This window comes from Myotis yumanensis, unplaced genomic scaffold (genome assembly GCF_028538775.1).
Source record: "Myotis yumanensis isolate MYYU_CA2020_CCGP unplaced genomic scaffold, mMyoYum1.0.hap1 SCAF_2, whole genome shotgun sequence".
NCBI lineage: Eukaryota > Metazoa > Chordata > Mammalia > Chiroptera > Vespertilionidae > Myotis > Myotis yumanensis.
The window spans coordinates 160,476,073-161,044,757 of NW_027223753.1; the positions used below are offsets into that span (position 1 = coordinate 160,476,073).

Genomic DNA, 568,685 nt, shown 5'->3' on the forward strand with positions numbered 1-568,685 from the left:
AAAGCATATAAGATAATGGTAATAAAATAGGAACAGAAAGGGGAGAAAATCAAGATCAGTGACAATGGAGAAAAGGGTGAACACAGTGCTGTTTATCAGGTGCAAATTTTGATGCTTGAACTTCCCAGCAGGTAAGGCTCTGGCTGGAGCAGAGCATGCCAGCTCCGCAGGGGACACTTCCTCCTGATGAGTCCTCATAAAAAGGTTCGCACTTGGGGACCCTCTGAAATGCTAAAATGAACAAAATCCTCACTGGTTTTATGCACAATTGCATATTGTGTTTGTGCCTTGGATCCTCAACTTGTACCAGCTTTCAAGTTTTCATTTCAGGGTCGGGGTGTGTGTGTGTGTGTGTGTGTGTGTGTGTGGCTAATAGAGGATTTTGTTCTCATAAGTAAGAATTCTTATCCTAAGCTAAGAACAAGCATGTTAACGCTTGAAAATCCATTCGAGACAAATGCCTGGAGACATGGAGAACCTTTGCCCAACTTTGCATCTTATAACTTATGGAGAGTGAATGAGCTCTCCTTTGATTATCTGTTTCACAGTGGAATCGAGTCTGGACAGATGCTCAGCTCCATTTCTGTTAGGCCGTGTCTGGAATCTCATTAGAGTCCTGACTCATCAGGGCTGTAACAGAGACCAGATTTATCCTGTGGGCCTTAACCCCCATGTCACAGAAGTGCTTCCTGCTGAAGTTAGCTGCCCACCAAAAAGGCTTGGCCTTTTCCCCCAAACGTTTACTAAGTGATCCAAGGACCCTGCCTGAACTCGGATTTCCTAGAGACAGAGAGTGAGTGAGTGAGTGTGTGTGTGTGTGTGTGTGTGTGTGTGTGTGTGTGTGTGTTTACCTACTGGTTTTAAGACTGTTCACTTTAAGAGTTCGAGTTATCATGGAGTATGTAGTAAATGTACAAATGAATTACTTCAAATGCAGCCACCTCTCAGACCAAATTAACACTTAACCTCACCACAAATTATAGATCAGTCTTCAGGGCTGCCTTCTTTGTCTATGGTCAAGCCTTTTTTGTATTTTTACGCTTTATTCTCTCTAAGGAAATGGAGTCTTTCTACCTAAATATGCTGTGGTAAAATCAAACCTAATTTTTGGTTTAAGCCGGCTTTAGTATAATCTTAGCTAAAAGCTAATAAAAAGAAACCCCTTCACCTCCAAGAGTCATAGATGAGCTTGTGTACAAAGGCTGTGTCAGCTGAGAATTTAATTCATGTAGTTTTACTGATCAGGGTTTGAGGGGTCTGACACCTTCATCGGTGTTCTGGGACCAACATTGAATGCTGGCATGTTGCAGCCTCCAGTGTAAGCATTTGAGCTTTTCAAAAGAAGCAGCATGTGGCTGCCACTCTCCTGGCATCTCCTTGTTGGTGGCCAGACTTCCCAGATGACTCCCTGCAGCAGCTGAAACCACAGCGTCAAAGCTCCGCACATCGGGAGCCATGTGGTGTGTATCCTCCCTGCTCGTTAACAGTGAGTGGTGTTGGCATGTGCGATGCATTGTCCTCCACACGGCGGGTGGGGGGCGGGGGGGCGGCGCCTGGTGTGGGATAGCCTCAGCACAATTAGAGGCTGTAGGAACTTGGAGAGAACAGGCTCCGTTCCCAAAGCGTTCCTGGAATCAGTGCCCTCGCCTTACAAATGGTTCCTGGTGTTTCCTTGGCAACACACAGGCTTTCAGCCCAGCCTCACCCACGGCCCACATTTGCCCTTTCCTCCTGCAACCCAGAGCACAGCAGTGCAGGTGTCACCCATCAGAAAGCACTTCCGGCTCCAGCTGACGGGACGGGAGGCATGCATCCCGCTTCCTGGGTGCTCCAGGCAGCCCCACCCCAGCTGGGCCTTGGCCCTGGGGCTCCTTGGTGCCCATGCTTTTCTCTGAGGCGCCTTGTCAAGGACCTGGTCTCAAGGACCTTTCATTTTAAATGCCTCCGGGGTCTAGGACTAATAAGAATGCTTGTTAACACCTTCTCTGGGTCAGGGCTGAGTCCTCCTACACACTTCATCCTCATGGCAGCTGAGGCAGGAAGGGGCGGGGGCAACTCCCATGCTCACTTGGGGAAATAAAGACACATTCAAACCTGGGGTTCAGGTTTAAATAATACACCAGTTTTTCTGTGTCACAGAGACTTTCAGAAAGAAAACTGTTTCTGACAAGCACAGGGCTCTTACCGGTACAGCCGCAGTGAGAACAGGCAGCTGGCACGGAGGGGAGATGGCACTGTGTGTGCTGGGCTTGTTATCCCCACAGACAGCGTTTACGAAGGCCTTTCTATGTTGTAGGCGAAGCACCTGAGGCCTAGAGAAGTTAAGCAACGTGACCACAGCCACCGCCCCTACCCTGTGTGTGCACCCGGATGCCAGTCCAGATCCGTCTGCCTCAGAACTCCGGCTCTTAACCACCAGCTAGTACTGAGCTAGGAAATACATTGAAACACTTAAGGAATATATGCTGAGATGTGTGTAACCTGCGGTGTAGATGCCGTAGACCAAATAAAACCTTTTCTGAAGTTCCTGCATCTGTGGCAGGGACAGGACGATGGCTGCGAGGGGAACGATGACCCTTCGTTGTGTCTAGACTCTGGGGCAGGAGGTACACAGTTGTCTTTGTAGTAAAACCAGCTCACAAATGTACAATTCTCGGCAGGGTGTTAAAGCCCCACTGGGTTCATGGGTCAGAGGCATTTCCTTTTCCTAGCTGAAGTCCAGGATACATTGGTTCGCTGATAGGGAATAATCTCATGGGAATTCTGCTTGAAGTGGTCCAGTTATCAGAACGTTGAGCAAAAAGACGAAGGCATCCATTTGCCATATATCGAATAGTGGTTATGGGTTTGGAGCCAGACTCCCTGACTCCCCTTCTACCGGCTGTGACAGCAGTAACCTCTGCCTCAGCTTCCCCTTCTATAAAGGGGGTAATAATATTGCCTTGGGCAAGGAGTTGTGAGAATTAAATGAGTCAATAAATATAAAGCACTTAGAACAGGATCTGGCACCGTGAGTGTTAGGACCGCATTTATCACCAGCCTGTGGTCTTTCTTGTTGGTGTTACTATTCCTTTCAAGGTAGCAAGGGTCATTTTAATTGCAAATGCCCCCAAGTACAATAAATCATCGCACAGAGCTGTTCAGAAATTGCCAGTTTAAGTGAGGATCCTGCTGAAATGTCTAGCAGGCAGGTGCCCTGGCAAGCTCCTGTGTGCACACCCCTGGGCAGGGCACCGGGGACACCAGAGAGAGAAGGGGGTTGAGGGACTCATGCTGGCCGAGTGCCTGCTGTCTGTCAGGTGTTTTGCATGCAGAAGGTTATGTGAGCTTAACAGAATCCAGCTGAGGAAAGGAAACAGGATTAAGTTATCTGGTGTCACCCAGCCTGGAAGTGATAAACTGCTTCAGGATCCGTCTCCCAAGCACTGGAGCGCTGTTGAATGGGGAGGGTGCCTCTGGGAACCTTGTCTTATCTAGTGTGGCTCCTTCGTCCTTTACTTTTTTTTTTTTTGTCCTTTACTTTTAACATTCCAACCTGATCTATGGGGTAGTCTTGGATGGCAACCATCCTAGTGCCCACCACTCTGCTAGGGCCCCCATGAGTGTGTGTGTGTGTGTGTGTGTTCTCGCGTGTGCATGTGTAGTCTGTGCATTATGGGAAGTAGGGTGGGGAAGGCAGTCAGCAGCCTTCAATTCACAAATTGGAACTATGTGGATGCTGGGGATGTGAGAGCTCAGGCACTCTTAAAAAGCAGAAATGCAACATGGCTTTCAAAAAATTAATCTGAGGCAAAATGCACTCCTCCACCCTGCCCCCCAAAAATCCCATGTAAGCCAGGGAAGTGCCACTCTAGCTAACTGACAAAGTCAAAGCAGAGAAGCAAATTTTGCAAAATTGGAAAATAGTGTAAGTTAAAATAACCAGAGATGCTGACAAACCAGAGATTTCTAGGCGGGTCTAAATTAGAAATTGGTTGTGGGGGAGGTGGGAGTGATGAGGTCCCTAATGGACTCCAGTGAGAATTCTTTAAATTCATGGGCTAATCACCAGCGATATGAAAGGGGCCTTGGGGATGAATATGTGCTCGCTGAGTGAGGGGGTAGCTCAGCTCCACTCATTAGAAACAGATGGGTGGGTAGGGGTTGGGGCTGGCACGCCAGTGCAGACGGGATGCCTACTTTCCTGCTCATTATAGTCTTTCTCACACATCCCCTGTCTTTTGGGAACCCCTGCTTGCCCTGTGAGCCTGCATTGATCTCCACCAGCCCTGCCCTCCCCTAGGTCAGGGCTCTTGCTGGGAAAGGACCCCTGGCCATGCTGCTCGCAGCTGTGGCTACTGGCTTGGTGTCTGGAGGGCAGAGCCATTTCTGACTGGTCTGAAGGTGATCTTCCCACAGGTCACTCATGGAACAATGCTTTCATTTCATTTGGCTCTAAAATCTTAAAATCCTAATCCGATGATTTGCGCTTTCGCCATACATGTGGTCTGGCACTTGAAGATCAGGTAGAGTTCAGGAATATTTGGAGTCAGAGAAGCCAGAGGAGGAGGAGACCTTGGAGACCAGCGGCCTCGCCTGGCTTTGTTCCTGTGTCTGTCCTGAGTAGCAGTGACCCTGCGGGTGGGATGAAACACAGGCAAGAGGACAGCAAATGTCATATTTTTCCTCCCATGACCAAGAGGAAAGACACCACCAAAGGACTTTTCTGAAAATCGGCAAGTCTAAGAAAAGCTATAATACTATCGTAATTGGACCTCATTTCATCTAGTGTCACCTGGAGGAGTGGCGAATCCTCTTCTGCCAAGATCGTCAGCACCAGATGGGCACACGGGCTGGTGCCACGGCTTTCGTCCCCAGGGATCAGGGCAGCTGCAGGGCATGTACCTCCTGGGCCTCGGGGAAGGGCGAGTGAGAAAGCGCATGTGGGGGCTCTTTATACCCTGTGAAGCTTACTCACATGGTGGGGGGTGGGGTGAGGGATGGTCATCTCTGGTCTGCCCTCCCCCTCTCTCCATAGATAGCACCAGCCCTTCCACCTCTCCTGCGAGGCCTTTGCTGAGAGGCACTGGCCGGGGCCAGCATAGCCCAGCCTTCTCAGTCCCTTCCTTCTGGAGATGAGGGTACATCATGGCGTCTTCTCTAATTAACACTCTAGGTATGGATATGCTTTTGGAAAAAAGCACAGCTCTCTAAGGGAGAACAAGTGTGTTCTCTGGGATTGGCTCAGTGGAGAAAGGGATGGAAGGTCCTGAGTCCACACCTTTGTCGCCCGGTGTGCACATGCGTGTGGCTTCCTGGCGCCTGCCTGCTGGCTTGGGCTCCGCTGCCCACAGCCGAGTGGGAGTTCTTCAGGAGTCGAAGTTCCCACGCAGACCAACTGGCCCCTGTAGTCTGGCCTCCCTTAGCATTTGGTCTCCTTTCGTAACTGACCAACCCCAGCCTGAAAAGTGGAGTTAAACACAAGCTCAATACAATTACATCTTTCACCACGTACATCTGAAGTCCTGCCCATTCTCTGGAGCAGGAGGCTGCCTCCGCCCAAGACTGCCACATCTCTGTCCCCACGTGGCCACTGTTGCAACGAAGCCCGTGATGTCTTCTTCCCTGGCCCCTTCATTCCCACTGTGTCCAACCTAACCAGAACAAGCCCCTCTGGTCTTCTTTTCTGAATCCTGCAAGTGATGGGTGCAGCGGGCAGGAGCTGCTGAAAGGGGCTCCTTTCCCTTCCTCGGGTGGGGATGGGGGAGAAGAGCTGGGCATGCTGGAAGTTACTTGTATGGGCTTAGCAGCCAGGCTTGCTTTGCTTTGAATGATCTGAGAGGTCTGTATGGTGCTCATCCCGGTGTCTGGCACCGAGTGCTCAGTGAGTGGTAGCCACCTGTTAGCTGTCCAGGTCAAACCAGTCCCCTCCCGCCTGCATCTCCTCCCTCCTGCCTGCTTTGGTGCTTTCAATGATCTGTGTTCTCTCCTGTTCCAGCTTCCTTTCCCTTCGCATAGAGGCATGTTTGGCTCATGTTTTAAACATCCTCCCCTAGACCCTGGATCTTTGCTGACCCCATCCTCACTCCCTGTCCTCTTCACTCCTCTCCTTATTCAGCCTCCTGCCCCCAGGCGCCTGCCCCTCAGTCCAGGGAGCTGGCTCCTGCCAGAGCAGCAGTGGTCTCTGGACGGCCAGGCTGCCACAGGCCTGCGGTCTCTGCTGACGTCCTCCCCTCCTCCGCGTGCCGTCCCCCTCGCCGAGTGGGTCCCTGCCGCCCACAGTTCCCTCTCCAGCACCAGCCCAGGGCTGAGTGCACGGTTCTGCAGATGGGGACTAGACCCCAGCCCAAGCAGCAAATCAGACCGGGACACATTACCAGTGAAAGTGTTTAATAGTTAAATTACTCAAATAGACTTTTCAGTTTCCATGGGAAATCATAATTGTATCCGTTTTTGCAAGAGCAGGAGTAAAAAGAGTGCACACCCCTTAGAGGGAATAAAAAGCCAGCACTGCACATGGTAACCAGTCACTGGGGGGAGGGAGGGCGGAGGATGGGCCCCCACGAGGCCGGTGGGGGTCATGACAACAGGGGGAACATAGGAGGAACTCTGCACACACACACACACGCACACGTACACGCACACGCACACACACACGTTACTCAGGTTGGAAGCAAAATGAAAATCCAGCACCCCTGGCAGGTGCTGGGTGGAGACTGGAGAACAAGACGTGGAGAAGCCAGCCCGGCGAGGGCACGAGGCCGATACAGAACTCAGGGCGGACAGCAAAGGCGCGACAGACTCGGGCTGGCAGTTTGGGGTCCATAGCCTTGCTTCAGGGCTGTGTTCGGACGGGTGGGCGATGGGTGTGGGGGAGGCTGGTGCCAGTGTCCAGCCAGAGATGGAGCGAGCAGGTGGGCATCAGAGTCACGTCCCAGCAGCTGGCACCCAGCTGCCACCCCACCCCCTTCCAGCTTGTGTTGGAGGTGAGAATAGTTCTGCCCTGAGAAGCAATGAAAAGATATGGGCACAGGCCCCAAGGATTCTGTTTGGAAATATCTCTGGGTAGTATATCATTTTCCAAATGCCTCCTTCATAGGGTATAAAAATAGAAATTTTTTCTTGGTATATTGAACTGTCCCCTCCCCAAAAAACAAAAACCAGACAAACCAAACTTTCTGCTAGCTTTGCTCTGTGGACTCTGAAGCTGGCTCTACCCTTTCCTTTGTCTGGTTTGCAGGTGGAGGGCAATGCGACCCTCTTTCCCTGAACCTAAGGGCTCCACATTATACCCCAAGTCTGAGGGACCATCTTCAGGAGAGGCACCTCGGCCAATCGAGAGAGGCAGGCAGGCTTCCTCGCCTCCACCTGGCTGAGCACCAGGGCCCGCCTGCAGGCAGCGAAGGGCTGAGGTCTCAGGGAGCGAGAGGGGAGAGCAGCTTTTTGTTTCCTTCTTATTCCATTTGCATTTCTCCCAGGGGCAGTGATCTGTGTGTTTGTGTGTTAGAGAGAGATGGGGCGATGTGTCCACGCATCTTCCTACTTAATCTTTAGAACATATGGTAACCCAAAAGGACATGCTCCCTGCTCGGGTTGGACCTGGGAAAACCCAAAACTGCCAAATCCGAAGTGAGGAAAACAGGCGTCCTGTATGTGGCCAGTTCCACAGCACGGACACACACGCACGCACAAACCATGCACACTTGGACGTACGGACAGTACAAATGAGCACACACACGCCCCGCTGTGCAGCACAGCTGTGTTCTAATATAGAGAATTTACAAAATATAGAATTTGGTATATTTGTTAGATCTCCAAGGTTTTCAATAATACAAAATAAAAAATACAAAAAGACACGTTGGGACCCGGCCTCCCTCCCCAGCAGCGTCCCCGGTTGCCCGTGGGTCTCTCACACGTGGACAACTAGCAGAGGCTAAAGAAGGGCGCAGAAACAGGTTTTGTTTTATTTAATAAATATTTTCCTTTTCTCAGAACCGCCACTCCTGGCTTCGAGTCCTCTGGCCTCCCCCTCGCAGTTCGTTCTCTTCCCCGCGGAGGGGCATTGTCTGTGCGTGTGTGTGGGTGGAGGGGGGGCTGTGGTGAAGGCCACAGTCCTTCCAAAGCCAGCACTCCTGCCCGGCGGCTGCCTCCATGGGGCAGGGGCCAGGTCTGTCTGAAGTTTAAAGGCTCGTATAGAAAAGCAGACCCCTCAGGGCCCCTAGGCTCCCTCCAGCCAGAGTCGCTCGCCTTCCCACCCAGGCCTCTCCCTCAGCCCTGCCCTCGGCGCTGGGTGGCCGTACGCCGATCCACGCGCCAGGAGCTCCTCCACCCGCGCAGCAGCAGCACCCGTGAGAAAACTCAAGATCCAGGTCGCATCCAGCGGAGTCTTCTCCAGAGGGAGTCATCTTTGGTCAGCGTGGTGCTCGCAGGACGCAGGCACCCTGCCTGGGACAGAGGCTGCCGCCCGCCCACGAAGGCAGAAACTGCTTTTGGAATCAACGTGGAAAATCTCAAGGGCGCGGCCACCTGGGCGGGGGCACGGGCTTTCACCGGCCCACCTGGCAAACAAAGAAGCCGTTGCATTTCTCCGGAGGCCAGCTGCCTGGCATCGTCAGCTGGCAGCTGCTAACTGAGCGGGGGCCCTCCGTTGAGGAAGTAGGTCATCATCTCGCCTTTGCCCTTGACCTTGACCACACCCCGGCACTCCAGCTGGTACGTGTTGGCAGCCAGCACCTGGTACATGTCCGTGGTGACCTGAGGAGGCAAAGGAGGAGGGAGGACAGGCCATCCACAACCAGAGCCGTGAATCTGCCCGAGGGCAGAGCTGCCTTTGACACAGAAGGGCGGGCGGGGGCATCTCCCTGGCCCCAGCTCTCGGGGCCGACACTGCTCGCCCAAGAAAGTGCCTCTCCATGCTGTGCCAGCAGCGGCGAGCCTCCTGTGCCGTTGCAGTGCCGCTCAGCGTGGCCATCGTCCACGTGAGAAGTGCAGAGGCTGAGTCGGTGGGAGGAACTCCCGACCCAACCACGCACCTGCCTGGGGCGTTTTCCAAGGTCTCCCTCCAGGACAGAGCAGAAGTGTTCTAGGTGACCCACAGGGAGAGTGAGGATGCTGACCTCACCTACCCTGTGAGTGAAGTACTATGATCTCAGGCTCAAAACATCTGAGTCACTGCCTGAGGATACACAGCTCGGCCGGGCAGGGCCGGGCTCAGTTCGTGGCGCACCTCCCATCTCTCCTTCAGCTTTTGGAACAAAGAGGAGAACTCACAGGTGGCTCCAGACATCACACTACCCTTGTGCAGGGGGAGGGGGAGGAGGGGGTGACTGGAGCAGCAGAGGACCAATGCCTCACAAGGTGATCCAAGAGCCATTTCTGAGAACGGCCAGCACGCCTCCGCCAGCCAGCGGCAACTCCCCGGCAAGTGTCCCGGCCCAGCCCAGCTACCAGGCCAGGGAAGACGGGGCTAGAAACCTCTGGGTGGGCTGCGGGGAGATGACCCTGCCGTGTCACCAAGTGTATTCGCCAATGGCGAGGCCCTATGCAAGTAGAGGTGCTGGATTATTGTGTGGCTGCTGACAGCATCGCTCACACCTGTCATGGGTGAGGTCAGGAGCTCTGCAAACACACATTCCTCTCTCCTCATCTCCCCTCACGACCCCCAGTTCCCATCTGCTATCACTTCTCCCTTGGCACAGGGATGGAGGGAGAGGGCATTGACCAGGCCCCTCAGACAGCAGGCCGGGCTGGGCTGGCCAGGGCCATGCTCAGAGCCAACCCCTGTGTTCAGAGTCTCCGCAGGAAAGAGACGTTAGGGGACATATGAGTGGTGTCAGTGTGAGCAGAAGCCATAAAACAAGCTCCATTAACATTTGGGACAACGGAGGCCAGGGAAGCTAAGGGGCCTGCCCACAGCTCACAGAGAACTGGGGTATGGGAAGGTGGGGTGCAGGACTAGAGCCCAGTCCAGGCTTCTCTGCTGTCAGATTGAAGCAGAACGAATCAAGAAAGCCCTGAGAAAAACAAAGAAACACAGAGGAAGAGCGGCGGGCCTGGGAATCACAAGCAGCGGCTTACAAAGGCTGTGGGAGGGGGAAAAGTCGGGTCCCTGGCCAGGCTATGCCCTCTCATTCCTTCTGTGGCAGCAGAGGGCTCGGCACAGGCCTGGGGATCTGTCCAAGGTGCTGAGAGCCTGAACCCAATCGTGTTCTCCAAGCTTCAAAGACATCAGTGCCAACCACCCAATCACTCTCAAATGAAATTCTGACTGGAAACTGTGGGCGGCCTGCCCCAAAGACCAAGCATCAGACAGCGGCCCCGATGTTGGGGTGGCGGGTGGTGGACGCTCCTGCACTCACCTGGATGCGGTCTGGCACACCGGTGCTGTCCATGCGGCTGGCCACGTTCACCGTATTGCCCCAGATGTCGTACTGAGGCTTGCGGGCCCCGATCACCCCAGCCACCACGGGGCCGATATTGAGCCCTGCAGGGGACAGAAGTCAGCACGCTCATCAGGACTCAGACCAGCGCTGGCCCTCACTCCCATTCCTCTCCCCGCGCCCGGCTTCTCCCTTGGACTCTCGGTCTGAAGATACCCAGGGTCCTCTAGCCCCAAGGCCGCGCTTAACCCTCTGCTCCTATCAAATGCCATAACTCAAGGTTACAGGAACCTGTCCACACACCCACTGCACCTGTGTCCTCACCACCCAGGCAATGCTCAGCTCCTGCATGGCCATCACCAGCACTGCCCTCTGCAAAGCTTCAAGTGACCTCATGCGTCACCTAATCACCTTTCCCTAATCGTCCCTCTCTCAGTGGCATTAGTAAGTTTTCACCTTCAGTTTAGACCAACATACCAGAACTTGCCCATTTCTTTGCCACCCAAGGTTCCCAGCTGCCTGCCCAGCTACTTGTCTACCTGTCACCCAGTCTCCAGTCCTGGCCCGAGGAAGGAGGGGAGGCAGCTTACAAAAATATAAATCAATGTAGGTGGAAAAGATGGGGTGCAAGGAAAATAAGAACAGCAATTTCATGAAACCGGGGGTGAAGTTAGCACAGAAATGCAGGCTGCACGTCAGGTGAGGCAGACCCCCCGCTGGCTCCGGTCTGGGCCTCCTAGCAACCAGTGCAAAGTGAGACCAGGGCCAAGTTCCCGGGTGCAGGGCCCCCGGCTACCACGGCCGTCCGTTCAGACAAAGCCCAGTCCCCACAGAATGTCTCCAAGGCCATCAATAATCACAATATTGATGGTTAGCAATCCAATATTTTGGTTTCATGTGCGAATTTTGAGGACTGAGATACCAGTATTTATGTTGGTGAATTAGTGTTCCTTTTTTTAAAAAAAAAATCGAAATCTGAATCATTTATGGCTTGAGACATGCCAGGGAGTTGATCATGCATTAGAAGTCTGAAAAGTAGAAAGGTCTGCTCTTTCAGACACCACCCTTCACCCCACCACCCTCAAGAGGGGGAGGGCAGAAGGGGGTGTGGGCGGCTGGGTGGGAAAGGTGGAGGAATTGAGAAGTGCAGAGGGGTAGTTACAAAATAGTCATGGGGATGCAAAGTACAGCATTGGGGACCTAGTCAATGATATTGTAATCACTGTGTATGGTGCCAGGTGGGTGCTTAAAATATCGGGGGGACCACTTTGTAAGGCCAATGGTTGCCTAACCACTGTGCTGTACACCTGAAACCGGTACAAAACAATTCTGAGTGTGAACTGTAATTGAAATAAAGAAAGAAGAAAGCAGAGGAGGGCAGCAACACTCAGCAAAGCAAAACCCCTACTGCCGAAACCACGCACACTGGCTGCCGGGATGTCCTTGGTGAGATATATGCTAAGAACAAAACGAGCTGCAGAAACACCTTGAACTTTATGGAGCAGCGCATCCAGAGCGGTAATCTGCAATCACCCAGCAGCTACAGGAGGTGGGGCCTGTCTGCCTGTGTCCATATGCGTGAGTTTTCACTGTGCTATTCTGTCAGCTCTTCTGCAGAGCCGAGACTTGTCAGAGCACAAGGTTGGAGTAATAAAACAACAAAATTAAAGACCGAAAAAATTATATAGGGTTTGGTTCAAAGAGTTTCTGCACAAGGAGAATAGAGTCCTGACTGTGAAACAGACTCAGGGCCTCCACTCGAAACCCCATCTCTTCAGAGCCAGCTCCCATCCTGGGCACCACCCCGGTGTCTGCAAGCCCCTCGAAGCCACCCACCGCGGGCCGAGGCGGTGGGCAGAGGACCCAGGGGAGACCCGACAGGCTCGCTGTTTCTCTGGCCGCTGACGCAGCTTAGAAAAGCTCTCCCGGCCCTGAGGAGCTAGTGCTCACACAGGAACCCCCGGGAACCCAGCAATAACCCTGCTGACCCGTTTTGTGTTTTAAGATGTCTAAACGATCATTTCATTGTCAATTTTACATGACTCCTTTCATGTTTAGTTTTTAAAATATTTCACTATGTTCATTTTGCTAACAGTTTTGTAGGACTGTTATGTTCAATGTTTTTATAAATTTGCAAATCAAATGACTTGTACTGTGTTTGTTCATTTTGTATTTAAAATGGATGAGTACTTCATTTCGCTGCTTTTCATTTGTACTGAGTGAAATTGGAACACTTTTAAATAAAATGCTGCTATTAAGCCAGTCTGACTTGAAATACATGGGGCTGCCATGCCCTGGGGCAGCACCCCTTTCGGGCAGGCCCACACTGGGTCCACCCAGCCCTTCCCAACGCGGGCGTGAGGCGGGCACTCAGAAAGAGGTGTCGTGGGCATGTCACCCGCACAGCAGCATGCAGAGATGGCACCTCTAGGCTCCGGGAGGAGTGAGCTCTGGGTGATGGGTCCCACCCCACCCCCTTGGGCAGGGACGCACTGTGATGCCAGCCTATGCTTGGGCCTGGGTCACTAATGCAGAATGGGGGTGGGGGACAGGAGCCCCTCTGAGCCCTCAGCCCTCCCGGGCAGCTCACCAATCTTCATCTGGAAGTTGTTGAAGGAGTGCTCGTTGATGTACTTCATTTGGTCCATCAGCTTCATGGCGAAGTCGGCCAGAGCTTTGATGTGCGTCTTGCCCACCTTGTCGTAGGTGGAATCATTAAGGCCGGAGGCAGCCATGTAGGTGCTGCCGATGGTCTTGATCTTTTCCAGCTGCTTAAACCGATCCTCGCTGATGATCTGAAGAAGGCCAAACCGGGTCACCCCCAAGTCCGGGGCACTGAGGTCACAGGGAAGTGCGGCAGCGTGGCCCCTTGTGTCTCCCCAGTTCGCACAGAGGGCCTGTCTCTAGCTCCAGCTCAGTGCCAGGCCCTGGAGCTCCCTGACAGAGCTAGGCCTCCTCCAGCGCTTGCTGCTGTAGGGGACTGTGCCCATCTCGGCCGACTCCAGTCACCTCACTTCCCAGGAGTCCACGGGCTGTTTCCCACACTGCTGGCTCCAGCTCCCTCATCCCTCTCCTTTCTAAGCTCCGTGATCAGGCCCTGGATGGCTCTGGGATTGACCCTCACATTCACTGCATGGTGAGCTCCCAGAGTCGAGGCTGCCCCAATGGGCACAGTATCCACAGTGCCTGGCATGTCCTAGCTCAACAAGGGTGTGATACAAATAACAAAATGGCTTTGTTTCTACCGCCAATGTTCAGGGCTTTGCATCTTGTCCTGCCTCCTCCCTTAGCCTGGGAATTGCTCCTTCCTGAGACTCTCAAAGGCTGGGTCCCAGCCTGGGGCCCTGTCCAGCCCTCAGTGGCATGAGAGGAAGGGTGGAGGATAGGAATAATTGTCAAGGCAGCTGGGCAGGGCCCCAATGGGCAGCTCAGGTGCAAATTCAAACACCCTGGGCTGACACCGGCCCTGCCACTTACTGGCAGTGACCTTAGGCAAGACACATCATGTCCGTGGGCCTCAGCTTCCTCATGTATGACATGATGATAGGGAGGGAATGTATGCAAGGTGCCTGGGACGGTGCCTGGGACACCACGGCCAGGGCTCCTGATGTCACCGGTCCTATCTGGTGAGGTGAGAGGGGGCACCAGGTCTCCTAACTCCCTCCCCTCCAGGGACCCCAGTGCCCCTCGGCCTGCCCCGCACCTCATCGAAGTCGGCGATGATCTCGTTGAGCAGCCGCAGGCACTCGACACCCTCGTTGTTGGCCTCCAGCTCCACATAGAACTCGGAGAAGTTGGCGATGGAGGCGAACATGACGGCCACACACTCGCACGACTGGTAGTAGAGCTCGTCGTTGCGCCGCTCCCGGGCCAGGAAGTGGGCGGCCACGTCCTTGGGCAGGATGTTGTGCAGCAGCCGCCGGTTGTAGGCCTGCAGCTCCTCCATCTCCTCCTTCTCCTCCGTGGCCTGTGACAGAGGACCAGTCAGAGGGTGGGCCAAGCCATGCGTGACTTAGAAAAGAGAGTGTGAGCCCGGCCAGTGTGGCTCAATGGTTGAGCATCAACCACATCCTGGGGACTCAGTGGCACTCCAGCCCAGCCGGTGGCAGGAATGTGACCCACACCATTCCCAGAGAGCAGCTGGCCAGAGTGGCAGGCAGAGTGGAAGTGTAGGCTGGGGGCGGGGACACTGGGAACATGGCTTTGGATGGGATCAGAGGCCAAACCCCCAGGCCCTGGCCAGGTGCTTCTGCCATCTGGGAGACTCGGCCCAAGACATGCTTGGCAGCTGCCAACACAGCCAGATGCTTTTAGGGTCGGACTCTGGCCGGGCAGGAAGGCTGGGAGGAGGACAAGAGTGGGCTGTCCCCCGAGAACTGAGACCAGTGGTTCTGCCAGGAGGGGGCCTTGCGGATAAGGGCGTTCCTGGTGTAGGGGTTCAGAGAAGCTATGGAACCCAGGCCTCCCCGCTTCCCTGTCAGCACCTACCCACCCACCCTGACCATAGATCCAACAGCAAAATGGCTGCTGGGCGAGATGGGGGTGGGCCAACAGACTGTCCCCCACCCACTCCAAAAACCTGCATTCAGGTATTTGACTATTGGTATTGATTTGATGTCCCCCTCCCCAAAGCCCCAGAGCAGGATGGGAGATGGAGGGACATGGAAGCTTCATGAGCCTGTAGGAGAGCTTCCAGGAAGAGAGGCTGACATGCCCGGCGGGTAGACAATCACCCTCGCACTCACACATCTGTGCACAGGCCTTCTTAATTGTTTTCAAAATGGGAGGAGGGATCCAGCCATTTCCCTTCCAACCTCCTCTCCCCCCCTCCCTGCCGTGTACAGAGCCCTTCGTGCCTGAGGAAGCAGGGGTCAGAGGAAGGGCACCACAGGTGGCACGCCCAGCACACACACCACAGGTGGTGAAGAGGGGAGGGGCGTGGTGGGGCAGAGGCGGGGGCTGAAGGCGTTGGGAGGTTGGCTCCATAGAGCAAATGAGTAAATCTCTGCAAGACAATGGGCGCCAGGTTTCTCACTAGCAGAGATGGTGTTTTTAAGCTTGGAGGAAGGCAGGCTAGAAAGAAGCCTGAGGCATTGCACTAGAAATGGTATAAGCTCATGGTTTTAAATACCAACAGAGAGATCCTGGGGTAGTATTCATATGTCTATACGTACTTTTATTTAGATGTTCATATACACTAACATGTATTTCCTCGCTTTGTCCACAGAGAGGACCTAGAACACTGAGCACACTGAGCATCTGATCTTGGTTTCTAAGTACCATTCTCCACTACAGAGAACTGGGGCCTCTGAAGAAATCACTGACAGCTGGGCTGGAGCAGGGAAAGTACGTGATGAGCCCGAGACATGGGCTTGTGCCAGGAAGTCAGCTCCAAGAATGATGGAGACGTGTCAAAACACAGAAGCCAACTTGAGGAAACTCACAGGCCCCGGAGAATTCAAGCATTAAAGTAATGAGAGGAGCAGAGTAAAGCCCACTGAATGGGATAGGAAGCCATGAGTCCGTGCTGATACAGATAAATGAGTGACTGAGTGAGTGGGGAGGAGGCGCTTCCTGATAGCAGGATGCCGGTTCACAATGTGGGAGGAAGGACGGACGCATGTCATCACGGCCAGGCAGGCAGGAGGCAGCGATGGATGCTGAGACTGGTGGGTGGAGGTTTGCTGAGGATCAGAATATTGGTGTACTATCAGAATCTTTCCACAAAGCGCTAACTGAATGCAAAAGAGAAGACGGCATTCTGACAGTGGAGAAATCCGGCAATCGCCCACTGAGTGGTGATCAAGGTTAACGTCACCAGGGAGGGGGCAGGTCAGCACAGTGGAATCCCCAGTGTGATGCACTGTGAAGGAGCAGCGTCATTTCCATGATTTGCCTCCAAGAAGGTGTGACCTGAGTCTGGACATGGGATATGTCAACATCTGAGGGTCACAGCACACGGATCTCTTTAAGACTGGCAAGGACTGAGAGGCCAGGAAAGACTGAGAAGACATGAACTAAATGCAAAGAATCCTGGGTTAGAACTGGGACCACTGCCCTGGCCAAGGTGACTCAGTGGTTGGGGCATCATCCAGTGCACCAAAGCAAAGGGTCAAGGGCATGTGTGTGGAGCAACTGATTGATGTTTCTCTCTTCTCTCTCTCTCTCTCTCTCTCTCTCTCTCCCTCTCTCTCCCCCTCTCTCCCTCCCTTCCTCCCTTCTTCTCTCCCTCCCTCCCTCTTCCTCTTCCTTCCTCTTTCTATGGATTTAATGATGGATGTATCCTCATTAGAAAAAAAAATTAAAAGAACTGGGACCCCTGGCAAAATGCAAATGGGCTTTGTGGGTGGGATGAAGCTGCTCCAGTGTTGATTTCCTGACTGGGAGGCCGGGTGGGGTGATGATGGAGTGTCCTTGCTTTTTGAAGGAGGACATCAGAAAATTTGGGGGTGATGGGGCATCATGTCAGAAGGGTGGGGGCGAGGCGATTGAGCAAATGCAGAAAAAATGGTTAGGGAATCTGGTGAAGGGACTGTGGAGTTCTCTATGCTGTTCTTGTAACTTTTCTGTAGGTTTTAAATTATTTTTTAAAACTTCCTCCCCCCAAAAGATAAAAAGGGTGGGAGGAGCAGAGCTGTGGGGCCGGAGGAGGTCAGGGAGAAAAGGTAAATGGAATCAACCTGTGTCTGCAGCCATGTGTGGAGAGAAACACTAATGACGTGTCTCTGGGGCTGCAGATGCGCTGAGGGGTGATTGAGAACAGCCTGGTCCCCAAACCTCCCCAGACGCTCAGCACCGCTGCGGGGCTGAGGGAATGGGGACTGAGCATGAGGACGGGCCTCAGACCAGGGGCCTGTGGAGGCCCCCCACCCTCTCTGCAGCACAGAAGAGCCAGTGCAGCCTTATCCCTGAGGTCCCCGTCCCGTCCCCCCCCCCCCCCAGGGCTTCTGAGGGCCATTTCCATGCAACACTTGTTCCCCCAAATTCAGGGTGTCCTCACTGGAGACCTCAGTGGAAACCTCACCCAGACCTCATGCAAAACACCCAGCAGCAGGGCAACCAGGTACCCCATCGTCCCTCAGCACCCAGTGAAATTCCAGGGCTCCTGCCCCGGCAGGAAGACTTCAATCTCAATGTTAATGAGGACGGAGGAGGCCTAACCAGTTGCAGATGAGCTGGAGAAGTGGTCGGGACATAGGAGCCAGGCCAGGGGAGACAAAGAGACCGAGCTATGCCATGTCCTGCAAGAGCTGGGCGGGAATAACAGGACGGAGGCCACCTGCACACACCAGGCTTGTGCGCTGTGAGTGCGCTTGGGCGCCCTCTCCTGGACCTTTGCAGGCGGTCTGCCAGGTAACCAGAGCTGCTGCCTGCACCTGGAGCGCCCTGTGAGCGGCCCAGCAGCGTCCCCTCCCGCAGGTGGGCCCCTCAGGGTGCAGGGCACGAAGCCTGGAGGCAGGACACTGGTGGACTTCAGCCCCACTTGGGCACCCAGCACCCACTGCTGCCCTTTCTGAGACATCTTTCACCAGGGCCCGGGCACAGCCACTTGGCCGAGCTTCCTGTCCATGGTCTTTGATGCCCCTTCCATTCATCCCCCCTGGAGAATCTTCAGGCTCAGTTCTGGTCACATTAAGCCCTCTTCCTTCTGCATCCGGCCAGGCTCCTGCACTAAGGCCTCCGGGACCCAGGGCTGCGTGCCCCTACTCTCCTCCTGCCACGCTTCTCACCCACCCTCCTTGCTGCTCCCACCACAGACTTGTTCTGTCAACACGCCTCTAAATGCTCACAGTATTTGTGACAAGAGCAAATCTCCTGGGCCCGTCCAAGCCCAGCACTGGCCAGAGTGGGTTTGGCTGGAATAAGCGCTGGGGTTTTGCCTCCTGGCCCCAGAGAGCAGGGAGCAGACCTGCTGGGACGTGGGGTGCTGGTCTGTTGGGACAAGGCCTGAGCAGGACACCTGGTCAGTGCAGCATCAAGACCCAGCCGAGCCCCGGTGATGGGCTGCTCACTCACAAAGTGCCGTGAGGCCTGGGTGCCTCCCCCACCCCAGTTCTAGCCCCAGGGCCACCCACCTGCAGTTTCCAGAGGAAGTCGAGGCGGGCGGTGGACTCCACCTGCTGGGCGTGCAGGTACAGGGCCAGCACGAAGACTGAGATGATGATGGGCGTCACCACCTTCAGTGCCACCTTGGTCGCGTGCTCAGGGCTGCAGGCAGGAGGTAGAAGCCCTGGCACCTCATGGCAGGCTCCGGGGCCCCTCAGGCCTTTCATCTTCCTCCCACTGTGTGGCCTCCCTTTCCTCACCTCCTGCTCAAACGTGGCCTGAGGTGTGCCTCTGCCAGCCTTCCTGATGGAAGCCCAGCCCAGCCCCTCCGCCACCCCCCACGCCTGCAGCTCAGCGGCCATGGCTCCTCTCCCAGCTCCTGACCCCCCTGGGGACCTTCCCCCCGGTCACGTCCGAGGGTGAAGGAGGCCCTTGGGAAAGGCTATGTGTACATCTCAGGTCTCTTAATGGACAAGACAGGGGCTGTGGGCGCAGTAACAAGGGAGCAAGGTAGGCCACACGGACCGTCTCTGGGCAGCCTTGGGCAAGTTTCTTAACCTCTCTGAACCTTAGTCTCCTAATCTGTAAGGTGGAGTACCAATGCCCACATTTCAAACTTGTGATAAAAATTGAAAATGTTATATACAAATCCTTTGTACCTAACAGTAGGAACTCCAAAAGTGCTAATTACTATCTAGTTATATTTCTGTTAACATTAAAAAGAATACTCTTAATAAAAGCAGCTATCCCAAACCCTGCTCCCTGTGCCAGCAAAGAGCTCAAATCTCAAATGCAGCCCGATGCAGGGCTTAACCCCACACCGGGGGGCTGACGGGGCACTGGTTCCTGTCCTTCTAGGCCTGAGGGTGGACACATGCTCCTGGGGAAGAGCCTGAGGCTGAACGCTTTAAGCTGAAGCCTGTGGAATGGCCTGTAGGCCCTGAGGCCCCGGCCGTGGGGTCTATAGATCACCTTGGGGTGGTGGGATCATAAAAAAGGGGGGCATCTACCCAGTGTGGCCCCCTTGATACGAGGGAGGGGAGGGCCCACCTGCCACAAAGCCCCCTCCCACCTGGGCCCTGCTGCCTTCTCTGCTGGCCCCGCTGCTCTGTGTGAAGGGAGGGAGAGGCCCTCTCCGAGAACTCAGAGAGAGAGAGAGAGAGAGAGAGAGAGAGAGGACATCAACTCACCACTGGGAGGTCCCGTTGTTGTTGAAGTCTCTGTGAACAGAAGTGGGAGGGCTGCTCAGGGCCACTCGGCAGCTCAGTGCCTGCTGTATCCCCCACCCTGCTGTATCCCCCACCCTGCTGTGTCCCCACCCTGCTGTGTCCTCCATCCTGCTCTGATCCCCACTCTGCTGTTCCCCCACCCTGCCCTGCTACCCACCCTGCTGTCCCCCCACTTTGAACTGCCCCCCACCCTGCTGTGTCCCCCTACCCTGCTGTGTCCCCACCCTGCTGTGTCCCCCACCCTGCTCTGCTCCTACTTTGCTGTGTCCACCCACCCTGCTCTGACCCCCATGTCCAATACTGCTACTCCCACTACTAGTGCTCCTTCACCCCCACCCCAGCACCCCTCCTGATCCAGGGAAGCTCTCAGGATGGAAGCAAAAAGCCCAGTACCACCTAGCAGCTGGGCGCCATGACCACACACTACCCAGCCTTTACCTGAGACCCTGGGGACCCAGGCGTATCCACCTCGCCCAGCCCAGCCCTTTGCACCATCCAGGATGTTCGCCACTGTCCACATGGGGCTACTGAGCTTAAAGGAGTACTGAGTGCAAGTGTGTGGCTGCTGCATGCGGCCTTGCTAACACAGCTACTAGGAAATTCTGAATTACATCTGTGGTTTGCATTATTCATCTATTGGACAGTGATGCCCTAGAGCCAAGTCAGGGTCTCCCAGCCCAGAAATGACCATTCTCTGCTGCTACTTCAGCAGGAGGAGAGGAGAGAAGAGGGGAAGGGAGGGGAGGGGAGGGGTGGGAGAGGAGCAGGTAAGAAAGAAGAGGCAAAGTTCCCGCTCCCACCTGACCCATGGGTAGAAAGGCCCACACCACCTTCCTCTCCTCCTCTCGGGGCTGCAGGCGGCCCTGCTCCCAACGCTGCAGGGTCTCCTGTCATCTGCCCACAGCCCCACGCAGCCACCAGAAGCTCTTCCTTGAATCTGACTTAGGTCCTTCGTTACACCTTCGTTTTCCAGGTGGTACTCTCTTCACAAGGAGTGCCGGTACCTCACTGCCAGCTCGGCGCCTAAAACACGGCAGGCCGAGTGCGTCCTAGGGGATTAATGGCACTTCCTCTGATTCAGGGAGCACAGTCTGCCACATTTCCTCTGGGGACGGACCTGCCACTCACATTCTTCGTGCTTCCTGAGTGCGTGTTGGGCGGGGGGATGTGTCCTGCATATCATACTACACTTTACATACATTTTACCACTGTGGGCATTATTATTCCCACTTTACTGGGAGAAATAGTGAGGCTCGGGAAAAATAGCCACATGTGTATCTGAGGCTGAGACTGAAGCTCAACTTGACCCAAAGCTAGATAGAGGTCTTGCCCCTCAGTAATCTGACATCTGCCGCTCTATGGCCAGGCTAACGGCCAGCTAGAGAGCCTGGGGCACTGTGTCCCACACCCCCCCTCCCCCAGACTGTGGGACTTCACCACTCGCCATCACAGGCAGGAGCCTCTGAGCCGGGCACAAACCACCCAACGTCCCTGGCAGCGCGGCCTACTTGGTGGGGTTGCTGAGGATGGAAAGTGGTCATGTATGTCCAAGGGCCTGGTGCCAGGTGGGATGCAGGGTCCATGAACACAGAGGCCCTTCCTCTGCTTCCAAAGACCTTGCTAGCCAGCCCTGCGACCTCGACCCCTGGGCACAGGGTGCACAGGCAGTCAGAGTGAAAACAGCTCCTCACAGGCTGCCCTGGAAACGTCAGGGACAATTATCTGAGGCCCAAGGGCAGGGCTGAGTAGGAAACTGGAGGGAACAGTGGGGTCAGCCACCCCGAGGCCACTGTGCCACTGGGAAAGGGAGAAACTAGATGGTCAGAGCCACAGGACACTCCCCCGCCCCCAGCCCAGGACCCAGCCTCCTGCTCTTCCCACCTTTCCGCAATGCCCAGACCCAGTGGGGGCCTGAGGAGGGTGCCACCTACATGGCATTGGCGGTGACCAGAAGGTCGGCATTGTCAAAGAGCGTCACACCGGGCACCTCGACGACGAGCACGTATATGAGCTCGATGGCCAGCATAAGCACCAGCTTCCCAATGCAGCTGATTTGCAGGAACACGGAGCAGGCCAGCAGGCTAAGCAGCACGCTGTAGGTGAAGTACTAGGAAGAGAGAGCAGCAGGCCTCAGCGGCCAGGCCCCGCCCTCCCCGGGCCCCGCCCTCCCCGCATCCATCCAGCCTGAGCTGGCCTGAGGGAAGCCTCGCCTGGGGTTATTTCTGCTGATGCAAACCTGTGGTGTGATGTGAAGAGCCCTGATGAGGAACCAGGAGATGGGGCTCCCTCCAGGCTGGGTTTGACCAGCACTGTCAGTAGGGCCCATGGTTAGAGCACGGCTCCAGGCTCAGGCCGACTTGAGTTACATCCTGATTATGCACTGTTTGTGTGACTTGGGCCATGTACTCAACCTCTCTAAACCTCAGTTTCCCTGATTGCAAAATCCCCTATCTCATGGGCACACGGTGACAATGACCCGAGATGAGGTGATTTGGGGCAGTGTCCTGCACCCCCAATAACTGTGGGGATCACAGGCCCCAAACTCCCGATTTGCAGCTTTAAATCCAAAGCTCTAAAAACTGAACATGTTTTCCTAACTGATGTGGTGGCAACCTGACCCACCTGATGTGCCGTTAACTCTCATCTTTATCCTGCTTCCTGTGACTATTCATACATTTTGCTGCAGAAATATTACCATGTTTCACTATCAGCTGCTATGCACACTGCACTGGGGGTGTGAGGTAACCTCTTAAAATCTGAAGAGTTCGGAAGTCCAAAATATATCCGCCCTGGCAGGCTTCAGACCAGGGGCGGTGGCCCTGTACGATTTACTCTGGGGGAGTGTCTTCTGGCCTCTGAGCCTCAGTTTCTCAGACAACCGAGTGGCTGACTCAGGTAGACTCAGAGGCCCCTTCTGCTCTGCCATCCCCAGTGCTAATCCCAGACATGCCAGCATCTATTATTTTGTTCTTGCTTTCAAATTTAGCATCATTATTTCTGAGTCAGACACTGGGACTCGCTATTCACTGCCTCTGCCTTGGCTGGAGGCCAAAAGGCGGTGGCTGGCAGTGAGGTCGCCCCCAGGTTGGACTTCCTGACTCCTCAGGCCTTCGGGAACCCCGAGAGGGGCTGCAGAGGACCCCTGTGATTGAAAGGGGCGGGACCAGCCTCAAGTCACCACCAGGAACAGGGGCAGAGGAAGGAGCAGGGAGGCAGACCCAGTTAATTCAGCCCAACGATAATAAGCCCGTCCTTGGGAGATGGGGAGGGGGCACCAAGCGCAGCCTGGATTGCCACTGGGACCCAGAGCCCACACAACCAGGAGGCTAAGGCTTAATGCTGGGCTGCCCAAGGGCCTCAGAGTTTGTGACTCAGAACAGCCATGTGGGGTGGGTCAGCCCTGGAGCATGTAGCCAGCGGGGATAAACAGGCTGAAACTGGTGGGGCTGGTGAGGACGGGAGACTGACAGCTGGACCACCCATCTCCAGAAAACGGGGAGCTAGAACAGGCTCTGCCCTGCCCTCTCCCCCACTCCTCCGCTTCTTCCCTGGAGCGACACCAAGGGACAAGTGCGAGACCAGAAACAGCTTCTGCTTCTCAGCAAATAGCCCTCAGGCAGCAGCTCCATGGGCTCTTGTCCAGATGTGAGAAGGAACAGAGGCGGGAGTGCGAGGCCTAGGCCTGCCTCCCCTTCCCCCCCCAGGTGCCTGAGGAGCGTGGCCGCCCAGGGAGAGGGAGCCCTTGGCCTGGGCCCCGGGACAGGAGGAGGGGAAGCGCTGGTCTAGGGAGCATCGCGGAGTCCGGCTCCTCACTGAGTTTCCCTTGCCCTGTCTGTGCCGCAAGGCAGGCCAGGCTCCCTCCCAGGGACGGGAGAGAGGCCACTGTGGCCGCCCAGGGGTCCGCACTGCAGTTCTGGGCCCTTGTGAGTTGAATGAATGCTTGGACCCTCTCCCCAGGAAAAGGCAAAACTGCCATCATCTTACAGGCTTCATGTGAAACGGGAACTGAGGTGTGGGAATCACCCAGTACAAGGAGGCAATGCCCTGCGTTGGAAACCTGGCCTGCTGCTCCCTTGCAAACTGCTCCCCAAGAAAACGCAGTGAGGTGACTGGAGCAGCTCACGGACCACAGGCATTTAACTCACGCTGCTTCCTAGGGTTCTCAGAGCCATTGTTAAACCCAGTAAGCTACAGGTACACCATTTCTTCTCAGGGTGACAGAAATGTTCTAAAATCAGATCATGATGATGGCTGCACAAGTGTGTGACTATGCTAATAGCTACTGAACTGTACGCTTTGAAGGGGTGACTTTCTTGTGCCCCTGGTCTCTGACCACAGCAGGGGCTTGGCCGGGTTCTCCAGAGGCAGCCTTGGGTCCTGCCCAAGCCGAGGGTCCAGAAACAGCTCTACCCCCGGGCTCAGAGCACGAACTCGGGAGCCAGATGAGCTGGGCAGGAGCCTGGCTCTGCCTCTTACTACCTGTGTGACCTTGAGGAACTTATGTAAGCTGTCTGTGCCTCGGTTCATTTGCATAGAGGAGGTAATAACCGCATCTGTGTCACAGGGTTGCTGTGAAGATGAAAAGTAAGTGTCTGTAACGCACTCAGCACAGTGCCTCGCAGTGGTGAGTGCTGTGTGAACAGGGCTGTGCTATTGCTGGTGTTACTGCTGCCTTGAGGAGGCTGGCCTCCTTCACTGGTGTCTGGCACGTGGAGTGAGAGAGATCGAGGGAATGAGGTCACTGAAAGGGCAGTGACCTTGAAGCCCCTGACTGTCCCTCAGAGCAGCCCTTGGCAGAGCGGGGGTGGGGCGGGAGGTTCTCCATCTGCACCCGCCCCTCCCGGCCCCTTACCTCGGGGAAGTTGCAGTTGGGCCAGGGGCTGCTGCAGAAGCCCTGCTCGTCCCCCAGGCTGTAGTTGACGGCAGACTCCACCACATGGCACGCGTTGACCTGGCTGGTGCTGACGTTGTGTTCATCTGCCAGGCAGCCGAACAGGTCCTGGGAGTTGCACATGAACTGGGGGCGGGGAGGAGAGTCAGCGGTGAGCCAGGCCAGGGCGGCCCATCCCCACAGGGCAGTGGGTTCCTGTTCACTCTCCGTCTTGGGTGCAGCCTGATCCCGAACCAGGAGAGGAGCCTGGAAGAGGTTGAGGACCCGGCAGTGCCTGTGCCCACAGCGGGGCTCCCACACACCCCCCTGGGGACTTCCAGAGACCGGGAGCGGCTTTAGGAGTTAACCTGATCCCAGACCTGAGGTGGGACCCAAAGAAGACTTCCTGGGAGGGAGAACTCCAGGGTCTGGGGGAGACTCTCCTCCAAGCCCATGCTCAAGGGGTGCAGGGCTCCCCCGGTTTCACCCAATGGGGCTGGAGAGGTAGAACCACCCACCATGTTGACAAAAGCCGACAGGAACACCAGGGTGATGGTGAACACCCCGACCAGGGTGCTGTTCATCTTAGACCGCACGATCTTCCTGGAGAGGGTCTGCAGGGGGCCTGGGAAGAGCTGGGTGCGGGGGAGGAGAGAGAGAGAGAGACACAGAACAGAATTCAGTGGGCACGCCACAAACCGCCATAGAACCAGATCTCCCGTCACCTCTGTCTCTGGCCAGCTGGCGCAGGCCTGAGATGCACTCCGGTGTGTGAGCCTCCTGCCTGGCACCACTGCTTCCGGGCCCACAGCCCAGGTTGTGCAGCTGGCCAGGGCGGGTCTACCGGGACCTTACAGGTGAGAGAAGCAGGATGGAAGGAAGAAGGAAAGATGCTATCTTGACTCCAACAGGGAAGCAGAGGGAAAAGCACTGGTACCCACTGTGAATTCTGGGAGTTACAAACAGGGAGGCACAGTAGGTGACAGCTGAGGAGTCACGGAGGGTCAGAAGTCTCCTCAGAAGAAAGAGATGAGGTCCGGCGTGTGGAGGAAGGGGGAGAGCTGGTGAGAAGGGGCAGAGCAGCCTGTGAGCAGGAGGGTGGGCCACAGACCAGTGAGTTCAGTGAGCCTTTTTCAGCAGGACGCTCATGGATCTGTCATTTCCCTCGCCCAACCCTCCCCGTATTCCCTTCAACTAGACAAACTGTACGTCCACTAAAAGACCCACAGTGGTTTTGGTAATTTACATGATCAGGCCCCAGTAAGTCTGACACAGTCGGCCTTGTCCACCATGTCCTCTGCATCTCCCAACCGGCATAGACTAAGAAGAAGCCGGCAGACCGGGGGGAATGGAAACTGCCCAAGAGCCCATCAGTTTGATGAAGGGATCAACAAATGTGATACAGCCACACAAAGGAATATTATTTGGCCATTAAAAGGAATAAAGGGCTGTTACATGATGGTATGGCATGGATGAACCTTCAAAATACGATGCTAAGTAAATGAGACCAATTTCAAAAGGCCACATACGGTATGATTACATTTATACAAAACTAGAGGCCTGGCGCATGACATTTGTGCACTCAGGGCGGGGGGTGGGAGAGAGTCCCTCAGCCCGGCCTGCACCCATTCACAGTCCAGGAGCCCTCAGGGGAGATGTCTGACTGCGGGGAGTGGGCTTAAGCCACAGTTGGACATCCTTAGCGCTGCCACGGAGGCAGGAGAGGCTCCTACCACGGCTGCTGTGCTTGCCAGCCATCAGCCTGGCTTGTGGCTGAGTGGCGCTCCCCCTGTGGTAGTGCACTGACCATCAGGGGGCAGCTCTTGTGTTGAGCATTTGCCCCCTGGTGGTCAGTGCGCATCATAGCGTCGTTCCGACATTCGGTCGATTTGCATATTAGCCGTTTATTATATAGGAATTCCAGGACAAGCCAATTCACAGAGACAGAAAGTAGATTAGAGGTGGCCGTGGCCGTGGCAAGCAGGGGACGTGCAGTGACTGCTGACAGGTGTGGGGTTTCTTTGGGGGATGATGACAATGTTCTGGCATTAGATAGTGATGATAGTTACACAACTTTATGAATATACCAGAAACTACTAAATTACAATTCCAGCCACCTTTATAAAGTGGATTTTATGGTATGTGAATTATATCTCAATAAAGCATTTAGTAAAAATCCTGCTCGGCCTCTGACTAGCTGTCTGGTCCTGGGGAAGTGGGGAAGGGCTCTGAGCCTCAGTTTCCTCATCAGCAAGTAGGGAATATCTTCAAGGTGGCTAAGACTCAAGGAAATGATGCATTGGAAAGTGCTGTGTAAGCTGTTAAATTCAATAGAAAATTTAGTTAATATTTGCATTCTAAAGAGCTATGTTGCCAGTAAAAATGAAGGTCCTTGTTTCCTATTAAAGGAATTTTTGGTTTCACAGCTGGGGGAAGCAGTTTGGCATTTGCATCAGGATCTCACTCTGAAATGATGTGACAGATGGTTTCTAATCTTTGCCTGATTCAAATTTTGCCATTCCATCCCCACCCCCACCCATGTTGCTTAAATTGTTTTAGTTCTGATCACCCTATCCATCAACTGAAGGGCTTCCTTCATTATTCTGCAATCACCAAGGATCGGAGCAGGATATGTCCATGGGCTGCCTAGTCAAGGGGGACCAGGAGCCCCACAGGGGCCACCCAGAGGCTAGGAGAAGAACTGCAGGCTTAAAAAGAAATACAATCCAGAATATCATTCTAACATCTAATGAATGACTGAGTCTTAGTGCACTGGCTTGCTACAGGCCAACATCCCTTGTCACCCTTTCAAAAGATCCACTCTTGACTTTAAAACCTCAGCCAGAACCCAGGAATTGCTGCTTTTTGAAATCTGCAAAAGATGTGCCATCCTGCCCTGCTTTATAGAGTACCTCATCTCCTGTAATTGAAAAGTTCATCAACATATTGAGCCTAAATCCCACCTTTTCTAATAACCACAGTGTGGATAACAAAACTTTGCACGGCTCAGAGTCCCTCGCGGGCTGCAGGCAGACCCGGGAGGGCATTTTTACGGCAGAACATTGTGTCTGTGCAAACTAGCTGCTCAATGCTCGCTCCCAATCAGAGGATCAATGAAAGGATCAATGAAAGAAATTCCAAACCAGTACATTCCCAGTCTAATGAACTCAAATCAATATAATATAAATACAGGAGCGGGGACATAATTAATAAGCCCTGACTGGGTGAGGGACAGCTTTGATCCTAGCCACTCTGAAAGTCTCCAGGCAAATCGATAACTTCCCTGGCGCCTGGTTCCCGTCTGTGATGTCGAACCAGATTGCAGAGATGGAAGAAGGTGATGAAATCTGATGGCAGAAAGTTTAAGAAAACAGCTTTTTTTTTTTTTTCAAAGAGCTAATACAAAAGCAGAAAAGTCTTTTACAAGATGAAAACTTTGGAGGCTAAAGAAGGCAGGCAGAAGCTGACCAGGCGTCACACCGCTGCTGTCATCTCTGGCCTCTCAGGGGTCAGCTGGGCATATTAACAAAGGCAGTGTCCTGGAGGGGAAGGCCTGTGGGCTCTGAAGTCAAGAACCACCTGGATTTAAATCCCAGCTGTACTGCCTCTGAGTTCCAGGAACAGGGAAAGCAGCCTTATTAACCTCTCTGAACCTATTTTCTTCACCGGCCAAGTCGATGCAATAAAAACCACCTAGAGCAGCGGTTCTCAACCTGTGGGTCGCAACCCCTTTGAGGGTTGAACGACCCTTTCACAGGGGTCGCCTAAGACCATCGGAAAACACATATAGAATTACATATTGTTTTTGTGATTAATCACTATGCTTTAATTATGTTCAATTTGTGACAATGAAAATACATCCTGCATATCAGATATTTACATTATGATTCATAACAGTAGCAAAATTACAGTTATGAAGTAGCAACGAAAATAATTTTATGGCTGGGGGTCACCACAACATGAGGAACTGTATTAAAGGGCTGTGGCATTAGGAAGGTTGAGAACCACTGCTCTAGAGGCTCAGGAAGCACAGCTCCAGTGGCACAGCTGGGATCTGGACCTAGACTTCCTGACTCAAACGTCGGTGAACACGTGTCTGCCAACATCCTCTCCCTAACAGACAGAAGGTGGCCCTGAGCATGGTGGTGGGAAGGTGAGTGTGGGAATCCTGAGGGCAGAAGATACTTAAGAGGGGAGGGGTAGTGTCATAAGACCCTGTGTTAGACACTGTGGGCGGCAGCCAGGTGGAGGGTGGAGAGGACAGCCAGCAGGTGAGACTTAGCCTCCTTCAGGCTGTGGGAAGAGGAGAGACTGTGGAGACTGTACCGAGCGGACAGAGCCTAAAAGCTCAGGTATCCAAGTCCCAGGGGTCGGTAGGATGCAAACTAAGAGGGAACCAGCGGCCTGGAGGATGAGGGAGATAGACACACATGCATGCACGTGTGCACACATGCACACATGTGCAGAGAAGTATGTGGCTGAGTACTCCTGGGCCTCTCTGTACCCAAGTCCCAAACTGCAGGGAAGGAGTCTGGCCTTCGGGAAAGGATGTGCTAATGAGCCTCAGTGAAGGCAGGGGACCCAGATCCGCCTGTGGGGAAAGGAGGGAGCCACCCTCTCCTACCCATTGGGTGGTGGTGGCTAAAGTGGCAGCACTGTCAGGGGCAGGCCTTGAGACAGTCAGAGCTGGCCAACGGGGGAGGGGGTGGGGCGGGAGGGGGTTGCGCTCGGGAGATGTGAGCTCGCTCGCCGTCCTGGAGGTGACCAAGCAGAGGCTGGTCCATGCCTCGAAGGGTTATGATAGAGAGAGTCCAGCCTCAGGGAAGTGTCAGGGCTGCCTCACTGCTCAGGCCCCTTCCGATCTGAAATTCTCTGAGTCTGTGGACCACGTGTGATGGCGGGAAGGATTTAGGATGGCCCTCTAAGAAGAGCAGCAGCGGGCCCAGGGCGGCACAGATGCCAAGGGAAGGGGAGAGTGCCGTGCGCAGGTTCAGACAAGGCAGCATCACCAGGAGGAAGTGTTCAGGGGTGATCCTCAGGGCAAGGCACCCCAGAGACAGTGGGTTCAGGGGGGTAGCTGATGTGCTCTGGAAACAAGACCAGGACTTCGGGACAAGATGAAGACCAGGGCACCAAATGAGCCTCCGTGAGCCAGCTGGGCTGTGTGCGAACTGGGCCACGCTGGTCAGGAAGAGATAAGACAAACCCAGTGGCAAGGTGACCACAGCCCTCAGCGAGTAGGAAGGGAAAACGCCCAGCAGGAAGGAGCGGGAATGGCTCCCTGGCGGAGCCCGGACGACCACCAATTCAGCCGCCACTTTCTTCACGCTCCTCTCTTCAAAAGGGTTACAATATGGACGATTTGGGAAAGTTAGTCCACATTGTCTGGGGGAAATGGGAAAGTCAATAAAATGGAGAAAGAAGACACGTCTGACGGAACTGCTTGGTTTTGTCTCTGCGGCGCCTGTACAGGGCGAGGTACGGGAGGAACTGCTGCATCTCAGGGAAAAGCCACCAGCCGAGGCTGAGAAACCGTGGGAATGCAATGACCACTGAGATCTGGTAAAGGGCAAATGTTCTCAGAGGGAAAGCAGAGCAACACTGAAAATTCTAGTCCATCAACTTTGCGGCAAATACCTGCAAAGGTGATCGAATCAGGGCTGTCAGTCTGCCTGCAAGCAGGTGCGACTGTGCTAGTGCCAGGCCCACGTCCTGCATCGGGAGGGAGGGCCAGGCTGCCCGTGTGCACCCCAACAGGGAGAGCTGCCCCTTTATGTCTCACTGTGCAGACAGCCAACGGGTAACATGAAAGCGGAGAGGAAAGTAACGAAACAAAAGAGGCGTCTGTTCCACTAACGACTTCTCAGGTTGGGGTCTACTTCCCAGAAAGTAAACAAGTGCTGAGAGGACAGCTTATCGAGAGGCTGGGAGGGAAGCACGGGACCCAGGGTGGGTGTCAGAGTGAGTTCCGCTCCTGGCCCAGCTCAGCAGGTTCCAGACTTGACTGGCCACAGAGGACTTTTTCCTAAACAAAGTCTTTACAGAAGCTCTACATCTGCAAGATGGAAGAGTGGTCACCCTGGTTGGAGGGTGGGGCTGGTGGAGGACCAACTGGGGGCGGGGAGGTGGGCATTCTACCCACCATCCTTCCCGTGAGGAAACTGGGTCTCCTCAGAAGCATCAGAAAGACCACAGGGCTGGATGCAGGATCGGAGAACAAGCTGACTGAGTGTGGCAGTGATTATAGACGAGGTAGAGTCAATAACACAGAGGAGGCAGGAGTGCTCCCCAAGAGTAACCGTGAACAAGGGTGAAAAGAATTCACCAGACCAAAGCACTAACTCCAAATGGCCAGTGCAGGCGGGGGAGAGGAGGGCCAGGAAGTAACGGTGGTGCGGATACGAGTGGGCTCCCCTCTTTTCCTCCTCCCCTAACTCCTCCTCCTCCCGCACCATCAGGGGCACATGCAGATGGGGAACACAGATCCAATGAAATCTGTGTAGCCCAGATCTACCCAAGCAGCTAGGAGGAAAGAGGGAAATCTGTTGTGGTTTAAGTACTGTAGACCACATGTAGCTTTGGTCTGGCTTCCACAGACTACACATGTGCCTCAAACAATGACTTTGCCTCAGCTGATAAAGAGAAAAGACCCTTTTGGGGTTCAGAAAAAATGTTTAAGGGGCCCTTTTAGCTATCATGTACTTTTTTTTAAAGGTTGTTTTGACTCTTTTTATTGTGGTAAAATATAAATGCACGATTCAGTGGCATTAATTACATGCAGCATGTTGGGCAGTCACCACTGCCATCTCTTTCCAAAACCCCTTCATCACCCCAAACAGAAACTGTACCACTGGCCAGTAACTCCCCATCCCCCTCCTTCCGACCCCTGGTGTCCTGTAATCTACTTCCTGTCTCTATGAATTTGCCTATTCTAGATATTTCATGTAAGTGGAATCATGCAATGTATGTTCTTTTGTGTCTGGCTTCTCTCACTTAGCATGATGTCCTCAAGGTTCAGCCATGTGGTAGCATGTGTCAGAACATCACTGCTTTCTATGGGCAGATAATGTTCCATTGTATACATATACCACTCGGCTTACCTGTCCATCTGCTGATGGACACAGGGCTCTCTCCACCTTTTGCCTCCTGTGAGTATGTGGTGTGCTCTTACAGCCGTGAGATGAAGGAAGCAGGGCTCCCACTGGGGAACTAGCAGGCTGGGGGTGGGGAAGGCTTGACAATGAAAGAGAGGACCCAAGGCAGGAGGTGACTAAACGCAGAGTCTTGAGGGAGAGCCCAGTGGAAGGACAAGGAACCAGGATGAGCCTGTGATGCAGCGAAGCCACCGGCTTCCAACATGGCTCCACATGCCAAGTGACCCAGCCCGCCTGCGCCTCCCTGGGCATCCGCTTCAGGGGCGCCTCCCTGGGCACCTGCTCAGGGGCACTTGCTCAGGGAGGGCTGCACCACGCCAGATCATTCCCAAGGCCTTCCGGTTCTGACAGTCAGTCCACCAAGACCTTGCTATCAGGTGATGAAACAGTTAACACCCTCATGAAGGACCCCTTCCGGACAAAGAACATGTGCCCACTGAGGAGTGTGCAGGGGTGATGGCAGGGCCTGGCCCACCCCACCCCAGCCCAGGGGCGTGGCTCCGAGCGAGTGTCAGGAAGAGCAGAGAAATGGCCAAGGTAGAAGCTGGAGGGGCTGGTCCCTGCCTGGGCACAGAGGGCTCTCTGGGATTGACTGGCCCCTCCACCCAGGGAATTCTGAATCCACTGGAAAGAAAAGAAGAGCCAGACTTGGTGGAAAAGGAAATGGGAACCTGTACTTGCTACAATGGACCCAAATATCCTGTGGCCAGGTCCCTCCCAGGACACAGCTGGCTGGTGGGCACAGCACGCCCCAGAGAAGGCGTGAGAGGGAAACACAGGACAGGGCCTCGTGCCCACGTTACCCGCTGTGTGGCCCTGACTGAACCACGAACCACTCTGTGCCTCCTCCTCGTCCATACGATGAGCAGCTCCAAAGCCATCATCTCCTCGGTCCCCCCCGCCCCGGGGCCCATTCCATGGCCCACGGGGACACTGAGGGGGGTGGTGAGAGGTCCCTTCCACACCCATTCTTTCAGCAAATATCTGACCACTGCTTCATGCCAAGCACGGTGCTAGGTGCCCTTCCTCCACCCGCCGGACACCGAGGGACAGACAAGAGAGGGGGCGACACCACCTTCTTGTTGCAAAGATCTATGAAGGCTGATTGCACAGTCAATACAAACAAGGCTCCACGGACCGACCACCCTCTCAGTCCAGCCTACGGCTGGGGCCAGCCGAGAGCTGTGACCCAGCACCACACACCCTGATCCGGAGTGGGGCCATTAGGCTGCTGGGAGGGCCCATCAGTGGCTGGGACGGAAGGGAAGACGGAGACAAGGAAGGGGGTGCGGCTCAGGTGCCAGCCAGACTCACCTTCACGCAGGAGTAGATCACGGACACAAATACCACCAAGGTCAGCAGCACGAAACAGGTCAGATAGAAGCTCAGCATGAACACGGAGCTGAAGGAGAGAGGAGATGACAGGGATGGAAGTGCAGTCACGTCCAGGAGGCGGGTGACAGCTTCTCACGGGCTGACCCGAAAGCCAGCTGCAGCGCCCTCCTCACAGTTCTGGGGCTGGGGCTCTGGGCGCCCCTGGGAAGGAAGCAGAAGGGGCTCCATTTCCCCTGCTCCCACCGCCCAGGCTTCCCTAGCCCCTGACTCACTCAGAAGGGCTCACGCAGCCTTGTGAACCCATCCAGGACCCTCCTCTGTGACAGTCTGGCTCCTGCCCTTCCCACACTCCCGCGCCTTCTTGCGGAGCAGCAGCCACAGGGCGCCGAGTGGAGAACCGGGAGAAACCTGCTCAGCACTTTGCCTAATTCTTAGCTATCCACACACTCCCTCCATTTACCTTAAGTACCCACACACTCCCTTCATTTACCTTGGAAGGACTCATCTTAAAAATCACTTGGGCCCTGGCTGGTTTGGCTCAGTGGATAGAGCATCAGCCTATGACCTGAAGGGTTCCAGGTTCGAGTCCGATCAGGGTCTTGATCCCCAGTGGGAGGCATGCAGGAAGCAGCAGATCAATGATTCTCATCATTGATGTTTCTATCTCTCTCACCCTCTCCCTTCCTCTCTGAAATCAATAAAAATATATTTTTAAAAAATCACTTGGTTATTCCCTCCCTCCAAGCAGCCACGCATGGCTCGCTTGATAACTACGAAGGCTGAAACTGATTCGATAAACAGCCATCTTTATAGAAATGCATTTGTCAAGCTGCTCAACCAGTCACTCTGAGAAACAGCAGTCATGTCCCTTCGAAGGTCAGAGCCCCTAAACCCTGTCCCCTCCCACTGCCAAGGCCCCCAAGGCCTGCTCCATTTGTGCTCTCCGATTCCCAACCAGTTCAACAAAAACTGAGGCAGAGAACAGGTGACCTTAACATCCACCGCAGACCAGAATCCTCAGACAAAAGAGCTGCAAGTGACTTTGCATCTGGAACCTTCCACTGGAGCTCCTGGGGCAGGGGCTGGCCGAGGAGAGGCACACCCCACCCCATCACAGGAGGGAGGCCACTGAAATCCCTTCTCTCTCAGGGAGGGCAGTGGCCCAGGGATGCCAGGCGTGTTGGCAGGTTGAAGGCAAGTGATGGGCTTGAGGAGGCAGGGGAGGCCTCTAGGGAGGCGTTCAAGTGAGGTCTCTGTTCCAGGTTCCTCCGGAAGCCAGCACTTAGCTGCTCTAAACAGCCTGAACAGGGGAGAGAACTCTCTTCCGAGCGAAAGAAAGACTTTTAAAGTAGCTTTTAGCTTCTACAGAGAGAGGATGCTAGAGAATGACCTCCCTCGATGCCTTAGCAACCTGGGGCTGCGGCCTGAGGAGGGAACCAAGCAGCTGGAGGCAGGCAGGGTGTTGGGATAACCACCACCCCCCCACCCCCCCCCTCCCGTCCCCACATCCCCCCCACCCAAGCCGAGCTGCAGGATTGTGCAGCCAAAGGAAGGCTTTTATTTGCAACAGGACAGAAAGTCTAGGTTGCTTATTTACACCTGTAGCTCCCTTCAATTCAGAAAAAATGGGTCCTATGCCCAGAGAACCCATAGCCCCAGCAGCTCTGCACACCTCCGTGCCGGGCCTCCAGGAGCAGCTGCTGCCAGGGTCTGGTTCTCGGCTGCGGAATCCTGGCAGAGTCACAGCCGGTAAAAGGTGAGAGCCAGCTCTTCAACAGAAAGTGCCATTAGAAATAAAAGGCGTTGAGTAGTACATGGACATCACATACCTCCTGACAGGGGCACTGAGGGCATCGCTGCTGTGGGCTCTTGTCAAAAAGCATAACCTCAATGTGATCGTGAGACAACATCAGGCAAACCCAAACGGAGAGACAGTCTACACGTTCACTGGCCGGTGCTCATCAAAAGGGCCACGGCCGTGAACGACACGAAAAGGCTGAGACAGTCTCACAGATTCGGGGGAACTAAGCAGATACAGTGGACTGCAGTGTGGGGTCCTGGACTGGCTCTTGGGCCACAAAAAGGCTATTTGCGGGCACCCTGATGAAATTAGAATATGGTCTGTAGATTAGTTAAGAGTATCATTGTAGTGTTCAGTTCCTGGGCTGGACTATTCTACGCAGGTTATGTAAGTTGTCAGCATTAGGGAAATTGGATAAAGGATGTAAAGAAATGCTCCGTAGTATTTTTGTAACTTTTCCGAGTCTACAATTATTTCAAAATGAAGAACAGAAGGCGTTTGGGTGAGGGGACTCTTCTAGATTAAGTTGGACTTCGGAGACATAACCAAAGGCAACCTGTGGGTCCTGAGTAGATCCTGGCTGTGAAAAACTAACTGTAGAAGGCATTTTGGAAATCTGAACCTGAACATGGTATTAGATGTTCATGGCAGAGAAATGGTGTTAACTTTGTTGGGTGTATAAGGCAATGTGGTTAAGAAGGAAAATGCCCTTAGAATAGGTGTATATTGAGGTTTTAAAGGGCAAAATGTCCTTGTGCTTAAAATTTACTTTAAAAAACAGAACAAAAAAACCAGAAAAGCTCTAGCAGGTGTGGCTCAGTTGGTTGAGCATTGTCTCATGCATGGAAAGGTCGCCAATTTGATTCCCAGTCAGAGCGTCTACCCAGGTTGCAGGCTCGATTCCTGGTTGGGTGTGTGCGGGAAGCAGCTGATCGATGTTTCTCTCTCTCTCTCTCTCTCTCTTCCTCCCTCCCTCCCTCCGAACCCTCTCTCTCTTTCTCTCTCCCTCTCTCCTTCTCCCTTCCTCCCTCTCTAAATAAGCAATTAAAAAATACATATTTTAACAATAAAAAGTAACAGAAAAAATGTAAAATATTAACAATTATTATGTCTAGGGCAGTGGTTCTCAACCTTCCTAATGCCACGACCCTTTAATACAGTTCCTCATGTTGTGGTGACCCCCAACCATAAAATTATTTTTGTTGCTACTTCATAACTGTAATTTTGCTACTGTTATGAAACATAATGTAAATATCTGATATGCAAGATGTATTTTCATTGTTACAAATTGAACATAATTAAAGCATAGTGATTAATCACAAAAACAATATGTAATTCTATATGTGTTTTCCGATGGTATTAGGGGACCCCTGTGAAAGGGTCGTTCGACTCCCAAAGTGGTCGCGACCCACAGGTTGAGAACCGCTGGTCTAGGGGATGGGTAATAATTATATTAATTACCTTACCTTTCTGCATGTTTGAAATATTGCATAATAAAAAGTTTAAAATGTGGAGCAGTTTATTTTCTTGCCTAGGCACGACCCTATTGTGAATGACTAACACATCATTTCTAAAACCCCAATGCCACTCAGAGTGGTCCCCTAGGAAGCCACGGGCCTCTTAGTGACATAGCCAGTCCTCAGAGAGTTCAGGAGCATGTCTCTGAGAAAGCTTTCAAAACCTAAAGTCCATTCTTCAAATTATCCAGCATAGCAAATACCCTTTATCTTTGAAAGATGTGTTGCTTTTTTTTTTTTTTTGCAAAATCCAAAGGCCACGCGGAAAGGAGCCTGGCCAATCTGGGTGATTCAGTGGGCACCATGGTGTGGAGACCCCACACGGCAGGGCAGTGCCCAGGGAGAGGTTTCCGCCCTCGAATGAGCACATGGCCTCCCAGTGACAGAGGAGTCAGGCTCCTGGCTTCCCCGTCCATCAAGGACATGTTTGCAAACTTCTCTCCCTGTTGAGCAAGTTCAGCCCAGATTCCCGCCTCTGCTTCACTACATGACCTCCCCTCAAACGCCTGGAGACCCTGTAGTCGGAGGAGGAACCCAAGGAGGATGGGTACTCACTGGGGCACGATGGTGATCTGGACAAAGCAGATGAAGAGGAAGACGAGCGAGGCACACGCCACGTAGGCACCGAATCGGTCGTCCACCTGCTTGGAGTACTGAGAGGACATGGCAGAGTGAGGGCCAGAGGCACCAGCCCTGGTCCGCTCCAGCCCCGCTCCATTCCCGACACACCAGGCAGCCTGGTCCCAGGATTGGAAGACCCGAGGACCAGTGCGAGCCCGAGCTCTTGGGAAACCAGCCCAAATCACCATGAGGTGATGCTTGTGGGGAGAGGAGCTGAACTGTGTCAAACCAGAAACTTTCCAAAGGCCAGATCACTGCGGGAGTAATTCATAATGATCACAGCTAAAGTTACCGAGCACCGTCTCTACATGCTAGGACACGCATCGTCGCGCACCTGGCAAGCACACTAGGAAGTAGGCACAGGACCGCTGCCGTTTCAGAGAGGAGTAAGATGGGGCTCAGAGAGGTCACAGGACTTGTCCAAAATCACACAGCTCATCCCCAGAGTCCTGACCCCCAGCTCCAGCTCCCTCTACACCAACCGGCCGCTCGAGCAGAGGCTTGGCTGGCACGGAGCCCCCAGAGAAGGTGATCCATGTCTGTCCATAAGTGCTAGTAGACAGAGTACGTTCCCTCCTATCCCTTTCTCTCCTACTTATGGTTGCTTTACTCGATGACGACAGGAGTTCCCATGAGCTCATTTTAACTGAGCATCGGGAAGACGCGGTGACATGGAGCAAAGGTGTCACTACTGGGACTGGTTCTGGCCCTGTCACTACTTCACCGGGTGGCCCAGGGCACACCTACTAGCGCAACCACGTGAGCTTCAGCTCTCTCAGCCATGATTCAAGGAGACTGACTGCCCCTTCCAATTTCAATACTTCGAGGTTCAGGGTAGCTCGGTGGTCCATTGGCAATGATAATGATAACAACACAACAAAACTAATACAAATAGGCTAACATTTATTGAACACATACGATGCGGCAGATACTGTTGTAGGTGTTTTAAGTATATGGACTTAATCCTCAGTATGACCCTTTGAGGTAAGTAGGCTAAATATCTCCATTTCCTGGCTAAGGAATGAGGCACAGGAGGTTAAGACTTATTCCTTCCAAACAAGGAGGTCTCTCTAACATCTGCAGCTCCTGGGTAGTGCAGCATCAGCGCTGGGGAAGCAGAGGGGACGAGAAGGGCTTTTCCAACAGTGATGGAGACGGAGGGAGCCGACCATTGCCTTGTTTCCCTCCCGCTGGCTCTGGTTCTGCGCGGAGCCTGCTTCCCTCTCAGGCTGCCTACCTTCTTCTCTAAGTCAGGCTCCCTGAAGGTCAAGAGGAACTTGCGAACATGCTCAGACCGCAGCCTGTCGATGCTCCTGGCGTCAATGGCACGGCCCAGAAACTCGTCCACTTCATCCTCGGGGTTTGCACTTTCCTGGGCGTTCCTGGGGAGCAAGAGGGGCAGACACCAGGCAGGCTGACCACCAGGGGGCGCTGCTAACCGGTGGCTCTGCCTGTGCTCAGGGATCCAGGAGAGAGACCCAGATCAGCCCCAATAAGATGTGGGGAAGATGAGACTGAGGCCAGGACCCCCTCCTGACACCTGCACACATGAGTAGAAAACTGCCTAAGTCTCAGATCCGCTGGCTTTTCTGACTCTATTGATGTATTAGTACGTTATCAAAATTCATGCACAGGTGGTGTCCCTAGGCCTGGCCCGGTGATCAGGGCCAATCAAGTTCTCTGCCTCCACACCTCCCCACCTCCTCCTTCCCTCACTGCCTGCACACCGCCACCCACCCCCGGTTCCCCGTCCCAGCCCAGGGGCCCGGCCCCATTCAGGTGATCGAGGCCTGCTGGCCAGGGGGAGGAGCCAAGAGGTTGGCCGGCAGGTCCCATCAGTGATTGGGGCCTGTGGGCTGGGGGCAGCTTCTGCCCCCTGGCAGTGAGTGTGCGTCTTAGCGACCAGTCATCCAGTCATTCTGGCCATTCCATAGTAACAGTCACTTAAGCTTTTGTATATATATATATATATATATATATATATATATATATATATATATATTACTATGGAAGGTTTAATTGTTTTTCTCCCCACAGGTAACAGTCTCTGCTCTGTCCTTTCTGGCTGTACCATCATTCAGAAATGAAAGCTGAGATCAAGAGGTGAGACTTCTGCCCAGGGACTGTGGCCACCCGGTGCTCTAACCTGGCTCAGGCACTCTCTGGGAAGGCTGCATGATCTTTGGGTGCTGAACTAAAATGACGTGGAATTTCTGACAGCCCCTGAGAACTGGGAAGTGACAGTCCCTCAGGGCACTGGGGTGTGGCCGGGCACTGTGTGTGACCACTGTGGCAGGCCTGCACTTTCCTGCGAGCTGCACACACATGTGTGTGTGTACACATGCATGTGCAGAGTGTGCACACATGTAGTTTTGTGTGTGCACACGTGTGTGTGCATGGAGTGGAGACTGAATATGAGCAATGCCAGGGCCCAGCCTCTCTGCTTGATGGCCCTGGATGGCCATCTCTTATCTACCGTGGGCTCCGAACACTCAGCTAAGACTGCGTGTGGGCTCCTTCCCCGTGGAGCATGGGGAAACATAGCTATAGGCAGATCTGAAGGTATGCCCCAGGAATCATGAAGGGCACGTCACTCACTTGTCCTTGGGGTCTTCAAAGCCCTAAAAGAGAGGGACAGAGAAAAGAGAGGAGTGTGAGAACAGAGAGGACTGGACACGAAGGCTTCCAGAAATGGGGCTGTGGGAAGGGGCAGCCCATTTCTCTCTGCAGTTCTACAAGGAGCTCAGAAATAAGATAAGGTTGTCACTCAGCAGCCCTTTCTTCTATCCTTCCTCCATCTTCCCTTCTATTCATCATCCTTCCTTCCTCGCCCCCTTCTTTTGGTGAATATAGCTGGGTTCTCCCGATGGGACAGGCTCTGTGCTGGATGCGGGGGGTGCACTGCTTTCATTTCATCCACTGGCAAAATCCATGTGTCTAAGCTCTTCCTGTCCCCACACCTAACTCCTTGTCCTATTCCCCAATCTCCTGTCCCCCTCCATCCTGGACCCTGGGCTTGGAGGGTCCTCTCCCAATTCTGCAACTGACTCAGATGGAAACAAGAGAAAACCTCGAAGCCGATCAAGCCTCACACATGTGCACACATGCGTGGACACACCTTTTCTACACACACACACACACACACACACACCACCCCCACTGAGCACATACACAATCTCCTAGGAACTCACAAGTTCTGACGTAAGAAAATTAAACCCTGGTTACCTACAACAGCTTTTCTGGTATCTGAGGACCAACATGTTCACTATTATTATTGATTTCAGAGAGGAATGGAGAGGGAGAGAAAGACAGAAACATCAATGATGACAGAGAATCATTGATTGGCTGCCTCCTGCACGCCCCACACTGGGGGGTTGAGTCCGCAACCTGGGCATGTGCCCTGACCAGGTATCAAACCGTGACCTCCTGGTTCATAGGTTGACACTCAATCACGGAGCCATGCCAGCCGGGCCCAACATGTTCTTGTAAGGCCAGAGTTGATTGAGGACCCAGGAGTGAGGAGTCCTCCTGGCCCGGGTTTGACTACTGTTCTGATGTTCACACATGCAGGCAGGGTGAGAGCGGGAAAGCCCCTCACTGGTTGCCAAATTCACAGTCCTGATGAGAGTTCATCTGCAACGTCCACAGAGTGACAGCTGTGTGCCAGACGGAGGGAGGGTTCCCTAACTCAGGAGGGTGGAGTCCTGGAGGCAGAGGAGGAGGTGGCCACAGCCCCTGCACGGCCCATTTCCAGGGGGGCTCAGGTTGCCAGGGCCAGGCAGAGGATGGCCTCCCGCCTCTGAGGCCTGGCAGGGAGCACACTGCTGGGCAAACAGGAGGATGGCAAATGCCGGCTAAACCCAAACCCCAAATGAGCATGCCTCTCTTCATTCCCACGGAGGACATGGCTCAAAAATACACCAAGTGGGACTTGTGTTGGTCTCCATGAGACAGCTGCTGGGCGCGGAAACAGGCATTGGGTCCACATGGCCCCGAGGGGCTCTGTCTCTGTTCGCGGAGGGCTCCCAGGGGCCTTGGCAGCCTCCATGGGCACATCCAAGCACCCAGCTATGGGCTCTGAGCTCCTCCCAAGCTGCCTGGCAGTTGTCTCCTGTCCTCTGCGAATCGCTGGGCCCTCCATCCAGGCTGCAAGACCCACCCACTTCACTGTCCCAGCCTTGGGCCTGGCCAGAGGAGTCGTGTTACTCTGTGAGCATTCCCCCTGGTGCAGGCCCAGGCCGGACACTCCCAGGATCCCGGGGAGCACAGATGAGCGGGCAGTGGAGCTGGACTGGGCTCCCTAGGGAACAGGGAGAGACACGGGGGTGCTGAATTCCACCCCAGGGGCCGGCAAGGATTTTACTCTGGGACTGAGAACAACCCTGCTGTTTTATGCCTACTGCTCAAAAATACACCTGACATCTGTAATAATAAAAACGTAATATGCTAATTAGACTGGACACCCTTCTGGACGACCTTCGGGACAAAGCCGCGGCGGTGGCGGGGGCTGAGCCCCTTGCACGAATTTCGTGCATGGGGCCTCCAGTGTTTTTAATAAACCTGTTTCTGACTGCCCAGTGCTCCTTTGGTTGTCTACTGGGGCTGGTGTTGGCGGGGTCCATTCTGAGCTCACTGGGGGCCGTGTGTGTGGAGAGCTGAGCATCTGCCTGGGGCGGAGAATTAACAACAGTCAGAATACACTTTGGTCCATAAACCGTGGCAGGTGGTCATTCAGAACACCGCCCAGCGGCCCGGGTTCCAGTCCCCTGACCTGCTTACTAGTTCTAGGACAAGGGTCCTCAGCCCGGCTGCCAGGGCCCTGAGACCGGTCCCTGTGGTGTGTGTCTCAGCACTTCTGGGGAGCAGTCAGCTCAGCTCAGGGGTTCTCTTTGGCTCCCGATTCCTCCCTTCAGACCTAAAGCAGAAGCAGAGGCCGCAGCCGTCCACACTGAGGTGCAGGCTCTGGTTTGCATGGGCCTCTGTGCGTCTTCCCCAGGTGCTGGGGGTCCAGTCCAACGCCCCATGCCATGCGGAGTTTCCCTGGGCCTGGTCAGATGAGCATGAGTCCGTGCATTACCCTGTCAACCTTCTTACTAATGAATAAACTGGGGACCTTCAACACTCGTGCCTACACATAAACCAGCAGACCCATTCACTGTGTCTTAAATGCGGAATAAAAGATGGAACAGGATTTAAAGAAATAAACCTCTGGCTACAAGTTAGTCCCTTTCTAACTGCAGTCACTGCTTAACCTAATGTCCACCCCCACCCCTCACTGTGCCATCTTCACTGAAAGTCAGGGCCAAAGCTCTCCTTTGCCAATGGTGTGCCTGGCGACTGCCAGGACCTGTCCCATCCCCAGCCCAGACTCTCTGCCAGGGTGCTGGCCCCGGGGGTGGGGGCGACTCTGCCCAGCCAGGATGGGGGAGCAATCAACACCCTAAAGGAGCCTCTCCTGCTGCCAGCCTCCCCTGGGACTGCCCCTTCCCCACTTACAGCCCTTGTGCTACTTCTCCCAAGTTCCTAGCCCTAACGATGATTAACATGTCTGCCAATGAGGCTCTGAAATAACTGTAGATTCCACTTACACCAAATATCCCTAAGGAAAAAAACTTTCCCCCGATTTTAAAAAGAGAAAGTACCATCAAGCATCTTTCCTGCCTGCTAGTGCCTCCACTTCACCTCTTTTTTCCCCATCTTTCTTCCCCCCACTCCCCATCCTCTCTCCTCCCCACTCCCCATCCTCTCTCCTCCCCACTCCCCATTCTCTCTCCTCCCCACTCTCAGTCTTCTCTTCCCCACCCCCCACCCCTCCATTGTCTCCAGCTCTCCTCTCCCCCTACTCACCCTCTCAGTCCTCTCTCTTCCTGCTCCCCGCTTCCTCTTTCTCCCTGCTCTCGGTCTCCCCCTTTCCTCTCCCACCACCCCTCTTGCCCACCTTGGTACAGAGCCTGCAGGAGATTAGGGCTGAGTGAACACAGGGAGGGACCACCAGCTGCTCTTTGCCTTGGGAGGGCCCTTGAGAGAGGGGGGCGGTGGCTGGAGCCCTGGGCAACACTGACCAGTCTGTGAATCTCCAAGTTCAAAGCTCTGGGGACAACTCTGCTCCCTCATAACCTTGGTGTCCTGTGGGTTCATTCTTTACCATCAAAAGTAAAATGACCCCCGTCAGATGGCTCAGTTGATTGGAGCGTTGTCCTGAACACCAAAAGGTTGTGGATTTGATTCCCAGTCAGAGCACATTCCTAGGCTGCAGGTTCAATCCCTGGTCAGGGCATGTGCAGGAGGCCACCGATGGATGTCTCACTCTCCTATAGATCTTTCTCTCTCCCTCCCCCCTCCTCTCCCTCTAAGATAATCAATAAAAATATCCTTGGGTGAGGACTAAAAAAGAACACGTACAACAGGGGGGTGAGGGCATGAGTGGGGGGGATAGGGGGTAATGTGGGGATAAGGACACATATGTAATAACTTAATCAATAAAAAAATAATAAATTTTTTTTTAAAAAAGTGAAATAGAGCCCTAACCAGTTTGGCTCAATGGATAGAGCATTGACCTGCAGACTAAAGGGTCCCAGGTTCAATTCCGGTCAAGGGCACATGCCTGGGTTTCGGGCTTGATCCCCAGTGGGGAGCATGCAGGAGGCAGCCAATCAATGATTCTCTCTCATCACTGATGTTTCTATCTCTCTCTCCCTCTTCCTTCCTCTCTGAAATTAATAATTTTATGTATATATATATATATATACACACATATATATATATGAAATAGAGGTCTTGACCCAATTCATTGTTTCCCCTGTACACTTTCCTTAAGTCTTTGTCGTCTGCTCCTTGCTAGCTAGCAAGGAGAGTGACCGTCCCCTGCTGTCCCCTCCCTCAGGTCCCTGGCTCTGTCTGTGAATTCCTATGGAGTCTGTAACCCCTCCTGCTGCAGCTGAAGCCTAGTCTGGCCCACAGACCCCAGCTGGGGTCCTAATGCACAGGCCCCAGGTACGTGGCCACACTGGCACCCCTGGGCCCTCACTCCTCCCCCAGCCCTGCCGCAGGGCGGGTAGCTCTGCCTGGAAGCCAGGCTGCCCTTGAGCTCTGGGACAAAAGGAAAGGAAAAGAAAGAAACACGGCTGCTGTAACCTGACTTCGGTCACCCTTGTCTTCTTCCCATCTTCGAAATTCCTTTCCATCATCTGGACTGAACCTGGACAACACTTCCTGCGTTAGCTCTTCCCTGACGTGTGCAGGGATGCTGGGGGTGTCTGTCCCCCGAGGCAGGCAGGGTCCCTTGCAATGGGGGTAGAACCCTATGCTGGCTTCCATGCGTGCAGCCTGCATGCACCCACCAGCTGGCTGCAGGGAGAGGGGTGTTTTTCCACACAGTGGGCCAAGGGGACCATCACCTGACACTTGCCAACAAGCACTGAGATGGTCTCTGAGCATCTGAGTCAAAGGGTGGGGTTCAGCGGTCTGGAAAATGCAACAGGTGCTGGAAGAACGTCTGACAAGCTGAAGCCCCCCAACTCCCCAGGGCCTCACCCTGGGCCCAGTCAGCTAGGTCTGCTTCCAGCCCCTGCCAGTAAGCTCTGCCGCAAGGAAGGAGGAAGGGGCGTTGGTAAGTGTGGGCTTACAAAGTCCCAGAGCTCAACTCAGCTTGCCAAGAGATGATGGGGGAGGAAGCCTGGGGCAAGAAGGCAGGCATTTTGGCTCCTAGTCCAAAGGTGGGTGAGCCCCACGTCCACGCGTTTGTTCTGTGGCTCTCCAGGGGCCGGGCCCACCCTCACCCACAGGAGGCCCATCCCTGGAGAGGGCTGCCCGCACAGTGCTCTGCCAGTCACTCACCATCCGCTTCATCTCCTTGGACACCTGGTTGCTGCCCAGGTGGTTGTAGAAGGGGCGCTCGGCTCCCCAGTGTGGCGGGTTGTGCCCGATGGAGTTGGCTCTCTGGCGATTCATCTTGGCGATCATGGCCTTCTCTTCTTTCTGGGAGAGCAACACAGATGTATCAGCCTGTGGGCAGGGCTCACACGTGTGGCGTTTCTCATCCCCAGGTGCCTAACCAGATGCCCAGGGGTTAAGGCAGCTGCCCCTCTCTTCTCTGCACAGCCTGGAGCCCAGAAGTCTGCCAAGATCCTAGAGCTCACCCAACAAAGCATCCTGACCTCCCCCCCGCCCCGAACTCCCCAAAGCTGGCCCTGGCGGGCCCAGGAGGACAGTGAGGTATCTGTGAGGAAGCAGTCAGGCCTGGGACACCTGTCATTCACCTGGAATTCTCAGGGGTGGGCCGGCCTGGGCCTGTAGGTGTCCGGGGGTGACAGAGGGAGAGGAAACCTGGGATTCCAATCTCCGCTCAACTTATCCAAAATAGGTGTATCCTAGCAGAGTGGGAGGGGAGACAGGCCCTGCTGCCAGGAAAGCAGCTTCCAGAGGTTTGGGCCATTAGAAAAGGAGATTCGAGGCCTGACATGCATTGTATAAATACACAAACAGCCTCAGCCAGACATGTGCCAACCACATCTCTTCTGTCCATCTGCCCATTCATCCATCCAAATAGGCTCCGCTGAAGGTTTGGAGAGCAACCCCCCGACTGTGCCCCAAGCCTGGGAAGGGGTGCACCGGATTAGGGGTGCAGAGGGAAGGGGGCGGACTGTTCCAGCTGACACTGCTGGGAGTGGGGCTATCACTGTCTGTCTGTCTGTCTGTCTGTCTCCATTTCATCCTTTCTGGACCACTTGTCAAGGGGGAAGAGCCGAGACCCAGAGAGCCCAGGGCAGAGGGCAGGAAGGGGAGGGGGGGGCTCCTGGAGGCCTGGGAGCAGGTAGAGGGGGATGTGGGAGGAGGGCTGGGAGGGTCCAGCTCATTTATATTCTAGCAAAACAACAAGCACATATTTAAAAATGTGTCAACTAAGCCCCAAATGTGTCAACTCTCTCCACAGTGCCCTCCATCCCCCCACCCTCTCATCACAGCTCCCTCAGAGGCACCCCGCAGCCAGTGTGGGGGAGGGGGGCAGCCAGGTCCGGGAGCAGCCTGGGAGCTGCTGATGCAGGAGGTGCCGCTGACGTCCCTGTCAGGGGGGCCCTGCCCCAAAGAGCCGTGCCTCCTTGAAAACCAACTTTTGCTCTCGTCCAAGACTTGCCCTGAACTGTTCTCACAGCTTAATTTCACCCTGAGCCTGACTTCTTAGGAAGGAAACGGAAGCTTTTCTCTACCACAGGGCTCTGACCAACAGATAAATCCAACGGAAAGATCCACCAGTAAAAGGCATTTCAGTCTTGGGAGAAAAAGGAAATGTTCTCATCATTCACTTTAAAAATTAAGGGCCTGGAACATGACACTATTAAAAATAGAACCCTGAAGTCTGCTGATAATTCAATTTTATATTTTGGTAAGTGTGGACTGAGACAAAAGGAGGGAGAAGAAAGAGACTAGAAAGTGAAAGGGGAAAAAACAGAGGTTCAAGAAACAAAGATTCACAAGTTCCAGGAGAGAGAGAGAGAGAGAGAGAGAGAGAACAAAAGTCCGCTTTGTCCCAGCAATAGCGGAGAAGTGAGATGAACATATGGGAGACACAGATCTCCTTGCGGCTTCATTTCCAGCTCATGACGTTCTGAAGCATTGTGGCTAACTGATCTGAGCCTGTGCGTTTTTTGCAACAGAAGCAAATTGAAAACATTCCCTCTTCGTGGGGCTCCTGTAACTCTGATGTCCTTCCAGGGACGCAGGAGCCATGGCTGTGTAAGGAATTCATGACTTGGCTCAAGGAGAGAAGGCAGAAGCAGGCCAAGGAAAGTCCCTCCCCAGAGAATGCAGCCCCTGAGCCTCCCCGCCCCAGCCCTTGCCCCACCCCCCACCCCCACCCGCAGCCTTCAGCCCCGCCCCGGACCCGCTTCTGGGTGCAGCGCAGGATGAGGAAGGTCTCGATGCTGTGCTCCTTGAGGTAGGCGTTGCGCTCGCCCCCACAGCCTGGCTCCACCTCGTAGTCCCCGTTCAGGTAGTTCAGTGTGGCCTTGGTGATGTGGATGCGTCTACAGGTGCAGATGGAGGCGGGAGAGGAGGGAGAACACGTGAATTCAGAGCTCTAGCTGCCAAGCAGAACCTAGATGCACCGACTCAATCCCGATTCAAAGTGTGGCTCAGAAGCCAACCCCAGTTCGATCCCCACTTGACATCCTGTTTCCCTCCAATGTCATCGAATGGCTCAGGTAGGGTCCGTCCCAGCTGGAGAACCCCTGGCCACACAACCTCACATCTATGGTACATTGTTATAACAACACAACACGTTTTTACTCTGCCAGGAACACAGCCTGCAGTCTCAACTTTGCAAACCTGGCCAGGAGCCAGCAGGGGCTCCTACTGACTACCGACTGTGTCCAAACCCCCACCTGGCATGACTGCCCTTCTTAACACCGGCTTTTCCCATTGGTCCCTCAAAAGCCACCTGCTCTACTTCCATTCCTTGGACGTAATATGTTTTCCTGTCCTGTGTCTGTCCTCGCCCCACCCCTCAGCCTGACACTCTCCCTACCCCACCTTCCTTATCTGTCCAAATCCTGCTCATCATCCCGGCCAGCTCATCCCACCTCCTTTCTGCCCTGGATACCCCAGAATTTATCTGTGGGTCCTCCCTCCTCCAGAGCTCTGTCCTACCTCCCACATCTCACCAGCCACCGCATTCTGTGTAAACAGTTCTGGGTAAAGACCCGGGAAGCTGACCTGACGCTCCCTACCACTTGCCCTGGTGTCGTGTAAGTAAATTGTCAGGTTGAGTAGTTTCTGCTTAAACTCTGCCACCCCCAGGGCTTCAAGTGACTCCATCCTGCCCACTCCAGCCCCGCCCCTCACGACCGTGGCCCTGAGTGAGCCTGGGGGGGAGGCTATGTCGGGGCCCTGCCCACAGCCCTCACTCACCCAGCCTTGCCTCCAGCCTCCATGTGGTTGGCCAGCGTGACGTCGTTAGACCAGACGTCGAACTGCCACTTCCTGAGACCAAGGACACCGCAGTGTACTCGCCCGCTGTGAATTCCCACTCGCATGTTCACGTTCACCCCTGTCACCTCCCGGACCAACCTGGGGATGGAGCAGGGGTGAGGCTGGGAGAGGGTCACGGGCCGGGCACACAGAGTGGGGGTGAGGCTGGAAGGCAGGAGGTCAGGGGATGTGTCAGAAGGTGCAGGGGTCAAAAGTCATTTCTCTCTAGGCCAGTCCAAACCCAGTTTGAGACCCTCCAACCTGCAGGGCGGAGCTGGGCCGCTGGAGTTCAGGAGCTGCGAACTGTGAGGTGCTTCGAACTGTGAGGTGCTGCTTCCTGACTTGGCCACAAGGTGGCGTGACACCTCACACTAAAACCCAGGCCCCCCGCTTCCCCCCACTAAGGCACCAGGAGCCATTGCTACCTTCAGTCCATGACATTGTGTTTCGAAAATGCAAATGAACATTAGTGCCAACTTGAGCCAGATGGGGAAGTTACAGCCAATACATACCCCATTCATATAATGCTCTTGGCTTTATCCACATCGCTGGGCAAGAGAGGAAAGGCGGGCAACTGAGGACATGTGTCTGCTCAGGAAAGAAGGGGAGCCTAGGCAGGGGTAAGGACTAGGTGTCCCCGATGGGCTAGAAGACAGCTCCAGTCCCTGCTACCCAGGGGGTCCCCAATAGACAGGTGGCCATCCAGGGAGTAGGTCAGAGATTGCATCCTCTGTGGGGAAGGGAGTAGGACAGATGCTATCCATCTCCAGGTCTGTGTCGGGGCCCAGGGTCAGGAATTCTGGGGTAAAGTACACAGGATGCACTTTTTAGGGACCTGGACCCTCCCAGTCACCCTGGGGATGAGCCCACTCAGCCAGCTATGGGCCAGCAGTCTGACTTGGCGGGCTGACCACGAGGGCTCCAGCCCACCCCACCAGGGAAGATTTATGTCATCCATCACTTCTCTCGTCCTGGGACCAAGTCTGCAAATAGTTTACTGGAGCCATTCCTCCCATCTGGCCTCTGGCCCCTTGCTTAGGCTGGTGTTAACTCATTCTACCTTTCTGGCTTACCTCCAGGGCCACCTCCTCCATGAAGCCTCTCTAGGTGTTTTCAGTGTAATCAATGGCTGCCTCCTTCACACCTCCCACCACAGTGCACCTCTCTTACCTGGGGGCATGTCTGAGCCCAGGGCATGGAGCCCCAGCCTCTCTCCCTCGACGGACTCCACGCTGCTTCCGGGTGAGGGACCCCCCGGTGAGCCCAGGCCCACAGGGCACTCAGCAAGCACTGCCGAATAGGACTGAGTCAAACTTACTGGACCCAGCCACTTCTGGCCAGCGACTCCGATCTCTGACCTTGCCCCCTGTGGCTTTCCCTCTGCCCCTGCCCAGGCTATGTCTAAAATTCAAAGTTACTAAACCTGGATGCAATCTCTGACCTGCTCCCTGGGTGGCATGTAAGCTTGGCTTGTTCAGGATTTCTAATGACCAGGGGCTCCTTCTATGGCCAACAATGACCAAAAATTGGCCCAAACCCTTTCTGCCATATTCCCAGGATGGATGGATTTTCTTAAATGGGAACACCTGTGTTTGACCCTCCCTGCCTAGGAATATTACCCTGAGGAGCTATTCACCCGTGAGCCCAGCCTTTCTCATCTGGTAGAAAAGGTGGGGCGGGGTCCTACGCCCGCCTGAGTGATGGTGAGGACACGAGGGACCACTGCAGAGCAAGGCCCCCACACGGCACGGCTGCCGGCTTGTCCCCCGCTCCTGCAGAGGGGACCTAGCCCCTCAAAGCCCTCCCTTCCTGCAGGACACGCTCCCTCGGGGAAAAGCCTCCCCAGCTCCTGTGGGTGAAGGGAGCCCAGGCAGAGGCTCAACACCTGCAGGTGCAAACCAACCCACCCATCAGGCCGGGTGGTCCTCAGGAGATGGCTCTGCCCCACTGTTTCTGGACTCCATTGGTCCAACCAGGTGGCCAGTCAGTTATGTGGGCTGTGGGCCAGTCTGTCTACAGATAGGCAGTCTCCCGGGAGATGGACAGACCCCTGAAGAGAGACAGCGCCCTGAGATGGACAGATTCCCTGCAGATGGGCAGTCCTCCTGGAGACGGGCACTTACGAGATGGCCTCGATCATGTCCATGCCCATCTCCACGCAGCAGTGGGCGTGGTCAGCCCTCGCTTCAGGCAGCCCCGAGACGCAGTAATAACAATCCCCCAGGATCTTAATACGTAAACAGTGATTCTCCTGGAAAGCAAATTAGTTTTTAAAATTAAAAATAGCAGGAAAGTGAAGTGGGAGGGAAAGATACGGGAAGCAAACAGATTCACTCCATGCCTGGAATAACTTGCCTTTTAGGGCAGTGAGCACAGACCCAGTCCCCATGAGCGCCCCGTCCTGGGACAGGGACAGGCTTATCAAAAGCCCCGGGGACAGAGGACAGGCTGAGCAGCCCTCGGTGAAGCATTCCAGCCTCCCCAAGCTCGGGAACTCACTTTCAGGGGTCCCCCGCTCCCTGGGTGTCACTTCCACTTTGTCCCAAGGTGGAAGAGTCCTCTCTCTGGAAGCTCCTGGCGGGTGGGGGCGCGGGGGGAGGGACAGGCTGTCTGCAGGCCAGCTGGTATCCAGACTCATTCTCCCATCACTCACCAACCTCACCAGGAAAGTGGCTCTATGGCACCTCATTTGTCCTATTAAGCAAATTCTTCGAGAATCGGGGCAGTGTTACCCGTAGGCCTCAAACCCCTCCCACTGATGGAGGGCTCACTCACAGCATCTCCCACTGAGTGTGTGGCCAGGGCTGATGCAGGGCGTGAGCACACCGCCACCTGCGCCAGTCACCAGTTCCCAACAGCAGGCTCTGCCAGGCAGGGCACACCCTGGTCCCGTGCCCGCCCCTGGGGTTCATCGGATCCTGCCCATGGCACCCTCCCTCAGGCAGCCCAGATCAGGCCCTCCCGCCGGCCCTGGCGGAGGCACTCCGTGCGGCGGGCGCGGGCAGGGTGACTCACCGCAGCCAGCTTGTCGAAGCGGGCAAAGAGCTCGTTGAGGGTCATGACCAGCTCCTGGGCAGTGCACTGGGACGCCAGGCTGGTGAAGCCCTCGATGTCAGCGAACAGGATGCTGGGGAGACAGGCGGAGGAGGACCCCAGTGAGGGAAGACGGGCAGGGGGACGCGGCCAGGGCCACCCTAGGCCTCAGGCCAGCACGAGTCCTGGGGGCTCCGCGTGGCTGCTGGGGAGAGAGCCACGGAGGCCCAGCCTGGGGACCCGAGCATGCGGACGCTCCCTGCTGCCCAGGAAGCAGCTGCAGTCAGTCCTCTCTGGGTTCTAGCTGCTACCCGGGAGGGAAAGGGGGCCCTGAAGGGTATGTCAGCCGGAGTTCACCACGGACCCAGGCCCCCATCCTCATCACCTCTTGGGCCTGCCCCTGCAGGACCCGGAGCCACCCCTCAAGGTGGCTGGGCCTGGGATGGGGCTCAGGACCGAACGGCGGCCTCACGAGGCCTCACTTCATGCACATGGGACTCCAGCCCCGAGCTCTCTGCCCCAAAGAAACCCTCTAAAGGGACGGCCTAGAGGAGGCCCGGGGGAGGTGAAGGCGGGAAAGCCAGGAGGCGTCTCTGGAAGCCCCAGCTCGTCCCCACCAGCTCCTCTGGCCTCACCTACCCCCGCCCCCACCTCGCCCTGGGTGCCCACCAAATGCACCAGCCGGTCCCTACATGGCACACTGCGGAGCTTCTATGTTTCTGAGGCTCGTGTTTCCAAGACTGAAACACCTTCCTTTGTCTCATAACATGACCAGAGGTGAGGACCCAGCGCCAGATGTATAAGGGCCCCTAGAATTTTTTTTCTTGAAATGGGCACACAGACGCAGTGACTCGCACGTGCTGAGCTACTCCCAGGCCGGCATGGGCTCGCTGTGTCCGTCTCACGGAAGAAGCCGGAGACAGCGGCACGGCAGGCTCCCCCAGGCCTGTGCTGCTTCCGCACACCCCAGCCCCGGAGGCTCCAGAACTGAGCCCCGCTCTAAAGGAAGAATGTAGGACTAAACATATGTTGTCACTTTATTCTGAAAACGTGTGGGTGCCTTAAGCATGTCTTTATTCCACCGTCTGACATCTGGGGCCTTGCTCACCCTGGGGAGCCTTCCCTCCGGCAGCCAGTTCCCTGAGTCAGCACCTCCCCTTGGGGTTGGCCCCGCCCCAGTCAGGTTCTCACACCCCGGCCACCAGCCCCGGCCTGAACCACCCAGGGACAGGTGCCAGACACCGGGCAGTCCTAAGCCCACTTACCCCGTCTCACCTGTTCCTTCCCACAGGGAAGGCTTTTGCCCACATTTCCCGCTCATTCTGCCTCCTGCCCAACCCCGGTGCTTCCCTGCCTGGCCCCCAGGACATGGTGTGCCCTCAGCCCTAGGGAACTGTAACAAACTATCTTCGATGGAAATCGTCTCCCGGGCTCACCACACCTGGATACGAATGAAACCTACATTTAAAAACAGTTGGAATGGGGGGGGAGGGCGGGGACTATGTAATACTTTCAACAATAATTATTTAAAACAAAACAAAAACAGTTGGACGCTGTTCTAAGCACTTTACATGAACTCATCTAAGCTTCTTTTTCAGGCGAAAAAACGAAGGCCCAGAGAGGTTGAGTCACCTACCCAAGGCCACACAGGCAACCTGGCTCCACAGTCCAGGAGTTGGACCAATAAACAGTACGCCGTCTGATGGCCTACAGTCGTCTTAAGGGAATAAAGACATCTGTGAGTGGTCTGGCATTATGTACGTGGCAGAGGGAGGCGAGGGGCACATGGGCTGTTGTAGGTGGGCACACACTCAGAGGCTGCTTGACAGCTCCCGAGGGGCAGTGGACACAGGGAGTGCCCCCTGGGGCTACAGCCAGGCTGTCACCTCCCAGCGCAAGCACGGGAGGGCAGCCCCAGGTGCCGAGCCCAGTGCTGTTTCCTGGCATCCAGGGTCCTCTTGCCACTCAGATCCCAGCCTGGATCAGCAAAGACAACAGCAGGAGGAAAGTCAAAGAGAGTGGGGAAACGGGGGGGACACGACGAGAGACGAGACAAGTGAGGGGAAAGAGAGAAAGTGGGGAGCAGGAGGAGCAGAGGGGAGACACTGTCTCTTCAGGCCACAGGACTCTGGACGTCAGACAGCTGCTCGGGGAGCGGGCAGCCACGTGCAGAGTGCTCAGAGATGAAAGGGAGTCGGGATCAGCACCACGCTTTGATGCCTGGTGTCTGACATGCAGACAGGCTCAGCGCCGGCCCAGGGAGTCTCCGGGCTTGCAGCACGCTGGCGGGAAAGGAGCGAGTGAGGGAAGCTAAGGGCTCCGGGTCCTGCTCTGGCTTCCTAACCAAGTGCAGACCCCATCCTGGCCCACCTGCCACTTCCCGAGCTCCGTCTCTCAGGCAGCGGCCCCACTCCATCCAGGGGGCGGGAAAAGGTCTCTCCTCGAGTGTGAAAAGCACCCTCACATCGCTGTTCTGGACATTCTTCTTTGACTCAGGACATCAAAGCAAGTCGGGGTCAAAATTGGCTGCTTCGGAGTCAAGGAGCACGGTCAGCTGACCTCACGATTTCGAATGCACAGCCAGTGATGCCAGGCCCAGTGGCTGTTCCCCTCTGGGTCCAAGGCTGGTGAGACCCCATAATAGGAAGGAAAAACATCCCTGGGCTTGGCAGAGGCAAGGTAAGAAGAAAGAAAGGGAAGGAATCGCCTGGGAAGCATGAGGCAGATGTGTGTGAACCAGGGGCACCTACCCAAACTCACCTAAGTCACTCAAGGCAGACAGGGGTCTGTCTGCCAGGCATGGACACGGCCAGGCCTGGGCCATCCTCCTTCCCCACACGTGCCCTCACTGGGCCACAGGGAGCACTTGCCCTGCTAGACCCGTGATCCTTAGGCCTGGGGCCTGTCAGAACCACCTGGGAGCTTCCATAAGGAGAGGTCTCAGAGAGCCCCCCCCCCCCCCCCCCTCCCCCGCCAAGATGCTAACTTGCTTGGCCTGGGGTGGGGTTCTGCTACTGAGTGTTTTTGTTCTGCTTTATTTTAAGCTTCCCTGCTGATTCCAAGAGGCAGCCAGGGTTGAGAAGCCTGTACTAGTTCAAATATCACCCTCCCAAGGCGGCTTCCACCACCCTATTTAACTCCACAGCCCCTCCCACATGTCTCTCTCCCTTCCCTGCTCGGCCTTCCCCTTGCGCTTTTCACCATTTAATATACTCTTTATATTACTGTGGTGGTTACTTATCATTATGCTCCTGTCTGTCTCTTCTATTAGGAAGTGAACTCCTTAAGGGAGGGAGTTTGGTCAATTTCATGAACTGCTATATCCCAGCCCCACACCACGTCCGGCACAGAGTAAATGCTCAATAAAACGTGCAATGGACTGACCGAATAAATGAGGAGAGGTCATGTCTACTTGCCTTCTGCTCTATCTGTCCCCACCCCAACCACCACATATACATCTAGCACTATACCCAGCACACAGTAGGTGCCTGTATTCATTTCCTAGGGCTGCTGCAACAAAGTACCACAAACTGGGGGGGGGGGGGGGGGGGGGGGGGGGGGGCGGTGCTTAAAATAACAGAAATATATTCTCTCACAGTTCTGGAGCCAGAAGTGTGAAACCAAGGTGTCAGCAGGGCCATGCTCCCTCTGGGATTCTGGGTACAAGCCTTCCTTCTGCTGTCTGGTGGTTGCTGTCAACCCCTGGCCCACAGCTGCTCCAAGCTCATCCCTGCCTGCGTCCTCGCGTGGAATCCTTCCTGTATATCTGTCTTCACAGGGCAGGCTCCTCTTCAGATCAGGACACCAGTCGTTTGGATGAAGCGCCCACCCTCCTCCAGCCGGACCCCTCTTAACCTGATTTCATCTACAAAGGTTCTACTTCCAAATAGGGTCACACTCACAGATACCAGGGATCTCAACATACCTTTTAGAGGGACAAAATTCAGCCAGCAAGTGTCTAATATATACTGGCTGAATAGAAGAGAATAGTCACAGTTTCAAAGCAACGAAGCGGCAGAACCAGCAGCTCTAGTAGCCCTTCCTTCTTCTCCCCGGGCCTCTGAGAGCCCCAAGCCTGCCATCTGAGACACGCACCTGCAGAGCCCGGGGCCCGGCGCCCACAGGTGCTCCAGGAGATACCGGACACAGGGGTGTGTGTGGGCCTCCTGGAATCTACTCTTCCAAGGCCCCTCCGGGACCTTCAGCAGCTGCTGAGGAATCGGGGAGGGCAGGCTGCTACAGCTCCTGCTGTCAGGAGGTAGGACAGAGCAAGCAGCCAGCCGGGCGGAGGGGGCTCAAATCAGGGCTTCTACCCCACATGGCAGCGTCAACAAGGCCTCAGAGACCCCAACCCCAAGCCCTGCGGCCTCTCCCACACGTTTGTGGAAACACTGCCTCCTCCACATCCCCCCACCCCCCTCGGAGTCACACTCCCCTGCCATGGGAGGCGGGGGGAGGATTCTGATCGGTGACTGTCACTTTGGGAGGCTCCTGCTGGACGAGGGTTAGCCAAGGCAGACTGTTCACTGGCCAGCGTCCCTGCTCTGCTCCTTGGTCATTCTGAAGGCCGTTTTACAAGCAGCCTGGGTCCAGACGTGCCGTGAGGTGCTAATTCATCGATTAGCTCCCACTTGAGAGCTCATGTTGGCAATGTGAGCAGAAGCCGGGCAGGCCCACTCTGCTGTGCGTGCCTCCCTAATTGCCTGCCATCCGTCACTCGCGGCCCCTGCTTTCCACTCCAGAGGCAGGAGCGGGCAGGCGCCCGGCCCAATGACCACAATGGGCCCTTCAGCCATCTGTCACTGCCTCAGCCCAGCTTCACCACGTGCGTTCTCGGTGAGGCACATGTCCTCACTGATGCTCCCTCTGGCTGCCAACGGGCCCTGTGACGAGATGACGCTGTCACATCCGGCAGCATCTGAACACCCAGGAGCTGAGTTCGCCTAGTGGTCTGGGCAGCCGACATCGCGAGGACCTGCCCCTCTGACCTCCTGCATTTCTCGGCATTGCTCAGGGGGGGTACTCAAGAAATGCCAAGAGGCCTGGCTGGTGTGGCTCAGTGGTTGAGCATCGACCTATGAACCAGGGGGTCACGGTTCTAGTCTCAGTCAGGGCACATGCCCGGGTTGTGGATTCGATCCCCAGTGTGGGGTGTGCAGGAGGCAGCTGATCAATGATTCTCTCTCATCATTGATGCTTCCATCTCTCCTTCTCCCTTCCTCTCTGAAATCAATCATATATATATTGCAAAATGAAGGACTTTCTGGAGATGGGTGGTGGTGATGGCTGCACAACAATGTGAATGTAAAAGTGGTTAAAATTGTAAATGTTAAGTTATGTGTATTTTACCACAAGTAAAATAATTAATTAATTAGAAAAGACCCAACCCCAGAGGCTTCCCCAACGGGGCCAGCTGGGTGGTGTGGCCGCTATTCCCACGGCACCAGCGTGGCCCTACCCGACTGTGAGGGCTGGATGCTCCCTCAGGGGTGAGCACGGTGTCTCCCATCTACTCCTAGTCCTGCCTGGCACACAGTAGCAGCTCAGCAAATGTCGTGGAATGAATGAGATAATAACATAAAGACCACTCCTGTCCATCACTGGTGGGGTGTGGAATTCAGAATACTTAATATCAGGCTGGAGACAGGAGTGCTCGGAGTGTATGGACCACTCCTCACACGGTCGGCTGGCCAAGGACATCTTCCCTCTCTGCCCACAGGGTGCACACTCCACTCATGGGTATCTGAGCACCGCTGACACTGTCGGGAGGTCATTATAATTCAGAACACAAGGTAGCTGGGCCAGACGCCAGCGCGACCTGGGGATGGCAGCCAAGTCCTTGAAGGAGACGGGAGAGGAGATAATAACCTTACAAGGGGGGGTGGGGGGAGGGTTGCGAGAGACTGTGGAGAGAGGGGGAGGGAGAGGGAAGGAGTGAGGGCAGGGCAGCCCTCCTAGCCTTTGCTACATCCTTGCGGTATAGGGGTGGGTGTTACTCATTTTCACATCTGGGCCAATAGTCCCTCTGCTAGGCCCCTGGCTCCAGCCCCCCATGGCTCCTGGGCCCCCGAGAATGAGCCTCTGGTTCAAGCCAGTGAGGCCAGATGCCCACACTCCATCCCAGGTCCATACAGAGGAGCCAGGGAGGAACGAGTTTGTTCAGCAGGACCAGCGCCCCCTGGAGGAGGAGCTGCTCCTGAACAATCTCTGGCTGTCCCACCACCTATGACCTTTAAAACCTTAGGGGTCGTATGAGGACAGGCCAATCAGGTGCGGGGCCATCCTCATTTAGTAGAGACCCCATGGAAGGGGGAACCCTTCAGTACCCCCTCAGCCTTCCCAACCCTTGACATCTTTGGGCACTGGCTTACCTGACCTTGATGTTGCCTGAGAGCCTGCCCCACGTCCACAGGGCAGACAGGCTGCAGCCACCTCCTGGGACAGGGGCCAGAGAGGGGCTTTACACACTAGACTTCCTGTCCCTCCCAGCACTCCTGCAAGGAGCCCCAGGGCCCCAGCTAACGGATTCTGCCCCTTTGTGACGTTTATCACAGTGTAACAGGATAACTGAGCAGTGCGCTGTGTAACTTCTACACCCTTGGAGAATGGAGGCCTACCCACACCTCATGTGACACATTCCCGATTTACTAGCTAATCTGTTGTTGAGCACGTGTCTTTCCGAACAGAAGGTGAGCTTCCCAGTGTCAGACACAGTGTCCCCTTCACCCCTTGTCCTGAGCTAAGTGTCTGTGAGGCCACCCAAGGGAGGCAGAGGTAAAATATCCGCTGACCAAGGAGTGCGTGGCCACCAATGCTCCCATATTACAGGTGAGGAAACGGAGGCTCAATAAGGTGACTTGCCCGAGTTCCCAGCGCTACGGAGGGGGGAAGAAAGGGGAGGGACCCAGTCTGCTCAGCACAGACACGCATCTTGCTCCACAGCAGGGACCTCTTGGTAAGGGTGCCCTGGTGTCACCTGGGCTCTGGCTGTGCCTGTACATTTATTGTGACCATGGGGACACACCTCTTCCCCATGGGGTGCTTCTCTGGCTGGCCTGTTCCTCCAACCCCAATGTCCCTCCTCCAAGGCAGAGCACTGGGAGCCCCAGCCCAGAGCAACCTTTGCTTGCATGTGCCGGAGGCTCTCGTCCCAGGAATGGGGACAGCACAGCCCACCTCTGACCCTGGCACTGCCGGCCCCAGGAGGAGCAGATATCTGGGGGAAAGATGGGGATAGGCAAGAGGGATCTCAAACCCCAGGTCTAACGTCCCAGCAATGGGCCTCCGTCCCAGCTGATATGTCCAGCGGGGAAGGGGTGGTGGTGGTTGAAATGTCTCCATCTGTCCTCACACATCGGACAGGAGAGGATCTGTGAGGCTCCTGGTGTTGCCTGGCCTCCGGCTGCCTCAGCCCTTAGCCAGTGGTGGCAGCTCAGCATCAAAGGTCCGACAAGCTGCTGGCAGTCCCAGGACAGCTGTTCTTCCAGGGTGGGGGGGAGGAGGCAAGGGTTTGGGGCCACAAAGAGTGGTGGCGCCTGTCTGTCACCCTTCCCTGCCCAAACTCCCTCCCATTAGTCTCTTCCCCGTCCACAGATCCAGTCCCAGTCTGTCACACCACAGAGTTGATTTATTTTTCTTGTGGCCTTGCTCTCGGTGGGGTTAGAGAACAGCATGTCATCACCCTCTCTAAATATTACTGTTCCGCAGAGATTTGACAAATGTGACTCATCACCCTTCCACTCGCCAGCTAGAGAATCCCCAGGCCTTTCTTTGTTGATAGGAGGGTGATAACGATCATCATAATAACAGCAAAACAATGGCTGCTCCCAATTACTGACCATGCTCTGTCAGATCCTGTGCTAAGCACTCTCCCAGTATTATTTCATTGACTCTTCACAACCCTATGATTAGGTACTCTTCCTAGCCTATTATGCAGATGAAGAAACAGGGTTCAGAGTGGCTCAATGCCTACAGCTAGGCCTGGTCACACAGCCAGGAAACGCTGGGATCACACGCAGAGCTGCCCAAGCCCAGGCGATGTCACCCTCCACCGACTGCTCAACCCCTACCCTAGCTAGAATCCAACCCAAAAAGAGACTGGAGCAAGCAATGTGTCGCCATCGCCATCGCCATCGAGAGCTGCACCCAGCGCTGCTAATGGAAGAGGGACCGGGACAGGCCCAGCAGGACATTTGCATAGGATTGCTTGCGGCTGCCTCTGATGTGCACCTCCAGCCTGGCCACTTCAGTCAGAATCACGTCTGTCCCCGTGAAAATGATGGCATCTTGGTTTCTCTCTCCTTTCATCTCTTTCCTGATTGCTGCCATCAGTCCTAAGCACGTCTGAGAACAGAAATGCCTGCACTGTGGCTGGGGTCTGATTCTCGCCATGCAGCTGCTCGAGACACTCTGTGATCAGGGCACTGTTCTCTTTTATCAGCTCAAGGTCACAGCCTCTCTGGGGGGGGGGGGGGGGGGTGTCACCCCAGGGTGGGCCACTCCTTGTGGTGGTGGAGTCAGGTTCTGAACAAACCCCCTTGCTGGAGGGCCCAAAAGCCAGCAATTGTGAGGTGGATGGGAGGATGGGGAGTTCGGGGGGGAGGGCAAGGGACTGGGCAGAGGCAGAGGGGGCAGATGTGCCAGATGTGTTAGCCAAGCCAGGCCATGAGCCTTTGCCTTGGATGATGGACTGTTTCTGAGCCAGTTCCCTTTGTGTGTGTGTGTGTGTGTGTGTGTGTGTGTGTGTATTATTGATTTCAAAAAGGAAGAGAGAGGGAGAGATAGAAACATCAGTGATGAGAGAGAATCATTAATTGGCTACCTCCTGCACACCCCTTACTGGGGATCAAGCTGCAACCCAGGCATGTGCCCTTGACCAGAATCAAACCCGGGACCCTTCAGTCCGCAGGCCGACGCTCTATCCACTGAGCCAAACCAGCTAGGGCTCCACTTGATATGTTAATGAAATCTGTTGAAAGCTCCGCTGTGCTAAGAGCAATCAAGGGAAGCACCTTTCGTCCATGCTCTGCCCGGAACAACGCCAGGGTCAGTGAGGGGATTTGAAGGTGGGACCAAAGAGAAAATTCTGGAAGGGGGAGCTCAGGGCTTCGAATGTGTTGGGACTGCTTGGCAGGTTGCCCCTTCCCACCTGAACCATGGGATTTGTTTTAAAAGGGAAAGCTGTTTCTTACATGTCACAAGTGGAGTCCCCCAGGCTGTAGGGGCTGCCCTCAGACAGGAAAGGTCCCCGGTGGGTCCTCAGTCCTGCACACACCACACACACACAGGGGCACGCACATGCACACCATATGCATATGTGCGCACGCACACACACATGCACACCATACACATAGGCACACACACAGATGCACACCATACACACAGGCACACACAGAGATGCACACCATACACACATGCACACGACACACACACATGCACGCACTCACAGGCACACACAGAGATGCACGCACAGGTATACCACACACATATATGCACATACACATGCACACCTCACACAGGCACACACACGCACGCACACACATGCATGCTGGAAGCCAAACCTCTCTTCTCTGCATCTCCTCTTGGCCTGGGAGCTCCCCACGATTTTCCCCCACACAATCTCATATGAACTCCTCTCTCCTAGGCATCTGAAAACACCTGTCCAGGAATCAGGCTGTGTAAAAATTCATATCAAAAGCTTTCTGAAACCAATTCTCCCACTTATCCAGCTATGAGATCTTAGACAAGTTCATCTCTGTGTCTGTTTCCTTACTTGTAAAATGGAGATAATAATAGTACCAACCCCTTATATTTATTGTGGAGACTAAGTGAATATATGAAAGCACTTAGAATAATGCATGTGCTACAGAAATCTCTCTACAATATTAACTACTGGTATCGATTATTCCACCGCGGGAGGATTGAGGTGGGCGTGAGGAGGAGAAAAGGAAACCAACAGTCAGAGCTGCCTACCAAGGCTGGGCCCCACTTCCCTCTCTGAGCTGACAGCTGAGCCCCCAGCCCAAGGACACCTTCTGGGCATGGAGACCCGGCAGGGCAGCCTTCCTCCTGACAGTGGGGTGTAGGTGGGCCTCAGGGGAGTTGGGATACCCCCAAACTGGGAGCAAAAGTGTTGTGCAGGTACATTTTTCTCCCAAAAGCTTCAAGTCTGTTGGAGAGATGGACAGAGGACATGCAGACAGACATGACAGTCAGACACTAGGGAACGCAGCGATTCTGCCTGCTCGGCAGGTCCTCGCCTCACCGGGGATGCATGTGTGAATGTGTGTGACTTAGGAGATTCCATTTAACCCCTCTATTGACAATGCAGCCCACGCCGACAAAGGGCTCTCTCTACACCAACCTGAGAGAACTCATGGGTCCTGGGAAAACCTGCCCAGGGAGAAAGCAACTCTCTAGGCAGAGAGCTCCTTTCCTGGGCATAGGGGAGGATTATCGGCCATGCTGGACAGAGGCCACGGTAGCGCATCAGGTCCCCGTGGAAGTCGTAAGCAGATGTTGCACTCTATTAATCTGCATCTGTTTGCACATCACTGCTGTCAGCAGCATCTGTCCAGGGAAGAGCAACCCAGTAATGGAAGGAGCATGGGCTTTGGGTTGGGCCGGTCTGGGTGCACTGGCTTGATCACTCCTGGCTGAGTGACCTTGGGCAAGGGTCTTCGTCATTCTGAGCTCAGTCTTTAAACCGGGGATGCTGATAAACCTTGCAGGGTTGTCAGGAGGATTAGCAATGAGGTGGCAGCGCTGGCACCGTGCCTGGCACACACTGGCTTAGAAGCTATGGAAGCTGCCGGATGGTGATGAAGATTGAGACGATGGTGGAGACACCTGTACTCTCTCTCCCTTGTTAGGCCAGCAGTTTCCCCAACAGCTGGTTGTATCGCTTTCTCCCTTTTCCTTCTTCCTATCTCCTCTCTCTGCCGCCTCATCCCCTACCCCAAAAATCATTCATCTTAACAGATCTAGAGGGGGGACCACACATTCCAAAGCCACCAGACCACCCTGGTGGGCTGTGCCCCCTTGAGGGAAGATGGGAACACCCATCGCCTCCGTTAGGGCTCTGTCTTCCCACCTGTCCTTGCCCCCATCCTCACTCCTACCTCACGTTGTCATGCTTCTGGATGTAAATCTTATGGAACATCATATCCTCCTGCTTGGCGTTGATGTCTGCTTTCATCTCCATGGCAACATGACGGGGAAGGACAGATAGCAGGAGCCGCTCCTGGGGAGGGAAGCAGATGCTTTTGTCTCAGCTCCTTCCACCTGCCTGGCAGTCAGTCAGGCCCCTCTCCTCTCCAGGTGGGCTCTTCCACACCTGTGCCCCCACCTGCAGGAAAACCCCTCAGACTCTCCTCAAACTCATGGGACGCCTGCCGGTCCTCGGCGCACCCAGGGAAGGTGCTCCTGGTGGCCCTGCAGCGCTGAGCACCTGAGTCAGAATCCTACGTGTCGCCAGAGACGGCGTGACCTTGAGCAAATTATTGGACTTCTCTGAGCCCCAGGCTCCTCACCTGTCAATAGGGACAGGGTTGTTGAGAGCATGAAATCCATCCAATCAGTCATCAAGTATTTATTGAGCATCTGCCATGTTCCAGGCAACGCGCTGGGTGCCAGGAGTCATACTGTGAACTAGACCGTGAGCTGGAACCTCCTTCAGGAGGTTCCTGGTGAGGGCGTGGGCCCTGGGCAGGGGTGCCTGAGGAAAAGCGGGAGGGAACAGGAGGCTTTGTGGGACCAGAAAAATGAGGTGAGGAGGGAGCTCCATATTCACACAGGAGAGGCCCAGCTGCTCCCAGCGGTCGGCCTCTGCCTGCTCTCTCCACAGCCCACAGCCCACTGCCCACTGCCCACTGCCCACTGCCCATGCCAGGCTCGCTCTTGGAATTCTCCCATTGGGAGCCTTTCAGCCTCCACCCTCCCCGTCCTGCTGTCCTTCACTGGCTTCCCCACCCCTCGAGTGGTCCTGAGACTCTTCTGGCCCCTCCCCCGCACCCTGGCCCCAGGTGAAAATTACCAACATCTGCTCACTCCTGCCCTCTGGGGGTGAGGCTTCCTCCAGCACCTCTGTGGGCCCCTCTCACCCCCTATCTCCCACCCAAGGCTCCAGAGTCTCCAGCTGCCCACCCGATGTCTGGTCACTTGACCCCATGCCCTAGACCACACTCGCCTTCCGTGGTTTTTCGTTCCTCAGTGCCTCCTCATTTCAAGTCCCCTGCCATGCCCATGACATCCCCATTCTTCTGATCCCCAAAGGTCAAGACCCTGCCCATGTAACTGCTCTTACTTCTCAGAACTCATAGACTGACCAGGTCCTGCTGGTTTGAACACAAGCTCCTGGACTTGTTCTGTCTGTTCTGCATCCACCTCCACCATCCACATGCAGTTCTCACCCGACGGTGGGATTCTCACGCCGCCTGTCAGACAGCTACTCCTCAGCCCTGTGCGGCCGCCTCTCCAGTACACGGCCCTTCTCGTGTCACTCTCCTGCTCCAAACTCCAAAGCTCCCCTGGGCTCCACCAGACACATCAAGTGTGGATTCTTCTGGACTCACTGAGCCCACTCCTATGTTCCACTCCACCTGCCCCCTTGCCTGCCCTGACACGCTCCCACCTGCCCAGACCTGGCTGCCATCCTTCTCCTTCCAAACACCTCTCCCCACCCCAGCCTCGGCCTCTAGCAGGCCTAGGCCTCCTGCAGGTCGGCCTCTAGCAGGCCTAGGCCTCCTGCAGGTCGGCCTCTAGCAGGCCTAGGCCTCCTGCAGGTCGGCCTGTAACAGGTCTAGGCCTCCTGCAGGTCGGCCTCTAGCAGGCCTAGGCCTCCTGCAGGTCGGCCTCTAGCAGGCCTAGGCCTCCTGCAGGTCGGCCTCTAGCAGGCCTAGGCCTCCTGCAGGTCGGCCTGTAACAGGTCTAGGCCTCCTGCAGGTCGGCCTCTAGCAGGCCTAGGCCTCCTGCAGGTCGGCCTCTAGCAGGCCTAGGCCTCCTGCAGGTCGGCCTCTAGCAGGTCTAGGCCTCCTTCAGATCGGCCTCTAGCAGGCCTAGGCCTCCTTCAGATCGGCCTCTAGCAGGCCTAGGCCTCCTTTAGGTCCAGCCTGGATGACAGGTGGCCTCCGCCCACACTGGTTGCTCTGTCTCAAAGCTTGCCACCTTTGATCTATCCTTCACTGTAAGCCAGCGAGTGATCTTCTTAAAACACACACCTGACCATATCGCTGGCCCAAATAAAACCCTCCTATGCCTCTGGAAGCTTGTAGAATCAGCCCACACCCCAACCTGGCCTCAAGGTCTCTAGGATCTGGCTCCTGTCTCCCTCCCACCCCCGTGCTCCCCTCCCAGCAACCCCTGAACGGAAATCTGCACTCTGCTCCAGAGAGAGGAAACCAGGCTTCTGGTGGCTTTTGCACACAGCCCCTCAGCTGGACTGACCATCCTCACACACACAGGCTCGCTGCCTCCCCAGGAGGGGGTCCTGGCTGGGACTGTCAGCATCCCCTCCCCACCTGGGCCCTCCTTAGAGCCCTGCTCACTCTGCATTTCAATGACCTATGAACCTGTTTCCCTTCAGTGTGAGCAATGAGACACCTCCCTGGGATGGAGCTGTGTCCTGTTCCCCTCCACGGCCCCCAGCCAAACACTGGGGAACCGGTGAGGGATGCTGCTCCCTGTGGTTGGCCTGGTCTCTCCAGGCGTCCGTGAGCATGGCCACTGAAGGCCATCTTGCATTTACCGAACTCGCAGCGAACAGTCACTGGTGATAGAAACACAAACTACAGGATGAGTCGGTGAAAATATCGGATGGCTGGGAGAATGTGTGCTACAAATTGTGTAGGTTCAAATCGTGTAGTCATCAACCCTGCTGATGACGTCTTTAGAGGCTGAGGGTCAGGAGTGGGCAGAAGGCGGCCGGGGAATCATGCCAAGTCCCCTGGTCATGCAGCACCTGGGAGAGTCACCCTTTCTGTCGCAGGCGAGACCGAGATTTGCTGCGTGAGGAGCGCCTGTCCCCACGTAGCACCCACACCTCCCGCCCCGGTAGCTTGGCTGGAACATGGTGTTGCAAACCTATTTTCTCCCCCAGGTCCCTATGGATTTGCTGGAATGCCCGGCCTGGCCAGGGCCAGAGCAAGTAAACTACGTGAGCTGTAAAGTGCAGATTTTACTGGAGAAGGGCAGGTACAGAAGTGAGAGGGACAGTCCCTAATGTGGAAAGAGAAGGACGGTGTCCTGCTCCAGGAGAGAGGTGCTGGGCCAGGAACTGAGGCGAGAGAGGGGGATGTGAGGCATGCAGGGGCTTGGGAGTGAGGGGGGTGCAGAGGTGAGGTACGCTTGTCAAGGAGACAGTGGGACCTCTCAGGAACACCACCAGGCCCAAATTTCCTTCAAGAGGCAGGACCAGGAGCCTGACCGGGCCGGGAGTACATGGAGCAAGCCAGGTCTCCACTAGACAGCAGGAGCTGGGACCTGGCTAGATGAGACACAGGCTGGAGGGAAGCTGACACAGGTGGTGACTGGGGAGGGGGCGGGGCTGTGGAGACACCTCGGAGCTTTATCCCCTTGCTCAGCTGTCTGCATGTCACCAGCCTGTATCCCGGTAACTCCCCTAGGATACAGCAGACAGTCAGAGACTCCCTCACGTTGCGTAAAACTGCTGTGCACTCAGGGCCCACAGCACACACTCCCTGCCGGCCAGGGAATGCTGACACTCTCACAACCCACCTCATCAGCCTCTGGGGAAGGGGTAGGGGAGGGGAGGGTGCCTCCCTGCTGCCAGACCTGGGCTGCCCGGCTGATTTGCAAAATTCCAGGGGGGCTGATGAGGCAGTGGGCCAGCACTGGGGTAGAGCCCTTCCTCCAGGCTCTCCTAGAGCATTCCCACAGAGCCAGGAATGTGGGCGCCCTCCAGGAGAAACATTCCTGGGCTGGACCCCCACCCAGGGAGGTGGGGCTGGGCAGCTGTTGGAGCACAGCTGGTGGGGAGGTCAGTCTGGAGTCTGCTCCCCGCCAGCTGTGCAGAGGCAGGCGCTCACTCACCTGCTGCTGGTTCTCCCGCTGAGAGTGGAGCCGCGCCTGGATGCACTCCCGGGTCTCCTGGAAGGCTTGTCTCTGGGAGACCTCGGCCGGGTAGTGGGTGCAGACGCCCACGATGTTGGTGCAGGAGAAAATGAGGACATTGGAGACGAGCTGCAGCGGGAGAGATGAGGAAGGACACCATGCTCAGGCCTGGAGCCGACACCAGTCATTGGAGCCCCAGCCCTGACCCTTCCAGCCCCAGAGCACGAGGCTCCCAGGCCCCATCTTAGCAAACACATACTCAAATGCCAGCAGACAGATGCCAAGGAAGCTGGGAGCAGCCAGGCATTGTTGGTCGGGCTCTCTGATGTCCTCAGAGCCCACAGCCTGGCTGGCCTGTGATGGCGTATGGCCCTAGGGACACCGAGCACGCTAAACGTGTCCCTAGTACCAAAGGTGGAAAGGTTAGGTGCACTGGGGATTCTGTGACTGACTGGGTGTGTGCTGGGGGTGCAGGAGCCTGCGAGGAAGGCTCCATGAGGGTGGCGGGACTTCAGTTTTGGAAAGTGTGATAGCGTCCAGCATGAACAAAGGGCTGCCCTTTTGCAGAGAAGCCCTAGCTCATTACTCCCCAGGGATCAGTGGCAATGAAACAAGTACTGACGCTCACCATGAGCTCCCAGCACTGTGCTAACGAGAAAAGGAAAAGGTCCCTGGCGATCAGTGCCCACAGGGGGTCTCGTCTCCTCTCCCTAGGCTTCCATTCTTTCTCTGCACCAGCACCAAGGCCCCCCAGCACCTCACCACACCGGCCGGCGAGCACCCCCCACCACCCCCTGCCCCTCACCGATGCCCTTCTCTGTGCTGACTGGGATGTGCCTGTGGAAAAATACCACTGCCTCTCGGGTCACAGGGACAAGGTTGGAATTCTTTTGAAAAGATTATTGACTGAAAAGCTACGGGGAAACAAAACACAAAAAGCAAGTTGACATGGTACATTTTAGATACCGACAAAGGTGCTGTTTAGCCAAGATTTCTTTTGGCAGGTTCAGCTCCCAGGGTATCTGGGTAAGCTATCCTGGTCCTGCCCTCTCCTCAGGCCACACAAACGCTCAGACTTCTAGGCCTCGAAAATTTAATGTCAGACTCAATTGCAGAAGGGGAGCCCAGGCCGGCCCTGCCCTTGCACTGTGGTCCCTAGTCCTCTGGTCCATTTCGATCTCAAAAGACTTCCTCTGGGCACCAGCCTCCTGTCAGTGACCCAGCAGGCACTCTTCTCCCAGGGGCCTCTTTGTCTCTAGGACAGAGGTCCTGCTTTGACTCAGGGCTGTGTTGTGCCTGAGGCTTTCCCCCACCCCGGCTCTGAGGTGGTCCAGACCATGCGGGGTCCTCAGCCAGCCCAGGCCTGGAGGCCGCGTGGACCCCATGCTGGGTGCGGGGCCATCTCTCCCTGAGACATTCTGGAACGCGTCTGCCCCAGTCCATGAACAGGAGGGGACTATCTCCTTCCCATCTCAAAGTCTTGCTCTCTCCTCGGCTGCACAGTAAATTCTGGTTTTCTGGCCAAAGGATACCTCCCAGATACCGTCAGGGAAGGGGCAAACTCAGATTATCAGCTCTACCAACTCTGCTGATGACTCACAGCCCCCACAACCCACCCCAAACCCCATCCACCCCAGAATCCTATCATTGTCATTTTACGTAAACATGTGGCAGAAAACCCAGTCTATTCACCACAGGAAAGAAGACCCCTGCTCTACAGAAGCTGACAATCTAAACGAGGAGATAAGTAGTCAAGACTGGGAATGAAGGACCGGCAATAGGAAGCATAAACTGACTCACACCAGAGCAAGAGGGTCAAGAGGGAATTCGGGGTACTGAGAGACCCCTGGGCAGGCCTGGGGCACACTGGGCCTGGGTTAGAGATATGTTTGGGGAGGCTGACATGCATGGGGAAGGGTCTCTCTGGAAAGGGTACCCAGGAAGAGCCCCTCAGACCAGGGAGGAGACGGCCCAGGAAAGAGGTCTTGTCTGCAGTATTAACCCATGCTGTGACACACCTCTAGTAGTCCCCGGGGACCACTGAGGGAGGGCTAAGAGAAAGTGAGATGAGGAGGTAAAGGCTGAAGGTACAGGTGACAGGGAATTCCAAAGAACGCTCTAGTTAGGAGACATCTTTTGAAAGGAAGGTGCCAGGTGACAAAAAAAGGAGTGAGATATAATAACGGAAAACTAAAAGCATTTCCCTTAAAATCAGGAACAGGACAGGGAGGTCCACTTCCACCACTCTTACTGAACATAGTACTGGAATCAGCCACAGCACTCAGGCAAGAAGAAATAAAAGGCATCCACACTGGGAAGGAAGAACTGACACTGTCGTTATTTGCAGATGACATGATACTGTATATAGAGAACCCTGAAGATTCCACCAAAAATCTACTAGAACTGATAAATGAACTCAGTAAAGTAGCAGGATACAGAATAAATATTCAGAAATTGGTTGCATTTTTATACACCAATAATGAACTATCAAAAAGAGAAACCAAGAAAACAATCCCATTTACAATTGCGTCCTAAAAAAAATAAAACTAAAAAATCTGGGAATAAATTTAACCAAGGAGGTAAAAGCCCTGTACTTGAAAAATTGTAAGTATTGAAGTAAGAAAATGAAACAAATAAATGGCAGCATTATATAGTGCTCATGGATAGAAGGAATTAACATCATTAAAATATCTATACTACCCCAAAGCAATCTATAGATTCAAGACAATTCTTATCAAAATATCAATAGTGTATTTCACAGAATTAGAACAAATACTAATCCAAAAATCTTTATGAAACCACAAAAGACACCCAGTAGCCACAGCAATCTTAAGAAAGAAGAACAAAGTTGAAGGTATCATGCTACCTGATAATCAAACTGTACTACAAAGCTATAGCAATCAAAACAGCATGGCACTGGCATAAAAATATATATAGGGACCAATGGCACAGAATAGAGAGCCCAGAAATAAACTCATACCTACTAGTATATTGTCAATTAATATTTGACAAAGGTGACAAGACATATAGGGTGGGGAAAAAGCAGGTTTACAGCTGTGACTATGCAAAACACAGTCCTATTCTTGTATTATTATTTATTAATTATTGTATTATTTTTCCATTTGGACAACTGTACTAGTAAACCTACTTTCCCCCCAGTATGTACAATGAGGTAAAGACAGTCTTATCAATAAATGGTGTTGGGTAAATTGGACAGATACATGCAGAGAAAAAGAAAGAAACTAGACCACCATCTTACATTATATACAAGATACAAAAAAATAAACTCAAAATGGATTAAAGGCTTAAATGTAAAACTTGAAAGCCTGAAACTCCTAGAAGAAAACACAGACAGTAAAATCTCTGACATTTCTCTTAGCAATATTTTTTCTGATAGTTCAAAAGAATATATGCACCCTTATGTTCATTGCAGTGTTATTTATAATAACTAAGACTGGAAGCTGCCCAAGTGTCCATCAATAGGTTGAGTGGATAAAAAAGCTGCGGTACATTTACACAATGAAATATTACTCGGCCATAAAAATAGAAGAAAACCTTACTTTTGTGATAGTATGAATGGAGAGCATTATGCTAAGTGAAATAAGCCAGTCAGAGGAAGACAAATCCATATGATTTCACTTATATGTGGAATCTAATGAACAATATAAATGAACAAACAGAAACAGACTCACAGATACAAGGAACAGACTGATGGTTGCCGGAGAGGAGGAGGTGTGGGGGACTGGGTAAAAAAGGTGAAGGGATTGGGAAGTACATATTGGTAGTTACAAAATAGTCATGGGGATGTAAAGTACAGCATAGGGAATATAGTCAATAATATTGTAATAACTGTGTATGGTGCCCAGAGGATACTGGAAATATTGGGGGGAACATTTTGTCTAATCACTATGCTGTACACCTGAAACTAATAACAAAATAATACTGAATGCAAGCTCTAATTGAAAAACTTTTTTAAAAAAGTTTTTTTTAAAGAAAGTAAAAAGACAACCACAGAATTGAATTATCTGCAAATCACATATTCCACCTTTATTTTTGACAAGTATATAAAGGCAACTAATGGAGAAAGAATAATCTTTTCAATATATGGTGCCAGAACAATTGGATATCCATATGATCAACTCAAGTCTCACAAAATATGCAAAAATGTCCTACTAATGGTTCATAAGCCTAAATGTAAAACCTGAAACTATTAAACTTCCTGAAAAAATATATGACTTTGAGTTAGGCAAAAAAAAAATTTATATATAACAGCAAAATCATGATCCATAAAAGGAGAGAAACTGATAAATTAGACTTCATCAAAATGAAGAACATTTGCCTTCAAAAGGCACTGTTAAGATAATGAAAAGATGAGCCACAGATTGGAGAAATTACTTCTAAATCATATATTTGATTTTTAAAAAAAGATTTGTGCCTAGACTTCATAAAGAACTCCCAAAAGTCAACAATAAGAAAACAAACAACCCACTTTTTAAAAGAGCAAAAGATGTGAGTAGACAATTCACCAAAGAAGACAGAAGGATGACAAGTAAGCACATCGGAAGATGCTCAAAATCATGAGCTCTTAGGGAAATGCAAAAACAATGAGATACTACTCAACACTATTAGAACGACTAAAATAAAGTAAAATTTACAAATTAAAAGAAAAGAACGAAGAACTGCCAATACTGTTACTGGAGCAACTTGAACTCTCACACCTTGCTAGAAGGAATGAAGAATGGTCCAGCTTCTTTGGAAAACTGTGTTGATTTCTCATAAAGCTTAATATACACTTGCCATAGGACCAGCAACGTCACTCCTAGGTACTTGCCAAAATGAAAAGTTATGCTCACACAAAAATCTGTGCAGGAATGTTTATAAAACGGAACAACCTAGTAATAGCATACATCCATGATTTTTAACTGATGTGCAGCAAGAATTTTTTTTAAGTGACTATCATACCTGTTTGTTCCTTTTTTAATTGATTTCAGAATGGAAGGGAGAGGGAGAGAGAGATAGAAACATCAATGATGAGAGAGAATCACTGATCGGCGGCTTCCTGCACGCCCCCTACTGGGGATTGAGCCCACAACCCAGGCTTGTGCCCTGACCTGGCTCAGGGGTCAATGCTGAACCATTGAGCCACACTGGCTGGGTGCGGCAAGAATTTTTAAAACATGCAATACCTGACTAGTCAGGGGCATTGACCTTCCCCCCCCCCCTAGATTGTTAAATGAAAAATGACAACATACAGTATGAATGAATGAAAATTATACCTATTTTTTTGTCAGATCGGCAAGAAATCTATGTTTTGGTGTGCCGCAGAATTTTAGTAATTAGTTTACGTAATGCCGCAAGATGAAAAAGTTTGAAAGTTGCTGACATACATCATGGACGAGTCTCAAATGCACTATGCTGAGTGAAAGAAGCCACGCTCAGAAGGCTCTGTACTGTATGACTCCATTCACTTTGCATTCTGGGAAAGGCAAACCTGCAGACTGAAAACAGGGGAGAAGGAGAGGCAGGGGGAGAGGATGACTAAAGGGGCAGCAGGAGGAAGTCTTTCTGGGTAATGAAACTGTTCCATATCTTGGCTGTGTTGGTGGTGACACATCTTTATGCCTTTGTCAAACCCACAGAACTGTACACCAGAGAGGGTGAATCCTACTATATGTAAATTATACTTTAATAATTTAAAGAAAAAAACCAGGAGTAAGATCCAGGAGGGACTAAGAGAGAGAATGTGAGGAATCAGTCGGACAGAGAAAGGGCAGTCTTTCCTCTCTCTCAGGTCAGAAAGAGGGGCCAGAGTCTATTTTGAGACATGACCCCCAAGGTAATTATCAACTGGCCGCTGCAGCATCTTGGCACTAATCCTCCAGGCCTCTCCTGCTGTAATCGGACTCCTCCTACAGCCAGAGGCCAATAGCAACAGACAGTGAGAATCCAGGTAAAACGATGCGCTGTAACCCAAGAGGGGTCCAAATGGCTTTGCTCAGCTTAGTATGTTTGCCTCAGTGTTCCTCTCTCTCATTCACTCAGCACAAAACGGGCTGAGCAAGGAGAGGGGTCTTGGCAAGGACGTTGGGAAGGGTGATTTCAGCAAACTGGACCTGAGAGTGAGAAAGTAAGAGAGTAAGATGTCAAATACACACACACACACACACACACACACACACACACGCCACCCACCAAAAAAGCAGGAATCTGTGCATGGAATCCTAAGAGACGCTAAGGCCCCTGTGCAGATAACTAATGCTGTGAATGGGGAGCAGGCATCAGGGACATCTGATTGAGCTCTGCTTACAGCCTTTTAGAAGGCGTTTGCAGCTTAAAAATGATCTCACACCTTGGGCACAGGGTCCAAAATCTGACCAGCTCTCTTCCCCACTAAAATCAATGATCAATTCCTGACCCCCTTCATATGCCCCATGAGGCAGACACAATAAAACTACAAACCCTGTCCTGTGTAAAAGACTTAATTAGTAACTCATCACAGGGATCATTCACAACAGCAGGTGGAAAGGGCCTCATTAAGGGTTCTCGGGCTTTCCCTGTGCCGACCCCACGGGACATATTTAATCACATGGAACATGTGTGAGAAGAAAAGATACCTACATTATCCTGCGTGGGGTAGCGGGCGACCTGACGACACAGAAGCCTCAGCTCTGGGACTCAGTAGCCTCAGCATCTGCTTTTAGCACAAGCCCTGCAGATGGTTTGGGTCCAGGTGGTCCCAGGACCACACCAGGAGCAACCCCACTAGAAGGGAATGTTTGGAATTCTAGTCTCTGAGTGGAAACCCCGGGGAGATGCCGATGAATATTTACCAGTCTGGTTGGCATTTCTAAACTCCCAGCACTTCAGAAACTCAATCTCTGGCTGCCTGCGGGCTGCGGGTTTGATTTGGCCATGAGAGAAGTCACAGTTTCTGCAGCGTCTCCTCCCCAAAGGCTGAAACAAACCCCAGCAGCCGGCCTCTGGCACTGCCGTCATTGCTGCCTCTTCTCTCTGAGTTTTCAGGGGGCTCCACCGGCCCCGTGCCACAGGCTTGCTACTTGCTGATCCTGAGAAAGGGGCAAGGCAAATTGGACTGAAGAATGAGCAAGCAGGTCTGGAATAGAAAGAAATGAGTTGGGGCAGACACTCCTGCAAGTGGCTATTTTTCATGGCTTCTGCTCTGCGACATGCCAGCTGGCCCCTCGCAGTGTGGTTCACAGGTGTGTCTGGTGGTGGTGCCCAGGAGGTAGGGAGTCAGAATCCCCACCGAGAGCTAGACTTGGTGATAGGGCAGTGGTTCTCAACCTTCCTAATGCCGAGACCCTTTAATAAAGTTCCTCCTGTTGTGGGGACCCCCACCCATAAAATTATTTTCGTTGCTACTTCATAACTGTAATTTTGCTAGTTATGAATCATAATGTAAATATCTGATATGCAGGATGTATTTTCATTGTTACAAATTGAACATAATTAAAGCATAGTGATTAATCACAAAAACAATGTGTAATTATATATGTGTTTTCCGATGGTCTTAGGCGACCCCTGTGAAAGGGTCGTTGGACCCCCAAAGGGGTCGCGACCCACAGGTTGAGAACCGCTGTGATAGGGGAACAAGATGTTCAGTTACATTTGAATTTCAGATAAACAAAGACTAAATTTTTTTTATAGTATTATATGTCCCATGCGATGGTGGAGCATACTTATACTAAATAATTATTTGTTGTTAATCTGAACTTCAAATTTAACTGGGCAACCGCATTTTAACTGGCATCCCTACCTTTTCAAACCTGGCCTCCCCAGTGCTGATAACCCCTTCTGTTGGCAGGGCCCCAGCACACTAAGGGCGAACCAGCTCCCACTCCTCCCTACTTCCTTTCCACTCTCCGTGCTCCTGCACAGACAGATCCAGCGCTTCCTCTTCACTTCAGAGTTGAAGTCACCTCAGGTGAGTGCAAGCCAAAGTTAGGATCTGATCTTGCAAACCCACCCACCTGGCCACAGGGCTGGACCAGCTCCCCACTCCTCTGAGTATTAGAAGGGAGGGGACCCCAGCCCTAATGGCAGGCAAGCACAGCCCCTTCTGGTCTAGTCCTTTTTCTGTTTACAAACACAAAACTAGCAACCAAATGAGACCCAAATAAAAGGGGCTGACGACCTGTCAAGAGTCCTTCCGCCTGGCCCAGATTCGTCTTCTCTACACAGTGGTGGTGGAGACCTCGGTGGAATCCCATTAAAATAAAAAAAGAAAATAGATCAAGGAAGGTTCATCTTAAATTACATCCTCTTCTCACATGATGTACCATGCTCAATTAGGTACAAATTAGCTTTTAAAGATATTACATAGTTTTTAACTTTAAAAATAATCATAGTGACATCTCTTTAAAATTTTTCCTTGACAAAGAATGAAGACTGCTGTATGCTATTTTGGTGATCAAAGCCATATTATCTCTCCTCGGGGGCTTCTGAGATGAGGTCCTGTTTCGAGGAGATGGCTGGTCTACCTCCACAGCTCTAGGCCAACAGGACAGGGCTCTCTGCTCTCTTCATTCCTACCAAGTCCTGCCCGGATGGCAACCCTCATCTCCATTCCAGCTGGGATCTAGCTGCTCATGGCGTATCCATCTCTCCTGCTCCCAGATCCTCTATGCTCGTTACCTTCTGTCAGAGATCCTCGTATCTTTTTACATCCTAGCACTTTCCTGCTCAAAAGCCCTCCATGACTCCCCATGACCAGTAAGATAGAGCCCAAACTCCTGTGCTGGCGTCACGCTCTACAATTCTCATCATGGGCCACATTCCCCTTCCCATCTCCTACCCCAACTACACAGGCTGCTCCCTGCCTCTGGAAAACACCAATCTACAATAGGATTCTACAAGTGTGATGTGTATTTAGTACAATTTTGCTGTTACTAAAATCAGAGCATGAAATATTAGCAAATTAACAAACAACACCTGCTTAGTACATTTTTAGGAAAGACAAAATAGACTAACGTGAAGAAAGACAAGTGTCCAGGAAGGGTTGGGTACAGCAACTCACGGTCTTCAAAAACACTTCCACATGTAACATCTCACTGCATTCTCCTCGAATCCTCGGGAGTAAGTTGGGTGGTTTCACCCTGTTTTGCTGATGAGGAAACTGAGGCTCCAGGTAGGAGCCCTGTCCAAGGTTACACAGAAAGGGAGCAGCAGAACTGAATCTCAGATTCTCATTCTGAGTTCAGAGCTGGTCCTACCTACTGCATGAAGTTGTTATTTATCCCAGCTTAATTTAGGTCCACGTTTGTTTTATTCTACTTATTTATTTTTTTAAATTTTTTATTGATTTCAGAGAGGGAGAGAGATATAAACGATGAGAGAGAATCGATCGGCTGCCTCCTGCACATCCCCTACTGGGGACTGAGCCTGCAACCTGGGCATGTGCCCCAACCAGGAATCGAACCGTGACCTTCTGGTCTATAGGTTGATGCTCAATAACTGAGCACACCGGCGGGGCTGTTTTATTCTGCTTAGTAAGGAAACACTCAACTTTCACGCTCACCCAAGGTACTCCAGGCCTTCTTCAGAGATCCTGGTCACATAAAACGCTGCTGATTAGGGGCCCACTCCCAGCCACTGCCTCACATACCCTCTCTCCTAGGGACTCACTGCAGAGGTGAGAAAGGCCCACCACCTGTCTCGTGAGGCCATGCCTTACTCCAGTAGAGCTTCCTTTAATTTTTTTTAAAATTGATATGTAATTAATATACCATAAAACTCACTCTTTTATATGATTCAGTCGTTTTTAGCATATCCTCAAGGTTATGTAACCTTCACCACAATCTAATTCTAGAACATTTTCAACATCCCAAAAAGAAACTGCACAACCATTAATCACCAATCATTTTCCACCTCCACCCCAACCGCCAGCGCCTGTCAACCACTAATTTTCTTTCTGTCTGGATGGATTTGCCTGTTCTGTCCATTTCTTATTAGTGGAATCATATAATAGGTAGCCTTCTGCGACTATTTTCACTTCGACTAATACTTTCAAGGTTCATCTCTGTTGTAGCCTGAGTCAATACTTTATTCCTTTTCATGGCCAAATAATATTCCATAGTATGGATATACCTCATTTTGTGTATCCATTCATCAGTTATGGACTGCATACTTTTTGGCTATTGTGAATGCTATTATTATGAGCACTGATGTATATTTTCAATTCTCTTGGGTATATACCTAGGAGTAGAATTGCTAGACATTAAGGACTGAATGTGTCCCCTTCCCCCCATTCATATGTTAAAATCCTAACCTCCAATGTAATGACATTAGGATGTGGGGCTTTGGAGAGGTGACTGGGTCATGAGGGTGGAGTCCTCAGGAATGGGATGAGCACACTTATAAAAGAACCCACAGAGCTCTCTAACTCTCCTCCCACCAAGTGAGGACACGTGAGAAGATGCCCCTATAATCCAGGAAATGGGCCCTCACCAGACATGGAATCTGTGAGTACTTTGAGCTTGAACCTTACAAAACTGTGAGCTGCCCAGCCTATAGTATTTTGTCACAGCAGCCTGAAGGGTCTAAGACACTGGATCATACGGTAGCTCTATCTTAGACATTTTGAAGAACAACCAAACGGTTTCCCAAGTGGCTGCACCATCTTATATTCCAACCAGCCACTTAGGAGGGTTCTGATTCTCCACATCATCCCCAAAACCTGTTTTTTTTATTACAGCCACCCTACTGGGAGTGAAGTGGCATCTCATTGTCGTTTTGACTGCCTTACATTTTAAAGCAAATAGTGATAATAACATGTGAGACAGTTTAATCCGAAACTTGAACAGCTATGCCTTCAGAGAGAAATGACCACATTGTACACTTTATCGTTGTCATCGTGGTTACTTATTATCAGGAAGACCCCAGACCTTGTGTACGCTCCCATGAGAAACAACAGCTTTCACATAATGGTACTTACTTGAACAGAGTATCCTCTTAGCTCATTCTACAAACATTGATTGAGAGCCCAGTGTAGAGCACTGTGGTGGGGACTAGGAAACCCCAACCCCGAGGCATTTTATAATTTAACAAGAAATACGTGAAATTTTAAAGAAATAAATAATGTAGATAAATAAGCTTCTCAAAGAAGTAAAAACAACTTACCAACATGTGATATGAAAAAATGTGAAACCTCACTACTAAGCAATGAAATAGGAATGAAAACAATATTCTGCCTATTAAACTAGCAAAGTTTTTTTTTTTTTCGTGATGATAATAATGTTGGCAAGAATGCAACAGAAGAGTCACCTCCCGCACCATCAGTGGGGGTGAGAGTTGGCACAACCCTTCTGGAAAGCAATTTAGCAACACACACAAACAGCCTGGAAAATGGTCATCCCCTTTGACCCAGCAGGTTCAGCCCCTCCCAGGAATCGGCTACAGAAACTCAGTGGACTGGGCGGGGCTTTCTATCTAAGGATGATTAGAGAAGTTTAAAATGAGGAACAGCCAAATGTCAACTGGAGGACAGCTGAATAAATTATGGGGCTTCAACACCCTGAAATATGTTGAGGCCTTTAAAATGTTTTATGTGAAGAAGATTTAATATCATGAGAAAATTTTCAAAATACAATGTCAAGTGGAAGAAAAAAAGAATATGGAATTGCATATTCAGCATGATCCCAATCTACATATTTATATAAGTAAAATAGGTAGCCGTGTGTGTGTGTGTGTGTGTGTGTGTGTGTGCGTGTGTAAAATCAGTAGCAGAATGTCTCTAGGTGGTGAGCTTTTAAGTACTTACTTTTTTTCTTTAGATTATTGAATACTTTTCAACTCTTCTCTCATATGTATTACTCTCAAAAGAGAAAAATGATACATTTGTGTTAAAAAAATATATATGCTCTTAACTCTGAGCATGACAGGCTGAAGGAACTCCTTATCTCACAGAGATAAGATGAGAATTCAAATGCCTGCAACACCAGGCAGAATAAATCAAATGAGAAAAGTAGTCAAACCAGAAAGGAAGTCATGTCTGGGCAGCGGGGACTAGAAAGGCTTCATGGAGAAGCGCCTGGAGGGCGCTGTGGGCAGCCTGCATTACAGCAGCGGGGCATTGAGGCAGCAGAGAGAACAGGACTCAAGGGGTGGAGGGAGGAGAGTGCCAGGCTGCCGGTGGGAACCAGGAAGTCAACGTCACTGGAACAGAGCAAGCCAGGGAACTGACCGGAGCTGAGGTGGGGTACAAGACCTGATCACGGAGAACAGGCGTGTCAGGGAAAGGGGCTGGCACGTGACCCAGGAGGCATTGACATCTCTTGGAGGCTACATTTCCAAGAATAAAAGGTGCATTAATTTTTCAATTTATAAACTATGCATCCATTAGAGAAACTGTCAAAATCATAGAGGGGAAAATCAATGTACCACCAAAGACAACCAGTGTTTTTCTTTCTTTTTCTATTTCTTTTAAGCTCCTGGAGGTGGTTGTTTTTTGTTTTTTTGCTTTCATGAAGCTGTGATCTTACTGTGTATATAATGTGGTAGCCCGCTTTGTTCACTTAACATTACACTGTAGGTATGCTCCCCTGTTATCGCAACTCCCAATGCAGCACGCTTTCAACAAGAAAATGTGAGCAGAGCTGCACTTCGGAAGATTAATGTGACAGCCGGGAAGGAGGCAGCGAAGGGGAAGGTGCCAGAGGTAGAGAGACCGAAGGAGAGCTGGGGAAATGCCACCAATGAGAAGGACCAGGGCCTGAGGAAGGCTGGGGGCCCTGCAAAGGGAAGGGGAGCAGTGCTGGGGATGGCGCAGCCAGGCATCTGAGGGAGGGAGTCTCGGGGGGAGGGAAGGGCTTTGGTTCTTAATCCACACAGGGAGTCCAGGGAGGGGCTGGCTGGCTTTGGGTTGAGTGGAACGAGTAAGGCACACGGTGTCATAAAAGCTAAATGAGCGCTAGCCAGTTTGGCTCAGTGGACAGAGTGTCGGCCTGCAGACTGAAGGGTCCTGGTCAAGGGCATGTACCTCGGTTGCAGGCTCGATCCCTGGCCCTGGTTGAGACCCATGTGGGAAGCAACCAATGGATGTGTCTCTCTCACATCGATGTTTCCCTCCCTCTGTCTCTCCTCTTCCCTTCTACTCTCTCTAAAAATCAACGGAAAAGTATCCTTGGGTGAGTATTAACAACAACAACAAAAAAGCTAAGCGAAAGGGAGAATTCAAGGAAGGGTTGGAGAGCCACAGTCAGGTGCTGTGGGAGAGGCTGAAAAGATACACATGAAATAAAGAGTGTTGGGGCCCCACAGGTGGCCCCCGAGAGAGAGTAGGTGGAAGAGGAGTCAAACGGCAAGGGGCTCAGTCACACACGGCAGTGAGGGGGACCGTGAGTGGAGGTGCCTCTCCGGATGCTTGGGAGCAACCATGGTTACAGCTCGAATGGACGCAGCACAGAGCGGAGGGAAAGGCGGGCAAACTTGATTTATCCAAAGGCAGAGGGAAGGGAGGACTTGCAGGGAAAGGAGAACAGGACTCCAGGGAACCGCAGGACAGTGCCGACCTCGGGGCAGCCACTAGCCACGCGTGGCTGCGGGCACTGGAAACGTGGCTGGTCTCAACTGAGGCGAGCTGTGAGTGCAAAACACACATCAGAGTGTGAGGTAGTGTTTTATAGTAATTACATGCCAAAATGATGTTCTGCCTAGACAGGGTGAAAGGAAATATATTGTTAGCATCAATTTTGTTTTTGTTGTCCTTTTTGGCTACTGGAAGAGTTAGAATTATGTAGGTGGCTCTTGCTGTGATTCTATTGCTGTTGGGCAGCACAGCTATAGGACCTAGGGAGGCAAGGCAGAAGGGACAGTGGACAAAGGACAGACTACAGGCTGATCTGCAGAATATCCAAGTGGCGCTTTGGAAAACTCGACAACTGATGAGGTGCCCTAGAGCCCCACCTTCGGGCCACAGAGACACTGGCCTCCCTCGTGGACCCCAGGGAGTCATTTCCCAAAGGCTCAGGTTCATCAGCTGCGGGCTCAGAGCCCCCATTGGGATGGTACAACCCACAGCAGCTGCTCCCCCTGGCTTTTGGAAGCGTGAAATGTGGAGGCAGACATGTGACAGGAGTGTTTGGGGGCTGAGCTTGAACCCCAAGGGAAGAGATGTTCTCGGATGGGAGCTCAGGGAGTAGGCTGAGATTTTAGGACTGTCTGGAGAGCATGCCATGAAATGTGGGGGTTTAGGGAAAGTGTATGAATTTTAAAACAGGGATAAGGGACAGACCACAAGCGATAACAGACTGTCTGGCGGCAGCACAGGACAGAGAAACAAAGGACTGGGACTTAGGAGGCTGCGTTCTCGTCTCGGATTTGGAAAAGAATAATAGCACTAGGTTCTAGGCAAGTCACTTTTCCTCTGTGGACCTCAGCTTCCTCATCCATGAAACCGGAAAGGCACAAGGTGATGGCCAAGGTCTCTGCTCCCTGGGGCAGTCCATGGAGTGGCCACGTCCTGGGTCTTTGGCTGCTCGGGCAGGGCAAGTGTCCTGAGCATACCACTCGGAACAGAGGCACCACTTGCAGAATTTTCCAAGAAACCTCTGATTTCAAATATTCTGTCCCCTGTTCTCCTGAAATGCACTGGGATGCTGAACCTCGCCACATATGAACTGTACCTTTAAGACCGCCAGTCACACCTGGAAGTCATACAAAAGTCTTCCGTCTGACCCACACGGATCCGTGGGGAATCCCAGAGGAAGCCGGAGTCCTTCAGGATCTCTACCAGACAACATCCTCCCCTCATCCCCCGCCCCCCCCCCCCCCAAGGTATAGGACTCACACGGACAAAGCAGAGTGCAAATGCTGATACAGTCCCACACGAATCAAGGACACCAATGGGGGTGGAGGGGACGGGGTGACAGAGAGGCTGGCTCAGTGAGAGGACCTTGGAGAGGCTTTCTAGGGAAGCGGGATGGTGGCTGGCCCACCCGGGAACTGCTTCTCAGGCAGTTCTCTGGTCTCCAGGGTAGGGGAGGGTTTGCTGTGTGGCCTGGCAAGAAGTTCTGTGGGCTCCAAGTTTATTTATAATCTGAGTGCAAATGAAGTTTCTCTCCTCCAAAAATCTCATCTTGGAGAACAATTATCCAGCCCCCTCCTCGAGCAGTTCCCCCACCCTCAGCTTCTTCCTCCCCCTTCCAGGAACCTCAGACAGGCTTCCATTGTTCTAGGTGAGCAGTGGTGACAGCTGAGGATGATGTGGGCTGTGTAGGTGGAGGGAAGGGGCTGACAAAATGCTGAAATCGGATTCAGGGGGAGGGAAAAGCGCACCCCCCCCCCCACCACCAAACACTGAGTTCTGGTTCCCCCTACACAGGTGAAATGTGGCTTTCCTCCTGCCTGCCCCACCCATTACCCTTCACCCACCCCCGCCTCCACCCTCCCCCAGTCCTCACCTCCGGGCCCATGTTAGGTCTGCTGAATTTGGAAGGAAAAAAGAAACTTGAAAGAGAAAGTGAAACTGCCAGGAAGCCGCTTAGCTAACTTGGACTTGAGCACAGCAGGTGGAGGGGCTGTGTCTATCTGTGTGGCAGGCCGACTGGGGCACCCTGGGGCTCTGGACAAGGCCGATTCTGGGACTCCAGAGGCTGCCTGGAGAGAGAGGCAGGTGGGAAGGGGCGCTGTGCTGGGAGTCAGGGGACCCTGGCGCTCACCTTGTGACTCTGGACTGGTCACATAACCTCAATGGCCTGATCTCTGGAATGGAGCTCAGGACACCTGCTAATAAGACACAGATGCAGACACCATCCAGGTGTAGAGCAATCAGGATGGGGCTGGCAATGGCACAATCGGCTTGGAGGGGTGGGAACCAGATGACACCCCCGGGGACTGGCCATGACTCCTTTGCTCACTATCCCGTCCTCATCCTCCAGGACAGAGGCTGACACGCAGCAGCACCAAGCAATGCCGCGTAATGAATGAGTTGATGACAAGGGAGTTGAGGGCTGCAGGGCACTTTCCAGGCCTTGAATATCCCAGCTCACATCCGAAGTCAGTCCCAGACCCCCAGCAGCCTTTGCCTCTGACCCTGAGCATCAAGCAAAGGCGGGAAAGGAGGGGGTGCAGGACGCCCATCCACGGGAAAGCCAAGGTCTGGTCAGAATTAAACAAAACACATATGGAACCAAGAAAGATGGACAAATGAATGTACAACAAACTGCCACGGCCACCAGGGCCTTGCAGATGGTTTCATTCAAAGATGAGCCAGGAGACAAGTCCATGTGTCTGTGTGAGTGGGGTGTACAGCTCTGTTGGGCTGGGAACTGGGAGGCCTGGGTACTTGGTGAGTCCCTTACTGGCTGGCTGACCTGAGGACATCACTAGGAAATCCCAGGCATATGAGTAAAAAGGAGATAAGGTGGGAATGAGGCTCTTGGAGGGGCTATGTGAAGAGCAAAGGACCTGGCGTACAGCAGGGCCAGCCCTTCTCCTCAGAGACTGGGCCACCTGGGCAAGTCCTCTGGGTCCCCTGTGCGATGGAAGGATGTGCCCCCACGGCTCTCAGCTGCCTCCCAAGGGCCCTGCCCTCTGGGACTCTGGGAGACTTCTCTGTGATGGGACTCAGCCTCTCAGAGGGAAAATCAGGAGTTGGCCCCAGTCTACTCACTCCCGCTGTCCTGCTAACAAAGGAAGGCAGGGTGGCCAGGGCTGGCACCAAGGCCAAAGGCCCGACTCTTGGGTACGAGGAGTTAGAGTTGAGTCTTCCCCAGGGCCAGTGGAGACATGGCCCAGGTGCCTAGGAATGAGCCGTTAAACTCCACCATTACTGCAGCAAGTCTATAAAATCACCCAATGGGAAGCAGGTTGCCATGTGCACTCGCAGCCTGACCCTCCCTGCACACTGCCACCCCCCGAAACAGTCTCACTGGAGGTCCAGCTGGTGGACTGTGCAGACTCCCATGCCACCACCTCTCACCACATGCCTTAAGAGGAGATCATTGAGATAAACCTTTTTATTTAAAACATATTTCTAAAGGCTGTGGCAGAGACTGCTAGTTGTCCACCTAAACCCGTGGCCGGCAAACCACGGCTCGCGAGCCACATGTGGCTCTTTGGCCCCTTGAGTGTGGCTCTTCCACAAAATACCACATGCAAGTGCGCACATACAGTGAGATTGAAACTTCGTGGCCCATGCACAGAAGTCGGTATTTTGTGGAAGAGCCACACTCAAGGGGCCAAAGAGCTGCATGTGGCTCGCGAGCCGAAGTTTGCCGAGCCGCAGTTTGCCGACCACTGACCTAAACTCATTCTCCCCTTCTTCCAAAACAACACACAGTATAGCCGAATGTTTCTCAGCTAACCTTGCTGCTAGGTGCAGTCATGTGATGCGTGAACGAGGCAGATGCATGCACCGTCCACGTCTCCTCGTTTTGCAGCCTCAGACAAGCCCCTTGTCCTACCTGGACCAGCATCTTTTTTCACTTTCTTCTGGGCTGGAACATGGATAGCCCCAAACTCAGCTTTGACTATACAGATGAGGATAATGTCCTTGTGGGGGGAGGGTGGAACCCCAGGGAACTGAAGCCAGGTCACTTTGGGACTATTACCTGAGAGAGGAATAAACTCTCATCTTTGTAAAGCCACTGTACCTCGGTGTCTCTGTCATGTGGCTCAGCCTGTACCCTAACTAATATACCTGCCAATGGCAGAGGTTTCTAGATCTGAGCCTCCCATGGCAGCCGATCCAACTTCCTACTCCTTCCCCACCACTTGCTCCGGTGCAGAAGGGAGAAGGCACAGCACGCAGAGCGCACACAAGGAGGGAGGGAAGGCAGGATGGGGCTGGGAGTGTGAAAATGGGAAGGCCACTTCAAACCAGTGATGGTTCCGAGCCAGTGGTCCTGACAAGAGCTGGGCCTGAGCCCAACACCAGACAAGAGACAGAGCAGACAGAGTGGCTGGGTTCTCAAGGGCGGAAGGAAGTATAGTGGCCGCCTCCACAAGCAGGGGAATGGGGAGGGGGGAATGGGGCGGGGGGAGGTGAGGAGGGAAGAAAGAGCCTCTGCATGCACTCCAGGAGACAGAGCATGGTGTTGGGGGAGAACATGGGATCCTGGGTCAGAAAACGGGATCCATGGGAAGACCTGGGTTTGGGTCCCAGCTCAGTTACTTATCAGATGAGTGGTGTTGACTCAGTAACCTCACCTTAGTCAGCCTCAGATTTGTCTCCTATAAAATAGGGTTGATACCATCTACTCTCAAGGACGGATGATCAGTTAAATAGGGCAATGATATAAAATGTCACCAAAGCAATTATTCTTCCACCGCCTATCTAGGTTCAGATACAGTGAAAGCAAGAAACTGAGAACCCCAACCAATCTATCCCAGTGCCTGAAGGGGAGGACAAGAACACCAGTCGGTATGGACAAGTGTCTTGTGGCACCAGGAACAGTGCTGGGAGCCTTTCCCAGGGCATCTTCCTAAGAAAGTGACACGTGACCAGACCCAGAGGGGTTCTGGTTTGGAGCCTCGGGCACGGTGCACAGGCAGCCGGCCCACCTCACGCAGGCCTGGAGGGCCAGGCAAGGGCTAGGGGTGAGGCTTCCTGTGGGCGGAGTCCCAGGGCTCTCCCCAGGAGGGGCAGAGGCCTCCAAAGATGAGGGCCATCCTTGCAGGAGAGGGGGCTCCTCTCCTCTGTCCCGTGACCTCGGCAGGCTCTTGCCTGGAGATGACAGGCCCTCACTGGGGAGTCCACGTGCCCTTCACCTGAAAGCAGGGAGGCGAGAGGCATTCAGGAGCCTCTGCCCTCAGAAGTGAAAGCAAAGACCGAAGCTTCTCAGAGGCCCCAGCAGGCCGCCAAGCCTGGGTGCGCGGGCATCTGAGCCTTCGTTCCCGTCTGTGGCCCCTCAGCACTTCCAGCAGCAATGTACCGGGAAGCACGAGGTGCCTGTGTGCCTCACCTCAGCAGCAGCTGCACCTCAGCTGGATTTGGGGGGAAGAGTGAGGGATTTTCAAGAAGGTAAGGCAGCAAAGTCCCTGAGACTAGAAGGAGGGCTTGGGGCTCCCTGCCCAGCAGCCCCCTCTTGTCCTTGGGCTCTTTCTCCTCCTTTTTTTACAACCCAAGTTTCTTTCTTTCTTTGAAAAAATTATTTCAGTTGGTGCAGGGAAGTGAACTCAAAGTCAGCCCTGGCCTGGCCCGAGGGGCTGCCCGCTGATAAGCACATCATGCAGACCTTCTCCACCCGTCTGGCCAGAAGCCTTGTCTTCTCCTGAATGCTGAGCTCCCATGCCGGCCCAACGCCTCTGCTCTCGCCTCAGTGTGTCCCCATGTTCTCTGCTAGACCACAGGCCCCTCTTAGTCCCAGCTCTCACACCACCCCAGCCCCAGCCCCAGCCCCACCGTGGCGAGTCCTCCTCACTCCCCCCAAACTCAGGAGCAGCACCTCTGCTCTGACCCCAGGAACACAGGCAGGGAGGGCCCTCCCCGGGAACGCCCGTAGGATCCAGGGCAGCATCCTGATGGCTGTGAGGCAGGATGTCAACCCTGAACGGCACCCCGATCCTGAGAGGGCCCAGGTGAGAGGAGCCAGCAGAGCCCTTTCTCCTCCCCATCTGGGGGAAGCAGGGTCCCGCCCAGGGTTCAGAGGTGGATGGAAAGAGCCCAAGCCAACAGCACCAGATGCTCCCCATTCCCCGGCCATGTGCATGTGCCTGAGATGACGGAGCGTGAGAACGCAAGAGGAGAGGGACCCAGCAGTCAGCCTCCCCACCACCCAAGCCCTGGCCCCACGCCAGCAGCGAGGGCAGGAAGGCTCATGGCTGACAACAGAACCACTCCTGGCAGTCCGTGGGGTCTGAGATCTGCACCAAGGGAGCTGCGGGGCAAAGGATGCCTGAAGTGTGCCCTTTGCAGTCCCCTGTCCGAGCAAATGATCACTTCGCCGCTACATCCGCTGTGCAGGTCTGAGCGGTGGTTAGCTCAAAGAGGGCCCCACTCCAGCAGAAAGCAGAGCCAGGCAAAGCCGCCTTGGCCCCAGCACCTGAACCCCAACAAGCAGAGGAGAAGGCAGAGGAGCTCAGAAAGGTGGGCACTGTGACACCCGGCAGCCGGGTCTCTCTTGGTCAGATAACATCCTCCACCACGCTGGGAATTATCCACAACAAACTGCGACCCAGGGTCAGCCACGCAGCTCTCTGGGTGCAGGGACCACACCTCGTGGAGCCTCAGCCCCTCACGGCGCCTAGCATGCGGCAGGTGCTCGCTAAGTGTTTGGTGAGCCGGGGAACGGGCAACCATGTCAAGGAATGGCAGGCCTGTCTTAACCACAGCCATTTCCAGGTGGCCTATATGTAAATGAGGAGCACAGACTGACCTGACCTCAGCATGAGCCTAAAACAATTGAGAGGAAGTCCGCTACAAATCCCACAGTGCATTCCAAACCATCAAATGCATTCGAAATCCTCTCCGTTTGGTATTAGCCTCGCCGCTGGCTTCCTAGCTGCATGCAGTAACTGGATTGATTGATACCCAGAGGGATGGAGGTCTTTCTTGGAGGCAGCCAATGTCAGCTGGGCTGCTCCAGGGGGCAGGCAGGACTGGAGAATATGAGCTGAGGGGGGTCAAATTCTCCCCACTCCATCCCCACGGCCTCATGGCAGCGACTCCTGTCCTGAAGGGCCCTGGGGAGTCGAGGCAGGGGTCTTTGTGAGCACCTCCAGTGCTAGCACAAGCCGCCTAAACCAAAGTGCCCTGTCAAAACAAACCCGCTGCCGGCACTCACAGGGCCGGGCCGGCTTTCATCACCGACACTTGCTGAGCAGTGGAATTTGGCCAAGAGGCCAGGAGTTCCCAGGTAGCAGAGGATCAGGCCTGAGGGATCACAGGCCCAGGCTGGAGTCCAGCCCCATTTCTACTGCACGGTCACTTAGGAACCTTAGCACACATCTCTTGACCTTTTTCTTCCTATAAAGTCAAGATCGGATTCCCTATATTTGCTAGAGAAGTTTCTACTGATCATTACGGTCAACTCCCAACTCTCCACGTTAAGGGAGTCCAATCAGGATGTAGCTGGCCCCGTGAGACATGGTAGGGACATGGAAGCGTGGCCCCTACGCTCAGGGCTCTCACAGTTAAGGAGAGAGCACAGGAGAAACATGCCAATAGGTGATGAAGAGCAAGATGTCAAGGTTCAGACTGCAAGTGCCTCCTGGGCCACAGAGGCCAAGACAGGCTGCAGGGAGGAGGCGAGGTTTGGGTGGGGAGCTGAGTAGGGTCTGAATGGGGAGGGGAAATCGTCAGGTGAAAGCCACAGTCCTCAGGAAAATCATGGCATGGCTACGGCAATGGAGAGGCCTCCCAGGAGAATCAGAGAGTGACAGGTGATAACACTGCATCTCCCAGTGGCCCAGATGGTGAACCACTGCCCACCAGGATGGGAAGCCTGGCTTGGCATCACAAGCAATAATGAGCCACTGCAGGTTGGCGTGGGAGGGAGTTTTTGTGATGAAATGAAATTTAATAACAGCTGCTGTCTATTGAGTGCTTGCAGTGTGCAGGTATAACCTCATGACAACACATGAAGTGGGTGCAATTAAAATTCCCGTTTTACAGACAAAGAAAGTGAGGCATAGCAAGTTAAGCAATTTGCTCAAGACCGTATAGCTAGAAAGTGCCTAACCACTATGAAATACTGTCCCCAAGAAGGAAGAATAATCTGTCTGTAGCTTCAAAGAATGGAGATGACTAAGGAATGTTCTTGTATTAGGGAGATGAGGATGGGATGGGCTGGAAAGGGGAGATGACGTCAAGAGATTCCAAGAGGAAAGTATTGACAAAATTTGGGACTGACCCACCCCAAGCCCAGGGAGAATCGAATGTTCAGAAAACCCCTGACAGATGGAAAGTTGAGAGGGGACCAATGATGGGGCAGACGATGAGTTCTGACTGAAGAGTAGAGAGTCACCCACACAACGAACACCATCCTGACTCCTGTTAAGGAGCCTCACACGTAGCCTAACCTTCACCTGCAGCCAGGTCTTCACAGGTTACCCCCCCAGGGGATTGCAGCCCCCCGCCAGCCCCTCCACAGGCCCCATCTCCCAATGACTCCTCCACCCCCTACCCCACCCCCTTCTCCAGAGGCAGCACATCTGTTCCCAGGGGAAATGGAAGGATCTGGTTAGTGTCTGTTCACTGCCACAGAGTCCCCAAAGTGGGGGGCTTATTATTTCCAAGTCTGCGTGTGAAAGCTCGCACGTGTGTGTCAAGATCCTGCAGATATAAACAGCTCCGCCTCCGAGAAGGAAGCACACGCTCATTTTTCCTCGGTGGACGACAAACAGAGACAAACCAGGTGCTCAGCTTTCCCGGGGGGCCGCCAGGAATCTTGGCCAAAAGGGCTCTCCACAGTCTCTTCCTGGAGACTCTGGGCACTGATATTCAAGGGCAAGACATCATCCCAACCACCCAGCCTACCCCACCTCTGGCTCAGCCACCTGTCTGGGAAAGGCCCCTCTGCTGCCAGTTTCCAGAGCAATCTAAAGCACGGAGGATACTGACAGCCCAAGGTCAGCAGCACCATCTTGCCGTCCTGACAAAGAACATCTGCAGCTGAGAGTTTCTCCAAGATTGCGTGAGGGCTCAGAGGGACCAGAGGCCTCTGCGGGCCAGCTGTTCTAAGGGCTGATTTCTCATCCTCCGTGTTTACTGAGGTCCCACTGTGTGCTGGACACTCTAGCATCCAGGGATGCCGGACAGGGGCCTCACAGGGCAGGTGAGTCACTGGGAGGCTGGTCAGGGTGACCCCAAAGACTTCATTTAGCCCCAAGAAGCAAACATCTTGTTCATCTGTCAGGGTCTGTCCTGGTGATTTGGGGGCACTCTCCATAGGGGAGTCTAGCAGAGTCCACTGCAGGGGTCCATGTGGGCCTTTAGGGTGGTGGCGGGAGCCGTGGTGGTGTCAGTGATGTGGGGATTTGACCCGAAAGCTGATTCTTTGGTGGCTGTTTGGGGGCATGTTCGCAGCAGACCCGGAAGTCCCCAGTCTGCTTGCTCTCCAGGGCAAGGGGCTGCGGTGGGACGCGGAAGAGACTCGAGGACTGCTTGGCAGTTCTGCCTGTTTCAGCAAGATCGTGGGTCCTTTGTTTGGACTGAGGAGCAAGGAAATGCTAAGAGCTTTGCTGAGGTGGTCAGAGTTAAGCTACGGGGCAGGCTCTGGGCCTCGGCACTTCTGTAAGAGAAATCAGAATTTCTTCAGAGGATTGTAGTTCTTTCAGCCTGAGGCCCAGAGTATACATTTCTGAGAAACATCCCATTAGAAGGAAGGGACACTTGCTCTACTCGAGGCCTCGGGACATAACCTGCTAAGTGGAAACTGCAGTCAGCCAATGGCCAGCCGGCCTCTTATGTGCATGCCCAGGGAGGTGTAAAATGCATCGTATAAACCTCTCAGCCTTACCCCGGGGCCCCACTAGCAGAGGGGCTGGTGAGCTAAGAGTATGAACTCACTAGACAGAGAGGCTGGAGGAGAGAAGTCTGGGCAGCCGGAGGGAGGAACCAGCGCCAAGTCCTCAGCAAGGAAAAGGCAGGAAGGAGTTTGAAATATTCCCAAAGCCTAATTTTAGACAATAGTTCCTTTTTCTACCAGCATTCTTCCCAGAACTAAGATTTGTATCCGGTGAATTCCCGTCATCCCCCGGGGAAGTTTCATCCTCTGGCGTTTCAGGCATGGAATGCTTTTTATCTGCGCGGAGGCAGACCCGAGGAGAGACGTGCCCCAAAAGGAGGAGGAAACCGTGACCCGTGGCCTCTCTACAATCATTCACGTGTTCACCCACACAAACCTCACACCTGTCCACCTCCAGCTGACAAGAGCAGAGCAGACTGCAGCGCTACACAGCAGCCAAGATGATCTTTTCAAAACAAATCTGATGATGTAAACAACACTTCCTCTCCCTCTTCAAACTTTTATAACTTCCAAGTCTCCTGGACTAAAATCCAATCTCCTTAACTCAGCCACATGGGCTGTGTCACCTGCCTCCTTCTGCTTCTCCAGCCTCATCTCACTACCCCTGAATTCAACTCCTGCTCCATCCCGCCACAGTACTTATCTCTCTCCCAAGAAAGCCCCACTCCCACCCCTCTTGGCCTAGTTCCCGCCTTCTCTTCCTTTCCAGTGGTTCTCAACCTTCCTAATGCCGAGACCCTTTAATACAGTTCCTCCTGTTGTGGTGACCCCCAATTTCATTGTTACAAATTGAACATAATTAAAGCATAGTGATCAATCACAAAAATAATATGTAATTATATATGTGTTTTGCCGATGGTCTTAGGCGACCCCTGTGAAAGAGTCGTTCCACCCCCAAAGGGGTCGCGACCCACAGGTTGAGAACCGCCGCTTTAGACTATAGTTGAATATTCAACTCCTCTGAAAAACCTTGTCTGACTTCCCAAAGTGGCTTCCCCTAACGGCCACCACAGACCCAGGCCTCCATGCTTTTGTGCTGAGTAAAGCCGGAATCTCACCATCATCATCAGTGTGATTTCTTTCCATCTGTGTACAACTCCCTTACTAGACTGAGAGCGCTTTAAGGACAGGGCCTGTCTGCTCCCCACTGAAACAGCAGCGCCTGGCACAGTGCTTGGCATATAATAAATGCTCAAGAAACATGTCATGAATGAATGAGTGGATGAATGAATGAACGAACAAGAAAATCAAATGAGCTAGGCACTCTCCAAAGCTAGACCCATGAATTCCACTTCAGAATAAAACTGAGACACAGCTCAGGCACAGCAGTCACCTGTCTGCGTCTTCACCCGGAGCCTAGAAACCTTCCTTCTCCAGCATGTTCACTCAGCTCTCATTTTCACAGCCTCTCCATATTTCAGACCTGGAGAGGGCTTGCCATTCTACTTTTTCAGATGAAGGGACGGGTCCAGGGCCCAAGAGCACACGGGCAGGCAGCAGGACGCAGGAGTACATCAGGCCCCTGCATTCCAATGTGCTGCCATGTTAGCACAGTCTAGGCTACGCCGCATCAACAAATACACCCCGAAATCTCAGGAGCTTCACTCTATACAAGTTTTGTTCTGGCTCATAATAAATCTGATGTAGACTAAGTGGCTTTACTTCCTCTGGACCATGTGGCCTCTGGGCTCACTGTGGAGGGGAGAAGAGAAGGCTGGAGGACTGCGCGGGGGATGTTCATGGGCCAGGCCTGGAAGCTGTATACATCGTGGTGTCCATGGACTTCAACCACAGTCATTCCACTGGCTATATTCCCTGTGCGGGAGGCTCAGGAACACGTCTTCCCAGGTGCCCATAACGAGGGATAAAGTGGAGAACAGAGGGCTGCTTCCTCCAGAGTGGGAAGCGACCACCAGCCTCCCAGGGCCAAGCAGACCCATGTCCCTTCTGGGAGAACAATGCCTCCTACCCTGAGGTGACACACTGACCAGGAGCCCAGTTTCCCAGAGTAGAGAGCCCCCAGCAGGAATCAGCAAGTGGTCTTCCAGACTGGTGTGGGAGGTGGGGTGAAGGGTGGAGGTGCGATGGAGACCACAGCCCGGAGCTCTGCCCATCCTGACCTCACTCCTCAGAGGCTCTAGCTGGTCCTGTCCCACAGGAGGACAGCTGGACACTCTCCTAGGGAAACCCCACTACAGTGTTGAAACGGAAGGCTCTCATCCTGCTCATCTGCCAGGGATGCCGGAAGACTGCCAGGGGGAGGTGGCCAAGCAAAGGGAAGCAACCTTGGGCTCAGATCCTGGCTCCGGTTCTGATTGGCCAAATGTCTTTAGTTGTGTCTCTTTCTGCCTTTGTTTCCCCAAAGGTAAAATGGAGATGCCCAGATCCAACTTCACCCTATCGCTCGGGGTTAGTGTTTGGATTAAAGAAGAGATGTTCGGAGGAGAGTGATATGTTATTTATTGCTAGAGTCCCAATGCACAAAATTCATGCAAGAGTGGGCCTCCCTTCCCCCAGCTGCCAGCACCGGCTTCCCTCTGGCACCTGGGACCCACCAGCCCCCCGGACCCAGGCTTCCCTCACAGCTCTGGCTTCATCCGGAAGGTCATCCGGAAGGACGTCTGGTCTAATTAGCATATTATGCTTTTATTATTATAGATAAAGTCACCTAAAGCTCCAAGGCGACCCCTCTTGTTGGCTGTCCTCTGACTCTGCACAAAAGGCTATGTTCTTAATGCCCTGTCCCACACTCCCATTTTCAGAGTATCCTACCCAAGTTTCCAGGAACCCAGACTGAAGTTCTCCAAGAGAAGTGAATTCCTGGTACAGGCTATTGTCCTATGGCACTGGGACATGGCATGAGACACACATTTACTTTTGTAAACACACAGATTTCCACCATCCCAGCCCGGGACACAGGGCCACTCGTAGGCACTTTACCCTCATGCCCCGTCTTCTGCTGGCAGAGGTTCCAGAGCTCCCGGGTGGGGTTGATATTGGGGTGGTGTTGGTACAGAGGACCGGAGTGGGGAGTGAGGGCGTGGGGGGAGGGGATCCCGTGAGCCACTGTGAGGCTGAGCCTGGGGCAGCTCTGGCCTTTCCTTCCCATCAGCTCCCCTCCTGGAGGACTTCTGAGGCAAGTCCCTTTGAAATAACAGTCTCTCCCTTCTGGGGAGGGGGAGCCTCATGGGGCAAGAAAGGAGATGACAGGGCAGGAAGCAAGATGCTCCAGACCCTCAGAGCTGGTAGGTTTTCGAGAACTTTGAGAGAATCCAGGACAGCAATTGCTGCCGCTTGGGGGTTGGGGGTGGATATGGGTGCAATGGGAAGGGGAGAGGAGGTGTGAGGAGAGTGGGCGAGGCAGACAATGGAGGCTGTCAGGAGCGGCTTCTGGGACCGCACTGAGCGCACTGAGCGAGTGTGGGAAGGGCACGTGGGTGAGGGTGGGGCTGCCTCACGGGGCTGGGACCTTCAGAGGGGGTGCTTGACAACTGCAAAGTCGAGAAACCCAATCCGAGTCCCCCAGGTCTCAGCCAACTTTTAATCGACTCCAGCCTGGAACGGTTTCTGGAATTGCATTTCTTCTTCCTTTTAAGTATCGCACCACGGGTTTCTACCTCAATTCTACTGACAGATTATCCTCATCTTTGCAGAAGGAGAAACTGGGACTCCAAACAGAAACCAACTTGATCCGAGGAGACAGATAAAATAACAAATGCGGGGTCAGAATGTAAGTCCAGGTCCTTTCGGCCCCCAGGGACACAGCCAGACATCGCTGGGTCTGAATTTCTCCTCCCAACAACAGGTCAGACTCTCCCCGTGAGGACTACTTCCCTAATTAGAAGTCATTAAGGGACTTCCCTCGCCTGTCTTCTCAGAAACACTAAGTCCAGGTTTGAACACACTTTGGTCTCCTAGGAAAAAGTAAGCCAGAAAAATCCCAGTTACAATTACCAATGCCATCAGTGTGATTATCCACCGCGAACATTTGCAGGGAGCCGTGTGAATGGGAACGAGCTGAAGCAGGTGAACGGAAAACGACTAATACCCCGTGTCTCTCAAGTGGACGCTAGTCCATCCAAGCCAACCATGCTTTGAGTGGACAACGTTGCAGGATTGTAGACCCTGGGCGCCCCAGAGGGGAACATCCTGAGCGAGGAGGTGTGTGAGGTCTGGATTAACACCACGTGCTGCCCACCCGTGGCTGCCCACACAGGCACTGTTGGAGTCAGGATGCCGGGCAGCAGCCACCCTCCTTAAATCAGAGCGGACATGGGGTCACACTGACCCTCCTCAGATCCTGTCCTTCTCCCACGAGAAGTGCACACAGCACGGTGCCCCCCGCGGTGTTTCACCTCTACCCCTGGCAGGTACCTGACTGTGCCTCAGTCTCCTCTTCTGTGAATGGGGATTCCGCTAGGTTGGCATGGGGATTAGATGAGTTACTGTATCGCAAAGTGCTAACGGTGCCAGTAAATACTTACCAATATTATCACCACAGTCAACTCCCTTAAATAGGTCTATTAGCAAATGCAAGAGAGAATTTTATCTACCCCTTTGGCCCCACGCTGGACTGAACTTACACCAGCCTCTAAAAAAGTGTGCAGTGTTGGCGAGGATGTGAGGAGACTGGAACCTTGTGCATTGCTGGTGGGGATGCACAATGATCCAGCCACTGGGAACAACAGTGTGGTGGTTCCTCAAGAAATTAAATGTAGAATTACCATATGTCAAGCAGTTCCAGCTCTGGGTATATATATACAAAAAAGAATCGAAAGCAGGACTCAAACAGGTATCTGTACACCAATGTCCTCGGAAGCATTATTCACAATAGCCAAATGGGGGAAACAACCCAGATGTCCATGGGTGGACGAATGGATAAAAAAAACACAATATGTGCATATAATGGACTATTACTCAGCCTTAAAGGAAGGAAATTCTGACATCCATGCTACAACATGAAGAACCTGGAAGACTTTATGTTAAGTGAACTAATCGAGACAGAAAAGGGTAAATATTGTGATTCCACTTGTATGAAGTACCTAAAATAGTAGAACTCTTGGGGAGAGAAGGTAGAATGGTGGTTCAGGGGCTGGGGAGGAGGAAAGGGGAACCACTATTCAGTGAGCACAGAGTTTCTGCTCAGGATGGAAAAGTTCTGGACGTGGACAGTGGCAATGGGCACACAACATGGTGAACGTGCTTAATGCCACTGGACTGTACACTTAAAAATCTATATATATAAAAGGCTAAGCAACCGTCTGACCGTCCAACTGGTAGCTATGACGTGCAATGACCACCAGGGGGCAGACGCTCAACACAGGAGCTGCTGAGCTGTGGTGACTTGGCAGTGGTGGTTCTCGGGTGACGCACCCCAAAACCAGAGAGGAGAGAGCCCAATTCTGGGGTGCGTCACCCTGAGAACTGCTCTCTCGAAATCTGGAACCCCTCGGGAGATGTCGGAGAGCCAGTGTCAGCCCTATCCCCGCAGGCCAGGCCAAGGGACCCCACCTGCCGGAGGGACCCAGCTCACTCCGCAGATGCCCTTCAAGCTGTGGCGCCATCTGAGGTGCACTGGCCAGGCAGGGACCATGGGAGGTTGGTTCCAGGCTTGTCCAGCCCATCTCGCCCAGTCCGAGTCCCACCCCACCGGCCACCTTCTAATTAATTTTTTTTCAATGTGCAAAAATCCATGCATCGGGGCACTAGTAGTTAAAATAATAACTTTACCTCAATAAAAAGACAAGACCTAAAGCATGAAAGTAGAAGACAATTTCATATGGAATCCCTTCTGGCCTCCTCCACACCCACCCTAGGGTCTGATGCTGCTCTCCTATGACATTGCCCACCATGTACATGGGTGCGAGTCCTGGCCTCCCCAGCGAGGGAAGGGGTCCTAGTAACATTGTGTGTGAGGGACACCCAGACACACACACACACACACACACACACACACACACACACACACACCATGGAGGTGGGGATAGGAAGTCTCTTGCTGAGAAGATTGGACTTTGTAAACGGCAGTGAGGGAGGTGGGCGGGGGGAGGAGCTCAAAGGGAAAAACAGCCCTGTGAGGCGTTTTGGGAACTCCTAATTCGGCCTGGGACGCTGGGTTTCAGTAAAGCCAAGTTGGGGCAGGCAGGAGCCGCAGTGTGTGACAAGAAGGAAGGGAGGAGGCCTCTTGTCCCTCTGCATCCCGCAGGGAGCTGCACCGTTGCCACTTCAGGAATGTAAAGTGGCTGGGCAAGGCCCCTGCACTTGGCGCAAGCTCGCAGGCCCCTCTCGGCTCCATTCCTGGCTTCACCCAGCAGTTGTCAAGGCTGAGAGGGGAGAGATTCTTCTGGTCTCCTGGGGAGTTTGAGATGCTCCAGGCTCTGCCCCAGCACAGGGTGCGGTGGGGTGGGGCTGTCAGGCTGAGCTCCAGGCTCCCACCTTCCGGGAGATGGACAAGCTCCTCAGGGAGAGGAATGCCAGATGGAAAAGTGCCCGCCCACGGGGCTAATTTTAGGCTCCACAGCAGCAGCGGCAGCTCCCTGCACGAAGCCCCCTGTACAACTCAGCTGAGGTTTAAACTACGAGGGCCAGTCAGAAGGAAAAGTAAATATACATATACACACACACCCATGCACATACATATGCACCCATGCACACACAACCACACACATACATCCATGCACATGCACACCCAGGCACAGACACACATGAACAGGCATGCACGCACGCACACACCCTTCCTCCAGGCAGGCCTTATAAATGCTCTTTCCCGTCCTTTAAGAGGAAGGGAATCCCTGCAGTGAGGCCCCAGCAAATGTTATTAACCATGTGACCTGTGGTTCCCAGGTCAGAGGGCCTGAGGTCGCTAGGCCCAAGAAAAGACCTTGAGGGAGATTTAATAATAAACAGCCTTGAGCTCACAGCTGCAGATGGGACCAGCTGTCTCCTCTGAGAACAGAACAGGACGGCTCAACAGGACATACTAACAAGGAATGTGGTTGGACGTGAGGATGAACTTTCCAAAACCAAGGGAAACCTAAAGCACGGAGCTTACAGAGGCTGCTCCGGGAGCACGGCCGAGTCACAGAGGCCCGCCTCTTCTCCTGAGCTGGGTCAAGTGCGGCTCACCTATAGACAGGGTGTGGCTTAGGTGGCCTTAGGCCCCTTGATAACACTGCTCCATTTGCACCACCTCTTGCTGTGCCCTTCAGACACACGACCTAGGGCTCCGAGCTGCTGAGAGACTTGTGCAGGTCACACAGCAGGTGAGGACCTGAGCTGGGATCTGAAGCCAGGTGTGTCCTCATAAAGCCTGTCCACATGCACTGCCCTTGCTCTGACCCCGGCCCTGCCCCAGGGGACAACTGGGCCACTTCACTTCCCTGGCGGAGAAAGTGTTCCTTCTGTGCCTCCCCATTAAAGCCACGGGAACTGGCCTTAAGCCCAGGGCACCTCTTCTTCCCCAACCTCCCACTCGGAGCTCAGCTCAGGGACAGCCTCTGAGCCCCGATGTTTATCATTTGAGGAGCACAGAGGCCACTAACACCACTGTGGCCTCTTTGCTTTTCCTGGAGCTACCCCTCCTCTTATGACCCCTCAGCCTGAGGGAAGGAGGGGACAACAGGACTTCAGGGATGCAGGTACCATGTGGAGGACCAGCCCTTCAGTCTCCTTGAAGTCCCTAGGACCCGCCCTGTCCACGAAGTCATAATATTTACAGGGAACACTGCAAAGCCAGCCCCAGCAGCTCCACTAGGCTGGCAAGTTACCGCAAACAGCAGATGTCTCTGAACAATGTGAACACAGCCCCCCTCCTTACACTGGGCGCCCAGCCCCGCCCCCCAGTAAACAAACAAACAAGCAAGATGCTGGAGCCAAGCTAGCTGCCCTTCCTGCAGAGATCACCCTGGAGCCAGAGTCGCACACTCACACTCCACACGAGAACACATCCTTCTAGGGGCAAAAAATGTCCATCGCAGACAGACACACACCAGTGCTATAATCTCTTCCTGTGCGTGTGTGTGTGTGTGTGTGTCTGTGTGTGTATCAGAGAGAGAGGCACAGAGGAGGGATGGAGAGAGCAGAGGGAATGTCAATAGAGCCAAAATGCTTATTTTATTAAAACCTTTTATAAATAAGCCCCACTTCGCCCTAGCCAGACATACAGTCAGTGCCAGAAATCATGACTCCTCTACTTTCTGGAAACCTCGCTGGTGAGACAGAGGCATGCACAGGGTGGGAGGGAAAACCTGCCCATGTTTTGAGTCCATATCCCTGCCCTCTCCAGCTCCCAGAACTTCTAAGCCAGCGCTTCTCAACCTGTGGGTCGCGAACAATGAAAATACATCCTGCATATCAGATGTTTACATTACGATTCATAACAGGAGCAAAATTACAGTTATGAAGTAGCAACGAAAATAATTTTATGGTTGGGGGTCACCACAACATGAGGAACTGTATTAAAGGGTCGCGGCATTAGGAAGGTTGAGAACCAGCGGAGCCCCATCTATCCCCAAGTTGGCTAGAAAAGCAGAAATTCAAGTCTCACCACACCACTTACGTGCTGTGTGACCTTGGGCAGGTTACTTAAGCTCTCTGGTCTGTAAAACAGAGAATAGTGATTTCTACATTTAAGAGCTGTGGAGGTTAGATATTAGCTGCTATGATGAATACTCCAGTCTCCATTTTTCCTACTCCCCTCTCTACAGTCTACAAAGAGACTTCTTGTGTGCACTAGCAGAGAATCATCATCATCACCGTCATCTTCCCTTTAACCCCAATACAGCCCTCCAAGGTAGCTGTTCTCATCCCATCCTAGAGATGAGGACACTGAGGCTGTGACACTGGCCTGAGGTCACAGCATAAGTGACGGAGCCTGGGGAGGACTGTCACAGACACAGGCGGAGCGTGAGGGCCCCATCAGCCTGTGGAAAGGTCTCAGAAGACCCCGCCCTCTTCAGAACTCACAGGGCTAAGAGGAGGTGAGGAAAGGTGCACAGGCGTGGATGAGCCCGAGGTGGCTCAGCCCGGTGGGTGCAAGGGCACAGGGCTGGCTGCCAAGCTGGGTAACGCAGCCTTGGTACCTCACACCTCCTTGGGCCCTCACACCTCCTTGGGCCCAGAGCCCTGGCTGCCTGTCCTCTTCTTGTGCACTATGGTTGTCAGGCACCCCAAGTTCCACAGAGAGCGCCTCCACAAGATATCAGTGCCCAGGAGCCTAACTCCCACGCTGGCCGTCTCTCGTAGTCCCAGAACACTGCCCAGGATGCCCCAGGGCTTCCCCAGGGTGCTCTCTCTGGTGGAACCAAAGAGCTCCCAGAGCAGGCCTGTCTTCTGCTCTGGAGACCATGTGTTCTGATTTGCCCAGCTCGGTCCTGGTTTAGGCCTGCTGTTCTCAGCAATTAGTAGTACTCCCTTCCCTTTCACTGTCAAAACTGTCTTGGTCTTGATGCTAAATGATATGGTCACCATATTTCTCCCCCCTCAAGGCTCCTGAGCGCTAGCCCAAATCTGTCACCCAATGGGGGCGCTCCATCCTTCCCAGGTAGTTCTTCAGAGAAAACTCCAGACCAGCCTCCTTCACTTTCCAGACCATAGAAACCTTCTTCCCACACTGCCTGCCAGCCCCCACGCCTGTGACTTCCACAAGCAGCCCAGCTGGGTCTTCTCAACACAACACAAGCAACCAGGGGTCATGAGCCTGTCGGTGTGGACAGTGACTCCAGCAGAAACAGGCCACTCCGGAACAGAGGAGGGAGACAGCCGGACAGATCGCCCAGCACAGCGCGTCGACACATTAGGACCCATGAGAAATTGCTACATTTTAAGAAGAGAAATAAGTACTCGTCCATCTATTCATTTGCTCATTCATTCATTCAACAAAAATTGATTAAACATCAACCGGGTTCAAGACTGTGTCCTATAATCAATGGAACCAGAATCCACACAATGAAAATGAAACCTAGGGAATTATGGAGAGGCATGTGCACACCTATGTATATAGACAGATTTAGTTGTTCATGTCTGTGAGTTGTGAGCTAACCCAGGAATAATCTGAAATTCACTGGCATCGGGCTTTGAAATGCATTAGATGATTTTTTCAATACATTTACCTCCTTGGTGATGTTTGAGCCTGTGTGATATCACATTGTTATTTAAATGAGCCTAGATTCTGAGACCTCTTCTACATTCTCAGAAAACACCAGGGGTTGGGAAGCTAGCTAAGGAGGTGGGTGGGGGGAGGAGGCAGGGGAGGTCAAATTCATGCACCTGGGAGTATATATTAAATATAAGCATTTCTTTTTTAAAAAAATATATTTTTATTGATTGCAGAGAAGAAGGGAGAGGGAGAAAGAGTTAGAAACATCAACGATGATAGAGAACATTGATCAGCTGCCTACACCCCCTACTGGGGATCTAGCCCGCAACCCAGGCATGTGCCCTTGACTGGAATTGAACCTGGGACCCTTCAGGCCGCAGGCCGAGGCTCTCTGCACTGAGCCAAACCAGCTAGGGCTGGGAGTATATATTAATTGCCCAGGATGTGACCAGCTCTGCAGGAGGCTGGGCAAACCACAGAGGCCAACACAACAACCTGCAGAGGGAAGCCCGCCTCCTCCCGAGGACATTCGTCTCCGTCCAACCCAGTCACAAACACGGACATTCAAACCAAGTGACACAGTTGACTCCCTTAAATAGGTCTATTAGCAAATGCAAGAGAGAATTTATCTTCCCACAACATTAATTAGACACACATGTACTGAGGCCAGTGGCGGGCCAGGCACTCTACTAGGGCTGGAGAAGTCAGCAATTAATAACGCCTGTCTTGAATCTCGAGACACACCCAGTCCGGAGGGAGGAAGACAAATAAAACCAGGAGGGCACAACAGTGGGGTGAGTGTGGTCACAGGAAAGAAGGAAAGGACCCATCTCTGTGTGCTGGGCTGTGGCCAGGAAGGCTTCCAGCAGGAGGGGACATTTGACTTAGGTTCTGGAATGCAGATGGGCAGTGGCAGCTTGGAGGGCAGAGGGAGGGACTGAAAACGTTCCAAGGAAGCACAGGGAGGCAGCTGTGCAGGCGGACAGGGCGGATGGAGGAAGGGCAGCATTCAGGACCAGAATGGCCAGGAAGCAATATGTTCAGACCTGAGTCATGAAAACGTAGCGTTACAGCTGTGTGGCAGGTACAACCACGGGGGAGAGAGCCGAGTCAGGGAGACCGTTCAAAAGGCTATGGCAGTGGTGTGGACGAGAGATGATGAGGGGCTAACCAGGGCAGGTTGGGAGGGAACGCAGGGGGCAGAAGAGTGGAGAGGACATTTCAGAGTCAAAACCACCGGCACTAGATGACCCACTGAAAGTGGGAGGTGAGAACAAGGAGATATCAAGGATGACTTCCAGTTTTTAACTGGGCAACGGGGGGATGGTGATGCCAGAAAGCAAGACGGAGAAGAGAGGTGGAGGGGAGGCTGGCCTTGGTGGGGACGGTGGGGTGGATGAGTTAGGCAGTGCCCATGCTGGTTTTGAGGTGCCCAAGGGACAAACAGCCTTGGAATGACCGACAGCTGGAAACCTGCGAGTGGATCTCTGGAGAGGTCTGGGCCAGAGGACGGACAGTTAACCTTAATCCCAGAAGTGGGCAAGATCAGCCAGAAGAGAGCCCCAGGAAGCCCTAGGAAACACTTAAATGCTTGAGGAGGAAGGAGAGGACCAGAGGCCAAGACAAGGGATGGGCGGGAACAGCCAGGAGAGTGTCGGGAAGGAGGCCGATGAGAGGCAGAAGAGCGGACGCTCAGCATGAGGCAGGAGGAGACCCCAGTGTGTGCAGCAAGGCTGCTTTCTTCATGGGGAGTGGAACCGATGAGCTTAGGGACACAGGCGAGCTGAGCACTACCCCGCTGAAAGGGCTGGTGGTGCCAAGGAGGAGAGAGCATGGGAGATGGAGGCAGGCCCGGGAGGGTCGTATACGGAGAACTGTGTCCACACTCAGCATCTAAGGGAGAAACAGGGAAGGAGGAGAAGACCAGGAGTGATGGGGAAGACGGTGGCCAGGCAGTGGAGGGATGCCCTGGGCAGGAGAAGGTATTGAGCTGGGTCTGAGAGGCCAGAAAGGGAGCCCAGTAGGTCAGCTGAGACCAGAAGGAACAGAGGTTGAGGGGGTCCTCCCTGAGGCAGGGAGTTCATCTACAGACAATGAGGGCTTGTCGGTGACACAGGACGAGAAGCTAGAGAGAGAGAAGGTGCTGAGGGCACCAGCTGGTCTCTCTGGGGAGGAGGATATGAATAAAACCACAAACCTCATTAGAGGATCCTTGCGAGGAACTCTGACCCTGGCGGGGAGCTGGTTAGAAGTTGGGAACACAGCATAAAGTGGCTCCTCCAGGCTAGGATTTGCAGTCCTGTCCCCACATCTTTCTGTCTCTTTTCCCCAATACCAATAGGACCCATTTGCACATGGAGAGTTTTTACAGAAGAGAACTAAACACACTAAACACACTCCTAACACCCCTGCACCCCCCCCGCCCCCCCCCCGCCACACACACACACACACACACACACACACACACACACACACACACGTCGCAGCCGGGAACTCCAGGTCCAGCACAGCCCCGTATCTGCTTCTTGCTTTTGCTTTTGGCGATGCCCCCAGCAGAGCACCACATGCACAGAGACATGTGACCAGCAGAGGAGAGGGACACTAACCCCGGGGTCAGAAAAGCCCATAACGTTCCCCCTTGCTGACCACAGGGTCAATCAACTCTCCCAGAATAAGTGCTGCTCTGTCTGTGGCTCAGAGCAGGACCCATGCCAGAGTGCAGTGACTACAACCGGAACCTAATTGAATGGTGAGTACACAGATGTCCATGCAGGCCTCTGGGCCCCACCTGTAAGGAACAAAAGGTGCAGGGCCTGCTGCCAAGGGCCCTTGTCCTTCCTCAAGAGCAGTTGGGGGGAGCAGGATGGGGGCAGAGCCACAGGAAGGGCCTGGGTGTGGGGTGTGGGCCTGCTCGTGGCTGCATGCGAGGACAGAGTGGGTGTCCCTAGGCAATGGAGTGAGGATGGCTGCCAACCCCTGGGCCATCAGGATTCCAGCTTCGGTCTCAGGTTGGATAAACACTTGAAGCCATCAGCTCAGAGGACAGACCTGCCCTACTCCTCTTCCCCAGCAGACACCGCTCACAGTCTAGCCTGACTTTCTCTGCTGCGGTGGAAAAAGAGGAAAAGAAGAGGTGGTCCCTGAAGGCTGCGATTGGGGCAGGACGCAGAGCCGCCTTCAGACCCCGAGTGATCACCAGGTCGCTGTCAGGTTTACTCTCTGCACCTCTGCCGGGAGCCGGTCCATCCTTGCTGCTTGACACAGTCGCTGCAGGGAAGAAACATCTGCACAGCATATGTTTCCAGGGATCTGGCGTATATGGCATATTGTTCTTAATATGTTTGCTCTCCTTAGCACCATGTGTTTTAACCAAGGTCACCTCTCCGAGAAAGGTTGTTTCCCCAGGTGGGGATTTTTCCCTGAGGTTAGGGAGGGGATACAACCCCTTAATTAAGTGCCAGGTGGGTAATTAAGCTACATAATCTTTACTCCCTGGAATGGAGATAAGAAACGCCCTAACCTTTGTAATAGAAATTGACAGGATTAAAATTGGCTGGTATAAATACGGATGTAACAAGACAATAATCATCAGATCCTAACCAGAACCTAGCCAGAGAACATGGCAAAAGATCCTGGACAGAACCTGGCTACAGAACTTCACTGGAGAACCTAGACAGAACATGGCAAAAGAACCTGGATAGAACCTGGCTAAAGAATCTGGTGACTGAACCTGGCTGGAGAACCTGGAGAACCGGGCTGGAGAACCTAGCGAGAGAACATGGCACCAGAACTTGGTTGGAGATCCTGACCAGAACTTGGTTGGAGTTCCTAACGAGAACTTCGCTGGAGATCCTGGAGGGAGAACCTCGCTATGCTGATGAACTGAAACCAGTTTCCATGTCATTCATTCTTCGCCGACTCCGTTCACACCTTTGGGGACCCCTGGACCCGCTGGGGTTGGACCCCAGCACACCTCCCAGTGCATCCTCGGGCCGGTTCCCTCCTGTGCAGCTGGTGGAACGGGCCACAGAGGGCCAGCCTCTCTGGGTGAGGTCTGGCAGCAGGACCTCTAACTGAAGCATGCACAGGTGGTCTTCAGGAGCCCCGGTCCCCCTAAAATAATTTCTGGCTTTCTTTGTGTGCACACAGGTGCATTTTCCTACAGGCAAAGTTAACAGCTTTCCTTCGATTTTCAGACAGGCTGAAACCCAAAGGAGGATAAAAAGTTGCTTCGGGGGATTAAGAAGTGCTGAGGAGTAAGGAAAGGAAGGAGGGCTGGGCTTGGACGCCCACGGATGTGGGTGCAACCCCCTCCTCATAATGCCATGGCAGTCCTGGGCCATCGAGGCTGCAAGCACAGTGTGTCCTGGGCTGGGCCACGCAGTCACAACCTTGAAATGGACTTGTCCTTGGACTGGTCTGTCTCCCAATCTGTTCAATCTTCCACCACGTGCTACAAACTTGGGTGGGGGTGTGAGCTGGGCTTTTTGATGTGTCCTTCCTCCCTGGAATGAGGTGGCCAAAACTGACTATGGAAAACCAGAAGCAAGCCCTACAAGCATGCTGACCCAGCTTTGGGCAGGGGCCAGCTGCCTGGCCAGGGGCTGGTGGGCTGCCCGGTACACCTGCGCACAAGAACCAGCTGCCCAAACAGACTGGCCAGGGGCTCCCTGAAGCTCAAAAGATGTGCTGATGTGCTGATCCCTCCAGGTGGGTGGGATGGGAGAAGATGTGAGAAAGGAAGCAAGAGTGTGTGGGGCTGAGATGAGATAAGTGCGCTACATTCTGAGAATTTGAAATCACACCAACCCTCAGGCCGCTGGGCCAGTAAAGTAGGCCAAACCCACCCTTCCCAGCGGGTCGGTGGGGCTGCTGCCTGATGACCACAGACGGTCTAAACACTTCCAGATGTCCTTGAGGGCCTGCGGAGGACAGCAAGTGCCGCTCGGACAAAATGAAGTAAAAGATCATCTCTTGGGAAAGAGAGGCTATAAATTACAATTATGACTTCCCACCCAGAAGGGGAGAAGTGACCCCAGGGCTCAGGATTGAGGGCGGATGTGGGGTTGTCCACCCAGCCTGGGAGGCGGAGCAGCAACTCTACTCCCAAGGCTGTCTTGGTCTCCTTGCCCCGCCCAGCCCCACCGTCTCCCCTTGCCACAGTCCAGAGAACCTCGCCTGGTGAAATGTCCCGAGGCCCAGGGCTCCTGTTAGCTCAGAGCTGTGACACAGGTAGTCCTCCTTCGGGTGTGGGCCCAGCCTCAGCATCACGCAGCTCCAGGGGCACCATGCACAGTGAGACTGGATATGAACAGCTTCCCCTGCAGGCTACAGGGCTGTGCACCCAGCCCTGCCCACGGGCAGGTGTTCTGGTCCTGGGGTGGCCAGTGGCTCTACAACCAGTTCTCCCAGCCATCTGCTCTCAGCTCCCAAACAAGGAGTCCCAGCCCTCCGGGGGCTGCTGGCCCCGACTGTGTTACCTCTGATCCCAGGAGGGAGCCCCTGCAGCCCCTGCCACGCACCCTCTGTCACAGCCTCCCCGTCTGACCAGGACTCTGAGGGGAGGGGCAGAGCCCTTTCCAGAGGCCTCAACGGAAACACAGGGACAGATACAGGCAGCTGAAGGGCGGCCTGTTCCGGACGAGCGCCTCCTCCTTGCCACTAATTTGCTTTATGCAATTAAGAAAAATGCACTATGCAATGGCAGGAGTGGGGGGAGCCAGTCACAAAACAGTATATCCTGTATGAAACAAATTTCGGTTCTAAATGATTAGAAGGAAATATCATAATGTGGTAGCATGAAGGGTAATTTTACATTTTCCCCTTTATACTGTTTTTTTTTTTTTAATTTCCCAGATTGTCTTTAAGGGATGTATATGGCTTTTATGGTCAGAGAAAGAGGGCTCCCGACACAGCAAAGACTTTCCTCAGAGAAAGCCTGGCGGGACCGCTCTGTGAGCTCCGGGGGCAGGAAACCCGCAGGGTTTTAGAAAGCGTGAGGGACAGCTGAGATGGGCGAGGCCTGCAGGTTAGGAGGTGCTCCCTGAGGTTCGCATAAAGCACAGATTTAGAGACCAAGAGACTGTCTCCAACTTGCTCATTTCATAGTGGCAGCCCGAGGCCCAGAGGGCAGGAAGCTGGCTAAGGTCGGGCAGCCGGAGTAGTGGCCCAGCAGAGTCTGAACCCAGGCCTCTCGACGCCCAGGCAGAGGACATGATTTCCCTAGCCTGATCTCTCTGTCTCTCTCTGTCTCTCTGTCTCTCTCGCGCCCCGCCCCCCCTTCACACACACACACACACACACACACACACACTGTCCTTATCCATCCCAGCACCAGATGCCCATAGGACAAGCACTTTTCTGATGGGGGAAACATACCAGCATCCCAGGGAGGCCACTACAGTCTCCCCACCCCAAGTGGCTCAAGGGACATATGACTCTAAATGCACTAGGCCTAGACAACGGCACGCCATAGGAAGACTCAGAACATCGGTCTCTGTAATCAGGGCACCAACAAGGCAGACAGGTGAGCAGCCAGGCACAGAAATGTATGTTGCTGCCACACACCCTGCATCAGCTCAGTCTGCCCTACGAGGTGCAAAGGAGCATGGGGTTTGGGAGCGGGACAGGCTTTGGGTTCAGCCGGTGCACTCAGAGCCTGAGCTCCGAGGCCCAGGGCATGTGCTTCCTTTCCTGTGCGCCCCGTGGGAAATGAGGACAAGGACGTTAACTCCTAGGCGGTGGTATCACAGGAGAATGAGATAACAGGTGCAAAGGGCCCCTCTGAGCTGGCCCGGCCACGTGCTCCCTCACTGGTAGCTATTGCTGCCTTGAACTTGGGCCTTTGCAGACCACCACCAGACTCTGACCTCCCACCCTCCTCCCAGCCCAGCCTGGGCTGGCCCATTCCCAGCTTCCCTCCATCGGCTGCTGCGGACCCGCAGGGACTATGTATAAATAACAAGTTTTAAGATAATAACATTTAAAATTTGTTTTTCTAACTTTAAAAAATACGTATTTTTTCTTTATTCTCTTAACTCAATTTTATTTCATTTTTTTTCAATTTCCGCATTCGTCCGTAGAGTGGGAAGTAAAGAATGCCGTATCATTTATCTACTGCCACATAACAAACCATCCCAAAGTATTAGTGCTTTAAAACAAACATACATGATGTAGCTCACCTCTGTGGGGGCTGGCTCGGCTGTGTGTTTGCTCTGACTTTATGGTGAACAAAACAAGGAGGACCCAAAGGGTATGCACTGTAAAATTTCACTTACATGAAACAGGAAAAACCGCTCTATGATGGCAGGAGGAAACCAGGTCTGTTTGGGGATTACTGATGAGGAGGGTGCAAGGAAGCTTTCTGGGAGCCTAGACATGTTCTATGTTTTATATGGTAGTGGTTCCCTGCTGGGCACATATGTGAACATGGGTAAGTTTACACTTAAGGTTTGTGTACTATACTATATGTAAGGTACGCCTAAGAAAACAAAACCTAAAATCTCCAGTGGCTTCAGGTGCTTATGAAATAAAGCCACACCCCTCCCCATAGCCCTGCATAACCTGTTTCTGCCCCCTGACCCAGGACCTCATCTCCTATCTTATTTTTAAAAAATTTTTATCAATCCCCAGAGGAAAAGTAGGGGAGGGTGGGGGTAAGGGGAAGAAATCAACCAAAGGACTTGTATGCATGCATATAAGCCAAACCAATGGACACGGACAACAGGGGGATGAGAGTATGAGTGCGGGGGGGGGGGGGAGGAGGAGGGTTGGGGGTTAATGCGGGGATGAGGACACATTTGTAATACCTTAACCAATAAAGAAATTAAAAAAAAATAAAAACAAATTTTCTCGCCAAAATCAGAAATAAAGAATATTGCCTCCAATATTACCACCTTAACATATCAACATGTCTTCGTGTTCTCATCCGGGGCTCTGAATGCTTTTGAATGAATAAAAAGGGTGTGTATTTACATAGCACCTCTTCCTTCCATGGCATAGCTGAGAACCCAGAAATAGACAGAAGGGCCCCCTGTGGGACAGAGCAGATGTTACTTAGACGCACAATCACATTCATGAACTTCACCCTAGTGATAGTCTCAGATTAGCACTAAGTTCCTGGTAACAGTTAGTTTACACTAACGGTAACGATATAGTTGCTGCTCAAAGGTGAAAAGTTGCTTGGCAGGCACCACGGTAACATCAAGAAGTGAAAAGTGACAGTCGATTAAGAAGAAAGTGATATTTTTAAAGTGTGCATAAGTTATCAAAACCCCCCAGTAGTTGGCTATTGCAGGTAGGAGTACACATCCCCATGACCCCCCAGGCCCACCCTGCATTGTAAGAGAAGACGGTAATTAACTTACATAACCACAGCCCAAGTCGCCCAGTCAAGGTTATATCATATCAGTAACGACTCAAGGAAGTGGGCAAAGCACATATTTTAGGAAGACTTCCACAGAAATAGTTATAACAATAGATGCTGGCATAAATTCTTAATTATCTAGAAAAGCAGGTCACACAGAGCCAAGAGTTCTACAGAGTAGAGAGGTTACTGTGCACATTTCATTTTGAATTTTATATTATTTATTTGTTGTTAATCCTCACCCGAGAATGTTTTTTCCATTGCTTTTTAGAGAAAGTAAAAAGGGAGAGAGAGAGAGAGAGAGAGAGAGAGAGAGAGAGATATGAAAGAGACACAATGATGGCTTACCTCCTGCATGAGCCTTGACCGGGCTCAGGAATCAAACCTGCAACCCAGTATGTGCCCTTAACCAGGAATCGAACCTGAGACCCTTAGGTGCATGGGCCAACACTCTAACCACTGAGCACACCAGCCAGGGTACAAGTTTAATTTTTTAAATGAAAGTCGTCCTTCTGACTTTACCCACTTTCTGTAGGCCTTGTGTGGTGAGCAAAGGGCCTCCCACCCAGGAGGACATAGACTTCTCCCCACTCAGAGCACCCATCAGGCCAGAGCCCAGTGTCAGTCATCTGATGAATGGGCCAGCCAAGCATTCAAAACTGGCCCTCAATGTGGTCCCACGGGGGCTTACCTCCCCATCCATACCCTCCTCCAGTCAGCCTCCTCTCCCTGAACATGCCCACCCTCCTTCCCACTGCCCGCCTCACTGGCCCTCACACTGCCTGCCACCTCTCTCCCCATCCAAGTCCCACCCTGCCCCTGTCTAGGACTTCCCGGGAGCTCCTTTCCGCCCATGTTGAGTGGCGCTGCCTGCACACCCACCTCCCCTGCTCAACTACATTGTAGGCCGGGTGCAGACAGTACACAGCCTGTTTTATTCCCCAAAGTAACAGCCCGGCAGTCGGCACCTACAGGACACTCCCTAAACTTCTGGCAGTCGGCACCTACAGGACACTCCCTAAACTTCTGCCGGAGCTGGAAACCCGAGCCCACACCACCGCAGGTCAGCGCCCTGCCTTCTCCAGCACACACCCCTCATTCGTGCGTCACCCTTCCCACTACTTTGGGGAAACTCACACACAATGTGACCTCGGGAATTGGGAAAGGCAGAAAGGAGGTCCAGCTGGGAAGGAATTCCCCTTGCCCAATAAAGACTTTATGCTAATTTTTTTCTCCACAAACTCTAAAAAATAGAAGGGCTAAATCTATCTCTGTCCTGGTGTTCCTGAGACTGGGTGGAACTAGGTGGAAGGGTAGGGGGCCGTGCCAACAGCTTCCATGCCTTGCCTAACTGACTTTTTCCTTACTCAGTCGTGGCACGGCGGAGGGGAGGCCCACAAACATCTAGGCCCCTCGTTTCTCCCACCTCCAGAGGCAGGAGTCTCCACTGTGCTCAAAGACTGCCAAGGAAAGGAATGATCGACTCCTCCATTCCAGCACTAAACTTCAGGGCTGGAAGTTCTTCCAGTGTCTAGCTTAAATCACTTCTGTTCTGTGCAAAGGATTTTCTTTCCCTCTCTTAACCATTACCCGCCTCTGATCTTAAGGGAAGTGGACTTTTTCAAACCAGAGGGGAAGAAGAGGGATGAGGAAAAGAGGGCCTTATTTAAGTATAGCTCTGGCTCAAGCTCTGCTCTCTCTCAGGGATAAAATAGTGAAGGGACCTTGTGAGGGAGACTGGCACAGAGAGCAGCAGGGAGAATGAAGAGGGGACAGAGAGTAAGAAGGAAAGTGTAAGGGTTAACCCTCCCATCACAAAGTCAAGATGGCTGCCAGCTATGCCAGCTGCCGGGCACCAACAAAGCTGCTCACAGGTGTCTGGGGGTTCAGGCGCCCCCTTGTCTGGGGTGCCCCACCCCCTCAGCCCTGCAGCACCCAAGCAGCCATCTGCTGCCCTCCTCCTCAGAGCACTGGCAGCATGTGCCCATTGCCATGGCAACCAGCTCTCCTGGCACCTGGAGAGCGGGCCTCATCAACAAGGAGGCCCCAAGTGCCTTCTAACAAAGCCTCCTTCCCTCCAAAATCAGGGCTCCACCCACCCCTCAGCTGGGAACCCAGCTACAGAGGGATGGAGAGGCCAGTGTGCAACCCACTCAGGCCAGTAGTATAAGCACCACACCATCTGGGCTGAGATGACACTGGGACGCTGCAGGTGCTCAGTTCTTCGAGATTTTGCAAAGGTGGATCCAAATATGCCTTCCCATCCATTGTCACCACATGCCCTGGCCCCCTGTCACCCAGGTCCAGATTGCCGGCCACTCTCCCCTGCTCCAAACCACCCAGCACAGCCACCACTACCACGGATAATCTTCAAATACCACTGCTATCCAATCACTCCTCAACTCAAGTGCCTAAAATAGCTAGCTCCGGCTTATCAGATCATATCTAAACCTTTGCGGTATTTACACTCCCTCTCCCCGTCCGCGCCTGCCCCCTTCCCCCCCGCCCCGCCCCCCCCACACACACATTCCAACCCCAGGTCTTCCCATTCCAGTCATGCTGCCTCTTCTCTGTCCCATTTTTCCTGTTCCTGCCATGTTTCCTTTGCTTCTGCCATCCTCCTCCCCCTGCCATGTCCTTGCCTCCTGGTTTGCATTCACCTCCTTCAGCAACCATGCTGTAACTACCTGCATCTACAACAATCTATATTAATAAAAGTGTAATATGCTAATTAGACCAGATGTCCTTCCAGATGTCCTTCCGGACGACCTCCCGGATGAAGCCAGGGCTGCAAGGGAAGCCCGGGTCCCTGATGCCAGAGGGAAGCTGGTGTGGCAGCCAGGGGAAGGAAGGCCTACTCATGCACGAATTTCATGCATCGGGCCTCTAGTGTTACTATAAATGACTATCTGACTACGGGTTTTCCAAACTTGTAACTTCATTGCCAACTTAAGGTGGGAGCTTTCTCATTCATAAGACTCTGGGTCTTTCCTGTTAGACTGGAAAACCCCACAATGTAGCTTCCTTCACCAGATTAGGCACTCCAGGGACAAGCCCGCAGCTTCCCCATTAAAACGCCCTAGGGACAGGGCTGGGGAAGCTGCCCCTATGCCTCCCCCACACACACACCCACCTCAGCTCCTCACTGACTTCTCTCCACCACAGCCACAGCTTCCAAGGCAAGTTTAAGGGCGAAAGTCCCTACACTTGCAGCATGTCTAGTGAAACTTTTTGCAATGCTGGAAATGTCCTATATCTGAGCTGTTCAGTACAGTGTTGGCCACTGGTTGCATGTGGCTACCGAGCATTTGAAATGCAACCAGTCTAAAATGACATGTACTGTAAGTATAATATAGACACTGATTTCAAAGACTTAATATTTTTTAAAAAGTGAACTCTACCCTCTTAAAATGTTCAGTGTACAGTCCAGTACTGTTAACTCTATATACATTGCTATACTGCACCGCTCTTTTTATTTTGTGACCCTCTGAGAGATGTCCCAAATTCTCTCTGCAACCACTGGTATTACAAAACAGCTAATTCATTTAGACCTTTAGTGTCCTGACGCTGAATATCCCATCCCAGGAACGAGTTAGAAATAACCATAATCATAACAGCGTGTTTTGCTTGTCTTGTTCCTTCCTGTGTTATGATGCTTTTTGCATGAGCCGGTTCCAACACTGACACCGTGAAGGAAGCAGGTCAAGCATCAAAACCCTCGGTAAACAGGTAAGAAAACAGAAGGTGCCCTGGCCGGTTTGGCTCACTGGATAGAGCGTCGACCTGGGGACTGAAGGGTCCCAGGTTCGATTCCGGTCAAGGGCATGTACCTTGGTTGCGGGCACATCCCCAGTAGGGGGTGTGCAGGAGACAGCTGATCGATGCTTCTCTCTCATCAATGTTTCTAACTCTCTATCCCTCTCCCTTTCTCTCTGTAAAAAATCAATAAAATATATTAAAAAAAAGAAAAGAAAAAAAAGAAAACAGAAGGTCCGGGGTTAAATGGAGTGTGCAAAGGCAGTACCAGGACTAGGACCCAAACCCTCAACACCCAGACACTTTCCATGCACACAGGTGGGAAGGCCTAGGGACACAAAGCTACATGCTCTCCTTGCCCACAAAAGAGACGGAGACACAGCTAAAAAAAAAAAAAAAAAAAAAAAAAAAAAAAAGATGCGTTGTTAAAATAGGCGGAGGTGGTGAGGATAGTTAAGAAGTCTAAAATGGGAAGCTGTGGGCCCGGGCCCCAGAAGCACCGCTGCTCCCATGGAGCTGTGCACCCTCGGGTCCCCACTCCTGCCATTTCTCTGCTCTTCAGTTTCCTCATCTGTCATACAAGGAGCTGGATGCTTCAAGATGCAGCTGGAGGGCACCACTTACCCTGCTAGTGGGCATGCAAAGCAGCTCGATCCTTTTGTACAGCAATGTGGCAATTATGTGTCAAGAGCCTGAGAAACTGTTCAAACTTTGACCCAGTACTTCCACTTCTGAGAAGCCTAAGGAAATAGTCCTAAATAAGGAGAAAGCTTTATGTGCAAAGAGCTTCATCTCAGCACTGTTTATAATGCTAAAACGCTGGAAGTGAGCTAAAACTTAATTATAGGAGAATGGCTAAATTATGATATACAAATCCAATTAATGAGATATTACACAGTTATTTAAAAAAAACAGAGCATCAACATAGAATGTGCTTTTGGCATGTGAAAAAAGGCAGGATATTAAAGGGCTGGTACTGCATAATTGTAATTAAATTTTACAAAGAAGAAAGACGTGTTGCACCCCTGTGGGGGCACATACATACATGTTCACAAAAACTCAAAAGAAATTCACCATTTGCCAACAATGGTGACTATTCAGGGCCCAGATTTTCACTCAGTGTTCCTTGGAACCTAGTTAGTATCTGGGGTCAAGGTAGGGGAGCTGAGCATGGGAAGGGAAGACAGCTACCCAAGTGACTACTAACGGTTTTGCCCAGGGACACCTATGTAAGATTTCGCTGGACCAAAAGGTAGAAAGATCGAGGCAACTTTCCTTGTGGGGATGGGGAGGAAAGCTGGGATCCTCCTGAATCCTGACCTCCTCCCTGTTCAGCATTCTTCATGGTAAGAACAACTTTCCCCCAAACTCTCAGCTGTTCTCCGTGGCACCTGCTGCGCCAGGTAGCTATTACCAAACCAACTCAGAGAACCCGGCCTGTCTCAGAAACGGCACAGGTGACCCCTCGATGACCCCAGGGTGCCTTCTGCCTGACCAGAATCCATAGGAGTGGCTTCCCAGGTCACACCTCCAACAAGGCCCGACCAGGCTGTAGCAGGTCCAAAGGGAAAGTCACAGGGACAAGGGCAGTGAAAAGGCAGACGTGTGTACCAGCTCCTCTGCAACCAGCGAGGGGTGACCCTGAGAGCTAAATGGAAGCAAAAAAGGAAAGTGTGTTCTACTGAACTGGACAGGAACCCCTGGCCCCATCTCTCTGGGAGCTGAGACAGGCTGAGGACAAAACAGGCTCACAGAGGGTCCAGATAAACTACGAGGAGGCAGAACCACGACTGGTTATCAGAGGATATGACAGACGCCGGGACCACAGCAGGGCCTTTTAAGGTCGATGGCAAGGAGGACAACCCTCCATTCTCCAAACATATGGCTGGGCCAGGCCCAGAGGTGGAGCGCTGGGGCTGCAGAGCGTGGCTCTAACCCAGCGTTACTATTCCTGGGATCAGCTCTGGCGGCCAGACAGCACTGGGCTGCTGGTGAGGCTGGGGTCAGTGTGGCTGGCAACGCTGGCAGGTTGTTGAAAGCCTTATAATGCAAGGGTTTCTGCTAACCTCTCCTTCCCGAGGCAGAGCAGCTCAGAGGACCACAGCGGTGAACAGTGCTCAAAGGAAACTAGTCATGTCTGCAGGTTGTTCTTTGGGCAGGAAAATGTACCTATGTTATATTTATTATAGCATCCCTCCATACCAACATGATGGACAATGAAATGAGAAGGTTTCTTTGCCAGAACCACCCTCCCCTCTCCTTCCCCATCTCACAGAGTCCTGAGCAGCACGAAGCACCGATTTAGAGCTGGGACACCTGGGTTCCCAGTCAAGGCTCCACCCGCCTTTCGACCTGGGTCCACGTTTCTCATCGGTGACCTAGGGATGGTAATAACACCCACCTAACAACACTGGCTGTTCTTTTTTAAAAAATATTTTTAAAAATTGATTTCAGTGAGGAAAAGAGAGGGAGGGAGGAAGGGAGGGAGGGAGAGAGAGAGAGAGAGAGACATCAATGATGAGAGAGAATCATTGATCGGCTGCCTCCTGCGCATACCCCACACTGGGGATCGAGCCCGCAACCTGGGCATGTGCTCTAACTGGGAATCGATCTGTGACCTCCTGGTTCATAGGCTGATGCTCAATCACTGAGCCATGCCGGCTGGGCTCAGCCAGTGTTCTTGAGTGACCCAGTGCAGTGAGGAACTGGTTCTTAGTTCCATCCTCTCGAGGACGTCACCTCCTCCTTCCCTTCACCCCTCTCCCCCGCCCCCCTCCCCCAAGACCACTGCCAAGTGAATGAATCAAACACATCAATCAGAAGCTCCCAAAAGGCTCCTGGGTCATGAGATTAAAAATGAACCCCTGAGCCAGCCTTTCCCAGCTGGCCAGGGGCCTCCTCCTTGCTGCGTTCTTCCTCCTATTGCAATGCCATCGCTCTTTAAAGCAGTGGTTCTCAACCTGTGGGTCACGACCATTTTGGGGGTCGCCTAAGACCATCAGAAAACACATATATAATTACATATTGTTTTTGTGATTAACCACTATGCTTTAATTATGTTCAATTTGTAACGATGAAATTAGGGGTCACCACAACATGAGGAACTGTATTAAAGGGTCTCGGCATTAGGAAGTTGAGAACCACTGCTTTAAACCCACCGTCCTCCTCCACGAAGCCCTCTCTGACCCCTGCAGCCAGAGGGAATGCTCTCTCCCCACCACCTTCCTCAAACGCTGCTCTGATTCCAGGCGGCCTCGCACAGGTGTTCGCCTTCCTGACTTCGGCAAGCATTTTGAGTTTGGCTAGTTTACAAGAAAGGAGTAAGATCCAGTCCTCCTCCCTCCAGGAACATGAAATCTGAGGAGAAAGAACAGACAGGCACCCCAGGAAACACTGAGGAGGCAGAACGGGACTGCAGGATGCCAGCAGAGGCAGCACGGGAGCCGGGGCTGAGTCACAGCCCTGCCCCAGCCAGGCTCAGAGGCGCTGTCTGCAGGCTCTGGAAGGCGACTCACAGATGCAGCACAAACGGCTGATTATCAAGCACCAACCAAGCACCCAGCGCTCAGAGCACAACATGCAAAAAAGACAGTTCCCTCTTCCTGTAGCTGCTGACCGTGGACAGACACTGTCCCCACCAAACACAGGGATGGACATGCTGAGCCTTAAGCTGCTGGCCTCACCACTCACTCCCCAGACCTCCCCCTCCGGAGTGCTAGGCAGCACGGGGCCAGGAGGCGGGCAACCGGCCCATGTCCCCTGCCTGTGTTTGGGGCCCGGTTCCTGCCTTGCCCTGTCTCTCCAGCTGTGTTCTGAAGAGAAGAATGTGCACTATGGCCAGAACAAACACTCACACAGGCCTCCTGGGTGGGAAGGCAGCTCAGAAAAGAAGCGGGAGCTCTGTGTGTGTGTGTGTGTGTGTGTGTGTGTGGCCAAAGCAACTCTGAGTTCACACCATATGGAGCAGTGGTTCTCAACCTGTGGGTCGCAACCCCTTTGGCGGTCAAACAACCCTTTCACAGGGGTCGCCTAAGACCATCCTGCATATCAGATATTTACATTACGATTCATAACAGTAGCAACATGACAGTTATAAAGTAGCAACGAAAATAATTTTATGGTTGGGTTACAACATGGGTGTGAGGGCAGATGCTGAGTGAAAGAAGCCAAACATAGGACACACATTGCATGATCCATTGATAGGAAATATCCAGAACAGGTAAACCATAGAGACAGAAAGCAGACCACTGGCTGCCAGCACTGGGGGTATGGGAGATTTGCAGTGACTACTAAAGGTACGGGGTTTCTTTGAATGGGGTGATGTGACACCCCCTCAGCCGCCCCTCCCCGCCAAGCTTCATTATCCCACTCTGCCCACTGGATCCCTCAAGGCCACATGTATTTAAAGGGCCAGAAGGTTGAGAACCACTGATATGGAGTGTGGAGGAAAAGTCACAAAACCAGGGCTTGCTACCCAGCCCCCGAAGGCATGGACACATCTGGGCGTGAGTCCGCTCGGCTGCAAGGGAAGATGGCTGATGGACAGATTTCTGTCTTATTCCATCTTCCCATATCCCACTTTCAACCGCTCTCAGAGAGAAACCCTGTCACCGTGGTCTGGTAAATGTGCTCATTCTGGGGTGTGGGCCCCTAACTCTGGCCTCCTCTGAGCCTCGGCTTCCCTATGCACCACAGAGAGAAGCAGGCCTCCCTCCCTGCCTCTGGGGTGCTGCTGGGACAACACCCCAATGCCACAGGGAGGGCAGTCGGAAGCGAGCTTGCTCGCGATGCTATCCTGTCACTGTCGCTGCTGCTCCGCTGGGGCGGCAGGACTGCCTGGTGAAGGCCTCTGGGGCCAAGGGCCTGGCCTCCCTGCCTGTGCCCTCAGCAGCCCCACCACTGCGTGTGCCTCCCATGGCTCCTTGGCGAGGCTTTGAGCTCCAGACTAGAGCTGACAGAGATGGACAGGCTGATCTGGGTCGTCTTGGGCCACAGTGTGTCCATCATCCAAGTCCTCCTTTTCTTGGAACGCATAGGCTTCCAGACCCAGCTTCTACCCAGGTCGAGGAGAAGGAAATCCACTCTGCTCCCTCCCTGGAACCGGAGGGAAATGGGAGAAGCAAGGAAGGGAGCTGGGCGTGAGGGCGGACGCGCCTGGGCCAGGCCCGAGTAGGACTGTGTTAAAAGCAGGGCCCTGGGTGCTCCCCGCTGTACCGAGCATGCCTTTATTTTTCTGTATTTTGAGTGCTTTGACATCTGGGGTCTTAGTCAATTCCTACAGCTAGTAAATGACTTGTCTCTTGCCTGTGTGGAGCCTTTCATGGGCAAACCAACCGATCCAGAGCCCCCACTCCCCACCCCCTCCTCATCGAGCTCCTACACTCCACCCTGCAGGCCACTACTCCCTGCCCTGACCACCCAGCGCCGGTACCAGACAACTCATGACTGTCCCTATACCTCACAGCCACTGAAATTATCCAAACTATTCAATCCGGAGTCTGCTTACCCTGCCTCACCCATCCCTTCCCATGGAAATCGCAATAAAGGCTCTCACCCATGGTTTCCCCTCTCTGTCACCTGACTAACCCTGGTGCTTCCTGGGTGGCCCCCATGGCATGGGGTGTCCCCCACCCCTGCTTGGTGAGTAACAAATATCTTTGCAATGGCAGTCGTCTCTGATCTGCCTCACCACACCTGGATAATAATAAAACCTACGAGGTAAAACACTCACCCTAGTACTTGACTTATCAGGGGGATCACTTCGTAAATTATATAAACATCTAACACCATGCTGTACACTTGAAACTAAAATAATATTGGATGTCAACTGTAATTTTAAAAAAGATAAAAACTAAAATAAAATAAAAAACCCCACTCACCTAGGGCTCCCCAGTCAGTTACGAAGGCAACTGTCTGTGCCACTGGCCAGCAAAGTGGTGTTTCTATTCTCGTTGTGGGGGTGAGGGAGAAAGGAAAGGGGTTTTTCCTCTGAAATTGTGCTCTTGAGACTCAGAGTTATCCCCTTTCCATTTCACCCAGGATCACTACAGTGGCACAAACCATGGCTAATGAGCACTGACTGTTGTAATGATGGGAGGGACAAGGACACTCGGTGACTTGGGGTTAAGCAAGTTGGCATCCCCATGACTCCACCCAGCTGGACTCCTTAAGGCTCTCGACGGTGACCAGGCCAGCTCCTCTCTTGCCCTGCCAGCTTCTCTCGGGGACACACTGCCATCCTCAGCCAGCCTGTCACAGCAGGACACAGCTACTGCTTCTCGGGAAACCCAAGACCTTTTCCATCTGGGCACCAGGTCACTCTTTAGTTTTGGATCCAAATTCCTCAACTTGAAGCCATTCACATCCAGGCTGGGGGACATCCTTCGAGTCCAGCCAGCACATTTCCCTGAACTGACTGCTCCTCCGTTCTAGGAATGTGACACCCCCTCAGCCGCCCCTCCCCGCCAAGCTTCATTATCTCATTCTGCCCACTGGATCCCTCCAGGCCACATTTCAGTCCCAACTCTGACCACCAACTCTACCTTCTCAAGACACCGACCATTCTCCCGCTCTCCTAACGCCCCACCAATAAACTCTTCTCCTGGACCCTGTCTCTTCTCAAACGTTAGTGCCACACTTCAGCATCCAGCATTAGCACTTGAATTTCTCTGGCCACCAAAAAGAATGGGATTGTATAAACAAAATGTGATCTATCCTCCAATTGCACATTATTCAGCCATAAAGAAGAATGATGAACTGATTCGTCCTACAATGTGAGTGAACCTTAAAGACACGATGCTGAGTGAAAGAAGCCAAACACAGAAAGACACACATTGCATGATCCATTGATAGGAAATATCCAGAACAGGTAAACCATAGAGACAGAACGCAGACCACTGGCTGCCAGCACTGGGGGTATGGGAGAATTGCAGTGACTACTAACGGTACGGGGTTTCTTTGAATGGGGTGATGAAAACATCTGGGACTAGACAAGAGGTAGTGGTTGTATAGCATTGTAAGTGCAATAAATGCTACAGCACTGTACACTTCAAAATGGTTAATTTTGTGTTATGTGAATTTCACCTCAATTTTTAAAAAGGCATCAAATTGGGTAATCCATCATACAGAGTACAGTGGGCACATAAAAAGAAGTATAAGAGGTGGCCTGGGATAATACAAAGAGCCCTGGATCTACAGTGATAATTGCAGACACCAATTCCATGTTCAATGCTCGGGAAACATTAAGCAAGCCACGGAACATCACCTCCATGGGAAGCGCCAGCGTCTGAATACACTTACCCTTCAGTGCTGTGAGAATTAAATGAGTGATGTAGGGACATCACGCAAAAGACACATGTGTACACTCAGAATGAAAATTAGTATATAAAATGTTAAGTTTAAAATAAAACAGTAGACACAAAATGCTAGCTATGCATTTACACATAGACAAATGTGCCTCTATAGACATAGGAAAGATTTAAAGAACTAGCTAATGTTTTAAGCTTATGGAATTTTTTTCTGTAAAACTATCTATATAGCCCTAGCCGGTTTGGCTCAGTGGATAGAGTGTTGGCCCACGGACTGAAGGGTCCCAGATTCGACTCTAGTCAAAGGCACATACCTCAATTGCAGGACTGATCCCTGACCCGGGTCAGGGCACGTACGGGAGGCAACCAATTGATGTGTCTCTCTCACATCGATGTTTCTCTCTCTGTGTCTCTCCCCCTCCCTTCTACTCTCCCTAAAAATCAATGGATAAAAACATCCTTGAGTGAGGACTAACAAATAAACAAAACCCTGTCATTATAGACAGAATAAATATATAAGGAGCCCAGGAAGCTAGGTTCTAGTTCTGGCTCTGCCCCTAACCAGCCTAGGAGCCCTCTATGAAATCCTTCCCCACCTGGACCTCGATTTCCTGGTTTTGAGAATGGCTTGACCATGACAATGGCCCAGTTTAACCAGACTGTACTGAGCCCCTAGTTGCTCTATGTGCCAGGGGCTGTACCAGGCATCAGGCACCATAGGAGGCACACGGGGGTCCTCCCGGGGTTAGTGAGAGTGAGTCCCAGTCCTCAGGGAGTGTACAGGCAGCGCCATAAAACCAGGCAGAATGTAGCAAAGAAGACAGATGGCCTAGCACACGAGGTTCTCAGTGTGGCCACAGGGGAAATTGTCCTTTGAGGCAGGGCCTAAAGACAGGACATGGCTTTCACAGATGGGAAGGGTGAGCTTCTGACGACAGACCTGTCCAAGCAGCAAAGTTGGGCAAGGGAAGAGTCACCATAAGTGGTAATCTCAATAGCTAGCACGACAGTTCTCAAAGTGGGTCCCCATGCCAGCAGCAGACGTGTCATCTGAGAACTAGTTTAAAATGTGAGTTCTTGGGCCCCATGCCACCTTTGTGCATCAGAAACTCTGATGGGACTGGCAAGACCCCTGAGTACAGCTGCCCTAGTGCCTGCTTCCTGAACAGAGGCCCCTCAAGAAGAATATGAAACAGCCCCGACGATGCTCCTTCATGGCCAGGCCCCTCCCGCCCTCCAGGCCCCAGCTGGCTGAGCTGAGAAAGTTTCCTGTGCTCAGAGGAACTAATCTATCACCTAAATATAGATTAACTTTCCCTCTCTTCACCAGCCCACTGTCCTGGGAAAGGCAAACACCTGAAGTGAGCAGGCCCCTAATAAATCTGTCGGCTGCTGCCGCCCCAGCTTTTTCCACGGTCCCTCCCACACCCATTTCCCTGGCCTGAGACCCGTGATCCCTGGATCAGCGGCCCCAGAGACCTATGTCCCCAGACAGAAGAAGGCAATGGGGCCGCCCTCTGCCCTCCTCAGAGAGCCCAGTGCTGGGATCCTACAGCTCAGCAGGAGGCCCCACCTCCGCAGGGGAGGAGGGATGGGGGCTGGAACACAGCTCACTACATTTAGGGACAGCAGAGTGACTGGGAATTCCCTTCAAGATCACTCCAGGAAACAGCTTTTGCAAAGACTCCCTCCCGGGCATTTCCATCCTGGCAGTTTCCCTCCCCCTCTCCCCTTCCTCCTTCAGGCAGCAGCCCTCCTAGGTGTCAGGGGGAATGGCCTCCATGGGAATCCCAGGTAAACAGCCTGTTGCGGGGCTCACCAGGCCCTTGGCCACCCTCTGCACATGGTCTGGCTATGGACTCACACTTCCACCTCCTACTCGCTGGGTGACCTTTAAGACTCGGTTTTCTGGAAAAACCAGGCTAATGATACCCTCCTTAGAAGGCCGGGTTGAGGATGAAATCAAAGGACATAATACATGAAGTACAAGGAGTAAAGGCTCAATAACAAAGGTCTTCCAGTCACGGCCACATCATGCCCACCCAGCCTTTATGCCAACACCGGCAGTGGCTAGAGCCCAAATTCCTTAGCACCGGCCACTCTGGCTCCCACTCATCTCCACACCAGCAGCTACACAGAGATGGCCTCGATTTGGCCAACACGCCCCCACCACCAAGCCCGACCTCCATGACCTTCCTGTTTCTCAGAGAGCTCTTCTCCTCTGCCCTGTGCAACCCCAACCGGCCTCCAACATTCTGTCTGGGCCCCCAGGGAATGAGTGCCTTCTTTGAGGAGGGTCCACCATAGAGGGCCCAGCAAGTATAAGAGTGACACAGATTTTTGGAAAATTGAATGGAATCCTTCCAGTTCAGAAGAGAAAGCAGAGCCTTAAATCTGCAGGAAGCAGTGGACCCTCTGACCCTCTCCCGTCACGGTCCCCGTAGTCAGATGTCAGTGCGAGGGGCCCTGTCCTGGGCACTTGGGAAGTCACATTCTGAGAGTCCTCAGAGTTCTCAGCCTGCGACAGAAACTCCAGAGGCAGCAGATGTTGACCTGACCATGGGCCCCACCGTCAGGCTAACCCAGTGGTCGGCAAACTCATTAGTCAACAGAGCCGAATATCAACAGTACAACGATTGAAATTTCTTTTGAGAGCCGAATTTTTTAAACTTAAACTATATAGATAGGTACATTGTTATTAACTTAATTAGGGTGCTCCTAAGGCTTAGGAAGAGCCACACTCAAGGGGCCAAAGAGCCCCATGTGGCTCGCGAGCCGCAGTTTGCCAACCACGGGGCTAACCTAACAAAGGCTTGAGCTGGTCCGGGATCCCAGTGCAGGCCTCCTCTCCTCACCCTGCCTCCCACCCCTGGGCCGACACCTACCATCCAGACATGCTTCCAGGCCCGTGTTAAAGCCGCTCCTGAACGCACCCTCTGGGGCCAGGGCTGCCGAGGACCTCAGCCTCAGTGCCTGCACACACACCCAGAAGGGCTTAAACCAACAGGGCAGCTGGGCTGACATGTCAATACAGGTGAGCAGGCCCCTGTGGCGCTCTCCACAGTGTTGACTGCACAACAGAATCCCAGGTGGACAGACTGCAACCCTCATCACCCTTCCCTACACCCAGCCCAGTTCCTGTCCCCGCAGCCTGTGGGGCTACTTACCAAACCCACCCAAACAGAACTCCCAGCTTCTGAAGAGCCCCCCCCCCCCCCCCCGCCCAAGCACGTCAGCAGAGCCAGGATGCCAGGCCCTGCCCTAGCACCCAGGTGCCCTCCTCTTTAGAAGGAACCAACAGGACCCCCACTCACAAATCTCCCTCCAGGAAGGGGAGGATGAGGGGAGAAATACGGGGGAACAAGGCTAGCCCTGGGGAGGCTTCCTGGCCGAAAGGGGGATGGCACAGAAGGGAAAGTGTCTTCCCCGAGGGCCTTAGTTCAGCTCGCTGCCCTCAGAGAAGGCATCCCCCCACTGGGCTATGGGAGCATGAGAGAGATAAGAACAGGGTGACAGAGAAGGAACCCAATAGGACTGACTGCCCCCCATGTGTCTCCCTCTGACTGAATGGGTGTCAAATGATGTGACCACAAGGTCCTCCAAAAGTCTGGGCACCCTCACACTGTGATTCCCAATGAGCCAGAACCCCACGGATGATTCTTGGGGTGAGTTTTTAATTGATTTTTGAGAGAGAGAGAGAGAGAAAGAGATTTGTTGTTCTGCTTATTTATGCATTCATGGATCGATTCCTGTATGTACGCTGACCTTGGCATATCAAGACTTTGCTCTAATTCACTGAGCTACCTGGCCAAGGCCTCTTGGGGTGACATTTACAGGTATGCAGGGGGCAGTCACACTGTGGATGGGCACTGTGTGGGGGTGGCAGAGAGCTGAGAGACGATGAAAACAAAAACCTAAGGAGGGATGTGTCAGAGTTAAGGTCGGGGTCAGTGCAGAAGGCATGTGAGCCTCACCAATTGCAGATTATCAGCTGCTTATCTGTTATGTGACGTTAGGGGACCTGTCTCCCCCACATCCCTCATTCCCTATCTCTGGGCTTTTGCTTTACCACAAAAGACATCTGGAGAGCTAGAAGTATCTGGATCCTTCCTCAGGCTAAAATCAAACAAACAAATAACAACAACAACAAAGGCAGTCATAGTTATGTGCTCATTTAAAGATTGCCCTAAACAGTCCTGTCCATGAACACGCCTGTCACTGTGGCCGGGGACGGACGCCCTGCGCGGCCTCAGCGCCATGTCCCAGCCCAGCCTTGGTCTTTGTTTCCTGGTTCAGTCTGGACTTCTAAGAAGTAACGGAGCCCCTGGAGACAGTCTTGGCCTTCGATGCAGACACAGGCTCGTCTAGGAGGCGACAAGCATCTCTTGCCTGTTCTACTTTCTGGTTTTCAACCTGAGAATTCTACCGATTTATGGCAGAGCTGCTATAGCCCTGACTCCCGGCTGACGGGTGAAGCCCAGGACCGGGCTGTTTTTCAAGTAGTGACCTTTCCAAAGGCAGGCGCTAAGGGTGCCTAAAACACGTAACATTTCCAAGAACTTGAACCTCAGGGAGGCAGGAGCACTTCCCATCCCTAAGGACACCCTGAGCTGAGGTCAGGCCCATGGGTGGCTGGGGCCACGGGAAGGATGTCCATTCCAGGGAGGCCTTGACTACAGCCCGAGGCCGGAGAGATGCTGCCTCCCAGACAGAATGTCCAGAGCAGAGCCGTAGAAAAACGCACATGGGGAGGGCCTCCCCTCAGAGCCCTGGAGTTGGGAGGCCAGGTCAGAGGTCAACTCTGTGTCCAGACCGGCACAGAATCCCCTCCCCTGAAACCAATCCCAAACCAATGTGGCTCTCACCACAGGGGACCACTGATTTCACAGCCTCTGCAGACTCTGAAGCTGACCTGCCCGGCCCACCGCCAAGCCAACCTACATCCTTCTGCTGCACCTGGAGTCATTTCTTGTTCTCTCCTTGGAAAAGACAGAGGGGGAAAAAAAGGCCAGAAAAAGCTGTTCACCTTCCCTTTGACTTGCTCAACAAGTATTTATTCAGCCTGACGGTGCTGGGTGTGAGGGACATAGGCCCAGTGTCTGTCCTGAAGGAGGCAGAGCAACAAAGACAGAGCAATGCCTGGGAGCCGTGTCCAGCCCCACCTCTGACCGTGCTCCTGGGCAGCTCATTTCACCTCCGTGCACTCAGCCTCACTCTCAGGGTCAGTGCAGACAGAGTGAGCGAGGTGACCTTGCAGGTGCCAGCTATGATTCAAATAAAATTCAGAGGGGAGAGCGAGATTGGAAAGGTGGTGCCAACAGCATGTTGTGTGGGGGGGAGGAGTGAATGAAGTGTGACTCTGGGGGACACTGCACCACTTCTCAGCCCACCCCCAGTTTCCCTGCTCCCAGGTGGACAATTCTAGACCCCTGCCCCGCTCCTCCACACTGATCTTACCCACCAGCTTGTGCCACCCCCGAGTCCCACCTCCACACTTACTGTGCAATGTCCCATCCTCTTATCCTCTCTGAGCCTCAGTTTCTAATTTGTAAAATGGGCGTGATGATCATTCTTACTTCACTGACACTCCATGAGATGATGTATGGAAGACGCTCTTCATAAAACGTACCAACGATAATTGAAAAAAATGTTTTGCCAATGATTCCCCATGTCCAGTACTGAATGCCACAAGGACATGAAGGCTCCACCTCAGGGGAGTGAGAAGGCAGCGTTTGAACACCAGTTCTGAGCTAGGGGCAACCCTTCTGGCCCTGCTGGTGTGGCTCAGTGGTTGAGCATCAACCTATGCACCAGGAGGTCATGGGTTTGATTTTGGATCAGGGCACATGCCCAGGTTGTGGCTTGATCACCAGTGGGGGGATGCAAGGGGCAGGCAATCTATGTTGATGCCCCTCTCTCATCACTGATATCTCTCTCTCTCTCTCTCTCTCCCCTTCCTCTCCCTCCAAAATCAATTAAAAATATATATATATTTTTAAAAACCGTTCTGAGGACTTAGAGATGGAGAAACTGAGGTTCTGAGAGGCTAAGTAACTTGCCCAAGGCTACACAGGTTGTCCAGGCCAGAAGCAGGATTGAATGTGGAGTTATTGACCCCAACGCTTCTAACACACCAGCCCCTAGGACCCCGGCGGGGGAGGGACAGCCCCCTCCCGGCACATGGTCCCCACTGGCCCTCAGGTCTGACAGGAACTGTTTACTCTAGACTCTGATATTTTCTGTAAACACAGCTTAGGTTGCCAAGGGAGGGAGAGAAATTCATTTGTTAAGAGAGGAATGAGACAGAATCATTAAACTTCCTTTGGCTCAGCTGGGGACCAGGGGACAGGGTGGAGCCAGCCCTGGACAGAGCCCTAACCAGCCCCTCCCCCAGCCCTACTGCCAGGAGTCCACCTCCATGCCAGGTGCCCCTGTGCCTGTGGTCTCCCTGGCCAGGCCCTTCTCACCAGAGCCCTGGGGAGGTCTTCCTGGCACAAGACAAAATGACCCAGATGCTCTGTGAGCTGGGCCACTTGTCCTCCGGGGGTGAGGCGGCTCCTGGAGGACTAACGAGCCTCCCTTCAGCGTCTGCAGGACCGTTTGAAACATGATTACTTTTCCTGCGACCAGAAAGAGGGGGTGGTGGGTCCCCCTGGGCTTCTGTGGCCTCGAGGAGGAGCTCCAACCAGGGAGAACACCGCTTAATTACAAAACGCGGGCTGCGGGTTTAATCTGGTACACCTTCGTACTACACTGTTTACCTTTCAAAGTTCTCCTTTATTTTAACCAAACAGCGAGGAAACTGGGCATGGCTGGCTGGCCTCGGATAGCAGAGACCAAACTCAGGTGCGGATTTTTTATCCGGGAATGCTAGTACATACTAAGTATATGGAGGTACATTGATGTCATGGTCAAAATTCACTCTTAGACATTAGCAAGAGAAAAAAAGGACAAAAGAATCCTGACAATTGTTGCATCTGAACGATGGGTGTATATATGGAAGTTCATTCTTCTCTCTACTTTGAAATGTTTCATATTTAAAAACCAGAGACAAAGACCCTCCCTCCCCCCAGGGGCAGGGAGTTGTAATGCAGGGCCCAGGGGAGAAGCTGGGAGGAGGGTGGGGGGGGGGGGGGGGCAGGGAGGCAGAGAGTGGAGGGTTGGGAGGAAGTGATGGTACAGGAGGAGCCAGAAGGGGGGATGGTGTTGTCCCAGAGGGCGGGACCTGCTGTCTCCTCAGACAGGTCACTTCCGCCCCACAGCCCTCTTTCTGAGACTTCACTCCTCAGGACTCACTTCCAGACTCTTCTCCAAAGGGGCTACAGGCCAGAATCTCCATCTCCGGAACTTTATAACCAGGACATTGTGTCCAGCTGAGTCGGGGAAGGAACCAGGCCGCCCAGCAGAGGGACGACCTAGTGGGCCTCCCTGGCCCTCCCTGGCCCTGATTCAGTCGGGAGAGCAGGAAGCTCCAAGGCACGAGGGACAGACTCTGCCCCCGCCTCTGAGATAAATGACAGAACATGATCATCCTCTCACAGACACTTACAGAGACTTCAAGATTTTAAGCAAATTCCCTACCAGACAGGCCCTTCACGCCCACAGACAGGGCACCCTATACTGAGGAAGATGCAAACCCACAGCTTTCACTCGAAAACCCTCCCACATGAGCTGGACTGTGAACCCTAAACCCCAACGGGACTGTATTTAGAAATGGGACCTTGAGGAGGTCATTTAGACTAAATGAGGCCAGAAGCGTGGGGTCCTCCCCCAATAGGGCTGGTGACCTTATAAGAAGAGGAACAGACACCAGAGGCCCCTCTCTCTCCAAGCTCACGCACAGAAGAAAAGCCACATGAGGACCCAGCAAGCAGGCAGCCCTCTGCAAGCCAAGAGGAGGGCCCTCACCAGAAACCAAATCTGCAGGCACCTTGACCTTGGACTTCAGCCTTCAGAACTCTGAGAAAATAGGTGTCTGCTGTTTAAGCCACCAAGTCCGTGGTACTTTATGATGGCAGCCCTCACTGACGAACACTCTCTCCCGCTCTGCAGCTCCCTCCTATCCAATAAGGACACCCCTGATTTCCTAGCATCCCAGAAGGTATGGTCCCTCCCCGCGCCCCTGCCCCACCACACGTGATCTGGGGCAGGAGGCATGAAAGGCCACAGGTGGGTCTGCCTTTCCAGGGAAGAAAAGGAGGTGGTGCCCAGGAGAAGCCCCCACCAGTCCTCCTCAGTCCTGTTCCCAACAAGGCAGTGAGCCCTCCTCCCTCACTAGCCCTGGACGTCCTGGCCCACACAGAGGACATTTCCTTAAGCTCTTGCACCCTGCAACTCCCTGACTGGACAAATATTTGCATGTGCTAGGCACTGCCCTCCTTTTATTCAGGCAACCCACTTTTATTTATGTCCTCTCTGCTGAGTGCTGGGGATGGACACGTAGCTCCTGACTTTGAAGAAATCTACAAATAAAGAGGGTGGCATGGGAAAGAGGACAGAAGGTCAAGTCAGAAGGTGGGTCCAACTCAGCCACAGCCTAGCCATGTGACCTTGGACGGTCACCTCCCCTCTCTGGGCCTCCATTCCTTCCGCTGAGAATGAGAACATTGGAAATGACAGCTGAAGTTCTTTCCAGCTCTGACCTTCTAGAATCCATTCTGAAGTGAAAGTCAGAAAGCAAGACAAAGGAAGACTTGCAGGGTAAGATGGCTGCGGATGCCCGAAATGCGCTGGAGGAACATGCAGTGAGGTGACCCTGGACAGGCCACGGCTACCGACTCCTTCGTGGGCAAGGAGATAGCCGCTTGCAGGAATCAGAGTGGGTCGTGTCCCTGGGGAGCCCCGGCCACTGTGTCCATTAGCAGGTCTGAGCTACCAAGTACCCAGGGCCTCGGGAGCCTGGACCTGCACGGGCACTCACTGCTGGAAAAGCCACTGGCCACCTCACCCCCTGGTCTGTGCTCCACCATCCCAGGTACCCCAGGCAGGTCCTGCATCCCTCTGCCCCATCAGGACTCCAGGCCAGGACCCTGGAGGAGACCTGGCCTCCTCCCATCAGAGCCTCCAGTTCTGACCACAAGAGCAGGCCGGTGGCAGATCAGCCCCTCCCTCCATGAACACAGGCCAGGGGGCACTGCCCACCCACTTCTCTCTGAACAACAGCAGCATTCCTTCATCCTGGCTCATCTCCTCTTCCTCACCTGTCAAATCCTGTTCATATTCCAAGAGAAATGTCTCTCCCTTCACCCCTCTTTCCCACAGTCACTATGCTCCCACACTGGCCTCGGGCCTCCTCCCTTCACCCCTCCTGCCCACTGTCACTATGTTCCCCCACTGGCCTCAGGCCTCCTCCCTTCACCTCTCCTGCCCACTGTCACTATGCTCCCCCACTGGCCTCAGGCCTCCTCCCTTCACCCTTCCTGGCCACTGTCACTATGCTCCCCCACTGGCCTCAGGCCTCCTCCCTTCACCCTTCCTGCCCACTGTCACTGTGCTCCCCCACTGGCCTCAGGCCTCCTCCCTTCACCCCTCCTTCCCACAGTCACTATGCTCCCACACTGGCCTCGGGCCTCCTCCCTTCACCCCTCCTGCCCACTGTCACTATGCTCCCCCACTGGCCTCGGGCCTCCTCCCTTCACCCCTCCTGCCCACTGTCACTATGCTCCCCCACTGGCCTCGGGCCTCCTCCCTTCACCCCTCCTGCCCACTGTCACTATGCTCTCCCACCCACCTCGGGCCTCCTGTCAGACCCGCCTCAGCCACTTCCCAGGGCTGCATGTTCCCCACCCCATAAACTCTCCCTGTCAAACCCCCTTCTAAAGTGCAGCTTGAACTACGCACTCTTGCGCACAAACCTCAAAGGATACCCCCTTACATCTCCATTACACAGACATGCCTTGCGCCAGCTTCTGAGGCCGCCATGCTATGTTACCTTTCCAGCTTCATCTCCTGCCTTCATAGGGGACCCTGCACTTGGGAAGACTCAGGTGCCCTGCACACTATGGCTTCCAGGTCTTTGCTTCTGCATTCCTCCCTCCTCCCCCGCAGCTATATTGGTGCTTCAGAGCCTCCTCCATAACCCTCCCCAGCCTGGGGTCCCCCTCCCAGACGTTCCCAACTGCTGCTCCTGCCCCTGAGGCCCTCTTCCCACCCGACTCAGCGACTCAGCGCTCCTTATCTTGTTCCCCTTGGATTAGGAGACACTTGATGCTTGTTTTAGACGCCCTCCTCCCTCCAACCCACACAAACAACAAGCCCCTCCAGCACCTTCCTCATCACAGGATCCCCGTGCCACACACACAGAGGCACTTAAGCCATCTGTCCCCACAAATGACCCTGAACAACCTGTTTCTTGGGGGGAGAAGGCAGGGGTGGCTGCCAAGGTTCGCTTCGGAGGCCTTGGTGCTGGCTGCTGTCGGGAGCCACCATCACCCACCAGGGGACAGGTCTCCTCTGTCCAGCACAGCCTGACTGTACATTTACGAGTTATGGTCACGAGGCCCAGAGCAGCTCAGCGAGGAGCATTCTCTCTGCGTACGCACACAGACATTTTCAGGCAAAGGCCATTTCCCACCTGGAGATCAGAAGTAAGGCTCCAGGAAACAGTGAGAAGAGGGAGAGAGGTATTCAGGCGCAGACCCCACTTTAGCTTGTCTTCTCCAGGGAGGTATTATCGCCTTTCTCTATTTCCTTCTGCCTGGAGCAGGGGTGAGATGGAGACTCCTCCAAGAAGCAGATTCGAGGGGCAGGAAGGCAGGGTGGGAGGAGCGGGGTAGGCCCCACAAACGACCCCCAGCTCTATACACGGCCCCAGCTCCATTTACCTGCATGGGCAAGAGCCTGGACCACCTGAGACAGATGCCAGGCCCAAGACAAGTCAAAGCCTGAGAGCAGTCCCCACCCCTGGCCTGTCAGCCCTACCCTGTTCTTCTCCCCTGAGGACAGCAGGTAGCTCAGGGTGGCAGTGGGAGGCAGTGGCCATGCCCCATTGGACCTTGCTTTATTTTCCTAAGACAGCCTTAACAAAGGACCACAGACAGGGTGGCTCAAACAACCGAAACTCATTCTCACAGTTCTGGAGGCCAGAAGTCCAAAAGCAAGGTGTCAGCAGGTTGCTTCCTCTGAAGGCTGTGAGGGAACCTGCTCCGGGCCTGTCTCTTAGCTTCGGGCAGCCACAGGTATTCCTTGGCTTGCAGATGGTGTTTTCCCTGTGTCTTTCCTTAACGCATCTCAATCTCTGGGTCTAACTAACCCCTTTTTTATAAGGTCATCAGTCACATTGGATTAGGGCCTCCTTAATGACTTCATCTAACCCTGTCATCTGCAAAGACCCTATTTCTACGTAAGGTCACAGGTACTGTGGGTTAGAACTTCAGAAACAACTCAACACCTAACAGACCCCCAAGTCAAAGCTGCTAAAAGTATGGTTATTATTCCTTTGGAAATAATTACTATTAAAGACCTGGCCCTCAGGGGCTTCACAGGTGCCATGCTGTCTTATAAGCATGCATGACAACACCATGAGGTAAGTTACTTTATTACCTCCATTTCTCAATGAGAGAGCTGAGGCCCAGAAAGGGCAGGGAACTCACCTGAGCTCACACAGCTTGTGAATGACAAAGCCAGGATTCAAACTCAGGCAGTCCTTAGTAACAATACCGCATGATGTGAGCATCTCTGCCAGTCTGGGCAACACAGATATTCTCTCATTATGATACTTAGTCCTAAATCCTTGGTCTGGGTGTGGTTCACTGTGGCCATCCGATTAAGCCCTGGTATTCTCACAGGACAACTGCCCCCTGGACCCTGGCTCAAGTTGACACCCAAGAGTGGGTGGGGACAGTCCTGCATGGGTGATGCCCAGGTGAAAGGAGTTCTGAGTGGGCTAGTGAAGAAGGCAGAGGCACATAGGACAGAGCAAGCCCACTGACTCCCTTTCCGGGACGTCCACCACCTGCCCCCAGACAGGCACAAAACCACACCATATTAAACCCAACTGCTCTATTATAGTGGAAGGGACTTATTGATTTGTCCTGAAGGATTTTTATCTAATGGGGGGAAACTGTGGGAGAGAGTTGAGCATGAAAAGACAGAAACCTGCTGCCTTCAAGCCCCACGGCCATTCCTGATGCTCTAACCACATTCCTGCTGCCTCAAGCCCCACAGCCATCCCTGTGCACTAACCACATTCCTGGCCTGCAGCCAGGCCTAGAGCCCCGCATCCTGGCCTTGTCTGTAATCCTGTGAGCTTGTTGGTGTTGTTGCTGTTATTGTTATTCTTGTAGTAATCATATTACTAGATGTTTCTTCCCCGGCCCCTCCGGCACAGCACAGACATCAGCTCATAATAATGCAGTCTTTACTAGGAGGCAGCCCACTGCCGCACTGGTACAGCCCGCTTCCTCCCGGGCAGCGGGGGGCCTCGCAGGGTTCCTCTGCCTAGCTCCTAATACGACCTCACTCTCTCCCCTTCTCTTGGCAACGTGGCACCAAAGCTGAGTCGAGATTGAGAGGAGCAGCCAGAAGTTAAAACAGACAAGACCGTGGAAAACTTAGGGCGGACTCGGTGCCCAGAGGAGAGAGACGTTTAGTTGACGTTTCTCCTTCTCTGGGCCTGTCCGTGGGATTCCAGGCAGCGGAGAAGGCCAGGGTGTTTTACACGGATTAGTGGCAAGTCTCGCAAGAGCCCCAAGTGATCAGATGAGAACACTGAGGGTCAGAAAGCTGCGGTCAGTCGCCTAGGGCAACTGGTAGACACGCGGGTGGCGGAGCGGGGTCTCAGGTTCAGAGCTGCCTGCCCACAAAGCCCAAGCGCCTCCACATGGCCACTGAGTCAGGGCCGCAGGTCAGCGGCAGCCAGCTCAGCTCACTGGGGGCTGCAAATCCCCCACCTCCAACCCCCACCAGCCATGAAGACCCACCTCTTCCCAGCCCATAAGACAATGGCTTCCCGGCCACACCCACCAGCAGCAGGCTTCCTGGCCCTTTTCAGTGACCCCCTCCTCATGCTGCTGGGAGCCCTTAGAAGCCGTGGTGCCCCAGAAGTCCAAGGGCTGTGGCCACTCCGGCAGAGGGGCGAGCACACAAATTAAGGAGCCAGCCCCTCTCCAGTAGGGGATAAAAATGCAAACACAGACATAGCTCAGTTTGGCAGGAGTCGGCATGGTCAGGATGCACAGAGCAGCGAGAGCCTCCCAACCATCCATCCTGGGGAGAAGCATTGGGGTGACCTCCCAGATGAGAAGACTCCCTGCCCCTCTCAGGAAGGGGACAGGCCAGTTAGCGGGGCTGCCGTGGCCCTGGGCTCAGAAGCCGGCCACCCAAGGCAGCAGCTCAAGGGGGCACTTAGTCCTGAGCCCAGCCCTCCCTGACTGCCCACCCATCCCACACCCACACCTGCGTCCCTGACTCACGCCCTGAGCATGGTGCAAACCCCGCGTGCTAACGGGCTTGTGAAATCCTGACCCCACACCCCAGCTATAAAACCCATCCCTACCCCACCCCTGGGGAGAAAGGGAAGTAGAGGGAAACTCCTGATTAAGGGGATGTGATTCCTGGCTCTGCCCTCCTGCGGGGCAGGGGGGTCCTCCTCTCCTGGCATCCCCGGCTGTGGCAGCAGCACCTCCAGCATCCTGCCTTGTCTCCAGGCTTTCCAGGTGCCCAGGACCGAGCACCTTTGCTTCCCACAGCCAGAGACTGGGCCCTGAGGGGAGGGAACCAGGGCCCTATCCAATACTCAGGAAGCTCCCAATCTGATATAACACCTTCTTAACACCTTCTGCTCTCAGAGTTCCCAATCTGGTGGAACATTCTCAGCCCCTGCCCTCAGGGTGCTCCCAGTCTAATGGGGGAGATGCCGCCCCTGCTCTCAGCCCCCCATCTGACGGAAGGGGGGAGCCTCCTGACTTTAGGGGGCTCCCTGACACCATTCTGAGAAGGGCCGGCACTGGGGCCCAAGACAGAAAGGGCCACAGGACAGAGCCCAGAAGCAGGCGGTGCCTCTGCACTCAGCATCCAGTCCCAAGAGTCAGTCTTCCTGAGGCAGAGAAGAAGGGCCCTCGGGGATCAGGAAAGTGAATGGCACAGGCCTTAAGAAGGGAAGGTGGGGCAGGCCAGCTGAGTGGGAGGAAATGAGGAGCCACCCCCTCTGGCATGGTCACCACCACTGCCTCTCATGAGCAGCCTCTGCCCCAGCCCCGGGTCTCCCCACTCACTGCCTTGCAGGTGGCAGGAGCATCACTCCCATTTCTCACATGCCCCACGTACCCCCAGGGGGAAAGGCCCCCAGGCTGCTGGGGTGGAAGGTCCCTGCTGTTGGCTCTGGTCTCCCTTTGGGTCCATGCAGGCCTTTGAGAGCCCTGGTGTCAAGTCCTGGGAGGGGGACGTGGCCGGGACCCCAGCCTCAGAGCAGATGGGCCGGCTCTGAGATGAGACTGAAGCGAGGGGGGGGATTATCACACGGCACTCAAGGGTCCACACCGTGCACCTTGTACCTCACCCAGCACCTTTCACACAGGAGGGGTCAAGGTCTGGGCTCTGCTTCTAGCAACCTGCTGACAGAGGGCTCGCATGGTGGACGGCCATGTGCACGCAGCTCAGCTCTGTCCTCTGACGTCCTGGGCTCTCAGAGGGTGGGACTGAGAACGATTCATCTCATGAGCCCAGGGCTGTCCACCAGGCTGGGAGCTCCCTGAAAGCAGAAGCCAAGTGTCCCTCCTCTGGGCCTTTGTCCCCCCGACAGCCCCCGCCCCCCCCCCCCCCCCCACACACACACACAGGAAGGAAGCTAGTGCTCTCTTGTGTCCTAGCAAAGGGGCCCTTAGTTCTCCCAGGGACCCCTGCTGATTTCTCTGGAAAGATGGTCCAGGCAGGATCCACAATCCTCTCACACAGGCTTTTCCCGGAGATGAACAGCCTTAAGGACGAGAGAACAGTAACAGAGATGCCTTGGGAGTGGGGGTTGTTTCTGAGAAATGATGAGGGAGGGGAGGTCGCTGCCTCCACAGCCCTTCCTCCATCCTCACTCAGGGGGACCATCTTTTGGTCATTTCCCCCTTCTGCACCCCATGTTCAGCCTGCTGGGTGCAGGCTGGCTTTTCCAATAGGCTCCAAGTTGGAGGGCGTGAAGGCATGTGTGTGTGTGTGTGTGTGTGTGTGTGTGTACATGTCCGTGTATGTGTGTGCCCATCTGTCCTGGGGAGCAATAATAGTTAATAAATAAGTAAATGGCAAAAATAGCCTCAAAGGAGCTGACAGGCAGAAGGCCAGAGCAGCCGGGCATGGGGCCAGCACCCTGAAATGCCAAATGTTAATCCAGCCAAAAGGGAAAAAAGGTCCATTCTGAGACTGCTTCCATTAGCCAGGGTCGGGGTCTGCTATGATTTCTGGCTCTGGTATACCCCCACCCCAGGCAGCCTGAGTGCATCCCAGGAACAGGGGGGCCCATGCTCAGTGTTAGGGTAACAGCACTGGGGAAAGGGGGCCCAGGCTGGGGCACACATGATTATGAACGGGCAGGAAGCCGGCAGGTCACTTCCCAGCAGTCCTCCAACCGTCCACCCAGCTGGCCAGCCCTGTGTCCAGCCAGCCGGGGAATGTTCTGGACATCACCACAATCTCTCACCCCCTGCATGGGCTCTGCCCCACCTAGACACCCACTTGGGGGCGAGGGACTTGACCCAATGTCCTGGCTGTCACTCACCCCCAACCAGATCCCTCGTCTTTCACTGACCTCTCTCCAGCCTTCCCTCCAGCAGGCCTCACCAGCTCAAGCTGCCTCCGCACCGAGGCCTCCGGAGGTCCGTGGGTGGTTCTGTTGTCCTCTGCTGCCTGTTTGCATGTCTTAATGCAGTTACACAAGGAAGCACATCTGGGAGAAGCAGATGTGTGCCCCCTTGTTCTCCAGTGGTTGTGACCCTTTCAAAACTTTTCAAAACTTTGTTCAAAGACTCTCTAGACCAGTCCTCTGAGGGGATGCGGGTCACAGGCCTATCTTCACTGCAGCCTCCCTCAGCTGCAGTCACCCCAAAATTCAGGGGGACAGGGCTCAGCCACTCCCTGGTTCACACTCCCCCAGGAAAGTCCTGGCCCCAGCTTCCTGGCTGGCCCGTCAGTACTGGAGGATCTGCACTGGTCTCTTGGTGACCACCAGCCAGAATAAGGATGGGGCACAGGTGGGGTGAACACCCAGGACCCAGGACCTAGCCTTTCTTCCACTGAGCCTTTTTTTGATGGGGTGGGCGGGGGAGGGGGGGGGTAATGCAATTTGAGAGAGAAACGCTAAGCTCTCCTATAATGTGTGGGAACTTAAAAGTACAAACTATATGTAGCTGGGGCAAACCACAGGTCATTCATTGAGGGCGTTTCCCTTGGCAGTCCCTATGCTAAGTGCTTCGCATACATTATCACACAGAATGTTCAACACAGCCCTGGGGTAGCAATTCTTACTCCATCTCTAAGGATGGAGAACACTTAGGCTCTGAAAGGGCAAGGAGCCTGCCAAGGAGGCACCACTGGAACAGGGGAGAGCTGGGATTTGAACCTGCGGGCACAGGGAACACAGCTGTGAGCAGGAGGAGTCCCTGCCTGGGGAAGCTGACATTCTAATGTGGGGAGGGGGGCACTAAAGAAGGGGGGTAATTATGCACCCCATCAGGTGGCCCTGAGAAGGGACAGTGTGTAGAGGCTGGCATATGGCACCTGTGGGAGCGCTAGGAACTATGCTGGAGTCAGGGTGGCCAGAAAGCTGGGGTCCTGGAAAGAAAGTTCTCAGAAGCTTGAGATCTCTGGGCACCGGGCAGGAGCTGGCAGGGTGGGGGCTCCTGGGTGCCAGAGGGAGGAGGAGCTAGGACACTGAATGTCTGCGTGCTTCACGCCTGGATAGAGGCAAAGCCCTGGGAATTTGAAGGGAGGAGACTGACGTGGGGTATTTAAAGCCCAAGGAAAGGTAAGGAGGAGGACCCTGGGGTCCACCCCCAGGTGATAGCTAGTTCTCTGGAGATTGGGGAGCTGATCTCCTAGTTAGAGAGCAAAAGGGAGCAGGCTTGGCACCACTTGCAACCAAGGCAAGGAGAAACTAATAGACAAATGCCTAGGTGCTTCCGAGGCCCCGCCCCCCTCTTGTCTGAAGGCCCTGATCCTCATCCTCCCCACCCGCTTCCAGCCTTGGACAATGGCAGCAGCCTCCACACTCGGCCCAGACTCCCCCTCTCCCTGGAGGCTCCTCCCTCTAACTCCACACTCTAGCCTGGAGCCACCTTTATAAATACAGATGGGGCTACATCCCCTTACACTCCTACAAAAGAACCTTCTAGAGATCCTCAATGCCTCCAAAAAAAACTACCAACCACCTGGGCCCGGAAATCTATACACTCCCCAACCTAGTCCCACCTACTGGCCAGCCCGCCTTGCCACCACACTTCTTCCCATTCCTCCCCCTGCAACCAGTGCTCTGTCTCAGCGGGGAGACTGCAGGTGTCACCCTGTGCGCAGGGAGTGCGATGCCCATCTGTGCACTGGATGTGGGAGGTAAGAGCCCAGACTTGGAGCCAGGCTGCTCGGTTCACTGTGTAAGCTCGGGCAAGTCACCGGACCTTCCATGTCTCAATGTCCTTATCTGTCATCCTCAAACTTGGGGTGACAATAAGCAGTGCTTACCTCACAGGGCTGTGGTGGGGATCAAATGAGTTGACATCACTAACACGTTTAGAATGGAGCCAGGTGCATAGGTTTACAGGTTTGCTCTTGTGGGCAGGGTCTGCAACTCATTCGCCTTGGTTTCCCGGTGCCTAACACATGGTAGATACTTGTTAAATAATCCAATCCAACAGACACGGGACACCAGTACTGAGACAAAGAGAAAACTGACACTGACAAAAGCAATGTCCGTTTAGGGAGGAGGAGGACTTTTGTCTGGGGACATGCCGAGTTCAAGGAGCTGGAAGGACATGGACCAGAAGGATCGATGGACAGAGATCCACGATCAAGGTCAAGGCAGGAAAATGAAGTGTGCACTGTGGCTACGTGACTCTCGGTCCCCCGGGGTTGTGTCATTCTTCTTACCTGCCCCCACCTCACCTGCTAAGGTACACACTGGGAGGACCTTTGGAGGTCAGCGGCTCTGTGCTGTAGAGATGAGGAAACTGAGGCCGAGGCGGATGTCTCCCTGTCGGGACTGCCGTGCTGCAGCTGTGCACCGCAGTATCACAGCCGTGTCCCTGCAGTCACCTGGAAACCCCGCTGTCTGCCTCCTCTCTCTGGCCATGGACATATGTTCTGCTCCAGGCCACTTCCCACCTCCTGCCCTCAGAGCAGTCTCTTCATCTCCTCTCTCCCTGCCTCCCCCACAGCCTCCTCCAGCTCTGCCCTCTGAGAACCGCCAGGCACAGGCTCAGCAGAAAGTCCCCTCCTACCTGCAGCCTCAGCATCTCAGTCTGCCTTCTCCAGCCCACCCGGGGGATGTTAATGCAGAAACTTCCACCTCTACGTGGGGCCTGACACTCCCCGACTTTTCAGGGAGCAGGGACCCTGCCTGCCTCCAAGTTCTTCTCCACCGGGGAAGGCACAATGGCAGTGGTTCTCTACCTTCCTAACGCCGCGACCCTTTAATACAGTTCCTCATGTTGTGGTGACCCCCAATTTCATTGTTACAAATTGAACATAATTAAAGCATAGTGATGAATCACAAAAACAATATGTAATTATATATGTGTTTTCCGATGGTCTTAGGCGACCCCTGTGAAAGGGTCGTTCAACCCCCAAAGGGGTCGCGACCCACAGGTTGAGAACCGCTGCACTATAGGGTAGACCTGTGTGCCTGGGGCACAAGCCTCAAGCTTTGGGATGCCTCGTGAAGGTGCAGATTCCCGGGGTCTACACTGGACGTACTGGATCGGACTCTGACAAGGGTCCCAGGAATTGAATTTTCAAATAGAGTCCTGGGGACTTCTTAGCCACACCAGCTTGGGAGCTGCTGGAGCACTGGCTGAGTGTGCGCACTGGAGCCCCGCTGTCCCGCGCTCTAACTATGCAACCTTAGGCAAGCCTCTCACCTTCTCTGGGCCTCAGTATTCTCATCTATAAAATATTCTCCCCCCAAAAAATAAATAAATAAAAGCAGTCCCTACCTAATGGGAGATTGTGAGAGTCAAATACATTACTAAGTGCTCAGCGCTGTGGGTGATGATTGGTAGGAATTGGCAATATTGTCCTAGCTTTAGGCAGGGCAACTCAGAGAGGTAGATTTCTGTCGAGAGAAAGGATGAAGTGTCCTCTTTCTCTCCATACCCAGGCCCTGGGGGTTCATCGGGACAGTAGGAGGCGAGCGCGTGGAGAAGAAACAGAGATTCTGTTCCCAAAGCACAGCCTGCCCCATGCCTCCAAATGCAGAGGGGACGTTAGAGAGCAAGAGGAGCCTGCGCTCAGAGCCTCTCCAGCCCTCGACGGAGGTGGAGGGAGATCACAAAGGCCTTCTCTCTCACCCCCACGGGCCAATCAGGTCGTTTCCTGCAAGCTTTTCCTCCCAGGGGCCTGGAGATAACTCTGACTTAGTGAACAGTAACAGAGAGAGGCACCTGAATACCAGTTCTGGAGAAGGGTGGAGCTGGACAGGGGCAGCAGCAAGTGGGAGAGCGTGGGCACCCTCAGGTGGCACCTTCCACCTCTTTGGCCAGCTTCAACTCCGGGAAGCCCAAGGCTCCAAGCCGCTGCACTCTTTTTTTTAAATATGTTTTATTGATTTTTTTTTTACAGACAGGAAGGGAGAGGGATAGAGAGTTAGAAACATCGATGAGAGAGAAACATCGATCAGCCACCTCCTGCACACCCCCCACCGGGTATGTGCCCGCAACCAAGGTACATGCCCCCGACCGGAATCGAACCTGGGACCCTTGAGTCCACAGGCCGACGCTCTATCCACTGAGCCAAACTGGTTAGGGCCCGCTGCACTCTTTACTACCACCCGCACCCAACTGCAACCAGGCCCCCGAGCCTGCCTGCCCGGCCGCTGGCCCACGCATCCCAGGCCAGAGTTGTTCCTATCAGGCTAACAGCAGCTCGGGGTGCGGAGACCAGTGGGAGCCTCAGAGTGGGCAGCTCAGCCTGCAGCGAGTAAATGCCCCACACAGCACTCCAGGGCCAGCCTCAGCCCTTCTCCCCAGCTCTCAGCGAAGTGTGCGGGTTGGTGCCTCCTTTCACACCCTCTCCCAAGGCCTCCTCCTTTCTCCCACCTCCTCACGGCACAGAAGCTCCAGGGTCAGCCCACGAGACGCCCCTTCCCGCTCCAGACTGGGGAAGAGGGATGCAGCATTCCGTATCTTTTCGTCCCCTTAAGAGAAACCAGGTCTGTTCTTTAAATCCAGGCTTCAGGTGATTTTTCTGTTATTTTCAGAAAATTCAGAGCAAAAGTAAAGAATAAAAGACTGTGGGGAAGGCAGGCTAGAACTGATCCTATGGACTTGGCCACGGCCCAGAAAGGCCTCGCCGAGAGGCCATTACTGCCTCCCAAGAGATGCGAAGAGCCGCCCAGGGGGCTGCCCCACCCATCCCCCATACAGGAAGATCCCACTTCAGACCAGCAGGAGTTACCCACAGACCTGTCTGCCAGGGAAATCACCCTGAGGCCTCAGAGGGAGAGGGCGACACACCTTTAAGCCAGCCCTACTGATGGACATCAGGTGGGAAAAGCAGGGGCAGCAACACCCCACATGGAGAAGATATGAGATAGTGACTAAGCCGGCTTTTCTAGGCCATTGTCACCAATGCCGGAGAAATATTCCACTTTAAAAATAAATGTAAAGCAGGCATCCAAAATTAACTCTCCCCAGATAACCCCTTTCCATAAAAGACCACATCATAAACCACATGTGGTCATTCGGGGAGGATTTATCCCAAGGACATCTCCCCAGGCCTCAGCCCCATGCACCTGGCACTTCTCAATCCTCTCAGTCCTCAGATGGACCCCAGCTTCACGCACTTCTCACAGTCCTTGTGTAGCACGAGGGCTGCAGCTGAACCCTGGTGCTTCTGGCCCTGATGCTAGGAAAGATGTGGCCTCAACGTGGACAGGAAGGAAACCCTTTCAGAGTGCAAGCCACACCTCTCCACCCTCTGCACATCACCTCAGTCTGTGCCACGCGTGCTGATAACAATAAATGCGGACAGGAAATCGATAATTATATAATTTTCTGTCTATATTTCATGACCTTAAGAGACACAGAAAAAGTAATAGTGGTAATAACTGGACTAACATTGCTATTTCCCTGCTGTGTAACTTTGAGCAAATTCATCCAACAAATTTTACTAAGCATCTACTACACTGTTCTACTTGGAGGGAAACACAGACGAATGAGCGCTGCTGGAGGTGGGCAGGCCACAGGTGTCTATACCATTTCTCGCCACTCCAAAGGGAAATATCACAGACAACAGACAGGGAAGAGTTAATCCAATCAATAGGTATTGGTTTGTAGCTAACAGGCTGTCAGGACTGTCGTGAGATTTGCTGCTCTGCAGAGATAGCTGAGGCTCATGGTGTAGTCATTTCCTAAAATGTTCTTGCAGTTTTCATAGCACTGCACTAAGCCATTTACGGAGCCATGTTTGGGGCTAATTGCTGGTGATAAGAGCAACATAAATACACCAAGCCACAGCCCTGCCTGACAAGATTTTATACACCAACCACCAACCAAATTTTCTTCCCCTATTACACGCCTGCAATAATTTTTAGTGGCCATCATTCTCTACTGAATCACCGCAATAAACCCTTTCAATATAAACAACTCGCCTTTCAATATCTCCATAAATCAGGCTCAGCGTCATCCACATGATCTCTCTGCTGATGGAGGGAGGCTCGGGGAAGGAGTTCTCAGCCCCGTGCACATCAGCAGCTCCGGGAACACTACGAATGCTGGTGCCCAGGCCGCGCCAGGTGAGCCTGGAGACGGAGTTATGTAAAAACTCCTACCTGTGCCATCACTTCCCACACCGTAAGCTCTGACGGGTTACTTAACATTATCCCACCCAGAAAGTTAATTGCCCACCGTGGGCATGTGAGGTGAAAAACGGAGGCGGACACACGCACTGCACTCAACCATGAGGAAGTTGATAACACTCTGAAAGAAGTTCTGTTTCATGGGATTTCTTGGGAAACACTGAAGAATACTTTTTGGAATTTGTGCAGTGTCCATGTTCATGTTTCTTGTCCTTACACTTGAACTTGCCTCCAGGTGAGTTTCTGAGGTTCACCCCACATTTTACACCTGGAAAGAGGGGCATGGGGAGGACTCACGGAGCAGGAAAGGACATCAGAGGAAAGATGAGAAGACGAGAGACCAAGGACAGGAGGGGAAGCAAATGGGTGCACCTGCTGTCCTCCCAGACAGCACCTGACTGTTCAGTGGGCCATCAAGAGAAGGAGGAGAATGAAAGTGAAAGCCAGTGTTTTTCTAGACGGAGACCCCATGCACATGGCCCCCTGCCTAGAGGACAAGCTTGCCCTGTCCAGGAAGAGAGCACCATGAGGGAGGGACCCCTCCCTGCCAAGAGTCAGAAGCCCTTGTGGAACCTGAGGATGGGAACTTATCTGCCTTCTTCCCACAGTGCTGGGCGAGTAAAGGTCAGAAAGTCAGTAACATTCAGTAAATATTCAGGCATTAACATAGACAAGGCCCCAGCCCTCAGAGGGCTGACGGTTGAATAGACTGATAGATAAAATTACCCACCAAGATAAAATCACAAACCAGCATAAGTGCTACAGAGAAAAAGAAGAGGATGTTTCTAATTTATTTTTATATGTTTTTAAATTTATTTGTATTGTTCAAAGTATTGGACAATTTAGATTCACAGCAAGAGCTGTTACGAAGGCAGGGCCCCTGGAGGGGCACAAGCCTGCCCTGTCCACTGGGGGTGCAGCTTGGCCCCTCTCCCTGGGCAGCAGCCTCAGCGGAGAGGTCAGGGCCAAGGCACTTTCCAGGTGGTATTGCTGCCTGGGGGCCAGTCATGCAGATGGACGGATCCCTCAGGGACTTGGCCAGAGGAAGACTGGGGACTTGGGCATGTTAAGTACAAATAAATAGCCTTTCCACACAGCCCCCCCCCCTTAAAAAAAAAAGTGAAAATAAAACCTGGAAAATCCACTTAGCAAAAGGAATGGCCCTTGGGCAGGAGTCTCATTTTTCCTAGTTTCCTCGTGAAGAGTGAGAGGGACAGGAGTGGATCTGAAGCTGAGCTAAAGGATATCTGAGTTACGTTTGAGGGGTTGATGGTTCTGGGGGGGCTGGGCTTAAAACGCATCCTAGAAATGCACTAGGAAGCTCTACACTGCGTATCGACTGGATGCTCCTTGGCAGAAAGACCCCAAGTCTTGACCTCCAAGATGTACCAGGAAGTGATCCTGTGTGTCCCCAGGAGCCTCCTCCCTCCCCTTCCCTGCCCCACTTATGCCACCCTGACTGGATATAAGGCAGCCTCACCCCCAGAGCTGAGCTCTCCTAGCCTCACTCTGACCCCCTCTTCTGGGTCTCATCCACAAAACCACTCAGGGGCTCTTCACAGGTAAACATCTGCTCCCAGGTGCCCCCTGAACACTTCAGCGCTGCCTTCCCTCGCAGCATCACTGCAGGCTCAGGAAATGACAAGTCATTTAATGCCCATCTGAGCCAGACACCACGAGGGAAGGGAGGCCATCACACATTTAAAACCGTGCGTTCCAAAACCGAACAGACAACTGCTGGAGAGCAGCTGTGCCTTCTGCTGCTTCTGCAGGCACCACGGGGCGGACCCAGAGCCCCGCCCACTGTGAAAATTCAGACACTGCATTTGGTATCAGATCTGGATTTGTATAGCAGCTTCTAAGCTAATGAACTAGCAGTGTGACCTAAATGAGGTCACTCAACCTCTCTGAACCTTTACCTCCTCCTCTCTGAAACAGATCTGTAATTATGAGCACCCCTACATGCATTAACTTGTTTGGACCAACCAACAACAGATCCTGTCAGTCAGAATCTATTATCCCCACTTTACAGAGAGGAAACTGATTGAGAAAGGGTTAGGCGACTTAGCCAGGATCATATAACCAGGGTTTTTCCCTGGGCCCCTGGGTCCATGAGCCCCAAAGCCAGTGCCTGCCCCTCTTTACCCATCACCTCCTCAGAGCTGTCAGCAGATCACACTTGGTAAAGTCCTTTGTCAGCTATAAAATGCTAATCAATGTAAAAGCATTTGAGTCTTTTGGCTGATATTTGAGCCACTGCCTAGGGAATAAATAGAAAGCCACACATTTTTAGGAAGCAGAGATTTAAAAAAAAAAAAAAAAAGCAGCCGAAACCGGTTTGGCTCAGTGGATAGAGCATCGGCCTGCGGACTGAAAGGTCCCGGGTTCGATTCTGGTCAAGGGCATGTACCTGGGTTGCGGGCACATCCCCAGTAGGGAGTGTGCAGGAGGCAGCTGATCGATGTTTCTCTCTCATCGATGTTTCTAACTCTCTATCTCTCTCCCTTCCTCTCTGTAAAAAATCAATAAAATATATTTTAAAAAAAAAAAAGCAGAAAAAAATTAAAATATACGTATATTTGTTGTTCTTTAAATTTCACACAATTCTTCTAGTCCAGCAACCACTCTACTAGCACTAGCAGCAAACATATGTTAGCAAATGGGCGTGAGAGGCCAAGGCAGGCTTAGGGGCTGAGTCTGCCTTAGAGTTCCGCACCTGCCTTTTCGCTTCAGTAGGCGGCCTCTCCCCTCCCTGGTGTTCAAGTCAAATCCGGTTAGACTCCTACCTTCTCCACTCTCAATGTGGACTTCCCTAGAAAAAGACCCTGAGGCAAGGATTGGAGAACAAGTGGTCTATCTGGAAGGTGACTCCAGGAAACCTTAGAAAGGGTGTGGAGAAGTGAGAAAAGGAAAGGACGAAAGTCGCACACAGAAAGTTTCAAGCCTGTTACCCCTGTGGACAACCAGAGCCGAATCCTTCTGCGGGATTGGGAACCCATGAAAAACATGCCCCAGAGTTACACTCCCCTCACCCCGGGGGCAAGGGAGCTGGGGTATTTATCCACCAGCACCCAACAGTCATTGGTTGAGAGCTGCTCTGGGATGGTCACTGCCCAGCACTTCTGACCTGCCCCAGGAGCAGACAAAGGGGCTCGGAGCCAGAGAAAGAAAGCCCGCAGGTGCTGACAGCTGGACGTCTGGCTGGCAAGAGTGGAAAGGTACATGCCCAGGGAATATGGGCAGGCACTGAACCATCTGCTATGCTCACTAGCTGTGTGACCTTGGGGAAGGGACTTACTTTCTCTTATTGCAGTTTCTGCAGCCGGAAATGGGGATAAAAATGTCTTTCTCACAGGGGTGATATTACGATTAAATGAGGCCATGTATGTGAGGGATAAGCCCAGTGCCAGGCTTGCAGTAAAGATGCCACAGAAACCCGTAAGAGAAACTGAAACTAGATAAAGGAGGCATCTCCCTGGTCCCTTCCAGCCCCGTCAGTTTATTGAATAAAGGATTTTGGACCCAGATGGGGAATGAGACTTTAAAACAGGCAGCTAGCGGATGCAAGCTGGCAATCTCCTTCCTGAGGGAGGCAAGTCCCCTGTCTAGATTAGTCTGCCTAGGTCTGCCCCAGAGGCAGGGGCTGGACCCTGATAAACTCCGCCCCCTGCAGCAGTGAGTTTAAACAAACACAGATGCCCCCTATTATGTTCCTTGAAAAACTGGTTCTGGGGTCAAATATGTTTGATATGGGAAAATTTTCGTACATATTAACATACTAACAGCTTTAAAGTCCTATAGTAAAGAATTCTGTTTAACCCAGTATTTCCTAAAGTTATTTGACACCGAACTGAATGCGTGAAACATCCATTAATGTCCCTTCAAAGGACATTTAGTGGGAGAGTCTGAGCTAAAGGCCATTCTAGAAGCTAGGACGCAGGTTGAATCATCTTGGAACTCCCTCGGCCTAGCACAGTGCCTGGTACACAGTAGGCACCTAATAAATGGTTGTTGTCTGAATGAATAGGGAGAAGTCAAAAGAATGACTTAATAATGGTTTTCAAATCTGTGAAGTGATATCGTTCCGGCAGTGCCAGGCAACAGTTCTCTGTTTCCAGGAAGGCACACATTTTAAATGGCAGAGGAGGGATTTGGGAAGCCCTGCTCGGAGTTTAGGATCACAATCCCCCGAAATAGGCTTCCAAGCAGAGCTACATCGCTTCCTTCTGTGGAGGTGTTGGTCTAGCACTTCGGCACAGCCGAGAGTCTGCGTGCAGCTGTCCACCCACCGTACCACCCATTCACGCAGTTATTCATTCATTCAAACAAGCCCTCACTGAGCACCTACTATGTGCCAGGGCACTGAGGCTGGCACTGGGTCCCTCAGGAATCCTTCCAAAAGCCAACTAGGATTTCAGTGAGCTTCGTGATAAAAAGCCCGGGGAATCCCTAAGGAGAGGGGAGTCAGGACCACCCCAGTGTGAGGTCAGGAAACCTCAAGCCCAGAAGCCACAGCTCCTAACCCTCCCAGAGAAAGAGACAGTAGGGGTGGTGAAGCGGGGTGGATTTCACGCTGACACATGAGGCTGGCCTAAACAATAAAGCCACTACTGTTTCTCAGTGTTTGTTTGTCTATCACCCCCCCCCCCCCTTTCCTGTGACTGTATTTCATTGTTCCCGGAGAGCATCCCTGCCCCCACTTCCAAGCTCTTCCCCCTCCCCACACTCAGAGTTCCAATCTCCTCTTCCTTTCCTTCCTACTCTTTCTCCTTCAAACCATCTCCTAAGTCCCTACCTCTAGCCTCCCTCCTCAATACCTGATCTCCTCATTCTTTACTATCTGTTCCAGACCTGGATATCCCCAAGGTTTTTAATATTCACTTACCAGACAAATTAAATGAATAAACCAGGACTAAACCGAGGTCCGTCTTTCTGCTGAAACCCCCCAACCTCCACTAATGGTGAGCCATGGACTGCTTTGCCTCAAACAGGAAGGGGGGGGGGGGCTGAGAATGGTTGGGAGGAGGAACAAGAGGAGAATATGAGTCCAGGTCTGGGGCACCCTTCCCCTCCTATTCCGTCATTGCCACTTGCCTTCCATGTCTACATCCCTGTATCAGTACTCACACCAGCCCCACCTGTACATCTCCAGATGGGTCTGCAGTGATTTTGCTTTCTCTACACTAAAGCTGAGATGGGCACGATGGTAGGACACATCAATGGACTTTAGGAGACAGTCATGCTGTTGCAAGATACCAAACCACAGATACCAATCCTAGGGTTGGGTGTGACCTGAGCAGTTATCTGTGCCAAAGATCCCAAACTTAAGAGTTGGTCATCAAGACCACTTGGGAGCTTTGAAAACTAGATCCAAGCTGTTGAAAAAAAATAGATCCAATCCTGGCCCCACCCCAGGCTTTTGGAAGCAGAACCTTCCATTTCCTCAGAAACAAGCCTGGCAGACAGCCATGCAGGTTCCACCTGACCATCTCCACTGGCACAGCTGGCTACCCCAGGAGGCATCTGGTTTGATGGCTGAAACCCCAAAGACTAGGAAGGGAACTCCTACCTGGAGCTGAAGTCTGTCAACTATTTCCACCCATTACCCCCAACCCTGCCCTTGGGAGCAACCGAAACTAAATGTAGTCCCTCTTCTACTATCTGACAACAGGGATCCCAGCAATAATGGCTTGACCGTCTCTCCAGGTTTTCTTACCTTGCTACAGCCTGTTCTCCTCCAAGCTAAATACCCCCCTCCTTTCAGATGTTCTCTGAGAAGTCAAGGACTTCCAGTCCTCTGAATTCTAGCATCGAGCAAGATGCTTCAGGGGGGACTTCGATCCTCCTATGAACCGGATTTGCCTATGAACCTAACCCAGGCCCCGTTGGTCTTTCCCAACAGCCAGCCCAGAATGCAGACTCACATTAAGCTCATGGTCCCATAACTGGCAACCCCCAGATTTTGTTCAGGCTGCTGTAAAGAGAGATCTTCTCTGTTCTAGACTTGGACATTGCTCTGAGATAAGGTAGGGAAAGCAGGGCTTTCCAACTGTCTTCATGAAGTTTCATGTTTGGGAGAGAAGATGAATGCTGATCCCGCCCTCCATCAGCTAGCTACCCTCATCTGGCACGCATGGATGGAGGATATGCTACAACATAACTTATGTAACTGCACCCAGAGGGTCAATGGGCCCATATCAGAGCTCCCAGAGCAAGCTGTTTCCAATCCCAGCACAGGCTCCTGCTCCTGCTCTGCAAACGACTACCATCTGGACCAACCACAAGACAAAGTTAACTGAGGTGCTAGCGGGCAGCTGTGGACTGGAGGTTACCCAGTAAGAGGCTGGTACAATCACAGGGAGGCTTCCACATGCGGTGCCCTTCTCCCCAACACACACCCCATCTCCTGCTGGAACCAAGGTGGGAACTCTAGTCACACCTCTCCGGAGACCAGCAGGCCCAGCCCAGCACTGGCCCCAGCCCTGACTCCTGGACAGGGCCCGTCTGTGCAGGAAAGGTGCTGTCCAGGCCTGTGAAGCTGATTTATAGCACTTCTGAGAGGCTGGGCCGGTCTCCGTGATGGGGTTTAAGACACCGTCTGTGTCTTCTCTGTACAGGAACATGAGCATACTATTCTACGTTCCACAAAACATAGACCTCCTGCTCTTGCTTCAGATCAAAACTTACATTGAATTATTAACAGTGAACATTCTGCAAATACAGCAGCTGATCACTCTGCTCCTTGCTGGGTCTCTGCTATTCCCACAGTCCTCCTCACAGAAATAGAGGCATCCCTGGGGTCTAGGAAATGACCGCCCCCCTCTAGAAGCCTGCTCAACCCCCACCCCCAGAGGCTTCTGTTCACCTCTAAGCACCCCCTTCCCACCCATAGAGAAGGCAACTTAATCGAAAGCAATTAGCAAAACTAATTGGCAAATACAATTAGCCTTGAGGCAAGACAAGGAGACCCTCCTCAGCTGCAAAAGCAGCACCAACCCCCACCCCAACCTGCTGTGCTGCTGGGGTTCACAAAGGCCAATTTCTCTGTCCAGGAATGCGGGTGTTGGGGAAGTAATTGGTAGCAGGCCATTCCCAGTTCCCTGTGGTTGCAGTTGAATTGTGTCCCCCTCCACACCACCCAGGCGGTCAGCCAGGCAGTGGTTGCCAGGAGCACACATGGGGCAGCCACAATGACCCACCAAACAGGCCTCAGGGCCAAGTTCCAGAACCAGGAGGCAGCCCTTCAGTGGAGCTCACTGGGCAGCTGAGCGGTGAGTAACCGAAAAGGTGTCTGAAAGGGAAAGGGGGGACTCCATGGGTCAGGGGAGCTAACCACTCAAGTCTAGCCCCTGGCCTCATTATGGAAAGGGGGTGGGGGTGCATCCAAGGTACTTCCCTAAGAAGTCAAAGGTCAAGGTCAGAAGGGCGTTCAAGGCCCAGAATCAGAAAGGCAAGCAGCCACAGGAAGCCACTCACCAGCCAAGAATAAACAGGACAGAGCTGCAATGATCTCCTTTCAAAGTCAACACAAAGGTTTCCCAGGCCGACCTCCATCACCTGGGCCAGCCATGGAACAGTCAGACACACACACCACGGGGGCCAACCCACGTGACAGACACATCTGCATAACAGGCATCCACTATCTGTGGCCAGCCCACATTAGAGACATACCCACACGCACACACACGCACACCCGTACCCACCCCTTGGTAACCACAGCAGTCGGCTCCCACCCCCATCCATTCCCAGCCTCCTCCCTGCAGGCACTCACACAGTCACAGACATCACCCACACAGTGTCTGTGCCTTTCTGATATCTTGAACAACTGGTGACAGTTGTGGGTTCAAACAGGCACCAAGGATGAAATGCAGAAAATCACTAAGTTTCTCCAAAAGGGTTAGAGGGAAGAGAAGGAGGAGCTGCAGGGAGGCTGGGTGGAGGATGGGTCATCCCACACTGCAAGGACAACCTCCAACAGCTCCCCGGGCAACCTCCCCTAACAGCTCTTCCACGCTCACAGGACCCACATGGGGTCCCTCAGGCAGGTTTAATGTGGCTGCAGAATAATAATACCCCACACTGAACAGAACTCTCTACTTTCCAAAGAGCTCTTCCATCCATTATCACCTCCTAAAGTAACACCAGACAGTGAAAACGCTCCTCTCCTTGGCAAAATGACCACCCACCCTCACAAGGCTCAGAGATTTTCCTCCAAAATAACCTTTAATAGCTCAGCATATGTAATAGTTGTGTGAGCGTGCCTGTTTGTGTGTGAGTGCACGCAGAGCTTTAAGTAGCAGAGTGGGATACAGTCAAACAAAAATGAGGTTGCCATGGCAACAGGCTCCGGCATCATCACAGCCTATTAACACAAGTGAGGAATGTGTTTGGCAGATGCTCGAGTGTTATTTATGGTATGGGTGTAGCAGAGGGACTTGTAACACGCAAAGAAGGAGAAAAAAAACAACCCTGTGACGCTCCTACTGTACTCCACTGAGGAGACCACAGTGAGACAAGAGCACAGAAGGAGAGGCTGAGAGGCTGCAGATGGCGAGTAAGAGATGGAGAAGAGCAGGCAGGCAAGCAGAGGAGAGGTGGACAGAGAGCAACAGGGGAATAGAGGGGGAGGGGAGAGAGAGGAAGTGAGAGAGGAAGAGCAGGGGGGGGCAGGAGGACACCAGGGGAAGAGCGAGAGCCAGAGATGTCATGAGGAGAAGAAAAAACATCATCCCCCAAAGAGGACTGCCCCACCTTGCGTCTCCATCCTCTCTAAGTAAAATCCATCAGAAGGCACCTGTTAAGAAACCAAATGTTTTCTCCTCCTAATTGGAGCAAAGGGCAGAGCTCCAAACATACGAGGGGCTGGGGAAGAATAAAGTACCAGGGTCCGAGGGGGCCAGCCTCGCAGGAAGAGAAGTGAAGAAATGCCAATAGTTTCCTGGGGGCCTACTGGGCGCCCATGACACTGCTGCCCCATGTCCCTGGACCAGGGTCCTCATCAAAGAAATGAGCGTGTAAGTCCCTTGGACTGAGGAATCCTGAATTACAGGGGTTTTCCCTCTTCTACCATCTCTTGTCTAGCACAGTACAGGGTACTTAGGAGGGATGGCATCTAACCCAAGCCATCCTCAACTGCCTGCCACTCTGGGGTAACCTGAGGCAGACGTTAACGCTGGACTGTCCCACTTATATTTTCCCACCGTTGCTCAAGAAATAAAAATTTTACATCAGACACAATCAAAAAAGTAAATCAAATACAAACAAAAGAATACAGTTTTCTCTGAAGCCAAAAAGAAATAGCAGTTGCATTCCCTTGTAGGGGACCATTCCTAACAAGCTCTGCTATGCTCAAGGGAGATCTTGAGAAGTTAAGTGTAAATCCACCCAAAAGCCTACACCCAAGCAAAGGTCTAAAGGCCACAGTGGGTAAAACAAGCCGAGGGTGGGGGACTGGTAGAGATGGGGAGAAGAAAAGAGGAACTGGCCTGAGGAACTAGCAGGGGAAGCCAGGCACTGTTGCTGCAATGACATTTTCATGCTAACATGGAGCTGGAGTCCCTCAGGTTCAGCACTCTCTCCCTGGGATCTGACTCCAATCTCTGGAAATCATACATGCAGGATTGCTACGGCTGTAATCAGACCCTGCCTCCCAGTCTGGTCTAAACGATCCTGGAAATCTCTTCCGCTCTGTGTGGATGACATGCCCTTCCCCCTGCAGAAAAGCTACACCCATCCAAGCCAGGAACAACCCCCAAAGATGCAACACCCATGTGACAGCTTGGGTCCTCATGTCAAAGTAGCTGAAGCCTTTAAAGCACTAACAGTAATAGTTAATTTTTTAAAAACCATCATCTCTCAATAGGTTTCTCTCAAGTTCAAAGCTGATGTCTAAAGTTTTTCTTCTGATCCCGGATCTTCAACTTAGCATTAAACAGCCCCACCTACTCCACTCATTGGAACCCAACCAAACTGGCAACAGTTATTAAATCCCTCCTAAGTCCCCTGCACTGTGCTAGACAAGAGAGGGTAGAAGAGGGAAAACCCATACAATTCAGGATTCCTGAGTCCAAGGGGCTCACATTGAATGAGAAGCAAAACCAACGGAGCCTGGAGAACAGTAAGTGCTCCCCTCCGTGGCTCTGACTCCATTGTTACCATGCAGAAGAGGGAGAGGCCAGTGCAGCTGGAATGGAAGGAGAGGGCCCCTCGCAGGTGAGGGCTGGGACAGAGGAGGGTAGAACAGTAAAGGAGCCTCTCATTCTCTCAAAAAGGAACCTGAGGCCCAGAGAGCTTGCAGGTGCCCTCTTTTCCAGTCATGGAGCACTTTGGAAGTGCAGCTAGAGCAGAGAGCCCTGGAGTGCATGCCGGTGCTATTCCCTGGGTGAGAGTCAGGGGGCACAGGAACATGCCTCGAGAAAGAGTTCGCCCTCAACAGGATCAAAGCCTGAGAATGGCATCCGAGTTGGGGAGGAGGAAGGCAATGACAATGGAATATAGTTAAGAGGTTCTCTAGAGACGGCAAACAGCCTCAGAGGGTTGCAGTGGGCACCGTGGTCAAGGGACTGCTAGCCCACAACACGGGCCCGTTTGACTCTCTCCCAGTTGAGCTAAATGCAAACCAGCAGGCTCAGCAGGGTCAGTGGGTGAGGTCCATGGAGCCACAGACAAGGGGACTGCTAAAAGGAGAAGGTGTGCCCATCGGAGGCACTGGTCTCACCCTGAGGGCAGGATGGCAAGTATTCCTCTCTCCCAAAACCCTTCAGTGGAGTCACCAGTTAACAAAGTTTTATTTTCTCCCAAGTCTCACTGTTCTAGGTTCACCCAACCAGTCCCAGCAGGGATTAAAAAACAAAACAAAAAAAAAACAAAAAAAAAACAGGCAAGAACCAGGAACATCAATAAGAAGGGGTCACAATGTCCAACATTAGCTTTCTGCTCAGGCAAACAGGGGGCCTGCCACCACACATCTCAGAAGCACCTTCCTACCTTTGCTGGCAGCAGCTTTTTGGCTTGGGGCACTTTTGTAAACGAAACAACTTGTCAGTTCCAGCCTCAGACAGCTGGCAAGGTTATCATTCCTGTTGCTTAAGACTGGGCAAAGGGTGCCCACGGTCTGCTCTCCCCAGCCCTTTACCCAGGACTCCCCAACAAACCAGCAGTAGCTCTAGGGAGGGGGGATCTGCTATAGGGTCCAGCCGCTTGTGTCAGGGGCCTTTCTACATATACAGGGACAGAAGCACAGGAAGAAAAGGGAACTGCTCCAAATCCTTCCTCATTCTCATCTCGACAATAATGGTTATGGTTTAGTGCGTGTTGCTGCGGCGCCAGCAACATTACATATAATGCAAGGCACTCCTTTCAAATGAAAATGCTAGGGCTGAGAGCGGGTTAAGGGGCTGGAAGACACCACACAGATGACACAGCCATGTCTCTGCCCCTTTTGCCACTTTAGAAGGGCGAGGGTGGGATGTCTGGCCTGCTGGCCCCACAATGCAGTCCCTGCGGCCAGGTGGGCCCTTACCTGCTTGAGCAGGAACTGGTCCTGGGCGTTGGTGTGCAGGGCAATCGCCAAGTGGAGGGCAGACAGGAGTACCCCGCTGAGCACCGCGGCCCGCATGCGCACGGGCAGCAGCGTGTAGATGGTGTAGATGAAGAACACGGTCCACCAGATGCCCTCCGAGGCGCTGCGCGGCTGGGGCAGCAGCAGGCCCACCACCTGGACCACCAGCACCACCGCAATCAGCGCATAGCAGGCCAGGCCCATGTGGTCCTGGTGGAAGGCGGCGCGGTTGCAGAGCACGGCCATCACGAGGATCGCGCCCACGGCGGCCGCCAGCACGGACAGGTAGGGCACCTGGAGCGGTGGCCGCGCCGCGTGGAAGGCCAACATGACGAGGCACACCAGCACCAGCACGGCCATGAGCATGGTGAGGCTGCTCTGGTTCAGACGGAAAAAGTAGCGCTGGTACAGCCGCTCCAGCTTGTCCGACGGGAACTTCTTGGAGCGGAATATCTGCAGCAGCGCCAGGCAGCAGGCGCCCAGCGACAGAACCGCGCCGGGGCCCGCGCCCGCGCCCGCGCCCGCCAAGTTGCCACCATCCCGAGGCCCTTCGTCGCCCTCGATGGCGCCGGCCTCCAGCTCGTCGGCCGCACGGCCCTTGCCCCGCCGCTCCTCCAGGCCCAACTCCACCGAGCGGGGGCGCACCTCTGTCCCTCCCGCTGCGGCCGCGGAGGCCGCCGAGCCGCCGCCGCCGCCCGCAGGGGGCGCCCGGGTGCTGCCCCCGCCGGCCGCGCCCGGTCGCTGCCGCCGGCTGCCGCGAGCGCAGTCGTCGCCGCCGCGCTCCTGCCAGGCGGACTTGGAGCGGAAACTGAAGCCGAAGCCCCCGGCCAGGGGGTCGTCGCCACTCAGCGGAGGATCCTCGTCGTCGTCGTCGCGGCGCCAGCGGCTGGCCAGGCGCTGCTGCTGCTGCGGGGTCACCGCCCCCCCAGGTTTCTTGGTGGAGCCGCGGACCGAACCCCCAGGGGTGTGGGGGTAGCCATTGGCGCGGGAATCGGCCGCTCCCCACGCGGAGCGGTGTTCCGAGCTTCCCCGGGATGCGGGTGCTGCCGCTGTCAATGCCGCGTAGCCCGGGGGGCTCACGCTTTTGGAGCCGGACATCCCCCTCTCGGCCTCGTCTTCTGCCTCCTCCCCCGGGGGCCGGGCCGGGGGTCTCCAAGGGGAGGGCGGACGGCCGAGCAGGGGGACCAGGCTGGGGTCACTCGTCGGGGGCGGCCCGGGGCCCTGCGCAGCAGCGGGGCATCTTGGCACCCCCGTCCTGAGCGGAGAAGGAGGGCGAGCTGGGAGGTAGGCGCAGCCCGGAGATAAGAAGTGGCTGAGAATCCGAGTCGGGAGTCCCAGGTCCGAGGCGGAGTTGGCGCCCAGCGGGGGCCGCGGGGACCGGCGGAGCTGCTGCGCCGCGCGCAGAGGGACGTCCGGACTCCTGGCTCGCGTCGAGCTCGACAGGGACCAGAGTTGCGGACGAGGCGGGACGGAGAGGTGTCCTTGCAGGCGGCGCCTCCCCGGGGCTGCCAATGCCCGGGCGCGGCGCTCGCAGATTATGCCTGAGCGGAGCCCAGGGGCACGCGCGGCTCGGCGGCGGCTGGGGCGGCTCGGCGGGGGTCCCGGCGTGGACACCTAGCGGGTGCCCTTTCCTCGCGGCGGACTGGGAGCGACTGGGAGGTACGAGCGCCAGCCAGCATTATTTTCTCATGAGGGGTGGGGAGGTGGGATGGAGGGTGGAGAGGACGGGGGAGGGGGCGGCAGGCGGAGCAACAGCTCCGGAGCCCTGGGGGGAGGGTCCTGGAGCCCGGGGGGGGGCCGTCGCCCGCATCCCCCACCTCCCGCGGCGAGAGTGGGAGCGTGGCCCCGCGAAAGCCGAGCCCAGCCGAGCCTTCAGCGCGTCCGCGCAGGGGGCGGGGGCGAGGACCGGCTCCCGCAGCGCGGCCCTTCCCCTCTCGTCTCCCTCCTCCCCCAAAACGAAGCGGAGCTGGCCCGGACCCGCCGGCCCAGGAGGACTGTCGCGCCGGCTCCGCCAGCTCCAGGCTCCTCGCAGCCGGCGGCGGGCCCACGGCGGCCGGGTGCTGAAGGACTAGGCAGAGGGCGGAATCCGGCGCGGCGCTGCCGCCCTTCTGCCCCAACGCAGGCGGGCTTCTCCCGGGGAGCACGGCATCCAGAAATCGAGGGCCGGGACTCAGAGGCAGCCGGCCGGCAGGGGCCCGCCCAAAAGCCGCTGCGCCCCAGGGGCGCTCCGGGGGGGCCCGCGGGAGCCAGGCTCAGGGCGCGCCATGCACGCCTCGGGCCCTGCGCCGCTCCGGCCGCTCGCGCCGCTCCTCCCTTCTCGCCCGCCTGCCGCCGCGGGAGCGCCCTCCGCATCCCCTCCTCCCGCTGCCTCCCCGCCCCCCGCGCGCTCCGGCCTCGGCTCACAAGGACTTGCGGCCGCCTCCGCCCCGGGCCGGGCCGCGGCCCCCGCCTCGGCGCCCCGTGGGCATTCTCAGGCCCGGCTCCGGGGGCCGCGTGGAACCCAGCTTCTCTTTCTCACCTAAAATTTTCGTCGAGCCCCCTCCCTCTGGTTCCTGGAGCCGCGTCCAGCCCACGGTCCCTTGGCCAGACCTGGGTGGAGCGCGGCCCTCCCCACCCCCCGCCTTCGTTTTTGTGCCCCAGTCCTATCTCCCCTCTTTTGTATCCCCCTTTAGGTCCCCCTCCCCCTATGCAACCCAACTTCAGCCCCAGCACTGCGCCCCCTTCCCTGGCCCGGCTCGATTGGCCGCTTCCTGAGCTGTCAGACTTGAGCCCAGCGCTCTTATTGGGCGATTCTCTGGCCCTGCGGCCGTGCCAAAGGAGGGTGCACAGGGCGGGGGGCGCCTGGGCAGCGACTGCCGCCAGGAGCTGGAGACCACAGCCCCCCGAGGGGCTAGAGGGGCCCAAGAGCCAGACCCGGAAATGTACAGGGGAGGTGGAGAGACCCAGCATCTCTGAGGCGCAGAAAGACAATGATGGAAAAGATGGAGATGCAGTGGGCGAGGCCGGTGCAGCCAGGGCGGGGCGGACAGGACCGCTTTGGTCTGTAGGTCGGAGAGGGAGCCACACAGACAGCAGTAGGAACACCTGGCCTTTATGTAGAGCTCTTTGCCAGTGTATGCTTTAAAAAAAAACCTCATTTGATTTCCCTCAACCACCCTGGGATGTGACCGGGACAGGCTCGTGTGATTATTCCCAGTTCTTAGATGCAGAAACTGAGGCTTCAAGAGCTTAATCAACTTTCCGCGGGTCAAACAGGTCTCCTAACTTGCAACCGAAAGATCTGTCAGCACGAGACTGCTTCACCTACCTCGCAAGGTGTGGTCGGGAAGTGTAGGCACCAGAGCAAAGTAGAGCCTCCGCTAGACGCGACAGAGGAGGGAGCAGAGAATGACCAGTGACAAAGAGGCAGGGGTGGAGAGAAGGACTTGACTAAGAGGACCTAGGGTCAAAGAGGACCTAGGCATGTGTAATGATACCCCCATCCGATTCCCCTTGCCCCAAGCTCTCCTGATGAAAGTTCCGGCAGTCTAAACACAGAGGGTGGGGGAACCACAAACAATCTTCCCTGTACTGTTCTTCATCCTGCTCTCTGCAGAGCTGAAAGGAGCCTAGAGGTGTGAGTGAGCTTCACTTTGGCTCTCTGCTGGTCATCTTGCTGCAGATTGGAAGATAAACCTTGCCAGGGTTAAAAATTGGGAGAAAAATTCCAAGAGATCTGAATCAATTAACCCTTGAGTAATCCAGCCTTTGAGTAACCCATGATTAGCTAAGTCATAAAAGCACCATGAATGTAGTCAACAAACATTCATAGAGCACCCCCTATGTGCTAGGTGCTACCAGGATAGCTGACCCAACTGTAGCTACAGTCAGGGGAGACCAGATAGCACTAACTCAGTTCAGAGCATTATCCCGTCAGTGTTCAGCAGAGGTCCAAGCAAAGTACTTGTGGGGTTCAGAGAGAAGAGTCATTCATTCCCATTGTGAGGGCCAAAAACACCTCTGGCGGTAAAATCTGGGCCTAGCAAGGAAAAATGAGGCAAAAGAAAGGGAAAGGGGACTAATATTTATTAAGTAGCTACTGTATGTCTAAACGTTTTATTATCATAGAACCATTTTGAGGATGGTGTTATTCGCCTTACTATAAACATGAGAAAACAGCCTGGCCAGCGTGGCTCAGTGGTAGAGCATCAACCTATGAGCCAGGAGGTCCTGGTTCCATTCCTGGTCAGGACACATGCCTGGGTTGCACTGGCTGGATCCTCAGTGTGGGACGTGCAGGAGGCAGCCGATCAATGATTTTCTCATCATTGATGTTTCTATCTCTCTCTCCCATTTCCTTCCTCCTGAAATCAATAAAAATATATTTTAATGAATAAATAAATAAACATGAGAAAACAGAACTAGAGAATCAAAAGTTTGCCCAATGCCCACAGTTGGTAGCCTGCTACTTGTACTCTACCATATAGCCATGTAGCAAATATGATATGAGAGAGACACTTAGGACAGGTAACTGCGTAGACAGATGTAGCAAGTTGATTGAGTTCCACCCTTAACCTTCTCATTCCCTGAGTCCTTGGTAGGTCATTCCTTTTAATTTTATTCAATTTTTAAAATAACCACTATCTCTGAACAAAAGTCATGTATGATTAAATGTAAGAAAACTAAAAAAAAAGAAAAGAAAGAAAGAAAAACATTCTTAATCATACTACCTGGGAAGAACCATTAACATCTTAATTATTTTCTTGAACAAAAAGTGGGATGTTACTCTACTAGTTGTTTTAGAATCTGCTTTTTTCTACTTAGCAAAAATTGTGGATGCTTTTCATATCAATAAGCATTCATCTACAATATTCATTTATTGTTTGAACAGAATTCCATTGCAAGAATATGTCGTAATTTATTTAACCAATCCCCTACTGTTTTTCCTTTTTCATTGTCATAGCAGTTTATAAAAAGTTTCCACTCTTTCACTGTTATTAAACAATGAGCATTTTTGTAGATAAATCTTCACACATATCTTTAATTATATTCTTAGGAGAAATTCCTACAAGTAGAATTACTGGGTCAAAGGATAAACAATTTTTTTTTCTCTAAATGATTCTAAAATCTGTATCTTCAGCCCCTGCCTACCTTCCCAGTTCCACTGGAGAGCTCCCCATGGATCCTTGGTGCCCTCCAGACCCTCAGATTCCATTTTCTAAAACTAAAGTCCTCTCCCAACAAAACTAAAGCTTGCTCCTCCCTCTGTTTCCTATCCAAGGATGGAATTACCATCCTGGAAACTCCCTGATATTAGAGTGGTGATCCCTCCCCCTCTCCTACCCCAGTTCCTGAGTCCTGCCTCTGTGCCCTTGGCTTTCACATGTCTCTTCTTCCACATTCTCTGGCTACTACCTGTACCCAGATCCTCCCCCCTCCCTTCTCACCTGGACAATTACCACTCTCCCTTCTCTTCCCTCCTTGCCTTCTAATGTGTCCTCCACTTTCCCCCCATCTGATGATCATCAGTGTCACATACTCTACTGAAAACTGTCCTTGAAACAACCTCTTCTTACCTGCCAGCTTCCGCTGTTCACTTCTCCATGTCATCCGACCCACCCTGAACTGCACTTTGCCTCAGCAGAAATTACCCACCACCACAAATCAAATGTAAAGCACCTCTCTCTCACGTCCTCCCCCTCCTGCCTCCCCGCCCTCTGGGCTGTCAGGCACTCTCCCTCAGCTCCCAGCACACCTTGCTTTTAATCTCTATTATAGCACTTGTCACATTGTATTATTTTGACTTGTTTCAGAACTATCTCCACAGTCAGAGCTCCTTGAGGGCAGAGTTGGTATCTTACTCATTCTTGTGTCCAGTGCCTAGCCTGCTGCCTGGCACATAGGAGGTACCGGGTAGCTGTTTGTTGGATAAACAAATGGGGAATAGTGAGCAGAATGGAGTCTAAATTGTGAGGTGGGGGCGGGGGGAGGGGTGGGAACTGGCAAAGTGGGTGAAGATGGAAAGGTGGATTGGGCTCTTGAACCTGAGTGGAGGAGGGTGGACTTCAGTTTAATGATAATAAAGAGCCCCAGAATTCGGGGACCAGGGTGTCCTGCTCCATTATATTTTGGGAAGCAAATCTAGGCAATGATGCAAGTAGATTGGAAAAGCAAGCTATTGCAGAGCAAATGTAGGTAGAACCCAAAAATGACAGGGTGATGGGAGTGATGCCATTGGCTGGAAGACACCTGTGGAGGGCTGACCAGGAAACCCAGGGGTTGCCCTCTATAGAAGAGGAGTCCTCAAGGTCAGAATAAAACCAAGAGAGAGTCAGAGGTCACAGGAACAGAAGGCAGAGGTTTAGAAGACCATCTCCAGGATGTGCACCTGGCTGTTGTCATCAGATAGGGGCTGACCCAAGGACCACCTCAGGCTGTTCTCTGAAATGAATACTCTGTTTGCAGAGGTCAGGTAATACACACCCCAGGACACAGCGGGCTTTTTTGTTTGTTTGTTTGTTTGTTTTAGATCTACAGATACCCTTAACCTTTCCAGCCATCTTCTCCCTTGTGCTTTGGTTACTTTTAGTACTTTATTCTTTATTCACCCCCCCCCCCCCCACCCCGCCAGGATCTTTTTTGGGAAGAATATTTCCATTTGGGAAATTTTCGAATATTTAGAAGTATTTGTAGAAGTTGGTATCAGCAATACTCCCCTACCTAAAAATTCTCTTAAACTACCTAAAATTACCTTCTCCCACATTGCTTAAAATTCCACCATGAGATAGTCATGCTTTGGAAGGACAATCATTCCCTAAAAATGGATGTGGAAAATGTAGAGATAGTGTTATCGGAGAAATGCATGGATGGCCTTTCTCTGTTGCTAGTGGGAGTGGGTTTCTTGGGGTACCACTGGAATAAGCACTTCCGGAGGCTCCCCCTGGAGGATGAGATGTGGTAGAAAGCTTTATTTGCATGGAATTGATACCATTATAATAACCAGGTTATTAAATAACAGAAAGGAGTAAAGGGAAGACTAGATAATACAGGCATGCCATTTATACAGCTTTACCAGAAAGCTGCAGTTAACATCTCCAAGCCTGTTCCCCCCAAATCAGTGGGAGAAGGGACTGGACAATAGATGTATGCCCAGTAAGGTCTGAGTGACCTGGGAAGATGCTTATCTGTCAATCACACCTGGGAACAAGCCAGTGGCCAGAATAGGCGTGGCCACTACAAGCACAGCAAGATTTGATATTTAAGCTCCTGAACAAAGGAGTCTCTCTCTCTCTCTCTCTCTCTCTCTCTCTCTCTCTCTCTCTCTCTCTTTCTCTCTCTCTCCCACTGTTCACGCCTGACTCCTGGCTTGTGGGGCTTGCACACCCTGCACTTGCCCACATGGCCCACAGCCATGCGGACTCCACACAATGGACTAAGAGACTGTGATTAGCCTAATGCTGCACTGGACTCAATTCCATCATGGAATGGACACTCTGAACACTGGCCCTACTTTTGGCAGCTACATCTTTTCAAGAACTGTGTAAGGATAATGGGACTTTACAACCCGAGGAATATAATTTCATGCCAATAAAAACCACTCACTCTCCCAGGCAAGTCTTAGAAAATCCATTTTCTAAAGATATCGTAAGAACCCCACTCCCACTAGTGTCGGGGAAGTTGGGCCCATTGATTTCTCTGGCAGCAGAATTACATCGCTGGGTTTGCAAACTCCCATTTCCCTTAAACCAGTCCTGGAAAAGGGGAAGCTGGTGATTCAGCAGAACTAGAAGCAAAACCAGTGTCCAGTGTGGTCCACATGGCCATGAGAGGAATGGAGGGTGATGGCTAAATGGGCACAGGATTTCTTTTGGGGGATCATGAAAATGTTCTAAAAATTAAATTATGATGATGATTGCACAACTCAATAAATACACTAAAAAGCATAGAATTGCATTGACTACTGGGTGAACTTTATGGTATGTAAACTATATCTCAATAAAATAAATACAGATACCCCTGGGGGATTAAAGGTCTTATGGCACCACTTATCAGTCATTATCAAGTCGGTATGAAGGAGCTCATCAACAGGCTTCCCCCACTAATGCACCGTTGGAGGCACTAGGAGCATGGCTGCTTATGCTTGGGAGTGGGGACGTGTTGGGGAGCGGCAGGAGAGGACACTTGGGACCACTGAGCATTTCCCAAAGCAAATAGAGCCAGAAAGGGGCTGGAGTGGGAGGAAGGCAGACATGAAAGCCAATTGGGAACTGAGAGTCAAAAATGAACTTTGCCCACTGTAACGAGTTATGCACAAGGAATTAAGAATTCTAAGAACCCTAAGGCTCTCTGGAGGGTGAAGAAATCTTAAAGAACAACCCATTCCCAAACATGTATCCACCTCTTCTGGACATTTGCACTTTAAGAGCAAGCCCCTTGCTTCAAACTAGATGATTTACCTTTCCTAAGAGAGATGAACTTATTGTTATCACCAAGTCAGAAAGAAGCTAACAGGATGGAGCACTGAGTGTCATGAGGGTAGGTCATCCACGGAGGCTTGGGGCCCAGTGTGTTAGCCATCGGGGTAAGATGGCTGAGGTCCCTGGAGTTATCCTCCACTCTAGCCCATCCCCCACCAGGAGCTCTGAGGAGAAACCAAGGAATACAGACAGCCCTCTTACTCTTTTGTTTTGTTTTGTTAAAAGTATGTTTTTATTGAGTTTAGAGAGAGAGGAAGGGTGACGGATAGAGAGATAGAAACACCGATGAGAGAGAAACATTGATCAGCTGCCTCCTGCATGCCCCCACTGGGGATGGAGCCTGAAACCTGGGCATGTGCCCTGACCTCTTGATTTATAGGTCAACGCTCAACCACTGAGCCACACCAGCCAAGCCAGCACTCTTATTCTTAACCTCTGGCTTCCTTGGCTTGGAAATCAAAGATGCTAAGAAGTTCGCAGTTGGCCATAGGGAACCTGTCCCTAGATTTTCCCAGGCCCTACACTCACCACCAAACCTCTGGGCCTCAGAGAACAGGAAATACAGTATCCAAAGAGCTCAGATTGTAACTGATGTGGAAATGGCTGATAATAGCTCGAGCTGCCACTCTCCCAGGTGCTGACATTTGCATTTTAATGGAGGCGGTTAAAGCCTTCAGCTAAAGGAGTGACTAATATGTTCTTGATTATTGCTGGAGGTAAATGGGAGACCCTTTGCAACCAGGGCCTTTTCATGCCCTCTAGTCATTAACACAACACAAGATCACACCTGATGGGCAGGTTGGACTCTAATGCCCACATTCCACGCTTTATCTTTGTTCCTGTTCTTGATTTTGCTTGCTTTCTTGCACTTTCTCCAAAATCCTTTCTTTCTAAAAGTCTGGGAACGTCCCCATGAGTCATTTATTCTTTCAACACACAAACTGTGGTGGGCACAAGTGAGTAGAGTGAGCCCAGGAAGTATGCCAACAGGATGCCACCACCAAGTCAGAGGTGAGGAACTCACAGAACAAGCAGGAGACCAGCACAGCATCAGCAGGGGTGGTCCATGCAGCTTATGCCTATTGCTTCATGGACACTGCAAACCAGAGGCTGTGAACGAATAGCAGGAAAATATCCCTATCCACTGGGAGGAGGGGGCGAGAATGGCTTCTGGGAGGGGTGAGCGGGACCTTAATGTAGGCACGGGAGATAGATATACACAGACTGGATGGTGTTGTGAGGATTCAAAACATTCCTCTAGCCACAAAAGACCATGCATTGTATGATCCTATTTGTAGGAAATGTCCCAAAGAGGCAAATCTATAGAAACAACAACAAAAATGATCAGTGGTTGCCTTGAGCCCCGGGGATGGGGAGTAACTGCTAATGACTACAATGGGGTGGTGAAAGCAGTTCTAAGATTGTGGTGATGGTTCCACAACTCGGTAATTATACAAAAAACTAGTGAGTTACACACTTTAAATAGATAAACTTTACTCAGTGTAAATTATATCTCAATGAAGCTGTTGAAAAGTGGCAGAAAAGTATGGTCCAAGGAGACATTCCTTCAGTAACCCCATTTTACAGGTATAGGAGGTATATCCCAGTTTTAAGTTCCTAGTCTTTTACTGTGTCATGGCCCATTTTTAAGGTGAAAATTTTACAAGGACCCCACATGGTATATATGTACCTTTAGTTAAGAAAATACATAATGGCAAAAAGCTATTATACATTTAGTAATTGGTTTAAATGAATTAATACTTTATTAATCCCAATTGCATCTTCACATCTCAGAAAAATGGTCTGTGTTTGTGGAAGGAACATGCTTGTTGTGCCTATAGAGAGGGCTTTGTGGCCTTCTTTCAAGATCTCCTTGGCCCTTTGGGGTCCTCAGCCCACAGGTGGAGAATCCTGATCCATGCTCTACCAACGTGTGTTTGCTTCAGCTTCTCCATCAGGTGAATGATGATGGGGGGGCACCCATTAGCAGAACAATCTTCACCCCATGATGTTTCTGCCTCTTCAGCTGCTCAGCCAAAATGGTGCCATTTCTCCTCCCAAACCAGTGGGCTTTGCTGAGAGCAGATCAGCAAGAAGACAGCGGAGCCACGCCGGTTGGCAGACACTCATCTCTAGCTAATGTAATTAAAGGCAGCGGCAAGCAAGCGCCTATTAATTTTTCATTAGAAAAAGTCAAAGGCAACCTTCTTGGAAGACAGCATCATTGAACTTCAACTTTGGTAGTTAAAGCCAGGCTTTCCCCCACCAGGTATACCCCTCCCATGAGTACACACATACACACACACACACACACACACACACACACACACACTGAGTCCACAGCCCCTTTATTGAGCATTGGAGAGAGAGTCAGAGACCAGCAGACCCATACTCTTTAGAAGTCATTTTCTCCCACCCCTTGTCTTAAATGACCACAGTGGCTATCTATCTGCACATGCAATTGACTATATATGGACCTTGTACAATATACTGCTGTCTCCCCAAATTGTGTTTCTATATCATTTTTATGGTTTGAACCCTATCTTAGATGCCCTTGGGGCAATTACTAATCAAAGCTCTCTCTGGTGAATCCTTTTGTAAAGAAAACACAATACTCCCTTATAAGCCTGGAAAATGTGGTCAGGTTCTGGGAAGGACGATCTGCCCCTAAGAGCTGTCTCCGTATTGGTAGGCAGGACCGGCTGAACTGGCATCCTGCATCAGTCAGCTCATCTCTCCTTTCCGCCGGTGCCTCCTTCCTAAGGCGTCCCACCTGATAAGTCTTTCCACTCAACCCTCAGAAGGACTGAGGGGAAGAGCGCCAGGCTTGGGGTCAGAATACCAGAGGCGCCACACCAGCTCTACCACTTTCTATCTACGGGATGTCCAACAAGTCACAAGTCACTTCACCTCTCTGAACTGGAAGGGTAACAGTGCTCTGCTACCCCACTTAACAACCGGAGGATCTAGACAATGGCGTGAAATCTTTTAAAATTATTCACCCTTACATAAAACGGGAGTCATTTTTAATAATAGCGATTTGACAACTTAGTGCTTAAGAAATTCAGATGTTCATTTAAGAGGTTAGCATGGAATGAGGCACATGGCTGGGGCCCAGGCTCTTGCATGCATTTATAAATGACTGTGATAAATACTTTTATGTCTGTGCGGGATGTGTACCTGCTCCTCTGTAGTCTGGGAGATCTGCTCTTTCATCTCTGCAGTGTTCAAAGCAGGGCCCCCAGGGCCCTGCAGATACGGCGCTGTTCTCAAAGACAGCCCCCCTTCCGGGACACTGACAGCCGGCAGCCTGCCTGTGCCCTCCTGCGGGCGTGGGTGGTGATTAGAGGCCTGCGAGAAGCTTGAGTGGTGCTGAGTGTTCTCTTCTCAGCGGCCACTCTGTTTGGCCTTGGAGTGGTCTTGTCCAGTCTCTGTGTCACTGGCTTTGAATCTGTGGGCTGGCAAGCCAAGCCGTGTTAGAGATCGTGCTGGGGCTGGCTGACCTTCCCCAAGCCGGGATAATCTCTCTCCCTGGCAACAGACAGAGGCACCAAGGGACAGGGACAGATTGTGAAATCCTCGGATAGGGCTTTCTAGAATTACTTAAAAAGAGAAAATGGTAGCAATACCTTGCATTTGTATAGTGCTTTTTTAAAAAGCAGTTTTTAAAAACGATTCAAGGAGAAGGCAGCTTTGGAATTGTCTGGTAGAGAGCAAACCAGAGGGGTAAGAAATGTATTGTCTTAGTCTTATCTACTCAATAACATTGGGAGTGTTGGGAGAAATCTTTTTTTTCTTTTCTTCTCACCACAGATGGGGATGCAGAAGAAGGAAGAAGTACAGTGACTTGATCAATCTCTTACAGAATTAGGGGCAGAATTTGACCTAACCTTCTCGACCTTTTCTTGTCAACCCCAAGCAAGCAGATAGTGTGAAGAAGTTGAATGACCTAACAGGTTGCTTTGTCCACCTGAGATTCTGGCATGTAGACACCTCTTCCTGAGTCGGGCTTTGTACGTGGTCCTCTGCGGGCAGACAAGTAGGTAGGGGTGAGGCATGAGAAAAATTGTCATTCCTTTTCAAGGTACTTACCTCAGACGAAGTCACAAGGATTTTTTAAAAATATATTTTATTGAATTTTTACAGAGAGGAAGGGAGAGGAATAGAGTGTTAGAAACATCGATGGGAGAGAAACATCGATCAGCTGCCTCCTGCACACCTCCTACTGGGGACGTGCCCGCAACCAAGGTACATGCCCTTGGCCAGAATCAAACCCAGGACCTTTCAGTCCACAGGCCGACGCTCTATCCACTGAGCCAAACTGGAGCGTCACAAGGATTTTTAAGCAAGGTGGGACCAGACCTGGCAGATGGGGATTGAGGGGGCTGTTTCTGTTGCCAAGGGGGTTTTAGTGGTGTTTGGAGATTTAAAGGAGTCAGCAAACTCTGATCAGTGGGCCAAATGCGCTCACTGCCTGTTTTTATAAATAAAGTTTTGTTGAAATATAGGCACACTCATTTATTTATTGTCTCAGCCTGCTTTTGCTCTACATGACAAGAGTTGAGTAGTTACTGACATTGGATGGCTTTCAAAGCCTAAAGTCTTTACTATCTGATCCTTTAGAAAAGGTTTGACAACCCCTGCCTCACACCATACACACCAAAAATTAACTCAAAATGTATCATAGACCTAAATGTAAAACCTAAAACTGACAAGAAAAGTACAAGGAGAAAGCCTTTGTGACTCAAAGTCACAAAGATTTCTTTGATATAATACCAAAAGTAAAATTATTATTTTAAAATGCTTTTATTAAATTGGACTTCATCAAAATTAAGAACTCCTCAAAAGACACTATTAAATGAATGAAAATACAAGCCACAGACTGGGAGAAATTATTTGCAAATAACCCATGTGATAAAGGATATGGATCCAGCATCTAAGAGAACTCTAAACTCAATAATGAGAGAACAACCCAATAACAATGGGCAAGAGATTTGAACAGACACATCATCAAAAATAGGTGAAAATATATAGATAACACATAAGGACAAGGAAGGATCCTCAGCATCATTCATCATCAGGAAAAAGCAAATTAAAATCATGAGATACCTCTGCAGACCTATTAGATGGCTACAATTAAAGAGCAATCACACCAAGTGTGAGACAGGATACGGAGCAACTGAAACGCCCACTGCTGGTGGGATGTAAAGCGGTATAACCACAGGGAAACAGCCAGGCAACTTCTTAAAAAGTTACACATACCATATAATCCATCAATTTCACTCCTAGGTATTTACCCAAGAAAAACGAGAGCCTATAACCATATTTCCACACAAGGACCTGTACATTAATGTTCATAGCAGCTTTGCTCATAACTAGAAACAATCCAAATATTCATCAATAAGTGAATAAACAAATGTTTGTATATCCATGCAGTAGAATACTACTCATCAATAAAAGGGAAAGAACTACTGACACATTAAACAACATGAATAAACCTCAAATTGATTGTCATAATTATCCTGAGGATAATTTATATCCTGTGGTTATACTGCCAGACAAAAGTGAGTATAGCCCTGGCCAGTGTGGCTCAGTTGGTTGAGCATTGTCCCATACACCAGAGGGTCTATTCCTGGTCAGGTTACATGCCAAGGTTGCAGGCTTGATCCCCAGTAGGGGGCATGCAGGAAGCAGCCGATCCATGCTTCTCTCTCACATTGATGTTTCTCTTCTTCTCCCTAAAAAACTTTTAAAATAAATAAATAATAAAAAAATAAAAGTGAGTATATACTGTATGCTTCCATTTATTAAAAATTCTATAAAATGCAAATTATCCTACAGTGAACGAAAGCAGATCTGTGGTTACCTGGGAATGGCAAGGGGCAAGGAAGAGCAGGAAGGATTGAATACAAAGGGGCACAAGGACGTTTGTCAGTAATGGATGTACATGGTCTTGTGATGGTGTCACAGGTATGTGTTTGTGTGTGTGTGTATATGTCAAAATGTGAAATTGTACATTTTAAATACATGCCATTTATTGTATGTCAATATACATAGCTATATTGACAATAAAGCTATTTATTATTATTTTAAAATATATTTTTATTGATTTGGTAGAGGGAGATAGAGATAGAAACATCTTTGATGAGAGAGGATCACCAATCAGCTGCCTCCCACACGCCCCACACTGCGGATCAAACTGTGACCTCCAGGTTCATAGGTCGACGCTCAACCACTGAGCCATGCTAGCTGGGTGACAATAAAGTTATTTTTTAAACATTTTTTTATTTTTCTATTTTAGTTGACATACAATATTATATTAGTTTCAGGTGTAAAACATAGTGAGTAGACATTTATAGAGCTTATGAAGTGATCACTGGTTAAGTCTAGTGACCATCTGACACTATATTAAAGCCATTTTTTTTAAAAAAGGAAGAAAAACCCTCAGGTTATTTCTTTCCTTAAATACTCTGTGTAGTTTGAAGCAGCCAGCCCACTCCCCAGGTTTCATATTCCTTATTCTCGCCACAGTGTTTTATCTCAGCAGCCACTCTGGCCTCCAAAGCCTTACCTTCACTGTAGGTGACAACAGGTGATAAGTATTGTCATTGTGGGACATGGACTTCCAGAATACTATCTCCTGATGATAACAGGACCACTGATGCCTTCAGATCCAACCGAATCAGATGTCCAACCTCAGATTCTCATTTCCTGCTTGCTGCCATGCCGGTATTAATCACCTGTTGCTGAGGGTTAATTACAGAGAACAATCTGACGCGTTGAAGCAGAGAGGAATGTAATAAAAGATGCTGAAGACAAACTCAAGGGGAAAGGTCTCAGTCATTTCTGCACCTGGGAATCACGCAAGTGTCTGGGGAATGATCTGACGGCAGAATAACCAATCTACATTAAAGAAGTGCTTTTTTATGGTTTACCCCTAACCCATCGTAGTGTCCCAAATCCTCTTCCGGTGAAACTGCTAGTCAAACTCAACAAGAGCCAGGGATTAACAGCTTACTCAGAGATAATTCTGTGGGACACGGACAGGACAAGGTGAACCTGGAGCGCCTCACTAGGCTAGAAAGCAAAGTGTCCACAAAGATGAGCAGGCACGTGTCAGTGTCAAAGGAACGCGGGCCGCTGCACACCTGTTAGAAGGGCTAAAACAAAAACCTAAGGAGGTCCCAGCAAGTGGCTCCGGGACCACTTCAGGTCGCGCAGGCACCCTGCTGTCTGTCTGGGAAATCTCTGAGGAAGCCCCCGGAGTATGTGGTAGAAACCAGGAGGCCTGGGTTCAGGTCTGGCTCTGCTGCTGGCGGCCGTGTGCCTCCCCCCACCCCCTCACCACCCCACTGCCCCCCAACAACCCCCCGCCCCCGCCACGGCCAGGTCTTTCCTCTTCTAGCCTCTGTGTCCTTGTGTGCTCAATAAGGGGGGAGGGTGAACCCTAAGTGTTTTCAAACGGAGTTTCCCGGAACGCTAAAACTCCTGGATTGCCTTTGGGATGCTGCAAGGAGTTGGGGAGCCAAGATCCGGGGGGAGCTCCACCTAGAACAGTCCTGCTTTTATCTGCTTTATGTTTGGCAGATATAAACTCTCAGTTGTCAAACTCGGGAGGCACAGAAAATATCAGTTCCTCGGTTTTCTACATTTCTAACTTGTTTTCTGACTCCCAGGAGCTGGATGAAATATTCGCCCTGCATATTCCTGGAGTGCCCTTTCAGATAATGCCTCACTTCAGGAACACCCATGTCCCCCCAACCAACCACAGCTCTGCCCAGAGGTGCCTGTGGGTCCAGCTGTCTCTGCTGATTCTGTGCCCATCTTGGGACACGGGTGTCTTCGGGAGCTGACCAATGTCCCCTCTGCCTTACTCTTCCTCGTTCCGAGTTTCCGTCCCTAAGCCCACCCTCCATCCTGGGAAAACCCTTCCCAGCCTGTGTGTGTGTGTGTGTGTGTGTGTGTGGCGGGCGGGGGGGGCGGGGGGGGGCGGGGTGTGGATTTCCTTTTGCGTTTCTTTAATGCAGTCATTCCATCTATGCCAGTGAGTTCCTGTTCTGGATTGAGTTGTGTCCCACCAAAAAGATATGTTGGAGTTCTAACCCCTCATACCTCCAAATGTGGCCTTATCGGAGAGAGGCTCTTTACAGAGATAAACAAGTTAAATGAGGGTGGGCCCTCATCCAAATGACTGGTGTCCGTAGAAGAAATGTGGACACAGACAGGCACAGAGGGAGACGACGTGAAGAGACAGAGGGAAGACAGGCATCGATAAGCAGAGAAGAGAGCCGGAACAGGGCCTTCCCTCAGCCTCGGAAAGAACCAGCCCTGCTGACACCTGGACCTCAGATCGCCAGCCTCCAGAACTGGGAGACAATAGTTTCTCTGTCTAAGCCACTCAGTTCCTGGTGTTTTATTTGCAACCCTAGTGAAGGAATGCAAATCCTCTTCCTCTCCCCTCTCTTACCGCCCCAGCCAACCCTATAAATTCTCCCAGGCATTGCTCGTTCTCCTAACGGCTGCTTGAATGGGGCAAAGGAATGAGGGGGAAAAACACAAGTAAGTATGTCATCATCTCATTCAGCTACACATACATAAAATTGTATTGAGCAGAGGTTCAGATGCTTAAAAATCACTGGACTGATGAAGTGATGATTATTATCATTGGGTGATGATAGGTAGTTTGGGGTCTATTTGAAAATTTCCATTATACACTGTTTAGAAGGGAGACAGAGAGAGACAGGGAGGGAGGGAGGGAGAGAGAGAGAGAGAGAGAGAGAGAGAGAGAGAGAGAGAATCATTTCACGTTGCTTGGCCAGAGGGGACAGAGGTGCTTCCATCTCTAGAGTTCCATTGCCATCCATCCCTCTCCCTGTCCCTACCAGCTAGACTCTACTACCCAACCCCATACCGCCCCCCGCCCACCGCCCCACACACACACTCATCACCAACTGCTGCCACTGCCACAGACCCTCACCCAACTCTTAGCCTGGAGATGTCCTTGCCCAGCCAGGCTTCCTCACTGAGACCTTGCAACCATAGAGCTGCAGCTGAGCAAAGACCCTCCTGGATCCCCAATCCCCAGCAAGGTCCCCCCACCCCCACCCCACCCACCCCACCCCTCGCCTGACCTCTTGGACAGCTCCTCACTCCAGCTGTTTTCCCTGAATCCTGTCATTACCATCTAAATGCAGATAACTCTTTGCATGTCACTAATGAGCACTCAGATTATTTCCTGGGCTCCAGCTCCTACCCAATATGCCACCTCATCAGAGTGCTCCTTGACCCTTAACTCAGGGAGGGTCAGGGTGAAGGAGCCCATTGAATAATACCGCCTGTGGCATTTTGAATGAGTTCAGTAGACCACTGGTGCAGGGTCACATCACTCCCAGCACCATGGTTTAATGTCGGTAAATTGCAGCTCACAAGGTCCTCATGCCCCATTTAGGGGCCACTCTTTATGTTTTTCCTTTTATTATTTATTTATTTATTTATTTAAATATATTTCTTTATTGATTTCAGAGAGGAAGGGAGAAGGAGAGAGAGATAGAACATCAATGATGAGAGAGAATCACCTATCGGCTGCCTCCTGCATGCCCCCCACTGGGGATCCAGCTCGCAACCTAGGCATGTGCCCCTGGCCAGAATCAAACCTGGGACCCTTCAGTCCACAGGCTGATGCTCTATCCACTGAGCCAAGCTGGCTAGGGCTATGTTTTTCCTTTTAATTCCTCTTCTAAGCTCACTTCTTCCTTTAGAGCCCATTAGTTTGTTTTAGCCATTCTCCTAGATGTGCAGTGTCCTGTGTTGAAATTTCTACTAGCAAAATGAGAAATGGAAAATGGGTTTTTCATGGGACTGATTTAATAAAATTTAAGAAACTATCCTTTTATTTTAGAAGTATGGTCTTCCCTTTTTGGGGGGAGATATATACAGTGGGGCCTTGACTTACGAGTGTCCTGACTAACCAGTTTTTTGAGATACCAGCTGTCTCTCGGCCGATTTTTTGCATTGAGTTGATAGAGTAATTTGAGTTAACAAGCTTCTTAACGAGCTCGGTCTCAGAATGAATTAAACTTGTAAGTCAAGGCCTCACTGTATATATTCTACACTAATAAAAGAGAAACATGGTAATTAGCGTACTACCACTACCCTTTTCATTGGCTAATCAGTGAGTATATGCAAATTAACTGACAACCAAGATGGCAGCTAATTTGCATATGTCGGCTCCAAGCCGCAGACTGAGGCTTTAGGCCTGGGTCAGGGAGAAGCCAGCCAGGGATTGCTGATGGCTGCGGTGGCGGGGACCTGGGGGTGCCCCAGCCCAGGCCTAATGCCTCGGCCAGAGGCTTTAGGCTTGGGCCAGGGAGGAGCCAGCCAGTGATCCTTGATGGTGGTGGCAGCCCGAACCGGGGCGCAGCCAGCCAGCGATTCTTAATGGCCACGGTGGCTTGGAGCTGAGGGTGCCCTGGCCCAGGGCTAATGACTCGCCAGAGGCGTTAGGCCTGGGAAGGGGCCAAACCAGCAATTGGTGTGAACTACAGAGGAAACACCTTTTCTGACTGCTGATTGGTTAAGCTCCCTGTATGCCACTGGTAATATTCTTAGTAACTTGGGTAATAAGAGTCCAAAAAGTGATCTAGGGTTTTTTTTACCACACTCCTGGAGAAAAAAATGAAGGTCTGCTGCTGGAGGGTTAAGAAATGTCATATCCTGTCCTAGCCAGTTTGGCTCAGTGGATAATGCCTCGGCCTGCCCAACGCAGATTCTGGGTTCAATTCTGACCAAGGGCATGTACCTAGGTTGCAGGTTCCTTCCTGGCTCCGGCCCAGGTCAGGGCTCATGCAGGAGGCAACCAATCAAAGTGTTCCTCTCACTTTGATGTTTCTCTCTGTCTTTCCCTTTCTCTTCCACATTCTCTAAAAATCAATGGAAACATATCCCCAGGTGAGGATAAAGAAAGAAATAAATGTCATATCCTATGAAAGACACTTCTTGAAAATGCCTAAAGAAAGTTGTCATTTTTTCATGGTAAAGGGACTGGAGTCCGTGTTGATGAAAACACCTTGGTGGCTGCGGTGACTGGCAGTGGCTGCAACAGTGCGGTGATGGGGCTGGTGCCTTCCCCTGATCAGCCCGGTCGACTCCCACAAAGGGAGGCCAGACTGTGGCTTAGGCCCACTCCCCAAGGGGAGCAGGGAGCAGGTAGTAGGACATCCCCTAGGGCTCCCAGTATGTGATAGGGGGCAAGCTGGGCTGAGGGAACCCCCTCCCCAGTGCACAAATTTTTGTGCACCGGGCCCTAATATATATATATATATATATATATACCTCCCAATGCACAAAATTCATGCAAAGGGCTCAGCCCCCACCACCCGTGGCTTCATCCAGAAGGTCATTTGGAAGGATGTCTGGTCTAATTAGCATATTATGCTTTTATTATTATAGATATTTCCCCCCACAAAATGGCGGCATCAGTATATCACAACGTGTCAGTCAGGGTTTAATTAAAGGTATAGCAATCACTCCAGCTATTTTAAGCAGAACAGAAATTAATGCAGGGAATCAGGACTTTACAAAATCCCTACGAGGGCTGGGCTGGTGGAGCAGACGGAGACAGGGCTTCTGGGAATGCCCCTCAAATGTGGCAGGACTGGCCTGCCAAGAGTTCTGCCATCTCTGCTTGGTCAGGAATCTGGGAGCCTGGAAGCCACTAACCCATCTGCCGCTCCAGGGCCACATCCCTCAGCCTGGTCCATGTGCCCCACCTTAGCTGGAGGGATGCCGTGTCTGTCCCTTGACACCACAAAGCTGAAGCCTGGGCCTGGACCTCTGCGACGGCCACCCCAGGAGAACCGAATATCTTGACCCCTGAGCTAGCCAGGAGAAACAGCAGCAGTAGCACAAGCGAGTGCGTGGCCTCACGTCTGCCTGCCCAGCCTCACACCAGCACCCCTCCCTGGCAGAGGGCGGGTCCTGTGGGGACCTGGAGCTGTGAGGTGTGGATGGAGCTGCTTGAATCAGGCTCAACATCTGCCACAGGTGATAGTACGTTTTGTTTTAATTGGCAATCATGTGGATTCAGTTCTCTAGAGGAGCCCCATCAAGGACAGAAATTACACAATTAGGTTCATACCCAAATGTCCAATAAAGATAGGAAGAGGTGCTCCTCCCCATTATACATCAGAGATGCAAATGAAACCCACAATTAGAAGCACCACTCTCACCTACAAGAATGACTAAAATGAGAAACAGTGACAACCCAAGTGGGCACCGGGGTGTAGAGTAAGGGGACCCTGGGCGGGTGGTGTGTATGTTAGCACACACACTTTGGAAGCTGTGAGGTAGTACCTCCTAAAGCTGTAAGTTCGGATTACCCCTGACCCAGCAATTCCATCCTAAATCCATCAAATAAAAACACCGATGAGAATGTTCACGGCACCAAAGACCCACAATAGAATGAACAAATAAACTGGAATATGTTCACACAATGAAACACCGCAGAGCAATGAGAAGCAGCAGACTCCAAGCACGTGCAACAGCGTGGGCGAGTGCTGTACCCACACCATGCTGAGCCGAGAGGGGCAGACACAAAAGAGGGCCCACCATTCACTCTGTCCAAATAAAGCACAGAAATGGGACCTTAGATGTTAGCTTCGTGGTTCTCCACGCAGAGAACTGGAAGGGAACAGGAAGTGGATTTCCGGGGTGTTGGTCACGTTTTGTTACTTGATGACATGCTGGTTACACATGTGGATTCACTTGGTGGGATTTCATCTTACTGAACACTGGGGATACGGGCACTTATTAATATGTATACACATTTCAATAAAATTTCCAAACCAAAACAGGCTACCTTCCATCTTCCTCTCTCCCTAAGCACCCTCTCACCCTGAGCATGATGGTTCCATTTATGGAACACCTACTGTGCTGATAATAGCGATGGTTCCATTCAGGGAACACCTACTGTGTGCCAGGCCTGCACATGTGTCCTGCTGTTTCTCACGACCTCCGTGCGAGATGGAAGGTCATTTTGTGGACGAGGCGCCAGAGATGGAGAGAAGTGAAGAGCTGTCCAAAGTCACTGGCAGAAAAGTGGCTGAGCCCTGAGCCCACCCACGGCTCTACAGCCTGTGTCCTTCCAGCCCAGCCCATTGCCTCTCTACTGCACTTGGTCTCTTCCTGATCTGCAGCCTGGCCAGGCTCATGGTCCTTCGCCTAGGACTTGGCTCCCTCCCTCCCTGTCCCTCTGCTCCTTCCCCTGAGCTCTAGACTGGTACTGCCAAGCAGCTGCCACCACTGCCAAGCACCTTAGAGGGCAACATGTTGTTCCTTGATAACAAGCCTCAGGAAGCCGCAAACAGTTACTATCACCACATGTGGGTGGCCCAGGATTCTGGAACTTGTCCTTGCCCTTGTACCAGATCCTCCTGGGAGGCCCTGGCCAATGTTTGGGGGATCTGCCAAGCCAGGGCCTATAGGAGCAGGACTGGATTCACACCCAGGACCAGCCCCCAGTTTGTAACTTTCCCTGCTCGACCATCTCTGGGTGAAGTAGGTTGAGAGTCAGCAGGGACCAGACCCCTGGTTACTCTCAACCCTCGCACCCTGGTGGGCTCACAGAGGACAATCCTTGCTTTTTAGGGGGAGGCTCTTCCCACAGGTCTTGGGAATGGCATGAGCAGCGTGCTCACTGCCTCCTTCATCCCACTTCCTGCACCCTCACCCTCCATGCCTGGCAGCTGTGGAGTGAAAGGAAGTGCCAGGTACTGCACTAGGCAGGCACTGAAGGGACAGATGCCATCAAGAAAGAGGCAGTGTCCCTTCCCACAAGTAGCTTGGCCTCGGTGGGAATAGTGACCAAAACTTACTGAGCATTCACTTTTTGCTGGGCAGCGTTCCCATCTCTTCTGTAAGCATCATTGCTGAGGCCTTAGAAGAACTCCTGGGGTAAATCTATAATAATAAAATCATAATATGCTAATTAGACCAGACAGCTGAACAACCTCAGGGACAACCTTCCAGACAAAGCTGGGACTGTGAGAGCCGAGGCAAGCTGCGGCGGCTGCGAGGGCTGAGTCCCTTGCACGAATTTTGTGCACCAGGCCTCTAGTACTATTATAATTCCCATTTTATGATGAGAGAACTGAGGCTGAGAGTGTAAGTGACAGGCCATGGTGGGCAGCATCTGGGGTGGCCCAGCCTCTCCCCTCCTGTCCATCTCTACCTTCTAGCGTGGGCTGGGCTTGGTGCCTCGCTTCTAATAGAATAGGGTATAAATAATGGAATGCCACTTTCTCTTTTTTATGGAACGCTTCATGAATTGGCATGTCATCCTGCGCAGGGGCCATGCTAATCTTCTCTGTATCGGTCCAACTTTAGTATATGTGCTGCCGAAGTGAGCACAGAATGTCGCTTCTGAGATTGGGTTATAAAGCAACAGTGGCTTCCATCTCGGGTGCTCCCTCTCACTGTCCCTCGGACACTCACCCTGAGGGGAGCAGCTGCCAGGCTCGGAAGGAGGCAGCCCTGGGGGAGGGGCATGCGAGGGAGCTTGGAAGCAGTCCTTTCCCAGTGGAGCCTTGAGGTGACACAGCCTCGATGACACCTGGCCGGCAGCCCTGGGAGAGAGCTGAGCCGGACATCCAGGGAAGCTCCTCTCGATCCCTGACCCACAGCCACTGGGAGATAACAGCTGTTGTTTCAAGCAGCCAGAGGCTGGGGTGGTTCGTTACGTAGCAATAGAGAGCGAACACACTTTCCCATATTCACAGAGCCCATCCGGGTTAGAGCTAGAATTTGAATCCAAACATGGCTGACTCCTAAGTCCATGCTTTTCACCATCTCTGTCTTGTTTTCCCTGGATGATACACAATCGACGCTTGAACTGAACTGAGCCTACTGGGGACGGTTGAAGAGGCTGATGGCTGAGTAACATCGGGCAAGATTCTTAACCATTCTGCGCCTCAGTTTTCCCACCTATAAAACGGGGAGGAGCCTGGCTGGAGTTGCTCGGTGGTTGAGTTTCAACCTATGAACCAGGAGGTCACGGTTCGATTCCCAGTCAGGGGATGTCCGGTTCAGCTCTCTCCCAGGGCTCCCAGGGCTGCCAGCAAGGTGTCATCGAGGCCTGGGTTGTGGGCTCCATCCCCAATAGGGGGAGTGCAGGAGTCAGCTGGTCGATGATGCTCTCTCATCATTGATATTTCTATCGCTTTCTTCCTCTCCCTCCTGTCCCTGAAATCAATTAAAAAAACAACGAGGATGATAACACTCAATTTCATAGGGTTGTTGTGAGGGTTAGAAGAGTTTATACATGTGAAGCTCTTAGAACATAGTGAACACTCAATACAAGTTAACCATTATTAGTATTAGATTACTGATACATGCAAATATTAAATAAAATCATAGTTGGCTCGGACTAACTGTTTTTCGGTGCCTCTGAAAAATCAGTGCTCTCATTTACAAAACAGAGATAACAGTATTGTCACTCCTTGTTGTCAGGGTTAGGTGAACGAACACAGTGCCTGGGTCATACAAGAAGCTTAATAAACGGCCCCCCGAACAGGACTGTATTGACTCATGTTCTAAGGGTAGCACATGGAAGATGGGTGATCCGTAAGTGCTGTTACAGTCCAGCCCACCGACCCCAAACACCTGAGACACTTCACACTCCCTGATCTGGGGCCTGGGGGCTCGGAAGGTGTAGGGTAGGTGAAGGTGTGGGGTAGAGAGCGTGTGGTTTGTGGGAAATCCAAGAAGGGGCCTAGACCTTCTTCCTGGTCTTTAGAAATGTGCTCCCTCAGAGGATCCTGTTAGCCATGCTCCAATTACTAGCAGCAGTTCTCAACCTGTGGGTCGCAACCCCTTTGTGGGTCGAATGACCCTTTCACAGGGGTCGCCTAATTACATCCTGCAGGGGAGAAACCAAGATGGCAGCATAGGTAAACACCGGAAATTGCTGCCTCCCACAACAAATTCAAAAATACAACTAGAAGACAAAACGGACATCATTCAGAACCACAGGAAGGCTGGCTGAGTGGAAACTCTACAACTAGAAGGAAAGAGAAAAGCACACTGAGACTCAGAGGAGGTGTGGAAGTAAAGTGCAGAGGTACGGAGGTGCACGCAGCAAGGGCTGGCAACTGAGGATGCAGCTATCTTTTTGAATCGGGAGGGAGTCACAAGCCCCCGACTGCTCTGAACTCCAGTTCCGGAGAATGGCGAGGGAGATCGAGATAGAAGCATCAATGATGAGTGAGAATCATGGATCCACCACCTCCTGCACACCTCACACTGGGTATTGAACCTGCAACCTGGGCGTGTGCCCTGATCGGGAATCCAATCGTGACCTTCTGGTTCATAGGTCAATACTCAACCACTGAGCCAAGCTGTCTGGGCTTTTTTATTTTTTATTTATTCTTTTTACAGAATTTTTTATTTATTGATTTTTTACACAGAGGAAGTTGTTGGGGTCCAACCCCACCAGGTCCAGGGGTTCCCCAAGGTGTGGACAGAGTAGGCAAAGAATGAATGACACGGAGACAGCGTTCAGTTGATCAACAGTCTAGCCAGGATTTCTAGCCAAGTTCTGTAGTCAGGTCCTCTTGCCACGTTCTCCTTCTAGGTTCTCCAGCCAGGTTCTGTGTTTTATTGTCTTGTTACATCTGTATTTATACCAGTTGACTTTAATCCTGTCAATTTCTATTCCAAAGGTTAGGGTGTTTCTTATCTCCATTCCAGGGAGTAAAGATTATGTAGCTTAAGAGTGATTGTTCGTAGTTAAAGTGATTAACTACCCGCCTGGCATTTAGTTAAGGGGTTTTATTCCCTCCCAAACTTCAGGGGAAAATTCCTACCTGGGGAAACAACCTTTCTCGGGAGAGGTGACCTTGGTTAAAACACATAGCGCCAAGAAGCTGAGCAAACATATTAAGAACAGTATGCCATATACGCCAGGTCCCTTGAAACATATGCTGTGCAGATGTTTCTTCCCTGCAGCAACTGTGTCAAGCAGCAAGGATGGAACGGCTTCCAGCAGGAAGTGAGAGGGAGATGGATAGAAGTTAGAAACATCGATGAGAGAGAAACATCCATCAGCTGCCTCCTGCACACTCCCTATTGGGGATGTGCCTGCAACCAAGATACATGCCCTTGACCTGAATCGAACCTGGGACCCTTCAGTCCGAAGGGCAATGCTCTATCCACTGAGCCAAACTGAGTAGGGCTATTTATTCTTTTCAAATTGATTCTAGGGAGAGAAAAAGAGAGAGAGAGAGAGAGAACCATTGAATCTATGGAGCCTGAACCCAAAACCTGGGATGTGCCCAAATTAGGAACCGAACCCGAGACCCTCCGTGACCCCTCGGCACCCAGGCCCTGGCCGGGTCTGCATGTCTGGGTCCCTCAAGCGCTTCAGACACATGGGAAGCAGCTCATTGGCTAACATGCCCCATGTGGCCCCAGGCGTTTCTCTCCCGGAAACCACGTCTCAGCGGATTATGAAAAATGGATCAACCCTGATCTCTAACCAATCACAGGGCGAGGCGGGAACAAGAAGTGATACCCGGAGCGGGTATATAAACACGCGGCTGTTAGCGCCTAGCACAGAGTTCGTCAATCCAGGCTGCAGGAGCTGCAGAGGCGAACTGTGAACCTGTTACTGAGTCCGAGCTTATTGTCGCTCTCCATCAGGAGCTGACTTCAGGCTGGGTTTACTCCAATCCCATGGAGACGTTCCCAGTTAATATGGCTACAGACCAGGCATTTTCCGATGGTCATGGGCACCCCCAGGGCAGCCTGGGCTGGGCACTGCCACCTGCCAGACGACCTCAGGGACATCTCACTGAAGGACAGCACTGGGACTCTGAGAGATGGCATGTGCTATTTAGAGGCTTTCAACACTCAGAGGACGCGGACCCCCTCCAGAGCTTGCACACAATGTCTGCGCTCCTCCATCGCTGGCTCAGGCCAGATGTGCTCACCAAGAAGCAGATCTTGGATAAGCTTCTGCTGGAGAAGTTCATGATCTGCATGCCCCTGGAGCTGCAGGTCTTGGTGAAGGAGAGGTGCGTGCAGAGCTGCGAGGAACTGAAGGTCTTGCTGAGAAATAAGGAGAAACCCAGGAAATGGAAGGTCGTCAGCTTCCAAGGGCAGAAGTACCTTCAAGAGAATTCTGTTGTCCAGATGGCCGACGAGGAAGTCGGTGGCACAGACTACGTGTTGGACTTGTCCATGAAGTTCCGATCCCCCATGAGTCAGATGGGGGTACATCCTGAGAACAGCCAGGAGGTCAATGGAGAGCCGGGAAACCAGCCAGGAACCAGTGACATGCTGTGGGGACAGAACTGTGGACCTGATACCGAGTCAGTCCCTTCTGTTGCTCTTCATCAGGAGCTCACGTTTCCAGTGAATATGGCTGCAGACCAGGCATTTTCCGATGGTCGTGGGCTCCCCCAGGGCAACTTGGGCTGGGAGCTGCTACAGGCCGAAACGCCCCAGGGAATCCTCACTGAAGAACAGCACCTGGACTCTGAGAAGGGGCACGTGCTCTTCAGAGCCTTCCAACACTCAGAGGACGCAGACCTCCTCCATAGCGTGCACACAATGTCTGCGCTCCTCCATCGCTGGCTGAGGCCCGATATGCTCAACAAGAAGCAGATCTTGGATAAGCTTCTGCTGGAGACGTTTATGACCATCATGCCCCTGGAGCTGCAGAACTTGGTGAAGGAGAGGCGAGTGCAGAGCTGCGAGGAACTGAAGGTCTTGCTGAGAAATAAGGAGAAACCTAGGAAATGGAAGGACATCACCTTGCAAGAGCAGAAGTATCTTCTGCAGAATTCTGATGTCCAGATGGCCAATGAGGAAGTCGGTGACACAGACTATGTGTTGGACTTGTCCATGAAGTTCCAATCCCCCATAAGTCAGACGGGGGTACATCCTGAGAACAGCCAGGAGGTAAATGAAGAGCTGGGAAACCAGCCAGGAACCAGTGATGTGTTGTGGGGACAGGGGCAGAAAGTCTTCCTGCCGGATGCGATTTCCACGAAAAATGATCTTGAGGATGTGAGGCCCATGGAGAATTTGGTGAAGTTAGAGAAGGATGTGATGGAAGACAGGGAAGAGGCAGTAGTACTCACATCTCCAGAGCCTCCACTTCCCAGCAGTCCTGAAGATTTGGTGAAGACAGAGGGGGAGCAGAACCCGCCGGAAGGAATTGGTCTGGAGCGTGTGGATGCCGGTGACGTACCTCCCACCCAAGTTCCAGAGATACAGGCTTTGAGTCAGTGTCCAAAGAGAAGAGGTTCTGGGAATCCAGGAGGTGCCCCCAAGATAAAAAGGGGCAACACTCCCACCCCCCAAGAGGAGCCTCAAGAAGGAGCCATGTCGTTGGACAGAGGAGAAGTCACCAGACGGCACCGGTGCCATTCAATGGGTGCATCAAGCACCATGGAGCCAACAGGTCACCCTGTTGGGAAAGAACCCGGGAGAAAGATACCATACGAGTGTCAAGACTGTAGCAAAAGGTTCAGCTACAAATCACAGTTAGACCTTCACCTGAGGACACACACAGGAGAGAGACCCTTCCAGTGCCTTGACTGTCCCAAGAGGTTCATTCAAGCCTCAGACCTCCTCGTCCACCAGCGGATCCACACAGGGGAGAAGCCGTTCTGCTGTAAAGTCTGCCAGAAGAGGTTCACCCACAAGTCCACGCTGCGTGGCCACGAGCGGGTCCATACTCAGGAGAAGCCTTACCAGTGCGCCGTCTGCCAGAAAAGGTTCGGCCACCACGGGAACCTCAACGTCCACATGCGCACCCACTCGGGCCTGAGACCCTACCAGTGTCCCCATTGCCACCTGGCCTTCCGCCAACTGGGGACCTTTAAACGCCACCAAAGGACACATGTCAACGAGGAGCCCCAGGGGCCCCAGGTCCATTATGACCAAGAAGGACATTAATGGGTCTCTCTCCTGTGTGTGTCCTCTAGTGAAGGTCTGAGATTTGTAATAGAACCCTTTGCTGCAAAAATGGTCTATGAGCACTTAGACAGAAGGGGTTCTATGAATTAGAATTAGGGTCCTTGAGTAATTACTCATGTTCCCTATTGGCCCCATATTCAGTTAGTCTTGCTGTTTGTTTCAATAAATATTTCACGATTCACCCCTTAAAAAAATACATCCTGCATATCAGATATTTACATTACGATTCATAACAGTAGCAAAATTACAGTTATGAAGTAGCAACGAAAATAATTGTATGGTTGGGGGTCACCACAACATGAGGAACTATATTAAAGGGTTGCGGCATTAGGAAGGTTGAGAACCAGTGACTGAGGGTGATGTTAACAATCCTAAGGAAGCTGGTCCCATGAAGATCTCCAGGTCCCCCAGGCCCAGAGGCTGAAGGAATCCCAGCTAGAGGATGTCACCATTTCTCATTCCAATCAAATCTTTCTTGCTATCGCGTGGTTTGCACTCCAAATGCATTCCAAAAGCAACAAATAAGTAAATAACACAAAAAAGATGGGCAGCTCTGCAGCCCTCTGTGGAAATGTTTGCAAAAATGTGATGACCATTTTTGTTCAAAGATGTAGAGATTGGTGAAACATGTTTGTCTAACGTCCTCTGCCAATTTCTGGTTGAGTCTTTTGGCATGTCCAAGTGCCAGATAGCATAAAGGAGGACACACAAAACACATCGCTCCCCAATAACACTGGAACATACTTTTAAAAAGTACAACTGCATGCCCTTGCTAGTTTGGCTCAGTGGATAGAGCGTTGGCCTGCGGACTGGAGGGTCCCGGGTTCAATTCCGGTCAAGGGCACATGCTCAGGTTGCAGGCTCAACCCCCCAGTGGGGGGCGTGCAGGAGGCAACTGATCAATGAGTCTCTCTCTCATCACTGATGTTTCTATCTTTCTCTCCCTTTCCCTTCCTCTCTGAAATCAATAAAAAAAAATTTTTTTTTAAAAGTACAACTGCAAGCACCCCAACACCATCGTTTGTTTCATGAGGTCCAACAGCGTTGGCTGTGGGCTTCAGGACGGGAAAAGCGTGGGCTGCGGTCCTGGCTAGGGCAGGTCACCTCCCTTCTCCAGATTTTCTCATCCATAAAGTGTCAGACTTAGATCTGATCATTGGGTTTCACATTGGGTTCCCCGAAGCTCTTGGGGGTGCCCTGGGAGGGCTCCCACCCCCACATCAATCAGAGGTGCTCCCCTTTTGTTGGTCTCACGTTTTAGACTTCCGATTCTGATTTTTTTTGGATTTTCCTGCTTTGAAAAAAAAAAAAAGACTTGAAAGCTACTTTAGATCATCTCTAAGCTCCTGTCTAGCTTCTGATAGTGCTGATCTGTGTTCAAGAACAGAAGGAAAGGGGGCATAAAAATGGCATAGAAAACATAGAGGTCAGACTCAAAGAACATCCCTAAAGCAAAGGACGTCCCCTTGCTGTCACAAAGAGGAGAGTGGGGAGCTGCTGTTTGTGGGGATCCTTGAGAAGCACTGCAGGAATCTCGGACGCAGGGAGCTGTTGCCCTACCCAGGCCGGGGCAGGCAGGATGGAGGCGGGGCTCCAACCCTGTGAAATTCCTATGTGGGCCGAGCAATTCCTAGATGGGGAAAGGCCCTGCTGACCACAAGCCAAAGTTTGTTCTCTGCTTTTCTTTCCTTCTACCTGAGCTTACTCCTCCCAGCTTTCCAACCCGAGTTACACATTCAACAGATACCCATGAGAGCCGACCGCGTGCCAACACCGTGTTTGTGCCCCGGGGGCAGCCACAGGCATTCCAGAGGGAGAGACAGGATCTAACTCCAAACCTCTGGTCATCCAGGGACACCGGTACTGGGGATCCCAAGGAGAACTGCAATTGCGGGGGACAGGGACCCAGGGGCTATTCGGGTGGGCTTTCTTGGGAGAAAACCTGCGAAAGAGGTGAGAATTAACCAGGTGGAGCGGGAAAGATCCAAGGTGAGGACCCCCTCCCAGGGAGGGAGCCACAGGAGACTCCCAGGGAGGCCTGAGGCCTGCACCAGCCGTTTGCCCGAAGCCTGCTCTATGGCGTGTTGGTTACCCCAAATATTGTGCCTCTTTGGCTGGGGATGGAGTTGATGGTACTGAATCCCACCCACCCTCAGCCCCTGATCTCCCAAAGCCCCGGGAGAAAAAAGCTGGCACAAGGCACCAGCTGGGCCTGGGTATGAGCGCACAGGGGCTTGTCCATCCCTGCCTGTCTGTGGGTCTGTCCTCAGCACCCAGCAGAGGATCTCCAAGAGATGCTCCTCAGTGTCTGCGGAGCGAATGACAGGAGAGGAGGTGCTGTAATGCGGCGGCTGAGAGCATGGGCTCCAAACACAGCAAACCTGGTCTCAGATCTGGGCTCTGAGCTTCCCAGCTGCGGGTCTTGGGCAAGTTCCGTGGAGCAAGTTCTATGGAGCAGCGACAGCACCGACTTCAGTGGGACCAGACGTGGAGGTGCTGTCGTGGAAGGAACTCGGGTGTGTGGTCTGCAGGGGCCTGGGGTGTGGTGCCAGGGCAAGGGTGAAAGGGAGAATGGGTCCGATCTCCAGGTGCCCAGAGGCCTTCCTCAAAGGGGCTGCTGGTTGTGGTTTTGTTTTGTTTTTTAAATATATTTTATTAATTTTTTTACAGAGAGGAAGGGAGACGGATAGAGAGTTAGAAACATCGATGAGAGAGAAACATTGATCAGCTGCCTCCTGCACACTCCCCACTGGGGATGTGCCCGCAACCAAGGTACATGCCCTTGACCAGAATCGAACCTGGGACCCTTCAGTTCGCAGGCCAACGTTCCATCCACTGAGCCAAACCGGTCAGGGCTGCTGGTTGTGCTTTAACCTTACTGAGGAGAGAGACCGAGGAAATCGTTGGACTATATGAGAAGGAATAAGGCCAGATGAGAGAAGAACTTCCACAGAAGGAATGGGCCCAAAGGGTCGGCTGGACCCCATGGAGGTCTGGCAGGGACCCTGTGGACATCTCCTGGAAATGTTGGGGTCACTGCTTAGCTGCACATCTTGGCCTTTCTCTCTGTGGCTCCCCGCCTCCTACCACTTGGCTGCCTGGCTGGAGGCCGAGCCCGCCGGCACCTCCACGCTGCTCCACCCCGCAGACACTGGGTGCTGAGACAGAAGGCACGAGAGGACGTGAAGAGGTGGGGAGTGAGGGAGGGGGGTGGGTATGAAGCCACTGTCTGGAGCCTGTGATGGGGGCTGTGGGGGCAGGGTGGACCCTCTTGGAGTAAACTCGGATGCTCAGCATCATCCCAGCCCTTCCCCACTTTGGAGCCAGATGACCCGTCCCCCAGCCCAGGTGAGTGGGGGAACGTGCAGTGTGTGTCACATGGGCAGTAGCGGGGCTGCTGTCTTTGTGCGAGCTCATGAGACCCTTAGGCCAGACGGCGAGGACTCAGGACAAGACAATTATGCCCCACTGGGCGGCTGTGGCCAGGGTGCTCACCTGCATTGTGGAGGTGGGGCCAGGTCCTCCCTACCTTCTCCAACTGCAGAAGTCGAGGTGAGCAATGGGCCTTTCAGAAAGTCTCTGTGTTTGGTTTGGGGTAGTGGAGACTTAGCAAACGGAGTTCAGCAGTGTTATCAAATGAAGCTAATAACAAAATTAATCTGCCACATAATTACATACACACTGCTATGATGCCACATGGTAATTAGCCATAAATAGTAAACAGGCCACAGAAGCAGGGTTAGCTGGTGTGCCCTTTGCACAGCCATGCCAGTGGTACTGCCGCTCTCCAGGGTCCGGGCTGAGAGTTTACCTGCGGCCAGACCACCCATCATGCTCACACTCCCCTGCTGTGCCTCCTTGCCCCAGGGACTTGCTTCCATGTTCCCATCACCCCAGGACGCACCTGTGTCCCCCCAAGCGAGGGGCCTTGGGCAGTACATCTAGTCGCTCCTTTGTTCCTGCGCTGGCCTCCAGGTTGCTGGCCTCCTTTAAGTTATTGACATATCTGTGCGTGACCCCACGTGGCAGGCTCTGTACTGGCTGCTGGAGAGACAGAGTGAAGGGTCCAGCTAAATGGTCAGGAGGAAACGGTGAGGCATTTGGGCTTATCAGGAGGAGTTCTGTTTGCTCTCTGATGTCTGTACACACATACTATTGCTCGTGACCAAGATATTTTTGTATGACTCAAAAATGGTTATTTGTTTTTTTTCAAAGAGACATGAATAAGATCCAGTTTTTTGTTTTGTTTTTTTTGTTTTGTTTTTTTCAGTTTTTTAATCTAAAGGAGCCAATGGGCTGGCAGGGGGAACCAGCCTCCTCCTGCTCACCAGCAGGCCCTGGGAAAAGCTGGAGGGGTGTACAGAGGCCATGGGAGAAGGGGTGCAGGCAATGGCTTTTGTTGGGATGAGGGAAAGGGACTGGGGCACAGCTCAGAGCAGGTTTCATCGAGCGGCATCTTGAAGGATGAGGAGTGATGACAGGGCTAATGTGCACTGAGCGCTTCCGACGTGCCAGCTGCTCCATGTGCTGTGTATGGCTAATGTGTAATGGCTGGCTGAGTGGAAGTCCTACAACGGGAGAAGGAAAGAAGGAAGCACACTGAGATTGGTAGGAGGAACTGAGGCACGGAACAGGCTGGTCTGACACCCGTGTGTGGCGTTTTGTCAATCAGGAGGGATATTGTGGCTGTGGAGGCCTCCTGTGAGGAGCAAGGAGACCCAACCCCAGACCAGACCCCCAGCCCAGGGTTCCAGAGCTGGGAAGAGAAGTCCGGTAACTGTGGCTGAGTGACCCAGAGGCTGCTGGAGTCCCAGGTGTTCCTCCTAAAAGGGCCGGCTGGCAGACTTACCCAGACTTAATCCCTCTGGCCTCCAGTACTGGGGTGGCGACTTGAAAGGAATCTGGGACATTTGGGGAGGAACTAGATTATCTGGCATCAAGGTAATAACTCGGAGGTGGCTTTCTCCAAGAAGGGTTGCTCTCAGGAGTCATTGTTCCTGTGCTGGGACCTCCCCAGTTGCAGAGTTGACTGGCAGCCACATCTGAGTTTCCATCAGCCTGGCTCACACTGTTCACTCCACCCTGGTGACTCCCCAAGACCCTGTTCCATCCAATTTGCTGTCCCACTCAAGCTGATGCAACAGCTTTTCCATGTGAACGGCCTGTCCTGGCTCAGACTTCAGACTTTCCTAAAATCTCTCAAACAAACAGCAGCTGGCATCAGCAAGACCCAGCACTAGCAGCAGCCTGCCTTGCTTCACAGTTTGGCCTCACCTGGGCATTTCCAAGCCCAGCACAAGTAGCAGTCATCTGCAGATTATTCTGTAGCTGCTGCCAGGTGGCCCTAGGCAGTGGCTGACTTTGCACCTCCCAGAAGGCCCCTGAGGCAGTGCACCCAGTGGGAAGCTTCAGACCATACCAGATTACAACTCTACACATCCACAAGTGACACACTCAAGGGGAAGACTCAGTGAGCACCAAAGTCCCACTGAAGCAAGTGCTGCTCCATAGGGGTGTCTCCTGCATAGCAGCTCTTCCATTGTAGATACAGCTGGTCCTTACAGCCAATTGGCCTGGAGGTCAACTCCTCCCAGTGACACCAACAGCAATCAAGGCTCAACTACAACAAAACTGTGCACACAGCCCACATAGGGGCACACCTAGAGTGCCCAGCTCAGGTGACTGGGGAGGCTGAGCCATTGGGCCCTATAGGACACCTAGCACACAAGACCACTCTACCAATTCCAGGAGATATAGAGGCTACCTAATACACAGAAACAAACAGAGGGAAGCAGTCAAAATGTGGAGATGAAGAAACATGTCACAAATGAAAGAACAGAATAAATCTCTAAAGAAAGAACTAAATGAAATGGAAGCAAGGCAACTACTAGATACAGAGGTCAAAGCAATGGTTATAAAGTTGCTCAAAGATCTTAATGAGAACTTCAAGTCACTTAGTAAGACTTTCAAGAATCTTAGTGAGAACATCAAAGACATAAAAAAGAACCAGTCAGAAATTAAGCATATACTAACTGAAATAAAGAATAATTTATAGGGATTCAGCAGTAGAATAGAGGATTCCAAGAATCAAATCAACTACTTGGGATACGAAGAATCAAAAAACACCCAATCAGAAGTGCAAAAAGAGAAAAGAATCCAAAAATATAAAGATAGTGTAAGGAGCCTCTGGGACAACTTCAAACGTATCAACATTCACATTATGGGGAGATGTCAGAAAGAGAAGAGAGAGAGCAAGATATTGAAAACCTATTTGAAGAAATAATGACAGAAAACCCCCTACCTGGTGAAAGAAATAGACTTACAAGTCCAGGAAGTGCAGAGAACCCCAAACAAAAGGAATCCAAAGAGGACCACACCAAGACACGTCATAATTAATATGCCAAGAGTTAAAGACAAAGAGAGAATCTTAAAAGCAGCAAGAGAAAAGCAGTTAGTTACCTACAAGGGAGCACCCATATGACTGTCAGCTGATTTCTCAACAGAAACTTTGTAGGCCAGAAGGAAGTGGCAAGAAATATTAAAAGTGATGAATAGCAAAGACCTACAACCAAGATTATTCTACCCAGCAAAGCTATCATTTAGAATTGGAGGTCAGATAAAGAGCTTCACAGACAAGAAAAAGCTTAAGGAATTCACCACCACCAAACTAGTATTACATGAAATGTTGAAGGGTATTCTTTAAGAAGAGGAAGAAGAAGAAAAAAAGGTAAAAAAATATAACAATAAAATGGCCATAAATACGTATCTACCAACAATTGAATCTAAAAATCAAAATAAATGAATAAGAAATCTAATGAACAAAATAAGCTGATGAATAAAATAGAATCAGAGGCATGAAAACATGGAACAAACTGACAAATCTCAGAAGGAAGGGAAAGGGGGATGAGGGTGGGAAGAGATAAACCAAATATCTTATATGCATATTAGAGGTGTGGTGCACAAAAATTTGTGCACTCAGGAGGGTCCCTCAGCCTGGCCTGCACCCTCTCGCAGACCAGGAGCCCTGGGGGAATGTCCAACTGACAACTCAGGGAGTGAGCCTAAGCCTCAGTCTGGCCTGCCTCTGCGGGAGGTGACCCTTGGTCGATCGGGGGATGACCCCCCCCCCCATTGCCCCAGTGGGCCTATTGGGGGATGCTGCTGACCACCAAGGGGCCAGCCCCGTCCCACCAATCACCCCTCCACCACTGCCCCCATCACCATCCCCTCCCTCTGCCTGCTGGCACCTGCCTTGGCTGGCCTGGCACTGCCCGCTGGCTGGCCCCGCCCTCCCACAGACTTGTTGGTCCACATTTGGTCGATTTGCATATTATATAGGATATGTGTTACCTATGGACACAGACAATAGGGTGGTGAAGGCCTGGGGCGGGACAGGAAGCAGATGAAGGACAATGGGGGGATAAAGGGGAACATCTGTAATACTCTCAACAAAAAGGGGGGAATGAGATTACGATCTCACCCTGAGATGAGATCATTTGGGATGTAGGGTGGGCTCTAAATCCAATGACTGGTGTTCATGTGAGAGGAAGGAAAGAAGGGGATCTGAGATACAAAGAAACATGGAAGCGGCCACTGGAAGACAGAGCAGACACTGGAGCAATGCTGGCATAACCAAGGAGACCTGGAGCCACCGGAAGCCTGAAGAGATGAGCATGGCTCCTCTAGTGCCTCAGGGAAGCACACCCCTTGCGTTGTTTGAATCTAGCCTGCAGAGATAACTAGCTCTCCTCTGGAGAACCACTGGCTTGGGTCACTGGGAGTGACCTTCCCTTCTTCTGCCCCAACCCCCCAAGCCGTCATCCACATCAAAAAAGGGGGCGGCTACCTCTTCCACCAGGGTGGCAGTCAGCTGACCCGGGAACTCGGTCATAGACTTACTGGTCCACCAGGACCAGCTTGGCTTGGAGAGTGAGCAGGACTTGTGGTCACTGTATGGGGACTCCTGCAGGCAGATGGAGCCCCTAAGTGACACAAAATGACAAAGCAGAACATCAGGAGCTCAGGGGGAGAGAGAGTCATAGCAGGGACTCTGTGAGGTGGTTTGCTGGGGGCTAATTCCAGCAGGTCATAAATGCAAGAAGTTCATCAAAAGGTTGTGGGCCTTGAGGCTTCAGCAAGGCTGAAGATATATATTATTGCCTGCTGGAATAGCTAAAAGCATTTCCCCAAACCTAAAGATTTGCATATATTATTGCCTGCTGCCTGACAGGGGAAGGCAGTTCCCCCAACCTGACAATGCCTACTGTATACCAAACCTTACCTTTGATATATATATCTGCTTTGCTTTAGGGCAATTTGTGTTAATAAAAAGCTAGGGGTCCAGAGATTCAGAGAACTTGGTTACTGAAGCTAGGTCTCCTCTGGCTCCCCAAAATGCCGTCCAAATTTATATTTCATGTCTAGTCTCTTTATTAATTTGCTCGCAGCCCTTCTCCAGATTCCTGAACCCTTCTAGATGCAGGGAGAAACACCCAAGCCAGTGGTTCATACAAGGTCTAGTACTGTTCCACCATGCTGACATCTCCCTGTGGGAGGAGAGGGGTTGACCTTCACCCAGGTCCTGGTCAGACCTCCTGTGCTGCTTTCCTTCAGACCCCATCACTGGCCTCCAGCCAGCAGACCCAGGAGACAGACGTGCATGTGGCCCTGCACTAGGGCAGGTGCTGGAGTTGTAATTTGGAGGAAGGAGGGGAACGTATGGCCTGAGGTTCGGGCTTATCCCACTGACTGGGGTGGAGCTCAGCCTGTCCTTTAACACTCCTCACTTAAGGGAGCGCTGGCCCTGCAGGCCCCTCTGGGCCCCTCGGTGGAGCAGCTTGTGCACATGGACTGCTTCTTGGGCCCACCAGGTGGGGAAGGGGTGAGGTTCCCACAGCACCTGGAGAGGTGGCCGCAGCCTCTGCTCTGCTCTACACTCAAACAAACTCCGATCCCTTTGACCATTTAATGGGCTGGGCAACAGCTCCTTTAGCTCTCAGGGCAGCGATACCTGCTGACTAGGTATCGTACTGCCCCATCATTCACGTGAGAGGCGCAGGGAAGTGGTGATGGCAGAAAGCCGAGTGAGAATCACCCAGGCCTGACTCCAGAGCTTGGAGATATGCGTCTCCAAGGAACCAGGCAGGGGTTGGGGAGGTTGGTGCTGGGCAAAAATAGGACCTCACACGCCAGTAATACAGGGCACTAGAGAGGGGTGCAGAGGAAAAAGGAGGTAAACTGGTGAGACTGAGGAATGCAGAACATGAGAACTTAAAGCAGTGGTTCTCAACCTGTGGGTCACGACCCCTTTGGGGGTCGAACGACCCTTTCACAGGGGTCGCCTAAGACCATCGGAAAACACATATATAATTACATATTGTTTTGTGATTAATCACTATGCTTTAATTATGTTCAATTTGTAACAATGAAATTGGGGGTCACCACAACATGAGGAACTGTATTAAAAGGTCGTGGCATTAGGAAGGTTGAGAACCACTGACTTAAAGGGGGAGGGGGAGAAATCACACCTCCTTCGTGTCCTGTGGCAAGGGGTATGGACCTGCTGTACAGGTACATATGGGCATAGACCTGCTATAATAGTAGATCCTAGACACGTGGGGTTAAACATCTTCCAGAACCTTCCTGTGCCCAGGCAGGGGACAGCCTGGTGGGGTAACCTAGAGAACGCCCGGTGGACAGAGGGTGCCTCCACCCCTGCCCCTCCACGTGCCCTGCAGGACTGGGCCCGAGTTGCCGGAGCTCCAGGTCTTTTTTCAAGAGAAGCAGGAAATTAATTTTTTTGAATGTGAACTCTTTTCATTTAAAAATGTCGGTAACTAAAACCAGTTAGAATATCATTTTAGAAAAACAAGAAGCCAGGCTCAGCCCACAGACAGCGGTGCAAGCTCTGCTTTATTGCACTGTTTCCACGAGGGTCTCATCCCTAGACTGCGAGCTTCCGAAGACCTGGGGGAGCAGGGGTGGGGAGGCTGGGATTGAGGATGTGAGGCTGTGAGGCTGTGCAGAAGGAAGCATCCAGGTTTCCAGAAGGAAAGCAAACAGGCTGAATAAGACGAATGAAAAGAGACAGGAGACCTTGTGCCTCTGACCCCTGCAGGTGCCTGCTCTTCCCCAGCTCCTCCGCTGAGGGGGGTAGGGAAGGAGGGTTGCTTGGAGGCGGTGGGAGGCGCTCAGCCTGGTTGCTGAGAAGTGAATCACAGTTCCATGTGATGGGCGCAGTTCACACTTGGTAGGGAACAGGGAGCAACCGGAGCCTGACTTTTCTAAATATACCAGGCAAGCCAGCAGCGCCTGGCTCCGAACTGAGATTCCTGACAGGAGGCTGGGCCAGCCCATGGATTCCACATTTGCAGGCTGCATCCCAGACTGTGCTCCTCCCACGGGAGGGCTAGGGGCTGATGCTGGGGGCGGGGACTTCCAGAAGGAGCCCCCACACTGCCATCGCCGGGTAAACACTGTGGGCGCTCTGGCAAACCCTCATGGGCCGGGGGTGGAGCTGTTACAACCACAGGGCTCCCATGGCCAGAAGGGGCCACTGGGACCCCACCCAGACTTTCCTCCTCCTGTTGCCGTCGGCCCTGGCAGGGCTGCCTGGCACAGAGACCCCGTCGTGTCCTTCAAGCTTCCAGGTATGGGCAGTACCCACAGCACCCTCCCCAGGGTCGAGGAGGGTGGGTCTTCCCAATTGCTCCATCTCCTTGAAAGTCTGCACCAGAGATCACAGTGTGGCATCTGACACCCTCCGTGTGCACCCAGAGGGGCCGCAGGGGAGGAGGAGGGGCCAGCTCTGCCGCTGACCACTGTGTCTTTCTCTCCTGGGCATCAGTTCCCAACCGTGGATAAGTGGAGGCTGGCGGTGAGGATGTGCTGGGGTTCGGGAAGGCAGGGGGCGGGGTTCAGCGACAGGCTCCCATGGAGCAGCTCATCCTTTCCTTGCTTTGGATGTGGAGGGAAGCAGCCCGCGCTGCTGGCAGGCGATGATCATGCCTGGAGCTCAGGGAGACTTGGGCGTGCTCGGCTGTGCCAAGGCTGGAGAGAAGAGGCAGAGATGATCAGAAAGATGATCTAAAGTCTGGCCTTAGGCTGTGGTTATCAGAGCCCATGGCATGCGCACCCCGGGGCACTGTGGAGCAGGCTGTGGCCGTGATGCTGCAGATAAGCAACCGCGGGCCCTCGGGAATTCCTGTAACCGGACTCTGAGCAGCGCTGCTAACGAGAAGTGCCTGAGAAGAAGGCTGAGTCCCGGGAACGCTTTTAGCTCGGCCCTCAGTGCTCAGACTGGCGCCCGTGCAGCCTGGAGTCCAGGAGGGAGCTCTCCTCGGGCCTCAGCCTCCGTGGGCTCCTCGGGGAGTTGGCCCAGGGAAGACAAAGCGTTTCTAAGGAGCCCCAGCTGTGCCCTTCAAGAGGCTGCTCACCCTAAACAAAGCCCGTCCCCTACCACGTCCCTGTGTCCCAGGGACCACGGAGGCACATGGTGGAGAGAGGCCACGTGGCTTTTGGGTCTGTCACTCCTGAGGGGCCATCTGAGCGCAGGAGCCAAAGCAGCAGGCCAGCCCTTCGGGCTCACTGCTTTCTGCGTTTCTTCAAAGAGTTCATCCGCCTCTGGAACGACCCCATGTATTCACTTGTTTATAAGCTTCCTGCCCGTCTCCCCGTGGAAGCCAGGCCCTGAGCACACAGTGGCACCTCACCTGGAGGGGCCCCGGCCCTCGCGGAACCCTCAGTCCTGACAGGCCAGTGGGTGAGAAGCAACGGCCATGAGGACGATGAGGGGAAATGTGGGCACTGCCACAGTGATGTAGCAAATAAAAATATTGCATGAGACTTATTTACATGAAGCAATTCTTCACTGTTACCTGACATTCTCATTTAACTGGGTCTCCCGGTCTTTTTCAGGCAGCCCTGGCACGGTGGGGGCATCAAGGAGGAGCGCCAGGGCGAGTCCCAGGGCCTCCCCTCAGGGCAGGTGCTTCCTGGAGGTGAGGCCACAGTCATGGCTGGAGGTTGGGAAGGAATCAGCCAGGTGAAGAGGAAGAGAGAGTCTCCCAGGCCAGGGAAGGTGGTTAACAAAGGCGGGGGTGGGGAGCAGGGGGAGCCAAGTGTCCTGAGGGCCTGAGAGGCTTTCATAGGGGTGTGGAGGGGCTGGGAACATAGGCGGATGTGGGTCACAGAGGGTCTCTGGGACACGTTCAGGCGTGTGGACTTTACACCAAGAGTGACAGAGAGTTCCTGAGGGCTTACACAGGGGACAGCATGATAAGGCCTGCTTTCTGAGAAGGCTGTTCTGGCTGCTGTGTGGAGAATGGGTTTTGGGGAGGGCAAGGTGGAAGTCCAGAGCCGTTAGGAGGCCACTGTTGCTGTCAGGAGGCAGCAGAGCAGGGAAGTGGATTGATCCAGTCCATCTTCAGGAGACGGAATCAACGGGGTTTAGCAACTGATTAAAAGACTTAAGTAGGGCCAGTGAGGATGCAGAAGAGGAAAGATGAAGCCCAGGTTGTTGGCTTGAGCAGCTGGTGGATGAGTGCCGTTCAGTGAGATGGGAAGCGTAGGCGTGGGGAGAGATCTGTGGCAGGGGCAGGAGAGGATGGCAACTTTCATTTTGGATGGATTGAGCTCAGGTGCTATGGGATATCCAAGTGGAGATGTCCAGTAGAACACGGGCATAGATGCAGCCCAAGGCAGAGCCAGCAGCACTCAGCTGGGGCGGGAGCTCAAACCATGGCAGCCACACTCCTCTTTTCCAGCTCCTGCCTCAGATGCCCGAGGGCCTGGCTGGGCCAGTGGCATCAGGCCTCATCTCGATCCCTCCCTAGCACTCCACCCAATGGGGTAGGTTTTCCTGGTTCTCATGGGTTCCCAACATACGGGAATGCAGACTCCTGCTGCCTCACCCTCTGATTTTCCTAGATGGTTACATGACATTGCTCAATCTTAAAGTGTTGGCAACTGATTCAATAAAAAGATATATAATGTGGGCCAAACAGAACATGTCCAAGGGCCTGATCTTCTCTAGGAGGGAGGGGCAGCTGCTTGTCAGGGGCCTTGGGTTTCAAGTGAGGAATTAGGATAGAATCTCTGGGTCCCTAAGGAGCCCCAGCTGTGCCCTTCAAGAGGCAGAGCCACCTGCTTTCTGCCCAGCTCCGAAAGCCCTCAGCAGTTCAAGATCAAGCAGCCTGCAGGGCCCATGTGGGGAGGGCTGAGGCGGCAACGGGTAGATGGAGCCACCCAGCACCCATCCAAGATGGTTTCTTTGCTCTAAAAGAAACACTGACATGCTATCTAGCTTTGGATAGAAGGTCACCCCCTCCATTCTAACAAAAGGACAAGAAAAGGGTGAGCAGGTGCAGGCAGGTTTATAGATTTGGTGACAGAAGGCTGAAGGATTGCTGTCTGATGGCTATTTTCTCTGTGAAACTTGGGGTGCTGTGCCGTGCCAGCATGGCCAAGGGTGAACCTGAGATGGGGCGGTGAAGGATTGAAGAAAAGACAGACAAGAGAATACAGCTGGGGCTTGGTGGATCTCCTGTGCCTGGATGAGAACACAAAAGACCTGGCCTGCAAGCTGATGCTTTATTTTATAGTCTGATTAAAACAAGGGTAGATTAAACATGTATACAAATGTTCTTGTTTTGGCAATACTTGTTGCACCTCCCACAGCCCATTAGCTACTTAGGAAGGATTAGGGAGGGCTACAAGGCCAGGCTTAATTATGCTAGGACAGCTCTGCCCTCCAGGCTGGGACTTGTTTGAGGCCCTGCCACAGGTCAGCCTGAGGCTTGACCCTAGAGCCACTCGCTACAGGGTGCTATCCTGAGAGTAAGTCCGAGGTTTAAGGAGGATGGGGCTGGAAGGAAATCGTGGACTTTGTGCCAGGTGAGCAGCCCCAAGTGTGCAGGTGCAGGAAAGGGTGTGACAGGAGAGCAGCTGGCCTGACCTGAGTGAGGTTTTGCCAGGAGGGCACACTGGGAGGGAAGCCGGCACAGAGGTTCATGGTAACAGTGAGAACAGTGGAGTCTGGCAGGAGGGGCAAATGGGGAAGGTTGAGGGGCTATGTGCAGGGGAGATTGGGAAACAGAGAGAGGAGGAAGAGGGGAAGCTTCAGCAAAGCCTCGGGTGGGTGTGGGCAGAAGAGGGCCCACCGCCCTGGAGCTGCTCTGGCGAGGGCTGGCGGGGGGTGGGTAAGAGCTAGTCCCAGATCTGCCCTCTTGGGGCCTTGGATTTCTTTGTATAGTGTTGGCTTCTCTGGCTCATAAGGTCTATGTGGTGAGCTGACATGGGGAGGATGCAACTCAGAGCAAAAGGAACTCTAGGCCTTGTCAGATAACAGGGCACACCAGACAAAGCAGCCGCCACCTGGAGGCAGGTGGGGGTGTGGACGACCACTCCTGATACCACGAGCCTCAAGAACAGGACAAGCCTGAGTGAGGGGCTGGCAGCAGGCACTTGAGTCTGTGTTCAGACACGGGTGTGGGCATGGCTTTGGGTTTCAAGCCTGGGAGGCACCACAGGGGCTGCTGGTCCCAGCCGGGCCTTCTTATGTGAACAAGTTCTCATCCACTGAGACAGCTTTTAGATCCGCCAGTAAGCAGCAAATGACAGACTCCATCCAGGGCTGCTGGCACCATGTGCTCAATCTAATGATTCATTTACCTATTTGATGATGGTGGTTTATTAAAAACAAAAAAGGAAAATCTTCCCAGATCCCAGACTAAACCCCATCTCGTTTCTTCCCTCTGGATGGCTTAGTGTTCCCCATGGGAAAGCTGCTAGATTAGTATTTTTCAAGGTGTTCAAGCAGCCTTAGCCCTGAGGATGTCTTAAGGATAAAGCTCAAAAATAGTTTTTGGAAATCCTGTATTAGCAACCCCCCTACCCCCCATCCCAGATTCACAAACTATTGATATGCACAAAGGTCTGAAAAGTTTAGCAGGAAACTTTTTGTGTGAACTTTTTAAACTCCAGAATTGCCCCAACCCCCAACATATCCATCCTCCCATCCTCACTTAGAACGAATTCTGTGCATTTCACACTGACATGCACTGGTTATAGAAATAAACCGCCTGTGGCAGACTATCACTATTGGCCCTGCACAATCAGCCTGAGTGGTGTGAGGCCATTACCGGGTGTACACATGCCTTTGGTTATCTATTCGATATGTTCAAAATTGGTGTCATTTAAACAGCTTCTAGAGGGAGGCTATAAAGACTGAGAGTACTCCATGGCATGAGTAGAAACATTTGAAATCTGTGAGAAAACCCACAGTCCAAGAGTCAAAGTTAATTCACACCCACTGAGTGTACTGGACGTGCTGCAGACAAGCATTCTTGGGGCCAGATGTGGCCTTATAAGGTGGCCTGACATTTTCTCATGGCCCAGGCCACCCTCCAAAAATACCCAGGCAGAGAAGAGTGGGAACTGACCTCCTGAACGTTTCAAAGATTAGCAAGCAGGCTCTCCGTTAAACAAGAGCACTACCACCTGCTTTCTGCCCAGCTCCGAAAGCCCTCAGCATTTCAAGATCAAGCAGCCTGCAGGGCCCATGTGGGGAGGGCTGAGGCGGCAACGGGTAGATGGAGCCACCCAGCACCCATCCAAGATGGTTTCTTTGCTCTAAAAAAAGTGTTACTGACTGTACCCCTCCAGAACATGCTGAGGTCTGACTGCCTTTACTTTATATGGACAATAGAGACCCATAACTAATTTTCATTAGTGTCTTTCTGCATCCTTGGGCAGAAGCTGTTTCCCACGGCCCCGGATCACTGGTGAGGTGCTGCCCCCCACAGGCCAGCGCGGCTACGACGGGGGAGGAAGAAATAACGTTTGGGCTTTACAAGTGCAGCGTCTTGAAAGGTATCTGGATTGCACCCACCAAGGTCAAAGACAGATGCAAAAGAGCTGCTGTGGTAATAAGTCTATGTTCTGGAATTAGTGAGCAGAACACAGTTTTCAAGTATTGAAAAGATTTAAGAAATGGGCACTAGCTGCTTATGTACACAGTCTCTCACATTTCATTTTTGCTCATCAAATGAGACTTTCAGGGTGAACTACCTTTTGTGGGGGAAAAAGATAATATTTGGTAATGAGACCCACCCCTACAGGGTATCTCTAATTGTGAAAAAAAGGTGAAACAGTCCCTCACACGCCTAAAAGAAAGTGGTAGAAACAAAACAAGACACAGTGCTCTAACTCTGGCTCAGCTGCACGCAGAGGAATGTTAATAGGTATGGCTATTTTTGGTAATAGTTGCTTAGAACAGTTTCTTCGCTATGAAACTATATGACAATGAGCCAGTCTATTTGTAAGGCTGGAATTTAAAAAGTATGAGAAATTGCAAAGCTAGTCTTCATTCTTGTTAAAGGGAACAGAACACAGCAGCATTTTTGGAACGCTGTGTGAACAGCTAAGCTCTTAATTATACCAAGGGCAAGTCCTCAGGCTGGGCTTATGTTAACAGTACACATAATTGCCACAAAATATGACAATGACCAATTAGAAAGCCCTGATTTCCATTACTACCCTGATTGTAAAAGTGGTGTTTCCTGGGTGCCTCTATATTAACTTCTATATTAACTTTACCATCTGGCCCTCCGCTTCGGTTGCAGTAACTTTACTTCTCTTTTCATAAATAAAGCCTGTCTCTGAAATAGATAGACTCTGTATGAGGAGTGAGGCGGTTCTCACTCTAACCGCAGTGCTGGTAATATCTAAGTCGTGACCAGACAGCATTTGGAAAGGAAATGTTCCCCCTTGGGATAAAGACCACACTCTTGGATAACGAATGGCGAGTTAACTCGGAGGAAGACCTTGTAGACTAGGTGGGGGCATGTGACTGCTGGCTTCTGGGGAGGACCCCAGGTCTCTCTCCATGTCCCCAGCACATCCTAGCTCATCTCTAAGAAGGACCAATGCTGACTTCAGTGCTCCGCTTCAAGAGTTGATGGAGCTGCTTCTGCAAATAACAGAAATCACCCAAAGAAATAACCAGAAAGTGTTCAGCACACAGAAACATCAAGCTTTCATGGAGTTGAAGACGTTGGGAGCCTAAAACTAGCAGGTCAGAAGCGTCTGCTGAGTATCCTGTGGGCAGAGCAGCCCCCAGGACGCTCTGTCTGTCGAGGCATCTTTAGGATGAGGTACTTGATTCCTTGACCATGTATCTGTCTGATATGCAATGAGCATTGCTGGGCAACAGGAGTATTTCCCCTTTCAACTTACATTAGAAGAGTTAGGCTAAAGACAGAAACGAAACAAAAAACACTGTACAATAAGGGTCCTCAATCATCCACTGATGAGTTTCTTAGATTCCTGGGCACCTACATGAGGTCCCCCTCGTCCCTCTGCAGCCGCATTGGGGACGGGCTTGATAAGCTTGAAGACTGGCAGGAAGAACAAATTTTTGGAAACCTCTTAATATAATCTACTTTTCCTGTAGGTGCAGAACCACATGATGAGCAGAAATACATTTTAAAACTGTCAAAGAGTGAGCTGGAACCTGTGGCAGAACTGAAACGTGTCCGTGTTCCTACACCACCACTTTCAGGCCATTTAATGTGAAAAATCACCAGACTCGCTGGCCAGTGTTTCAGACCCAGGCAGAGCACACACCAGTTTATTTTGAAATGCAACACAGATCAGTATTTTATGAATACAACTTACTACTACATTATCAGTAAAAACAGCTTCCAAATGCATGCATAGAAAGTTAAGCATAGTCTTTGAATGCCTTATTTCTAAATATACAAAAAATACATTTAAATTATAGAATTTTAGTGAATCAAAGACTTATAAAATTACAATTTTGGTTTTCACAACATAGAAAAAATACAAAAATGACTATATATGATCATATAAATTTTTACCCAAATTTCAAAGGAGCAGTATGTACTGATTCTGGTGTTTTATGTTTTACCTGAAACTCAGAATTGAAAAGAATTCGTAGGTTGCACCACATCGATGACAACCTTTTATTACAAATGAATAACCAAAAGCACAAGTGGAAATGAGGGCAGTCTCTTCACAGGCCTCTTTAGGGCTACATCCTCCGTAGGAAGCTCGCGCCAGAGGACCGTCCTCGTCTGGCAGGGTGGTGCTTTATTCCAGGACTAACTCTCCACGGTGCCTCTGATCACAGGCAATGCATGTTAAATGAACGATCCCAACCTTAGCAAACAGAAGACAGCAAGTTGCAATTCAGCAGCTCGCGTCTACAAAGCACTACTGCGCACCTCACAGAATCCTCAGCCAGAAGGTGGTCCCGAGAGGGATCTGAAACATCCTGTCAGGGGGCAGCTGATGTCTTTGATTGTGGACTGAAATGAATACTGAAAGTCTGTCAAAACACCCACCGAATACCACCTTTTCCATTCACACTTTGTAGGAAGGTGGGACATTGGCGGGGTTGGATGGTCTCAATTCCTAAAAGAATGCCACCACTTCAAAGAAAACATTAATTTATGTTGGAGCTAAAAAAACAAAAACAAAAAACAAAAACACCATTTACTAGAAGAGGTGGCTGAAGGACATGGTGGCATGTCTTTACTTATCTGCCATGAGCATTTTAAATGTTTGATGTACAGAAATAAACACTGGGGCTGAGACCCTTTTTGAGAAGAAAGTTGTTTACTGTGTTCTTTTTGCAATTTGAGGGAATACCACTGTCTGCAACAGACTGTTTCCCTAAATAGTGACAAATTACAATAGAGAGGCCTGAATAAATCCAATCCAGCAACCCTGAAAAAAACCTGCACTTTTCATCCCATCATCTAACTATTCCAACAACTGAAAAAAATCTTACCCAGATTAAATAATAAGGCTATTATAATCCAAATTGATTCTATTTGACAGGAGAAATACAGTTTTGAAAAATGAGAAAAAGCATGAAATATAATCTTTCCCATACATTTTGTTTATCATGTACAATAGATTCTAATCTCAATATGCCCAAGTTAAGAGTGCTGACTGTGCGAAGCAGAATGTTAATGTTCAATTCAAAAGTTATTTATTACACATCTGCATCACATTTTAGGCTGCATATTTTCTTCTCATTCTTATGTTAACTTTCAAGTGCCTATGAAAATAAGCATTTCAAATTTACTTTCCATTATGACACTCTTCTGACATTAGCAATTATATTTTAAGTGATAATGACTCTATAAGGTACACTTTTAATGTTTTAAAGATCAACCAATTTTTCCAAAAATAAAAAAAAGAGGCTCCACAAAGAACATCCTGTGTTTAAAATCTAGTGCACATCTGAGCTTGGGCTTTACATTTCCCTCCAGCCCTTTCTGGAAGAGTCCGAGATGCACAGCTGAGCAATGACATGGCACAAAGACAGGATGCTGATTAAATAATGTCCATGAGAAAGGGTTTCTTGGCTGCCCCAGCATGTGGGTGACACTGCTTTCAGCTCCTGACTGCCCACTGGATATCCCACTGCCTCTGCATGTACAACTTGGTGGGAATTACAGAGGACCATAGTTAGGAGAAGTATCCAAACAGAAGAGTTTCATGAAAATTTAAAAATAAAATGATCAGGGTGTAGAAACAGAAGCCTCTTCCTGAATGTTCTTCCGACGACATTTCTAAAGTAACACCTTCCATGTGTTTCATGAGCAGATCCTCCCCTTCTGTGACTAGACTGGTTTTGGGCCATCGATGAGAACAATTGCTGCAAATGCATCGCTCAGGGGGGCTCTGAGGACAGGACTGGGGAGTGCCTGTCATTTACTATGCTGAAACTCTCCCTTTCTGAGCACTGTCGTTTTGTTAAATATGAGCGGCGCTGAGCCCCAGGTAAGGTAGATTCTCTATAATGTATGCATACTTATTAGATTCAAGCACATTTCTTAGTGGCAGGCAGTAATGACTCAAATGAAAACAAAAGGGTTCTAGCTGTTTTCTGACGATGGGTACTACCCCAAAGCTTCACAGACATACAAACTGTGTATTTCATTCACTAGACATGAGGAAAAGGTCCTAGCCATAACTTCAGAGCATTCCAGAGAACAAAGGTTGCCGCTGCAAAAACACAAACAGTTCTCAGCATGCAGTGGAGCACTTTGAAAGAGGATGCTGACCACGCTGCAGACTGAACAGAACTCCTGCAAGCCGGGCACCCAGCTGGTGCCACCTCCATACTCAGACTGCAACTATCAGGCATTCAGTGTTACAGATCTTTGTTTATCAGATACACGAAGGAAATAGGAGGGTAAAAAATGCCAAATCCCTGTCTAGTGCCATCATAAATACTGGGAACTTCTGGTTGAAAAAGCATGCTGAATGGACTGGCCAGGGTGTTTTATGTAACAGCTTTTTTTCTTGTTTTATCTTATAAAACCCCAGGCCTGTGTGACACTGGATTTTGGTTTTCGTTTTGTTTAGTATTTTAAAAATAGTTTTACTTATTTTCTATGAAACGTATTGGGAACTCAAAAAGTCTGCAGCATCTTTTTGTTGTTGAAAAGTTTTTGGAAGGGTGCAGAAACAGGAACTATTCAAATTTCTTGTGTTCTTCAGTATGAGAAAGGACCTTCCTTCTCTGGTGTATCATGTGGAAGTATAACTGGGGGAAAACTGGAAAGAAAAGAAAGAACTGGTTAAGGAGAACATTTAAAATTGCATGTTTAAAGCACATGAAATTGACTGGCCAGTGTGGCTCAGTGGTTGAGTGTTGACCCATGAATCAGGAGGTCATGGGTTTGATTCCCAGTCAGGGCACATGCCTGGGTTGTGGGCTCAATCCTCAATAGGGGGCATGCAGGAGACAGCTGATTGATGTTTCTCTCTCATCAATGTTTCTATCCCTCTCCCTTTCTCTCTCTTAAAAACAAATAAAAACATGTAAAGCACCTGGACTGAAGTCCTCCTGACTTTCTGACTCCTTTATCGTCCAGTTGCCGAGGAGTGGCCAAGTGTACTTGGGGAAGGGAAAACGCAGAGACCTACCTTTGCCTGTGTTAGCCATGGAGGAAGGGTCATGTGGCCTGCACTGACAGACATTACTGTCACTACCATTACCAGTCAAGATGCCACAGAGCCAGCAAATTATATTCTTTACACTCTTATTACCTTTACACTCACTCTCTGATTTCACAACAACTAAGTGAAAAATTCTAGTGAGGGAGTTATTGTCCATGTTTCAGAGGAGGAATTCAAGCCCAGAGAAGGCAGGCAACTTGTCTGGTGTTTCACTGCAAATCACTGACAGTTAGGACCAGGCTCTGGGCTGTTCTGTGAAAGGCCAGACTGAGGCGGGGAGGAGTGCTACTACATCTAATCTGAACACAACTGAGACAGGTTTGAGTGTAGAAAAAGTCTTTATGAAAAGATAGCCAGTATCTTAGTCACTGGAGATTCTGTTCTTGGTAATGTATAGATTACTTTAAAAAGTAAGGGCTCTCAAATGAACGGGATGGTTCTGCCTACTTAGGGAATATTTGGAAACGGGCGGAGATCACATTTGGAAAATGCCAGTTTAAGCTGCCTGGCCTTCTCAAGGTTACTGTAAACTGGGGGATTCAATAACCATGTAAGAAACTCCAGTGAGCTAGTCTTGGGTGTACAATATCCTTCCTTTCCTCCCCTTCTCAGCAGTTCCAATGTCTATTTTTAGACAATAACTTGTATTTTGGGGGAGGTAATTTCTAGTATTGCCCACGCTCTCTGACAGTTTCTTCCTTTTTAAATGGGTTCCAAGTTGGACAAATTTCAAATGGTCCTCCCAAATTTCAAATGTACTCCACGCCATCAGTGGGCATGTGCACACAGATCTGATAAGCTGCAAAAGCTGATGCCGAGCAGGGCTGCCAACCACTCCACTCACTATTTGCAGGCAGAAAGTTATTTGCAGAAAAGACCCAGCTTGTGCATGTAATTCAACAGTGAAGTATTTTAGTACGAGAGAGCCAAAAAAGTTGACAAGCTCTATAATCTAAAAACTAGAAGTAAAGATATAATTAAACCATAAGAAATGATAATTGTAATCATTTAAAAATGCGGGCCAGTCACATTTCTATAGACGTGCTTTCGTAAAGGGAAATGTTGTGGCAAAGCACAGAGGCCTTTTCCTCTGGTTGCATTTGATTACATCACCCTGTACAGGGCAGCTACAGCCTCACAGCTAGTTCAGAGGGTGGGAGGGGGGACAGTGAGCTGGAAGCCATTCAGTAGGCCCTCAGCAGCAAGCAGAGTAAGATGGCCAAGTGTGCCTTCATCCCTGTATGCAAGGGCCTGCTGGCTGCCCAAGAGGCAGATGTCAGAAACAGAGGGCAAATATGGCCCTTGAGTTCTTCCACATCTCCTAGAGGTTTCTGAGTGCCTAAGAAAAGGAATGGGATACTGGGCTGAAGGCTCTCTATAGCTCTAGCAGTGACATCTTCCTGGGACCAAAATGTGGATGATACTGTCTCCATCGGAGTTACCCACATGTTCAGACTAAACCCAAATTTTAGGGTTAAAACAATTCCAGATTCATGGCTCCTATATTTAACTCCATTGGGCTCTAATGAAGACTATCCTTAAGAAAACCTCAACCTTACAACAGGCTACTTAGAGTTCTACCTTATGCTCTCCCAGTTCAGGGCACACAGAATGGAGACAGTTGGTGTGTTGGGGTGGGTGTGGGGGCTGGTGGGTGCCACTGTGCCCCTTTCTGTAAGAAGATGGACTCTCTCGCCCTGGCCGGTTTGGTGGACTGAAGGGTGGAGATTCGATTTGTGATCAAGAGCACATACTCAGTTGCAGGTTCAATCCCCAGACTCGGTTGGAGTTCATGCAGGAGGCAACCAATAGATGTGCCTCTCTCACATTGATGTTTCTCTCTCTCTCTTCCTCCTCCTTCCCTTCCATTCTCTATAAAAAAAAAAAAATCAATGACAAAAACATCCTCGGGTAAGGATTAAAAAAAAAAAGAAGAAGATGGATTCTCTCTCTCTCTCTAGGGAAGGAAGACTTGGAGGAGGAGAGCAACTGGAAATGCTCTGTCTGGGACAAGTTTCGTTTTCAATTTTTCCAAAAATCAGAGCTGTGGTTATAGTTACTGACCACTGGGAGAGCCAGCTTCTTGGTGTCTTCACCCTACATCACTGTTTCTCAGCCTTTTTATTCCCACTCTACAACCAGTGCTCACCAACGTGGGGCGGGAAAATGTAAACAGGACTTAGATATCTACTGAGTCCCGCAGACACAGCACATACTGCCACTGCCCACAGCAGGGAGGATCACCTTGCACAGGACTCCAAGCTTCCCAACACAAGAGCCCTCCTGGGCCAGGGCTCATGGGCCGCAATCTGGGCTACATGTACATCAATGCAGTAACAGGTCAGGACCATAAAAGCAGGTGTTGCCTATGTAATATCTATCACAAACTCCCTATTAAACGAGATTAAAAGAAACTTAAGTTGTAGAAAGAAAACCAAATTGGTAAAGACCACATGTCAACAAGCAACCTCTCCTAATTCTGCATTTCTTCTAATAAATACAAAGCTTTGGAAAGATGAAATGTGCGGTTGGCCGGAACAAAGTGTACAAACTGGCCTCAGTGCTACCGCCCATCCTGCCCCGCCGGAGGCGCCGAGGGCGCCAGCAGACACAGGATTTGCAGCAGGTCAGGTGCCATCTTGAGCTGGGTGGGGAGTCAGAGATTTGGAGGAAATCTTTTAATCTTTATTAGAAATCAACCCCTACTCTTTGTCTAGAAGAGTTAAGCCACCTTGAAAAGGAAAGACTATAAACTTCAACTAAGCCAAGTTCTCTTACCAAAAGGAGGCTGAAAAGGGAAGGGGGAAGGAACTGAGACGAAGAAACAGATGCGCTGAGAAGTCTGTGCAGACACTGGCTGAGGTCTTTCACATTTTAAAGCTGAGGGGAAGCCCCACAGAACCGGGAACGTTCTCCTTGAGGAATGCTATCCATGGGGAGGCTGCCTGTGGAAGACCAGGCCCCTCCGCTGTCATGAGGTCAGCAGGGAGAGGCAAGGCTGGGCACTGGCTGGCCATCAGAACACAAGAAAGAGTGGAGGCGCAGACACGGACTGCCCAGGAGGCTGTTGCGGGGAGGAAGCCCTCCTTTCTGACAGAGACCCTGCAGCAGCCCTGACTTCTGCCAGTGTGGCAGCATCTTGTTATTGGTTTCACTGCACGAGATCCTCCTTGACCCTTTTCAGGTTACCCAGAATGGCATCTATTCTCTATTTACTCAAAAAACATGCTGAATTTAACCAGTTTAACTGCCACGGTTAATGCCACGCATTCAAAACGGAAGCCTTCCCCGTGTCTGTAGACGCTTGTGGCATACAAAGGGTTAAATAAATCGGTGGCGCCTGCTCACTGGGATAATACCTGTTATTCCAGGATGGCAAAACTGCAACTAAGAATTGTTGCTCTGGAGATTGGAAGATGAAACTCTTAGGGAACAACATTGGAAAGGTAAAAAACTGTAAGCTAATTTTTACTACTTGAATTTTTAGACTCTTCCATATTTACCTTCTATTTGATAAGCAACTCTTTTTACATCTGAGAGATGGCCTTTAGCCACCATGGTTTCAGCACCCAAGAGAAGGACCTGATAATTAATAGAGTGGGAAGTGAATCATGAAGCAGAATTGTGTCCAAGATAAATGCTACATGAAATCAGGATGCAGTTTTTTTTCACAATGCATGAAATGCAGGTTTCCTCAGAGGGACACTAACATGTCCTTACGACAGTTAGGATGGCTCACACAGTTAGTGCCATAGGATGAAGAAAAGCCCAACCCTCCTGTCTGAATTTAACCCAAGGTTTAGGGGAGAAGATAGCACCTTATAGACGAAAATAAGAGCCAGTCACAATAGCTGTAGGAATAGCTAAAGGAGAAGAAACCTATGTCCTTTTGGATATGTGGAAATCAACCACAGGATTTCAATGAACAACAGAATCCAAGAAAAGGACCAAACAACTCTTCCTCAGCAAACAGGACTCACTTCACAGAGGCCTCAAACACAGCATTTTCCCTTTGTTCCCAAGTACGCTGAGGGGCACATTTGATTATCCAGTATAGGCCTTTAGCAGCACTGTTAAATACTGGAAGCCATCCTAAAGAGAACACTATGTTCTGTTCAAATGGTTTTAGTGCTGGTTTCTAAACAGGAAAATAAAAAATATAGAAAAAATAAATTAATGTTTTTATTTTATTTTTTAATCCTCACTCGAGGATATATTTTTCCCTTGCTTTTAGAAAGAGTGGAAGGCAGGGGGGTGGGGGGAGAGTAACATTGATGTGAGAGAGAGACATTGACTGGCTGCCTCCCCAACACGCCCCAACCGGGGCTGGGGAATGAACCTTCAACCCAGGTATGGGGCCCTGACCGGGAATTGAACCTGTAACCTCTCGGTCCATGGGCCGAAGAGCCAACCACTGCGCAACATGCCAGGGCAATTAACCTGTTTTTATTTTGCTACTTGTTTCCAATTAACTACTGATTCCTTAAAAATGAGGAACTGTCTATTTGATATAGTAAAAATGCAAAACCCCCCACCCCTTTACAATGTTTTTCCGATACCATAATAAGCAGTTCCTGAGAAACAGAAAAAGTCAAGGTAAGGCTTTAATGGCTTTTTTTGTTTTCCACTCAGTACTTTTCCCCAACAGTTACCATCCTGGTAGTCAGTGTTTCAAACCCACACACTAAGAAGGGATGCATTTTGGCAGCTGTATTGAGGAGTCATCTTTCTACAACTACTACCAGAGAAAATTCCCAATAAACCAGATTTACATTTACCTAAATATGGTGTAAAAACAACCAAAGGCATTTAACTCTAGCTATTGTAGAGCCAATTTTTAAAACATAAATGAATTTATGCATAACTGTTTACTTACGTGGAATGTAGGAGATCATTATCAGAATTAGGAATGCATAATAGTCAAAGGAGAAATTGTATTTGTTAGGTAAACTGATGGAGTACAGGCCAGCCTGTCTGACAAAAGGCAAAGCAGCATATATTGTGAGCAATTCTCCTGACACTCCCATTGGATATAGCACAATGAACAGTGTGTACCTAAAACAAAACAAAACAAAACGCTCATTACTGAGGCTCGAAGCCAGTGTTAGTAGAAAGACGCACTCCCACCCTTCTAATCAGTACGGGTCTTTTAGAAAATATTGGTCTGTTGCCAAAACCGGTTTGGCTCAGTGGATAGAGCGTCGGCCTGTGGACTGAAAGGTCCCAGGTTCGATTCCGGTTGAGGGCATGTACCTGGGTTGTGGGCACATCCCCAGTAGGAGATGTGCAGGAGGCAGCTGATCGATGTTTCTCTCTCATCGATGTTTCTAACTCTTTATCTCTCTCCCTTCCTCTCTGTAAAAAAATCAATAAAATACATTAAAAAAAAAGAAAAGAAAATATGTCTGTTTATACATTTTCTTGTTCATCCACTGTTGAAGATTAGGTTTCATAAGCCAGTTTTTTGAAAGGGCCTATAGCAGGTATGTTTCTGACTATTCTAAAATAAAATAAATGTGTTCGGTAAGCCTTAAAAAATTCTTGAAAACAACTCCCTAAACTGAGGTGCTGCCAAATATTTGTAAAGCAGGGGCACTGAGTTATGATTTATATTGAACCTACCCTATGGGGTGGGAGTGGATGGGGCATATGCAGGGAGTTGGGAGAAGGTGTTGGGAGTATTTGTCTAGGAATCCTTAACAATGTACACTAAGTCTGGTCTATGGACAAAAAAAATAGCGCATTCCATGTGTGTGCACTCCTACAATTAGTCAAAGGTCTGTGCATGCTGTTGTGAAAACTGAAATATATGCTAATTTTAAAAATTAAAAATTTATACAAACTTTTCGTCATGTAATTTTTCAATGAAAAAACTATAATTACTATCACATGGGAGAATCCACACAATTTCTTTCACTTTAAAAAGAAATTCTCTATGTTTCAAAGAGAATTCAGAGAGAAGTTCATCCTATGAAATAAACTGGAAGTCATTTCGAGGTATAAGTATTGCTGAAGAAATCATCAGCTCAGATTTTAAAAAGCCTTTCATGCAGCATTATTCACAATAGCCAAGATATGGAAGCAACCTAAGTGTCCACTGATAGATAGATAAAGATGACATATAATGAAATATAACTCAGCCATAACAAATAATCAAACCTTGCTATTTGTGATGGATGGCCCTAGAGGATATTATGCTAAGTGATGTGTCAGACAGGGGACAAAATAACATATTTCACTTACATGTGGAATCTAAAAAACAGAACAAACAGACAAAACAAAACAGAAACAGACTCAGAGACACAGAAAACAAACTGATGGTTGCCAGAGGGGAGGGGAGGGGGGATAAAATACGTTATGGGGATGTGACGTACAGCATAGGGAATACATATAGTCAACAGTATTATAATAGCTTTGTACAGTGATCTATAACTAATTTTATTGCAGTGATCACTTTGTAAGGTGTATAAATAGTCGGATAACTATGCTGTACACCTGAAACTCATACATAATATTGTATGCCAACTATACTTTAATAATTAAAAAATAAAAAGTCTTTGGCTGTTTGTGGCTGACAGTGAGTACTGAGCTTCAAAATTCCAGGTACAGGAATTTCCAGGTACTGAGAAATCTGCGAAGATGAAAGGAAGATTTTCTCCACTGCCAACCTCAGCATGCTAAGGAGGATGGTGGAAAAGGAAGAATTTTCCATAGGCCATGGAAAACAGGGACAAAAGAATCATTCTCCAATGGTAAAATCAGGGCTTGGTCAATGAATGCTCCCTATACCCAGGGTGGACAGCTTCCACAATGCCTGCCAGGTTGGTTAGAAACTATGTTTCCCCCATTCTTCCCTTTTCGTAATAAAAATGTTTACTAGGGGAAAAAAGGAAGAAAGTAAAGAAGTGCACATACTTGGAATGTCACAAACAACTGGTCTGCCTCTAATTTAACCACCCAACTCATAAACTGCCTAGGAACCACTATTTTCCTTCCATGAAAGGAGGCATTTGGGCCCCAAGGATAATTTTGCTCCTTTTGTCAATCCTCCCCATAGTCGTTTTCAACTCAGAAAATTGCTTACAACTGTCTCATGGATTAGTTCAGATAAATAGATGGCCTTTTATCCAACTCATAATGAATATTATTGTAAAAATAATCAAGGCAAAATAAACTGATACTAATCTAAACTGCTATTAATTAGAAATTAATTTAAGAGTCACAGCTTGTTGAGAAAATTGAGAACTGGACTTGGTCCAAAAAATCATAATGGCAGAAACTCATCAGTAAAATTTGATGCAGACAAAAAAGGGATGCTACATCAAATCTCTATTGAATAATTTAACTGCAAAGAACTGATTCAATAAAAATAACAAATGTAAAAAATTTAAAACAGTATTTCTAGAATCAAAATTAAATAGAGTTCTTTATCCTGATGAAATCTACAGAACAGCTTTCTACCCATCCCCCGTCTTATACACTTTTTTAAAAAAAACTTAGAAGTAGTATTTAGACAATATTGCAGTGATAGATCATTTCAAAAGTTAGTCTTCATTCCCTGTACTTCTTTACCTGGCCCATTTGATGAGGTAAGGCAGGTGGTTTAATAAACTGAATGTGTAAAAGGAGTAACGGATAATTTCTGTGATTGTCCAGGCAATAACAAACAGAAGGACACTGTCTTCACTCTGTACCTGGAGGAAAAGGAATACAAAAGCAAGTAACATTTGATAACAAAAGCACTCACAATGTACAGCACCCCTCCCCCACAATCCCTTTACAGAAGTGGGGGTTCCAGGAAGTGGACACAGTCCCTGGTGTCCATCCTCAGTGGCCACAGCATAACGCAGAGAGCTTGCCACAGAAAGGAACTCATGCCCATGACAACTGTGTAGAAAGCCAATGGGAAGGGGCAAGTGAGAGGAGCTCAGCTTACTGATGAGTGAGAGATGCAGGGACTGGGAATTACATGAGCTGTAGCCCACAGAAAGAAATTAACACAGGAGAATGTGAATGGATGTTAGTGGGAGCCAAGAGTGGTTAGATAAGAAGGGTAGAAGGGAAGAAGATAAGGGTGGAAAGCTTGGATTCCATTAAGAATTTTAATTTGATCTACAAGATACTTAGGAACCTAAGGAAATTTCAAGGAGAGGTAATATAGTGATTAAAACACAACTGTAGCCTGCAAGGCTCACTGGTTAGAGTGTCCGCCTATGCACTGGAGGGTAGTAGGGTCGATTTCCAGTCAAGGGCACATGCCTGGGTTGCAGGTTCGACCCCACAGCCCTCGTAGGGGTCCATTTGGGAGGCAACCAGTCAACATATCCTTCTCGAATTGATGTTTCTCTCTCTGCCCCCCCCCCCCCCCCCCTCCGCTCCCACTCTCTCTAAAAACTAATGAGAAAAAATATCCTCAGGTTAACAACAACAAACCACGCTACTGATTCACTGGGGAGGATGGATTCAAGTGGGAGAAGAGCTGGAGACCATCTACGAGGCAAGGCCCATTTATTCTCTCCCACCGGTGACTTCTTCCCTGTTTAACTCAAGGATTAAAGAAGCTTCCCTGCTGATCACAGTAAGTAGCTAAAAGTCAGAAGAGCTTTGGAATTCCTAACCTCCTATGAAGTTGTTTTCATGCAGAAAAAAACAAAAAATTTTGAAAAGAACTCCTTAGGTTTTTTTTTTTCTTTTTTAAAGAGATGTTCTCACTAGATGCCTCAGACTGCAAATCTTGCATGATAATCTATTTCTGTGGTTTGAACTTTCAACACCTCCTTCCCACCCACCCCTGCGAGGTTTACCATGATCCTTAGTGCTTGAAAACCAGTCATAAGAAACAAGCTCCCACGGCAATTCACTTACATTTCTTGCATCCAAAAAGGGCAGTTAAGAGTTGAATGTGAGGAAAAAGTTTCACTGAGTAAACTGAACAAATTCTAATGATAAGATGGATCATGTCTTACTCCTAACATCTAACACAACAAAGGTATGGCATGCTAATCTTAACTCTTGCGTCTTTGTATGTGCAATGTTAATAGTTTTTAGCACTTTATTCTTCCTCAGAAAGTGTACATGGAATGATCCACCTACACAATGAAATAAGCAGTCATTTACATACCTATTAACTAAATTGCTCTGACAAAGAATTTCAAAGCTGCAGTTACCATTCTCTAAAAATGATAGGAATTTTATATTGTCAAGAGCAAGAGTACTTTTTGTTTCCCTGGTGCTCACTTATTGGCCAAAGTAAAGTAAAGGCTAACACCTCTAGAGCTTTCATTTTTCAGTCTGTCCCCAAATCCCTGCTTAACACCCATCTATACTAAAATACTCTCAGAGCACACTTGGCTTTTTGATGTACTTTGTCATGTTCCTCATCTTAAGAAGATGTTTTATAGCTTTGGGCTCAAGCCTTGCTCAAAGATCTTTGGGTAAAAATATTTTGCACTGCAAACGTCTTGAAAGCTGGGAGTGTGTTTTATTCATCTTTTGATTCCCAAAAGGACTTTGTGCTTTTCACAAGTAGGAGCTCAACAAATATTTGTAAAGCAAATAAATTCAATCTTAATTAGGTCATTTCAAGATTCAGTTCCCTGCTTTTTGATAACTGATATCAGTTTCTGTGTAGTCTTAGTGGCCTTCAAGAAGACAGGTAACAAACAAAACCCCTGAAACCTCCCACTCTGATCCAGCCTAGTGGTTATTTGATGGACAGCCTCCCCACCCCCCCCAAGTTAGTCTTGAATCAAAAGAACTGTAACATACTCAGACCCAGGCTAAATGTGAAAGCAATCTGCTCCCAGACTCCACCTATAAAGGCCATGTCATAATTTTAAAAAGATGAGGAAATGACCATTTTGTACTAATGATATCTTCAGGTCAATGGCAAGTGCAACACTGTTATTAGCCCATACACCAAAGGTGGCAGTTCCTGGTCAGGGCACAAATCCAGGTTTTGGGGTCAATCCCCAGTCAGCGTGCATGCAGGAGGCAAAGGATCAATGTCACTATCTCTCTCTCCCCCTCCTCCTTCCTCTCTCTTTAAAATCAATTTAAAAATATGTTCTCTGGTAAGGAGTTTTAAAAAAAGGAGGACTTGGGTAAAGACAGAGATCAAGCTTATCTAATTTGCAGATAAGTACCCATTAACACAAACCAGGGCAGAATGTAATGAGTTAAAAGAATGAAATATCCAGCCAGCATGGCTCAGTGGTTGAGCATCGACCTATAACCAGGAGGTCATGGTTCGATTCCTGACAGTAAGGTCTCCGGGATCCTCAGCCCCAGACACAGGGAATGTACTGAATCAATGCTCCTTAACTTGAATGATACCTTGTATTTTCTTTCTTTTTTAGAAAGCAGGAGTTGGGGACACTTTCTAACAAGTGGGGAGCCTCCTTTCTATCAAGGGCCAATTAGACAGAGAAGAAGAATCAACTGATAGTCTTGCTGAAGTGAAAACAAAGGAAGTTTACCTTTGGAGGGATTTTTGAAGGACAAAGGATGAGGATTATAACAACTTCAAACTTAGCTGATTTTTGAATTAAGATCTAGAAACATATTTTATTAATTATTCAGAATACTAGTAAGAGATTTAATATGTCCACACGAGATACTATGCACATATGTTCATAGTAGCATTACTTATATTAGCTGAAAAGTAAAACAACCCAAACGTCCACACTGTTGAATGGATAAACAAAATGCGATGCACATCCACACAGTGGAGTCCGATTCAGCAGCACAAAGGAAAGAAATTCAAAAAAAAGAAAAAAAAAAGAAAAAGAAAAAGAAATTCGATACCTGCTATAACACAGTTGGACCTCGAAAGCATTATGCTGGGTGAAAACAGCCAAATGCAAACAACTACCCTTTGTATGATTTCATGTCTATAAAATGGCCAGAAAAGAGAAATCTAGAGGCAGCAGATGAAGGTGGGGTGGGACTGGGAGTGGGAATGGGGATAACTTTTAAAGGGCATGAGGGGTCATAATGTGGTGAAGGAAATATTCTAAGACTGGATTTTGGTGATGGTTATAAACTTTGTGAATTTACTAAAAAGCATTAAATTGTAGCTTAAAATGGGTGAACTTTGTGGTATATAAATTATACCACCATTGAGGAGTTGTTGTTGTTTTTTAAAGAATATGGTGCTTACCTTAAATGCATGCAATTGCCTTTTAAAGGAAAAGGGGGAGGAGGATTTAGTAAGGTTTACAAAGGAAAAGAGGGAGACAGGTTTAGACTAGGTTGCCAATAATGTCTTGAAGAAGCCATGTTTGAAAGATGCATGTCCACAATCATGGCCCAGTGGGGGAGTGGGCACAGGCAGCCCTGCCCGGCAGGAAACCTTCCTGGGCCTGGTAGTGAGCTGCCTGCTGGACCCTCAGGCTGCAGACGACAGGTTTCTGTCCCCTGCTCTCCAGCGAGGGAGGAGGCGTTGGGTGTGGGTGGCTTGTATAATTTAGCCAAGGGAGTTTACATAAAATTCAAGCTGGAGAAACAAATGAATGCAAGAGAAAAACCTTTACACACAAACAACATCATATGTTTGACTTTAAAAGGCTCAGGGAGTATCAGTACAAGAAAAGCTGTCATTTTTATTACATTAGAAGAAAAACAGATGGTGCCACATAAGAAAATCACTACTGTAGAAACGCTATTCTTCTTGGCATTTTGGAACCTGCTGCTTATCACTCTGGTTATTGCAAAAAATAAAAATAAAAATCCCCTGATCATGCTTTATGGTGAGTGTTCTTTCTTCTTCTCAGTACCTCTTTCATTTGTGAAGAGATTCTGGTAAAATCAAAGCTGCGAGGACGAGAGTCTGTTCTTGGCAAAGTGTGAGGAGTATGGTTACCTTAGTCTGTTCTGACTGCCATAAAACACCACAGACTGGGTGGCTTAAACAACGGAAATGTATTTTCTTAGGTTTAGAGGCTAAAAGTCCAAGATCAGGGTGCCAGTGCACGTGGTTCCTGGTGGGGACCCTCTCCCTGATTGTCATCAGGCTGCTCATCACTGTGTTCTCACATGCAGGAGAGACGGAGGAAGCTCTCTACGATCCCTTATAGGGCACTAATGCCCACGACCTGATCTAAACCTCCCAAAGGCCCCATCTCCAAATACCGTCACTTTGGGGCTCAAAGTGCATGTTTCTGTGTCTGGCTTATTTCACTCAGCATAATGCTTTCAATGTTCATATATGAACTTAAGGGGACACAATTCAGTCCACAGCAATGTTCCAGACCAGGTGTCAGCAAATTTTTCCTGCAAAGGGCCACACATATATTTTAGGTTTTGTGTCACATGCAGTCTTTGTCACATTTTCTTTGTTGTTTTTTTACACCTTTAAAAATGTGAAAACCATTACAAATTGCAGGCTAGATTTGGCCCACAGGTCAATTTGACCTTCCAAATTCGCTTCCTATTAACTGCTACAAATATCATTCTTAAGCCTTCCTTTTTGAGTGTGTGTGTGTCTGTGTTTTGCCAGGGTGGGAGGGTGGGGAGAGAGCAATCTATCTATAATCAGTGGACACTATGAAGACAGGAAGTACTTAAAAACATGTATAGGCAAATTTTTCATGTATATCATCTTAACATCTCAGTAATCTTTTTCTTATTTGTGGTAAAATATATATAACATAAAATTTACCATTTTAACCATTTTTAAGTGTATAATTAGGTGGCATTAAGTACATTCACCATTCACCATGCTGTGCAACCATCACCCCTATCCATTTTCAAAACTTTTTCATTATCTTCAAAACATACCCATTAAGTAAAGTCTCCACTTCTCTCTCCCTAGCCTCTGGTAATCACTGTCCTACTGTGTGTGTTTTTTATTATTTAAATATATTTTTTATTGATTTCAGAGAAGGGAGATAGAAACATCAATGATGAGAGAATCCTTGATTGGCTGCCTCGCCCCCTACTGGGGATTGAGCCCACAACCTAGGCATGTCAACGCTCAACCACTGAGCTACACCGGCTGGGCTACTTCCAATCTTTAAAAACTTGCTTATTCTAGGTATCTCATTTAAGTGGAATCATACAATATGCGTGTTTCTGTGTCTGGCTTATTTCACTAAGCATAATAGCTTTAATGTTCGTTCATGTTGCAGGCTGTATCAAAATTTCCTTTCTTTTTAAAGCTGAATAATATTCCATTGTATGAAATACCACATTTTGTTTATCAATCTATCTGATGCGCATTGAGTGCTTCCATCTTTTGGCTATGGTAAATAATGCTGCTATAAACATGGATGTACAAGTGTCTGTTTCAATTCCTGTTTCAATTTTTCTGGGTATATACTGAGGAATGGAATTCCTAGATCATTTGGCAATGTTTAACTTTTTGAGGAACAGCCAAGTTGTTTTCCACAGTGGCTGCACCATTTTACATTCCTACCAACAGTAACAAGGATTCCATTTTCTTCACATCTTTACCAAAACTTATTTTACTTTTTTTTTTGACAGTAGCCATCCTAATGAGTATGAAGAGGCACTGTGGTTTTCATATACACTTCCCTACTGATTAGTGATGTTGAGGACTTTTTCATATACTTATTGGTCATTTGTACATCATCTTTTGAGAAATGTTTATTCAAGGCCGTTGCCTAATTTATTCCTTAAATGAATTATTTTTAATAATTATAGTGACTACAGCATTAAAAATAATTATACCTAATAGTTACCAAACTCTTATTATATGACAAAGATTTTATTTGTCTCATTGAATTCACATTTTATAGATGAGAATAATAAGGCTTACAGAAGTTTGAACCCAGATTGTGCCCTGAAACCTGAATAGTTCTGAGTTGTCTTCTTGGTCTTCAGGTCTTAAACACAACACACACACACACACACAGAGATATATACATTACATATAAAAGTATTTATGAGTACATACTAGTATATCTGTATAATATACATGTATGTGCGTATGTATATGTACACATATGCATATATGTATATCCTAGCTTTCTTGCTGAAAGGACAAGAAGCAATAATATTCCAGTAGTATCTCAACTATCCAGGTATTGGTTCCTAAATACAATACTAGTTGCTTCTTGGCCTTTAGGCTAGATCAAGTCTAAATACCATCCTCAGCTAAAATAAACCAGGCTCCCTGACAAAATGGCTGACTCCAGGGCTGGGGCAGAGGAAATACAGTGAGTCTGAAAGTCTTTTTTTGTCAGAAAGTAAGGAAATGCTCAAGGAATGATGGAGACAAGTCAAAGGGACATGGAAAAGGCCTCCAAATGGCCAAATCACAAACAATTTTAGCATCAAAGTAAATCACAATTCACTGGATCACCTAAAAATTAATGAGTCTAAATTGATGTAAATAAAATAAATGAATAAACAAATGGGAGAAAGGGGAGGTTATTCCTTATAGCAGGATGCCAACTAATACATGTAAAAAAAATGGCAGAAATAAAGAACCACCATTTGGTAACCATCATAGAGGAGGTTGATACAGGCAGGAAAATACAAATCAACAAAAGAGGAAAATGCTGACTTGAAGATGGAGAAAGCTGGCATACACAACCAGGAGCAGGCAATCAGGATCAACATCACCAGGGTAGGCCGGGCCGTCATGGCACTACCACCTCCCGTCCTGCCCTGAGATGAGTGTGGCACCATTTCTGTGGTATTCCAGCCAAGAATGAATGGCTTGAACTAGTTATGAGGGTACACTGGATGGATCTAGGTTGAGGGTCACTACAGAAATGAAGGCTTTTACTCTTTAAAATTGTCGAGGACATGGGAGAGAGAGAGAGTAAGGCTAAGAAGCTCTTCAGGGGGATGGGTCTGAAGAGACCTGACAACAATGCAATAAGCTTGTGGCAGGGAAACCACAACAATCTTGCCTCTCCTTTCCCCCAGTGCTCGGCATAATATCTGGGGCACAGAAGATACTTCATGTACTTGAGTATTTAGGGGTGACAGGACATCAAGTACAGCTTGCTCTCAAGGTTCAGCAAAAGACGAATGATAATGGGCACATAAATATAGAACAGCAGGCCACGAGACAAATGCAGCAAAATGTCAACAGTTGGGGAACCTGAGTGAAGGGAATATGAGAGTTTTTTGTACTGTTCTGGCAATTTTTCTGTAAATTTGAAATTAGTTCACAAAAATCATTTAGGTACAAGCATCTACTCTGTGGGCAAATACAACTATGATCTTGTTTCTAGATATGTTGTTTTTGATACAAAGTCTCCGAATCTCTCGGAAAAGGTGTGCTATGTAATCACACACACAAAACACATTAGAACATTTAAAACAAAAGATATATATAAGAGCACATTAAGAGAAAGTAACTTGAGAAGGAATAATTGATTTAATGCTGACCCTCACTCAATTTGTATCAACATTACTACTGTCTTAAGACTGTAAAAATACTGAGGGAAGGTCCATAAAATTGCTTTGAAAAGGGGATTAGCTTAGTTATAAGGCAAAATCCAATTTTTAACAAATGCTTTAGATGAGGATAATAATAATGACTAAGATAATAACAACTCCCATTAGCAGGGGTAATTATTCCTTAAGTATGATAAAAACAATTATATGTAAATTTTCACCAGATAATTGTAAAACTATTTTAATAGGTACAAAACACATTCATTTATATGTGAAAAGTGAATTATATCTGTTTTAAATTTTGGGACACAGAAAAGAATTCAAAACAGTTCTTTAGAAATTTTTCACTAAATTTTTAAAAAAGATTAGGTTACATCACAGCTAATATGTAGCTCACATTAATTGAGCACTTACTAAGTGCCACGTACTGTTCTAAGTGCTTTATATGTATCAATTCATTGAGTCCCCAAGACCACGACGCCATGAGGGGAGACTGGGCCTGGGAGGCTGGAACAATTCCTTAGGAATTGGAATAGACTACTGGAGCCCCTCAACTGGGGCAGCTGAGGTGTGACATGTGGTCCCAGCACCTTGTCCTTCCTCTGCTTATCAGTTACCTACTATATGGTATTGCTGCCTTCTCAGTTTTGCTTCTGTACTATGCTAGAAGACCTGTGAGGGCAGCACCCATGAATTTCCTTTCTCATGTAGCCTAATGCTTAATTAGCACAATACCCAGAGCATAGATGATACTGAATAAATATTTGTTGAGTGAATAAGAATCAATAAATAGATAGTGACCTTTCTGCAGTTTGAGCCTGCATGTCTCTCACATGGTGGAACAGCCTTGGGTGAGTAAGCAGGTCCCAGGAGGGTGAGGCTGAGGATCTCAGGGCTGATGCCCGGTTGTGATTTCAGTTGAGGGCTTGCACTGGAGAGCAGGGCAATTCTGACAACAATCCTGGTCCTTTATATAATTTTATTAAACTTCTTGAACAAAAATATAACTCATTTAGTCATCTACTTAAAAGGAATTTCATCCTTTGATAAGAAATTGAAATGTAACAAATATTGACATGTGATGGTTTTTAAAAAAGTTTGGATTAGTATTAGTCTTTTCACATGACAACTCATAATTAATATTTAGTAAATATCCATGATAAGGTACATGGTGAAAAAACAAAATATTATTCCATTTTTTAATGGAAAATATGAGTTACATTATAAAGAAATATTGATATTGCTCCTCTTTAAAGAGAGAAAAGCATGTATCTACATAGATTTATAAAAAATCTACAATGGCAAAAAAACTGGTTAACAAATTCTTTCTATTACAACATAATAACTAAAGACTATTTTTTCTTTTTTTGGTAAGGACTATTTTTTGATGTGGATGAGGGCCTAATTAAATGTTTTGGCCTGCCAAAACAACTCTTGGTCATGAAATCAATTTTTCTGAACATGCAATGAAACAAATGTATAAGCATGCACTCAACAAACAATGCATGAACAATTCTGCATTTATGACAAAGTCAGACATGCAGATCTGAATGCTAAAATGCTCCCATTAGTCCAACTCTAATGTGCTTAGCCCACTTCCTAAAAAACATGAAGGAAAGGTGGTAGCTTCCTCAACAAGCCTCAACTGTTACTACAATTCACCTCCCCTCCAGTCAGTGCAACCCTGGAATCAAACAGACCTCAGACTTCAGGCTGCGTGTCCTGAGGCAAGGGACTTTCTTTCTGAGTTGCTGTGTCCTCAGGTGAGGATAAGCATGGCTGTTGTAGAATTAAAAAACATATCAAGTGCTTAGCAAAGTGCTGGCCATTTAATAAATGGCAGTTAATCCATGAAAGGAAAAATTCAATTAAACAAATATTAAGTCCCTATTATTTATGCTAGCCATTGCTTTGACTCAATACAGGCTGGTGGCTATATCTTTGGCTTTAATAGCAAGATAATGTTTCATTTTGCTTTTTATTGTTTAAGAGATGCCATCTCTCCCTCTTCTTGAAGGTTAATATACTTCTACCAACTTTTGGATGTCGCCAGCTACTGGCCTTTCCTAATATGCCTCCCAAGTTCTGTTTGGTCATCTCATTTCCAACTATTTCCTTCAATGCAACTCGAGCCTGGAGATCACATCAGAATGGAATCATATTTAGTCCCAACCTTGGTCACATTATTTAATCCAGTCTAGGATCACAGCAATAGATTACTGTGGTCCCTTGGTGAGGACTAGGCATAGTCACCCCACACTCTGCCCCGAAACCTCCAAATGCAGTATTCCACCCAACACTGAGGGTAGTGGATGGATCATTATCAGAAATGAAAGTGACATGTCAAAAGAACGTGAAATTGTGAAACGCCATGGTCCTTTTTGTTCCTTTTTGACAGGTTAATAATTGCAAAAATTTCAATAAGACAAAAGATAAAAATAAAGGCTATGTCTGTCTGCTGGAGCAGGAATATTAACATAGTGGCCCATGGTCCTGGTCTACCGATGTTCTTTTGGACATATACAGTGCTTTAAAAATATTTGATCCCATTTCCAAAATTGGGAGGATCCACGTAAAAAAATCATCCGGATTTCTGCCTTTTTAAAAAACAATTCAGACTGCATAACCCTGGATCCATTCAACAATCACTAGCTCTTATGAGATGGTGCATGCACCATCCAGTCACTGTTTTTTATGAACTTTCTTTTAAAAATCACCGGTGGGACAGACACCTGTTGTTATAGATGGCAAAGTGCTACACAAATGTAACATCCTAAAAAATGAAAACTTGAAAACCTATAAAGCATTATTTAAAATTTTGGTTCGTTTGATTGTTTTTGCATTTGAGGCTTTGTACATACTTTTCTTTGAGGCAATGACCTCAACAAAAGATTTCTTAAACCTGATTTAACAAGACAGCATCAATGCTGAAGGCAAAAGAGATGCACAATTTTCAAGTTTTTGGTTATTCTGGTAATTTTCTTGCCAGGGCAAACTAATGTAAAAGGGAGAAAATGCCAAAACTCATCCTGTTAAAAACAAACGTATATGTAGCAATCTGAAGAAAACAAAAGTCTTTAATGCTTCAAGCTTAATAATTAGTGTTCCCCCCTCTAAAATGCAAAGCTTACTCTCAGCATGCACCCACACATGTATATCAAGCCGTGTCTTACAAGTTCCCGAAGTGCATCAGGGTTTCACTTCAGACTTGAAAGGGTCCTCTCTCTGGAAAATGCAGAGAACTTAGTAACATGCTTTACTTTATCCATGATGCATCACAACTTGTAATGAGAGCTTCCTAACTACATAGGGCATCTTGACATGAGTAAGTAAAAAAGGTTATTGAGCCGTCTTCTTGGAAGAAACTGAAATATACTTTATATATCTCTCATAGGAGCAGGAGCAAGGTGATGATTTCTCAAGATTCCCAGGGAGACCAGTTACCTGCGGCATTCACTGTGCAAACCACTGTCAGGAGGGTGAACATACTGGTATTCTTGCCAGATTAAGTATTTTTAATTAAAATATTGAAACTCCATATTCATGTTTGAAAATAAAGTTATGATGAAAAAGCTACAGTATATCAAGAACCAACTTGGCAAAGGAACAAGTGATTTAAGAGATAGTTCCTCTTGCCATTTATTAAATTTTCAAATGAATATTAATCAATGCTTTAAAAATGCCACTCATTGTACTGTGGGCAGACCTGTTTAAAAGCAGTTTATAGGTAATAAGTTTTAACTTTCCTTGACTTTGCTGACATATTTTAGCAATGCTCATGATGCATGCCAATCACTTCACTTTTACAGTGTGAAATGAGAATCTCTGAGCTCGTTAGGATAATAATGTTGACTATTCTTCTATGGTACCTTTTAACTCAAAAAAGAAAAAGCCTGAGAAATAGTTTTCAACGAGGTAAACTTGGGGACATGCCATCATGGTGAATCCACTGAGGAAGCCAAGCTGCAGGCCTCGCCAGTTAATTAGGGGCTACCACTGCAGATGAGACCACCATCCACAGATTCCCACACCTGAAATTAGGATTTTTATAACAACTTAACCTAGGGCACTAAAAACATTCCTGGATTTAAAGAACAATGCATACCAAGTATACCATATTAATTTGCTGTGACGTTTTGGTTTCTTAAAAAAAATCATAGTCATGTATATATGAGATAAAATACATAAAAACTTAATGGACTAAAATCAAGAGAATGGTAAATATTACACTGATCACTGAACATCTACAGCTGCACTGTCCAATAAGGTAACCTCCAATCACATGTAAAATAAAATGAAATTAAAATTCAGTTCCTCAGTCATACTAATCTCATTTCAGGGATTCATATAGTAAGTAGGTACTGAACGGACATCACAGATATGGAATGTTTCCACCACTGTGGAAAGTTCTACTGAATAATGCCTGGAGACGAAACACTTAATCTAGAAAAACTTGGTAAGCAACATGTTTCATCCCTACATAGTACCCAAAAGTTATTATTATTATTGGTTTGAATAAATAGTCTAAATAAGCATCTTAATTCATTTCACCTTCAAACCATGGGTGAAAATTGATTTGAGTGCCAGCACTCACTTCCTGGAAACTCACCGCTGACAATGAAACTTGACAGCACAGTTCTGGCACAGAGCTTTGTATCCCCGTGTGATTCTTCAATTCAAGCTGATGACATACAATCGAAGCTGAAACCACTTAGGCTCCCAGACCGTAAATCTCATGTACTTATCTGGGAAACTATTTTTTTCTTCCTTCATTCTCATTCCTTTTCCATGACAGTTTCCTAGTGTCAGAAGTCAAGCATCTTTGTTAAACCCAGGACTGCAATCAACCAGCCCTGGCTCTGAACAGGCTTCCTATTCTTTTTAAGCAGCAGCAATACCTAAAGATACTACCTAAACATTAAAGACAAATGAAACCAGTTTCCTGGTTTTGTTCAGCTTGGAACCTAGTCAAGGACAGGGTGGGCAAAAGTAGGTTTAAAGTTGTTTGTATGAAAAGTAATACAATAATTAATAAATAATAATACAAGAACAAACTGTTTCACATACTCACAACTGTAAACCTACTTTTGTCTCACCTTGTATTAACTGACAAGGGGGGATATGTTCTGTAGGAAGTGGCTTGCATAGTTTAAGATGTTTATTGTTTTTGTTTTTTAATTGACAATTTTCAAAGCACAGTACCATCAGAGTAAAATATATTTTGAACAACTGAGTTCCAGTGGAGTTTTTCAAGGGCTACAAAAGAACTAAGACAATGGGAGCAAGATGCAGCATGGCATGTCAGAAGAGAACCTACAATGACTGAGCAGGATCTAAATATTTTTCAATATTTTGAAATAAAACGTTTACACACAGCTCAAGAAAATGTTGAAGAGGGATAGACAAAAAAACAGGAAGAGAAAAGTAGATAATCTGATTTTGGCAAATCACCTGTGCTAAAGATAGGCAATGGCAAAATAAACCATCCAGCTATGAGGAAAGTAACTATCTTTAAGTGTCCATTATTAACAGATGTGGAAAGTGACATTAAAGTACTTCAGAGTTTGTCTAGGAGTTGTCTAAAGTTTGACAGTGCCTGATTAACAATCAAATAATGAGGTTTTCTACCTTTAGGAGAGGTGCTGGTTTTAAAAGTGATGGTGATGCAGAGCCACCTACAGAAATATTTAAAATAGAAAGATGGAATAGGGTGGAGAATTTTAGACATCCAGCATTCAGTGGGGCCAAAAGATACTGAATGTATCCCAATGGCCTTTGCTAACTGAGATGGAATGTCACCGTGGAAAGGGCAGTGGGCGAAAAGACTTCTGGTCCAAGCATGATGCCTGAGGAGAGATGATGTGCCCAGACGCAGCACTTCAGCTCCTCACCTGATGGATGAGGACAAGAAGACACTCTTCCTGCCTCAGTCAGATGCCATGCTCATGGACACCTGCTAGGGACAGAAGCGAATGCAACCACAGGAAATGCCAACAAGAAAGCAACCTTAGGAGGTGGAAAATCACGAGCACACTGTGATCCCAGATGGAGGACCCACAGCGACCTGAATGCAACTACAACAGGACCAGCAGTGTGGGCGTCAGGATATTACCTTTCTCGGTATTTTAGTAAGAGTGAAAAAGAAGAGGAAAGGAAGAAGAAAAAAAAACTGTGTTCCATCTATGAAGGAAGCAATATTCCTTCCACAGTGAAATTGCTGTATCAGGGATTTAGAAGCTGTTCAGCAAAAATTACATGTTAGAGACCTTAGTTGTTAAATATCTCTGCCTTGTTTTAAATATATTTTTCTCATTTAATCTTCACAAAAACTCTTGACATAGCAGGACAGATAATAGTGTTACCTTTTTCAGAGGAGAAAAACAAGACTGAGAAAACAAAAGTGCTATGTCCTGAGCCACAGGATAGTGTCAAAAACATTATTAACGCCTCACGTAAGTTAGGGACACTAAGCCTCCATGTTCTCGACTACTGAGTTTGAATTACAAAGAACACAATAAGACTGTACAAGGAGGGTAACATTTCTTGATAAGTCCCAGGGAGAGAGCTGTCTGCACAATATCTGCTCAGGTGGAAACGACCTAACACTGCCTGGTGCTGTGGCCAGGCACAGGACAGTGCTCTTCCCAGCAACCACCCCCCAAGTGAAGCAGCTAGATTCCTTCTGCCTCTCGGAACTTGAAGAGTTTTGTTCTTCAGGAATGAAATGATGGCTCTTAAACTTAGAAACAGATGCTAAATATTGCTTAGGATTCATATAAGAGAAGTAGAAATACGAAGAAAAATCAAGAAAAGAGAAGGGTCAAATAAAAGTTACAGCACAACATACAGTATTTTAGAGTGTTTCTCAAACCGCAGAATTCATAAAATTATCCGAGGAGCTTAAATAACAGTGAAGATTCTCTGGCTCCACTCCCAAGTGTGGGACAGGACCTGGAATGTGCATTTTTAATAACCTTGCTTGGGTAATTCTGTTCCAAATTGTCCATAAACCCCAATATAAAAAAGTCTTGAAACTTTCATGGAAAGAGGCCAACTACTTGCAGGAATTCATCACAGAGCCACTTGAGCACTAAACAACAACAACAAAAAACTCCAGAGAAGCAAATAGGCAAAATGTTGCAGACAAGTGCACAGGGTCAGCTGGTGTGTGCATTTCAGGGATAAATGATTTGACTGGAGAGTCATCTCTCAATATGCCAGGGGCATAACAGAAATGTTGAAGAGGAAACGTGCTCTGGATCTGAGACAGGGGTGTTCAATTCCATACAGGACAAGGCATGGAGAGCCGGTGAAAATAAGGATGTGTTACAGCACATTGATAAAGGGTGAGAAGGATACTCTGATGCAGTGGGAAGTCAACTCTGCCATTTATTGGGTGAATGACAGTCACTTTGCTGCTCTGGCTTCCAAAACTCTAAATGGAGGAAGCTACAACTCACCTCTAGGGACAGTTGTCAAGAGTGAATGATCATAATATATTTTAATACAGCCCTGTGTAAACTATAATGCATCAAACAAAAACCAGTATAATGATAAAAAAAACTGGAGGTTACTAACATTCTTAAACACTGATTATAATCTTTTTGTGAGCATCTTGCTGAGAAGTTGGCAAGAATGACAGATTCAGTGTCATAAAGCCCAGTAGCATGCCAGAAAGAGGTAGGAAACAGCTGACCAGTGAAATCAGGAACACTCACAGAACATTCCAGAGGAATGCGGGTAAACATCCCTTTCCCTAATAGTGACAAAGGGTGAGAAAGAAAGGAGAGAAGGCTCAGCATTCCAGTATATAGTCCTACTTCATGTAAATTACCTTAGTAATGTATGATGCACTTGGGCTAAAGCCACAGGGAGTCTAGCAACTTCCTTCTCAACTCTGCCCATGGAGGTGACCGGGGACTTCTGATCTTACACTAAGAACTCAGGAGACAATGTGGAGGGCTGGGCTAGGGAAAGGGACAGTGGTCTACGTGTGTGTCAGGAATCTGGGGCTTGGCTTAGCTACTTTCAGACAAGGAAGAACAAGTATCCTGTGAACTTGTCTGTTTTTGAGGGGTGGCATTTCTACTGCAGTTCACTCTGAAAAATCTCAATCTTGTTTTACTTCAATTGAAGAGAAAGAACAGACTCCAGCAGAGGATGAGAGGAATGAACGCCCAAGGCGTGCTGTAGCAGGAGGGCCAGCTCGGCTAAGGGGTGAGGAGTCAGTTCAGGTCTGGGAGACAGGTGGGAACAGTGGAAAGGAAAGAGGTTGGCCACAATTTGCTCGTTTCCTCCTGTATCTCCCAGGCCCACTGCACCAGAAGCTTGTTTTTGTCAGGAGCTTTATGCTTTACTTTTTTCTCTTCAAAAGGAAAGAAGTGGGAAGGTTATGTTACGTTAGGTCAAGGAAAAGGTTTTGAACATAGAGACCACATTTTTCCTTTTAATATCCTGCCAATCAAGGTGTCACACCAGCTGATGGGTGGGTCCTAACATGTCACAGAAGAAAATCATCACCTTTTAGTTCTACAATGTACATGGTGACATTTATGCGACTAGCATTACCATGGGGGAGAGAATTAAAATGACAAGTCAGGAGGACCTATTAAAAGAAAATATACCTCAAGTATGATAAAAGTAAGTACTGAGTTCTCAAAGGTATATAGGCTCTACCTTAACACATCATGTACAATTACAGAAAAACAAGGGAATGAGTATGGAAAATGTGAGCTGGTCAGAGGGGGTGGAGCAAGTGTCCAAGTCCACATGGAAAGCTGTGAACACGAAGCGATCTCATCTACTGCAGAGGGCACTGCAAGCTAAGAAGAAACAGAGAATGAAAGTAGAGTAGTATGAAAAGAATCTGAACATTACTATGAGAAACTGAGATATATTTTACTAAGCAGCTATTTATGAATCAATTTCCTGATGCATTAGTTATGTGGTTCCCACCATTAAAGTAAATGTAGCTGAATATAAGGAAAATAAAGATATTTTAAAGGTGTTTCAGGAAACAAAATAATGAAATTTGGTAGGGAAGTCATCTGTAATGTATAGAACACAATGAATTATAGCTAATATAAAACTCTAAGGCAGGAAAATAGCATTTGGCTAAAAGAAGGGGCTGAGGAAAGGCGACAGACAGACGATGGCCTCTGAAATACCACAGAAACAGGCTTTTCAAGTTACTATCAATGACTTGGGGTAGGGTGCTATAAAAAAAATGATCACCCAGAATAGTTTGGTTCAGTGGGCAGAGCATCAGCCTGCAGACTGAAGGGTCCCAGGTTCGATTCTAGTCAAGGGCACATGCCCAGGTTGTGGGCTCAACCCCCAGTAGGGGGGGGGGGGGGGGCAGGAGGCAGCCGATCAATGATTCTCTCTCATCACTGATGTTTCTATCTATCTTTCACCTCTTCCTTCCGCTCTGAAACATATATATATATATGTTTTGTTTGTTTGTTTGTTGTTAAAAAGCCCTAGCCAGCTTGGCTCAGTGGATAGAGCATCGGTCTGGGGACCAAAGGGTCCCAAGTTCAATTCTGGTCAGAGGCTCCTCCCCAACTGCGGCCCTGGTTGGGGCTTGTGCAGGAGGCAACCACTAATGTGTTTCTCTCATCAATATTTCTCTTTCCCTCTCCCTTCCACTCTCTCTAAAAATCAATGGAAAAATACCCTTGAGTGAAGATTTAAAAAAAAAAAAGATGAATGAGTTCTGTTCAAAGAAAAGGAAAATGAGGAGAAACTGTGATCCTGGAATAGCAGAAACTGTGTATCCCACTTACCTAAGAATGAAGTCAGCTGATCAGTAGGGCATATGTAAAAGTGTCACCAGAGGTGGCAGAAAGACAATAAAATTTACTGTACTACAGTCTTAAAAAAACAATGTTAATTGTAGAAATTGGTTAAATTTGGTTACAGAGAAATAATTTTTAATATGCAAATGTAACAAATATATAACTTAAACTACTGAAAAGCTCAAATATGACACCATCTGCTAAATGTCAAGGTTATCCATCTGTTAGGCAGCGCAGTTACTGAAGACAATGGCCAGCTCCATGTACCTGTAATCCTAAGATACTTAATAGCTTTTTCAGTCAAACAGTCTTAATGATCTGCCTAGGAAATCCTGGCAAATGCTGCTAATAGTAATATGGCTAACTTGCCTGACTTGATTTGTAAGCATTTATTTACTTGCTAGCCTGTTTGCCAGAAGACCAAGAAGCAGAAGTGGTCCCTGAGAGGAGAAGCAGAGGCCATGAATAATCCATCAGCTGGAGCATTAGCACCTGCACAATTAATATTTGACTGTACTGGCAAACCGATTAAACACTCTATAGTTGACAGTACTCTGTCTTCACATACCTAACATGTAATTATTGAAAGTATATAATTACCTATTTAAGAATCTAAATGAGTTACTATCAGAAAGAAATAGGTCACTTGAGACTATTGGGAAGTTAAAACTATGAATTGTTTTTAAAATGAAAAGGAAATAGTGTACACACGAAAGTAAGAGAGCAAGAAATATAGGTTAAAACTGATGATTTATAAAAGAGTTTTATAATGAGTGAAGAGGTTACATGGAACAAGTAAAGTAACTTTCTCTTACTCCATAAACAAAAGTGAGAACAAAGGGCATATGCTACATTCGGCTTTATTTGCCTGTTTTTTTTAACCTTTTTTTTTTTTTTAAAGATATGTGACCATTCAAAAAGAAGAAACACTCATTAGAAAGAATATATGCACCCCTATGTTCATAGCAGCGCAATATACAATAGCTAAGATTTGGAAACAACCTATGTTCCCATCAGATGAGTGGATTAAAAAACGGTGGTACATCTACACAATGGAATAATATATAGCAATAAAAAAGAATGAACTCTTATCATTTGCAACAGCAGAGATGGACCTGGTGAGTATTATACTGAGCGAAATAAGCCAGTCAGAGAAAGATAAGTATCACATGATCTCATTCATATGTGGAATCTAATGAACCAAATAAATTGATGATCAAAAACAGACTCAGAATCTAAGAAGCATGAACAGACTGTTGAACCTCAGAGGAAAGGCAGGGGAGGATGGGTGGGAAGAGATCAATAAATGAACTTATATCCATATATGCATAACCCGTGGACACAGACAATGGGGTGGTGAGGACCTGGTCGGGGGAGGATAGGAGAGGGCTGGAAGAGGTTAATGGGGGAAAAAGGAGGACCTATGTAATACTTTCAACAACAAAGATTAAAAAGAAGAAAAAAAAGAACTGAGTAACATAGGAATAAACTGTTGTACTTCTAAAAAAAAAAAAAAAATGCATTCTCCCTGCATAGAAAGTTTAGACATTTTCAAAGAATGAGAGAACTTAAAAATAAAAGCTTGGCATCTACAAATTCCATATGAATTTTACAAAAATAATAATAGCTTCATCAACTCTGGTTAAAAACTCATTAGCTATATGCATTTTTCTGTTATTTATCTACACCATATGCCAATAAAAAGTTTTTAAAATTCAGTTGAAATACAAATGAAACTGTCAAAATAAATCTCCCCAAACAAAATGTTTTGGCAGAAATTTCAGAAGAATAGAGGGCAAAATAAACATTGGAATAATGCTAATGGGTAAGAGTGCATTTCATGAGCCCCAAAGAATCCAATAATGTAGGTGATAGGTTTTTGGGACTGAAAAAATAAAACGTGAATCCTCAAGGTAGCTACAGGTACTTTACCTCAAGGTGGCATTACCAAGAAAGAAATGACTTTTAAAAAGCAAAAAAACATACAGGAAAACAACCTCCTTCCTCAATACTAGAAAATGAAAGCTTAGTTGTGAGTTCACACTTATGGTAATGATGGTTTTCTTCCCCCAGTTCTTGCAAGGACTATCCCTGGGCCTGGGTCTGCCTGGGTATCTCTAACCCAAGCCCCCAACAAAGAGCATTCACCTCTCCAGCAAAGAGCATAGACTCAGCACATTGGTGAGTTCCTTTAATCCCGGTAGCCTGGGTGAAAACAAGTTTGTTTCTCCTGGTCCTATAAAGATCAGACTGTTCTGTACAGAGAACATTTTGAAGGCTGCCAGAGGGGAGGGTTTTGGAGGGATGGGTGAAAAAGATGAAGGGATAAAGTACAAACTGGTAGTTACAGAACAGTCACAGAGATGTAAAATAAAGTACAGCATATGAAATAGTCAATGATATTGTAATAACCATGAATGGTATCAGATGGGTACTTGATTTACCAGGGTGCACCTGAAACTAATATAATACTAATTGAAAAATAAAAAAATATTTAAAAAAAAGATTGGACTGTTCTGGGAATGAATTAATATCCTCTACTCCCACAATAGCCCTACTGTAAGGATGCAGTTGTCTAGATTTTAGTGTGCTGGATACAAGCAAGATACCAGAACAATATAACCGATTTGCAGACTACATGTACACCTCCAAATCTCCATAGGTTCAAAGATTGCAGGACTTTATCATTTAATCAGTCTTCTCTTTAACAACACTGCATTTTGGGGGTACATTCCTCACTAATAACCCTATTCCTACAGTAAATATGAATTTTATCTGGGCTACACTGATGTGAAATAGGATTCCATCTTTAGATATAACATATATGTGAGAAAGAAAAATTGACTAGCATTTGTTAGTGCTAGTGTTATTTTATTTCAGTCTATATGAACACTTACCTCTTTGACACTGTGTGTTACTGCCCATGTTAGAAAAACTCTTGACATCACTTGGAAAGAAGTCAGGACAACAGAAGATGGAACAATTCCTGAAAGAAATTTTAGGATGGATAAATAAATTAAGTTTATTTACTAAGTTTCAACATGAAGTAAATTTTCTAAATAAATTCTCTAAAACATTATAATTTTAATGCTTGGACACAAAACCAACTTCAAACTGAAAATTATCTTTATTGCTATTTAGACTGTTTTTCAATGTAGTAAATATTAAAAACTTTTTCCTCCCTGAAAACAACAATATGCTTAATTACAATAGCAAACCATGGAATCTAGGTATTCTTACGCCTAACCAAGTGAAATATTTATTACACTTACCATATAGGTAGATAAAATAAAACTATTGCTTAACCTTTAAAATTAGGCACTGAAAGTTCATTTATAATATCGGTTTCAAAAATGAATAGGCACCTATAGAAGGAAAATCAACCTGCATATTTGGGGTATATGTCCCACTAATAACCCTATTCCTACAGTGAATATGAATTTTAGTGGTAAATATACTCCAATATGTATTTATATCTAATGAATGTTGGAAGCTCCTAAATATTAGACTTGTTATACTATCTAATGGTTATGTTGGTATCTTTTATAATTCACTTGATTTTGCCAACAAGCATAGCAAAATCAAAGTTTATTATCCTTACAAACCATTTCTTCTCACCTTGTTTATTACAGTAAGCATGGGTACAATTATCCTCCCAATGTCCAAGTTAAAACACTGGAATCAGACTTAATTATTTTATGTACTCCTCAAGTTCTGCTAAGTTTGCATTTCTTTGGCCTCTCCCTTCAATTTCTATAACCACAATCTCTATCTATAGAGACCAGCTACCACCACTGTATAAAATTCTTGCCTCCTTTAGATCATCTTAAACCCAGCAATAAGCTATATCTACAAACATCATTTTCTCTTGTAACTTTAAACTGGCAAGGGTTTGCTACTAAAATAAAATCTAAAAGCAGAATTATGGGTATACAATCCAGCAGCCCCCCACCATTTCTCTGGCTTTACTGTTGCAGTAACTAGACTTACCAACTTCTTAGCTCTATTGAGTTGCATGTGGGCCATTCCACACCTGCCAGGAACCTCTCACCATAGTCCCAGATCCTTCTTCCACTTTAAAACTAATCTCATCTTCAACACATTTACTGGGCTATCCAAGACCAATATCCAAACCCTCTAAAATGCATTCAGAGTTCTGGACACTTATATAGTTGGACAAACTACAATTTGCCAGAAGACCATGTACAAATCAGAAATATAACTAACTGCCTCTATAGGTTTGGCTATGAAAGGAAATCACTTTATATCTCATTAAGAAAAAGAGATGCTGTAAACTGTTAGAATGAGTTTCTGAAAGAGGATTTGCATTGCCCTGCTCAGTTGTTTAGAGCATTGTCCCAATAAGCCAAGGTTGCAGGTTTGATCGCCAATCAGGGCACATAAAGAAGCAACCAATGAATGCATAAATAAATGGAACAACAGAATGATGTTTCTCTCTCTCTCTTCTTTTCTCTCCTTAAAGTCAATCAATCAATAGAAAAATATATTTTTAAAAAAGAGGATTTAGGCTCCAAGAGAGATGGTTTGGTTCCCCAAAGCAAAACAAGTAACATGGACATGTCAAGCATGTCTTTAAAAATATCAAGACCCTGCACAGCAAACATGGCTCAGTGGTTGAGTGTCAACCTATGAACCTGGAGGTCACGGTTCAATTCCCGGTAGCCACTCTGATTATAACAAAGTAAAGACTGTATATGCAAAGTAAAACCTGAATATGCAGGCCTGAAAAGAAACACAGAAAAACAAAACTGATGACTAGAATCGCAAAATTTAAGGGCATTTTTTCCTTTTCATTAAATGAATTCCGTTGTTATATTGATAATGTTATTTGTCCAATAAATAATGTTAAAGTGGCATTTAAATGAAAAGCAGTATTTTTCACTTTTTCTGTTACCCAAACTTGTAGAAATGTCTAGCTACTTAATCCTTGAGCCAGTAATCAAGGCACCAAGAACCATTTGAGGGCAACTTGACTCTTACTGTAGGTAAGAGATCTAAGAAGGACAAAAGAAAGGTCTATCGAGGGCTGCTCATATAATAGGTGTTAAAAATGCAATGACTGCCCAGCTCTATTTTCCCATCCCTGCACTAATACGGGGGTAGAGGCAGTGGTGGCATTCACTGAGTAGGAGGCCAGCAGAACATGGAAAGAGCCTGTTGACAGCGATAAAAGACACACACTGAAAACACTGCTTGCAGAAGGAGTGAAGCTTGTCAAAGTATTGCAGAGGCTGGGAAAGTGAAGAAAAGAAAAAGAGCAATTATAACCTGTACCTAACAATTCCTCAGCTAAATTTAACTAGAGAGGTGGAATATATCTGTAGCTTAAAAATGATAGGCAAGTGAATGCTCAGGTACAAAAAGACCCAAACCTACACAGAATTTTAAATGGTCATTGTAAAAAAAAATTTCTATTTTCATATCTATCATCTGCTATTATTCTGATATTCCAATTGTGAGCCCCCCAAATAAATAAGTGGCCTCAAGGAGGAATCAGGAAATCCTAGGCTCAGAGCAAAAGCTTTTTTCTTATTACAAGATAAATCCAAATCAGTAAGAATTTATGAATGGCAAACTTTTCCGGAAACACTTTAAACATTTTCAGCTATGAATAATGACCATTAACCAGTAACCTTTATTTACCTTTTGAAGACTGAAATAGTTATTTGTCCAAAATTTCCCAAATTTTTATGTCAAGCGATATCTCAGTTCATATACAGATTCACACTGAATTATGTTCACAAATAATTCCAAAATCTATTACCTAAATCCTAAAATACATTATCATAAAATACAAGTACTTTGTATGCATAGAAATGTATATCTAAGATGGTAATAATAATTATTTCTGGTTAATTAGATTACTTCCTTCTTTTTCTTTCAGTATTAGCTGAATTTCTTTTTAACAATATGTTACTTTTACATAAAAATAAGGTTACTTTAGAAAATAATGCCTTTTCACTTAAAAAAACACCATAACTTTATTTAATATTGTAAATTCTGTTAAAAGTAAAATAGATACAATTACAATTAATGTGTAGCTGTTTTCATACACAGCTGATTTACAATCATTTTAGCAAAAATAAAATCACATATAATAAAAAAACCACATTGAAAACTTATGAGAAGTTTTTAAGAGTTTACTTCTTCAAGTATAGCTTTTATAAGAGTTTATTTATTCAAATACCCCTATTCTAATGAAGACTTTGCTGAGAGGAGAAGACCATGTAGAAGGTCATTACTGAGATTTACATGATAATGTATATTACCTATGGATACACCAATCGATAGTTTTGCTGTTCAAATCCAACTTAAAAAATGGAAAGCAGCTTGATTATTCACATCAAGTACTATAATACCACTATCTTCTTTTTCCAAGTGGACGTACTCGTGATTGCTCAACAGGCTGAGACTTCAGCAATCATTCAAATCTTTTGTGCAGCCAATACTATTTGTTTATTCACTGAGCATTCTCCCTCTCTCTTTTATTTTTTAATGTATTGATTTTAGAGAGGATGGAAGAGAAAAACACTGATGTAAAAGAGAAACATCAATTGGCCGCCTCCTGCATCCCCCCTCTGCCCCGACCCCGACCCCGACCCCCTACGGGCCGAACCCACAGCCTGGGTACTTGCCCTTCGGTGCACCAGACGACACTCCAACCAACTGAGCCACACCAGCCAGGGCCATTCTCTTAGATTCCTTGCTAACAGAACACATCTTATTTGGGGTATGGTACACCCCAATAAAACACTAGCTTCTTTGGAATCCCTTAGAATTGGAGGAAGCAATGTGGCACAGTTCTGATCATGAAAAAAACAAAGTGAGAGTTTATGGAAAGCCCTGCCTGTGCAGCCACTTTCCACCCAGAATGTGACATGATACCACACAACTCATCATAGCCATCTTGTAACTATGGGGTCACATGCACCAAGACAGAAGTCACACACTAGTGATGGTAGGGCAGAAAGACAGGCTTCTTCTATGGGAAAAGGAAACCCCTATTTGATTAATGCACAGTAGTCAGAATCCTGACATGTACAATGTAATCCTACTTACACACTCTTTCTTTTACAGTTGAGAAAATGAACCCAAAATGTGAAGGGAATTTGGGTGACTTAAGAGGAACCAAGTGTATCAGAATGCAGAACTAGGTAACACATTTTATTTTAATGTTTTTATTGATTTTTAGAGAGAGAGGAAGGGAGAGGGAGAAATAGAAACATAAATGATGAGAGAGAATCACTGATCAATTGCCTCCTGCACACTCCCCACTGAGGATGGGGGATCAAGCCTCAAACCCAGGGCATGTGCCCTGACCAGGAATCGAACCTGCAACCTCTTGGTTCCAGGGTTGATGCTCAACTGCTGAGCCACACCAGCCAGGCTAGGCAACACTTTTTAAAAGAAGCTATTTCAATTATACTTTGCAGCCACAAAGACTAATGGCATAAAAGAAGAAAGAATATGGTGGAAATTTGTTGTAACAATTCCTTTGGTTCACAATTTTCTGAATCACCTATGAAACAGTTCATATTTCTAAAAAAAAAATTTAAAAAAACCACTAGTATATTATGTCCAAAACCAAACACACAAAAATCTTCTATCTGCTTTCTTTTGCAAGTTTTGATGTGTGATATTCATGAATATCTTTTTAAAACATTTTTTTTTTTGAGCTAAGAATGTAACAATTAATGCCAGGTCAAGATCTATCAGATATAAACGCAGTATTTACTAAGGTATTTAACTATCATAATAGTTGCTTGCCTTTTTTATTTTTAAAATATATTTTTATTGATTTCAGAGAGGAAGGAAGAGGGAGAGAGAGACAGAAACATCAATGATGAGAGGGAATCATCGATCAGCTGCTTCCTGCACAGCTCCCATTGGGAATCAAGCCACAGCCTGAGATTGTGCCCTAACCAGGAATTGAACCGTTACCTCCTGGTTCATGGGTCAATGCTCAACCACTGAGCCACAATGGCCAGGCTGGGTAATTTTTAATGTATCAATAGATTATCATAGAATCTTTCACCAAAACATATTTTTAACATATAATTATATTTAGGAAAGCTATAAATTGTATAATTACTTAATATTTTGAGTGTCTATTCATTCTCTGGAAGTAATAACCAGTTTTATCACTGCAGAAGGGCAAACAATATACCCTTTATGGCCCTTCAAAAAACATAATAAAGTGAGCTAATTATAGTTTAAGATTCTACCCTACATACTTTATCAAAAATTAAACATATTAGACATACATATGTACAAAACTATTCCTGCTTTAAATTGTCACATACTCTTTGGTTTTTCTTTTCTTATGGGTCAATAAAAAAACAACGTACTTCAGCTCTAAAATCTATCTTTAAGAACAAGCTGTCTATTTAACTCCTGACAGTCTATTCAAGGTACTAATCTGCCATTATTTATAGATCCTTGATTCCTTTCTGAGCAGCTGTCATTAACTGAACAACTTAGGAGTTCAAAACACTCTTTATTCAACTCAACTGCCTCCTGAAATTATTAGTCATGCTTCTCAAGGCTACAACTGTGATAAAAAGTAAAGATGAACCAAATCTCAAGAAGGCTGTGAAAAAGAGCCACCACTGAACACACGAAGAATTGATGCTCTCTGATTGACATTCCTTTAAAGCCCTTATTCCTGATCACTCAGGCCCCTTTTACCAGGTTTGAGGCTTTCTGGGAGTGTTCCCTACACCAAGTTGTAACTGTTTGTGGCTTTCGAGGCACTCCAGAGCTGTCCTTTGGGAACCCATGTATGCTCAGAAGACAAATACAGGTAAGGGAAAGGAAGAAACTGAACTGGCTTCTAGTCTAGAAGTATTTGATACTTTCTTCCCACTCCACTCTCCTCTACCCCACACTTTATAAATGGTACTCTGGCTTCAAGCTGTCTATGCACACACAAATTCCCTAAAGGAAGAAGAGCAGGGACATGACCAAAACTCATACCTGGGCAGTGGAGGGCTGAGGAGAGTCTGAGAACAGGAAATGCAGAGGGATTAATAGGGAAGGAAGTGTGTGTGTGTGGGGGGGGGGGGGGGGGGGGGGGGCAGGATGGAAAAAATGAGACAAAATCAAGAGGTAGGAAAAATAGATGGGAGGAAGAAAAGGTAAGAAGAGAAAGACGGATATAGAGATTTCAGAGTAGGGCACTAGAGCAAAGAGACAGGATAAAAATATAGAGGTAGAGAAACAATGTTTCCTCAAGTGAGAGAGAGAGAAAAGCAGAGGGAACATGGTGAAAAGGCAAAGAAGTGGGAGTCAAGGTTTATGTGTCCAGTTTTCAGGTAACTAGTAGAAACTGGTAATGCTACAGAGAGTTCCAGAGAATAGGAGAAAGAGCATGTCTGGGGTAAAATGATGAGTGAAGTTTTGTACATGTTGAATTTGTGGTGTTTGCAGAGTAACCAAGTGGAGATGTCCAACTGGGAAGCTGGGATGGAAACTCAGGAGTTAGAAGTGGCCCAGAAGGGAGTATGTGGGAATACTGAAGCTCCAGGAAAGGTAGGTGAAATCACAAAGGGGGATTGTGTAAGGGAAAAAAATGAAGGCTAAAGGGAACACCAACATTTGAGGGACAAAGAAAGAGAGCCTACGAGAGAATACAAGGATGGGTGCAGGTGGCCTAAGGTGTAGGAATAGAGCTGGGAGAGAGATTGGGTAGGTATAAGAATGAATAGTCCCACCTTGAGAGGCAGCAAGGGAAAGGATGTCCTCAGGGAAAGCCAGATTTCCATTAAGGTAAGAAAGCTGAGAAAATAATCTGAAAAAACAGAGGTGAGTTTGTTTACATTGAAAAAAGGTTCCAAAGCACTACTGCTTCTCCTTCTGGGTTCCTATACTTTGAACTTACTCTTTGGGCAACATTTTTGTCACAATGTGCTTCATGTCCATGTTCTCAATAGAGGACACAACTGGGCCTGCTGATATTTGTACTCTTAGTGCTTGCTTAGTCAGTGCAGGGCCTACCACCCAGTAGAAACTCAATAAATGTTTGGCCAAAACCAGTTTGGCTCAGTGGATAGAGCGTCGGCCTGCAGACTGAAAGGTCCCGGGTTCGATTCCGGTCAAGGGCGTACCTTGGTTGCGGGCATCTCCCCAGTGGGGGGTGTGCAGGAGGCAGTTGATCAATGTTTCTCTCTCATCGATGTTTCTAACTCTCTCCCTCCCTCCCTTCCTCTCTGTAAAAAATCAATAAAATATATTAAAAATAAATAAATAAATAAATGTTTGGAGGTTCTCTGAAGGGCAACTGGGAAGTATGCATTAGTAAATGCCTTAAATTTTGATATTACCTTTGACTTACTTTTAAGAATGTATTCATAGCTCTACAAAGATTTAGCGATAGGCATAGTTATAACCTGCACATTTGAAAACTACCTACATATTCAACAAACTGAGCACTGGTTAAATCTCACAATATGTCTATAAAACGGAATACTGAACACCCTCCAAAAATCTATTCAGATAACACTAACAAATAAGGCCATGCAAAACCTACACCCTCAGCACAACTAAAAGACATAGATGGCTACAAACTCAAATCACCTATAAGTAGAAAAACAGACAGCAAATTCCAGCAGGGCTACCTCTGGAGCTCCCACTAAAACCATTTGTGGAAAGTGAGAAATTTGGAAAAAAGACATGTATGAAAGAAGAGAGAAACCGAGGCCTTATTTGAGCTAAAATCACCGCAGAAAGAGGCAGTCTACCCTAAGTACAGAAACACCTTGTCAATCAGAATCCTAACTATAGGGAATAGACTTCAGTCTGTGGGATTTGAATGGCAATCTCAAAAAGGCACTGCTTCTGGGGAAGAAATGGCTAAAAAAGAAAGGGAAGTGTGCCTTTTGATGACTACATTTTGAAGAAAACAGGGACAAGAGGAAATTTTGACCTCTGTGAAACACACAGGAGCTAAAACAATGGACAATTTCTATCCCTACGGATCTTTTCAAACAAAAAGCCATCCAATGAAGAGATTATCCTTCACCACATTTACAGATAAGTGTTCTCAAAATATAAATCCTATAAACCAACTCAAACTTCCAACTCTATCTACACAATAAATAGATGAAAGCAACTGACAACTATACAAAAGTACTATCAGAAAAAAAATGAAAAAAGGGGATAAAACATTTCAGTCAATCTTGCCCTGGCCAGTTTGGCTCAGTGATTACAGCATCAGCTCATGGACTGAAGGGTCATGGGTTCAATTTCCAGTCAAGGGCAGGTACCTCGGTTGCATGCTTGATCCCTGGCCTCGTCTGGGTGTATGCGGGAGGCAACAGATTGGTGTGTCTCTCTCACATCAATGTTTCTCTTTCTCTTTCTTCCCCGCCCCCCGCCCAGCCTCATCCTTCCTCCCTTCCCCTCTCTAAAAATCAATGGAAAAAATATCCTCATGTGAGGATTAAAATAAATAAAGAACCAAATAGAAATTCTGGAGCTGGATAACACAATGACTGAACTCAAAAATTCCATAGAGAATTACAACATCAGACTCAAGCAGAAGAATCATCGAGCTTGAAGACAGGTCATCTGAAATTACATGGTCAGAGAAACAAAATGAAAAAGGAGTTAAAATAAACGAAGAAAGCATATGGGACACCATCAAGTTAACCAATACACACATCATGGAGTTCCCAAAGGAACAGAGGAAGAAAAAGAGGTAGAAAGGTTATTTGAAAAAAAAATGCCAGCTGGTGAGGTTTAGCAGTTGAGCATGACCCAGGAACCAAGAGGTCATCAGTTAAATTCCCAGTCAGGACACATGCCTGGGTTGATCCCCAGTAGGGGCATGTAGGAGGCAGCCAACTGATAATCTCTCATCAATGTTTCTATCTCTCTATCCCTCTCCCTTCCTCTCTAAAATTCAATAAAAACATATTTTTAAATAATAATAATGACAGAAAAGTTCCCTAATCAGGAGAGGGAATGAAAATCCTGATCCATGAACCCCAATGAGATTAAATTTAAAGAGCTCTTCACTGAGATATATACTAATCAAACTCTCAAAAGTCAAAGACAATTCTGAAAACAGCAAGACAAAAGCAACTCAGCATGTACAAGGGAACTAGCAGTAAATTTCTCAGCAGAATGCTTGAAGGCCAGGAGGTAGTAGGATGATATGTTCAAAATGTTGAAAGAAAAACTGTCAAACAAGAATATTGTACCAGGCAAAGCTATCCTTAAGTGAAATAAAGATTTTCCTTGGTAAAAAACTATGGGATTCATTCCCACTAGACATGTCTTAAAAGAACTGCTAAAGGGAATACTTCACATTGAAATAAAGGGACACCAATAACATGAAAACATAGAAGTATAAAACTCACTATTAGAGGTAAGAATATAATCAAATTCAGAACACTGAAGTATTGTGATGGTGGTACATGAATCACTTTAAACTCTAGTATAAAAGTTAAAAGATAAAAATATTCAAAATAACCGTAGCTACAAAAATGTTTAAATGATACAAAATATGTAAAACATATAAACTGTGACATCAATAAAGTAAAAAGTCGGGAAAGAAGTCAAAGTATAGAGTTTTGGTATGCAAAGTTAAGTGGTTATCAGCTTAAAAGAGACTGCTATAAGTGTAAGATGCTTTATGTAAACCTCATAGTTACCACAAGGAAAAACACGTTCAGGAGATACACAAAAGAAATCAAAGGTTTCTATAAAAAAAAATCATCATATCACAAAGGAAGACAGCAAGAGAGGAAGAAAGGAACTACAAAACAGAAAGCAAAGAACAAAATGGCAATGGTAATAATCTCAATAATTACTTAAAATGAAAACGGATTAAAATTTGCAATCAAAAGATATAGAGTTGCTGAATTTAAGAAAAAAGGTCCAACTATATGCTGCCTATAAGAGACTCACTAAAAGTGAAAGACAGAAAAAAGATATCCCATGCAAATGGTAACCAAGAGGGAAAAAAGGTGGCTAAATTATATCAGAAAAAATAGGCTTTAGGTCAAAAAGTGTCACAGAGAAAATCATTATATAACGATAAAAGGGTCTACTGATCAAGAAGATATAACAATCTATAATAATAACAGTGTAATATGCTAATTAGACCAGACAGCGAAATGACCTTCCGGACAGAGCTGCAGCAGCAGGGCTGAGGCAGAGGTGGTTAGGGGTGATCAGGCAGGCAGGTGAGCAGTTAGGGGTGATCAGGCAGGCAGGCAGAGTGGTTAGAGGTGATCAGGCAGGCAGGCGAGCGGTAGGGGCAATCAGGCAGGCAGGCGAGTGATCAGGGGTGATTAGGCAGGCAGGTGAGTGGTTAGGGGCAATCAGGAAGGCAAGCAAGCAGTTAGGAGCCAGCAGTCCTGGACTGTGAGAGGGATATCTGACTGCCAGTTTAGGCCCGATCCCCCAGGGGTCCCTGCAGGATTGGGCCTAAACTTCAGTCAGACATCCCCGAGGGGTCCCAGATTGTGAGAGGGTGCAGGCGGGCTAAGGGATCCCCTGCTTCCAGTGCACTGGGCCTCTAGTTGTAAATATATATGCACCCAACATCAGAGCACCTACATATATAAAGCAAATATTAACAGAGCTAAAGGGAGAACTAGTCAATAATACAAATGTAGGGGACTTCAATATCCCACTTTCAACAGTGCATAGATCATCCTGACAGATAATCAATAAAGAAACAGCAAACATTAGAGACCAAATGAATCTAACATACACATACAGAACATTCCATCCAACATCATAAGGATATACAGTCTTTTCAAGCACACACAAAACATTATCCTGAATAGATCACATGTTTGGCCACAAAACAAATGTTAAAAATGTAAGAAGAGTAAAATTACATCAAGTATTTTATCTGACCCCAATGGCATGAAATTAGAAACCAGTAACTGGAGTAAACTTGGAAAATTAGAAATCAAAGTAGAAATTAACAAATATATTGAGACAAATGAAAATGGAAACAAACACAACATACCAAAACTTATGGGATGCAGCATAAACAGATCTCAGGGGAAGTTTATAGCAATAGCACTTATAAAATGAAAGAACACCTCAAATAAATACTTTATACTTCATGGAACTAGAAAGAGAGGATCAAACTAAACCCTAAGTTAGCAGAAGAAAGGAAATAATAAAGAACAGAGCAGAAATAAATAAAATAGAGACTAAACAACTGAAAAGATCAATAAAACTAAGAGCCGATACTAATGTCTATAATGAAAATCCCAAAGAATATACAAAAATACTCCTGGAACTAATAAACAAGTAAAACAAGGTTGCAGATACTAAGCCAATATATGAGTCAATTACCTTCCTATATAGTAGCAATGAATAGCTGGAATTTGAAATTAAAAAAAAAAATTATAACAATATTTTAAAAAGAAATACTTAGGTATAAACCTAAGAAAACAGGATTTGTATGTGGAAAGCTGCAAAAACAGTGATGAAAAAAATCAAAGAGCTAAATATATGGAGAGCTAGTCCATGTTTGTGAATTGACTATTGTGAAGATGTCAATTCTTCCCAATTTGACCCATAGATTCAACACAATCTCAATAAAAATCCCAGAAAACTATTTTGCAGATTTTAATGAACTGGTTCTAAAGTTTATATGGAAAGATAAAAACCTGCACAAAACTGAAGAAAAAAAAACACGAAGTTGGAGGACTTAACACTACCACATTTCAAGACACTATAAGCAAGACAGTGTGGTACTGGCAAAATAATAGACATATAGACCAACAGAATAAAATAGAGAGCCCAAAAATAGACCAACACAAATACAATCAACTGATAAATGACAAATGCACAGAGATAGGATAGTCTTTTCAATAAATGGTGCCAGAACAATTAGATGTCCACATGCAAAAAATAAAAATAAAAATGAACCCAGACATCCTGGACATCTTTCACAAAAATTAACAAAAATCAAAATGGATCATAGACATATTTGTAAAATGCTAAACTATAAAATTCTGAAAAAAAAAATACAGGAGAAAATTTAATTTTTGTGATGTTGGGTTTGGTAATAAATTCTTAGATACAACACCAAAAATACAATGCATGAAAGATAATATCAATTAAGCTGGACTTTATTAAAATTAAAAACTTGTGTTTTGTGAAAAATACTATTAAGAGAATAAAAAGACAAGTCATAGACTGAGAAAAAATATTTGCTAAACACATATCTCATAGGTTTGTATCTAAAATATGGTAAGAATTATTAAATCTAAAGAAAATAACTCAATTAAAAAATGGGCAAAAGACCTGAACCAAAAATCTGAAGCTACCTCACCAAAGAAGATACAGATGGCAAATAAGAACACAAAAATATGTGCAACGTATGTCATTCAAGAAATGAAAATTTTAAAAAAAGGATACCACTACTACACATGTTAGAATAAATTCCAATATATCAATTGGGACAAAGAAGTGAAGCAAAAGGAACTCTCATGCATTGCTGATGGGAATGCGAGTGGTACTGCCACTATGGAAGACAGTTTGGCAGTTTTTTACAAAGGTAAACATAATCTTACTATACAATCCAACAATTGTGCTACTAGGTATATACTCAACTGATTTAAAAATGCATATTTTTTTTGTCCACACAAAACCAGCACACAAATACTTACAGCATCTTTATTCATAATCATCCCACAGTGGAAAAACCAAGAGGTCCTTCACAATGGGTAAATGTAAACTGGTACATACATACAATGAAATATTCCAAAATAAAAGGGAATAAGCTATCAAGCTTTCAAAGACATGGATGAATCCTAAATGCAAGCTGCTAACTGAAAGAACATACTGAGATAGGAACTGTTATTAAAATTTAAATTATCAGTGGAAATATATCCTATATAATAAAAGGGTAGTATGCAAATTGTCCCCTCAACCAGTTCTTCCTCTCTTTAAAAAATCAATAAAATATATTTAAAGAAAAAAAGTTAACTGAAAATTAAAAAATAATCTCATTTTAATTTTAAATATACCTTATATCCAATAATTAAGAAATATTTATAAGATAATCTCCTTTGGGACAATGTGGAAAGTTCCAGGTTTTCATTACCTTAAATATTAATCATAAGAAATCAGACAGTGATAAGAAAACATCCATTTCTCTTTTCTCTGGTTAACTTACTCCTCAGTTTTTGCTATTATTCGTTACTGCCTGTTTTTATTAGAATTCTTAAGTTCTGTAATTTCCAAGAGAAAAAAAATCTTACACAAGGGTGCCATCTAGTGATGATAGTGTGCAAATGTATGCTATAAAAAATGTGTCGATATATGTGTGTGCTCTATCTCCCATCCCAATTCTGCTTTGGCTTTTAAAATGCATTGCAAAGAAAAAATGTACTAAAACTACTGTACTCATTTAATCACTTAGCATACCCTGCTTTTATATTACTACTGAACTGACATTCGTCTCTGAAGTGACAGCATAGTTAACAGTTTCATGGAATTTCAGAACATCCAGCTGAAAGGAATGCTAGAGACCATCTACTACCTAGTCCAACCCCCAAAGGATGGACAACTAAGGCCCAGACGATGTCTGACTTGTCACACAACTAGTAGTATTTGTCGTAGCTTTGTTCCTGATGGATTGCACAGCAAGATATTATCTTGTTTATAAACATTTTAAATAGCTCAATAACAGGTTCCCATTCAAACCTGCAAGGCAGGCCCAGGGTAAAATTCCCTGGTCCAGGCTCCCTTCATGGCTTTCCCTTCTGAACTCTAAGTGGGCACAGAAACCCTCAGGTGTTATGTTTTGTCCAGTAATCATCAGTGGAAGAGCTGCTACAGCTTACTGAGTGCTTGCTAGGTGCCACGTGACGTGCATGAGCTGACTGTGTCTCCCACCTTCCCTGCTTAGGCACATTGGGCTTGTAATGAGCATGTCCTATTTCTCCCTTCCCTTCATCTTTGCACATTCACACAGAGCAGGAAACAATTAACAGAGCTGAGCATTCCATGCAAAGGAAATTATACATACAAAATTATGGTGTTATAAAAAGGCGAGCTGTATTCAGAGAATGGGGTTTGAAGCTTTGGGTATCAGGGGAAGATGCAGGTGCTAAAACTATCCTTCCTCTTCTCTCCCTGTCTAGAAGGGAGGAGGTACAATTTGATCAGGAAGCAACACAGTAAACAAAGAGCTAAGGCAGACGGAGACAGAGCCAGGCTGATCTGAAGAGTTTGACTGATTAGGGAGATTATGGTCACATGGTCTTGATACAGAGCTCTGGTGTCAGGATTGGAAAACCAAAGTACTGATCAAATGACAAGGGTGGAATTGCAAGGAGGTGAACGTTGACTTTGGCAACCTTGTACCCAGGTCTCTAACCACCCAGGCCTCTTCAGGAGTGAGCATTAGAAGCCCCTCAATAGTGGAGACAGGCTGGCCTGCTGGGAAAGATTATGTCCACTTTTCCAGCTCAAAGGCATCTCCCTTCCTCCTGCCTTTACGGCCCCAGGCAGAAAGCAATGTCTGAATCTGAATCAGAAAGAAATGTTTTTTATTCACATTTGTGAGCGGGCTTGAGGAAGGGGGTCCCCAGAGTTGAGCATGCTATGAACAGGAGAGAAGAGAGCCAGCAAGGTCAACTTCCAGCAACAAAAACGGAGTTAGCTCCCAGGGACCAGGAACTCATACTTTAGGAATATGACTATCTTTATACTGTTTGTATTTTTGAGATTTATTCCCTTTATGTTCTATTTGGTAAAGTTCATTTTTTAAATGTCAACTAAGCAAAGTGGACCAAAGAAAGCAGTTTTTGTCCAAAGAAAGCAGTTATATTTTTGTGCTCAGGTATCCGAGGGCTGGACAAGGGGTGAAAGCAGGATCCCAGGGGGTAAATCCAGAGGCATTAACCTTCCCTTGGGAAGCCTCCCTTCCAAGCTCTTTTCTGCTAAAACATGGAGGGCTCCGTGTCTGGTTTTAATAAGTGACAGCAGTTCCTGTACAGTAACACACTGCAAATGACTGACAAAGATTGGCCCTCTCAAAGCGGGGTGCGGGGTGCGGGGAAGGGGATGTTGCAGTTTACAGAGGATTTAGTTCAATCGAATTGGTGGGAGGGAAAACATTGCTGGTAGGAGATGGGTCTTCTGGGGCTTGTCTCACAGCAGCTGCTCTCCTTCCTTCCTGGCACCATTTGCTAGCACCTGTGTGAAAACCAGCCTAATGCACATGCTGCCTACTAATATTAAGGTGACTGTGAATTTCTTAAAATGTACCTGCGAAAAATAATTAAATAAAAGGTGTCATCAGTTTGAGAGAGGAGTGCAAGCTGGCACAGACAGCAAATATTTGAAACCACAAATCCAGACTGTCCAAGTGAAAGGCCTTTGTCCTTGTCTGTTGATGAAATCAAAGTGCCAATATTCAACTTTAGACATGACTATGACTAAAGCGGGCTATGACTGAGCTCCTATTCAGATATCTGTTCTACAGTTTTCAATCAAAAGAGAACTTCCAGTTATTTATATTGACATTATAATTTCCAACAAGAAAGTTCACACATGCACAATGTCACATCTTGCCAAGAATATCTTTAGCTCCAGTCCTCCTACCTCTAATTTCCATCCCAACAATGTTACCTGAAAACCACCTCTTATTCCACATGGTTCTTCCACAATATAATAATCTTGAAGACAACATGAAAAAATAGATTATACTTCTTTCAATACAAACTGTTCCTCATGAATAAAGAAAGCACAACTCCTCTTTATCTTCTTGTGAAAGACATGTCTCAAAGTGGGTTTCTAAAAAAAAAATTCCCATTTCCAAAAAGAGAACTATTGCATAAAGCATTACAAATCTTATGTTTAGGGGTTGCAACCATAGCATTTGAGAAATCTTGCCCTTGCATTATCAATAAAGAACTATCAACCTACTTTGACGAAGTTGAGGCATAGGAACCTATTCACAAGGGCAGAGGCTTGACTTCCTCACAAAAATTCCTCTCAGATGAAATTTTAATTACTGTTTCTAGAGGCTATTTTTGCCAAGTTGCATTGTCACAACCATGACCAAGAAGCAACTGCAACTCATCCTAAGAATAAGTGGCCCTGAATTACATTGTAATGGTAATTTAAGAAGAATAAGAATTTGTAAAAATTACATTTATAGAAATATTAGACATTACGTTAGGGACAGAATAAAACTTTTAACATTCTATAACATGACACTGCTTTAGTTAGTTACACTACCATTCTATTGGGCAGTTTTCAACATCACCTTGTTTCAATATCACGTTGCACTGCTTTTCATGCATTGTCCCATTTCATTTTTACAACATCCTATGAGATAAGTATTATTATCCCCCCTTTATTCATGAAGAAATGAAGGTACACAAAAGCCGGATTACTGCCTAGAAGTCACACAGCTAGTAAACAATTCGGGTCTGACTGAAGACCAGACTTTTCACTGAACAGCAACTAAAGGAAAAACATCTCCAGACTCTATAGCAAGTTTCCAAAAGACCAAGTTGTTACAGTGAAAACTTTTAGAAAGCCACAGGAAAATAAACTATTATTCCCAAAATAAACTTAAGTTGTTTGAGTAAAATATAAAGCATTACCTTAGGCCAGCAATTTTCAACCAGTGAGCCACGGCAAGTACACTGGTGTGCTACAATAACTTTTAGAACATGCAATACCTGACTATTTAGTCAGGGGCACTGACCTCTTTTCCCTTAGATTGTCAAATAAAAAAATGACAATAGCTGTTCAGTGTGAATGAATAAAAATTATACCTATATTTTTTTGTCAGATAGGCAATATATATATATTGTTGGTATGCCACAGAATTTTAGTAATTAGTTTATGTGTGCCTTGAGATGAAAAAGTTTGAAAATCACTGCCTTAGGCTAATGTTAGAAACAGTCTACTATTATTCTCATTAATGTTTTTAAATGAAAACATTTTGGAATAAGTTTTGGAAATTTTCACCAGAATTTGATGAGTATGATCAAATGTTCATTGAGTCCCCACTAATGAATAATAGTCACCCTATGTTATTATTATTAGGTGCCATGTTAGGTATTTGGATATAGAAATCCTTAAGAAAGTTCTCATTCTCAAAAAATTTAGTGGTGTTGGTAGATACAAGTACAGTGTCAAACCATAATACACTGTGGAAAATATAATAAAGAGTAAGGTGTAAAATGTTACAGAAAAAGTGAAGAATGATAACTAATCTAGCCAGTGGGTGGTAGGGGAGTTTATGGGAGTGGGGGTGGAAGAGTAGCAAACAGTTGTCAGATGCAGGGGGTGGGCTGTTCATTCTAGGTAGAGTGCAAAACCTGGGCACCGACTAGAAGCAGGAAGTAGTGCATGTAACGGGAGGACCCACAAGAAGGTTAGGGTTGCTGGAGCATGGAGCAGGAGGCAGGAAATGGTCACAGGCAAGGGTGGGGAGGGCGGCAGAAACAAATCTTGATGTTTAAACGAGTGAAGTATTTTAAGAAGGAAAGTGACATGCTCAGAATTATCCTTTAACTAAATCCCTCAAGGTTTGTCTGAAGCATGGACTTGGAGACACAGAGCTGTGGGTGTAACTCCTGGCTATAGAGCTTATTAGCTGTATGAACTTTAACAAGATATAAAACCTTCTAAGTCTCAGTCTTGTCAACTGTAAAATGGGAAGTAAATGAGACATTGAATGTAAAGCACTGGAACATAGTAAATGTTCAATAAATGGTAGCTCTTATTATTATCTATACTAATAATAGCCTAGATGGCATCACGCCCTCACGTTGTCACAAGATGGCCGTCACAAGATGGCTGCACGCACAGCGGAGCCTGGGGGTCCTGCGGCTCTGCACAGCATGGAAGAGGCTGGTCCCAGCAGAGGAGGTGGGTCGTGGCAGGGGAGGGCAGTTGTGGGCGATCAGGCTGGCAGGGGAGGGCAGTTGTGGGCAATCAGGCCGGCAAGCAGAAGCAGTTAGGGGTAATCAGACAGGCAGGCAGGCGAGAGGTTAGGAGCCAGCAGTCCCGGATTGTGAGAGGGATGTCCAACTGCCGAGGGGTCCCAGATTGGAGAGGGTGCAGGCTGGGCTGAGGGCAACCCCACCCCCCACCCCGTGCATGAATTTTGTGCACCAGGCCTCTAGTTAATATTATAAGCCTAGAAGTTCAGAGGCTCATACAGAGTTCAGATGAGATATACTGAGATCCTGAGTAGGGGTAAAATAAACAGGACAACCTGAGATTTAGGAGACAGAATCAACAAGACTTGATAACCAGGTTATAGAAGTGTGGTACTTGAGAAAGAGGCACCACTAATGAGCACTAGATCTAGGAAGAGTGACTGAATGGCTGGTGACTGATGGTGCCCCTGACAATATGGGAGGCAGAACAAGTTTGGGAGTCTGATTTGTATTGGGTAGGAGGTATGCATTCAAGAATAGGTACCCAGATGAGTTTGGAGTCTGAGGTGCAGGTGTCAGGTGTGCTTAGAGTTAGAGAAGCAGATGTCATAAGTATCTCATACCATGAGAAAGGAAGTGATCACCTACAAAGGGTGTGTTCAGTCAGGAGAGCAATGAGCTAGGTCAGACCCTGGGAACACCTACAATTTAGGGGCAAGGAGAGCAAGAAAGGCCCCAAAGAAAGAAAAGAACCACAGAGGACAAGAAAAGCCAGGGGGGGCTCTTTATAATGAAAGCTAAGGGAGCAGGATCTCACAGAGGGAGTCATCAATGGGGCCCAATGTAGTTCAGAAGTCCAGAGAGTTCCATGTGTCCTTGGAATTTAGCAGAAACGGCTGCTGATTTTATTTTTTTTAAATATATTTTATTGATTTTTTACAGAGAGGAAAGGAGAGTGATAGAGTTAGAAACATCGATGAGAGAGTAACATCGATCAGCTGCCTCCTGCACACCTCCTACTGGGGATGTGCCCGCAACCAAGGTACATGCCCTTGACCGGAATCGAACCCAGGACCCTTCAGTCCGCAGGCAGATGCTCTATCCACTGAGCCAAACCAGTTAGGGTACAGCTGCTGATTTTAGACCAGAGGGCAATTTTAATATGACAATGAGGACAAAGCTTGACTATATGGTTAAAGTATAACTGGGAGTGAGGAAGTAGAAAGAGTCTACCATAAACTATGTAAAATTTCTGAAGAGGAATTGTATAGCTGTAAAGGAGTAATGTAGGGTTAGAAGTTAGGTCAAAAATTATTTTTATAATGGAACACTGAGCATTTTGTGAGCTGAGAAGGAAAAGGTAGATGACAAAGGGTGATGATACAGGAGATAGAATTGCTGACAGAACAAGGTCTTTGAGGAATAGGAAGGCATTTTTAAGCATCTACTGTGAACAAACCATCAGAGCAGAGTGTGACACGGATGCTGGTCAGTGGAATGCCTTCTGCAAAAGGACCACAGAGGGGCTGACTGCGAGTTTCCTGAACCTAAGCCTGTGCCTGCTTACCTCTGCCCAACATGGTGTCTGGCACCCACCTGCTGGGCATTCAATGATGTTCTTGGTATGCATGAATAAAAATTCTTGTCAGAAACATTTGCAGGGGGAGAAATTTGATAAAGAGATATGAGAATATATTCTAAGACAAAGGGAATGTGAACACTAATACAATGAACTATTAACTATAATAATAGTACATGTGCTGAGAAAACATACGCATCTAAGAGCTTTCTGGGCAGCTGAAGGCTGAGTTTGGGAGAATGGTGGCACAGGGTTCAGAATTTAGAGAAGGCCTGCAGTGGTTCCAGAACTCTTTCTGGCCAAATATATCTCCCAATCTTCAAGCTTAGGCTTAAAATTCATTTAACCAATTTAAGGGACAATTTTTTTCATCTCAAAATTATAGATAAAGGATTAAAGAGGAAATGTGTGTGAGATTATATATTAGCTAAAGCCCATTCACCACAAAATCAAATCCGTCAGATAGATTCTGGCTCAGAAGGGTCTGGGTCCAAGCAAGGTTCCACCTTTTACTGGCTGTGTGTCCTGGGCCAGGTCCCCTAATCTTCTCTGGGACAGTGGACCCTGTGATAGAGGAGTCCCCAAGTCCTTTTCAAATCAATTGCTCAAAGGTTCTGAAACAGCGAATCTTAAACTTCTGTGATCACATACTCTTCTGAGAATCTAAATGAAAGCTATGAATTCTACCTACCCAGCCGCAAAATAAACACAGACACATGCATATAAAATTCTGCAGATCACTTGAGAAACCCCTGACTGTAGATTTTCCTCCTAGTGGAGGAATAGCCAGGGTGCAACTCTTTATAATGATGCTTTGTCTTCCTGAAAAGTACTGGGGCCAGGTATCCATGCAAGACCCATGGCGGACAATTTGTTGTGTGTCCACCTGAACTGTATGTTTCCTCATCTCTGAAGTCCAAGTGTGGCACCCTGAATATATTAAGAACACTCTTAATTTGTGAATCATAATGGCTTGGATGCAGAGGTCTCGAGGTTTCAGACCTTCGGTGCTTCTGAATGAGCCCAGCTGCAAATCTTCCCTTTGAGAATCAAGACTGGAAACATAGCAACCGCTATAGGCCTACTACACAGGGTCTGCCAACTTTCCAAAATTGACTTCCATTTAATTAATGGGGTTTAGCACCACAGACTATAAACTATGACTCATTCCAGAGCAGAATTTGATGGCTCTTCCCTGCCCCCACCCAAAAAACACATTGTATCTGCTTTCAGTAGAAATCCCTTACATTTATATAACCTTTTATATATTTACTGGTTTCCAATCCCTCTCACATACATTAAATATTCATTTGGGAGGTAGGCAATATATGCAGTACTCCCATTTTAAAGGTAAGAAAAGAGAATATAACATTTAAGTGATCACAGAAAGGGCTTTCTATAGCACCAGGACCGCAAGTCACATTTTTGTAAATATGATACTTTTTCTTTATGAGCCTTGTAACAAGAAGGTAGGAGAGGCCTCTTTAAAGTGACAGAGCAAAATAGCTATGACATTTAATAAAATGTTCAGTGATAACATCTAAATAGTACTTATGATTTTAGAACCTGAAACCCACACCAATTGAAGCAATTTTATACATAATAAAGTTTCAATTTTTTTCAATATTCAATAAGAATCAAACCAGCCTTTGATGATTTTTTAAAAAAGCAGAATCCACTGTATACAATAAGGGGGATAATTCTATACTTACCTACTGCACAATGTAAAATCTAGAGGAAAAAAGGAGGGAAAAAGAAAATTAGCAGAGATCAAGAATATTATATAGCTTTATTTCATATAAACTAGCCTTTCAGTAAGAATACAGCAGTATCTGCCAGCAGTATTAAATCTGAAAAACAAGCATTCCATTTTTCAACTTGGATAGGGGCTATTTAACAAAATGTAAATTCTTGTTCAGTTTTTTGTTTGTTCATTTTTAGTTTATCTATGGAAGATTTCCAAAGAAGCAAATCTCACCCAGTAGTCAGATATCAAGGACTCTTCTATAATATGTAAGTTATAAGAGCAGTAAGTGTATGTCTCTCATGTCTCACATTCTACAGAACAGAACTGTCACAGACTAGAGAACACAAGGTCAGAAAAGCCTTTGTTGGCACCTTTTGCCTGGCAGGCCCTTCAACATAGACATTCATTCTACAAAGCTCCACCCTTCATTCCTATCTTGTCTCATTTCATGACCTCATTACAGGGATGTTCCTGGTTTAATCTCTAACTCTACATCTCTTTGAGCTCCAGGCCCACATTCCAAACTGCCTTTGAAATCTCCAGCTGTACCAGCAGCAGTTCAAACACAGCATGCCTCAATGGTAAGCACACCGACCTCCAATCTCTCAGGTGCAACTCTTCTTTCCTTCCTCTCAACCCCTAGTCAAACTGGTTTCCAAGTACTGCCAGTACTTCTGGCATCTGTCTTCCCTGTTATTTTTTAATTCCAGTGCCTGGGATGAGAATGCTACCTCTTCATCTCAATGGCCATCCAACGAGCCAATTAGGTTCTTCTAAATCCCCTTCTAATTACTCCTATATAGGGTATTGCTTTAACCCTGGTGGTGGTGGTAAAGAAATAATTTGAAGCCCTCTATAAGACTGATTTAATGATCAAAGCTTTTCTAAATGATAAGACTTCTCAGCAATTGTAGTGCATTGTAGAATTACATTTCTCTAGCAGTCTTTGTGTTGTTTGACCCTAACAATTACCCTGGTAGATAGGCAGGACAGATAGTTCTACATTCAGACCAGAAAACCAAGGCTGAGAGAGACTACACAACTTGCCCAAGGTTGTAAGTGATGTTTAGAATCAAGAACCTAGGTTTTATATCTACTCTATTGGTTTTTCTGTCATAGTATTTCCTTGTACATTATTCATTTTATTATCTACAGAGGCCACAATTTGACAAGACTTATCTAAAACATGCTTAATAAGACAGCTCAAAAACTATTACAGTAGTCCCCCCTTATCCATGGTTTCAATTACCCATAATCAACTGCAGTCTGAAAGTATTAGAAGGAAAAATCCAGAAGTAATTAATAAGTTTTAAACTGTGCACTGTTCAGAGCAGTGTGATGAAATCTCTCTATCCCACTCTGTTCTGCACAGGACGTGAACCATCCCTTTGTCCAGCATTTTCACACTGTATATGCTACCTATCCATTACTTAGTAGTGATCTGGGCTATCAGATTAACTATTGTGATATCAAAGTGCTTGTGTTCAAATAACCCTTCTTTTACTTAATAATGGCTCCAAATCACAAGAGTAGTGATGCCGGTAATTCAAATATGCCAAAGAGAAGCCATAAAAAGCTTCCTTTACATGAAAAGGTAGGTATGTATAGGAAAAAACACAGTAGATATATAGGGTTTGGTACTATCTTCAGTTTCAGGCACCTACTGGGGATCATCCCCTGCGGACAAGGGGAGACTACGATATTTCACTAAGTTGTTTTTTGGGGGGAGCATGGTAGGGAAAGCTTAAATTAAAATATCAGGCTGCATGAATTTGTTTATAACTAGGAAGAGAAAATAATTACTATTCTGCAAATCTTATCATCTTTCCCTAAAGAAAACACTGCTAAGAATCTCAAATGTATGAATATCACGATATGAGCTGAACCTCCTGCTGCAAAGTTGAAGAAAGCGAAAAGATATATGTAGGTTATTAAAATGAGAAATGGAAGACATGGATGAAAAGGATACTTGAAAACTTATTCTATCCATGTATGTGGCAAGACATCCAGGATGCTGATTAACAATAAGACTTTGCAGGAAAAGGGATATATAGTGCTTAAGGACTATCATGTTTTCTTTACATGATGAATCAGTGAGTCTTAGTCCTATTAGGCCCAATCTCCCCTTTTTTAATCACATATATTTTATAATGCCTCCTTTACTAACCTGAAGTGCAATTCATAGATGATATAACCTACCCACACAAAAAAAAAAATTCAGAAAAATACAATGTTCTAACTGATTTGTAAAGAAGAAATAAAAAAGTAATTTTTTAAAAAACATGTATTTCAGCATATAAATATATGGGGACAATGCATGACATAATGAAGCAGTCAGATGTATATACCAACTTATAATGAATAAGTTTAAATTTAAAAATATCAGAAACCACCAAAAATATAGTAAAATAGTCCTGGTTGGGTAGTTCAGTTGATAGAGTGTTGTCCCAATATGCCAATGTTTTGGGTTCGATCCCTGGTCAGAGCACATACAAGAATCAACCAACGAATGCATGGATAAGTGGAATAACAAATCCATTTTTCTCTGGTTATGCTTATATGCATGCATACAAGTCCTTTGGTTGATCTCTTACCCCTCCCCTTCTGTCCCCCCACCCTCCCCGGCCTTCCTGCTGTAGTTTGACAGTCTGTTCGAGGCAACTCTAACTCTGTATCTATTATTGTTCAAAAGTTTATAATGGTCTCTATTGAAGTGGTTGTGCGAGGCAGCAATTTCCGGTGTTTACCTATGCCGCCATCTTGGTTTCTCTCCAGGAAGTAGAATATTATTGCAAATCAGCTAGGTCTTATTCATTTTTAAGTGTGGTGTCAAAATAATCCCATAGATTATATCATGGGATGGAGTAAAAAGCAACTATCACAGAAAACATCCTTCTGCCTTGAAATCCTGCTGAGATATTCAATCTGTCTAGTTTGTAAAAAGACCTTGGAATCCATTTTCTTTGATTGGTGTAATAAGGAATAGAAGATGGATCAGAAAACAACAACCAGTAATGCAAGAGGCAATAAAAGCAGCTGTATAATAGGTTGGGGGTAGCTTTAGGATAAAACATAAAAACTATAGCAATCCCCCAAAAGGCAGTAATAAGAAATATTATTAAAATAGTCCATATTAAAGAAATCCAGTAAGACCCCTGCATGTCTCCACTAACTTAATAACTAAAATCTGAACAGGAACTCAAATCTCCTGTTGCATATTTTCAGTGTTTCATTGCTTTTGCAATAACAACACTATTGCACTGAAATCCTTTTCAACTAAATATGCAAGCTGGAAATGCTATAATACCTACAGTACAGAATGTGCCAAGTGAACAAATTACTCAATTATTTGGAGATGACACCTTTATTTCATTTAGGTTCCCTCTTCATACCAGCTGTGGTAGGCAGAATTCTAAAGATAATTCCCCAAGATTCCTTTCCTTGGTTATGCAATTAAACACTAATCTAGGTATTTTGCAAATGAAATTAAAGTCCCAAATAAACTGATTCTAAGGTATGGAGATTATATGGATAGGCCTGACCCCACTATGCGATCCCTTTTCAAGCATGGTTTTCTCCAGCTGGTGGCAGAAGGGGAGGAGTTCAGAGATATTCAAAGAACAAGGATTCTATGAGCCATTGTTGGCTTCAAAGATAGAGGGGGTCATAGGCAAAGATTGGAGAGTAGCTTCTAGGAGCTAGGATGATGATCTCTAGCCTGACAGCCAGCAAGGAAATGGGGACTTCAGACTACAACCACAAGGAACAGGATTCTGCCAACAAGCTAAATGAGCTGAGACACAGATTCTTCCCAAAGCCCCCGAGTCAGCCTGGCTGACACCTTGATTTCTTTCTTGTAAGATCCTGAGCAGAGAACCCAGCCTCCTGACTTACTGAGCCATGGGCTAATAATAAATGAGCATTGTTTAAGTTGCTAAGTTTGTAATATTTTGTTATGCAGCAATAGAAAACGAAGACAAAAACCATCTTCTAACTTAATAAGCTTTTTAACTTCTCATGAAGATGTTTTAGTATTAATATGTACTACAAGACTATCAATTTATCTTTAGAGGGGTTAGCCTGGGGAGAATATACAAAGTTGGGGAGGGGGATGGGGATGCAGAATGAATCTTCACTGAGTTGGACTGTCTAAGGCATTGTAGGATATCTAGCAGCATTCCTATCCATTGTGGTGATCAAAATACCTTCACAATTTTCCAGAGTGCACTATGGAGGGTGGGACTGCTCTTGTTGAGATCCACTGAGAATCACTGAACTAAGCTAAGCATATTTCATTGGGAAAAAAACTTAGAAGACTTGCCAGAGTCAAAATCTCTCTTGAAATTGTGTGGTAAACAGTTCTCTCCTCTTTTTGTCTTAAATCTTTATTGTTGAAAATATTACATATGCCCCCTTTTCCCCCCACTGACCTTTTGAACCCTTATATTTCACCTACTTGCAATAGGCTAATTTTAGTTTTAAATTTTAACCTCAACAACACTAATGCCATTTTCCACAATAGGTTATTCAGAAACATCTTTTCTAAAAAAATTTTCATTGTTAAATTGGCCTTACTTTGCTCACATACTATCATTCTTTCCACTTCATTCTACCCTGATAAAAGCTGAAATATCTCATGAAATTCTATGTGGACATCTTCCAATATGTACTATGGTCTAAAGCTGTACTGCCCAGCTGTTCTATTGTTCAGATTCCACCAATACACATGTGCCTGTTCAAATTTAAATAAAAAGTAAATAAAATTAAAGTTTCTCTATCCCACCAGCCACATTTCAAAGGCTCAATAGCCACATATGACTAGTGGCTACTGTTAACAGACAGCACATATTTGGAATGTTACCACTGCAGAAAGTTCCATTGGACAATACTCAAGACTTGGTTAATTTTATTTGTTTATTATACACTGAGTGGTCAGATTATTATGACCACCTGATGTTTGTAGGCAAATTAGCTATAATTTCGTGCCTAAGTTTCTAGAGGGCCAGACCATTATAAATAGGGAAGGAGGTTGTTTACCATGACAGTAGAAGTGATTTTTTTCTGAAGATATGGGTAAACAACATGATTTAACAGCCTTTGAACGTGTGATATATTTGAACGTGAGTGGCCAAATTATTATGACCACCTGACGTTTGGAGGCAAATTAGCTGTACACTGCATCATATGGGATATGGAAGCCGAAGGCCTGTTCGAACACCTTTGCTGTCTGCAGTTACCAAGATAAAACGTCTCCAGTTCACACATGAACGCAACAATTGGACAGTCAAGCATTGGAAAAAAGTCATGTGGTCCGATAAATCATGTTTCCAGTTGCATCATGCAGATGACAGAGTGAGAATTTGGCGGAAACAGCATGAAAGCATGCATCCCACATGCATGAGTACAACCCTTCAAGCTGGTGGAGGCAGTGTTATGGTTTGGGGCATGTTTTCCTGGCATGATTTGGGCCCTTTAATTCGTGTGGAACAACGTCTGAATAGCACAACATACCTAAATATTGTTGCTGATCAAGTTCATCCTATCATGTTGATGGCATATCCCAATGGAGATGGCTTCTTCCAACAAGACAATGTGCCATGCCACAATGATCGTATTGTGCAGGAGTGGTTTCAAAAACATGAGGGAGACTTTACCTTGCTTAGGTGGCCACCACAATCACCAGATCTCAATCCAATTGAGCATTTGTGGGATGAAGTTAAAAGAGCCATCAGGCAGCTGGTTCCACAACCATCAAATCTCACAGAACTGGATAGCGCTATTCATCAGGCATGGTGTCAGATTCCTCGCATTACCTTTCAACATCTCGTGGAGTCAATGCCAAGAAGAATTGCCTCAGTATTGAAGGCAAAAAAGGTGGCCCAACGAAGTACTGATGGAGTGGTCATAATAATCTGGCCACTCACGTTCAAATATATCCCACATTCAAAGGCTGTTAAATCGCGTTGTTTACCTATATCTTCAGAAAAAAAATCACTTCTACTGTCGTGGTAAACAATCTGCTTCCTTATTTATAATGGTCTGGCCCTCTAGCAACTTCAGCGTGAAATTATAGTTAATTTGTCTACAAACATCAGGTGGTCATAATAATCTGGCCACTCAGTGTATAACAGTTAAATATCCTTTGATAAGGTTCTTTCAAAGTTTCATTACTTTTTGTGGGTGTTTTAAAAATGTCTATCTGTAGGAAATTGCATGGTCTGTTACTAGAAAACTAATGCTTTCTCCTGGCTTCTTGTGGATTTTTTAATTCTTTAAAGTCCAAGGATCCAAAGTGTTTTACTATTACATTTTAAGATCTTCTCTTTTTTGCTGGAAATCACTTATCTTTGTTTTAAGTTTAAAAATTTAACAAATAGATGCCTAGGAAGGGAAGGGATTTCTTTTCTTCAAAAACAGCTCCTATGTGGAACTCTACATGCTCTTTCAGTTCAGAAAAGTTTTCTGTAATTTCCCCCGATTACTTAAGAATTATACATTCCAACCTTTTCTACTTCTGGTAGCCTTACTAATTGACAGACTGCATGCCCTCAATCTGTTTTCTAGATACAATATTGCCTTATTAGTCCATTGAGTTTCACTACTTTTCTATATATTTTGATTTTCTGTTGTTCAGATTCCACTAATACACAATATCTCTGATGTGCTTGGCACTACTATTTTGTAATGTTCTCTTTTACATTTCAATAGTGAATTCTGAAAATTCCCAGTGGCTTCTGCTCTGTAACCTACTTTATCTGAGACCATAACTGGGAACTCCTGCTTTTCTTGAATATTCAGTATCACCTATCTCTCTGCACTAAGGCCTCCCTTCCTGCCCTGACTGCCACCATCAATATTTGCAATCCAAGGCCTGTGGGGGGGGCCTCCTATTTCCCACAGACTCCCCTTTCCCTTCTAATGTTGTGACACTTATTAATTATACCCAAGTTCTATTTTTCCTCTGGTTTTCATGTTTTTGAAGCTGGTTTTTCTAGGTTTGTTGTCATTCCTGCCTATGTTAGCTATTTCCACTATGACTTGCTCTACTGGCTTTTCAGAAATCTCTCTTAGAGGTCTGTTTTCTCAAATCAAGTCTTCAGAATAAAAAGGTAGTTCTGAGAAAGACAAATGTCACATGATCTCACTTACTTGTGGAATCAAATGAAAAAAATGAACTGACCAAAATAAGACCCAAAGCATGGAGGCATGGAACAGACTGACATGCCTCGGTGTGGGGGTTGGGAGGAAGAGAAGAAATAAAACAAAGAACTTATATACTCACTAGAAGCCCAGTGCACAAAATTCCTGCATGGAGGGGGACCTGCACCCACTCCAATCGAGGACTCCTCAGGGGATGTCCGACTGTTGGTTGAGGCCTGATCCCGGTGGTCGGACACACCTCTCACAATCTGGGACTGCTGGCTCCTAACCACCTACCTGCCTGCCTGCCTGCCTAATTGCCTCTAACCCCTCTGCCTGCCTGATCACCCTAACCTCTCTGCCTGCCTGCCTGATCGCCCCTAACTGCCTATGCCTTCCTGCCTGATCGCCCCTTCCCTGCTGGCCTGATCGAGCGCCCAACTGCTCTCCCTTACAGGCCTGATCTCACCCCCAACTGCCCTCCTCTGCCAGCCAATTTGGTTCTGATTGGTCAGTTTCTATGCCAGTCGGTGTCAAAAGCTCCACCTCTTAGGCAGCCATTGGCTCCTTACATTCACCCAGATTTTGTTCTGATCGTCAGTTTCTATAGCCAGTCAGTGTCTCTGGGCCTATCAACGGGGCCTGATCAGAAAGGCAAGGCTGATCAGCAGCCCCGGTGGAGGCCTGGAGAGAAATGGAGGCACGGCTGTTGGCCAGGCAGGGAGAGAAAGAGAGGCAAGTACACCCCTTTTCTAGAAATCACCCCTCCTTTCCAACTTCTATGTAATGAAGGTAACCTTGCTCCTGTAACCTTATTCCAGGATTGGTCCAGGAATAAGATCCTGATTCAAGCTGGATAAATTAGGCCCTTCACTGGGAATGTGGAATTGGGGGTAAGATTCAGTTTCCAACTAGCTGCTCTCTTAATTGCAGGAACTGCAATCTCAGAGGCTTTTCTATTACCATTGTCTGTCATGTAGACGAAGAAACCAAAAAAACTAGTTTGCAAGAAGACAAGAAAGAATTAGAGACAAAGAGAGAGAGAACAGCAGAGGTAAGGGACTGAGCCAGAACTCCTGGGTTCCCTATGGTGCTCCAGTCCCTGACTGCAGGCCAATCCTAGGGCCCAGTGGCATCCCTGCCCTTGGATTCCATGGAACATCCTATATCTTATCATAAATCTCCTTTATTGTGTAAGTTAGTTAAGGAGGTTCTGTAATTTCTAGCCATAGGACCTATTATAATCATCTACCCAATAAGATTTTAAGCTTTTTATTAGCAAAGGCTCAACATCCACAGCACCCATTTACAGCAACTCAAACACATACTTAAATTATCACCCTTGGAATAATTTGAAAACGTTTTCTATAAAAAATACTCAAGACATTCTTAGATGACTATGAACAAAAAAATTAGAAAAGCTATATTATTGTAACACCAAATCAATATATCTTTGCACCCATTTTGCAAAAAAATTATAATTTCCTCAGAAACAAAATTGTCTTTTTGTATTACACCACTACATGCCCATTTGTACTTGCTTGGTAAATGTTTCAAAATCTTTTAAAAGGCAGTGTTATATTTTCCTAAGGTTTGAAGTTCCCAGAGAACAAGTAATCTCTATTTTCTTTTCAAGCAAACACCCACAGAACCTTCTAAATATTCAGCATAGTGACACAATAAGTAGCTGACCTCCCTGCATTCATTTTCTCCTCCTGTAAACAAGCTATACTGTCAAGCACTAATAGTTCCCATAAGAATAACCCATCTTCAAATACTATGCACATGTATTTATTGTACAATGTAAGTTGGGGGGACAATATAACACTCTCAAGCGACAACACAGGCAGTGTAGTTTTAGTAAGGCTGAGGAGTCTCCTGTAATCACTGCTAATTCTCTGCATATTCCTGGGGGTCTTCACTTCATTATGCAGAGTTCTTTCCCCAAAAAGCAAACCCAGGATTTGCCACCTATTTGCTTCTCAGTGGGAATAACAGATAAACAAAAAATTCAAATTATTTCCTTAAATCCCTGTTTAAAATTCAATAGGGATAACCCTAGATTAATCCTTCAAAGTCTAAGATTTGATTCCTGAGTGGATTTTGTATCATACTATTTAATGTCACCATCTTTCCTAAGATATACTTAGGAAATTTTTTAAATAATATCTCCAATATTGTAAAGTCTTACAGAGATAGAATCCCCTTTAAATTATTAAAGTATTCCAACTTTTTTTTTTTAACCCTCACCCAAGGATATATATTTATTGACTTTAGAGCAAGGAAGGGGAAGGGAGGGCAAAAGAGAAACTTCACATGTACTCAGACTGAGGATCAATCCTGCAACCTGGGTATGTGCCCTAACTAGGAATCAAACCCACGACTTTTCAGTGTACAGGATAACACTTCAACCAACTGAGCCACACTGGCCAAGGCAAAGTATTCCAACTTCTTGCTGTATTAAGGACTGGATCAGTTTCTGATGGTTTTGATCCAAACTTGCTTCTTTATAGCCTGACAATATTGTGTTGACAATTACTACTGCCCCTTCCAAAAAAATTGCAAGACTCCAAGTTCAAAAAGTGGCCCACACTAGGATTTTCTGGTTTCCTCAGACTCAAACTATTAGAGCAGGAAAGAGCTTTGGAATGCTACTTTAACCTAATTATTTTACAAATGAGAAAACGGGACAAACAAGAGATAAATGACTTGCCCAAATTCACAATGAAATAGGTAAGACCAGCATACTTAGAATACGGGCACTCTGACTCCAGTTGGAACTCATTTCATCATACCATCTTCCAAAACTGTGTAAGTATACAGTATTGAAATCTCTCTGCCTCCTGAGAGGAAAGAACAAAAACTACAGTTTTCTGCTTACAAATGAGAGGGTGAGAGGCTGAGGTGTCACATCTTATTTCATGGAGTAAATATTTTCTTAAATATCCTTCCGAATGTTATAATGGGCTTGCCCTGTAGGCTAAGTAAAATGAAATGAAATAACAAATCTCTTCAACCAGAAGGTTTTTCACCATAATAAACTTTTGGTAGCTATTGACTTTGTGTGCCCAAAGCTACCCCCATTTCCCCTTTCCTAGTCCTGCCTAACCACTGGCAAGAGCGACTGGTCTAAGCAAGGCCAACCAGAATCCTTTCCTAAAACTGTGACACAGATGCTGTGAAAATAAACCCCCTCTCTGTTTCCTACCATTTGGAGAAGGCAGCGTGCAGTAGGAGAGTCTAAGACCAACATTCAACAAGAAGTAGAGATACGCAGAGAGAGATGGAAAGAGTGTGGCAACGTCAAATCCTTGGTTCTCATTGCTCAGCTGGTTCCTTTGATTTTGTAAGTTAAATCTGTATCTTTATCAACCACAGAAACCAGTAAACTCCTTTTTTGCTTAACCCTTTGCACTCCGCTGTCCCCTCTCAGGGGACATCGGAATTCTAGCATATCACTCGGATGTCCCCTCTCAGGGGACATTGCAGTTTATTAGTGATTACGGGGAATTGAGTTATTTCAACGCAACTTTTTGAGACATGCATGTTTTCCTGAAGTTTTATCTTGAAATGGCACAAGAAATTAAATCAAAATATCGTAAAATTACTAAGATATATACAAGAAATGTCAGCGGGTTTTGTGTCGGATTAAACAATAAACTACATATTCCCGATGTGGGACAAAGAAAACGGGACTGCATTGTGTGTTCTAACAGGAAAACACCTGGTGGCAGGAGTCAAACCACTTATTACTGTCAAACATGCACTAATCAGCCTGCAATGCATATTGGGGAGTGTTACAAAACTTATCATACTGTACAAAATTATAAACAATAAAATATTGTTTTTTTTGCAAATATACATTCCTCGATGTCACCCAATTCATACAAGTCCAATATCATTATAATACGTTACTTGGTTCCAAAATTATACTAAATAATAAGAGGGTCTGTAAATGCACGTTTCCGCCGCAAAGTAGCGTCGAGTAGCTGGTAGCCAATGTCCAGAATGGTTCGGAGTGCAAAGGGTTAAAATACTTTGACTTGGGTTTCAGTCACTTGCAGCTCTAAAACCCTAACATATACTGACCCCAGGAGACAGGATTGAAGATACATTAACCTTAATACAGGAAAATTAATAAGCTTTTGTTAAAAATTTTTTTACATTGGATAACTTTAAACAGGTCCACTATTTCTTACATCTACCACTCCCGACATTCTATACCCAACAATTTCCTGCTTCCATTATATGCCTGCCCCTGAGAGTATCTGAGTTTGCTAACACTTCCCTAAGATGTCCCTAGAAGCTTAAAAACACCCAATATAAGCTTGTTTCATGTGACTTCCAACAGAAGTAGAACGTAAAAGAGATTCCAGGTAATACAAGTTAAATGAGATTGTACTTTAACATGGTCTAGGTATCACCATTATAGTATACTATAAGGCAAGTCTTGAAAATTTAAAGCAAACCAAACAGATATGGCTACTTCACTATCATTTAGTAGCATGTTTTTCTTTTATAAGAATAGATATCAACAACAACAAATCTCAGGACCTACCTCCAATAAGGCTCCAGTTTGGAAGAATTTCAAAGGCTTTTCAATGGAATAATAAAGGCTATGATAGCTGCCCTTAGCCAGGTATGCTCTCACCAGACCAACTGCTATAACAAGCCACCTAAGAAAAAGAGAAAAAAGAGCACTCAGAAAAAAAAATTAAAAAAGGTAAGTAGGATTTAAGGTAATAGGAAGATGTGGTAACAACAGATATTGCTAGAGGTGACTTCAAGAATCAGTGTCCTGGATTTATCAACTATAGCTCTCAAATGCCAACAGAAATGTTGCACCATACCAAGAGTGCTCTGCAAAAGCACAGTGGCACCTCACCCATCTGGAACTTGGCGTTTTTGCAACCTTGCCTGTTGAGAACAAGGCCAAAATGAAGGGAATAAGCTCTGTGTCACCCAGAGCAGCTAAAGTAAGTGCCAAAGGGTCTAAGACAAGAGGAAAAAAAGTATTAAAGAAAAAATTTAAATGGCTTGTGTAATAATGGGTGAAGAGAAGATGTTAAGTCATTTTTACAAGTATCTCACTGGAACATACCCATATCCTAAAATCTATCCTTTTTAAATTGCAAATGAAATAAGAATACGTTAAGTTTTTTTAAAGAATAAAAGGGTTTTTTTAGTTTGAATTTCCCAAAATCAATTCATTAAAGAAATTCAAATCAATACCAAAAGCAAAATAGGAAAGCACTTAGGTGTATGTAACTGTAAACGTTACATTTCTGTTCTACTGTCCTTTTCAAAAGAAAAATTTCCATAATAAAAAAGTTTTTTTCAAAAAAAAAAAAAAGTTCCATAATAAAATGAACAGACCTTTATTAAGGTATGTCTCCTTGAAGGCAGTAATAGATTTACCTATATGTGAAATCTCAACTATGTATTTCAGTATCTATGTTATTTCTACAAAATGTCATACAAAGACATCAAAGTCTGTAAAAGAAAAAATGAACTCCTTAATGGTGTCATGCTATATCTAATGAAAAAAGCTTACTGTACTCTCACAGTTATAATTCCTCTTCCTAGATATCACTCCTTACCCTCCACCCCTTGTCTACATTCATTGTCCAGGAGTAATGACTTATTGTCCAGGAGTAATGACTTACTTACATTCATTTTAAATGTACCTTAAAATCCCTCTCCAGGTCCAGTGTTCTCATCAATGCCCTTGGCTAAGGCAAGGATTTTACATATAAATACGCACAGAGTTCTGAATAGTCTTAAAATCACTTTGACCATTTATGTGACAAAGAAAACTTGCATCTGTAATATTTCTTCATTGGCCCGTGTGTTCTAGATCCAGATCTAACACGAACTAGTTCGGTGACCTCGTCAAGCAAGTCACAACTTCTCTGAGCCCAGGTTGCAACACTGGCCATTTCTAACACTAGTAATAAAGCCCATGATCTTCCCAAGATGTTAATATGTTAATGTGACATTAGCATTTGTGTTTAAAAATGGGCGTAGGGAAGGGAGGAAATACATGTACGTTTTTACTTATATCAGCATGTGAAGGATACACAAAGTAAGCTGCCCCCAGGGAGGGGGTCTGGGTGGAAGGGAAGGCTGAGAGGGAAGATTTTCCCTGTATGGCCTGTATATAGGGTGTCCAAAAATGTATACACACACTCTGAATAAAAGCAGTGTTTATTAAAATCGAGCTATCAGAGCTGTTAGTGTGCATACTTCATTTGGGACACTGTATTATTTCAAATGTTGCACCTGCCATTGCAAAAATAAATAAAAATGGATGTTCCCTATACAGTTCTTCCAAGTTTCCTGTATGTTTGAAAGTTCCATAATAAACAGATTAAGGAAAAACGTTTTACATATGAATCACATTTAAAAATATGTAACAAATAGTCTGATCCTGTGATCCATCTCACCCAGAATCTTGGGATCAAAAACTTGGAGGAACCTGGGAGAGCCGAACTCTTTAGTTTTGCAGGTGAAAAAAGAAACAAAAAAAACGGAGGCCAAGAGAAATAAATTTATCCAAGGTTGCACAACTAGTTAGTGTCAGAACTAGAACTAAACCGCCGCCGTGGCAGAAATGACCGACAGGAGGGAGAAAGGAGAGGAAGGAAGCGGCTAGGTGGGTCCATTCCCTCCTCCCCAGCAGCTCTGCCCTCCACCTCCGGCGCCTTCCCCACCCCAATCAGCCTTCAAAAGCTGCAACTCGTCTAAGGCACCGCTCTGCTCATGTCACTGGTCAAAAAACTTTGAAAGCTTCCCCATTCCTCCCGATTCTGTCGGGCTCAGCCTGGATTTTGAAAACAGCCGCCTAAATGCATGGTCCCTCCGCAGCCACAGCTTTCTCCACCCCCTCGGAGGAAACGGCTCGCCATCCGCGCCCGGCCGCCCGGCCCTCCGCGCCGCCGGGTCCGTCGCCCTGCACACCGCCCCCCACCCGGCCTCCGAGGCCCGCGGACTTGCGCCCGGGCAGCCCGCCCCGCGCCCCGTGGGGGCCCCGAACTCCAGCCCGGGGCGCGCCCGCTGCCTGGGAACTCGCTGGGCCCCCGCCCAGGCGGGAGTCGGGGCAGCGCCGGCGCCCAGGTGCCGGGTCCTGGGCCGCCGGGCTGCGCTGTGCGCGGTGGGCCCGGCCCGGCCGCTCCGCCCGCCGCAGAGCCCCTCGCCGGCCCCGCTCCCTCCCCGCCGCCCGAGCCCCAGCCTTACCCCGCCGTCATAACCACATTGTAGATGACAAGATACGCCGTGGCCAAAGGGCCCGGGCCTCTTTTTCTCCGCGCGCCGCTGGCTTCGCCGGCCCCGGCCAGGGCCCCACCGGCCCCATTCCCCTTGGTCGCTGCAGTCGCCGCCGCTGCCGCCATGTCAAGTGCCTAGAGCTCGTTCTCAACAGGAGCACCACGGCCAGCCCGGACTCAGCCCTTTAGAGGAGGCGGGGGGCGGGGCGGGGGCGGGGCGGAGGCAGCGGGGGGCGGGGCCAGGGACAGCGCCCACGGCGGCCGCCATCTTGGAGGAGGGCAAAGACGCTCCTGCGCTCCCTGTCCAGCGGTTCGCCTCCATCGCTACCGCCATCTTGGATCAGGGCAACCCCCGCCTCTTTCCCGCGGCTGCTACTCGCCTCCGGCGCCATCTTGGGTAGGTCCCCGTTTCTGCCATCCGGACGCTTGGTCTGCTCTGCTGGTTCTCTCATCTGTAACTTCCGCCCACATGTTGGATGAAGAAAATGAGGCTTTCGTTCTGTCTTCTTAGCTTGACTTCTCCCAACGACCCTGTTGTGCCCAGATTTCAAGATTCCCAAGAAACCACATCAGGGAGCCAATTCGATGCAAAAGCATAAGAATCTGTATTTCAAGCTAGCTTGGGCTCCCCATCCACCAGGCTCACCGACACCAAGGCAAACCAAGTGGCTGAGCTGCATGAACCCCGCCTGGAGACCGGTTATATAGGGGGGGTTGGAGTAAGGGGAGGAGAAAGGACTGTGCTCTGCCGCCTGGGTGTGGCTAGCAGAGTAGGACGTAGCCCCTACCCTGGGGCAACCTAGCCCTCGCCCTTTCAGACCCTACCTTGACTTCCATGTAGAGATGGAGGAACCTGCCACTTAGGGTCAGGAGGCTGGGCGGGAATGGCGCCTCTGCCAGGTGCTCTCTGCCCCTTAAGGGGTCGCCAGGCTGAGGATTGTGTCCTAAGGCATCTTCGCGACCGTTTCCGTTTAAGTTACAGCAGAGAGTGTCCGAGAGACGGGAGACGTCTGGTTAGCCAGCGCGCAGCCTCGGACCAGCGAGGTCCGAGAGGGCCTGGGGAGTGGTCTAGTGCCTCTTCCAGCCCCGACACACGGCCGTGGGCTCCCCGTGGCTGTGGGCTCCCCGTGGCCGTGGGCTCCCCGTGGCCGTGGGCTCCTGAAGTATGGTAGCAATCATCTCAGGTAGAAACTATAGTTTACCTTTAATCCTGCTGTTTGGCTTCTGTGCTTATTCGTTTTGCTTAACAATAGAAAAGTTACTTTGATTTTCTGAATTATATAAATCACCCCATTCGATTAAATACCCTATTGATTATGTGAATATCCCATTTGTAATGGTCATACTGGTCTTAGTGAAGTATGGTACCTATTTGCTTTGTTTAACAATGGACAGGTTATTTTGATTTTCTGAATTATATAAATCATCCCATTCGATTGAATGCCTTATTGATTGAATGACTATCCATTGATTATCGAAGCATATTCTTCTGTACCTGGGAAACAGGACAGCACAATTACCCTAAATTGTTTTAGTGGCCACAGGTGGTGCATTCCAGCTGACTCAGTGGACCCGAGGGCTCTAGATAACGTGTTTCTATCAACTCAGTGATCCGGAGACCCAAAACTGTAATTTAGATAACATGCCTAAGTTTAACCCAGGTTACCCAAGGGCTCTAGATAATGTATTTCTGTCAATTCAGTGACCCCCGAGAACAGAAACTATAATTAACATGCTTAATTCTGCTTCTGTAATCTGCTTTTTTGCGAGTCAGGTTCCTCATTCCAAACCCTAAGATGTAATCAGTACCTGTGTGATTTTTTGCCTATATAATCCTGGAACTGTGACCAAATGGCTGCTATGAGATTTGGGAATGGCCCCTCATAGTCCCGGATTGCAATAAATGTGACTCTTTAATTTGACTTCTTGAGGCGTCCTTCTGTGATTCGCGGGGTACATTACAACATTTGGAGGCCCCAGCGAGATGCAGCCCCTTAGGGGTGCTGTTTTGGATGCAAAGGGAGGCAAAACCTCCCCTGAGCCGTTCGTGGAGACTGAGGGATCTCTAGAGGGTGCATACCCTGAGAAGTTCCAGGGCCCCGGAGAACTCCCTTCGGATCCAACAAATGGGCAGGGTATTTACGCCCGTCCCTAAAAAATTTTCATCGGAGTCACCTGAAAAACCTCTAGAGGTAAGTTCTGGAGTTCTGGGGCTGGTCACTGGTAGTGGACTCAAAAGAGGGCTGGACGCAGCGGAACCTCGGAGTCCGACGCCCGACGCGATGGCGTCTGGGGGTCCTGGTCTGGGCTACCTTAGGTTGCATTTGTCTGGTTTGTTTTGTCTTTGCTAGCCTTTTTGGTTTTGGATTTTTGTGAGCCTTTTTGGTTTTGGTTTTGGATTTGTTTGTAAGCCTTTTTGGCTTTGTGAGTCTTTTTGGTTTTATTTGTTAGCCTTTTTTGGTTTGGGGTATTGTTTGTGAGTCCAATGTATTTGTGAGTACAATGTGTTCAGTTTGTCGATTTTGTCATTTCGCCGAAATCCTCTTGGAGGACATTGAATGGTTCTTTCCTTCCGCTTTAAATTTTGGCGGATTGTGTGAATGGATTACTGATCTAGATTATCAAGGATCTCTGAGGGACTTGTTCTGTATCTGGAGGAATGGCTTCTAGACGGTATTCACCGTCTCTGGGACTTCCAGGAGGGAAGTAAAAACTCAGACTGGCAAAGGGTTCGAGTCTGGCCTGTCTTTTAAAAAAGGTAGAAGAGGAGAGAAACCAAGATGGCGGCATAGGTTAACGCCGGAGTTTGCTGCCTCGAACAACCACTTCAAAAATACAACTAAAAGACGGAACGGACATCATCCAGAACCACAGGAAGGCTGGCTGAATGGAAGTTCTACAACTAGGAGGAACCGAGAATCAGAGGAGGCACAGTACTGAAGTAAAATACTAAGGTGCCGAGTGCACGCGGTGGCTGAGGGCGAGGTTGTCTGTTTCAATCCGGAGGGAGCCTCAGACTCTGAGCTCCAGATCCGGGCGAGTCTCTAGGGACCCAGACTCAAACGGGAGAAGCAGGACTGTCTGGCTACGGTCCCTCCGAGGTTTGCAGCTGTTGCTGGGACAGAGAGGCAGAGCCCCTGGGGACGGACTGAGAGCAGCCATAACTGCTCCCTCCTCCGCCTTGTTGATCCTGTGGGACCCGCCCCACCCAAGCCCTGCACAGAGGCATTTGCCGGATAGCCTCAGGCAAAGGCTAGATTAGCACCTCCCTAGAGGACACAAGTTCTTCCACTGTAGACACAGCTGATTATCACAGCCAGTCGGCCTGGAGGTCAAATCCCTCTAGTATTAACTACAACAATCAAGGATTAACTACAACAAGACTGCGCACAAAGACCACTAGGGGGTGTACCAAGAAAGCGTAAAAAATGCGGAGACAAAGAAACAGGACAAAACTATCAAGGGAGGATATTGAGTTCAGAACCACACTTTTGAGGTCTCTCAAGAGGCTTCTAGAGTCTGTCGATAAACTTGATGAGACAAAGAGAGAATCTTAAAAGCAGCAAGAGAAAGAAACTCAGTTACCTACAAGGGAATACCCATACGACTGTCAGCTGATTTCTCAACAGAAACTTTGCAGGCCAGAAGGGAGTGGCAAGAAATATTCAAAGTGATGAATAGCAAGAACCTACAACCAAGATTACTTTATCCAGCAAAGCTATCATTCAGAATTGAAGGTCAGATAAAGAGCTTCACAGATAAGGAAAAGCTAAGGAGTTCATCACCACCAAACCAGTATTATATGAAATGCTGAAAGGTATCCTTTAAGAAGAGGAAGAAGAAGAAAAAGGTAAAGATACAAATTATGAACAACAAATATACATCTATCAACAAGTGAATCTAAGAATCAAGTGAATAAATAACCTGATGTACAGAATGAACTGGTGATTATAATGGAATCAGGGACATAGAAAGGGAATGGACTGACTATTCTTGGGGGGAAAAGGGGTGTGGGAGATGCAGGAAGAGACCGGACAAAAATCGTGCACCTATGGATGAGGACAGTGGGTGGGGAGTGAGGGCAGAGGGTGGGGTGGGAGCTGGAAGGAGGGGAGTTATGGGGGGAAAAAAAAGAGGAACAAATGTAATAATCTGAACAATAAAGATTTAATTAAATAAATAAATAAATTTAAAAGGTAGAAAAGAAGCATTCCTAGGCAGTTTTCTACTGCCTCTGTTCAGGGACTTGTTCTGTATCTCTGCACAACTGAAACTGATTTGTTGGTATTTTGTGGTGTAAATGTGGCATGTGCCTGTGTAAAAGTGTTTTTGTTTGTTTCTTTTTTGTTTTGTTTTCTTTGAAAAACCTTCTAAACATCTCCTGAGTTTCTGTGGTGATTCAAAGTTTTTAATGGGGAATGTATCTAGTTGTGTCCATTAGTCTTGTTTTCTTTGTTCAGTATCAGTACCGTTTCTGTCTGGATGAGACATGGGTCGAGAATCCTGTCCTGGGATGTGGGAAAGGGAAGCCCCCACATCTGCTCCTGTCAGGCCCCCATCAGGGGACTTGGGCGGTGTTCCTGTTATCTGCTCAAGATCCCAAGACTGTAAAAGTACTTGTTCACTGAAAGGGTGTAAGTGTAGATGTTTATTTGATGTTTGTATGTCTACTTAGGTATAATTGTTTGTTCATGTAAGTGTGGAAGTCTGTGAGAAAAAAAAAAAAATGTTTGATTTCAGGCTGAATGCTCTGACCGATAGCAAAATTCCTTTTCCCAAGGGCGCTTGCTCTCTGTCAGAGGTGGAATCTGCCCGCCTAACTAGTAAAAATTTCTGTCAATGTTTGTGTACTAGGGACTTTGATTTGCTCTGTGATATTTCTGTGTTGGGTTGAGATTTTAGAATTCTGGGGTAGATTTAAAGGTATTTGTGGCTTTTCTTGTCTGATTGGGACATTCAGGGGTGGGGCTCACAGTTCCTCAGGGCAGAGAGAATTTATGGGCCCTGCCCCCTGCCTATGCTGAATTAAGGTTCTTTTCTTTCAGAACTCCCTCCAGGCTTTTAGTAAAATTTCCCTGCACACCCTTGTCATCCTCTGCCTTCTTTACCAAGCCGACTAAGAGTCATTTTCCTCCACAGGAATTGTCTTCTTCTAACTTACAATGGGAAATAATACAGGCCAGTGTCATTTGGCTTGCTGGTTAAAGGAAGACAATGGGCCCTGGAATCTGTAAAAGTGGGTGGGAATGAAGCTGGTCAAATGTACTAAAAGGGTTCGGTTCCTGTTGCTGCTAGCAGAGGAGGGGCTGATATCCCCTTCCAGTGCACTCTCTTGGGAGAGACCTGATTGCTGCTCTGTCACAGGGGACAGGTACGATGGCAGGGGCCTGGTACCCAACCCACTGCCACAGGAGCGCTTTGTAACGTGCAGGGCGTATTTCCCCTGGCCAGCTAAGGGCAGCTGGCCCCCGCCATGCCACCATTGCTGGTTGGAGGCAAGCACTTTTTCCCAGTGGGAACAGAAAGAAAAGCTGCTTTCCCCCATGGTGGGAGCACCTCCACTGGTCACCTGGGGACTTGCGCTGAGCTCCCCTCCTCTGCCTATCCAGCTTCCATCTCCCGCACCCTCTGCTCACCGGGGTTGTAATTGCCTCTCATCCCCCGAGGGGTTATTTTGAGGGAAATTTCCCTGTGCCTCCTTGTGCCTCCCTGTGCCCCAGTGAGACCCAAGGCCTCCTTGGACACTTTTCACCATATTCTGTTGGGGGTTTGGGGTAGGGGGCGAGGACTTAAAAAGGCAAGCAGTTAGAAAAAGAAACTCTAAAAATTAGAAGGATTTGAAGGAATGAATCAGTCACAGCTGGTAGAGGTAGCCCAGAAAGTCTTTAACAATAGGAACACCCCGGAGGAGAAGCAGGACAAGAGAATGACTAAGGCAGTGGTAGTTGCATTAAGTGAAATGGGCACCAAGACAAAAGGAGAAGGGGAATGGAAAAAGGAAAGGAAAGGCCGGCAGCAAACTAGGAAGGCATTAATATGCCTATTGTAGGAAGTAGGGGCACTGGAAGAGAGAATATCCTGGGAGGTTAACAAAGGAAAGCGGAAGGCTGAAGGGAAAACTCAGACTCTGAAGGATTTACACTCAGGGAGGGGGACTAATAGGGCCAAGACTCCTTTTCCTTGAACCCCTTAGAGCCCAGAATAATAATTTTTTAGTTTCCTGGTGTATTCTGGAGCAGCCTATTCAGTCTTGACAGAGCCAATGGGACCCGTAACATCTAAGAAGACATCAGTCCAGGGAGCCACTGGACAAACTGCCTTTTTCCTTGGACATCAAAGAGGACTGTGGACATTGGAAAGAACATGGTAACACATTTGTTTCTGGTCATGCCAGTTTGCCCATACCCCTTTCTTGGATGTGATCTCTTACAGAAACTACAAGCCACCATATCCTTTGAGGGTGACGGAGCACACTTCACTGTGGATCCAAGGAACCCAGGCCAGGACCCATTCTCCCCTGGCCGCATTCTTCTAACCTGTCCTCTCTCAGATGAATATCTCTTGCAGGAAATGGCCAATGTGACTCTGCTTACTTGGGGAAATTACGTCTCTTCCCCATGATTTGCGCAGAAAACAACCCCCCGAGGTTAGCAAGTCATCAAGCACCTATAGTAGTCCAATTGCAAGCCACCGCCACTCCAGCTCAGGTTCGGGAATTCTTAGGGGCAGTTGGATACTGCCGCCTGTAGATACTGGAGTTCTCGGAGATTGCTGAACCTCTGTGTTCAAGTGCTGGGGAAGTGCAGCCGTTAAACTGGACTGGAGTGGAGCAGCGGGCCTTTGAGGAGCTAAGGAAGGCTCTCATCTCAGCACCTGCCCTATCCTTGCCAGAAGTCAGGAAGCCCTTCCACCTCTACCTGAGTAAGGTAAGGGGCATTGCCAAAGGGGTTCTCACCCAGACTCTAGGTCCCTGGAAGAGACCTATGGCCTATCTGTCTAAGAGACTAGACCCCGTGGCTGCAGGGTGGCCAGCGTGCCTTGGGGCAGTGGCCACCACAGCATTGCTGGTAAAGGAGGCAGATAAGCTGACTTTGGGCCAGGAACTAGCCCTGACAACACCCCATGCTGTGGAAGCCCACTTTCGAGATGCTCTGAAGAGATGGATGTCAAACACCAGGGTGACCCAGTACCAGGTTCTTCTCCTGGACCAGCCCCGCATCTGATTCCATAAGATTGGCCATCAACCCTGCCAGCCTGCTCCTAGATGATGATCCAGAGGAGCCATCCATGACTGCATAGAGGTAACAGACGCAGCTCGCCCAGACTTGACAGATGTCCCGTTATTATCACCAAACAAGGTACTGTTATGTACAAGATGGGACAGTGGAAGGTGGTAGTCACCCTAGACTGCCCAAGGAAACCGAGTTGCAGACCAAGCTGCCAAGGAAGCCGCCCAAAAACCAGTGGGGCCTTTACAAGAGAAGGTATTGGCAGAACAGAAGCAAGCTACCAGAGGACCAAATGGTTGGTGGACTCTACCAGGTGGCAGACTGTTGGTCCCAGAGGCTCTAGGTCAGACTTTAGTTGCCCAGTTACACCAGGCTACCCATAGAGGTGTCACCAAGACTTCTGAACTTTTGTGAGGCAGGTCATAGGTAAATGCTAAGCAAGATAAGAGGGTCCCCCTAGGAATTCAGGCCTGGGGGAACTCCCCAGGAGAGTATTGGGAGGTGGATTTCACAGAGATTAAGCCACCGGCATCAGTGTATAAGTACCTGCTAGTTTTTATAGACTCTTTCTCGGGATGGGTTTAAGCCTATGCCACCAGGACAGAAACTGCCTATACCTAGATTTGGGCTATCAGCAGTTATAGGATCAGATAACAGCCCCACCTTGTAGTCAAGATATCTCAAAGTACAGCTAAGGTCCTAGGCATAAATTGGAAACTCCATTGTGCATACAGGCCACAGATTCAGGGCAGGTATGAACAGGATTCTAAAAGGACTTTAACTAAATTTATCCCAGAAACCGGTGAAAACTGGACCAACCTCCTGCCTTTGCCTACTTACAGGGGTTCTCTCCTGTGATTCGCCGGGTACATTACAACACTCCCATGGCCAAGGGCGCCCAGTGGCCGAGCAGGAGGGCGAGGTGTGGCGTGGAGCGCGTTTTCACACCCAGCGGCCCCAAAAAGAGGGATGCTGGCTCGCCTGGGAACCTGCCTGCGAGGGGAACCTGACCGCTGGTGCAAACCGCATCAACCAGTTGACTCCCAGTTCCATCCACCGCCTTGTCTCGGGGTTTTAAACATCTGTAAAAGACCCCTACCTTCCATTTTCACACACCCAGCCATCTTTAAACGAATGAATGCATAGGTGGTGATAGAGAATACTTACTTCAGCAAGTATTTATGGGAAGGAAAGAGACAAGCCCTGGGTCTCCCCGAGGTGATGCAGGGGGAGCTGGATGAAGAGAGAGATCTGAGACTCCCCTGGGGATTGTGGTATTTAGAGCCATAGACATCTAGAGATTGAGACAGGCACTAAGCAATTGTGGGGGTCTCATCCACTCAGGCCCTACAGATTGTGTAGCGATCCTGTTGCCTTATTTTCCTGACTTTTTTTTTTTTGATGATGTTAATCCTCACCCAAGGATACTTTCCATTGATTTTCTTTTTAAATATATTTTATTGATTTTTTACAGAGAGGAAGGGAGAGAGAGAGTCAGAAACATCGATGAGAGAGAAACATCGATCAGCCGCCTCCTGCACATCTCCCACTGGGGATGTGCCCGCAACCCAGGCACACGCCCTTGACTGGAATGGAACCTGGGACCCTTGAGTCCGCAGGCCGACGCTCTATCCACTGAGCCAAACCGGTTTCGGCATTTTCCATTTATTTTTTGTAGAGAAAGTGAAAGGGAAAGGGAGAAACAGAGAGAGAGAAACATCGATGTGAGAGACACATTGATTCTATCAATTGGTTGCCTCCTTGACCAGAATGGAACCCATGACCCAGTCTGTGGGCCCACACTCAGTCCACTGAGCCCAACAGGCCAGGGCTTTCCTAACTTCTTTAAAGAGCAAGTGGATGTATTCAAATTGCAGGCAGTGATCAGTGGGAGGTAGAAATTGCAAGGGAAATAAAGAAGAGGCCATTTTGCAGAGCAAATGATCATTTATGTAAAGCCTTCTTTGATTCATTTAACGAAATCATTTTTCCTTTCAGTATAACCTGAAAAAGGAGGTAGGAATACATAAAATTCTGTCAGTTGGAAATCAACTTAAAATTCAGTGTAGCCCTGCCACAGTGGCTCAGTTGATGGGAATGTTGTCCTGTATGTCAAAAGTTTGCAGGTTTGATTCCCAGTCAGGACACATACCGAGGTTGTGGGTTTGATCCCAGGTTGGAGCACATAGGGGAGGCAACCAATTGATGTTTCTTTCTCACTTTGCTCTCTCCCTTCCTCTCTTAAAAAAAAAAAATAGAACATGAAAAAAATATTTAATATAAAACCTCATCACAGTTTGTTATAATATCAAACTGTTGAAAACAATCTAAATGTTGAGTTGTAGTACAGACAGGTTAAATTATGATAAAGCTTAAAATAGGATACTATTCAGAAAAAATTGCTGGGGGTCCAACCCCAGCAGGTCCAGGGGTCCCCAAAGGTGTGGACGGAGTCGGCGAAGAAGGAATGACACGGAGACAGCCTTCAGTTGATCAGTAGCCTAGTCAGGACCTCTAGCCAGGATCTCCAGCCAAAGTTCTGGTCGGGATCTCCAGCCAAGTTCTGGTTAGGATCTGATTTGGATCTGATGTTTATTGTCTTGTTACATCTGTATTTATACCAGTTGATTTTAATCCTGTCAATTTTCATTCCAAAGGTTAGGGCGTTTCTTATCTCCATTCCAGGGAGTAAAGATTATGTAGCTTAAGCGTGATTGTTCCTAGTTAAAATGATTAACTACCTGCCTGGCACTTAGTTAAGAGGTTTTATTCCCTCCCTAACTTCAGGGAAAAATTCCCACCTGGGGAAACAACCTTTCTCGGAGAGGTGACCTTGGTTAAAACACATAGCGCTAAGGGGAGCAAACATACTAAGAACAGTATGCCATATACGCCAGGTCCCTTGAAACATATGCTGTGCAGATGTTTCTTTCCTGCAGCAACTGTGTCAAGCAGCAAGGATGGACCAGCTTCTGGCAAAAAATGATTTTGCATAAACTTTCAAATGATTCAGCAAGAATGTATGTGTGTGTAATAGACAACACAAGAATAAGGGAGAAATTGTGAACAAAGAGCAAATGTGGCAAAATGATGTGATTAAGTTAGAAACTGAAAGGTCTGAGATTTTTACTTTACTTTCAGCTAACAAGTTAGCCTTCCCCATCCTCCCCCTTCCCCACACACAAACACACATTTTTTTGGCAGCAGGGTCCAGATTTTTGTCCCTGGAGACCACAGCTGCCAATTCTTGTAGCCTTCCTTCTGAAGAATAGCCTCGGGGTATTCTCTCCATCCCACCCAAGTGCCAGCCAGCTCTCTGTAATGGGGGAGCTGGCTTCTTCACTCAAGCCTCTCAATCAGGAACTGTTCTCTTCTTTTGAACATCGTGGGAGATCGATGAGCTCAGGCCAGGGCTGATTGAGGTGGGTGGAGTGTGGAGTTTCTCAGGAAGGGAAGCAGGGCACTGCTAGAGCCTTCAGGGTGCACTTTGAAAATTTTGTCTCATCACCAAAATCGGTTTGGCTCAGTGGATAGAGCGTTGGCCTGCAGACTGAAAGGTCCCAGGTTTGATTCTGGTCAAGGGCATGTACCTGGGTTGCGGGCACATCCCCAGTGGGAGATGTGCAGGAGGCAGCTGATTAATGTTTCTCTCTCATCGATGTTTGTAACTCTCTATCTCTCTCCCTTCCTCTCTGTAAAAAAATCAATAAAATATATTTTTTGTCTCGAGAATTTTGTGTGTGTGTATGTGTGTGTATAAGTCTGGGTCATGGCAAAAGCAGCTACCATAGCAACATCTTATGTTGGTTTCTAAGCCCCATACACAAGGAAATAAAGCAGGTGGGTTACATTACAACAGAGGAACCCTGAAATTAGGAAACTTTGATCTTATATATGACTGTTAGTAATTGTCTATCCTCCCTTTATTCTACAACTAGAGGCCCGGTGCATGGATTTGTGCACCGGTGGGGTCCCTCAGCCTGGCCTGCACCCTCTCGCAATCCGGGACACCTTTAGGGATGTAGTAGTGCGCAAAGTGGCAGGCAGCTGGGTAGGAGCCCGAGCCCTGGATGGGTGCCACACTGCTTCTGCTCATCCCGCCCTGCTGTGCCTGCTGCAGCTGCTCAGTAGCACTGCGGTGGAGGGGGGAGAGGCTCGCACCACCACAGTGGCACTCGCCAGCTGTGAGCCCGGTATCTGGCGCCCATTGGTCAGCTGAGCAGTGCTCCCACTGTGGGAGTGCACTGACCACCAGGGGACAGCTCCTGCATTGAGCATCTGCCCCCTGGTGGTCAGTGCATGTCATAGTGATTGGTCAAATGGTAGAACAGTCGCTTAGGGTTTTATATATATAGACTAGAGGCCCGGTGCACAAAAATTTGTGCACTAGGGGGGGAGAGGGTCCCTCAGCCTGGTGTGCCCTCTCGCAGTCTGGGACCCCTCGGGAGATAACGACCTGCTGGCTTAGGCCTGCTCCTGGGTGGCAGAGGGCAGGCCCAATCCCTAGGTGCAGCCCCTGGTCGGGCTCAGAGCAGGGCTGATTGGGGAGTTGGGGCGCCGCCCCCTGTCATGCACAGAGCAGGGCGGATTGGGAGGTTGCGATGCCACCTTCAGTCACGCTCAGGGTAGGGCTGATTGGGGGGTTGGGGCACCGCCCCCTGTCATACTCAAGGCAGGGTCGATGGGGAGGTTGTGGCGCCACCTCCTGTCACGCACAGAGCAGGGCCCATCAGGGGGGTTGGGGCTCGTACCCTGTCACACACAGAGCAGGGCCGATCAGGGGGTTGGGGAGCTCCCCCCTGTCACACACAGAGCAGGGCCCATAGGGGGTTGAGGAGCTCCCCCCTGTCACGCACAGAGCAGGGCTAATCAGGGGGTTGAGGAGCTCCCCCCTGTCACTCACAGAGTAGGGCCGATAGGGGAGTTAGGGCACCGCCCCCTGTCACACACAGCAGGGTGGATCAGGGGGTTGGGGCGCCGCCACTGTCACACTCAGGGCAGGGCCGATGGAGAGGTTATGGCTCTACCCTGTCACACACAGAGCAGGGCCTGTTGGGGGGGGGGGGGGGTTGGGGCGCTGCACCCTGTCACACACAGAGCAGGGCCGATCAGGGGGTTGGGACGCTGCACCCTGTCACACACAGAGCCGCAGGGCGATCAGGGGATTTGGGCGCTGCCCCCTGTCACGCTGATCCAGTGCCAGGAGGCCTCGTGGCTCCGCTGATCCCGGTGCTGGGAAGCATATTACCCTTTTACTATATAGGATAGAGGCCTGGGGGCCAGCTGGTTTGCCCTGAAGGGTGTCCTGGATCAGGGTGGGGGTCCCCACTGGGGTGCCTGGCCAGCCTGGATGAGGGGATGATGGCTGTTTGCAGCTGGTCACACACCCTTCAGGGTGGGGGTCCCCACTGGGGTGCCTGGCCAGTCTGGGTGAGGGCCTGAGGGCTGCTTTCAGGCTGGCGGTTGACTGAAGCTCCCAACCGCTCCTTTTTTCTTTTTCTTTTTCTTTTTTTTTTATTCTGGGCCAGCTTTAGCTCTGGCTCTAGCTCTGAGGCTTCCACTGCTGAAAGCAGGTATCTGGCTTGTTTCAGTTCTATAATCGAAACAATGTATAACTCCAGCTCTGAGATCCCGGCAGGCTGAAAGCTGGTTTCTGGGGTTTTGTTTAGCTTCTATATTTGTAACAATGTTTCAAACTGCAAGTTCAGAGGCCGGCAAGGCAGGCGGGGAACGTTGGAGTCCTCCGTCACTGGAGCAAGCAAGCCTCCCTCATGTTCGCTTCCAGCTGCCTGGCTGCCGACCGCCATCTTGGCTGGCAGTTAATTTGCATATCACCCTGATTAGCCAATGGGAAGGGTAGCGGTCGTACACTAATTACTATGTTTCTTTTTTATTAGATTAGATGTAAGCAAGTCCTCTCCAGGAAAGGAAGTGGGGGAATCTTTATTATTTTGGACATCTCCAAGGAGGGAAATATGTCTAAGCTTTACTACACTGGGATAGCTCTGTAGGGTAGGAAAAAACCTTTTCCTCTATTTTCTTTGGTAGCTGGAGCCGTGCAAATTGAAATAACAAAGCAGAGATTAATAGGAGAGTAAGTTTTAGTTCATATGCATTCTGGGGGGATAAGAGAGTCACAGAAATGAAGGGAAAGCTCCAAAGAGGTGGTTATACCCAGAGGCTTGTATATCATTTTAACAAAGAGCAATACATTTGTTGGGAAATGACAAGACAAAGGAAAGGGGGTTTAGGTTTTTACGGGTAGTAAATTGTGGGAAGGTAAATATACGGAGAAAACTAATGGAAGATAAGGGTTATTTTCAGTAAAGTTTGTGATGCCTGGGTGGCCTCTCTGGGCTGGGAAGTTTAGCGTCATATCTGGTGATTACAAGTTGTTCTGTTCTTCCTGGTATGAGAGAGAGATGGGGAACCAAAAGGGAAATTTATGTCCTGCCTTTAGGCAAATAGGGGGAGGAGAGAGAGCTTGGGAACCAAAAGGGAAATTTATGTCCTGCTTTTAGGCAAATACGGGGAGGAGAGAGAGCTTTTTCTGCATCTGCTATTTCTCAGTTGCCTTCAGCTTAAAATAGTCCTTATGCCAAAGTGGCATATTTTGGGGTGGCACATTCCGATCCTCTTCAACTCCTTATACAAACATTCTTGAATTGATTTTAAATGCTTTCGATCAGAGACCTGAACTGTGTGGAAAGATGTTTAGAGGGAATCATCTCCCAATAGTAGTTCTATATGAAGGGTTTAAGGGTCTTTATTGAACTGTTCTATCAAACTTGCCCTAAGTTTAAAAAAATTTTAAATAAAAAAATGGGGAAACAATAATCCAGAGATGTATTAGACATGGAAATTGTTTAGAATATATTAAGTAGAAGAGCGGGTTATTCATGGTGTGTAGTAAGACCTTGATTTTATAATAGTTAGGTATGCGTGTGTTTAACTACAGTGAAAAGAAAATCTGGAAGGGGTTTTATATTATTAGTGTTTATCTTTGGTTGAGTAAGAGTATCAGGTTTTTCTTTTTTTATTAATTTTCTTTTTGCCTATATGTATTTTTCTTTTTCCCCTATGAGTGGTTTTGTGAGTAAATTTTTTTTTAACTTTATCAAAACTAGAGTCCCTTTCTGTCTTCTAGTGGGAATAGATATCAGTGATCCTCCCCCCGCTCCCATCTTGGATATACTTAAATAGCCCTAAAAAGTGGGGAGGCAAGAGGGTGAGAGAAAGAGAAAGAAAGCATAGGGGGAGTAACGAGAAGAGGCCTAGGAGAAGAGACAGGTCTGGGAGGATTTTTCAAGTGAAATGCTGATCAATATAAACTCCTTTATTTACCTTCCTTACAAAATCAATAAATTCTCTGATGTTTTTGTATGAATGGAATTTCTGGAAGCTCAAAGAAAAGGAAGAGGAGACAATAGTAATATGGGTTACATTTTGGGTGCTTCCGGGGATTTTCAAACTAAAGTACGCTGTCTAGTCATATTTAGGATTAAATCGTTACCTAGAATAGTGGTTCTCATACTCTTAAAAAGTATTGTATTGAGGACTATAAAGAGCTTTTCTTATTTATTTATTTATTTACTTACTTATTTTTGTTAATTCTCACCCAATGATATTTCCCATTGCTTTTTGGAGGGAGGTGGAGAGAGAGAGAAAAAAACATCAATTTGAGAGAGTCACATCGATTGGTTGTCTCCTGTACCTAGGGTGCCAGGATTGAGCTTGCAACCGATACATGCCCTTGACCAGAATGGAACCAACGACCCTTCAGCCACAGGCTGGCATTCAAAACACTGAGCAAAACTGGCCAGACAAGAGCTTTTATTTATGTGGGTTATAACTAATTGATATTATCCATATTTCTAATGTTTAAGAGATTTAGGCATACCAGAGAACAGGTTAATTTGTAATTCCAATTTAAAGTACAAATTGTGGCACATTCTTTTTCTCTCTCTCTCTCTCTCTCTCTCTCTCTCTCTCTCTCTCTCGTACTTTTTTCCTCTCCTTCCCCCAGGCACCCTTGTCTGCCTCTCTTTCCTAAGTTCCAAGTTTCCTAAGTGCCTCTGTGACTCCTTTCCTGAGTACAGGCTCCCCTTTTCTATTTCTGGACTTTCCAAGCAAACTTCCTCTTATAATTTGAAAAAATAAAAATGTATATATTGTGTAACTGATTTAGACTAGGAATTCAAAGTTTAACTCTTGAAGGAATGAAAATGAAATGTGTTTATTACATTTATGAAGGTAACTTAAAAATGTTTAGAGTAAAAAAATGAATATTACATCTTGGTAGATTTGTAAATCTACCAAATCAGATCTGGGAATTGAATTTAAAAGTTTAAGAACTAGGCTTTAAAATTTGCAACATTAACAGGTAAAATAGTAATTTTAAAAAACCAGAGTAGTTTCTGAATAATCTTTTATGTGCACAAAATTGGGCCCAAATGCATAAAATAGCCTTATTGACAAGTTTATGAGAGTCAGATTGTTTTATTGAGAAATTCCTGCATATGTGAGTCATTTCTCTGGGCTGTCTAATTTTCCCAGAAAAGAAAATTCTCCAATCTCCCGCACATGCAGAAATAATCTGCAGCTACAGAGGTGGCTTCACGGGTGCATAACTTGTATAGTTGCACTTAGAGAGAACTCACATTTGTTGTAATGCTCTGCTGTCACTATCTTAAAATTTTTAAAAATATATATTTTATTGATTTTTTTACAGAGAGGAAGGGAGAGGGATAGAGAGTTAGGAACATCGATGAGAGAGAAACATCAACCAGCTACCTCCTGTACACCCCCCACTGGGGATGTGCCCGCAACCAACGTACATGCCCTTGACTGGAATCGAACCCGGAACCCTTCAGTCCGCAGGCCGACGCTCCATCCACTGAGCCAAACCGGTCAGGGCTATCTTGAAATTTTTAATACTTTTAAAACAAGAAGCCCCGTGCTTGCTTCGGCAGCACATATACTAAAATTGGAAGGATACAGAGAAGATCATCATGGCCCCTGTGCAAGGATGCCACGCAAAGTCGTGAAGTGTTCCATATTTTAAAAATAAAATAAAATAAAAATAAATAAAACAAGAAAGCCCACATTTTCATTTTGCACTGGCCCTGCAAGTTCTGTAGCCGGTCCTGCCTGGCAGTCAGAGTTCTGGCAGCCACGCAGTGGGAGGGGACTGGAGTCTCAGGGCTCTTTATGTAGCTCCCCCAGCCCCCGCATCTCCCACCCTCGGTTGTGCCTGTTGTCCACCAGTCCACCGCCTCTCCGGTGTAATTTTAAGAGATCCCCTTTTCTGCCAGGCTGCAGAGGGACTGCCAGAGGCCACGTGGGCTAGAGGAGAAGGTGGAGGGGGGTTGGCCTAATTCCTCTACTTTTGGCTAGCTCTGTGATAGGACTCAGCCTGCTTTTTGAGGCTTTCTTCTCTGTGGACATTTGCAAAGTGGAAAAATTTAAACAAAATTAATTACCAATTATTCTGTTGCCAACTTTTGTCTGGCTCTCTCATTCTGTGCTCTTGTGGGTTTATGCCTTTTGTTCCTTTAGTTTCATTTTAGTGAGGTTTTGGGAGACAGGAATAAATGCAAGTGTCCAATCTGCCATGTATGTCCACTAGTCTCAATTGTTGCCATAGAAACAACTAGTCTTTTTTTTTTTGGCACCCATTTTTGTTGATTTATATAATACTTAGTTAAATTATATAATTACAATTACAAGTAGAACTAGCATAAATAAATTTAAGAACAAACCCAATTGACACTTGCTTGGTAAATACACACTCAGTTAATGGGAACAGAAGTGTGTGGGCATCAGTTAATTTATTTTACAGAGGAAATGAAAACTGTGGTTAAGTGGGGCAAGTTGACTTAAATGGAGATTTACTGAGCTTATGCTTTAATTGAATATAAGACATTCATAAAGAGGGTGCATTATTAAAAGTCGAACAATTTGGCTCCTTGGACAACCAATTGAACTTTAAAGAAGCTTATCTGTCTTTAAAAACTCGAACAAACAAATGCTTTTCTGGTATCAGGCAGTTCTCTGCACTTTGACCATGGATATTACTGATGTGTTCAGATGACCTCCTGGACTATGGACCCTTATCTGTCCTAACTCCTAATTGTCCTATCCTACCTCTGCCTTGAGCTCCTAGTTGGATGTCTGACCTGATTTGACCTTAAAGATCTTGGTTTGAGCCCTAGCTGGTTCGGCTCAGTGGATAGAGTGTCAGCCTGCGGACTGAAGGGTCCTGGGTTCGATTCCAATCAAGGGCACATGCCCGGGTTGTGGGCTTGACCCCCCAGTAGGGGGTGTACAGGAGGCAGCCAATCAATGCTTCTCTCTTTTCCCCCTCTCCCTTCCTCTCTGAAGTCAATAAAAATATATTAAAAAAAGATCAAAAACCTTAGTTTGCATCAGTGAATTGATACCTTATATTCCCTTTGAGGCTCCCTTCAGAGGTACCTGGTTTCTCCAGCCTCTTCTTTAGGGCAAAACTGACTTGCCTTCCTATTGGCTTCCTCCTTTGTAGGAAGTCAGCTTTCAGCTTCTCTGCTCTTAACTCAGTTACCCACTCACCTATTTGCTTTCCATCTTCCAAGCTTCTGATATTTTTCATGTCCTCTCATATTGTCTTTGAAGGGTTTATAGCTTTAAAAAATATTATTCCCTTACTCTCCATTTAATGGGGGATCTAAAGGGAACAGAGATAGTGCTTGCCTTCAGTAGTTCATGTTTGGCCTTCTCTCTCTATGATAACTTGCCATTCTCTAAACTCTTGATCTGGTTCTCTAGAAGACAGGACCCTCCATTTTTGAGCTTTCTAGACGATTTAAAAATGATATCTATCCAGCCTTTTCCTGAGACGGTATAGCAGAGCTCTCTTTGATCTGTGGTTAATATGCAGTCAGAAAGAAGCTAATGTGAATTAGCTTCTGTAAATATCAATTAAAAACCAGGGAACTTTGGTGGGTAAAGACTAAGTGCGATTAGTTTAAAGTCAAGCTTACCTGAAAAATTTCCTCTTGACTGGAAAATAAGACTCATAAGGTCAGATGAGCTATTTCCTTTGGATCTGATGAAGAGTACTTAAGAGCTGGGAGTTAAAAATTCCCATTAGAACAAGAGGGCAGTTGTAGCCTTTCCTAAACTCACAGCAATTAATTTTTGTGCAATTGCATGGGCACTTTGTTTCAAAAGTCATTTATTTGGGGCTTAGGGGGAGATGGAATTTAAAGTATTCTTTCCATCATTCATTATATGAAAGTATCTTTTTCACATATCTGTTTTATTTCTGCAGAAATATAACCAGTTCCTTGAGCATTATCAGAGGATCTTTGACTTATCTTAGCATCTCTGGGTACCAGAATGAATAGGGGCTTTCCATAAGGATGAGGTAGCATGCACGAGCTCATTTAATTTTTATAACAACCTGTTAGGTGGGAACTATTTGTTACTCTAATTTTATGCTGAGAAAACTGAGGCACAGGCTACACAGTTCCAGTAAGAGGTATAATTGGAACTGATTCTCCTTGGCTGATTAACCAGGTTAGCTAGATCCTACCCTAGTATCTTGCAGCATTTGCCTTCAATGAACAGGTGAAGAGCTTTCTGGAGAGAGAGATCTGGGGCTTCAGGGACCTTACCAAATAGGTTATTTGACTGCTTGCTAATGTTTGATGAATTTGGCCTGAGGCTATTTTTCACTGTAACATAGCATCTGGAGCAAGGCTGTGGAAAAGCACTATCGCTCAACTGATGTCTTGACTATTGGTGGCTACAAACGTCTGCCCAGAAGCAGCTAATAAATGTGAATGACCAAAGTGACAGGTTAATTTGTAACCTCCTTCTTTCTTAGTTATATCCAACTGGAAGAAATCTAGTCCCAGAGAGACAGATGATATGAGGATTTATTATACACTTCTGTGAGGTCACTATTGCGGCTATAGTCTCTGACATGAAGCCCTCCCTGCGATGTGTGAGCAATTAGAACATGGCCAAGGACTATGGGCTAAAATTTCAAACAACCAGCAGTTAGAAATTTAATGTTGTCTCCAAGCACTATAGATCTCCTGGATATTTCCAATTCCAATGGGAAGAAAGTTATGATCAAAGCCACTGAAGTTAAAATGATTGTTGCTCCAAGGATGGCCCCTCCCCTTCCTTTTGGTTCACTGTAAAGGAAATTGCGTCCCAGTGACCCTGTCTCTCTCCTTCTCTGCATCTATCTCACCTGTCCCCACTGGGTGCTCCCCTATCTGAAGTAGCTCCAAGTTCCAAACAGACAGGAGATTTTGGGCCTAGGTGGTTGTTTCATATCACAGGTTATCTGGTAACTGCTTGTGGATTGCAGGCCTATTTAGATTTTGTGGTGAGAAGCACAGAACTGGTAGTTTAAAATTTTCTTAAAAAGTGAAAAAATGTATATATATAAAACCCTAATATGCAAATAAACTGAACAGTGGAACAACCGGTCGCTATGATGTGTGCTGACCACCAAGGGACCGTGGCGGGATGGTGGAGCAGGTGAGCGGGGGCACCTGACCAAGGTGGGGCACTGGTTGCTGTCATTGGGGCAAGCCTCTGGTGGTTACTGAAAATTCTTTGCTCCTGTGCACTACGGTCCCGCCCAGCACTTGCACCCACTTCCGGCACCAGAGCTGCTGCTTGCACCCACTGCCGGTGCCGGCCCTGATCACTTGGTGCCGTCAGTGGGTGCAAGCGGTGGCTGCCGGCCCTGATCGCCCCTGAGGGCTTCTCCACCTCTCCCTGCTCCTGAGGGGCGATTTGGGTGGGCAGCCGCCTTTTGCATCCGTTGCCAGCGACAACCCCACTCACACCTGCTGCTGGTGCCTGGTGCTGGGCCCAATTGCTCAGCGCCATAGTGGGTGCGAGTGGGGCAGGTGCTGTCAGCGCATGGGAGTGGGCTGCAGTGGGAGTGGGGCTGCGGCAGACAGGACCGGGGGCCGCGGAGGGAGGGGCCAGGTGGGGCCAAAGAGGATGGGCCGAGACCCGCCCCTATGTCCACTGCAGCCTCAAGGCCCACAGTTCCTTTCAAGGTGCACGAATTCGTGCACTGGGCCCCTAGTATGAATATAATTAATGAAGAACAATAACCTAAGTATTGAGTTTACATTATTCAATATAATTGATAATGCTATAGACCATACTCCCCTTCACAGTAATTTGAAAAGTGATATGTACAGTTAAGGTAAAATTTGGAGTTTTTTCTTTTCCTCAGTCTATCTAGAATAGTGCTGTCCAATGGAACTGTACAGAAAGTTCTAATCTGTGCTGTCCAAGAAGGTAGCCACAAGTCAGTCACATATGACTACTGAAAACTTGGAATGTGGCTAGTACAACTGAGGAACTGAATTTTAGATGTTATTTATTTTAATTAGCCACTTGTGATTCATGGTTACCATATTGGTCAGAACAGACCTGGGATACAGTGAAAGATCTTATAACAGCATAGTCTAGATTCTGCTGTAGCCACAGAGAACCCTAGATTCTTTGTGATTTATAAGAATAAATGTTTACTTCTTGTTTGTGTTCTGTACCTGGGGAGCCAGGTGGGTAAAGCAGCCACATCTCACATGTTGGCAGTCATTGTGGAGAGTTCTGTACCAGGACACAAATGCTCTGGCCCATGGGGATGCACATCACTTCTGCTCACAGCTCACTGACCAGGACCAGTCACAGGGCCCCAGTGAGCTAGGAGCAGGAGTGCAGTCCTAACTGTGCTGGGGCAAAGAGCCTCAGTAATGACTGCTACAGACATTAGCCTCCCTCTTAAAATACAGAAAAGAGTTCCCAAGGGGTAAGGAAAGTAGTATTACTTGCGTTTTCTTGAAAAGAAGAGAGTTGAGTTTCTTTAGAATTTAATTATCTTTCACATTCTGGATACTCACTGCAGAGATTTATAAAAAGCTGGTAAGATGTGAAAAGTAAAACTCAAAAATTTTGAGAAAAAGAAAAAGAGACTTTGTATAAGTTCAAACTGACAACAGTCAGCATGTCTTTTTAGTTATACATAGAAATATCATTTGATATGAAGCTCTGCAATGTAAGGAACAATCTGTGGATTATTCTTTGTATGTTTGGGATGAAAATGGAACAGAAGAAAGTGTATTTGTGATTTTTTTTCATAGTACAGAATATATATGATACATTTTTCACCAGCAAGCAATAAAAAGTCCTTTTCTTTAAAAAAAATAATTTTCTCACTAGGAATATTGGCAGATTGTGGTTGCCTTAAAAATGAAAAGAAAAACCAAAAAACTGGATGAATGGATTGTTTCTTTCCAGACCATGTGGGATCATAGAATTATCTAGTACAAAATTTAATGGCATGTCTTGATTCTTTCTATAACATTTACAATATTGTTTGGATCTCCAGACATGGGGAAGTCACCATCTGATATCTGATAACAGACTTCCTATAAAGCAGGAGGACAGTATCCTGGTAACAAATAGTTCAATATCAAGACATGGAAAGATGGCACTTGGCAGCTAATAATGAGTTGCATCAAAGTTACAAATGCAAACCAAGCCCTGGTAAATAATATTAATGATGAGGATGATTTTGCCACATGCTGGAAATGTCATGTAGATTTTAGTACTATGAGGACACTATAGATATTGGAAGTGTAACTGAACCAAACTGATGCTCGAGAGAAATTCTGAACTAAGTGTGCAAATTAGGCTACCTAGTATATACAAGAACTAACTAAGTCATCCTGCTCCTTATTGAAATGCAACCAGAATTGCCATTTATGCAGCACAACATCTATTTTCCATTTCCAGGGTCTGTCTAGGTAGTCTACAACTGGTGGCATGGGAAGAAAGAGAAGGCTGCAAAGACTGAACAAAAAGTATGCATTGTGGTATCCTTTATTTAAAAATTGTGAGCTAACTACAGTTGTAGTGTTCTCATTTACCATTCTGATGGCATAATAACTGGGAGAACATTAACACAATTTCAAGAAGGCATCAAAAACCTGTAAACAAACGTACACACCACACATGCACACACACATACAACACACACACACACACACACACACCAAGATTATAGTCTAAACACAAAGTGATGAAGACAAGCTCTGAATACTCTAAATCAAATTAAAAATCCTTTGTTATAATAAACTGTGGCAAAAGTGTGGCTATTATGAAAAATATTGTAACTGTTTAAAAAGCAAAAAGGAAAATACTGACAATTTGAAATTAGCAGCAAAAAGCAGATAAGATAGAATGGAGGATAACATAAGACTAAGTAATAGCAAAATTCTAATGTTGATACCGTGTAGGATTGCACTGAATTAAGATCAATTCTTGAGGAACTATTAAAAAGTCCCTTGAAATATTAAATCGCTGCACTTTACAAACAGTGGACATGAATAAAACATTTGGAATGTTACACACACACTCACACACCCACACACACACAGAAAATGTATTAGGCATATCAGTTTATGGTCTTTGTTTAAGACCTTCAAAAAGTTTTATAAAGAAAAATTTAAGTGCCAATGTAGTGAAAGAAAGTTAAAAGTTCCTAAAGATGCACGTCTGATGCATTTATTGGGTCTGAGAATATATTTTGAGGTTGGGAGCAAGGCATGTTTGATGCACATTCAAGAAAAAAAAACACATCGTGGAATCTATAGGGTAGGTAGAGTTCTCTGAGGGTGTTTAGAATGAAGGTGTGTCAAACTCAGACTATCCTGAAGGAGACTCCAGAGTATGTAGAGTTCTATAGCTCTTCATCAGCTGAAATGTTTCATGGTGGCCAATAAATAAGACTAACTTTTCAGCAAACTGGTTTTCATACAAACACAAAAATCTTTACCACACATGCAGAGCTGATAGTCTCTAACAGCACAAATATGACTCCTGGTTTCAGAAGAAAAGCACATTAGCAAGGATATTTCCCCCCACGAGTTCTTATAAAAATGTCTGAAGCTGCTAGATACCTGCAAAGAGGGGATAAGTTTAGATTGCCTACTGATTTTAGAAGGAGGTTTTATTTTCCTAAGGAAGCCAGCCTTCTGTGAGCAGGAGACCTGTCTTCAGAATCTAAGTGTAATGTCCTTAGTGCTTAAACTCATGGCAAGCTCAGATCCAGAAAAATGGGCAGGCAGAAGGGGGAATGAAAAGTCTGAATGTCTACAGTATAGTTTGGAGTAAAATGTGCCTTGTAAGTTAAAACGGCTCAACTGCTTTCAGACTGAAGGGCTGCAGCCTGGAGGAGACCCAGTTCTCTGGAGTTAGGAGCTGGGAGAGAGACCCCCGTCTCCAGGGGCATCTGGGCTGACTCGGGGCCGTGGGGCTTTATTTTTTATGAGTGTTTCAAATTTGTGACTTTGCCCAGAAAAATACTTCTTTTGGTTACTTTATCTTTAAAATCAACTGGTCGGCCAAGTTACTGGTGATTTCTCAAAATGAAATCTAGATGTACTAGTATCTTAAGGTGCCTGCTAACTGAAATTAATGCCCATCAATAACACTGCTAGGTACGAACTGCTGTTGCTAAGAACTGACCCTAAAATGACCTAACTAGGTAATCTATCACACCAGGTGCTTTTGCTATCTTGGGGTTTGAGCATTAGAGAAATAGTTTTTGTACTAAGACTTAGAAACTGCTTCTCTCTGGCTTTGTTTCACTCTTCCTCTTCTTCCTCTTCCCCTTCTCCTTCTCCTTCCTCCATGGTTTCCACAATGAGTTCCGCTGTGCAGGTGGCTTCTCCGAGACTGTTGACAGCCTTGCAGGTGTACTTGGCATCGTCATCCCCGCACACATCGCTAATGATTAAAGAGCAGTTCCCATCCTCATCGTAGTCTATCTGGAAGTGGCGGGACTCCCTGATGGACTGGTCGTCTTTGAACCAGACGACCTCAGGGTCTGGGTATCCTGCATCACAGGGAGGGAACACAGGTAGCAAAAACTGTCATTCAAAATTTCATATCAGTTCATGCAAGGAACTCTCAAGCTACTAATGCAGTAACGGAAAAAAACGACGACGTTGCCTTTTAGCAGCTGCTTTGATATTGACGTTTGAACCGAACTGTATTGTAAATACTAATATATAAAACCCTGCGTGAGGTGTTTCACAGTCATCCCCTTTCCCATCCATGTGGGGCCTGCCCCCTCCCCCCCACCCGCCACACACACACACACACACACACACACACACACACAGACGCAGAGTGCTACCTGGAACACCAGCCCACCTCTAGTGACACGCCCAGAGCCAGTTATCTTCTGGGATGAAATGAAAATTTTTCATCCTGTATAAAAGTTGAACTTAAATACATTTAATAAAAATGAAGATTCAGAACAAATGGGTGCAAGGGACCTTTTGGGGGTGAGGGAAAGGCTCTAAAATTGGACTATGGTGATGATTGCACAATTCTGTAAATTCACTAAAAACAATTGAATTGTACACTTAATATAGGTAAACTATATGGTGTGTTAAGTTATAACTCAAAGCTGATAACAGCTCTATAAAATGCAAGTTAGAGGAGCTGCTAATACTGCTAAGAAAAAGAAAGCAGTATTTGTCTTAGTCTGATCCAAAGTCATAATCTGCCTCTAGATAACTGGAAATGGATCACATTGATTAGCCTCATTTTATGAATTAACCATGTTTCTGCAAAGTCCAACATTAAAAAAATACACACACACACATTATGCCTTTAAAATACAGGATGGAGCAAAAATAGGTTTACAGTTGTGGTTATTCATATGGAAAATAATAAATAATGATACAAGAATAAACTGCATTTCACATGCAACTGTAAATCTACTTTTGCCACACCCTGTATATTATAATTCTAACTGATTTGTTCTTAAATTATTTTTAAAATCTTTATTGTTGAGAGTATTAATAAGTCCCCCTTCCCCCCTCCCCATTACCTCTTCTTGTTCTTAAATTTTGAAGGAGTACTTTTATAGGAAAAAAATTGTAACCACAACCAGAATAAAAATTCTGTATTAGAACTTAAGAATTCTAACATTCAAGTAGAATTTTATTTCAATTAAAACAGCATCCATATGCTTTAATTTCCCCTCAGTGCTCCAGTCAAAGTTATGCAAATACCAAAGAAATAATTCCAAACAGAAAAGTGCAAAGATGACTGTCATTATGTTCTAATAATTTTTTGAAATTGAAAAAGGAGCCCTGCCGGAGTGGCTCAGTGGTTGAGCGTCAACCTATGAACCAGGAGGCCAGGGTTCGATTCCCGGTCAGGGCACATGCCCTGGTTGTGGGCTCAATCCCCAGTGTGGGGCGTGCAAGAGGCAGCTGATCAATGATTCTCTCTAGTCATTGATATTTCTATCTCCCTCTCCCTCTCCCTTCCTCTCTGAAACTAATAAGTATATATAAAAAGAAAAAGAAGAAAGGAAAGAACTTCGGAAGACCCAATGACAATGGTAATGGTGAGTCACAGGCTGTGGCCCCAGAGCTTTCAGCAGAACCCCAACCTGAGCCTTTCCACACTAGCAAAGGCAGCACATCACATTTTAAGAATTGAATGAAAAGAAAGATTATGGTGGGCAAGGCATTTACAAGGCATTTTGATACTACAACGACACAGGTGAAAAATTGTTTTTTCATTCCTAACTTTGGGTTACTTTATCCAAAAGACATTATGTGGCCATATTGCTGGAGAATCTTACAAAATGCTTTGTTCTGACTGCTGTCTTTGGCAGTGAGGTCTTGAGCAAGTTGCTTGATGAACACCTGTGCTTCATTTGGTCAGACTGACATGGAAGATAACCCTCCACTCTGGTAGGCACACGATAGTCACTGACTTGAAGCCAATCTTATCTTGCCCTTTATCTTTCTAGGATGTTGCAGTCTATGGAAACTGAAATGCTTTGTGTCACCACCATTGCTAATTTCTCGTGTGCTATGCTAAGATCCCTTAAGGTCCCTTGAGCTCCAACAGCTCATGATTCTATGGCCACGTTGTCCTGTTAGCAGCGACGCATGGGGAAGACGGCACCGGTGTCTGGATCCCAGCTTCCCTCCGTTTGAAGTCACACTGCATGCTCTCTGCTCTTATCAGTCCCACAATTTTTCCCTTGACTCCGTCACATCCTTAAAGGACTTAAAAGGTTTCTCTTTTCACATATCATGTAAGAATCCCCAGAGCCACTCAGGACATTAGACGTCATCTTAGAGGTGAGGGCCTGAGGCTCAGAGAGTCAGATCATTGCCCAGGCCTCATAGCAGAGCTGCTGACTCCACAGTCCGTGCTCCGGGCCAGCCTCCCTCTGAGAGCCTTTAGGGGCACATGCTCCCCAGGAACTTGAAACTTCATTTCATTAAGCAGGCTCCATGGTCACATACTATCGTCCACGACAAATCACTTTAACTCGGGTCTAGTGGCTGATGGAAGTAAGTGAAATGTCAAATCTGCCCCTGGTAAGTCACTGATGGCAGTAACCTTCAGGGTGGAGTGGGGGCATTGGACCAGCTCCTCCTGACCCAGTTTCCCTCAGAGCCTGGCTTACCCAATGGCTCCCAGAACTGACATGGTGCCCAGGGCACACAGTAGGGGCCCAGCAGCCCCCAAACCCCTTTAGTAGTCACAGCTACAACGTACCTTCAATCTTGCAGTCAAATCTAGCAGCACTTCCCTCCACCACTTCTAAATCACGAATGGTCTTAGAGAAATAGGGTTTTACATGGGGCTTTTCCTCAGCAACAGCCTCCAGGAAAGCTTGGGCGACATCTCCTAGAAGACAGGGAGAGGACATGGTCACCCCTTCATTCCTTGTTCTTTCCTCTCCCTTAGTTTAAAAAAGCTGACTTTAAATTTTTTTAAAAAAGTAGCTCCAATTTAGCAAATAATGCAGCTTAGAGGACGGAATCATCAGCACACCTTTCTCCTGGGGATAGGTTGGCCAGCTGCCATGTGGTTTTGGCAGAAGAGAAAACTGTGACTAAACTGGGGGAAATGTTTGGACTCCCCCTTCCCTTACGCTGACACATTGAAAAAAGAAATAATCTTCAACAAGGATTTTGGCTATATTTCAAGCTGTTTCAGGATTCAGTGGAGGGTGTCTAAGAAGGACTGAGCCACACCAGCCTTCCTGGTCTCCCTGCAGAGCAGGCCTTCCCTGCTCCTGAGAAGGGAGGAACCAGGTCCTTGAGGCCTCTTCCACTTGCCAGTTCTGTTGTCCTCACTTACATTGCTCCACGGTGCATGAGAGCAGGCCGAGACTGGGATTGGTCCAGGGAAAAGCTAGAACTTGGAGGGGCTCCTGCATCCTATCCCTCCCCTTTAGGCTGGTTGTGGGTCATCTGGGAGTGGCAGGAGTGGGTCAGGAGGGACTCTGTCCCCAGCTACATCAGGAAGCCCAGTAGGCGGCCTGGCCGATGACCCTGCCTTTGTGCTTCTCACCTTTGGGTACCAATGGCACCAGGCAGCGGGGCTGGAGGGGTGTCGCTGGCCAAGCAGGCACCTCGAGAAGATAAGGGCCAGACCCTGCATCAATCCGATGCAGGAAGAGGCAGAGGCATTCACTGAGGAGATGGATGGGGCAACGTTTCCGAGGGCAAGTAACTTACCCCGAGGATCTCTAGGAGCAGCCCTTCCAGTCATGTTTTAGTATTTTAAAAAATGCCAAACGAATATGGACTATATACATTAATTTTCCTCTCAAAAAAAAACACAGACTAAAAATAATATTTTTGTCTGACCGGCATGGCTCAGTGGTTGAACATCGACCTATGAGCCAGGAGGTCATGGTTCAATTACCAGTCAAGGCATAAGCCTGGGTTTCGGGCTCCATCCCCAGTGGGGGACATGCAAGAGGCAGCCAATCAATGATTCTCTCTCATCATTGATATTTCTATCTGTCTCTCCCTCTCCCTTCCGCTCTGAAATAAATAAAAATATATTTTAAAAATAATAAAAACAGGATATTTTGAAAAAGTAAACTACATGTGATTTAAGTTTTATATTTGCTTAACATATAAGTACTTTTGTAATGAGAAAAATGGGAGCTTTGAATAAATCTTTGCTAAGTCTTATGTACAACATAAAAAGAATAGTAGAGGTTATCTAGTTCTAGTAGACAAATAATAACTTTACTTTGGAAAATAGTTAAACCCAAGTTAAATAATTAAAGAGTAATTAGGCTTAGTAACTATTGTCAGAGCAGCCTAAAAGTAGTTCTGAATTTAGTCTTTGTAGACTGTATTACCAAACAACAGCCCACTCCCAAAATAAACTCCTCAAAATGCCCCTCCATCCCCCAGCCCTTCCTTCCTCACCACCAGGGAGGAGGAAACCCTCCCGGAGCTCCTTACCTTCCGATTCTAGTTTTTCTGCGTTGAGAGGGCTGGTTGGTGATCCTGTTGAGGACTTCCTGCCACTGAGCCCTGAGATCATTGCCATAGAGGACAGTCTTCCAATGGCTCTCACAGCATTGCCCGTTTTCTGGAAAGCAGACACTGGGGTTGGCCTCGGGCGGTGCCTCTGGGTCCTGCGGGGCAGTGGGGCTCAGGGAGGAGAGCCCAGCCCAGCAGAGGCAGCCGTCCGTGGAACGAGGGCCTCCCGAGTGCCGAGGTCCTGCCAGAGAAGTGCGCCCGACCTTGCTCTGCTCAGCACTATCAGTGTGTCAGAAGATGTTCGGAGAATGGAATGGGGCCTGGAACCGATGTGTGCGTTAATGTGACTAAACAAGGTCAACATGAGACAAAAACCCTTTTCATACTGTGCTCCAACTCCCATAAAAGGGAGAGTTTATATAAAGCAACTGCAGGCTGAGACAGCTCCAAAGACTTATTGCTGACGAGGCGCAGCAGGGCTGTTTCTCGTAAAACAATGCCAGTGACAGGATTGCAATTGGTCAAGAGGATCATTACTACAGATCCCACAGGTCCTCATGCAAGTGGGAAAGCAGCACACTATTGACCTCGTGTGAGTCGCTTAACCTCTCTGGGCTGGTTTCCTTCTCTGCATAAGGAGGGGTTGGACAAGACTCCAAGGTTTCACTTAGCTCTGTGGCTGATCCAGATACTTAAGAGATTTTGGGAAACAGTCTGGCTGGCTCAGCACAAGTCTATGAATGCAAGTGAAATTCTGGAGGGTGCTCTCCCCTGGGGTACACCCAGGCATCAAAAAGCACACCGGGCCGATGCAAAGCAATGGCACTTTGCTTTTCTGAGTCGAGGCACCTTGGGAGTGAACAGAATTTCTGCTGAAAAGGAAGCCAGAACTTGAGATGCAAATTTCTTTGCAGTGTGAAAATCCTACCAAGCATAGGATTTAGGTCAAAGAAATCCCCAATAACATACAATGCATCTATGTTTCTTACCTTTAATTAAAGTTTCTTACTCCTTTTCTAAAGTCAATGGGAAAACTAAGATAAGAAACTAAAGTATAACCAACTGCTTCCACCCAAAGCATCTTTTCAGGCGCCCAGATGCTGTGCATCCAGAGAGCAGATGTTGGTGCAGACTGGCTGCTGAGAGAGGGAGGACACCAGCAAAGGGCTCCCACTTACCCACTGGACCTCAAACTGTGCCAAAGCCATTTCCCTCAAGTTACCGTCACACATTCAGGTATTTCAGTAAAGCCTCACAACCCTGGACTAGTTGGAAAGCCAGTATGCTTCAGTAAAAGGATTATTTCCAAAGTAAAGAATTTCAGGCCACTAAGGAATCATATAGAAAAGTGTGTGTGTGTGTGTGTGTGTGTGTGTGTGTGGTTTAAGCAGTGGCCTGTGGCTATGGATGGCCATGATCACTTTCTGTTGTCACATGCCACTGGTGTTGCAGACTGTTTTCATGCACTTTGGACAGACATTCCATCTTACCATCTTGCTCTGTCCTCTGCCCATCCACCCTCTCAAATACATCACTGTTGGTGTTGGCATGCTTCTGGCCCTCTGTCACCGTGGTGAAACTGGGTCACTCTGAACAGAACCCAGGAAGCCACGGGTGAAGGTGATAGGTGGGGGAAGCAGGTGAGAGACGATGATGGAGTAACAGCTCTGTGCAGAGGCACGGTGGCCCTGCAGAGAACGAGACCATTTGGCAATCTCGCGTGCTCTTCTGGAGGAGGCTGCCACATTGATCTGTTTGATGTGCTGGCAAAAGTGTTGAGAGACCCAGCTCTTCCCGTGGGCGCTTACTCTGACCTCAGGAACGTGTGAGAGACAGGCAGCCATCCATATAGAGTCAACATCAGGCCAAGCTGTTTCCTAGTCGGCCAAATTCTCAGAGTCTGCCCTTCCTTCTCCTCTCCTTGTATCCTTTATCCAATGCAGAGAGGTTTGCCCTCGCCAGGAGTCTCTAAATGCAGAGAGTTCATTCCCAAAAAGGGACTGGTTAGTTCCTGAACCACTGATTACTATGTGACCTTTTGCAAGTTTGTTCCCTTCTCTGGGCCTCATGTCCTTGAACCAGAAGATTCAAATCTCTCTGTAGCTCTACTCTTACACAGAAGCCTAGGATTCATGTTCGAGAATATGTAGCAGGGAACACCCCCCTGAGCCGTTGGGCTCCCTAATTCCAAACACCAGGATGGTCTTCACTTCCATGGTGTGGAATAATGAAGTATTTCCTCATCTATTAACAACATGACTAATATGAAGTTACCAGAACAAGGCAAACAAAGGAGTTACGATATTTCCGAGGAGGCAACAAATTCACATTAGCAAATAGACCATACATGGGAAAATTTTCCATCAGTTGGAGTGATATAACATATAATTTCTAAAACAGGGAGAAATGTATATGCTTAATAAGGGAAAAAATTTTAAATAATTTATGCCAGAATTCAATCTTTGGAAACTCATTTATGGGGGAAAAAATAGGTCGGGCCAGCGTTGCTCAGTGGTTAAGCATTCGACCCATGAACCAAGAGGTCACCGGTTCAATTCCTGGTTAGGGCACATGCCCGAGTTGTGGGCTCAATCCCCAGTAGGGACCATGCAGGAGGCAGCTGATCAATGTTTCTCTCTCCAGGATGTTTCTATCTCTCTGTCCTCCCTCCCCCTCTCTCTAAAATCAATAAAAAACATATTTTAAAAAATTGGTAAGGAAGTTATTTGTCAGAACTGAAAAAGAACTATATTTGTATATACCTTTGAGTTGAAAATTGGTTGCTGTTTTACTTCATCAAGACCTTAGGAAATTTTTGGAACATCAAGGCAGCAACGTTTCAATTCCCTAAATTCCATCCTTGTTTGGAGGAAGCCTTTTTCTTGTTCGCGGGCAATGGCCAGGCTGGGTCCTGTGCTGCACGCAGGCATGGTCTGTACTGGCCTCTCTGAGGCAGCAGCTCCCCTCCCCTGGGAGCCTGAGAGACTGACTAACCAGCCCCATGGGCCCAGGACGGAGGGCTTTCCAGGATAAGGATCTGTCAGTGCTAAAGCTGTGACAGTCCCTGGGAAGTGGGCAAGTTAGTTACCTACGAGCCAGCCCGTGGTCAGAGACCCTCTATACACCAGCAGCCCCAGATCAGAGTTTCCCGAGACGTGCATGACATCCAAGATGACTGCCAGGCGTACTCAGTGCTGCACTGTGCCCAAGGCTTTCCTCCCGATGGCCCTGTGGTCCGTGCTGCTGGGGTCTTCGTGGTTCCCAGAAAGTAAAGATGGTTGTCCCTGGGCCTCCAAACTCCTAGTCCTTTGCTTCTGGTTTTGCATGCAAAAGCCCTGTTATCCTGTTCCACTTGCCCACCCTCAAGGCTCTACTCACCACCATAGCTTTTAAAAACTCTTTCAGGTATAAGTGGAAGAACATACCTTCTTTCAGAATAATTTTATTTTAAGGTCAATAATATGATTAGCCATCTCCATGTTGCCTAGTGTATAGGGCTGTTTCCATGTTGCTTCCTTCCTTCTGGGCCTCTTATGAAAACCACATGAGAATGAAAACAAGGACCTTTCTCTTGGGCATCTGTAGAGAGTTCTGGGCTTTGCCCTTTCCCTCCACCACTGCCCACCCCGCCTCTGTTTCCCTCCACCTCACCTGCTCCACCACACAGAACCTCACTGCTTTGACGGGGAACCTATTCCAGGACAGCTAAGGTGCTGGTGCCTGGAGTTAAAAATGTGGGAAACACGGCCCTGGCTGGTTTGGCTCAGTGGATAGAGCGTCGGCCCATGGACTAAAGGGTCCCAGGTTCGATTCTGGCCAAGGGCATGTACCTCAGTTGCAGGCTCGATCCCAGGCCCCTGTCTGGGCCCATGTGGGAGGCAACCAATCAATGTGTCTCTCTCATGTCGATGTTTCTCTCCTCTTCCCTTTTACTCTCTCTAAAAATCAATGGAAAAATATCCTCAGGTGAAAATTAACATAACAAATGCGGAAAAAGTTTTCCTAAGAGAGCAATGTAACATAAGATGGTCAGATGGAGCTGAACTGTCACCAGTGGGGGACAGTTGGTCAAAAGGGATTGTGTGGTCTACTTCTGTGAAGCCTAACCACTGTGTCTGTGGGAAAATCATTTCCAAAGGCTGCCACCCATATTAAAATATGACTTTAAAATTCCTTCTCTGAATTCTGCCCTTTTCTCCCAGAATTTCTGCCCCTCACTTCCAGAAAACCATCTGACTAATAACAGTGTAAACAAGAAAAAAATTTTAAGTGATTAAAATACCAGCAAATTAATGGTTCCCTGACCCCTTTGACTAAAAAATTCCATTTGCTTCCTCTCCCATTTGCTTATCTCTTCTCCATGCCTGTCCCGGGATGGGTGTGTCAACAGCAGATGCGCCTGCTCCCAGAGAGCCTGCAGCGAAGCTGCTGCCCCTTAACCACAGCCTGGCAGGCAGAGCCCAGTGCCACCGCTGAGGACTGCCCCACCCCACCCAGCACCTGCCTGCCCCAGAGATCCCACTATTTGAGATCTGTTGGCCACAGGACCATTAATAAAGTCAACCTTTGATTTTTGTGGCCCAGTCTTGCTTTGTTTTGTTTGTAAGAGTATGTGCTACACCGATTTCACTGGATGCTAACGGCGCCAGAGGGTAAGGTGAGCAGCACAGTCTTTCAACTTACCTGGCATTTGAGGGCGGCCAGGTCCACCTAACCCTTCAGATGGGGTGGAGGTGGGGTGAGCGTAGGGATCAAGAACTGACTCCCGCTGTGGGGAGCACGGCTCCTAGTCCCTTGTACCCCCCACCTGAAGCCCCTCCCCTGCCTCTGTGGGGAGTGTGGTTTCTGAGGGAACTGTTCAGTCATCCCGTGTAGCAGATGACCAGTGTCCCAGTTGCCCCTAAAACAATGGTTCCTTTTTCTCTGCCACAGGCAGGTCTAAATGCCCAGGTGCCTGACTGCCCAGGGAACAGATGGCTCCTTTCAGGTCAGCGTAACCCAGAGGTTCAGCCTCTGTGCCTTTCTCCTCCGTCTGTGCTGTCACCCCCTCTGTGCTCCGGCTCGGGCAGCGGCTGGCTCCATTCTCCTGCCCGTATTCACATATATGGTATGGAGAGCTATACCGAATAGTTTATAATTCTTGTTGGGTGTTATGTCCTTTTATGTCTATTTGCTTCAGTCCCTCCACTACACTATACGTTCCATGAGTATAGAACGCAGGCCCCCTACCGTAGCCCGGGAATTTTATCACACTAACAGTGAGAATAAAACAATACAGTAGATGATGAAAGTTCTCTGTGGTTTCGGATATGGTTTTATCCATCTGCTAAAATCGAAGGCAATTTTGTGTTGTTGTTAAGACTGTGTGCTTTGGAGCCAGGCTCTGGGTTTGAATCCTGCCTTTCCCACTGACTAGCTAAGTGATCCTGGGCAACTTTCCTAACCTTTCTCTGCCCTTGAAAAGTGGGGATAACATTAATCAAGGATTAAAAGACTTGATGTATAGAAAGTGCTCTGAATGTTTTCTAGCACAGAGCCATATGAGCTACTAGTGTCATTTTTGAACACATGCTATGTAGCAGGCACTGTGCTAAAGGCCAGATGAAGATTATCCTATATAATAAAAGGCTAATATGAAAATCGACTGAACGGCCGAATGACTGGTCACTATGATGCACACTGACCACCAAGGGGAAGACGCTCAATGCAGGAGCTGCCCCCTGGTGGTCAGTGTACCTCCCACAGGGGGAGTGCCACTCAGCCAGAAGCCCTGAGCCGAGCTCAGGGCTGGTGAACGCAGCGGCAGTGTCAGAAGCCTCTCCCGCCTCCACGGCAGCACTAAGGATGTCCGACTGCTGGTTTAGGCCTGCAGGGGGAGAGGGCCTAAGCCAGCAGTTGAACATCCCCTAAGGACTCCAGGACTGCAAGAGGCGCAGGCCGGGCTGAGGAACCCATTCCCCCGAGTGCACGAATTTCATGCACCGGGCCTCTAGAATCATATAATTCTCATAACAGGGCTGTGACATTGGTACCACTATTATCCCTACTTTACAGATGAGAAAACAAAGGCACCACAAGGGTAAGTCACTTGCCTAAAGACACGTAGCTAGTAACATACAATATTCCTGGAGGGTGGGGCCACGTCTCTCTTTGTAGGTCATGTGCTCTCCCCCTTCATCACACAGAAATTTTATACCATCACACTGCCTTTAAGGAGACCACATTTTCTATGGTTGCCGAATAGTCCTAAAGGTGCATATCCCTAGCCCTGAGGACACAAAATGCCAACTTTGGTCCCAGACTATTTCAGAAAAAGATTTAAACATTTTTGGAGTGAGGCCAGGGCAAGTTGGGAATGAGGATGGCTTGAAAAGCAAATAGGAGAAGCAACATTCCAGTCCAGAGTGAGCATCTCATTACCTGCCATTTCCTTCTGGCCATGTACTTCTTCATCCGGTCCTTGGAGAGTTTCTTGGCCTCCATGGTCTTGGTGTCCTTCATTAGCCACGGATGCTGAAGGCACTGGGTGCAGTCCAGGCGGTTTCTGATAGAGGCAGAGATCAGGAGATTTCTAAGCAGGAGGGGACTCAGAGACCGCTGTGAGATCAGAAATGGGAGGGCGCCTGTCCCCAGTCACACAGGGCAGAGCCCAGGGCATCTGCTCCTAGTCCGTCCACCATGACCAGGTCTTCCTCTCTTGGTCTGGGTTACAGACTGGATGCAGAATAGGTCAGAGTAAAGAAGGCCTAACCATCAAGTAAGCAACTGGAGTCTCATGACCTGTTCTTGGGTCCAGGAAGGGCAAGTGCGGGAGGGCAGGTGTGTCTGGGAATGGCTGGCACCACATTGTAGAGTGGGGTCAGTCTGCTGGTCACATGGGAGCTGAGGGCTATGGAGGCCTAATCCTCCCACCGCTCTGCCTCAGAGGTTAGGCTCAAATCTCTGAGAATTCCTAAACTCTCATGCCTCATGTTAAGGTTGAGTATCACCTTTTTCCTGTTAAAACTCAAAGAGTTATGTCCTACATACAATCTATGCATTATGACAACCTTAGAACCACACTGAAACTCGTTTACTCTTTCTGAAAGCTCTGGGAATCTAGAAATATTTCACCTTAATTGTAATAGGACTAATAAAGCCCAAAGAACCAAATGTTAACATATGTAGAAAAACGAGTATAAGTAAATTTGCTAAGTGTAGCCAAGTGTACTGATTTTTAGATAAGGGGACTATGAATTATCTTAATTTCTTATATTCAAATTTTCTATAATTTACATGTATTTCTTTTATAACAGGAAAACATTTTAAAAAGTGCCGCTAGGTGAAGACTTCTGGTTGAAGAGACGTGCTAAGTTTGAGAGTTCATGGGAATCTAGTGTCTTGGTCTATTTGAAATCAGTGCTTAGGTGAGGGCATTTTATGAGCACAGTGGGGCCAACATAGATCATTGAATAAATTCAAGGTCAGATGAGAAAATAAAATATATACATAACACCTCCTTTACCAAACCCTCAGTGAGTGAAGCTGTCCTTGGACCAGTTATTGGGAAAGAGGTGTGCATCTCCCTGGGACACCTTGGGAGGGGGGACCCCTCCCACCGAAGGGACTCTAGGCCCCTCCCAACATGCAGCTTCTCCTTAGGGCCTGCCTGCTCTGATACAAAGGCCGGACAGAAAAATGTGAAGACCTCACAAGGAGTGTGGAGCACAGCCTCTGGAGAAGTCAGCCCTGAGGTCGCTAAAAAGAGACCCCCCAATGCTGCTCCTTTAGCAACCGCACTCTCCTGTCCCAGGCAGGGCTTGGGGGGTGGGGGGTGGGGAGTAAGATCATCCACTTGCTCTGGGGGAATCCTGCTCAGGCAGGCACCTGAGATTGCAGAGCCTCCTGCCTGCCCTGGAGGTGGGCTGCCCCTCCCTTTCTCATCCTCTGTCACACTGCCTATTTCAACACTACCCTTCTTGGGCCAAGCTTATAACTGCTTCTTATTGCCAAAGACAGTTCCTCGGCCCAGCCTCTTCTGGCCACCTGTTTACAGAGGGGGTGTGGAGCCCAACTGGCCAGTTGCTCTCAACAGAACCCCCACTATTCCCTTCCCTTGGGGTGAGCCATCTCTCTCCCCCCACACACGTAGCCCCTCTCACCTTCCTCACTTGGTTTAGCTGGTTCCCCTCAACAAGTGAGTCCTCATCGATGAATTCTGTCTGCCACACCCAAGGCCTCCTCCAACCTCACCTCCTCGGCAACTTCAACCTCCAGCCTTTGAATGAAATACTGAGTGCCTTGTATGTCTGGCCTTTCCTCACAGCCTCTTCCTAAACAACTGCACACACCACAGCAGCCCCCTTTTCACAAGTGTTTAATAGATTCATCCACAGACCACGCAGGCAGCCCTAGAAGGTGGAGGTGGGGAACCTCAGTGTCTGCACTGTTATGGGGACAGAGATGGAGCTGGGAGAGGGCTGAGCCCTGTGGTCTGGAAACAGTGTAACTCTGGGCAGTGGGAGCGGTGCCTGGCCATGTTCAAGCAGGGAGTTCTTAAATAATTTAGATATAAAAACCACCAAACCAGAATGGCCTGGAGGTACAGTCAGGACCCACAGATAGGACACGCTGTGCAACCCTGAAGAGGGCTGAGGTTCCAGCAGGGCTTCCCCAGACCACGATCAGACAGGGAAAATAAAAGGGGCCGTCACTCTTCATGCACAAGCAGCCACTCTCCCTGCAACCCCTGGCTAAGGGTTGCTTTTCATGTGAGGTCTCGGTGCTCCTCCAGCCGAGTGGAGTGTCCGGCACAGGGGAGCAGGGGCCTAGGAAGACCCTTCCCTCCCCATCCCCCACATGCACAACGCCCACCCTCCCTCCAGGTGAGGGACCCACAACAGGCACAGGAACTCCCTGCCTCCAGACACCAGTCCAGGGCCTGGGGAAGCTGAAAAGATGGAAATCTCAACTCATTACTTCATATCCTTCTTCAGCAAGTTGCTGATAAAATCCTTGGCGTCATCAGAGATCTCATCGAAGGCCTCGTCGTCGAAGTCCCAGGTGGCTGAGGTAACGTTGGCCAAGGTTTCGTTATCGTTGTCACCCATGAAGGGGGAGAGTCCACTGACCCTGGGAGAAGAGCAGGAGAGCAGGTGAACTGGGGGGGGGGGGGGGGGGGGGGGGGAGGAGAGTAGGGTGAGATGATCCCCCCAAGTGAGTGCTGAGGTCAAAGGTGAGAGCCAGCAAAGCCCTGCACCCCCAAACGCCCTTGTGCCTGCCTCTCCTCCCGCCTGGGGAAATAAGAGAGGATGTGGCTCTCCAGGCTTTAGTGGCCCCGCCTCTTCTCAGTGCTCACTGTATTTTGGGGTGTCTCTGGACACTTCCTGCCTGTGAGGCTGAGGCCGAAGGAATTTACTTCCGTTTACACAGTACACAGCAGGACACCTCCTCCCTGTCTTCTATTCTCCCCCAGGCCCAGGCCAGGACTTCTCCCCACAGAACCTCTGCAAGGTCCCTGTGCTCCTGCCCCTCCCACGATGGTCACATGGTAGACAGCACCCATTACTGCACCCACCTGCCCTGCTCCTGTCAGCACCCAGAGGGCCCAGCACACATGGTGCTCAGCAAGGATGTGTGGACATGGAATCAGCAATGTGGGGTTGGTGACCCATCTACACTCAAGTTCAGTGCCCTGAGGCATTTAGGCCAAACCAGAAAGCTCCCACAGAGGCCCCTCGGTGGAGGAAAGGGCATGCCTGTTCATTCCCTGGGTGACCGTGGACATCCCCCTAAGCACTCTGTGTCACAGACTCCTCCTCTGTAAGGAGAACCTACTACTTAACCTCAGAGTGGTCACCGCCTCTACTTCTCCCTCCCTCCTTCCCCTTCTCCATCATCACTGTCACGGCAGCAAATACTCACTAGGGTATGTGTCAGGCACTGGACAAAGAGATGAACTCATTCAACCTTAACATCACCCTATAGTGCAGGTAACTCATTAGTTTAACAGATGAGGAAACTGAGGCCCGGGGGTGGGGGTAAGTAACTTGCCCAAGGATTCACAGCCAGTGAGATTTGAACCCAGGTGTTGCAAACGCAGAACCAGTTCAAAACAGTCCTATCCTGTTTAACAAGATGTGAGTTACTTTTCAGAGACAACAGACCAAAACCCCAATGTCACGCAGCCGAAGCACACGCAGAGAAAAGAACTTCGACCTCCAGCTGGACCTGGACCCAAAGTCTCTCTGGCCCACCAGTCACACATGGAACCAAAGGACTGGAACGTAACCGGTACCTGAATGCCACACCCTTCAGAGCAAAGGGTCCGCTGTCCAGGAGATGCAGTGAAGAAGCCATAAACAGCTAAGTTCCAAAGTTACATCAACACCTGCCCCACCAGCTAAAAACCCTTAACCTAGTCCACCGAGCAAGATGGTTCTGAGGCATGGCTAAGACTCCCACCTTCTCTGTTGCCACCTTCTCGATCAATAAACCTTTCCTTACTCCAAACTCTGATGTTTTGAGTTTTGCCATTCGAAGCATCGGGCACAGGAACTTGGGTTTGGTGACAGTATCTGTCTCTAGAGCCTGAGTCTTACCAGCAACTTTATACAAACCTTTCCATGAAGGAAATGGTAGTGCAGGGACCTGCATGAGGCCTCGTCTACAGGAAGTGCTGGGCCCATGACCACAGATGTTCCCCTTCTTCTGTAGACGGTTCATCCCACTGCCTCCCCAGTCTGTGATCTCAGGAATGACTCATTTACCCATAGCTTACTCCAGATAAAATTCGGATGGTAAAATCTCAAAGAATAGAACAGCTTTATGGCTTATTGGCCTCACTGCTCACCTCTGAGGACTTCATTGTCACACCACGCATCCACTCCCCATTCACCCTGATCTAGGGCGGCCTCAAGGTTGTACAGGGCCCCACCCTTTGATGGCCCGCCCCCCCACCCCTTGGTTTAATATTCTGCTACTGTTATCTGGAGATTCTTAGTGTTTGGACAACTCACCCCACCTTTAAATTTTGTACTGGGCCCCACAAATTAGGTAGCCCTGGTCCCTCCTGAACCCCATGAGATGAATCTGGGCCATTCCTGCCATCAACTTCCCAAGTTAAGGCTTCACTAGAGCCCATCATCATAACCAATCACACAAACGCTTCTGGAGCTGTTTTGGCATTCAGGGCCCTCAGCTATGAAATACACCTGTACCTAAGAATGAAGTTTTGTAAAACAAAACCCACTGAAATACCGTGAGGAAACCCTGGCATGGAAGAAACCCTCTGGCAAGGCCTTTTGTGAGGAGAAGCAAGCTTTGGTAATGTGAATTATCTCACCCTAATCAACAAACTTGCGTTTTTGAATAACAGATTTTTATAGATGGCATTAAAGTGTCTTAGTCTCTGATTTATGTTTTAAGAATGCATGGAGATCATCCTTCTCGGTCACATAACAGTGGGGGAAGGGTGGGAGCTTATCGTCCCCCGAATCTACACTGTTACATGCCACTCCCTTCCTGCTCTGGGCCCCAGTTTCCCCTTTTATACACCAAGGGTGCTGGCCTAGACTTCCCAGGCGCTCCAAGCTTTCCCATCCCTGCCATCTCGTGTGACCCGTTAAAAAAAGGAATAACAGGCCCAAGATGGAGTCATTTGCTCTCACAACATCAAACCAAGATTTAATTGTAACTTCAACCTCTTCCAGAAATGTAATCTTTAGTCAATCTGAAACTCCCTGATTAGCCCTAGGGAGGTCATGTGCACAACAAAACTCTGCTGGTCCCTTTCCACCCCTCTCCCCTCCCCAAAGAAAAAGTCCGGGCCTGACATAATCCTTTCTCTCCTTTTGCTAGGACTCCTTTTGCCCATAAAACCCTTCCATTTCCTACCGATGCTGGGAGCATCTCTCTATTTACTAGATGGGATGTTGCCTGATTTATGAATCGTTCAATAAAGTCACTTCCACCTTCACATTTACTCCACTGAAGTTTTGTTCTTTCGCAGACCTCAGTTAGGCCCACCAAGAAGCAGCCCAACTCTTGCTTGTCAGCCACCTGCTTCTTTCTGTTTTGACATTTTCCATTTGAAACAGAGGGGTGGGGGGAGGGGGGGAGAGAGTCCTTCAGCACTCCAAAAGATTGCAGAAAAAGCAAACAACCCAGCTGTGGAATGCTGAAAGGCCCCCTTCTGTAAACCTCCCTTCCTAATTAGGAACTGTAATCCTGCGAAGACAGGCCTTAATCTCTGTAATGTTCACAGCCAGGGAGAGCCTCCTCACCTCTGGCCTCTGGCGCTCCTCGTTCCTGGCAGCCCATCCATCTGAAATACCCCTGAGCCCCAGCTGGCTCCTCGCCTGACTGAGCTCCCCCAGCATCTCCCCTATTAAAGAGTGTGTCTCTAAAATAAAACATGGTATTTATGCAGAGCGTGATAACAAAGAGAGTGTTCTAATTTTAGTAATGCTGTTTCTGGGTGGTGGGATTTTACAGATTTTTTAAAACTTTCTTTGAACTTTTACTTTATGGCCAGGATTTACATAAGGATCACGCATCATTTGATTAAAAAATTAACCCAATCACAAACAGAATAATCGTAGCATTAAAACTCAACCACTCACCTCTCTTCCTAGTCTTGCCTAGTTTTTAATTGATCCCAAATATGGCATAAGGATTGTCTTGAGCTGAAGGCAATTAGCTCTCTGTCCTCTCTCTTTCTGTCTAAAAGCAGGACATAAATTTCTCTTTGTTAAGGTGATATACATTTCCATTTGTAGAGGAGGAGACTCTTATATGAATAACAAATTTGCATAACAAACTTGTGAAACAATCCTTATTGACCATACCTTTCCTCGGATGTCTAACAACTTAACCCCTCCAGAAGCCTTGCCCAGACCCTTTTCTCTGGTCTAATGACTTCTCTCCAATTTATCTCTCTTTGTTAAAACAGTATATAAGCTTCAGACCCTAAATGCCTCCTTGAGTCACATTTCTTTACCTTTTATGCACATGTACATAGTCAAATCTGTTTTTTTCCTCCTGTTAATCTGTCTTTAGTTTGATTTGCAGCCCCCCACTACTGAACCTAAAAGGGCAGAGGAAAATTTTTTTCCTCCCCAATTTAACCAAAGGATTCATCTGGGTTTCACAAAATTGTTATCAGTGTGGGCAAGTTCTTGGATGCTCTTTTTTCTCACTTGAAATGGTCTTTCACCAGTGAATACAGAGTCTTCATGTTCATTTTTCATGGTCAAATGTCAGTCTTTGTGCTGATGAGTCCCAATGGTCAGTACTACAGGATGTTCTAATTTCTTAATACCTCACTGCAGCAAAACTCTGCCCAGGAAATCCGACGCAAGGTCTGTTCTGCTCTCAGGGCAGAAAGGCAGGAGAAAGGTGAACCCTTTCTCGAACAAAGAGAAGTGCTTCTTGGACTACACTTTCCCCATGGTGTTTTTCAAGCAGCAGATGACCGGCTGGCTGCATGAATGGCCAGCTAAGGAGACCACACATCTGCTAGCAGAATTACTGATTGTTTAGGAAGAGTTCGCCTTGGATCCCATTTTAGCCATCAAATACTGAAGTGTGGTGAGAAAACTGCGAGGGTGGGCAGATCCCACAGGAAGAGCCGGGTATCCTATTGTGCAGTGGCCTAGGAAGCAGAGAGCTGGGGTTTAGTCATGCTAAACACCACCCAAGAACCTGCAGGTGGTGCTGGGCCTGGTGTGGGCAAGGGGTACCCGCGGAGCTGGACTCAGAGAGATGCCTGGCTCATGGGTGGAGAGAAGGGCTGCCCTGGGTGGGGCCACTGCATCCCTCTAAGAGCCCTGCATTCAAACCCAAGTCTGCGTACATACCCGATACTTGGGCCCTGGCACTTCGCCCCCGCTCACCGCTTGCTGTCCCCAGAAGTTAGACTCTGATGGGGTTGACTCTGGCTCGCTCTCATGGCGGGTGCTCAACAAATGAGCAGAAACGGGAAGTCTCTCACTGCCCCGTCAGGAAGATGGTTGGGAGGAGAAAGCAGAGCAATAGCTGCTTTTTACCCTGGTTTGAGGGCAGCGAGAGAGAAGGAATGCTGGAACAGGGTGAGGGCTGGGCACAGAGGGGTGGTGCCCCTGCAGGCAGTGAGGGAACACCAAGTGCTCAGGAACAGAGGGCAGGGATGCCGGAGAAGAAGGTCTTAGAGAAAAGGCGGGGCTTAGAAGTTCTTCCACATGGAAGTGTGGCCTAGAGCACCCGGTCCTCGCTTTCCTGCCAGAAATCAAGTAGGTTTTTCTAACACGAGAAGAGTCTCCAGGAGATTCACAAAATCGACTCTCTTCAGAACGGGGGTGAGAGGGGAGGGACCCCATAGCCCTGCCTGCTGCATCTCTACTCTGCCTGGAAAAGCCAGGCAGGCAGGGGACCAGGTGTCCAGCACCAGGGCCAGCTCTGCCCTGACCTCTCCCGGGGCTTGAGGAGTCCCTCCAACAAAGTCAGAACAACCTACAAAGACAGCAGGCAGCACTGGTTGCTTAAGAGGTGCTCACAGACGTGTTAAATAATAAATGTTATCACCTGTCCCCCAACTCCCTGGCCTCCCTATCTCTCCCTGGCCTCAGAAAGGAGATGGAGGGGTGGGGAGGAGGTTCTTTGGTACACATGCAGAAGGTGGCTCAACAGAAACTGCCACACAGACAACCAAGCTCCAAAGAGAGGGACGGGGTGCACAAGAAATCACTCCCCTCTTGGTAAAGCTTCTGCAACAGCGGTTCCTAAACCTGGCTGTGCAGCAGGGGCACCAGAGAGCTCTTCTGGTTTCTGCACAGCAGGACCGGGAGGAAGCAATCTGTCTGGTTCCAACAGTTGTTGTGGCACCATGTGCTCTGCTGAGAGCCCTAGCTCGGGAGGGAACTGCCCAACCTCAATCCCACTGCGAGAGCCAGCGGGGAAAAGTCCCAGCGGGCAGAGCAGCCCACAGTGATGGGTGCTGGACCCTGGGCGGGGAGGGGGGGGGGGCGGTTGCCGGAGGCTGAGCAGGGCTGACCTGCGTCCCCACCACACACGCCTCTCTTCCCTCTCCACCCGCGCCCCCCGCCAACAACTTCAGGCTGGTGCCCCACTCATCAGAATCACTTTCTCCCCATTTCAAAAGCTCTGCCCTACTTCTTGGTCTTTGCTTTAAAAATAATCTAGTAAACAATACAACATATTATCCCAATTACTATGTTCTTCTACCTAAAGGGATTTTCATTTTAAAATAAAGTGCTCTTATGACCGAGTGATTCCAGTTGTGGATTATATATATCCAACGGAAATGCATAAATATATTCACTAACACACATGTATCCGAACCCTTGCAACACCCCAACTGGAATCTACTCAAAAGCCCATCAACACGGAATAGACACAAGTGGGATGATGCTCCACAGTGGACACTGCACAGCACCGAGAATGAGCGGCTACAGCTACACACAGTAATGTGAATGGGCCTCACAGTCAGTGTTGAGCAAAAGACGCCGGACGTGTCTTTCTGTGTGATTCCATTTATATCAAGTTCAAGAATAGGCAGAACTAACGCATGATCTTAGACATGAGGATGAGAGCTACACCCGGGGGATAGGAACTGGGAGGGCACCAGGAGGGCCCCGCGGCCCTGGGAGTGTTTGGTTCATGATCTGGGTGTGGGTTACGCAGACGTGTCACTGTGAACATGTACTGAGCAGTTTAGTCACTGCGCTGTCCCTGACCAGCAGGGAGACCAAAGGCCCTAGTTGGCCCAGATCTGTCCTCGCTTTAGCACTAAAAGTCCTGTACCCTGGGAAACGTGTCAGTCTTGGGTCAACTAGGAGTGTGGGGAGTGGACAGCCACGTGGGAGTCTTTGGCCCTGGTCATCTCAATGCCAAATGGAGGTCGGAGCCCTGCCATGACCCTCTCCCTGGTTTGTCCTGAGGATTAAACGAGGACCCTGTGAAATCCGTGGCTGCAGATGATCTCGGCTCGTGTGGGAAAGCCGGGGAGACAGCCAGGCACATCTCTCATGGCTGTAGAGGGACTCAGGGACCAAGCCAGGCCCAGGATAGTGTGAGCATCGTCCAGCGGGGCAGCCCCAGAAGGGGTAGGCTAGGCCCACTGCCTTGCTTCCTTATTTACCGAGGAGCCAGGCCTCCAGAATCAGGTGCAGCTTTCTCTAGTCATCAGCCCCCTTTTTCTTGGAGAGGTCTGCAATAGGGAGAGGCAGGGAAACGCACTCCCGGCCAGGGCATTCTCTGCTGCTCTGGGGGAAGCCATGGTGGTGGGGGTGACAGCGAAGAGGGGGGGAAGATGACTCTGGGGTACAGAATCTGTGATATGGGAGGCTGTGATGCTGAGGGAGGCTGTCCTCACAGCCACAGTGACAGTAAAACTCCTGAGCCTGTGGAAAAGCCACTCTGCACAAAAAAATCACTCCTCATTTAGAAAAGCTTGTGTAACAGGGGTTCCTGAGCCTGGCTGTGCAGCAGGGTCGCCCACAGCCATTGCTCACACTAGGGACCCCAGGGGTCCAAGGAAGCATTCTGAGAGGTCCTCCTCATATTTACCATGAAAACGCTTAATTTTTCCTTTTGCTTGAAGAACAAAATCTACTTTTTCACAAAATGAATGCACGCACATCTACACCTTCTGGGTAACCATCCCATAGCTGTGTGCTGCCACACAAGTTCGCGGGCTGCCTCTGAGGCCGACGGCTGTCTGCAGCCCAGGCTTCAGAGGTGAAACCAGCAAGATCCCACCAAGAGGGAGTGTGTGGTTTATGATGTGGGTATAGGTTACACGGATGTGTTCACTGTGAACACTCCCACGTGGCTGTCCACTCCCCACAGTCCTAGTGCCCTTCCCTGTTACTATCCCTCCAGGTGTAGCTATAACCGCACCTAAAGCCTGGTCCTCAGAGCTTGATCCCTGGACCAGCACTACTGGCAACCTGGACCCTCCTGGAAATGTGGATTCCCAGGTACCCTAGGCCTTCTGAACCACCCGGCAACCTAAACTGTCTCAGGTGATTCACACATGGTACTGTTTGTGAAGCGCTGGTCCAGACCACTGCAGCGAGGATGGGGTGCTGTCCTCTGCAGACAATGATGACGCCCACCTGGGCTCCCTCCCTCCTCTCCACACCCACCTACACAAGTGAAGGTAAATTACATGGTACCAGTCACATTCCCACCCTCCTAACCAGAGGCCCCAGGCTGGCCAGCATCAGGGGCCCGGAAGGCCAGTCCTGGTGTGTGGAGCTAGGTGCTCCCATGGGAGTATGAAGTGGGCGGCTGACCTCTGGGAGCGTAAAAAGGGCAGGCCAGGGGGTAAGATGGGAGCCTGCCACCCTCCTGACTCTGGGGCAGGCTCGCCACCCATGAGCCACCCTGGCCCCTGAACATCAGGGCAGCCTTCGGACCCTCCTGTGGCACTCCCTGCCCTTGCCTCCCTATACCCAAGACTCACAGGATGTAGCAGATGACCCCGATGCTCCACATGTCTGTTGCGTAGCCAATGGGCTCATAGTTGATCACTTCAGGTGCCACAAACTCCGGGGTGCCAAAGAGGACCTTCAGAGACCCTGCATTCTCTGTAACCAGATAGAGAGGGATCATTGGCCAGAACACTGTGGAGCCAACCCATCATTCTCGGATGCCCTCATCTGTGTGCCCGGGAGAGACACAGAGAGGATCGGCCTCAGCTGCTGTCTCCCCGGAAGAGGCACAGAGACCCCGGCCTCCCGTTAAACAAGTGCATCAATGCACCATGAGAACAAGGAGCCGCACCCTCGCCTCAGTGCCTTCAGCGGGTGGGGCAGGGAGGAGAGGCTGCTAAACCCCTGCCGCCAGGGCTCTGCCCTGTGCCTGCCTCTCCCAGGAGTGCCCTGAGGCGGGGCTGGGACCTGTGCTTGGTAATAGTGAGCCCTGCTGCCTGCTTGACAAACTTTCCTATGTAACATTCTCGACAACCCCAGGCTCTGAGGACAGGCTCCAGGGAAGTGGAGTGATTTACGCCCCCAGTTAACAGTGGTGCCAGGGGTCCTGACTCCCAAGCCAGGCTCCTCCTACTCCACGGCCTCTCCACGTGCAACCTCATCTCTCTCCTCCCAGGAGCTGCTGGGAGGATCGTCAGGAAAACCTTAGCCGCAGGTGCCTCTGAGCCATAAAGGACAAGAGCTGTCTGGAGTATGCACACCAGGTGCCAGCTCCTGGAGGGGTGGCACGCCTTTGGCCCGTGGCTGCCCCTGGTCCTGTTAACAACAGAGCCCCAGTGAGTGCTCTAAGACAAGGCACCCAATGGCTCTCGGACGTGGGAGCTCTGCTCCAGCTCAAGCCTGAACCCTGCCTGCTACATCTTAACTTCCCAGTTCTCTGCCCCGTGGTAGACACCCTGTCCCCACATATCCCCTCTCTAAGGCAGCCTGCCCATTGTGTTCTCTGGGCTCTGACATGCTAGCTCCCTAGGCCAGCTGTGCCCTATCTGTTTAAACTGTTAGGGTTTCCTGCCCACCAGCGGTGGCCCCCACACCATGCCCTCAGCAGGAGAGAGCAGAGCAGGTGCATTCGCCCAACCTCGGGGCACCGATCACCAGGGAGCCACAGCCTGGCGGGACCACCTCCCTCACTTTCCTCTTTATCACCCACACGGTCTCAACCAAGACTGGGCATCCTGGGATCAAGTGCCATTTGCTCCTTGCAGGGCGGGGAATAAAGGCCAGCTCCTGCTGGCCCCAGGCCGGTGTTGCCAAGACTGTGGTCAGGAGATGGAGGGGGAAGTGGTTTCCTCAATTCCTGAGACCTCACAGAGCTACACAGGCAGGGTGGGTGGAGGTGGCGTGTGAGGCAGACAGTCACCCACCAAAATGACCTCGGGGCTGGGTGCAGGTGCCGCCCACCTCCTGCACCTCCCCACACGGCCGGAATAGCACAGGTGCTCAGGAAGCTCAAACTGTGTCTGGGGTCCCTATTCCGGCCCCAGGACCCCTCCTGGCTCCTGGTGGGACCTGCTGGGAAAAGCTACTGTGAACCTCGTTTTCTTAGTCTATCATTTGGGCTCATAACATCTGCCCTGCATACCTTACAGGGTTGCTGTGAGAATCAAATGAGAGGAAGCAGCAGGAGACTGAAAACTGGACAGTAGGAGGCAAGTGTAGGAAGCACCATCACAAGGTGCTTTCACTCTGAAGGCACCAGAGTGAAAAATATAAAAGGGACAACAACAACAACAAAAATCCTATATAATAAAGAGGTAATATGCAAATTGACCATCACTCCAACGCACAAGATGGCCGCCCCCATGTGGACACAAGATGGCTGGCAAGGGAGGGAAGTTAGGGGTGACCGGGTCAGCAGGGGAGAGCAGTTGGGGGCGACCAGGCCAGCAGAGGAGGGCAGTTAGGGGCGACCAGGCCTGCAGGGGAGGGAAGTTAGGGGCAATCGGGCTGGCAGGGGAGCAGTTAGGTGTCAATCAGGCTGGCAGGGGAGCAGTTAGGTGTCAATCAGGCTGGCAGGGGAGTGGTTAGGGGGTGATCAGGCTGGCAGGTAGAAGCGGTTAGGGGCAATCAGGCAGGCAGGCAAGCGGTTGGGAGCCAGCAGTCCTGGATTGTGAGAGGGATCCCAGATTGGAGAGGGTGCAGGCTGGGTTGAGGGACACACACACCGCTCCCCCCCCCACCCCGCACAAATTTTGTGCACCGGGCCTCTAGTAATAATAATAAATTGCGAACACCTACAAAAGTGCTTACTTACTATATGCAAGACACTGCTCTCTTCACTGTACCTGCATTCACTCATTTGATCCCCATAACAACTCTGTGAAGTGGGTACTGCTATCATCCCATTTTACAGATGAGGAATTTGGGACTTAGCCTCACAACTAGTAAGTGGTAAAGGTGGGTTCTAAACCTGGGCCATCTCCATAGTCTCTGAGTTTAATTCCAATGCTGTGCATTCCCTCTAATACCCAGTGTGTGAGCCACAGCCACTGCCACTACATGTTGAGGACAATAGGAGAGGCCTTACCCAGCCTTCTGGCCAGACCGAAGTCGATGAGCTTGATCTTGGTGCCTGTCTTGTTGACACACATGATGTTCTCGGGCTTGAGGTCCAGGTGGACGATGCCCTGCTTGTGGATGTACTCCACCCCCTCCGAGATCTGCCTCATGTACTGGATGCACTCTCGCTCCGTCAGCTCAAAGTCCTCGTCGATGATGCGCTCGAACAACTCACCCCCTGACACGCTGCAGGGACAGAAGGGAGCAGTTAGACCACAGGATCATGGAGCCCGGGCTGGCAGGGATTCTGGCCAAGGGCAGGTCAGGGGTTGGGAAGACGGGCAGGAAAGTCCAGGGTATGGGGGTGCCGGGCACTTTTTTTAGTGTCCTGAGTCCCAGGCCACTGCCCTGTTACACTGGTCATCTCCACTGTGTGAGGAGGGCCCAGGCCTCCTGGTCTCCTCTTGGGGGACTCTGCCTGTGCCCACTAAGCTGTTGGGGGATTCAGGGAAGCACCTAGGCAGGGTGGTTTCAGGGGTGTCATGAACTGAGAGATCCAGACATGATCTCCTTAGCAAAAGGTTAACTGCTGGGGGCAGCTTCCATTCCCCAAATGACTATCGATGTACAGGGGATCATTCTTGTATTCTAGCCATGTCTTTTAGTCACAGAGAATTGAAACTTGAAATAATACTCATAGGAACAAGAAAGTATCTTCAACAACAAGCCTTAGCAAATTCGTTGGCTGTAACCTACCACACTTACAGTTATGATCGATCTGCTTCCTCTGGCTAGGCCTGTAGTATCAGCTTACTCCTTCCAGCATAACTGACTTGTCCTGCATGCTTGGGGCCCAGGCTAGAATGTAGTACATATTTCCTGCTTGGATAGACTTTGGGGCCTGGCCATGGTGTTTCTGGGGCCCAAGGGGACATCTTCTGCTAAGCACTGCCCCAGGGTCCAGCCTACTGGCCTTCAGTGCAAATGCATGGCCTCACTTCCGGAGTCGAGTGGTCCTCTCTCTTCCCGCCCCACCCCTCTGACCCACCTTCCTTGCTCACTGCTCAGAAAGTTTAAAGCAGCCGTTGACAACCTTTCGGACCTCATGGACCACCAGTAGTCCGTGGCCCACTGGTTGGCAACCGCTGGTTGAAGGCATCTCCTTGGTAACTCATGTAGGCATCAGTCCTCCAGCTGAACAAGACTGGGTGGCTCCATTCTAGGCTAGTCCTCTTCCGAGGGACTTCTCTCTTCTAAGGGGAGTCATCGTGAAGGGAAAGAGCTGCGTATGAATCCTGTCTCTGCCTCACAAGCTGTGTGAGTTCATCTTTCTGAGCCCCAGTTCCCTTGCTCATAGAATTGCTAGGAACGAAGGAACCCTTGTAAGCATCATGCCTGACACACAGGAGGTGCTCCGCACATATTATTGCCAAGTGGATCACCTCTCTGACACCTGAGGGAGAAATAGGCAGAGGTGCACTGTGGGGCCCAGCACAGCACAGCCTCCGTGAGGCCGGCCTCTGTCACCAGATGACAACCACATTCACTTCTGGACCCTCTGAGCTGGGAAAGATCATCTGTGCGCATGGCCGCTGGGGGCGCTGCAACAGACCCTTTTAGAACCAACCAAGAAGGTCCAGGAAGACCAGCAGGTGGCGCCGCTTTCCTCAAGCTCTTCATGTCTACTGCTCTCCACCCAGGCTCTCATTACAAATTAAAGGAATCTGTGCTTAGGTCACAGGTGATTCTGAACATCTGTGCTTCAAAGATGCAGATAAAAACAGCCTCACCTCACAGGATTGTTGTGAAGACCAAGATCATGCACCTAACGTGCTTAGAGAGTGCCTGGCACATGGTAACTGCTCAATAATGTTATCGTTTTTTATTTTTTTAAAAGAACCAGTTGAGGCTTTTGTTGAAAATACAGATTCCCAAGCTCCACTCCTGGAGATTCTGATTTTAGAAATTTGGGAGGGATCTGAGGATCTGTATTTTTAATAAGTACCCCAGCTCATTCTTATGATCCAACAAGTTTGGAAAGTACTGGCTTACTCCATTACCAGCTTTGAGAGGCAGTAGAAATTCACGTTCTCTGGATAAAGCACACTCCATTGTCCATATGAAATGAGCCTTCCCTCCCTGGGTTTCCAAAGCCTTGTCTCTGCACTTTTGTTCAAGTCTGCCTTTCCTTACAGTTGTTTGTGAGCATGTCTGGAAAAGGTCTGGCTCATATCTAGACCCTTGTTTATACCTGACAATGTCTGGCACAGACAAGATGCCCCAAAATGTTTGCTTCTAAATTTAAAGTATTGAGAAAAAGCAAGCAGCCATCATCTGCAGTGCCCTTGGGAATGCCTGAGGCAATGAGTAGTAGAAATCGGAGCCACAGAGATAATTACTACTGCATTTCTAGAGGTAACCTAGTCAATACATGTACAGATAGGTTTAAACCTATTCAAATATATTTAACATATTTTGAAAACTACTCCTATGTTCCACTTTTTTAAAGAATGAAAGTAGTTACAAAAATAGGATTATTGGTTCTATAGGTTTCAGCCCTGGCCGGTGTGGCTCCTTCGGTTGAGAGTCATCCTGTGCACCAAAGGGTCACCGGTTCAATTCCTGATCAGGGCTCATACCCAGGTTGCGGGTTTGTTCTCCATTGGGGTGCATATGGGAGACAGCTAATCAATCTTCTCTCTTTCTCCCTCCCTCTCTCTTTAAAATCAATAAAAACATTTTTAAAAAGAAGCAGTTAAAAAATGGTTCTATTCAAAACACTCGGGATGATCGGTGCAAAGTATTGGCTGGAAAGGGCCACCACCACAGAGATGGGATAACGCCAAGGCCAAGATTGGGCCCGAAGAAATGTGTGCTTAATAAGTTAACAGTGAGTGAGTGAATGAATGAATGAATGCATGAATACCTATTACCAAGGCCACCTAATCCCAAGGGATCAAATCTATCCCCCAAACTGTAGACCCCCCAGTCCTCACGGGCAGCCAGGAGGAATGGCACTCACTACCGGAGACTCGGGACCAGACCCCCTGACTCCATGTCTCATGGAGGCCAGCTGGATGGATGTTCTTTGATCAATCTTGCCAACAGTAGCACAAAAGTGAGATGGACCCTAGATGACTCAGCCTAAACGGCACATCCTCTCCTGTGCTCAGGGTCTCACCACCACATGGAACGTCCCACGTGCTCCCAAAAGGACAAGCCCAGATACCAGGCCAGGAGCTGGGAGGAAGCCCAGTCTCAGAGACCACTGCTGTAGTGATAGGCTTGTCCTGCAACCGCAGGTCGGAAAGGCTGAAGGCATGTTCCTCCTGGTTTCTCCCTGTATCTGAGGCCTGCAATGCATTCGTGTTTTTCTATCACACCAGGCAAATGGCACTGCTGAGCACCAACCTTTGTGCACGCAGAGGCTGAGCCTGTCTGAAGCGCAGATCGAGGACGGATCTGCTCCCTCTCCTTGGGTTGAGTTCCTATGGGGGTGAGCTCCTGACCCCGAGTGCAGGCGAATCCTCTGGCATCTGTGCCTGGAAGATTTGCTCCTGTCCTTGGGGGAGGCTGGGGTGGAGGGATGAAACCCAGACCTGCGGAAGCCTTCTTACATTTTCTCCCAACATTTTCCATCCAGCTTGCCAACTCCCAATTCCAAGCTAAGTATGGTATTCTGCCCACTGGTGCTGCTGCCCGGCCTTACCCAGGCTGGGCTGCCTCCTCCCCCTCCCTGCACGCCCTCATGAACTTGCTCAAGATTTAACTTCTAAAGATAAGGCATTTATTCACATGTCCCCACATGCCCACACTGCCTGGACCAAGAACCTGCTCTAGAACGAATGTGAAACGCTGCAGCCACAGGGCTGTGGTGGGGGTGAGGCCACAGACATGGCTAAATCCTTCCTGGAAGTGGAGAGGCAATTTGGAGTTTGGGGCTGAAAACGGAGTGTAAGATATGATAGAGATTTTCTTTGAATCTTTTCCAATTCCACAGAATTTTAAGAACAAATGGGAGTCTAACCCAAATACCTCTCCTGCTAGAAGGATTTAATAATGACAAAATCACCGCTACACAGTAATAGGACCTGGATAGTAGGATTTGTTCCATGGTACCCGGTTGGGTGTTAAAATGCTCACAACGTAATTTTGAGTGGGAAAAAGACCAGGATAGAGAAAAAGCCAAAGCACTGAACTACCGAGAGCAACTCTCCATTGCAGAGCACTGTGCCTGCCACACGTTAGTCCCTTTGATCCCACACTATTCACGAGGCGGTTTATAGCCTCCTTTCTCAGATAATAAAACTAAGGGTTGGCAGAGTCGAATAATTTACTCAAGGTCGCACACCAAGTAAGAGGCTGAGTTGGGACTGCGGTGAGGTTTATGGGACTCAAGTCTATGCTGTTAACCACTTTCCTAAGGAACAGAAACCGAAAGGGACTCATCATTTCACGAAGGAGGGATTCACGCCTTGAGCTCGGAGCTGCCTCGCTGGCCTCCCTGGCTCGCCTTGCCTGGGAAGGAGCAATTCCAGGATGCTGCTGTCAACTGCACAATATCTCTCAAGATTCAACATACACATCGATCCAGCACCCCACACTGCTGGGAGTTTATCTTCCAGATGCACACAGGCATGAGTGAAAGATGTATGGGACCAGGTTACAGAAACTGCTTGCTTGTAAAAGCAAACACCTGGAAACCACCCACTCCTGCCGAAAGAGGACAATAAACCGTGGTACATGCATGTGATGACGTTGCACGGAGCGGGGGAACAAGGGAGCTCACTGCTGCTGATAGGGGACTGTCTCCAAGGTAAGATGTAGAATGAAAAGAAGCAAAGTATGGAATCGTAACTACGAGTTGCCCTTGTGTTAAAAGGTGGGCAATATGGATGTATGTATTATATGTGCTTGTATTTTCATAAAGAAACTGGATACAGACAAAACCAATGAAATTGTTTCCTGGTTGTTGTTGGTGGGGTAGGAATAGGGTAGATGGGGGCAGGGGATGGGAATGGGATTTTTCATTGCATTTGTTCTTATATTTTTTGATGAGATAGAATCATATATTAAAAATAGTCAAATCAGGAAAAGGAAAAGAAATTCTTAAAAATATAGACACTATGGAGATGTCTGACTTACTGACACCAGTATGTACATGTATGTGTTTACACACACGTGTATGTGTGCAGGTGTGTTTGGACGCATGTGTGCATGTGTTTACACACATGTGAGTTTGTGTACGCACAGGTGTGTTTGCACACGTGTGTGTACTCGTGTATGTGTATGTGTGCTTGCAGTTCAGAGGTGGGAGAGGTGGAGAAAGTGGGACTAGAGGAAAGCCTGGAAAGGAAAACCTTGGCTAGTCACTGGATCCATCTTCCTGCTGTGTACAACCCAGCACAGAAAGCTGACTGAGAAGTGAAGAAAGTACAAATGAGCACACGGAGCACAGCAAGAGGAGGGAGCAAGGTTATACTCTACACTCTGAGCCCCCACCCTGGTCCCCCCCCTTTCACAGGCTGGTCAGGAAGCTGCTCCATCCCTCCCCTCCTCCTCTGAAGCCACCTCCAGATCAGAAGGCCCCTGAATGGAACCAAGGAGCCCTTTCACAGGGAGGTGAGGGGGAAAGGGGACGGGGGTCCTCCAAGATCTGCCCATTTGTTATGGAAATGAGCAGGGGCTCAGGGGGCTGGTGGTCAGTGGTCAGGCCCAGTGCTGTGCGCAGAGCTGTGCTGAGTGGTCAGTCCCTGGCTGGATGGGCTGTGAATGTCTTGCATTCACGCCTCTGCCTGCAGTGAAGGGGCGGGTGGGGCAGCGGGCTACTCACATCTCCAGGACCATGACGATGTTGGCCTTTTCTTCGAAGGCGTCCACACACTGGACCAGCTTGGGGTGGTGGAGGCAGTTCATGATGCTGATCTCCTCCCGGATGTTCTCTTTCTCTTTTGCCGAATATGCTTTGAAGAATTTCCCTGCCCAGATTTTTCCAGTTTTCTTTTCTACGAGTCGAAAGACCTGTCCGAATTTCCCACTGCAAGTGAAAGGAGGAGGGAAAAGGCACATTTAGCCAAGCTTTCCGCCCACTGGGGGATGGCCAACAAATCTGGCCCGCCTGTTTTCATAAAGTTTTATTGGAGCACAGTCATGCCATTTGCGTGCATGTTGTCTGTGGGAGACCCCACGTGGCTTCCCCCCTGTCCCACCAGCCCGTGAATGTGCAGAGAAGTAGTTGCAACACAGACTGCATGGCCCACAAAACCTGGAACATCCATTACTTGGCCCTTTACAGAAAGAGTTTGCCAGCCCTGCTCTGGGTCAGGGAAGTGCATTTCTAATACTGCAAACTACTCTCCCCATCACTTGCCTGCTGCAGCCTCTGCTGGCCCAACATCCCACCCAAAATGCCAGCCCTGCTGCTCCTTCAGCAGGTCACCGCCTTGGTGGGGCCTTCAGCATGGCTGGTGGAGTTCTCTCCCCTTCCCACCAGAGGGACCCGTGAGGTCAGGTTGAGGAAGTCTCCCCAAACACAGAGAATGTCTGAGTGGCTACCTCCCTTCCCCCTTCCTCAGCACTGTCCCGGAGACAGCCCGGAGGCCCTGCTGCCCACTGTGGGACAGGGCGTGGTCCTCTGACAGCTCCCACTAGTGGTGCCGGCTCCCTGTACCAACTGCTATGAGGCTGGGAATACAAGCAGAGACCCCCCCTTTGCTTCCACCTCCCGCGCTCAGGAATAGAGTGCTAGCGGGAGGCAGCCCGGGGCGCTGCTGCTGGAGGGGGCGCTTGGTTGTGACCAGGGCCCAGGATGGGGTCCAACCCCAGGGAGGATTCAGAGTAAAGAGTGCGGACCAAGTACAGAGAGTGTGCCAAAGTGGGCAGCCGTGCATCGCAAGGGTGTGCGTCCCTGAAGCCCTGAGCTAGCAGTGCCGCACAGGGAGCACAGGTCAGGCCAGCCTGCCTTCTGTGGGTCGGATGGGAGGGTCCCGAAGACAGTCTGACTCAGACATGGTCCCCTCAGCTCAGGGCTGTGTGGAGAATGAGGCACAGCAAAGGAAGGCTCGCCCAAGCCCTCCACAGAGGGGCCAGCGCAGAAATACACGTGGCTAGAGCCCTGGGTGGCCATGCTTTCGTGGAGTGCTGTCCCTCCCTCCTGATGCTGCAGGCATGTCAGTCTGGGGAGCTGGCAAACCCAGGAAAGAACGGGAAGACAAGGCATGGAATTCACTGGGGGGTCTGTGTCACCCTCACGCTGGGGCCCAAAGGGTGCTTCCCACTCCACTTACGATCCTAGTCTCTCTTCGATGTCGTAGAAGTCAGACACTTTTTGCTCGGTATTGACCGTCACTGTCCGGTAATCGACTTCAGCCTCCTTCTCATCTGCAGGGTGGGGGTTGGGGTGGGTGTGAGCCATCAGATCCCTGCTCACCCCTTTCCACCCCTAGAGCCCACCCAAGGCGGGTGGCCAGCACTCACCATCATCGGACACCTCCACTTCATCCTTCGGCTCTGGGGGAGGCAAGGAGGGGACACAGGGATTAGTACTGAAGAACCATTGAGAGCAAAACCTGCTGGGGGCTGTCAGGCACAACACCACCATGCCCAAAGCCTGGGCATCTCCGTGTGGTCAGTCAGCTCACGCTGCAACAGGGCCATGTGCATGCGGGCAGACACTAGCCTCCTCACCCTACCAGCCCCATCCCAGCTCCTGCCTTCATCCCATCCTCTCTACCCTCGTGGTCCTTTAGGCACACCCTCTTCACATCTCTTCCAATCCCTCTGACTTTCAGAACCTACACACAATTGTGACGGCCCTTTCTGCTCTGGCTCGAAAGTCAGCAACTTATGATTGCCAGCATGTCCAATCCATTTATCCATTTACTGAACATTTTTCATGGAATTCCAGCCATGTTCCAATATTTGGCCATGTATTGTGGGTATACAAAACAAAATACACAGAGGCATAATACCTTCTTCTTCTTGTAGCTTATATCTTAGTTGGGGAGGCAAAAACACATTTCCTTAAAATACCCATGACACATCTATATATATATAAAAACCTAGCTATGATGTGCACTGACCACCAGGGGGGAGATGCTCAATGCACAGGCATTGAAACATGGAACAGACTGATGAATCTCAGAGGAAACGGGGGTGGGGGAGGGCAGGAAGAGATTAATCAAAGATCTTATATGCATAGTAGAGGCCTGGTGTACAGATCGTGCACCAGTGGGGTCCCTTGGCCTGGCCTGCAGGGATTGGGCCGAAACCGGCAGTCTGACATCCCCCGAGGGGTCCTGGATTGCGAGAGGGCACAGGCCAGGTCGAGGGACCCCACCAGTGCATGAATCCGTGTACCGGGCCTCTAGTATTATATAATCAAGCACACACTATCACAGTGCACATGGAAGAAGGCAACACAAAACGGGGCAATTATAAAGTCCAACAATTATTCTAAGAGAAGTTGCCCTTGAGTTGTGACCTAAAGCAGCGATCGCCAACCTTTCGGACCTCATGGACCACCAGTGGTCCTCAGACCACCGGTTGGCAACTACTGATCTAAAGGAAATGATAGAACACCCAAGAGGGGTGATGTCACACAATGGAACCCACAGGTGCCTGTGAGGTGTGGCGAGGGGGACATAAGCAGCTCCTGCTGCCACAGCATGAACGTGCAGGAGTGAATGGGGACGTGAGGAGACAGCAGGGGTGTAACAGATCACGTCCCCTTCAAAGCTCCAGGCTTTCCCTGGCCTTGGCCTGGGCGGGTGCCACTGCAATGTTATCCTTTTTCCTGCCTCTTTTTCAAGAGGTAAAGAATCCTCTTCTTAAAGAAATATGCTAAACACATGCAGACAGCAATTTGGTTGCCTGTCCTGGCACCCCCACTCTAATTTGCCTGTTCCCCACCCTCCTGGACTTCCTGCTATCCAACCTCCAAGTCACTAGGAGGCAGCCAAAGAAGCCCAGGCTCTGGGTCAGTCAGCTTTGAGTTCCAGCTTCAACTCGTTAATACAAGTTCTATAACCCTGGGCAACTAGCTTCTCCCCTGTAAACCTCATTTCCCATCTATAAATAGGAGAGATGACAGATCTACTCCAATGAGTTAGATGCATGAAACGGTTCATGGAAAATGCTGAACATACTGTTAGCATATAGCAGTGCCTAATAGATGTCAGCGACGGTGAATCATAACAATAAACTAAATGACTCTTGAATTCAGATACCCAAGCCAGGAACTGGGAGTCATTTAAACTTTTCTGATTTTTTCCCTCAACTCCCTACCCAAAAAGTCATCAAGATTGGCCAATTCCATTGCGTGAGGGTTTAGTTCATACCCTTACCACCCCTCTCCTGGGCTACACCAACTAGTGTCTCACTGACTCCACTCTCATCCCCTCCTCCACTCCAATGCTTCTCATGATACAGATTCATGGGGGTGGCGGAGCGGGTGGATGGTGAAGTTCAGAAGAGACTAGGGAGGGGTGTGTGTGAGTGTGGATGTCTGCAGTTCCAACAAACTCCCAGGATCTCAAGATTGCTAGTCCAGACCACACTTTGAGTAGCAAAGCTCTACTCTTCCTCTAATTCTCTTCTTAAAAAATTGACTTGTGATGGTGATCACTTTGCAGTCTATACAGATGCCAAATTATAACATTGTACATAGTAAAAGAATCTCCCACGAAAGGCAACATTCCAAAAGTCTTAGGAACACATGGGTCTGTCTAGCTGGAGCCTGTATGCTACTTGAAATAAACAGTAGGTTGCATTAAAAAAACACCCCCAAAAACCCCCAGATCTATCATATCAACCCCCTGCCCAAAGATCTTTGATAGACTTCACAATTCTACCTGAACTGCCCATTCAGGGTTGCTTCCTCCTGTTCTGACTCACACAGCACATGCCCTGGCCACTCACAAGCTTCTCAAAAGGCCACACATTTCCATCACTTGGTACCTTCGCTCATGCTGTTTCCGCTGTGAGAGATGCCTCTCCTTAGCTTCCCTGTTGCTTAGAAGCCTATTCGTTTTAAGTGCCACCTCCTCTAGGAAGCCTTCCTCAACATCCATGGCAAATTACTCATGCCTTCTGCTGTGTCTCCTTTGCAATTTGTTCATACTGCTAGATAGATGTAGACCATCTCGCCATCATTAGCTGTGTACACAGTTGTCCCCTTAGATTTTTTAAAAATGTATTTTTATTGATTTCAGAGAGGAAGGGAGGAGAAGATAGAGAAACATCAGTGATGAGAGAGAAACATTGACTGGTTGCCTCCTGCACACCCCCTACCAGGGATCGAGCCTGCAACCCGAGAATCAGACTGTGACCTCCTGGTTCATAGGTCCACTCTCAACCACTGAGCCACACCGGCTGGGTTCCCCTTAGAGTTTAAGCAACTTGTCTTATCTGTCTTGGTGTTCCGAGGACCTGACACCGAGTAGACACTCAAATCTGAGTGCAACAGGAGGAGGAAGGGAGATATTGAAACTTTAGGTCTACCTGAGCTCCTGCCTTCCAGGACCGTGCTGATTGACACACCATTGCCCCTGATGGCAGTGTGTCAATGGTGCTTAAAAAGTGGTATGTAGAGAGAAACCAAGATGGCGGCATGGATGAGAACGGGGCAGGGGGCGGGGGGGGGGGGGGGGGGTGAGGGCGGAAGGTGGGGTGGGAACCGGGTGGAGGGGAGCTATGGGGGGGGGGGGGGAGAGGAACAACTGTAATAATCTGAACAATAAAGATTTAATTTTTTTTTAAAAAAAGTGGTATGTACTTCTTTTAAAGTATGGATCAGCATCACAACCTTGGAAATCAAGATCCCCCAAAATGCTGCCTGTCACCATGGATGTCTTCCCCACTCCTCTGCACCCCTCTCAGTCCAGGTTTCTACCTGCACAAGGTAATTCACGCACATTTATTTCAGGCCAGAGACGAAGTGAAGGCAGCTTACCCTCAGGTTTCTCTCCCACCGCTGTGAGTTCAGACTCCTGGCTCGGCTCGCTGGTTCCGTACACATTGATGGCGCGCACACGGAACTTATAGTCTCGGTCAGGCAGCAGGTCCTGGACGTTAAACGAGGTGCTGCGGCACGTGGCTAGTTCCTTCCACGTCTTGTCCACCGAGTCCCAGATCTCGACACTGTAGGACTGCACAGCACTGCCCCCATCATACGAGGAGCCGTACCAGGACAGGGTCAGCGAGGAGCTCCGGATATCGGAGGCGCAAGGCGTGCCGGCTGGGGGGTCTGGCTTGTCTGGGGATGGAGAAGCACAATATCACCCAACTCTTCAGAATTTCAGGGAAAGAAAGATTTTGAATCAGGTTTTTTGGGGAGGAGCTTAGAGAACTCAAGCTGACATCCCCGGTCTGGGCTCTGGTTCCCTCATCCACAGTCACACCTATGCACACACTATGAGAAAGCCCTACAGATACCTATGTGCTCGAGAAAAGTCTTTTCTTTTGGCTAGCTGTCCAGTCTGCAAGCCCTGATTTCCTGTACTTTGTCCCGGTCATAAGCATATTTCTCAGCGTAAACAGATCTAGGAAGCTGCCCAGAAGGCGTGGACTGCTTCCCATAAAAAATGTTTTGAGAGAGGGTTCAATGTGTGTGTGTGTGTGTGTGTGTGTGTGTGTATCCTTCGGCCCTAGGCCAGTGACCTACGATCTATGACATACCTAGGGGTCAGGCTACACTCTCCTTGAGACTTGAGAAACGCCTGCCTCGCTGAGAAGCAGACAGATCCAGGTTTGAACACAGCTCTGACCCCACTCACTACTACCGTGCCTCAGTTTCCTTGTCTGTACAGTGCAAAATGTGGGTAAGAATAGTACTTGGATCACAAGGTGGTTATGAAAAGTTCTTAGGAAAGTGGCCGAGTTGAGAAGCCATTACTGCTGTCATTGTTGTAGTAGTTTATTTCTGACTTTGTGACACATTTAAAGTTATCCCTGCCCTATCTCTTCTATCCACATAGAACTGGTATAAAACGAGTGAAGAATTCCAAAAGCAAACCACAGTAGCAGTAGACAGAAAATCACAACCATCCCTGACTAAGGACCGGAAAAAGAGCTGAGGACACAAGAAGTGGTCGCTTTGGCGGGCTGCCTTCCCATTCAGACCAGCAACGCTAAGAACCAGAAACGCTGCCAACTGCCAGGCGAGTCACGCAGCCGATACTACATAAGGCTCTTGAGCTTTTCTGACTTGGTCAGTTGCTCATCTGAACCAAATTTTCCTATTTTTTCGGATTCAGTTTCCGCAGGTCGTTGGGTTAGTCACAGTATTTAGCAACCCTTCATCCCTCCAAAGCAGGGAGAGGTGCAGAGCCCCCCAGCTAATAATTAAAACCATGCCTTTGTGCTATGGGAATTTATATGCTATTTATTCACATAGCGTGAACCCTGGTGAATTCCTCAACTCCCAAGACTAGTTTGTCTTTTTCATTTGGAAACATGGTGCTACTATGCATGTTCCCTTTAGAGGTTTTGCAAGCATCAAGCGAGCAAATCTAGGGACAGGCATGAAACCCAAAGAAGGTTCTTTCAAATGACCCTGTGCACATAGGGGGAAAAAACATCCTGCCTGTGTGTGTGTGTGTGTGTGTGTGTGTGTAAACATATACTAGTACATAATACATACACATATTCATTCTCTCCCCTCCCCCAAGCCCTGCGGCTTCTCCATTCCAGCCAAGGACACCCTGCCTGGAAACCGGCCACCCTGCCACCCAGGCCTGGCCCGCGGTGGTGATGCTGGGACTGTGACAGAGCCTCCTTTCTGCAGCCACTCTGGAGGCCTCCTGTGATGGATCCACTTTCACTGGGTGTTATGTTCTCTTAGGAAAACTGTTTCTTCTGAAAGACATGTTGGACTTTTTAGAAATACCTCTCGTGTTGGCTAAGATGTTTATTGCTCTACACTCTCTTAGAGGCAAGTGGACCCAGCCCTCTAGGACCCAACTAAAACAGTAAGAAAGCCCAAAGGACGAAAGACAGACCCACTGTTCCCCCCCCTCCCCGACCCTTCCCCCTCACACACATGGCCTGGAACACCTCTGATTGGCCACATTTAGAGTCACCTGGGTTTATGTAATGAATGCAGTATACCCACTGACTGATTCTCTCCCCTTCTGCTTTGGTCAAGAAGAGAAAACTTTGAGACGTGTGTACTGTGGAAGAGGTACTACTTGTGCTCCACCCTGTCCAGTCTCTTGGTGAAAGCAAGAAAACGGGCATATGACGGATGTTACCCCCTGCCGTGCGAGTGAAGACGGAAAATGTGGAGAGCGGGGCTTTAATTCCAAGTGAAGCTTCATGCTTTCAAGGAATTTGAATGAAGGGGTTTAGAAAGGACCCAAGTCTGAGGTGGTCTGAGATTGGAAGCCCCACTGCCTCAGGGCCAGGGGCTGGGTCTGATGCTCCCTGGTTTTCACAACCTGCAGAGGCAGACTCGCCAGGGGTGAACCCCTCAGAGCAGAGCGCCTGCGGCCTGCCCTCCACGCTACAGGCACAGCTGACCTGGTCTGGGAGGGCAGCAGCCTCAGAGTCTAGGGCCTGGAGCTCCAGGGCTCCTGGGGATGACTCCCTGGCTCCCCAGAAACCTGACTAACAGAGTGGGGTTTCTGCTCAGCAAATGCTCCCACTCCTGAGAAAATGGAGGCTCTCGAGGCTAACGCTTCTCACACGAGGAACCATCCTGGCGGGCTCTGCCTGCCTGTATGTCTGACAATGATCTGCGGCTGTGCTTCACCTGCCTGGCTTGCCTTCACTGGCATGTCGCAGTCACTCGCATCTTTCCTGGAATGCCAGGGGCTTGCAAAGGCTCCAGGGTCATCTACCTGGATAGCTGGCCCTTGGCCCCTGGGAGGCTAAGGCACTCTGATTACCAAGAATACCCTCTGGGCCCTGGCAGAGCCAAAAGGAGATTCTGAAAAATCTTCAGATCCCTGCTCCTGGCTATCAGGTAGAATAAGATCAAGATCACATCTTGCTGAAATCTAAGCCAGGCATTACGAAGGCAAGTCTCCTGCCCTTAAATACCATGCAAGTTCCAGGCTCAGATAGCATTTGGGGATTAGTGGGTATTTGGGGCTCCCTCCACTTTATTTTTCTCCTTTAAAGATATGCAAAGCGACCTGTTTATCTCTTGCTGGACAAGTTACAGGAAGGAAATCATCTGGGCTGGGCTGGGCTCTCTTGCCCAAGTGGCACCCCCACCCTCTGAGGTTGTGGCTAGAGGTGCCGGCCGAGGCAGAGGCCCTTGGAGCTTCACAAATCCCTGCACTGCCTTTCAACACATAAGCCTTTAAAAAAGCTAAGCATAACTCATTTAAACTAATGGAGGGGAAGGCTTATGTTTATTGTCATGTATAAAATGGGCGTCATAGACTATCTGAAAAGAAAGTGGTGCTTTAAAGAATGTACAAGAAGAGACGTTTACTGCTGACAAGCAGAAGTTGTGCTAAAGCAGCCTTATTTAGCTGGCCTGTAAACGGATGCTTCCAACATGCTTGAACACCATCCAGAGTAAGCCAAACTGCCCCTGTTTCACCTCCTTTACATTTTACATTTAGTTATTCAGCCCTGATCAGATAATACACAGATGTCCTTAGAGACGCGCAGGTAAATCTGGGCTTAATCCAGGTTTACTTTGGACTAATTCTAAATCCATGGGCTCTGAATGAATGTGGCCTTGATGTTTGCATCAATGCAAGTCCCATTTTATTGAGCAATTCTATTCTTAGCCCTACGAGGGGGAGGCAGACAGAAAGCCCATCCCCTCCATTCCATTCCCCTCCCAGGACGGTATTTAACATGCTGCTCCTGCCAGCTGGCGGGCAGCCACGCCAATGGCCCTGTCAGTACTGGCCGAGGAGAATGAGAAACTAAACCATAAAAGGCCAGAACTGCAGCTCGTGCAGTGGGGATGGGGGAGGGGAGTGTGGCACAGAGTGGAGCTGGCCCAGTGTAGGGGGCAGTGGTCACAGAAGAGCAGTTCAAAGGAGTGGACCCCAAAGTTGCCCACCCAGAAAAACTGGGAACCAATGTTTGCTAACAGGTGAGGGCGTGGAGCCAAATCAGCACTGCAGGTACAGGTCTTAATGTAAAGACAGACTGGACCACTAGCACCAACACCGTCCCCCGTCCGCCCCTCCCTGCGCCCCCCAAGTTCCTGACTCCACAGGGGACACTACTGAAGTAAGCATCCAGAGTCACCAAAGAGAAGAAGAGTGAGAAAGGGTCTCTCCCATCTTTTGTAGATGAGAATCCTATTCCCTAAGTCCCGGTACAATGATTCCCAGATTTAAAACTCCCAACTTGAGGAAACAAAAGAAAGATGAGATCAATAAACCCCAGGTCAAAGGCTTTCATGAGCATAATGTATGGAGGCCCACAAATGTGCAGGAACACGGCCTAATGTCCATCAGTCTGCTGTGTCATCTGTTCCTTCCTGTCCTGAGCACCTGCCAATAGGGTGGGGGTGGAGGGCAAGGAACTGAGCTTGACCAACAGTGGAGGACCAATTAGAAAGCTAGTGGCTGTTTCAGGAGAGAGTGGACAATGGCATGATCAACACAGCAACTGGGATAAAGAGGAAAAAGTGAACTTCACAAACAGCCTGGAGACAGACTCCGCCCAATATTGGGATGTGGGAGATAAGAAAAAGGGAGTGGGTTTAGGATTAGGAGGTCACGGTGACCTTAGAGGGGTGATCCCAGTAGACTCCTGGGGTGTGGAGGGAGGCTGCAGGGAGCTGACGTGTGCCTGGAGGTGAGGAATCAGCAGAGTAGAGAGCACCCCCTCTCAGAGGGTTTGGCCATGAAGAGAGCGGGAAGAGATGTGGGATGGCTGAAGCAAGACGACGTGTTGCAGGAGTCATGCAGGCCTGTGTGTTTGGCTAAGATGAGAGAAGGAGAGGTGGAGTGGAAGAGAAGAGAGGAGGGGGTGGAACCCCAAGAGCCTGGGGATTCAGAGTGCAGGAGAAGGAAGCGGCCTCAGGGAGAGAGGGGTTGGCCAGGCCCAGAGCCTGGAGGGTGCGGTCAGCCTGGGGGTGGACAGAGAGATGCCTGAAGGTGCGGGGCCGTGAAGCTGAGCAAGGTCAGGCCTGATGCCTCCTAGTTTTCCGAGAAGTCGGAGGCCACAGCCTGCAGGGTGACAAGCTACCTCAGAGTGGGAGAGGGCACTGAGCAGCACTGAGCAACATCGAGGCCTCAGCCAACCCTGGATCTTATCACAGTCCAGACTGTGGGCTGATGGGACCTTCCTGCAATGCCCCTAAAGTCAGGCGGAGGAGCAGTACCTGAAGAAGATGGCACTGATCCAAGGTGAAGACTTCAAGAGGACAGAGCTGGGGGCGGGGGAGGCGGAGAGGGAGAGGGAGTTGCCATGCCAGTAGGAGAGGCCTGGAGCAGCGGAGCTCAGGTCTCTGAAGAGCAGAAAGAGAGAAGCCAGGAGGGACTCACAGGGAGAGGAAGACACTGCGAGGGTGTGCGCCTGGGATCTGGAGTTCTCATGAGCATGAAGCACAGCAACCGTGTGAGCTTGGGGAGAGGGAAGTAAAGTGGAGTCCGAGGGGCTGTGGGCAGAGAGGATGGGTGCAGAAGGAGTAGGTCCCTGGGAGGTGAGACCCTGAGGTCCCTCATCCTGCCTGAGGGCTCTCTACCCTTCCCATCCCCCACTGCCAGGCCACCCACCCAGACTCACCGACCACGGTTAGGTTGACCTGGGCCTGCCTGCTGCCCAGCTTGTTCTCCACCAGCAGCGTGTAGCAGCCGCAGTGCTCCTGGCGGGCGGCCAGGATGGTGAGCTTGCTGCCGCTCTCGCTGTTCTCCACCTTTATATGCTCACTCTCCTGGATCTGTGGGCAGACAGTGGGCAAGCGCTGGAGATGAGGGCCAGGGAAGGGGGGGGACCCCCCATTCCTCACTGCACGGCTGTGGCTGTGTGGGGTGGGTCTGGACTCTGGGCTCCCCCGCAAGACCCCTCCTCTGCTGCCTCCAGAGCCAAGCCTCCCTGTGGGGTCCAGATCCAGGGCAGGCAGGGCAGGCGTGCTGAGCAGGGTCAGGGAAGGGACTCTGCAGTTGCTGCTCTAGATCGGAGTTCAGAAGTGTCCTCGTCTCCCTGCTCCACCCTGGGATGGGAGGGCGGGAGAGCACATCTGAGCAAAGTCACTTATGAAGCCCAGCCTATGGGTTCTGACCTCTTCTGTGCTGTTGAAACCATAGCCACTGGCCACATGTGGCGATTTACCTTTTAATTAAGTGGAAACAACCCAAACACCCATCAACCGGTGAATGGATAAACAAATGTACATCCAGATGATGGAAAATTATTTGGCCATAAAAAAGAACGAAGTTCTAATTTGTGCTACAACACGAATGAGCCCTGAAAACATTATGCTAAGTGGAAAAAAGCCAGACACAAAAGGAAACACATTATAGGAATCCACTGATATAAAATGCCCAGAATAGGCAAATCCATAGAGACAGAAAGTAGGCGAATGGTTGCCGGGGGTGTGGGAGGGAGGAAATGATTGCTAATGGGTCTGGGGCTTCTGTGTGGGTTGATAATATTCTGGAATTAGATAACTGTTATGGTCGCACAACCTTGTGAGTATACTAAAAACCACTTTAAAAGGGTGAGTTTAGCAGAGTGAATTTTGTGGTGTGTTAATTATAACTCAACAGAGCTATTATAATAACTTTTAATCACTTAACATTTAAAATTCAGTTCCTCAGTTACACCAGTCACCGTTCAAGCGCTCAACAGCCACATGTGATTAGTGGCTACATATTGGAGAACAGATACAGAACATTCCCATCACTACAGAAAGAGACAGAGCTGAGCCGGGGCTAAATGTCTCTGAGAAGGGATGAGACTCTACCCTACTTCAGGCGACACTGGCCCAGACATCATCCAGAGCTACATGCTTTGGGATGCTAAAGGCCAGCTTCTCTTTTTTGTCTTTTGAGACCAACCCTCCTTTCCTTCCTGGTACTAGCCTCCCACTTGGGGGCCTTAAGACAACTTGATGGTTTGGAAATTGAGCAACAGAGGGCTCAGAAGAAATCTTCACCCCTTCTGTAGAGTTTCCCATCCGTGCCAGCCACGGTCCCAGGGCCTCTGTTGATCATGCATCTGGGCACACACTGCCAGTGTGGGATCTCCAAGTTCCTTTAAGAGCTGGTTGTTTGGAATTCCAAACATTTTCCCATAGGGCCATGATTATAAATGGTAGCTTGATTTCTGGGCCAGCAAGCCAAAATTCTATTTTACGTACAATTTATCTATCCAAATACTCAGATTCACTTTTATCCCTTCGGCATGTGGTAAGTTTAAGCTGTTCCCACAGATTGGGTTCATCAGGCTGGCACAGAATCACAGAAGAACCCGTACAGGGGCTGACAGGGCATTTAGGTTCGTGGTTCCATTTTCCTGACTCTGAGTAGAATTCTAGCCTGAGATATCGAAGTCAGGTGGGAACCAAGGGTGGTTTCTATTGCTCCCTTCATACTTGTCTCTATTATACAGCTAGTCTATAATGCAGGTATTATTTGTAGATTTGGAAGGAAGGTTATTTTAAGAACTCAGCTGTGATGACCGGGTGGTGAGTGGTGAGGGCTCCCCATTCCTAAGCCCCTGCGATGAGGGTGATGCTGTCTCCGTTAGAGCATTTCCCACCCCCTTCAGCCTAGAGGCTGCGTGACTGTTCCCAGGCCACCCCCCTCTTCACTGACCTGCTTTCGGAACTTCATCCAGGTGCAGGTGATGGGCTGGGTGCCTGTCACTTTACCAAACAGCTCCACAGACTCTCCTGCACGCACCTTTTGGTCCTCCGGAAACTGGATGATCTGGGGGGGCATGGCTGCAGGGGACAGGCGAGAAGGTGAGTGAGGAGGAGGGAGCCTCAGACTTGCCCATCTCATGCGACACTCCTGTCCACATCGGTCTGCTGCTCCTCTCTGGAGCCTCCAGGGTAAGACTGAGGGACGTGGTCACTGCTTCGGAACATCTGAGCTGGTGGACTTGCTAGGCTTGTTCACCTCTTTATTTTGATTCCCTGGATGTGGCCCATACAGTGACATGGCATTATTCTCCATTTGTTGGTAGCTCAGGAATTTGTATCTTGCCCTAATTTTTTGAATCTACATTCTAACTCCTTTATTAATTAGACAGCACCTTGCTCTTTAACCTCCAGGTCACCTTGGCTGAGAGGCTCAATATGGTTCATGTCCCCAAATGCCTTCCAATGGAAACAGACAAGATTCCATGTGACAAGGAAGACCGAGCAGAGCATTAAACAGCACAGAGCAGATCGCCTCCTTAGAGACAGAGTGAAGGGCAGAGGGTTAAGCAGAATTTTGCAGAAGGGATGGGAGAGTCACTACTACTGTGTGATGCTGTCCTTACAGGGGAAGCAGGAGAAAAGACAAGTAAGTGAGAGGCTGGGGACCAAGCTATGCAGAGGCTCTGGGGGAAGGTTCAGCCTGAATAACGCTGAGCTTGAACGAGGTGTGCCCTCCTGGGACCACATGCCCAGCGGTCTGGCTAGCAGGACAACGGAAAACCCCTCCTGGTAGATGACTCCCTTGCCCCCACACATTGCTATGACCAATTACCTGCTTTTAGAGGTGTCTTGGGGGCAGGTTTCTTTTTCACAGTTGCATCACCTAAAACGAAGAAGTTCAGGGGTTACTTTCTGTCAGTTCTGTGTTTCCCAAAGCTCCTGAATCCTAGGAGGGCGCTGTCTTGCCCGCTGGCCCTTCATCCAGGCAGAGCCCTCAGTCCTGTGTGTCTTTCTGGGGATCTTGCTGTCTCACACAGACAACCTCACAATCAAATGAATATCAGGACTTGGGGGCCTCTGGAGGGGGTCCCTGAGGCCTCCATTGAGAGAAAAACTAAACAATGCTTTAGCCTCCATTATCCATTTCAATGACCATACCCAAACTCACTCACTATTCTCTCACCCCAACTTTCAGGAAACTCAGAAAGGAAATTATGTCAGATAAACCAACTAAAATTAGCCTTTGGTGTGGATCCAAGGGTCTCAGGCTTCCTTTGGGTCGCAGACTGTGGACTGGTGGCTTTCATTTTTTACATCTTTGTTGAATGGATCAATGAATGAATGAACAAATGAATGAACTAACCAATGGTCTCCTCCATTCCCACTGCCAAACAACTCACATTTTAAAAATGACCCAAACAGACCAGTTTTGCAGCACAAACCTATTCATTTGGCTAAATAACAATGTGGTAAATAGGCAAAAATATCTTCAGCTATCTTCATGGCTTGTTTTCTCATTTTTTTTAGGTCTCCGCTCAAAAGCCATCTAACCTATTTATCCAAGCGAAATGAATATCTAACATGCAAACAAATACCTGAACGTGAACGTTTATAGTGGCTTTATTTATAATTGTTCAAAACTAGAAGTTATCCAAATAAACTCAACTGAAGAATGGATGAACTGTGGTACCTTTATACCATGAAATACTACTCATCAATAAAAATAAGCAAACTACAGATATACAGCATGGATGAATCTCATCGGTGATTTATCTCTTAGGCTAAGAGAAACCAAAATCAAGGGCTACGTACTGTATAATTCTATTTCCATTACATGTTCGAAAGGGACAGAGAATAGATTAGTGCTTGCTGCCAGAGGTGAGTGGTGGAGGGGTTGGCCACTAAGAGGCACAGGGATATGTTTTAGTTTATTTTAATCCTCACCGAGAACATGCATTTTTTTTTCATTATTGATTTTTAGAAAGAGAGGAAGGGCCCTAACCGGTTTGGCTCAGTGGATAGAGCGTCCGCCTGCAGACCGAAGGATCCCAGGTTCGATTCCGGTCAAGGACATGTACCTTGGTTGCGGGCACCTCCCCAGTAGGAGGTGTGCAGGAGGCAGCTGATCGATGTTTCTCTCTCATCCATGTTTCTAACTCTCTATCCCTCTCCCTTCCTCTCTGTAAAAAAAAAAAAATCAATAAAATACATTTTTAAAAAAAGAAAGAAAGAGAGGAAGGGAGAGAGGAATCAAACCCACAACCTAGGTAAGTGCCCTGACTGGGAATTGACCCTGTAGCCTTTTTCGTTCCAACTGACTGAGCCACCGGACCAGGGCGAGGCACAGGGGCATGTTTTGAGGTGATAGAACCATATTATACTGTGATGGTAGTTACATGACTGTAAGCGTTTGTCAAGGTTCACAGCACTGTGCACTAGAATGGGTAAGTTTTAATGTATGTAAATTATACCTTAACACAAAAAAATGGAGGAAAGTCATTTAACCAATGAGATCTTCCCTAACCACTTTATATCAAATATCAATCCTACACCCCTAGCACTCTTTATCATGTGTACCCCACTTTATCTCCCTCAGGGCACCTATCCCCATGTACAAACTATTTATTTATTTATTGCTTGCCCTTAGCCTCCCCCTAAAGCAGTGGTTCTCAACTTTGGCTGCACATTAGAATCACCTGCGAATCTTTTTAAAATTCTGATTTCCAGGCCTCATCCTCCGGAAATTCTGTTTCTTTGTTATGGGGTGGGGCTACAACATTAGTATCAAAGAAACAGAATTTCCGGAGGATGAGGCCTGGAAATCAGAATTTTAAAAAGATTCCCAGGTGACTCTAATGTGCAGCCAAGGTTGAGAACCACTGCCCTAAAGTATAAGCTGTGAACCCAATGTGCCGACACACAGCTGCACTCGATAACTATTTATTGGATAAATGAGCAGGGTTTTGCCTCTGCATGTTACAGAGAAGCAGTGTTATGCCCTGGCTTGGGCACGGAGTTGTTCTGTGGCCACAGGTAAGTCAGATAACTCTGTGGGCTGTCAGTTGTGCATCAGTAAAACGGGAGGAGTGCTGCTACCCACCTGGGAACCCCGAGCATCCTGTAAGCAGTTGGTCCCTGACAGAAGCACACTGAGAGCACGGAGCTGATGGCTGCCAGTTACGTGGCTGAGCCCAGGGAGAGGCCTGCCTCCATCAAGTTCACCCTAGTTCGTCACCATCATTGATCTGTCCATTCAACTCATAAAGACTTACTGAGGGCCTACTATGTACAGGGCACATGCCAATCAGTACAGACTACTAGCCGGGGCACTGAGGAGAAAACCAACCAAATGTAGAAATCAACTTGTCTTCAAGAGCTTAAATGTCAAGACACGTGGCCTTCTTCTTTTGCCATAAAGGACATTTATAGGACAGCTGGAAAATTTTTACTAAGTCCAATAAATTAGATGATAGATAGTATTGTATCAGTGCTAATTTTGTGTTTTGATCTCCCAACTGTTCTTTTATAAGAGACTGTTATTAGGAAATATACACTAGAGAATTTAGGTGCAGAGGACAACATATGTGCAACTTACTTTCAAACTGCTTATAAAGTGTGTGTGTGTGTGTGTGTGTGTAGTGGGAAAGAGAGATGGAAAAAGAGAGGGAGAGACAAAATATAAAGCAAACATGGTAAAATGTTGATATTTGGAGAATATGAGTGAAGGGTATACAAGATTTATTTGTATTATTTTTGCAACTTTCCTATAAATCTGAAATTATTTCAAATTAGAAGTTGAATAGAAAGTTTAAAAAATAAATTTATCCAGCCACATGACATGGCTGTTCACATGAGGGGGAAAGGAGATGGTTAGGAAGGGTTAAAGGCTGGGGCACAGAATGGGCCTGCGGACTAGAGAAGATCTGGACTAGAGAAGCGAGCAGCGCCATCCCATCACTCAGGGACAGGGAGTGGCTCTGAGCTGAGAACCAGGGTGATGTTTGGTGGAGGTTGGCCAGAGCACAAAGCTGGGATTAGAGAGCAGTGGTGTGAAGATAGTATGACAATTTTAATCCCAGAAAATTAAAAATTCATTTCCTCAGTCACACTAGTCACATTCCAAGTGCTCAATAGCCACACGTGGTTAGTGGCTATCATGTTGTGCAGACATAGAACACGGCACTGTCACAGAAGGTTGCATTGGACAGTGCTGGTGTAGGATGCCAAGTCTGAGAGTTGGGTCTTTGTCCTCAGTCTGACTGGGCTAGAGGACATCTGGCGGTCTCTACAATCCCTGGGTACAAGGACACCCAATTAGGAAGCTACTGCCATACTCTTGGAAGGAACTGGTCACACAGCACCAGCTTGGATAAAGGCAGCTTCTTTTCTTTGGAGAGAAGCAGAAGATATAAATAAGAGACAGAGGAAAAGTTAAATAAAGTAGGGGCTAAAACAAGAGGGAGGTACAAATACTCCTTAGAGAATTCTTGCTTGGATAAATGGGGTAAATTATATTGATAGATTATGGAATTTGGGAGTGAAAGACGTGGTTTGACTTGGTGAGAGTGAAAGTGTCGGATGAAAGAATTTAATCTGTATGTAGGCAAAAGCCCAGGATCAGAATTCAGAGATCAGAGAAAGGTTGGTGGAGAATGGAAGTGAAAGATTTTAGGATCAAAGATGGAATATCATGGAAACTGATATGGGTTAGCTCTTTGGGGAAAAGAATGCAGTGAAGGTGAGCAGGGGCCAGGGTCTGATCCCAGGCGATGCCCACAGTGAGGAGCTGGGATGAAGGAGAGGGGCTGTGGAAGGATTCCGAGAGGCAGAAGGACAGCCACTGTAGCCAAGGGAAGAAGACAAGGAACACTGGGAAGTGAGCTTTAGGTATGACCAGCACCGAGTGATGGGTGGTGTGGGAGAGGGCAGGTGCAGTGGGACAGGGGTGTCGGAAGTCACTCCAGAGGAGATTCTAAGGAAACAGGTGGGGAGTCAACTAATCCATCCAGAATTTCAGAGGTGAAAGCGACAGAGAGGAATGGAGTGACAGAAGAGGAATGTCAAGCTAAGGTTTCTTCCAAGGTGAGAGAGAAGAGTCTGAAGGCTAGGAAAGGGAGAGCTCAAAGATGCTAGCCAGGAAGAACATGAGAAAGACAAATCCCCCACGAGTGGATACTGGATGGGACACGAAATACCCATGACTAGCTGAGCCAGGAAGCCCCGCCCCCCCAACCCCTCTTCATCCCAGGCTGTTGGGAAGGCAGAGGGCATAACTGGAAGGGAGAGGCTGTCAAGGGAAGAAGAAAGGCTTGGACCACAGCCAGGCTCTGACCTCCTGTGGAGAGGGAAAGCCATCCGATCAGAGGAACTTTGTGGAGGCCTGCTGTGGGCTTAGCTGTGTCCCCCCAATTCGTATGTTGAAGCCCTAATGCCCATACCTCAGAATGGGACTGTAAGATAGGGCCTTTGGAGAGGTAATTAGGTTAAAGTGAGGTTGGGAGGGTGGGTCCTAAGAAATTGGGACACAGAGGAAAAGCCATGTGAGGTCACAGCGAGAAGGCAGCCATCTACAAGCCATGAAGAGAAGCTTTGGGAGAAGCCAAAACTGCTGACACTTTGATCTTGAACTTCTAGTCTGTGGTGCTTTATTAGGACGAATGAATGCAGCTGTGGTTGGGGCTCTTGGGGCCGGAAGGAGGCTGACAGCCCCTGGAGTGGTGGGCCAGGAGCTGATAAGGAAGGGGCAGCAGCACAGTATGAAATCAGATGATGCCAAAGTCCCACGCTGAGACTTATATTCTTCCTGGCCACCCTGGGTAAACCTATGTGCCAGAAGTAGAGTCTGAGCTAATATCTGTCTGTCTGTGTTACAGACAAGTGAAACTGAAGGCCAAAGTTTTATATTTGTTCTTTAAATTTGGAGCTTCTGCTGTTTGAATTGGTTAGCATTTGAAACTGCTTTGGTTCCTATTAGTAAAAACAACTTTAAATGCCAGCAATGTTCTGTATCCTATTCTACACATATTTTATATGACCATCTGCTGCAGTCCATTGTTTCTGGGCTTAGAAGAACCTGACTTACGGGTTGGAGAGCTGAGTCACCTGATTCCAAACTGGTTTTCTGTAGAGAGCTGGATTCAGTTAGCTGTTTTAACCCGTGGGCACATCATCCTTTTTCTCATTTGGTTCTTACCCCAATCAAACACAGGCAGGGCACCTCACACTGTTTCCATTTCACAAAAATGGAGATGGATTTGCACAAAAGCCAGATGACTTGCTGGGTTCGTAAGAGCACATGTAGCTGAGTAGAAATACACCCCAAATCCAAACCAGGATCTTCTCCCACACCACTGCGTGTCCCCTTCTCCCAAGGCCCCCTCCCTGCCCATATCCAGTCACTAATATATGCCAAGTCCATCAACTAAAAAGCTCCTCGGACTGCCACCTTCCACATCCCCTCTGTCACCATTCTAGTTCTAACTATACCACTCCTAGGCCCCGCCCTAACATATCCATCATTCTGTGTCCAAAGTTGTCTTTCTTGAATACAGATCTGTCTCAACCTCTCCTGTGACTGCCCACTGTCACTCAGGATCAAGTCCGACTCATCTTCCAAGGCCCTTGGGGATCTGCTCCTGGCTTTCATCTCCAGCCTGCTTTCTTACTGCTCCCTCTTGGGGAACACCCTCACCCTTGCCTTCAATGCTCAAATTTAGCGTGCCTCATAATCACCTGGGAAACGGCTAAAAGCACAGATTCCTGCCCTTGCTGGTTGGTCCCTGCACCACCATCAGGGGCTCGGGGGTGGGCACTGTTCTCTACACTGAATGCCTTTCAGTTTCTGCAAAATCAGGCTTTTGCTATCAGCTCTTTGCTGACTGTTGCACCTTCCTCAGGCAGGTCTCAGCTCATGGCTCACTACTACCAGGCTGGGTTCCATGCCCCTCTGAGGAGGTTCTATCTCCACACCCATCACAAGGCAATGCAATTCCAGAAACTTGCCTCAACATGCATATACGACAGCAAGTTACCTGGAGACAGGAAGAGGACCCATCGTGCTCACCTTTTGTATCACCAGTGCCTAGCACGGTACCTGCCACATGCTTGAGAAATAGCTATGAAAGGCATGAGTGAACCCTTGAGGGTCTCTGTTAACCTGGGAATTCCAACAAACATGCCTGGGCTCTGATGCTGAGACATGGGTCCTGGGGCTTGAATCCTGGTGCAACTTCCCATGAAAAGGAGAAGCCTCCTGTCTGACCAGCTAGATGAAACCTGCCAGGTGCTGAGCCTTCACACTAGACGGGAGAGGGAGGCTGGAAGAAGTGAGGCAGCCCCATGAAAACATCACGGATCAAAGCTTTGAATTTGGTTGACACCAGGGAAACTGGGAGCAGGGGTGGGGAGGCCAGCCTCTAGGTGTCTGCATAATCCACCTTTTGCTTCTGCCCCAGCCTGTCCAAGTCCTAACCTAGTCCTGGCCTCATGAACCTTCTGCCCTGGCAGGGAGGAGATCAGCATGCCACAGAAATTTCTAGACTGCTCCATCCGAAGGCATCTGAGTACATCTCTCCAGTGATTCAAGGGTGGAAAGACCAGAGCAAGCATTGGGGAGATATTTACAGAGCTCGGAGGCGGGTCTCACGGAGTCAAAAGGCTCTGAGATAATGAAAAGCAAAGGAGAATCGGGGATGAAGCTGGAACAGCCTTGGTACCAGTAGGTCCCTGGTCTCTGCCTCTCTGGGGACATTGCCCTTTTTAGGTAGTTAACTAAAAATAGACATAAAAATCTTCACAATTCCCAAAATCAGCATTAACTTTTTGCCAAAGGCTCCTGAAGGGGACTTGGCCTGGGTGAAGGGTGGAGGGAGCACCCACACCACAGGCTGTGTCAGAGCAGGAGGGTAGCAGTGAGGCCTGGGGGTGGAAGGCTGAATCCCACTGCCCTGCACTGGAGCAGGCTCAGGGCTCAGGGCTCAGGGCTCAGGGCTCAGGGCTCAGGGCTCAGGGACAACCCCCAACCCCTCCCCTGCACACACCAGGCTCCTTCCAGCTCCTTCCAGATTTGTGCAGAAATACTGGTGATTTTCCCAGAATTAACATCTCTGGGCAAATTTCCTGGACACATCCCCTCACAGCAAAGGCTGCCACATGAGAAGATTCCACAGGAACACTGCTCCTCTTGTTACTGCAAACACCCACCCCCAAGCCCCAGGACACAAAACGCCAGGATGGTTGTGAAAGAGGCAGCCGGTAGGGCTGAGACACTGCCAGGGTGGCCTGACGGGCGTCCTCCAGGCCCTCCTGCCATTTAACTGGCTTGTAGGAGATAGTGGCAGAGCCGGGAGGAGTCAGGCAGCAGCTCAGGAGTGGAGGATGAGGGCATCATCGCTTCTCATAGACCAATACTCTGATTGGGAATGACTGGGAGTTGGTACCAGCTTTCAAAGACATTCATGGAAATACCCAGCTTCTCTCCCAGGCCCCACAGCTTTCATTGTCAGGCGAGTCTCCAAGTCTCAGCCTCTCCAGTATCTCCTTTTAGCCCTTTGGATCCTATCAGGATTTAACATTCCCCATGACCTGGAGAGAATATTTACAAGAAGGGTTTGATTCTGGGGAAACCTTTTAGGAAAACTGGACACTGCTTCTGATATCCAAAGACACTTTTAAGTTGACATGATGTTTGGTTTCCAAGACAGACACATATGGGAGGTCAAAGCAAAGAGATCTACAAGCATCATAATCTGGGGGGGTTCAACGTGGGGACTGAAGCCTAAGTGACCGGTGCCAGAGGGCAGCTCAGCCAAGGCCAGGCCTGGAGCACAAAGGGGCGTTCAACCTGCCTCTCCCCAAATCCCAGAGACACGGTGGAGGCAGGGACCCTTAAAGCATGGAAACTCATGAACTGATTTGGAAAAAAAAGCAAATACTCATTCTATCCCTGTCTCAGGCCAGGCACTGACCTCATGTTGAAAACGTGCCCTATAGAAGCCCATCGATCTATTTTCTCAAAGACCAGCAACTCTACAGACCGACAGGCCTCATCCCGAGTCTGTTCCTGCACTGGCATGGCCTCAGCTGTATTTCCCAAAACCATTTCCTTAAGCCCCACTGATGTCTTCTTCACACAAAACTCCATTCAGACTCTTTCCAGCTCAAACACCCTAGACCTGGGCCTTATGCTTATGGCCTCCTTCCTGCCAGGACATGTCTGCTGCTGTGTAACACAACCCATGCTGGCTTCAGCCTCCACACATTATGGGACCAAGGGGAGTCGGCTGACCCCACCTGAACTGTGTCACTTAGAAATACACTCCACTGAAGGGCCTGCTGTTGGAGCTGGAAAGCCTGGTAGCAGTCGGAGACAGTCCCCACTTGACATGTGAGGAGGCCAAGGTCCAGGGGGCAAAGGGCTTTTTCACCAAGGCCTCAGGTTCAATTAGTGATAAAACCAAGACTTTTGTCCCCTGCCCTCTATCCCGGTGGCTATCTGGCCACACCCTGTGCCTGAGCAGGCTGCCGCCCACACCCGCTCAGCTCAGGGGAGGGGAGCTCTGGGCCGGAGGAGTCAGAGTCTATGAAGCTCCCTGACCACTGCCGTTAAATGCCCATTAGGAGGGGAAAATCAGTTGTAAAATACATTGGGACAATAGACAAAAATTGAATGTAGATGTGGATTAGATAGCAGTATAGGGTCAATGTTAAATTTCCTGATTTTAATAACTGCATGTGGTTATGTTCCTAGGAGGTATACAATGAGATGTTTAGAGGTTAAGGGCACGATGTTTCTAATTCATTCATTAATGGTATGTGTATCTATATGATAAGTGGCAAAAATGTATGCATATCATCTATATAAGATATATTGTAAATATATAGCTGTATGAATATATGAATGACAAATTCAGTGGTTCTCAACCTTCTGGCCCTTTAAATACAGTTCCTCATGTTGTGACCCAACCATAAAATTATTTTCGTTGCTACTTCATAACTGTAATGTTGCTACTGTTATGAATCGTAATGTAAATATCTGACATGCAGGATGGTCTTAGGCAACCCCTGTGAAAGGGTCGTTCGACCGTCAAAGGGGTCGCGACCTACAGGTTGAGAACCGCTGATATATATATGAATATATACATACCAAATGATAAAACAGTACAACAAAATGTAAATAATTGGTGAATCTAAGTAAAGCGTATATAAATGCTTCTTGTACTATCCTTGCAACTTTTCTGAAAATTTGAAATTATATCAAATAAAGTTATTTAAAAATTCCCATTGAGAGGGATGCAGCAAACACCCTGACAGGTCTCAAGATCCAGGGAAGCATGCCATTCCCGCCCACCACCCCCTCTCCCCCCGCCAGCTCCAATGACCGTCAGACCTCTGCACCCCAAGTGAAGACAAAAGTGCTGCCTAGCCTGTGTGGACAACACAAAGTGTGGCTCTGAGGCTATGCCAAGGCGCAGGTGACTGCTGTGGCAGGAGAGTAGAGCAGGGTTGGCCTCACAGTGTCACATCTCACTCGCCGTGAGACCCTGGGCAGGAAAAGTTAGTTGTCTAAGGCTCAGCTTGGCTCATCTGTAAAATGGAAACTGCTCAGTAGGGTGAGACTTGCCTGAAGCAGCATAGATTGAGCACCCAAGAAGATGCCTGTGGCACGGGCGCTCAATAAATGCTTATTTTCTATGACGAGCAAATGATCCTCCAAGTCAGGAGTCCTCACAATATTCATTATGGCATCGGTGCAGTCTCTCCCTCCAATAATGTTATCATTCCTCTTCAACCAAACCACATTCTTCTCCTCCCTCATAGCCTGGCCCAGAGTCTTCCCACAGGACCCCTCCTCACTCCTGTACCTGCGACTGGGTGTCTGGAAGGTTAACTTGCACTTGTCAGTTTCCTCTTGCCCGCCCCTGGGTGGGGCCCGGCCAGCTCAGCAACGGTGGGGCTCCCCCAGGCTCTCAGGTCCCCGTGTGGATGAGTGCTGTCCACTCACACCTGACAGCTCACTTACAGGACTGAACTCGGGGCTGCGGAGGGGAGGGCTGCAGAAGGGATCTGGCCACAATCTGTTTGACAAGAAAACCACTCAGCCTTCCCTTGGTCACTGGCAGGAAAGATGGATTTCCTGGTTACATTAGGTACTTCCCAGCCTTTGACAAAAATGAACACAACACAGCCAGGCCACTCAGGGACTCGAGCCTCTGGGCTTTCTCATGGAATCAGATATCTGGGCCTGGGAATGGCAACGCTGAGAGAAAAAAAAGCAAGTTGCAGAGGCACCCAGATCGTGTGATATAGTTGCATATATAAATGCAAATGCACAGAATACAGTAATTGCGATATATTTGATGTGAGTGGAATTGGGGGTAGATGAAAGAGGCCTTTCACATAGTACTCGGTATGTTTGGATACTGTTTAAAAGGTCTAAACAAGAATGCATGTTTACTTAACTTAGGCAATTAATAAGCAATGCAAAGTGTCCCCCCCCCCCCCCCCGAGAGAAAAGAACTGCGGTGCAGACCTAAAAGACACCCTCTTCATTTCCTATCTCTGGGCAGCTGCCTCCTCAGGTGCCTCCAGGAGCAACAGGCTGGGGTGATGGAGGTTGGGGGAGGGGACGGGCCAGCAGAGGAACTCCAAGTGGCCAGTGGTGTACATGAAGCCACATGTCTGCAATTCTAACAGGAAGGCTCTGGACGCAGAGGAAATTTCCCCTAGCAGACGAGCAGTGTCTGCGGAGCGGATCCCTGGTGGATGTGTGCATGTTCTAGAGATGCAGCCCTTCCTGCCAGCCCCGCCCTCCCCTAGCAGCACTGGGGACTGAGCCCCTTTCCTGCTCCCGCTGCAGGGCAGGAGCCCAGGCTTCCAGCCTCCACACTGCAGAGCTGAGCATCGTGCTCCCTCCCTACAGCGTGGAAACTGGGCGGGTGACTGATACTCTGAGGACCCGGGCATGAGGGGCCCAGAGGTGTCCAACTTAACCAGTGGTTCTCAACCTTCTGGCCCGTTAAATACAGTTCCTCATGTTGTGACCCAACCATAAAATTATTTTCGTTGCTACTTCATAACTGTAATGTTGCTACTGTTATGAATCGTAATGTAAATATCTGATATGCAGGATGGTCTTAGGCGACCCCTGCGAAAGGGTCGTTCGATCGCCAAGGGGTTGTGACCCACAGGTTGAGAACCGCTGAACTTAAGGGAGGCTGCAGAGGGGTGCCCTTAGGCTTCTCAAGGCCAACAGTGCAGGCCCGGCTTTCCTGGGACAGCTGGCTTCCAGCCTGCCCTGCCCACCTGGAGCGGCTTAAACAAATGCTGAGGGCTGGGCCGCACCCAGAGCTCCTGATTTAATTAGTCTGGGGTGCAGCTGGGCAGTGGTGTGTTTGAAGGCTCCCCAGGTGACCCGCACATGCAGCCAGGGTGAGAGCCCCTGCCCTAGAGCTGGATGATGACAACTTGACGGGAGTTCTCCACAGCCCTCCCTTACAGGGCGAGGAGCCAGGCCGGTCTGCTCTCTGTCTCCAGCTTGTTTTTCTCTTTCCAGTTCTCCCGTGACCCCACCTCCCCTCCCTCAGGACCTCGCTGGAATGGATGGACCAGAGCTGAGGACAGGAGGCTGCCGACCTCCCGGCTCAGACTCCTGCACTCCTGCTGTGCCCCAGGCTGGCGAGTGACCTGCCAGACCCCTGGCTCACAGGTACTTGGTGCGCTTCTAAGATCCGGCCTCTCTTCTGCTCACGTTTCCCATAACTAACAGAGCACAGGCATAAGAAATCCTTTTGCAAGATAACACCATTAACCCATTTTTACTAGGTTTTTCTTAGAATTGTTTATGCACTTCCAACAACTTATTAAAGGTCCACGCTTGGTAATCTGAGGCTCCCCACTGTGGTTAAATACTCATAAGAAATTATAATTCCAACTGGCAGACCCACCACACTGAAGGCTGGGCAGGCCCCCAGCACCACCCCCCCACCTCCCGCCCGCCCATGGCCTGACTGGAGTATGTGTAAGGGACGCAAGCTCATCATCAGGAGGGGACATGCGCTGCTTTGAAAAGAAAAGAGTAAAACTAAGTCACAGAACACTGTGTTGTAATGGAAATAGAGAAACAGCCTTGAATTAATAAAGCTCAATCACTTTCCTCTATTAGTACTGGTATGTAAGAGCTTATCTTGTTTGTTTTTTTAAATGTAGAAAGTGTGTGTTAGGGATGTTCAAGCAATTCCACATCCTCTGTTTAAACTGGAGGATGCGAAGCATAGTTCTAACAAAATTACACCAATAATTCATCAGTAGGGGAAGCCAGGGCTGCTGCATTGTGACTTTGTGAACTAGGCACTTTTGCCTTCACTGGTCCCTTCCTCCACTAAGGAAAAAATAAAATAAAAGATATCAATATACCAACATATGAATTATATTTCCAACTGTACTGGTAAAAAGATGAACACATTAATATTCTGAATGAAAACATTTTCTTTGACCTAAAGTGTATTTTTTCTTCTCATTTTATAAGAGGTTAGGATAGTGTTGGGCCTGTGAAAGCACCGTGGACCCTGCGCTTTCTGCCTCTAGGTAAGTGGGCGGTGGGAGGCTGAGACCCACAGAGAGGGGAGAGCCGCATGCGGTCCAGGGGACACTCCTCCCCTCAGCCACAGGTAGCACAGCTACAGCCTGATTCTCAGAGACTCTGAGGGGCCTTCTGTGAGCAGGCGCAGCAGTGTCATCCCAGAAGGGCCACTTGAGCCTGACTATGGCCCTCGGGGAACGCCCAGTGGAGGAGGGAGGAGACCAGACACATCACTGTGGCCCTGGGAAGAAGACGGTCAGTGCAGAAAGGAGGTGCTGAGGGCTGTGGGAGCTCACAGGAGGGGAGAGTGACTTTCAGTTGGAGCAAGGATGGACTCGGTCAGGGATGAGGTGGCTTTTCCGTGGGAGCCTGTCCCATGAGAGAGGTGCAGAATGAAGGTGCAAAGGAAAAAACGCAGGGATGCCCAGGGCACACTGAGGAGCTCAGTTTGGCTTGAGTATAAAATAGCCATCAAGGAGCTGGGGGCAGCGCTTGGAAAGCAGGCTGAGGCCAACGCCAGAACGTGTGTGTGCATGGGTGGCAGGTGTGCCAGGCAGCAGGGTGCAGAGGTTCACCTGTAGGAGACTCAGAGGCTTGGGGGCTGCCGGGCACTCCAACCAGGAGTGGTAAGGCCAGAGCCACCGTTTCGAAAGGTCTACCCGCCAGCAGGAAAGACCCACCTGGGAGAGGTGAGGAGAAGCGCTCCCAGAAGTCTCGGGAGAAGGAGGAAGGACCTGAGTGAGGTGGAGGGTGGACGGGCACCTCCACGCAGGCTGTTGGAGGTCGGGAGAGATGGGAGGCCTGGGAAGAGGCCCCGGGCTCCGTCTCCAGGAGCCCCAGGGCTGTTGGGGGCAGGCAGGGCCTGGGCTGGCCCTCAGGCCTGGGGACACCGGGAAGAGCTGAACAGGTACTCACTCTCTGTTCCCAGCACAGGAGGAAGAGAGCCCCTGGGCCTCCGGGCTTTCATCTCAGGGGCCTTGGTGCTCTCACTGGCGGGGGCATCTGGAACAGACAGGTGACAACAAACGTTAGTTGGCAGCTGCCCAAGGAAATGAACAGAGGAGGCATCTCAATAAAAATCCCACCCCAACCAAAGGACAGCCCCCTCCTCTTCCCCGTTCAGCTCCCAGGGCCTCGGTGCCTGCCCAGCAAGGCGCCTGCGCCTGGGCCTTCTTCCACAAGAGCACCAAAGAAGGAGTGTCGCTGCCCGCTGCCCGGGGCCTTATAAATCAGGTGGAGAGGGCAGCCACCTGGCAGGATGGATGGACAGGCTGTCCCGGGAGCTGGTGAATGCTTTCCCCTCCACAGCCGGCACCTGCTGCCAGACACCGCATCATGTGAGCAGGGGGGACTCGGCGCCCTCGGCTCACCTCTCCCATCCTTTCCCTCCACTGGGTCTTGACTCTCAGGGTAAACATTCTGGCTTCCAGAATCCTGCTCTATGTGGAGAGGATTCCTGTACAGAGGAAGGAGGGAACGGGTCCTGCTCTGGGGCTCACAGTCTGGAGAGGCCTTACAGCCTCTGATTTCTTGGCTTCCTTCCACAGATGGACACTGACAGTCAAACCTCCAAACCAGACCAAGACCTCCGAGCAGGCGGCCGGCATGCCTCCCCCACTCTGGCCTGAGCCTTGAGCCACGGAGGACCCAGTGGGCGGTGGCAGCGGCCTTCCGGGCGGAGCGGAAATGCTGCATGATGCGTGCACAAATCCTCAGGCCTCTCCGCATGCTCCCTCTCCCATGGGTGCACAGTGTGGGTGATGCCAGGGAAACCCTGGTCAGGGCAGCAGGACATCGTGCTGGGCTGGGCTGGGCATAAAAGCCCTCACTGGGCCCTGAGGAGACTGGACCTTAGGAAGTCGAGGGGAAACCAACCAGGGACTCAGATAAGCAGCAGCTGGCCCAACGGCTATCACTATGCTGCAGCGTTTTCCCCACTAGGAACGCTCTTCAGGGCCCGTGCTGCGAGCGAGCCTCCCCTCAGAGCCCCTTCCTGTCCATCCTTTTCCTGCTCCTGAAGAGAGGAAATGTGGAGGGAGAAAGGAGCAGGGGTGGGGGTGGGGGTGGGGGTGGGGGGGAGGGGGTACTTTCCAGCTGAGGCAGCAGCCACATTCCTGTGGCTTGGCTGGGGAGGAAGGCCATCTTGCTGTCCAGGCCTCCCGGTGGGCAGTCCTGGCTGCTAACACACGCTCTCTCCTGAGGGCTGTGAGGGTGGGCGTGGGGAGCACAGAGCTAGGGGATTCTTGGTGCTCCCATCTGCACGCCCTACTCCTTCTAGATGGCACTTAGGTCTTTCCTGCTCCAGAATGTGGATCTGCCCATATAAACCTTCCACACCCACCAGGCTTCCTTCCCAAGCTCATGCCTGCACGCCGCCCGCCCCCCCGCCCCCCCCCCCCCCCCCCCCCCCCGGCATTAGCTGGGTAACCCAGGGGTGGAGGCCTGGGACAGGCATTGTCCGGGCTCCGGAGGCAACGAGGCGCACAGGTCCCAGGGAGTCGGCCCAGAGTTGCGCACGTGAAACTGCAGGAACGATGAGGTGGAGCGTCAAGCAGCACATGGCAGGGGGTGGGGCTGAGGGAATGGAGCTGGAGCAAGTCCTTCACAGCAGCACATGATACCCAGCCCCTCCCCTGTCTCCACTCCTCACTGCCTGGTCCTTCTACCACCTTCTGTAAGAGCAGAAATGCCCCCCACAGTGAGTCGGGGACCCCTCCATCTATAGTGGCCACTGCGCCTGTCCTGTCTCCTCATTGGGTGGCCCACACCCCAGGGTCCATGTGGACATGGATGGAGGAGCACAGAGCACCAGGAAGAGGATGACTTCATTTTCTCACACTGGTTTTTCCCCAGACATAGTGGTCATTCTTCAGCACAATCCTCAGTGCACATCTGTCAACCTCTGTGGTTCTCAAGCTTGGCTGCACGTTTAGAAGTACCTGTACCGAAGCATCGCACTCCCCAGGTACCGGTTTACTGGGCTCAAAGAAGAATGCATACGGAGTGCTCTGGAGAGCAGAAAGACGGTCGTTTCATATTAATCACCCCTCCTGTTCGTCACATCTCTTGCTGCCTTCCAAATCTGCTTTAGAACGCTCCACCTCCAGGAAGCCCTCCCTGACCAGGCCCCATCACCTGTTTCCAGCCTCTGCATCTGTTCAGCTCAGGCGCTGGCTTTACACCGTGTGAGTGCACTCCCCTGCCATGGGCTCCGAGCCTTGTTTAAGAAGTTCTCTGCACCTTATCTTTCCATCTGGCCATGAAGAAAGGGCTCATTTTCCCTTTCAAACCAGGCCCACCCCTGACTTGGAGCCCCTCCTCCCTCTGTAGCCTCACCCCCACCCCATGGGGATGTGCATGCCCCACAAGCCACGAGACCTCCGTGAGAACCGCAGCGAGGAGTGGGCTGGAAGGACCATGGCTTAATCAAAACCAGCTCTGTGCTCACACAGCGGCCCAAGGGATAAAAATAATAGTAATAAAAGTTTAAGAGCAGCTTGTATTTTCTGTCTATTTTAATCAGTTGCTGATGAAATGGAACTCCATTTCTAGGTCTGGGCCCCAGGACCGGAGTCTTTCGCTGGTCTGGTCGTGCCCGAAGAAGCATGGGGGCGGACGATGGCAGGGGGGGTGTGGGGGCCTCTCTATAGAGGGGAAAACGTATCCTTATATGGACAATGCCTCACCCTTTCCCCTCCACTCTAGCTCTGGACTCAGCCCTCCAGACTCGACTCTGTATGCCTCAAGTCAGGTTTTTTTACTATCACTCCCCGAGACCCCCTTGTCGTGGTTACCAATGAGCTCCAGCTTCCCAAATCCATGGCCAACGCCCAGGCTCATTTTACTCTACTTGGCAGCATCATTTGACGCATTGATCTCCATCACTCCTTTCTTATCAAAATGACACCACTGGCTTCCGGGACACCCCTCTCTCCTGGATTTCTTCCTGTCCCTCTCATTGGGACCATTCCATCCCATCGCCTTCACAGACTTCTGTCCTGCCCTACTTCTCAATGTTGGGTTCTGCCTCCTTCCTGGCTCCATCCACAGCCACTCCTTAGGGACCTCATTCAATCCCAGGGCATTATATGGCCTCCTATGTGCATGGTTCTCCATATCCTGTCTCCCATCTTGGCCTCTGCCCTCAACCTGGATTCATCTAAATGCCATGTGACATGCCCACCTGGATGTCTTATGGGTACCTTCGAGAAGGTACATGCAGGGAACTCTTGCTTGTTCCCCCAGCCCCTGCATTCTAATCTCTGATCCGCACATGCTTCCCACAAACACTAAGCGTTGCCTTTGACTTCCCTTTCTCTCCATTTCCAGTTCATCAGTCAATCCTATCAGCCCTACCAGCAACATAGATGATGAGTCTGATCACTTCCCACTTCTCCCACAGAGCCTAACCTGCCACTGTCTCCTGCCTGGACCATTTCAGCCACTCCCAGGGGTCTTCCTGCTCTCCCTCTTACCCCCTGGAGTCTGGTCACCACATGGCCACCTGAGTGATCATTTAGATGTTCAGCGTTGTCCCTCACTTAGAATAAAATCCAGTTTCCTTGTTCAGCCTACAAGGCCTGGCAAATCTGGTCGCTTGTCCTCCTCAACCTCATTTCCCGCCACTCTGCCCCTTGTTCAGGCTCAGCCATCTGCCTCCTTATTCTTCTGGGAATGTCTCAGGCATAGTCTCACCTCAGGGCTTTGCTCTCACCATGACCTCTGCCTCTGATCCTGGGGACTCCTTCTCTCCCATCCTTCAGGTCTCTGTTCAAATGTCACTTCCTGAGAGGCCTGGCAATCATCCTCTCCACAGCAGCCTCCCCTGCTCCCATTACCCCACTTTGCTTTTTCCAAACACGTGACATTGCCTGAGAGTTTATGACATATCTGTTCATCCTCATTACTGTCTCCCCCTCACTAGAATGTCAAGTCCCTGAGAGTAGAAACTTCTGTTTTGCTCACTGCTTTCAGCCTCAGCTCCTGGAGCAGTGCCTGGCACAGAGTGGGCACCCACACATTTGTTGGATGAGAGATAGTGTGGGTGCCCACTGGAACGTTACCTCCTACCAACACGTGCACAAGTCTCCCTGGTCATGAAGCCCTTGGCCTCGCCAGCAGCTGAGGCCGATGCCCTTAGCCGGGCAGGGTACTGAGGGGTCCTCTGACTCCTGTCTTGGGATTCTGGCCTACAGAAGAGCTTTCCTTCCTCACCTCTCACCTGGGCCAGAATAAGAGGTAATGGGTCACTCAGGCCACATGTGCAAAGCACTTCCCAACAGGGAGGGCTGTTACTAGAGAGTGGACACTGCCATACTATCCACTAGACCAGTGGTCGGCAAACTGCGGCTCGCGAGCCACATGCGGCTCTTTGGCCCCTTGAGTGTGGCTCTTCCACAAAATACCACGTGCAGGCGCCCATGTACAGTGCGATTGAAACTTCCTGGCCCATGCGCAGAAGTTGGTATTTTGTGGAAGAGCCATATTCAAGGGGCCAAAGAGCCGCATGTGGCTCGCGAGCCGCAGTTTGCTGACCACTGCACTAGACAGAAGGCCATAACGCTAAGTGCATTATATGCTTGTTCCACATTAAACTATACCATCACCAATATTCAAGTGTTTTTGGCCTACGATAACACCAACTTTATTTGGAAATGTGCAGGCTTCAGAACCAGGCATACCCAGGTTCAAGTCCTGCCAGGGTAACTCCTTTGTGACTCCCTGTGCTGGGTGGCTCGAAGGGTGTGTGTTGAGATCAGAGACACCCAGAGACGCTGCACCTCCTGCAGGCTGCCTTTGTGACCGGGAAAGGCTGCTGACTCTCGCTGAGCCCCGGTTTTCTCAGTGAGAAAGACACTGCCCTCCTAATGCATAAACTAAAAATGTACACGTCGGGCCTTGAAGGCCAGCCTTTTCTCCTCCTGGGTGAGTTTTCTGGCAAGTCCTCACCCACTGCAGGCTTCCTTGTCCTTCTGTGGTACAAGCTGACACTTGCCTTCGGCTGCTCTTGGAAGGAAGGGCAGTGTGACCACAATCAAGAAAGCACACAAGAGCACCAGCACCCTTTTTCTTTGAGAAAAGACTAGGAACACGACTAAAACAGCCAGAGCTGCTGCCTCATAAAGACTACCCCCCTTTCCCTTATGAGAGGGAAACAGTAGTGTGGTTAATACAGAACAGCCAGTGAGCCAAAGTCATTTTATGAGGCCTTAAACTATATCATTACATTGGCCACAGATGCACAGTCTTAATGGTGTTTGGCACCGGCTGCGTGAGTGACAGGGCTGTCGGGAGCGGGGCACCGCCGGGCGGCAGGGGGCAGCCTGCCTGACGTCAGCAGTTCCTCACCCTCGTGCAGAGGGATCTCACTGCCCCTTGGGAGGAATGCAGGGCGGTCCTCTCCAGAGATCAGGCAGCAGCTGCAGATGAGAGAGACTCCACAGTGACGGGGCCTGACAATTCAGTCACGGTTACCTCACGTGGCAAGTCGTTCTCCAGTGTATTTTAATTCGTGACTCGTTTTGAGAATCTGGTGTAAAACTATGGATCCTCTCTTCCAAAAATGCTCTCATCCACAAACACAAAATCGTGCCCAAAACTTCAAAGGGTGCATGGACCCACTGGGCTCTCTAAGTTAGGGCTGTTGCCTGGGGCAGAGGGGGGAGCTGAGAAGATCAGGAGACAGACCAAGGACAGGAAACCTATGCAGCCCACTGGAGCACAGTGGGGCAGGTAAGCGGACTGCAGTCCTTTCCCAGAGGTTGCACTTGATGGAAAAATGAAGCCCACCTGTATGCAGGACACTAACATATCTCCAAGTACAGCAACAGGGAAAGCCCGTGCACGTCAAGGGGGCTGCCCTTTGTCTCTTTGTCAAAACAAAACAAAACAAAACAAAACAAAACAAAACAAAACAAAACAAACAAAACCCAAGCAGCTGAGTCAGTCCTGTGTCTGGGCTGGTCTACCTCAGGTCCCCCTCCTTGCTCTTTTCAAAGACCCAACTCCCAATCTGCAGCCTGAGGCCAAATCCTGCAGCAGCCTCCTTGCAGGAACCAGAAATACATAATGAAGGTCATCAAGATTAATGGAGAGAGCAAGAGAATGAACTAGAAGGAGACCAATGCATGGGCAAAAATGCCCCATAAGTTGCAAAATGGATCCCCCAAAACTTTTTAAAAAGAAAAGAATTCCCAAATGCATCTTGTAGGGGAAAAGGAAATTTTATTTTGAAAACAAAGTTTGGTTTTAAAAAGAAACCACTTGCTGTTTCTAGAAAAGGTGCTGACGTTTTTCAGATAAGGAGAATGAACTACGGCCCTGCCTCAGCTAGCAGTGTAAATAGGACCCAAAGAGGGATTCCCCAGGCAGATAATCTCATTAGCAGGCTGAGCTGCCTTACAGGGTGGCTGGAACCGGCATGGGTCCCATGTGAGCAGTGGAGCTGTGAGGAACAAGCTTCTAGGGCAGCGGTTCTCAACCTGTGGGTCGCGACCCCTTTGGCGGTCGAACGACCCTTTCACAGGGGTCGCCTAAGACCATCCTGCATATCAGATATTTACATTACGATTCATAACAGTAGCAACATTACAGTTAAGAAGTAGCAACAAAAATAATTTTATGGTTGGGTCACAACATGAGGAACTGTATTTAAAGGGCCAGAAGGTTGAGAACCACTGTTCTAGGGTCAAGTTCCCAGAAACACTATTTTTTTTTAAACTACAGCATCTGTCTAGAAAGAAGCAGGATCTACCTGGGTGGGTGACAGCCCAGGTCACACCTGGGAATAACTAACCACGAACAGCAACCCCGACTCAGAGCCTCAAAACATGTGCTCCAAGGCCTCTTGGAACTGACTACACACCTTAACCCATCCAATCTGTTTCCTTAGACTCATAGCCCCCGTGACAAAGACATCCACAGAACACTAGGTAGATGCACAATATTTGGCAACTTCAGCTTTCCTGTTGGCAGTGGACGATTTAATTTGTGTTGACAATTTAATTGTGTGTATTTTTAAAAAGATTTTCCTTTGTAAGACTCTTTTTTCTTCTCTCCCATTCATTATATATCATAGATCTCAGCTTTTGTGACCAGGAAAGCAGATGATAAAATCCAAAATGGGGACAAAAACTCTACATCTTAAGGACCGACAATGAAATGGGTTGGAATTTCCGAGTCCAAATGATCACATTCAGCATTCAGAGCAGCCAAGCTGGTCTCCCAGACGCCTTCTCTGGACACTAGTTTGAACAGTGCCACGAAAGGTTACTAACCAGCATTTCAAGGGCAAGAAATTGTTTTTCTTCTAACTATGTTTTTAAACAGTTCCAAGCAAATAACAAAAAGAAAGGGTACGGGACTGAGTCTCGAGTGGGCTTCCGGCCCTGGCCCGGCCCCACGGGGCCAGGGAAGCTCACGCAGGATGCTGTCCCTCTCTGACTGGCCTCTGTTTTCTACTCTATAAAAGGAGGTGGTAGCCTGAACCATCACAGGTCTGTTCCGCTTCCGAGTCTTTAGTTCTAAACCACGCACAGAAGGAGAAACAAAGTCACAAACATACCGCCTGCATTCCTTTAGGACCAATCCAGCTCCTCACAGCTGGTCTGGCCCCTTCATCGGGGAAACTCCACGCAGACCTGGCAGGCCTCCCTGTCCCCATTCTCCTCCCCTCCCTCTGCGGTGCTACTAGTGCCTTTTCCTTCCTGCAAAGGCAGCCCTGTCCCTACAGCCCGACTCACCTTCTCCACGCAGCCTCCCCACAGGGACCCCGCTCTGCTCCCTACTCCTCACGGGCTGTCCTGCCAGCACCGGGCACTTGTTTGTGGCGGCTTGTAAAATCCTCTGCAGTCACTTTCCTGTGGGTGTGTCTTTTCTCCTCTTGCCCTGTGCCCGGCTTCCCTGTTCAGCAAGGTTCTGGGGGTGGGGCCAAGACTGGGGAGAGGTGGCAGCAAGGTGAGCCCCTCCTCCTCCCAGCCTGGAGTGGGGCTGAGGCCACACAGGACCCTCAAGCAGGAGGGACTTTCCTCCCACTATCCTTCCTGTTGTGTTTTTGCAAAAGGTGACTTGACACCCACAAAAGGAATGCCTTGGATAGTGACGGCAGCCTTGGTGCCGCTCTGCTCAGGTGCGGCGGGAGGAGGGCGTGTGGAAGGTGGGATTGCGTGATGGCGACGGGTGGGCACCACCTACCGTCCACAGTGACTTGGCAGGAGCACTCAGCCTGGCCGGCGCCATTCTTGGCTACACACTTGTATAAGCCTCTGTCCTCTGGCAGTGCCTTCTCGATGGAGACGGAGCAGAGGGAGCCTGGGGAGGAAGAGGAAGAACGGTTGAGTGGACCAGGTATGGGTCCAATACCTGCCCTGGAACCTGGAGCCCAGGAGGCAAGTGTTATTCACATGGGCAGCCTCAGGGAGCCCAGAAGTCAGAGGCCCGGGGGAACCAACCCCTAGCTCGAGTAAAGCCAGGGCACTTTCTAACTCAGTTCCCAAATAACTGACCCCCAAACATATTAGAGAGTTCATTTATGAGGAAAAAAAAAAAAAAAAGAAGGTACAGAAGAAGGGAAAGAGTCTCTGCCATCTAACACAGGCCGCGCACCTGGGACTTCTGGGACTTCACCCAGAGATAAGCAGTAGCCGGCACAGGTGATTACAGACCTGTGTGAGGAACAGTGGCCGCTGAAGGAGCTTGCACAGTTTACAGCAGCGATTCTGGGAATGCATCTTAGAAAAAGGGGTTCTGAACAGAGGGGTGGGTGGGGGAGGGCAGGAGTCCCTGTCCAGCAGGGCATTGGCCTGTGGGGAGATCTGCCTGGGACCCTGGAACTGGCTTTTCAGGAACGGTATCTGAATTGAGGGGCACTTTGGAGCTGCCCCCCTTCAGTGCTGGGCCTTCTGGTCACCTCAGAGAGCGGAAGAGATGGCCTTCTCTCCCCACAGACTCTCACCTGGCCTACCTCGCCCCAACACTCCTCCTCTTCTGGCCTGGTTGGGGGAAGGAGGAGTCAGGCTGAGCATTCACAGGCATCTGGGGTCTGGTCCTTACCCATCCTGGGTCTCTCTTGGCTAGGCCGTTCTCTGGGGGATCCCCTGAATATTGGGCTGCCGGGCCAGGTAGGAGGACAGCAATCACTTCCCTAGTTCCTGTCTTGAGACTTAGAACAAGCCAAGAGCATGCCGTCCTGTCCAAAGCTGCCCCTGCCGTCAGGGGAGCAGTCATCACACAAGGAGGGGGAACAGAGCCAGAGCCACATGCATCCTGCTGCCTAGAGCAGTGGCTTTGGCCACCTCCCTGCCTCCTGCCACTGCCCTGGGTTGGCAGAGCTGTGTGTGTGTGTGGGCGGCATGGCCAGAAGGGAGGTCGACAGGCACAACTCCCAAAGGCCTTTGATCTCAAAAAGTACCCTCCCCTCGATTAGACAGATGCACAGACTTGACCAACAAATACGAGGATATTCAGAGAGAGGAAGGATGATGCCAATTCCGCCCAGAGAGCCTCCCTAAGGCTGGGAGAGAAAGCAGAGTTGTAATAGTTCCCTTTACTTCTTGGCGCCTGGGTCTGCCTTAAACAGGGACACCTCGGTTCGTGTTCTCTCTCTCTCTCTCTCTCTCTCTCTCTCTCTCTCTCTCTCTCATGCACCTGCACCTTTCCTCCCTCTTCATCCTTCAAGAACTCACCTTTGCTCTCACTCTCTCCTAAGCTCCAAGGGCCATTCTTTTGCCCATTTCCTGAGCCCATGCAGCCCAGCTGGCTCACTTTTTCTAACTCTGTGACTTTCCAAATAACTTTTGCTTATATTTGAAGAAACTACAACAACAACAGCAACAACAACAACCACCCCAAGGAAACTGCAGTCCACTGACCACCTGAGGCAGGATGGCTGATCTGCACCCTCCACCCCCTTATAAGACCTTGCCTCTTGGCAAGACCTCACTAAATTCTCCCCCAGGGGAGGGCAATGGGCCGGGATCCCTTTCACTGTAGGACACAGAATCTGCAGAAACTGCCACAGAAAGAGTTTAGGCTGGATTTTTAGGACATTCATCACGAGACCATGAACTGTGAGGCACAGGAATGGAGGAATGAGGTTAACTATCTTCTAGAGAGAGAAATTTCCATTTATCTGGGGCAGCAGAAGGCTGAGATGACCTCTGGCCCCAAAACTTGAAGCTTAAAGGAAACAGACCCCATCCTGCCATTTCCCCTCAGTCTGAGACGAAGGCTCTGGGAGCAGATGCCCAGTCCCAGTGCACATCCTGTTCGAATCCTTGATTGCCTTTTGGTTTCAGTCCCCCAGCTGCCGTCAGCCTTAAACCAAAATGGCACAAACTGCAAAAACAATAGAGAGACCACCAGGACAAGTGGAGCATTTAGACCCCAGCCCTCGCCCCGCCCCAGGGAAAGCACCAGAGCAGGCAATGCAGCGTTTCCAGCTGCTTAGAGCCTGGACCCCTGGCCACATGCGTGGGCTGGGGGAGGGCCCCCGGGCAGGCTCAGAGAGAAGAATCTGGTATTTCCTGTGGGACAGCTTATTCCTGACCTCCAGAAGGAGAGCGGTTCCCAGCCTGTTTTTGTGAGAAGCCTCAGCCTGGTGGGGAATTCTGAGAGGGAGGTGAGGGGGATGGGAGCGGTTACCACAGAGCCAGGAGTCCAATGAATGGCTCAGCTAAACTGTCCCTGGGAGAGCCTCTCACGGTCATGGGGTCTGAGATCCCCACCTGGCTCCTTTCCCGAGTGTGCGGGTACAGAGAGGACAGGGGTGTGCACGGCGGAGGGCGCGGCCCGGAGCCTTGGAAACTCTGCTCCCAGGCTGCCTCAGCCGGCAGGGCCTGGCTCCTGGCATGTCTGGACAGAGCGACCAGCTCCAAGTCACCTCCTCAGGGACGGTGCCCTCGTGTCACTCGGAAGCACTGCCTAAGGCCATAGATGGACCTCTTCTGAGCTCATCTGAATCAAAACAGGTCTCTCAAGACCATTGCTGAAACCGGTGTCTGTCTCCCACACAGGCTCTGGAGGGCAGTGACCACAGTTATTATGAATGTTTTTCCTGAGCCTGGAATGCAGTCACAGTAACAAAAATATTTGTCAAACTGAGAATGACAGAGGCGCATGTCTGTAGCAGGTGACCTGGTAAGATTTGCACAAAAGAAAGTCACGAACATTTAATCAAATATAGCCTACCTTATCTATAATAATAAAAGTGTAAAATGCGCCCTAACCAGTTTGGCTCAGTGGATAGAGAGTCAGCCTGCAGACTCAAGGGTCCCAGGTTCGATTCCGGTCAAGGGCACGTACCTTGGTGGTGGGCACATTCCCAGTAGGGGGTGTGCAAGAGGCAGCTGATCGATGTTTCTCTCTCATCGATGTTTCTAACTCTCTATCCCTTTCCCTTCCTCTCTGTAAAAAATCAATAAAATATATTATTTTAAAAAACTGTAAAATGCAAATCGACTGAACAGCAGAACGACCATCCGGACAACCTTCTGGACGACCTTCAGGACGACCATGCTATGACACGCACTGGTGCCAGGCCAGCCAAGGCCAGTGTGATGTGATTGGCTGGGGGGCCCACCATCACCCCACAATGGCCCCGCTGAGGGAGGCCCAGGCCACCAGCCAGTGGGGCGATCAATGGAGGGGGGGGAACTCCACGATCGCCCCAAAGAGGAAGGCCCAGGACACCCTCTGTGGGGCAATCGATAGGGGGTGTGTGTGTGGGGGGGCTCTGCAGAACCAGGGAACCGGGGGTGTGTGGTGGCAGACACAGGCAGCGCCTGGCCAAGGCGGGGGCAGATGGGGGGCAAGGCCACGAGGCAGCCGGGGCTGTGAAGGCCTACCCTTGCAAGAATTTCGTGCATCGGGCCTCTCGTAAAAGATAATATACAGGCACACCTCGCTTTATTGTGCCTCACAGGTATTGAGTTGTTGTTTTTTTACAAACTGAAGGTAAGACTCTTCACCAGCAAAAAGATTACAACTTGTCTGATTGCATTACGACTTGCTTTACTGCAATAGTTTGGAATCGAACCCACAGCATTTCCAAGGTATACCTGCAGTTTCTTAAAGGGAAAAAACCCCTCCCAACTCAGAATTCTTGAGTGGACTGTGCCTACAATAAAAGGGCTAGAATAGTGCCTCACGCAGAGTAGGTGCTATATAAATCCTTTTGTAGGATGAACTTATAGAAGTTCTCAAAAAGCTTTTGCAAGATCTCACACTGAAGGCAATTTAAAAAAATGAATCATTGTTGATGATAGCAACAAAAATGAATCCTTGTCATTAGACTGGGAGAGATGTTTGCCAGGAAAGAAGTCTGGCCTGGGGACAGGAACAAGGCATAAAGAAGAAAGCCCCTGCGCAGCAGCACAGAGCCCCTGGCTCCCTGGCCTCCCACCCTACGGGCCTGGAGGGCGGGCCGAGCATTGTACGTGAACACCAGGCACCTGTAGCTCTGGGAGATGCAGGAAGAGGGAGGACACCTCCATATGTTCCTCCAAAAATTAATGGGCTCCAACCGACTGGGCTACGGTCACAACTCTGCTCTCTGTGGCACGAAATGGGGTTGACTTAATCCTGTTTCGGGGGGCCTGCAGGCTACGAGCCCTATCCCAGTAACAGGTTGCGAGAAGCCCCCTGAAACCTATAAACAGAGCATCCACTAGCGGTTGGTGCCCAGACAAACATGAGGTAGGGGGAGGAGAGCACAAGAGCCTCTGTGGCCAAAGGCCGGTCACAACAGTCCCGGAAGGCAGCCTAGAGGAAGTGAATCTTGACCTTAGAAGAGAAGACAGCACAGGGTTCCATGCAATGGGGCAAGAAGAGTTCCAAGTCAGGAGGTGGGGGCGAGAGGACGGTGTGGGGTTAAAGGGCCTGGAGAAGGGCCTCCATTTTCTCCTACAAACCACCTCAAACCACAGCTTCCCATATCCACTGATGCCCGCACTGTGACCCCAGCCACCCAGACACTGACGCTCAGTGGTCTTCCACTCCTTCCTCTTCTCTACCCCTCTATCCCCACCCTTCCAAGCCACAGGTTCTGTGAATTCTGTCCTGGCTTCTTCAACAGGTTATTTCCTGTCTGTGCCCATGTCTGCCTTGTTAGCTCAGGCCCACCACCTTTCTCCCTGACCTCTTCAGTGGGCCCCTTACATGGCTCTGGGCATGGAGTCAATCAAGCCCCCTTACCCCAGCTTGGTGTGCATTGCTCCTCATTCAAAACTCTTTCCTGGCTCCCTATTGCCTTTGGAATAGAGGTCATCGGCATTACACAGGGTGGAATGAGGCCATGCCTTCCTCTACAGCCAGACCGTGCTGTGGGCAGGCCTGTGCTCACTGCTGCTGTGCCCCTACCTAGGAAACCCACATTCTCCCTCTTCCAGGCTGGGAGTCCTGGCCCACTTTCAAGGTTCCTTTCTAGGCCCAGCTCTCTCATCACCAGGGCCCCAGCACTCAGCTCCCTCTCCTCCTGCCCTGCTCCCAGAAGCAGGCACTTGACTGGGATAGTCTGATCACTGAGCACACGTCCTCTCTTTCTATCGACAGCAGGTCCACTCACAGCTCTCCGAGGGACCTACCCTGTGCAGTGGGGCCTGCTGAGGTGGTCACTGAACTCTTTAAGATAGGCTCTCTCCTGGGTCCCTGTTTAGCCCAGGATCTCGAAGACTTGGAGAGTGAAGCTCTGAAGAAGGAATGGTGGACAGAAAGATAGTGGGACTGGTATTTTGAGACAAGGCATTCTCTCTACATGGCCAGACAGACAGGCCTGTTTCAGGGTCTGCTTCCTCCATTGCAGTGAAACTACCAGAAACTGGGCAAGCCTGAGGGCACCACCAGTCTTTCAGCCTTTTGACCACTGTTGACAGTGCTGAGGAGTAGCCATTAGCATTTTTCCTTGGTGGACAGTTCTCTTGGTGAGCTGATGGATCATGAAAGGTTTCTCAGCTGCACCAGCATGCTGCCGTGTTAACAAGAATTAACTTAGAGGTAACATATCATAGTGGTCTAGGCATCGGGACTGCCTGCATTCAAATCCGGGCCCGGTTACGAACTAGCTGCGCAACCTTGAGCAAGGTGCTTAACTTCTCTGTTAGATGGGCAGTATAGTCGTTGTGAGGATTAAATGAGTGAAAAGTGTCAGATGTCTGGGACAGTGCCGGGCACATAGTGTCCAATAAATGCCAGCTATTCTTAGTTTTCAAAGGAGACTTACAAATATTTAAAATATTTTTAAAAGTTGGATTTAGGGCTGTCTGCATAGTCCCCTCCCACCCCCTTCCCAGTCTCTCTCTCTTCTCCTTGTGCCGGCCTTCTTTTCATTTCTTCAGTTTAGTCGAGTGGATTGTTTGTAAGTGGCTGCTGGGGGCTGTGCAGGTTCCAGACACACAGCTTTGTGCCTTGCCTTCAGCTGGCGGAACGTCCGTCTCCTGAGGTTGTGCTGCCATGGCCATCACATGGCGCAAGCCTGTGGGGCACACACGTCCCAAGGGCGGCAGCTGCCCGTCCTCCCTGCTGCCCAGAGAGATCGCCACAGGGAAATGCCGCTGATCAAAGCTCTGGATCAGTTTTACCAAAGACTTTCCAAACGAGAGGGGCCCACGGGGGTGACAGGGGAGGCTGTGGCATCCAGTCCCCTGGACATCTCACCACAGCAATCCCCACGCCCCGGTGTGTGCAGGCTGCACTAGCAGAGGCGGGGGTGGGTGAGATGACTTCTGGAGGACCCTCCCAGTATGGCCCTACGCCTGTGAAAAAGGTATCCCGTCAACACATCAGCAGAAAACTCAACATTTTTCTCTCTCCTGGCCCATTTCCCCTTTACTACGTCAGCATTTAGATTCAAAATGCTCCGGTCTTCCAGACCTGCTGTCTGAGCTGCAGCGTGAAGAGAGGAGCTTCGTCGTGAGCTGGGGGGGCTACTGCTATCTTCAGGTGCTTCACTCTGGGTTCTAGGAGGGAGGCAGGCAGCAGATCAAGGGGTCAGGGAGGCCTCGAGTGGAGAGCCGTCGGAGGACAGGAGGAGAGCAGCACAGTGCAGGGCGGGGGATGTTTCTGCCATCTCAGCTGCTCTGGATTTGACAGGACCTGTCCGTTGGGCCTCCGCTGTGGCAGCTCTCTGCCCCTCAGGGTAAAAGGACTGTGACTTCCGGGAAGCTTTGTACCCTGCCCTGCCAGCGCCACCAGCACCAGCCTCACGCTCAGGCCGGACCCTGTTCTAGCGCTGGCCACCAGAGTGGGGTGTGGGGAGTCTGCTGGTCTTGGAGCTCCCTCCCAGGTTTGGGATTTACAAAAACACTTCAAACCAAATTGAGGGTCCAGGGAAAATACCCCCTCACTCCTGTCACTTCTCTAGAACTCCAGACCCCGAAAGGACCCAGATGGCAAGACTTAGAGCCCCCCTTCTTCTCCCCACCACTCAAGAATGTGAACTAGCAGCAAACAAAAGTCTCATCCAAATTAGGAAGCAAGCAGCTCTGTCTGCCGGTGAGTGTGTGCCATAGGGGATGTTTGGAGTTTTGGGCTCCCGCACAGGTCCCTTCAAACCCACAATGTTACCGAGACTTCAGCTGCTGACCCTAAATCAGTCCTGTGCCATCCCATCACCGCACACCCTTCCCCAAAACCAAAATGCTGCTGCAAAAGCAACTGTCAGCTCAGGGCTCCTGGGAGGCACCGGACCCTGTGCCTCTATTTCCAAGCCTGTGAACAGAGCCATCTCCAAGCAAGAGCTGTGGGGCGTTAGTACAGGCCCCGTGCTCTGAGGGGGCTGCTGCTGAGGTGCTGGGAGAGGGCTCTGCTGGACAGATGCCGAGACCTGGGCATGCGCCATAGAACTAGACTCCCACCCACACCCCCCACGGACCCTGAGTGGGGCACCTTTCCTGCGACGGAGGGGGACACAGAGGCTCTGGGCTATGAGTGCTGATCAATAAGACCACGGCTCCACGAGCTGGCAGCGATCAAAAGCCCCTTCCTCCCCAGCCCTGCCCTCATTACCTTCTTGGGAGAGGATGATGAACTTGGTAGTCTTGAGTGTCTTTCCATTCAGCGTCCAGGTGACGGTGGCCGGGGGGTCAGAGGACACCTGGCACTGGAGCAGCAGCTTCTCGCCCTCTGCCACATGGACATCTCGCAGCTTCTCCGTGAAGGTCGGGGCTGTCCCTTGGCTCTCTGATCTTTGCTCGTTATCTGTGCCTCCTGAAGGCCCCCTCTTGCAGTTCACATCATTCTTAACCTCCTTCTTGAGTTCTTCTTTCCCAGCTGGTTTTGGGATCTCAGCTGGCTTGGCATTGTCCAAGGGTTTGGGGGTTTCAACAGGCTTGGCATTGCTTGTAGGTTTCAGGGTCTCAGCAGGCTTGGCATTTCCCAGGGGCTTCGGGGTTTCGGCTGGTTTGGCATTGCCCAAGGGTTTGGGGGTCTCAGCCGGTTTGGCATTGCCCAAGGGTTTGGGGGTCTCAGCTGGCTTGGCATTACTCACAGGTTTCAGAGTCTCGGCAGGCTTGGCATTGCCCATGGGTTTCGGGGTCTCAGCAGGCTTGGCATTGCCCACAGGTTTCAGGGGCCCTGAAGGCTGGGCATTGCCCACAGCCTTGGGACTTTCTGCCACTTTGGCATTCAAGGCCTCAGCACTGCTGCTCCCATTCTCTGCTGGTAATTTTTTCTTGCTGCCCAGCACTGAGCGAAAATCCGGGGTGGCAGGTTTTGCAGGTGGTACCTTCTCAGGCACTGGGGTCTTGGGAGTCCCCTTCTTGGCCAAGACAGAGCGGAAGTCAACCTGCTGGGGACTGTGCACCTTCCTCTCTTCCTCGGACACGGTCTTTGGCTTCACTTGCCGCTGCAGGTTGGCACGGAAATCCATCTGCTCGGCTGGGATCTCCTTCAGGTCTTCCTCCGACACGGTCTTGGTGCTCACCTTCTTCCCTAGCAGGTCGCGGAAGTCCAGCTGCTCCACCTCCTGCTGGCGGATGGCCTCCTCCGTGTGCTGCCGGGTCTCCACGCGCCTCTTCAGCACCCCCCGCACGCCTTCGCCGTCCTCCTCCTCTGGCCAACCCTGCCCTCTCGCTGGCCAGCTAGGCCTCAGGGTCCCATAGCAGTCACCATCACCACCATCAGCACCAACTCCTCGGCCACAGAGGCCCTCACAGCTGGTAGGCTCCCTCCCCCTGCAACCAGTGAGGGGAGAAAGGAAAGCAGCAGGAGGAAAAGGGGCCGGGTGAAAAAGAGACGTCAGGAGAGAGCAAATCCCTGAGGGAGGCAGGGTAGAGGGGAGGGGAAGGAATGGTGGGGGCTGGCCAGGCTGTGTTTATAGAAGGGAACATTGGTGAGAGGAGCTTGCTTGCTTAGTTGGTTTGTTACATCGGTAATGACTTCAGTAGCCTTATAAGGGTGTGTGCAAAAAAAAAAGAGAAATTCACCCCCTCCCTGCTCTCCCTCCCTCATTCGCCTTCCAAGCGCTCCCTCTTGGCTTGGGCAGCTCAGTCCGAGGACACAAACAATCTGGGACTGTTGGGCTGGGCCTGCAGGGGCCAGGAGGAAGGTGCGTGGGTGGTGGCATGGGGCCTGGCCAGTCAGCTCCTGGGGGGCACTCACCGCTGGGGGGCTTGGGTAGGGCTGCTCTGTAGCATCAGTGACACTTGGCAACTGCATTCGCCAACCCGGTTCCTAAGGAATTCAAGGGGTCAGTACAGATCAAGAGGCTCTCGGCTGAGGGCCTTCTCGGGCCGCGATGAGGGAAGGGCCGGCAGGACTTGACCACAGGCTGGCTGCTGGCTCCAGGAAAGATGGGACCACAGGCTTAGCTGTGACCCCAACAGGCCAACCCCAGCCCTAGACTTAGGGCAGGGCCCTACCCCCCTCTCCTTGGCTCACCCTTTATTTTCCCAGCTCTTGTTTAAAAAGGAAAAAAACAAACAAAAACAAACCAGGATCTTCTGGACAACAGCTAAGATAAGCATCCAGAAGTTGCAATACTTTTCTGTAAGTATATTGCAAAAATAATTCAATCAATAGATCACTCAATCAATAAAAGAAGAGTAAAGATTAAACTAATGGGGGCCGTGATGGAGCTGCTTGGTCTAGAGCAGCGGTCGCCAACCTTTCGGGCCTCACGGCTGGCGACCGCTGGTCTAGAGTGTGCGGCCTTGGTCAGCCTGCCAGTGACCTTGAGTTTGACTCTGTGCTCCCTTAATACAGAGCTGGGTACTTCCCTCTCCTCTACAGTGCCCCCTTCCCCCCAACGACTTCCCCTTCGCCTGCTCAAGAAATGAAAACACCCTCCAATCCGTACTCATTGGCTAATGCCCTCAGGTCAGAACTTTTTGCATTGAAACCTAGCAGGTGTCTCCCTAATGGGTGGCCCTCTCTCTTCTTCCCTCAGATGGGGCTCTGGATTCTCCAGCCGCTAATAACACTGTTCAGTCTCTCCGAGCTGGTGGGTGACCAGCTGGGCCCCTTCTGCTCAGCAGAGGGGCTATTCCAAGCTTGGGTGCCTGGAGGACATGGAGCAGCAGCTCAGCCCGCCAGCCCTACAAGGCTGCCATCTGCTGGCGTTTCTGAGCTCTGACCAGCCAAGAGGTCCTGCTTGCCGGTGGAAGGGGTGGAGGCAGGTCTGAAAGCCAAAGGCTTCATGGTGATAAACACCCGTGTTATATAGCACCCTCCAACTCTCATCATGTCCCATCTGTTCTCGTTCTTGTCCCCAAGCATCCCAGTGAGGCATAGAGAACCATTATGTCCGTTTGAAAGGTAAGGAAAGGAGGCTCAGGAGTTTCTGTGAGGCAGTGCTGGGGTTCTGGGGTGTCCCACACATCCCACTGCACACAACCATCTTACCAGCCCTTCAGGGGCTGAGCCTGCCTCACCTGCTAGCACAGGTGTGCCAAGCTCTGCGACAGGTTCCTCACATAATCTGTCTCACTTATGACAGCTCTGTGAGGTTGGGGTCAGCACCATTTTTATAGGTAGGAAAAATGAGGCCTATGATGGTTAAGTAATTTGCCTAAACCCACAGAGCTAACTAGCGGGCATAGAGGCTGGGACATGGGTCTACCTAAACCCAAGACCTGTGACCTTCCTACCCCACTCTACAGTGCTCTTCAGTACAAATCTATTCCGGGATATGTGTGCGTGTGCGAGTCTATGTGCACATGTATAGGTCAGCCACACGCACGGGTTCGCATGTATGTGGGGTCGACCTGATGGGCACCTGCACCTGCAGGTCCGTGTTTGGGAACATGTGCCCATGCACCAGTCACCGCACATGAACAGACATCTGAACATGAGTTCACGGAGCTCTGCTGACGGATGTGGGTACCTTCTGCCCGGTTTCCCTCCCCATGGAGGGCCGACTCTGGGTCAGGCAGGGGCAGCCCATGGTATGGCAGAGGACTCTCAGGGCTGCTGGGGGTTGCTGCTCACTCCCCGGTACTAGGACCCATTTGAAAGAAAGAGAGGTTGATCTTTGCTGCCCCCTCCCTCCTCTTATCTGTTGGGTCCCCTCTGGGCCACCTTCCTCAAGGCTTCCTCTCAGGGGGCACAGACTCAAGGTTCAAGAAGCCTCATGTCTGGAGAGTTCGACAGCCCAGGGTGCTTCTTTGCTCAACAATGAGCAATTAGGTGCCTCCCTGGTGCCAGGCCCTGGGAAGGCTCAGGGGCCCCCACAGCACCCTGAACACTCAACACAGAAGGCTACAGGACTTGGGTCAACCGGAGTAATAACTGTGGGAGTTCCTTTGGGCGGAGGACCAGCCCCTGCCAGGCTGCTGGCCAGAATTAGGCCGTCCTTTTCCCACTTTTCTTTCAGGCACAGGGTTGGCGCCCGGAGTTGGTGGGAAGCAGGAGGACAGGATGCCCAAGGGCCATGTTTCCTGGGAGCCCTTTTCAACATCTCCTTCACTGAGTTTGCTCTTGTCACAAGTAGAACGCAGGCCAGATGCAGAAACCAGGAGCAGACACTGACCAGATGGCCCTGCTCTACCCCAGCCACGCTCCTCGGAAGCTTTAACTGAGCTGGAGTAAGCTTTGTCTCTTCGTGGGGGGACACAGGTAAGGGGTTCTGTTGTTTGCCAATCCCTGCTCTCAAGGAGGGCAGCATAGGCAGCCTGCTGCTCAGCCCATTCCCAGGCCTCACTCGGAGCCCCCAGGGCAGTCTGGGGGGCCGGTAGGGGGTGTAGAACTTGGGATTCCTACGTCTGGCCCACCAAGTGAATCATCCCTAGAGGTGGTCTGGGGGTCACTATTTCTGTAGCTATAAACTTAAATCTCTGCAGGGCCTTAAAGCAAATCATGGTTCATTGAAAACCTGCAAAGATCAGAGAGGCCTGCTGCCTGGGACCCACCCCAGATAACCTCCCAGCTGGAACAGCCTTTGCGGCCATCTTTGGTATCATCGCATACTCAGTCAGAAGTACGTGCAGGGGCCAAGGATGAGGCCCCTGCCCCGCGCCCAGCCCAGGTGCTGCCCCAGAGGACATGGGCCTATCACCCTATACGGACAGAGCTCCTCTGCCCCCACCTCCCAACCCCCGAATAAGAAGTCCTCTCCTTCCTACAACGCCTTTGGGCCTGTCCCACTCTAAATCACCCACCTCTGGAATGGATTTTTATAGGCAAAATTAAAGATTTGATTTCTTGGGAAGCAAAAATCTTTTAAATAGTCCAGCTGGAATTTGGAACTCACTTTTTGACATTTCCCCTTTTAGTTCAGGAGAGAAAAGCTAGGGAAGGGAAGGGGAGCTAGAAACCACCCACCATATGTACCCCCACCCCAGCCTTCCCACCCCCTCTTCCTCCCAGCCATCCAGTTCCTCCTTGAAAGGCATTCTGCCCTGGGTTGAGGTCTGATTCCTGTCAGGATGAGAAAAGCAAGAGGGGAATGAGGCCCTGGCAGGCCTGGCACACATTCCCCAGGAGAACTTTCCACTGGCTCGCTCCTTCTCGGCTGGGGACAAAGCCAAGGCCAGGGCACCAGCCTCCCCAAGGGATGAAAAGACTGGGCTTTGGGGAGGGAAAGGGGGCAAGGGCTGCCGGGGGTGGGGACTCCAGTGTGATTTCCCAGGTTCCCTAAGTCCCCAGTGCACTTGGAAGAAACCAGGAACAAAAGAGCATCTGATTCCAAGGCAGAGATTAGGGTTCTAATCTGGGCTCAGTACTGGCCTTTGGGTGGCCACGAGCAAATCTATGACCCCGAGACCTCAGTTTCCCCCATTATTAAATGAGGAGGCGGCGAGCTAACTTCTGAAGTCCCTTCCAACTGGGACAGTCTAAGTTTTATGACTGTCCGCAGCTGGGCCCAGACAGTCTGCCTGCCGACCTCCCAGTGCAGCTCTCCACGCTGGCCTGGCTGGCTTCCCACTGCCCGTGCCTTGTCTTCCTACCCTTTCTTGCTCAGCCTATCCAACAGGCCCTCAGCAGGCAGGCCCTTTACTTAGTTGCTAAGCCTCAGCCTGTTTTCCTCAAAAGGCCCCCCAAAGCTCATCTCTTTTCGGATGTCTGGTTTGATTGACATGAGTAACTGCCTCAAAGCACTACTCCTTCCAGACAAGCTCTGTTCTCACATATAAAGTTTCCATGATCTGTACTGACCTAGGAGAGAGGAAGAGTGTGTCTTCTTCCTATTTTGGATGCAGATTTGCCTTCCTTAGAATAACCGGTTCAGGCACCAGGCAAAGGCTGTTGGTGGGTCTGGGCACACTACCAGTGGCTGCTAGCGGGGTGACTGGCCAGCCTACGGCCATCTTATCAGCTGTCCACAGATGTGTCATTAGCTCGGCTGAGATTTGTTGAGACCTACCTAAGTATCAGCAGAACTTCCTAGCAGATCCACAGACTCCCAAGACACAAGAATGGCTACTTCTCAAAGCCACTCAGTAATGGGATGGTTTGTTAGGCAGCAAAAGCCACCTGATACAGGTAGAAAGCACATGCGTGGGAAGGACCCCAGAGCACATGCCAGGTGCTGTGATTATGACAGTGACAGCGCTCCATCCTGGCAGTGGCAGTGGCAGTGGCCGTGGCGTGCGGCTACCGAGCCTGTCTGTAGCTCAGAGCCTTAAACATGATGAGCTCAGTACAGGGAAACTATTTGTCCAGGAGATCAAGCCCTCTGACCAAGTGGCCAAGCACCTGAGCCAGGCAGGTCCAAGCCTCCTCGGGGTGCGGCACAACCTCCTATTCACAGAGTCAAGGTGCAGACACGCGCTCTCCTTCAGCGTTGACACCAACCCGAGGGGCTGGCTTTTCGCCTCCATCCACCCAGGGTTGGCATGGCATGTGAAGAGTTAGAGCATTAAAAAAATAGAAGAACATTTCTGGATCACATTCATTTACCAGACAGTGACCACATGCTGACTATGGGCCAGACATGTTCTAGGCACTGGGAACATGGCAGTGTGCCCTCAGGGAGCTTACCTTCCCATGTAACCTAGAAAGGCCTTGAAAGAGAGAAAAAGGGAATGGGGCGAGTTAACTTCCCGGCAGCAGTCTGAAAATGTCTATGGCTTCTTTGATACTCCTCTCTCCAAAGGTGGAACTTATTCTCCTCCCCTTGAGTATGAACTATACTGAGCGACTCACTTCTAACCAATATAAAATGTGGCAGAAGTGACGGTGTGAGACTCCTGAGGGTGGACCATAAAAGACACTACAGATTCCAGCACGTTCTCTCTTGGATCACTCTCCCTCTCCCTTCCTCACTCTCTCAAAATCAATTTTTAAAAATCTTTTAAAAAAGATGCTAAGTATTGGGGTAATTTGTTATACAACAAGAGATAACTGATATACTCCCTCTACCTCCTGCTTTTCCAATTTTAATCCATTCTTCCCTCCTTCATATTCTCCACACACCAAATAATGGGGGAGCAGAAGGCAGGATGCAGTAAGACAGAGGTCTTTGGGGAACGCAGCCCAGAAGGGACGGTTCTCCATGCACGTCTGCTGTACTGAAGTGGAAGAAATGAAAGCTTGTCAGTGGCACCAAGTCTGCACTTTCTTCGCCTTGAAGCCCAGCCCCACATTGTTTTGTGCTTCCTCTGGCTTCCCAGCCCCAGGCAGGAAGTTGGAGGGTGTAGGAACTTGGGGGCGGGACATGCAGACTCACTTGAGCAGGATTTCATACTGGCCGGCGTGCCTGGGCTGCACATTCTTCAGGACCAGGGTGAACACGTCCTCGTTCTGCAGCACCTCGAAGTGGCCGGCGTCTTTGGAGAGGGCCTTGCCGTCTCGGAGCCAGTGCACGGTGGGGAAGGGGTCGCCGGCGATGGCACAGGAGATGAGGACGCTCTGGCCCAGGGAGGCTGTCACCGAGCGAGGCTTGCTGATGAACCAGGGCTGGGTGCCATCCTGGGGCTCTGGAAGTTGGCAAAGTGTTGAGTTAGAGAGGGAGGCCTTTCAGCAGAGAGCGTCCACTCAACTCTTCATGGGGGTGAAGGTCGGAAGACAGCACGTTACCCAAATAACAGCTTGTCCAGAAATCACTTTTATTGGACATACAGATATAGCATATTCTGCTTGTGGCCAATCTGTGTTGGTTACATTCTCAGAGGATAATATTGACATGAATGGTATATCCAAAGCAAGGGGAGGTAGCCCAGGATGTACAGGGCACTGGGCTGGGCACCAATGTTCCACATTAGACGTGATGAGGAAGATCTATACTTGCTTATGAACTGGTCTCTCCTCTCACATGGAGGCTCCCTAAAGGCGAGGACCCCAATAAGCCCGTAACTCACGTCAAAAGCCATCACTGCCAATTTGCTACATGTATCATGAGATTTCCCTCCTGGCACTCTATGCGGCTGTCACCAGAAACCCAGAGAGGGCAGGGACTTCAAAAGGCAGGGAAGAGCGGCCCTACTCCACCAGACGTCAGATGTAGGGTGAGGAGCTGGTCCCTGGGCTGGGCTGGGGCCAAGACAGCACGGGGTCCATCTTGGGAACACAGCAGGCTCACGTGGCTTCCTCACCTCCTGACGGCTTTTGGAGAGACCACGGCAGCACCTCCCACCCCTGCCCCGGCACCTGGTCAGCCTCACCTTGCACGGTGAGCACAGCCTGGGTGCGAACCTCCCCGGCGCTGTTCCAGGCCTCGCAGGTGTAAGTGCCCGTGTCCTCCGGGAACACCTCCTGGATGCACAGGCTGTGCCGAGTGCCCCTCTGTTCAAAGTGGAAGTCCTCCGACTCCTGGATCTCGTTCCCGTTGTGAAGCCAGATGACCTCAGGGGGTGGGTTCCCTGAACGGGAGGAAGGTCGGGGCCTGGTCAGGAGGTGCTTTCCTGGGCCACCTGGCAACTCTGCACATAGTGCTGGGCCACTATGCTAAGTACTTCACTAAACCCGCTTCAGCTTCCTACCCAGAAAGTCTTCTAACGCATCTGCCTCCCTGGTTTCTTGGAGGATGAAGTGAGCTCGCACAGCCCCCTCATAGCCCCCTGGGACGGCAGCTGACACAGCATGTGGCACACGGAAGTGTTAATGCATGCTCATAATTATTTCACAACAGACTTGGGAAAACTAGGAAGAACCCAGAGGTGAAAAAAATATGATTGCAAAGATGAAAAAGGAAACCCAGGAAGAATGGTTTTTAAAATTAGAATTCAAACTGCCTGAGAGGCAACTGGGTCACTGGGTTTGAAGGGACCACGTTTTCGCTCCGCACTGACTCGCACTGAGCAGTTGGCGTGACTTTATGGCCACTCCCTCGCCATCCTCAGCAGAAGGGAAGGTCCGCTGCATCGTGTTGTTACCGTACAAATGTTGTCTGAGGGTGAGGGTGGGCCCCAGCTCATATGGGATTTCTCAACAGGCTCATGAAGGACAGCACCTTCAGACTTTACTAGTCTGTCTTCCGGGTGGTTTCCAGCAATTTATTGAGGCAGAAAACAGTGGCCGTCTGTGCTGGTTTCCCTTATGATAAGAGCTGAGCCGCTCTGCTCTCCTGAAGAGGAGCAAGGCCGAGGCGGGCGGGGAGGCAGGCCGGGTGGTGTCAGGAGAGAGGGGACCACCTCTGTCGCCAATGGGTTGGCTAGCACGTGTCTGGAGGCCGGGTGCACAGTGCCTCAGATTTCTGTCAGAGGAGTGCAGACAGGGGAGGGGACCCAGCCCTCCCCTGGGACCGTCCTGGGGCTGCCTCCTGCGGCAGGAGCAGGAAGCTCTAAGGGGTGACCCCGAGGGTTGTCACAGGCCATCTTCATTGCTTCTGCAGTTCACAAGGAACTAAGAACCCAGGAGGGCCAAGTGAAATAAGTCAGACAGAGAAAGACAAACACCACATGATTTCACTTACACCGAGAATCTAAGGAACAAAATAAACAAAATAGAAGCAGCCTCATCGACACAGAGAACAGACTGGTGGTTGCCAGAGGGGAGGGGGTTTGGGGGACTGGGTGAAAAAGGTGAAGGGATTAAGAAGTACAAATAGGCAGTTACAAAATAGTCACGGGTTTGTAAAGTATAGCAGTGGGAATATCGTCAGCAATATTGTAATAATTATGTATGGTGCCAGGCGGGGAGCACTTTGCGAGGGGTATGATGATGTCTGACCACTGTGCCGTACACCTGAAACCAATGCAAAATAATACTGAACAGAAACTGTAATAAAAAGGGATAACACACACAAACAGAATTCTTTTATAAAAATACTTCCCATTTTTCTGGCAATTATGTGTGTGATGATAAAAAAAATAAATAACGACCCAGGAGGGCGACCTCCAGGGTGTCAAAGGGACTGGGCAGTGGCCAGCACCGTCTATATCGTGAAGGGGGACCTGGCTCCCAGGCTCCTGCTGCTGCCTCCAGCAAGGGCTGTGACAGCTCACACGGGGTAACCACCAGCCCCTCTTTTAGAAGAACCTCTGCCCCTCCTTCTCACCTAAACTTTGAATAGAGCAACTGAGAGCATCTTCCATCATCTGGTTTAGTACCTGTGTTCAAACTTCCCAGCTACATTGGGTTTTCACATCAATCCCTCACCCTCTAGTCGTGGCCATCTCCTCCCCTGGACCACGTAACTTCCAACACAGAAATCCCTGCCCAGAGAAAGAGGAAGGAGGGACCCAGAGGCTCTGCGTCGTTAGGCCCACTGACTGAGGGTCCCATGCCTGTTTCCTGGTACACCAATGATCTGAGGGGACCTCAGGGAACAATGCTCCCCCCCACCCCAAGGAGACAGATGCAGCGACAGACCTGACACCTGGACTGTCATGGTGACCTGGCTTCCATCCATGACCTTGAGGTCAGAGAGGCCTTGCAGGAAACGGGGTGCAGCGGGCTTGCTGGGGGCCGTGGGCAGAAGGTACTCACTCTTCCTGTCACTCTTCTTTTCTGTGTGGCAGACAACAGACGTGGGATCAACATTTGTCCATTCGTTTGACAAACACAAGACTAAGTGACCCCTGGGCACCAGACTGCCAGGCTCTGCTCCCCCTAGAAACTGACCACCGAGAGAGGAGTGTGGGGAGGCCCTGGAATCCACTGGGGACTAGGCGTGCCTGCTTCCCTGCCTGATGTGGCTATGCCAGGGGTGGGCAAACTTTTTGACTCGAGGGCCACAATGGGTTCTTAAACTGGACCAGAGGGCCGGAACAAAAGCATGGATGGAGTGTTTGTGTGAACTAATATAAATTCAAAGTAAACATCATTACATAAAAGGGTACGGTCTTTTTTTTTTTTTTTTAGTTTTATTCATTTCAAACGGGCCGGATACGGCCCGCGGGCCGTAGTTTGCCCACAGCTGGGCTATGCTCTTGCCAGACAGCAGGGAAAGAACAAGGCCCTGCAGGGCCCAATCCAGGTTCTGGTTCCTCAGGAGAAAGTCACGGGGGCGAGGGGGACCCAATACTTGGCATCTTATGAGATTTTTCTCTTAAATTTATTTGCTTTTTTAAACAAAGGACATCCTCGTGTGGCACAAAAGGTACCGAAGGGTACATGGAACGTCTCCCTTCCATCCCGTCCTCCAGCCATCAATGTATCTCTCCCCAGAGGCAACCGATTTTCAGTTTCTTGCTCATCTTACCAGAGGGGATCTATGTGTATAACACACTCAAGCAATAGGCACACTCTTTTATTTCCTCCTCTTAAAAAAACGGTAGCACAGTGCACACATGACTGGCATCTTGTTTTTTTCACTTAGCAATGTATCTTGAGGTCTCTTGTAAAATAGAACGAAGGAGCTTCCTCATTGTTTTCTGCGACTGCATGATGCGCCGTTGCCCTGTCATGAGATTTTAAGCACTCAAGAAAGCCAAGACATAACATGCATTGGAATGACTAAATTTGAAAAGACCGATCACCCTAAGCACTGCTGCGGTGGGGTGTGGAGCAACGGGGAGCTCATAGAATGCTGTGGGGGTGTAATTTGGAACACAGCCCTTTGAAAGCAGTTTGGCAGTTTCTTAAACAGTTAAACATACATTTACAATATGATCCAGTGATTCTACTCTTGGCTACTTATACAAGAGATTGGAAGCACATATTTACTTAAAGACTTGTCCACAAACGTCCATAGCAGCTTTATTATTAATGGCCCTAAACTGAAGATAACCTATTGACAAGTGAATGAATAGACAAATGGTGATTTAGCCATACAATGGAATACTACTCAGCAAAAAGGAATGGATTCATGATAGACGCTAGCGCTACGAAAGGGTCAAATCTCACAAAAATTACATTGAATAAAGGGAACCAGACAAAGAAAGAGTACATACTGGATGATTCCATTTACATAAAAATCTAGGAAATGTAAAATGCAGTGATAAAAATGATTGGGGGGATGGACTACAAAGGGGCATGAAGAAGCATTTGGGGGTGATGGAGAGGTCATTTCTTAAAATTGTGGTGAAGGTTTTATAGGTGAAGGTTTCAAATTAAGTAGCATAAATATATGCAGGGGTGTCCCTCTCTCTCTCTCTCTCTCTCTCTCTCTCTCAGAGAACTCACTAGCTAGTCAAAGACATAAACTAGGACAACTCTTTGGGTTCAGGGATGGCCCACTCACCCCCACTCATCTTTCTGGGGAGATGGACTGACAAATAGGTTTTCCATTATTCTCAGAACACTGCCCAAGGTGGGCTTTGACCTGCCTCATGGGAGTCAAAGGGGAAAGGGCAGCAAAGGGCCTGAGCTGGAGTCCACTTCCCACCCAGAACAGCCTAATGCACAATGAGCTCATGGCTGCCCCGTCTCTGATCTTGGCCTCTGTCTTGCCAGTCAGGTGCCTGTGACCTTTGAGAATTCTTTTTGCTAGTTTTATTGTTTTTTTATTTTTGCCTTTTGGTGGGGCAGGGGTAGGGGCAGAGAGGGCTATGATATCTCTAACTCAGACACTAAGCTTAGGGGAAAGGGGACTCTGGTATGTTGGCTCCTTTTGGCCCAATACCAGGGTCACCAATACCAGGTCTTCTCCAGGAAGCCGGTGGCGTGGGATACACGTGCAGGGTGCTTCCCATACCTGGGAAAGGCCTCCATATTTGCCAATGAATTTTTATCGGTTGGCCCTGAAAACAAAATACAGCCCATTGCACAGCTCTGCCAGCCCAGCCTTTGGGAGTGAGGATGGGAAGGCCTAGGTCCTAGGCCCTAGGAGGCTGGAGGAAAATCCCTGTCGGGTGCCCTGTGAAGCGCATGGAGCTGAAGTGCAGGGCGGCCGAGGCAGGGAAACCCTGTAGCCCAGCGGTTCTCAACCCGTGGGTCGAGACCCCTTTGGCGGTCGAACGACCCTTTCACAGGGGTCGCCTAAGACCATCCTGCATATCAGATATTTACATTACGATTCATCACAGTAGCAACATTACAGTTATGAAGTAGCAACGAAAATAATTTTATGGTTGGGTCACAACATGAGGAACTGTATTTAAAGGGCCAGAAGGTTGAGAACCACTGCGTAGCCCATGAGCAGAGCACAGGCTCTCAGGCCCCTGCTCCCTGCCCCAGCCCGCTGCATTGCTGCCTTTGACAGAGGGGCAGCCAGGCGGCAGGCAGGAGGCCCGGGAGGGGCTGGGCCCAGCACTGGAGGTGCAGAGACCCCGGTGCTCTGACTGGGCGGCAGTGGCCAGGAAAGCAGGCTGCCTCAGGAGAGTTGAGGAATTTCCTGTCATGCACAGACCGAAAGGCTTGAGGACAACATGTTTTCGCCTGTCCAGAGCCCTTCCCGTTCCCGCCTCCCTGCTCTCTGCCAGAGTCCCAGCCCCACAGAGCTCCTGGCAGATGCACCCTTGTTCCTCAGCCACGCCCCACCCCCCCATCCTCTCTGGGGTCTTCCCTGCCCACTGCCCAGTGTCCTGACCTGGGGCTTTGACAGCCTATGGGTCTCGGCCAATGTAAACTCGAAGCATATCTGTGCCTCTCTCTCCTGAGAGGTGCCTGTCTCCGCCCCGCCCCCCCCCTCCCCTAATCACCATGGGGCAGCTCACTGGAAGCCACGGGAAATCTAGGATCTGAGGCTGGGTCATGACCTCGGGCAAATCACCGCCTCTTTCTGAAGCTCAACATCCTCCTTTGTACGTCAGGGTAGTGATGGGGTAGCAAAGGCATCATCCCAGGCCGTCGGGAGTTTCAGAGAAAACGTGAAAATACTTTGTACGGCTACTCGACATCCATGACAGCCCCTGTGTGAGGCAGGTCAGAGCTGTCCCCTCCTCACCACTTAGGCTCAGGGTGGCGAGGGGCTGGTCAGAGCTGTCCCCTCCTCACCACTTAGGCTCAGGGTGGCGAGGAGCTGGTCAGAGCTGCCCCCTCCTCACCACTTAGGCTCAGGGTGGCGAGTGGCTGGCTGGAGCTGCTCCCTCCTCACCACTTAGGCTCAGGGTGGCGAGGGGCTGGTCAGAGCTGTCCCCTCCTCACCACTTAGGCTCAGGGTGGCGAGGGGCTGGCCGGAGCTGCTCCCTCCTCACCACTTAGGCTCAGGGTGGCGAGTGGCTGGCTGGAGCTGCTCCCTCCTCACCACTTAGGCTCAGGGTCGTGGTGGGCTTATCAGCAGCAGAACAAACAGAGGCTGGGCCCTCACCCAAGGCTGACTCACTTTATGTGACCTGAGGCAAATACTGTTTAGGAATATAAATGCTGGCTTTAAAATATCAAGAGATACATCTGAAGTAAATTGAGAATGAGCTTTCCCTGCACTCCCTCCAGGAGAGGGATAGAGAGTGACTGAACTTGTGGGAACCTGCCCTGGACAGGCATTGAGCTCCAAGGTACCCCTGCCCTCTGACCCTGTTCTTCTTCTCCAAGGCCCCCCAGCAAGAACAGAGGAAGGAGGGGCGTCACTGGGAGTAAAAGTGCGAAATGAACCTGCAGGTTGGGGTCACATGGGCCTGGAGAGACTCTGAATCTAGGCTAGTGCACGGCTGAGTCATCCCCAGCATTCAGCCGCTTCCAAGTCTGCAAGGACTGAGAAAGCCAGCCCACCCTCCCTACGAGCACACTCTGCACTGGGACTAGGGAGCACGGAGGAGGGGCAAGCAGCTTCCTTTAGGTGGTCTGAAAAAGCAGCCCTAACAGAATCCTGACTCCCCAGCAGAACCCCACCACCCAGGTCACTGACCCAGCGGCCAGGATGTGCTCAGGGAAAGTGACTTTCACGAGGTCATGGAGCCTGTTAAACGCAGTCCTGGAGCTCACACCCAGGCCTCCTGACAGCGAGGCCCAGGGGTTCTGGGGACGGTCTCCTCTCGGGGAAGCAGCCTTCTCCCGTGACACCCAAGGTGAACCCGCAGGAGGACAAGTGTATTTTCTGCAGATCTGTATCCTAGACCCTCCTTGAGGGAGAAGCTCTAAAGCGGGGCAAGCCAGGTGAAAAGGGCGTCTAATTCCAGAGCCAACCAGGTGATTCGGGCTCACTCCTGTGTAGACGCAGATAAAGTGAGGCAGGTAGACACTGGCTCTGAACTCAGCTCTGGGCCGAAGGGGTTCCCAGCCCACGCCTCAGCATCCTCTCCTCTAGATTGCTGGTAATAGTCATCATCAATTATTAATGACTAGAGGCCCGGAGCACAAAATTTGTGCGGGGGGGGGGGGGGGCGGGGGGGGGGCAGGGGGGGGTGTGTCCCTCAGCCCAGCCTGCACACTCTCCAATCTGGGACCCCTCTAGAGATGTCGGACATCCCTCTCACAATCCAGGACTGCTGGCTCCCAACCGCTCACCTGCCTGCCTGCCTGATTACCCCTAACCTCTTCTGCCTGCCAGCCTGATCACCCCTAACCACTCCCGTGCCAGCCTGATCGATGCCTAACTGCCCCCCTGCCAGCCTGATTGCCCCTAACTGCCCCCCTGCCGGCCTGATTGCCCCTAACTGCCCTCCCCTGCCGGCCTGGTCACGCCCAACTGCCCTCCCCTGCCAGCCTGGTCACCCCTAACTGCCCTCCCCTGCCGGCCTGGTCACTCCCAACTGCCCTCCCCTGTAGGCCTGGTCACCCCAACTGCCCTCCCCTTCAGGCCTGGGTCTCCCCCAACTGTCCTCCCCTGCTGGCCTGGTCACCCCCAACTGTCCTCCCCTGCAGGCCTGATCGCTCCCAACTGCCCTCCACTGCAGGCCTGGGTCTCCCCCAACTGTCCTCCCCTGCTGGCCTGGTCACCCCCAACTGCCCTCCCCTGTAGGCCTGATTGCCCATAACTGCCCTCCCCTGCTGGCCATCTTATGTGTTGGAGTGATGATCAATTTGCATATAGCCTCTTCATTAGATAGGATAATACTATAGTGATAAGTGGACTGTATATAGCGTCGGTATCATGCATGATCAATACTGCCGGGTTTTTCAATGATTCAAAGAAATAACATGTAAAACTGCTAGAACAATATCGGGCAGGGAATAAGGATAAAATTAAATGTTTTGTGCCTTTTATAATCCAACTGACCTTCTTGGTTGGGCAAACTCAAACTGGCAATCACTAGGAGAAAAGTCCCCATTTACCTTGAATGAGGCAGAGTCTGAGATAATATTGTAACAATTCCTTACAAAGTTCAGCATTTCATGATGCTGAAGGATGTTCATGATTCTGTTGAGTGTCCTCCTTAACTTCCTCTGAGGTGGGGGAGATTGAGCCCCCATTCGCCGTGGAGGGAACTAAGACCCCAGGGCTGACCTGGTTGGCAGGTCCTGGTCTGGGCTCTCTCCCTCCACTGACCTAGAACACAGGCCCAGCCACCTGGATCCCACAAGGAGCTTCGGGTCATTATGTTCATGCCCAGAGTCACTGGTGATCCTAGAGCTGTGCCCTGCTGGGGTTGTGCGTTAGTGGTCATCTGTCACCATCCTGGTTTGAGGCAGAGGTAGGAGGGCAGGGGAGGAGGGGCAGGCACTGGCTATAGCACACAAATAGCAAGAGAAGCGTCCCTGGGACCCAGGGGCAGACTTGCTGCCCAGCTCAAACGGGGCCAGACTAAATATACCCCAGGTTTTTCCCACCACTGTGCTCCCGGCTGCCCTGCTGAGCCCAAGGCCAGAGCCGGCTGGCCTTCTCTCTGCATTCCAAGAGTGCTGGGCTCCTTGATTACTGCCCAGGATTAAAACTTTAGTGAACAGATCTATCACTCTGGTACTCGGTCAGCTGGCCAATGCTTCTCCCTTCCCTCACTGACTCGCTCCGTCATCACCTGAGTGGTTAGCCACTGGATGCATGTTCCATGCTGAGAGACAGGGAAAGGATCAGGCCTGTGCTCCAGGGGGTAAGGAGGAACTAAGATTAGCCCCAGCTGGTTTGGCTCATTGGATAGAGCTTTGGCCCTTGGACTGAAAGGTCCTGGGTTCTATTCCTGTCAAGGGCATGTAAATCGGTTGTAGGCTTGATCCCTGGCACTGGTCGGGGATATGTGCGGGAGGCAACCAATTAATGTGTCTCTCTCACATCAATGCATCAATGCTTCTCTCTGTCTCTCATCCTCCCTCCTTCCACTATCCCTAAAAATCAGTGGAAAAAATAGCCTCGGGTGAGGATTAACAAAAAATAAAAAGAACTAAGATTAAGAATACTCATAAGGAGTTTACTGATGAGTGAAAATGATGCCATACAGATTAAAGCTGTCAACAGGACTTGAGAAAGAGAAACAGTAGGAGAAAGGGAAGAACAGAGAGAGGAAAGACAAGAGAGGGGGGAAGAGAGAGGCGATGTGGGAAGGACGGAGGGGAAAGGAAGGAGAGGGAGAAAGACATTGCTTTCCACTCCCACCGACCTTCTGACTTCCTGCTTGCCCATTTTTGTTCATCAGAAACTGTTTTTCAAGACAGTTCCTAAGACATGAACTGAAACATTCAATTCTTGCTCTGGTGAAGCAAAGGTACCAGACAAACAGCTCATCAGGGTCCCGGAGCAGCAAAGCAGACGGCACAGGGCTGGAGCAGGGGGAGGCCTCCTGCTGCAGCGTCTTAGCTGGGTTGTCAGGCAGCTAACATTATTAACCTCTGAGCTTCAGTTTTCTTTATCCATAAAGTGGACTTATTTCAAAGGTGGAAAGATCATTGTTATGGTAATTAAACAAACAGCTTATTAATTGATTAGATTTTCCTGTCAAAACAATGTCCCTCATTAAAAACACTAATAGTAGTTTTGGCCCAGCCAGTGTGGCTCAATGGTTGAGTGCCAACCTATGAACCGTGGAGCTCACGGTTCGATTTCCAGTCAGGGCACATGCCTGGGTTGCAAGCTCGATCCCCCATAGGGGGTGTGCAGGAGGCAGCTGATCAATGATTCTCTTTCATCACTGATGTTCCTTTCTCTTTCCCTTGCCCTTCCTCTCTCTGAAATCAATAAAAACATTTAAAAAACCCCAAACTCATTCCTTTTTTTAAAAAAAATAGTAGTTTTAGTTTAAAACTCACATGAATTGATATTAAGCCGATATTTTATTTTGAAAAGCTCTTGTTTGGAGAAAGAGAGAAATACCCACACAACAGGTACAAGTTACCCTTCTCATTCATTCTTACACAGTAACCTGTATAACCCATTCCTCACGCCTGGAGACATGAACAAGGCCTTTAGCTTCTTGGGGCTTGAAATGAAGAGCCCCTCCCGCCTGTGTCCCAGTGCCTGACGAGGTCTCCGCGGCTCCCTCTGTGCTACGATAATTCTCCTGTCCTTCCCTTCCAAGTCCTTCCTCTTCTTTCTATGGCTTTAGCAGGAAAAACAATTCTGAATTTCTTTTGAGAAGTGTTTCCTTCACCTGTCAACTTTTACTAGCCAGCTGGCTTCTCTCTGAAGCTCCAGGCTTAGGGATTGAATTTGCATTAAATGCACATGTTCACACATGAATAGCTGAGGAGTTTTCCTTGAAAATGGCCCACTGCAGTCTCCCAGTTCATTTAAAACTTGTTTTGGATTAAAACAAAAAATTATGAAATGTTACATTTAAAGTGTTTAAACGGATGACACAGAAATATAAAACAGATAGCATATTGGTACAAAATACTCTACCATCTAAGGAGCCCCCAGGGATCTCCCCCGCAAATGACCTCCACCTATTGCTGTCATAGCCATTCACTAAGTCTCAGCCTCAGCAACTTCAGAGCAACCTGGATTCAGAGGTGATCACCAAATGAACATGGATGTGGAATGGCCCTCCCCCACTTCCTAATGTCCCCTTTCCTAACACTTCTCAGACAGGAAGACACACAGACCTCTTGGGAAGTTAGGGGAAAGGAAAATGATCGCTTTTTTCTCAGATCTCCTAAGGATTTTCCTTAGGCTTTGAACCTGACCTATCTTGCTTAGTCATTAGAATACAAAATACCATTTCAACAGCAAATCTGATTTACTCCAAACACTGTTATACTATGAAAATTCAGTAAATCACCAACTGAAAGGAGTTCTGGAAACACAGTCCTCCCTTCTTCCTTTATTTGGTGCTCAAAATCCAGCCTGGTCTAGGACTGAAGACTAGCCTCCTCCTTTCCCTAAACTGCAGGACTCTGGCTCCAGAGGACTCATCAAAGGAAGGTCACTGTCACCCAGCTGAAGTGGGGCCCGGCCCCGTCCCATCTGCAGGGCATCTGTGCAAAGTGCAAATCCCCAGGGAGGTATCTGACTTCTCTTCTGAAAGAAGTCCTAACCAAATAACCCCACTCGGAGGATCAGCAGAACAGCTGCATCTGAGGCACACCGATACCCCTAGCCTGGCTCTCTTTTGGCTCTGTCCCCGCACCCCCCACTGATTTCTCCAGAACCTAAGAAGCAAATGAGAAGAGAAGTGTGCAAGGAAAAGCATGAAAGGAAACAATGACGAATGGCATCCTAAAAAAGATCTCTGACCAGTAATGATAGGGTTGTTGGATGGGAAGCTGGGGCCATTGCAACCACAGCCTTCTGACCGCCCTGAAGTATCATCAAGCTCTAAACATCAAGATACAGCATCCAAACCACCCAACGTTCCATCCTGATGAGTGCCTGGAAACCACGCTCCTCCCCACGATCAACACGGATCGCATTCCGCCAATAGGAACACAGCGCTGTAATTCGGGGTGGCAGTCTCGACCAAGAACTCCAAGCTAGCAATTGGCAGCTATGACCTACAATGTGCTGCATAAGTAGACAGTATAAATCTCTGATCAGTAAAACGAGGCTCAAGTTCTATGACATGGACACAGATGTAAACTATGTACTTGGAAGTCCTTCTGGGACAGGAAGGACCTACATGTCCAAACTTTTATAGTCAACCTATATAAAACAAAACTATTGATTTTAAAATAATTTAACATTTCACTGCTTGCCTTCTTAGAATTTGAAAGACCTTTGGGCAGATGTTTTAAGGTCCTCAAAAAAAAAAAAAAAAAAAAGACAAGTTGCTCGAACGGCATGGTTCGGTGGTGGAGCATCAACTTATGAACCAGAGGTCATGGTTTGATTCCTAGGTTGCGGGCTCGATCCCCAGTGGGGCTGTGCAGGAGGTAGCCGATCAATGATTCTCTCTCATTGTTGATGTTTCTAACTCTCCCTCTCCCTTCCTTTCTGAAATCAATAAAGATCTTTAATATATATTAAAGACAAGTTAAAACCGATACTTATCTTTTTCCTTCAATAAATTTCTCTTTAGCTGACATACGTATTTTAAAAGCTTTCAGTGTTTTTAAATTCATGGCGGGCAAGGTCCATACCTGGCACCCACTGGACAGATCACACGGGGTGCAAAGCACCTGAGCATGATTAGGAGAGAGGAGGTGGCAGCAGTGTCTTCAGGCACAGAGGCTGCCTGTGCTCAGAGCTACCACATGGAGTGGCTGCCCCTGATCTGAAGGCCTTGGCTTCTACTGATGCTTTCACTGTGCACGGCTGACTTCCCTAGGGCCCTCTGTTTTCATTAGGACCTCACGTCAAAACAAGTTCTCTAATAAATATGGCTATTAAGTTTCATTTTTTTCTATGTCCTTAGGCGTCTTTAAAAAGCCCAGCAGACCTTCAGTTAAATAAACAAACCATTGGGCTCAAAACTATGTCAAAATGGGTGCAATTAGTAGGTTAATAAATCTAGTCACTTAAGAATTTTCGCCTCCACAAAGATACTCCAGAGGAGATAAATTAAAATATTCCAGCCTAAGGAAGCCCCCACCAATGACACAGTCCATATGCACTGAACAATTTATTCTTGTTCAGATCTTCCTGGTCTTTGCAGGAATTTGGATTAATCATCCTTTAGGCTCCATCCTGGGTCAGAAGGGAAGGCTTTCATTGCCTGATTAACTACTGGGGATTTTTTTTCCCTTTCAGTGGGGGCAAGGAAAGGATATTTGGTGATCGACTTGAGAGAGCTGGTTTGTGGATTTCCTGCACCTCCGGTGGGCACTGACTAAGCCCCAGACAAGTGAGGAGGTGGACAGAAGGCCTCCCCACCCCCTCACCTTCGTGCCCCCTCTCCCCCCACGCTGCCACTGCTGAAGAGACTCAACCTCAGATTGCTCTTTCATTCATTCACTGAACACACGTCCACATGGCAGGCCCTGCTTCACCTGCAACAGTAAAACATGGTCTCTGCCTGGAGGCAGCTTACAGTCTGCAGGGGAACTAAGTGAAATTGGACAGAACAGGATGTTTTGTCCTTACCCCTGGCTGCCCTGCATGATGTACCCTGCCTCTATCTCTGAACTCATCCTCGACCACTTGGCCACCCACTCACTTTGCTCAAGCCACAGGCTGACCAGGTTCCTGACTCAGGGCCTTGGCACTTGCGTACCGCCTGCCTGGAGCGCTCTTCCTCCAGTCCACTGACGTCTCTGCTCAGAAGTCGCCTCCTTGTAGAGACTTCCTTCATCACCCTCCTCTGTCCTCATTTTCTAATAGTGCTTGTCAGTGTTCGATTCAACCAGATGTTGAGTCTTACCCGTCTCCCCATCAGAATGTACACGCCATGAAGGCAGAGCTTGTCTGCCCTGTTCCGTGCCGTGTCCCCAGGACACACCTGGCACAGACAGATGCTCAGTGAAGACGTGCTGGTGTTTAAGCACAATGATAATAAGGGAGGTACAGCTGGTCAGAGAGCCCATTCGGGGGTGATCAGGGAAGGCCTCCCAGAGGAAGTGACATATGTGAGGGGGAGTTAGCTGGATTTGTGGAGGAAGGGATACTGAGGAGAAGAGGCAGAGAAAGGAAAAAGTGGCTGCAGAAACCATGCCAGAGTGCTGGGCCAACTTCTGGATGATTGCAAAACCTTAGCAAAAGGCTAAAGAGGTGAGAAAGAGTCCCCACATCTGGTCTTCAGCAAAGTATCTGCTGACCTCTCCCACTGAGCTCTGGCCTCCAGCAGAGCTGCCCCAGAAACAGTTCTGCCCTGGAACCCAGACGACGGGGAGGGAGATGCATTGCTGAATGGCACCCTCTTGTGGCCAGAGCCCCTTGAATGGGGTGCCTGAGACCATCCTCGGATTTCCCCTTCCCTTTACCAAAACAGATAGTCAACTGCCCAGTGAGGCAAAGTTGATCCTTCGGTAAGACGGCTCCTTAGACTTGGCATTTTAAACTTCTGTTTTGTTTAAAGATCAGGGCCCCGTGGAACAACAGCACATGCTTACTCAGCAATTCCTACATCCTGGGGACATTACGGGTACTCACTCATTTAACCCTCACAGGACTGGGGTGACTATCAGTGTCCCCATTTCACAGAAGAGGAAGGTGAGGCCTGGAGGTTGCAGGGCTGGTGAGCGGCGGAGCCGGATTCACACCCAGGCAGTTAGTGCCACATCCGCACTCCAACCGTGGCCCTGTGCCACACTGAGGGCAGCAGACAGGCCAGGCCTGGGCAGAGGGAGAGGACAGACAGCGGCAGGCACCACAGGGGACAAAGGCCTCCACTGCAGCCATCTCCCATCCCCTAAGTGGCCTTCAGGACCTGGAGCCAATGGAGCTGCCAATAAAGTAAGAAACACTCCAGTTTGTGGAGGGAGGATGGTGCAGCATGTGGACTCCAGCTTCCCAAGTTCCTGGGGGCATGGGGCCAGGGGTGTCACTGTGCCAGGCTCGGCGAGCCCCGATCCTTGTGCAGACAGCCCCAGCGTGGCAGGCCTCAGCGCGCGGCTGCGTCTCTCGGCCTCCTTCACCATTTATGGTATCTGAGCCTCTGTCTGGCCTTCACAGGTCAGTAAATCCCACACGGGGAGGGGCTGCTCACTCAGGCAGGGCTGCTCTCCGAGCAAGTCCAAATGGCCTCTCGGAGTTCTTGCCGGACCCCGCCCTTTCTGCTTTAAAACACCCGTGGATGGGCCGTCCCGCAGGCCCCAACCACCCACAAACCAGGAGGCAGGAAGGATGGCTGCCAGACTTCCCGATCCTTCGCCCGGGGTCCCCCACCTGTAGCTGCACTATCAGCTCAGCTGGGTCTCTCTAATCCAATCTTCACACTGGCAACCAGGACAGGCCCTGGATTAGCGGGGCCACAGGCCGAAGCTAGTGAGGGAGTGGCTGAAATGCCACGCCCACCGAACACAGGCCTGGCTCTCAGATGCCACTAGATTTTGGGGTTGGCATGCAAACCTCCAGGGAGAGCTCCTGGTGGAAAGGTAAGAGCTGCTCCCCTGGTCCAAGGAGATGAGGCTCAGATCTGTTCTTGTTTCCTCTTAAGTCTCATGAACACAATTTCCCCAGGCTCCTCAAGAGCCATGAAATGAAATCTGTGAGGAAACGGATAAGTGTGGAAACCAGAACGCTGGCTGACAAACACCCAGAGTCAGAGCCAGGCTCCGACCAGGGCCTAGAGGGCTTCCTGGAGGAAGAGAGACCAGGTCACGGTGCGGACCCCATGCCTAGGCCCCTCAGAGAAATGGAGAGGCCAGGGAGCATGTCCCCTCTTGGCAGAGACCCCAGGGAGCCAGCGTTGGCCATGCCCTCGGTCAGTGCCGACTCCTTTATCCCTACGTGGCTGACACTGCCCAGCCTGGGCCAGGGGACACACACTCTGGAAAGGGCAGGCTCAGAAATGGGCACGGGCTTGGAGCAGGAACAGCTGGGTTTGGAAGGGCAGCTTGACTTACTCACTTGGTGTACTCGGGCAAGTCCTCCAGACCCCTCGTGTGAAACAGAACCCCCCACCCAGGGCTGCTGAGGTCCAGATGAAAAAATACAGGTGAGGTGGAAGTACTTAACGCATAACCCACATGACTTTTCCCTTTGCAGTGAAACCCAGAAGGTGGCCGCTCAGGTGACAGGGACATTCTCCCTGGGAGGCCTGGGCCCTAGGGGACAGAGTGGGAAGACATAGTCTTCCTGCTGGTCTGCAGGGAAAGCAGAGCACAGAGCAGCCTGTTCAAGGCCCCAGGCCCAGTCGCCCCAGTCACCCCAAGAGCCGGCCCAGGCCAGGATGAGGTGGGGAGTCAGGCTTACCTGGACACCTGGACCTGAGGACACTTTCCCGGCCACTGTCACCACCACCGACACTACAGCCCAGACGGCTGTGACTTGAGTTCTGTGCCGGCCCTGCCCCTTCCTGGGACTAAGCCCTTGGCAGGATCAATGGATGATGGGGATAATCAGATTACCGCACACCAGGCTGGTGATGTGTAAAACCAAGCCTGGGTGGTGGGAGGAGCAGGGACAGACCTTCAGAGGCCTCAATACTGGCACAATGTCCCCAGTGTCCCCCAGCACGTGAGGCGCATTTGCGAGAGCCCTAGCTCTTAGGGGACAGGGGTGCTCCTCCGAGGTCATCTTTCAGTGTGCGGTTTTCTTCCTACCGGATCAGGAGCTGCTCCAGACAAGGAATCTTTGCCTTGTTCTGCTTCGTCTCCCCTCCGCCCTGGTGGGATGAGGGGGCAGGGACTGGCGTTTGAATGTCCATCTCCCATGGCAGACCCTTGTCACTGTGGACTCCTGGAGGCCATCTCCTCCACCTGCCTGCTCTCAGGTGCAGGGCCCTCTTTCCAAAACAGGTGTGTTTGCAGAAGCTCCTACCATGGACAGTGACCCGGGCGCTGCAGGACGCCTGCCCCAAGGGGTTCTCAGCCAGGCAGGTGTAGGTGCCGTGGTCCTCCGGCAGGGCGTCCTGGATGTGGAGCTCAGCCACGCCAGCCTCACAGGTGGAGTGCGCATACTGGATGGGCTGCTCTGTGGAGGAAGCACAGGAGGGCTCAGGCCAGGCAGCACGGGGATGCTCACCTTCGTTGCTCGGACACACTGAGACCTAATGAGGAGCCAGCCTCCCCCCGTCCCCCCATCCCAGCCACCTGGGCAGAGGCTTGTGGGTGGAGAAAGAGGCAGGTGCTAGGGAGATGGAGGAGAGGAGTAACTGTGAGGGTGGAGGAGTGAGACTGCAGCTGGAAGGACTGAGGGAGAGGTTCTGGAGGCATTTAGAATGCGGGAAGGAAAGGGGCACAGTTCTGCGCATTCTGTTTACATAAATAGTCCCCCAGTCCACATCCTGGACTTCACAGACTTCAGAGCCTGGAAAGAATCTCACAGGGTCATCTGGCCCACAGCCCAGCCTCGGGCAGAGCAGACCAGCCAGACTCCTTTTAGAAGTCTCCAGAAACAATGATTCTATACCCATGGCAGATAATTCCCAGAACTCTCAACCTGATGCTGCAATTAGGTGCATTTCTTCCACGGGACAAGAGGCATTTTAGGGTTCACAAGAAAGATAAACATGGGGAAGTGGAAACAACGCTTGCCCCTTCTTTCCAGAGACCCTGCCAGAGAGGCCATCTATAAAATCCTGCATGGGGAGAGAAACGCAGGCTAGGAACTCAGTGGGTCCCTTAATGCTACATGTTCCTGGGCCCTTATCATCCCAGGATGTGAGCTTTCATTGCAGGAAAAAGAAACCTCATCACTGAGGATTGTGGCCTTAGAGCAGGAATGTGTCCGTTCACCATATAGGAAGCAAATGTCAGCTTCTTCCCTCGTCAGGCCACACTTCATAAAGTTGCGGGCGAGCAGTGGGGGAGGGAGGGAGTATGGAGAGAAGTGTTCTCCCTGCAATGCAATATTTTCTTCTGCACATAACAACACTCACGTCTCCATGACAGTCTGGCGGAGGCGGCCAAGCACGCACGGGACCTGAGGGAGGAGGTTCAGCCTGACCTACTGCCCTGCACCGAATCGGGACTGGAACGGCAGGGGCCAGGGTCCTGCTACTGAGAGGGTGGACCACTGCTCTTGGTTTTTATTTTTTGTGACAATCACACCCTAAAACCTCTCTTCCTTGAGAATACCAGTACATCCCATGACTGCCCTCACAGGGCCTCTGTTGTCGAGCATGCTGACAGCTGACAAGATGTGTGAGAGCTCTCTTTTTTACTGGCACACTCATCTTGTCCCCGCCAGATGGGATGGGATGGTGGCCCCAGAAAAGAGGCACTCAGATCTGGAGACACAACTCCCAGCTCCACGAAGGTTAAGACCAGAGTCAGTGGCCACGGGGACCCAACTTGAGCACAATGCCCTCTAGTGGTCAGAGTGTGGAAATGCCAAGATTCACCAGGAATAAGGAGGTGGGATTGCTTTTCAGTCCTGTGCAGATCAGGTCAGCAAACCACTATTCATGGGACAACTCTGACCTGAAGCCTGTTTTTGTACAGCCTGAAAGCTAAGAACAGTTTTTACAGATTTTAAAGGGTTGAAAAAATCAAAGGAGAACTGTTCCATGATGAGAAAATTGTACGAAATTCACATTTCAGTGTCCATCAGTAAAGCTGTACTGCAACACGGCCACACTCGTTCATTTGCATATTGTGTCTGGCTGCTTCTGTGCCAGGACAGCAGCGCTGAGCAGCTTGACGGAGACAACATTATCTGGCCCTTCACAGAAGAACGTCCTTGCGCCTCTGGCTGGGATGCAGAGGCAGATGGAAGTGAAGCTCTCTCACTCAGATCCATCGCTAGTCCTTACCGCCCATGCTCCGTCCCAGCCACAAGGAGGCTGCCCCCTTGCAGTTAGTCACGAATCCAACAGGGGCTATGTTCTTAGCGAGGGTGGAGGGCGGGGAGACCTCAGTTCTCACTTAGCGATCCAAGTCGACGACACACAGGAAAATTCCATGGCGCCTTTGCTCACCGACGAGAGATAATTTCCATCAAAGCCTAACAGACTATACCAACGAGGGAGGTTCCCAAGCAACATACATGTCAGTGGTGCACAAACAGCTGGACACTGTGTGGTGCATAGGTGATGGGTGCCTTTCTACCTTAAGGAGCCTATCCCATCAGCCCTGAGAGTTGGCTGAGACCCTGAACCTCTGTTCCAGCCCACCTCCTCATGGATGATGCCAGAGAGGTAAGGGGGGGGGGGGGGGGTTTCCAGGTCACCCAACCACTCGATGGCGGAGAAGGACGCGTGCCCTTGTCTCCTGATTCTTGGCAGCTGCTCCTTCCTTCCCCCTGTTGATCCCCAAAGCAGACCTTGCTCAATTTCATCAATTTTATGGACTGTTCTCAGTTCTAAAATTAGAGTTCTTCCAGACTTTTGGGACTTAAAGGCCTTTTTTAAAAGAGGAGGGTGATAATATATGAAAATTTTTTCAAAGGACATTACTTGGCCAAAAAAAAAAAAAAAAAAAGCTTGCTACCTTGGCCGGGTAGCTCAGTGGGTTAGAGCATCGTCCTGATACACCAAGGTTGTGGTTTCCCTCTCTGGTCAGGGTACATATAAGAAGCAACCAATGAATGCACAAATAAGTGGAACAAGTCAATATTTCTCTCTCTCTCTTGTTCTCTCTCTCTCTCTCCCTTCCACACTCAAAAATCATTAAATACATTTTTTAAAAGTTGGCATGTCTCCATAGGACTATACCATTAAAAAGAATTACTGGTCTGTGGACCCCAACACCACCTGCCACTAAATCAAAGACGAGGTCCTTTGAGTAACTTCTAGTATGGTTCATTAATTTGGTGTATTTGTTCTTTTATTGACTCCACAAATATTTATTGAAGGCCTATTATAATTCTGGCCACATAAAAAGAAACTAAATTGCTTGTGCACCTATGTCCCAGGCACTTCGTTAACTGTTTTATATAAAGGATCTAATTTAATTTCATGGCCGCCACCCTGGAAGGTAAGTGGCATTATTTCCGTCTTGCAGGCAAGGAGCTCAAAGCTCAGAGGGAGTAGTAACCTGCCCAGTATCCCCAGCCAAGGGCAGGTCCCATTCTCTCCCTGTACCTGTGCTTCCTTCTGATGCATATGTGGTTCAGAGTGATACGTGTGGAAGCCAAGTGAGAATGCAGGCAGGACCAAGGGGGCCTGAGGGCTGGGGTAGGGCACTGGGGCAGGGGGGCTCACCATTTAGCAGCCAAGTGATTTGGGGCACTGGGGTCCCCTGCACCGAGCACTGCAGCACAAAGTCCTGGCCCTCGACGACAGTGCAGTCCTTCAGGACGCTGGAGAAGGAGGGGGCCGCCTCCATCAAGGCCGGTCCTGTGAGGGCAGAGAACAGACAGGCCATCTCAGATCCTAGCTGGCCCATTCTGGCGACTGACTACAGTCACTTCAAGTCTCACAGGTAGACACCTCACTGCCCTGGGCACCCAGGGCTTCCTCAGAGGCCTCACACTGGAAGCGGGCACACCTCTGGGGTAGAGACCTGGAGCCTGAGGCGGAGTACCTGGCAGGGCTTTCCACCATCACAAAGCACCACATATGGGGGTGCTCAGGACCTGGGCCTGCCTCTGCTCATGGGACATGGACACTCCTGCCTGGTCTGACTCTGACATCTCCTCCTTCTGCCTTTCTGGTCCTACTCCACTGTCCAGTGTCTCTAAGCTTATTTATATCCATCGGTGACTGCACAGTCTTGTGACTGTCTTTTTACATGGACAGGTCACTCGTGAGAACATTTCGATTTTAAGTTAGCATAATTACTTTTTCCAATTCCAGGACTGAATCAGATGACAGACACATATGCGTCCCAGTGTTCCACCCCACGCCAATGGCCCAGGGCTGCTGCGGGTGGGGACTGTGCCTTACGAAGCTTCCACATGATGATGACCTTGCGGACCACTCAGCTAGACTTCCCAGAATTCTGTACATTGGTGAACTGGGGAGCATTTTGTAGTTTGAGGACCTTAATTAAGAGCAATAGGGATAGATAATCTCTTGTACAACAACTAGGACACGCTGCAGAAATGTCAAGGTGGCTGACGGCTGAGAAAAGGTAACTAGACTGGATGATTAAAAAACATCTCATCTGTGCTTTTCAATAGATGCTATTCAGTACAGTGATGAGAGGCAAGCCATGTGATTATACTGCAAGGGTTTAAGGGCCAAACCCCATAGTCGAGGGCTTACTATATGCCAGGTACTTCTCCAGACGTGACTGTGACAAGGCCATGCGTTTTCTGTCTTAGCTCACTTTACAGACGAAGCTAATAATTTCCCATAGCCAAGCCCACTGGTGAAGCAAGGCTCTCAGCTACATTCACACTTCCTCCACTAGACCAGAGCTCCCCTGAGGGGAGAGCAGCCAGGAGTCAGTCATGGGGCATCTGAAAGGGACTGGACCCGAGGGAGGGATGGACGGCTACCTCAAGGGGGTGTGGGGAGGCACCACCTCCACTTCTTCCCCGTCGGTGTCCAATTCTCTCCCTAGAAAAACGCCTTTGTGAGCCACTGAAAGTGTGGGCTTCCATGTCCAACCAACGTGGGTTAGGAACCTTTTACAAAGCATGTGACCTTGGACAAGTCACTTAACCTCACTACAGCTCAGTACTGGGTGTGACTGCAATTGGCTTGTAACACTGTTGGGCTAACTAAATGGAGCAATGCAAGTAGAACATTAGCACAAGTGCCAGCACACTGAGCAGGCTTTTCTGGTGGAGTGTTAGCTGTTACAGTCATAGAAGCTGTGACAGAGTGGGGAGGCACGGGGCAGGAGTTGGCGGAAGGTGCCTGCCCCTGCCTTGACTTTTCCAAACAAGTCTGAGCCACCAGGTGTTTACTTAGACACATCCTTGCTTAAAAGACACCACAGACGCATGTGTCTTCTCAAGGATGCTTACCCTGCTAAGTGTACTTAATAGCCAATTCTGGTTCAAGCTGTTGTTACAATAAAAGCCTATGGAGGCAGGCGAACAGGGCTGCTTGGCTGCTATAGCCAAGCAGCCTCTTAGCCTCTCTTTCACAGAAATGTGTGTCAGAGTAATCCATTCATCCGTGGCTCAAGGTCTGCCGGTCAGTCCCGGCAATAGAGACTCTCTCTACGTGGCAGCAAGTTTAAGGAAGAGGGAGCAGAGAAAGTTGGAGCTAAAGAGGCAGTGAAGCAGAAGGAAGAGTTTTCCTTCCCCTTCAGCACAGGGAAGAGCAGAGCATGCCCACGGGGGAAGAAGGGCCTCTGGGTAAAGGGAGGGGGAGAGAGAATGGCGGGAGAGGGATATTATTGGTTTCAGTCTTTGTGGAGAAGGGAAAGAGTGGAAAGAGAAGTCTCCCTAAGGGAAACAGACAGCTTTCTGCTGTGATAGGAAAAAAGAGAAAGAGGGGGAAATTTTACAGAAAGATAGATGGGTACAAGCATTATCACAGTTTTGTTACAAGAGTGAACACATGGGAGCAATCTAAATACTCAACAATAAGACTATGCCTACATTGGGTACATTATTCTATGAAACATGATGTGGCCATCAAAATTATGTTTTCAAATAATATTAAATAAAGAAGCTCATGTAACATGAGCAAATTAGAATACAGCACAATGTCGATGTTGTTTTAAAAACATTAAAATATCATATATTTGAGTCATAGGATCATGTATTGTTTAAATGCCCCACAATGAACACCCATTACTTTTATAAGCAGATATTACAATAAACAGAAGAGATGTGGGATCCCACATCAGCTCATGTTACTTTAGACGCGTATATTTAGGGGACGTTCGGCTCCCTGTGGTTAGAGAAGTGAGTGTTGGCGCTACCCAGGCAGCTGAGGAGCCCAAGAAAGGCAGCTCTGGCCGGGCGGGCGTGGGCCGGGCAAGTTTATTCTGAGGTGATGTTGATGAACTCGAGGTCAGGGTCACTGTCCTGGAGCAGTGACTTTGGCCTTGGCATGTATGTGGGGACAATGTCTGCGGGGTTGGACACCCTGGGTGGGGGCTGTGGGAGATGACCTTATTCAGGATATGAAATCCCCCTCTCCCTCCCTCCCTCCCTCCCTCTCCCTCCCTCCCTCTCCCCACCCCCCTCCCCCCGCCCCTCGCCCAGAACCCAGGGAGACCAGGAGGAATGTACTCACTTTTTACCAGGAGAGTCCAGTCACAGGACACCTGGCCTCGGACGTTGGAGGCTATGCAGCTGTAGCGCCCACTGTCCCTGGCCCGGGCTCTCAGCAGGCAGAGGTAATGGGACCCACCATCTTCGTAGATCTCAATGGTGCCTTCTCGTCTCCTCACGGGGACACCTTCCAGGAACCAGGCCACTTGGGGCTTTGGGATCCCTGAAACTGCAGGGCCAGGTGAAGGTCGTGAGGTCCCCTGAGAGCACCCTGTACTGGAGGGTGGGAGGCTGAACCCAGGAAAGAGCTCAGACTGGTGTGTAGCTGCCTCCTGCTTGAGTCCACTTTCTTACCCCTCGACCCTCCATGTCACAGAAGTGAACAACCCAGGACAGGGGCAGGGTCCTAGTGGGGAGCGTACAGGGTGACAGCTAGGTCTCCAGGTGAGCCAAAGCCAGCAGGAGGGAGGAGAGGAGGAGGCCTGTGGCTGGTGTTTGATGGTGATGATCAGTTTCCCCTCCAGGGTGGTGAGAATTAGGGCGCAAGGCTGATGCTCTACCCAACAATGAGCAAGGGCACTGCTGGGTATTTCTCAAACACTAGACTGAGTCCTTCCTGAGGGGCGGCCCCTGCAAAGTGGCTTCCAGGGTGGCTGGTGCCCAAGGGGGTGGGTGGTGCAGGAGGCTCGGACACTGTGCTGAAGGAGGGAGTGGCCACCCAGGGCTACACTGTGGGGCCAGTGACCTCAGCTCTACTCACCCTCACACCTGAACTTGACTATTTGACCTTCACGGACTTCCTGGCTTTGGGGCTTGCTGTCGAATGTGGGGAATGTTGAGTCCCTCCGGCTCTCCGTGGGGATTTTCCTGGAAGTGACCTTGTTCACAACGTCTTGGGTTCCCAGGACAGACTGCCTGGTGGGGAGGGTGGCTGCAGGGGGAGCGGCTGGCCTCTCCTTCGCCTCTCTGGAAGGCAGGAGAGTGCCCGGGTCCGGTGCCCTGGGCTCCGGCTGGACCCTGGTGGCCTGCAGGGTGATGGTGCTGGAAGTCTTCTGCAGGACAGGGGTCCTCAGGGCCTTCCTGGGCGAGTTCCCGGGCAGTTCCAGCTTGGGCTCCCTCAGGGGCGGAGGCTGGCTGTTTGGGGCCCAGGCGGGGGGGCCGCCTCTCTGGGTGCTGGAGCAGTTCTTACTTTCAGCTGCAGCTCCCAGGCTGTCCAGTTTGGGCCCTGGTGTGACTCCATTGGCCACTTCCTTCCTGATATCTGAACTGGCTGCCTTTGTTCCCCTCAACGCTGACCTGCGGGTGGTGGCGGGGAGGAGGACAGCGGGGCAGGAGAAGGAGAAATAGAATGATCATCTGGTTACTCACAAGCATTACTCATCACAAGCACAGATTCCAGGGATCACAGAAGCCCATGGATCAAGAGAAAGTGAGAGCAAAAGTGTGCTCTGCAGTGTTCTCAGGTTCCCAAGCTAGAGAACGAGCAGCCATTCTCGACCCTTCCCTGGCCCTCATCCCCAGTCCAGAGCCTGATCGTCCCACGTTTATTAAATCTGCCTTATTTCTCTTCTCCACAATAACCAGCCAGTCTCAGCCACACCCCCACTTCCCCGTTCATGCGGCCCCTCTGTTCCATGTTCCACGGAGCAGGCGAGTCAATCTAAAAACATGCATCATGCCATTTCAAACTTAAAGATTTCCCAACAGCTTTTCCATAACGTGAAGAGCAAAACTGAGCTTCCCGAGACGGCCTACCAGGGTGCCTCTATGAGCAGGGGCTTCTGCTGCCCCTTGAACCTCATAAGACAGCGTCGGCGTTGCCTACTGGGCTGCAGCCACACGGGGACCCTGTGCCCCCTCTCACCTCACAGCCCACACACCTGCCCTCTGCCTGAGCTTTTCTTCACCAGCTAACCTCACTCTTCACAGACCTGGGCTCAAGCATCATGTCTTCCTTCAGGAAAGGCTTCTCTGGCCCTCGAGCCTACACACGCTCTTCTCTGTTACTCTCCTCAGACTTATCATCTGCGCTTACGCATTAGTGCGCTCTGTTCAAGCCCTTCTCAGCACCAGGTATCTGCTCGCCCCACGCACCCAGGCCGCTGAGCCTGCACGCGGGGAGGGCGCTCCTGAGAAAGAGGACCAGGATGGCCGTGCCCTTCCTGGTGACACGACTGGAAAGGACTCTGAGCAGACGCTGAGAAAGACGGTGGCACTGAGTCCAGAGTCTCAGTACTGATGGCAAGGCTGAAATAGAACCTGACGGCATGTTCAATAGGAGAACGAAAGGAAACACCCAAAATAAAACAACACCCCCTCACAGTTCTCCCTCCCCCTACACCAAAAATAAAACACCCCCAAACATTTCTCCCTCCCTCTACACCCAAAATGAAACAACACCCCCAAACAGTTCTCCCTCCCCCATGACTCAGAAATTCAGGGCATTTCTAGATGGAAACATAATAATCACAAAACCTAAACATACCTATTGGCATTGTCCAAACCTGGAAAAAGGGAGAGGGTAGAAACACTGTTAGTGGGATATTTTATACACCAAGAGGAGAAAGGAATAAGACAGCAACCTCTTCCACTAGAGTTGTCATCCCTTAAGATCTCTCCCCCTCACCCACGGTCCCACTTCCCTCTCTCCTTCAGCTTCCCTGGTCCTGAACGTCTTGGGTTAATCTGACAAGCCCCTCTGAGCTCCGAGGACTGTCAGTGCTTCCCCTGCTGCCGGGCTGTCTCGGTGGCTCTGCCGTCACAGCCTGCAGCAGGGCACCTGTCCTGCTCTCTAGCCATAGACGGAACCAGAGCCAATAGAGGGACAAACAAAAATAAACACGTGCTGAACATTCCAAACCCAAACAGTTTAACTTACACGTGGCCCTCAAAAACACCACCACCCAGATCATCATTTTTTTAAAATACATACCTGCTATAAAAAGTTAAGAAAAAGTGTGTTTTTATTTAGTTCCTCAAAAAACATAGTTTTTCCTGCCACATTATTTTTTTTTATATATTTTATCATGGAAAATTTCAAAACATACAATAGTAGAGAGAAGGATGCAATAACCCTGAGCTCCATCACCCAGATGAAGGAAATATCAATATTTTGCCAGTCTTATCTATTCCTTTGCTCTGTTTTCTGGAGCGTTTTCTGGGAGTGTTTTAAAACAAATCCCAGATGACATAGGATTTTGTCATCAAGTACTTCAGAAGGGAGCAGGTCTCTAATTCAACGTCACGGCAAGTAAAGGAAGAGTGACTAAGATTCTACTCGCCATGCCTCACAGCAGGTCCTGCCCCTGCAGTGGGCTGTGGGGTTGGATCCTGTGGTCGGGCCAGATGATGCAGATGGAACAGAAAATAGCAGCATGTACCGTACATGGTACAACTCAGGATGGTTTCAAGAAACTTGTTTCAGTTAAATATGTTTATATACAGAGGCATGCCCTGAGTTGCAATGCGGAACACATTTCTTTCTGTGGGTTGTGATAAATGCTTGGGCCAAAAATGGTAATGAGAGTGAGGAGGAACAGTTTCTGGGAAGGAAGGAAATGTGGGAGAGACACATCACAGCAGAAAAGGTGAGAAAGGAGGAGGAGAGGCGGAGGCTGTTTTCCTCCTTGGTCCTCCAGACCCCACCTTGCTCAAGGTTCCCGCTCCACACGCTCCGACGTTCCTAGGCTGGACTTGATGGGACCAAGGACAATATAAGAGGAAGACATATTCAAAGATACTTCAAAGGAAGAACTGACAGGGACAGACGATTACAGCAAGAGGAGGCAGGGGTGAAAGGTGAGGCTGGAATGTCCGGTCCGGGGGAGAAGGAAAGGGGGGATCATGGGGGAGACAGAGTTAAGTTGATTTGAAGGATAGAGTGAAGCATGGATGGTAAGTTAAACTTTAGGCAGGTTACATTTGGGGTGATGGTGTTAGCCATGTCCGCTCTTCCGATGGGCATTTAGAGACATAAAAAAGGAGTCTGAACAAGAAAAGATGAAGACACGTGTGAGGGGCGGAGGGTGGCCGTGTCTGTGCTGCCCTCCTACTTCCTCCCTCGGGTTCAAGACCCTGCCTCTGGGGACACTTGAGCATGTGAATAGGACACGTGTAACACAGAGACGCATAATGGACACGCAAGGAGGGTACAGACGCCAGGAGGGACTGTGTGCACCAGCCTCCTGGGCCTACCTTGGATGGAGAGCTCGGCGGACATGGAGGCCTTCCCGGACCCGTTCACCACCAGGCAGGTGTACACTCCCACGTCGTCTTGGCTCACCTCCTGGATCTCCAGGACCTGCATCCCATTCTTCTCAGACATAGACACTCGGGCACTGGGCTGCAGGGGAGCATCTCCCTGTGGTGGGAGAGGGTGGCTTGGTCAGAGCAACCTGCTCCCCTGTTGGCTCTGTCCTCCTACCTCCAGCCACGAGGGTGGGACAGACCCTGGGCCTGGGCAGCAGAGCCCTCTGTCTGAGCCCTGTCAACACGCTTAGAAAACAGGCTTTAAAAAGACAGTTTTCAATTACAGTTGACATACACTATCATGTTAGTTTTAGGTGCACAACGTAGTGACTAGATATTTACATGCTTTACGAAATGATCAGCCGGGGAAGTCTAGAATCCACTTGACCCCACACGTAGTTACTGCAGTGTTACCGACTATATTCCCCACGCTGTACAAGAGTAGTCGTTGAACAGCCCAACTGCCCTGACCCCAGGTCTGTGTATGCAGTGTGGTGCTTGGTTGAACTTAGAGCAGACATATGGAACCTGTTTCAAAGGAGCCCCAGTTTTCAGTGGAAAATCCTATATTCCTCCTTTTAGTTCTCCTTTGTCTCCTTGTCCCTTTTATTCTTTCCTCAAGGTCAGTTCAGGAGAATCAGGAAATAGGTAAAACGTGTCCCATAAAAACAAACAAACAAACAAAAAGTGTCCCATCACTCATTTTAATCCAGGGGTTCCACGGCTCCTCAGTGCCGGTTAACATTCACTCCCCCCTCCACTTCCTGCTGCTGCCTCCACTTTCCCACCCACCACCTCCTCCTCCACGTCGCCCAGACCTGAAAGAGTTATAAAGCACTTCCACATGGAGTATTTCAAGGCAGGTGGGAGAGCTCTGCCTCCCAGATTAGGAGACCAGGGTTCTAAGAGACCAAAAGACTTGCCGGTATTACATGCTTTGTGAACCAGGGAGCTGAGGGTTAAAACCAAGTCCCACGGCTTCAAATTCCACTCTGTGGAGATGGTTGGGTCTGTGTTGCACAGAAGTCTTACGCTGTTTTGTGTGTGTGTGTGTGGATTATAGGACATTGTGGACTGAGTAACAGAGGGAGAGTATGCAGCCAGGGGCAGGAACCAGCATGACTGTGAAACATACAGAGAAACCCAAGAACCACCTATGGATGAAAAAGAAGGGGCTGATTAGAAAGACACCCCCATTGGTCCAAGGGCCTAATGCTAAACCTTCAGGGTCCCCAGGTCTGGCCAGAGTTGGGGCAGACAAAACCTCACCTTGAGCCAGGTGACCTGTGGTTGGGGCCGGCCAGTGATCTTGCAGGAGAATCGCCCCATCTGTCCTTCTCTGACCACCGCACGGCCCAGCTTGGTAGCAAACTTTGGTGGGCACTCTCCCCAGATGCTGGGACGGGTCTCCACTGTGGGGGATGTGAATCTGTCCCGGGAAAGAAATCAGCAGAGAATCCAGCCTCAGACACTGCAGCAATTCACATCTCTTTTTTTCTGATGCCATCCAAGTCACTTAATTGGGGCCAGGGACCAGTAAAGGGCAGCCTGCTCATCTCTGTGCCTCAAACACACTTCTGATGCACCCCCTGTATCTCCAGGGAAAACCTGTGTCACCAAAACCTGTTTCCTTTACCTCCTGGGCCTGCAGCTAGACTTCATTTACTAAACTCCCTTAAAGTAGGATACACTTGAATTCTACTGAGTTCTGACCAAACACCTGGGTTGTGGCGAACAGACTTCAAGCAGAAGTGCTGTATGCCATATCCAGACTGGACCCATAAAACTTCCTGTGAGATTCTCCACACTCTCTCTTGTCCACTCTTCTGGCTAGATGCACAGGGTCCAGCAAAGGCTCCGAGAACTAGGAGATGGTGGAGCTACAAAATGGAAAGAGCCTGGATCCCTGAAAAATAATAGGAAACTTCTTCACCTGTTTAAGAATATCTGAATTGACTGCTTGAGTAAGAAATAAACTTTCCCGCCCTAGCCGGTTTGGCTTAGTGGATAGAGCGTTGGCCTGCGGACTGAAGGGTCCTGGGTTCGATTCTGGTCAAGGGCATGTACCTCAGTTGCAGGCTCCTCCCCGGCCCAGGGCACGTGCAGGAGGCAACCAATTGATGTGTTTCTCTCACATCGATATTTCTCTCTGTCTTTCCCTCTCTCTTCCACCCTCTAAAAAATATCAATGGAAAAATACCCTCGGGTGAGGGTTAAAAAAAAAAACACCACCAAAAAACTTTCCCTTTGTTATTGTGATTAGGGGTCTTGTTTGTTACAGCTGCTACCATTACTTACCCTTACCAATATAATTTTACCTTCTATAAGAAGTGTCACATAGCCCTAGCCGGCTTGGCTCAGTGGATAGAGTGTCAGCCTGTGGACTGAAGGGTCCCAGGTTCGATTCCGGCCAAGGGCACATGCCTGGGTTGCAGGCTCGTTCCCCAGTAGGGGGTGTGCAGGAGGCAGCCAATCAATGATTCTCTCTTATCATTGATGTTTCTATCCCTCTCTCCTCCCTTCCTCTCTGAAATCAATAAAGAAATATTTTTTTTAAAAAAAGAAGTGTCACATAGATTGCCTCTTCTAAGTCTGCTTACTTAAGTCTTTCAACTATTGCCTTGATTGTTAGACATCCCTGCAGACTATATGGCCACACATCCCCCTTCCTTAGCATTTAGCAGCATTTAGTCCAGGGGCTATCCACAGAGGCCAGGTCAGGAGGCACTGTGTGAATGGCCCATCACATCCCAATAGGCTCCCACTTTAGTTATCATGACCCAGGATCCCCAAGAAGATGTGTTCCCTAGACCTGTTCTGTCAAGTCAGCAGGAAAAGCTAACCCAGCCCTTACCCTGGCTTGAACATCCCAGAACTTACCCCAAGGTTTTGGAAACAGGCTGACCGTGCCTCTTCACAAAGCCCCCTGCAAGTAGGAAACAGAGAAAGAGGCTTGAAGAGTCCGGTCTCAGCCACCAACTTGGAGCAAGGAGTCAGTCAACGAGAATGGATGGGACAACAAAGGACACAGTTCACCCTGACTGAGCCCGTATGGTCAGGCAATATGCTGGGCACTTTACATGCATCATCGCCTGATTTCCTGCAATAATTTAAGGAGGCCGGTACTACATCATCCTTCTAGTGTTTAAACAGATGAGAACAATGGGATTCAGAGAAGTCGCCCACTCAAGCCCCAGAGCCGGTAACAGTGCAGGACTGCACCCGGGCCTGTCTACTCGTGAACATCAACACCTGCTGAGCTGTCACTGCCGCTGAGGCTTCCTCTTTGGGGTTGGGGGGTTATCTGTGATCCACAGCTGGAGCTTCCACTTTGGGGGTTATCTATGGTGACCCACGGTCTCTCCAGGAAATGACTCAGTTGGAGGGAGCGGTCCTTGTATCTCTCTTACCACATCTATTCATGTTGGACACATTCAACACTCCATCTTTCTGCTTAAAGCCCAGCAAATAGCAACACCCATCCTGCTGGGATGAAGCCGATGACCGGAGATGCACTACTGTGGAGCCAGCCGTTAACCAGCACACCCAGAAACAGCTGGGGTCAGCTCCTTCTATCCAGCTGCTACTGCGGGAGGGACAACTCACAGTGTGCCCACGCAGTGACTATAAAGTGGTGGGTGTTTTTGAGGAATAGGAAGGGGAGGGCAGGGCATTTTGCGATGGTGATCAGCCTGGAAGTTGTTCTCTCTCTGCCACAAGCTGGAATGTTTATGAAACCCCACCCGAGGCACACATGGAAAGGGCAGGTGTCACTCCCTGATATGAGCAGGCAGCTGCCATGAGAGGTTGCAGGGTGTTGACTGGAAAAGGGGAGATTCCCTTACATGTCAGCACCGATCCCATCTACAAGGATGCATAGGAATGGGAGGTGAAGGTCATGGCTGCGTATTTCCCTTGGCATAGCTGGCCTAAGGTTCCACCAGAACCCCAGCGAAAGAGGATTAACACACCAGCGTCACATTTAAGCGTGGTTCCATGTGGAATGGCAATTGCAGCACCTGCATTCTGTTTAACATAACTATCTAGTGAGCTGTGTGTATTCATGCCACAGTGCGGTTTTGTTCTTGCGATTCAATGCTCTTCAAGATTCAGAGAACTTCTAAGCTGATAGGGAGGACCCCACTGACAATGGCAGTCGGGGTGCTGGGGCCCCTCCATCACTGCTGGAGGGGGGAGTACCAGTCAGCCCTTTTAGAAAGGATCTGAGCGAATGAAACATGAGCTCTAAGTACTCTGCTCTTAGGCCAGCAACTTCCTTTCTGTGCCTCCAGTCAAAGGAAATGATGCTAAAAGTAGAAAAGCAAGTTTACACAGCTGTTCACTTCGGTCTTGTTTGTAGTGAAAGTTGGAAATGATGTAAATGTCACACAGTAGGAAGACAATAAGTGGTTAAGTAAAATGTTAAGAACATATGAAACATAGAAGTATGTTAAAATATCCTGTCATTGGCTCCTCAGCACACTCCATCTGGGCTGTGACTCCCTCTACTCCATGAGCTCCATCCGGACCACCATCTCGCCAAACCCAGCAGGTAATCCTCTTCCTCAACTCACTCGGATGTTCTGTAGCACTTGACATGAGGGGCCACTCCCCTTCAAAGCCCTTCTCCTTCACTTCCTGCTTCTCAGATTCTCCAGGCTCACCCTTCTTCGTCCATCTCCTCTGCCTGACCTTTGCAGCAGCTGAGTCCTGGGTCTTCCCCTCAGCACCCTAGGCTCTCCCCCAGGAGTCTGTGGATAGCTCCATGACTTTATCATTTTTTAAAAATCTTTATTGTTGCAAGTATTACATATGTCTCCTTTTACTCCCATTGACCTCCTCCAGCCCGCCTCCCCCCACTCCTTCAGGCCTTCACCACCCTATTGTCTGTGTCCATGGGTTATGCATCTATGCATACAAGTTCTTTGGTTGATCTCTTCCCACCCACCCATCCTCCCCTGCCTTCCCTCTGAGATTCCACAGTCCATTCCATGCTTCTGTGTCTCTGGATCTATTTTGTTCATCAGTTTATTTTGTTCATTAGATTCCACATATGAGTGACTTCATGTGATACTTGTCTTTCTCTGAGTGGCTTATTTCCCTCAGCATAATACTTTCCAGGCCCCTCCATGCTGTCTCAGGCCAAGTGCCCATCAGTAGATGAGTGGATAAAAATGCTGTGGTACATTTACACCATGGAATACTATGCAGCAGCCCCATGACTTTAAATATCACTCAGAAGCTGATGACTCTCGAACCACATCCCACCCGTACTTCTTACTCATTCACCAGAGGTATCCAGAACAGTGCCCAGCACATGATAGATATTCAGATATTTTCTAAATTAGTGAAATTTTATGAAAAAGAGCAGCATATAAAATTTTCTGTTCAATGTGATTATAATTACAAAAAATGAAATACCCAAACATAGGAAAATGACCAGAAGAAAACGCATCAACTGTTATTTGGGGTGGTGGGACTATGGATAATTTTATCCAGTTGTCTTGTTCTAGAACCTATAAATATAATGGTAAAGAAAAAACAAAAACTCTAGTTATAAAAAAAGGAAAAAAAGTTGGAAGGTGTGGAGAAAGAAAATTTAAAAAGGGAAAAGATTCCAGCATCCAAACAGAGGTAAACATGCCCTCTTACTAGTACACACGCTCTATGCCACAGCATCAGCAACATGCCCAATCACTAAGACTCCCACCTTAAATATCCATGTACCATTCTCTGCACTTAACCTACTGTAATGCTCATTTCATTTTGGAGTAAAGATATGATAAACATGAGACTGACAACTGATGAATGGATAAGCAAAAAGCAGTCTATCTATACAGTGAAATATTCAGGAATAAAGTAATGAGACATGCTATAACATGGATGAACCTTGAACAAATTTGCTAAGTGAAGAAAGCAAGACACCAAAAAAAATGTACAATTCCATGTATATAAAATGTTCTGAAGGGGCAAATCCATAGAGACAGAAAGCAGGTTAGTGGCTGTGACGAGCTGGGGTGGGGCGGGGAGTGCCTGCTCAGTGTGAGAGGGGTTTCTGTCTGGGGGATAAACAGTGGTGATGGTTGCACAACACTGTGAATATACTTAATGCCCCTGAATTGTATACTTTAAAATGGCTGAAATGGTAAATTTTAAGTTATGTGTATTTTAACAAAATAAAAAAATTAAAACTCTAGAAGAAGCATCTTTAAAACTCTTGGGAGCTCAACATCTTAATCCAAAGGCTAAAATTCCTGTATACCTTAAAAAACAAAATTAAGTTAAAAATATGGCAGTTCCTCAAAAAATAGCAAAAGAATGCTGTTTGGAGGTACTTCCATATCAGAGTAAGAGCAGTTTATGGTATGATCCAAAGGTAACACATAAAGCATTCAGCTAAAAATGGAACTGAGGAATGCTTATTTTAATGTGAGTTAACACCAGAGAGTTTACATCAAAACAAAGAGACTTGGGGCTAAGATAACTAATGGAGTCTATTTATAGGCAAAAATGTGAAGTTGCAAATTGTCAGATAAAGCAAAATTAATTTTGTGAAAGCATGAAAATTTGGCAGAACAGTAAGGCTGTGTAGAAAAATAAGTGGAAAGGGGATTAAGGTAGAAATGCTAAAAATAGAAGAGTAACTTAAGAGAATTGGTGGAGACAGGACCAATTAATGAGAGGAAAAAGACCAAGGCACTGAAGGTATTTGAACAGTAATCTCTGATTTTTTTCAAGGACAAGTAAAACCGGAATGCTGGCAGCTTTTAACAGTGAAAGTTCAACAGTGGAGGGACCCAGCACTTTTTGTCAAAGGATATAGAGCAGCGGTTCTCAACCTGTGGGTCGCGACCCCTTTGGGGGTCGAACGACCCTTTCACAGGGGTCGCCTAAGACCATCGGAAAACACATATATAATTACATATTGTTTTTTGTGATTAATCATTATGCTTTAATTATGTTCAATTTGTAACAATGAAATTGGGGGCCACCACAACATGAGGAACTGTATTAAAGGGTCGTGGCATTAGGAAGGTTGAGAACCACTGATATAGAGACTGAGAGAATGCTGCTGAAAAGGGGAATACGTAATCAAGATGGTAAGGAGAAAAAATGCTTCTAAAAATGTGTGGTGTCACAATTTATCATCCAAACTGGGACTCTCAACACCAAAAGGGACATAATTAATAATTCTGCCAGGAAAATATGATCAAATCAATACTATTTCAGGCAAACCAGGGAGCAGTCACCCCACTAGTAGGTAAATTCAAAATGGATTTTAAGGATTACTTAAAATAGTTGTTCTCCACTTAATCATAACAAATGCCCACTTTTTATAACAGATATTTAGCAATGCCCCTGGGCCATCCTGAATTGAAGTCTGCCACTAACCACCCATATATATAACTTCAGAAAGAAAATAAATGTAAGGTCCCACCTAAATATTAAGGAGAAACAAAAGGAAAATAAATTGTAACAATATTGATTTCAGTACATCAATGTTCAAGCATGACTATCTCATATGTAAATGCTCAGGCACATTAGAAGTCATAATGAAATGATCAGATGTTTGCACTGACTAATATACATGTTTGGATTCCAAAGTAAATGATCAAAAAAATGTACTGTACTAGTAGTACAGGAAAATGAGAGAGCACAGGTATACAGGTGGACACCTAAAAAATAAAAAGAATAAAAAGTAGTGTTAGTAATGCTATCTGCCAATTATATCTCAATAAAGAGAGAAAAAAGAAAAAAATATATATAGTAAAAGATAAAGTACTGTTAGGATAAATAACAAAGCAGACATATTATATAAAAAAGAAAGACTGAAATAACCTTAAAAGAAGATAACTTAGCAAGATAAATTACAGACCACTGAAGTAGAGAGAGAGAGAAAAAAATTGTAAGTGTGGTATCAAAGCAATTTTCTATTTTGTGACATGGGATCTTTGAGACCTCATCTGTACTAAAATACTGATTCAATTTCTATTTTAAATAAGGCTTTGGCCAGAGCTTCAACAAGTGGTCTGACATGCATAATAAAAGCTAGAACAAAACCTGAGCCTTAAGAGAGAGGCAAAATGCTTCAAAGCTGGGAAAGGGGTATCTCGGAGCTGGGCTGGTTGAAGATTGTGAGTTTTAATTTAAAGACAATAGCGGATTTCTGGAGGATTCGAAAGAAGAGAGTAATAAAATCCCATTTGAATTTTAAAAAAAGAGATTTTGAATAGCAATGTGGAGATTAGAATGGGGTATGAGAGAAATTGAGGAGACCAGTTGGGATTTGCTCATCAGGACAGAGGATGAGGCAGCCAGGACCAGGACAGAGGGAGTGGGAACAAATGGGAACTGCACAGCAAGATTTGTCATCTGACTGGGAAGGGAAGGGAATGCCTGAGGATGACTGAGGTGGCCTGGTTGTGCTTCTTCCCAAGCAGAGGCAGATTAGATTATCACCTGTCAAGGTTTCAGCTGTGTCTTCCAGGGCCACCGGTCCTAACCATAAGTGTTAATGGGCCCCTAATGAAAAGCAAGGCCCTACAATCAAGACTACTCTATCCAGCAATGCTATCATTTAAAATTGAAGGCAAAATAAAGAGCTTCCCAGACAAAAAGAAACAAAAACGAACAAACAAAACTAAAGGAGATCATTATCACCAAATCAGTATTACAAGTAATGTTAATAGAACATTTTTTAGAAGAAGAGAGAAAAAAAGAAATAGAGGAACATAGGTATAAAGAATAAAATGGTAATAAGTATCAATAATAACTTTAAATGCTCCAATCAAAAGACATAAGGTAGCTGAATGGATAAGAAAACAAAACCCATAATATATAGGCTGTGTACAAGAGACCCACCTCAGAACAAAAGATATACACAAACTGAAAGTGAAGAGATAAAAAAAATATTCCATACAAACAGAAATGAAATAAAAAGCTGGGGTTGCAATACTTAAATCAGACAAAATAGACTTCAAAACAAAGGCCATAACAAGAGACAGAAAAAGGTCACTACATAATACTAAAGGAATCAATCCTATTAGAGGCTATAGCCCTTGTAAACATATATGCACCCAAAATAGGAGCCCCTAATTATATAAAGAAAATCTTGGTGGACATTAAGGGAGAGATCGACAGTAACATAGTCATAGTAGATTATTCTAACACCCCACTGACATCAATGGATAGATCTTCCAGACAAAAAATCAACAAGGCAACAGTGACCTTAAATGACACATTGGACTGGATGGATTTAATATTTACAGAACATTTCATCCCAAAGCAGCAGAATATACATTCTTCTCAAGTGCACATGGAACATTCTCAAAGACAGACCACATATTATGAAACACAGAATGTCTTAATAAATTCAAGAAGATTGAAATCATATCAAGCATCTTTCCTGACCACAATAATATGAAACTAGAAACCAATTACAATAATAAAAACCTGAAATAAACTAAGACACATGGAGGCTAAATAACATGTTATTAAACAATGAATGGGTTAACAATAAGATCAAGGAAGAAATCAAAAGTTACCTAGGAACAAATGAAAATGAACAAAACAATTCAAAATCTATAGGATACAGTGAAAGCAGTCCTGAGAGGGAAGTTCACAGTATTACAGGCCTACCTCAAGAAGCCAGAAAATTTTCAAATAAACAATCTAACCATAGAAAAAGAACAACAAACAAAAGCTCAGAGGTAATAAAAGGAAAGAAATCATTAAAAATCAGAGTGGAAATAAATTACATAGAAACTACAAAAACAATTCAAAACATAATGAAACCAAGAGCTGGTTCTTTGAAAAGATAAACAAGATTAACAAACTTTCAACCAGACTCATCAAGAAAAAAAGAGAGAGGATCCAATAAATAAAATCAGAAATGAATGAGGAGAAGTAACAACTGACACCACAGAAATACAAAGGATTGTAAGAAAATACTATGAACAACTATATGCCAACATATTGGTCAACCTGGGCAAAATGGATAAATTCCAAGAAACATACAATCTTCCAAAACTCAATCAGGAAGAATCAGAAAGTCTGAATAAACCAATTACAACTCATGAAATTGAAGCAGTAATAAAAAATTATCAACAAACAAAAGTTTCAGACTGTATAGCTTCACAGGCAAATTTCACCAAACATTCAAAGAAGAACTAACATATATCCTTTTTAAACTATTCTAAAATATTCAAGAGGAGGGAAGACTTCCAAACTCATTTATGAGGCCAGCATTATCCTAATTCCAAATCCAGATAAAGACATGATAAAGAAATAAAATTATAGGCCAATATCCCTGAATGATATAGATACTAAAATCTTCAACAAAATATTAGCAAATCAGATCCAGAAATACATTAAAAAGATAATACACCATGACCAAGTGGGATTTATTCCAGGGATGCAAGGTTGACACAATATTAGCAAACCAATAAACGTGATACATCACTTAAACAAAATGAAGGATAAAAACCACATGATCATATCCACAGAGGCAGAAAAATCATTAGATAAAATCCAGCACCCACTTATGATAAAAACTCTCAGCAAAGTAAGAATAGAGGGAACATACCGAACATAATAAAGGCCATATATGACAATGCTATAGTCAACATCATACTCAACGGGCAAAAACTAAAAATGTTTCCCTTAAGATCAGGAACAAGACAGGGATAGGGATGTCTTCTTTTCTACTCTTAGTCAACATAGTACTAGAAGTACTAGCCACAGTAATCAGACAAGAAGAAGAAATAACAGGCATCCAAGTTGGTAAGAAGGAAGTAAAACTGTCATTATCCGCAGATGACATGATATTATATATCGAAAACTCTAAAGACTCCACAAAAAAAATGACTAGACCTAATAAATGAATTTGGCAAAATAGCAGGATAAAAAAATTAATATTCAGAATTTGGTGGCACTTTTGTACACCAATAATAAGTTACCAGAACAAGAAATTAAATAAAAAACAATCCATTTACTATTGCAACAACAAAAAAATAAGGTACTAGGAATAAATTTAACTTAGGAGCTAAAAGACCTGTACTCGAAAAATTATAAGATACTGAAAAAAAGAAATTGAGAAAGATACCAATAAGTGGAAGCACATACCATGTTCATGGATAGGAAAAATTAACATAATTAAAATGTCCATGCTACCCAAAGTAATCTACAGATTCAATGCAATTCTTATTAAAATATCAATGGTATATCTCGCAGATCTAGAACAAATATTACAAAAATGTATATGGAACCACAAAAGACCCTGAATTGCCTCAGCAATCTTGAGAAAGAAGAACAAAGTTGGAGGTATCACTACCTGATATCAAACTATACTATAAGGCCATAGTAACCAAAACAGCATGGCATTGGCACAAGAAAAATGCATATAGATCAATGGAACAGAATAGAGAGCCTAGAAATAAATCCACGCCTTTACGGTTAACTAATATTTGACAAAAGAGGCAAGAACATACAATGGGATAAAGACAGTCTCTTCAATAAATAGTGTTAGGAAAATTGGACAGAAACATGCAAAAAAAGGAAACTAGACCAGCAACTTATACCACACACAAAAATGAACTCAAAATGGATTAAAGACTTAAATGTACATCACAAAACCATAAAAACCCTAAAATAAAACATTGGTACTAAGTATAAAATATACCCAACTGTTGAAGAATGTGTAGTATCTCATTAATAATTTTTATATTGATTATATGTTGAAATGATAGTATCTTGGGTATATTGGGTTAAATTTATTAAAATTGCTTTCATTTGTTGTTGTTTTTTAAATGTGACTACTAGAAAATTTAAGATCACATATGTGGCTCACATCACGTTTCCATGGACCAGTGCTGTGCGAGAGAACAGTTCTGTGGCCCCTTCACTAGGGAAAAAGCTCCAAAAGGGCAGGTACCATGTCTCTCCCCTGGTCTGCACCAAGCCTCTGGGACCCGTCCTCTGGAGGTGGATGAGGGTCGGGGCTGGCTTCAGAGAGTCTTCCAGGGCTTAGACTCGGGTGCAGCCCATTGCATAAGGTCATGAATGGCCTTGTCATTAAGGTGCTTGTCCTCGTGGAGGATAGCGCATGTTTCTTGGCCCTGGTTACCAAATTGGAAATCAGATGAGAAGCTTCCTCCTCTACTCTCCATGCAAGGATTCCCCCCCCTGGAAGTAATTCTCAAGATGCTAATACCAGGTTCAAATATTACAAGGCTGCCATTTGCCAGTGCTGCACTGATCCTTACACAACCCTGTAGGGTAGCCATTTGCTCCAGCTTACAGAAAAGGAAATGAGGCTCCAAAAGGTTAGAAATTTGTGGAGCTCAAATCCAAGACCATTTGATAACACAGCTTTCTAAAGTTGACCACTAGGGGGTCAAAAGGCTGCATAAATGAATTATACTCAACTCCAAGACCTCTGCTCTTTCCAAGTAAGAGCACAGCAGAGAGTTGGCAAGGAGGCAGGTGGGCTGCTAGCTCCCCACTGTAAGAGTTAGGGCTAGCGTGGCACAGTAACAAGTGGGCCTTTCTAGGCCTGTGGTCTATGGGTGGTCCCAACCCACACACTGGCTGAAACTGGCCTCTGATGCAGAAGCAGAATGTGTAGAGAGGCATTCACAATTAAAGAGGCTGCAGCCTTTAGGCCATTCTATCTCCTAGAGGTCATACAACATCTGAAATGGTCTGGGCCTGAGTCTCCCCAAATTAAAATCAAAGGGGAGGGGCAGGGTTGGGAGCCTCAGCCTTCTCTCCTTCTGCTACACCTCTCCTGCCTTGTTTCTGCCCCCTGTCCTGAGTATCATGAAGGACTGAAATTTTTCTTGCCTAGTTGTGACATCAGATCTAATTTTCTCAACAATGGGAATTGAAACAAAGGTGTGATATACCTCCCTTGCAATCCTAACCTACTCCACTCCTTTAAATTAGATCATAGAAAACCAAGGCTAGCCCGAGTTTTAGAGACCACTGAATTCAAACACTTTATTCTATAGAAGCAGAGGTCCAGGGGTTTAAAGTCACACATCTGACTGGTAAAAGGTGGGAACAGAAGCTTAGATCCTGGCTCATAATTGCCTATTTCCCCTGCTCCAAACTGAATGTCAGAAATGGGGTGTTATAGGCTGAATTTTTGTGTCCCACCCAAATCCATAATGTTGAAGCCCTAGCCCTACTACCCCCACTATGACTGCATTTGGAGACAGGGCCTGTGAGGAGGTGATTGAAGTTCAATGAGGTCATAAGGTCAGGGCCCTAATCCAATAGGGTGGTGCCCTTATAAGAAGAGGAAGGGACACTGGAGATATCTCTCTCTCTCTCTCTCTCTCTCTCTCTCTCTCTCTCTCTCTCTTTCTCTCTCTCTCTCTCTCCCCTGTGAGGACACAGCAAAAAGGTGGCGATCTGCAAACCAGGAAGAGTCTTCACTGGAAGCCAAGCCCTATTGGACCTTGATCTTGGACTTCCAGTCTCCAGATCTGTGAAAAAATAAATTTCTATTATTTAAGCCACACAATCTGTTCCAGCAGCCCAAGCTGATTGATACAAGAGGATAAAGTAATTTTTATTTGTGCGCCTTCACTCAAAGTGTGGGCATTGAAAAATGCACCATGTAGGGGAAAGAACAGCACCAGATTGGCTGAGATGAGGGCCACTCAGAGACTCTGACCGGGGCCACTTTCCATCTGGAATGCCCTCGCCCACAGGCACTTGAAGGTCATTAAAAGGAACAAGTCGCTCAGTTAAAGAATTTGGGGAAACTATCCAAACTATGCATGTTCTGTTCTGTGAAACAGTCTGTCCTCCTATGATGCAGGGAAAACATTGTCCCAGGTGCCCCTTGCCCCCTTCTGGAACCTTCCCTGGTTACCTGAATCCTCACATCTGGTATTTCTGAAACCCAGGTTGGGAGGAACGTCTTCTGAGAGAGGAGAAAGTGACTCTGACCCTCTGGGATATAAGCCCTTAAAAAGGCCTGGGCGGGTCCAGGGAACCTGGTCATCATCTGAGGGCCTGACAACCCCCACATCCGTCCGAAATCAGGTGTTTGAGCATCAGCCTGCAGCCTGAACTGGACGTGTCCTCCCCAGTGAAGTGCTTCAGCAAAAGAAACAGCTTTATTTACGGTCAAATGTTTACTTTCTGGAAGTTTTAAGTTGAATGGAATTTTAAGTATTAAGACAAGAAAAAGACAAAGTAACTCATCACTATTAGCATATTGGTGTGCTTATCGTAAATATTTTTTTTTGAGTTTTTACAAAATTTTTTATAATGGGCATGTATTACTTTATAGTGATCAGTAAATACTGTTCATTTATTCTCTAAATATTTCAGCATCTCTCATGAGCCAGGAGGTTTTCCAGATGCAGGAGATACAGCAGTAACAAGGTCAAGCCCCCCTCCTCCAGCCTCCCCAGCACCCCAGAACTGGGCAGAGGGGATAATACAATGTGAGTCCTAGAGGAGAAGATTCAGGTGGAGTGAGAAATGGAGAGTCCTGGGGTGGGCTGGTCAGAAAGGGTTTTCTAAGAAGGGGACATCTGAGCAGAGACCTGAAGGAGGTGAGGGGCTGAGTCAGGTGAAGGGCTACGGAAAGAGCGCTTCCTTTAGATGGGAACTGCAGGGCAAAGGCCTGAGGCTTGGCCCCAGGAAGAGCAGAGGGCCAGCGTGACCGTGTGGCATGGGCAGGCGAGGAGTGGCAGGAAACGGTCTGGAGAGCCAGGCAGAGCCGACTGGGCAGGGCTCTGGAAGGAGTCTGGGCTCTGTCTCCGTGTGGAGAAATTGATAGGAAGATGGAGCAGGACAGTGAGGTGATGTGTAGTTTGGCAAACACTGTCTCCTGGGATGCCTCCCTCGTTTGTAGGAACCACATTATCCCCATTAGACCAAAAGGTCCTGTCCTGGCCGGTGTTGCTCAGTGGTTAGAATGTAAACTGTGCACCAAAGGGTTGAGGGTTTCATTCCTAGTCAAGGGCATGTACCTGGGTTGCAGGTTCATTCCTGGCCCCCTTTGGGACACATGCAGGAGTCAACCAATCAATGTGTCTCTCTCACATTGATGTTTCTTTCTTTTTCTCTCTCTGTCTCCCACATCCCTCCCTTCCCTCTAAAAAAAATCAGTGGAAAAAAGATCCTCCTGTGAGGATTAACAAAATAAAAGGTCCTGAGTTCAGGGATGGATGCACTTTCTCTTGTGGGTTCCTTTCCTAAGAGAGGGCTGGAGCAGGAACTATGGGCCTTGGGAAGCCAGACAGCTCCGACCAGGGCTCTCACCTCCTGGGACTCACCTTCTACCGTCAACTCCACTGTCACCTGGCGGGCACCGCTACCATTGGTGGCTTCACAGGTATACTTTCCCTTGTCCTCCTCCCGGACAGCATGAATCACAAGGCTGAAACTCCCTCGGATACCACAGTCCAGCAGGAAGCGGCCCCCACTGGTGATGGTTTGCCCATTTCTGTGCCACGTCACCTGGGGCTCTGGGTAACCCCGGACCTTCAAGAAAAAGAAGAAAGTGTAAGAGCTTATATTTAAGGAGTACTTCCTGTGTGCCAGGTACTGTTCTGAGTCCTTTACATGTGTTAACTCATTTATCCTCATAGCAACCCTTGAAGCAGATACTATTTTCATCTCCATTTTAGAGACGAGGAAATTGAGGCCCGGGAAGTTTGGGTAGATTTCCCGGGGTCTTGAAGGTAGAAAGTAGCAGAGGCAGGTATCCTGGCTCCAGGGCCCACTACACAAGAGCCTGGTTGCATATGAGAATCACCTGAGGGAGCTTTGAAAAATACAAATGCCCATGCCCTACCTTGGACCAGTTAAATCAGAATCCCAAGGGGTGGGGGTGAGCATGGGGAGTCTAGATCGGTGCTTCCTACTCTACGATGTAAATAAAATACCTGGGGAAATGCAGATTCTGCTTCGATAGTTCTTGGGAGGGACCCGAGCCTCTGCAGTTCAGACAAGCTCTCAGATGATGCCGACGCTGCTGGTCCCCAGAACTCACATTGAGGAGCAAGGTCCCCAGAATGGCACCACTAGCCACCTGTGTGAAGGAGCGCCTGAAAGGTGGCCCTTCCTAATGGGGTTGCACCATGAGCATAAATTAAACACCGGGTTTTGCAGATTTAGTATGAAAAAATAATGTAAAATATCTCAATAATTTAAAAATACTGATTACATGTTGAAAAGATAATATTTTTGACATGTTGGATTAAATAACATATATTGTCAAAATTAATTTCACCTGCCCTAGCCAGTGTGGCTCATTTGGTTAGGCATCGTCCCGTGCACCTAAAGGTTGCAGGTTTGATTCCCAGTCAGGGCATATGCCGGAGTTGCAGGCTCCATCCCTGGTAGGGGGCATGGAGGAGGCAGCTGATCAATGTTTCCCTCTCACATCGATGTTTCTCTCTCTCTCTCTCCCTCTCCCTTCCTCTCTCTAAAAATCAATGAAAAAAATCTTTAAAAGTATTTAATTCCTCCTGTTTCTCTTTACTTCTTAACGTGGCTACTAGAAAAGTTACTATGACATACTAGTAAATGCACTGCATGGGGTTTCTATTGGGCAGTGCTGCTCTAGACCGCTCAGTCTTTCTCTAATAATAGTAAACACCTAACCTCTGTTGAAGGCTAAGTATGTTAAGTAAGCACTTCTCTAAGTACTTGATGCACCTGAGCCTCAAGAGTGACTTGTTCAGAGCAGCGGTCACCAACCGGTGGTCTGCAGACCACTGGTAGTCCGTGAGGTCTGAAAGGTTGGTGACTGCTGGTTTAAGGAAACCTTTGGAGCAGCAGTTGACAATCGGTGGTCCGCAGACCACTGGTGGGCCATGAGGTCCAAAAGATTGGCGACCGCTGGTTCAGAGGATATTTCCCCAAAGAGAGGCAAATGTAGACAGAGGTAAATTTCAAGGAAAGAAATCACTTTGAGTTTCAAAGAAAGTTCCCCAAGGGCCCTCAAACCCCTAAAACTCAGCAGGCCCTTCAGAATGGACTAATCTTTGGAGGAGCAAGGCTCAAACTGGCCCATGGATACACAGCCTGGGATCCAGAACTGGGGGATTTTAGCACTGGAAATGCACAGAAGACATCACAGAAACCTCTTGAGAAAGACAATGTTTGAATTACAAAACATGGTAGCAATGGCTTTTACTTATGGATCCACGCCAAGATGAGAGAAAATGAATGCGGGTGAAGCAAAACCAGAATTCACTGATGACCCCAAATTGCATTCACAATGAAAGTCCTCAGTGACCTATACAATAATCCTCCCCACACCCCCCAGCAAGGTCAGAGGGGGTGCTCTGTCAGCATGTGGGAGAAAGGGGGAAGGTGGCGTGTGCATGCACGCTGGGCATCCTAACATAGTTAATTCCCAAAGCAGCTGAGGAAGAAAGACTGTGAAAAGCAGCAGCAGTCATCTTTGGGCTGTGCTTGCTGCCCTTCCCAGGTTCCAGCCCCCAACTCATCCTGATACTCATTTCTCAGTCACCAGGATGTAGATATCTTCTTAGGAAAAGAGGCCTGGAATCACAGGTAATGTCCCCAAAGTAAATGATGACCCTTCTGTGCAATTTTATGAATCTCACAAGGCCTGCCTCTCATCCTTACTAATCGGTAGTCAGGCTTCAGTGAAAAACAAAAAAACAACTCTCCAAATCATTATTACCCATCTTATTTGTGATTTTTGGAAACAAACAAACATCTCTTTCCTATCAAAATCTATACTATAGCCTGGCTGGCATAGCTCAGTGATAGAGCGTCGACCTATGAACCAGGAGGTCACGGTTCGATTCCCAGTCAAGGCGGATGCCCGGGGTTGTGGGCTTGATCCCCAGTGTGGGGCATGTAGGAAGCAGCCGATCAATAACTCTCTCTCATCATTGATGTTTTTATATCTCTCTCCCTCTCCTTTCCTTTCTGAAATCAATAAAAATATTTTTTAAAAAAAATCTGCGCAATACTCATGACGGAGACTGACTTCCTGTGAGGGGATGGTTATTCTGAAATCCCTTCCCCCAGAGGCAGACAGGGATGTGGGAAGCCACTGCAGCCTCACCAAGGCACTGTGTCCCATCTCAGGCTGCCAGGACCACATCAATTCTCCCTATATGTAAAAGCCTAAGTGACCTTTAGGACTAAACGACTAGAACGACCGGTCGACTAGTCAACCAGTTGCTATGATGCGCACTGACCACCAGGGGGAAGATGCTCAACACAGGAGCTGCCCCCTGTTGTCAGTGCACTCCCACAGCCAACCCACCTTGACCCCTTCTCCTGACCAGCCCCCCGATTGGCCCTGATGGGGGGCCCAGCTGGCCAGGCTGAGGGACCCCACCCATGCACGAATTCGTACACTGGGCCTCTAGTCTATTATAATATGAAACAAAGAACAAACAATAGTTGTCTCTGGGTCTCTCCTCTTTTCCTTTTAGTTAACTATTATTCTCTGATATTTCTGCAAACACACCTGAATTTTGTAAAATAGAAAAACAATTTTCCCCATGTTGCTTGCTGTTAAAAGGGTCGCTGGCAGGTAAAATAAAACAAAACAAAACAATTTAAATGAAAATGTGTTCCTTTTATATTAGTCTGACTACATAATGAATATAAAGCACAAACATTTGTAATGTGTGGAGGCCCTCAAAGTACTTAAATCTAGCAATGGGAATAAACACACTGCTCAAATAAACTTTATGTGCGTTTGAAGATGACAAATGTCATGTACCTATATACTAGGGTGTCATCCTGTGGCACTCTCTTGGCACAAAGGTTCACACAAAGGAATATTAGGCAACAGTGATTCTGTTACAGCACGGCTCTCCTGTTAAAGCATATTTTCCGGAAACAAAGAAGGAAAAGAAACCCTTCCCTATGGAAGGAAGCCCTTGGGGAGTCTGGTCATGTAGTGAATTTGCAAATCATCATTATCTTCTCCTCCACCCCATTAGGCAGGGCCAGCCTAATCCAGAAGAGGATCACCGGCCTTCTGTGAGCTTCAGAGAAAGGAGAGCACTGCAGCTGGGCACAGAGAAATCATTAACTGCACCAGAGGCGTCCTAGCATTCCATTAGCAGGTACGCTGACCCCCTGCAGCCGTGCCGGCTCTGGTGGCCCATCGGTGCCTGGGACATCAATGATTAACTGGGGACACTGCGTGTTCTAGACCTCAGGGTCACAGCTCCCTCTTTCCCTTTCAATTTTCCTCTCATTTCACTCACTCACACACACACACACACACACACACACCCCTGAAATGTCCTGTTAAAATAAATATTTAGGGATTTTTAAATATGCTGAAACTGGCACCTTAGAAAGCTGTAGTGTGCAATGGGACTTTTGTTCACTCTGCATCCAAAGCAAAGGCAGGAATTTCGGTGACCTTGCTCTATTCCAATGTCTGAATGATTTGCAGCTCTAGTTCTTTCCCTCCCGATATGGGGAAAACGTGTTCAACCACTACTTAACATGACGCAAACATTATTCCGCTTTAAGGAAACCCATTTTTATTGTCTGCCCTCTCTCCAGGGCTCCTAGGTGGGGGAGGGAGAGAAGCCTGTGCTCACATCCTTGGGGTGCATGACAACAGCCCTGCCCTCCCTGGGCGCTTTATCTGCCTTCATCACAGGCCTTCGGCCAAGAAGCCGCAGCTGGTATTTTTACAGCCTGGCCCAAGACCACACTACTACCCCACTGATACTTTAGTTTTCAGAGGGCCTCCACATACAGAATCTTATTGGATTCTTGGAACACCATGAGGAAGGTGTCTGGGATTGGGTTCCCCAAAAGCAGAACCTGAAGTAGGGATTAAGGGAACCCTAACTGCAAACCCCTAGCCAACAATCACAGCAGCCGGAAATGGGTGTACCCGCCTGGTGAAGGGGTCTGGGTGGAGCACCACAGCACCTGTGACAGCACACAATGCCCTTCACACTGTTAGCCCGGAGAGCTGAGGAAAGAGGCCCGGAGAAATGGATGATTCACCAGTGATCTCACACGGCAGATTAAGTGGCAGATCAGGACAATGATTTTGGTCTCCAAGCTGAGTGGTTGTCTCTCTGTGCCTCGTTGTAAATTCATGTTTTTGGTGAGACAAATATTATAGAATCCAAAGCATGGATAAGTGTTTATCTCCAACAGACCCTAAATCTCATCCGGGTTAAAGCAATCTCTGCTCCCACTTTGGGAAAAAGCAAAGGGTTCACAAAAGATATGGCCATGCCACAAGCAAGTCTTGGGTTATTTGCTAATAGAAACAGGACGGTGCTATAGACTGAATGTTTGGGTTCCTCCAAAATTCATGTGTTGAAACCTAAGCCCCAATGTGATGGTATTGGGAGGTATTAGGATGAGACTTCCAGGAGGTGATTAGAACCTGAGGGTGGAGCCTTCATGAACTGGATTAGTGCCCTTATAAAAGGAATCCTAAAAAGCTCCCTTACCCCTTTTACCATGTGAGGACACAGCCAGGAGACAACCATCAATGAACCAGGAAGTGGGACCTCACCAGACACTGAATCTGCTAGTGTCCTGATCTTAGACCTCCCAGCCTCCAGAACTGTGAGAAATAAATGTCTGTTGTTTAAGCCACCCGGTCTATGGTATTTGTTACAGCAGAAATACCCAGAGGGTCTAAGATAGACAGGGTTGGTGCTATGCGCGTGCCCCAGACACCCCTAAGGGAGTCAGTGTGGTACAGAGAGGGGCCAGGCCTGGGTCCTGGGGCTGAGCATGGCTTCCTACTGCTTCAGGCTACGGTCCCTCCCATGTCTGAAGGAGTGTGGGTCTAAACAGTGACCCACTTAGCTTCTACTGGAAGATTCTTTCCTCTCCCTCCAGTCCCCTCTGGGTCCAGCCCACAGCCTCAGTCCCCTCTACTCCTCCGTAGGGGAAAACCAAGTGACCGCAAGGAGAAATGCTCAGGAACGTGAATAGGCAGCCCTGACTTTTCACCATAATGAGTTTTTGGAAACGGCCCCAAAGAGGGTCATTTTAAGAAGAATCATGTTTTTGCCACAATAACCACATTTAATTGGAGGTTGTGTTCTTGAACAAAAGCCCAGGATCAAATAAATCAAGGGCATCCCGACAACTTGTCATAAAAATAAAGATATTGTAACCATAACCCCTGTAATAATTTAAAATAGTAAAACTGTGCTCCAGCTCTATAAAATGTCCTCAAAAACCTTTATGGCCTCAGAAGGCCTTTAAAAGGAATGGGGCTCATTGTGTGTGTGGTGGATGGTGAGGAGAAAGCTGGGAGGCAGGCGGGCAGCTGCTGCTACCTGACACCTACCTTTTGTACTTGAGGGACAGTTATTCAGGACCTGGTGCTGTCCTGAGATTCACTTAATGATGAAAAGGGAAACGTTCTTAAGGGCACAAAGCCTCTTGATATTCCTCTGACATGTGTAAAGGGCTTTCAGCCAATTCCAAGTTGCCAGGACAGGCTACCAGAGCCTGGGGCCAGAGCAGTGGCAGGTTCTCTGTCTCCACAACCCCTGCAAGACCCAGAGCAACATGCCTGCTGTCGTCTAAGACTGATGAGGGGCGGAAGGGGGTGATTTTGCTGGTTTTGATCATCTCCTACATGTCATTTGTTCCTGGGTGGGCCTTCCCCTGTGTGCACACTGCAAGCCAGCACAGCTGCAGTGCACAGCTGGGCAGGAGGTGCAACTGAGGCTCTGCCCACATCGGGATGGAGGGAGACCAAAAGGAGAGAAAGCAGAGCTGAGCTGAGGCTGGGGTGAGACAGGCTGCCCACCAGGACGCTGGGGAGCTGGGAAGCTACACAAAGACGACGTCAGCAGTGAGCTGAGGAATCCTTAGGGCCAGGAACAGACTCGAGGAAGGGCACCAGTAAGTATTTATTTGAATCTTGCTGAGCACTTGAATCGATGCTGGGAAAGGCTGAGCCTGGAGGATGGGACATTAAGGAAACCTGTTGGACAAATGTGCCCCCAAGCTAGACAAAGCTGATGCTGCCACATGATTGTCCACATGCTTATAGCTGCCTGTAGCACATTCCTCTGAACTTCTTCCCATTTCAAGGCGGCTTCGTCTATAATAAATAAACTCTATGATAAATGACTAGAAAAGATCTGGTGATTTAAAATAGAAAAATAAAGGAAATAAACCCAATCGTGCTGAGGAATGAGTTGAAAAAGAACCCTCAGCCCCATCTCTGAGTATAAGCTCATCCGAATAATAAATAGCCGTGGAGGCACAGAAAGAAGAATGAAAACACTAACAGCCCCCAACAAATTAGATCACAAAAAATGCCTATAAAACTTACATCATGGGTACAGTAGGAGAGTGAAGAGTGAAGGGTGAGCTGTGGGCATGACATGAACAAGCTTAGGGTCTGTGTCTGTGTCAGCAACTGGCACACCGCCCATTGGACAGGCAGCAACTTAATTAAGGCTTTGAATAATCCCGTTGCCAACTGTCAAAAGCCTTAACAGAACCCACAGAATCCATCAGGAAGAGATCATACCAGCTAAAAACAGCAATTAGTGAGAGGCTTAAAATGCTGGATGCTGCCTGTCCCTAGTCCAACTTGTGAAACAGTGAGGACAAAAGTGGTTCCATAAAAAATAAGCTCAGGAGGTCGAGAGCCATTCCTCAAACTAGCACAGCAAATGCCACGTGGGTCTTCAGGGTCAGATGCTGAAAAGTCTCTGTGATTGGCCACTCACTTTCTAGGGCAAGTTTCCTTTTCCTATGGCCCAAGACACATATACCCCCACACCCCGACATCTGCAAGTCTGGGAATTTCTGGTTTCTCCCACTGAGAGCACATGGCAGATTCTGGCTGGGCGGCCTTGGGTTATACCTCAGGCTCTTTTGAATCTTTCAAAAACAAAGAAGATCTATTTCCTTTTATCTAGATTAGGATTATCAATGCATGAAACTTTTTTATTCCTTTTTAATGATATAAGCACCTAAAAGCCTTTGAAGCAGTTCAACAAAGTAACAGAATTGTACGTGTAATGGGGAACCTCTCACATTGACATTTTCTTAAATTCATAGTTTTCCTATAAAAACTAGTGTCCCTCTGTGTGAACCCCCAGATCCTGTGGGAAGGCTGTGGGATTCCTGCCTCACCAGGAACCTCTCTACACAAAGTCCTGGGGTCTGGCTTTATTCCCTCTTGAGAAGGCTTCTAAGGACACAGCATCTGCAACTGGTAAGGCTGGCCCCAGAGCACGCTCTCCTGTTTCGACTACCAAGTTGAGATATTCTCTCAAATGTATTAAAATATTAATATTAAAGTGTATTAATAAGAGGCATCATAGAGGTTTAACAAATTAGTGGCATCATAGAGGCTTAACAAATTAGTGCTGTGGCTTGTGTTTTCTTTTTAATTCCTTAAGAATCTTCTGCCAACCTTTTCCCATGTAAGTGGCACACTCCTCCTTTGAGGAACAGCTCCTTCCCCCTATTCACCTCAGGTGAGTCTGGTGGGGTGTGATTAGGTCATCTGCCTTCTGGCCAAAGTACCTGGACTTCAAAAATGAGCATATGATCCAAGGCAGCCAATCAGAGCTCTTCCATGACATTTTAAATTAGAACAAAGGGAGGCCAAATTATCTATTTTCACAGGGATCCCAAGCTGGAAAGACACAAGCCTGAAGCTGTCTGTAGCCATCTTCTCCCATCCCTCCATTTTCTTGCTCTCACCCCAGAAGAGGAAGCCATCTACAAGGTAAGCCGTCATATACACAGTGAAGAAGAGAAGAGATGGAGGCACTGCCCGACAGAGCTGTGGCGGAATCCAGATCCCCTCAGTTGTAGGAGGCACTACATCTCTATTGCTTACCCCAGATGAAGTTGGCTTTTCTCACTTGCAAACAAGAGTTCTGACTAATGCAGGAAGGTATATGGTATCTGGAATCAGACTTGTGTGTGGGTCCTGGCTGCACTGATCACTTGTTGCCTGATCTCAGGCAAGTTAACTTATCTGGCCCTCAGTTTACACACCTATAAGATGGGATGATACCAGTATTCACTTCCATGAAAAGTTTATTATCAAATGAAATAGCACAAGTACAACAGCCCATTAATACATTCTAAAGGTCAGATCCATCTCCTTTTTTCTTCAGAATAAGTAACTCTTTAAAATCAGGTCCCCCAGAATCCACTCAGCTTCCAGCTTTGTTAACAGCGTGAAACTGTTTGTGTCCTGAGAGATACCAGCATTTGTGAATTTCTGGGCTTGCTGAGCCTCCTCTTACACAACTCACCTTCAAACAGGCAACTTCAAGGCATCACACTCTTCCATAAAAACTGAACATTTTGAGAACAACTTCTGCTTTAGCTGATCTGGCTTATTATTTTTATTTAAAGAGTAAACCCCCTTAGAAAAGTAAGTTTTGTTTTTATGCAACATCACAAAGCCCACTTTAAACAAATATCCAGTCTGTAGTTTTGACTGTCCCATCATTCCAGTCCTGTAACATCATGTGCACCTTTGAGTCTCATGATGTGCACCTTTGAGTCTCTACCATCCCCTTGATTTCTGCCTCACTGACTAATGCAGCCATGGAATTTCAAGGGCATGAGTGAGTGCTGGGAAGGAAATCAATCTGGGGCAATAAATCTGGAGTTCCTGGCCCGTCATGGCTGGACCTGGAGAGAGAGAGAGAGGCATACCTCACTGACAGAAGGGATGGAGCAGAGGGCTCCTCCCCAAACAACACACAGACCATTTGGCAATGCCTCCTCACCCCTCCAACAGCAGAGCCCAGATGCAAAAAGATGGAAACTGGTCACAGGTTGTACCGGGAAGGTCCTGTCCTATGAGGACTCTCTGAGGATATAAAGTAATTCTGTTTAAAAGCAGAGGTGGGCAAAAGTAACCCAAGGGTCTCAACAATCCAAGAACATCTCGACTTGGTTCCCTTGCCTTAAATTCTGATTTTTGGTCTTTCCAAGCTGCCCTCTGACCCAACACCTGCTCCACATGCACATCCCCACACGAATGTGTATTCTGCTGTAAGGGAGGGGATGTGAGCAGGTGGGGCTTTGGAAGTAGGACCCTTCCTGCTGCCTGAGCATCTCTGGGATTCTGGCACAAGGGAAGAAAGCAGCCATGTGAGTTTGCTGCTTTATGGCAGAATGATTTCCCCAAACCCTAGGTGCCCAAAGGCATCCTGATCTGCATGGAGAATCCATGTCTGACTCTCTGCCAGGCTGAAAAGCACAATAAACATGATTTCATAAATTGTTTTTATTCTCACCAAGACCATACATATATATGGTCAACTGGTACTATAAGTCATAACAACAACAACAACAACAAAAACAGGACTCTGTTCCACTCATCCGCGCCTCCCCCTGCCCCCCAAACTTCTACTTCCTTGAGGCCATCATCTTCAACTCTTTTTGGGTTTTTTTTTAGCCATTTCCTCTGGTATTTTCTTCCATATTTCTAAACAAGAGCCCTTTACAACTACTGTTTTATTCTTTAAAATTTTACACATTATTTCTTAACTCTCTGCATAGATTATGTATGAGATTTAGCTCTCAAATCTCCCTCCACATACACCCTTCAGCTATCCCCAATAATTACATCATAATTTTTATGTCAATGTGTTAGTGTTTGCTTCACTTAAACGATGTGCACTGCCAAGCTGCACAGTATATAACAATTACATTTCTTGAACTTTTCATTATTCATGAAGTTAATAACGGTCATTCTTGTGGTTTTCTTAGTGAACCCCCAACTTCTTAAGAGAACTATCAAATTCTCAGAAATGGTCAAATGCATCAGATAATGAATTCATCAGTGGCTCTATATTTTTCCCCTTTGGAGTATCCCTGAAGTATTCTATCATCCTTCTCCACTCGAAACTGGATGCTTTCTGCTTCCTAGGCTAGATGCAGGAACTTTCATTAACCTCTCAGGGATTTCTTGGCATGTGCCACCATTTTGGCTGAACAGCTCCTCCAGTGGTTTCTTAAGAATGAATGAATAGAAGCCTAAAATTTTAAAATCTGGATTTTCTGAAAGTGTCAATATCCTACCTACATACCCAACTTACAGTGTGTCAAAGAATGGAATTATAGATGGAAAATCTTTGTATCTTCAGAATTTTGCAGGCATTACTTCATGACATTTGAAGCACTGCTTCTGGCATCCAATTTTGCTGTTGAGAGGTATAATGCCATGCTGATCCTTGCCCTCTGCACTGGGGTGTGTGTGTGTGTGTGTGTGTGTGTGTGTGTTTTCCTTTCAAACTTTTAGGATCTTCTCTTCCTCCCTGGCAATCTAAAATTTCATGATGATTTGCCTTGGTGTGGGTCTGTGTTCACTCATTGTGTTGGAACCTTGGAAATAGGTCTTTTCTTTATTGGCATTGCACATCTTTCCATTTTAAAGAGTTTTTGTTTTGACAATTTTTTCTCCACTGTTTTGTACTATGTTCCTATGTTCCCTATGAACCCCTATGAGTTGGATATTAGCCCCACTAGAGTGACCTCTACATTTCTTCTCCATCTCCATCTTCTTGTTCTTTCAAGGGAGAGTGCCTTGATTTTATCTTCCAACAAGTCTTTTGAAGTTAAAGTTATTATTTTGGCTATCATTAACTTCAAAAAATTCTTTCTTTTTCAGTTTTTCAAAACTGTTTTGAATAATCTCCTCTTTTTGTTTAATGGAAGCAACATCTAACCTCCGAGGTAATTTCTTTGAAGTTTTCCATTTTCTGTATTCTTCTGGTCTACTTAGATCCTTTTTTGGTTCTTTTTGTCTGTATCATAACAGAGGCTTCCCTCAGACATGTGATGATCCTTCACTGATTTTTCATATCTATATATATAAAATCCTAAGCGACTGGTAGACCGATCACTATGACATGCACTGACCACTAGGGAGGAGGCAGATGCTCAAAGCAGGAGCTGTCCCCTGGTGGTCAGTGCACTCCCATGGCCAGTCAACCTCCCTTGGTCCCTCCCCCTGGCCAGCTGGCCACGATCGGCCCCTATTGGGACTGGGCAAGGGACCCCACCCATGCACGAATTTGTGCACCGGGCCTCTAGTATATGAATAAAGACATTAAAAATTCCATGCACACAAGTGGGGGCTTTTCAACTTGTCAGACCTCCAGTAGAATAAATGGGTAAAACCCCTCAATTGTTGGTATCTACGGATCTCCTTCCTTGAGATGATCAGTTTCCATGAAGAAACTATACTTTCCCAATTTCCTGTTTTGGTGGTGGTGACACAGTAATTAAGCCCGAGGAAAGGCCATTAGGGGTCTTATTTCAAAATGCTGCTTTCACTTAGCCCTTCTCCATTTTGAGTGGAACACCTCTCCCCTGCCTATAGCTGTGCCTTGTGTCCAGGAGTTAAGAGATGGTCAGGTTTAGTGTCTTCACAGAGAAGCTTCAATCCTTTGGAGCAGGGGGAGGAACAGTGTGGTTTGGCACATGGAGGGAGTGTGGATGGGGACCTGGGTCTAACTGCTTCTTATGACACACTTTCACTAATTCTCCAGTTTTCAGCTTCACTCGATAACCCAGGCTTTGAAAGGACTTGATGTCTCTAATTCCTCAGCCTTTTCAGGAATTCTCTGGCACAAGCAGGCTTACTTTTTCTTATTGCCCACTCCCCTAACCACAGGCATAGCACAACGCAGAACGCTGAAACCCAAATCAGCCAATCACCTATCAGCTTTCCATCATTCATCAATCTGTTGACATCTCTTATCTGCTGTTGTCTCTCTCCCATTCTATCTGCCTCTAGGGTTTATAAGTTTTTTATAAAAACTCATTTTAAGGATGCTTATGATTTTTTAAAAACTCAGATAATAACATGTTGGCAAGGATGAAGAAACTGGAATCTCTGTGCATTGCTGGTGAGAATGTGAAATGGTGCAGCTGCTATGGAAAACGGTATCATGTTTCCTCAAAATTACCATATGATCCAGCAATTTTTACCTCTATGTAAATATCTCAAAGAATTGAAACCGGAGGCTCAAAGAGGTATTTGTACATCAATCTCCATAGCAGCATTAGTCACAATAGCCAAAAGGGGGAAGTGACCCAAGTGTCCATCCATAATGAATGGGCAAACAAAATGTGATATATGCATACAATAGAATATTATTCAACCTTAAAAAAGAAGGGAATTCTGACACATGCTACAACATAAATGAACCTTGAAGACATCATAATGAATGAAATAAGCCAATCACAAAAGGACAAATGCTGTATGATCCCACTTGCATGAGCCACCTAGAGTAGTCAAATTCATAAGACAAAAAATAGAATGGTGGTTGCCAGGGGCTGGGAGGAGGGGTGAAAGGGGGAGTTGTTGTTTAATGGGTAGAGTTTCAGTTTTATAAGATGAAAAAAGCTTGAGAAATGGATGGTGGTGGTGAGAATTGTACAACAATGTAAATGTACCTAATACCACTGAACTGTGTACTTAAACATTGTTAAAATGGTCAGTTTTATGCTATGTATATATTTGCCACAATAAAATAATTAATGAACCATATTTGTGTGTGTCTCTATTTTTGAATGCTGTTTTGTCTCAATCATCTGTATGTTTACCCTTTGCCAAATACTACATTGCCTTTAATACAATAGCCTTATGTTAAGTATTAAAATGAAGAAAAAGAAGTCTGAAAAAATATAAATCAGATCAAAGTCACTTCGATATAAAAAATTTCCAATTTTATGCACTAATAATAAAATCCAATTAGCATGGCTCACAAAGCCCTCTGAAACCTGGCCCTGCTCTCTCTCTCCCACTCTGTCCTTGCCCACTGCACTCCTGCCACACACTGCTCCTCTCTGGGCCAGGAGATAGGATGAAGACAGCGGGGTCTCCACCCAGAGTGGCTCCCAGGCTGTTGGATGAGAGGGTTATGCCACCAACCAGAGCATGTCCAGTCAATGCTGCGGGAGCACAGGGGAGGGTGGGGAGAAGCTCCGTGGGCTGTTGTTTAGAGTTGAGCAGGAATCCCAGGCCACTTCCCACTACAGTGCTCTGCCCCAAGGAGCTGGGGTGGCCTGACTGAGAGCACTGGGTTCACAGGAACCAGCCATTCAAGTTTGACTAGACAAGAGATGGTTGCTGACCTCATGTCAGCGGCTCAGGGACCCCACACTGAGATGGGCTCCAGGAGAGGTGGGCCCAGAAGGGTTCCAGGCCAGGGCAGTGCAAGCACAGCCAGGAGGAGCCTGGGGGCTCCCTCTCCAGCCCCCTCTCCCTCTTCCCCCCAGTCTTTCTCCACAGACAGCTCCAGGCTAACCAGAGCCTGTCTCTTCAGTCACTTCTGCCTGATTTACAGCTCCTGCCAACTTTATTCCAAGCAGTGCAGTTCTTGTACAAGCTATTGTTGGGGAATTTTAGGGAAGGGCACAGGAAAAACAGAAGGAGTAAATGGCAATGACCCTTGAATAAGGTCCTATTGTGAGCAAGCCTTTGCTTGGTGCTTCTCTGGGTGTTTGTTGGTGGCATGTTAAGGGAAGGGGCGTGCCAAAGGGGTTTGAGTCCTAGTGCAAAACACACATTTAAAACAGATTTAAACATTCCAGTCTAAGCCATTGAAATTTATTTTCTGAAGAAGCATCTGGAAAAATGGAGGGAAAAGCTGCCCAGTTATTTAGTAAAAACAAAACTCAAACTTTCCTTTCCCCTTCCTGCCAATGTCCCTTTCAACTATGTGATCCTCAGGGACCCACAGGGGCTGGGACACAGCTGGGCTGGCACAGAGCTTCTTCAGCCCCAGAGGGCCCGGACCTACAAATGGCAGCTGCAGTCACTGATTGGAAGGCTGGGGTGCCCCCACTCCCAAAAGCTGTGCGTACAGGCTTAGTGAAGACTGCTTCAGCCTGACCAACCCTGGCTGGTAGAGGGGGACTCAAAACCAGCCAGTTTCCCAGATTGTTACAAGAGAAGCTTGAGGGTTTCTCGTGTTGGGAGCTCGGCAGCCCAGAGAGCCCTTCTCCCACCTCCTAATCAGGCAGCCTGCAGAGAGCCTGGGCATCTGCACTCCTCTTCTAGACACACACAACTATAAGAAATGAAATAAGTGCCCCTCCCCTGTCAGACAAAAGCTCTAGTTCCCGATCTGGTCTGAGGAGCTGTGGGCGGGGCTCGGCCTCTGCCTCAGTGTGGTGACTGCTCGGCCCACCGGCTCAGAGAACTCCAGGTGCAGCCTGAGCTACTGAACAATGAGGGGAGGTGCTGGCAGGCGCCCGGTCTCCCTACGGAGGGCCTTTACTGAATTAAGCAAGTCAGCCTCAGTCTCCTCCAGGCCTGAGGGGTGGGGGAGAGGTAAGAGCTGTGGGTGTCAGTCCCCTGGGAGTGTCAGAAAGTGGCAGGGAGAAGCTATTCCTCGTGAAGAATGGCGCCTGTGGGCTGCCTTCAGGAGAGCAGGCTGCTGGGAGAGGCCCTGGCGGCTCCTGGGAAGTGGCCTGGTTTGTACTCTGTGGGACTAGAAGGATCTGTAAACTTGCTATGACCTTAGAGGGAACATGACAGCCTAGAAAAGCTTAACATCTACGGCCATTACTCACCTTCTCCGGGAGCCCCTAGACTGGGAATGCTGCTCACACTCCCTGCCGCTCAGCGACTTCCCACTGCAGCCACTTCACTGACACTGGTGCTGCCACAGCCTGAGCAGGTCAGGGGCTTCCTGTCCCTGAAGCCAAGGGGAACCAGGCCAGTTTGTGGTGCAGAAGGAATGGGTAAGCCTGGGGCCCAACAGCCCTTCTCCTCAGCAGTAGTGTGAGAGCAGTTTTTATTTCAAAGCCGTTTTCTGTCTTAGAAGCCTCACAGCTGGGTCCAGGACCTGGGTCCCATTAGCAAGGCGGGTGTTCTTCAAAGTGGGAAAAGCTAAAGCTGCTTGGCCCTTCGTTTCTTTTGAATTGATTTTGCTGTCCAGCTGAGTCATATGAGGGGAGACCCATGGAACAAGGGGAACACTGACCCATATGACTCACCCGGGCCTTCTCTCTGATAAAGACCCCTACCACCACTCAGGGCTCAGGCCACTGGGGCTCCTGACCCCTGGCTACAGGAGGGCCTAGTTACTAAGCAGACTTGCAGATTGGGTACTGGGGGGAGAGCTCCATCCCTAAGTAGGGAGTATCTAAAATAATAAAAGCGTAATATGCTAATTAGACTGGACGTCCTTCCGGATGACCTTCCAGATGAACCAGGACTTCGAGGGAAGCCTGGGTCCCCAGTGCCAGAGGGAAGCCGGTGCCAGCAGCCAGGGCAAGGAAGGCCTTCTCTTGCACAAATTTCGTGCATCGGGCCTCTAGTTTATAAATAAAGCTAAAAAAAATCCTAAAACTAGGGCTAAATGCCAATACAGCCAATTCTCACTTATCTCCCTGCTGCAAAAGATCATGATAGTTCTATTTCTATTAGTCCATAGGCTGTGTCATGCCTCAGAATTCCCTCCTAATGTCTTTCTTTTAAATGCTCACCATACAGTGTTAGGTGAACAAGACAGATACCCTAGAAATGTGCAATGCTAGTGGAACCAAGCAAGAAGCAATCCTGAGAAGCTACACCCTTCCCCTCTCTGCCCGCTCCTCCAGGGCTACTCACTCCCTCTCTAGTGAGTCTCCCCAATTATTCAGCCCCCTCTGATTTCTCGTACCTTCACACTATTATCTAACGTGACCACATTTTTTAAAACCAGTAGGCATTTATCTGATCACAGTGCAGACTGTTTAAAATCAGGCCTGTCCCAGAAAATCTGAGGCAACTAATCACCATTACATCACCTTTCATATTTCTTTCTGCCCTACAGCAAGCCCAGTGACCATATGTTCCATAAAAAAAAAAATCAGGACACATTATCTAACAAGAGATTTATGGGCAGCCTCCAGGTGCAAGAAGGAGTTGGTGTTATAAGTCTCAACATTAAAATATTGGAACTCCAAGGGTATTTGGATGACTTTACTGGAAAAAATGAGAATATTCTAAATCAGAATGGCTCACAATAATCTGAGATGAGAATTTCTATACCAGTAACAGTTATACTTTTGTTTATTTCAGACACAATTGGCACAACTCCCTACAAGACTCTGAGTTACTCAAGAGAGGGAACTAGACATGACACCTATTTTAAAGTTCTCTCCATGCCCAGCATGGCTAGTAAAGCCACTAGGGAGTGGAGGGTTGGCTGATGTCTCTCCTCTCCAATCTTTATGTCCCAGCTCAAGTGTATTTTCACAGACACCTCTCTTGATTTCCCAAACTAGGTCACACTGCTATGCTCTCAGGGCACCTTGCATTCTTTCTTCAGTGGGTCTCATCAAAGTTTATAATTCACCTGCATGCATGGTCACTCTCACCTGTCTCACAGCACTAGACTGTAACTGCCTGTGGAAGGGGCTGAAATGGTTTGGCTCACCAATGAATCACCAACTCCTAGCACACAGCTTGGCACATAGTAGGTGCTTGATAAGTATTTTTAAATTAATGATGTGGTCTCTCTGGTAAGTCCCAGGAGCCCATATTTCTCCTTTACATTAACATTTTTATTAACTACTTAAATGAAGACTGCAAGGCTGCTCATGAAAACTAAAGTTGGCATCAATATTGAGGTCATAACCAAATCAACATTCTAAAAGAACAAAAGCCCAAATAAAAAGAAACTTAGGAGAGAACAAATCCTGTGAAGGCTCTAAATCATTTAGACAAAATTGAAGTAGGGGGCATCTCATGTGTAAAAGGAGCTGGGTAAGAGTTTCCGAAACATTATTCAGTCTTAAGCTATTTTAACAGAGGGAGCATGATGTCTGAGCAAGGAGAGGGCAGTCCCATTCTGCCTGACCACCACTGACAGGACCCTTCCAGGCACACATGCCACACGTTAACAGGGCGTCGATGAAGGGACTCATGATCTGAGGGGATGACAATGCCTACTGCCCAACTGGCACCTTACAGGTAATCAAAAGATGTCTACTGAAGCACAGAAAGACTAATGGATGGAAGTGAGTATATTTAGCCTGGAATAAAGCACAATAAAAGAAGGACATATCTGTCTTAAGTATTATGAAGAAATCTTGTATAAAAGAGTCTATGTGTTGTGTAGCTCCAGAAGGCAGAACAGGAATGAATGGGTCCAAAGTCTCAGGAGGCAGATTTAGGCTCATACGAGGAAGGATAACCATGCTGAATAAATAGCCCAAGGGGCCAAGTGTAACACGGGAGATCCCCGCCTTCAGAAGTGTTCACAGTGAGGCTGGATGTCGTCAAGGCAAGACTTCAGACCCTCGACGGTACCTTCCAGCCCAGTCCTAGTTTTCTAAGAATTTATCAGAACTGAAAGCATAAGTGAGAAAGAACATGAAAGAAGTATTTCACTTATACTTTAAGTAACCTTTGGGCTATAAATAAGAGCTTGGAATGATCTGTTCCTTGAAGGGTTTGATGAACTCACCCACAAAACTATCTGGATCCAGCACATTTTCAGCAGGAATTTCCTCAACCTTTCCGGTTCCTTTCACTAAACTTTTCAGGGTTTCAGCTTCTTTTTTAGTCAATTTTGAAGGTTGCTATTTTCTTATACAACATCTATTTCTTTCAAGATTTCCAAGTGCATTATCAGAGTTGAACATGAAAATCTAATTTTTGTCAACTCCATATTAGTGGTTAGAGTCTCATTTATAAATTTTCAGTATATTTTCTGTTTTCTTTGATTGGCCTGGTTGGGTTTTCCTATTTTAAGACTAGTCCTTAAATTTATTCATTAATATTGTGTTTCTATATTGTAATTAACTAATTTATGCTTTTATATAAAGATTTTGCTTCTGCTTTCCATTAGCTCGTTCTACTCTCTGATTTTGTGAGTTGAATGCTTAGTTCATTAATTTTTAGTATTTTTTGTTCAATAAATAAATGCATGAAAGGCCATGCATATCCTCTGATATTGACTTTAGCCACTTATAAACTAACTACTCAAAAATTGTTTTCACATCTAGTACCTATTATCAACTAGAAAAAGCAAACACACACATATGCTTCATCTAGGAATAAGTTTTAAAAGTGCGAAGGTCCCATATAATAAAAATGTTCTGAAAAACATGAGTTCTTGAGTAAATAAAAAGGAATACTCTGTCCTTGGATTAAAAGTAATCAATTGGATTATACTATTAGATATGGCAATGGTAAAAAGCTACACTAATTCAAACTATTTTGGTACTGATATAAGAATATACATACTGATTAATAAAGCAGCCCCAAAAAATCCTAAAACAAACTCTATACATAAGACATTAGTACATGATAAAAGTGACTTCAAACAAATGGGAAAAAAATGGATTATTCAGTAAGTACAGATAATTTGGGGGGAAAATAATATTTAGAATTCCTGCCTCAAACTACATACCAAAACATCCATTTTTATTAAAATGTTAAAAGTTAAAGAAGAAAAACACTAGAAGAGATGCAGATGTAATCTTAGGATTCCAAGCATGACACCAATGACAGGAACAATAAAGATATGTGACCACTTAAATTTTAAATTTTGTACAAAAGCAAAATTATGACCAAAATGTAATGGTAAACAAACTAGAAATAGCTGAATTATATACAGATACAAAAGTGAAAGATTTTAATACATAAAACATTTATATGACTAAGTAAAAGGAGCACATAAAGAAAGACATAAAGGATATGTAAAGAAACTCATGAGGTAGACAAATATATAAAAATGTTTAATTTAAAAGTAATCGAGCAAATGTAAAATAAAATGTGGTATCGTTCATTAAAGTTTGTTAATTTAATAGGTAAAGTGATTACTACTAGTAGTGATTACAAATCCTTAAACACTGCTTATGCAACAATTTAACCTTCATCTTTCTTATCTATAAAATAGCACAGTAATGTTGATCTTAATGGCTATCTTAACAATTCAGAAATAGGTATAAAAAGACTTAAAAAGATTCAATAAGTCTAAGACCTGCCTTTGGAATTATCAAAAATACCCATGATGATGGATGTAAGTCTATTTTATGTAAAAGATCAAATATTAGAAATCCAAATGTCCAAAACATAGTCCATCTAAAATAATTATGGTAAAACAATAAGATAAAACACTATTCAACTATTAAAAGTTATAATCTTGAGGCATGAGAAAATATTTAACTATTGAGTAAAATGGCAGCTGACAAACTATAGTTATTTAATATGCATAATATGATATTGATAACCATATATATTCTCCCTGTTATAAAAGAAAAAATTCAAAGGAAACCCATATAAAATTAAATAGCTACTATCTCTGGTTGGTGGTATTATCTTCTTTTATATACCTTTCTATATTTCCAATTTATTTTTTTTACAATGAAAATATTTCACTTTTTAAAAACTTACCTTACTGAAGTTCAAATTACGTAAATTTGCTGCAAGCACATTTATATGCAAGTAAATAAAAGAGAATGGCTGTGAGTAAAAGTCCCCCCAGAAAGGAAGACTTAGGAAATGGCACACCACCCTTGTCTGTGAGAAATTTCGACTGTGCCCTGGCTGGGTAGCTCAGTTGGTTAGAGCATCGTCTTGAAACACCAACGTTATGGGTTCAATCCCCGGTCAAGGCACATATAAGAATCAACCAATGAATGCATAAATAAATGGAATAACAAGTATCTATCTCTCTTTCTCTCTCTCTCGCCCCTCCTTCCTCTCTCTCTCTAAAATCAATAAATACAATAAAAAGAAAAAAGAACTTTTGGCTGCAATAGGCATGGCCTGTGATCACTTGGCAGTTAGCAGCTTGCTCCTGGAAGGTCCTTTGCAGCAGGGGTGGTAAGGTTTCTGAGGGGGTGCTTTGAACAGTGTCCTCATTTCCTAGCTGGTGTGGAGAGGGCTGTTGAGAGGACTTCAAAGGACAATGGCGTCCATCATCACTTGCCCAGCAGGCAGCCCACACCCTTGTCCAGAGAACTTTGCATTGGTTAACTCATCCTGCAAGGACTGAAGTCAGTGGTTAACTCCAAGCCCTGAAAGAAATACCAACTGGCAGTCCTGGCCAAATCCTCTCTCAGGTTTAACTGGTTTCGATCTTTGAGCTGGAGTCTGGAACGAGGCAGAGTCACCCCTAGTCCGCAGCTGAGGCCGCCAGGGCCTTGGCAGGGTCCTGGGGCTGGGCTCCATCCACAGAGTGAGACAGCTCTGGGGCATGGAAAAGCAGAGGCTGGACGCCAAGTGCCTCCCAGCTGTTTTCAATAAGGCTCCACTTCTGAGGTTGCTGGCAGACCTCTGGAAAGATCTGAACCAACTTCACATAATGTTTTCCATCAAACCCACACTTAAGTAATATTCTCTTAACTCATGAACTGCACATGAAACCTTTTTCCTGTCACTTCTCAGCTCCTCTCCCTGAGCAACCTACAAGCAGGTCAGGCCGGGGTTACAACGCTTTTGCAGGGTCAGCGGAGACCACAGCACAGGCCTCGAGGCACTTACCCAAGGACAGAGGGGTTGGACATTTGGCCTCACTACATACACACCACATTATGTACCTCATTTCATTTAAATCCTCCCAATCTCTTAGGAGGTCAGCCTTACCATGCTAATTTTACAGGAAAGAAAAATAAAGTTCAAAGAAGTTAAATAATTTGTACAAGGTCCCTGATTTCATGTTTTTTCCCCGACAGCCTTGCGAGGAAGTCAAATTAGGATCATGGGCAAGAAAGTTCCAGATATCAAAAGGCTCTTCCAAGACCACCTCATCTTTTTCAAGATATTTTGCCAGGGCACCCCCAGGGAGTATTCTCGAGGGTACAGTTAAGTACCACATCCTTATTTTGCAACTGAATAAATGAATGACTCCGTGATGCCCTGGGATGGATCCCACCTTCTCCACGAGGCCTTCTGAATGCTTCTTGCACATTTTATAGTATTTAGTCTCTGACCATAGAGCACAGGGTTTTGTTCACCAGTGTTGGTTCTTTCACTCACTCCGCCATGGCTTATAGAGCACCTTCCCGGTACAGTGCTAGATATTTGTAGGAGATACAAAGATTATTAAGGACTAATCTCCACTCAGGGAGCACCTATTCTTAGAGGGGATATGGAGAAGACAGCTTTAACACAGATCTGATCCACTGAACATGGTAAGTGAAAGTGTGTGCTTACACTTTATCACTTCAATCAGGCTGCATCAGAGCTTAGTGGGGGAAAACTGAGCGTTCTGTGCAACACATCTCATAGGACCAGCCCAGTCCGCACCTGCCACACACCCACGTTAGTCAGTGCAGCAGGGGGGCCCCACCTTCGGAAGCCTGCTCTCTATTGGCGGGATAGGATCCACCCATAAGGGCTCCTCGTCTAGGACCCAACAAAGACAAATTGACAAACACAGTCTGAATAAGGATTATTCAAACGGATAGATTAAAATCAATGAATATGCGGGCCAAGAGCTGATGTGCGTAGAAGAGAAGATAAAAACAACAAATTGTTGTTCAAGGCTTAGCCCTGTGTGATTGGAGGAGTCGCTGAGCCTGAAACTCCGTGTCTGACACCAGGACAGGGAAGCTGGCACCAGGAAATTAAGCTGGAGAGCGAACAGACAGATACTGGGAAGAATCAGATGAAAGGCAAGCCAAGGCAGGAAGAGCTGGTGGAGGGGTACAAGATGCATCTCTCAGATCAGGGAGCACATGGGCCGTGCCAAGTGGTGCTCTGTCTCATCGCTTACTGATGGGAGTGGGAGAAAAGATGGGTTTAAAAATGCCCAGAGCCTTTGTCCTAGTGATCCTGGGAGGCAACTAATCAATCCCAAGGGAATAGTAAATATGGAATTGAAAGCTTTGCCTATGAAAATGTTCATCAGAACTTAAGTTATAAAAGGAAATACTGGAAACCATCTAAATAACCAAGAATGGAGGAATGATCCAGTAAATGGTAGCGTATCAAACTTAATGCAGTATTAGACGAACAGTGATTAGAAAAACAAGATGCTGGGTGGAAGAAAATAAGACACAAAACAGTATGAACAATTCTAATTATGACTAAAAGTTACTAAGCACTTACTATATTAGATATGTAGCAGAGATAATTAATTTAAATAATGCCACAATATAAGTAATCTATCAATTTTATAGACAGTGGGGTAGTAGGGAGAGCTAAAGTGACTTAAAGAGTCACTAGGTATATTACTCAAGATCACAGCTAGTGAAGGATGTGGCTGAATGCAACTCAAGCCAAACTCCAAGCCTGCCACCCTCCAGCAAGCCACCTCGCCCCCAATAAATACTACAATTTTCCCTACACTGACAGCAAAGAAACCCCAGCTTAGCAAAGAAACACAAGACAGAACTATAAAACAAAATTATAATAGTGGTAATATAGCAAAGTAGAACCATGGGTAGTTTCATTCTTTCTATTTTTGCTTGTCTAAGCTTTCTCAAATAGCATATTGTATTTTTTCTTTCAAACATTCTTAAAGTAAGATTTTTAGAGTGGTGCTTTGGGTAGATCAGTGATCCTGACCCTATTACTAATATGCCTACCATCTTATTAAGCAACAACTATGTGTTACAGACTTCTGCTATTGTATCAATCTTCCTTTCCTCCCAACAAGGCTACAGAGTAGGAATTATTATTCCCAGCTAACCTATGAAGCTTTGAGAATGAAATAGAAGAAATTCAAACCCAGATCTCCTTCCTGGCTGCAAAACCTCTACTCTTTTAACTCTTGCTACTGCCCTACTGCATGGAGGGTCTTGGTTCCCTGTCCTAATATTCTATGATCATTTGAGCTCTGACAAGCACAAGTTTATAAGCACAGGGCTGGCCACTGCTCCCTGAAGAAGTCGAGGTGACCTAGGCCTCCCAGAGGTACTTACCTTCTGCCACAGCTAGAGTCCCATCTCCCTACCCACCCCACCCCCCAAGCCCTGCAACTTTGGAATGATCATGCCTCTTACCTGGCTGGGGGCACTGAGTGACTCAGGAAGCATGACCAAATGTGGAGCAGAGAGCTCTCCGGGCTACAAGGGAGACGAGGTTAGGAGAAAGTGGCAGGGGCCTGGGCCAGTTTAGGAACAAGGAAGGGCAGATGACAGAGGAGATCTGAGTTCTGGGGAGGGGAGGGTCATGGAGCAGAGGACCAAGAACACGCAGGGTCCTCCACTTCTCCTTTAATTAGCCTCCATCTCTTGCTGCCTTTAACATCTGGATAGCACAGGAAACGCACACATCCACAAGTACATGCCATCGGGAGAGCTCCCACGAGGTATATCCCGTGTCTGCATCTCCTGAACAAATGCCGTTACTTTTTAAGGACAAAATGGTTCTTGTACCTGATCGTGATTTTCTGGAAGGTTATAGTCAAATCTGTAGCACATCTCTAGCAGCTATAAAGACTGTGCAGCACCCATTCCTATGTGCTATTCTGACCCTGCATCTATTATTTCCTCCCTTATTGCTCTTTTCTGATCCCTCACCTCCACCCCAGTAGAGAATTTGAAGTGTTATAAAATGTAACCGATACGTGGCAATGTCAACCCTAAGGGGGTGAAAATTGGTTCAGGGGGAAGAGGTAAGCAACTCTTACTTGTTCTGTATAAAGCACATGTTTCACTATACATTGAGTACATACTAGTAAACAGATACCAAGCGCATGTTTGAGAACCGCTGGTCAGTAGGAGTCAATCATGTGCTTGAGCAGCCAGTCCATCAGTAAAGAGAACGCCTTCCCCGACACGAGGTTGTCAAGCACATCATCCCCAGAAGTAAAATTACACAGATGCAGAAGTCCAGCCCCTCCTCGTCCACTGCCTCAGCCATTCCCATGTGCTCCCACCTGCAGCGGAACCTGCAGCCGTGACCTTTGCTTCCATCTCTCAAAACCAACAATCTCTCTCTCATGGCTTAAACAATAACCTGTGTAGGAATGGGGTGTTCAAATGCCGATTCCTTGGTCTCACCTCAGTGGGTCTGGGGGAAAACCTACATGCACCCCAGTGGATTCTGGTGGACCCCACAGTGAGAAACATGACACAGTGTCTCCATGAATGACTGGGGCACCAGGGTGGAGAGTGATTGATCCGATTTTATCTTAAAAAGCTTTTCCTCAGATAAGCCATTAGTCAAGCACCGGTTTCATCATCTGCGTGCGGGACTGCCCGGCACCAGGTCATGATGTTTTCTGCTTCCAGACACAGTGTCTCCCTCTTCTTCCTGGGCTTCACTGCAGCAGGTCTCCCCATCCTCCAGCCCAGCACAGTGTGACATTCAATGGGGCGGGGTCTGCCCCCGAGCGGCCTCAACGTCCCCTCTGCTCACGGGTGATGCAAGTCCAGCATGACAGGCTGTGGAAAGTATGCTCAGGTGCCTGGCTCCCCTCAGCCTAATGCCTTTTAAATCAGGACCCAGATTTGATTTGCTTTCCCTTGCCTTCCTGGCTCCAGCTCTTCCAGGCTCATTTTTTACTCCCCTGTCAGGCTTCCCAGGGCTTGGGGGCCAAGTGAGCCAAGTTCCCCACACTTTGCAGACAACCCTCCTTCCCAGGCCCTGTGCCCACCACCTAAGCTCCAGCACTGAACAGGCCCCCGCCCTGCTCCCACCGCCTTGGCTGCCCTCAATCCCGCTGGCGTTTCTGAGAGGGGCCGGACCTGCATCTCTTAGAGGAGCTGCTCAGCATGTCAGCAAATGAGAGAAAACGAGTGGGTCTATTTCCCATTCTCTCCGCAGCTCAGCTCTGTCAGGACGCGGGCATCTACCTAGTCACCATCTCTGCGCATTCGCCCACTTCCATTTCAGAGTGATCTGAGCAGAGACGGGACAGGACTAAACCTAAAGGAGCCAGCAGGTCCGACATGTGGCATCAGAACTCGCATCTTGCCTCCCCAGGCATCATCCCAGCACTCGAGGCCGGTGTGTGTGAAGGGGCAGACTCACAACCTCGGCTGTGTGAGAATGTGCATCCCTTGAACCCGAGGACACTCGCTCGATCCTCGGTCACCTTTGTATCCCAGGTGTGCCAAACATCCTGCATCCAGTTAATGTCTGCTGAACGGAATTAACTTGTAAACTCAACCCAGCCTTCCTGAGTGTCACAACTTCCTGTAGCTCTGGGGTCGGCTGGTAGTCACCCTAATAAAACAATACCTTGTTTAAATTTTATTTTTATGGAATCGTGGAATGTTAGAGCAGGAAGGGGCATCTGTCATCTGGTCAGGCCTCCTAATTTATAGATGCGGAAACTAAAGCCCAGAGGTCAGAGTGAGTTATAGGCACAGACCCAGGCACAGCCCCACCCTCCTTCCAGTGCACACCAGTGGTCCTGAGAGCAGCCAGATCCTCATAATAACCATCTGCAAAGGACAACACTTTAGCCCCACCAGGCTGACTGCAGTGTATTTAAACCCACCCTTGTCAGCTACAATCCAACCAGGCCCTACTGAACATCGACCATGGGCAGGGCACTGTCCTAGATGTTGTGGGGAACACAAGAATGAATAAGAAATTCTGTTCAAGGGATGCTCATTCTAGTGACAATTCCATAAATAACCAGCACATAAAGGCAAAGAGAATACAGGACCAGAAAGCCGCGGTGACTGGGAGGGAGGAGACTGTCACTGGCAGGGAGAAGCAGGAGGGGCTCTCTGCAAGAGCCTGGGTGGTCCGGACTCCAGGTAAAAAGATGACAGAAGTCAGAGGGACAAAGCCCAGGTCCCGCTCAGGATTGGTGGGGCCCAGGCTGCAGGGTAGTCGGGAAGAGCTAGTCCAGGGGACTGGCCCAAACTATGAAGAACACTAAGTGGCAGGCAGGAGCTGGGACTCAAAACCACGGAGAAGGCTTTTTGGGTGGAGAAGAGCTGCTTAAAGAAGAACCTGGCAGCCGATGCAGCCTGGAAGGGCTGAGGGAGGAGCTGCTAGGAGCCCTGGCAGGTTAGCTCAGCCCCATGGGTGGGATCTCACCCCTCAAGCGAGGCCAGACATTCTTCAGCCACGCTGCCCACTAGTGGATGGGCAGATTTAACTCAGGGAAGGTGATTAGAAGCCCTGCCGCATTCTTCAGTCTAATCCCTGAGAGCACTGTGCTCTGAGTCACTGGCTCTCCATTCATACATGTCATCCCACTGAATTCTGCCTATCTTTCCCCAAGTGCTTAGAAATAGAGGGCAAGGAAATTAGCACTTTCTACCCTCTAACAAATGCAGACAGCTTTGTTCACTATAAAACGTTATGCAAATGTAGGATATATTATTTAAAATAAGATGCATGCCCTAGCTGGTTTGGCTCAGTGGATAGAGCGTCAGTCTGTGGACTGAAGAGTCCCAGGTTCGATTCCGGTCAAGGGCATGTACCTTGGTTGCGGGCACATCCCCAGTGGGGAGTGTGCAGGAGGCAGCTGATTGATGTTTCTCTCTCATCAATGTTTCTAACTCTCTATCCCTCTCCCTACCTCTCCGTAAAAAAAAAATCAATAAAATAAGATAGAGTCAAAACAAAGTACAAAGAAAACTCCAACACCAAGATGTTGGAAATGAATAAAATAATAAAATGTTAAAGATGGGAACAACTGTCAAGATTATTTGGTCCAACTCCCAATCTGATTTCTAGATCCCAAATACTCAAGTCCTCACAAATGGTGGTCCAGGGCTCCTTCAACAAGTCTAGTCCTAAAAAATTGATAGTACCTGGCTCTTGGTAAAGTGCTCAATACACTTTGGTTGAATGAATCAAATCCAAACCTTAAAAGCAGAACATTACTTTTTTTAATGATGCAAGACATTAAAATTTTAGAAAATTCACAAGTTGAACAAATAATCTCTCTTACTGGAACCTAGTAAGAGCTGGGACTGAGGTGGGTTTTGTTTTGTTTTGTTTTGTTTTGTTTTAATTTGACATGTGAAATTGGGAACACACACTGCAATATATAAACTATTGAATCTCAGATCACAAAGGCCTTCAGGGTCATTTAATCATATATATATATATATATATATATATATATATATATATATATATGAAAGGCTAATATGCAAAGTGTCCCCTCTGGAGTTTGACCAGGAGACTGGAGTTCAATTGCTCGCTATGATGTGTGCTGACCACCAGGGGGTGGTGCGGAATGAAGGGAGGCCCCGGCCAGCAGCCGGCAGCCGGGGAAGGAAGGTCCCAGACAGCAGGCAGAAGGCCCTGATTGGCCTTGATCGCCTGCCAGGCCTAGGGACCCTACCCGAGCACGAATTTCGTGCACCAGGCCTCTAGTGATTTTTATAAGAAGGAATCAGACTCAGGGAGGTATAGTGGTTTGTCAAAGTTTTAAGGCAACTTAGTAGGAACTAGAACTCCAGTCCAGTTTTCTTTCCACATGTCATGTTAATCATCTAATTAATTTTAAACTGTAAAGTGAAGAATAGAACCTTCCTAGAACGTGGCAAGGGAAAAGAATACTACAGCTGGAAGAGCTAGAATAGGTTTCAGAGAGTAGGAAGTTTAATTTTCTGTTACTAGAAATGAAAACCCATGAGTTACAAGATCACTGATCATGAGGATCCCCTTTTATTTTTATTTGTTGTCCCAAGAGCACAGAGGAAAATCAACTCATGTCGGTCAAGTTTTAAGAAAGTCTAGTTATCAACTTCTTTTAAAGTTGGAAGGAAGTTGCATATTATAAGGAATGTGAACATCTTAGGTTCTGCAAAAATTGTGTCTATGTGAAAAAATAAGCCAGACTTTAATGGTATCTCCATGCCTATATAGATGCCCATTAATGAATGCCAAACCCGGCACTCATACCTTCTCCCAGGAGCCGTTAGAATAAGAATAGCTTAATCTAGTGTCTCCATCTCTCATTGCTTATTCTGCCACACAATTTTGTTTCCATTTCAAGGCATACAGTCAAGATAATTTGAAACATGTTAAAATTAATAGGAGCCTAAACAACTTATTAGTAGAGAGACAGATCTATCTAGATCAGCGGTTGCCAACCTTTCGGACCTCGCAGACCACCAGTGGTCCGCAGACCACCGGTTGGCGACCAGTCTTCTCTTCCCTGATGAGTGAACTATCATTGTGAAATTGAATAATTACAAACACTTAAAGAATTTACAACAATAACAAAAATTCTATTTACACGGTTCCAAATCCTCTTCTAATTTTAGGTAACACATCCATGTTGGCATGCGGCAGTGATCATACCATGCACTGTGCTCTTGCTTTGCTTCTCTTTCCACTTCATATTATTCACACACATTTCCATTTATGGATGTAGCTCCCCAAATAACAAGCATGTGACTATGTAACATCTGCCATATTGAAGTGTTTAATGATCGCCTTTTGAGCACAACCTAGTTCCTTATTTGTTATTTTACATAGTGCTCTGAACATCCTCGTACTAACTACTTTGTCCTTCTCCTTTAAGAGTTAAGGTATAGTGTCAAAGGCAGAATTCTTGGCAAAGCATATCAAGGGTTTTACTGGCCCCGTAACATTCTGCCAGTCTGAGCCCCGTAAAGGCTGAACCAACAATCAGTGCTCCCAGCAAAGGAAATCTTCGCCTGTTTCCTTGCAGCCCCAACAGTGGGCTCTTGGCATCTTTTATGTTGCTAGTTTTTCAGGTACTTTCAAGGTATTTTTTTTAAATCCTTATTGTTGAAAGTATCACATATGTCCCCTTTTTTCTCCCATGGACCCCTTATAGCCTGCCCCTGCCCCCACCCCAGGCCTCCACCACCTTATTGTATGTGTTCATGGGTTATGCATATATGCATATAAGTTCTTTGGTTGATCTCTTCCCACCCACCTGCCTACCCCTTCCCTCTGAGACTGACAGTCTGTTTCATGCTTCTATGTCTCTGGATCCATTTACTTTCAAGATAATTTAACTTCTATATATTTAATTGCTTGCAGTGTTGTGTAATGTATTTAATGCAGTGCTATATATTCTTCCACACCCAGACCTTGTCTTCATTTCTTTCAATGTAAACTGTGTATTCATCTTTGACCATTTATGAAATAGAATCTGGACATTAAACTCAGATATATACGCCAAGCCTTTTTAGAGGCAATTTTATTGTGCTTTATTTCAATTACAGAAGTAATTCCTATCTACTATTAAAAATTCAAGCAATAAGAATGTGTATAAAGTAAGAGGGGAACGTTGAGGGCATAATAAAATAGAAAAAGGTTTCGTTCCCTCGTAGTCCTCCCCCTCTTTGCAATAGTACCACTTCCCAGATATAACCATTGAAATCATCTTTGCATTCTTAGCATTAAAATCTGTAATTCTAAATAATATACTCTGTATTTGTTTTTTTATTTAAGAATTTAGTCAACACTTAGTGGATTCCCACTATGAATGACAAGGAATTTTGCTGACTTACACTGCCTCCCTCTCAACAGTCCTGTTTTGACTTTTTGATCTTCTATTAGACATTAATGACAAGATCACAAACTCAAATGCCTACAGCGTCTGGGCATGATATGCACGTGTAGAAAGTGGGCAGGGACAAGGAATACCACGATGCCCTTCCTGCCCATTTTTTGTTCTCCCACTACTAATATGGGCAAGGTGAGGGGAAAAGCAGTCATCACTGGCAATGGATGTGTGTCCATGTGTAAGGCGATGACTAGGAATGGGGGGACTATAGCAACCTGGAAGACACATGCTTAGATGCAGGAGGTAGGACCATTGGCCAACTGTTGCCATGAGGAAATGTTGCCAGATCTTATTTTTGAGAAAAGCCATTTAGAAATGAATTGTATGTATAAGCTTTTCATTTGTAAATGTTAGCTAAATTTTTTGAGAACGCCACTGGCCAAACACAAAAGGTCTTTGTGTCAAATATGTCCAATGAGCTGGCCATTTTTGTCCTCTGTCATTATGGTTTTAAGTCGTGTACCTAAACCTCTGCTATGTGATCCATCTGTTTTTGATGGCATCTCCTCACTTGTAATATGAAGACATTGGTGTCCTTATAGCTTTCTCTTCTTTTATTTTCCCACCTCCACCTTACCACCCACTCACCATTCCTTTACTTCTGGTTTGCCAAGGCTCATAGAGCTTACTTTCTGTTCTGTAACTATTACACTTTTGAGCTTGTTCTATGGATTGATTTTTTAAAAACATTTTATTGATACCCATATTATACTGTATAAATATTCTCTTCAACTATCTGGTGGCCATGAATTAACTGTTCACAACTATGACTAAAGAACAAGTTTCCAAATGCAGATGGCTGGGGTAGGTTTCCATCCCAGGGTATAGTGCTGCCTCCCTGACTGGGAGCCTGACTGCAAGCTCCATGGACTGCATGGAACACACCTAAGAGCAGGCAGGCTTCGCTGAGAGCGCGTAAGCAGAGGGCAACTGGACAGATGGCTCGCCCAACACATTTTGCCCCAGGCTTCTGAGATACGGATTAATTTCACACTAGGAGCTTCTGTTTTCTCCACATAGATATTAAGTAAACATCCTCTAATGCAGTGGTTCTCAACCTTCCTAATGCCGCAACCCTTTAATACAGTTCCTCATGTTGTGGTGACCCCCAATTTCATTGTTACAAACTGAACATAATTAAAGCATAGTGATTAATCACAAAAACAATATGTAATTATATATGTGTTTTCAGATGGTCTTAGGCGACCCCTGTGAAAGGGTCGTTCGACCCCCAAAGGGGTCGCGACCCACAGGTTGAGAACCGCTGCTCTAATGACTTCTGCCCTATACCACTCCTCATCTCCAAATCCTTTCATCTCAAATGTGCGGCTCTCACTTCTGCTGGAGCTTCACACCTTGTATGTTATGAGCAGTAATGATATATCCTTCAAGGTGGTCCCAAGAAAATTCTCATCCACTAATGCCCCCTCTCCTGTTCTCAGTGCAATTGTGAATTCATTCTCATTATAACCTTTTATGCTCATTTCAATGGCATATTTGCAGGGAGGAGGAGTTAATAAGTCTGTTTTGTCCAGCATTTTGAACCAGAAGTGGCCACCAACTGCTGACAACTGCAGTTTCAACAATACTCGGCCTGTCACTTCCCATTCCGCTGCCTTTGCTCTGAATACCTCAGGAACTCAGTGATACACGGCAGCCCCCTCAGCATCCCTGCCGTGAGAAGCTCTGGAACAGACAGCGAGGGAAATTTTGGGAGCACGTTCCAACTTGCCAGGATACCAAGATTACCATTCTTCAACACAAATGAACGACAAAAATCCTTTCATCAAGAGATTAAATTTTTCTTTGGATGAATCTTATGCCCTAAGTAAATTCTCAAGAATGTAATGTCTTATTTCTCTTGTGAATGGAACAATTATTAACATACTGTCTAGCTGTGGCTCTCTGGTGTATGGGACCTGAATTTGGTCAGCCCTGTCCAATATCACAACATAGTACTTGTTGCTGTTGAGCACTTAGAATGTGGCTACTGTGGCTGAGAAACTAAATATTTGATTCAATTTAATTTTATTATTATTTTTTGTTGTTGTTAACCTCACTTGAGGATATTTTTCCCATTGATTTCTTAAGAGAGAGTAGAAGGGAGGGAGGGGGAGAAAGAGAGAAACATTAATGTGAGAGAGATGCATCAATTGGTTGCCTCCGCATGCACCCCGACTGGGGCCAGGGATCGAACCTGCAACCAGGTACATGCCCTTGATCAGGAATCGAACCTGTGACCCTTCAGTTCAAGGGCCAACACTCTAACCACTGAAAAACACTGGCCAGGGCCTAAGTTTTTTTTTTATCTTAATTAGTCCTAACCTAAATTTAAATAGCCACATGTGGCTAGTAGCTATTCTTGAACAACTCATTCTCATTGAGGAAACAAAAGACAATAAACAATAACTGATAAAATTATAAATTGGCAAAAAGTAAAAATGTAACATATGTAAGTATAAAAATTCAGAGGAGGGAGCAATTGAAGGTTAGAAAGTTCAGGATTAGATCTATGAGGTAGATCTATGTGCTAATGTAAAAAAAAAAAATGCCAAAAGATGTTAAGTAAAAAGAGCAAGCTGCAGATGTTTGTATGTATGTTGGTCCACTTATAAATATTGTCATATATATGTACATAGATTTATAGTTATAGATCACATATAGATACATGCTTATTTTTCATAGGACATTTCTAGAAGGATACCCTAATTGCTGATGGTGGCCACCTACAGAGAATAGAAATAAAGTTCAAGGAAAGTCACATTTTTACATTGTTTGAATTTTTGTTTTAAAAATAGTTTAAGATTTAAATCATTTTTTTCTGTATAACAACGTTATAGGCACAGCGATGATGAATGGATAATACATTTTTAAAAGGCCAAAGCAGTCAGCTCTTTCCCGTGGTTATTACTCATGAATGATCTTATGTGATTATTGGGAATATTCCACATCCTATTACCATGGCTCTTCTGTCCTCTAATAAAATGCTTTAAAAAGAAAACATACTTACTTAAAGAAAGCAGCCTGAAAGAGGTAGAACGTAAATTGGACCTTGAGGCCAGATAGAATGGAGAGAAGGAAGGACATTCTAGATTAAGGCATAGCCAGAAAGGGGGAGCAGGGATGCAGGCATACAGGTGGGGAACAGTGAGGGCAGGGAGTGAGGTGGGGTGAAGGGAGAAGCCCCTATAAGAAGCCTGGGACCAAAGCCCTATAAGTTTGACAGCAAGAGGCCTGGAGTCTTAGACCCAACCACCTTGGTTCTTGGGGAACCAAATATTTACTGAGTGCCCATCATGTGGCAGGTATTGTGATAAATAAGAAACAGTCACAAGTTCAAGGCATCATGTGAAAGGGATGGTATCACGTATGTAACGTGAGGACTACAAAGTCTGGACCGCAAAGTACTGCCTCTATCACTTACTGATGTAACCTTGGCAAGTTCTGTAATTATTCTGATCCCCCAGGCTCTTCCTCTATAAAAATGGGGATAAAGCCACTTAAACATCCTTATTGTTGAAAGTATTGCATGTCCCCTTTCCCCCTCATTTACCCCTTCTAGCCCACCCTAACCCCCCACCCCAGGCCTCCACCACCCTACTGTCTGTGTCCATGGGTTATGCATAAATGTATACAAGTTCTTTGACTGATCTCTTCCCACCCACTCCCCCTCCCACTCCTTCCCTCTGAGATTCTACAGTGTGTTCCATGCTTCTACGTCTCTGGATCTATTTCGTTCATCAGTTTATTTTGTTCATTAGATTCCACATATGAGCGAGATCATGTGATGCTTGTTTTTCTCTGACTGGATAAAGCCGCTTTACCATGAGGATAAAATGCCTGAGGTTACATGCCTAGCCCCAACAGGGCACCAACAAATGCCAGTCCCCATCCTATCATACTCTGCCCCCATCCCTAACCCCAAATCGATAGATAGGGGAGACCAACTATTTTCTTGGCTACCCTTTCTCCACAAAAGTGATACCAGAACCAAGTTCCTGTTGTGTGTGAGTTGGCTGGGCGAACGGGGCTGGGTCTCTGCAGACAGTAACAGAGTCAGGGTGATGGTACATGGCCTAGTAGGCAGTGACAGAGAACCCCCTCCATTGTTCAAGGACTTGAGCAGGGGGTGACACGGGCAGACGCCATTTGAGGAGGATTGCTTAAGCAGCAGTAGGAGGGACACACTAGAAAGACAGGACTCAGGAAGCAGGAAACCAGCTTTGAAGCCACTCCAAGCCTCATCTTAATCTCCTCTAAATTCCTATAATACAAACTATTTATTGAACTATTTCAAGCATTGAATTATTCACTGTCATATCCTACTGTTTATATGCACATGCTTTTCTCCAGAACCACATCATTAAGACTCCTGAGGACAGAGAGCAGATTGGCTACTTCCTTCCTATTTCTCAGGGTGGCGGAGTGCTTCTGAGTGAGAAGTGAACTGGGAAGAAGTTATGGGGGGAGGATATTACTACTGGCTAACGTGGAAACTGAGGAACAATTCAGGCTTTCATGGGGCAGGTCTTCTTGGTTCCCTTCCTCTACCCTCCACGACTTAAACATAAACTTGCCTTGATGAGGCCAGGCTAGCCCTTGACGGAGAGGCCCACGTCAACACCAAGAACCCCAGCCTGGACGGAAACCTCATTCAGCTGCACTTCTCAAGAGGCACTAAAGCATCAGCTCATTTCATCTACAGCACAGTCAGGGCCTATCACTACGTTTGCTTTTTCTGATAAGAATGAATTCCAGGGCTAAGGGGAGGAAATCTCCCGTAATTTCAGCATTTTTGCCACCATTGCTCCTTTCGTACTTAACTGTGGTGGGGAAGCAGCTCGCCGACACTTGAGCTGCCTGCATGGGCCACAGAACAGCTGGAGGAGTTTCTTTCAGCCCCTGGCCCTGGCTGTCTGTGCATCGAGGCCCCTGTGCCCCAGGGCCGAGCGGTGCTCACAGGCAGTGGCACAGGACAGCGCACCACTCTTCCCATCCCAGCTGCTTCCTGCACTGAGGGGTCCTCTTATGCATGTGGAGGGACAACAGAACCCCGCGTCCAAGTTGTATCTACCTTCTCATCCCCCCAGGCAAATGGATGCCCCACTCCTCTCCTCCTGGGAGGAGGCCACACAAGCCTTGGAAGTGGGCTCAGAGCCATTTGGTAAAGAATTCTGGGGTCCTGGGGGCCAGAACATGGAGGGTGATATGGCTCCAGTAGCACATGCCTGGGGTAGACAGGTCCCCTGCTCTGAGACCAGGGTAGAGCAGGAAGAAGGAACAGGGGTTTCGAGAACATGAGCTCAGGCTGTCTGGGTCTCACGGTGGCTCTGATGAGATACAGAGCCACCGTTTCAGGGGTTCCTGAAAAATAGCCTCCTTGAGCTCTAGGCTGGCAGAGTCCGAAAAGGAATGTAGTTTTGGCCCGTTCGGTAGACTCTGATCAAATAGCGGTTGTTCTACAGAGACATTAACTTACCACTTGACTCCACGTGGTTGACTTCCACTCAGAAACCCTAGACCCTGCTGGTTCAAGCCAGACAGCCACAGCCAAGGAGGAGCAGATCCTTCTAGAATGCTTGACTGCAGGGCCACATTCAACTCATAACAGGGCACTCCCCTCACTGCTGGCAGACTGGATAAGGGTCTGAAAGTGTCCTCAGTGCTTCTCTGTGCTTTGACTGCTTCCCTATTTATCCTCATCATTTAAAGAGACAGTGCCTCCACATGCATCTTATTAGGTGTTTATCAGTTAGGAATACTTTTTGTAAAAGTTCCAGTGTGAATGATCACAGCCAAAGATCCTATCTGAGAAAGTCTTTAAGCCTTAGGATTTTTTTCTCTTAGCGACTGGTCTTCGTGATCTATCCACTGCTGACCCCTCCCGACACACACACACACACACACACACACACACACTCTCCAACCAACCTTAGTATTCTGGCTTGTTGCCTTGTGGTTTTAATGTGGCTGCCTGAGCACCGAGTATCATATCTGTATTCAAGACTGGAAGGTGGGGAGGGGTGGAATATGAAAGCAGCAGTAATGACCTTTTCTTAAAAAAAAAAAAAAAGAAGAAAAAGAAAAAATCAGAAAAGCAAGAACTTTCCCAGAAACTCCCTAGCAGACTTCAGCCAGAATGTGTCACTGCCACACTTTGCTGCAAAGGAAAGCCCTACAGTGGCCTCTACAGTGGAGAAGGGCAAGGACAAAGGGACTGGTAATGGGTTATGTGTTGGCTGTCCAACGTATCTGCCACAAACTAGAAAAACCCTAGTAGATGTGCGGGACTGAGACCCACAGAGCCGAACATCTCACAGTTCAGGGCGTCTCAGAAAAGACATGAACCACAAGGGGCACCTGTGGCCCCACCTTAATGTCACCAAGTCTTGCTAGAAAGGGGGGCTTTATTGGAGAAAAGGGTTCATTTAAGTCCTTGGCTTAAAAATAGGCCTAAAAAAAGGAAAAGGGGGCAGGACAGGCAGCCATTTTTACCTCTTTCAGGAATAAAAACAGAAAGCGCAGTTCGAACCAACCTCTAACTGCCAGCGCCAGGAGGTGGCAGGAAACAAACCTTCACAGCTTTCTCACATCGGCGGTGTCCTCTGTATTTCTACAGTCATGGGAGGCCCCTGCCCCCACATCCTAGGACCCTCACACCCAGGCTCCAGGGCTCAAGCTGTTGGTGGCAACTTTAAGGAGGGAAGGGTCGGGGGAGAGGAAAGCTGGCAGAGCTTCGGGGGGCACCACATGGAAGAGAAGGACTCCTGGCAGCTACAGTGGGCACCAGCCTGGGTCCAAGTAGTAGCTTGAAGGTTTAATTTTTAAAAGTCACTCACTTGTAAGAGATTCCCTAAGAGCCCAGTGACTGAAGAGTTGAGGTCCTGAGGTTATTGGAAACCTGACGCAGGACTTGTCTGGTGCAGAATGAGCATCTAGAACAGGATCTGGAGGGAGGAGTCAGGTGCAGGCAGGGTCAAGCGGCCGCAGCAATGAAGTCAGAGAACCACGGACCATGCTCAGTCGGTAACCCCCTTGGAGCTCAGGCTTCCATATCTAGCAACTCCTGCTCAACGCCCATGTCACTTCAGGTTCACACTGCCTTACCCTTCCCTTTGCTGAGGGCTCCAGGTCAGGAACACCCCTGACAACTTCATCTCTGGTGTCAAAACAACCAGCTTCCTCATTCTAGAATCATCTGAGGTGGCCTTTTCCCAATGCAAAATGTCCCTTTGTGTCCCTGCTGCAGTGATAACACACACTTGCAGCACGCTAGTTTACAGAGCACTTTCTATGACAGCCTTTCCCTCTGCATTTCTCTCTGCAAGTCTGCAGCTGGAGCCTGGCACTCCCTCTAACATCTCTCCGGAACCGTCTTCCTTTTGTGCCCACCGCTCACCAGCACGCTGCCATGGTGCTGTTCTGGGTTAGTCCCAGGCAGGTGGTAAGCGGTAAAGTAGCTCTGCAGGCTGACTTCTTAGCAGCACATTCATTTTAACATGTAGTCCACATGTGACATATGTCAACTATTTCATCAAAATTAACAAAACTTTCACATAGAGACTGCTATACTTTAAGAAGGCTGCAATCAAAATTGTGAATGCATTAAATGCCCCTGGATTGTTTTGTTTAAGGTGGTTACATTTACATTATGTGAATTTGACCTCATTTAAAAAATACTGTTACTATACTTTTTAACTTTATTAAGTGCATTTACCATTTTCTTCTTCAGCTCATTTTCTTTTTACATCCCTGTAGGCTAGAAATGCAGAAACAACTAGTTGTTTATTCTCCGACTAGAGGCCCGGTACACAAAATTCATGCACAGGCAGGGTCCCTAAGCTTGGCCGGCGATCAGGGCCAATCTACAGGGCGAATGGCAGGGTGATGGGGGGAGTGGGGCGCTGCACACATGCTGGCCCTGCCCCCACCACCGCTGCCACCAGTCGCCTCCCTCTGCCTGCTGGCACCTCCTTAGCTGGCCTGGTGCCACCTGCTCACTGCCCCCCCAACCCCCGCCCACTGGTCATTCTGCAGGTCATTCTGCCGTTCGGTTGATTTGCATATTAGAGTTTTATATAGATAGGTAAGGAAATAGATCCTTAGAAGGTGTGACCTCTCCAACCAGACAATGACAGCAACAAAGGACTCCAGTGCTGGCTCCTGGGCCAGTGTCCATTCCTTGACAGTTCCAAATCAAATAACTCAAAGGCACGATGACCTCAAAGTCACAAAGGAAGCAAGGGCACCAACATACTCTAAGGGAGCGAAGTCATTTCTTCCTCTCCAGTCTGTCTGAATTTGAGGAAGGCAGTCATCTCAGAGGCAGAGGGCAAGAGGGTGGGTATAGAGATGAGATCAGTTTGCAAAGCCATCTTTAAACTTTTCATTTTTTATTTGTGAGTGCAACTTTAGTGTTTTATATTGTATTCACAGAGTTGTGCAACCATCATCACCATATGATTTCAGAACATTTTCATCATCCCCAAAAGAAACCACGGGCCCATTAGCAGTCCCTCTCCACTGCTCCTCCCCAGCCCCTGGCAACCACTAATCCACCTTCTATCTCCATAGGTTTGCCTCTTCTGGACATTTCATATACATGGAATCATTCACTGTGTGGCCTTTGTGTCTGGCTTCTTTCACTTGCCATGATGCTTTCAGTGTTCATTCATGTTGAAGCATGTATCAGCACTTCCTTCCTTTTCATGGCTATCCAAGTGCTTTCTAACCCCCTAGGGATTCTTCCTATTGCATCTGCCCTGCCAGCTGTGGGGATGTGGGGGGATTGCAGCCAGAACAACAGAAAAGAGCCTTCATCCTGGTGGTGCCCAGAGAGAAGAAACAGACCCTTCAGCAGCATCGCCACCCTTCTCCACAAACTTCCTCAGATAACAGACACGACAAGGACTGTTATGTCACAACTACCAGCCAGCAGCCTTCACTAGACAGGCCTGTGTGAGCACATGGTGCAGGGCCTCCCGGGCCATTTTCAAAGCACAAACCCTGCACTCTCTCCAGAGGACCACCAGCCAAAGGCACCTGAACAAAGGCAGGGCCCAGTGTCACCTGGGAAGAGTGAGGTGCTCAATCCCTTCCTTCTACAAGCTTTCAGGGGCCTGCTCCTGAATTGTGCTATTGACCCTTGTACAATATGCGGGTTAGGGGCACTGACACCCAAACAGTTGAAAATCCACATGTCATTTAATTCAGCTCTCTGTGTCTGTGGATTCCCAACTGCAAATAAAAACTACTGTTTTCAATCCATGGTTGGCTGAATCCACAGATACGAAACCTGGGGCTACAGAGGGCTGACTGTATATTTATTGGAAAAAATCCACGTATAAATGGACCTCACAGTTCAAACCTATATTTTTCAAGGGTCAACTGTAGATTCACAGTGCAACCTATGAATTTCCCACCACCTCAGTTGTCTTTTGCTCCGATCAAAGTCCTCTAGCTTCAAAAGCATTTCCTGGGGTAGACCCCCATGTTGAATCCAGGACAACCATTACCTGCAAATCCCCTGACTTCCACATGCATCTCCACATCAAGTGGATGACTTGACTTCCTAGTGGTCTGAGGCAGCAGCTCACTGAAAGTCTCTCCAATTGGGCATAACACCAGATATTCTGATAGCTAGTCTTCAATGCTCCCACCTTCTTCTCCCTTCTAGTACAAGATGGACAAGGGATTATCATGCCCATGTGTAGCAGAAGAAATGGGGACCCGGTAAAGGAAAGGGACCAATATGCATTAGCAGAAGACAAGGGGTCCTACCTCCCATCCCATTGCACTGGGTGTGCCAAGTGGACACAGGAGAAGGTTAGCTAACTAAACACTCCTTCCAGGGAGAAAGGGAAAGAAACATTATAATCAGTTTTTAATTGTCCACATTCCAAGGCACTTATTTAAACCCAAGCTGTGCGCTTCCTGCCACCAGCATATGTGTTCTCCTATAATCAGGTATTGCATACCCAGACATGACCTACATTAACAGCAAAACATTTCGGTATCCCTCCACACCCCCTCCCTGAAGTCCTCCAACATAGCAAAGTCATAAACAAAATAAATAGGGCAAATGGCATACATTCACTTTACATGTGGATCCAAAACAAACCAGGTCCTCTCCCAGGTCCATCCTGATGAGGAAAAGGTTCCAGAAGGAGTCTAATCCCTCACTTCCCCCAAACCCACATCTTACCCTCCCTTCAAACTTGGCGGTGGCTCCTTCTCTGATGCAGAGGTTCCGAGGGGGCAGAATGAAAGCAGGGGCCTCGGTCAGGGGCATGGAGCCGACTCTCGAGGGATCCACACTGAGGGAGGTTTTAGAAACGTGTGCCGAGGCAGCCAGCTTCACATCCCCCATAGTCTGCAAACAGGAAGGAAGACAGGTCAGACGAGACAAAACACAGTCCTGTTTCTCCTCAGGCAGCAGCAGGCCCAGTGTGCTTGCTGGGCCTGGGATTGTGAGTTTCACAGGGAGCGGGTGCCCCGTTAGGTCAGGGTCCACCTGGAGCTCCTCTGGGAATGAGAGGCTCTGTGTCCTCCGCACGCACTCCGCACGCACGCAAGGCTGCCAGGGTGAGGCCCAGCTGGTCTCAGACGCCAGCTCCCAGGGCCATGCCCTGGCCTCTGCAAAACCCCATGGAGAACTTCCAGGAAAGCAGCAGCTGGGGTAAGAACAGAGAAACCAAACAGTCCTCCGAGTTTTTACAATACGTATCTAAAATCGGTATATATCAGTCATTGACCCTTCAGAATCAACATCTACATTAGGCGTTTGTGGCAGAAAGGAAAAGCTGCTTTTGCTTGCACCATGAGAACTCACAAACTAAAGAAAAACAGGATACAGACTCCAAGAAAGAAAGTAGTTTGGGATTCATATGACAGGATTCTGGGTGAGGTGAGTGTGTGTGGCTGAATGAAGGGAAGGAAGGCTAGGGAGGACATCCTACTTTTGGGGACAAGACTGTGAAAAAGCCTCAAAGGTCATGGGACAGAAGAGAAGAAAGTGTTTTAAGATTATCTAAGTGAACTCCTTCATTTATAACTGAGGCCCAGAAGGTAAGTCACTTGCCCAGAGACGTCCCGGAGAGAACACCTTCGGTTCTGACTCCCCGCCCAGGGCCTCGCTGGGACTAGACAAGATGCCTATCGATGGGACTGGCAGAGTCAGCTGGCCCAAAGAGACAGGACTGACTCCAGAAAAGGGATTAGTAACAGGCAGGAATCCACGTTCTCCGTTACCACAGAAACCGGCTCTGGCTCTCATAAAGAGAGAAAGGGTCCCTTCCCTTAGGAAGATGGAGTTAGGGGAGAGCTCCCTAAATCCATTGGAAAGTCTGGAGAACCAGGCTAGGAACACAGGCATCAGTGACGGAATCTGAGTGCTCAGATCCCAGCCAAGCTCACTGGACACCCTCAACCACCATCTAGAATACATCCCAGATAGCCCTGCTCCAGGTTCGAAGTCCAGGTGGAAGCTTCACCAGGCTGGGAAGGCTCCAGGTTGGGACCATGTCTTATGCTCTACAGAATCCACGGCTCCTGGCCTACTGCAGGCATACGACAAACATCCGCTCAATGGAAGAGGAACAATATGTCTAGTTTTTATGTTCTGTTCACTTTTTTGGGATCTTTACTCACACATTTAAATCCCACACTGTGAGTTGGGTGAGCATGTAATTAGTTTGTTTAAATTTAATAACATCTAATAAAAATAAAATGGAGATAATATTTTGAAGTTGAAGTTAAAATAACAAACACCTAGATTTGTTTAACAGGGCACATCCTGCTGGACAGATCCAGCTTTCTCTTTCACTAATACCATATTAGCTTTGCAAACAAAATCCCTTCCAAAAGGTTCGCTGCAGTCGGCAATAATGAAAGCAAACCTTATATAGCACTTTATGTACGCCAGGAGCTGTTCTAAGCACTTTATAAATAATAACTCATTTGCTCCTCACAACAACACTGTAAGATAAATAATCCCATCACCCCATTTTATGGATTAGAAACCTATGTGCAGAGAGATTCAGAAATTTGCCCAAGGTCTTAGCATTGAATAGGGGGCAGGACTGGCACTTGAACCCAGGTGTCTGGCACCAGAGCCCCTATTCTTAACCACTGGGCCCTCTACCTCTTGTAAGCAGTCAGAATTGGCTGGTGGGAAGGGGGCCTGAGGTTGGGGTAACAAGGGAGAAAATTGAAAGCTACTCCCAGCTTTAAAAAATTAAGATTTTCTGTATGTCAAAGCATACTCTGGACAACATTAAAAGATGGATGATAATCTGGGATAAAATGTTTACAATAAAAAATGAAGGACTAGGACACTTTACATGTAAGAAAACAGCCTGACAGATAAATGGGAAAGGGTTATTCCTTAGATGGTTCATAGAAGACAGACAAATGAGCACTGCACATGGACACTGCCTAGTCACAATAAGAACCCAAGAGTGCAACTTAAGAACAAGCTATTATCTTAGGAACTAACCAAATTGATATTTAAAAGGAGCGATAACAAAATGCCAGTGAGACTGTGGTGAGGTGGGCATGCTGGTACCCAACCAGGGGAATAGAAATTGGTGTGATCTGTCTGGAAAGCAATTTGGCAAAATGATTCTAAACAAATGTCCATCTTTTTTCCTAGTAATCCTACATTTAGAAATGTGTAATTGGGAAACAATCAGAGATGTGGCCCCAAATTTGTATGTGAGAATGCTAATCACATTATTTATAGCAAAAGAAACAGAAAAATAACCCAAATAGAAATTTTAAAAAAACACACATTAAATATCTAACAGTAAGATGGGTTAAACACAGTGGAATATCAGACAGTTATATGAGTGTATACTTACAAGAAAAATAATGATAGAAATTTAATAATATAGAAATTTTAAACTAAAAATAAGTTTTATTGTGGAAAATTTCAAAGACACAGAAAAGTAGAATGATAAAATGATCATCTCAACTACTCATCTCATGGATTCAGTTATTAGCATTGTGTCATACTCAGATCATTGTGTTTGTGTATGTATTTGCAGAACCATTTCAAAGTAACCGTGATATAATTTTAATGGCATGAATCATGATACATTCATTCACTCAATTAAAACATATTGACTGATTCCCAGAAAAAGAAAAAAGCTAACTGAGTCCATCACCACCAAACCAGTATTACAAGAAATGTTAAAGGATTTCTTTAAGAAGAAGATAAAAATTATGGGAGGAGACCAAGATGGCGGCGTAGGTAAACACCGGAGACCGCTGCCGCAAACAACCATTTCAAAAATACAACTAAAAGACTGAACGGACATCACCCAGAACCACAGGAAGGCTGGCTGAAGAGAGACTCTACAACTAGAAGGAAAGAGAACAGCAAATCGAGGCTCAGAGGCGGCGCAGTGTGGAAAATACAAAGGTACCGAGGTGCGCGCGCAAAGCGGGCTGGTGGCTGAGGGCTCGGTTGTCGTTTTCTGTCGGGAGTGAGTCTCAGACTCTGGGCTCCAGATCCGGGCGAGTCTCTAGGGACCCAGACTCAAACGGGAGAAGCGGGATTATCCGGCATCAGTTGGAACCTGAGGGCAACTTTCTCTCCGAGGTTTGCAGCGGCTGCCGGGGTTCTGAGAAGCAGAGCCTCTGGGAACGGGACTGAGCGTGGCCATAGCTGCTCCCTCCGCCCGCCCTGTTGATCCCGCCCCGCCCAAAGCCTGCGCACAGCCATTTGCCGATCGCCTCAGGCAAAGGCTGGATTAGCACCTCCCCAGAAGGCAGACGTTTTCCGTACAGCTGATTCCTATAGCCAGCCGGCCTGGGGGTCAAATCCCTCTAGTGTTAACTACAACAATTAAGGCTTGGCTAGAACAAGACTGCGCACAAAGACCACAAGGGGGTGCACCAAGAAAGCATAAAAGATGCGGAGACAAAGAAACATGACAGAAATGGAGGATATGGAGCTAAGAATCGCAATTTTGAGGGCTTGCCATAAATTTGTGCAGAGCCTCACGAAAACTAATGAGACCCTCGATGCTACGATAAAGAAATTAGAAAGTAAGCATACACGGACTGAAATAAAGAATATTATACCCAATAGCAGACCAGAGGAGTACAATAATCAAACCAAAGATTCGACAAAAAACACCCAATTGGAAAAGCAAAATGAAAAAAGAATCCGAAAGTGTGAAGATAGTGTAAGGAGCCTCTGGGACAGCTTTAAGCGGACTAATATCAGAGTCATTGGAGTGCCAGAAGATGAGAGACAGCAAGATATTGAAAACCTATTTCAAGAAATAATGGCAGAAAACTTCCCCCACCTGGAGAAAGAAATGGACTTACAGGTCCAAGAAGCGCAGAGAACCCCAAACAAAAGGAATCCAAAGAGGACCACACCAAGACACATCATCATTAAAATGCCAAGAGCAAAAGACAAAGAGAAAATCTTAAAAGCAGCAAGAGAAAGAGGCTTAATTACCTACAAGGGAATACCCATACGACTGTCAGCTGATTTCTCAACAGAAACTTTGCAGGCCAGAAGGGAATGGCAAGAAATATTCAAAGTGCTGAATACCAAGAACCTACAACCAAGATTACTTTATCCAGCAAAGCTATCATTCAGAATTGAAAGTCAGATAAAGAGCTTCACAGATAAGGAAAAGCTAAAGGAGTTCATCACCGCCAAACCAGTATTATATGAAATGCTGAAAGGTATCCTTTAAGAAGAGGAAGAAGAAGAAAAAGGTAAAGATACAAATTATGAACAACAAACATGCATCTATCAACAAATGAATCTAAGAATCAAGTGAATAAATAACCTGATGTACAGAATGAACTGGTGATTATAATAGAATCAGGGACATAGAAAGGGAATAGACTGACTATTCTTGGGGGAAAAAGGGGTGTGGGAGATGCGGGAAGTGACTGGACAAAAATCATGCACCTATGGATGAACACAGTGGGTGGGGAATGAGGGGGGAGGGTGGGGTGGGAGCTGGAAGGAGGGGAGTTATGGGGGGAAAAAAGAGGAACAAATGTAATAATCTGAACAATAAAGATTTAATTAAAAAAAAAAAAAAGATAAAAATTATGAATAATAAAATGGCAAAAATTGCATACCTATCAATAATTACTTTAAATGTAAATGGATTAAATGTTCTAATCAAAAGACATATAGTGGCTGAATGGGTATGAAAACAAGATCCATACATATGCTGCCCTCAAGAGACCCACCTCAGATCAGAAGACACAGAGACTGAAAGTAAAGAATGGAAAAAAGTATTTCAGACAAATGGAAATGAAGGGGAGGGGGTCAGGTAGAAATACTTATATCAGACAAAACAGACTTTAAAACAGAGGCTATAACAAGAGACAAAGAAGAACATTTCATATACAGTAGCCAAGATATGGAAGCAACCTAAGTGTACATCAATAAACAGTTGGATAAAGAAGATGTGGTATATACAGAATGGAATATTTCTTGGCCATAAAAAAAAATTTGAAATCTTACCATTTGCAACAACATGGATGGACTTAGAGGGTATTATGCTAAGTGAAATAAGTCGGACAGAGAAAGACAAATAGCATATGACTTCACTTCTATGTGGGATCTAAAGAACAAAACAAACAAAACAGAAACAAACTCATAGAAACAGAGAACAAAACTGCCAGATGGGAGAAAGGTTGGGGAATTGGGTTAAAAAGGTGAAGGGATTAAGTCGTAGTTACAAAATAGTCCTGGTAAATAAAGTACAGCATAGGGAATATAGTCAATAACATATGGTGCCAGGTGGGTACTAGACTTATGGGGGGACACTTTGTAAGTTCTATAAATGTCTAACCACTATACAGTATACCTGAAACTAATATAATATTGAATGTCAACTATAATTGAAAAAAATTTAAAAATTTTTTAAACCTGTTTATTGAACAGCTACCACATACCAAGCTAGGTGCTAGGGTATGGCAGTGAATAGGTACGTGTGTGGTGAATGGAGTAACATGGTAGGGAAGGGATGGGACTCTTATATCCTGCAGGGCTACCTAGGACCATACTCCAGAAGGGACACTGCTCCTCTGCCCTCCTCCACTGCCACTAAGGCGAGGTGACAGATAACACTCTGTGCTGTCAGCACGAGGAGGGTGGGGAGTGGGGTGGAGGTGGGGGTAGGTATCATGAGGGTCAGATCCTGCCATAAATCGAGGGGCACTGCACTTTCTAATTGTGAGCTGGGCAAGGAATGTCAATTCGCTTGGCCTTAGTCTTCTTTTCCATAAAGTGGGAATGATAATATCAGTCTCACAAAGTTGAAGGAGGATTTGAATAGAGTGTGTCTAAAACACATAGTACAGCATAAAGGGGATTCAAGAAGTGGTGGCTGTCAATATCATCATCCAGCTCCCAAAGGAAAACCAGTTTCTCCGCCAGAGGACACAGACTCTTTCGCGCTGGACAGCAAGATGCCCAGGCCAGCCCGATCTCTTCAGGACAAGGTAGCTGAGTGGGATTACTGTGTAACAGTAGTAGAGGCAGATGGCAGGACTCTGAAAAGACGGGGAAGAAGGGTTGTCATGTCTGTTCTAGTAGCACCGTTTAATGGGCAGGGTGTGTGCCTCTGACCCCGTGCTGGGCACCAGTCTTACTCAGTCCCCACAGCCCTGCCAGGCAGTTCTGACTATGCTCCTTTTACCAGTGAGGATACCGAGGCTCAGAAAGCCAACCACACTTGTCCAAGGTCAAGAAGCTAAGCTAAGAAGTGGAAACCAAGCCAAAGCCCATGACCTAGATGAGGAATTTCCTGCTATTCCCAGTAAAGAGAGATGCCACAGGCAGAGGCTATTGCAGAGAGGAATACTGGGAGTTGCAGAGAGGAATGTGCCTCCCCTTTGCTCTCAGGCCTGGCTTTGGAAGACACAAGGCTCTTCAGCCTCTGCTTTAAGAGGAGCTGAAAACCAGGAGTGGTGACATCAGGCTCGGGACCCTCTACAAATCCTCTTGATCCAAGACCTGCTGAGGCCCACCTAAACTTCCCGAAGGCCCCGGATACTATCATCAAAGGGAACATGCTTCAGCCCTAGCCAGTTTAGCTCAGTAGATAGAGTGTTGGCCTGTGGACTGAAGGGTCCCTGGTTCAATTTCCATCAAGGGCACATGCCTGGGTTGTGGGCTTGATCCCCAATAAGGGGCGTGCAGAAGGCAGCTGATCAATCATTCTCTCTCATAATTGATGTTTCTAGCTCTCTCTCCCTCTACCTTCCTCTCTGAAATCAATTAAAAAATATTTTTTTTAAAAGGAATATGCTTAAGCTCAAGAACACAGAAGACAGGAGTAATCATCCTTAGGGGAGGTGTGGCTTCATGGTTAGAAACAGAACAGGCAAGTCAATGCAGCCAGAAGACATCCAGTCCCCTGCGGTTGTGGGGCAGTTACTTAACTATCGAGCAAGCAGGACCAGAGCCCAGTCCCTGGCTTGCCAGATACCCAAACAGCTCTGCTCAGTCCATTGCCCCATCCCCGGACATCAACACATAAAGATTCCTTCCTTGCTGCCAATTAATGGCTACTGACATATTTAGAATGCTCTATCAAAAAAAACCCCAAACTAAACCATCCTTGTTCCCATCTAACCCCTCATCCATCCTGGTGACCACACTCCCATCAAGAACACCTGCAATATCTTCTCTATCGGCAGAGTGGTGCTCGGTGGCTGCAATCAAACAAACCAACTAGAACAGTGGTTCTCAACCTTCTGGTCCTTTAAATACAGTTCCTCATGTTGTGACCCAACCATAAAACTATTTTCGTTGCTACTTCATAACTGTAATGTTGCTACTGTTATGAATCGTAATGTAAATATCTGATATGCAGGATGGTCTTAGGCGATCCCTGTGAAAGGGTCGTTTGACCCCCAAAGGGGTCGCGACCCACGGGTTGAGAACCGCTGAACTAGAAAGTTTTACTCAATAATGATCAGGGAAAAGAGAAGAAGAGAAAAAAATGGAAGTGGGTCCAAAAGAGCAGTGGTGTAAGAGCTGGAAGCAGCCCCTCGTCCCCAACACACACACACACACACACACACACACACACACACACACACACTTCTTGGGACAAAGCTCACTCCAAATAAGTTTTCCACAAGTAACAGAATGTATTAGACATTTAAAGCAGCACTAAGTTAATTTGACTTGAATTTGCTCAAAAGCGCTATAAATTGTCTCTTGAACCCAGAAAGGAACACTTTTACTATGGCCAAAACAGAGTGCAACTCTGAGGCAAAAAGACTCAGAATAAAAGTTAAAGATCGGGGATTGAGTTGAGTGGAGAACAGATTTAGAGAAACCAGCCGACCCCTTTCCTGCCCAGAGTGCATTCATATTAAGTGATCGCTGTCTTTAACTTTGAGTGCCAACCAATATCCTAGGAACTATGCTAAAATTGCCAAGGCATTTTTGCTGATTTTACAGCAGTTTAGGAAAAAAATGATGAATCGCAAGTAAATGAAGTTACATATTCAAAAACTTAGGGAAACCTGGTCAATTTTAGAACTACAGACATTCGGCATCATAAGTAATCTGCACTTAGGTGCCATCTGTCAATAAAGAGTGAACTACTAGCATCTAATAGTAACACTGCAGGAGGAGCGTGATCGCGCTCCCTGGCACTTAAGCACCGGTCAGGGTCAGTCGGCAGGGCACCCTGGAAACACCACGCCTTCCCTACAGGGAAGGGCTGCCAGCAGGCTCAGCACTGGCAGCCTGGCTGGCAGCAGTGAACCCACCTACAGGCCACAGCACACTCATCAGAGGCAGCACACCACCAGGCAATGACAGCTCCACTCCCCACCTTAATCCCCTCTCTGCAGAACTCCAATCCTGACAAATGCCCTGATTGCTCCTAATCCCCGAGTGCTGTGGGCTGTGCCAGGCTGACGTGCTGTAACCCATGGGAGCAAGCAGTGGAGCCACACACCAAAGAACAGACACGCCTTACCGTGGCCTCTTCCCCGGGGCAGCTCTCACATGAGTCGGGACGCGTGGGCAGCCACACTTTCCCACTGTACTGCGGAGATTCCTGTCCACCGTCTGTCCAAGGAAGAAAGGGGAGGAGAGCCAGACACGCCCCACAGCCCAGGACGACTGAAAAAAGACTTTGCTCGCAGATGTGGCAACTCGCCTTCCGCTGGGCAGCTAGCTTCACCCAGTCAGAGAGATCTGTTGTTCTAATCCGCCCAGCTGGGGTGACCTTTGAAACCCCTGGCTGCCAGCTGTAGAGGCTCTCAATGGAGTCCTGGGGAAACCAGGGTGGAAGCTCATGGATTTTCACAGAGCTGCAGATTCCAGTCTGAGTGTGGAGCGAAGGGAGGAGGCTGTCAAGCAGAGAGTTGAGCCCTTGGAGAGGCTGGGCACACCCCCAACTCTACATCTGGCCTGGAATACCACTCACCCCTTGGCACATCTGGCCTAGTATCACCACCCAGGGCTCATGGGACATTTGCCTCCTGAGACCCTGCTCCTTTCTCCTTAAAGTGAGGAAGCCCTGGTTATGATCCCTTGAGTGGGAGACAAGCCCAGAGAGCAGATGGATGGGGGAACTCCAGGCTGTAACTGTCTTAGGGAATCTGGGCTGAGATTTCAACCAGGCTCCACAGGCTGTGTTCACACAGTGCAGAGGACCCAGTGGCACTGGTCCTGCCCACTGGGAGCTTCAGGAGCAGTCCCTGGAGCATACCCCTAAAACGTGGTAGCAAGGTGATGCCTAGCCCAGTACCTCTCCTCCTAGGGACAGAGGATTTCCATGATTCCAGAGGAATCTCTCATCCTATGCAACTCACACATTGGAGCAGACTGAGAGCGTCTGAACTGGCAATGACATGAATTTAAGCTTTTCTGTTGGCTTGTGTCTGATTCTTGGTATTCTCATAACACCTAAATGACCCCTTACCCTCTAGCTCATCCATTCTCAAACTTCTTGATCCCAGGTCCCCTTCATGGTCCTAAAAATTATTGGGGATCCCAAAGAATTTTTGTTTGTGATTTATTGCTATCAATATTCACTGTAGTAGAGATTAAAACTAAAAAATATTAGTTCATTTAAAAGCATCAATAATGTGCTCACTTCGGCAGCACATATACTAAAATTGGAACGATACAGAGAAGATTAGCATGGCCCCTGCGCAAGGATGACACGCAAATTCGTGAAGCGTTCCATATTTTAAAAAAAAAAAAAGCATCAATAAGCCCATTATGTGTTAACATAACATTTAAAAAAGAAAAATGTATTTTCCAAAACAAAAAAAGTAATAAGAGTTGTTTTTGCTGTGTGACTTAATGGAAGACACCTAAATTTTCATATCTGCTTCTGTATCTAATCTGTTGTGACATCACAGTATTAGTATCTGTAGCTACTAGAAAACTCCGCTGTACACTGGGAGAGAAGGTGAGTGAAAAAAGCAAACAACATTTTATTACAAAAATGATTTGGACTCTTGGCCTCAAGGACTGAGAAGGGTCCCCAGGGCACATTTTGAGAACTGCTGCTTTAGTCTATCCCCCTGCTCTCTTTGTCACCAATGGCCCTCACTTCTGTCCTCCTTAAATACACAAGTGGAAAAGTGGTTTCGTGAAGGTAGTGGTGTGAAGCTTTGAGCGGGGATGGGGAAAAGGGTGAATCAGTATTTAATCTTCCAAAGAAAACGGTTGAACAAATGTAGACCAGAGAGATTTGAAACCTGAAACAGACACTGATGAAGAGAACACATCCAGGGGTCCTCAAACTACGGCCCGCGGGCCACATGCAAATACAAATATTGTATTTGTTCCCGTTTTGTTTTTTTTTACTTCAAAATAAGATATGTGCAGTGTGCATAGGAATTTGTTCATAGTTTTTTTTTTAAACTATAGTCCGGCTCTCCAACGGTCTGAGGGACAGTGAACTGGCCCCCTGTTTAAAAAGTTTGAGGACCCCTGCATTAAGCCATTTAAGTTCTTGGCTAAGAACTAAAGGTACACCCAGATTCTGAAAGATCTTGAACGTAGTAGATATTTGAATATTTTATGGCTAATAAAGGAGGAAAGAATAAAAAAAAAAATCCCACAATGCTGTTCACCACTGAGGAATGGGGCAAATCAGATTTAAGTCTCCTCAGACAGAGGTCTCTGGTAGTGGACACTCATTTGATCTGGACAAAATCATGGAAGGCATGTTTATCAAATCGGTGGATTATACTAAGCAAGTAGGAACAGCTACCACGTTAGATGCTAAATACACCTTGAAAGATCAGCAAAAGGGACCGGAGCTTGAGAGGACGTTTAAAAGAACAAATTTTAAGTTCCCACACGTAGGCTCAAAAAACAAAACAAAACAAAAAAACACAACAACTGCCAAGTACAAAATGGCTGATTGGAAATAACACCGACTCTGGTCCCATCCAGGTTAGGTCAGGTCCTACGTTAGGAAAGCGCATCAGATTCCACGCATCATAGTTGGCAGCCAGGCAGTTGTATGGTTATATGATTAACCTGTCTTCCCCCGGGAGCACGAGCGTCACCAGGTCACAGGTCCTGTGTGTTTTCCTCGCTGCTGTATCCCCAATGCCCAGAATGCCAATAAGCAAAATTACTGATAAGTTCTCAATAGATCATTGTGGAATGCATGAATGAATAGAATTTTGGGTTAAAAAAACATTTAAAAATCATTTCCAAATTATGACTCCATTTAATTTTATTGCACAGGGACTCTTGTGAATGCTAGAGAAAGGACGTAGAGAAAGCAGTGCAGTGGGAGAACACGCCACACCATAAACTATCTACTCCTTTGGGTCCCACAGGCAATTAGTTCAAGACACATGCCAGTCTCGCTCTAAGCCCGGCATGTAGCTTGTGCATCCATCCTACTGTTTGCTTCTCAGCATGAAATGGGCATAATGATGTTCCGCTCGGGGTACACTCTCTGGGTTTCTCTGAGCAACAAGGATCCACATCCGGGGATTCCCAAGTGAAATCATGCAAAGCCAGCCGGCTCTGCCTCCCACCGCTGAGTTTTCCCCGAGCACCAGGCAGCCTCTCCCTCCCCAAGGCTTCCTGGGCCTTTCCTCTTGGAAAACACATTAAAGGAGAGGCTGGGCTTCTACGAGCAGATGAGCTGCCCACGCCAGCCTGGCCACATCAACAAAGCAGCAGACCGCGGGTGGGAGGAGGGTGTCTGCTCAGCAACACAACCCTGAGTGCCCACATCTTTGGCAGAAAGTTATTGTTAAGTTTTCTCAAAAGGGGACACACACACATACACACACAGACCGAATAAAATAAATACACCCAACCGCATACACAGTGTGAACGAGCGAGGCCTGCTCCCCTGGAGCTGCTCTCTTCCCGCTGGGGTTCTTGCTTAATTTGGGATTTAATGAGAACAGGCTGAGAGCAGCTTTCTGCAGTAAAAGTCACATGCAAAAAGCAAGCAGAGCCAGAAACCCTGATTATAACTAAATTAGCAAAATGCACATTCCTAGCACAATCTAGCAACAATCCTAAAGTTCGCTCACTTTATTATCAGGTATCATCCCTGCAGAGGGGTCACACGTGTGTTTATCCAATCATCCCCTCCTCAAACGCCAGGCCTCCTCCCTCTGGTCTGCTAGGCCATACCAATTGTGCCCAGTTTTTTTTAAACCCCATGAAATGAGCACTGTGAGTACTCAGGTCCGTGCGAGCCTGGGCAACCAACTCAGGGAACAGGAACAGTGCTCACGGCTCCCATCCCCACGATGCCCATCACCAGGAACACACTGCTCAGCTGTGGTCTCCGATGCTAAACTGTGTGGCCTGAGGCAAGTGACAATATGAAAGTCTTAGTCTACCCATCTGTAAAGTGGGGCCATTACTAATACCCACCCCCACCCTGCAGGGTTGCTATGAGGGTTAGCAATGTGTTTAAAAAGCATCCCCAGAGCAGTCACTGGCACAGAATAAGTTCTCAGTCCCTGGTGGCTGCTATTGTTAACATTGCCATTGCCGTTGTTTTCAGATTTCTGTCAAAGCTCAGGGGATAGAAGCAGCCGTGGCCAAGAAGGGAGCCGGCACAGGAGAAAACAGAAGATAGCACCAGAGGGTAAAATAGCACAGAAGCGAGTCAGTGACTCTAGTGCTTACTACGGCTATAGCCCAACCAGCTGTGTGACCTTAAGAAAGTCAGCTTCCTTGCCTTAGCCAGTTTGGCTCAGTAGATAGAGCGTCAGCCTATGGATTGAGGGGTCCCGGGTTCGATTCTGGTCAAGGGCACATGCCTGGGTTGCGGGCTCGATCCCCAGTAGGGGGCGTGCAGGAGGCAGCTGATCAGTGATTCTCATCATTGATGTTTCTATCTCTCCATCCCTCTCTCTTCCTCTCTGAAATCAATAAAAATATATTAAAAAAAATTTTTTTAAAGAAAGTCAGCTTCCTTCCCTAGTCTTCTCTACTTGGGCCCTTCCTGCCCTAGTGCACCTGTCCCCTCTACAGGACACCTGGACAGGTAGGAAAGGTTCTAGCAGGGGAAGCCAAGCCCAGAGCAGGAACAAGATGCTGCGGGACACCAGGGAGGAGGCGAAGGCCTCCCTACCAGAGGATTCTGTTCAGGGCCCTACCACACAGGCTCCATGGGAGCAGCAGCCAAGTCAGGCAGGCACACCTGGTCCTCAGGACACACCAGCAAAGGCCACGAAAGCTCTGAAGACTGGGCAAGTGCTAGTAACAGGTGCCTATACCATTATTCCAGCTTCTCAGCCGAGGACGCTCCCAGGTCTGTCCACTGAGGGGCTGGGGCTGAAAGAGCTGAGCAGAAGCCCCAGGAAAAAAGGAGAAAGAGAGACAACCAATCATAGCTACTGTTTAGTGAGTCTGTGCCATGAGTCTGCCCTGCCCTTCCTCTCCTGGTCTTCAGAGAAGCCTAGGAAAGCTCTGGAGAAGAAGGCCTAGGAGGGGCAGGAGCCTCATGCCTAACTATGTGTCAGGCATGGGAGTAAGTACTTAAAGTGACTTACCTCATTTAATCCTTTAGCAGAGTGGCAAATATTAATAGCAAAATTAATGGGGAGTATCATTCAGTATAAAATATATTCCTTTTCTGCCCTGACCGGTTTGGCTCAGTGGATTGAGCACCAGCCTGCGGAATGAAGGGTCCCAGGTTTGATTCCGGTCAAGGGCATGTACCCTGGTTGCAGGCACATCCCCAGTAGGGGGTGTGCAGGAGGCAGCTGCTCAATGTTTCTCTTTCATTGATGTTTCTAACTCTCTATTCCTCTCCCTTCCTCTCTGTAAAAAAATCAATATATATATATATATATATATATATATATATATATATATATAATTTCTTTTCTTTCTAACTTCCTCTCCCTCCCTTAATTCAGCCAACATTTAGTAATTTGAGTTATTTAGAAACATGAGTCTGGGGCTGGGGAGAGGGGGTGTGAGGGCTAGTGGGGAGGTTGGGGCAGCCCACAGTGGTATGGGTGTGCTGATGGTATTGGAATGTCAGGGGAGTGAGGAGAGATCTAGAAGGAGGAGGGAAGGGGAGTGAAGAGAAGGGCCACCAGTCTGTGCCATGAGTCTGCCCTGCCCTTCCTCTCCTGGTCTTCAGAGAAGCCTAGGAAAGCTCTGGAGAAGAAGGCCTAGGAGGGGCAGGAGCCTCATGATTCTGCTGATCACACCCCGTCCTGAAGGGGTCTGAGCAGCTTCTGGAGCTCCAGGCTGGCTGCCCCACCTTCTTTCTGAATTGCCTGAAGTGCACACTGGCCCTCCCTTTTGGGGAGGAAACTGGCCCTACATTGATGAACTGAAGGGACAGGCCCAGAGGATCCTGTGCTAGGAGGGCCCTTAGACTCTGAGAACATGATGCAGGCGAACTGTGAGCAGAGTTCACGTGGCCCCTGCTCCTCTCCACGCACTTTAGGGGGGATGCCAGCTTCCCCCTGGCCTGTTTCTCTTGGGAAAACATTACCTCTGTGGCTAGACTAACACCTGGATGAGTGGAGGAGAGAGAATGAGGAGGACACTTCTGTGGGAGTTCTGCCTTCCCATGTGAGAGCCTCAGGCATCAGGCTGGAACAGTGTCTTCCAAGGAGAGGGGGGCAGGAAGCACTGCTGATGGGAGGGGCTGCAGAGATGGGGAACAGCAATAAGAACCAAGGCTGAGAAGGACCAAGGCTGCATTTGAAGACTGTCTCCAGCTTCAAGTGCCCACAGCTCCTGCTGGGGCCCAGGCAGTTGCCAGTACCCATCTGGCTCTGGCATGTCCATGGCTCACTTGAGCTTCCTTTACAGAGAGGCCTGACGATACTTCCCCACTGTGACACAGCAAAGAAAACACACAGCCAACCTGACTTACCAACTCCTACAGGCTCCCAGATTTGAAAGTGGGGCTCGCAGTTGTTTTCTAATTACTCCCACCAACACAATCTGCCTCCTCTGGCTGAAGCTGAAGGCCTGGCAAACAGGGTGATGAATTTCTAGTTTTCCTTCCACTCTTAGTTATTAGCACTAAAACAAGAGGGTAGGTGCACACAGAAGGTGAATGGGGAGGCAGCCAAGACAGGGTGTCTCTGCCTGGCTGGTGTGGCTGAATGCCGACCTATGAACCAGGAGATAGGTCATGGTTCAATTCCCGGTATGTGGGTTGTGGGCTCAATCACCAATAGGGAGCGTGCAGGAGGAAGCCAATGGATGATTCTCTCTCATCACTGATGTTTCTATCTCTCTCTCCCGCTCTCTTGCTCTCTGAAATCAATAAAATATATTTAAAAAAGAAAAAAAGACTGGGAGTCTCCCACATGCTGGAGGAGGGAGGGTACTCAATCCAGGTAGGTTTTTTCCCATGCAATTTTCAGATTGGCCACCTCACCTACAGAGAGACCAATCACTACTCTAAGGTCAAGCCCAGACTTGTGTCAAGAACACAGTTGGTCACCACTAGTCCTAGCGCACTAGTAACAATAAAATGACAATCTACAAGTAAGCTAGGTGGTAACAGACAGCCAGTGGATTTCAATGAATGATCCCATAACAGGCTTTGTAGTTAGTCATGCCTGGATGTGAACGTGCTTCTGCCACTTAGTAGTCTGATGACCTTGGGTGATTTATTAATCTCTCTAAACCTCAATTTTCTCATCTATAAATCTGCTTTGTAGGGCTCTGTGGAAATTAGAGGCAACTTTAAGCATCCAACACAAAGTAGATACTCAGAATGCCCAATACACTGTAATATGCAATTTCTAACAATGCCTGGCACACAGCAAGCATTCAACAAATGGTAACTCTTCAATAACAGTCAATTATGAAGAATCAGAGGCATCAAATTTCACTTAGATGCTCTAGTTCATTTAAATATTGTTGCAGATATAGCCCTATCTATCACAAAGAGTAGATTGCTAATTCATACTCTTATGTTGACTTCTTTTTATCAGTTACTTGGACAATGGCTAGATAATAAGCATTGTTCTCACCCTCCCAAATTGTGATTTACTGTTAGCACAGTGGATATGGCTGGATCACAGAATGCAGGAACTGGAAGAAGAACCAGACCATCTAATCCAACACCCTTATTTTACAGTTGAAAAAATGGGCCCAGAGTGGACCTATGTATCCTCAAACATGGGAGCAGGGATCTCCACAGTTTGCGAGGCACAGAGAAAGGGCCAGCACCATCTGCTGAGCTGGAGGGAAGAGAAGGGGAAGATAGTGCTGCATGTAAGGGCAAGGGAACTCATTTGGGAAAGAGTTGGGCTAAGAGGAGTTTTGAGAGATATAGTCATTAAATTGGTTGAGACTAGGTCAGGGGTGGGCAAACTTTTTGACTCGAGGGCCACAATGGGTTCTTAAATTGGACCGGAGGGCCGGAACAAAAGCATGGATGGAGTGTTTGTGTGAACTAATATAAATTCAAAGTAAACATCATTACATAGAAGGGTACGGTCTTTTTTTTTTTTTTTTAGTTTTATTCATTTCAAATGGGCTGGATCCGGCCCGCGGGCCGTAGTTTGCCCACGGCTGGACTAGGTTGTGGAGGACCTAGAGGATAGCAATGCCTTTAAATAAAGCTGTCCAAAGGGTTTCTATTTAAAATTCACATTGAGCTACTGACAACTTACAAAATGCTTTCCCAATCAAGATCTCACTTCAACTTCACTACATATTGAGATATGCCAAACCCCATTTTACTGATGAGAAATCTGAGGTTCAAAGGCCAAGGGACTTGCCCAAAGTCACAGAGCTAATAAAGCAGAACTAGAATCTAGTCCTTACACCAAGTCCTGGCTCAATTTGATAACATGCTCAGGAAAGATTAAGCAAGATATGTTAAATCTTATTATAATATATACCATGCCCAACAGGAAATTTCCAGCATAACAACTGTGTTGATAGTCCCTTGGATATTATTGAAATGATATCTGATGGGTACAAATTTGACTAATGTAGTCAATCCTTAGCTCAGGGAAAGTCCTTTATATTTGTCCTAAACAAATGGATGACTTCATTTCAACCCCGCAGGCCTGAGAGTGAGACCAGGCATAGTGACTAATCTGTAGGGAATGTATGTACCACCATCAGTAGATATTCTTCTCCCCATATACAGGGATGCTCTCTCTCTTCCCATTCACAGGCCAGAAATTTCTGTGTTCTTCTCCAAAGCTTGCTGCTCTTCTTCAGGCTCCCCTCAACTCTGCTTCCACTGGCTGGGCACAACCCCAGTCCTCTGCCTTGGGTACTATACCAGAACTGACAGGAGGATGCCTTGGCCGTATGACAAGCCCTATGTTTCCACATGCAGTTCACCCCTTGCCCTTACCCAACCTCCCATGATATGAAGGCCCATTCCCAGGACAGCCTCCAGCTGTGGATGAGAAACAATGGCTCAGTGTTTTCTGGAACTTACCTGGGGTGGTGGAAAACTGCCAACCCAACCCAGCCAGGTTTATCAGCCCAACAGCCAAAAGTCAGGCTCAGACATAGCCCTGCTCCTCCTCCAGACTTTTGCATTCTTTACTAAGAGAGGCTGTAACATCTCCCTCCCTTCTGCTGGATACACCCCACTTAGTCCTTTCTAGTCTCAGTAGGGGCAGGGGCACATGGGAGCCTGCCTCTCCGAGGTTCCTTCAGGATTCCTGGGTACCAACCTTAGGTCCTTTGAAGAGGAGACTCACTCACCCTAGGAACCTGGAATGTTAAGGCTGAGAGGGATCTTAGAAATGATGCGATCCTGCCTCATCCACAGAGGGGGGCAGGTGTGTGCACTTTGGGAATAGCTGAGGCCACCTCATCCTGAAGGATCAACTATATTCAAAGATTTGGAGGAAGCATTTTTATATTAAAACCAATGCATTCACATTATTGTAGAAAATCACAACTATATATAGATTTTATAAACAACTATAGGATGCCAAAGGAGGGGAGAAGCACTGGTCCCATCTAACCCTCCTGTTTCACAGAAAGGAAACCTCCGATCCAGATGAATGCAGTGAGTGTGAACCACAATATCTACTGTTAGCAATAAAAATGACCCATTTATGAAATGCTTAAAAAGGGACCAGGTACTGTACTGAGGGTTTTACCTAAGTTAACTTCCTTTTCAAAGCAACTCTGTAAGATAAACATTATCTTCATTTTAAAGATGAAGAGAAGACTCAGAAGTTGAGCAATACATCCAAGGTCACGGAGCCAAAAGATTTGAACCCAGGTCTCTAACTACACCACTCAGACCCTTGGGAAAAAGTCACATTGTTAGAGATGCCACGGGGAAGAGCTGGGAGTGGGCCAGAGTCCAAGGTCCTGGCCTCTTATCCTGGCTCTGCACTAGATTACACACAGAGGGGCCTTAGCTCACCATCTCCACCTGTAGATAAGAAAACTGAGGCCCAGAGAGAAGGGCCCACTTAAGGCCAGAGCCACTGAGTTTCAGGGACAGAATCTGCTAACAGTGGGTCCTGGAGAAGTGTCCTAACTTCTCTGGGGTTAGAAAACCTCTAACAGCCCTTGTTGGTGTATCAATTTGTAATCTGATGTGCACATCAGTCAGCCTCTGTGGTCTGCAGACAGCAGCTCAGACAGCTACCTTCACCTTCCTGCCAGGGTAGCTGGACGGGGTGTGCTAAGAAAACTCATTTGACAATTGTCAGTCACCGCTGATTCTGAAGTGATTAGCCAGTCTGCTATCAATTAGCTTAGCCTTGCACACCAGGAAGCAGAACATATACAATAGTAGCCAAAAGTCACAGCCACAAGCATGCACACCCCTCTAGCAAGGAAATTCCAGTGGTTCACATCTATAAGCATCTTCTTCCAGATCCCAACTTCTTAGGTCACTCATGTCCAAAAAGCCTGCTCCATGGCTGGACAAAAGCATGCTGAGAAGATGCAACTCCCTCTTGACAACTTAGAATATTTACATTATCCTTGGTTCCCATATTGATCATCTAGGCCAGTGGTTGGCAAACTGCGGCTCTTTGGCCCCTTGAGTGTGGCTCTTCCACAAAATGCCGACTTCTGCACATGGGCCACGAAGTTTCAATTGCACTGTACGTGCGCGCCCGCACGTGGTATTTTGTGGAAGAGCCACACTCAAGGGGCCAAAGAGCTGCATGTGGCTCGTGAGCCGCAGTTTGCCGACCACGGTTCTAGGCCAATCAAGCCAGGTTTATCAAGGTTGTGCTCCCAGCAAAGCAGAAAAAACTTCAGCCGGAGGGTCAGCATGCACAGTCCACACACCCATCACTGTGTGTTTACTGAGCACCTACAATGCCCACTGCAACCATAAATAAGGTGAGACAGAGTAAGACGGACACCACGTCTTCCCAATACAATGAAACAAACGCTGCAGTGAGAGTGCAGCCACGCCCCTTACTTCTGGACCTCACTCAGCCAGTGGTCTCCATTTGCTCCCACGAGCTCCCTCCCTCACACCCTGAGTGCCCTCCCACCCCTGCCCTGCTTTTCCTTCCCAGTTGTAGTACCCATGCTCTGCGTGAAGAGGTCAATCTGCAGCCCCTGACTGCCACAGGTGGATGGGGTGTCCTTTGGTCTGGAGATGGTGTTTGTGGAGTTTGGGCCTCTCTGAGTCCCGATTTCAGGCTTGGGCTGAAAGTGCATCAGTCAGAACACAGCAAAATGTGACTGGCCCTCGGGAGAGAGTACCTGTGCTCAGAGATGTCAGTTCAACTGGCTCCCAGTGGGGAGGAGACAGCCTCTGTCCCTTGTAATCCTCTCTCAGAAACGGGGGGCTACTACACAGAGGGGAAAGCCTTTCCCACAGACCCCATCAGCCACCAGAGAGGGAAGTGCAGGCTGGTGCAGGCCAGCAGGAAGATCAATGGGCCACCCCAGTATTAGCTGGGCTCATAACTGGCCAGGGGAGCACAGAACTAGAGAACAAGGGACTTAGAATATTCGGGGAGAGGCCAGACTACAAAGAGAGTAGAGATAAAATAATAAACATAGAAATAAAACAGCTAGTTTAAGTCACAGGCCCTTAAAGCCTTCATGTTTTTCCACTGCTGAACCCCGTAATTCCGCATCCTACTCAGGACATTCAGTCAACATAAAAGCAGCAGTCCATCTCTTGCATTCAGCTGAGAGAGGCGTGTGGTCCCAACATTTATTGGGTGTTAAATGGTCTCTCTACCCCATGGTGACAGGATGGTACAGAGCTCTGAAGAGAAGTACATTGTTTACCATCACTGCAAAGCTCTGAAATGACCATTCTAGCCATCAGAACATTTTCTTCTAGGCAATTTAGGTAATTTTCTTCTATCCAGTGGGCACAGCAGCCAACCAGCAAGGCCTCTCCAGGTGTGGTTGATTAGACCAAAAAGAAGTACTGAATGTGCTCATCTATACCCAACACATCTATTAAGTTAACAGTGCACTTCTAATTACTAACCTCCATTTCTCACAGTCACATAACATTTAACAAAATGCTTTCATCTGGAGCTTTCATCATTAATACTTAAGGTCGTGAACCTGTTTTTTTTCTCTCTATTTTTAAAAAATATAATTTTATTGATTTCAGAGAAGAAGGGAGAGGGAGAGAGGGATAGAAACATCAATGATGAGCATCATTGATTGGCTGCCTCCTACACACCCCACACTGGGGATTGAGCCCGAAACCTGTGCATGTGCCCTGACAAGGAATTGAACTGTGACCTCCTGGTTCATAGGTCGATGCTCTATCACTGAGCCATGGCAGCCAGGCTCTCTTTGTTCTTTTAATCATGACCTGATACAGGACTTTTCTTAGAGAATGCAGTCCCCAGGGACTTCCCGGAGTCCAGGGTCTGATGGGGGGAGATTCAGGACATTAGACTGAAAAACTCTTTTCATCAACTGCTCTGCCCAAACCTATTCGTCAGGGCCAGGTTCTGTCTCCCTAATGGCATTGTCCCTCTTGATTTCTGGGCCCAAGTAAGACCTGGACCTCACTATTGACCATGCCTGTTCTATAAAATGAGGGTAAGGCCAGAATGACCTTGCTTGCTTACTTTCAGTTTAAACCTTCACAATGGTACTTTCTCTCCCATGAAAAGGTCAACTTTCCCCACAGGGCCACTATGGAAGCAGCAATTAGGCATGAGTCAAACTCGCTCAGGTGTCCTCCCCCAGTTACAAGGTTCCTGGCGAGTACAGCCAGACCTCCAAAGCAGAGCTCTCTCTTTTTGAAGTGAGGCAATGATTTCCCCCTTATGTCTTAACCAGAGGGTTCAAATAGTTTCCAGGAGCCAGAAGGTAATTACTTGCTTAAGTCCAGGAAAAGCCAAAGAGAACTTGCTCCCACGCTTGGCACCAGCATACTTTAACCAAACAACGGGGGGGGGGGGGGGGGGGCATCTTTAAAAGGTTTAGCTATCTCTTCACTTCTGCAAACCATGAACCATTTATCTGTTTGGTCAGTGCAGCGAGCTGTGTCTGACTGGCTTCTCCATTGGGTGGGACCCCCTCTCAACTGAGGCTGAGAGGAGACACTGTTTACGGAAAGTCCAGCCCCATGCTGTCTAGGCAGGCATCTTGGGGTGCTCAGGGTCAGACCAATCTCCCTGCAGCACAGGGGAGAGGGCCTCCTCAATAATCCCACCCCATTTTTCTTGTAAGTGCAGATCGTCAACATGGTGCTCTGCTCAGGTTTCCAATGAGCCAGCCTCAACAGAGCCAACCAAATGGAGGACAGACATCAAGAAGTAAAGATAGCCCACCCAGGCCAAGCCCCTATCTGCTTAAATCATCTTCTGGCACTTGAACTTACTTCTGCACTAGCTATACATGGGCTTTTCTATTACAAGTCAAGAACTCTAGGAAGCAATGCTTCCAGGTACACAAATAAAGAGGAAGGCTCAGCTGGCAAATTATCTGCTCTTACTGCTTCTGCTCATCGAAAATGGTCCTGTCATGTACTAGATCTGTGGGACAGGCGAGGAAGGATGCAAGGGAAAGAGCAGCTCCTAGATCAGAATGAAATATGAACTCTAGCCATAAGCTGGGTGGGGTAGCTTGGATTTATGTATTTTGCTTATCCTACAACTAATCGGGAAGCAGAGCTATATTCACATGTTACACCCGGGTCACTTCTTCATCAGGCTGGGCCTACCTCAGCATTAGGGAATCTTCATTCACTGGGGCTTAGATGGTAGAGGCAACTAGCAGAGCAATTGTCTTCAACCTAGAATGTCCTCCTCCTTCCTTTTCAATAACTAGAGTGACCACATGATTAATCATCCAAACCAGGACTCTTCTGAAAATAAAGAGTCATAATATTTATGCTGGGACTGTCCGGGGAAAGCAGAATGTATGTATGGCCACCCTAACCACTTCCACAGCCTCTCTAAGTCTAGACGTGAGATGTGATTTCAAAGAGGTCTTCCTGGACACGTTCACCCTATTCTGGCCAAGCTCATGCTCCCCATGTCCTCAGTCCAGGAAGCTGTTATTTCACACACTGGGTTATATTTGGACATGTTCTCATATGTGTTCTTGCTCCTTTTCTAAACAGTCTTGGTTACATGAACTTTAAATTCACTCCAGTTCCCTTGTTCCATTTTCTTTTATCATTGTTCATAAACAATATTTGCTGAAAATGTTTGTGAATAGGATTACTGTGACTTTTTTTCCTAATGTAAATACTATTACATTTATATATATATATATATATATATACACACACATATATATTTCTAATCTTTTTCTAAATATGTACTTTTTAAAACAAAATTAGATATATACATTATCATTGCCTTTATTTGCATACTTTTCTTCAAGCTAAACCAAAACTTTCTCCTGGTTATGGCATACTCTTCATAATCTCTTATTTCTTAAAATGTATTTTTATTGATTTCAGAGAGGAAGGGAGAGACAGACACATGAATGATGAGAGAGAACATAATCTCATTTTTAATGATTCTATAATACTCCATCAAATGGAAGTACCATAATCTACTCAGTTGTGCCCTGTTATTTACCATTTAAGTTGCTTCCAATTCCATTAAAACAACATCACAAGTTACAATTTCGTGAACATAACTTTCCTTCATTTTCGATTATTTCCCCAAGATATATTTCAAGAATTTCAATTACTGAATCAAAGTGCATGAAATTTTTGTGGCTCTTGAATCTGGGTCCTCTTGATTTCTGTCAACCTACTACCTAAGGCCAACTCGTGGCTCCCCAAATATTTTACTCTTTCCTCAGCCCCAGTTTGAGGTCGAACTCCTTGATCTGCTGCCTGGTCTTGGGCAAGGGTCAGGTTTGGGGTTCCTGCACAGTTTGAAGGGATGTGCACTTAAATATCAACAAGCTTAGGCAAGGTTTGGGAAGTGAGGCAAGCATGGAGCGAGACAGGAAAGCATCCAACCCCAAGGAGTCATGAAGTTCAAAACAAGTGCTGTTATCAAGCAAAACATGAGGCCTCTGCCCTCTCCCGTGTAATCCTGCCAGTGGGGCAGCTCTGGAATGCGTTGGATAGTCGTTACCATCCAGCGGAGTCCGGCTCTAATCAACCTCAAGATCCCTCTTCTCTAAGACCTTCCCAGCAGGATCTAAGATATGGGTTCATGAGAGCCCATCCAGGACAACTTTAGTATCTTATCCCACCAACCCATGATAAGACAGAAAAATTAGGAAGACGTGTGGAGTTTCCCATACAGCTCAATACACACACTTTAATCTCAGTTTATGTCCTTCATATGCCTTTGGAATTAATGTATTCTTTCATGTAATTGTAAAAATGTCACAATTTTATTTAATTAGTAATGTGTTCATTTGTCCCTCTTATTTTTTTTTTTTTTTTTTTGAGAGCTCACTACCTGCCAAGTGCTATGCTAGTCCCTGGGAGACACAGCAGTGAACACAATAGACAAAGGTACCTGTAGTGTGAACCCTGACAGTGAGCTTCTTTGTTTGTAATTTAAGTGCCTGATGTGAAGCTTTTGATTGCCAAGGCGCCCACTTCAAAGACATCCACCTGGAAGAAACACGTTGCCAGCCTCAGGACTAGATGGAGACCCTGGCCATCTCACCCAGGACGGTCCCTTGTCTTTAGAGAGCTTGGTTGGCTTAAATAACTGACCATCTGACAGCTTACTTTCCCTCTCCGCACTTTAATTCCTGCTCTTACGTTTTAAATTCACCAAGAAAGAGTGAACCCGTGAAACCCCAGGCACCCCACCCGGGATCCCAATAAAAGCAGAATTCCAGGTCCATGTTTGAAATCGTTCTCCCTCTCTCCCTCCCACTCCTTCTCTCCCTCCTCCTCCCCTCTCTACCCAGGACCTCTTGCTGTGTGGCCCGGGGCATTTAATGTACCCCCCAGGACCTGTGAGTAATAACCTTGTATTTTCTATGTCCCTGATGGTGGTTGCTTGGATGGATGGTTGTTGATGGATGGTGCAATCTTAATAAGAACCACAAGAGCCAGTCCAGCCACAACATTGGCTCTAGTCTGGGAAATGTCCGTGAGGGCTCCCCACAGGGAGTGCTGGGGGGCCCAGGTGAGTGTCCCCACACACTTCTAGCCAATAGCGTCACTATCAATAGACTGAGGCAAACAGGAAAGAGTGCCTCTGCACAGAGAATGAGTTCTGACTGTGGTGGCTCTGTCTCCTCAGTGGTAGTGTCCTCCAGGGGGGCCCAGGCTTGTACAATTTTCTATCTCCATGGTGGAATGTCCTGCTCAGTCAGCTCTTGCTACATATTTTCTGAAGACAGGGTTTCATAAAGACACCATCACTTCCCAGAGAATTCGAGGGGGGCCCTTCTGTGTGCACAGCAGGGGCCAGTGGGCAGTGTGGAAGGGCTTGAAGTTAGCCAGCTTCAGTGCCATGCTGCCTGGCTTCCAATCCTGACTCTGCTGCGGGACCCTCGGCAAATTCTTTCATCTCTCTTAGCCTGATCCTCACTTGTCAAGTGGGGAGGGTGCTAACATGATCTCACTCATTTGTGGATTATAATGAACAACATAAACCGATGAACAAAAATAGATCTAGAGACAGAGAAGCATCGATCAGATGCTCAAACCTCAGAGGGAAGGCAGGGGAGGGTGGGGCTAAGGAGGAGAAATCAACCAAAGGACTTGTATGTGTGCATATAAGCATAACCAATGGACACAGACACTGGGTGGTGAGGACATGAGTGGGGGGGGGGGGCAGTGGGGGGATAAAGACACATTTGTAATACCTTAATCAATAAAGGGGAAAAAAGATGAAAAAATAAAAAAGAGGCTATGAAGATTGGAGGCCTCAGCACACAGTGCCTGACACGTCAGAGAACCCCAATAAATTAACCTGGTTGTAGCAATGACAACAGCATCAATTAGGTGCTAAATAAACCAGCTAAGTGGCGACTGTGTCAACATTGAACCAGGTGAAAAGTCACAGACCAGAGAACCCAGCTGAAATTAAAGATTCATTTGACTGGCCAGAAAGGCTAAGGATATAAAGAGGAAATTAATCTGTATGGGAAGGAAGAAAACAAACTAGCCAGACTTTCTCTTTCTTCTCCACTAATGTCAATGATAGAAACTAATAGGATTTCATTGATGTCAATAATGGAAATATGGCAAAATGCTCCTGCCAAACCCAGGATACTCCAGAGCTGGGCACATGCCGGAACTCAGCCATAAAAGGCCAAGATGGGTAGAGGGGAACAGAACTGGGGATAAACACACATAGTTCAGGGACTTTCCTGAAGTATTCACATTCCAGAGACAGGTAATTTTGGGAGCTCTGGATTTGAAGAAGTCTGAGGGAGGATGGGGCAGAGTAGGAAACAGAGCACTGGCCACAACCAGCAGAAGGACAAAGGCCAAATTTGTAGAGGTTGTTCTCAGCCCTGTGATTGAAATGGAATGATGTCCAGATTTAATATCAGTGGTGCAGATAAATAATGTCAGCAGACTGGATAATTAAAGATTTCTGGCTCAGTTCTTCACTCTCTCACTTTCTGGAGGGAGGTTGAGAGAAAAAGGAGATGGGTCCAATAAACCAAGAATTCTCATGGTTTTAAGTATATTTTTAGTACTCCCTACATCTGGGATAGCAGAGACATTATTTCAGGATCAGATCCTAATCACACCCTTTACTTTGGGCTACATCACTCCCTAAAACTCTTTGAAGAAAATATAATTAGTTTAAAGATATGCACAGGCTAATTAAGACCATATTTAGGGAGTCTTTAGCTTCCAAAAGAAGATGTTTCTGGGTAAGTGGAACAATTGCCACTAAACCAGTTACCACCACTCATTCCTCACCATCTCCCCAAATTCTTTTCCCCACCTTCTCAGAGTTCCTCCCTGCACCTGCATCTGGACCAGACCTGCTCTGCTCAGGACTAGAGCTGCCCAAGACTAGGGTTCACAGTCAGGTCCTCATAGAGCAGTGCTGGACCCAGCCACCTGTTTCCTCTTGCTTTTTAAAGTGTGGGCTATTGACAAAGAAAAAGTGAACCACAGAACTACAGATACACTTAAGAGACCATGGAAATCTAATTCAATGTTCCCCTCAGTAGAAGAATTCTGTTCTGTCCCAAACTGGGCAACAGAGAGCCTGGTGTGTGTGCAGACAATTGCCAGACCCTAGCAAGCAATGAGGCTGGTGATGCCATCAAGGTTAGAGGCAAGACTTAGCCAGGATCCTGGTGGGTCCCTTCATGAGACAGACAGACCTATGGGTGCCAGGAGCTGCAGGCCTAGGGATGCAGTTGAGAGGAATTCTTCCAGCCCACTCAGGGCAGGGCAGGATGCCCCAGAGTTAGGACGTCCCCGTCACTCATGCAGGAACACTCTCCGGGCATGTCTGACAGTAGAGCATTCTCAGAAAGGAGCAGGAAGGAATGGCACGGAGGGAGTTGGGTCACTGTGTTCAGCAGGGCTTGCTCTCTTAGGAGAAGTCTACAGCACCTCATTAGGGCTATTCTCCTCCATCACCCAGCTTCTGTAGAGAGTAGAAACAGAGGAGTTTTTGTGGGGCCCTCAAGAGAGCCTAGCCAGGGCATCCCAAAAGGTGATCACCCAGATAATCCTGAAGAAGAAAGCTCCCACCCTCACAAGCAGTTCATTCCCTCATGAGCTGAGCCATGATATGCTCCCACTCCCTGGCCCCAATTTTGTTCCTGAGGTCACAGAGAGTAAACTCTCTTTTCCTACAAGACATGCCTGCAAATATTTGAAGACAGTCATCATTTATCCTTTCTCCTTCTGCAGACAAAACACACTTGACCCCTTCAACTATTCCTACTTGGCATTGTTTCCAAACACTTCCACATCCTTTGACACACACTAGTTTCACCATGACTCCCTGGGTATGACCCTGAGGACTGAAGAAAGAACACAGGAGCAAAGTGGTCAATGGGTAGGTTTGGATCCCAGACCCATCACTCACTGTGCCTCAGTTTCCTCCTAAGCACCTGATCATCTCAGCTATGAGAATTACATCAGTCGATTCATGGAGAACTCTTAGAACTGGCATCTGATAAACATCTAATTAAGTTTTAACTATTTCTTTTTAGAACAATGCTTAGTATATCAGAAGTATATAATACCTATGCAAATCCTGCATCTGGATATTCCAATTAAATTACTCACCAGCTTCCTTACTGATAAAACAACAATACAACCTCTGAGCTTTGATGAGGTAAGGAATGAGAAGCCTCCTGGTCAGGGTTTGGTGCATAACAAAGAGACAATAAACATCAGCTTCCTTTACCTTTGTACTGAACGATGCTGTGGCTGGGAGCCATCCTCCCTGGGTCTCTGACTGTTCTGCAGGTCTTGTAAGTGGAGGCACTGACAGCCTTTGTTCCAAACTATCTTTACAAGAATATCTGTATCATAAACCTTGGAAAAGAGAGTGCCTACCTTTGGATCAAAGCACAGGCACATTTACTGTTCATTAGAAAAAACCTGTTCCCTAAGCTTAGGATTTCTCGCCACTGTGAGTGCAGGTGCCATCTGGCTTTCTGTATCACCCTCGGCAGATTGGAGCCCATAGAACCAATGCAAGAAAATGCTGATGCCCTGGTCCCTGTTATTATTGTGAATCAACGCCCTTTGTCCCCAACACTTGGGTCTGGTCTTCCACTAGGAGTCATGAAACTGGCAGGATAACTTGTTAGCTTTCAAGTAGGTGAAATCTTAGACCTTCCATTGTTATTAACAGTAACCTAGAAAAGAGATGGTGGCAAAATCAACTGCTCCACGCCCCCCGCCCCCCAGTCCTTATCTTAAACTATCATCAACCCCATTACATACTGTCCATGGTAAACTGATTTTTTAAAAATTCTGAGTGAAGGATTTCTCCTTATTTATTTCCTTATTATTCACGTTGATTTTTCATCTTCTTGATTTTATTCGAAAGTTCCACTCATTTGAGGTCCTTCTAACGCTTTTTCTGGCATTAGACATCTTTCAAACTTGAAGTTCTCCTTTCAAGCTCCCTTGTCTGGGCCACACAGACTCTAGTCTCTCTTCCCATTCCACTCACTCCTCCTGTCATACCAGGTAGACCGTTGGTCTAAATCGAGATTCTTGTCCATGGCATCAGACACTGGATTTGTACAGGGGTGGACAAAAGTAGTTTTACAGTTGTAGGTACATGAAACAGAGTTCATTCTTGTATTATTTTTTTATTAACTCTTGTGTTATTTGTATTATAACTGTAAACCTACTTTTTCCCACAAAACTCACAAGCTTCTACCTTCATTGGATTTGTGGCAAAAGAATTTTAAGTTCTACCATCATCCTAGGATGCTCTTCATTCTCTCCTCACCCCTCACTGAGAGCACTAAGTGGGCTTTTCTTACTAATCACGCCCACTCCCCCCCGCCCCAAAAAAAGGTGGGGATGTGTGACCTGATAGATACGACACAGGTGAAGGTCAGCAGGACTCCAGCTGGTGTAGTTAAGAAAAAGAGGTAAGAACACCCATGTCCTTCTGGGAAATCTGGCCTAGAACCTCCAAAGCTATAACCCTGAGCAAGCTAAGATCTGAATGGGATAGAGAAGTGTAAATACTGCCATGTATGTGCTCCAGACTCACCTTGGGCATTAAGAAAGAAAGGTACTCAGTTAGGGATAATGTTATAAAATACAATTTCAACTCATCCCAGCCAGCTTAGTGGAAGGCTGGTAGGTATGCAAGCTGTCAGTCATTCTAACTCTTCCATGTGGTCTTTACCATCCCCACTACCACTGTCATACATTTTCAGTTCAAGGTTTCATGTGCATAATAAACTCTAGCTTTTTGTTGATGCCCATTGACTATTCAGCTAAGCTACTCCCTTGCATTTTAGAATTACCCTCCCTCTCCATTACAAAACTGAGAAAATCTAGGTCTCAACATCTGGTATTACGTTATAAGTCATGATTCTTTTCAAAAATAAATGAAAATAAATAAGCCAATAAATCTCTTTAACTACATACAATGCTTTTCTCTTATTCATCTTTTTAATTAGGGAGGGGGTTATTTTTAGATTTATTTAAAATAAATCCTACTGTCTAAAGATTTCTTAAAATATTTTTAAGTATGTCCCAAGACCACAACATCTGGTCATAAGTTACTTGCAGAACTGTGGCAGTTTTCTTTCTTTTGAAAAATAATTAATCTGTGATGGCGTTAATGGGTATAAAATGAACAAAAACAGCTTTTATCTCAACATAGTTTTAGCAGTAACCTTGGGCTTTATCAGGCCCCATGATCAGGGATTGCCTGGAAAAGTTTAGTAATTAGGTTCCCAGGATAACTCCAGGGGATGGGCCCTCAGCTTGCAGGCTTATTACCAGTTTAAACTCTGCAGGGCCAGGGATCCACCGGCTTCCCGGAACCAGAATCTCCTTTGTGCTGTAGAGGACTCTCGAGTTCTGGTCCTGACACCTCAGGATGGCCTTCCATCTCTTCAAAGTTCTCACAGTGCCCCACCAGAGACTGTTCCTATGCTTTCCTATAATCCTATGGGTCCTCTGGTTTCACCATGTGTGTGTAAGAGACAGAACAGGATCCAAACCCTATAGTAGAATAGACTCCCAATTGCCAGAAAACTCATCTCTCTCCCTATGCAGATTAACTCCCAGTGTGCCCAGCCCCTAATGGTTTTCTAGGCTGTTCCATCACAAATAATGTCCCTAGTCAGAGATACCCACACCTTCAGGCCCAGATCCCATCCCCATCTAGACACCGATCAATGGAACCCAGTCAAAGGAAGCGGCCACAACTGTCCTGAAACACTGCCCAGAGACTTCCTCCCCAGTCACGGGTCCCATTGTGATTCTATTATTTGTGAGGATCTGACCCTGTGGTTCTGAATCAGGTGCCTCCAAAAAAAGCCAAGAGAGGCTCCTCTATCCCTCTTCAGCCACAGCAAGGGTCATATATACTTTGTAGAGATGGAAGGTACAGAATCCAAATGCTCAATCAATGACCATTCAGAGAGCTTATACTGACCTTTCAGTGCCTTTCTTTCTCAGGTTGGCGCTGTATTAGTGACTACATTTAAGGAGCTAATAGTTCACTAAATCCAGAATCTGACACTTCTGTGTTTGCTTCCTGCTCCTCCCATCTGTCTTCTCCTCTGCCACCCAATCTTTTCTACTCAGAATTGGAACATCATTAGCCTCCTTGTCTAGAGTGGGACTGGTCCTACCCCTTCCTCAGCACCACTGTCCCCACAGCCCCCACGATAGACATCTCCAAAAGTAGCTCCTACAAGGAAGTGTCCCCTTGTGCCTCAACCTGCATATAGCACAGCTTGGCCAGTAGGCAATTAGGTCACAGCTTTGAGTGGCTCCAAGTGCAAGCGGAAGAACCTGACATAATCCCTGGATTCAGTGAGCTCCCAGGCAAATGGGAGAGGACAAGCCCCATGAGTATATGAGAAACCAGGAAATCATCAAGAGGACACAGCTTGAGAATGTACTTAAAGGCTCACCCCCTCCTTATGGAAAGACTTTCTTCTCTTTGTTTCTAGGATGCTGTGCTCTTCTCATTTTTCTTCCTACCTCTTTCTGGTGTCTAAATGATGGGCATGCTCACTCTTGAGGGGATCAAATCCAGTCCCATGGGTTTATATACCACCTACAAGTTGAAGACTCCCAAGCACATTTCCCCTTCCAACCTCTCTGCCAACCATCCAACTGTCTACTCCACATCTCCACTGGTTTATCGAACAAGATCGCTTAATATTCCCCAGACAAATGTGTTCCTCCTGCAGCACTTCCCACCCAGGCAAAGGCCCCATCATCCACCCAAATGCTCAGTCTACGAGCCACCCCTTGCTCCCTCCCTCACTTTTTCACTCCACTCCAATCCATCAGCAAATCCCATTGGCTCTACCTTCAATTTGATCACTCCTTTCCACCTTCATTTCACCAGCCATACAAGCCACCAGCATGATGCTCTTAAAGCACTGCAAACTGGCCCCTATTTCCACACTTGTTTCCCTACAGTCTGTTCTCCACACAGCAGTCAGATCATGACACTCCCTGACTCAACACCCTCCAATGACCACCCATTATACACGTAATAAGATCAAAACTCCTTACCGTGGCCTATAAGGCCACCTCACCCAGCCCTAACTATTGCTCTAAACTCACCTGTTATCATGTTGTGCCTCACCATCCACTTCAGTGCTTGCTGTTCCTCCAACCACACCAAGTACACTCCTGCCTTAGAATGTTTGTGGTAGCCATTTTTCTGCCTTGAATAGAGTTCTTCCTCTAGAGCTCAAGACTCACTTCCTCACATCATTCTGTTCTCTGCTCACATCTCACCTCCACAGAGACCTCCCTTGACTATCTGAAGATCCTATATAAAATAACCCTCTACCCCAATTTTTCCATCCCCTAACCGTGCTCTGTTTTTCTTCACTGTACAATAAATTCAATGCCAGACATTACTGTCTTCCTTTCTCACGAGAATGGAAATTACACAAGAGTAAGGACTATACGATAAACATTAATTAGACCGATGTTAACCCTGTTGACATAGATTACATTCTTTTCTTGGAAAGGAGACTGAATTTCTCATAGAAACAATAATATAAGGGATGGATATAATACTGATGAAGGCCCTGATGCTCAACTTTTGAAGAAATAAAGTAATGACCTTTTATCCAAGGGGGATATGTTTCAACACCCCCAGTGGATGTTTGGAACCACGGATAGTACTAAACCCTATTTATATGGTTTTTTTCCTATACATACATACCTTTTCACTTAAAGGAAGCACTTGATGGCTTCTCATTGGCATATCCAAATCACCAGCATCACTACTCTTGCTCTTTGGGCCATTATTAAGTAAAACTAGAGGCCCAGTGCATGAAAATTAGTGGACTGGGGAGGGGGGGGGGGTCCCTCAGCCCGGCCTGCACCCTCTCACAGTGCAGGACCCCTCGGGGGATGTTCGATTGACAGCTTAGGCCCGTTCCCCACGGGGAGCAGGCCTAAGCCATAGTCGGACATCTTTAGCACTGCCGAGGAGGCAGGAAAGGCTCCCGCCACTGCCGCTGCACTCACAGTTGTCACCCCAGCTTGTGGCTGAGCGGAGCTCCCTCTGTGGGAGTGCACTGACCACCAGGGGGCAGTTCCTGCATTGAGCATCTGCCCCCTGGTGGTCAGTGTGCATCATAGTGACCGGTCATTCCTGGTCGTTCCGCCATTGGAGTCAATTTGCATATTACCCTTTTATTATATAGGATAAAGGTTACTTGAACACAAGCACTGAGATGCCACAACAGCCAATTTGATAACCTATACCCGTGGTTGGCAAACTGCAGCTCGCAAGCCACATGCGGCTCTTTGGCCCCTTGAGTGTGGCTCTTCCTAAGCCTTAGGAGTACCCTAATTAAGTTAATAACAATGTACCTACCTATATAGTTTAAGTTTAAGAAATTTGGCTCTCAAAAAAATTTCAATCATTGTACTGTTGATATTTGGCTCTGCTGACTAATGAGTTTGCCGACCACTAACCTAACAGGCAGAGAACATATACAGCATGGATACACTGGACAAAGAGATGATTCATATTGCAGGCTGGATGGTGCTGGATGCTGTGAGATTTCATCAAAATGGCACACAATTTAAAACCTGTAAATTGTTTATTTCTGGAATTCCCCATTTAATATTTTCAGACCACAGTTGACCACAGGTAACTGCAACCACAGTAAGGAAAACTGTGGATAAGGGGGGACTACTGTGTATTTAACCCCCATACTTAATTACAAGTTATATATGAAGCAATATGAAGTTCTCTAAAACACACTTACATTTATTAGAAGAATCACAATGAAGCCTATGTGAATATAATTTGATGTGATAGAATATCACACTTTATTGTTCAAAGTTACTTTATCAAAAGCAGAATGGCCCAGCTCAGTGGTTGAATAATGACCCATGAACCAGGAGGTCATGGTTCAATTCTTGATCAGGGCACATGCTTGGGTTTTGGGCTTCATCCCCAGTAGGCACATGCAATAAGCAGCCAATCAATGATTCTCTCTCATCACTGATGTTTCCATCTCTCCCTCTCCTTTCCTCTGAAATCAATAAAAACAAATATATACACACACACACACACACACACACACACACACACACACATATATACATACACAAACACACACACACACATATGAAGCAGAATGAACATCTTCATTAAGGTCATGGAATTCAGATGAGAGATTTTCCACAGGCATCTCTGAAAAAATGTGTGAAGAAGATTAAAAATTACTTGCCCTGTTGAGAAGTCTATCAGGAAATGTGTCTTGCTAAAAGTTCCTGCTTCATCTATGAGTGGCCCATAAGCTCAGACTTTAAGGGGCTCTAGGGAAGGGCACCTATTCCAGACCACCTCCACACTGACAGGTGTGCTGCTACGGCTTTGCTCAAGAGGCTAGGGCTTTGCTCAAGATGCCTGTTTCCTCTTCAAGCACTGGACCTTAGCCAAAGCAAACCTACCTTTACAATAAAGGGGCTTGTATTAATGTTTCCATCCTCTGATCTGCCTCTGCTGCTTCATAATGTGCCTTCAGGCTTTGCCTTTCAAGGGAACCATGCTCACATATAGTGTCCACTTTGATCCCGCCTCCCTTGAATCCTAAAATAATGCCTCCCATCTCAGCCACTGGTTTTGTGTTTTCTTTCAAGGGTAATAGGACACTGCTTTTTCCCTTTATCAGCCACTTTAGAGTCCAACCTTATAGTCACTTTTAAAAAATTCCTTTAAAGTTACAGGATTTATTTTCTTAACAAAACAGCACAACCTACATTCTTAGTCTTATTTTTCAAAGTAGTCTTAAGAAGTTATTCTCTCACTTCAGAGATAGGACTCTAGTTCAAAGCAGCTTTACAACTGTGTGGAAAATAAGCAGCTTTATAAAACTGCAGGCCATGCTTCCTTTCACTAGTTCCTCTTTTCCCTCCTCTTCCTCACTTTCTTTGTTTATTTAGAACTGGGTGTGACCCTGTCAGCATCCTTTGTCATAAGGATGAACAGAGTGCCCCCAGGCTGATGCTGGCTGGTGACCCTGAAGTCCTGTATCTGTGAGACCCTAAGGAGACAATGAGGAACCAGAGGTAAACCACCTTCCCATGAGCCAGAGCTGCAGAAAGCAATGGACCCCTGCCCCAAAAGATCACTCACATTTTTGAAATATTATTGAGAATACTTACCATTGTATAGCAGCCCCAAAAAGACACCATCTTGGTTAAACAGACTCACTCAACACTATGCTCATATGGAACTTCTCACAGAACAAAGTGAAGACGACCACGTCTGGGAAGCAGGGTTCATGGGAAATCTTGGCCAGGCTCTGCAATAGCTCAGTCCCACAATTAACACAGACTTCTACCTGTGCTCCAAACCCAATAATGTCTGCTTGCTAAAAAACCACAAAGCCAAAAGGAAATCAAAACCAAATAGAGTTCATCAGGACAGCCTCCTAGAGCATCAGAAGGAGGGCGTTTTTCCCGATTTGGAAGATGGAGTACCAAGCAGAGTTTGGCAGTGTGAACAATTTCTGGCAGAGGCCAGGGCACCCAGCAAGCACTCAATCAACCTGATTCCCTGGCTGGCTCCAACGACCATTCCCACACCAATTCTAGAATTCTGACCAGCTAAGCCAAGGTCAACAAGTAATGCTAAAGTGTGCTGACTTCATCCCCAACTGCCTGGGCCACCTGACCAGGTGTCCCCTCACCTTGGGGCACGGGTCTCTCTTGGCAGCCCAGGGAGACACAGAGGTCTCCTCCCGCAGCCTCCTCAGGTTGGACTGAGGAGGAATGGTCAACAGCAGAGTTTAAACTTTGCTCACTCACCGTCTCCTCAGCTGTTTGTTGTGGCAACTGGGCGGGGAGGACAAGGAAAGAGGTCTGCCTCCTTGTAGGTTCAGGAAACCCTCGGCCTAGTGGTGCCTAAAGTTGTTCTGAACTGCAGCAGAGGCAGCCAATTTGGGAGCCACCTGGCCGGTTCCTGGTGGGAAGGAGAAAAGGAAAGCCAAATCGGGGACAGACATGCAAAAGGGAGTGGGAGCAGCTGGGAGGAGCACATCTCTCAGAGAGGCTGCATGGAAAAGTCCCAGAGACAACAGTTGCTTCTATAGTGGAGTGTAGGGGGATCTGGGTTTAGAGTTTAGAACAATAGTTACAAGGAGAACCAGAACGAGGTGCTTTCTTCCTCCACAGAAGATGGATGTGGAGAACTGAGGAGGGTGGAGCTGGGGTAAGGTCGCAGCATCTGGGGAGAGGCTCTGGCAGGGGTGAGGGAGGAAGGTCATGAGCAGGTTAGGTGGCCCATTGGAGCCTCTGGAGGGAGCTGGCTCCTGGGCAATCCAGGGCTCCGCTCAGTGACAGGTCCAGGGCAGGAGGATCTGAAAGCACAGGAAGAAAATACCCACACCTGGAAGAGGTCTGTCCTCAGAAGTGAGTGACCAGCTCTACTGCCCCAGGATCCAGCCTACATCCCCTGCTCCCCCAGAGCCCCCACCCAGAGCCTGGCCCAGGATCCTGCAGTTCACCCCCTTCTCCCTTCAGAAACTCCTGTTTCCCTCCACAGCAGGTTTTACATACTTCTTCAGAGGGAAACAAATGCTTACAGTAAGTAGTAAATCATTCTCTCAAAAGTGCAAATGACTGGTCTCTGAGCCCTTTATGTGCAGCCCTTCCAGAGAGCTATTCATTTGTAAAGGTTAGTTTGTAAACCTGGAGGAAATCAAGCTCTCATGGTGGAATTTCAGCAGAGACATTCACAACGAGAGGTCCTTATACATCCCTTAAATCAAGAGATCTTGCAGGGGAGACCCTAGGTCTAGGGTGGTGGTCCCCCCACACCGTGAGGCATGCTTTGGGAGGAAATGGAAGTGACCAGCCAGTCAGAGTAAGGGTGCAATCCCCACCCTGTTACAGTCCCAGAGCTAGATGTTCTTTTCCACCTGGACAGGGATCTTCAGCAGAAAGCTGATACTAAGAGTGCCAGCCCATCTGCACCCAGTTGCTTCTGGGAATCTGTGTGGTCACAGGGGCAGGTGGGAGCTGAAGCAGGATGGAGTTTCTATAAGTCATGATTTCTGCATTTCTCGTGGGCTAAACCAGTCAGTCCCAGTAGAATTTCTCTTGGCCCAGCAAGCTCAGCCCATCTGCTGACTAGAACTCTCCACCCCCGGTGAGGGCTCAGGCATGTCAGTGGCTCCTAGTTCCTTGATCTCTCGACTCTACCTCCAGCTTGAGCACACCTGGCACCTCATCCTCACAAGCCACCCTTCCACTCGCCGCCAGCAAGAAGGGCATCCTTGCCTGCTGCTCCTCCTGTGCCGCAGGCCCAGCACCTGTCCTGTGCCCACGCAAGAGGCCCTGGCTGCGCCACCACATCTGTTTGTTTGCCTGGCTGATTAGGCCACTCCTTCCTATAATCTTTTCACAACTCAACCTGTACCAAAGATGCTTCTATAAAGACTTGGCATTACTCACAAGAAAATGCAAAAAAGTAAGCTACTGAATATTTAAAAACCAAAACTGTATAAAAGCTGGTAATATATGCAAAATGGTTTTCTAAGCTAATTTTGCAACCTTATCAAGCATTACATCTATCCACAAGGACACAAAGACACTTCGTCAGGAAACAGGGCCCTCCACCAGTGCTAATCTCCACAGAGAAAGGACTGGACATCACGATGGGCAATTCCACCCATAGAGTTTTCACAAAGGATTATTCGCCATTTGGTCACTAGTTAATATATAATGAAAGCAAGAAAATATTAAAATAAGACTCGGAATTTTTGTAGGGAGCTAAAGCAATGTGGTTGCAAGGTGTGTGCGTCTAGTTGCTTAATACAAGACACAGTGGTCCTCAGAAGAAAGCTGTGCTGTCCCCCATTCTGTGGAGAAGGTGGGGGAGGGAAAGGTGGGAGAAGGAGCAGGACTCGGGGTGCAGTGGGATTGTTGATTGCTCTAGTGACTGAGGACAGGGAAAAAGGACAGGATGCTGAATATCCTACATTAAACAGAACGCTCATTATAAAGAACTAGAGGCCCAGTGCACGAATTCGTGCACGGGTGGGGTCTGGCCATCAGGAGGAGGAGATGGCAGGAGGTTGGCTGGTGAGCCCACCCCGATTGGGGCCCGATCAGGGCTGGGCCAGCTGGGGGAAGGGCTACAAGCAATTGGTTGGTGGGCTCCGGCCCCAATTGGGATGCGGGGGGGAATGGGGGCCAGTGGCCTGGGGGAGGGGCCATGGTGGTTGGCTGGCTGGCCCTGCCCCTGATCAGAGTAGGGGGGCCAATGGGGGCGGAGCTGGCTGGGGGGAGGTACTGTGGGCCAATGGGGTGGTGGGGGCCAATTGGGGGTGGGGCCAGTCGGGGGAGGGGCTGCAGGAGGTTGGCAGGCCGGCCCCGCCCCCTATAGGAATTGGGGGGACAATCAGGGGCGGGGCTGGCCAGGGGGAGGGGCTACAGGCCAATTGGAGTGGTGGGGTTCCATTGGGGGTGGGGTCGGTCGTGGGGGGAGAGGCTGCAGGTGGTTGGCCAGCCAGCCCCACCCCCAATTGGGGTTGGGGGGTAATCAGGGGCGGGGCCGGCCAGGGGGAGGGGCTGCAGGCCCATGGGGTGGTGGGGGCCCATCAGGGGTGAGGCTGGCAAGGGGGAGGGCTGCAGGAGGTTGGCCAGCCGGCCCCACCCCCTATTGGGGTGGGAGGGGGAGTGATCAGAGGCAGGCCGACAGTGGGGGCCGGTTCCCTGGCCACAGTGGGCATCATAGTGACCTGTCGTTCTGGTTGTTATGGTGTTCTGGTCGCTGGCATTTTATATATATAGATTGTTAGTCTAAAATGCTAATAGTGCCCCTGTTGAGAAACAATGGAAGAGGAATTAGTAATTAGCATGGCTCTTCTAATGCCTGCTCTTTAATACCAATTAAGTCTTCAAAGGGAGTTGACAGAAGTGACCACAAGAATGTCTGCTCTGGGAAGTACAGATGACGGGAAATGCCAAGCTTCTGATGTGCCAGTCCTGCTGGTAGTGGCATGCATATCACCTATGAGGGGTTGGAGCCTGACCGGGTATTGTTGGCTAGACAGAGAGCTGGACACTGGTGAGCTATAGGTAAGCCGGTGGAAAGGAAGTGACCTTTCTTGTTTCTTGTTTTTTATTTCTTCACAAACCTAAATGAGGACACATAGCTGGGACACCAGAACTGCACATCCACACATCACAGGAGGAACTATTTTTGTCCAGAGCAGTGGTTCTCAAAGTGTGGTCCCACTAGCATCACCTGGAAACATGTTAGAACTACCCCAAACCTGTGGAATAGAAACTCTGAGAGTGGGGTCCTGTGATCTGTTGTAACAAGCCCTCCAGGTAATTGTGATGCTGGCTCAAGTTTGAGAACCACTGGTCTAGATGGGTTGGGGCTAAATATGGAAATCAGTCATGAGGTGTTTTACACATGCTGCTTCAACCTCTGTTTCTATTAGACTCTGAGAAGGGGGATGTGGCCAGCACATGATCAGAGGTGAAGGGCCTAAAGAGGAAAGACCTCCGTGAGGAGAAACTGGGGCAAAGAGTAAATTATCAGAGCCCAATCTAAGTCTCCAGTTTGATCAACAATCCTAGAAGGATTTTGTTCTTAATTTAACTTACATTTCTCTTTGAATAGCCAATATACTTACATGGTTCCAAATTCATATGATACACAGGGATGTGCAGTGAAAGTCTTTCACCCGCCCTGCTCCCAGGTACCCAGCTCCAACTTCCCTTCCTCAGAGGCAGCTAGTGATATCACCAGTGTCTTCTAGAAACATGTTATAAACATTCCTGTATGTTTTCATCCCCACTTTATCTTAAATACAAATGATAGCGTATTATATACAATGTCCCATACTTGGCTTTTTCTACTTAATGTACTCGTTGGATTTTTCTTTTTTCTTTTTTAAATCAGATTCTAGGCATTATCAAAGATTAATATCTTTTTTAAAAATATATTTCATTGATTTTTTACAGAGAGGAAGGGAGAGGGACAGAGAGCCAGAAACATCGATGAGAGAGAAACATCAATCAGCTGCCTCCTGCACAACCCCCACTGGGGATGTGCCTGCAACCAGGGTGCATGCCCTTGACTGGAATCGAACCTGGGACCCTTCAGTCTGCAGGCCGACGCTCTATACACTGAACCAATCCGGTCAGGGCGCTTCTTGGATTTTTCCACAGCAGAAATAATAAAACCCCCTTGAGAACTTCTAAGTGTCTGAGAACATTCAACATGCCAGGGGCACGTGTACTTTCCCTGCAGAGGGGAGCATCTCCTAGGCCACCATGTAATTCTTGTGGATTTCTAAATGAATCCCCTGCAGGGAAATAGTCCTGAAATTCTCATTTTAGAGAACTCTCCATAGGCCCTGAATGAGGGTTGTTTTATAACAAAAAGACTCTCAAGTCAAGTCCAAGAGTAATACTATCAGAAAACACCAGCACCTACTGAGTCAGGTGGTCCAGTAGAGGGGAGCATGAACACTGGAGAGAATTCAAAGCAATAAGGGGATGTTTTTTATCTATAAGACTAATAATCATAAAACACATTTGATCTATAGGAATGAACAAAATGCATGTAAGGATAAAGATAGGAACTAGTTAAGACCACTTAGTAGAGGTCAGTTTTCAACACTTAGAATCACATATATAATACAGAGAGGCAGTCAAAATGGGGAGACAAAGAAATATACCTCAAATAAAAGAACAGAAGAAATTCCCAGAGAAAAAGCTAAATAAAATGAAGGCAAGTAATCTATAAGACACAGAGTTCAAAACCATGGTTATAAAAATACACAAGAAACATAGGGTAAGAATAGATAAACTCAGAGATAAGTGAAACAAAGAGATAGTAAGCATATAAAAGAACGTAGGAAACATAAAAAATGTAAGAAATGAAGACTACAATATCTAAAATGAAGAATGCACTAGAAAGAATAAACAGCAGATGGGATGAAGCAGAGAATTAAAGCAGTGATTTGGAATACAAGCAGAAGAAAAACCCAATCAGAAAAGAAAAAAGAATTTTTAAAATGAGGATAGTTTAAGGTACCTCTGGGACAACATTAAGTGGATTTGCATCATAGGGATACCAGAGGGAGAAGAGCAAGAGATCAAGAAAATGAAAATCTATTTGAAGAAATAATGATATAAAACTTCCTAACCTGGTGAAGGAAAAACACACAAGTCTAGAAAGCACAGAGAAACCCAAACAAGATGAACCTAAAGAAGCCTACACTGAGACAGATCATAATTAAAATGGCAAAGATTAAAGACAAAGAGAGAATCTTAAAAGCAGCAAGAGAAAGAGTTACCTACAAGGGAGCTTCCTAAGACTGTCAGCTGATTTCTATTTTTTTAAAGAAATATATTTTTATTATTGATTTCAGAGAGGAAGGGAGAGGGAGAGAGGAACAGAAACATCAATGATGAGAGAGAATCATTGATCGGCTTTCTCCTGCATGCCCCACACTGGGGATTGAACCCACAACCCGAGCATGTACCCCAACCAGGAATAGAACTATCACTTCCTGGTTCATAGATAGAGGCTCAATCACTGAGCCACACCAGCTGGGCTGATTTCTAAACAGAAACATTTCAGGCCAGAAGAGATTGGCACAAAATATTCAAAGTGATGAAAACCAAGGAGTACTTTATTAGCAAGGGTATCATTTAAAATTGAAGGAGAAATAAAGAGCTTCTCAAACAAGGAAAATCTAAAGGCGTTCATTACCACCAAACCAGTACAATAAGAAATATTTTTTAAAAACTTATTGAAAGAAGAGAAGGAGGAAGAGGGAAGAACATAATTATAAAGAATAAAATGGCAATAAATACGTACCTATCAATAATCACTTTAAATGTAAATGGTTTAAATGTTCCAATCAAAACATAGTGTAGCTGAATAAATAAGAAGGTAAGACCTGCATTTATGCTGTCTACAAGGGGCCCACTTCAGATCAAAAGACACACACAGAGACTGAAAGTAACGAGATAGGACTGCAACTGTGAATAGCACCCACGAGAGGAGCTGCTACTAACTGAGGAGCACCTGCTACCACAACTGCCCGAGGAGCAACCGCAGCCTGAGGAGCCACTGCCACCCAAGGAGCAGCCCCTGAACGACTCAACATCTAGATATGGCGGTACCATCAAACATGGGTAGACAAAGAAACCCCCAAAGGAAAGAAAAGGAGGACTCACCAGAAAAGCAGCTAAGTGATACAGAGGCATGCAACATGACAGAAAAAGAATTCAGATTAAGGGTCCTAGAATGCATAAACCGGATGGAGGAAAAAATCAACAACTTAGGCAAGAAGCAAGAAGAAACAGATGTAAAAATCAGTAAATTATGTAAGAACCAAGAAGAAATGAAGAGTGATATAGCTGCAATAAAAAACACCATTGAAAGTTTCAACAGTAGACTAGGAGAAGCGGAGGACTGAATTATCGAATTAGAAGACAGGAAAACAAAACACACCCAAACTGAACAGCAATTAGAGAAAAAAATTAAAAGACAGGAGGAGAGCTTAATAGGGGTGCCAGAACAACAGAAAGAGAAACAAGGGTTAGAAAACCTATTTGAAGAAATAATATCAGAAAACTTCCCAGAGGTGGGGAAGAAAAAAATCACACAAGCCCAGAGAGTCCCAAACAAGGTGAACCCGAAAAGACCCACACCAAGACACATCATAATTACCATGGCAAATGTTCAGGACAAAGAGAGAATCTTAAAGGCTGCAAGAGAGAGACGGAAAGTTACATTCAAGGGATCTCCCATTAGATTATCAAATGATTTCTCAACAGAAACACATCAGGCCAGAAAAGAATGGACAGAAATTTACAAAGTGATGCAAAGCAAAGGACTGAATCCAAGAATACTCTATCCAGCAAGGCTATCATTCAAAATTAAAGGGGAAATAAGAAGCTTCACAGACAAAAAAAAAGGCTAAGGGAGTTTATCACCACCAAGCAAGCAATGCAAGAAATGCTAATGGGACTGGTGTAAAAAGAAGAAATAAAAAGCTCAGAAAGAAAACAGCCACACAAGAAAAGAAATAGCTACAAACAAGTACCTTTCAATAATAACTTCAAACGTAAACGGACTAAATGCTACAACCAAAAGACATCGAGTGGCTGAATGGATAAAAAAACATGATCCATACATTTGCTGTCTACAAGAGACCCACCTCAGAAGAAGGGACTCACACAGATTGAAAGTGAAGGGATGGAAAAATATCTTTCAGGCAAATGGAAGTGAAAAAAAAGCTGGGGTAGCAATACTTATATCAGACAAAATAGACCTCAAAGTGAAGGCCATAACAAGAGATAAGGAAGGCCACTTCATAATACTAAAGGGATCAATACAAGAAGATATAACCCTGATAAACATATATGTACCCAATGCAGGAGCACCCAATTTCATAAAAAAAAAACTCCTGGAAGATATCAAAGGAGAAATTGACAACAATACAATCATAGTAGGGGACTTTAATACACCACTGACATCACTGGATAAATCCTCTAGACAAGCAATCAGCAAAGAAACAGCAATCCTAAATGATTCACTAGATCAGATGGACTTAATTGACATCTTCAGAACACTTCACCCCAAAGCCACGGAATATGCATTCTTCTCAAGGGCTCATGGGACATATTCAAAAATAGACCACATATTGGATCACAAACAAAGTCTCCCCAAATTCAAGAAGATTGAAATCATACCGAGCATCTTCTCAGACCACGATGGCATAATATTAGAAATAAACTACAATAAAAACAACCCAAAATACTCAAACACTTGGAAGCTGAATAGCATGTAATTAAATATTGATTGGATTACCAATGAGATCAAAGAAGAAATTAAAAACATCCTGGAAAATAATGACAATGAAAACACAACAATCCAAAACCTATGGGACACAATGAAAGCAATCCTGAGAGGGAAGTTTATAGCTCTACAGGCCTATCTCAAAAAACAAGAAAAAATGGTAGTAAATCATCTAACTGTACAACTCAAAAAATTAGAAAGAGAGCAACAAGAAAAGCCCAGAGTGAGCAGAAGGAAGGAGATAATAACAATTAGAGCAGAAATAAATGACATAGAGACAAAAAAAAATAGATGAAATTGATGAAACCAAGAGCTGGTTCTTTGAAAGGATAAACAAGATTGATGAACCTCTAGCCAGGCTCACCAAGAAGCAAAGAGAGAGGACCCAAATAAACAAAATCAGAAATGATAGAGGCGAAATAACAATAGACCCCACAGAAATACAAATGATTGTTAAACAATACTATGGACAACTCTATTCCAACAAATTAGACAACCTGGAGGAAATGGACATATTCCTAGAAAAATACAACATTCCAAAACTCAATCAGGAAGAATCTAAAAATCTCAATAGGCCAATAACTATGGAAGAAATTGAAGCAGTCATCAAAAAGCTTCCAGCAAACAAAAGCCCAGGACCAGACGGCTTCACAGGGGAGTTTTACCAAACATTCAAGGAAGAACTAAAACCTATCCTCCTCAGACTACTACAAAAAATCCAAGAGGAAGGAACACTTCCAAGCTCATTCTATGAAGCCAGCATCACCCGAATACCAAAACCAGGTAAAGACAACACAATGAAAGAGAATTACAGGCCAATATCCCTCATGAATATAGATGCCAAAATCCTCAGCAAAATCTTAGCAAATCGGATCCAGCAGTACATCAGAAAGATCATACACCATGACCAAGTAGGATTTATTCCAGGGATGCAAGCATGGTACAATATCCGAAAATCAATGAATGTGATACATCACATAAACAAATTGAAAGAAAAAAACCACATAGTCATATCAATTGATGCAGAAAAAGCATTTGACAAAATCCAACACCCATTTTTGATAAAAACTCTCAGCAAGGTGGGAATAGAAGGATCATACCTCAATATAATAAAAGCCATATATGACAAACCCACAGCCAACATCATACTCGATGGACAAAAACTAACACCATTTCCCCTAAGAACAGGAACAAGAGAGGGATGCCCACTCTCACCACTCCTATTCGATATAGTACTAGAAGTATTAGCCATTGCAATTAGACAACAAGAAGAAATAAAAGGCATCCAAATTGGAAAAGAAGAAGTAAAACGGTCCTTATTTGCAGACGACATGATATTATACATACAAAACCCTAACGACTCCATCAAAAAACTATTAGACTTAGTAAATGAATTTGGCAATGTAGCAGGATGCAAAATTAATGCCAAGAAATCTGAGGCATTTCTATACACCAATAGTGAACTTACAGAAAGAGAGACTAAAAAAACAATCCCATTTACCATCGCACCAAAAAAATTAAGCTACCTAGGAATAAACTTAACTAAGGAGGAAAAAGACCTCTACTCAGAAAACTACAGGACATTGAAAAAAGAGATAGAGGAAGACATAAACAGATGGAAGAACATACCATGTTCTTGGATTGGTAGAATCAACATTATTAAAATGTCCATACTACCCAAAGCAATCTATAAATTCAATGCACTTCCCATTAAAATACCAATGGCATATTTCACAGGCCTAGAACGAACTCTCCAAAAATTCATCTGGAACAAAAAAAGACCCCAAATAGCTGCACCGATCCTGAGAAAGAACAAAGTAGGTGGGATCTCAATACCAGATATCAAGCTGTATTACAAAGCCACTGTTCTCAAAACTGCCCAGTATTGGCACAAGAACAGACATATAGATCAATGGAATAGAATAGAGAGTCCAGAAATCAGCCCCAACCAATACGGTCAATTAATATTTGACAAAGGAGGCAAGAATATACAATAGAGTCAAGACAGTCTCTTCAATAAATGGTGTTGGGAAAATTGGACAGATACTTGCAAGAAAATGAAACTAGACCACCAAGTCACAACATACACAAAAATAAACTCAAAATGGATAAAGGACTTAAATGTATGACGGGAAACCATAAAATACTAGAAGAATCCAAAGGCAACAAAATCTCAGACATATGCTGAAGCAATTTCTTCACTGATACAGCTCCTAGGGCACTTGAAACTAAAGAGAAAATGAACAAATGGGACTACATCAAAATAAAAAGCTTCTGCACAGCAAAAGAAACCATCAACAAAACAACAAGAAAGCCCACTGCGTGGGAAAACATATTTGCCAATGTCATATCTGATAAGGGCCTAATATCCAAAATTTATAGGGAACTCATACAACTTAACAAAAGGAAGATAAACAATCCAATCAAAAAAAATGGGCAAAGGACCTAAATAGACACCTTTCAAAAGAGGACATTCAGAAAGCCAAGAGACATATGAAAACTTGCTCAAAGTCACTAATCATCTGAGAGATGCAAATCAAAACAACAATGAGGTACCATCTCACACCTGTCAGAATGGCTATCATCAACAAATCCACAAAGGACAAGTGCTGGAGAGGATGTGGAGAAAAAGGAACACTCGTGCACTGCTGGTGGGAATGCAGACTGGTGCAGCCACTATGGAAGACAGTATGGAGTTTCCTCAAAAAACTAAAAATGGAACTCCCATTTGACCCTGGGACCTCACTTCTAGGAATATATCCCAAGAAACCAGAAACACCAATCAGAAAGGATATATGCACCCATATGTTCATAGCAGCACAATTCACCATAGCTAAGATCTGGAAACAGCCTAAGTGCCCATCAGTAGATGAATGGATTAGAAAACTGTGGTATATCTACATGACGGAATACTATGCTGCTGTAAAAAAGAAGGAACTCTTACCATTTGCAACGGCATGGATGGAACTGGAGAGCATTATGCTAAGTGAAATAAGCCAGTCAATGAAGGAAAAACACCGCATGATCTCACTCACTCATGGATAATAAAGACCATTATAAACTTATGAACAAAAATAGATACAGAGGCAGAGCTGCCTCGAACAGACTGTCAAACTACAGTGGGAAAGCCGGGGAGGGTTGGGGGGGGGGGGGGCGCGGTAAGAGATCAACCGAAGGACTTGTATGCATGCATATAAGCATAACCAATGGACATAAGACACTGGGGGGTAGGGGAGGCCGGGGGATTGTTAAGGGCAGGAAAAAAAGGAGACATATGTAATACTCTTTGTAATACTTTAAGCAATAAAACAATAAAAAAAATATTTTAAAAGAAAATTAGTGAAATGTATATGAAAATAATATATAAATTTATTAATAAATAAACAATAACAGCCTTACGTCCCCTGGCCTCGCCGCACATGCAGCCCCGCCTACCTGCACCTGCTGCACATGGAGCCTCCTGCTGATCGGTTGTTACGGCATGAGGGTGTCATGACTATTTGCATATTAGCTCTTTATTATATAGGATAATGAACTATCAGAGAGGGAAACTAAGAAAATTGCATAAAACAAATACCTGGGAATAAATTTAGCCACAATAGTAACAGACCTGTACTCAGAAAATTAGAGGACACTGAAGAAAGAAATTGAAAAAGATATAAATAAATAGAAGTATATACCATGCTCATGGATTAGAAGAATTAACATTATTAAAATGTCCATACTACCCAAAGTAATCTACAAATTTAATGCATTTCTACCAAGATACCAATTGCATATTTCAAAGATTTGAACAAACATTCCAAAAATTGATATGGAACCACAAAAGACCCTGAATAGCCACAATACTTATGAGAAAGAAGAACAAAGTTAGATGAATCACACTACCTGATATCACATTTTACTATAAGCCCATAGTAATTAAAATAGCAGGATACTGGCACACATCAAAATAATATAAAGCCCCACATGGGGCTTTATTGTTTTATTGCTTAAGTCCTTTATCCACTGATCAATGGAACAGAAGAGAGAGCCCAGAAATAAATCCACAACTTTAGGGTCAATTAATATTTGACAAATGAAGCAACATACAATGGGGTAAAAATAGTCTCTTCAATAAATGATGTTGGGAAAATTGGACAGATACATGCAAAAAAGAAAAAGCAAAAAAAAAATTAGACCACGTTCTTACACTATACACAAGAAGAAACTCAAAATGGATTAAAAACTTAAATATTAGAGGAGTCCAAACCATAAAAATCCTAGAAGAAAACATAGGCAGTAAAATCTCACACATTTCTCATAGTAATATTTTTTTCTGATATATCACCTTGGGCAAGGCAAACAAAAGAAAATAATTAACAAATGGGACATTAAATTTTAAAATGTTTTTACATAGCAAAGGAAACCATCAATAAAATGAAAACACAACCCACTGACTGAGAGATAATATTTGCCAATGATACATCTGATAAAGGGTACTGCAGTGGGAGTAGAAGATAGCTCCTCAGGAAGGGAGCTGGGTCCAGGATGCATAACAGAATATAGACACCTCTCACCATTCCTCTACTGGAGATTCAATAGCTCAAGTCTCAGTGGTCTAAGGGTCAAAGCAGGCTCATGTCTAAAAACCAAACTGTCAAAGCAGAGCTACACAAGGCCAGATGGATGTCAAAGGAACAGGAAGACATGGAGATTAGAAGAAACAATCAGCCAGACATATAAAGCCACAGATTAGAAAAAACAGTCATGGCCTTCTCTTTAATGGCTGAATAATATTCCTGTTTGTGTGTGACATTTGCTTTATCCATTCATCCATCAACCAAAATTAGATTGTTTCCAAATCTTGGCTATTATGGATAACACTGCTATAAACAGAAGAATACAGATATCTCTTCCAGATACTGATTCCATTTCCTTTGGATATGTACCCAGATGTGGAATTGCTGGATCATATGGTGAGTCTAGTTTTAATTTTTTGAGTAGCCTCTATATCGTTTTCCATAACGGCTTCACCAATTACACTCCTACCAACAGTGTACACACGGTTGCCTTTCCTCCATACTGTCAGCAATATCTGTTATCTCATCTTTACATGAAAACCATTCTAACAGGTATGAGGTGATATCTCAATGATTTGCATTGTCCTGATTACCAGTGATATTGAGCACCTTTTCATATACCCATTGGCCATTTAAATGTCTTCTTTGGAAAAATCCTCTGCTCATTTTTCTTTTTTAAGAGACAGAAAGTGAGGAGAGAGAGAGAGAGAGACAGACAGACAGACAGACAGACAGACATTGATGAGAGAGAGAAACATCAATTGATTGCCTTCCATTCGCACCCCAAATGGGGATCCAATCCACAATCCAGGTATGTGCCCTGACCAGGAACTGAACTGGCAGTCCTTCGGGGCACAGGACAACACTCAACCAACTGAGCCACTCTAGCAGAGCCCTTTGCTCATTTTTCAATCAGATTGTTTTGCTTTGTTGTTTTATTTTGTTTTGTTTTGTTACTATTAAGTTGTATGAGTTCCTTATATATCTTGGATATTAATCCCTTATTAGATATTTGGTTTAGAAACATTTTCTTCCATTCTGTAGGTTGCCTTTTCATTTTGTTGCTGGCTTCCCTTGCTGAACAATATTTTTAATTAATGTAGTTCCATGTGTTTATATTTGCTTTTGCTGCCTGAGTTTTTGGCGTCATATTAAAAAAGTCACTGCCAACACCTATATCAAGAAGCTTTTTTCCCTGTTTTCTTGTAGTTTCACAGTTTCAGGTCTTACGTTTTAAGTCTTTAATCCATTTTTATTTGATTTTTGTGTATGGTATAAGGGTCCAATTTCATTCTTTTGCATATGAATATCCAGTTTTCCCAATACCATTTATTGAAAAGACTCTTTTTTCCCTCATTGTGTATTCTTATTCCCCTGTCTAAAGATTACTTGACTGTATACGTGTGAGTGTATTTCTGGGTTCTCTATTCTGGTCTATGTATCTGTCTGTCTTTATGCCAGTGACATATTGTTTTGATTACTGTAGCTCTGTAATATAGTTTGAAATCAGGAACTGTAATGCCTTCATCATGATTGCTTTGGCTATTCTGGGTCTTTGGTTCCATTCAACTTTTATAATTGTTTCTCTATTTCTGTGAAAAATGCCATTGGAATTGCACTGAATCTGTAAATCATTTTGAGTAGTATGAACATTTAAACATTCATTTTTTCCAATCCAAACCTTTCCATCTATTTGTATCTTCTCCAGTTTCTTTTATCAATGTCTTACAGATTGCAATGTACAGATCTTTCATGCCTTGATTACATTTATTCCTAAGTATTTTATTCTGTTTTATGTTATTATAAATGAAATTGTTTCCTTAATTTCTTTTTTAGATAGTTCATTGTTAGTGCCTCCAACTCCTGACACAGGTGTTAATGAAGACTAGTCCGTCCACAGGGAGTCACCCCTTCCCAAAGCCACATCAATCCAGAGAGAAAAACCCAAACAAAAGCCCCACATGGAGAGGCAGGAAGGAAGGGAAACCATTCAAACTCCCTGCCCCCTCTCCTCCAGAGCACACAATAGCTGAGTCCTCTACTGGGGAATATGGCTCTAAAGGAATCCCTCTGACCTGGTGTTTTCTGGTTTTTAAGCCTCTGTTTGAGCACAGTCACTATGGTGACAAGTCTGGGATGCTCTGCTCTAAGTGAGGGGGCTTATCCCTTCAAATATGCTTCTTGAGTTACCAACAAAGGAATTCATTGAACCTCAACTAATCTCATATTCTCCTGGAAGACCTCTCTCAAAAGGCACTTTCTCCCTTTGCCCATAAACCTCCCTGGTTTACACTCTGCTCAGCCAACACATTTATACAGTGATTTACAGTTTACTTCTACCCATATCACCTCAAGCCCTGAGAAGTCCTTTTCAGTCACATGAGCTTCTTCCACCTCAACTAAACAGAAACAAAGTGAGGACCTTGGTTTTAAGGAGGCATCCTCAGGAAGGGTAGCTGGCTCTAGCCCTATAGCAGGGTTGGGACAGAGGAACAAGGGCGGGAGGAGTGGGGAGCCAACTTCCGTGACTTTTTCTTCTCCAGAGGGAAGAATCCACAATGGCTCATAGCCCTGGCAGGCCTGACACTCGCCTCCCACTCCCACCACTGAAACTCTTCTCAGCCTGTTCCAAGCTGTTCTGTCTTGGCTCATGTTCTACATCATCCCCAGCCCCTGCCATTCTGAGAGCAGCAGTCAGTTTTGGAGAATTTCTCCTCCCTGCCTTCAGAAGGGTCTTCCCTAATCATGAGTTCTTAAGAGTCAGCCCTGGCTTCCTGTAACATAGATATAAAGGGAAAACTCTCCATTGTTTTTCTGTACTCTATGACAACACTCTACTCTGGACACCATATGTGTGCATGCTTTCCTCACACTGAGTAATTCTCAGACACCAGCTAGGTGTCTGCAATTCAACTCAGTTCTGACACTGTCCACTTGGAGACAGTGTCAGATCCAACAAGACTGCCCAACTTCAGATGCCAATCAGAAGTTCAAGTTGTCACTTGTGCTCCTGACCTCCTTGGGTTTAATTATTTGCTAGGACATCTCACAGAACTCAGGAAAATCGTTTATTTGCTAGATTAACAGTTTATTACAAAGGATACTAAAGAACACAAATAAACATCAAATGAAGCAATACATAGGATGAGGTCCAGAAATATCTCAATCACATAAGCCTAGGGTGCACCACCCTCCAGGCACATGGGTGTATTTTTGTTTACCAGCCCAGAAGCTCTCGAAATTCTGTCCTTTTGGGTGTTTATGGAGGCTTCATTACATAGGCATTACTGATGACATCATTGGCCACTGGTGATTAAGTCCTCTAGCTCGTGTCCCCTCCCAAGAGGTAAAGAGGTGATACTGGAAGTTCCAACCCTTTCATCAACTGGTGGGTTCCCCTGGCAACCAACCCTCATCCTGTGGTTATCTAGGGGCTTTCCAAAATTCACCTATTTCTTATAAACTTAGGTGTGGTTGAAAGAGGCTTATTATAAACTAGAGGCCCAGTGCACAAAAATTTGTGCACTCAGGGGGCGGGGGGAGGGGGGGTCCCCCAGCCCGACATCTGCCCTCTCGCAGTCTGGGACCCCTTGGGAGATAATGACCTGCTGGCTTAGGCCTGCTCCCGGGGGGCAGAGGGCAGGCCCAATCCCTAAGTGCAGCCCCTGGTCAGGCTCAGAGCAGGGCCAGTTGGGGAGTTGGGGCGCTGCCCTGTCATGCACAGAGCAGGGCGGATAGGGAGGTTGCGATGCCACCCTCAGTCACACTCAGGGTAGGGCCGATTGGGGGGTTGGGGCACCGCCCCCTGTCACACTCAAGGCAGGGTCGATGGGGAGGTTGCGGCGCCACCCCCTGTCACGCACAGAGCAGGGCCCATCAGGGGGGTTTGGGCTCCATACCCTGTCACCCACAGAGCAGGGCCGATCAGGGGGTTGAGGAGCTCCCCCCTGTCACACACAGAGCAGGGCGGATCAGGGGGTTGCGGCGCTGCACCCTGTCACACTCAGGGCAGGGCCGATGGAGAGGTTATGGCTCTACCCTGTCACACACAGAGCAGGGCCCATTGCGGGGGGGGGCGGGGGGGGGGGGTTGGGGCGCCACACCCTGTCACACACAGAGCAGGGCTGATCAGAGGGTTGGTGCACCGCACCCTGTCAAACACAGAGTCGCAGGGCAATCAGGGGATTGTGGAGCTCCCCCCTATCAGGCACAGAGCAGGGCTGATCAGGGGGTTGGGGTGCCTTCCCCTGTCATGAACAGAGCAGGGTGGATAGGGAGGTTGTGGCCCCGCCCCCTGTCACACACAGAGCCGCAGGGCTATCAGGGGGTTTGGGCGCTGCCCCCTGTCACGCTGATCCCGGTGCCGGGAGGCATATTACCCTTTTACTATATAGGATAGAGGCCTGGTGCATGGGTGGGGGCTGGCTGGTTTGCCCTGAAGGGTGTCCTGGATCAGGGTGGGGGTCCCCACTGGGGTGCCTGGCCAGGCTGGCTGAGGGGCTGAGGGCTGTTTTCCCGAAGCGAGTGACTGAAGCTTCCAACCGCTCCTTGTTTTCTTTTTTTTTTAATTCTGGGCCAGCTTTAGCTCTGAGGCCTCGCCTCTGAAAACATCGATACAATGTTGCTAAAGCCCGGCTGAATGAAAGCCAGTTTCTGGTGTTTTGTTTATCTTCTTATTTGCAACATAGTACATAGTTTCTTAGAGTTGTAGCTCAGAGGCCAGCAAGTGAGGCGGGGAATGTTTGAGTCTGCAGCAAGCAAGCCTCATGTTCGCTTCCAGCTGCCTGGCTGCCGGCCGCCATCTTGGCTGACAGTTAATTTGCATATACTCACTGATTAGCCAATGAAAAGGGTAGCGGTCGTACGCCAATTACCATGTTTCTCTTTTATTAGTGTAGATGACAAAAAACAGTCATTTTTATGCTCTAGAGCTCAAAATGAAAAAGATGCCCTATAGCTTTTATTGCTTAGAAATTACAAAGGATTTAAAGGCTACTGCCAGGAACCACGGACAAATTTATTATATCACAATAGGCCTACCTCTTATTAGTTTTATGGCCTTGTGGAAGTCATTCAACCTTTCTAAGCCTGTTACCTCAACTGTAAGATGGGAGCAATTACATCTATCCAGAAGGTTGTGATAAGGATTGAGAGACAGATGCATTCTACAACTCTGGTTCCCTCCCCACCCCAGCCCACTCTGCTCCCGGTGGTAGGCAGTCTAATCCTAAAAGATTGATAACAAAGAGACAAAAAGATGCACCAACCTCACCTTGACCTCTATAGCCCCAGTGTCCCTGTCACCTTAAACCTCTTCTGGGTAATATATAACTTCTGGTTTTCAAAACAAACAAATAAGGGAGGCTATTCAAACTCACTTGTCTTTTTTATGAGAGACAATGAGGTGAGAACAAAGATCATCCTAGGACAGTGATGGCGAACCTATGACACGCGTGTCAGAGGTGACACGCGAACTCATTTTTTGGTTGATTTTTCTTTGTTAAATGGCATTTAAATATATAAAATAAATATCAAAAATATAAGTCGTTGTTTTACTATGGTTGCAAATATCAAAAAATTTCTATATGTGACATAGCACCAGAGTTAAGTCAGGGTTTTTCAAATGCTGACACGCCGAGCTCAAAAGGTTCGCCATCACTGTCCTAGGACTTAAAACTTCTGGGTTCCAGTCCTCACTGCTCACTGAGTCCCACAGCCTCTCTGGTCTCCAGGTGTTTCTTTTGAAATAATTTCCCTGTCTTACCTCCCTGTGGAAAGCAGTTGGATAGGGTGCTCTGTTAGGGTCCTATCCCACTCTAAGATCTCTGAGTGCCAAACAACCCATGAAATTTGAATAAATCAGATTTTGCAGATTCTACTCTTGTCCTCTAGGAATTTTCTGAAGCAGGGCAGATAGATGTGTGGGACACGACCAGGAAGAAGCATTAAACCCAAAAAGGACTGACCACAAGGATCTGTCAGAAGTAAATCCACAACCCCGAAAAGCCGAAGAAATCCTGAGAAAGAAGAACAAAGTAGGAGGGATCACAATACCAAATATCAAACTATATTTCAAAGCCACTGTTCTCAAAATTGCCTGGTACTGTCACTAAAACAGACATATAGACCAATGGGACAGAACAGAGAACCCAGAAATTGACCCAAGCCATTATGCTCAATTAATATTTGACAAAGGAGGCAAGAGCATAAAATGGAGTCAAGAAAGTCTCTTCAATAAATGGTGTTGGAAAAATTGGACAGATACATGCAAAAAATGAAACTAGACCACCAACTTACACCATACACAAAAAATAAACTCAAAATGGATAAAGGACTTAAATGGAAGATGGAAAACCATAAAAATCTTAGAAGAATCCATAGGCAGCAAAATCTCAGACATACGTCGTAGCAATATCTTTATCCATACAGCTCCTAGGGCAATGGAAACTAAAGAGAAAATAAACAAATGGGACTACATCAAAATAAAAAGCTTCTGTACAGAAAAAGAAACCATCAACAAAACAACAAACAAGAAAGCTCACTGCATGGGAGAACATATTTGCCAATGTTATATCCGACAAGGGTTTAATTTCCAAAATGTATACGGAACTCATACAACTTAATAAAAGAAAGATAAACAATCAAATTAAAAAAATGGGCAAAGAACCTAAATAGACACTTTTTGAAAGAGGACATACAGAAGGCCAAGAGACATATGAAAACACTAGTGGCCCCAGTGCAGGAATTCATGCACATTGAAAGGAAATTAATTAGAAGAAATATTTTAATATCACTATTTGCCCTTTCTCTATTTAAAGAAGTGTCAGAGATGAAAGAAAATTAGTAAAATGTATATAAAAATAATATATAAATTGATTAATAGATAAACAATAACAAAGACATGATACAAAAACACCAAAAACATGATATAAAAACAACACTAATAAAAACAATGACTGATAAATTGATTAAACTTATTCTAATATCTCCCTGTATACCACATTAAGAGTAAAAACACTTTCAGAGTGCTTGACTAATTTCCCTTGTGATGAAGTATTTACAACTTTAACATTACACGCTCTTCGAACTCAAGAGAAAACAACATGTAACTGACCATGTCTGAAAACAGGTTCAGGTAGGAATATTCCTACTCTGTCTAGAGTTTGTCCTTGTGTTTTATTCATAGTCATCTCAAATGCTGGCATCACGGTAAACTATCTTCAAATTAATTTAAATGGGAGGCCAGTGTCAGACAGGGAAAGTTGTGCCAATAGTTGGTCTTCAGACATATTTTGTCGACGCCGCCGCTGCTTTCTTTCAGCTTCATAATGTCAACAAAAACAACCAAATTCATGATCAACAATGACAGATCAAAACACACGCGTGCGATTGGCACCAGCAAGAGCTTTATATGTATCGCGCATGCACGAGTCAACATTTATTTTAGGATTGCCAGGCGCATCAAATGTATCTGCCGGTCGGTCAGCCAGTCGGTCACTTAGCCTTTTATATATATAGATGCTCAAAGTCACTAATCATCTGAGAGATGCAAATCAAAATGACAATGAGATACTATCTTACACCTGTCAGAATGGCTATCATCAACAAATCAACAAATGACAAGTGCTGGTGAGGATGTGGAGAAAAAGGAACCCTTGTGCACTGCTGGTGGGAATGCAGACTGGTGCAGCCACTGTGGAAAACAATATGGAATTTCCTCAAAAAATTAAAAAATGGAACTCCCATTTGACCCAGTAATCCCACTTCTAGGAATATATCCCAAGAAATCAGAAATACCATTCAGAAAGGATATATGCTCCCCTATGTTCATAGCACCACAATTTATAATAGCTAAGATTTGGAAACAGCTTAAGTGCCCATCAGCAGATGAGTGGATTAAAAAAGTGTGGTGCATCTACACAATGGAATACTACGATGCTGTAAAAAAAGAAGGAATTCTTATCATTTGCAACAGCATGGATGGACCTGGAGAGCATTATGCTAAGCAAAATAAGCCAGAGAAAGATAAGTATCACATGATCTCACTCATTGTGGAATATAATGAATGATATAAACTGATGAACAAAAATAGATCCAGAGACATAGAAGCATTGAACAGACCGTCCACCTCAGAGGGAAGGTGGGTGGTGGGGGGTGGGTAAGAGATCAATCAAAGGACTTGTATGCTTGCATATAAGCATAACCCATGGACACAGACAGTAGGGGGGTGAGGTCATGTGCTGGGGGGTGGGAACAGCTGGGGAGAGATCAATGGGGGAAAAAGGAGACATGTGTAATACTTTAAACAATAAAGAATTTTTTAAATAAGTAAATCCACACAGGGACAGAGGTCAGCATACAGTGGGGAGGGTGGGGACCAGGTGAAATAGCCACTTAAAAAAATAAAATCCAACCCCCACATTTTTTTTAATCCTCATCTGAATATATGTTTACTGATTTTAGAGAGAGAGGAAAAGAGGGAGGAAGAAAGGGAGAGAAAAAAAACATCGATCAGTAACCTCCCATATATGCCCAACTGAGGATCGAACACAAAACCTAGGTTTGTGCCCTGACCAGGAACAGAGCCTGCAACCTTTTTGCTGTACAGGACGATGCTCCAACCAACTGAGCCACATGGCCAGGGCTAACCCCTCACCTTTTAAAGTAAATGTGTGTGTGTTTAAAACAACCTCAGATTTTTACAAAAGTTGCTAAGATAATACAGAGAGTTCCTTTATCCAATTTCCCCTAATGTTAACATCTTACATTACAATGGTACATTTGTTAAAACTAAGAAACCGACATCGGCAGATTACTATTTACTAAATTCCAGACTTTATTTGGATTTCACCAGTTTTTCCACTAATGTCCTTTTTCTGTTCCAGGATCCAATCCAGGACACCTCATTACATTTAGGATAAAACATCTTTTAATTGTGAAAGGTTTCTAAAATAGAGACAAACAGATCTTCATTAAAAAAGAATATCAGAGGACTGGAGAAAAGACCCCACCCAAGCTTGCTCAGGATCCTTCTGACTGATCTTAGCTCCTTATCTCTGTCCCTGAGGCCAGGGCGAGGTCTCCAGCCAGTGTAGTCCCTGGAAGTAATGGACTTTCCAGGAGCTGATTCACCTGTGTACACAGGGAGCCTCAAGATGGTACAAAACAGGTCTTTGCAGACTGCATCTGCAGGGAGCAATTAGGGGCCCCTTATTTCACTACTCTCCCTCCTTCCCCTCCTCTCCCAAGACCCCCTCTGCTGTCTCAGGCCCCCTTGGTTCCAGTTTCAATCTGGAGGGACAACATCTGATTCTCAAGGTTCCCAGTGCTTCTAGAGGGGCCCCAGGGTCCTTCCGATTCTTCAACATGAAAGACCATGAAGTAAACACATCTCTTTCTCTTAGATGGGCCAAACTAACAATGTTTTCATCGCTTCACCCTCATGGTTATCCCATTCTTTCTAATTACCTACCAAACCCCACATGGTGTAGAGAAGTTCATGGGGGAAGACCTCTCTGTCTTCCACATTTTTCTGGATCTGTCTATAGCAGCGGTTCTCAACCTGTGGGTCGCGACCCCTTTGGGGGTCGAACGACCCTTTCACAGGGGTCACCTAAGACCATCGGAAAACACATATATAATAACATATTGTTTTTGTGATTAATCACTATGCTTTAATTATGTTCAATTTGTAACAATGAAAATACATCCTGCATATCAGATATTTACATTACGATTCATAACAGTAGCAAAACTACAGTTATGAAGTAGCAACGGAAATAATTTTATGGTTGGGGGTCACCACAACATGAGGATCTGTATTAAAGGGTCGAGGAAAAAAAAAAAAAAAGAATATCAGATACGATTGAGGCCCTTAGTGAACACTCTCTTCCCATTTTTAGGCCCTTTCCTTCCTCCCTAGAGTTAACCACCATAACAATCTCGTTGTTTATCATTCCCTAGCATGTTTGCATGAATTCCTAAAAGAACAATATAGCCTGGCCAGCGTTGCTAAGTGGTTGAGTGTCAACCTATGAACCAGGAGGTCACAGTTCGATTCCTGGTTGTGGTACATGCCCGGGTTATGGACTCAATACCCAGTAGGAGACGTGCAGGAAGCAGCCAATCAATGATTCTCTCTCATCATTGATTTCTCTCTCTCTCTCTGTCTCTGTCTCTCTCTCTCACCCCCTTCATCTCTGAAATAAATATATATATATATTCATAAAAAAGGATAATATAAGCATAAACACTATATACAGAGTAGTGCAAAAGTAGGTTTACAGTTGTTCATATGGAAAATAATAAATATTAATACAAGAATAAACTGTTTTACATACTCACAACTGTAAACCTGCTTTTGCCCCATTCTGTAGTTTTGTTTTCCAGGCTTTAAAATTTATATAAATACTATTCTTTTTCTACACTTCCATAGCTTGCTTCTCTCATTCAACATTGTTTTTGAGATTGATCTGTTAAAAAATATAGTTCTTTTTTAATGCTATACATAATATGTACAATATTCCCGTGAGTATACCACTATTATCCATTCTTCTACTTATGGACATTTAGACCATTTCCTGCTTTTTGCTGCAATAAACCTATTAATGGTGTGTCTACTGAGGGACACACCAAAGATTCTCCATCTAGGACTGGAATTTCTGAGTTAGAAGGTGTAACCAAATTGCTTCCTAACGCTGTTGTGCTGATTTACACTTCTCAGCAGTAAATGATTCTGTTGCTCCGCATCCTCATCTTATTTATTTATTTATTTATTTATAAGCCTATTTATTTTATAAGTTAATTGGGGAGAATTGGCATCTTTATAATGAGTCTTTCAATTCATGAACACAGCCTTTTTCTCCATTTATTTGGGTTTTGTTTTTCTTTCAATATTTGTAATTTTCTCCAAAAATATTCCTATACATGTTAGTGATGAGTACTTCTAGTATCTGGAGGCTTTTATTTACTATTGAAAATGGGATCCTTTATCTATTAATTTTTCTAATTGGTTATTATCGGTGAACAGGATTTTGATATGCTGACTTAGTGTCGAGGGAACTTTACAAGCTCTTACTTTATATTCTCCACTTAAAAGCTCCAAGACAATCCTATTGCAAGCAAATAAGGACAGTTTCATCTTTCCAATATTCACCTTTTTTTTTTTTTTTGTCTTTTTGCATTGTCTAGAACCGCCTGTTCAATGCTGAGTGTAAATGGTAAGTGAGGACATCCTTATCGCTTTCTTAACTCTACTGAAAGGGAGCCTAGAATCTTAGGATCAAGAATAGTGTTTGCTGCAATATTTTGACAGATGCTCTTTATCAACTTAAAAAAATTCCCTTTTATTATTAGTTTCCTGAGAGGTTGTTTCAATCATGAGTATACTAAATTCTGACAAATAGCTTTTCTGCATCTTATGGACTATATGTATTACTAATCTGTTAATACGGTTTTATATTTCCTGATGTTGGATCATCCTTAATTCCTTGTATAAACTCTACTTAGTCAGAATGTAAATATTTCAAATAGATTTGCAAACATTTCATAAGCATCTACGTTTATAAATGAGGCTGGTCTATAATTTTATTTTCTTGTATTTTTCTCATCTGGTTGGGGTATTCAGGTTATATTATCATTGTAAACGTAGATACCATTTCCTTTTTTATTCTCCTAAACAGTTTGTACAATATTATCTAATTCTTAGAAGTTGAACAAAGTACATGTGTAAATCATCTAAGCCTTATACTTTTTTGGGAAAGGCTTTTGGCTATCTGTTTCATTTCTTAAATGATTGTTGTTTTAATGAAGTATCCTGTTTATTTTGAAGTAGTTGTGGCAAATTATATTTGCTTAGAAAACTCCATGTCTTTTCCTAATCCAAATTTTGGCATAAACTTTTTCAGACTCTAGTCTTATGATTTTTATTATCTATTTAATATGTTTAGTTGTATTTCCCTTTCTTTAAAAAATATTATTTATTGCTTTCTGAGAGAAAGATCTTACTAGGAATTTATTTTCTAATTTTCTAATATATGTGTATATGTTAATCCTTACCAAAGGATATTTTTCCATTGATTTTTTAAAATGCCTTATTGTTTAAAGTATTACATATGTCTCCTTTCCCCCCACTGCCCTCTCCCCAGCCATTCCCACCCCCCAGCACATGGGTTATGCTTATATGCAAGCATACAAGTCCTTTGATTGATCTCTTACTCACCCCCCACACCCCGGCTTCTCTCTGAGGTTGGACAGTCTGTTCAATGCTTCTGTCTCTGTATCTATTTTTGTTCATCAGTTTTTATTGTTCATTATATCCCAAAATGAGTTAGATCATGTGATATTTATCTTTCTCCAACTGGCTTATTTTGCTTAGCATGATGTTCTCCTGGTCCACCCATGCTGTTGCAAATGGTAAGAGCTCCTTCTTTTTTACAGCAGCATAGTATTCCATTGTGTATCACAGTTTTTTATTTACTTAGTTTTAATTTTATTGTTTAAGGTCTTACAAATAGTAGTACATATCTCTCTTCCCCCCCCCCCCCCCACTGACCCAGCCTCCCCTACCCACTGGCACTTGCTCTCGTCCCCTCAACCCCAGTGTCTTGCATCTGTTAGTTGTTCTTATATGCATGCATACAGTCCTTCAGTTGATCTCTTACCCCCTCAACCCTCCCCTACCTTCCCGCTGTAGTTTCACAGTCTGTTCAACGCTTCTTTGCCTCTTATTTTTATTCAACAGTTTGTAATGTTCTTTATTATCCATAAATGAGTGACATCATGTAGTATTTATCTTTCACTGACTGGCTTATTTCACTTAGCATAATGCTCTCCAGATCCATCTATGCTGTTGCAAATGGTAAGAATTCCTTCTTTTTTATAGCAGCATAGTATTCCATTGTGTAGATGTACCACAGTTTTCTAATCCATTCATCTGCTGATGGGCATTTAGGCTGTTTCCAAATCTTAGCTATTGTAAATTGTGCAGCTATGAACATAGGGGTGCATATATCCTTTCTGATTGGTGTTTCTGATTTCTTGGGATATATTCCTAGAAGTGGTATTACTGGGTCAAATAGCAGTTCCATTTTTAATTTTTTGAGGAAATGCCATACTGTTTTCCACAGTGGCTGCACCAGGGTTCCTTTTTCTCCGCATCCTCTCCAGCACTTGTCCTTTGTTGATTTCTTGATGATAGCCATTCTGACAGGTGTGAGATGGTACATCATTGTTGTTTTGATTTGCATCTCTGGGATGATTAGTGACTTTGAGCATGTTTTCATAAGTCTCTTGGCCTTCTGTATGTCCTCTTTAAAAAAGTGTCTATTTAGGTCCTTTCCTCATTTTTTTTTCGATTGTTTAGCTTTCTTTTGTTAAGTTGTATGAGTTCCCTGTAAATTTTGGAGATTAAACCCTTGTCAGCTATAACATTGGCAAATATGTTCTCCCATGCATTGTTTTGTTGATGGTTTCTTTTGCTGTACAGAAGCTTTTTATTTTGAAGTAGTCCCATTTGTTTATTTTCTCTTTAGTTTCCATTGCCCTAGGAGCTGTGTCGGTCAAGATATTGGTTCAGTATATGTCTGAGATTTTGCTGCCTGTGGATTCCTCTAATATTTTTATGGCTTCCCGTCTTCCGTTTAAGTCCTTTATCCATTTTGAGTTTATTTTTGTGTATGGTGGTCTAGTAGAATTGTTTTCTACTTCAACAATTCAACCCAGAATTGTTTTCTACTTCATTTTTTTGCAAGTATCTGTCCAATTTTCCCAACTCCATTTATTGAAGAGACTTTCTTGACTCCATTGTATGTTCTTGTCTTCTTTGTCAGATATTAATTGAGCATAGTGGTTTGGGTTGATTTCTGGGTTCTCTATTCTATTACATTGGTCTATATGTCTGTTCTTGTGCCAATACCAGGCAGTTTTGAGAACAGTGGCTTTTTAATACAGCTTGATATCTGGTATTGAGATCCCTCCTATTTTGTTCTCCTTTCTCAGGACTGCTGTAGCTATTCGGGGTCTTTTTTTATTCCATATGAATTTTTGGAGTTTTTCCTAGGTCTGTGAAATATGCCGTTGATATTTTAATGGGGATTGCATTGAATCTATAGATTGCTTTGGATAGTATGGACATTTTAATGATGTTGATTCTACCAATCCATGGACACGGTATATTCTTCCATTTGTTTATGTCTTCCTCTATCTCTTTTTTCAACATCCTGTAGTTTTCTGAGTACAGGTCTTTTACCTCCTTAGTTCAGTTTATTTCTAGGTATCTTAATTGTTTTGTTGCAATGGTAAATGGGATTATTTTTTTAGTTTCTCTTTCTGTGAATTCATCATTGGTGTATAAAAAGGCCATAGATTTCTGGGTGTTAATTTTCTATCTTTCTACATTGCTGAATTCATTTATTAAGTCTAGTAGTCTTTTTATGAAGTCTTTAGGGTTTTCTATGTACAATATCATGTCATCTGCAAATAATAACAGTTTTACTTCTTCTTTTCCAATTGGATGCCTTTTATTTTTTTCTTCTTGTCTGATCGCAACGGCTAGTACTTCCAGTACTATGTCGAACAGGAGTGGTGAAAGTGGGCATCCCTGTCTTGTTTCTGTTCTTAGGGGAAATGGTTTTAGTTTGTGCCCATTGAGTATGATGTTAGCTGTAGGTTTGTCATATATGGCTTTTATTATGTTGAGGTATGATCCCTTTATTCCCACTTTGTTGAGAGTTTTTATCAAGAAAAGGTGTTGGATTTTGTCAAAAGCTTTTTCTGCATCAATTTATATGATTATGTGATTTTTGTCTTTCAATTTGTTTATGTGATATATAATGTTTATTGATTTGTGGATATTGTACCAGCCTTGCATCCCAGGAATAAATCCCACTTGGTCATGGTATATGATCTTTCTAATGTAATGCTGGATCCAATTTGCTAGAAATTTGTTGAGGATTTTAGTATCTATGTTCATCAGGGATATTGGCCTGTAATTCTCTTTCATTGTATTGTCTTTATCTATTTTGGGATTAGGGTAATGCTGGCTTCATAGAAAGAGTTTGAAAGTGTGCCTTCCTCTTGAATTTTTTGGTATATGAAAGATCATATACCAACTTCTGCGCATGGGCCACAAAGTTTCAATCGCACTGTACATGTGCGCCCGCACGTGGTATTTTGTGGAAGAGCCACACTCAAGGGGCCAAAGAGCTGCATGTGGCTCGCGAGCCACGGTTTGCCGACCACAGTTCTAGGTTATCCATTTTCCATTGATTTTTAGAGAGAGTGGAAGAGAGAGGGAAAGACAGAGAAATATCGATGTGAGAGAGACACATCAATTGGTTGCCTCCTGCATGAGCTCCGACCAAGCCAGGATTGGGGAGGAGCCTGCAACCAAGGTACATGCCCTTGACTGGAACTGAACTCAGGACCCTTCGGTCCACAGGCCAATGCTCTATCCACTGAGCCAAACCAGCTAGGACTTCTAATTTTTTAATCTTGCAAATTGTTTTCTATTTCATTTCATTTGTCTTCCTATTTTTGCTTCCTTCCTTCTACTTCTCTAAAGGCTTATTTTGTTCTTTTTCTAGTTTCTTGACATGGTAGGGCTTCTGGGAAAATTCTTTACATAAAGGTTGCAGACTCAGCTGGTACCTGCCTCTTTCCCAATCTGTCCTTTTCTCCATCATGCTTGGAATACGGAGATAAAGCAGTCATCTTGCAACCATGAAGCTGCAAACACATGTTTGAAGGCTAACTGTAGATGAATAGAAAATTAGAAGAGCCTGGGATCTTGATGGCAAAATGGAGTCTCCACCTCGGGCTTGGACTATCTCCCTCAAAATTTCTGGTTATGTGACAATGTTAAACCTCTAGCTCATTTAAGCCATGGTCTTTTACTTATTTATTTTAAGCCATGGTCTTTTAGATTCTCTTTTATACATAGCCAAATACAATTTAATATAACACCATATTCAACATACTTTTTCATATTTAAAATTTTTAATTAATGCATTTAAGGCCATAAGTTTTCCTCAAAGAATAGTTTTATTGACTCTACTAAGAGATCAACTGTGCTGGCCCAGACCAGAAAGAACACCTGGCCAACCCAAAGAATTGCAATATAAATAAAAATGGTTATGATTTAAGTCTCTAAATTTTGGGTGCTTTTTATGCAGCAAAAGCTAACTAATACAGATACTGGTTTTGTTGTAGACAGACATGAGCAGAGCAAGGATGATGAGCCAGGTATAGAAGGTCATCAGGGAAGAAAGTCCTGGGAGTCTAGCAAAGAACAATTGTAGAGTGGGACCTAGCCCTCAGGGTGACTTTTCCTCCCCTAGCATGTCCCTGGTCATGCATTTGGACCCCCTTGACCTTTCCTCCCTAGAGATAACATCTAGGCCTCAGTTGTATTTTAGTTCTAGGCCCAGAAAAGCAGCAAAACCAGACAAGCAACACCACAGCTGACCTCAGGACCAGCTGCACTGAATAATTGTTATAGCATAGTAAGAAGCTATAAAAATTCCAGGACAAGTGGAATAGGGAAACTAAGACAGATAGTTAAATAGCAGTTTGCAGCCATCTAGTAAATCCTATCTTCCCTAAACCAAGGATACTTAAGAGTAAATGGTTTGCACTTCTCCCCAACTAGAGGGTAAATAACTTAATACTCAGGGAGACAGATAACAGAAATCCAATTAAGTGCCATTTCCCAACCACACCCAAGGACAGTCAAATTAAGAGAATAAATCTCACTTTGGTACATCAGCATAAAGCTGATGAATACTCTATCAATCCGCCCCTAAGGCCTCCCCTAAAGGCCCAGCCTTTAAAACCCCTGAAAACAAAGGTCCCAGGGAGCTCTCCCTCCAGAGAGTATGCCACACCATTCCCTTCCCACTCTCCTACCCCAAAGGCACATATCCCCTAACCTCTAAGGGACTTCATAAGACTTGCAACCAGGGGAGCAATGGGCAGTGACAGCTTGTCCCAGGATAATCCTCTGAACCTGTCTCCAAGGCCCCCTTTTCTCTGACTTCCCAGTGAGCCAAAGCAGCCCAGCCTGGGCTCTCCTGTTGCTTCTTCTACGCCCTTCCTTGTTTCAATGTCCTAAGTCTATTTTTGTTGCGGTCAACAAATTCTTGCTTGCTTTTCTACATTTTGTCTCTTGATTGAAATCTTTCCCTCAGAAGACAAGAACCGAGGTCTCATCATCTTGCCACTGGTAACATAATGACCCCCTGCACTGGCGGGGACTAATCAATCAGTGGAGACCCTGACCCTGAAAGGACATACCTAAAAAGCTGATGAATAGTTTATTCAGATCTTTTCCTGGGATCTCCCCTAAAATCTCCACCCTTAAAACCCTTAGGATAGAGGACCCAGCACACTTGCTCTGCGCTTTCCCTTCCCCTTCCCTCACCCGATGCCCCAGGTGCATCACCTTTACCTTCCTCACTTCTAAGCTCCAAGGGCCCTTCCCTTACCTCTATACCGTAACTTGTTTCCTAAGCCCATTTCTTCTACAAACTAATTCTTCTATTTCTGTGATTTTTCCAAATAAATGTTCTCTTATAGTTTGAGTCTTGGCTCTGAATTCTTTCCTAGCTAGAACTCAAGTACTGAAGTTGCTGAACCCAGGTCTGGTCTGACCCCACCAGTCTAAAACCTGGTGCCATTCTTGCTGCCCCCAACAGTTTCAAAAGTGGGATTCAGCCATAACAAAAACCTAAAATATGTGGTGTTGGCTTTGGATTAGGACAGTGGCTAGAAAAAGCATTAAGGAAACAGCTTGGAAAGACTGGAAAAATGGAATGAAAACTGCTATGGCAGGCTTGGAAAAAGATGACTCGTGTTATGTAGGGATAGAATGATGGGTAAAACTGAAGCCTGAAGTAACTTGAGAGACAAAATGAAAAAAAAACCTAATGAACTTCCAGTTACAGCTAAGTAGCTCTCCAGACAAAATATGGAGGGTGTTACTTGGGTGCTCTTAACTGCATATAATAAAGTATGGCAAGACAATTATTAGCTAAAGAAGGAAATGTTCAGTTTGCAACCAGAATTTAGATGAAATGCAGAAGGCCCAAGACCTGCTGTGTTGGACAATAAAACTGTCTCTCATTTCCAGTCTCCCCCTATTTGATAATCTTTGAGTAAAAGCATCTCAAGTTAAAAGGAGGCTTTCGGACAAAGGGCAAATCAAGGGTACGACCATTTGTTAAGACCTCTGAAGGATTTAAGTAAGTGCCTAGTATATCTTCTTAGCTACTCAAAAAGAATCTTAAGAGCATGACAGAAGCCTAATTCCAATTGGCTGTGAATAAATCTGGAGAAAAAAAATCACTGTGGGTGACATTATGAAATGTTTTAAAGAAAACTATACCAGCAAAAGCACCAACAACTTGGACTACTACAGTGGTTCTCAACCTTCCTAATGCCGCGACCCTTTAATACAGTTCCCCATGTTGTGGTGACCCCAAACCATAAATTATTTTCGTTGCTACTTCATAACTGTAATTTTGCTACTGTTATGAATTGTAATATAAATATCTGATGTGCAGGATGTATTTTCATTGTTCTCGACCCACAGGTTAAGAACCGCTAGACTAGAGGAATGAAGATTGACTGAACTGCAGAAAGGCCTCAGAGCTATCAACTTTCAATACGCAGGGGGCCAGATGAGAAAGCTACTAGATTGTTAATGTGGGCCATTTCTTATGGAAATAAAGGAAAGACTTCTTGGGGGCCAGGGTGGGGACCAAGAGACTAGAGAATGGAATAAAGAGCCTTGAAGAAAAATGGTTTGAGAGGACACTCCTAGGAAGCAGCACTGAACCCTAATGAAGGGCTATTCTTGGCTCTGGAGTAGGGGGACCTGGCTACATTTACCCAGCGGGAATTTTAGACCTGTAATTGCTATGAATCTCTTGCTCTCCTCTTCTTTGAAGTGAAGTGTCTATTCATATAAACTGTCCCTGTCTTACCATTGTATGTTGGGTGTGTAGGGAACAGGTGTCTTTTTGATTTTTTAATCCTCACCTGAGGATATTTTTCCATTGATTTCTATAAAGAGTGGAAGGGAGGGGGAGAGGCAGCGAGAAAGAGAAGCAACGATGTGAGAGAGGCACATCAATTGGTTGCCTCCCGCATATGCCCCAACCTGGGCCAGAAATTGAGCCTGCAACCTAGTTCAGTGATGGCGAACCTATGACACGCGTGTCAGAGGTGACACGTGAACTCATTTTTTTTGGTTGATTTTTCTTTGTTAAATGGCATTTAAATATATAAAATAAATATCAAAAATTTAAGTCTTTGTTTTACTATGGTTGCAAATATCAAAAAATTTCTATATGTGACACGGCACCAGAGTTAAGTTAGGGTTTTTCAAAATGCTGACATACTGAGCTCAAAAGGTTCGCCATCACTGACCTAGGTACATGCCCTTGACTGGAATCAAACCTCGGACCCTTCAGTCTGAAGGCTGATACTCTATCCACTGAGCCAAACTGGCTAGGCAACAGGTGTAATTTCTAATTCACAGTCTCTTGATTAAGAGGAGCCTTACCCAAGGAGCTACATCTGAGGAGCCTCACTCACATCCTGACCATTGAATCACCAGGCTTCCAACCTGATGCTATATGTAGGATGAAACAGAGAGTCTGGGATGAGGGTTAGCAAATTTTGCATGTGGGAGAAATGTGAATAATTTGTGGCCAAGGGACAGACTGTGGTAGATTCTAAAAAGTCACACATTCTTTTCCTCCTACCAAGTGGGGGAGTCTATTTCTCCACTCCTTGAATCTGGTCTTGGCCATGTGACTTGCTTTGGTTAACAGGACATTAGTAAATGTAAACAAGCAGAAGCTTGAAAAATATTTGCACAGTGAGGCTTGCTCTCTCGCTGCATTTAGAAACCTGGACTACCATGTGAACAGCCCCAGCAGATAATTTGGAAGATGAAAGAAAATTTGGAGGAGAACTACGGCATCCCAGCAGGCAGGCAATCAACTTCCAGATTTAAGAGTGGAACTATCCTAGATCGTCTAGCCAGCCACCATTCAATCACAGATGCATGACAGAGTCCAGTCAAAATCAGCTGAGCTGGCCCAGATTTTAAAAACTGTCCAGCCCTAGCTGGTTTGGCTCAGTGAATAGAGCATCAGCCTGCGGATTGAAGGGTCCCAGGTTTGATTCCAGTCAAGGGCACATGCCTGGGTTTTGGGCTCAATCCCCAGTAGGGGGCGTGCAGGAGGCCCCTCTCATCATTGATGTTTCTATCTCTCCCTCTCCCTTCCTCTCTGAAATCAATAAAAAAATATATTTTTAAAAACTGCCCAGCCGACCCAAAGATTTGAGAGCTAAATAAAATAATGTTTGCTTTAAGCTATTAAGTTTTGCAGTGGTTTGTTACGCAACAAAACTCAACTGATAAAATTAAATTTTTTCCTTGCAAAATCAATAATTTTTATCTTCCTGACCCTGAATATGCTTTTAACATTTTTCTCCCTGAATAGCCTGCCCCAATCTTACCATCACTGCCTTTTCATTTTAATCATGTTTTTTAAACCACACACACTTAATATTTTTGCATAGTTAATAATAAAATGAATATAAATATATATTTTACCAATTTCTGTGTTCACCATTGTTTCTTATATTGTGGATCTTTTCCCAGTTTAACACTTTATTTCTAAAGTGTATCTTTTAATAGTTCTTTTGGTGAGAGTCTGTGAGTTTATATTCTTGGCCTTTGTTTTGCCCCCATTCTCATAGGGTAGTTTCCTAGGTATAGTATTCTAGGTTCAAGACTTGGAAGTTGTTACTCCTGTCTTCTTAACCCTCCTGCGGCTGCTGAACCACCTGCCTGTCATTTATTTATACATAATGTATTTTTAACTCTTATTTTTAGTTGGTTGTTATTGACAGAATGTTTGTGTTCCCCAAAAATTTGTATGTTGGAGCCTCAACCCCCAATGTGACTGTATTTGGAGTTTGGGACTTTATGAAGATTATTAAGGCTCAATGAAGTTATAAGAGAAGGGCCTTGATCAGACAGGATCAGTGTTCTTCTAAGAAGAGACAGGAGAGATCTTGCACTCTCTCTCTCCCCACCATCTGAGGACACAGTGAGAAGGTAGCCATGAACAAGCCAGGAAGAGAGCTCTCCCCAGAAACCGAATCATTTTTTATCTTGAAGAGTTCCAGCCTCCAAAACTGTGAGAAATAAATGTATCTTGTTTAAGTGACCCAGTCTATAGTATTTTGTTATGACAGCCCAACCAGACTAATACATTGGTCTTTTATCCTCCATTGGTATTCTGCAGTTTTATACAATACGTGGATTAACTTTTACTTAACCTTCCTAATATTAGAATGCACTTTTGATCTACAAACTCAGATAGCGCCCTCGCCAGTTTGGCTCAGTGGATAGAGCGTTGGCCTGCGAACTGAAAGGTCCCAGGTTCAATTCCGGTCAAGGGCACATGCCCGGGTTGTGGGCTTGATCCCCAGTGGGGGACTTGCAGGAGGCAGCCAATCCATGATTCTCTCTCATCATGGATGTTTCTATCTTTCTCCCTCTTCCTTCCTCTCTGAAATTAATAAAAATATATTAAAAAAAATAAAAAATAAATAAAAACTCAGATAGTTACTCAACTCTGGAAAATTATTTGCCATTTATTTAACTACAGCTTCTTTTTCATTCCCTCTGTTCTCTCTGTAACTTTCATTAAAGAATGTGGAAGCCTGTCAATTCACCTCTCATATTTCTAAGCTGTTCTTTCGTATTTTTTTTTACATCTTTTTATTTCTGTGCTATAGACAGGATAAATTCCTCCGCACTACTTTCCAATTTGTTAACTCATGCTTCAGTGGTTCTAGGCATCTAGCCTACCTACGGTATCTTTATTCCAATAGCTACATTTTTCATTTCACATTTTAATTTTCTCTCTACATATGTAATTTAATTTATTTTTTAAATAATTCTTTATTTTTAAAATGAAAGTTATGCCTTCTTTAGACTACCCTATAAAATAAACTTCACTGGTGATAACTTCTTATTCTTACAGTTGATGCCTACCTGTACTTTATGATTTATTTGTAAATTTAGATTTGCAAACTCCTTTTGAGTCTGTTATCACTTTTCTTATTTTGTTCCTCTCTCCTCACTCCATTTCTCCTTGGCCCTCCAGCCTCCAATGCAGAAGCAGGTTGGGTGTTACAGCCACACAGAACATGGCAGCCACAGGCGCAGAACCACCGGGCAGCTGGGCTTTGTCCCTGGTAGTGAGGCTATGTGCCTGTCCTTGCTTTCCTCAGCCCACAACTTCCGTCGCAATCAGCAGGCTGACAGTCCTTTCCTTGGGCACCCGGGCTTCTCTCATGACTTGGTGAGCTCTCCTTCGGCCCCGGCTTCAAGCCTGGCTCTGTTTTCTCAGCCTCTGCAGAGCACTTTTGGTCCCTTTATTTCATAGGAGTGAAACTCTGCAGTCACTGCCTCCTTCCATTCAGAGAACAACAAGCTTCGGGCCCCAATCACCTTTTTGCAATTCTCTTCTTTGATCATTCACAGATATGTTTACTTCATGACTGAGGCTGCTTATGTCCATTTTTTTGTTTCCTCTTTCTTTTTATCCAGGAGAAATGAGTTTGGAGCAGAGGTAGTTTTGAAAATGCAAACAAAAGGTAAATTAACAATCTGGTCCTCCTTCCCAAAGTTGCAGGCACCTCCAAAGTGAAACTTAAAAAAAGGAAGGGAGCCCTAGCTGGTTTGGCTCAGTGGATAGAGTGTCGGCCTGTGGACTGGAGGGCTCTGGGTTCGATTCCGGTCAAGGGCACATGCCTGGATTGCAGGCTCGATCCCCAGTAGGGGCATGCAAGGGGCAGCCAATCAATGATTCTCTCTCATCATTGATGTTTCTATCTCTCTCCCTATTCTTTCCTCTCTGAAATCAATCAAAAAAAAAATATATATATATATATATATATATTTTTTTTTTTTTTTTTTTTAAAGAAGGGAATCATTGCCGAAACCGGTTTGGCTCAGTGGATAGAGCGTCGGCCTGCGGACTGAGAGGTCCCAGGTTCGATTCCGGTCAAGGGCATGTACCTGGGTTGTGGGCACATCCCCAGTGGGAGATGTGCAGGAGGCAGCTGATCGATGTTTCTCTCTCATCGATGTTTCTAACTCTCTATCTCTCTCCCTTCCTCTCTGTAAAAAATCAATAAAATACATTTAAAAAAAAAAAAAGAAGGGAATCATTTATGAATGCCAATATTCCTCTCTGGAACCAGAGAAGCACTGTCACCTCACTAAAGGCTCTCCGTCCAAAAGGCAAGCAGGTGCTGAAGGCAAATAGACCCACTTCTCTCTGCCATCACCCATCCTGGAGATTTGGGAACTTGTCCTTTTATATCTAAGCTATTCACTGGTCAACTAGAACAGAGGATTGGGGCAAGAACTTAAAAGACTAACATAATCTTTCCCATTCATTCAAGGCTAAAACCTTCCAAAAGAATGGGACGGAAAAAGGAAACAGTTACTATTTTGATGTGGCATATCTCAAAAATACAAGCCCATTCGTTTCAAAACAGAACTGGCTATATTGGGGCACCGGCACCAGAGTCTCCAGTGTTCATGATGGCCTTACACAGTTCCTGGACAAATAATCTAGTCTGGAACCAATTAATGGAAAACCACAACACTGAAGTAGCTTTCCTTTCCCTTGACTGGGAAAAGGACTCTTCTTTGCCTTTGAGCACATAGAAAAAAATTTAGCTTTCAATAGGAACAATCCAAGCTTTCCCCAGTAATATGGCACTACAACTCTGTCATTTGAGAAAAGAGTAAGAAACAAAATGAAGTCACTAACAAAAATCAGAGTAGGCTTAAATGCAAGAAAAGCAATTTTATTTTAACTAGCCTGGGAACTTTAGCTTTTGAGTTTTTCAGTTGTGTCAATGCCTGGAGATACACACACCCCACAGATAACCCTTGGAAGAACTTAGAAAAGAATGTTCACGTGTCCAAACCACTGACCATCTGGAAGATCATCACCGTGGACCGATCCAGAAGCTAAGAATGCAGGACTGATTCTTCTCAAGAATGTGCCTTTTACCATAAAAACTTACAACTTTTCTTTTTCATTGGAACACTCTCGGGATTGCTGGGTAGTGTTTCCAGAATTGCAATTTGCTCACTTAAGATCCTCAAATAAAACTTTGTCATCTAATTCTAGCGAAGCCTCCTGTTGGGTGGACATATCTGTGTATCCATGGAGATCTTCCCAGAATTGGTCTCAGCACCAGGTGGGACAAGAAGAGGCACAACCATCTCGGCACTAACCACCAGGAGGTTACTTTACACATGTGCGTATTTTTGTTTTTGCTTTTGCCAAGCCTATCCTAACAGAGCCAGTTTTCCATTTAGCTACACCACCCATTTAAATATTTGTGGAGCACCTATCAATAATGACAATAACAGCTCCTTTTTAATGGGGACCGCCGATATGCATGACGATACATTTTACATACCCATTTAATCTTCATAACAGCTAGTCATCCAGAATAGGCAATGTTATCCTCATTTTTCAATAAAGGAAACAGGTTTAGAAGTTCGGTGCTGGAGCTTGAATTTAGATATGACTCCAAAACACACCTTGTTTTTGCTTTGCAACCTGAGGACACCTATAAAGAAATTGCGTGTGATGGGCTATGCCCCTAAAATTTCAAACTGAGGCAAATCCAGCTCAAAACAGCCTATGCTAGAGCTGTCGCCTGCCCTGTATATATTAATTTTTCCCTTCCACCACAGTTCTGCCATTTGTGCTTTTGGGGCCTATGGCCTAAATCTCAACTACAGGCAGAATACAGAGGCACCAAGAACGTTTGGGTCCCTACTGGTATTAAATTCTGGGCCCGTCTCAGTGCTTCGAAGTTTGGTAGTTTTCTTGCTGCTGCTGCTGCTGCTGCTGCTGAAGCTCTGGGGCTTTGTCTGCTTGTCGAGCTTATTTTTATCACTTGTGAGGGTGCCCAGATCCTGTGGTATTGGCCATGGCCCTGAAGATGGTATAATAGGCAGAAAAATGCACAGTGGAACTTGAAAGGACTGAGAGGTCCCCAGAGAGGGAGAGGCCTCAAAGTACTAAGGAAAGAGAAGTTGGAGCTGGTTCCCCAGAAATGTGGACAGGCTCTAACCTTTCATCTACCCCTTTGACCTCTCTGGTTAATTCCCTGGACAGCCTGAGATAACCATAGGCATCAGGTCACCAAAATGCTTCTCCCTGCCCCATGACGAAACCAAATGTGCAGAGTGCTTGGTGTACACTGTTTCGTTTAATCATCATATCATCCTAGGAGGTGTAGGAACTAGTATCTCCATTTTGTAGAGGAGAAAACCAAGTGAAAGAGCAATTCTATAAATTAACAAAATCACACAATTTATAGATGGTAGAGTTAGGATTTGAAACTAAGCAGTTTGACAGAGAGGCTGTATACTCTAAACCTCTATAGAAATAGCCTCACGGCACAAACCAGAAAAGATAAATATAAAATCTGTATGTGTACATAATTAGTTATAAGGATTTGGGGGGATTGGGTTATGACAACCCATATTTTGACTGGTGAAAGGGCTATGCTGTTTGACCTTTCCACACACTGTCTTCTAAAGGTCCATGTTCAAACAATGAAGCTGTATTATAAGACAAGATATTAAAAAGACTGTCCAAATATCGCTATCATATAAAGAGCGATAACTCAAGAAGAAAAAGACAGTTTCATAGAAAATTGAGCCAAACACTAGAACAGACAATTCACAAATAGCCAAAAAACATGAAAATATGCCCCAATTTTTAAATTTTTTTTTTTATTGATTTCAGAGAGGAAGGGAGAGGGAGAGAGAGATAGAAACATCAATGATGGAGAGAATCATTGATCGGCTACTTCCCCACTGGGGATTGAGCCCTCAACCTGGGCATGTGCCATGACTGGGAACGGAACTGTAACCTCCTAATTCATAGGTCAATGCTCAATCACTGAGTCACACTGGCCACAACATGCCCAATATTAATAGAGGTAAGTACACATTAAATTAACAAGTTCACATTTATTTATTACCCATTATATTGACACAAACTTAAATGACCTGATATGATCTGGTTTTGGTAAGGTGTAGGTATCAAATTGTTACCAATAATTTCCTGTAGGTAATAGAGACAAAAAGTTCATATACATAAATACCTTTTTAAGTGATGGTATTATCTGTGTTTTCAGATGCAGCTAAATATAAAGGGAAAACTCTCCCTTGAAAGGAAGAAGGAACTGTACCAAGCATTAAACACTATTGGAAAACAAATCCCAAAAACATTTTGAGCAATGGCAGCATCACTGGAATAAGAGATACATACTCTCTAAAGAGGACTATTTTGAAGGGCAACAGTGAGATAGACGATGCCATCTGGTATGTTGATCAAAATACCCTTCTTCCAACTCTGCAGTCCCCTCCTGGGCAGCGTGGCAGAGCTCATTCCCTGGCAGGCCCAGCACAGGGCTCCTGACCAGAGGCTTGGTGGAAGCCACGCTGCTGAGCAGTAGCACCGCTGTCTTCTCAACCCTGGCTCTTCCCCACACTCCCATGTACAAGGCTTGGGTTGCACTGGGGTGGACAATTTGCCTCTCACATTCTTTGATCAGAGCATTCATGCTTGAAAGAGACTTGCTGGTATTTGAGCCCTTAGGACACCCAGTGCCTGCAATAAAATAGAGACCCAGCTTCTCTTGGAGACCCACTGAGCCAAGGACATCATGTTCTATCTATACAATGAAATGCAGATTTCCCAATAAAAGGCAAAATGCTTGACTTGGGGAGGTTGAATAGGATGGAAAAGAATTCCAGCTGGTTAAATTTATGGCACTGAAAAAAGCCCTGTCTGAGAATAATTCTGTGTCTGAGCCCAAAATGCTGTCATCTTGCCATGGATTGTTGAAGTATTCACTCCCAGCGTGCTCCGATCCTCAAAGCAGTGCCCGAGACAGTCTAAATTGGTCAATAAATACTGTGGTTCAGTCTTGCTGCCTCCTCTTCTGAAATTAAGAATATTTTAGCTGAAATAGTGCCAGGGCAAAATGCACAGGAGGCCACATTTAGTTAAGAACTGGTTGAACTCTATGTGATTACATGTTAAGTTCATGAAAGAAATGTCAATAATCCTCCTTCTGCTCTATATTTGAAGGAGGAGAGCCATAAAATACTAGCCAGCTGGGCCCTGCAGGCCTAACAAGGTAGGCTCTGGAGCAACACTGCTGGTTTACACCTGGCACCATCGCTTCCAGCTACATGACCATAGGTAAGTCTCTTAGAGTCTCTGTCCCTCTGTTTCCTCATCTGAAATACAAGGATACTAACAAAGCTCACCATATAGGATCATTGTAAGGGGCAAATGAGTTAATCCTATTAAAGTGCTGCCACCCTCCCGGTAAGCACTCAAATTATCACCCTGGGAGGGGAGGAGATGGTGGGGCTGGAGGGAATTCGAAAGGGCTTGAATGTCTATTATTGGTTTGACAACACACATAGAAGGCATGTATATTCATATGCTCTGCCCCAAGCTATCTCCAGATAATTTCATGTGTTTGGCCATCCACATTTGGCACTTATCATGTACCTCGTTGTGCCTGTGTCATCTCCCTTGTCTAATTAGATTGTGAGCTCTTGGAGAGCAGGCAATATCCTAAGCTAGCACAGAGTCTGGTCCCCAATAAACACTCAGGGAATACTCACTTGATTAACTCTGCTTGTTGTTCATATGTGGAATGGACAGGACTCAAAATATTAACAATACACACTCCATTTAAATGGGCTTTTCTACAAGTGCAGCTAGATATTGCAGGGCAAAGTCATCAAAACCAGAGACAGATATGGGCAAAAACACACTAGAAGGTGCCATCCCTTCCACAGGCAGAGGTGTTCTCCTCACTGTCTGGGAGCTCTCTGTCACTCCCTGCCTCCCTCCTCCCCTGCTTAGCTCCCCATTCCTTACCCCGAATCAGGTAAGGTTCCCCAACTCAACTCCAAACTAAACACCCCCCTTCCTGACTTCTCCACCAGTGCTTTACACTGAGCTGCCTGGCACTCAGGTCAAAAGCCTCAGAGTTATCAGTGTGATGGGAAACCGAACACAATGGTTAAAAATGCAGGCTCTGAGTTCAAATCCTGTGTCCATCAACAGGTGAATGGAGAAACAGCCTGTGGTACAAACCATTCAGTGGAATACTATTCAGAAGTAAAAAGGAACGAACTACTGATACACACAACAGCACGAATGAATCTCAAGCACATTATACTAAGTCAAACCAAAGAGTACACACTGTCGGATCCCATCTATATGAAGTTCTAGGAAAGGCACAACAAATCTGTGATTTAAAAATCAGAACACTGGCTGCTGCTGGAGAGTAGGGACAGAGACTGATTGGAAAGAAATATAATGGAATTTTCTGAGTGCTGATAATAGCCAAATCTTGAAAGGGGCTTGGGTTACATAGGTGCATGCGTTTGTCATAAGCCATACAATGATACACATAAGATTTGTGCACTTCAATGTGTGTAAAATGTACCTCAAAAGAAAAACAATGTAAACAATCACTGAACTCTAATTAATGGCATGCATGCTAAAGTATTTAAGTGATTAGGGATGATCAGGCTGGCAGGCAGAAGCAGTTAGGGGCAATCAGGCAGGCAGGAAGGCGAGCGGTTGGGAGCCAGCAGTCCTGGATTGTGAAAGGTATATCCGACTGCCCGTTTAGGCCCTGTCCCGGTGGGATCGGGCCTAAACGGGCAGTCGGACATCCCTCAAGGGGTCCCAGACTGGAGAGGGTGCAGGCTGAGCTGAGGGACACACACACACACACACCCCCATGCACAAATTTTGTACACCGGGCCTCTAGTTATTAGATAATCTGCTAGAACAGGGGTCCTCAAACTTTTTAAACAGGGGGCCAGTTCACTGTCCCTCAGACCGTTGGAGGGCCGGACTATAGTTTTAAAAAATACTATGAACAAATTCCTATGCACACTGCACATATCTTATTTTGAAGTAAAAAAACAAAACGGGAACAAATACAGTATTTGTATTTGCATGTGGCCCGCGGGCCGTAGTTTGAGGACCCCTGTGCTAGAAGCTGCAAAAGAGGTAAAACGACAGGACTCTGCCCCGAAGAAACTCAGTCACTGAGAGAGTTAGGCAGGATAACAGTTATAAGCATGGTAAATCCTGACCTGAAGATGGAGGTACTAGAAATTTCACTCAGGTTTCACTCCCGATGGAGGTTGGTGAGGGCATAGTAGGATTCCTGCAGCAGTTTTAAAGCATGGCCCTGAAGTCTTTGACGCTCAAAGGAGAGGGGAATCCATGCTCCTTCCCCCTTGAATCTGGGTTGGCTTTCTGACTGCCTGTCACAATGAAAGTGACACTGTGACTTCTGGGGTTAGGTACTGAAAGACCAGACAGTTCCACCTGGCTCAAATGAAATGCTCATTCTCCAAACTCTCCTTCTGGGGACACTCCCTCTTGGAATCCAGCCATCATGCTATGAAGAAACCCAAGCCACAGGGAGAGGCCACATGTGGACACGCTAGCAGTGTGTGTCCCAGCTGAGCCCAGCCTTCAAGTCATATCAGCTTAGTAACCAGATAGTAAGGGAAGAATTTCCAGATGTTTCTTGCTTCTAGCCATTTGAGTCACCTGAGCCATTCAGGTGTTCCCAAACCATCCCCCTACCATGCCCTGCTCAAATTCCTGACCCATAAAATGCCTTAGCATAAGAAATAATATGTTATTATTAATATTATTATGCTGAGCATAATGATGTTGTTTTATGCTGCTCAATTTGGGGGTATTTGCTACCAGCGATGAGTAACTAAAACAATCCTTTCAAAAGCAGGTGCTACTTAGGGCAGGACCCTGGGCAGGCTAGGCTGGGAGCCAGGCTCCAGTAAAGAGTGGCACCCCTTAAAGATTAACTGGTACACCCCCTTTAAAAATGTTACCCCATATGTCAAGTTTACTATACCTTCACCTATTCAACATTCACCAGGTATGTACTGAGTCCCTCTTGAAGTATTGGAGGAAAATCTCTGCCCTCCAGGAGCTTACCATCTAGTGGAGAAGACAGACAAAAAGTGAGACAGGGAAGTGAAATATAAAGCATGTAAGACAGGGTGAAGAATATGGAGAACACTAAAGCTGTGATATGAAATACCAGGGGTGGGGTTGAAATTTTACCTCGGGTGCCCAGGAAGGGCCTCGAAACGATGGTGACTTGAATAGTCCTGCTGGAAAGGCCTGGGGTAGGAAGTACCAAGCCCCACCTGGTCATTCCCAACTAAGCTCCCTCCCCATGTCAGCTGCTCACACACTTTCACTCAGACAGACTCATGACACTCCTTAGGGTCAAAGAGCGTTGGCTTCTCTAAAACGTCAACTCTCAAATAAGAATTATGTGATGTCAAAGCAGGAAGAGCCCAGTCTCGCCCTCTCATCAGAAACTGAAACCCTGTGTTCTAGCTCGCCCAGGGCCTAACATCAAGTGTGTAGCTGCCCAGTCCTGTGCTCTTTTCCCACTCTCCACTGACTCCTAGGAAACCACTTCCCTTCGGTAACAAAGCTCTTTCTCTCTTGGCTGCATCACTGCAGCCAGAGGCATGCTCCACACTAGGCAGTCCAAGACCAGTCCCCAGGGTAGGCAAGGTGGAGTCCAAGAACAGAAGCAGCACTCACCTTAGACAACAATGCCAGCCTTCCCACCAGTGGCACTACTACTGCCCTAAGGTCTCCATCAACACCCCCACTGCAATGCAGCCTCTGAGAGAGAAAACAGACATTTTCCATTCTTTTTAGCCCTCTGCTGTGGGTAGAATTATATCCTCCAAAAAGTGATGTTGAAGTCCTAACATCCCTAACCTGTGAATATGACCTTATTTGGAAATAGGGTCTTTGTGAATTAAGATGAGTCATACTGGAGTAGGGTGGGTCCTAACCAAGTGACCAGTGTCCTCATAAGAAGAGTGGAATTTGGACTCATACACAGAGGGAATACCATGTGAACAGACAGACACAGAAGAGAGAAGGCCATATAAAGATAAAGCAGAGACTGGAGTGATGCATAGACAAGCCGAGAAACACCAAGGATGGCCAGCAAACCATCAGAAACCAAAAGAGACAAGAAAGGAGACTTCCCTAGGGCCTTCAGAGGGAGCATGGCCCTGTCAACACCTAGACTTCTAATCTCCAGAACTATGAAAGAATAAGTTTATTTTGTTTTAAGCCACCCAGTTTGTGGTACTCTTGTTATAGATGCCCTAAGAAACTAGAACACCCTCATAGATAAAGTTTAGAGCCACCCATGGTCCCTATACAGTCTTTTTCCCTGCAATCCCAAAGCTCAGAAGCATCTCCTGCCTCCCTCAACATTACTCTCCTTCATACTTACCTACAGCGCATGCAAAGACCTCCCACAGAGCCCTGCAGAAAGCAGGTGAGAACCCAGGAATTCCTGGTGTTGTCAGAACAGTTTGCTGACCAGCCTGGTCTATGTCTTGCTGTAGGCACAAGCGATTTTACAAGGTTTGGCTCCAAGCAGTCTGGAATCTGTTGGTCATTTTACCTTAATTAAGAATGACTGATGAGCCCTCTGATGGACTGAAAGGTCACAGGGAAGTACCACCTACAGGAGGTGGATCACTTTCATGGATCTAGTAGCGGCCTGTTAAAAGGGAAGCATCACACTAAAAGGCTATTTGGCAATATGAAACAAAAGCAAAAAAAAGGATCATATCTTTTTTAAATATATTTTTATTGATTTCAGAGAGGAAGGGAGAGGAAGAGATAGAAACATCAATGATGAGAATCACTGATCGCCTCCTGCATGCCCCCTACTGGGGATGGAGCCTGCAACCCAGGCATGTGCCCTTGACCGAATCGAACCTGGGCCCTTTCAGTCCGCAGGTCTACACTCTATCCACTGAGCCAAACCAGCTAGGGTCGGATCATATCTTTCAACCTGGTAATGTTGTTCTTGGAATAACATTCAAGGAAGTGACATAACAGAAAAAATAAACTATTTAGACAAAGATAATATAGCAGTGTTACTCATAATAGTGGAATAAAAACTGGAGACATTAATTGTGGAACAGCTAAAGGAGAGCATCACTATAATATCTAACATTTCCTGGGCCCTTACTATAGTGCAGGCACTCCACTCCGCCAAGTGCTCTGCTTGGATTATCCTGTTTAACCCTCACAAAAACCAGGGCAGAGCTGTATTATCCTGGTTTTAGAGATAAAGAAACCTGTTCAAGGTCATACAGGAAGAGGCAAGTGACCTCTATTTTATGCTCTCTACCTAGAGTAGTGACTTCATGGTGGCCATGGGCAAGCTTAATGTTCAATTGGGCAAGTTCTTTTTAACTTCCCTAAGCCTTAGGCCATCAACTATAAAATGAGAACAAGAATAACATCGGAAGACTGGCAAAGATTAAATGCAAACGTGTGAAAACATTAAGTAAATTATAAAGCACTAATTAATGAAAACTACACCCCTCATTGAGAACTCTGAATCTTATATGGCGGGAATCTGCTGTAGTCTATTTTGCATGCAAAGTTAACAGCTAGGATGTTATCTTTTATGTAGTAGAAGATTAAGATTATTTTATAACCAAGAGTGTTACAAGAAGATCTGTGTTTTTATGTTGTTTTAAGTTACAATAATATAAAATCATCTCAGGGTTACAAAATTAGAATTGTACCTAATTCCTGTTCCTCAGTAAGTTTAAGGAGCTCTCTAGTAAAACCTGGTCTGATTTCTTCACAGGGTGGGCAGGGTGGGCCTTAAAGCAGCACTTTCCTTAACTCACTGACTTTCTCCAAATATCAGCTGTGGCCAGGGGTCTTGAACCCTAGCAAGAGGAAAGCAGAGACCCTAGAGCGAGCGCACAGAGGTGCGGGCATTTTGACGGCATTCGGAAGGGACTCTCCTCACCCCTCATGGGGTGGTTATAAGGATTGTGTCAACATGTTCTGCCAGCAGTGAGGGCCTATACATGTACAAAGGAGAATTATTATTGTCGCTAGGTCTTAGGGACCTGGCACCATCAAATCCCAGGCAATTATGCAACTGATTTTACTAACCAGGATCTGGCACAGCCCATCACCCAGTTTCAATCCCAGTGAACCAGACTGAATAATGAAAGACAAAAGGCCCTAACAATCCAAGGCATCACCCAGACCTGGCGGTCAGCCCCTCCTTGCTTCAGAGCAAAATCAGAGACTCAGCCCCTGAGTCAGCCTGCCCACCCTTCAGTCCAAAAGTATCTGAGGAAGGAGAAAGTGACTGATACTTGCTCTCCACAGCGTAGTCTTCTAACAGCTTTTTCCACCAGGTTTGCCATTTGTTCTGCATTTCTCTACAGACTTGCCCACCACTCCCTGCTTTATATCCTTTAAAGTCCTCCCTTCTCTCCCCACATCAGCAGAGAGAGTGTGGAATTAATGTAACCCTCACATGCTGGGACATTGTACTCATCTGCATTTTAGAAATGAGTTCAAAGTAGTTAAATAATTTTCCATGGTCACCCATCTAATCAGCTGTTGAGCCAGGATTCAAATCCAGATCTGTCAGCTGCAAAGCCCAGGCCCTTCCCATCAACTTCACATACAGCTCTCCCAATTGATGAGGAAAAGCAGCTGAGGTGGACTCTGCAATCTGCCTGTACAAAATCTGTCTGGTGCCTCATGTCGCTATGGCACTATGTGGTCAACATAGAGATGGCCACAGACATGGAGGTCAAGGGTGCGCACATTCAGGAGACAGCAGGCTGGCCCCTGCTGCTCCACTCTCCACACACAGGCACACCCCTCTGTGTAAAAGGAGACCACAGCCCTTTCAGAACACCAGCACTGGGCTGGCATCTGGATGCCTGAGTTCCTGGGCCTGGCAGCCATTGTGCCAACCACAGCCCTCAGGAAAAGGAGAAAGTAATTAAAAAGCAGCGCCCCACAGACCAAACTTAAGTCATGTTTCCAAAATAGTCTCCAAAATGAAAGATCAGCCTGTCCCTGCAGTGACAGCACTTGGGCCCAACTCCTCCACACAACCCCCACTTCCTCTGGGCCCGTAAGGGGACCATAAAGGGAACGTAGCAGACGCACTGTGGACACACACAGTGATTTCCATCCATACAAATGTTTCCTAGCCACCAACTATATGCTTGCTGGGAGATGAGAGGTGGTAATATTGGGGTCCTGCTTGTGAAAAACTCACAGCTTAGTGACAAGACAAGCTAAGAAGCAAAGACAGGAACAGATGCCCTAAAACTGAGTGGAGTTTGTATAGGGATTGCAAGGCTGGTTCAACATTTGAAAACCAATCAATGTAGCCCCTAGCTGGTTTGGCTCAGTGGATAGAGTGTCGGCCTGCAGACTGAAAGGTCCTGGGTTTGATTCTGGTCTAGGGCACATGCCCAGGATGCAGGGTCGATCCCCAGTAGGGGGCATGCAGGAAGCAGCTGATCAATGATTCTCTCTCATCATTGATGTTTCTAGCTCTCTCCCTCTGAAAGAATAAAAATATATTTTTAAAAAATCAATAAAAATATATTTTTTAAAAAGAAAACCAATCAATGTAATTCAGTATCTTAACAGACTAAAGCAGGGGTGGGCAAACTATGGTCAAATCCAGACCATTATCTATTTTGTAAATAAAACTTTATTGAAATACAGCCATCCCATTCATTTACATATTATCTATGGCTGCTTTCATGCTACAATGGCAGACTGAATATTGTTAACAGAGATTGCATAGCCTGCAAAGCTGAAAATATGTACCACTCCTCTTTTCAGAAAAAAATTTGTCCACCCTTGCTCTAAACTATTAGGAAACAGTCCTTTCACCCATAAAACTGCAGCAATTCCAACTCCCTTACTTTCTGTTCTATGGAGTGGGGGACAGATGAACAGCTGAAAGACCAGGCTACTCCATGAGAAAAGAAGTCCAAGATATGACTTCTACTCATCCCTCCTACTGGTCCCATTCCCAGGTAGAAGTCTCAGAAAGCTCTGGAAGAATCTGGCAGAAGTTTTTCTAGAGTTTTCAGAATAAATGCTTGGAGGTAGAAACACTGGTTCTAAACCTCTATGTTTCCTTTCTTAACCCAACTGTCCCAGAAAAGGAGGTCTCAAATTAATGAGCTAAGCTTCCACTTCAGCAAACTAAGCAAAGGAAGAGCACCTAAACAAAGCAAGCAGGAGAAAAACAACGAAGAAAAATGAAGCCAATGAAATGAAAACAGAAAAATAACAGAGAAAAATCAATGAAACCAAAATCTGGTCCTTTGAAAATATCAATAAAATTGACACACCTCTAGCCAGACTGACGGAGAGGAAAAAAGTTGTAAATTATAAATATCAGGAATATAAGAGGAAATACCATGACAATCCCTAAAGGTATTTAGAGGTTAATAAATAAATACTGTAAACAATATTTGTCCATTAATTCTACATGTTAGGTGAAACAAATTACCCAAAAAACACAAACTATCAAAAATCAAGAAAAGCCCGACTGGCGTGGCTCAATGGTTGAGCGTCAACCTATGAACTAGGAGGTCCCGGGTTCAATTCCTGGTTGGGGCACATGCCTGGGTTGCAGGCTCCATCCCCAGTGTGGGGAGTGCAGGAGGCAGCCGATCAATGATTCTCTCTCATCATTGATGTTTCTATCTCTCTCTCCCTTCCTCTCTGAAATCAATAAAAATATATTTAAAAATAATAATAAAATTTTAAAAATCTAGAAGAAACAGATGCCCTAGCTGGTTTGGCTCAGTGGATAGAGCGTTGGTCTGTGGACTGAATGGTCCCAGGTTTGATTCCGGTCAAGAGCATGTACCTTGGCTGAGGGCACATCCCCAGTAGGGGTGTGCAGGAGGCAGCTGATCGATGCTTCTCTCTCATCAATGTTTCTAACTCTCTATCCCTCTCCCTTCCTCTGTAAAAAAGTCAATAAAATATATTTAAAAAATAAAATAAAATAAACATGATACATCACATAAACAAAATGAATGACAAAAATCACACGATCATATGGGTAGATGCAGAAAAGGCATTAAACAAAATCCAGCACCCATTTATGATAAAAACTCTCAGCAAAGTGGAAATAAAGGAATCATAATAATAAAGACCATATATGACCAGCCTACAGCCAACATCATACTCAATGGGCAAAAACTAAAAGCATTCTCCTTAAGATCAAAAACAAACAGGGATGCCCACTTTCACAACTTTATTCAAGATACTACTGGAAGTCTTAGTCACAGAAATCAGAAAAGAAGAAATAAAAAGCATCCAAATTGGAAAAGAGATGACATAATATTGTACAGAAAAAAAACCCTAAACACTACACCAAAAAAAAAAAAAATGCTAGATTTGATTAACAAATACTGCAAAGTAGCAGAATACAAAATTAAATCTAGAAATTGATAGCATTTTTATATACCAATAATGAAAGAGAAAGTAAAAAAATATATATCCCATTTACCATTGCAACAACAAAAATAAGATACCTGGGAATAAACTTAACCAAGGAGGTAAAAGACCTGAACTCAGAAAATAGGAAGATACAAACAGGTGGAACATATGCTGTGTTCATGAATTGGAAGAATTAACATCATTGAAATGTCTATACTACCCAAAGCAATCTACAGATTCAATGCAATCTCTATTAAAACACCAACAGCATATTTCACAGGTCTAGAACAAATATTCCAAAAATTTATGTGGAACCAAAAAAGACCCTGAATAGCCTCAGCAATCTTGAGAAAGAAGACCAAAGTTGGAGGGATTACAATACCATATATCAAACTATGCCACAAAGCCACTGTAATCAAAACAGCCTGGTTCTGACACAAGAAGAGGCATATAGACCAATGGAATAGAACAGAGACCCCAGAAATTGACCCATGCCAATATGCTCAATTAATATTTTATAAAGATGGTAACAGCATACAATGAAGTAAAGATAGTCTCTTCAATAAATGTTGTTGGAAAAATTGGACAGGTACATGCAAAAAAATGAAACTAGACCACCAACTTATACCATACACAAGAATAAACTCAAAATGGATAAAAGACTTAAATGTAAGTCATAAAACCATCAAATTCCTAGGCAGTAAAATCTCAGACATCTCACATAGCAGTATTTTCACCAATACATCTCCTAGGGCAAGAGAAACAAAGGGAAAAATAAAAAAACAGGACTACATCAAACTAAAAAGCTTCTGCACAACAAAAGAAACATCAACAAAATGAAAAGGGAACCCACTGTATAGGAGAACATATTTTCCAGTGATATATTTGATAAGGGGTTAATGTTTTCAGATTTTAAACATTGTAAATAATGCTGCTGTGAACATAGGGATGCATATATTATTTCAGATTGGTGTTTCAAAAATTCTTAGGATATATTCCCAGCAGTGGGATTGCTGTGTCAAATGGCAGTTTCATATTTAATTTTTTGAGGAAACTCCATACTGTTTTCCACAGTGGCTGCACCAATCTGTGTTCCCATCAGCAGTGTACTAGGGTTCCCTTTTATCCACATTCTTGCCAGCACTTGTTGTTTGTTGATTTATTGATGGTAGTCATTCTGGCGGGGGTGAAGTGATACCGCATTGTAGTTTTAATTTGCATCTCTCTGATGATTAGTGACATTGAACATTTTTTCATTTCTATTGGCCATCTGTATGTCCTCTTTGGAGAAGTGTCTACTGGTATTTAGGTCCTTTGTCCATTTTTTAATTGGATTATTTGTCCTTCTGGTGTTGAGTTGTGTGAGTTAAGTGCCCATCAGTAAATGAGTGAATAAAAAAGCTGTGGTGCATTTACATAATGGAATGAGACTGCAAAAAAGAAAGATCTCTTACCTTTTGGAACAACACAGATGGACCTGGAGATATGCTAAGCGAACAAGCCAGTCAAGACAAATATCACATGATCTCACTTATATGTGGAATCTTATGAACAAAATACCCTGACAAACAAAATAGGTCCAGAGGCATGGATGCATGGAACAGAATGACAGATCTCAGTGGGGAGGGAGGGGGAGGGGTCAGGAAGAGATTAACCAAAGAACATATATGTATGTATGCATAACCCATGGACATAGATAATAGTGTGGGGAAAGCCTGGGGTGGGGAGGGGGGTGGGGTGGAGTGGGGCAAATGAAAGGCTATCTACATATAATACTGTTAATAATGAAAGAAAGAAAGAAGAAAGAAAGGAAGGAAGGAAGGAAGGAAGGAAGGAAGGAAGGAAGGAAGGAGGAAGGGAGGGAGAGAGGGAGGGAGGGAGGGAGGGAGGGAGGGAAGGAGGGAGGGAGGGAGGAAGGGAAGGAGGGAGGGGGGGGAAAGATTATGTGTGTGTACATATATATATATATATATATATATATATTTTTTTTTTTTTTTTTTTTTTTTCCTCCCCAGAGAGGAAAGGAGAGTGAGGGGGAGGCAGAAACATCAATGATGAGAGAATCATTGATCGGCTGCCTCCTGCATGCCCCACACTGCGAATGGAGACCGCAACCTGGGCATGTACCCTGACCAGGAATCAAACCATGACCTCGAATCAAACCATGACCTCCTGGTTCACAGGTCAACAGTCAACCACTGAGCCACACTGGCCAGGCAAAAAACTTTATTTCACCTTGAAATCATGTATAACTCTGATAGGCAAACACAGTTCAGAGGATCTTAATATTTTGATTCTGATAATAATAAAGAAAGTGGTATACACTTTCGTGAATAAAATAGAAAGTTATAAAACTGTATGTATTAAAGGAAGAGTCTTTTTCTTGAGAAACAATAAAGTGATATGAATCTTACAGCCTATGGTAACCTGAAATCAAGAAAATATGGAATGTCATCTCCTACTTTTTTTCTCTTCAGCTAGCCTGACTTGGTTTCTGTTCATTTTGAATAATCCTTCCTAATATACAAATCAAAGAAACAATTACATAAGGGAAAAGCAACCAAGAATGATTCTCAAATCTGGCTGACATTGGAGACACCTGGGAGCTTTGCAAAAACAGAAATTCCCTGAACCCACCCAGGTGCTGGGCTGGGGACTAGAGACCCATGGGTTATTTTGTAAACAAGGCTCCCAAAAGGATTTTAGTATCTGCCAGCTCTGGAATCACTGCTATGAGGAAACAGAGGCATTGGGCCTGTCCTTCCCTTGAAGTTTTTTTTTTCAATGTAGTTGTACACATAAAAATTTTAGCCCTAGCCAGTTTGGCTCAGTGGATAGAGTGTTGACCTGCAGACTGAAGGGTCCCAGGTTCAATTTTGGGCAAGGACACGTACCTCAGTTGCAGGCTCCAGCCCTGGTAGGGGAGCACGTGGAAGGCAACCAATCGATGTGTCTCTCTCACATCGGTGTTTCTCTCTATCTCTCCTTCTCCCTTCCACTCTCTCTAAAAATCAATGGAAAAAATATCTTTGGTGAGGATTTTTTTAAAAATTAGTACGAAAAGAACTAAACAAAAAATAAACATTCCATGACTTGTCACCTTCAATAGAATTTTACAGGCACTAATTGGTACAGACATTCAATAAGGAAGAGAACTTGAAGCTGAAGAGGTTGGAGGCAAGCCCGTTCGGGGAGTAGAGCCTGACAGTTATTAGGAACTTAATTCATCCCCTGAACAAATATTTAAGAATAGAAGGACTTGTTATCAAAGAGGTAAGTGAAGAATATTCTAGGAAAGGATAAACTCTTAGTCAAAGGCAGAGAGACAGGAAAGTGTAAGTTGGGTTCAGGGACAATAAGTTAACACATCTCGCTAGGTTGGAGGTCAAATTATGGAGGCCATTGAACTTCAGGTTAAAATTGTCTTATAAGAAGCAGGGCTACTGAAGGTTTCTGAAGATGAAGTGGCACCGTTAAACTGTGTTTTAAGATTAACAAAGCAATCAAGTGTAAAATTTGTTTGATGGCTTGGACGTAGTTAATAGTCCAAGCCTGAGCCAGGGAAGGTCTGGTCAGGAGCAACAGCAATATGAAAGTAAAACAAGGCTTTCTCTGACTGGAATCATCAGACCATCCACAGGAGGAGCGGCTGAGCCCCTGTGGTCATCTACCACCAGCTGGTGCTCTAGGTGGCTCCCAATCACTACAAAAACCTGAAAACTCCCTAAAATACTGGTTAAAACACAAAGAGGTAAAATCAGCAGCCACTGCATTAATTGTACCATGCCCACCATGAGGCTCCACTGTGAAGACAGAAGACAGTAGTAATAAAAGGCATGTTACAGGGTAGGGGCTGTGTTCCTCCAGGTATATATACTCTGAAACAAGGTGTTGCCTCATTAATATACTCATTTCCACAAGCTTGGCAACCAAGTGAAAAATATTGAATGAGAACTGAACTTGGAGAATGGGGAAGGGAAGGAATAGGTCCACTTAAGGCATGGTCTATGAATAGGCTTAGTACTTAGCAGGAAAAATGCATACATAAAGTTCAGGAGAAAGATTAGAATGGTTATACTTAAGCATAAAGAGGACAATTGGAGAAGTGAGACAGATGAGTGGAAGTGCCTTCTTACGGAGCAGCAGAAGGGAAATCCTTTAGAATCTTCTGTTAAGCACTTCCATTCACCCCATTAGCCAGTCTTTCAACCCAGATGTTCAAGCACCTGTGGTGTGTAAGGCACTGAGCTAAGTCTAAGGACACAAAGATGAACTGATGAACCATGGCCTTTGCCCTCAGGAGCTCGAAGCCTAGTGGGACACCAAGCCTTTCAACTACATCACAAGAAAAGGTAAGTGAGCGCTTGTTCATCTGCTCACAGCCTGCTCAGGTAAGCAAAGAAGGGGTTCCTCTCTGCATTTACCAGTGCATACACAGGGACCTGGACAGCACTGGAGTTGACCCCAAACCATGGCCTCTTCCTGGTTTTTCACACAGCCTCGGAGAACACTCCATCTAGCCTAGCCCTAGAAAAAGAGAAGAGCACTCCTGTCAGAGTCTGTAGAGAAGGCCAGGGCCTCGAACTGTTCCTAAGAGTGAACGTTCCTGTCAAGGATGGTGCAGACCCAGAGTCAAGGCAGACCCAGACTAGTGTCAGCCAAAGGTATTGAGTCTGAATATTAGTGGGATGGGAGCTAGGACTTTAGGAGAGGTGAACTTTGTGTGGACAAACAGAAGGACCTGGAGGCAGACAGATGGCAGTAATCAGAGTCTGGCCAGATAAAGGAACATTCACCCCTGCTCCCCCCAGAGACCCTTAAACTAAAGAGGACAAACTTCAAGGACTCTGGAGAACCAGGTGGAGCAGTGATGGAAATAATTTGCATCCACCGCTCTGGCCCAGATCAGGCCTTACCATGCCCATCAGTATCCTCCATCAGGGTGGGGTGATAAGATTCTGGCTGTTTCCAGTTCTCTCCACTCCCCTCCCACCCTTACCCATCATTTGGGCCTCTAAGATCAGGGTTTCCACCTCAGTATAATGCAGGTGTCAGATGGACTGGTCTCCTGCAGCCCTAAAGCCTGCCATTTCAGAACTGGAAAATGAGCTTACAGCACTGGAATTGACCCCAAACCATGGGGTGAAGCATAAGGAAAGAACACAAAGCCCTGGAAACCCAAAAGTCTTCCATGGGACTGGGCTTTCACTCTGGCAGTAGATTTGCTTCTCATTATTTTTGATCTGGTATAAAATTAAAACAAAATTGTTCCAGAAATACCCTGGGCAGCAGAGGGAAAACAAGCCTGGAATGAAAACCACCCCCAAAATAAATCTCAGGACAAGCAGGTCTTGCATGGTTGAGAGCTCACCACAGGGTCAAAGGTGTTGCACCAGGATCCAAGGAAGGAGGGGCTGAGAGCTCTGAACACTGGAGCCAAATGTTCCAGCCTTCCTCTCTCCTGGACAGTGTCTGTCCTCCCTTCAGGATTCTGCTCATGACCACCCTCCCTCCTCCTCATCTTTGAGGCCTTTCCTGACCACTCCAGCCCCTGAATTTCTTGCCACCCATATGTTCCCTATTGAGTGTGTACCACAGGACTTGTTCCTGTCTTCTAATTACCTCATATGTGTTAGCTGTGTCCCCATACAGACCCAAAGTCTCTTGAGCATACTGCCTTTGTTTCATAACCCTCCACAGGGCTAGATGGAGAGTAGGTTCATAATTAATGTTTGTTGGCTGATGTAGAGGTCCTTCCATCGGCACAGAGAATACTACTCGGGCAATAGCTATTCTTTCCTTTGTGCCTCTTGATATTCACATATTCATTTCATTTTTATAACCACCCTCATTTTCAGATGAGGAAACTGAAGTCATTCACGGAGGTTAAATACAGTCCCATGAACATCCAGCCAGTCAGTGAATGAATGGCTCTGAACCCAAGTTTAACACCAAAGGTCACATTCTCCCCTTGTGCTGCTTCCTCCTGCCGTACATCTGAAGAAGAGCTACTCTCACTAGAAGTCTCAGTCTCTGAAAACAAAAAAAAAATATAAGCAGCATTCTCAACTATGAAAGCTCAAAACTGTAGGTGTTCGGTTCCCAACAGATTATGAGAAATCACTCGGGTTCTACATTAACAAATTAGCATCAGATCTGGGGGCCAGGTGGTGGGTAAAGAGAAGAGAATCAACAAGTAGATCTGAAAGAAAAGAAAATCCTCTCCTCCTCCCGTTTCTTTTGTCTCCAAAGGGCACTCCGCTCAGGACCCCAGAGAAAAGAGAAAGGGGGACAGAAGTACCAACAGTGGTGGGATGGGGACAATGGGAAATTCGAGAAGCCAGAACTGCACCAAAATTCCCACAGCTCCCTAGTGGGGTGCCCATGGTGAGCATTCACCTTCAGACACCAGGGGACAGTGAGCAGGAGGGCAATGAAAAGAAGGTGGTGTGAGCATCTGGAAATCTAGCCTTATCCCCACCCCACCAACTGTACACAGGGAGCAGTTCTTACTGGCGTCCTCCTGCCCAACCCCCCTGGGCTGGCTGTTACTGTCCATTTAACAAGGGCTGCAGCCCTGGCACACCAGATGCATAAAACAAGGCAGGAGGGATGCATCTGTTGACCTAGAGTGTCAAACACCAAGATCCACTCACCTTGAGATTGTAAGGAAAACTTCATTTCTGTGCTCAACATGGCGGCTTAAAACAAACAACCCAAAACTCAATAAAGAGACAGAATTCATCTGCAGAATGGCACAGGTGGAGGTGGGTGGCTCACACAGCAGACCCCAGCCCAGCACACTCACCTTTCTGTGCTTGTCGGGTGGCAGGGTAGAGGAGTAAAGGGGTGGGAAGAAGTCACATGGTAGGGGGCCTATTCTGGTGACATCTGCGATGTCCTCACTCTGGACTGCTGGCTGGAGGGGTCCCTAATTCTGAACCCACCTGCCACTCAGGTGTCCCCTTGAACATTTTCCATGCAAATGGTCCTACCTCAGGGCCTCTGGATGGACCTAAAGTCGAGTTGGGTGAGGACAATGTCTTCTGTTGGGTTGTTTTCTAAATGCCGCTCCATTTACAGAAAGGACAGGATAAGAAACTTTTTTACATGAACAATTTCCAACCAGTGTGTGTTGGTCTGAACTGGGGGAAGGACAGTGTCAGGCTTTCCAGAGGCCGTGGTATATATTTCCAGAATACCAAGAAATGTCTCAGAAAGGCAGTAAATAAGACTCCATAGGTTTATGGGGCCCCTACCCCCAGACCAGGCTGCATTCTCAAATTTCCACCCCCTAACCCTCTTAATAGGCAAAGAGCCAATAAATCAACTAGTTCTGTTTCACAGACTCTAGACCAGAGGTGGGCAAACTTTTTGACTCGAGGGCCACAATGGGTTCTTAAACTGGACGGGAGGGCCGGAACAAAAGCATGGATGGAGTGTTTGTGTGAACTAATATAAATTCAAAGTAAACATCATTACATAAAAGGGTACGGTCTTTTTTTTTTTTTTTTTTTTTTAGTTTTATTCATTTCAAATGGGCCGGATCCGGCCCACGGGCCGTAGTTTGCCCACAGATGCTCTAGACTCATATTTTAGGGGGAAAGCAAGTACACGCACGGTGACTCCAGAACATTCACAATCTATTCCTCCGAGGCTGAAGAAGACCTCCCCAGCCAGGATCAAGACCCCTCCCTCACCTCTGGCACTGCATGGGCCCTTCTCCCTTCATCAAGCACTACCTGGGGCCAGCATCCTCTTCTGATAAGCCTTCCCAGCAGACTCCCCTGGAGCTGTCATCCAGGGACCCCAGTCCTATAGTCACTGCATCTAAAATCCCTCCACCTGACCTGACAATTAGACCGGGAACTCCCAAGGGCCTAGTCTTCTCTGTACATGTTCCCCAAGATCTGGCCCCTGGGGAAACAGGCTCCTGATACAGGGTCAGTAAACTTCACACAAAGAAAAATGACTCAAAGGCCGCAGCTAGCCAGTTACTGTGAGTATAAGAAACCAAACACATTCATCCTTCACTACTGTGGGTAGTTCTCTAAGCTCATGCCTAATGCTGTGTGAAGACTAGCATCCTTCTGTATCCTTCGTGAATGAGGGGACAGACATGCACATCCTGATGAAAGGCTCTTATGCAAGCCCCCAGAGTCCCCACTACCCAATCCAGCACCCAGGGTCCAGCCACTCCCACCAAGGCCAACTGCCCAGGCTCCTACCCTACCTGCTCTGGCTCGAGGCTCTTGGTCCACAAAGGGCCAACCTCACTCTGGGCACCAGGAGAGAACATTCCACTGATGGCCTAGGACACTGTGGGGCCAGTGGCAGCACCCTCCACAGTCCCCGCAGTGTGCAATGCAGGGAAAAAAGGCTAGGACAGGATCACAGAAAACAGATGGAAAGGAGGTCAAGAATTAAAGAGAAAATTTGTGGAGGGTGGGGGGGAGAAATAAAAACTCCTTTTCTAGGAACACAATAAGTTTGTGTTCCAGAAACACCTACACTTCCCCCAGAGACTTGCATTGTGGAGAGCTGATGCTTTGAAGTGTGAGGGACTCACACTTGGGCTGGCCTCTCAAGGCCCCCAATTGGAAATAATTTACTGACAGGTGTGCATTTTAACCAAAAGGACTGCCCTAAGGCAGGAAAGAACCCATACTCCCACGTGGAAGGGGGATGCAGCTCTAGGGCACCATCCCTACCGCTGGGGAGGTGCACAGACTCTGCTCTTTGAACTTGGGGAGAGCTTCGGCATCTCAAGGGTGTGTCCCCCCTCCAACCAAACAAAACATCCTGGAAAACCTCTCCCCGCCAGCCCATCTTCGCATCCAATACCACTCCTCCATGCGGTCCTTTCGCTCTTCTAGCATGACAGTAGCACAAGTTCCGGGGAGCTCTGCCTCAACCACGGACAGCTAACACCTGGGGCTGGCTTTACCCCAAACTTTCCAACGGCAATGATCGGCAAACAAGGGTCCTCCAACCATGGAACCCCCGCCGGAGCAAAGCAGGAGAGCAGGCTGAAGTGAGCAGCAGGCAGTGAGCAAGGCGGCAGCGCCCGACGCCCCAGTTCTGCCTGGGACCCCGCGGCCGCCTTCACTGCCCCACTTTCCGGGTCTCACACTTGGGCTGTGTCACCGCGGCCCCGCGGTGCCGTCACGGAGCCCTCCTGCCAGGGGTTGGGGAGCTGGGAAAAGAACCCACCTCTCTTCCTTGGGGGCTAGAGGCGATTTGAACCCCTCAAATCAAAGGCACGTCCTTCGGAAAACGCTAGAGAGACAACGGCATCGCGTCCCGAGCACCGCACCTCTCCAAAGAAACCCGGCTGCCGGGAGTCCGGGGCGGCCCCTTTACGCGCCAACTCCTGGCCGCACGCAGGAACCGGTCTCCAACAAGGAGTCGGGGCGCGCTCCGGGGGAGGGTCCCCACCCCCGACCCCGACCCCGACCCTCGGAGAGTCGCTCCCAGGGCCGCGCTGGGACAAAAGCGTGGGACGGGCTCACTCACCCGCGCGGCGAAGGCGTCCGGGAGCAGAGGCCAGCGCTCGCTCCGCCGCCGCTGCAGACTCGGTGGTGCCGGGAGCCGGTGAGGCGCGTCCCGGCGGGACCGAGCGGGGCGGGGGCGAGCGGCCAGGCCAGAGAGGGAGCAAGTGGGAGAGTCCGGAGCGAACGCGCGTGAAGGCGGGCGACCGAGAGCGCGACGCCCCGCGTCCGGACTCACACTGCGGGCGCCCGCTCGCACGCGCTGATTTGCATGTCATTTGCATAGCGCTCAGGGAGTGGACCTGCGGCCCTTCCCGCCACGCCCACCCGCGCTCCTCCCCGGAGCCCTTGGCGTGGCTGGGGATCCCGAGCGGACACCGCGCCGGATCCACTCGGCCATTCCCCGCACCGCCCCGACCCCTCCACCCCGCGGGAGTGGCCGTGAGGGTGCTTTCTCTCACCCTCTGGTTTTTGTATTTTCCCCGGATGGCCACTCGATCCAGGACAAAAGAGGACCACACACTGGAAAAACTCTGTAGACTTTTTAATTAAGTTCCTTTTTCCATCAAAAACAATAACAAATAATCGAGTAGGTCCCCGAAATGAATACAATATTGTTTTTTAAACAAAGTATGATGAAAAATATAACTCGTTCTCTTGGTTGGCGCGTTGTCCTGATGCGCCAAGGTTGCAGGTTCCATCCTGGTCAGGACAAATTCTCTCTCTCTCTCTCTCTCTCTCCCCCTCTCGCTTTCTCTCTCTCTCTCTATCTCTCTCTCTCTCTCCCTCTCCCTCCCTCCCTCCCCTTACTCCCTCCCTCCCCTCCTTTCCCTTCTCCTGCCTCTCTAAAATCAATAAAATGAAAAAAAAAATTTTTTTAAGAGACAAGTTAATGTGCAATTTGCTCAGTAAATGAGGAAATACGAAATTGTATAAGCAGGGTAATATAGTCCCTTAAAATGCGGGTTCTGGAGTTGAATACACTACTCCTTCCGTTCTAGCTGCGAAACTTGGGGCTAGGTACTTATGATCTCTGTTACTCCGTTTTCTTATCTCTAAAATGGGGAAATCTAAGTTCCTTACAGGAATGTGAGGCTTCAAGGAGATATAGCGGTGCAGTATACAGTTACTATTAATGCTTAAATGTATCATACAAGTATGATACAAGTCTACTTAGCAGAAAGCAATCATATGTAGGTGAGGCAAGAGGCAGGGAGCGAGAAGGGCGGAAGAAGCTACAGAAAGCAGAGAGAGAACGCCCTAAGATTGGAGGCAGCCTCTGGAAGGTTCAGACCAGGGTCTTCCACCCGACTCTGCTGTCAAGCTAACCAGACCCAAATCTGACAAAGCATTTCTGTAGCGTTCTCCCCAGAAGATGCAACCTTGGATGCATTTTGAAACGTTACCTTGGGAATGGTCTGGAGAAATATAAAATGTTCAGCTCGGCCACAGAAAGGAAAGAAGGAAGGGATTAAATTGTAAAGGAATTGAAGTATGTTCTGTGGTTTAAAAAGAGTCCCAGACTGAGAGATCTGAGTGTTAGATCTGGTTCTGGACTAGTCTAGTGGGGCTTTCATGAGTCACTCTTGGAACCTCAGTTTTCTAATCTGTAAAATGAGGAAACTTCATGAGTTGGGTTTTTTTTTCTTCTTCTTTCTTTTCTTCTTTTTTCTTTTTCTTTTTTTTTTTTTCTATTTTTGAGGCGTTTCCAGCTCTGAAACTATAGCCCCAGGGTTCCTTTGCCATCCTCCCTGTATTGTGTTATGAACCTTTCATTGTCTTGGAGGGTACCTACAAAGCCCTTTTAAATTCCTCCTCCTCCTCCTCCTGCTCCTCCTCGCTTGCTTAATATTTAGTTTGTACTTTCTATGAAATATTTCATAGGTTACCTGGTCTCTTCGCTTAGACTTTTTTCTTAAAAAAAAAAAAAAAGACTGTTCCAGATAAAAGAGTACTTGTCATGCTTTTTATTGTAAAATAAAACACAGGTACAGAAAAACACACAAAATAAATATATAGACTGGTGAATTATTATGAGGCAAACATCCTTGCAATCACCACCCAAGTCAACAACTAGAACTCTGCCAGCCAGTCCAGAAGTCCTCCCATGTGCCTCCATCCCAATCACAGCCCCCTACCACCCTCTCAAAAGTAACCAGGTGCCTGTCTTCCCCCCACCTTTATTTTATTGACACTATTACAGATGTCCCCATAGACTTTTTTTCTAGTTTTTTTATTTCAAGAAAAATGATTTTAAATATGATAATGTTACATGCAATAAACATTAATATCTCAAGAAAAAGATTTTACATATGATAATATTACATGCAATAAACACCAATTATTCAAGAAAGATTTTACATATGATAATGTTACATTCAATATACATTAATATTTCAATAATAAAAGGATTTTAAGTATAATAATATTACCAAAACTGTACTAACATAGTATGATCTCACAAAAGTGGTAGGAAATATTAAAAATCTGCAAATAACAGGATTATTTTTATTATATTCTAGAATATTTTTCCCCTCTGGCTCTATTTTTATTCATCAGTTTATGTTGTTCATTATATTCCACAAATGAGTGAGACCATGTGATATTTATCTTTCTCCGACTTGCTTATTTCGCTTAGCATGATGCTTTTTAAAGTCTATTTTGTCAGATATGAGTATTGCTACTCCAGCTTTTCTTTTCCATTTGCATGGAAAATTTTTTCTCATCCCTTCACTTTCATCCTCTATGTGTCTTTTGTTTTGAAGTGGGTCTCTTGTAGACGGCATATAGTTGGGTCATGTTTTTGTATTCTTTCAGCTACCCTACACCTTTTGATTGGAGCATTTAATCCAGTTACATTTAGGGTTATTATTGAGAGGTACTTATTTATAGCCATTTTAATTCTGTATGGCTAGGTTTCTCTCTCTGTTTCTTCTACGTGGGAAAGATGTCCTCTGCTGTGTGAGGGAATGACTCAGCCCAGGAAACTTGGGGTGTCTGCCTTCTGAGCTCTATCCCCCAAGTCCCCAGTCCTGGCTTCTGCTCTCACAGCTCCAGTCCACTTCATCCTCCCTCTGCCAGAGCACAAAGTGGGTGGTTCCACAGGGAATTTTTGTGCATTGGCCCTTTAAGAGGGTGCCCAAAATTTCAGCTACCACTGCTTTTCACAGCTAGATGTTATATGGGTACCCTCCTCAGGTTGGTGCTCTCAACTGGGGGGCCCAGCTTCAGGATTAGATCCCAGAGTTCTCAGAGGCAAACCACCCCCCTCCCCCCCCTCCCCCCCCCCCCCCCCCCCCACACACACACAGCTGAGATATCTCTCCGGGACTTCAGTTGCTGTCTGTGAGTGCCAGGTCAACCCTTTCGCGCCTCCACCCCTCCTTCTAGTCTCTATACAATCTCCACTTTGGTCCTTGGGTATCAGGGTTCTCTCCTGTGAGTTTTCCATTGATTATTCAGGAAGCCTTTCCGTATTTCAGTTGTAATTCCAGCTTGTTCCTGGGAGCATGTCTGTGCAGCATCCTCCTACCCTGCGCCATTTTTAATCTTCCTCATAGACTTTTATATAATCACCTTTTCTAGTTTCTTTACAATGTATCTCCCTTGTGCATCTTGCCATTTTTAAAAATTTGATGTGCCTTTTAAGTCTTCTGTTGCAATGATCTGTTCAAGAACTTGGGCCTTTGACCTGTGGAGTTTCCCATACTCTGGACCTCGTACTTTCTTTGGGCAGTTCAGCCCCTGTGTTTCTTGCACATTGGCAGCTAATCCAGAGGCTTCATCAGGCCGAGATTTGATCTCTTTTGCAAGACCGGAGGTGGTGGTGTGCTCTGTCATCAAGAGGCATATGATGTCTGCTATTACTCTTCTTTGAGGGTAGCAGCTGTTGATACTCATGAGGTTCCTGCATCCATAAACTCATTGAGCATTGCAAAATATATTTTAATTCTATCATTTTGTTTCTATTAGCTAAGTAAGTTTATAAGGAGCTCTTCCTCTCATCCAGTATTTAGTTACCATGAATAAGTTTATATAGGGAAGTCTGGATAAAAACTTGCTTCTTTCTTTTAATGTATTCAGTTTTCAAGATAAGAAGTTGGTTCTCTGTTATACTCAGAAGTTACTTATTCAGTTTCTCAGTGTCATTATAAATTAACTAGAGGCCCAGTGCATGGATTTGTGCACATTCAAAGGAAATTAATTAGAAGGTGGCCGGACTCAGTGAGATGGGCCAGACACGCCCTGAAGCCAACCTCCCGTGGTCCCTCCCTGGCCGCACCTGGGGCAGTGCCAGGGCTCAAAAGACACCTGTTGAGTTAGCAGGGACCCTCTGCTAGGTGGGGTCCCTTAGCCTGGCCTGTGGGGTTTGGGCTGACACTGGCAGTCCGACATCCCCTGAGGGGTCCCAGAGTGCGAGAGAGCACTCTACAAAATTGCTGTTGCTTGGCAGCTCCTGCGTTGAACATCTGCCACCTGGTGGTCAATGCACGTCATACCTACTGGTCGCTTAGCCTTTTATACATATAGATGAATTTAAATATATTTGATGGATTTAATCTACTGCAATTTTAATCTTCATTAAAGCTCAAACTGTCCCACTTTGGCCAATACATAGCTTCCTTTGCTGCTTGATGTGGCAAAATTATGCAACCTCAACTTGTACATATGGTGCTTCAGACCTGGAATCGGCCATTTCTCCAGAAGTTCTAGTTTCTTTTATTGAGATTTCAAGATGACAATATGATCACTAGGGGCTTTCCTTGCTACTAGGTTGGTAGCTGTTTCTAGTCCTTTTCAATATATAGACTGAGAATACTTCATGAGTTCATAATAATATTTCTCATTCGACTTCTGAATTACAGGGTTTTTAATTAACCTCTTCTATATTACTCAGAATCTCTGAAGAAATTCCACATGGAAAATTCTGATTCTCAAGGATATAAGGGATGATGAAATTAGAATATCCCAATTTGCTAATTTGCTTTTTTTCACATTAAACATACAATTATCTCAAAATAACTATGTAAACTACCAACAAAAACTATGAATCTTGAAAACAGTTTTGCATACATTTTGTTTGTTTTTTTAGTTGTACTCTGCAAGTTATAAGCTTCTATTACATAACAACATTCATAACATTATCTTTCTAATTTAATCCTCAATTAATCTTAGGTCTATAGGTTAATATGTATTTAATGCTCACTTAGTTCCTTATGTCTCTCTAATCTAGTCACTTTGGTTATCTAAGTTCAACTCCATCCTTGCTGATTTTCTGTCTGCTAATATGTCCATTTCTGATAAAAGGGTGAGGAAGTCTCCTACTTTAATAGTGGATTCATCTATTTCCCCTTGCAGTTCTATCAAGAATTTACCCCTTTATCATCATGGCATGCCTTCATTATACCTGATAACTTTCTTTGCTCTTAAGTCTGCTCTGTCTAAACTTAATGTAATTACTCTTTTTTTGATTAGTGTTAACATAGTATATCTTTCTCCAAACATTTACTTTGAATATGTGTCTTTATATTTAAAGTGGGTTTCTTATAGACAACATATATTTGGGCCTTTCTTTTTTAATCTACCCTGACAATCTCTGTCTTTTAATTTGATGCATTTATACCATTGATGTTCAAAACGGTTGTTGAAATAGTTGGATTAATAGCTACCATATTTGTTACCATTTTCTATTTGGTGCCCTGGTTCTTTTCTCTGGTAGTCACTGTGAGAGCTAAGTAGGGCTACTGCAGGTAAAACTCAAAAAAGTGTGGGCTCCTCCCTTCCCATGTCTGGGTCCCCCTGAAGTTTTTAACTATCAGACTTGTCCACTGAGCTTTCATCAGTTTGTCAGTTAGAATTCAGGTCTTTTTCCATGTGTGTACTGGTTCTTGTGGAAGTTTCTGCTTGTGGTTTTCTACTCTGGTAAATTGTAATTCTCTGTATCCACCTGTCTGCCTTTCCAATATGTAAGTCAGCAGTTTGCTCTAGTCTAGGAGATCACTTTTCTTACAGATCTAAGAAGGGTTGTGGATTTTTGTTTGTTCAGCTTTTTACTTGTTAGGATGGAGATTTCCAAACTTCTTACATGCCAGACCAAAACCTGGAAGTCTCTCATCAACATCTTAAATTTTCTGGCTTTTTGGATAATAGCCATCTTAGCAAGAGTGAAGTACAGTACATCCCATTGTGATTTTGATTTGCATTTCCCTGATGATTAAAAATGCTGAACATCTTTTCATGTGCTTATTGACCATTTGTATATCTTCTTTGGAGAAATGTTTTTGAATTCTTTTGCCTCCTTTTTTTTTTAAAGAAGTTATTTATTAATTGGAGAGAGAGAGAGAAAGAGAGAGAGAGAGAGAGAAAGAGAGAGAGAGAGTGAGAGAGACTTGTTGTTCCAATTGCTTATGCATTCATTGGTTGCTTCTTGTATATGACCAGGGATTGAACCCACAACCTTGGCATATAGGGATGACACTCTAACCAATGGAGTTACCGGGCCAGGGCCTGCCCACTTTTTAATTGGATTATTGGGGTTTTTTGTCATGGAGTTGTAGGGGTTCTTTATATATTCTGATTATTAATCCTTTCTCAGATATATGATTAGCAAATATTTTCTTCCATTCCATAGATTGCTTTTCACTCTGTTGATTATCTTTATCTGCACAAAATTTTAAAAATTTGATGGGATTCAATTTATGTATTTTTTCTTTTATTGCCAGTGCTATTAGTGCCATACTTAAACTATTGCCAAACCCAAGGTCATGAAGATTTTCTAAGGGTTTTACAGTTTTAGCTCTTACTTTTTGGTCTTTAGTCCATTTTGAGTTAATTTTTGCATATGTAAGAGTCTAACTTTATTCTTTTGCATCTGGATATCCATTTTTCCAACACCATTTGTTAAAGACTGTCTTTTCCCCATTAAATGGTCTTAGCACCCTTGTCAAAAATCAATTGACCATATGTGCAAAGGTTAATTTCTGGACTGTATATTCTTTGTTTGGTCTTAATGTCTGCCTTTATGCCGATACCATGCTGTTTTGATTATTGTAGCTTTGTATTAAGTTTTAAAATCATGAAGTCTGAGATCTCAAACTTTGTTCCTTTTTTTTTTTTTCTTCTTGAGATTATTTTGGCTATTTGGGGGTGGTCCCCTTAAAATGTCATATAAATTTTAGAATTTTTTTTCTATTTTTGCAAAAACTGAGGCTGACTTTGATAGTAATTGCAGTGAACCTATACATTGATTTTGGTAGTATTATTTTCTTAACAATAATTTCTTCTAGTCTACAAAAATGGCATGTCTTCCTATTTATTTAGATATTCTTTAATCTCTTCTAGCAATGTTCTATAGTTTTTAGTGTACAAATCCCCTTGGTAATTTTATATTTAAGTACTTTATTCATTTTGATGCTACCAAAAATGGAATTTCCTTTTCAGATTATTGCTAGTATATAGAAATACCCCTGATTTATTTGTTTATTGATTTTGTATCCTTCTCTATTATGTTAATTTTATTTCACTTCCAAAATATCTCCTTAGTGTACAGTCCTGTCCTGGAACGGAGCTCTGGCTGGTCAGTTTCAAGAGTCAATGAGGCTAGACCACCCCAGTCTTTGTAAACTCTGGCTAGTGACTAAAGATCAGGAGAGTTTGCACAAAGTTCTAGGAAATACGTAGATTAACCTGAAAAAATACCATAGTCCAAACCACAAAAACAGCACAAGATGTCTGGTTTGTCGCAATAAATAAATCCACTTCAGAGAGAAACTGGCTGTTTCTTCCCTTACATTCTGAAATTATGCAATTTAGTCACATTGTCCCAAAGCAAGACACTAGTTGTAGAAACGATTCCTTTGCTTGGTGAGGATGGGTGCCTGTTTATTTATTTATTTTCTTTATTGATTAAGGTATTACATATTGATTAAGATACTGATTAAGGTATTACATATCCCCCCATTGCCCCCCACCCCCACCCCCTGGTGTCTGCGTCCATTGGTTATGCTTATATTGCCTTCCTAGGAAGTGTGATCTGCAAGCCCTGGGCTCCATCTGTGCACATTCTCTGCATTTCCTATCTCTTCGTCTCTTCTCTGGCCTGTCCCCCCACACCCCCCTCCCATTATTGCTGAGTCCTGTTAGGAAACCCAAAGGAGAAGAGAGGGAGGGCAGAATATCACAATTTATTAATCTCACAAATTTTAAATAATAAATACCTCACTTTAGTTTATGAATTTATTAAATCCACCTAGATCAGCATTAGTAGATTAAGGCTAAAGACTTGCTGGTTTGCAAGTTTGGCTGCATGTTGGACTCATCTGTGGAGCTTTTAAAAAATTCTTATGCCTAGGTGCCACCCCCAGAAATGGACTCAGCTGGTCTGGGGTAGGGCCTGGGGGATGACCTTAAAAAAAAATTCCCCAGAATTCACAACTACTTTACTAGTAGCCTAGGTAAAATTCAAAGCAGAAAGAGCAGTTTGGAAATTAAATGTGCTTCTGTTTTCTCTTCAGTTCTAAAGGCGTTGTTTAAATACCAATGTTTTGATCAAATGCATTAAAATATGAAAATAGACATACTGAACTCTAGAATGTTTTTGTGGTTTATTCCTGTAAATATTTACTATAAATTGATTTTCTGTACTTTAAATCCTATTATCTCATGCATTACCTATAATAATAAAAGCATAATAGGCAAACTGACCAAACGGCTAAACAGCAGAAGGACCGTCTGGGTGACCTTCCAGATGAAGCTGGGGCTGGGAGGGATGAGGCAGCCAGGGCTGCGAGGGCCTACTCTTGCACGAATTTCGTGCATCAGGCCTCTAGTAATTATATCATTGAAAAAGTTAATCTTTGGGGGAAAATATTTGACTACAAAGCCATTAATGAAAATATAATTCCAGAAATATTTTTAAATTAAATTTTTAACCATAAAAATCACACATTCTAATTGCTAAAAAGGAAAGAAAAAAACAGAAGGTAGGAAGTAAAAAGTAACTGTCATCTCCCCCACAGCCACCCCCTACAATCTCCCAAGTAACCTCTGTCTAGAATTTCTTGAGCATCTTTCAGGAAAGGATTGTTTTATTAGATCACTCATTATGATAATAATTCTAAAATGTAGTCTAAACTGTTATTTTAAATTTCCTATGGTTATTATTATATTAGAAACAAGTTTAAAATCTAAACCACTGATTTCAAGCTGCAGAAACCCAAAATCCAAGAAGGTGACTGGGGTAGATGGGATGGGGTCTGGGCCAGGATCCCAGCTCCCCACCCACTCCTTACCCAGAGCAGCTCTGCTTTTTTCCATGTCATGCAACACTTTGCAAAAAGTCTTGCAGACCATTTAAATGCACTCTTTTATATAGTCTGAAAGAATAGCAACAACAGTTTAAATGAACAGACATATAAACTCAAGTGATCACATGCCTGCATTATTTCAGCATGTTTTATAACCGTCTCCTACACATCCCTGTACCTATTTATCATTCTTGCTCATATTCTACTGCTAATAATCTATAGATTCTCTATTTGCTCCCCCACCCTCCAAACATGTTGTAGAAGTTTACCTTAGGAACCACAGAAGGAGGCGCTATAAAAACCCAGCACAGCAAAGACTACAAAAGGACAAAAAGAGCACATAAAAATCATGGGCAAGAAATCCATCTACACTAATAACAGAGAAACATGCAAATTAACCATCACTCCGCCACTCTGCTACACCAACAAGCCATGCCCACCAGCCAATCAGGAGTGGGCATGCAAATTAACCCAACTAAAATGGCGGCAGCCACGGAGCTGGGGCAAGCAGGAGGCTTGGATTGCCCCCGGCGATGGAGGAAGCAAGCTTCCACCTGCCCTGGCTGGCCCTGGACTCCGCTCAAGGCTACAAAGTTTCAATTATAGAAGATAAATAAATCCCAGATACCTGCTTCCAGCCCACCCTGGCCTCCGCTCAAGGAGGTGCTGAAAAGAAAAAAAGGAGAGGCTGGGAGCTTGGGTCACCAGGGGGCGTGGCCAGCCTGAAAACAGCCCTCAGCCCCTTACCCAGGCTGGCCAAGCACCCCAGTGGGTCCCCCACCCTGATCTGGGACACCCTTCAGGGCAAACCAGCCAGCCCCCACCCGTGCACCAGGCCTCTATCCTATATAATAAAAGGATAATATGCAAATTGACCCTAACAGCAGAATGACTGGGAATGACTGGTCACTATGACACACACTGACCACCAGGGGGCAGATGCTCAATGCAGGAGCTTCCCCCTGGTGGTCAATGCGCTCCCACAGGGTGAGCTCTGCTCAGCCACAAGCCAGGCTGACGGGGCACAGCGGTGGTAGCAGGAGCCTCTCCCTCCTCCTCAGCAGCGCTAAGGATGTCCAAATGCAGCTTAGGCCTACTCCCCACTGGCAAGTGGACATCCCGGGCTGCTAGAGGGATGTCTGACTGCCAGCTTAGGCCTGCTCCCCCAGGAAGCAGGCCTAAGCCAGCAGGTGGACATCCCCTGAGGGGTCCCAGACTACGAGAGGGCACAGGCCGGGCTGAGGGACCCCCTGATTGCACAAATTTTTGTGCACCAGGCCTCTAGTTTATCTTATAAAGCAAACTTAGGGGTATTTTATATGTAAGACCCTTGATTTATAAATTCTATAATCTCAATTTTCTGCACAATGAGAATCTACAGCCAGATGATATTATCAATTTTTTAAAAATCCATTGTTTTGTGAAAGGGGAAATGGAGATTAGAGGGTAAGGAATACATTTCTACCTAAAATTATTTTTTGTGTGGAAAGAATACAGTATATGGAAAGATCCTTTGAGTCAGCCACTTGGTTTGCATCGAAGTTGTGCCATTAATGCGTTGTGTGACCTTGGACAAGTAATTTAAATTCTTCTGCGCCTTAATTTCCTAATGTTAGAAACAAGATCAAATGAAATAAGCCCTGTTCATTTCATAGGGTTGTTTTGAAGGTTGAATGAGAAGATGCACTGCAAAGCATCTGAACAGAGTGCTTGACACATACTAATTATCCCACAAATGGTAAATATTATTCCATGGAATATCAATTAGTTATTCAATCATGCCATGTTAAATTCAATACGCTGGCCTCCAGTGGGCTAAAATTCTTTTCATTATTTGTGAAAACACAAAGTTAATGAAAGTACAGATAAGTTGTATTACTTATCATAAAAACAAACAGAAGAAATCCTTCTTTGGGAAATTTTTGCCTGCATTATTTCAGCATGTTTTATAACCGTCTCCTACACATCCCAGTATTGAAAAAACTGTCCAGTTAAGTCAAGAGCTCTCGCATGAACAGAAGCTTGAAATCAGGAGGTTGGCTAAAATAGCAACGTTTCAGATTTCTCCTCTTTGTAGATCTTCCCCCTGGAGGGTCTCATCTTGTCCCTCCCCCTACTGCGCAGCAAGACTGTAACTAGATGGTCTTCACCTTTCCTTCCCGGTGATGAGGAGCCTTTGGTTATGAGTCCCAGTGATTGGACATCCTGCCCAGAAAGTTCTTTCTTATGCTACTAATAAAAATCCATTCAAATTATGATAGTGACAAAAATTCTAAATACTTACAAATTTAACAAGATAGACTCAGGATCAATACAGAAAAGAAGAACACTGGGGGGAAAACACTATTAAAAGACACCAAACAAGATTTGAATACATTGAAATTCACATGGTGTTCCCAGAAAGACAATATAAAAATGTTAATTCTAAAAATTTTAATATACAAATTTAATGTAGTCCAATTAGAATTCCAACAGAGTTTTTGTTGGAATTAGCTAGAATGATTATGGAAAGAATGACAATGAATAGCTAAAACAATATAAAAATGTAATAAAAGAGAGTGTGTATGTAGGGGGACTTACTGAAATATCAGTCCTACTATACAGTTTATGCACTCAAGTCAATATGGCATTTGTGGAACAAAATATATTTCTTGAACAAAATAAATAATTGACAATTATATCACAGTGGTTATTAGAAATGTTTGTATGCTAAAGTATTAGTTCAATGGGAAAAAGATGATTTTTTAAAAAATAGGGCAAGTGGTAAATAAAACTAGACTGCCATATTATACTGAATTCAAACCTAAATTGCAAATAGATTAAATATTTAAATGTAGAAGAAAAATAATTTTAAAATTTGAAGAAAAATATCTAGGAAAAATTACATGTACAATCTATGGTTTGGGGAGATTTCCCTTACTAAAAACCAAGAAACTGTGCATAAAATAAAAGACAGGTATATCTGATCATATACAAATAACTCTTTTGGTTTTGGTAAAAGGTACTCAACGTTAATATCAATAAATATGTCTGGAAAAATGTGCTACTATATTCTCAAAAAAGGATTGCTTTTATGCAAAGAGCCCTTAAAAATTGATGAGACAAAACCAACAACTGAATAGAAAATTGTGCAAAGGATACAAATGAAAAATTCACTAGTGAGTAAACCCCAGAAGCCCAACAAAAATGAATATGCTCTAATTCACTGGAAAATAGGGAAATAAAAATGAAAGTAATGTAAAATTACTTGACACTGGCAAACATAAAAACAGCCATAGCAAAGCTCCCACTGATCAAACATGTGGCAATTTAAACATCAGTAAGAATCATAGCTGCCATGGATTGAAATACATCAAATAAATTTAATTCATGTATTTACAGTGATATTAAAAAACAAGTCATCACTGAAGGATGCTGGGGAACCAATTCGTTATTTTGAAAACTGGTAAATAACTGGAAAGAACCAAGGATTTTTCTTGTCTATGTATATGTATATGAACTGCATTATTGGGTAACTGAATATTAGAGGTGAGGAAGTTTTTCTTTATAGTTGTATTCTATGTCACAATAAAAAGAATAGAATTGGACTATGACCATTTTGCAACCCTAACGGATCATGACAGTGAGCATGGTTTGCTAACATCATAAAGGGAGACACAACCAGACCTTTTGTGACTTCTAATAGAAGAGCAGACATCAATCTATGAAGTATTCTTGCCAAAAAGGTCAAACCAAATTTGACTAAGCTTATGTTGTATACTATCAGTTCCCTTGAAATAACTAGGATGAGGAAAATATTCTACTACAATATAGGGATGCAACCTGCAATTCCTCCAACAAATATATTGGAAGGAACTAAAAGATAAAGGGGGAAATATGTAAATTAAAGAAGACATAAAAGACTAATAGATTGCAATTTGTGGACCTTGTTTGAATCCTTACACACAAAAAATAAAAACACTGAATATTTAATAAAGAACTTATTAATTTTTTAGATATGATAATATTGTGCTTATTTTCTCTTTTAGAAATACATTTATATTTATGGAAGAAATGATATGGTGTCTGGTATTTGCTTTAAAATCATATGAAACAGGGGGAAATAGATGGGACAGGTCTGGCCATGGATTGAAGGTGTTTGAGGCTGGCTGATGGGGAACATGAGAATTCATTATACTATTGACACACAACACTGTTGTGTTTGAAATTCTCCATAATAAAAAGTAAATGCGCGCACACACACACACCCAAAACCATAGTTTCTATTGCTGATTGCTGGTATCAATTATCACACATTGCTAACAGAAATGTAAAATATTGTATGTAACCTTTTAAGAAGGCAACTTGGTAAGATCTGTTTTTAAAAATACATATCCTTTGACCCCAAAATTCTACTCCTGTGCCACTGTTCCTTAGCGATAGAAGTAGAAACACATGAGGCCACATGAGAAGTATGCTTATTGTGTGAGACTGTTCACAGGAGAGCCCAAACTGTAAACAAAGTGAATGCTCACAGCAGATTTGGTGGATTGGCCCACTCTTCCTCTAGTGAACCCTTTTCTTGTGTGTCTTTCCATTTGCAGAGGCTGGAAAGCTAAAGATATATTTCCCAGACTCCCTGAAGCTAGGGGTCTAGATGGTGATTTAAGTTCACCAGTCAGAGGTATAGTGCAGACCTGACAGACACAATATAGGTCTGGAGTAAAAAGTTCTGGTGGTAGCATCCAGATCCCCACGAAGCAGCTAAGGTGATGTGATTCTGGAACCAGCAGCAGGGACAGCAACTTTCTGTGATGGATGTAGCAACTCCCTTGCTGGGCAGGTTCTGTCGTACTCTTGTGGGAGTCATCCTGGAGGCCCAGCCTAAAGTCTGCTACTTGGTCTCTCTAATAATTTTGTAAGTTCAAAATTCCCTACGTTAAATCCCTTTCTACTTAAAATAACTAATTCTCATTATATACAACTGAACCAAATTGTCAAATAAATTGGAGCATTATATCTCCATATTAGGGGACATTAAACAGCCATTGAAATGAATGCATTAGATCTACACTAAATGATTTTCTAGATGTTATCTAGAGGGATTTTCATAGGAACTCCTAAGCATGAGAAAATCAAGACAGAAAAGTACAATATGATCCCTTTTGTAAAACAATGATCAACTCCCTGACATTTATATACATACAAAGATCTACATAGGATTTTATGAGCCTGGAGAAAATATTGAAGGTCACACACTGGGTTATGAATGTAAGTTACAAGCGTGTGGCTAGGGAATAAGAAAGGGAAGGAGGTGGAGAGGAAAAGCATTGATTTAAAAATATGTAAATTTATTTGTGTATGAACATTGTAAGTATAAAGAATGCTTAAAAGGATAATCAACAGGTTAATCTCAGGATGGTGGCTTTCAGGTGAGTTTTACTTTCTTCTTTATATATTTATATAATGGTCAGATTTTTAGAATGAGCATTTATTTTTATATGATCAGAAAAAAGATATTTTGTTGCAAAAAAAGGCCCCCCCAAAAGTGATTTGCAATAGTAGTAACAGCTACAAAGTACCTGGGAATAAACCTCACAAAAGTTTAGCAAGACCTTTATGGGGCAATGTAGTAAAGGTCTCAATATAATAAATGGCAATTTTCCAAATTAACCTAATAATTCAAAGCAGTTCCAATAAAATCTCAAGAGGATTTTTCACAGAACTTTACAAACTAATCCCTCAATTCACAGAGAGAAGTAAAGGACCCCAGGATAGCCAAGACAATTTAGGAGATGAATAAAAGGATCATCCTATTAGATATCAAGACATTATAAATTTGCAATAATTAGAAGTGTGGTATTGCATAGAGGTAAAAAATAGATAAGGAAAACAGACTAGAGAGAGTAGACACAGACCCACTGATATTGCAGAACTTGGCAAGTGACAGAGGTGACATTAGGCATTAGTGGGGAAGACAGGATGGCAAACAAACATGGGCTGCTGTCTTCCTTTCAGAACCAACCCTACAAGTGACAAACAGGGCAATAGATAACAAAATCCTATATAATAAAAGGCTAACATGCAAATCAACCAAACGGCAGAACTACAGGTCATTATGATGCACACTGACCACCAGGGGGCAGATGCTCAATGCAGGAGATCCCCCCTGGTGGTTAGTGCGCTCCCACAGGGGGAGCGTTGCTCAGCCAGAAGCCGGGCTCATGGCTGGCAAGTGCAGCTGTGGGAGCCTCTCCCCGCCTCCATGGCAGTGCTAAGGATGTCCGACTAATGGCTCCCAGATTGTGAGAGGGCACAGGCCGGGGCTGAGGGGACCCCCCCCCCCCCCACCGAGTGCACAATTTTGTGTACTAGGCCTCTAGTATAATATAAAAACATTGAGAAATTTTTAGGAAGACAGGAAGTGGTTGCATTCCAGTATGAATATGGGATATGGCGGCCTAGATAGATGGCCAAGCAGATGAAGGATTGTGAAAGAACAATCTCATTGTATCTTCTTCCCTTTCACATTGTTCTGAGTGAGTCACTGATCACCTCATCGCCTGTGTGGGGCAGAAGAGTAATGCCAGCACAGTGCCACTGGATGTATGAATAATGTTATGGCAGAGTTGGAATCAGGCTGGTGGAGAACAACTAATAACAGGTGAAGATCAAGATCTTGACCTCTGTGCAGTCCTGCCTGCATCCTATTCCAATCCTAAGGGAAAAAACTCTTGTAAAAGAGCAGAGCTAGGGGGAAAGATACAGGAAAAGTAAACTCATATGGGTTGATAAATAGGGAGTGATAAAGTCTAGACTGAAATAACAGAAGTCATCAGTCTAAGGAAAATTTTCTATTACTATGACCACCACCCCACAACATCATTTACATTTTATAAAGTCATCATGAGGGGTTGAAGTTATAGTCTGGATTTCTGTTACCTTTCCCAGGTATACATTATACATTACCTATCTAGGTAACTAATATTCCCAAAGAAATATGAATGTACAGGGAGAAAGAATAATACAAACAAGGTGCTCATGCTTAACAGTCCATGTTAAAGGAAACAAAATCAATGGACCAGATAGAGAATTTAAAATACACATAATAAATATGTTTTACAAGACAAGAGAGCACATTGGATATATGAAGCTGGAATAGGCAATTATAAATAAGAACAAACTATGTGAATAATATAACAGTTGAAATTAGGAATCAGTAAATAAATTTATCAGCAAAATAGATATAGCTGAAGCACAATTCAGAGATGAAAAATCAGATCAGAAAATTTTCTTCAGAAACGTTAAGCATAGACACATAGAGATGGTAAAAATAAGAGGAAAGTTACGAAACACAAAGGTTTGAAGTAGAAGCTTAATAGGAATTACACAGAGAGAAAAATAAATTATAAGAAATATTTGAAGAAATATTCACTAAAAAATTTCCAGAATTAGAAAAAAAATAAGATCATTGATTTAAAGAGCGAATAGGGCAATAACAGGAGACATTTAAAAAACCAATACTGCCCTAACCGGTTTGGCTCAGTGGATAGAGCATCAGCCTGCGGACTGAAGGGTCCAAGGTTCGATTCTGGTCAAAGCATGTACCTTGGTTTCGGGCACATCCCCAGTAGGGGGTGTGCAGGAGGCAGCTGATCCATGTTTCTCTCTTGTCAGTTTTTCTAACTCTATCCCTCTCCTTTCCTCTCTGTAAAAAAAATCAATAATATCTATATCTACATGTATTTTTTTTACAAAGTGTATATTATTTATTACACTGAAACAAAATCATGCCTTTTGGCTTAATCCTACTGAGTTAAGAACATTAATAATTTGCATACAACAAAGTTCCCGAAACATAGCAGATGAATTACCTTACATATGTATTTTAAGCATACTAGGTATTTATGACTCAGAAGTAACCTTGGACGTATTTTAAACAGCAAAAATATACAAAACAGTTACAATTGGAAATGATACTGGCCCAAGTGCTCCGTGTTTTTATCTCAGAGACACACTACAGAAATCCCAAATTAAGACAACTTCGCAAAATGTTTTGAATATTAAGAATGTTTTTCGGGAGCGAACACAATTCTGAGGCAGGAGTCTAGTGAGGGAGCACAGCTGTTTCTCCACGCGCCTCACGAGTTTCAGTGCAGGCTCCCACCGTGAAAGAGCTACTGGAGCCACTTCTGTTTCAGATGGGTCATCGTTGGATGGTGTGACTTTTGCATCTTCACTGCAATGAATGATAGTTTGTGAAATGCATGTCTATTTTAAAACATAACGGTATCCCAGCAGACGAAGCAGCAGGCACTGTTGGTAGTCTGAGAAGTAACATCTGCTCCCCACCCGTCTGGGCCCTGTGAGCAGGGAGCATGGAGGCTGACAAGCAGCCCTGAGTTGCTGTCAGTGGCACCATAGAGTTGATTGTAGTCACCTTTCTACCATATTAATTACAATGATAGCCGTACCCTTTTTCTTGGCAATGTATATGTGTGTGTATATATATATTTTTTAAAACCCAAAAAACAATACTTCCTGGACAGCATGCCTCAGTGGTTGAGTCTTGACCTATGAACCAGGAGGTCATGGTTCAATCCCTGGTCAGGGCATATGCCCAGGTTGTGGGCTCGATCCCCAGTGTGGGGCGTGCAGGAGGCAGCCGATCAATGATTCTCTTTTATCATTGATGTTTCTATCTCTCTCTCTACCTCTCCCTTCCTCTCTGAAATAAATAAAAATATTAAAAAAAAAATACTATCCTGGCCAGGTAGCTCAGTTGGTTGTAGCATTGTCCCAATATGCTAAGATTGTGCATATCATCCCTGGTCAGGGCACATAGAAGAATCAACCAATGAATGCCTAAATAAGTGGAACAACAAATTGATGTCTGTCTCTCTCTCTCTAAAAAAATAAATCAATAAATAAAAATTTCAAAAACACAACACAATACTGTCATACTTCTTTGAGGGAAATTTAAGATTATCAAAGCCAGATAAAATTCTAAAGGTTTTCAGAGAAAAAAATTTTCTCACCTTCAAAACTTCAAGGATCTGCTCCATGACAGGCTTCTGAATAGCCACACTGGGAGTGAGAAGAGAAAGGTCTAATATGCAAAGTGGTGAAGGAAAATAAGTGTGAACCTAGGATTTTATGCCAAAACCTCATGTTTTAAATTTACTGATTTTCCCTTGCCTTTCAACTTTTCCTTCATTTCTGAAATGGCTTAATTTTTTCTTTCTATTTCTTCCCTAAGCTCTCTGCCAGCTTCTGGTTCATCTCCTTCTGTTGTCTCATCATCTTGTACCTAAGCTCTTGCTTCTCTGCTCATGTGCTTGATTTGAATAAGCAGCTTTTAAATTCAGTTTTAAAAAATTCATGGCCAAATATTTAGTCACAACTTTTATTTACTTTATGGCAACCTTTTTCTGATGTTTTCAATTTACGGTTTTATTTTTCTATTTCTTCCCTCTCCCCCCTCCCTCCGAAGCTCCTCTGATGGTACTTCAAAGTCTTTTATTGATTTTTTAAAGAGGGGAAAGATGAGAGAGAAACATCAATGTGAGAGAGAAATATCGACTGGTTGCCTTGACCAGGGATTGAACCCAAAACCTGGGTATGTGCTCTGACAGGGAACCAAACCCACCACGTTCTGGTGTAGGGGACGATGCTCCAACCAACTGAACCTCACTGGCTAGGGTTCTATAGTACTTCTTGATGACGCACCTTTTTGAAGGGGATAAGGAAGTTTTTTTCTGGATCAGCAATTGACAGAATTCTTGTAAGAAGGGCTGGAATTTTCCTTAAAATTTAGTTTTGTGCATTAATTTGCTTAGTGTTTACGTCCCCCTAATGTAGAGCCTGTGGATCTTCTCCCCAGTGTCATAAGCTAAGGATTTAAAACTTTTCCCTCTGGATGAGACTGTTCATCACTGAGAATAGTACTCTACTAGCTCTACTTGCTATCTGGAGCCACAGCATCCCCTCTCGGTTTCCTCTCATAGGCACCCTGCTTGGTAAGCACTGCTTTTGGCAGTCCTTCTAGCTAATTTGTGGCTTGGTTTTAGAGCTCTCTCCTATTTTCCACCATAAATGGAGTTTATACTCTTCTTGTTGGTTTTAATGTCTACAAAGGAAGGGGGAAGGGGCAAATCTACATGATGATCTTCACACTGAAATACAATGGAAACTATCATTTTAATGTGAGGGTAAAATAAAAAATTCCAATCTTAGAAGAGTTACCACACAAAGATACTCTTTGAACATGACATCAAATAAATATGGAGGACACCTAAGATAAGAAATTTAAGGGAGAGAGAGAAAGAACAGCAATCCATAGCTAAAAGTTCATACGACACCCAGTATAGTATGAGTGTATATATCAGAGCTATGTGCCTAGTTCCTTTGGTGTTGGGAGATTTCTCCTTGAAAAAGAAAGCATTTTGAACTGGAGAGGGTCTTTGAGATCTTTAAATGCTCAGTGTGCAGCACACAGTAGAGAGCTGATAAGTTATAAACAAACTAGAGGCTCAGTGCACAAAATTCATACATGGGTTGGGGCCTCCCTTCCCTGGCTGCCGGCTTGCCGGCTGCCGGCCGGGGCCTTCCTTTGTTCCGTGCCGCCTCCTGGTGGTCAGTGCACATCATAGCGAGCAATCGAACTTCCAGTTGGTCGAACTCCCGAGGGGACAGTTTGCATATTGGGCTTTTATTTATTTAGATGAAGATCACATAGAACATGAAGACAGAGTCACTAGGTCATGACTGCCCATCCAGGGTTCTTGTGCTTCTAATGCATCATTATTAAAATGAACTTTCCCACAGACTCAAATATCATTACCTGTTTAAGTGTCTCATATTCATCAATGATCAATAACTTTTTCTCAAACTTTGGCCAAAGATACAAAACTACAATTAAAATTCTCACATCCTTTCTGGATAAGTTAGGGGTTCAGAGAAGTTGCTTGATGTGTTAATCATCCATTATTCCAGCAATCTGACCAGATTATTAGACTGGTTGGGCTAGGAGAGGGAAGAGGTGATGACAATGGTCTGAGTTTCTGGTGAAGAAAAATGATCATTAGCTTTGTGGTG

The 568,685-nt window shown here is 47.6% G+C and overlaps 3 protein-coding genes and 3 non-coding genes across 6 annotated transcripts; 2 read left to right on the forward strand and 4 right to left on the reverse strand.

Moving 5' to 3' along the window:
• Nucleotides 1-8,099: 8,099 nt before the first annotated feature.
• Nucleotides 8,100-154,802, reverse strand: ADCY5 (adenylate cyclase 5). Its single transcript, XM_070406349.1, has 21 exons — nt 152,458-154,802; nt 65,978-66,127; nt 62,050-62,171; nt 50,912-51,023; nt 50,020-50,147; nt 47,837-47,995; nt 46,812-46,953; nt 44,768-44,908; nt 39,530-39,552; nt 38,169-38,313; nt 36,866-36,963; nt 32,972-33,059; nt 25,022-25,138; nt 24,486-24,650; nt 21,565-21,740; nt 19,595-19,624; nt 18,434-18,566; nt 14,062-14,325; nt 12,949-13,153; nt 10,338-10,462; nt 8,100-8,733 (listed from the first exon to the last, which is right to left on the reverse strand). Exons 1-21 carry the CDS (start codon nt 153,592-153,594, stop codon nt 8,605-8,607), a joined length of 3,789 nt encoding a protein of 1,262 aa, XP_070262450.1. The 5' UTR covers nt 153,595-154,802; the 3' UTR covers nt 8,100-8,604.
• A 20,450-nt stretch (nt 154,803-175,252) lies between these two features.
• Nucleotides 175,253-175,358, reverse strand: LOC139004561 (U6 spliceosomal RNA). Its single transcript, XR_011470437.1, has one exon. It is a non-coding gene; the product is annotated as a U6 spliceosomal RNA (small nuclear RNA).
• A 23,174-nt stretch (nt 175,359-198,532) lies between these two features.
• Nucleotides 198,533-265,918, reverse strand: HACD2 (3-hydroxyacyl-CoA dehydratase 2). Its single transcript, XM_070406350.1, has 7 exons — nt 265,719-265,918; nt 263,041-263,158; nt 251,308-251,326; nt 230,005-230,093; nt 209,505-209,626; nt 206,809-206,987; nt 198,533-201,527 (listed from the first exon to the last, which is right to left on the reverse strand). Exons 1-7 carry the CDS (start codon nt 265,871-265,873, stop codon nt 201,445-201,447), a joined length of 765 nt encoding a protein of 254 aa, XP_070262451.1. The 5' UTR covers nt 265,874-265,918; the 3' UTR covers nt 198,533-201,444.
• Nucleotides 265,919-281,932: 16,014 nt separating this feature from the next.
• Nucleotides 281,933-282,039, forward strand: LOC139004526 (U6 spliceosomal RNA). Its single transcript, XR_011470405.1, has one exon. It is a non-coding gene; the product is annotated as a U6 spliceosomal RNA (small nuclear RNA).
• A 5,825-nt stretch (nt 282,040-287,864) lies between these two features.
• MYLK (myosin light chain kinase) lies at nt 287,865-454,279 on the reverse strand. The gene is made up of 31 exons (XM_070406351.1): nt 454,112-454,279; nt 413,818-414,025; nt 401,399-401,444; nt 399,788-399,947; nt 398,465-398,630; nt 396,756-396,774; nt 395,031-395,566; nt 394,293-394,499; nt 391,353-391,487; nt 388,028-388,180; nt 373,852-373,989; nt 371,703-371,900; nt 370,769-371,018; nt 365,263-365,334; nt 363,670-364,835; nt 355,864-355,980; nt 347,587-347,673; nt 333,925-333,975; nt 333,043-333,170; nt 331,010-331,163; nt 325,257-325,559; nt 321,782-321,814; nt 321,592-321,685; nt 320,139-320,342; nt 314,334-314,551; nt 311,779-311,902; nt 303,291-303,443; nt 300,753-300,876; nt 294,312-294,441; nt 292,600-292,731; nt 287,865-289,897 (listed from the first exon to the last, which is right to left on the reverse strand). Exons 1-31 carry the CDS (start codon nt 454,274-454,276, stop codon nt 289,647-289,649), a joined length of 5,922 nt encoding a protein of 1,973 aa, XP_070262452.1. The 5' UTR covers nt 454,277-454,279; the 3' UTR covers nt 287,865-289,646.
• A 9,731-nt stretch (nt 454,280-464,010) lies between these two features.
• On the forward strand, nt 464,011-464,117 carry LOC139004483 (U6 spliceosomal RNA). Its single transcript, XR_011470367.1, has one exon. It is a non-coding gene; the product is annotated as a U6 spliceosomal RNA (small nuclear RNA).
• Nucleotides 464,118-568,685: the final 104,568 nt, after the last annotated feature.

Bases quoted from the DNA above. Each gene is read 5' to 3' on its own strand.
- ADCY5 (XM_070406349.1), bottom strand. From the start codon at position 153,594: ATGTCCGGCTCCAAAAGCGTGAGCCCCCCGGGCTACGCGGCATTGACA. The intron at 51,024-62,049 runs GTAGGAGTGAGG...CTGTCTCCCCAG, and splicing joins CAGAAGCATGACAACGTGAG to CATCCTGTTCGCTGACATCG. The intron at 24,651-25,021 runs GTGGGTGGTTCT...CCCCGCCCCCAG, and splicing joins TGTCGGCTTTTGTCAACATG to TTCATGTGCAACTCCCAGGA.
- HACD2 (XM_070406350.1), bottom strand. From the start codon at position 265,873: ATGGCGGCAGCGGCGGCGACTGCAGCGACCAAGGGGAATGGGGCCGGT. The intron at 263,159-265,718 runs GTAAGGCTGGGG...TCTTTTTCTTAG, and splicing joins AATGTGGTTATGACGGCGGG to GTGGCTTGTTATAGCAGTTG. The intron at 209,627-230,004 runs GTAAGTGTTCAT...CTTTTCCTCCAG, and splicing joins TAACACACAGTGTCAAAGAG to GTACAGAGTGAAGACAGTGT.
- MYLK (XM_070406351.1), bottom strand. From the start codon at position 454,276: ATGGGGGATGTGAAGCTGGCTGCCTCGGCACACGTTTCTAAAACCTCC. The intron at 391,488-394,292 runs GTGAGTACATTC...CTGCCCTCACAG, and splicing joins CTGGACTCTCCTGGTAAAAA to GACCGGCCTTGATGGAGGCG. The intron at 311,903-314,333 runs GTAAGGCCTCTC...ATCTGGTTACAG, and splicing joins CGGTCTGGCCAGAAGGCTGG to AGAATGCAGGGTCTCTGAAG.